Source organism: Rhinatrema bivittatum, chromosome 1 (genome assembly GCF_901001135.1).
Source record: "Rhinatrema bivittatum chromosome 1, aRhiBiv1.1, whole genome shotgun sequence".
Taxonomy (NCBI): domain Eukaryota; kingdom Metazoa; phylum Chordata; class Amphibia; order Gymnophiona; family Rhinatrematidae; genus Rhinatrema; species Rhinatrema bivittatum.
In genome coordinates, this window is record NC_042615.1 from 728,739,633 (window position 1) to 729,239,319 (window position 499,687).

The window sequence follows — 499,687 nt, forward strand, 5'->3', positions numbered from 1 at the left end:
AGTCTACTCCTACTGTGATCTCTTTTTCTAAATTATTCTTTCCTCTGAAAAAGGTTTTCTTCCTGTGCCTAATTTATAACTTTGAGGCATTTAAATGTCTCTTTCATATCTCCCACACCTGTTCCTCCTCTTTTTTTAGGGTATATATTTTTAGTTCTGTAAGTCTTCTCTCATATGGCTTTTAGCCTTTTAGTGTAGCCTTCCTCTAGCCTGTCTCGAGCCTAATTCTGGAGGTATGGCAACAAAGGTATACATCAGGTATACTTCAAAGGTGGAGGAGTAACCTAGTGGTTACAACAGTTGGCTGTGAGCCAAGGAAGCCAGAGTTCAAATCCTTATGACATTCCTTGTGACATTGGGCAAGGCACTTTCCCTCCTTTGCTTCAGGTACAAACTTAGGGGGTCATTTACTAAGCTGTGTTAGGCATGTACCATGAAGAAGCAGCTTAAGTCAGTGATAGTATGATAAGCCCTGGAAATTCAGAAATGGTAATGAGTTGTTATGCATATAAAGCAGCTCATTACTAGATAATTTCATGCAAATAAAATAATGTGAATTACTTGAAAAATCACAACCTGCATTATTTTCCAGAAAGTAAATTACAACTCTGGAGTTGTAACTAACTTTTCAGGGAAGCATGGAGATGCTCATGCGCATCCCAATGCTACTGGGGACATGATTTAAAGGAGCTGATGGACCCAAAGTACCTCCCCCAAATGTACTGAAACACCCTGCCAAAGTTAAAAATAAACATTTCAAAAGATGAAGTCCAATGCAAAGTCCCAACCCTCTCACTCCTACTTCAGTAGCCCTGGTGGTCCAGTGGGGGCCTAGAGCAACCCCTAGGGCACTGGACCCGGCATGGCCAATTTCAAAATGGCAAGGGGTGGCTGATAGTATATTATTATTATTATTTATTACATTTGATATAACGCATGTAAGATCAAATTAGCCAAGCAGTTTACAGTTAAAATAAACATTAAACTATGCTTTTGCTTCTAAAATGTGATGGGCAAAAGCATACTGTCAGCTGGCCAGCCATATTTTGAAATTGCCTTGCTGGGTCTGGAGCTCTAGAAAGCACTCCGGGACCCCACCGGAGTATGAGAGCTACTGAGATAGGGGCTGGGGGCCATGGATCAGGGGTGGCGGAAGTTGGCCAAAGGGAAGAGGGCAGGAGGAGGGTACAGGGCTCTGAGCCAGACCTTCACCTTTTAAAATTACTTTTTTTTCTCATTTGACTGCTTGAAGAGGTGACAGGGGTGTGGGTGTGTGTGATAGAGGGGTGTCGAAAGACTCCTGAAGATTCTGGCACACTAGGGTCCATCGGCCCCTTTAAATCATGGCAGGCCCACAGCCTGGGCCACCATTACACATTTTTTGAAGGTATTCTATTAACCCATTGTATTTTTTCCTATACATTTTACTGCTGGGTAGGGAAGTGCAGAAGGGACGGATTCATCCGATTCGGTATTCGTATTCGTCGGGGGCCAAATACGTTGCATTCATTCAATGGCGGCTCCAATCCATTGATATGTTTCATTCGTTTTCCGATTCCCATTAAAGTCAATGGGGGAAGTATTTGCAGCCTATTTTTGGCTGCAGAATTTGGGTTTTCTTATCAATTTTGATGAAACTTCTGTGGAGCAATCATCAGAACAAGAAAAGAGCTCTAAGGTACTTAGACTGTGGCAAAGTGGCACCAAAGTGGCATGAATAGCCTAAGGTACTTTAAAGGGGAAAAGGGGTACCAGGAGTGGCAAGAGTGCTTTAATAGAGGTGCAAAGCAGCAGCTTCAAAAGAGAGCACCGATAACAGATGCATGAACCCTCAAAGGCAGCACGACAGGCAAAGCGGCAAGACAAGTGGCATCAACATCCTACAGCACAATGAAGGGGGACCAAAGCAAGCAGAAAGACTAGCACCAACACAATGAGGAACAATGATAGTGGCAAGAACACCACAAGGAGTTGAGTGAGTCATCTGGTGTATGCAGCAAGGCAGAGTGGCAGAGGGTAGATACAGGCTGGCTACACCCGGGGAGAGTTCCCTTTCCTTTGCACAGGAAAGGGCTCCCTAGAATGGGTGTGCCCCTAGACTGGGTGTTTCCATTGGCATCCAGTGAGCTCTCGCTGGTCTTTTAAAATCTGGTGGAGATAGCAGATATACAAACAAGAATTTTCAAGGCCGAGGCGGAAGAGGTTTCCATGTAAACAGTGGTTCAACATGGGTCAGAGGGTAGATTCAGGCTGGCTACACCCAGGGAGAGTTCCCTTTCCTTTTAGCAGGAAAGGGCTCTCCAGAATGGGTTGGCCCCTAGAGTGGAGCACGAGCCTTCAAAGCATGGCGACGTGGAGCAGGGTGCCATGTGAAAAGCGGTTCAACATGGGTCAACAGGTGCTAAGAGATAGGCTGCTACACATGGGGACAGTTCCCTTTCCTTTGAGCAGGAAATGGCTCCCTGGAATGGGTTGGCCCCTAGAGTTTATAATGGTACAAACTGTTAGGATTTAAGCATTTGCAAACAGATCATGAATTCATGAGCAAGACAGAGGAAGTTCTCTTCTCTGCCCTGAAACTAAAGAAAATTGTTTGTTTTATTTAAGGATCCATGCTGTGAAGAATTAGTAGTTTGAGTTGCCAGAGATTGAGGTTTCCCTTTGCAACGAGGGTTCAGCCGTTAGGACCAAAAGAAATGCTGATGTCATCTCCCGCCCAAATCTACAATATCAACCTATGTTGATTTTGTAAACTATGGGAATACAGAGGATGAACTAGAGTGCCACTACCACCAGTTTTCAATAGTACTAGAAGAAGCATTAATGTTGACACCTAAGAAAGATTTAGGGAACGTGGACAAATTCAACGGGAATTGACCGGAAATGGGTAAAAACTTACCGGAGTACCGCGGAGTCAAAAATTCGAAGGAGGGACCCCTGTGGGGTATGAAATGTATTAGTAATTCCGTGAGGAAAATTCCTGTCAGGAATCTCTGTGGAGCTCCTTAGCCGTGTGGCTACTGCTGCATGGAAAAAAGAAGACTGAAGGGGGACCCCTGCTGGCTGCAGGGTTAGTGCCATGCTGGGCATGCCAAAAGTGTTCCGTGATTGGGCTCCATCCTGGGATGTCACCCATATGTGAGGACTACCATCCTGCTTGTCCTGTGAGAAACTTGTCTGCTAAACTGTCTGCCCACAGGCACAGTGCCTTGATGTGCACTAATGTAAAGTGTGTGCACACACCGAGCTTGTAACTACAAAAGAGGCCCACTGGGGATTTGGCTTCACAGACCACTCCTGTCCCAATATACTTGAGTCTGCTAAACTGCCTGCAAACAGGCACAGTGCCTTGATGTGCACTAATGTAATGTGTGTGCACACACACCGAGCTTGTAACTACAAAAGATGCCCACTGGGGATTTGGCTTCACAGACACCCACTGTCCCAATATACTTGAGTCTGCAAAACTACCCAGTGCCCACTGGCACTGATGCCCAGTGCACAGAGAGACTGAGTGAGTTCAATTAAAAAATGCAGTTAACAAAAAAGCTGGAATTGGCACAGCAGGAAAATCGATGAAATATATTTTTCAATGGAAATTCTAGCAAACTAGCTAGAAAGTGAATAAATCTCTCCCACCCACAACACCCAAATGGTGCTTGCAACCTATCCCAGGGGGTAAATTAAGCAGCAAAATACCACTGCTAGCAGCTTCTCTCCGTGGCTCAGAGAGACCATTTCAGATCAACTAAAAAAAGTGCTTTAAAAAAAAACAGGGCTAGCTGGAACTGCAGCCAAATGCAGAACAAATATCTTTTTCTATCTAAGTGGCTAGCCTAGCTAGCAATTGAATACAAGTTTGAGAATTCAGACTAGCTCTGAGTGCAGCCACCTTCCGCAGAGATGGACCACCTCCCGGCCTCCCCAGATCACCCCTGGAAAGAAAGTGCGTGGCACGCCACGTGCTTAAGTATATATAGTGCTGGATCATTAACAAAAGCATCACTGACCACTGAGTGAGAGCGCGATTGGCTGCATTGCAAAAATTCTTTTCGCTGATGCGTTGCATTCTCGTCTCCTTGCTAACCTGTCTGACCTACTCTGACAGGGCTGTGAGGTCACTGATGACTCACAGGAAAGGGCTGGTTTTGGCTATGGATACACCCAAATGGCGTTCTCCTATTTGAAATGGCTGCTAAGAAATCACTGCGAGCGCGCCAGAAGTATGGAACGGATGATATGTTATATTCGTGGACAATCGCGATACGTTTTGCGACTCCACGAACACAACAAATATGAACATATACGTTGCAGGTTGCCAATACGTTGCAAACGAAGGCAGACCCCTACTGCTGGGTTTACTAAGTTTTGATACTTGGAAGACTCCTTAGATTGTAAACTTTTTGAGGACAGGGAAATGTAATCTGTTTTGAAGTGGTTGACTAGTCGTGAAAGATGGAATATAAATCAAAATTTAAAAAGGTTATAAATAAGGTGCAAGAAGCTAATCTATTTCAGAGTAAAGAATGCTTAGAGCATGATATCATAGCATGAGTTTTCAGGGGCTGACTCAGGAAAAACATCTGAAAACATTTCTTCATGAAAAGGGTGGTAGCTGCAAGGAATAGACACCCAGTGGAGGTGGTAGAAAAAAAAATGGTAACAGAATTATAAAAAGCATGGGGTAAGCACAAAAGATCCCTAGTAGTAAAGAGGTGAAGGAGGTAGAGAGAGATCAGATGGGGTCTGTGATTTTACACTGGGAGGGAGGTACGGTAAGTTGGATAGGCAAGATAATATATATATTTTTTTTTTTGCTGTCATATTTAAGGGGTGGTGGGAACAGGGTTATGAGGTTGTAGAATTGCAAACAACCCACACTTCACTCCCTCAAGAGCAGAAGCAAGGGAAGATGTAATAAGGACAAAAGAAAGACATAATGACCAAATGATAAAGCAGAACATGGGATAGCTAAGTTGTTACCAACAGGCTACAATACCCCAGAAACTATCCATATTGGTAGTAGCAGGTTGGCTGTGAGTGGCTACTGTGCATCATGGCTGGGGGGACCTAGGAGGCCAGACGTTTGGGCAACAGCCTCTCTACTTTTGGTAGTTGTTTAGATTATTATAAAGTTTAGTTATAAGACATGGGGGGATGAGTATTTGAATGAAGTATGGAATCCTGTATGCTCATCTGCCCAAGAAGAAAACAAAAACTGACTAGAGTAGGGGTCATCCAAGCAGTTATCGTTCCCCAGTTAGCAGCTGGGATATATCCTTGCAGTATAGTCAGGAACAACTGAGAAACAGTGACAATGGTTTTTGCAATTCTTGGAGGTAAGAGGTGGGGGAGGGAGGTGGCTAGGTGTTGGATTAAATTGGGAGCCTTCATGCTCATCTACCCAGGATGGTGTGAACCAAGGAGGAAGAAAATAAAGACTGAGTGGAAGGCAAAAATGTCCTGCAAGAGGTCTTGCTTCTATAGCTAACAGCTGGGATTTATCCTTGCAGTGTGGATGGTAGTAGCTAGGCAGAAATGTGTGGGCAGGTTGGTCTTTTTCTTCTATTGCTACTATGTTACTATGTATAGTTTATTAACACAGAGTTCTAGTAACTGTATGGCAATATTTCAGGAAAAATATAAATTTTATGGCTTTTGAAACCAGTTATAAGACCAACAAAAAAGATGTATTGTGTGAACTTTTTAGATCACATACATGTGACAAATCTGATAAAGGGACCTGATGATCTCAAAAGCTCATGTACTACCACCTCTCTTTTGCTGGTACTATAAAGATACTACAGCCTTTAAAGATTTCACTTTATTAGCAAAAACAGCTTCTTAATTCTTCCCAGTAACAATTTACAATTTTACCTTTTAAAAAAAAATAGACTTACGCTAATATCAGGACAATGAAGTCTAACCAGTTCCAAGCAATTCGCAGGTATGCAAATGTGTGGAGGGCAAATCCTCTGGCAAGAACCTTAATAATCATTTCCACAGTATAAAGACCTGTAAAAATATAACTGGAGCAAAATGAAAAACATATCACAATACATGCAAATCTATATACAAACATATTTCATAGACAAGTAGTTTAGGTGTACTTGATATGTTGCACTAAATTTAAGGATTGACAAAATCTTCATGAGAATATTTACAAGAGTAATAATCTATAAAGAAATTGTGGGAAATGTGAGCCTCCCACAAAATTAAATCAGCAGTTGTGCAAAGGTTTGTAACATAAATAGAACAAATGAGTAAAGCTCACTAAGCTTCACCATGGGTTTACAAGAAGAAACCCAGCAATGAGAGGTCCCAAGAGAGGTATTGCTGTTTTGAGTAATAGTGAGCATCCATCCCCTAAAGGTGGATCAGGTTCCAGAGGTTATATAGGTGACTCAAAGAATCACTGGGAAGGATTGAAGGAAAGATCTTCCAGGGAGCAATGGAGAGACAGCCAAGGGGCTATGCACTTCAGAGCTACAAGGAGGGAAAGGACAGCTGTCTTTTTCATCCAACAGGAAAGGGGGTGCTCTCGCTCTTGTTCCTGTGAGAAGTGCAAACCAATAGGATTCTAACTACTTTTCTTGGGGAGAGGGATTTGTTCTAATTGCAGACAAGCAGCAAAGTAATTGAACATTTCTATTAAAATGGGAGGAGCCCTGAGTTTCTGGGTAGGTATCTGAGTGAGAGACTTTCCAGAAGTCTCAGAGAGTCCATATTTTCCTGCTACAGTTTACTTAAGGTAAATGAAGATTGTATTTTTCAGCTTGTGCACTGTTTAAGGACTAATTTCCTATTTTTGCATCTATTAGCTTAGGAGGAACTAATTCTTGGGGGGGGTTTTTCTGCATTTGTTTAGTATTGGACTATATATTTTGCCTTCATTAAAACTACTTTTTTTCTGGAACACCACACATGGTACAGACTTTTTTTTTTCCAAGACTGCGTGCTATCCCCTTGGTCTTACAGGTTAAAGCCTGCCCCGCACAGCAGAATTTGTGAATATAGAGTTGCATTGAGTTGAGGAGTTCTCAGCTGCATCTGTAAACAGGGGGGATTACACATATAAAAATGTTTTCCATGTATGTATTTTATTAATGAGTTATGACAACTGTCTCAAAATCAGTAGTTAATGAGAAGTATTTTCTTCAGGGTTGATAACATCAAAAAGGTGCAGTAAAATTAACATGATTTTGATGAAGAAGGTTTAATGTATGGTAAAAAGGACTGAGCTACCTCCTCTCATAACTTTGTAATATCATGCATAAGTTAGCCAGCAAATATATGTATGTCACACCCATTTTCAAAGCAGACGTATGTGCTTTGAAAATTATCCCAGTAAAACTACACCTGTTATTTGATGTGTATAGTTATGCCAAGAAAATTTAAGTGCATGCTTTTTTAAAATCAAAAAGTATGCGTGTATGTTCCAATCCCATTCAGACTCCATCCCCTCCCCAGAACACCTTTCCCCTATGAGTGTAAAAATGCACTTACAGTGTGCATGCATGTAAACTGACACGTGTTTGTCACACAATTCTCTAAAGGGTCATTTCTGCGATTAAAGAACTAATTTATCCACAGAAGTTCCATTTAAAAGTTACCCTCCCTGCTCCTCAGTTGAGCCACATAAATTTTGATTCCCTATCATACAAGGCAACCAAAGAGTGGCACCTATGGGTGCTGCATATTTGCATGTTCACATACCTGTCCAAGCTCAACGAAAATCATTCTGGCCCCAGGTTAGTCCTACTCACTTCCTTGTGTCTTATCTCACAAGCAACACTAGACCCTACTCTTTCTGCCTTGCTGCCACCATCCTTCTTACCCTCTATTTTCTGTCACTAATGTGACCATTTATCTGAATAATAATAACCCCCCCCCCCAAAAAAAAAAGGACACTCACCCTCACACACAACTCCCATACTTGCCTATATCTGACACAATATACCCACCTTTCTTCCTCCATGTTGTAACGCCTGCTTCTTACTATCCAATAACCCAGGCCTTTTACCCACTTAACATTTCTGCTTTTTACCCTGCCCTGTACAAAACCTATCCTTCAGTCTCATACACTAATCTCTGCCTTTCGCCAAGCAACATTTCCCACCTCCTACTCACAATTCCTCACTCGTCTATACACATCCTCCAGTTTCACATTTTCCCCAGCTTTTCATCTCCGACTCACATACAAACCTAGACATTCCAAGACTTTTGGCTTTAGTAAATGACAGTGGAGAGAGAATCACAGAAGAAAATTGCAGGAAGTGTATAGCCTCTAAATTTTAAAAGAGAAACACTGCAGGTACTGGCCTGCAAGCACAATAGAGATTTTTAAACTTGCCCCATTTATCTCTAATGCCCACCAGCTACTTGCTTTCATAGAAACCTGTCTTTTAACCCATGATTCTCTCGCCACCGCATTGCTCTCCTTTGATATTTTCCACAGGCACCATGGCCTAAGGGCTATGGTGGTACTGTTGGGCTCCTTCTATTTTGCTTTTGCTAGCACTAACCTTTCCTAACCCACTTGCCTTATCCTCTGTCAAAGTTCAAGCTATTCAAGTCTTTTAACTCCCTCCATGTTTCCATTTACAAACTATCTGGCCCTATTTCTACCTTCTAACATACATTAATACTCGATCATTCCATGTTCTTCTACTTCAAATTTCACTCTCATTGGATGAGTTTTAAGTAATCTTTGGAACTGAACTTGGAATTCCTTGATATATTGTTTTGGGACTTTTATTTTGTTTCTCCTGGGAATTTATTAGTATTTATTGTAACAAGAACAAAAATATTTACCCAGAGAAATGATGTGTCACTTTTTTCCCGCCAATCTTCCCCACTTTTGTTCTTGTTGTAATAAATACTGATAAATGTCCAAGAAAAATAAAATAAAAACTGAAAACACAGGTCTCTAGATTATATCTGTGTGCATACATTTATACACGATGTATAAACCCAAAGAAAAACTTACTCTGCTATTAGAAAACTTCTGTTCATTGCTAGTAAAAGCATGTTGATAAAAATAGTTATAATAATGACAAAGTCAAAACCTGTAAGAATAGTTTAAGGAAAGAATAATGTAAAAAGGATATTAAAAATCAATATACATTCTTTATTGCTGTGACTCCTCTCTTCACCTGTTTCAGACAATTCTATAATTTGGTATAACTATGTTTTATGAGAGCAACGTAATCCTTTGATTAAATATCGCACTGAAAATCTGATAGTAGTGATGCTGCTAATCCACATAAGGCTGACTTCTAGTGAAAGCTACAAATCTGTCCTAATGATGGCAGTTATAAGTCAAATATCACTAAATAGTTTGTGTGTGTGTTTATTTCATTTCATTAAAATAAAGGTGTTGCATCTTCAAAAGAAAGCTCTATTTCTAGGTACTGTTGTATTATGTATTTCAGAAGTATACATAGTTAGTGCTAATATTCTCCCTCTATCACCTAAACATTTTAGTGTTTACAGCCTGTCATTTCTAGTTCACTCAGTCAAATTTAGCTCAGGTCAGCAATAATGAAAGACATTATCATCAGAAAGTCATTGCCACCCAGGTAAAATGAGTAGGCATTCTCAGTTCAGTTCTCAAGAGACAGATGCTCACATAAATCATAAATGCCTTCATAATGACACTAATTTTCGTCTTGTTGGCCTTGTCAGCAGAGAGGTCAAGAATGGACAAGGAAACTGAATTAAACTGTCTCACTTTCAGAGGCTTTGCAAACTAATAAGGCAGTGTATAGAAGCTCACACTGTCTTTGTGCTGTGACTGTTCTGAAAGTAGAGACCCCATTGGGATCTCTACTAGAGATCTGGCCTCATGTTAGGACAAAGCAGTGTAGGGCAGACGAATATACCATCTTGCTACAGCACTCTCACTGTAGGTTGCGGCAAGGTTGGTTTTTCTGCCTGCTTATTAGGAAATAGGGATGTGAATCGTTTTTTAATGATTTAAAATATCGTCTGATATTTTTTAAATCGTCATTAATCATTAAAGAGTGCGATACAATAGAAATTCCATCGATTTATCGTGAAAAAATCATTAATTGGGTTAGTGCACACTAACGGGAGTTAGGACACAACCTAAAAACCCACCCGACCCTTTAAAACTGCTCCCTTAGCCACCACCACCCTCCCGACCCCCCAAAAAATGTTTTAAAATTACCTGGTGGTCCAGCGGGGGTCCCAGGAGCGTTCTCTCATGCTCGGGCTGTCGGCCGATAAACAAAAAATCCACCCCGACCCTTTAAAACCGCTCCCTTAGCCTCTACCACCCTCTCGACCCCCCCCCCCCCAAAAAAAAATAATTTAAAATTACCTGGTGGTCCAGTGGGCCCCGGGAGCGATCTCCCGCTCTCGGGCTGTTGGCTGCCACTAATAAAAATGGCGCCAATGGCCCTTTGCCCTTACCATGTGACAGGGTAACCGCGCCATTGGCCGGCCCCTGTCACATGGTAGGAGCACTGGACAGCCGGCGCCATTTTTAAAGATGGCGCCGGCCATCCACTGGATGCACATCAGTCTTTGACCTCCCCATCACATACAGCTCTTTTGGATTACTGCATTCCAATGCATGACTCTGCACTTCCTGGTATTGAATCCCAGCTGCCAAATCTTCAACCACTCTTCAAGCTTTCTTAAATCACGTTTCATTCTCTCTACTCTTTCAGATGTGTCCACTCTGTTGCAGATCTTAGTATCATCCACAAATAAATAAACTTTACCTTCTATCCTTCTACAATGTTGCTCACAAAGATATTGAACACAATCGCCTGAAGGAGAGAATGAAAAGTGATTTAAGAAAGCTCAAAGAGTGGTCGAAGATTTGGCAGCTGGGATTCAATGCAAAGAAGTGCAGAGTCATGGATCTGGGATACTGAAATTCAAAAGAGCTGTATGTAATGGGGAGTGAAAGACTGATGAAAGACTGATGGAAGACTGTTGCTCTGTTTCTATAAAGAATTTACATAAGTGTCTTGTAATTTCAGAACAGCCATGGACAGCCTCCCTCACACTCCAGATGCCGATGCAGCAGCTCCCCTTAGGTGCACACATGCTCATTGCCTTCCTTATAGGTTCCATGGCAGAAAAACCTCACTGCGGCACCGTTGGATGATGGCACCAGAGGGAGCTATAAACACTAGCTGTGCTATGCTCATACACCTTCGCAACAGGTCTCCTGCTATTCTCAGCAATGCTAGTTGCTCAGCATGGGCCTGTCCTGTCTCTGTATTCCTGCTCCTTTCCTGTCCTTTGTCTGGTGCTCATCTCATGAGTCTCTTCCCGATCCTGCCTTGTTCATCCTTGTCAGTTCCCATCTATTACAGTTCTAACTTCTAGTTGCCCTTACCTTGGATTGGACTTTGACTCTGCTTTGCTCTCAACTGACCTTGACCTTGGATTGGATTCCATCTTTGCAGTATCTTTAGCCTGTGCCTGTAAGTCTGTCAGCTTCCAGAACTTGTGGGCTCAAACCAAGGGGGAGGTGGTTGGTCAGGCGGAAGTCCTCATCTCGTGGTGAGTCAGCTGCTACCTATTAAGGCCTATCTTGTGCTCACACAAGATAGATTGTGCCAACTTAACAGCGGTCCAAGGCTCACTAATTCCTCAACATGACAGGTCTACCATCATTCCATATGCTATCTAGTGACGGTTCACAGGTACTGCACATATAAAAAAATTTTTGTTTTCAATTTTACTATACAGACACCTTAGAGGCTCCCTCACTCAAAATCTCTCCCAGACATGGACCCAATTTGGGGCCCCATCACAGTAGTTCCCCTGTTCATTTCAGTTTTGGCAAAAACTCCCTCATTTTCTCTTTCCCTCCCTCTATTCATAAGAACATAAGAATTGCCATACTGGGTCAGACCAAGGGTCCATCAAGCCCAGTATCCAAAAGTGGCCAATCCAAGTCACAAGTACCTGGCAAGTACCCAAACATTAAATAAATCTCAAGCTACTATTGCTTATTAATTAACAAGCCGTTAAGCCCGTCACAACGGGCTACATTACATTTTTGTTTTCGGTCCATTTTCGCAGCACCCTCCTACACTTTTTTTCCCTCATTCCCCCTTCCCCTCAGTCACTCACCCCCTTCCCACCCCTCAGTCTTACTCACTCTCTGTCTCCCACTGCCTCCTTCCCCTCACTCTCACCTCCCTCCCCTTCCCTCAGTCACTCCCCACCCTCTCTCAATCCCATCCCCTCTCCCTCAGCCCTCCTCCACTCCCTTTTTCTCTGCTCCAAAACTTCTTACCCTTCCACTTACTCACATCCCTGTCTCTCACCTCTCCCTCATTCTCCCTCTCCCCTCACTCTTCCCCACCCCCTACCTCCCTCCCTCTCAGTCCCTCCCCCTCCCCCTCCCTCACTCAGTCCCTCCCTCCCTCAGTCCCTCCCCCTCCCTCAATCCCTCCCTCTCACTCAGTCCCTCCCTCCCACTCAGTCCCTCCCTTTCAGTCCCTCCCTCCCTCTCTCTCTCCTCCCTCCCTCTCTCTCTCTCCTCCCTCCCTCGCTACTGGCCGCCGCTGCCGCCGCTCCTCGTCATCGTTCGCTGCCGCTGCCGCCCGACGCTGCCGCCACCGCTCGACGCCGCTGCCGCCCGACGCTGCCGCTGCCACCCGCCGCCGCCGCCGCTGCCACCCGACGCTGCTGCCACCCGACGCCGCCGCCGACATGTTTGTTTTTTTTTGACGCTGGCTAAGACCGACGTCCTTGCCCGCACATGCGCAGTAGAGCTGCGCTCTACTGCGCATTTGCGGGCCGTCAGTCATGGCCCGTTTATAAGGTAGATAGCAGTTTATGGATTTTTCCTCTAGGAACTTATCCAAACCTTTTTTAAACCCAGTTACACTAACTGCCGTAACAAAATCCTCTGGCAATGAATGCCAGAGCTTAACTATGCGCTGAGTGTAAAATAAATTTCTTTGATTTGTTTTAAATGAGCTACTCGCTAACTTCATTAAGTGCCCTCTAGTCCTTCTGTTATCTGAGAGGGTAAATAACTGATTTACATTAACTTTGTCAAGTCCTTTCTTGATTTTGTAGGCCTCCATCATATCCCTCTTCTCTAATCTGAACAGCCCTAACTTCCTTAGCCTTTCCTCATAAGGCAGTTGTTCCATGCCACTTAACATTTTGGTTACCCTTCTCTGCACTTTCTCCAATGCAATTATAACTTTTTTTGAGATGCGGTGACCAGAACTGCACACAGTTTTCATAATGTGGTCTCACCATGAAGCGATATAGGGGCATTATGACATCCATCATTTTATTTGCCATTCCCTTAATAATTTCTAACATTAAGTTTATTTTTTTGATTGCCACAGCTCATTGGGCTGGCGATTTCAATGTATTATCCACTATAATGCCTAGATCTCTTTCCTGGTGGTAACTCCTAAGATAACATTGTGTAACTGCAGCAAGGGATATTTTTCCCTATATTTCCTCTTCTACGGCGCCCTCTGAACAGCGCTGACCCCGGCCGGACCTGACCTCGGCCGCGCTGACCACGGATGGACCCACCGGACCCACCAGACCCCGACCAGACCAGTGCTGACTACAGACCCGCCGGAGCCGTGCCAGACCTGCGCTGACATCGGACCGCCAAACAGAACACCAACACAACGGTAGGAGCCCTACCTCCACGGCAGGACCTGAACCACCGGGACCCACATCCACGGTGAACCCCAGACCATCCAGACAGCCACGATCCTCGTCGATGCCACTGAGCCAGGCCCTCTCCTATTCTGATGTCATCCAGACCCCGCCCACCGATGCACCCTAGGTGGTGATGTGGGACATAACTGGGCCTTTTAAAAGCCCCTACACCGCGCCTCTCGCCCTCTTCTACGGCGCCCTCTGAACTGCGCCGACCCCGGCCGGACCTGACCTCGGCCTCGCTGACCATGGTCCCGACACCAGCCACGCTGACCACGGATGGACCCACCAGACCCCGACCGGACCAGTGCTGACTACAGACCCGCCAGAGACACGCCAGACCCATGCCGACATCAGACCGCCAAACAGAACACCAACACAACCGTAGGAGCCCTACCTCCACGGCAGGACCTGATCCACCGGGACCCACCTTCACGGTGAGCCCCAGACCATACAGACGGCCGCGATCCTCATCGATGCCGCTGAGCCAGGCCCTCTCCTACTCTGACGTCATCCAGACCCCGCCCACTGATGCTCCCTAGGCGGTGACGTGGGCCATAACTGGGCCTTTTAAAAGCCCCTACACCGCACCTCTGGCGCCGCGCGCCAAAGGAGCATGACAAAGGGGCCTGCACCTTGTCGTGCCCCTTAGCGTATCCCCCTTATGAATCAACAAGATAACACCAAGACGATTTACACAAGAACAACCTGACTTGCTCAAACTGACCACCTCACGAAGAAATATCAACAAATATCAACAAACCCGTGCCCCTCCATTACCACCATCACAACTGGACGGACCAAATACTACAAACAGCATCTCAACAGCGATCCTGGTCTGACTAGCATACACGCACCCCAAATCTCAAGACAGCCAATATCCTCTTATCAGCCAAAGGATAAAAAAGCAATACAGCTGTGTCCAGACCACCAAAGACAGACCAGCACTGACCAGACTAACCAGATTGAACGGAATACCAAAGACTGACCTCCACCAACCGCTAAAGATCCGTTGAACTCCCCTCCCCTAAAACAAAAAAAAAAAGAAAAAAAATTAACCAACCTTGCCATTACTCCATACGCTCCAGCACCCCCACTACTCTTCCATCACAAAACAAAACCACAACCAATTGAACTAAAACAAAATCTCTTCCAACACAAACTACTAGCAAAGATGGCATTAACACTCAACACGATCCATCACGAAAGACACTGACATCTAATAAACATTCTCTTCAATAAACCAATAAAAAACCTGATCTACCTCACCTTCATCCTAATAAATGCTCAAGCCCTAACAAAAAAATTCATGCTCATTTCAGATATCTTGCAAGAAAAAAACCCTGACTTCATCGTAGTGATCGAAACCTGGTTTAAAGCAACAGACCACGTAATCACTAACCAACTGAACAACAACACATATGACCTGTTCTCAATTCCCCAAAAATCTCGCAGGGGAGGCGGACTTCTACTAATAGTAAAAAAGCAATTCACAATAAAACCAGTCCCAAACACCCTACCCCAGCAATATGAAATATCCTTATTTGACTCAAAAAACCTGCAAATTTGCATAGTATACTGCCCCCCCCCAAAAAGAAAACTTCTGGACAATAACATATCCCCCCTAATAGAATACTTCATAAAAAACATCAGCCTTAAGAAACCAACAATTATACTTGGAGACTTCAACCTCCACATGGACATCACCCCCCGCTCTCAATCCTGCCAGACCTTGATTGACGCCCTCTCCACTTTAAGATTCACCCAATAGGCGTCCAACCCAACACACAAAGCTGGCTATACATTGGACCTGATATTCACAAACAACTTCTTCTCAAACACAACAATTTCATACACACCAGTCCCACGGTCCGACCACTACCTCCTACACTGCAAGACCCAAGCAAACACTATCAATAACGCCGAAGCAAATGAAAAATACTCCTTCAAATACTGACCACCCTTCCAACCTGACCGTCTCCAACAAGAACTTGGAAAACATTTAACCAAGCTAGATCTCTCCAACATAAATAAGGCCACCCAATCATGGCACCAGCTGACAAATGAAATTGCCAACAACATAAATCCGGAAAAGACAAAACTGGTCAAAAACAAAAGAGAAAAAACAAACCCATGGTTCAACACCCAACTAAAAGACACCAAATCTACCCTACGGAAAAAAGAAAAAGAATGGTGGAAAAACAAATATCCCCTAACCCTTGAAAGATATCGAACACAACTAGCAACATATAAAAAGTTGATCAACAAATCCAAACAGGATTATTACAGTAAAAAAATACAAAATGCACCTAACAATTTAAAATCGCTCTTCAACATATTTAACAACCTAACATCTGACAACAACAACAAACCAACCCCCGAAACCAAAAATTTAAGCCAAGAACTTGCTCTGTTTTTGAAAAACAAAATCAGCAAAATAACAGGCAACATCAACAATCCAACTAACTTAAATAAGCAACAAACCATCAAAAATATAACACCTTGGTCCACCTTTGATCCCATATCAACCACCGAAACAGAAAAGCTATTAAGAAAGCTAAACCCAGCCCGTCATGAGCTTGACACAATCCCAATTCATGCACTAAAGGAAATAGCCCAAACCATTGCTCCAACCATCACAGCAATCATAAATAAATCTCTCGAAGAAGGCGAACTTCCTGACAAATTAAAAATTGCAACAATTAAACCCATAATTAAAAAAAAGAACCACAACCCAGAGGATCTGAACAGCTACCGCCCAATCTCAAACTTACCCCTCCTCGCCAAACTGACAGAGAAAGCCGCACTTAAACAACTCAACGAGCATCTCTAAGCAAATAACATTTTACACCCTAATCAACATGGCTTCAGAAAAAACCATAGTATAGAAACCCTACTACTCAACCTATCAAACACGATAATAAGAGGCTTCGACACTGGGCAAAGATACATCCTCATCCTACTCGACCTCTCCGCAGCATTCAACACGGTCGAACATAGAAGCCTAATCTTCAGACTAGCTGATATCGGTCTATCCGGCAAAACCTTCGATTGGTTTACTTCTTTCCTAAAAAACAGATTCTTCAAAGTAACAATCAACAACCACTCATCAGATGCCATACCTCTCAAGACAGGAGTACCACAAGGATCCACTTTCTCAGCCACACTGTTTAACATATACCTCCTACCTCTTTGCCAGCTCCTCACAAGCATCGGCATCACATACTACATGTACGCTGATAATATACAATTAATCATTCCCGTAACAGACACCCTTGAAAAAGCATTGAAACTCGCAGCCACCTGTCTTGACACCATAAGAAACATGCTAAACCACATGAAACTTTGTCTTAACATGGACAAAACTGAGTGCATTCTACTGGAAAGACAAAACGCTGGAATCAACATGAACCACAACATACAAATTGACAACACAAACATCAAATTAAAAGACAACGTGAAAGATTTAGGAATATGGTTAGACCCTGAGCTTAACTACAAAAAAAAATCTCAATGAAAATCAAAGAAGGCTTCCACAAACTAATAATCCTCAAACATCTAAAACCACTACTATATCTCCCCGAATTCAGAACCATCCTACAATCTCTAATATTCACTAGCTTTGACTACTGTAACTCACTGCTGATAGGCCTACCCAAAACCACATTACAGCCTCTGCAACTATTACAGAATGCAGCAGCCAGAATTCTCACCGGCCACAAAAGAACCGACCACATCATTCAGGTGCTAAAAAGCCTACACTGGTTACCTGTAGAAAAGAGAATTGAATATAAAACTCTAGCCTGCAGGAGCTTCTGCTCAGGTCCCAATAACCTTTGAGGACGTCGCTGTCTATTTCTCCCAGGAGGAGTGGAAGTATTTAACAGAATGGCAGAAATACCACCTGTTTAGCTAGACTACATTAGGCACCGTACCTTTTAATTATGTTATTAACCCCATATATCTTAATCCAAGTTAATTCGACCTGTTCATTGTAAGACATTTACTTGTCATTGTTATTGTTGAGAATGTAAACCGAATTGATCAATAATTCTGTTATTGGAAAGTCGGTATAGAAAAATGCTAAATAAATAAATAAATAAATCCATTATACATAGTACATTACACAACAGTGAAAGCACAAGCCTAAACAACATTATCCAGAAACACATCCCTCAACGCAACACGAGAGCATCAAACAAATCACAACTAAACATACCATCAGTCTCAACCGCCAAACTCACCACTCTAAGAAACCGAGCCTTTTCTATAGCAGGGCCCCTCCTCTGGAACTCGCTACCCGAACACCTAAAACTACAAAACAACACTAAAATATTTTAAAAAGGTCTCAAGACATGGCTCTTCAGACAAGCCTTCAAAGACGGGATCGGCTAATCGCCCACTCCACAAAGGACACCACATTCTATCACTGATAGTTAAATGCTACTACGTTTAGTCAACCTCTTTACATCTGACATCCCTCCACATCAGACGATAATCCCTATCTGTTACTATATAAGCTCTCAACCTTAACCATTCTGTACCCGTTGCAATAACCTCTCCACTTCTGCTATTAAACCAGTACTGTTATTATGCCATTTCTGATAGAATATTGTATTATACCACACCAGTTACTATACATTATATATTTATTTTACCATATTATGCCAAATCTGGACTTTTGACAATTCTTGTGGGGGTCAGGAGGGTCCCCCAAGACTTGCCAAAAGCCCCTGGTGGTCCAGCGGGGGTCCGGGAGCGATCTCCTGCACTCGGGCCATCGGCTGCCAGTAATCAAAATGGCGCCGATAGCCTTTGCCCTTACTATGTCACAGGGGCTACCGGTGCCATTGGTCAGCTCCTGTCACATGGTAAGAGCACAAGATGGTGCCGGCCATCCAGTGCTCCTACCATGTGACAGGATCCGGCCAATGGCATGGATACCCTGTTACATGGTAAGGGCAAAGGGCCATCGGTGCCATTTTGATTAGTGGCAGCCGACGGCCCGGGAGCGGGAGGACGGCCCGGAGTGGGAGATCGCGGGAGATCACTCCCGGGACCCCCACTGGACCACCAGGTACCTGTAAAAAGGTTTTGGGGAGTTCAGGAGGGTGGGGGAAGCTAAGAGGTTACTTTTAAAGGGTCGGGGTGGGTTTAGGGGTTATTTTTGTGTGCCCTTTATCCCGCCCTCCACCAAAACAATAAGGGAACCCCCACGATCAATATCGTGGGGGTTCGGACGATTTTGAAAATATCGACGATATTTTCAATCGTCCGAAGCCCGATTCACATCCCTAGCAATTATATCTTTTTTGAGATGCAGCAACCAGAATTGTACACACTGTGTATTCCACTGCCAGACACATTGTGAACTAACACAAAACCCCGCAAAAAAGACACTCAAAATTTTTACTGCAATCCTATCGTAACATAACAATAATAACACCAAGGACTCAAACAACAATAACCCTACCTGTGAAAAAGCAAGGGGAAATATTACACTGGGTCTTGGAATACCAATATACCACCTACTGAGGAAAAAGCAAGTTTGCTTACCGTAAACGGTGTTTCCGTAGATAGCAGGATGAATTAGCCATGCTGTCTGGGAGAAGCGTCGCGATCCTGAGTAGGCGGAGTTTCTCCTAGCTGATCACAGAGTTTTCAACTCTGTGTGTCTGCGCGGTCCTTGGCCCGCGCGGTTCCCTCACTTCTTCAGTTTCTTTGTAGCCAAGCGAGAGGTAAGTCCAGAAGGTATGTCTGTCTCTTTGTGACTGTTTAGGGAGGAGGGAGGGAACGCATAGCTAATTCATCCTGCTGGCTACGGAAACACCGTTTACGGTAAGCAAACTTGCTTTTTCCCGTCGATAGCAGGGCTGAATTAGTCATGCTGTCTCGGAGTCCCAAGCTCCTGGGTTGTGTCCTTGTATATTCATTGTTTGTAGGTTTGGACATCAACCCCTGAAGTGGTAGACAGTCTCATGTTCTTTTTAGTGATGATAAGACTGCTGTGCCTAGTGCTGCATCAGAGGTTGTTTGCTGTTGGAGGCAATAATGCGATGTGAAGGTATGAATGGACAACCATGTTGCCACTTTGCAGATATCAGTTAATGGAACTTTGTTCAAGTGGGCAACTGATGCTGCAGTGGCACGGATCTGGTGCGCCTGAGGCTTTGTGAGTAGTTTAATGGAGCGTTTGTTGTAGCAAAAAAATTATGCATTGTGATAACCAACTGGCTATGGTCCGTTTTGAGACTGGTTGTCCAGGATCATTCGGGTTAAAGGAAAGAAACAGTTGAGATGGCCTCGAAGTTGACTGAGTCCTTTTCTTATAGTAAGCTAACGCTCTTTTACAGTCCAACGTGTGTAAAGGTTTTTCATGCTCGTTATTATGTGGTTTTGGCTTAAAAATAGGTAGAGTTATGGTTTGATTAAGATGAAAAAATGTTACCATCTTAGGCAGAAAGGAAGGGTGAGGACGAAGTGTCACCTTGTCATGGTAGAATTCAAGATAAGGGGAGTAGTGAACCAAGGCTTGTAGTTTGCTGACCCTCCTTGCAGAATTAATGGCAATGAGAAAAACTGTTTTCCATGTTCTTTTTTACTCAACGCACAATTAAACTCTGGAATTTGTTGCCAGAGGATGTGGTTAGTGCAGTTAGTACAGCTGTGTTTAAAAAAGGATTGGATAAGTTCTTGGAGGGGAAGTCCATTACCTGCTATTAAGTTCACTTAGAAAATAGCCACTGCCATTAGCAATGGTAACATGGAATAGACTTAGTTTTTGGGAACTTGTCAGGTTCTTATGGCCTGGCCATTGTTGGAAACAAGATGCTGGGCTTGATGGACCCTTGGTCTGACCCAGTATGGCATTTTCTTATGTTCTTATATATTTGATGTGGCTAGAGTCTAATGGTTTGAAAGGCGGAAGCATTAGTTGTTCCAGCACTACATTTAAATCCCATGGAATTGGAGGCTTAGTTACCGGTGGGCGAAGCCGGATCATTCCCTTCATGAATCTAGAAATCAACGGATGGTTAGACATTGGAAGGTTATTAAAGGGTTCATGAAAAGCTGCTATAGCACTGATATGAACTCGTACCGAAGTGGTGGCTAATCCTGCTTTGTAGAGTGTGTGCAAATATTGCAGTAATTGAGTGGCAGTGGATGAGAAAGGGTTTATGTTCTTTGGAGTACACCAGTCCAAGTAGCGTTGCCACTTTCCTTTGTAGTTATGTCTGGTTGAAGGTTTACATGACGCAATAAGAATATCCTCTAGTTGAGAAGATAAACCTAAGGGAGTCAGTATTTGCCTTTCAATCTCCACGCTGTGAGATGAAGTGACTGATTCATGGGGTGAAGTAATGAGCCCCCTTCCTGTGTCAGAAGATGTGAAAGGTTTTGTAGCGTTATCGGTGGATGAATGGAAAGTTTCATGAGATATGCATACCAGGGCTGTCTCGGCCATGCCGGGGCTATTAAAATCATGTCTGAATTGTCCTGGATGCATTTCTGAATCGTTCGTGATATGAGTGGAATGGGTGGATAGGCGTACATCAAGCCTGGCGCCCATGGAATGAGAAAGGCATCTGGAGCAATCCTTTGATTGCTGGGGTAAATTGAGCAAAAGGTCTGAAGTTTGCTTCCGTGGCAAAGAGGTCTATTCTGGGAAACCCTCACTGTTTGAAGATGTTTTGAGCCACCTGTGGGTTTAAGGTCCATTCATGTGGATGAAAAATCCGACTGAGATGATCTGCTGTTACATTGTCCAGACCTGGAAGATAAGTTGCTTGAATTGATACTTGGGCTTTGACTGTCCAATGTAGAATTCATGTTGCTTCCTGGCATAGAGTCCAGGATCCGGACCCTCCTTCTTTGTTTATGTAAAACATGGCTACCTGGTTGTCTGTATATACCATGAGGCTTGATCCCTTTATCTGATTCGAGAACATTTGAAGTGCCATCCAAATGGCTCTTAGTTCCAGGAGATTGATCTAGTATGTAGATTCCTGAGGGGTCCACAGACCTTGAGATTTTAGTTCACCCAGATGTGCTCCCCAACCCTTGTTGGAGGCATCCGTGGTCAGAGTTATCTGGTGAGTTGGTAAACGGAATGGAGCTCCCGAGGCAAGGTTCTTGGGAAGGACCCACCATCGAATGTCCTCTTTCATTGTGTTCGTAATTTGAATTCTGGTGCTGAGTGGCTGTATGAAATGAGACCAATGAGTCTTTAATCCCCATTATAAGCGGAGCTTGTGAAGTCTGGTGTGAGGAACCACATAGATCGCTGCTGCCTTATGACTTAGACGTTGTAGAACCTGGCATGCAGATGTCCGGTTTCTGTGAAGTAGGCTGTGTGCCAATGATTGTATGTTCTGCATCCTGTCTTGAGGAAGGTACGCTCTCTGTTCCACTGTATTTATGAGAGCGCCTATGAACTGTAGTATTTGAGTCGGTTTTAGGTGAGACTTCCCGAAATTGATAAGAAATCCCAACCTCTGAAGGCATTTGATCGTGCGTAATGTATGATATCTCAGTGTAAACTGATCCGATGCTACTATTAAGCAGTCATCCAGATAAGGAAATATTTGGATCGAAAGTTTCCTGAGGTGAGCCACCACCACTGCTAGACATTTGGTGAATACTCTTGGGGCTGAAGATAGGCCAAATGGGAGAACCTTGTATTGGTAATGTATATCCCAAATTTGGAAACAAAGGTAACGCCAAGAAGACGGGTGGATTGGCATATGGGAATATGCATCCTTCAGGTCGATGGAACATAGCCAATTGTTGTACTGAATCAGCGGTAGGATATTTTTGAGAGAAGTCATTTTGAATTTCTCTCTCTGTATGTGCTTGTTGAGTAGTCAGAGATCTAGAATGGGTCGTAGGCCCCCCCCCCCCCCCCCAAACTTCTTTGGAATGAGGAAATATTGGGAATAAAAACCTTGGTGATGATGATGAAGAGGGATAATCTGTATAGATTGTTGAACCTGAAGGTTGTGCAATTCCGCTGTGAGGGACATGGAGTAGGGTTGTATCATCCTCTTCAGAGGAATATGAGGAAGAGAAGGAGAGGATTGAAAATTTAGAGAGTAACCGTTTTTGATAATGTTGAGTACCCACTGATCTGAAGTGATGGATTCCCAACTGAGAAGAAAAAAATTGAAGGCGTCCTCCTATGAATACCGGTAGTGGTGGTGGCTATATTAATTTCAAAAAGAGGAGGCAGGTTTTTGTTGAGGGGTTGGTGTTTGCTTTTCTTGTCTTTGTTGTCTGGCATGACCCCTAGAACCCGGCAGAGCTGTATTTCTTGGAGGGACATACGGTTGAGGCCTGTACTACGAATAAGGCCTATTGTATGGTCTGGAGTAATACTGGCGACGGTAAGGATAAAATCAATGTGATTTTTGAGACTCAGCCGGAGTGGTGAGAGATAGTACAGCTGCGCTTTGTTCCTTCAAATGGGAGACTATGTCTCCAACTTTATCTCCAAAGAGATTGTCACCCATGCATGGGATGTTGGCTAGCTTCTCATGTACATCAGTCCAAATTGCGCTGGCTCTGAGCCAAGCCATACGTCTGGCCGCTATAGCCGAAGCAGACGCTCTTGCTGAAGATTCAAAAGATTCATAAATAGAGCGCAGTAAATGCCTAAGTCCTTCTTCCATATCTAAGAAAGATTGGTGGGGTGTGTTGTCCTTCGAAAGACACAGTGGACGCAGTTTTTGGAGTGATTCGAAAAGGTGCTGTGTAGTGTAAAACTGATGATGCTGTATCCTGTTGGTGAGCATGGAGGAGTGATAAATCTTTTTTCCAAAATCATCTAGGCATTTATTCTCTCTGTCCGGTGGTGTATTTGAATGCAACTTATTACGTTTTGCCTTGGACAAGGCTGATTCTACCACGATGGATTGGTGGGGAAGTTGGGCAGATTCGTAAATTGATGAATTACACATCTTGTATCTGATGTCAATTTTCCTTGAAGTAGCCAGTGATGAGAAAGGAGTTTTCCAGATTTTAAAGAGTAGACTTTCTAATACAGAATGAGGAGGAAGAACAGTGGGCTCAGGAAAAGATTTGAATATTTTTAATATTCCAAGCAGTTCAGCTCTGGGGTCAGGTATTCTTCCTGTTTCTACCTGAAGAAGACTGCCTACTTTCTCAATAAATTTTGCATAGGTCAAGTCCTCCAGAGAAGAATACGGTTTAGGTAGGCCTTCCTGACAGTCAGATGGCATTCCCGTTGAAGAATTCAAAGAATGAACTGATTCCGGAGAACCTGGACTGATGGGTGAGTTGGTGTATATTCTTTGACTGGTTCTACAGGTTTTACACCTTGAGGAGTGGCAGGAGAACCCTCTGGAGAATATTATGGTGGTAGTTCTTTCGTTTTTTCCAGTTCTTGGAAAAAAAGAGCTGAGAATATCTGAGATTTTCGTCATAGTAGATGCTGCCAAAGTACCTTGTGGAGGAATATGTAATTTTTGCTTTGGGGTTTTTTTGGAATTGCCGCAAGCAAAATGTCCTCAGGTGCTTTCCCCTTGTGTTGACCTTGAGGAGGTATAATCAGTGAAGGGCAAATACGTTTTGTTAATGGCATTTGCAGGAAGGAGAATGTCTCTTCTCTCTAGAAACCGATGAAAGACTGGCGAAAGAACTGCCACTAGGAGAATGGCCTGATCATAAAGATTCAGATGCCGAGAAGCCTTCAATGTCTACATCAGAAGTTAAGGATATTCTTGATGAGCTTCTAGATCTTATTATTTGTTTTGCAGAAGCTATATGATGTAACTTATGGCGATGTTTGCCCGATACTGTTACGAATGGGCTCCGGTCAGGAGTCGTGAACACCACCCAGAAGGGTGGCTCCAGGTGGAGAGAGACAGGAATGGCTAGAAACAGTATCTGGGTCCAGGCTGGGTCAGGGCAGGCGGCAAGAGTGTCTGGGTCCAGGCTGGGTCAGGGCAGGCGGCAATTAGCAGTGTCTGGGTCCGGGCTGGGTCAGGGCAGGCGGCAAGTAGCAGTGTCTGGGTCCAGGCTGGGTCAGGGCAAGGCAGGTCAGAAGGCCCGTAGGCCACACACACACAGAAGGCCCGTAGGCCACACACCGTAAGCAGGGCAAGGCAGGTAAGAAGGCCCGTAGGCCCCACACACACAGAAGGCCCGTAGGCCACACACCGTAAGCAGGGCAAGGCAGGTCAGAAGGCCCGTAGGCCACACACGCAGAAGGCCCGTAGGCCACACACCGTAAGCAGGGCAAGGCAGGTCAGAAGGCCCGTAGGCCACACACACACAGAAGGCCCGTAGGCCACACACAGTACAAGGTAGCAGGCCCAAAGGTACACCCAGAGCAAGGCAAGGTAGAAGGCCCGAAGGCCGCGCAAGGCAAAGCAAGGAATGAATAAGGCCCGAAGGCCGCGCAAGGCAAGGCAAGGAATAAGGCCCGAAGGCCGCGCAAGGCAAGGTCCTGGGACCAAACGCACAGCAAGCAGGGAAGGAAGGCTAGAGCAGGGAGCCCAGGCGAGCTCGATGCCGAAGCACCGAGGGAACTGTCAGGCAGGGTTATAAGGGACAGCCCAGAACATAGAGTGGACAGGGGAGATGGACTGGGCCTGTCAGGAGAGCCAGCACTAGAGGGACCCCTGGTGGTGAGGCGGTTGCACTGCAGCCATAGCTGTAACAGTTATAAGGGACAGCCCAGAACATAGAGTGGACAGGGGAGATGGACTGGGCCTGTCAGGAGAGCCAGCACTAGAGGGACCCCTGGTGGTGAGGCGGTTGCACTACAGCCATATCCGTAACAGATACACTTCGCTCTGGTGATTGCAGGTGCATTGTTTTAGTGCCATGTGCTCTAGGAGTGTCGAGGGTTAACCTATGCTCTGTAGGTGTGCCGTGCGATAGGCCTTGCGCCGTAGCTGCTCCGTGTGCCTTAGCTGCTCCGTGCACCTTAGTTGCTCCATGCACTGTAGCTGCTTCGTGCGCTGTAGCCCCGTGCACTGTAGGTGCTTCGTGCGCCGTATGGCGTGTCGAGGATGCATCATTGCGGCGATGCGCCATAGATGTGCCGTATCCATGCTTCGTACGTGCTTCATCTCATTTGGAAGCATCATGTTGTCTTTTTGACGATGCTGATGGCGCAGGCTCCGAAAAAGTACCCACCGGTACTCTGCGCCAAAGTTCGTCTGCCAGATCCCCGGCTCTTGAACGAGGCCTTGCGGGTGTGTGAGACCCTGGCCTGTAATGTTTCGTGGGTCTTTCGAGTCCTGCTGGCCCCAGCGAGGACGCCCGCTTCGGATGGGCCTTACCCGACTTCACCGGTCCCGGCGAAGAATGGACGGAGGATGGTGGGGCCAAAGTGCCCATGCGGAGCCTCTCCATCTTCATGGCCCGGTGTTGCTGGGCCCGTGGAGACATCCTACCGCAGTCCCAGCATGATTTTTGAACGTGGTCCAGGCCCAAATAGATGTAGCAATAATTATGTCCATCTGTGAAGGACATAATTTTGCCACATTTACAATATTTGAGACCAGATGGCTTCGGAGCCATCTGGGATGAGAATTCTTGAAAAAAACACGCAAAAATCGATGAAGAAAAAAATCCAGTCAAGTAAATTTATTAGGAGAAAAAACCCCGTGTGCGAACGGCTCGCGGAAAAAAAGAAACTGAAGAGGTGAGGGAACCGCGCGGGAACACGACCGCGCAGATGCACAGAGTTGAAAACTCTGTGATCAGCTATGAGAAACTCCACCTACTCGGGATCGTGACGCTTCCCCCAGACAGCATGGCTAATTCAGCCCTGCTATCGATGGGAAACAAAACAAACCCGATTGCTATAGATCCCTATACAGATGCTACACGCTAGCAGAATCTCTCATCATGGTCACACATACAGAGCAGAGACAGACCCTCAACAAATACAGAATACAAAATAAAGGAGCTCAAATTAGACAAAAATTGAAATGGAAACCCCAAGAAGCCAGACTCTGTGTATTAACAATGGAAAAACAGAACCACCATTCCTCATAAAACAAATACAATCAAGAAACATAAAGCATCAGTTATAATAGTAAAACCATACTAATAAAAGAATTTCTATTAATTAAAATCATATACATTTTTTATAATTTCCCAACACCAATAAAATATTTCAAAACAGCACATATATCAAATAACACCCAATAATTAAAACTAATAAGGATTTTAAAAAGCCCCTGCTGTCCATACTTGGGAGCTCTTGATTTCCAGTCACCCTGATATTGTTGAGGATTAGGAGGTTATCCTCTCTCTCACCCATACTCACATGTCCATTCTCTCTCACACATACACTGTCACATACATACACATTCATGCTCTTATACTCATCATAACCTCTCACTCTCACAGACACTGACACACTTTCAGGCTCTAAGACCCCCTCTCCCCCTCCACACACTCCCCACACACAAACGTTTACTCTCCTGGATTTTCTCATACACACTCATGCTCTCTCACTGGCTCCCTCACATACACACATACACACACACCCAGGCAAGCACCCAATCATTCTCACACTAACACATACACTCAGGCAAGCTCCCAATCATTCTCATACTAACACACACACCCAGGCAAGCTCCCAGTTATCCTCACACAAACACACACACACCCAGGCAAGCTCCCAGTCATTCTCACACACATACACTGACCCCCAAGCAGGCTCCCATTCATTTTCACACCACTCCCCACCCCCAAGGCATGCACACATTCATTCTCACACACACAGACCTCCAGGCAGGCACCAATTCATTCTCACACACACAGGCAGGCACCTATTCTTAGGGATGTGCAGACAAAAAGTTTATGTTGATAAGTCGATAAGTTGAAGGTGAGGGTCGATTTCGGTCAATATGGACATATGGAGAATTCCATAAGTTGAGGGTCTGTCCATATGTTCACCGGTTCCCTAAATAAAAATTTAAACCCCTCACCCTCCTTAATCCCCCCCCAAGACTTACCAAAACTCCCTGGTGGTCCAGCGGGGAGTCAGGAAGCCATCCCTGTATTCCTTTGCAAGGAGCACGTGACGTCGGCGTCACGTCGGAGTGACGTGTACGTCACGTGCTTCTCCGCGCCTCCGCTCCGGGACCCCCGTTGGACCCAACCGGAACTTTTGGCCAGCTTGGGGGAGCCTCCTGACCCGGGGGTCCCGGAGCGGAGGTGCGGAGAAGCACGTGACGTACGCGTCACTCCGACGTGACGTACGCGTCACTCCGACGTGACGCCGACGTCACGTGCTCCTCGCAAAGGAATACAGGGATGGCTTCCTGACTCCCCGCTGGACCACCAGGGAGTTTTGGTAAGTCTTGGGGGGGTCAGGAGGGTGGGGGGTTTAAGTGTTTATTTAGGTTTAACGTATTCAACATAGCTATGTTGAATAAGTTGAAAATCGCGATGCGTTGCACATCATCACTTTTTTAAGTTTAAAAAAAAAAATAAGTTGAGTTTTACATATGCGTTCAAAACGAATGCACACCCCTACCTATTCTCACACATACAAACCCCAGGAAGACACCCATTAATTCTCATACACAGACACACCCTCAGGCAGGTACCCATGCATTCACACATATACACCCCCAGGCAGACTCCCATTCATACACATGCACACACTGAAGGCAGACCCCCTCTTTCTTTTGCTAGCAACCTCGGAGCCTCGCTCGTTCCTCTGCTGCCACTGTCACTGCTGCCGCATGCAATTGGAGAGGCACTGATTGCTGCTACTGGCACTGAAGCCCATTCTGCTGCCTCAAACACAGGCTCTCACTGCCACGTGCTGTCTCTCTCACACATACAGAGGCTCTCACATGCTGCCTCTGCAAACATTCAGATCCTCACTCCCACACATAGTCTCTCAACTCATCTCTATCACACACTCTACAGGCCCTCAGCCTCTCTCTTGCCTCTGGGCCTCCTCTTCACGGGTCGCCACAGGATGGGCTCTGCAGCGGCCCTGATCTTCTCGGGTGGCCCGCAATGTGGGATCCGCGGCAGCCCTGCTACCGGGCCTCCTCCTCTTCTCATCCCGCTGCGACTTGGGGTTCATGGATGACCATAAACACTGCTCTTCTTCTACACGCGGCTGATAATCCTCCTCCTTCCTGCCCGTGCGGCTCCAGCAACGTTTTTCTTCCGGGGCCGCATGGGCAGGAAGGAGGAGGAGCACCTGCAGGTTTGGACACTACCTTTTTCGTTGGGCCGTGGTGACATGAACTCCACCACAGCCCCGCCAGTCTTCCTGATGTGTGTGTCCTCCTGCAATTTATCACAATCCGCTTGAGATTTATCTACTCTGCATAATTTTGTGTCATCTGCAAAAGTGATCACCTCACTCAGCATAGCCCTTTCCAGATCAATTATAAATATATTAAAAAGCACTGGTCCAAGTACAGATCCATGAGGCACTCCACCATTTAACTTTTTCCACTGTGAAAACTGACCATTTAATCCTACTCTCTGTTTCCTGTCTTCTAACCAGCTTGAAATTCACAAAAGGATATCGCCTCCTATCTGTTAGATTTGCTACTTGGAGTTAGCAAACTGTTAGGGTTGCTCCTCCCTAGGGGAGGAGTTAGCAGTCTGTTAGGAATCTCCGTGAGGAGTTAGCAATTCTGTTGAGCTTTGCTCCCCCAGAGGGGAGGAGCTAGCAATCTGTTAGCGACTCTGCTAGGGTTAGCATTCTGTTGGCAAACTGTTATAGAGTTGCTCCCCAGAGGGGAGAGGTCAGCAATCATATAAGATCTGTTCTTCCAGAGGGGAGGAGTTAGAATCTGTTATGGATCTCCGCACAGAGTGGCAGAGAGTTCTCCTGAAGGGATGTGGCAGAGTGTTCCCCTGAAGGGAGGTGTTGGCCATCTGTATGGTTCCTGCTAAGAAGTAGCAATTGGTAATGATACAGTTCCTGAGGAAGCAACAGTTGAGGGTTAGACCGCAAGGTAGCAGTTTGTTGTACTCAGCTCTTGAAGTGTGAGAGATGAGCACTCTAATGTAGAATGGTGAATCCTTAGGCCGATGGCAGATGACAGCGCCCCCAGGAGGATATCATGAGAGGGACCACCGACTAGGCTAGAGTATGGAGACAGACACAAATGGTTCTTTATTAGACAGGTAGTAGAACCACCAGAGGTGGCAGTAGTGAGCTGATGTGCCCGGCAGAGTTGAAGTCCTTCAGATCCTGGAACTTCTATGTCCGGGTTTGCTGAGCTGTAGAGAGAGACTCATAGATAGTGAGTAGACAGGGTATGCTGGATACATAACCAGAAGTAGATGATACACTCACATAGATTAATAAGAAGGCTCAGTAGCTGGAGAGAGTTAGGCCCTCAAGGAGCGAGTACCTGGTTCCAGGGACAGCTCTGAGAGAGTGATGGTAACTCACAGTTATCTATCTCTGTAATAGTTTCTTAGGCAATAGAGATAGTTAGTATATTCAGGAACAGGAGCCTCTAGGCGAGTTCTGGTTACTATATGCAAACTGAAATAAGAACTCACAATATCTGTATATGAAATAGCTTCTGAAATAGAAGAGAGTCTTCGGAGGGTTTTAGGAACATGGGCCCTCGAGGAGCTAGTACCGGTTCCTATCTGCAATCTGTAATAATAACTCACGATCTCCGTACCTGCGATAGCGTCTTAGATAGAAGAGAATCTTCAGAGTTCCAGGAACATGGGCCCTCGAAGAGCGAGTACCGGTTCCTATCTGCAACTGGAATAGAAACTCACAATGTTCACGTCTGCGATCGCTTCCAGGCAAAAGGGAGTCTTCTAAGCGTTCAGGGACATAGGCCCTCGAGGAGCGAGTACTGGATCCCGTCTTAGCAATCTGAAAACAAGAAGAGAGAGCGGGGCCCCCGAGGTAAGTTTGAAGAGGCACAGCGGAGAATGAAGCAGGTCAAGATGATCCCCGCAATCAATCCCTTGCTAACTCGATTCGTAAGCAAAGACCTTTTATGTTGGAAGCGGATGACGTCACTACGGGGGGACACCCCCGAGGTTCGCGCCCTTGCTGGTACAAACTTCGGAGCGCACGCACGCGTGCGTCCTTTGTCATCATGAACATGGCAGATCTGCAGCATCAGGCCAGCCCGGGAACTCCGGGAAGAAACGGCGAGGAGAAGCCGCGGCAGCAACTGTTCATCAGACCCGAAGGGAGTCGCCTCAGAGGTAGAGAGGGTGGAGCGAGGGCTAGAGGAGGCACGAACGCAACACTATCCCATGACTTTTTAGTTTTCTTAGAAGCCTCTCATGTGGGACTTTGTCAAAAGCCTTCTGAAAATCCAAATACACCACATCTACAGGTTCATCTTTGTCCACGTTTATTCACCCCTTCAAAAAAATGTAGATTTGTGAGGCAAGTCTTCCCTTGGGTAAATCCATGCTGGCTGTGTTCCATTAAATGATGTCTATCTAAATGTTTTGTGATTTTATACTTTATAACAGTTTCCATGATTTTTCCCAGCACTGAAGTAAGGCTCACCGGTCTATAATGTACCAGATCACATCTGGAGCCCTTTTTAAATATTGGGTTTACATTGGCCATCTTCCAATCTTCAGGTACAATGGATGATTTTAATGATAGGTTACAAATTAATTGAAATAGGTCTGACATTTCATTTTTTAGTTTTTTGAACCCTGGGGTATATGCCATCTGGTCCAGGTGATTTACAACTCTTCAGTTTGAAAGTCTGGCTTATCACATCTTTAAGGTTCTCTGTGATTTGGTTCAATTCACCTATATCAGCAGCCTTGAAAATCATCCTCTTCAGTAAAGTCTGAAGCAAAGAATTGTTTAATCTTTCTGCAATGGCCTTATCTTCCTTAAGTGCCCCTCTAACCTAAATCTAATCTAACAGTCCACCCGACTCCATCACAGGCTTTCTGCTTCAGCTATATTTTTAAACGTTTTTATTCTGAGTTTTTGCCTCTATGGCCAATTTCTTTTCAAATTCTCTATTAGCCTGTATTATCTATGTCTTACATTTTAACTTGCCAATTCTTATACTTAATCCTATTTTATTCTGATGGATCCTTCTTACAATTTTTGAATGAAGATCTTTAGCCTTTCACCTCACTTTTTATCCATGCTGGCAATCGTTTGACCTTCCTTCCACCTTTCTTAATGTGAGGAATATATATGGACTATGCTTCTAAGATGGTATTATTTAACAAAGTCTATGCTTGTTACACACTTTTTACCTTTGTAGCTGCACCTTTCAATTTTTTTAAAACTATTTTTCTCTTTTTATCAAAGTTTCCCTTTTGAAAGTTTATTGCTACAGTTGTGGATTTACTTACTGTCCTCCTTCCAGTCATTAATTCAAATTTGATCATATTATGATCACTATTACCAAGCAGCCCCACTACCGTTACCAAATCCTGCGCTCCACTGAGAATTAGATCTCAAATTGCTCCCTCTCTCGTTAGCTCCTAAACCAATTGCTCCATATAACTGTCATTTATTCCATCCAGGAACTTTATCTCTCTAGCATGTCCTGATGTTTCACTTACCCAGTCAATATTGGGGTAATTGAAATCTCCCATTATTACTGCACTACCAATTTGGTTACATTCCCTTAATTTCTCTTAGCATTTCACTGTCTATCTCACCATCTTGGCTAGGTGGATGGTAGTATACTCCTATCAATATACGCTCTCCAACACACAAGGGATTTCTACCCATAAAGATTCAATTGTACATTTAGTCTCATGTAGGAACTTTATTCTGTTGGACTCTATGCCATCCCAGACATAAAGCACCACTCCGCCACCAAGATACTTCTGTCTTTGCGATATAATTTGTACCCTTTTATAACACTATCCCATTGGTTATCCTCTTTCCACCATGTCTCTGAGATGCCAATTAAGTCTAAGTCATCATTCACTGCTGTACACTCTAATTTTCCCATCTTATTTCTTCGACTTCTGGCATTAGCATACAAACATTTCAGTGTGTTTTGTATTAACATTCTGCTTTTCGGTTAACAGGGATAAATTGGAATCTTTTAGCTAAGGTGAGTTTTTATTATAGGCTCTTGGACTACTTTTATTATTATTGGAATGCCCTAACTCTAATGCTTCATTAGTAACCTTTGAAGATACTTCCCTCCAAACCATGCACTGCTGAGTGACCGTCAGCTTTCCCCTTTGTTCTAGTTTACAAGCTGCTCTATCTCCTTTTTAAAGGTTGGCGCCAGCAGCCTGGTTTCACCCTGGGTAAGTGAAACATCAGGGCATGCTAGAGAGATAAATTTCCTGGATGGAATAAAAGACAGTGTTGTGGAGCAATTGGTTCAGGAGCCAATGAGAAAGGGATCAATTTTAGATCCAATTCTCAGTGGAATGCAGGATTTGGTGACAGAGGTAATGATGGTGGTGCGTGTACATTGTTAGAAAATACCATCCTAGGAGCACAGACCAGATTTATTCCATGCATTAAGAAAGGTAGAAGGAAGGCAAAACAATTACCGGCATGGTTAAAAAGTGAGGTGAAAGAGGCTATTTTAAGCAAAGAGATCTTCATTCAAAAATTGGAAGATCCATCCATCAGAAGATAACAGGATAAAGCATAAGCATTGGCAAGTTAAATGTAAGACATTGATAAGACAGGCTAAGAGAAAATTTGAAAAGAAGTTGGCCATAGAGGCAAAAACTAACAATAAAATTTTTTGAAATATGTCCGAAGCAGAAAACCTGCAAGGGAGTCAATTGGACAGTTGGATGATCAAGGGGTTAAAGATAAGGCCATCACAGAAAGATTAAACTATTTTTTTGCTTCAGTGTTTACTGAAGAGGATATTGGAGACATATCCATTCCAGAGAAGGTTTTTATGGGTGATGATTCAGATCAACTGAACAAAACAGGGTGAAACTGGAAGATGTGGTAGGCCTGATTGAAAAACAAGATTATTAAATCACCTGGACCAAATGGTATACACCCTAGGGTTCTAAAAGAACTACAAAATGAAATTTCAGACCTATTAATAAAAATTTGTAACCTATCATTAAAATCATCCGATGCACTGAAGATTGGAAGATGGCCAATTTAACCCTGCTATTTAAAATGGGATCCAGGAAACTATAGACCGGTGAGACTGACTTCAGTGCCAGGAAAAATCGTGGAAACTGTTATAAAGATTAAATTCATGAAACATTTAGACATGGTTTGATGGGACACAGCCAGCACGGATTTACCCAAGGGAAGTCTTGCCTCACAAATCTACTACATTTTTTTGGAAGTCACATGGACAAAGGTGAACCTGTAGATGTGGTGTATTTGGATTTTCAGAAGGCGTTCGACAAAGTCCTGCATGAGAGGCTTCTAAGAAAACTAAAAAGTCATGGGATAGGAGGTGATATCCTTTTGTGGATTGTAAATTGGTTAAAAGACAGGAAACAGAGAGTAGGATTAAATGGTGAGTTTTCACAGTGGATAGAGGTAAACAGTGCAGTACCTCAGGGATCTGTACTTGGACCGGTGCTTTTTAATATATTTATAAATGATCTGGAAAGGGGTACAGCGAGTGAAGTGATCAAATTTGCGGATGACACAAAATTATGCAGAGTAGTTAAATATCGTGATGAACTGCAGGAGGATCTTGCAATGAAATTTAACATGGACAAGTGCAAAGTGATGCATATAGGGAAAAATAACCCTTGCTGTAGTTATACAATATTAGCTTCTATCTTAAGCGTTACCACCCAGGAAAGAGATCTAGGTGCCATAGTGAATAATACATTGAAATCGTCAGCACAGTTTGCTATGGCAATCAAAAAAGCAAACAGAATGTTAGCAATTATTAAGAAGGCAATGGAAAATAAAATGAAGAATGTCATAATGCCTCTGTATCGCTCCATGGTGAGACCGCACATTGAATACTGTGTGCAGTTCTGGTCACCGCATCTCAAAAAGGATATAGCTGCACTGGAGAAAGTGCAAAGAAGGGCGACCAAAAAGATAAGGGGTTGCCCTATGAGGAAAGGCTAAAGAAGTTAGGGCTGTTTAGTTTGGAGAAGAGATGACTGAGGGGGGGATATGATAGAAGTTTACAAAATCATGAAAGGACTTGAACAAGTTAATGAAAGCTATTATTTCTCAGATAATAAAAGGACCAGGGGGTACTCCATGATGTTAGCAAGTAGCTCATTTAAAACAAATTGAAAAACATTTTTTTTTCACTCTGCATATAGTTAAGCTCTGAATTCATTGCCAGAGGATGTGGTTACAGCTGTTAGTGTAACTGGGTTTAAAAAAGGTTTGGATAAGTTCCTAAAGGATAAATCCATAAACTGCTATGACGGTAATTATAGTAGCTTGTGATCTAATGTTTGAGTACTTGCCAGGTACTTATGACTTGGATTGGCTGCTGATGGAAACAGGATATTGGGCTTGATGGACCCTTGGTCTGACCCAGTATGGCATATCTTATGTTCTTATAAGTTTTAAAAATTTCAAGCAATTTTTAATGATTCTTTTCAGCCACCAGCATGGTGATCCTCTCCTTTCAGTGTTCCCACTGGATTGTGGATTACTGAGCTCTTCCCTTGCTTCACCCTCTGCTTGCAGGACCCTCCCACAAGCCATCATACTTACCCAAGATTCCATCAGCAGCCAGGCCCTACTTTCATGGTGGATGCCGCTGGACTTCCTCCATGCAGCTACAATTCCAGACTCCTTTCATAGGCACACACACTCCCATCACCCCATTTAAAGGGCCTGCAGCAGGAATAGGCCTCAGTACCCATTGATGGCATCCGCCTTAGCCCTATATATATATATATAGGGCCTGCCTGACATTCTTACTCTGCCTTAGCAACAGGTCCTCCTACCTTGAATAGTGAGGGTTGCCAGCATCCCTTGCCTCATCCAGCTTTGCTTCATCTCTCCAGCCTATCTTGCCTTGACCAGTTTTGCCTCATTTTTCCAGCCTGCCTTGCCTCATCCAGCTTTGCTTCGTCTCTCCAGCCTTGCCTCGTCTCTCCAGCCTTACCTTATTTAACCAGCCTGCCAAATCTTGACACAGTCTCCTCACCTGCCCAACACTCTTTCTGTGTCAGTCCTCCCCGCCTCCCTCCTCTGCTTCCTTTTGGACTGACCAATAGATTTGACTCTTGCCTGAACTCTGATTATTCTGATTGCCGCTTGATTCTGACCCCTTTCCTGAACTCTTGACTATTCTAATTGCTGCCTGCCTCTGACCCTTGCCTGGACCTGGATCTTTGTTTATCTCAGCCCACAAGTGACCATTGTCTAAATCCTGCTGGCTCCCGAAACACAAGACTCAACCTGCAGGGAAAGGGGCTGGTATAGGTGAAGGCCTGTCTTGTGGTATAGGTGAAGCCCTATACCAGTCTCTTGCCAGCCAGCCTCTGCTAGCTGTTGTTGAGGGCCTACAGGGTTCACCCCATAGGTTGTTCTATGTTCATCCCAGCCACAAGTGTTCACTTCTCCTCCCCCCTTCTTTTCTTGTCCCTCCTACTCTCTCCCCTTCTTTAGCCCTTTGCCTCTTCTACTCACCCAACACTCGAGGCAGTATTCTGTCCTCCAGGCCCCTATAGGGGCCAAAGATGTGGTCTTGTCATGAAAGCATTGCTGTTTTAGTCCAGCTGTGGCTGCAATGGGAGACAAAGTCATCCAAGTGTTTGCTGTCTTAGGCGTCCCATGACTATATTGAGAGGGAGAGTGGTTTAACCAGTACAGAGTCTTCTGTCTCTGCAGCTACACTGGGAGGTAAAAAGGAAAGAGGTAGTATTTGAGCCCCCATCAGCTCAACTGCTCTTATCTCCATCTAGTCCTGGGGATTCCTGCCAGCCCCACTGCTCCCTTCTCCAGCTTCTCCTATTATTCTCTGTTGGTTTACATAGTTGCAAATGTAATTAAACTATTACAAGTACAAATTTATGTTGATGGGCAATTTATAAATATAATTGTTGGTGTAAGCACAGATGAAAAAATAAACACAAACTGAGGCTCATAAGGTATTTCTGCAGTACTTACTGTAATAAATGCAAAAATAACAGCCAATTGTGGCACTAGATCTGATAGATCCATATTATTGGCAATAACATCACAAATGACATTCTACATAGATAGTATGTATCAATCTGAGCTCACTGTGTTAGCACCGCCGGCCGCGGCAAGCTGCGACCGGGTGTCATGGCCGCCGGCCGCGGCGGACCACGACTGAGGCCAGGCTGGCGGGTGCAGAAGGAATAGCTTACCCGGGACGCTGGGTATTGTCAAGGGTTCCTGCGGGGGCAGGCAGCCCTTTCCTCTTCATTCTGGCGGTCACCACCATTGCTGGAATCAGCAGCATGGCTCCGCGGCGATCCAGCTCCTCCTCCTCTGCTCCTAGGAGCCGTGCGTGCGGCTGATGGGTATTCTTAAAGGAGCCATGACAGGAAGTGTCATGGCTCCCTCTGAAACTCCTCCCCTGGCTTCCTGTACTTAAGGCAAGGGCTGAGCATTCAGTCCTTGCCTTGGTATTGAGGTTCCTGCCTGAGTGTGTTCCTGTGTTCCTGGTTCTTCGTTCTTCGTCCCGCTCTGCGGATTTATTCTTGGCTGCTGACTTCTGGACTGGTAGACGTGTCTTCTCCTGGCTTGATCTTGGTACGGCGTTGGACCCTTCTCCTGGCTTGATCCTGGTATGGCTTTGGACCCTTCTCCTGCTTAGACCCTGGACTGGACTCGGACCCCGCCTGTGTATCGAACCTCGGACCGGCTTTGGACTCTTCTACGACTCCGTCCTCAGACTGCTACGACCTGCTGGAGGCGCCAGCCGTCTGGAACCCACGACCTGCAGGAGGCGCCTGCATCCAGACCTTTCTACAGTCTTCAGAGGAGTCGCCTAAGTCCCAGCGGCCGGACCCCTACAGGCTCCTCCTGGGGGGGTTGCGTGCTTCCAAGGTGAAGTCTTCAATCAAGCACCTCCAGTCCAAGCGGCCTCACCCTTCGACGGTAGTTATCTACCTCGAAACAGGGGTCCACTTTCATAACACACTCCTTGTGGCTTAATTTGTGAAACTATTTCAAACATGACTTCTCCCATGAGTTATGAGAATAGTTTAACAAATTTTAACAATGATTTAACAATCTTTTTAATTAATCCAGGGCATTACTCTTTGCTGTATTGTATATACTTCTGAAATGCTGCACAATACATAAGAACAGAGTTTTCTATAAAAGTACAGCACAGAAGCCTTCTAACTTCTCCAATTCTGCTAAGAGCTTCTTAAATACTAACCCTATTAGAAATATTCCCCTGACAATGCACATGCTTGACTGCAGGCTACACCTAATGAACTTTGTCATAGCTGAGATACTATTAGCAGTTTTGCATCATGGCTTGTTAACTCTTGTTTGTAGATCTAATTGACTTGTATGAAAAATGTGCCACTAATGTCTATGACAAAAAAGTACTAGTTTTCATCTAATCAGTATCAGTACATAGAAAGAAAACACAATGCAATAGTCTCAAGATAGTTCAGTGCACTGAAAACCTTGCAATCCAATAATACAGTGCTTCTTTACATACATTTGTTTTTTCATTTATTGTTTCATGCTATTTACTCATCACATCATATTATAGGAATTAATGTGGGAATAAAAATTAATGTGGGGGGAACTACGCTTTAGTTATGACAATTTTAGTTATCAAAAAACAGACACCAAGAGATTAGAGTGAAATACATAGTAGAATACCCTGTGTGTAGCCCTTCCTTTCATGTGTTCATTTCATTTCATTAAAATTTATTGATCTCTTAACGCAAATAAGTCTAAGCAATTTAGATGTAATATATTCATAAAATAGAGAACAAATTTAAACTGCATTTTATAGACTTTTTTTTTTAAAAGTTTGTATTTATTTTATTTGTGCTATTATTTTTTTTATTCAAAAAAGTTGAAGAGGGGTCATGTCAGTGTTGAGCAGTAAAAGGACTTGTGTTTAACTCCTGAGCAAGACTTCTGCTAGCAGGTGTTGGGGATGCTGCAGAGCAACATTCACAAAGCCCTGGGGGAGGACATCTCAGTTATCATACCACAGAACCAAGGTACATGACTGAAGGATTCTGGAGGGCAATCTGGTGCATGGTCCCTGGTCAAGGACTGCTGTGGACTGGCTGAGCTAAGTGAGTTAGGACTAAGATTAAAAAAAAAAAAAAACCCTTCCTGGAATAGTTGTTAATGAAAGCTCATGGTACGTGCTGTGGTCTAATGGAAGCCAGTTCCTACTGAAGTGGAAGCTTAAACAGCAGCAGGAAACTGTCAAGCCAAAAAGAGTTGAGAATAAGTTCCTTTTGTAAATTCACAGTCAAAATTAATGAGTTTCTGCTCACTTGAATGTTATGGTTATATTTTATTAGCCTACAAAATAGAAAGCCTCCTTCTCATATCCACATCTTGTTCATCAAACTTTTTTTTTTTTTGTGAAAGGATATTGATGTGTCATTGCCTTCACCATTAATTTCCTCAGGAAATGGTCATGTCCCACCAGGAACAAGGATTTACTACAGTTGAATCGAAATAAATATTGGCTACTGAATCTTTTGGACAATACACAGTAAGTCTGCAAAGAATAAGAAAAAAATGAGAATAATTAAAAATAATTCTTATGTATCTTGCTCACAAATACACAATTCAGAGGTTATGTGGCATTATATTGTTTAGCATACCTGGAGACCAATGTTTGAAATGACAACATTTTTTCACTGAAATGAGCTGACACTACAAGTTTTTCTTGTGCCAACTCATTTAAATATTATTGAAATAAGATGCATGGCATTTTCTTCATGATAAAATGTGCAACTTAACACAGACTTTATCACAAAAAACTTGTATCTTTACCTACCTGAGGAGCAAAGTATTTTTAAGGGAAATTGTTGAATTTTACCACTTTCCACATGTAGATTTGTTACTGTGAAATTGCTAATGAGCTGAGTTGCATGATTTTTCACCTCATTAACAATTTTGCATAATTTCTGCAAATGGGTTTGCAAAAGGTGAAATTTTCAGTTACCGTAAACTTCCTTATCGTTAGTCCAAACAGACCAATCCAGTCCAATCTAGTGGGTTCTCCCCAATCCACCATCAGATTGAGACAGAGAAAAACTTCCTAAGTTGCCTCTATTCTTTCTTAAAGGCTAGAGCAGCAGAGTATTTGGCCAGTAGTTCATAACCAAACTTTCAATATCATAAACTCAATGGGGGCTTCCAAATGTTGTTAAACAAGAACATGGAACTCTACATTAATTTTGTCTTTCTTTCATCTTTTAAATACATCTTTTAACACCTACGAAGTGGTATCACAGCAGTTACTCCAGTTGAAAAAAGGTTGCCATCCTGAACCCAAGCCATATTTTTCCTGGCTGGGGGCTGGACTGGTCTGGTAGGACAAGGGGAGGAAATTAATGGGAGGAAAAATGTCACCTTCCTCAGTATTCTCACCAGACCAATGGGAATTATTCAAGCTCTCTCAATTTGGGTGGAAGTCAATGTGGCTCTTAGCAATCTCTTGACAAAAGTGGACTTCCGCTTAGCCTGCAAATCAGTCTATAATGCCTGGAAAAAAATGTAAAGAAGTCCACACTGCTACTCTGCAAATGTCTCCTAGAGACACCTCTGCTTTCTGACCAAGAAGCAGCTTGTGCGCAAGTAGAATGGGCATGAAGTCCACCTGGCACACTCATTCCTGAACTGCTAAAGCTGAGAAAATAGCCTTCTTGATCCATCTCACAACAGTTACTTTGGAAGCTGCCTCATCTTTACTAGGCTCACTGAACAACACAAATAACCTGTTTGATTTGCAGAAGGGATTTCTAATCTTGAGATATCTTAACAAAGCCTGTTAAACATCCAGAGAATGAAGAGAGGCCTCTGTTCCTCAACATTCCTTCTGCCAAAAGGTTAGAAGTGAGATTATCTAATTTCTATAAAAATGAGATACAACTTTTGGTAAAAAGAAAGGTGCCACTTTTTTACTGAAAAGGAGTTAAGTGATGTTATGCAAGCATACTTTAAGAAAATAGACATCCTCTTTATGGGCCAAAAAATAATAATTTTTCTGGATATGACAAAAACCACACAACAGAGAAGGAAAAGCTTTCTTGCACTTTGTCAGGAAGCATTATCCTTAGGGATGACATTCCATTTAAGATTCCCATGTAAGTGTGTGATTAAAAAAGATAAGAATAGTTATGTATTTTTTCAGTTTGAACAATTGAAAGGTTTCTTAGAATCCCAAAGAATTTTGTTACAAGTTAACAAGGTCTAATTTATAAGATCATCATAATTGTAATAAGTAGTATTTTAGTTGTGCTTTTTCCATTTATTATTATTTCCTATAAGTTCTCCTAAATTGTCATGAAAAATCCCCTATTGCTTGAGGTCTACAGGGTTCTTTTTACCTGTTTATGTTTCTATTATCTTTTTCTTTATAAAAAGTGTTTCTGATGTATATGACACCAACATATACTTTGTTAAAACTTTGAAAATTGAATAAAGATTAAAAAAAAAAAAAAAAGAAAGGTGCCAGCTGGATAGATACTTTTTCCCTAGAAAAGACTAGAAAGGGATCCCTGCAATAAAGAACTTGAATCTTTGAAACTTTTCTTGCTAAACAAATTTCAACTGGAACACCATTGTGAGAGTCAAATCCTTAAAAGAGGCTGATTGCAAGGGTTCAAATGGTGATTGAGAACCATATTAAGATTCCAAGAAGGAACTACCAGAAGAAAGGGTTTTCTAATGTGTTTTACTCCCCTGAAAAATTTGGAAACATCTGGATGGGAGGTCAGAGAAGCCCCTTCAATCTTTCCCTGAAAACACACTATTGCTGCTGCTTGTACCATCATGGAATTGAGGTTCAAATCTCCCTCAAGACCCCACTGAAGAAAAGATATCAGAAATCTATATCTTCTTATGAAAAAGGCCTAGTCCTTGACACAACATTTCAAAGCTTCTCATAAGAACATAAGAAATTGCCATGCTGGGTCAGACCAAGGGTAGCATCCTGTTTCCAATAGAGGCCAAACCAGGACACAAGAATCTGGCAAATATCCAAACACCAAGAAGATCCCATGCTCCTGATGCCAGTAATAGCAGAGGCTATTTCCTAAGTCCTACCCAAGGCAGGCGTAACTTGTGCACGCCGGGCCGGCTGGCCATGGTCCGGTCCGGGGGCTGGTCCGGAGGCCGCGGCCCCGCCCCCGGAACGCCCTGGCCGCGACATTCTCCCGACAACGCGCTGGCTGTGACACGCCCCCCCCCAGGAAAGCCCCGGGATCTGCCCCAGAATGTACAACGTTCTTATAGACGTTGACTAACAAATTTTGATTTCCTTTGACTCCTAAAAAGGTCTCTCTTCACTCAGGAGACCCCTCAGGAATTAGGAATCCTCTTTCCACTCTCCAATAATATCAAATATAGTTTATTAGTTTTCTATACCGCCGCATTGGCGTTACCCTTCGCAGCGGTTTACAACTTACACAAATATCTGTGCACTCAGACTTTCAGCCAAATCTTTTTCTCCTGTAGATCTTAAGAAAAAATTCTTCATAGTCCTTTTGCTTTGAACACTTCTTGGAATTCTCCAACTGGATGAAAAAACTATAAATAAGACAAGACACCTGCCTTCTCCTATTCTGGAACTCAGGTCTGATGGAAGCACTAGATGGGCTAGGCAGCTGCCTGGATCACTACAGATTTGGGTGCGATGGCATGGCAGTGATAGGATTCCCACATCCCTCACTCACACTCAGCATTCCATCTTCTTGTTCTTCCTGCCTATGTAGCCCAGAAAAGGGTGTCCTGTTGTGTGGACCTGTGCTGGCGGGCAGAAGGCACAATAACCGTAGGCACATGGAAGAACAGGAGCAGCATTGGTGGGTCCATGGAGCAGCCACAAGGAGCAGATGCAATATAAGCAGCATCAGTGAGCCTGCAGGGCCAGAGGACAGCAGCAGAATTGACCTGTCCTACTCCTGTCCCCTGCCAGTAGAGAAGCAGGAGCAATGTCAGCCTGCATGATCAGAAGAGTCCTGTCAGATGCGCAGGCCGAAGGAGGAGGTTGATGGTGCTTTGAGTGTTCAGGAAGGGCAGAATGAGTATGTGGGTGACTGTGTGTGAATGAGCAACAGTGTGTATGTGTGTAAAAGAATGAACGTGTTATTTATTTATTTATTTAAAGATTTTTATATACCGCGGTTCGTTAGTAAACATCACCTCGGTTTACAGAGAACATTAAATTAGCAACAGGCTTTACAATAAAATTAAATTATAGCAAAATAAGATTATGAACAATAATAATGTAACTAAAATATTAGATTAATACACGATAAAACTCAACAATACTTCCAAAAGGGGGGGAAGAGAACTGGAGGATCTAGAATAGCAAAACAAAATAGCAATTCAATTATGACAGAATGTGTTAGTGTGTGTATATGAAACAGAGGAGAAAGTGTGTGTGTGCTCCCTTCTTACCAGTTATCCACGACAATCTCAGGGTGACTGGAAATCAAAATTTCCCACATATGCTTAACAAAGAAATGCTCTATTTCTAAATGCGAGTTCTATTTCCAATGGCATGCACAAACATTACTGGGAACATGAGGTCTTCTTTAGAAACCTGAAGATGCTTAAATAGGACTATCGCATGGCAGATGAAGAAGGAGCATAAGAATCAACAGCTTGCCTGTTCTTTGCATGTCCATGTACAGCAGAAATTGAACCCCTTACCATGCCCCTAAAATTATTAGGCACTGCACACCAGCATCTCAAGCAGTATAGGCCACATCCTGCTCTACTAACCAAGGGGCCGATGCAATAAAGTGCACCCAGCCTAGCACACAGATTAATGCATGGTTGGATGCATGCTTTGAATGCGCTAGACTAGCACCTGATGCAATAAGGGGATTGGTGCGTCCAAAACGCATGCCCAAATAACTACTTAGCTCAACACATGTAAATTCCATCTAGATGAGGCTATTAGCTATTATCACCAATGACGAAAATCCCCCAGCACCCAACGCACACTTGTTAACACGCAAAATGTAATGCCAGCCCCAGAGCTGGCGTTAAGTCATTATACAAGTGACAGTATCTCAGGTTTCCTTGAACCCCTCTGCATTCAAGATAAGCATTGAGGAAAATGACCTGGAGAACGGGCCGAACATCACCTTCACATTATGCCTGTTGATGCATGGAAAGGAAGTCAATAGTATCACAGTAAAGATAGGAGAAAAAGTGAAAAGAATACAGGAAGAAAGCAGTGCTCAGGTCACTATCTCCAGAAAGCTCCAGCCCCGAAAGGTTCACTACAATCTACTGATCTACTGCTGCAATCTTCAATGCAGGATAAAACAAATGCTTGTACTGAGTGCCCATTACAATCATGGGCACACAGACACGTTTCCTGTGCACCTGATGTATTTGCGCACTAGGGACACACAATTTTTTCACAGTGCATCCTTTTTAATACAGCAGCTCAGTTTAATAGCATCAGGCACCCAGGCGAGGTGGCTGTGCATGCATTAGGAAAATGGGTGTTCATACTGAGTGCCCATTTTACTGTGCATTTTATTGCATCAGCCCCCAAGCGTTTTGATGTTTTTTTTTTTTGACACTGTGGAATGACTGTCCACAGCAGGAGTCCTCAAACTTTTTAAATAACAGGCCTCCTGCAACAATTCAAATCACAAGGAGGGCTAGGTGGAGAGGGGTCCCTTTGCAGTTTTGATGAGTGGAAGGGGTAGAAGCAGGAAGGTCCAGACTTAAGATTTTGGTACCCATAGGCAGGACCATAGGATGGAGGCAGGGTTCCCTCCTAGGAGCTCAGACAGGAGGGATTTTATTTATTTATTTATTTTAATTTTTTCTATACCGGCATTCGTGAAAATATCACATCAAGCCGGTTTACAATAAACAATGGGTGATAACCGGAACAGAGAACGAAATAATATGAACTATAAATAATATAGATGCAGTTACAATAAACAGGGAGACGTACAACTAGGAGCAATTTTACCTTTGAATTTTACCTTTGAAGACTGGAAAGCAAGGGAAAGTAGTTTGACCAGAGTGCCATGGTGATACCTTTTTGAAGCTGCAGTGGTGCATGGCCCTAAAATAAGTGGAAGGCTCCTATTAAGACATGGAAATTTGGCATCTTCAACATTTGTGGGAGAGGAAGGCAACAGGGTCATGCAGAGATATGGCAGATAGTATGTCAGTAAAAATATTCTTAGGAAGTTGCCAACCCCCCACCTTCCTGCCCCCTTCTTCAGCTTCTCTATCTGTCCCCCCTGGAATAGTGGGGGAGAGGAGAGGGCAATGGCAGGGTGATGTGTTTGTGGCACACTCTCTCATTCACTCCTACACTTTTGCTCTCTTCTTTCCTCCCCTTTTTCACCCCCACTCCTCTTCCTTAAACTTTCATTTCATTCCCTCCCCTCCTTTTCTCTTAACACCTCACTCACAATTCCCTACCACACATTCTCTTCCTCTTTCCCATCTCACACCCTTCTCCCTTTCACTCCTCTCCCCTCAAAACCCCTTCTTTCACCTCTCCTATCACTCACATTCTTCCTTCTCACACCCTTTCACCTTCTCTCCTTGTGCTCCCTTCCCCTCCCCCTCACTTACACTCCACAATCTCTCCCTCTATTGCATCTTCTCTTCTTCACCCCTTACCCACCTTTCCTCTTACCTATTCTCACTCACTCTTCCCTCCCCTCATACACACATAAACATCTCACCTCAGAGGACTTCTCTTCTGCTGGCACTGCAAATTTCTCATGCCACCATGCAAGCCTTTCTCTTCTCTTAGCATGGATTAGGGATCCTGCTACCGGCACAAGGACTTTCACTTCTGCTGGTGGGGGTTGGGGACCCTAACAGCATTCCCCAGTTCACGTGCTGCCAGGCACGCGTAACAAACACCTGGTTCGGTTACCATTAAGTCCTGGGTGAAACCTTGGCTAGCTAAGATCAATGTAGGTTAGAGTACCGTGGAAGTTACCATTCAAATTCAGCCCCTTCTTTTGAGGGTGCTGAAATGGACATCCCCTAGAGTCTGTGGGCAGTCCCTTATGGTTTGCCAACAGTTAGGAGGTAGTGAGGAGCTTTTGTATGTATTGATTTTTCAGGCCCAGTCAGAGAAGTCAGGCAAACCCTGCTTGAGTAGCCTGTCCAGGGTTGGGAGTTTCTTCCTTCCAGTTCACTCACTGGCTGGGATTTTCTTTCTGGGTTTTTTTGGGTTTTATTTATTATTTATTTTATTTATTTATTTATAGTTTTTATATACCGACATTTGTTTAGTAACCTCACATCGGTTCACAGATAACAAAAACATTGCAGCTGTGGGAACTAGAACATATGCAACAGTGCTTTACAATAAACATTTACAATAATCAATAAACTTTACAATAAACTTGTTAACGAAAATATGCAACAGTGCTTTACAATAAACTTATTTAAACGGGGGGGGGGGGGGGTAACACTGGAAACAATGGAAGGGAAAAATCAAATAGTGGTACATAGCAAATTCTCGCTGAACTTATGTCTGTAAATAAATAGAATGAGTTTTATAAAACACAATTGGAAAAGAGAGAAGCTGGGCCTGAGAGAAAGAAATAGGATAGAAGTCTTATGTCCAATTGAAATACAATAGATATGAGTAGTTGCCAATAAGGCGATAGGTGTGGTGAGAGAGAACGGGGATGTACACTTAAGTAAGTTAGGGGGCAAATTTTTGACAAGTTTTGACAAGTGTTCTTGGTAGCAGCCTTCTGAGATCCTGGGTACCACCTGGGCTCGGGGCATGAGGATCCCTGTGTCTGGGGCTGCTCAGATTAGGGAAGAACTGCCCTTCCATATCTTCAGCGAGGATGGAGCAGGTGTTGCCTTGCTGCAAGGAGGTACTCTGGTGTTACGTTTTGTTGGAAGGGAAAGGACTTGAATTTGAGATCCAGGAGAAACGTTTTTGGCTGCCCCTTCCTTCCTGCATTGGACCCTCTGATCCACAAACTCTTTAGTACAGGATCTCCTATGAGCAGCTGTTTTTTTATTTTTCTTGGGAGGCATCCTCTCTCAATGTAGGGGAAAGCAGAATTGCTTTCCTATAACAGGTGTTCTCCTAGGACAGCAGGATGTTAGTCTTCACGCATGGGTGACATCATCATATGAAGTCTGGCATGGAAAACTTTGACCTACACACTGAGCATGTCACTAAACCATATGTCCACGTGGGGTCCCTCTTCAGTCTTATAATATAGAGTACATGAAAAATAAAATAACAAACCTAAAGAGAAACCAATTCCATGGAGTGGCAGGTGGGTTTCGTGAGGACTATCATCCTGCTGTCCAAGGAGAATACCTGTTACAGGTAAGCAACTCTGCTTTCTCCTAGGACAAGCAGGATGATAGTCCTCATACATGGGTGAATACATAGCTACAGGCTGCTCCTGAACAACTAACAAGACCGACGGGCATCCAACCAGGTGCCAAAGGGCACAGAAATCCCAGTGCTGTCGGCAACAGAGGAAGACAGCCTGAACCCGAAGAAAGGGCCCAAGGCAGGTTTTCATAGCTGGAAAAGATTATGGAGGACCGACTGACCAAAACTGCTGTCACATCGACCATCCTTGTCCAGCCAGTAATGAGGCGAAGGTGTGGAGGGAACTCCAAGTCGCCGCATTGCAGATCTCATCCATGGGTACCGCACGCAAGTGAACCACCGAAGCTGACATGGCTTGTACAGAGTGAGCTTTAACATGGCCCTCAAGCTGCAGCCCTGCCTGTGTGTAGCAGAATGAAATACAATCTGCCAGCCAGTTTGACAAGGTCTGCTTGGACACTGTGACTCCCAATCTGTTCTTATCAAAGGAGACAGAGTTCATGGACTGCCTATGAGCCGCCATCCGTTCCAGGTAAAATGGAAGGGTCCTCTTGCAATCTAGAGTGCGCAGGACCCGTTCACCCTGGTGAGAATGCAGCCTCAGAAAGAAGGTGGGTAGGATAATAGACTGATTGAGATGGAACTCCGTCACCACCTTCAGCAGGAACTTAGGATGCGTGCACAAAACTGCCCTATCATGAAAAAAATTTGTATAAGGTGGGAATGACACTAAAGCCTGAAGTTCCCTGAACCTGCATGCTGAGATGACCGCAACTAGGAAGATGACCTTCCAGGATAGGTACTTCAGGACACAAGATCTCAGGAGTGCAAAAGGGACCCTCAAGAGATGGGCCAAGACCACACTGAGGTCCCAGGACACCGCTGGGGGTTGGATTGGAGGACTGAGCTGGAGTAAACCCCGTATGAAACGCGTCACGAGAGGTTGGGTTGAGGTGGATGAGCCATCTACCCCCTGGTCATATGCTCCAATGGCACTGAGGTGAACTCTCACAGAGGTGGTCTTCAAGCCATCCTTGGACAGCTGCCACAAGTAGTCCAGAAATCTTGGAGTGGAGCAGAACGGATCCAACCCATGTCCCTCGCACCAGACCAAGAACCTCTTCCACTTGAGATTGTAAGACTTCCTAGTTGAAGGATTCCTGGACTCCACAAGGACCTGAGACACACTCTCCGAGAGGCCCAGGGTCTGCAGGGTTATCCGGTCAACATCCATGCCTTGAGGGACAAGGCCTGGAGGTTGGGATGGCACAGCCTGCCCTGATCTTGTGTGATCAGGTCTGGAGTGGTCCCAGGATGAATCAGAGCTCATGAGGATAGATCCTGCAGATGCGGGAACGAGATCTGTCATGACCAGTATGGCGCGATCAGAATCATGGACCCTCGGTCCTGTTGAAGCTTCAGGAGAATCTTCAACACTAGTGGAAGTAGAGGGTATGCATATAAGGGGCCAGGTGCCCCAATGATGGGCAAAGGCATCCAAAACTGGCCACCCAAATGCTCTGACTAGGGAGCAGAAACAATCCACTTTCCTGTTGCATGGGGAAGCAAAGAGATCTATTTCTGGGGTCCCCCAAAGGCAGAAGATCTGATCTGCAACTTCTTGTTTCAGGGACCATTCATGGGGCAAAGGCCTGAGTCAAAGCATCCGCTGTCACATTTTCAGTCCCTGGCAGATACATGGCTCGATGGAGGTTGCCCTGCGAGAGGGCCCAGAACCAGATATGAATCACCTCTTGGCAGAGGAGGAACGATCCCGTTTCCCCATGCTTGTTTAGGTACCACATTGACACTTGGTTGTCAGTTTGCACCAAAACTACCAGGTGATCCCAAAATGCCTATAGAGTGAACCGGATCGCCCGGAGCTCTAGAAAGCTGATCTGAAGATGCCTCTCCTGTTAGGACCATTGACCCTGGGTGCTGAGGCCTGAAACATGGGCTCCCCAACACATGTGGGATGCAACCGTAGTGAGAATAACTTGAGGCGGAGAAACTTGGAAAGGCATTCCCACCTCTAGGTTGGACAGGGACTCCCACCACAAGAGGGACTGCCGAAGTGGTATGGTGACTATGATGCAAGTCCGAATGTCCTGGGTGACCTGACACCACTGAGAGCGCAATGTCCACTACGCTCTGCACATTGTGCAGTCCAGCAAAAGGCTTCACATGAACTGTCACTGCCATGTGCCCCAAGAGATGCAGGATCTTGTGCACAGAGATCCTGTAGCTGCGAGAGATCAACCCTGCCAGGGACACAAGGGCCAGCGCTCAGTCCCGGGGCAAAAAAGCCTTTCCCTGAACTGTACTGAACCTGGTCCCAATGAACATAAGAACATGCCATACTGGGTCAGACCAAGGGTCCATCAAGCCCAGCATCCTGTTTCCAACGGTGGCCAATCCAGGCCATAAGAACCTGGCAAGTACCCAAAAACTAAGTCTATTCCATGTTACCATTGCTAGTAATAGCAGTGGCTAATTTCTAAGTCAACTTAATTAATAACAGGTAATGGACTTCTCCTCCAAGAACTTATCCAATCCTTTTTTAAACACAGCTATACTAAATGCACTAACCACATGCTCTGGCAACTAATTCCAGAGTTTGTGCGTTGAGTGAAAAAGAACATTCTCCGATTAGTTTTAAATGTGCCCATGCTAACTTCATGGAGTGCCCTCTAGTCTTTCTATTATCCAAAAGCATAAATAACCGATTCACATCTACCCATTCTAGACCTCTCATGATTTTATACACCTCTATCATATCCCCCCTTCAGCCGTCTCTTCTCCAAGCTGAAAAGTCCTAACCTCTTTAGTCTTTTCTCATAGGGGAGCTGTTCCATTCCCCTTATTTTGATCGCCCTTCTCTGAACCTTCTCCATCGCAATTGTTGTGTCCCGCGCCCGTGGATGGCCACGGGCGCGGCCCCCTACCTCCACCGCGGCGACCCGCCACGGCAACTCCTGATCTATCCCCCTGGGCCGGTGCCCGTCACTCCGGGGCTGGTCCACAGTCTGGCCGCTGGGTAGGGAGCCGTCCCTGCTCCTCCCTCGCGGCGTTCTGCTGGCTTTCCTCCGTGGAGGAAATCCAAGATGGCTGCCACCATCTTTAGGTGCGAGGCCGCGCCCCATTGCTTGATTTAAAGGGACCTGATCCCTTTAATGATACTCACCTGCTTCCAATGATCCAGGGCAGAGGAAGACACACTTCCGTTCCTTGACGTCACGACTCTTCGTCCGCCTCCACAGTCGTCTCTGTCTACAGTGCTGAGGGTCAGCTGGTCGCATCTTCTGTTCCTGCCTTGCCTCCCGACGGGAGAACCTAAGGATCTTCTCCAAAGTTATACCATCCTCCCGTCGGCCCAAGGGTTCACAAGCCTGAGCATAACAGCAATTATATCTTTTTTGAGATGCGGCAACCAGAATTGTACACGGTATTCAAGGTGCGGTCTCACCATGGAGCGATACAGAGGCATTATGATATTTTCCATTTTATTCACCATTCCCTTTCTAATAATTCCCAGCATTGTTTGCTTTTTTGACTGCCGCAGCACACTGAACCGACGATTTCAATGTGTTATCCACTATGACGCCTAGATCTCTTTCTAATTGTAATTTCCTCTAAACAAAATCAAAACTACCAATGAATCAAGTGAGGTGCTTTCCCCGACTATTCTGCCGTTCCTAATTACATAAATATAATTATTATATAAATATCTCTTTCCTCAATTATCCATTTTATCGTAAAAAAAAATAAACTTGTATCGCATCCACAAATAAGAACTTGTTAAAACTCAACTAGCAGACGGATGCCTCGGCCTCCCTCCTGAACCATTCAGACAGCAATCACTTCAGCCTCGCTTCCTTCACCTGGAACGCATCCGGTTTCAGAGGCTCCAAAGTGCGCCCACCGGCCCCAAACGCTACCACAGCAACCGTTAATGGGGGGAGCAAATTCCGCCTCCCCGAATACGAAACTAGAAAATAAACGCAGCTCCTGTTAGCAGACTGTCTGTACTAGGGAGGGCCGGGGAAAGCACAGGAAAAAAAAACTTTCGAGAGCGGCGGAAGTGGACGGGCAGTTGTCGCCATGGACCCTGCTGACGTCATCCTTCCTCGTGGCCACACTGGGCTTTATCAGCAGCCTCTGGAACTGATTCAGGCTTCCCTCATCTCCCGGCGTGGGAGGTTGGAAGCCACCAAGTGAGAGGGAGGTAATCTACTTACCTAAAGATAAAATGGGTGACGCTAGTCCTAGTCAGCGAGTGGCTCTGCCATGTTATAATTATCCCAGTTCAACCAGACCTTCAATGTCTTTGGTTTTAAGGGATTGCACCTGCAGTGTATTTTTTAACATCCTGTAAAATAAAATATTCTATCGAAAGGCAGGTTGACCAAAACAGTACTTTCTAGGGCGAACAGTTTCCTTAGTTAACTGTACAGTGATTAGTTTGTATTTTTCTGTTTAATCCACTGCACAAAAAAAACAAAAACTGTACAAAGCGCAGAGAATCAGCTTCCGGTTAAAACTAAGTGTTATTACTTACGGCTAAAGTTCATTTTAGAAGAAGCCAGCGTTTCAAACTTTTAAAGAAAATTAAACTGTACGCCAACAATTTTAGTTTTCATTTGAAATATACACGTGCACATGAAAAAGACCTTTACACAAATGAAAAAGAAAATACCTTCAGATTATGCAACTAGAAAAGCATGTACATGTGTGGAAAGTATCTCAAATTGCAACTATTATACATACACACTGTATACCCTATTTTGAGACCTGAGCTGTTACATAAAACCTGCCATCGCACTCCACAAGCCAAAAAGAAACCAAACAACAGCTGACAGCTCATCCTGCCCAATCAGACGGGACTTCACAACGTCCAATGAAAGAACTGCTGAAAGTAACAAATCAAGACGCGCTTTACATCTTGTTTGCAGGAATTGCATGTCTTGTGCCAGGCTGGGGCGGAGCGTTTCCTGCTTGGAGTCTGGTGATCAGCTGTCCGGCTCGTAGAGTGACGGAGAAGCTTCTTTCACTAGCTTGAATCAACCAATGTGACTGGAAAGTCTCCGCAGCATTCATGAGCTGTGAGGTACGTAACTGCTCGGGAAGGGAAAGCATGCTGCTGTAGACCCTTGCAGTACGATCCACTGCAATCGTTTCATGTTCCAGGTGCTATATGAAGGTGAAGTTTGGATTTTAGAACGTTACAGTGAGTGCAAAATTCATGGGCCCGGAACATACATCTCCCTTGTTTTCTTGTAAGGATGGTAGTTATAAGCGCGTGCGAAGTGAGGTGTAAAATCCAAAGTAGGAATCCTATTTTGTTTATTTTTTCAAAATATATTGAGCTCATTTCACCTGATTTAAAATCAAAATGCATTCCATTGGTTTGTTTGCAGTAATGTTTAGCCCCTGTAAGTAAATCTGTCCAATAGATTGCCCCCACTGAAGCACTGTAATGTGGACTTAGATTGTTTATGTAAAATGAGTGGCGTACCTAAAGTATTTGGCACCCGGGGTGGATACTTCCTTTGGCATCCTCCTCCCCAGGGTTCACTTCTCTGCCCCCCCCCCCCCAAATGATTTCCAGTACCCCTCTCCCTCACACAGGCGCTCTCTGTTTTGTCTCTCTCTCACACATATACACCCCCTCACAGAGGATCCCTCTCTCACACACAAACATGCACTCTCATGCCCATATAGGCAGGTGCTCCCAATCTCCTACTTACATACACACATACACTTGTACATCACTTCCTCTCTCAAACACATTGGCTCATGTGCAGTCATTCTGGCCCTCTTCAGCTGCCTGCGGCTATCTGGCCGCTCTCTTTACTGTCTTCCACCCAGGGCCAGCGCAAGGTTATTAGGTGCCCTAGGCAAAACTTACAGCTTACCACCCCACCCCAGTCACACCCTCCCCACACATAATTACATATTATGCATTTATAATAGATTTTACATGAACATTTAAAGTAGTCTTCTGAGGTTAAAATATTACTTACAACATGATTATTATTTTTACATGGAGTGTTGTAAAACCTTGCAAAAAAGTAAATCGACCCTTGGAATTGGTATTGGGTTTATTGTAGTGTGAGATGGGTATGGGCTTGGTCCTCTGTAATTCGATTTACTTGTGGCTTTCAATTTCAATATAGTAAATTTCCCATACCAAAACTGGAATAACTGCCAGCACTCAAACACTAACAACCCTACTTATGAAAAGGCAACATTGCAATTATTACACCAAGCCTTAAAACACCAACACACCTACTATTAGGAAAACAGAAAAAGCCAAGTTTCTATAGTTCCCTACACAGGACCTACACACTAGCAGAATAAGAGGTGGATCTTAAAAACATACGCGCACGCGTACTTTTGTTCGCGCCACCGGATTGTATAAGATATGCGCATAGCCGACGTATCTTATAAAATCCGGGGTCGGCGCCCACAAGACTGCGCAAAATCGGCAGACTGTGTGCGCCGAGCCGCACAGCCTGCCTCTGTTCCCTCTGAGGCCGTTCCAAAATCGGAGCGGCCTCGGAGGGAACTTTCCTTCCGCATCCCCCCACCTTCCCCTATCTACCCCACCCCCCAGCCCTACCTAAATCCCCCCCCCCTCTACCTTTGTCGGGCAAGTTACGCCTGCTTGAAGCAGGTGTAACTTGGGCACGCCGCCTCGGCATCCCCCGGCAGCGGCCTGTGCCGGGGGACTCAGGACCGCCCTCCCAGCCCGCCCCTGAACCGTCACCACGCCCCCGGACCCGCCCCAGACTGCCCCCTGACCCCGGACACGCCCTGGACATGCCCCCTCCTGCCCCTTTTACGAAGTCCCGGGACTTACGCGCGTCCCGAGGCTTTGCGCGTGCCGGCGGCCTATGCAAAATAGGTGCGCCGGCGCGCGTAAATCCAGCAGGATTTACGCGCGCAGGGCTTTTAAAATCTAGCCCTAAGTCAGTTTCGTTACATGCAAAATATAAACAGTCCATCACCAAATGCAGAATAAAGTGACTATAAAGTACTAATAAAAAAAACTGCAGTAAAAAACTGAATTGTAAACTGCTTAAGCCAGACTGTACATGCAGTACAACAATGGTAAAACAGAAGCATTACAATTTCTCATAAAGATCAAACAATAAAAACAAGAAATATAAAACATCAATAGATGTAAAACCATACTAATACAAAGAATATTGTATAAAGTTGACAAAAAGAATTTATAAAATTGCATAAAGTTGGCAAATAGAATTTATATAATTTAAAACTTATATAAATTTTCCAAAGACCAATAAAATATTTCAAAACAGCAGACACAAATACCACCTAATACTTAAAACTTAAAAAAGATTAAAAAAAAAATCCCCTGCTGTCTGTATTTGGGATCTTTTAATTTCCAGATGCTCTTAGATTGGCTGGATTAGCAGGGGAGAGGAGATGGGTTGTTGCTCAGTCTTTCTCCTCTCTCTCTCTCTCTCTCTCTCATACATACACACACAGATGCTCACAGACACACAAACATACTCTCACACAGACCCTGGCATGCTCTCAGTAACACACACAGAAATGCTCTCATAGAGACACTCACACACACACACAGATATGCTCTTACACACAAAGGCAGACAGACATTCTCTATCACACACACACACATGCTCTAACATACAGACTATCCCAGTCAGATGCACACACATAGACTCAAACACATTCTCACTTCCTACGCCGCTCCCCATCAGAAGCCCTTTAGCCCCCACAATAGACCGGAGACTCTTCATTTTTCTTGAGGCAGCGGGGGCTGGTGCAGCTCTGCTTCCTGCACCTGCAGTGGAAAGGGGGAGCATTAGCAGCATTGTTGCTGCTCCAAGTGTATTCAAACACCAATGCTACCTCTTCCTTCAATGCCCGAGACATGCGCTGATCTTCCTGCTTTGGGCTGCGACTGCATGGACTTTCCTTCTTCCCGTCCGTGCGGACCCACCACTTCCTCTTCCGGGCCTCGCAGGCGGGAAGAAAAGACTGTGCAGTTGTGGCCCCCAGACCCATACTGCTCTAGATGGCCACCTAGTGCATCCACTGCTCGTGGCCCAGCAGCCTCGCTCTTCTTCTGCCGTGAGTGGGATGGGGTCCGCTTGTGGCCGCCAACTTTGCTCGATCGCACCCCCCTTAGTATGCCACTGTGTAAAGTGTTTTGGAAGATTCCGAGCCAGAGCAATGGCATTAGGTACGCTAGGCAAACGTTAACCTTGCATTTCCCCACATCATATCTTCACTGCTGCACCCCCTACCGGGTCACTTCTGGTCAGCAGAAAGATTAGTAGGAGGAGAAGTGCTTTTTACCTACAGTTACCACTTCCTCTGTCAGCTGCCACTTCTCTGTAAAGTCAGAAACACATGGTACCCTGTAGTCTCGTGAAACCCACTGGCCACGTGCATTCTGATTTCAGAGAAAAATTGTGGTTAGCAGAGGAGGTGTAGAGGTAAGAAGCACTGCTAGTTGACTTATGCTGCAGGCCAGAGGTGGGGAGGAAAGACTGTTCTAGATTGTGATTATGGCCCACCAGCTCTCTATTCTGTCTGCATTATCAGCTATTCTGGAAAGCAATTCCCCAACCCCCTCTGCACTGTAGCAATCAACTTATTCTCATTGTTCCTGTGGCAGTGGGGAGAGAGTAAATCGGTTATTTGCTTTCTCAGATAATAAAAGGACCATGGGGGCACTCCATGAAGTTAACAAGTAGCTCATTTGAAACAAATCAAAGAAAATTCTTTTTCACTCAGCGCATAGTTAAGCTCTGAAATTCAATGCCAGAGGATGTGGTTACAGTCGTTAGTGTAACTGGGTTTAGAAAAGGTTTGGATAAGTTCCTAGAGGATAAATCCATAAACAGTAATTAATAAGCAATAGTAGCTTGGGATCTATCTAATGTTTGGGTTCTTGCCAGGTACTTGTAACTTGGATTGGCCACTGTTGGAAACAGGATCCTGGGCTTGATGGACCCTTGGTCTGACCCAGTATGGCAATTTCTTATGTTCTTATGGAACAGTCTTTTCCTGCTGCCTTTCTCAAAGCAATGTTCCACTAAGTTGAAATAGGCTCACTTCCTGTGTATGTACATTTTTTAGATATTTAAGTGTCTCTATCATATCTCCCCTCTCCTTTCCTCTAGGGTGCACATGTTTAAATCTTTAAGTCTGTCCCTATTTGCTTTAGAACAAATACCTCCAAGCGTTTTAGTAACTACCCTCTGGATCGACTCCATCCTGTCTATATCCTTTTGAAGGTATGGTCTTCAGAATTTTACACACTATTCCAAATGAAGTCTTGCCAAGGACCTATACATGGGCAATATCACTTCTGCTGGTCATTCCTCTCCCTATTCAGTCAAGCATCTTTCTGGCTTTTTTCTATCGCTTTATCCACCTGTTTGGCCACTTTAAGATCATGAGATGCATTCACCCCCAGATCCTGTTCTTCCTTTTTGCTTATAAGAATTTCACCTCCAATACTGTACACATCCCTTGGGGGTTTTTTTGCAGCTTAAATGCATCGCTTTGTACTTTTTTACTAGATCCCCCTCTTCGCTTTGTATTTTTTATTAGATTCCCCCTCATCTCAGTCTGTAGTTCCCAGCCTCCTCCGTACTTCCACTTTTATGAATAAGAACCACATCTGCCCATCTTCACTTCCCAAATTACTCCTGACTCTAAAAAATCATTGACAAGGTCAGCCAGCAGAGCTGCCCTTAGTACCCTTGGATGTATTCCATCCAACCCCATTGCCTTCTCTACTTTAAGCTTAGTTAGCTCCTCTCAAACACACTCTGCTGAAAGTCGATTGAGGTTTACCTCACTTCTAATTTTTTTTGTGGTTGTATGTTATACTATATAGGAATATTGTGTGTGTATGATTGTTACCTGCCCCAAACTGCGTAGGGCATGGGATATAAATGTTTTAAAATAAATAAACCATCTTATTGTTGTTCATTTTATGTGGTCCTGCTCCAGGCCCTTCCATAGTGAACACTGAACAGAAATATTTGTTAAGCAATTTTACTTTTAATTTCTTTTTTCTCATCAGCCTCTACATATTCCTCCCCTTTGCCTCTGAGTCTCACAATGCCACTTTTGCACTTCCGGCTATCACTAGCATATCTAAAAAAAGTCTTGTCTCCCCATTTTACCATGTTTGCTACTTTTTCTTCTATTTGAATTTTTGCATTCATGACTACTTTCCCTGCTTCTCTTAATTTTTACAGATATTGTTGCCTGTCTTCCTCTTTCTGTGTTCTTTTGCAGTTTATGAATGCTAACTTTTTCTGTCTTAACTTTACAGTTACTACTTTAGAAATCCATAGCAGCATCTGTTTCCTCTTTCCTTTTATTTGCTTTCCTAAATAAAAAGGTTAGCTGCTCTTATGATATCTCCTTTTAGTTTTACCCACTGCTTCTCTGCTTCCCTAAATTTTCCCTTCCGGTTAATGACACCTTGATGCACTCCTCCCCCCCCCCCCCCCCCCGTTTTAACAAAGTTAGTTTTCCTGACGTCCAGGACTCTTGCCTCAGAATGAATCTTCATCTCCTGCGTTCTAATACTAAACCATACCATCCGGTAATCACTGGATCCACTACAACATCGGAGATACTGTCCCTGTTGGTAAGCACCAGGTCCAGTATTGCCCCCATGTGGGTTCTGTTACTAAGTGACAGAACATTTCTCCTTGCAGAAAACTCTTTTTAAATCCTTATTACTTCCGAGTAATACACTTATAGATTCATGTCTTGACTAGATTGTAAGCTCTTTGAAGCGGGGACTGTCTCGTGTGCGTATGTCCATCCAGTGCTGTATACTGGTTTATCTAATAGCTCTTTAAAAATTATAAATAATAGTAGGTTGAAAGATAGTGCCAACAGTGCACTTAGGTTACGCCCTTGCTTGTAAATCCTGAACTAATGAAGGCATTAGCCATTACCCCGCCCAATGCAGGGAAGTGTGTAGGCTGAGTGCTTTTTTTCTTAGCACTGGAAACTTAGCTCCTAGTCTGATGTAGAATAAAGTTTCCAGGGCTAATTTTAATCTATGGGCAGAAACTGGAGTTCTGGTGCTGTGTTCTGTAGTCAGGTTTTAGTCGCAGAAACTTGCATATAGTGCATAAAATTTATGTGCACAAAAATGGTTTTGCAGTGAAACACTTTTTTTGTGTTCAGAAAACACACAAAACATGTATTCTGTGCAAAAAAAAAATGGAGGGGGAAGGCCCAATGCTGTCTTTTGTAGTGCTGGAGGTTGCTTCCTACTCCATCCCAGTTCAGTCCCAATGTCAAGAGTTAGCCTTGCTTCTGTTGCAGAGGGTTTGGTTGTCAGGGACTGGCCATTTTTCTCTGTCCATGAGGGGGTGCTGTTTACAGCGAGACACACCTACTTTACAAAGAGCTCATGCTTATACAGTCTGTGGAGCCATGGGACCAAAAGGAGGCAGAGGAACAGCTATGAAGGCACACCACACCAGAGTTTGATGGGTAGGAAGTGGAAACGAGGAATAAGGGTCAAAGTAGGCTGGGGTAAAGGCTGAGACTGTTTGGTCTGTTTGGGTCAAAAGGAGGGGAGATCTGAGGTTGGATTGAGCTGGAGATAGGGATGAGTATTGAGTTTTTTCCTAGCATAAGAAATTACATGAGGCTACCAGATTTGTAAAATGTACAAATTTATAAAAAAAAAAAAAAAGTAAAACGAGTAGCTTAATCAGTGATTGATAAAGATCAGTAATCAGTCGGGTTTCAAGCCTTCTCTGGGAGTGTATCTGTCTCCTGATGGCCGAGTGCAATGTTCAGTTACTCTTGCATCCTTTAGCTGGTGTAATAGTTAACAAATAGTAAGTAGTGTACTACTTTGTGCTTAGCTTTAATACACAAAAAAAAAGAAAGTAAAAACATTAACACTGTATTTATTTTTAAACATACAGGATTGTGTCAAAAGTGGGCATCAGCTGTCATTGGCAATCTGGTGCAGAACAGAGCCCTAAACTGCTGGCTGAGCAGGGTGGAAATGGTTGCACACAGGGTGGTGGGGGCTGGGATGTAAAGTACTGATCAAATCTGGACATGGCTTCTAAGAGAAAAGTTGAACTGTTTGTTTGTTCTTTTTTCTTGTCAGGTGCTTGTGCTGTACTTTGCCAAAAGTGCTGAGCTAGCTGATGTACGCTCGGAACACATTTCTGTAGCACAGCAAATAACATCTAAACAGCTCTGGGAAGAAATAGTGAGCCGACATCCAAGGTAGTGTTTATGACCATTAATGAATAGCACATGTGGGAGCTTTTAGGGATTTACAATCCGAAAAGCAATGCAGCTCATTGTCATTAGCTGAAAAAGGACCCAAGAGACTCCACCTTGGGTATTTATGCTTCCTAGTCCTTATGCAGTTGACTAAGAGCCCAAATATATCTTACCATGATTATTTCTCAGATTTTAGAGCCCTAGTGTTTATTTTCCAAGTGGTCCCGCCATTCTGTGTGCACCAGCAAACTTTAATTTTTTCCATTCCCTCATGGTGACATCAGACAAACAATAAAACTGTAGGGCTCCTGTCCCAGAGTTGCAACCCACATCTCTTCAGTTTGAATTAGTGGGGTATAGTGTGGGGGTTTTGTGTTTATTAAAGTAAAGAATAACAACTAAAGTCGCAGCTCTCGGAAGTATGCTGTAGCCTAAAACATTTTGTATTGCTTAGATATAAATAAGGTCTTGAATACCCATGCAGCACACATACTTCCAAAGCAAGGGCATGCTGGGATCTTCTAACCTCTGTCCAGCCTGCCCAAGCTTGGTGCCCTAATTATCACTGCAATTGTTTGATTACTACTTATAGTGTTCATTAAATAAGATGCCCATTGTAATGCCTGTTGACTGATTTAGTCGGTTTGCTCTTACCTTCCCTTCAGACTCGCTGCCATACGAGATCACGTCGTCCTTGCTGTTTGTCAGGAATATGTCATCATTGGAGATCAACTTCTCTTCCTGCAGCCAGGTGACGAGGTCGCCATCATTCCCCCTATCAGTGGAGGTTAGCTCACTGCAGATGAATTCAGGTATCTCTAGTTTCTTTTCATAAACAGCTGGCGAGCGTGGAGCTCTCAGGTTGAGGATTCTGATGGATTCCTTTATCTTTGCTAGGTCGTTGGACTCCATAGATGGTGTCCTCTTTTTTCTACCTCTGGGTGCTTGCCCCCACCTGGCTTTCTTCTGTTCATCAGCCATTCTGTTGATTATAGAGCTGTAAATTGGTGAAAAGTATGGTCAGCAGATATTATGCAAGTGACATTGTTAATAATATCGTTTGCATTTTCATCTTTTGTCCGAAATGGATTCTTCATTGTTTGCTTGTGGGTTTAAAAAATAAAAATGGTTTCCTTAATTGACTGTTTCTGAACTTGGCATTTCAAGAATACTTTCACTAGACAAAGTGTTCTGCATGATCAGTCACATCTTTATAGGTTCAATGCCCAAAGAGCTTACAGTGTTAAACTTGAGCATGAAGAGACTAAAGTTACTCTATATAGATAATTTTATTCTGTGAACATGAGATATTTGTTCCATGTTTGACTGTGCAAAATTACTGTCTTAAGGGAGAATGGGGCTGTATTCTTCATGTGAGACAGTAAGTCTTTTTTATTAGTGTTGCCACCTGCCAGGACCCAGGTCAGTATTGACAAAGCAGATGGTTTTGCTCCATTGTATCTCTAGATTTGTAGATCTGGTTATTTTGTTCGAGAATTGCAATGTGGCAACATGTATGGTGACAACACGACTAATTAAGCAAGACATTCCACCCAAAACTAAAAGTAGCCTACTTTCTGGGATGCGCATTCATGGTCACAGATATGTGTGAATCCAAAAAAGCAATCCAATCCCTGTCAGAATCTTCATTTCCCCTGACATGCCCTGAAAATTTGTTATGGATAGGACATCCAAGTACAAAAGTTATTTGTGAGTGTGGGAGGGGTTCCCACACAAATATAGTGATCTCGTAAGCCACCTTTTCTTTAAGTAAGCTTAAAAACTGATAATATAATATATATAACCACTTAAATTTAAGTAATATATATATATATATATATATATATACATATATACTATTATTTGCTTACTGACCAAAGCAAAGTACAATAAAATAAAATGGTGATTAGATCTAATAAATATAGGCACAAAACAATACAAACCAACTTTTCAAAATAATCCTGACACGCACAACAAGCAATCACTAAATTCCACACAAGATAACATCCCCTGCTTACTCTTCCCCCACCTCCAATAATCAGAAATAAAAATTAACGGTGTCAGTCCATTGCTGCTACTCCTCATCTTCAATATTCGGTTAGAAAACTTAAAATTGCACCCATTATTAAAACACTGCTTGTCTTTGTAAAATTCAAGCATTTCATTTTTGCAGAGTTATTTCAGATGCATATGCATAGAGTTTATTGTATATAACTCACACATTTTCATTCGTAGTTCAAGATAAGTTGCATTCAGGTACAATAGGTATTTCCCAGGCCCCAGAGTGCTTACAGTCTATGGGCTCTGTTTACTAAGCTATGGTAAAAGCACTGGAAGCACTGTTTGTTTCACAGGAGAAAATCTTTGCAAGATTTACTAAACTGCAGTGCTAAGAACATAAGAACATGAAGTTGCCATACTGGGTCAGACCAAGGGTCCATCAAGCCCAGCATCCTGTTTCCAATACAGGTTACAAGTACCCAAACATTAAGTAGATCCCATGCTACTAATCCCAGTAATAACAGTGGCTATAACCCTAATAGGTCGATTTTAAGACCCAGATGCAGCTGTTTTTATAATACAGGCGCATCAGCGCACGTGTGATATAAAATACGGTATCCGCACGCACATACGCGGTGGATTTTAACATCCGTACGTGCATGTGCAGGCAGATGGCCTCCTCCGCGCACGGGGGGGGGGGGGGAGGGAATTTTAAAAGCCCACGCGTGGAGACAGGAGTAGGGCGTCCCCAGTTCCCTCTCAGTCCGCTCTATACCCCTACTTAACCTTCCTACCCATTCCCCTCTCCTCTCCTTGCTGACCCCTAACCCCTTCCTAACTTCTTTTTTTCTTTGACTGCTTACTGCTTCTCCGGAGCAGAATTAATCTGCTTGCAGCTGCTGGCACGCACTTCACCGGGACAACGGCTAATGGTGCTGTCCCAACCCGACCCTCCCCTCCCCGCCCAGACTACGCTCCCTGGGCTGCACCTTTTCCTTCAGCCAGCAATTGTGCGTGTACTGGGGTTATAGTAAAATGCATACTGCACACACAAGGCCGGATCACGCAAGTAAACCCTGGTTTTTACGAACATAGGCCTTTGAAAATTCACTTGTAAGTTGACACTTGATTAATAGCAGTTAATTCATATCTCTTTTTTAAACCCAGCCTCACTAACTGCCATAACCACATTCCTGTGGCAAAAAGTTACAGAGCTTAATTGTACATGAATGAGATAATTTTCTCCAATTTGTTTTAAATGTGCTACTTGCTAACTTCCTGGAGTGCCCCCTAGTCCTTCTGTTATCCGAAAGAGTAAATAACCAATTCAAATTTACCCATTCTAGACCTCTCATGATTTTATAGACCTCTATCATATCTTCTTCAAGCTGAACAGCCCTAACCTCTTTAGCCTTTCCTCATATGGGAGCCTTTCTATCCCCTTTATCGTTTTGACACCCTTCTCTGTACCTTCTCCACTACAACTATATCTTTTTTTGAGATGCGGCAACCAGAATTGTACACAGTACTCAAAGTGCGGTCTCACCATGGAGCGATACAGAGGCATTACGACATTTTCCATTCTATTCACCATTCCCTTCCTAATAATTCCTAACATTCTGTTTGCGTTTTTGACTGCCGCAACATACTGAGCCGACAATTTCAATGTATTATGCACTATGATGCCTAGATCTTTTTCCTGGTTGGTAGCTCCTATTATGGAACCTATCATCATGTAACAACAGCATGGGTTATTTTTCACTATAAACATCACTTTACGCTTGTCCACATTAAATTTCATCTGCCATTTGGATGTTCAATCTTCCAGTCTCACAAGGTCCTCCCCACATTTTATCACAATCTGCTTGTGATTTAACTACTCTGAAAATGTTTGTATCATCTGCAAATTTGAGTAGCTCATTCATCATATTCCTTTCCTGATCATTTATATAAATATATTAAAAAGCACCAGTCCAAGTATAGATCCCTGAGGCACTCCACTGTTTACCCTTCTCTACTAAGAAAATTGACCATTTAATCCTATTCTCTGTTTCTTGCCTTTTAACCAATTTGTAATACACGAAAGGACATTACCTCTTATCCCAAGACTTTTTAGTTTTCTTAGAAGCCTCTCATGAGGGACTTTGTCAAAGGCCTTCTGAAAATCCAAATACACTACATTTTCCGGTTCACCTTTATCCACATGTTTAGCCCTTTCAAAAAAATGAAGCAGATTTGTGAGGCAAGACTTCCCTTGGATAAATACATGCTGACTGTGTCCCATTAAACCACGTCTTTCTATGTGCTCTGTGATTTTGAACTTTAGAATAGTTTCCACTATTTCTCCCAACACTGAAGTCAGGCTCACCAGTCTATAGTTTCCCGGATTATCCCTGGAGCCGTTTTTAAATATTGAGGTTACATTGGCCACCCTCTAGTCTTCAGATATAATGGATGATTTTAATGATAGTGCTCCAGTGGGAGCACTGAGAGTAGAGCATCACCTTGCTGGTGGCTGAAAGGAATCAGTAAGTTTTTGCGTAGGACATTGTCTTTTTTTTAAAGTATTGGGGCAAAGTTAACTATTTGGCAATATTATTTAGTGTGTTTGTGCTTTTAATAGTCAGTAAGGCAGCAAATAAACAGAAATTAGACTGTATTTTTAAATAGTCAGTAAGGCCGCTAATAAGCAGTAGATAGTCTGTTTATTTTTAAAAGTGGAAAAGTGTTGAGGTAGTGTGATTTGGTTTGATTAGGTACCAACATTTGTTAATCAAGAGAGCAGTGAGTCACTCTGGCTGACTAACTGAAGTTAGACTGTTTGTATTTCCCAACCCACCCCTAACTCATCCTTTTAATTTATAGGCAGGTGCCACTTTAAAAAAAAAATAAAAAAACACCTTATTGAGAGTTTGATCATTCCCCTGTAGGCCACTACTAGACATATAGTGAATTCACTAATACATTTAAATGACATTAATTAGACACATTCCTACTCCCATAGCAACCTAAAACTTAAGTAGGAACTGAACAAATTTGAGATGAAGGCAGCAGTCCAGCAGCAAGAGGGGAACGTCCCAGTCTTTTGTATCGAGTGTCACATGTATGATTTTTTACCCGCCGGTGAGAAATTGTACATGTGCATGAGATGCAAAGAGCTCCTGGCTCTCAGAGAATGAGTCCGATCTCTGGAGGCTAGAGTGGCAGACCTGGAGAATCTGAGGCAGACAGAGGTATATAGATGAGACCTTCAGGGACATAGTAGCCAACTCCCAACTTCAGACTGGCAGCCCTGGTGCTGCCTTGGAGGAAGAAGGTCTCATGACTGGAGAGCATCAACCTGATGCAGCAGGAAAGGATCCTGTAGCAAGGACCTGCTCTCCAGGTGATGCATTGTCCTTTTGCACCAATGATATCTCCCCAAGGCCTACTTCCTAGGAGGGAAGGGTTAGGTCGGACGTCATAGTTGGTGATTCGATTATTATGAATGTAGACAGCTGGGTGGCTGATGAGCGTGAGCATCGCCTGGTAACTTGCCTACTTGCTGCGAAGGTGGCGGACCTCACGTGTCACCTAGATAGGATTTTAGACAGTGCTGGGGAGGAGCCGGCTGTTGTGGTACATGTGGGCACCAACGACATCGGAAAATGTGGGAGGGAGGTTCTGGAAGCCAAATTTAGACTCTTAGGTAGAAAGCTTAAATCCAGAACCTCCAGGGTAGCATTCTCTGAAATGCTCCCTGTTCCACGCGCAGTTCACCAGAGGCAGGCAGAGCTCCGGAGTCTCAATGCTTGGATGAGACGATGGTGCAAGGAAGAGGGATTCAGTTTTGTTAGAACTGGGGAACCTTTGGGGAAGGGGGAGTCTCTTCCGAAGGGATGGGCTCCACCTTAACCAGGGTGGAACCAGACTGCTGGTGCTAACTTTTAAAAAGGAGATAGAGCAGCTTTTAAACTAGAACAATGGGGAAAGCCGACAGTCACTTAGCAGTGCATGGTTCGGAGAGAGGTATCTTCAAAGGATACTAATAATGCATTAGAATTAGGGTATCCCGACAGTGAGGTTCCAATTATAAGAAAAGTAGTCCAAGTGCCTGTAACTAAAAACTCAGCTAAGCTAAAAAATTCTAACTTATCCCTATCAATTAAAAAGCAGAATGAAAATACAAACAAAAACCACTTTGAAATGTTTGTATGCTAATGCCAGAAGTCTAAGAAGTAAGATGGGAGAATTAGAATGTATAGCAGTGAATGATGACATAGACTTAATTGGCATCTCAGAGACATGGTGGAAGGAGGACAACCAATGGGACAATGCTATACCGGGGTACAAATTATATCGCATTGACAGAGAGGAGCACCCGGGAGGCGGTGTGGCGCTTTATGTCCAGGATGGCATAGAGTCCAACAGGATAAACATCCTGCATGAGACTAAATGCACAATTGAATCTTTATGGGTAGAAATCCCATGTGTGTCAGGGAAGACTATAGTGATAGGAGTATACTACCGTCCACGGTCAAGATATTGAGACTTATAGTGAAATGCTAAGAGAAATTAGGGAAGCTAACCAAATTGGTAGTGCGGTAATAATGGGAGACTTCAATTACCCCAATATTGACTGGGTAAATTTATCATCGGTACATGCTAGAGATATAAAGTTCCTGGATGGAATAAATGACGTTTTTATGGAGCAATTGATCCAGGAACCGACGAGAGGGAGCAATTTTAGATCTAATTCTCAGTGGAGGACAGGATTTGGTGAGAGAGGTAATGGTGGTGGGGCCGCTTGGCAATATTGATCATAATATGATCAAATTTGAATTAATGACTGGATGGGGGCCAGTAAGCAAATCCATGGCTCTCATGTTAAACTTTTCAAAGGGAAACTTTGATAAAATGAAAAAAATTGTAAGAAAAAAACTGAAAGGAGCAGCTAGAAACGTAAAAAGTGTACAAGAGGCGTAGTCATTCTTAGAAAATACCATCCTAGAAATACAGTCCAGATGTATTCCACACATTAAAGAAGGTGGAAAGAAGGCAAAACGATTACCGGCATGGTTAAAAGGGGAGGTGAAAGAAGCGTGTTTTTTTTTTAATTTAATGATTATTACATTTTATAATAACAAACAAAGATAACTTTGCTTAGAAATTCAGCAAAAGGTTAACACATAAGAAAATATATTCCACTTATTTATTTATTTATTTATTTATTTATTTAATTCTTTTTATATACCGACCTTCATGACAGGGGTCATATCAAATCGGTTTACATGAAACAAGGGGTAAACATTTTATCAACCATTTAACAGTAGAATAATCAGAGGAGGTAGAAAGTTGCATATAACAAGGAGATCAAACTTGGGATTAGAAGAAGAAAGAGAAGTAGAGAGGGATAACCATTGTGATTAAAGGAATTCGCTATGTAAGATGACAGGTAGGCTTGAGATGTAGAGTTCCGAAATTGAATAGATTAAGGGAAAGCTTGGCAAAATAGCCAGGTTTTAAGTTTTTTTCGAAATGTTTGTAGGCAGGGTTCCTGTCTGAGGTCAGGAGGTAAATTGTTCCAAATAGTGGGTCCTGCTATCGAGAATGCTCATTCTTTGGTTGCGGTGTGGCATGAAGTTTTGTTAGGAGGCACATGGAGAGATCCTCTGTATGATTCTCTGATGGGTCTGGATGAGGAATGGAGTTTGAGGGGGAATTGGAGGTCCAGTGGGTGGTGTTTGTGGATCGTTTTGTGGATTATGGTAAGGGATTTGTGTAAGATTCTATAATTTATTGGAAGCCAATGAAGGTTCTTTAAGATGGGGGAGATGTGCTGTCTGCGGTTTGTATTAGACAAGACTCTAGCTGCTGCATTCTGGAGCATCTGCAAAGGTTTAGTGGAGGAGAGTGGAAGCCCCAGAAGGAGTGTGTTGCAGTAGTCAATCTTGGCAAAGAGCGTGGCTTGGAGGACAGTCCTGAAGTCATGGAAAAACAGGAGGGGTTTGAGCCTTTTTAGGACTTGCAGTTTGTAGAAGCCTTCCTTTGTCATGTTGTTAATGTATTTCTTTAAATTTAAGCGATTGTCAAGGATTACTCCGAGGTCTCTAGCATGAGAGATTTGGGCTGTATGAGGGGGCTGAAGCGAGGAGTTGGAATGGAAATACATTAACTGTCACATTTTCCCAGGAAATATTGTGGGAGAGAGATAGATCACAAGAGGAGTTAAATTGAAAACAAATTAATAAAGGCAAAACTCTCCTGTTATACCATCACTAATTCTGCACGAGCATATCTTTTAATTCACGGTGTTAACTATCTTGGCGTTTAAGTACTCCCTTAAATGCTCAGGATTACAAAACACATAGACATTTCCAGAGTATTTTATTACACATCTTGCTGGATATCTCAAAAGAAATTCCGCGCCCAGTGCACGAGCCTCTGGGCGCATTTTTAAGAAATCTTTCCTGTGTAACTGAGTTACTCTGGATAAATCAGGAAATATAAGGATTAGCCCTCCTAGATAGGTAACGTTTATTACTTTGAAGTAATACTTCATAATTAAAGCTTTATCATACTCAGAATATTATGAAACAAACAAGACCGATCTTTCCAGCACTTCAAGACCTAACTTTCTAGATACTCAGACAAGTTCTCAAAGTCTCCCATATCCCCTATCAGGGATATCAGAATTTGGCTTTGTCTTTGTTTCAGGAATAGGATTTTCTTCGGCATTGGTTTCTGCTCTTCCGGGATCTTTAAAATTTCCTTTAGATACCTTTTAAATGTTATTAACGGTACTTCACCAACTACCTTGGGAAAATTCAAGACCCTTATATTTAATTGCCTTAAATAATTCTCCACAGTTTCAAGTCTCCGCATTGAAACTGCTTGTTCCTTCATAGACGCCGCACTTGATTCAGTAAGTTGTTTTAAATCATTTTTCACTTGTGCTAAATCTTTAGTTTGTTCTTCATTCTTTATCTTAACTTGATTTTCCAAGGAAGTTATTTTCAAGGAGTTTTCATCCGTTTTTCGGGTATATTCATTAACTACCTTGGTCATCCCCACTATCAAATCCCAAAGGGACTCCATAGTTATTACAGCCGGTCTTATTACCTGAAGGGAGCATTTCAAACCTCCCATTACCTCACTTTCTCCTTCTCCCGCTGATAGTCCCTGTGGTACTCTCTCGGCGCCCTCTCCAATATGTGCCGGCTTCCTCGGAGTCGTGGGGGGAGGTAGAAAACTCTCCTGGTCCGCTGCCTCATCGAGACATCCACCCAGTTGAGTCGGAACTGTGACATCATCCACAGGCGACTCAGTATGCTCGGTGGGGCTTGGAGGGGTAGCTCTCGGCTGTTCTTGCAACTCTGGTAGGGTCAGTGATATCTCCCCAGGCGGCGACGTTACTCCTGCTCCAGTCCCGCCAGTGGGGCTTAAGACCCCTAATTGTGGTATTGGCGTCGCATACTGGGAAATTACACACTGCCCGATTGGAAGTGAGGGCTCGGGTGGGTATACCCTCACTTTACCGTTTCTCTTGTGAGGCATTCCAATTGTTTTAGGAAAAGCAAAGAAAACAGGAAAAATTCGAGAGCGTCTGCGTATGCGACAGCTCAGGGAGCCATCTTGGATCTCTCTCGAAAGAAGCTATTTTAGCCAAAAGATCTTCCTTCAAAATTTGGAAGAAGGATCCAACAGAAGAAAATAGGATAATGCATAAGCGTTGGCAAGTTAAATGTAAGACATTGATAAGACAGGCTAAGAGAGAATTTGAAAAGAAGTTGGCCATAGAGGCAAAAACTCACAGTAAAAACTTTTTAAAATATATCCGAAGCAGAAAGCCTGTGAGGGAGTCAGTTGGACCGTTAGATGATTGAGGGGTTAAAGGGGCACTTAGAGAAGATAAGGCCATCGCGGAAAGATTAAATGATTTATTGCTTTGGTGTTTACTAAAGAGTATGTTGGGGAGATACCCGTTCCGGAGAAGGTTATCATGGGTAATGATTCAGATGGACTGAACCAAATCACGGTGAACCTAGAAGATGTGGTAGGCCTGATTGACAAACTGAAGAGTAGTAAATCACTTGGACTGGATGGTATAGAACCCAGGGTTCTGAAGGAACTAAAAATGAAATTTCAGACCTATTAGTAAAAATTTGTAACCTATCATTAAAATCATCCATTGTACCTGAAGACTGGAGGATAGCTAATCCTCCAGTCTCCAGGGGCAATCCGGGAAACTACAGATCAGTTAGCCTCACTTCAGTGCCAGGAAAAATAGTGGAAAGTGTTCTAAGCATCAAAATCACAGAACATATAGAAAGAAATGGTTTAATGGAACAAAGTCAGCATGGCTTTAACCAAGGCAAGACTTGCCTCACAAATCTGCTTCACCTTTTTGAAGGAGTTAATAAACATGTGGATAATGGTGAACCGGTAGATGTAGTGTACTTGGATTTTCAGAAGGTGTTTGACAAAGTTTCTCATGAGAGGCTTCTAGGAAAAGTGAAAAGTCATGGGATAGGTGGTGATGTCCTTTCGTGGATTACAAACTGGCTAAAAGACAGGAAACAATGTAGGATTAAATGGACAATTTTCTCAGTGGAAGGGAGTGGGCAGTGCCTCAGGGATCTGTATTGGGACCCTTACTTTTCAATATATTTATAAATGATCTAGAAAGAAATATGACGAGTGAGGTAATCAGATTTGCAGATGATACAAGAGTCAGAAGGCCTAAGACAGGGGTCGGGAACCCATCTTCAGAGTAGTTAAATCACAAGCAGACTGTGATAACTTGCAGGAAGACCTTGTAAGACTGGAAAATTGGGCATCAAAATGGCAGATGAAATTGACTGTTTCTGAACTTGGCATTTCAAGAATACTTTCACTAGACAAAGTGTTCTGCATGATCAGTCACATCTTTATAGGTTCAATGCCCAAAGAGCTTACAGTGTTAAACTTGAGCATGAAGAGACTAAAGTTACTCTATATAGATAATTTTATTCTGTGAACATGAGATATTTGTTCCATGTTTGACTGTGCAAAATTACTGTCTTAAGGGAGAATGGGGCTGTATTCTTCATGTGAGACAGTAAGTCTTTTTTATTAGTGTTGCCACCTGCCAGGACCCAGGTCAGTATTGACAAAGCAGATGGTTTTGCTCCATTGTATCTCTAGATTTGTAGATCTGGTTATTTTGTTCGAGAATTGCAATGTGGCAACATGTATGGTGACAACACGACTAATTAAGCAAGACATTCCACCCAAAACTAAAAGTAGCCTACTTTCTGGGATGCGCATTCATGGTCACAGATATGTGTGAATCCAAAAAAGCAATCCAATCCCTGTCAGAATCTTCATTTCCCCTGACATGCCCTGAAAATTTGTTATGGATAGGACATCCAAGTACAAAAGTTATTTGTGAGTGTGGGAGGGGTTCCCACACAAATATAGTGATCTCGTAAGCCACCTTTTCTTTAAGTAAGCTTAAAAACTGATAATATAATATATATAACCACTTAAATTTAAGTAATATATATATATATATATATATATATATACATATATACTATTATTTGCTTACTGACCAAAGCAAAGTACAATAAAATAAAATGGTGATTAGATCTAATAAATATAGGCACAAAACAATACAAACCAACTTTTCAAAATAATCCTGACACGCACAACAAGCAATCACTAAATTCCACACAAGATAACATCCCCTGCTTACTCTTCCCCCACCTCCAATAATCAGAAATAAAAATTAACGGTGTCAGTCCATTGCTGCTACTCCTCATCTTCAATATTCGGTTAGAAAACTTAAAATTGCACCCATTATTAAAACACTGCTTGTCTTTGTAAAATTCAAGCATTTCATTTTTGCAGAGTTATTTCAGATGCATATGCATAGAGTTTATTTGTATATAACTCACACATTTTCATTCGTAGTTCAAGATAAGTTGCATTCAGGTACAATAGGTATTTCCCAGGCCCCAGAGTGCTTACAGTCTATGGGCTCTGTTTACTAAGCTATGGTAAAAGCACTGGAAGCACTGTTTGTTTCACAGGAGAAAATCTTTGCAAGATTTACTAAACTGCAGTGCTAAGAACATAAGAACATGAAGTTGCCATACTGGGTCAGACCAAGGGTCCATCAAGCCCAGCATCCTGTTTCCAATACAGGTTACAAGTACCCAAACATTAAGTAGATCCCATGCTACTAATCCCAGTAATAACAGTGGCTATAACCCTAATAGGTCGATTTTAAGACCCAGATGCAGCTGTTTTTATAATACAGGCGCATCAGCGCACGTGTGATATAAAATACGGTATCCGCACGCACATACGCGGTGGATTTTAACATCCGTACGTGCATGTGCAGGCAGATGGCCTCCTCCGCGCACGGGGGGGGGGGGAGGGAATTTTAAAAGCCCACGCGTGGAGACAGGAGTAGGGCGTCCCCAGTTCCCTCTCAGTCCGCTCTATACCCCTACTTAACCTTCCTACCCATTCCCCTCTCCTCTCCTTGCTGACCCCTAACCCCTTCCTAACTTCTTTTTTTCTTTGACTGCTTACTGCTTCTCCGGAGCAGAATTAATCTGCTTGCAGCTGCTGGCACGCACTTCACCGGGACAACGGCTAATGGTGCTGTCCCAACCCGACCCTCCCCTCCCCGCCCAGACTACGCTCCCTGGGCTGCACCTTTTCCTTCAGCCAGCAATTGTGCGTGTACTGGGGTTATAGTAAAATGCATACTGCACACACAAGGCCGGATCACGCAAGTAAACCCTGGTTTTTACGAACATAGGCCTTTGAAAATTCACTTGTAAGTTGACACTTGATTAATAGCAGTTAATTCATATCTCTTTTTTAAACCCAGCCTCACTAACTGCCATAACCACATTCCTGTGGCAAAAAGTTACAGAGCTTAATTGTACATGAATGAGATAATTTTCTCCAATTTGTTTTAAATGTGCTACTTGCTAACTTCCTGGAGTGCCCCCTAGTCCTTCTGTTATCCGAAGAGTAAATAACCAATTCAAATTTACCCATTCTAGACCTCTCATGATTTTATAGACCTCTATCATATCTTCTTCAAGCTGAACAGCCCTAACCTCTTTAGCCTTTCCTCATATGGGAGCCTTTCTATCCCCTTTATCGTTTTGACACCCTTCTCTGTACCTTCTCCACTACAACTATATCTTTTTTTGAGATGCGGCAACCAGAATTGTACACAGTACTCAAAGTGCGGTCTCACCATGGAGCGATACAGAGGCATTACGACATTTTCCATTCTATTCACCATTCCCTTCCTAATAATTCCTAACATTCTGTTTGCGTTTTTTGACTGCCGCAACATACTGAGCCGACAATTTCAATGTATTATGCACTATGATGCCTAGATCTTTTTCCTGGTTGGTAGCTCCTATTATGGAACCTATCATCATGTAACAACAGCATGGGTTATTTTTCACTATAAACATCACTTTACGCTTGTCCACATTAAATTTCATCTGCCATTTGGATGTTCAATCTTCCAGTCTCACAAGGTCCTCCCCACATTTTATCACAATCTGCTTGTGATTTAACTACTCTGAAAATGTTTGTATCATCTGCAAATTTGAGTAGCTCATTCATCATATTCCTTTCCTGATCATTTATATAAATATATTAAAAAGCACCAGTCCAAGTATAGATCCCTGAGGCACTCCACTGTTTACCCTTCTCTACTAAGAAAATTGACCATTTAATCCTATTCTCTGTTTCTTGCCTTTTAACCAATTTGTAATACACGAAAGGACATTACCTCTTATCCCAAGACTTTTTAGTTTTCTTAGAAGCCTCTCATGAGGGACTTTGTCAAAGGCCTTCTGAAAATCCAAATACACTACATTTTCCGGTTCACCTTTATCCACATGTTTAGCCCTTTCAAAAAAATGAAGCAGATTTGTGAGGCAAGACTTCCCTTGGATAAATACATGCTGACTGTGTCCCATTAAACCACGTCTTTCTATGTGCTCTGTGATTTTGAACTTTAGAATAGTTTCCACTATTTCTCCCAACACTGAAGTCAGGCTCACCAGTCTATAGTTTCCCGGATTATCCCTGGAGCCGTTTTTAAATATTGAGGTTACATTGGCCACCCTCTAGTCTTCAGATATAATGGATGATTTTAATGATAGTGCTCCAGTGGGAGCACTGAGAGTAGAGCATCACCTTGCTGGTGGCTGAAAGGAATCAGTAAGTTTTTGCGTAGGACATTGTCTTTTTTTTAAAGTATTGGGGCAAAGTTAACTATTTGGCAATATTATTTAGTGTGTTTGTGCTTTTAATAGTCAGTAAGGCAGCAAATAAACAGAAATTAGACTGTATTTTTAAATAGTCAGTAAGGCCGCTAATAAGCAGTAGATAGTCTGTTTATTTTTAAAAGTGGAAAAGTGTTGAGGTAGTGTGATTTGGTTTGATTAGGTACCAACATTTGTTAATCAAGAGAGCAGTGAGTCACTCTGGCTGACTAACTGAAGTTAGACTGTTTGTATTTCCCAACCCACCCCTAACTCATCCTTTTAATTTATAGGCAGGTGCCACTTTAAAAAAAAAATAAAAAAACACCTTATTGAGAGTTTGATCATTCCCCTGTAGGCCACTACTAGACATATAGTGAATTCACTAATACATTTAAATGACATTAATTAGACACATTCCTACTCCCATAGCAACCTAAAACTTAAGTAGGAACTGAACAAATTTGAGATGAAGGCAGCAGTCCAGCAGCAAGAGGGGAACGTCCCAGTCTTTTGTATCGAGTGTCACATGTATGATTTTTTACCCGCCGGTGAGAAATTGTACATGTGCATGAGATGCAAAGAGCTCCTGGCTCTCAGAGAATGAGTCCGATCTCTGGAGGCTAGAGTGGCAGACCTGGAGAATCTGAGGCAGACAGAGGTATATAGATGAGACCTTCAGGGACATAGTAGCCAACTCCCAACTTCAGACTGGCAGCCCTGGTGCTGCCTTGGAGGAAGAAGGTCTCATGACTGGAGAGCATCAACCTGATGCAGCAGGAAAGGATCCTGTAGCAAGGACCTGCTCTCCAGGTGATGCATTGTCCTTTTGCACCAATGATATCTCCCCAAGGCCTACTTCCTAGGAGGGAAGGGTTAGGTCGGACGTCATAGTTGGTGATTCGATTATTATGAATGTAGACAGCTGGGTGGCTGATGAGCGTGAGCATCGCCTGGTAACTTGCCTACTTGCTGCGAAGGTGGCGGACCTCACGTGTCACCTAGATAGGATTTTAGACAGTGCTGGGGAGGAGCCGGCTGTTGTGGTACATGTGGGCACCAACGACATCGGAAAATGTGGGAGGGAGGTTCTGGAAGCCAAATTTAGACTCTTAGGTAGAAAGCTTAAATCCAGAACCTCCAGGGTAGCATTCTCTGAAATGCTCCCTGTTCCACGCGCAGTTCACCAGAGGCAGGCAGAGCTCCGGAGTCTCAATGCTTGGATGAGACGATGGTGCAAGGAAGAGGGATTCAGTTTTGTTAGAACTGGGGAACCTTTTGGGGAAGGGGGAGTCTCTTCCGAAGGGATGGGCTCCACCTTAACCAGGGTGGAACCAGACTGCTGGTGCTAACTTTTAAAAAGGAGATAGAGCAGCTTTTAAACTAGAACAATGGGGAAAGCCGACAGTCACTTAGCAGTGCATGGTTCGGAGAGAGGTATCTTCAAAGGATACTAATAATGCATTAGAATTAGGGTATCCCGACAGTGAGGTTCCAATTATAAGAAAAGTAGTCCAAGTGCCTGTAACTAAAAACTCAGCTAAGCTAAAAAATTCTAACTTATCCCTATCAATTAAAAAGCAGAATGAAAATACAAACAAAAACCACTTTGAAATGTTTGTATGCTAATGCCAGAAGTCTAAGAAGTAAGATGGGAGAATTAGAATGTATAGCAGTGAATGATGACATAGACTTAATTGGCATCTCAGAGACATGGTGGAAGGAGGACAACCAATGGGACAATGCTATACCGGGGTACAAATTATATCGCATTGACAGAGAGGAGCACCCGGGAGGCGGTGTGGCGCTTTATGTCCAGGATGGCATAGAGTCCAACAGGATAAACATCCTGCATGAGACTAAATGCACAATTGAATCTTTATGGGTAGAAATCCCATGTGTGTCAGGGAAGACTATAGTGATAGGAGTATACTACCGTCCACGGTCAAGATATTGAGACTTATAGTGAAATGCTAAGAGAAATTAGGGAAGCTAACCAAATTGGTAGTGCGGTAATAATGGGAGACTTCAATTACCCCAATATTGACTGGGTAAATTTATCATCGGTACATGCTAGAGATATAAAGTTCCTGGATGGAATAAATGACGTTTTTATGGAGCAATTGATCCAGGAACCGACGAGAGGGAGCAATTTTAGATCTAATTCTCAGTGGAGGACAGGATTTGGTGAGAGAGGTAATGGTGGTGGGGCCGCTTGGCAATATTGATCATAATATGATCAAATTTGAATTAATGACTGGATGGGGGCCAGTAAGCAAATCCATGGCTCTCATGTTAAACTTTTCAAAGGGAAACTTTGATAAAATGAAAAAAATTGTAAGAAAAAAACTGAAAGGAGCAGCTAGAAACGTAAAAAGTGTACAAGAGGCGTAGTCATTCTTAGAAAATACCATCCTAGAAATACAGTCCAGATGTATTCCACACATTAAAGAAGGTGGAAAGAAGGCAAAACGATTACCGGCATGGTTAAAAGGGGAGGTGAAAGAAGCGTGTTTTTTTTTTAATTTAATGATTATTACATTTTATAATAACAAACAAAGATAACTTTGCTTAGAAATTCAGCAAAAGGTTAACACATAAGAAAATATATTCCACTTATTTATTTATTTATTTATTTATTTATTTAATTCTTTTTATATACCGACCTTCATGACAGGGGTCATATCAAATCGGTTTACATGAAACAAGGGGTAAACATTTTATCAACCATTTAACAGTAGAATAATCAGAGGAGGTAGAAAGTTGCATATAACAAGGAGATCAAACTTGGGATTAGAAGAAAGAGAAGTAGAGAGGGATAACCATTGTGATTAAAGGAATTCGCTATGTAAGATGACAGGTAGGCTTGAGATGTAGAGTTCCGAAATTGAATAGATTAAGGGAAAGCTTGGCAAAATAGCCAGGTTTTAAGTTTTTTTCGAAATGTTTGTAGGCAGGGTTCCTGTCTGAGGTCAGGAGGTAAATTGTTCCAAATAGTGGGTCCTGCTATCGAGAATGCTCATTCTTTGGTTGCGGTGTGGCATGAAGTTTTGTTAGGAGGCACATGGAGAGATCCTCTGTATGATTCTCTGATGGGTCTGGATGAGGAATGGAGTTTGAGGGGGAATTGGAGGTCCAGTGGGTGGTGTTTGTGGATCGTTTTGTGGATTATGGTAAGGGATTTGTGTAAGATTCTATAATTTATTGGAAGCCAATGAAGGTTCTTTAAGATGGGGGAGATGTGCTGTCTGCGGTTTGTATTAGACAAGACTCTAGCTGCTGCATTCTGGAGCATCTGCAAAGGTTTAGTGGAGGAGAGTGGAAGCCCCAGAAGGAGTGTGTTGCAGTAGTCAATCTTGGCAAAGAGCGTGGCTTGGAGGACAGTCCTGAAGTCATGGAAAAACAGGAGGGGTTTGAGCCTTTTTAGGACTTGCAGTTTGTAGAAGCCTTCCTTTGTCATGTTGTTAATGTATTTCTTTAAATTTAAGCGATTGTCAAGGATTACTCCGAGGTCTCTAGCATGAGAGATTTGGGCTGTATGAGGGGGCTGAAGCGAGGAGTTGGAATGGAAATACATTAACTGTCACATTTTCCCAGGAAATATTGTGGGAGAGAGATAGATCACAAGAGGAGTTAAATTGAAAACAAATTAATAAAGGCAAAACTCTCCTGTTATACCATCACTAATTCTGCACGAGCATATCTTTTAATTCACGGTGTTAACTATCTTGGCGTTTAAGTACTCCCTTAAATGCTCAGGATTACAAAACACATAGACATTTCCAGAGTATTTTATTACACATCTTGCTGGATATCTCAAAAGAAATTCCGCGCCCAGTGCACGAGCCTCTGGGCGCATTTTTAAGAAATCTTTCCTGTGTAACTGAGTTACTCTGGATAAATCAGGAAATATAAGGATTAGCCCTCCTAGATAGGTAACGTTTATTACTTTGAAGTAATACTTCATAATTAAAGCTTTATCATACTCAGAATATTATGAAACAAACAAGACCGATCTTTCCAGCACTTCAAGACCTAACTTTCTAGATACTCAGACAAGTTCTCAAAGTCTCCCATATCCCCTATCAGGGATATCAGAATTTGGCTTTGTCTTTGTTTCAGGAATAGGATTTTCTTCGGCATTGGTTTCTGCTCTTCCGGGATCTTTAAAATTTCCTTTAGATACCTTTTAAATGTTATTAACGGTACTTCACCAACTACCTTGGGAAAATTCAAGACCCTTATATTTAATTGCCTTAAATAATTCTCCACAGTTTCAAGTCTCCGCATTGAAACTGCTTGTTCCTTCATAGACGCCGCACTTGATTCAGTAAGTTGTTTTAAATCATTTTTCACTTGTGCTAAATCTTTAGTTTGTTCTTCATTCTTTATCTTAACTTGATTTTCCAAGGAAGTTATTTTCAAGGAGTTTTCATCCGTTTTTCGGGTATATTCATTAACTACCTTGGTCATCCCCACTATCAAATCCCAAAGGGACTCCATAGTTATTACAGCCGGTCTTATTACCTGAAGGGAGCATTTCAAACCTCCCATTACCTCACTTTCTCCTTCTCCCGCTGATAGTCCCTGTGGTACTCTCTCGGCGCCCTCTCCAATATGTGCCGGCTTCCTCGGAGTCGTGGGGGGAGGTAGAAAACTCTCCTGGTCCGCTGCCTCATCGAGACATCCACCCAGTTGAGTCGGAACTGTGACATCATCCACAGGCGACTCAGTATGCTCGGTGGGGCTTGGAGGGGTAGCTCTCGGCTGTTCTTGCAACTCTGGTAGGGTCAGTGATATCTCCCCAGGCGGCGACGTTACTCCTGCTCCAGTCCCGCCAGTGGGGCTTAAGACCCCTAATTGTGGTATTGGCGTCGCATACTGGGAAATTACACACTGCCCGATTGGAAGTGAGGGCTCGGGTGGGTATACCCTCACTTTACCGTTTCTCTTGTGAGGCATTCCAATTGTTTTAGGAAAAGCAAAGAAAACAGGAAAAATTCGAGAGCGTCTGCGTATGCGACAGCTCAGGGAGCCATCTTGGATCTCTCTCGAAAGAAGCTATTTTAGCCAAAAGATCTTCCTTCAAAATTTGGAAGAAGGATCCAACAGAAGAAAATAGGATAATGCATAAGCGTTGGCAAGTTAAATGTAAGACATTGATAAGACAGGCTAAGAGAGAATTTGAAAAGAAGTTGGCCATAGAGGCAAAAACTCACAGTAAAAACTTTTTAAAATATATCCGAAGCAGAAAGCCTGTGAGGGAGTCAGTTGGACCGTTAGATGATTGAGGGGTTAAAGGGGCACTTAGAGAAGATAAGGCCATCGCGGAAAGATTAAATGATTTATTTGCTTTGGTGTTTACTAAAGAGTATGTTGGGGAGATACCCGTTCCGGAGAAGGTTATCATGGGTAATGATTCAGATGGACTGAACCAAATCACGGTGAACCTAGAAGATGTGGTAGGCCTGATTGACAAACTGAAGAGTAGTAAATCACTTGGACTGGATGGTATAGAACCCAGGGTTCTGAAGGAACTAAAAAATGAAATTTCAGACCTATTAGTAAAAATTTGTAACCTATCATTAAAATCATCCATTGTACCTGAAGACTGGAGGATAGCTAATCCTCCAGTCTCCAGGGGCAATCCGGGAAACTACAGATCAGTTAGCCTCACTTCAGTGCCAGGAAAAATAGTGGAAAGTGTTCTAAGCATCAAAATCACAGAACATATAGAAAGAAATGGTTTAATGGAACAAAGTCAGCATGGCTTTAACCAAGGCAAGACTTGCCTCACAAATCTGCTTCACCTTTTTGAAGGAGTTAATAAACATGTGGATAATGGTGAACCGGTAGATGTAGTGTACTTGGATTTTCAGAAGGTGTTTGACAAAGTTTCTCATGAGAGGCTTCTAGGAAAAGTGAAAAGTCATGGGATAGGTGGTGATGTCCTTTCGTGGATTACAAACTGGCTAAAAGACAGGAAACAATGTAGGATTAAATGGACAATTTTCTCAGTGGAAGGGAGTGGGCAGTGCCTCAGGGATCTGTATTGGGACCCTTACTTTTCAATATATTTATAAATGATCTAGAAAGAAATATGACGAGTGAGGTAATCAGATTTGCAGATGATACAAGAGTCAGAAGGCCTAAGACAGGGGTCGGGAACCCATCTTCAGAGTAGTTAAATCACAAGCAGACTGTGATAACTTGCAGGAAGACCTTGTAAGACTGGAAAATTGGGCATCAAAATGGCAGATGAAATTTAATGTGGATAAGTGCAAGGTGATGCATATAGGGAAAAATAGCCCATGCTATAGTTACACAATGTTAGGTTCCATATAAGGTGCTACCACTCAAGAAAGAGATCTAGGCGTTATAGTGGATAACACATTGAAATCGTCGGTTCAGTGTGCTGCGGCAGTCAAAAAAGCAAACAGAATGTTGGGAATTATTAGGAAGGGAATGGTGAATAAAATGGAAAATGTCATAATACCTTTGTATCGCTCCATGGTGAGACCCCACCTTGAATACTGTGTACAATTCTGGTCGCCGCATCTCAAAAAAGCTATAATTGCGATGGAGAAGGTACAGAGAAGGACGACCAAATGATAAGGGGAATGGAACAGCTCCCCTATGAGGAAAGACTAAAGAGGTTAGGACTTTTCAGCTTGGAGAAGAGACGGTTGAGGGGGGCATATGATAGAGGTGTTTAAAATCATGAGAGGTCTAGAACGGGTAGATGTGAATCGGTTATTGAGTCTTTCAGATAATAGAAAGACTAAGGGGCACTCTATGAAGTTAGCATGTGGCACATTTAAAACTAATTGGAGAAAGTTCTTCTTCACTCAGTGCACAATTAAACTCTGGAATTTGTTGCCAGAGGACGTGGTTAGTTCAGTTAGTATAGCTGTATTTAAAAAAGGATCGGATAAGTTCTTGGAGAAGTCCATTACCTGCTATTAATTAAGTTGACTTACAAAATAGCCACTGCTATTACTAGCATCGGTAATATGAAATAGACTTAGTTTTTGGGTACTTGCCAGGTTTCTTATGGCCTGGATTGGCCACTGTTGGAGACAGGATGCTGGGCTTGATGGACCCTTGTTCTGCCCCAGTATGGCATGTTCTTATGATAGAATACAGATCATTGGTCCAGCTGATTTACTTCTCTTTTTAGTTTGTCAATCTGGCCTACTACATCTTCCAGGTTCACAGTGATTTGGTTCAGTTCATCTGAATCATCACCCTTGAAAACCATCTCTGGAACCAGTTTCTCCCCAACATCCTCATTAGTAAACACAGAAGCAAAAATGAAGTCTTACCCAGATCAGACCAGACCAGTGGGTTATATACTCCCACCAACAAATGGAGGCAGAGAACAAAACTCTGGAGGCACGGCTATATAACTCTAGTGCCATCTGCAGCCCCTCAGTATTTCTCTATCTCCAGCAGATGGTGGTCGTGCATCCTGCAGCTCTAGACTGAGTTTTTTGCAGGGCTTCCCGAGATGTGAGGTCCCGATCACGGGCCATCCCTTGGGTGAAGCAGGGCGAACGGGGGGTTTGACATCCCAGGCTGTAGAGCCCTTGGATTCCGGAGAGTTGGATAGCCAGGGGACTGGTTCCCTCCATGCCCCAAAGTTCTCTTCCAGCGCCTCCTAAAGGAAAGTACCCCTGTGGGGATCTTTTATTGTTACTTACAGAGTTAAAAAAAAAAAGGAAATGAAATTCTTGCCTTCAGTTTTTTTTCTCTGCAGGGGCTTTTCTCTGAGGCTTTCCATTTTAGGCAGTGCTCAGCTGGGGGAGGAGGAGCAGCATCTTAGTACCCGGAGCCTCCTTGGGTCGAGGAAGTATCTCCTGGGCATTTTTTAGCTTCAGGGCAGGCATTCTAAGGGTCTAGGCAGTTAAACCGGAGGTTTGCAGTGCTTTTTATCTGTTTCCTTCCTCCTCCGCGGAGCGCTGAACTTAGGCTTGGAGCCATTTTGGTTTTTTTTTTGGTTTTTTTGCTAGTGCTCAGCTCGACCCATTTTCTTGCTTCTGGGAACCCAGTGGAGCTGGGGAAAGGACTGCCATGTCTGAAAATGCTCTGGTGAAGGTTTGTAGGGCCTGTGGCCTGGTTTTTAGAGTTGGATGCTCTCTCTCTCTGTGCCTCTTGCTGCGGAGAGGAAGGGGGTCATCTGCCAAGAGTCAGAAGCCCAGAAGGCCTAAGACAGGGGTCGGGAACCCATGGCTCGCGAGCCAGATATGGCTCTTTTGATGGCTGCATCTGGCTCGCAGACAAATCTACTAAATCAGTGTGTCGCCACACTTTCCAGTCCCCCGCTGACCCAGCTGCTCCCCGGTCCTCCTCCGCCCGGGCTTAAAATGCTGTCAGCCTGGGCGGAACGCGGCAGAATAGCTGGAGTCGGCGGCACCGGCGTGCTCTCTTCTTCCCGCCCCCCCCCCCCCCCCCCGGCGGCCGGAAGAGGAAGTGGTGAGCAGCGGGTGCGTGTGCGGGAAGAAGAGACCACGCTACTGTGGTCGGTGTCTGTCCGACGAAAAGAAGACTGTGCAGCACGGCTTGGAGGAAAATAAAGAAGAGCTTCAACCGCGGCCAATGGGACTCCTCCTCCGCCCGGGCTTAAAATGCTGTCAGCCCGGGCGGAACGCAGCAGAATAGCTGGAGTTGGCGGCACCGGCATGCTCTCTTCTTCCCGCCCCCCCCCCCCACGGCCCGGAAGAGGAAGTGGTGAGCAGCGGGTGCGTGCGCGGGAAGAAGAGACCACACTAGTGTGGTCAGCGTCGGTCCGACGAAAAGAAGACTGTGCAGCGCGGCTCGGAGGAAAATAAAGAAGAGCTTCAACCGCGGCCGATGGGACTCCTCCTCCGCGAGGGCTGAAAATGAAGGAGATTAACGTTGGGAGGAGGCTGCTGCTGCCGCAAGTTCCCAGGGTGGGGGTGGGGGAGAGAGAGAGTGAATGAGCGAGCAAGCATGTGTGTTGGAGATCCTTTGTGTGTGAGTGAGATAGCATGTATGTGAATGATTGAGAGCTTGTATATGTGAAAGAGAGTATGTCTGTGATTGAGAGCCTGCCTGTGAGAGAGAGAGCATGAATGTAAGTTTACGATTGGGAACCTGTATGTGTAAGTTTGTGATTGAAAACCTGTTTGTGTGAAAGAGTATGTGTGTATGATTGAGATCCTTTGTGTGTGAGAGAGATCATGTGTATGTATGATTAAGAGCCTGTGTGTATAAGTAAGAGAGAGCATGTATGTCTGTGTGTAATTGAGAGCTGGTTTAGGTGATGGAGCATGTGAGTATGTAAATGAGTGCCTGTGTGTAAATGAGAGAAAGAGAGCATGTTTGTAAGCATGTGAATGAGAGTCTGTGTGTGAGAGAAAAAGACAGCATGTATTTATGTGATTGAAAGCCTGTGTGTGTGTGTAAGTGTGAAAAGATAGACAGCATGTGTGTAAATGTGTAATTAAGAGCCTATATAAGTGAGAGAGAAAAAGCATGTGTATATGTGAGTGACTGAGAGCATGTGTGTATAGGTGTGTAATTGAGAGCCAGTGTGAGAGAGAGCGCTGGTATGTGACTGAGAGGAGAAAGTTCCAAGCAAACCACCCCTCCTCCTGCTAATTCAGAACAATCTCAGGACACCTGGATATCAAACGTTCCCAGGTATGCAGAGCAAAACATTTTTTGTATCCTTATTATTTTTCATTACTGGGTCTTTGTGTCTGCTATTTTGAAATATTTTGTTGGTATCTGGAAATTTTTTATATGAGTTTTTAATTATTGGATATTCCACTCATCAGCTGTTTTGAAATATGTTCTTTTTGTTAGTACAGTTTTACTGCTGATGATTTTATATTTCTTGATTTGTTTTATAAGGATGTGTGATGTTTCTTTTTTCCTTTGTTACACTGCATACAGAGACTCTGGCTTGTTGCAGTTTCCAATTCAGTTTTTGTCTGCATGCTTCTTGTTATGCGTTTTGGTCTCTTTATTCTATGTTAGGTGAGGGTCAGCACGTGATTCAGGTGAGGTTTTCTGCTGGCGTGTAGTTTCTGTGTAGGACTCTATAGCAGCCTGACTTGGTCCGTTTTCCTAATAGGAGATGTATTGCTGTCTTAAGGCCTGGTGTAATATTTTCAGAGATTTATTGTACTTTAAAAGTGTGATCTTATATAAAATGCACACATTTACTTGTATTTAGTTTTAAACATATTGTATGGCTCTCATGGAATTACATTTTAAAATATGTGGCATTCATGGCTCTCTCAGCCAAAAAGGTTCCTGACCCCTGGCCTAAGAGCTTGCTTGGGGGAAGAGCAAGAATGAAAGTTAAATCCCCGGGGTCGAAGGTTACCCAGGGGAAGGAAGGTTAGGAAGTCATCCCTCCCCCCCCCCCCCCCCCCCCCCCGCTTTCTTCGTTTTCCCCAGCACTAGTAGAACCGGGCCAGGGAGACCCGAAGGATACAGCTTCAGATTCCAGTAACAAGTATGTGGGACCTAGTGGTTTTTCCCCAGAGTTTGTGCTACTAATGCTCAAGACCTTCCTGGCTAGGAAGGCGGCAAAGAGGAAGTCTCAGGACAGCGCTGGTGGCTCTGCCAAGCATCTGAAGACTCATGTTCTGCCTTCTCCGGGCAGCCACGCCTCAGGGTAACTCTGACTCTGATCCGGACCCAGAGGCCGGCGGGGACGATCCGTTGTTACTGGACGCCCCTTGGGGGGGTCATGACCCTCGGGTGGTCAGGCTGTTTTAGCCCCTTATTCCCCAGGTGCTGGAGGAATTGGGGCTCAAACTGTCACAGGAGGATTCTGACAACAAAGGGGTCAACCCAGCGTTGGACAGGCTGTGAGGATCTCCCTTGGCTTTCCTAATTCCAAAGAAAATTCAGAAGCTTATCAGCAGGGAATGGGATGTCCCAGTGGCAGGGCTCAAGGTAGGATGGGCCATGGCCAAGCTGTAGCCGCTGTCAGAGGAGTATTTGGAGTCCTTACGGACCCCCAAGGCAGGTTCGGCGGCCCTGAAGGATGCCCAGGATCGAATATTAGGGCTCCAGTGGCGCAGTTGGATAGTGCGTGGTACTTTATACAGCAGTACTGCATATGGAATATGCTCACCTGAAATGCCTTGTTGAAGTCTCGGCTTGAACCTCAGAGCGGCTATATGTGCCAGTTTGTTGCAGCGCGCTTGCCTGTGTTGGATTCTGCAACCACAGGACCTGGCTGCCTCGGGGATCATGTCCCAGGCACGGAGGGGTGGCTTACATGGCGGATGCCCTGTGTGACCTGATTCGGACTTCGGCGTGTTCCATGGCCTCTTCAGAGGCGGCCTGACGACTGCTGTGGCTCCGAAATTGGTTGGCTGACTTTTTTCTAGAGCATGTTTATGTAATCTTCCCTTCAGGGGGAAGTTGCTCTTTAGCAAGGACTTGGACCAGCTGGTAAAGTCACTGGGAGAATCCAAAGGGAATGGGCAAAGTCTCCCAATGAACTCAGGAGCACCCATTTCCAGGAGGTGGTGGTAGGGGGACAGCTGTCCCAATTCTTTAAGGAGTAGGCAAGAATTACGACTGACCAGTGGGTACTGCTAGTGATCCGTGTAGGTTACGCTCACCCTCCCAGAGGCGCCTTCCTGGTATCGCGCTATTCGTCCCTAATCTAGCAAACAGAGGTGGAATCCACGCTACGCCATCTGATAAGCCTGCAGGCCATCGTTCCAGTTCCAGTTGTGGTGCCAAAAAAAGAGGGGATTTTTTTGTCCCATTCTGGACCTCCAACAGGAGAACCCCTGGCCTAGTGGTTAGAGCAGCAGGCTACAAACCGGGACACCAGGGTTCAAGTCCGACTGTTGCTCCTTGTGATCTTGGGCAAGTCCCTTTACTCTCCGTTGCCTCAGGTAGAGTGAACTGGAGTCTGAAAGTCCCGCATTTTCAAAAGGAAATCCTGTGCACGGTGATTGCGGTGGTGCACAAGGGAGAGTTTCTCGCCTCCTTGGACCTCACAGAGGTCTACCTCCATATCCCGTTCCGGAGTGATCATCAGCGGATCCTGCGGTTCTCGTGCGCTCCCCTTCAAGCTGGCATTGGCACCCGACCCTTCACCAAGGTTATGGTGGTAGTTGCGGCAGCCCTTCAGCGGGAAGGAGAGTTGGTGCACCCATACCTCGACGACTAGCTCCTCCAGGCAAAGTCGGAGGAAGATGGTCAGCAGACTATTCATCATGTGATCCACTTGCTGCAGTCAACCTTGCAGAGAATCACCTGATTTCCTCCCAGGTCCTGGAATACCTAGGGGCTCGATTCGATGCTCGTCTGGGCCAGGTGTTTCTGACAGAGGAGCGGATGCGCAAATTGCAATAGCAGGTGAATTGCTTAAGGACAGCGTAGACTCCTACGGCCTGGGACTATCTACAGTTGCTGGGATCCATGGCCTCAACAATAAAACTCGTCCCGTGGGCGTTTGCTCACTTGAAGCCATTACAGCAAGCACTCCTGTCCCGGTGGAGCCCAGTGTCGGAGCAGTATCAGGTGCAACTGCCCCTGTCCTCGCAATCCAGATCCAGCCTGGCTTGGTGGCTAGTGCATTTCAATCTACAGAGAGGAATGCCCCTTGAAACCCCAGACTGGGTAACAGTGTCCACGGACGCCAGCCTCCGAGGCTGGGGTGCGGTCTGCCTGGGCAGAGCAGCACAGGGTGTGGGGTTGGAGTCAGAGCAAGCTTGGTCCATCAACTGCCTAGAAACGAGGGCATTGGAAGCATTTTTGGATCTGGTGCAGGGTCAGATGGTTCGAGTATTTACAGACAATGCCACCTCGGTGGCGTACCTTTACCGCCAGGGTGGTACAAAGAGCCCTGCCGTAGCCTGAGAAGCTCATCTACTTTTTGCCTGAGCCTAACGCCATCTGAGAGGGCATTGCTGCCTCACACGGGGCAGGCGTGGACAACATCCAGGTGGATTTCCTCAGCAGGCAACAGCTGGATTCAGGGGAGTGGGAGCTGTCCAGAGAGGCTTGGATTCTCATTTGTGCCAGAGGGGGGACGCCTCAGTTGGACCTCTTGACGAACCTCCTTAACACGAAGACAACGCGTTTTTTTTCAGTCGACGGAAGGAGATGGGGTTGGTAGGTCTCGACGCCCTGTTGTCCAAATGGCCGACCAGGATTCTTCCTCCTTTTCCTCCTTGGCCTCTCATCGATCGAATCCTCAGACGAGTGGAACAGCACTGAGGTCAGGAAATGCTGGTGGCTCTGGAGTGGCCACATCGCCCTTGGTTTGCAGATCTGGTATGACTAGCCACAGATGAGCCCTTACGGCTGGCGCATTTACCGGACCTGTTGCGTCAGGGTCCCATCTTCTCGGATCGGGAGGATCACTTCTCTCTCACGGCTTGGCTTTGAGAGGCGGCGTCTGCGGCTGAAGGGGTATTCAGAGCCGGTGACTGCCACACTGCTTCAGGCCAGGCGCCCTTTCACTTCCAGGGCGTACGTGCGAGTGTGGAGGGTGTTTGAGTCCTGGTGTGCGCAACAGGTGATCTGACCGGGGTCGGCGCCCGTACCTCATATTCTGGTTTTGTACAGCAGAGTCTCTCCAAGGACCTAGCATACAATTCCCTACGAGTTAAGGTTTCCGCTCTGGGATGATTTAGGGGACGAATAGATGGCAGATCCCTGGCCTGCCACCCCGATGTGGTTTGCTTCCTTAATGAGGTCAAGCATTTGATGCCGCCTGTTCGGAAACTGCGCCCAAAGTGGAACCTGAGCCTTGTCCTATGGGCATTGTGTGTACCGCCCTTTGAGTCAGTAGGTCAGGCTTGTTTCAAGGATCTGACTCTGAAGACATTCTTAATGGGTATTTGCTCAGTGCATTTTGGGATTACAGGCTCTGTCCTGCCGGGATCCGGTTTTGTGGATTTCAGCGGGCAAAGTGTCCTTGCACACGGTGCCATCCTTTCTGCCTAAGGTGGTGTTCGCATTTCATATTAATCGGTCTGTAGAGCTCCCTGGTTTCCCAGGCTGGTCCCTCGATTCAACAACAGAAAGAGACCTATGATGCTATTCGAAGATCACCAATCCCTTCCGGAAATCGGATCATTTTTTGTTCTGTATGGTGGTCCTAGGCGAGGGGACAAGGCGTCCAAGGCCACTCTGTCTAGATGGCTGAAGGAGACCATTGCTTCAGCATATGGTTGCAAAGGCTGAGCAGTTCCGGTCGCCTTGACAGCGCATTTGACGCGGGCACAAGCGGCCTCTTGGGCAGAATGTCCACTGGTTTTGCTACAGGAGATATGTAGAGCTGTGGTTTGGTCCTCTCTGCATACCTTTTGCAAGCATTACCGCTTGGATGATAAGGCGCCGGAGGACTCCAAGTTTGGGGAACAAGTGCTTCGAGTGGGTCTTTCGGGATCCCCCCCAGAGTAGTGTGACTTTGGTACATCCCACTGATCTGGGTATGTCCAGGAAAGGAAAATTGGTTATTACCTGCTAATTTTCATTCCTGTAATACCACAGATCAGTCCAGAGGCCCGCCCAGACTTGGCTGCCAAAAGATTGGCTGACCCTTAGGGGAGCTACGGTTTTGAAGAAATTCTGAAGGAGGTACTCCTTATTCCAATACTAATGGAGATGGGGTAGGGTTCTCAACCTTGGGGGAATCCAACCCTCCTGTTTTCTTTTTGAAGTTTGCCTTGTTTAGGGTGAATAGAGGTTTCAGTGGTTTTTTTGCTTTGGGAACGACCAATACTGAGGAGCTGCAGATGGCACTAGACTTATATAGCCGTGCGTTCTCTGCCTCCATCTGCTGGTGGGAGTATATAACCCACTGGTCTGGACAGATCTGTGGTATTACAGGAACGAAAATTAGCAGGTAATAACCAATTTTCCTTTCTACAATGACCTTATCTTCCCTAAGAGTTCCTTTAACCCCTCTGTCAACTAGCTGTCCAACTGACTCCCTCGCAGGTTTCCTGCTTTGTATATATTTAAAAAAAGCAGTTCTTAACCAATTAGAATCTCATCTAGAAGACAATAAAATCTGATATCCTAACCAATTCAGATTTTGAAAAATTCGCTCCTCGGAAACTCTCCTACAATCCCTAACTGACCCTATATTATGGGGCTTTGATTCTAATGAATCATACTGCCTGGTGCTGATTGATCTCACAGCAGACTTTGCCAATAACTGAGAAACATAGGGATTGAAGGAAATGTACTTAAATGGTTCACCGTATACCTTACAAACAGATCTTTCCAAGTTAAATTCAACAATTACTTATCTGATACATTCCAATGCCATACAGGCATTCCGCAAGGATCTGCACTATCTGCAGCTCTATTTAATATATACATGCTGCCCTATGCAAATTACTACCAGAACTAGGAATAAATTTCTTCTTTCTATCTGCTGACGATCTGCAATTTTACATCCCACTAACACTAACAGAATCATTTGATAAACAACATTGCTTATCTCTGAATATATGGTCACAATAAAAAAAAAGCTTGCACAAATAAAACTATCGATGAACCCCAACAAAACTGAATTAATCTGGCTGAGCCGAAACCCAACTAAATCTGTTTCTCCAGGGTCTGATCTCGGAAATTGCCAATTAACCCATCAACTCAAGTGAGAGATCTAGGAGTTCAAATTGACAACGATGAAAACCCTTATTAGCAAACTGATCAAATCTGGTTTCTACATCTTACGAATCCTGAGCAGATTGAAACCTCTTCTAAACACAGCAGATTTCAGAACGATTTTACAATCTCAAATATTCTCTAACCTTGTTTACTGTAATTCCCTACTTCTGCAAATCCCATCCAGTCACCTAAAACCTCTTCAACTACTGCAAAATGCTGCAGCTAGACTATTGTCTGGAAAACGGAAATATGACCACATCACCCCAATGCTGATCGCTCTACATTGGCTCCCAGAACAATCAGGAATAATCTACAAAGTTCTCACCAAAATTTTCAATAACATTAATCCGAATAACGATCTGTTGGGAGTAACATTTAAACCACATATAACCATCTTGAACGCTCAGATCACAAAACAAAGGCCTCCTAGAAATCCAAACAATAAAAAAACTCTTATCTGATGCAAATTAGAGAGAGCGATTTCAGTAGCTGGGCCAAAACTATGGAACTCCATGCAGAGGACCTACGAACTATAACAGAGAATACAAAATTCAAGAGCATGTTGAAGACCTGGCTATTCAAAAATGCCTACAGTCTGGCAGATGCCTCCAGTTCTCCATGAGTCAGAAAACCTAAAATGTACTGATCTTTACCCCCACCCTTAACCTAGTTATGTTTTCGTAAACATATCTGTCTTTGAATCCACACATTGTATCTAAATATTTCCCTAGGTTACAATCTGTAGATACATCTAACTCTGTTCTCATTATTTATTTATGAATGTCTAACCCGCACACAGTTATGAATTTAGTGATTTTCACATGGAATGTCGGCATACAAAACACATAAATAAATAAAATAATAATAAAAGTTTTAATTATGAGTTTTTACCTCTGCGGCTAACTTCATTTTAAATTCTCTCTTAGCCTGTCTTATCAATGTTCTACACTTTACTTGATAAAGCATATACTTTTTCTTATTTTCTTTAGATAATCCTTCTTCCCGTTTTTGAAAGATGTTTTTTTGGCTAAAAAAGCCTCTTTCACCTCGACTTTTAATCAAGAAAGTAATTGTTTGCCTTCCTTCCACCTTTCTTAATGCGTGGGAAAACATCTGGACTGTGCTTCTAAGATAGTATTTTTAAACAATGCCCATGCCTTTGCAACTGCACCTTTCAGCTTTTTTCTAACTATTTTCCTCATTTTATTAAAGTTTCCCTTTTGAAGATTTAGTGTTAGAGCTGTAGATTTACATATTGTCCCCCTTCCAGTCATTAGTTCAAATTTGATCATGTTATGATCACTATTGCCAAGTGGCCCCACCACTGTTACTTCTCTTTCCAAATCCTGCATTCCACTAAGAATTAGATCTAAAAAAAAACAACCCTCTCTCATTGGTTCCTGAACCAATTGTTCCATGAAGCAGTCGTTTATTCCATCCAGGAACTTTACGTCTCTGTCATGTCCTGATGTACATTTACCCAGTCAATACTGGGTAAATTGAAATCTCCCATTATTACTGCACTGCCACATTGGTTAGCTTCCCTGATTTCTCTTAGCATTTCATCGTCCATCTCATCATTCTGGCCAGGTGTATGGTAGTATATTCCTATCTCTTACCCAACACACATGGGATATACATACTAAGTCTCCCATCTTACTTAGTCTTCTGGCTCTGGCATACAGACATTTCAATGTGTATTTTTTGTTGGTATTAACAAAAGCCTGATCTACCAGTCCCTTCACCCAGTGGAGATTTGAAGCACTACCACAGAAGTGCACCTGTTCAAAGCAAAGGCCTCATTTGGAATTTGAATCCAGGACCTCTTGCACCCAAAATGAGAATCATACCCCTAGACCAAGTACTGTAGTTCAATAAATATTGCAAAGATTTTACTTGTGCTGCCACAGCCAGTAAATTCAATTATTTCAAGCCTTTCATCTTTTAAAGAGGCTGCATGGCCCTGTAAAAGCACCCACCCACCACTAGAGCGGTACTTGGGCCATAAAAGAGAGAGAGAGAGTGAGACAGACACACACACAGACATACACATTCACAGACACATACACACATATATATATATACACACACACACCAACCAGACATGATCCTCACTTGTTCCTGTCCCTCTGGCACTGTTGCCCGCATACCATTAGATATTTTTTGGAACGAGGGACTGGGGGATGATTGTACAGGGCCTTTCAGCCTCTTTAACAAGGCACCCTGGCAGCGTGGCTAGGCAAGTAGCCGATTCAATATGGTGCTCTGAGCTGAGCGCACTGTTAACCTGCAGTCGGACACGGGTAGAATAAGCGCTAATCAGTCTCCTAATGCAATAAGGGGATTATCGCATATTCATTGTGCGTCCAACGCGGAGTGAATCTAATAGCGATCATCACATGCAAATGCATGCATTAGGAATTCACTCCTGATGTAAAATAAAAAATGTGCTTCTCGGACACACATTTAGCTGTCATCTATTAACGCCTGCCTGGAGCAGGCGTTAATAGCTGTGTGCATCAAAAAAGTACAGAAAAGCAGAAAAAACTGCTTTTCTGTACTGCCTCCTACTTAATATTGTTGTGATGTTAAGTAGGATGAAAAATAAAAGAAATAAAAGTAAAAAAACAAAAATTGACAGTCGGACGGCCGTCACGAAAACAGACTGTTCAGTGCCCGCTTTCTACGCGACTTTATTGCATCGGCCCCTAGGTGAGGAAAATTAGCCACACCTCCTTAAAGTGTAGCAGAGTTTCCCAGAGTAGCGCAGCAGTTGAAGATTTTTTTCTGTGCTGTACTACTCCTTTGCATGCCAATGAGTGACATTACATGTAATGTAGCTCATTCATGTACTCTCATTGTGCCTGATTTAGAGACTAGGAAATAGCGAGCAAAAGATTATGATAATCACAAATTCTGGCCATTATTTTCCATTTCTTCCACTGTAACATGTTTGTATGAAGTAAGCAGCATTCTCACAGTCTGATAAATAAGGCCCCAAGTTTGTACCTTTAGGCAGTGGATGGTGATGTGACTTGCCCAAGCTCCCAAGGAACTTCAGCGGGATTTGAACCCTGGCTTCCCTGGTTTTCAGCCCGCCACTCTAACCACTGTGTGGCGAGGCCATTCTCTACACTTTGGCCCAAGACTTTTACCTATTAGGCTTCTTTGCTAGCAGTACTATACTCTACACTGCTTGTCTTTGCTTTTTAAAGATTTTCTAGAATGATCCCATGGTAAATCAGTCCGGTAATATCTTAATTCTGTCTACTAACAGTAACCATGAATAAAAGTGCAGAAGAAGCAAAAGACTTCATTAAAGTGACCCCTGAAAAATTGTCTGCAGATGAAGTATCTCAGGTGGTGGTTTCTCCATGTTGTGGAGCAGTCTCTCTTTTCATAGGTTAGTAAACCTATTCTCTGTATATTGTGACTGAGGATGGGATCAAGTCAGAACTTTTCAAGTATTTAGTACTGATTTCACCAAAAATGATTCTGAAAACTTAAAGGCTGTCCCATTCAATATATCAGCGGAGCTCTTCTATGTTTAGAAACATAATTCATTGCTGGAAGCAAGAGAGGTTGGGGGTTGATCATACCAGATATGAGCAGAGAAAGCACTTATTTCTTTCATTTTAAGCATTAATGAGTAGAAATTTATGTAACTTGGGCGTATGTTCCACAAGGTATATTTTGAAGAACTTATGTCTGTATCAGGATGGGAATTGAATCTTTAGGATGCATTTTTACGTAATACATAAGCATGGAGAAGTAGATTACTGTATATTATCTTAGCATGTAACAACCAGAATGCCAAAGAGTGCACACTATATAAATAAGTCGCTTACTTTTAGAGTTGACCAGTCATAATAGACTTCATTGTGGGAGCAAGATTGCTATATGACTCCGCCTTATTTTTAATCATCCATCGTCAATATAATGGTACCAATGAGAAACATTCTTGAATTCAGGTGCTCCGAACAGGAATTTTTGTTCAAAATCTGCAACGTATAAATTTGCAACACTAGGGGCCATGGTGGCTCCATGGCGGTACCTTGGATCTGCTTATAAAAAGTATTTAAAAAAATTAAGTAATTTTCAGTGAGAGCTAATTGTGCCAACCTTAAGATGAAATCCGATGGTATACGATGAGGTCGTGGTCTTTGTTCCAAAGTATCTAACACAATTGTTAAAGCTGCTGTTTGTGGTATATTAGTGTAGAGAGCTTGAATATCCAAAGTTACGCATATAGAATGTTGTGCGTTATGTATTTGTTGTAAATTGTTGAGCATGTGTTTGGTATCTTTTAAATAGGAAGCTGCTTTGAGGTATGAAAGGTTACAAAAAATAATCAACAAAAACAGATAATGGTTCAAGGATGGAACCCACAGTGGGGACTATTGGGAACCATATATATGGTGGGTATTGTAGGTGAATCATTTGTTAAAAACCTACGTTCTCTTTGGGTTAAGAAGCCTTGAATCACGGACGGCTTCTTCAAGAACGGTGGATATTGTAACTTTCAACATAGGAGTAGGATCTTGCTGTAATTGTACATAGCTAGCTGAATCGCTTAAGTGTGTCATTACTTTGTGAATGTAGTCTTCTTTATCCATAAGCACTATAGCGCCACCTTTATCTGCTTGTTTGATAATGACAGATTTTTCGTCTCTCAAGGATTTTAATGCCATATTCTCTTCTCTAGATTGTAACGAGGAGAAATTGAATGTTGTTCTAACAGGCTTAAATCTCCAAGAATCAAATCAATAAATGTTTTGATAGCTGGATCAAAAATACCCAGAGGAAGCCACTGGGATTTTGGTGCTACAACTGAGAGATCATAACCTGTTTCATGTTGTGCAAAATATAATGATATTTGTAGTTTCCTAAAAAATTGGTATAACTGACATCTGGTTTTAAATGGATCGTAATGCTGGTACGGAACAGATGAGAAACCTTTTTGCAAAACTGAATTTTGTGTAACTGTTAAATTGATTATGATTGATTGCGATTCTGATTCTGGGACCATGGCCCCTAGTGTTGCAAATTTATATGTTGCAGCTTTTGAACAAAAATTCCTGTACGGAGCGCCTAAATTCAAGAATGTTTCTCATTGGTACCGTTATATCGACGATGGATGATTAAAAATAAGGTGGAGTCATATAGCAACCTTGCTCCCTCGATGAAGCCTATTATGACTGGTCAACTCTAAAAGTAAGCGTCTTATTTATATAGTGTGCACTCTTTGGCATTCTGGTTGATACATTTGAATTTGCCACAGCGTTAAAGTTCAGTCATTGGGGATCACGTAATTGATCGTTGATTTATTATCTTAGCATATCAGGTGATTCATATAACCAGCATCTTAATGTGTTTTCAAACTTCAAGCTTACATTTTCTAAATGATGTTCAGATGGACAAGGTCAGGAAACTTCCACTTCAATTAAAAATGTTTATAGCCAGTTGTGTAAGTGAATCTTTTAATATTATATGGCATTGAGGATTGGGCACATACCTTATATTGGTTGATTCTTTCTAAAGCAAATGTATTTGTAGCCTGATTTTTTTTTTTTGTTATTTTATTAGCGCGATCATCTCTGGATGTGACAAAAGAACAATTTATTTTTACTTTGCTAAACAGCTGCTTATCTTTGAAAAAGGAGAAGGAAACCTGATTCAGTTGATTTGCATTGTAAAAGCCTAGTCACCTCAGGGCTGTGCCACTGACCAAAATGTGGTGTCATTTACAGTTTGACTAAGGTTACGCACGGTTATTTTAATAATGCATCTGGAAATATAAGCAGTGCTCTAAGATTATATTGTCACGCAGGTTGTAAATGTTGTAAAACATGTTTTCCATGGATTCTAATGATGTCATATTTTATAGCCAGGTTAGATAGTGCCAAGCATTTATTTATTAATTTATTCATTCAATTTATATACTTCCCAATTCATAAGAGACTCTAGGCAGGTTTTTAGAATGTAAGAGATTAAAAAAAAAAATTTATATACAAACAAAATAAAACCATACAGAATCACAGTTGCACTACATAAACAAAATCCTTCTTAGCATTTTACAATACCTAGCAGTAACCAACAAACCAAAACTTTATTGTACAGCTACTGATACTCCTTTTTTTTAAATGCTAAAAAGAAAAAACAAGCTTTGCAGTGTTTATGGAAATTCAAATAATCAGTTATTGCCTGAGTCTCACTGGATATCCACTTCCACAAGACTTGAACCTGGAATGAAAAAGCTTTTGTGTTTCGGTCTATTTCACCTTTTTATTAGGAGGAACATGTAAACAATTTTCCTGAGAAGGCTGTAGATTTCTTTTTGGCATTTATGGTAAGAGCAACTCTGCTAAGTATGTCAGAGTTAATCCATGTAGTGATTTAAAAGCTAAACTAAGAATCTTAAAATCTATTCTAAAAGAGGCAGGCAACCAGTATAAAAATCTCAGTATGAGGGAAATATGATCCCTAAAGCTTCAGTCCCTGAAGAATACAAGCAGCTGTATTTTAAATGAGTTGCAATTGTGCTTTAGCTGCATACAAGTCATTGCAATAATCTAGCTAGCTGGTAATTGTAATACCATGGTAGACATGCTAGTTTTAACACATTTATAATGGAGATTTGTTGGCTATAAAATTGCTTCATCTTTTTCTTGTTAGATCAAATAATTTGTAATAAGTAGTTTTATAAGAATTTTTAAATAAATACATCAGATCTGCCATGCTGGGTCAGATCAAGGTCCATTGAGGCCAGCATCCTGTCTCTGACAGTGGTTGGTCCAGGTCACAAGTACCCGTAAGATCCCCAATAGTTGATGTATTTCTTATATTTCACTTGCAGGGATCAGTGCTGGCTTTCCCATGTCTACATACATGATAGGAGGATTGAGGCTATCCATAAGTAAGCTTCCTGTTGCTCCCTAGTGGCGCGATCTTGTCTGCTTCTCTCTTAGGAGATTGATTATTCTGGTGTAAATTCCAGAGCATTTTTGGAATCCGCTGCCGCATTTTTAGCAGATGCAGGTTGCGATTTGGTCTGTACCTTGGCCGGAGGAGTGGCTTCGGTGATAGTGGCCAGGCATCAACTCTGGTTGTGAAATTGGTCAGCTGACGCTAATCTTACAATGGTGCCTTTTAAAGGCTTGCTCTTGTTTGGGAGTGAGTTGGAGAAACTGGCCAGTAAGTGGGGCGAATCACAGCTTCCTCAGCTGCTGGAGAATAAGAAGCAATTGCAGCGCCCCTTTGGTATGAAGAGTCGACTTTAGGGTTCCAGGTGGTTTCATCCCTGCAGGGGTTCCACCTTTCAGAGGACTCCTACTTTTGGTAGGTCTCAGTCCTTTCGTCCCAGACAGCCCAAGAGGAGCGGGCTCGGGTGGCGGACCTTCCCGAGCTTCCCAATGAAGGTTTGCTGACCTACCTTCAGGAACAAGAGATAGGGGGATGCCTCTCTCTCTTTTATCAGAAATGGGTCGAGATCACATCAGATCAGTGGGTCCTGGAGGTGATACAAGAAGGATATGTGCTGGAATTTCACAGTGTTCTTCTGGACGTGTTCATGGTGTCTCCTTGCCACTCCCCACAGAAGAAGCAAGCCGTGGAGTCTATGCTTCAAAGGCTCCTCAGGCTGAGGTTGGTAGTTCTGGTGCCCACATCTCAAGAAAATATGGGGCGATATTCCATTTAAATTGTTCCCAAGAAGGGGGGTTCCTTTTGTCCCATCCTGGATCTCAAAAGTCAACTGTCCTTTGAAAGTGACTCATTTCACATGAAAACCTTATGCCCTGGCAGTGCAGTTGGGGGAATTTCTGACCTCCCTGGATCTGTCTGAATCCTTCCTTCATATTCCCATCCATGTAGAACACCAATGTTCACTCAAAAGGATAAAGGAGAGAGGAGACCAAATATAATCTACAACTCTAGAACACTTTAATAACGCCAAATGACAATATCATAAACTAAAGCTCTGTCTTTCTTTAATCTGCAGCCTCTCACCACGCAATGGGCCACAGGCTGTATTCAGCCTTTAGAGCATTTTTCTTTTAATCATTTATTGTCATTTGTACCTAAACAATTTAACCTTATTTTATCAATAGTTTCTTTATTAAATCATTCACTACTGTATTCAACGTATCTAAGACTCTACCACCACACATCAAATTTAAAAAAAGAATACTTAGCCCAACAAATCTGTTATGTCATCAAGCTATGCTGTTTCGAATTGCTCCCAACATGAATCATGTTTCAGCTGAATCTCAGGGGAATTATATTCAATCCGTATAGGCAAAATATTCTATAATCCTACAAATTAAAAACATTAAAATGAGACACTCCAGCATATAATTTAAACTCAGTATCCTTCAACACACCAAAAATGTGAAAAAGCACTTCAACCAATCATTCCTAAACCCTATTTAGTTTTCACACTCACCCGGACACATATTCACCGTCTCTTATAAGGATTCGAACATGGCGCCTCAGCGTCTCAGATGTTGACTTCAAACTTAATACCACTAGTTTAAATGGATCTCTCAGATGACATCACTGGATATCCGAGGCAAATTCCTCTACCTAATTACTACATCTCCCATACTTCACCACAAACTTAAAGGCCACAGAAAGACCTAGCCTAAAAAACAGACCAATCAATCTCCTTGTTCAATCCCTTAGGATCCACCGTGTCAAAAAAATATATCCACTTCTGCTCTCTTTGCAACAGGTAACCATCAAAATCCCCTCCACGATTACAAGGCAATGGTTTTTCAATCACAGCGAATCTCAAATCATCAAATGTATGCAGATACTGTAGACAATGTTGTAATACCGGTGCTTCAACTTTACTGCGTGTAATAGCACTCTTATGTCATAACAATTTCCAAAAGCCCATTTATGTGCGGATTGCGGAAAGAGGAGGACGACAAAAAATATTTGGAAAGACTGGGAGATGTAGAGAAAGTAGCTGGGGCCACAAAGGCACAAACTGAGGGAAAATAGCCAAAGCAACTCCTCCCTGCTTTTTTTTTTTTTTTAGTGAAAGGAAGACCCTGCTTTGTGCTCAGCTGGGATGGGCTGAGCTCAGGTAAAAAAAAAAATTTAAATTGAGAAGGGGAGTTGATTAGGGATTCCTCTCCTCTCCCCTTCCAGTCTCTGTGCTCGGCGAGTGATCCGACAGCTGTTCCCGCCTCTGGTGTTTAGGGATCGAGGGACAACCTGGTGGATTGAGCAGTCTTTGCGGCTAGGCCACGCTCTGAGGCCAGGTGGTAGGCTCGGCGGCACCTTTGCACACTTTTTTATGCACCATATACTGCTCTGTTTAGTTCCATTGGATCATGATTTGTGCGCCCAATTGTGCAGCCTGTTGCGCATTTTGGTTGTGCGCCTAGTTAGGAGCATAGAAGCGCATATCAGGGCACTCAAATTGTGTGAGCACACACGTGCCTTTTTTACGCTAATATGCGCAAATGCGCTTGTTTTTACATGCATTCCCTGAACGCCCTGTTGGAGCTCAAGTTGGGCGCTTATTTCGGCACTGTGTTGTATGTCTTATTTGATGTCGCCTATAGTGAAGAAACCTAAGCACTTTGCTCTATGTATGGTGTCTCATATTCGGGCATCTTAGCCTGGCATGTCAGCGCTGTTTGGAGGCTCAGGGGGAATTACTCCCCTCTGATTTTATTAAGAGCAGTTCTTCCCAGCCTGGTGCGGGAATAGAAAAAGCTGCCAGAAGGGATTGCCTAATCTTGGAGTTCCCCTGACTGGTTCGTCAGCAGGAGAAAGTAGTTCAGTGGGCACAGAAAACCTGCCCCCAGGCCTTGGCATGGATCCTTCAGCCTTTTCTTGGCTGGAATTTTTTCAAGGACTGCAGTCTTTTTTTTCTTCAGGCGCAGTCCTGGGCACTGGCCAACCTTATCCAGTCACAGACAGTTTAGTCCCACATACCTGGTGCTGTGGGTAAGCATTGAAGTACACCTGGATCCAGTTTTTCTGATAGGGATCTAGATGGCATGGATGATTAGGCCAGTCCTTATTGCCTGGAGGATGGGGAGATTCCTTCAGGATTGGAAACTTTTATAGAACTATGTTGCAATTTTTTCATAGAGATGAAGCTACTGGCTCTCATTTCCCAGGCATTGGAGATGCTGGGAGTACCTGGGGCTGAATCCATGTGTGAGCCAAAGAAAAATCCCATTCTGGTTTCATTGTTTAAAGCCTTATCTTTCTTTCCTATTATGGAAGCTATTCAAGAATTAATTGATCTTAAATGGGGCGCCCCGGAAGCTCATTTTAAAGGAGGATGAATCTTGGATGTACTGTATCCCCTGGATCTGGTTGTGAGAGAGCAGTTGCATTTTCTGAAGGTGGATGCGCTTATCTGTGCCGTTTCCAAGCAAACTACTATGCCTGTTGAAGGGGGAGCGGCTTTGAAGGATGCTCAGGATAAAAGAATTGAGGCTATCCTTAAGCAAACCTTTGAGGCAATGGTAATGACCTTGCAGATAACTTCTTGTTGTTCCCTGGTGACTCGCTCTTGCTTGCTGCTCTCTCAGGAGGTTGATGGGTCTGGTGTAAATTCCAGGGCAGTAATGGAACCAGCAGCCACCTTTTTGGCTGCAATTTGGTCCGCACTTCGGTCAGAAGGGTGGCTTTGGTATTTGTAGCTAGGTGTCAACGATGGCTGAGAAATTAGTCGGCTGATTCAATTTCGAAGTCTAACCTTAGAAAGTTGCCCTTTTAAAGGCTTGCTCTTGTTTGGGAGTGAACTGGAGAAAATGGCCAATAAGTGGGATGAGTGCCTGGTTCCTCGATTTACCAGAGGATAAGAAACAAGCTCCGCGTTTCTTCAGCTCCAGAGGTCGTACTAAGAGGTTCCGATGTTTTTGGCTCTACAGAGGAGCGGCCTTTTGGAGGACTCGACCTTTGGGTAGATCTTAGTCCTTTTGTACCAGGCAGCCCAGTCGGGTAGCAGGCTTGGGTAGTGGAGCACCCTGAGCCTCCCAATGAACCCACTTTTGGGAACAGGAGATAGGTCATCTCTCTCTCTTTTTTTTTTTTTTTTTTTTATTGGAGGTGGGTTGAGATCACTACAGTCCAGTGGGTTCTGGAGGTGATAAGAGATGGCTATGTTCTGGAGTTTCGCAGTGTTCCTTGGGATGTGTTCATGGTGTCTCCCTATAACTCTCCACAAAAGAGGCAGGCAGTGGAGTGCATTGTCCAGACTCCTCAGCCTGCGGTCTGTGGTTCCAGTTCCCATGTCTCAAGAAAATAAGGGCCAATATTCCATTTATTTTGTTGTGCCCAAGAAGGAGGGCTCGTTTTGTTCCATCCTGGATATCAAAGGAGTCAATTGTCATTTGTGGATGACTTATTTTCGTATGGAAGCCTTGCGCTCAGTGATAATGGCAGTACAGTCAGGAGAGTTTCTGGCATCTCTGGATTTGTCTGAGGCATATCTGTATATTCCCATCCAACTGGAGCATCAGTGATTTCTGCATTTTGCGGTTTTGGGGCATCATTATCAGTTTTGAGCACTTTCTTTCGGTTTGGCCACCGCACCCAGAACTTTTTCTAAAGTTATGGTGGTATGGCAATGGGGCTGAGAGAGGGATGGGATCCTGGTACATCCATACTTGGATGATTGGCTAATTCAGGCCAAGAGTCTGGAAGAGAGCCTCTGGGTCTCGCACAAGATGATTTTCTTGTTGCAGGAGTTAGTTTGGGTCATGAACTTTGCCAAGAACAATCTCTGGCCGTCTCAATCACTAGAGTATCTCTGTGTTTGATTCAACACAGCACAGGGTAGGGTGTTCCTGCCAGAGAGCCGTATTCAGAATCTGATGGTCCAGGTGCATTAACAAACACAATACACCTGACAGTGTGGTCATATTTGCAGGTGCTTGGATTGATGGTGGCAACCCTGGAGGTGAGCAAGGGCGCATATGCAGCCTCTTCAGCGCACTCTGCTGTCTCATTAGAGCCTACAGTCTCAAGACTCAGGGACAGGATGGAGGCGGTCCAGAGAAGGGCAACCAAAAAGGTGAATGGTCTTCATAAAATGACTTATGAGGAGAGATTGAAGAACCTAAATATGTACACCCTGGAGGAGAGAAGGAGCAGGGGTGATATGATACAGATTTTCCGATACTTGAAAGGTTTTAATGATCCATGGTCAATAACAAATATTTTCTGTTGGAAAAAAATCAGTAGAACAAGGGGACACAATTTGAAGCTCCAGGGAGGAAGACTCAGAACCAATGTCAGGAAGTAGTTCTTCACGGAGAGGGTGGTGGATGCTTGGAATGCCCTTCCGGAGGAAGTGGTGAAGACTAAAACTGTGAAGGATTTCAAAGCGGCATGGGATAAACACTGTGGATCCATAAAGGCTAGAGGATGGGAATGAAGAGAAGAGCCATGGGGGTGAAGTACTGGAATGGAGGCTATTACCTGATGATTACTACCCTTACTCAATAAGCCTTTGCAACTCCAACATTGCTCTCTGCTTCAACGGAAAGGGAAAATGTGGAAAAGGGGATTTGCATTCAGATAACAACCAACAAGGACTGAACTTCACAATCTAGATAAACAAAGTAGCATGGGGGTAGCTTGCTTATTACGGCGGTTACTACCCTAAACCAATTAAGCCTGATACATCACTTTGAATACATAACAGCACTGCTCTTTGCTTCAACGGTAGGGGGAAATGTGGAAAAGAGGATTTACATTCAGACAACATCCAACAAGGCATTGATCTGTGCAGTCTGGGTAACCAAGCATCGGGGTAACTTGCTTGATGCGGCAGTTAATACCCTTAACCATTAAGCCTTATGCTCACCTTTGATGCAACTCCAACATTACTCTCTGCATCAATGACAGGGGATGGCAGGAAATTTGAATCAAACACTTACCAACAAGGGCCCTGAACTTGATGGTAGATGAAACACATATGTATGGAAAAATAATGAAACAGATAAGTATGGGGAAATAAGTGTGGGAGCTTGCTGGGCAGACTAGATGGGCCGTTTGGTCTTTTTCTGCTGTCATTTCTATGTTTCTATATGATTATTCGATTCAGCTCCACTGGCCGATGGAAATTTGAACTCAACTGCAGTGGTGGTTAAGATCAGATCACCTAAGGAAGGGGGTTTCCCTGAAGTCACAGGACTGGCTAATACTCACAACAGATGCGAGCCTCCAACGCTGGGGAGCTCACTGTCAGGATCTGACAGCGCTAGAGTGCAGAATATTCTCTCTGGAACATCAATCGTCTGGAAGCCCGGGTGGTCCGGTTGGCATGCTTGCAGTTTGGCGACAGGTTGCAGGGTCGAGCGTTCTGGATAATGTCGAATAATGCAACGACAGTAGCCTACATCAATCGGCAGGAAGGAATCAAGAGCCAGCAAGTAACGCAGGAAATAGACTTATGGAATGGGTGGAAGTGCATTTTCAGGAGATCTCAGCTTCGCACATTGCAGGAAAAGACAGTGAAAGAGCAGACTTTCTCAGCAGGCAGAGTCTGGACCCAGAAGAATGGGAATTTTGACAAGGTGTTTTAGCTAATAGATCGCTGGGGTCTGCTGTTTTGAACCTGCTGGTAACTTTTTGCAATGCAAAGGTTCCTCAATTCTTCAGTTGCAGGAGAAACATAACATAGAAATGACGGCAGAAAAAGACCAAATGGCCCATCCCGTCTGCTCAGCAACCTCCCACACTTATTTTCCTATATTTATCTGTTTCACCGACCACCAAGTTCAGGGCCCTTGTTGGTAACTGTTTGATTCGAGAGTAATGTTGGAGTTGCATCAAAGGTGAAGCATAAGGCTTAATGGCTAAGGGTAGTAACCCGCCACATCAAGCAAGTTACCCCGATGCTTGATTACCCAGACTGCACAGATCAATGCCTTGTTGGATGTTGTCTGAATGTAAATCCTCTTTTCCACCTTTCCCCTGCCTTTGAAGCAGGGAGCAATGCTGTATATGCATTCAAAGTGAAGTATCAGGCTTAATTGGTTTAGGGTAGTAACTGCCGCAATAAGCAAGCTACCCTCACGCTTATTTGTTTACCCAGACTGTGTAGTTCAGTCCTTGTTGGTTATTGTCTGAATGCAAATAAAACACTCACCCAGTGCCCATCACTGCAAGAAACATAAACTGGCTCCACTGGGATTTGAACCCAAGACCTTCTGCATGTGAAACAGACGTGATAACCTCTACACCTCTTTGAGTATCAATGCTGTCATGCGGGAATGGCTGAAGGACAAGTTGCTGTATGCCTTTCCCCTGAGGCCCATGTTGGGCAGAATGGTTCAGTGGGTTGAGATTAACAGGGGGATGGTTCTTCTGGTGGCACCAGATTGGCCCAGGAGACCATGGTATGCGCATTTGAGGAGGCTGCTAGTAGACTACCCCCTCCGGTTTCCAGCGCACAGGGATCTGTTACGGCAGGGGCCTGTGCTTCACGAAGATCTGATTTGATTTTGTCTTATGGTATGGCTGTTGAGAGGGCTCACTTGCTGAAGTGTGGATATTCTGCTGCAAGTATTGCCACCTTGTTACGAGCCAGAAAGTTTTCCACCTCTTTAGCCTATGTGCGGGTTTGGTGAGTATTTGAGGCTTGGTGTGAAGATCGAGGCATTCTTCCTCGTTTGGTTCAGATCCTGCTCATTTTGGAATTTTTGCAGGATGGTTTGAATAAAGGATTGGCTCTTAATTAATTAAAGGTACAGGTAGCGGCTCTTGCCTGTTTCAGGGGTCATGTGAATGGTGGACCCTTATCAGCTCATCCAGATGTGGTCTGTTTCTTGAAAGGATTGAAACATCTTTGTCCTCCCTTGCAGTTACCGGTGCCCTTGTAGAGTCTTAATCTGGTTTTGGATTTTTTAGCGGGTCCTATGTTTCGACCGAGGCGTAAACATTTCTTTGCAGATATTGTCCTTGAAAATGGTGTTTCTTGTGGCAATTTGTTCTGCGCTTAGAATATCTGAGCTACAGGCCTTGTCTTGCTGGGAGCTGTTCCTTTGATTGTCTCGGGGAAGGGGGGGGCGATACAGCTGCGTACTGTTCCTTCCATTTTTGCCAGTCCATTTCTCTGCTGTCTCTGGATAGTCAGAGATGTGGAGGAGTATCGCCTGTTGCGACCCTTGGTTAAGAGACGTGTCATGAGGTCTCTGGAGGTTTCTAAGCCTCTCAGGAAGACGGATCTCCTGTTTGTCCTCTACGATGCAAGTAAACAGGGTGAGTCAGCTTTGCAGGCTACAATAGCTCATTGGATTAAGGAGGTAGACATGGCTGCATATGTGGATGCTGAGCAGCTGTTACCTAGTCAGGCTAGGGCTTGTTCCACTAGGGATCAGGCAGTGTCATAGGCAGAGATTAGATTGTTAGCTTCCTTCGACATTTGAATAGCTGCGACGTAGTCCTCCTTACACACCTTTTTTAGGTATTACATGCAGGACAGGGAAGATGCAGCCTTTGCACGTGCGGTTTTGACTGAACCACGGGCAGCCTCTGCCCTATTCGGGAGTAGCTTGGGTACATCCCACTGGTTCTAGATTCATCCGTCTAGATGCTAAGAAATGAGAAATTACTACTTACCTGATAATTTCCTCTTCTTTAGGATAGATGAATCCAGCATCCCGCCCTTGACTGCTGAATAATTGTGCTATGGTCTTCCTGTATGGCTACTTGGTCCAGGGGTTACTGGAAAGTGTTAATCCAGTCCTTACACTAGTGTTAATACATTTTGTCTGCACTCAATTTTTCCTGTTGATTGAGTACTGGAAGGTGATCTGGTGTTAATCAAGTTTTGTTTGTTCATAAACTGTTGGCTTTTGCAGAGAATACTGGTGGGATAATGTCACCATGGGGGTATATGTACTTTGATGTCAGCTTTGCTTCGTCTCCATCTGCTGGAGGAGGTGCATAACCCATTGGTTCTGGATTCATCTGTCTATACTAAGGAAAAGGAAATGATCAGATAAGTAGTAATTTCTCATTATGTGTGTAAATGCTTTTGAAAATCAGGCCTTCTCTATTGAAAAAAAAAAAGGAACTGGGGAGGAGGGGGGCCAGAACAGTAATTGTTCACACAATGCAACAAAAGTCCTAGCACTGGCCCTGCTCATGGCTGCCAGGGAATCTCACTCTGCCCAGCGGTATAGGTGGGGGAGTGTGAATGACTGTGAAAGGGAAGAGGTGAGTGACTGAGGGAAGGGAAAAGTGAGTGAGACTGAAGGGAAGGAGGAGTGAAGAAATGGAAGAGTGTGTGTGTGTGTGTGTGTGTGTGTGAGAGAGAAGACAGCGCACGACAATCTCAGGGTGAGTGAAAATCAAAAGTTCACCGGTATGGAGAGGGGGAAATTTTTTATCCCTATTAGTTTTGAAATATATTGTTTTTTTGGAAATGTTACATTTTTTTATCCTTATTTATTAGATGCTTTGTCATCTTTTTTGAAATACTGTTTTTATTAGTATGATTTACCATTATGATTTTTTATTTCTTGATTTTGTTTTATGAGGAATGATGATTCTATTTTTGCATTATTGTATTATGTATGAGTCTGACTGGAAGGTCTGGGAAGGGAGAGGAGGCTTGGAAGCAAAACTGCTGGGGACTGGGGAGAGAAGGGGCTGGGGAGCAAGAATGCTGGGAACTGCGAGAGGAGAAGGAGCAAGATTTGCGGGGTACTGGGATGGGAGACGGAGCTAGTCTGCTGGGGCTAGGAGAATAGGGCTGCTATTGCTTTCATTTCTCTGATATGGGAAGTGGGAAAAATTTGGTTTTGTCTGTTTCTGAGAAGTGTATATCTGAATAATACTTTTTTTTTTTAATTTACAGTACAGAAAAAATTTGGAAATTTTAGAAAAAATTTAGAAATTTTACATCACAGTCCTTGGTTCTTGTCTCATTCTTTATCAGATGCTGGTTTGTTTGCTTGCAGTACCACACAGGGAAGGGGCAAAGGAAACTCTCTTGGCAGCCTGTCTTCAGGCAGGGCAGCTTTTGCCTCATAGGCAGCTCACAATAGTTTGTTAGTTCATTTCTTTTCTGGGGTTCGTATTAGCATGAATTTCTGTGACCGCAAACATTTTTACAAGGAGGATTGGGGGGGCTTAGGGGAGACAACATAAATGCATCGGGTGCCAGAGACCCTCAGTACGCCTCTGTAGAGAATACAAACATTAAGCTAAGTGGATCTTTTTTTGTTGTTGTTGTTGTTGTGCTTATTAAGGAACCCTGAAAGATTTCACTGCTAGATTGAAAGAGGAATTGACTTTAATCGTCAGCCAAAGTGTGAAATGACTGCTCTGAGAGACAGAAAGGAGGGCATGGCACTGTAGAAGCATAACATTGTGTACAATTATTAAGCAATTCTGCTTTCTGGATTAAGAAACTGCCTTTGGAAATTACTCAGGAGTCAAAATTTCCATAAATGTGCCAGGGAACTTTGAAGTGAATAAGAATAAAAGTTGTGCCTATTTCTCTAGCACTGCATTCAAACTACAGATGAATCAGGTTTCAGCTGATGAGAAAAGTCATCAAGGTGCAGAGAGAGAGAATTTCCCCAAGTGAAGGAAAGTTGGGGATGGGAAACCTGTTTTGGGATAACTGTCTGAAGAAAACAGACCTGCTAGCTAAAAGAAAACTTCAGTTAGTTAAGAGAAATTCCCAAGTGGTTTATGCCTCAATTAAGGGGAATACTTAGGAGGAACAACTGGATTTGCTGAGGACCCATAGCCTGGATAGAGGGAAGTTGCAACTACTGTGTAGGAACCCAACCAAGCATGTGAACTGTGATTATACTAAAAAAAAATGGATTGCTCCCTGGAAAATGAGACTATGATGATGATAATATTTTTTTGCAAGAGAAAACTGTGAAGTCCCGGAATTAGAAAATAGAAAAACCTCATTAAAATCTGCCTATTTGAACTTGTGAAGGTTGAGAATTGATACAGAGTTTGGCGGCTTTAGAATTAATAGCCTGGTGCCTGAGAGCAAGAGCACCTAATATCCTGAACCGCAAACTGGAAGGGTTAAAATTCACAAGGACTAGAGCTAATGCTATGCTGGAGCCCTTAGAGAGGGCAGATCTGCATTAAAATGGCTGGTTCTAAAGCAGGCATTTACCTACAGGTTTAAACTGGTGGAGTATACTAAATATTCCCCAGCAGGCACACATAGGCCGATGCAATACCATGCGCTGGCTGCAGCACACAGCTCAACACGTGATTGCACACGTGTTTTGGACATGCATCCATAACCCCCGATGCAAAACGGGAGTTAGCTTGTTCAAAACATGCATCCAACCGAGCGAGTAGCTAATACTGTTCATCAAATGTAAACTTTATGTTGATGAGGCTATTAGCTATTTCCCCCAATGCAAAAAAAATGTGCACCTAGGGGCGGATTTTAAAAGGCGCGCGAATAGCCTACTTTTGTTTGCGCTCCAGGCGCAAACAAAAGTACGCTGGATTTTAGTAGATACGCGCGGAGCCGCGCGTATCTGCTAAAAACCTGGATCGGCGCGCGCAAGGCTATGGATTTTGTATAGCCGGCGCGCGCCGAGCCGCGCAGCCTACCCCCGTTCCCTCCAAGGCCGCTCCGAAATCGGAGCGGCCTCGGAGGGAACTTTCCTTTGCCCTCCCCTCCCTTCCCCTACCTAACCCACCCACCCGGCCCTGTCTTAAACCCCCCCTTACCTTGTCGGGGGATTTACGCCTCCCAGAGGGAGACGTAAATCCCCGCGCGCGAGCGGGCCTCCTGTGCGCCGGGCCGCGACCTGGGGGCGGGTACGGAGGGCACGGCCACGCCCCCGGACCGCCCCGGGCCGTAGCCACGCCCCCGTACCCGCCCCCAAAACGCTGCCGACACGCCCCCCGAAACGCCGCGACGACCGGGCCCGCCCCCGACACGCCCCCCTCGGAGAACCCCGGGACTTACACGAGTCCCGGGGCTCTGCGCGCGCCGGGAGGCCTATGTAAAATAGGCTTCCCGGCGCGCAGGGCCCTGCTCGCGTAAATCCGCCCGGTTTTGGGCGGATTTACGCGAGCAGGGCTCTGAAAATCCGCCCCCTAATGCGCACATTTTACCCTAAAAAATGAACGCCTGCCCCAGAGCAGTGTTAATTCTTGAGGAGCAGTATTTTCTGCTTTTCTGTAGTTCCTCTGACTTAATATCCTCTGACTGATATTAAGTCGGAAGAACTGAAATGGAAAAACCCTTTAAAAAAAAAAAAAGTGTGTCGGCAGTCAGGTTAGGAAAAGGGACACTCAATTAATGAGTGTCCATTTTTCTAACCCGTGGCTGGGTACAATTTAGGGAAAGGGACGCTCATAAAATTGAGTGCCCGTTTTCCTAACCCGCTGACAGCCATCTCTCCTGGGTGCCTGCTGCTGAGGAGTTGCTAGGGGCGCACAGTTTCCCCTATTGCCTCCTTTTCACCATGGCAGCCCATTTAAATATTATATAGGGCACCCCCGAAAAGGTGCTTCGGCGCACATTAGGAGATTGAGCGTCCGTTTTCCGCGTGCTGATATTGCATCGGCCTGATAATCAGAGAAAGATTATGAATGCTAATCTGGGGACTTAACCTGAAGAAGCCCTTCTAATTTCCTCCAAGCCAAAAGGGGGCACTGTAGCTATTAGAGGGAGCATGTTTGGTCAGGTGGCCTATCCCTGGGAAGAGCAAACAGGTGTCTGGCCAAGGACCTGAACAGAGGTAAGGTGAGATATGCTTAAGTGGCTTATGAGAATCCTGATCTTTTATTTGTACTGGTACTGGGCGACCTACACCTAAGCTATAGACGGCGCAACCAGGTAGCCAGTCAGCCAAGATGTACCCTGAGGCCCTACCTTGTAACACAAGACAAGCAGGTATCTATGGAGTACCTTGGGGATCAGTCTTGTTCTGCTTAGTATTTGAAAAATGTATAATTTTGTAAATGATATTGTAGAAAAGTTGTTGGGTATGGTTTGTCTCTTTACAAATGGTCCAAAGGTTTGCAACAGTATAGACAATCCAGTTTTAATTTAATATCTACTCACAGTGTATTACATACAACTGAAATAGTAAAACTTAACAGAAAATAAAATCTATTTGCCTATAAGAGCAAATGTTTTAGCATACTCAAAAAGAATCTCATAAAATACCGCAATGGTGAGGATGGTGAGGGGGCATAAAATACCCCCTCACCATCCTAACTCCCCTTGCTCCCTTACCTTCCCAGCCCCTGTCAATAATTTCTGGACTCAAAGCCAGGGCAACAAGAATTATTGACCCCCCCCCCCCTTCTCCCTTCCATTCTAGCTCCCTTACCATCCCAGCTCCCCCCCTGCTCCCTCCCCCCACCCTTCCCCAGCACCCCGCTGCCTCTCCCCTACCCCTCCCCTCTCTTCCTCCAAACAGCCTTTCCTTGAAAGTGCCATTGCCTTAACGTTCTCTTATACCCCTACCCCCTCCTCTCCTTTCCCCTCCTCGCTCCCCCCTTCCCCTTCTCCCTGCCCCTGCATTTAATATTGTAAATAAGTTCATATGTTAAGCTCTTAAGTGCACATGCATCCTTAACATCCTGATGCATACCTAAACTTAACATGGATAATCATTATCCAGTTAGTTTAACAAAGTTGTATCCCTGCTCGTTGACTCTCTCTATCCTTGTTCCTCGTTCATTGTAATATCGTTGACTCTCTCTATCCTCGTTCATTGTAATTTCCTTTCTCAGTTAATTGTGAACCGACATGATGTGTCCTACGAATGCCGGTATATAAAAAGTGTTAAATAAAATAAATAAATAAATTGTTTAAATCATATAAATATTACATAAGTCTGTATGTGTATGTATCATACACATACAGACTTATGTAATATATGTAATGTATGTGTATGTATCATATTTATCACACAAACTCCGAGCCTTACTCTGTTTCCTACTGTGTTTAAAATCATGAGAGGTCTAGAACGGGTAGATGTGAATCGGTTATTTACTCTTTCGGATAGTAGAAAGACTAGGGGGCACTCCATGAAGTTAGCATGGGGCACATTAAAACTAATCAGAGAAAGTTCTTTTTTACTCAACGCACAATTAAACTCTGGAATTTGTTGCCAGAGAATGTGGTTCGTGCAGTTAGTATAGCTGGGTTCAAAAAAGGATTGGATAAGTTCTTGGAGGAGAAGTCCATTACCTGCCATTAAGTTCACTTAGAGAATAGCCACTGCCATTAGCAGTGGTTACATGGAATAGACTTAGGTTTTGGGTACTTGCCAGGTTCTTGTGGCCTGGATTGGCCACTGTTGGAAACAGGATGCTGGGCTTGATGGACCCTTGGTCTGACCCAGTATGGCATTTTCTTATGTTCTTATGTTCTTATGTTGCAAGCAGGAGAGGGAAGGCTGAGATGCAACAAAAAACTCCGATTCAATTCCAAATGCACCATCTAACATCTTTAATACAACGTGTCAGGGATTTAAATGCTAGGAGTCCTTGAAATGTACAGTATATAGATCCTTCCCCTGAGGGAGCCATTATTAATGAAACCATAGGACCTATGTTGGGGCTTGAGGAACTCCTTTGATGTTTGGTATCATGCTATAAATTCAGATATACTCAGTAATCAGCTACATTTTTACAGACAAGTTAGAGACTTTCTTATATTGTGCTCCCCTTTCTGGGGGGTCGGCAAGTCTGGCACCAGTATTATCTATTTTGTGAAATGGGTTTTGTGATTTTATTCAAGTTGTGATGCAATTTATATATTTTTTGCACAAGTTTTTTGTAATAGTTTTTGATATGAGAATTTTTAATTATAAACATTTTTTGTACTTATGTATATAAAATGATTGAAGAATATAAAATTGGTTTTGCCTTATAGATTTGTTAGTAATTCAGTACATCAGTGCTCTCTGTTCTTTTGTATATTTGCATGTGTATAAGAACAATTTTTTAACTATTTGCCTTTTTGATCATGTATGAGTTCACGCGATCGACGCAATGTCCCCCCAGTTCTCTTGGTATGTTCGTAGCCAGGGTTTTCAACACTTTTGGTAAGTTTCCTTTCACTGTTGATTTCCCTGGGGAGTGGTGCACTCTGTGCCTACCGGCCATTGATTTTAATATTGTGTTCTTTCACGACGCCATGTCTTTGGGTTTTAAGTGGTGCCCTCAGGACCATGTCTATCATGGAATCCATGATGTGTCATCTCTCTGGGGACATCGTATGTTGTCCGGGGTTGCAGCAAGTGTGCCAAGATGATCCCTAAAGGGCATAAGATCCAACTCAATAAGATGGAGTGCCTCTTCGGACCAGGTAAGATCTATCCATCAGCATTGGCATCGAGAGACCTTTGATCCGCACTGATGGATACCAAGCCATCAACATCGGCAGGGCCATCAGTTCCATAGTTGTCAACAGCATCCAGGGACGCTGGAGACAGGACATTGTCTGCCTCTCCCATGTCAAAGACATCGAGCTCATTGTGTTCGGCCTTTGCACTTGGGAAGGATCTGTGTATCAAAGGAAGCCAAAGAAGAATCTGTCCCCATGGATGCATAGTACCAGGCATTGGGGATGCACCAGCTTTGGCTGTGATGCCCTTGAAGTGAACCGGTGATGAGAAGCGCTGATCCTCCATTGATACCAGGAGTTCACCATGGTCTTCATTGGTCCCAATGCCTGTCACCAATCCTCCTGTCTGTTCTGAAGAGGATTTGATTACACCTCCTGGACCCCAGCCAACCTTGGCATTGGCGATCTTCAGGGAGGAGCTGGATAGGCACATGCAGCTGGCTGTGGAGAGGGCTAGCATCAGTCCCACATGTCTTCACAAAATGCTTAGCTGTGGTGGCAGAGCACCTTTGCAGACTGGGAGTCCATGTGTTCCCCTATTTGGATGGTTATCTGGTCAAGAGCACCTCTCAGGCAGGGGCAGAAAAGTCCATGTACTCAACCATCTGGATGTCGGAGTCAGGAGGGTTCGTCACCAAGTAATCCAAGCCCTATCTCAGCCCATCACTGCAATGGGACTTCATTGGAGCCCTGCTAGACACGGCTCAGGCTTTCCTGACCCAGTAACAGGCCATCAGTTTGACCATCATAGCAAAGATTCAAGTGAGCCAACAGGTTTCAGCATGGCAGTTTTGAGGCTGTTGGGCCATATGGCCATAACAGTTTACACATGCGGAGAGCCCAAGGGAACCTAAGGTCCCAGTGGTGACAAGCCATACAGGATCTATGGGACTGCATCCATGTCACCCTGCCCTTCCTGGACTCTTTGTCCTCATGGTAGGAAAATTCCAATCTGGAATGGGGGGTATCCTTTTAAAGTCCTCTGGTCCAAATTCTGTTAACGACAAATGCATCCACCCTAGGCTGGGGGGGGGGGGGGGGCATATATCGATGGGCTCATCACCTCGAGTCTGTGTTCCTCCCAGGAACAACTATGTTAAAATCAATTTCATTGATCTCTGAGCAATCAGACACTCTGTGGGCTTTCAGAGAATGGCTATCCAACAAAATTGAGCTGATATAGACTCACAACCAGGTGGCAATTTGGTATTTCAGCAAGCAAGGAGGTATGGGATCCATACCTCCTGTGTCAGGAAGCGGTCCAGATATGGTCATAGGTCCTCTCACACGGGTTGTTGCTCAGGGCCATGCATCTGACCGGAATGGAGAATGCAATGGCAGACTTTAAATTCTATGAATAGTCTCTGGATAAAGGGGTTGTGAATCAGGAAGCTCAGAGGTGAATCTATTTGCAGTGCCTTGGACAGAAGGTTCCTCACTTCTCCCTGTTCAGGGCACACGGCATAGAATGTTAATTCAGGTTCCCTCAGACGCATTCACCCGTCATTTGTGTGCGGGTCTCCTGTAATTGAATCCTCTAGCTCCAGTGGTAGCAAATACTTTGAAGCTTTGCGAGAACAAAGGGACCATGATTCTCATAACCCCTCATTGGCCAAGACAGGCTTGGTTTCCACTCCTCCAAGAGATGTCCAACTGGAAACTGATCAGACTGGAGACTTCTCCAGATCTCATCACCCAGCATAGAGAGGATTTGCGCCATCCCAACCTTTAGGCTCTGTCACTCACAGCCTGGATGTTGAGAGGTTGATCTTGCAACTGATCGATCTCTCGGAAGGCATGTCTCATGTCCTTGTAGCTTTGAGAGAGCCTTCTATTAGAGGGTAAGCCCAGCTCTGCTCAGCCTCTGGTTGTAATTTTTATGCGAGGTCTGCTTCAATTGAAGCTTCCACTAAAGTTTCCTGTTGTGTATTGGGACCTCAACATGATATTAGCTCAGCTGATGAAAGCTCCTTTTGAGTTACTGCGCTCGTGTGACCGGAAGTTCCTGACTTGGAAGATCATGATTTTGGTGAGGGTCACTTCTGCACACAGGGTCAATGAGCTCCAGGCCTTAGTGACTTCTCCACCTTATACTAAGTTTTTCCATGCGTACACACCCTAAATTTCATCTTAACCAATCCATTTTTTCCCAGGCCCCATTCGCACTAAGGTGAGCAGGGCCTGCACAGTTTAGACTGCAAGAGAGCCTTGGCCTTTTATCTGGAGCAGAAAGAAGTCCATAGACAGTCCACCCAGCATTTTTGTTTCTTTTCATCAGAACAAATTGGGGATTGCAGTTTCCAAAAAGATGCTTTCCAGTTGGCTAGCAGACTGAATCTCTTTTGTTATGCCCAGGCAGGATTGCACCCTTATTGGGATTAAGGATTTAGAACTAATTGTAGCCTTTTTATTGGAATTGGAATAAAAAGCCTTTTTTGCTCTCTCAATCCCTTTTTTATAATAGAGCTAGTAGTAAAAACCCATCCAAGGATGGGGAAGTACTGTGAAGTATAGGACATATGTAATTGAGATGTGGTAGTGAAGTACATGCTGAGTTCAGATGTACTATGTGGTTGGTAGTAGAGCATAGATTGACTATTCATAAAAAGAGAGGGGTGGAGCTGGAGAGTAGAGCCAGAGAGAGGGGCAGAGCTCAGTTTCCATATGTAGTAATAGATAGTGGGTTGGACAATACAGAGAGAAAGGAGCAGGGCTGGAGAGTGGGATAGAGCTGAAGAGTACCTGGAAAGAGTTGCTGAGCTCAGTTCCCATAAAAGAGAGAAGGGAGGAGCTGGAGAGTACAAGGAAGGAGGGGGCAGAGCTCGATTTGCATACCATCTTTGCAAGTGAGGACAACTTTCCTTTTTATTATAGTTAGATCTCCTGGTATAATAACCTTTCTCCACTTTCTCTCTGACACGCTGCTTTAAACAGCTGAAATTCTTGCAAACTGGGAGGAAACAGCTGAAACTCTTGCAAACTGGGAGGAAATTGCCTTATTTTGGTTTAATTTTAAAATGGCTGTTTGATCTAATTTTGGATTCCAGCCAATACTAAAGAGGGTCCAGCTCCCAATTCCCAACCATATTCATAAAGTTGTTGGGATTAAATTCCCCTAGAGCCCATGAGGCCAATATTCAAAAAAAGTGGAATGCTTAATTTAGCCGGATAAGTTATCCTGATATTCAGCAGAATAAGCATCCCACTGAATTATCCCTGTTTAAGGCTATCTGGCTACCTGTACCTAGATACATTTTAAACCTAACTGCTATCTTTTATTCATTACAAGTTAGGTCAAAAGTTATCCAATCTTATGTGGCCAGATAACTATAGACTTAACCAGCTATATTGAAAAGAATATAGCCAGTTAAGCAGCACACATTGGGGAGAGGGAGGGGAAACAAGACTGTCCCTGCAGCCATGGCCCCCATTTCCCCCTAAGAGAATAGCCAAATTTGGGCCAGCAGGACTATGTTCCCCATCCCCACCCCAGGTTTCCCGTTAACAAAAAAAGTTGTCTGGTGCAAGCCCTGAGGAGGTGGGCCAGCTTCCACCTTTCCTTGATGTTTAATTATAGAGTGGAAGTGTGTCTCTTCCCCCCCTCACCCAAACTGCCCCCAGGTATACCTGTTATCCCAGCATCCCGAACGTGCACAAGCTGCCAGTCCATGGTACAGTGTTGCTGTTCAGGTAACTAATGATACGCCATGAGCAGTAGACATCTACTGTAGCCTGTGCATGTTTGGAGTGCCTAGGATGACTGGTACTCCTAGGGGAGGGGTTTGGGGTGGACCACACTTTCATCTTATAGTATATATGTATTGCAGAGGGGGAGGAGGGAGCTGGCCCACCTTTTCTGACCTTGCTTTGGACACCTTTTTGTTTTGTTGTTAATGGTAAGCCTGGTGTGGTAGGAGGCATGGGCCTGCTGCTCCGATTTTAGTTATTTGCTTGTGAGGCATTGAGGGCCATGGCTGTGGGGTCAGTCTTGGAGGATTTTTTTCCCCCAATGTATGCTGCTTAATCAGCTGTATTCCTTTGGCTAAGCAGCGCACACTGGGGAATAAAATATAGCCAGTTAAGTCTAAAGTTTTCCAGCTATATGAAGCCAGATAACTTTAGACCTGCTCTCAGCCGTGTTTTGAGATAGCCAAATAACTTATTCAGCCAACTCCAAATATCCAAGTTAGCTGGATACGTTTATTTGGCTAGCAATTGACCCAGCCTGGAAACACCCCCAACATGGCCCTTACTTATTCGGCTAAATTTTAGCCGAATAGGTACCAGGGATATTCAAAACTTTATTTTTATCCAGATTACTTCTTAGTTATCCAGCTAAATGGCTTTGAATATCAACCTGCTTTTTGATTGACTTAGAGCCGAATAGCAAAAGCATGCTGAATACCTCAATATAGGAACCTAACTGGGTCATTTATCATTTCGTGTTAGAGCCTTAACTCTAACAGACACGATAATGCCATAATATGTGTGTTAAATAGCGCAATGCGCGTTCATAATCACTACTAGCGGTGGATCCTGCTTTGAAAGAGAAGATCAGAAGTTTTACGCTGTGTCGTGTAAGAAATGCCTTGAGGCAGCTTTGTGCGAAACATTGGCTAATGTCGGCAACTTCATGGAAGTAGACCTGTGGAAGGGAAGGACTAATGGACTATCTTCATACCAGCACAGATAAGTTTCAAAGTGTCATTTGAAATTTCCCAATTTGTGTGGTACAAGAGAAGAAATGTTGGACTTTTTTCTAATCATATGAAAGATACAGAGGCACATATGAGTGAGCAGTAATAAGGGAACACAGGTGTTATTTCAGTTATCGGGGTTCTTTAATCCTTTTCCACAGCTTCCTAAAACAGCGTGTTTTTGAAAGCAATTCATGAAATTGGATAGCATTTTTAAGCTAACATTAGTTTTAAAAAACGGACATAAAAAATAGAAAAATAAAAAAATGATGTTTCAAGAATAAAATATAAACTAGGTAGGATGGAGGTTTTTTTTAAGACCGATGATTACATTACCCCACAAATGCTGTATGTTCTATTAGAACTAGCAGGAGGTTCTGAGGTCTTTTTCCTCCAATTTATAAATATCTGGGTAGGTGGACATTATCAATTGCTTGAATTTTTTTGTGTGGAGATTTTTTGTTGTTTTGAATACTCTACTATTTATACCACTGTAGGAGGGGGCACTTTTAACTTGGGGTGGGGTAGGTTGGGGGGGGGGCAGTTTTACAAACACAGTAGGAGGTACAATCAGCAAAGTTGACATCACTGAAGATTTTCTGCTATTTGAGTCTATGAAAGCTACAAGAGGAGTTGATTTGTACAATGCACTCTCTACCTACTTGTTTGAAGCTAAGTAGAGAATGCACTGTACAAATCAACTCCTCTTGTAACTTTCATCGATTCAAACAGTAGAAAATCTTCAGTGATGTCAACTTTGCAGTTCATACCTCCCTCTGTGTATGTAAAACCGCCCCCCACCCCGCAAACTCCACTCCAAGTTAAAATGCCCCTTCTTACAATGGCATAAATAGAGTGATATGGTATTCCCATGCTCCCTTTTTATCGCGGACTCTTATTTCCGCTATATTTATAGGATTTTGATAAATCAAAGCCTAACTTAGGTGCTAAACTTAAGCACCTATACTTGCTGCTACCTGAAGTTAAGCCCAGTATAGATACACCTAATTTAGGACATCTAAATTAGGAGTCTTGGGCTGGAAATCAGTTCTGAAAGCCCAAGTTCATTTCCCTGACCTCTACTGCAAGGAAGAATTCCACCTGAATCAGGATGCTGGCTCCTTAAAAAGGAGATAGAGCAGCTTTTAAATTAGAATAAGGGGGAAAACTGACAGTCGCTTAGCAGCACATGGTTCAAAGGGAGGTATTTTTGAAGGATACTAAAGACACAGGGGAATTAGAGCATCCTGATAGAGAGATTCCAATAAAAGCAAAAGTAGCCCATGTGCCTATAAGTAAAGAACAGATTGAGTTTAATGATTCTAAATTATCTCTATTAACTGCTAGGAAAGTTATAATTACAATAAATAACATACCTTGAAATGTCTGTATGCTAATATCAGAAGTCTAAAAGGTAAGATAGGAGAGTTAGAATATATAGCACTGAATGAAGAGGTAGACATAATTGGAATTTCAGAGACCTGGTAGAAGAAGGTCAGTGCTACAACAGAAAATCTTTATCTGGCTCTGCCACAGCCCACACAAGTTGTCTTCTTCCTGTCCATGATGTGTAGAAACTCCTTCAGTGTCGAGAAGAAAAGTGAGGCAGCTACCACAGGTGTGTTTTGGGAGGCACTGGCTGCCACCCCACTGCCCCGGCATGCCTAATAATAGATCTGTCCCTTTCCATGTGCATATATGATGGAGTAGAAAGAATGAGGCATGATATGAGAGAGCTCAACCAATGAGCAATAGTTTAGCAATTAAGATTTAATGCAAAACAGTACATTTGGAATGCAGAAATTCAAGAGAAATGTACAAGATTGTGGGTGAGGTACTAATATAAATTAATCAGGAACGAGATCTCATAGTGATCATATCTGCTGATCTCAAGGTAGCAAAACTATGTGACAGGTCATGAGCAAGATCCAGAGTCCTAGGGTACAAAAAATGGTGGTGATGTCTCTCTGTATGCTGTAGGTGAGATGTACTTTAAGAACATAAGAAATTGCCATGCTGGGTCAGACCAAGAATCCATCAAGCCCAGTATTCTGTTTCCAACAGAGGCCAAACCAGGCCTCAAGAACCTAGCAATTACCCAAACAACAAGAAGATCCCCTGATACTGATGCAATTAATAGCAGTGGCTATTCCCTAAGTATACTTGATTAATAGCAGTTAATGGACTTCTCCAAGAACTTCTCCAAACCTTTTTCGAACCCAGCTACACTAACTGCACCAACCACATCCCCTGGCAACAAATTCCAGTGCTTAATTGTGCGTTGAGTGAAAAAGAATTTTCTCTGATTAGTCTTAAATGTGCTACTTGCTAACTTCATGGAATGCCTCCTAGTCGTCCTATTATCTGAAAGTATAAATAACCGATTCACATCCACTCATTCAAGACCTCTCATGATCTTAAAGATCTTTATCATATCCCCCCTCAGCCATCTCTTCTACAAGCTGAACAGCCCTAACCTCTTTAGCCTTTCCTCATAGGGGAGCTGTTCCATCCCCTTTATCATTTTGATTGCCCTTCTCTGTACCTTCTCCATCGGAATTATATCTTTTTTTGAGATGCGGCGACCAGAATTGTACACAGTATTCAAGGTGCGGTCTCATCATGGACCAATACAGAGGCATTATGACATTTCCCATTTTATTAACCATTCCCTTCCTAATAATTCCTAACATTCTGTTTGCTTTTTTGACTGCTGCAGCACACTGAGCCAATGATTTTAAAGTATTATCCACTGTGATGCCTAGATCTTTTTCCTGGGTGGTAGCTCCTAATATGGAAACTAACATCGTGCAACTACAGCAAGGGTTATTTTTCCCTATATGCAACACCTTGCACTTGTCCACATTAAATTTCATCTGTCATTTGAATGACCAATCTTCCAGTCTTGCAAGGTCCTCCTGTAATGTATCACAATCCACTTGTGATTTAACTATTCTGAATAATTTTGTATCGTCCGCAAATTTGATAACCTCACTCGTCGCATTCCTTTCCAGATCATTTATGTCATTTGAAAAGCACCGGTCCAAGTACAGATCCCTGAGGCACTCCACTGTTTACACTTTTACACTAAGAAAATTGACCATTTAATCCTACTCTCTGTTTGGTTCCTGTCTTTTAACCAGTTTGTAATCCACGAAAGGACATCGCCTCCTATCCCATGACTTTTTAGTTTTCTTAGAAGCCTCTCATGAGGGACTTTGTCAAACGCCTTCTGAAAATCCAAATTCACTACATCTACCGGTTCACCTTTATCCACATGTTTATTAACCCCTTCAAAAAAATGAAACAGATTTGTTAGGCAAGACTTCCCTTGGGTAAAACCATGTCTTTCTATATGCTCTACGATTTTGATCTTTAGAATAGTTTCCACTATTTTTCCCAGCACTGAAGTCAGGCTTACTGGTCTATAGTTACCTGGAACGCCCCTGGAGCCCTTTCTAAATATTGGGGTTACATTGGCCACTCTCCAGACTTCAGGTACAATGGATGATTTTAATGATAGGTTACAAATTTTAACTAATATATTTCATTTTTAAGTTCCTTCAGTACCCTAGGGTGCATACCATCCGGCCCAGGTGATTTGCTACTCTTTAGTTTGTCAATCTGGCCTACTTCATCTTCCAGGGTCACAGTGATTTGGTTCAGTTTGTCTGACTCATCATCCTTGAAAACCATCTCCGGAACTGGTATCTTCCCAGCATCCTCTTTAGTAAATACGGAAGCAAAGAATTCATTTAGTCTTTCTGCAATGGCCTTATCTTCCCTAAGAGCCCCTTTAACCCCTCGGTCATCTAATGGTCCAACCAACTCCCTCACAGGTTTCTTGCTTCGGATATATTTAAAAAAAATTGTATTATGAGTTTTTGCCTCTATGGCCAACTTCATTTCAAATTCTCTCTTCGCCTCTCTTATCAATGTTTTACACTTAACTTGACAATGCTTATGTTTTATCCTATTTTCTTCAGCTGGATCCTTCTTCCAATTTCTGAAGGATTTTTTTTTTGGCTAAAATAGCCTCTTTCACCTCACCTTTTAACCATGACTGTAATCATTTTGCCTTCCTTCCACCCTTCTTAATGTGTGGAATACATCTGGACTGTGCCTCTAGGATTGTATTTTTAAACAATGTCCTTGCCTGTTGAACACTTAACCTTTGCAGCTGCACCTTTCAGTTTTTTCTAACTATTTTCCTCATTTTATCAAAGTTTCCCTTTTGAAAGTTTAGTGTTAGAGCTGTAGATTTACTTATTGACCCCCTTCCAGTTATTAGTTTAAATTTGATCATGTTATGATCACTATTGCCAAGTGGCCCCACCACCATTACCTCTCTCACTAAATCCTGCGTGCCACTAAGAATTAAATCTAAAATAGCTACCTCTCTTGATGGTTCCTGAACCAATTGCTCCATGAAGCAGTCATTTATTACATCCAGGAACTTTATGTCTCTAGCAAGTCCTGATGTCACATTTACCCAGTCAATATTGGGGTAATTGAAATCTATTATGAACACGTTGTGCAAAAAATGCTTTCAAATTTTATGTGTGTTTTTTTAATATATTATTTTTTTATTATTTTAGTATAACTTGTTAGGGACCGTCATACCACCCATAGGCTACACGCATTAAATGCTTGTGTTTTCGGCCACTTTTGGGTCTTTTTTAATCATTGGTCCAACATCTTTTAAAACATTCTTGTAAAATTCTTAGTGTTTGTTTTTTTGTTTTTTTTCGTTTTTTTCAAATGTTTTAGAAGTATGTGGAAAGGTACTTCCCTTGATGAAGCGGAGTCTCGCTGTTATGGGTCCAATATCTTCAACCCCCACGTCTCGGCGAGTAGGTTGCCTGCTTCTTCGGCGTTTTAATCTTACCGCACTGTGTCTAGTGCCGCCGCACTGTCACGCCGCCGCACAGATCTATGGTTCGGTGCTGCCGCGTTGATGACGGAGGGTCCTCTTTCTGCCGCACGGGTCTGTCCCGTTTGTTGTTTGGCAGCGCCGCCGCCGCACTACGGCATTCGTCTAGCGCCACCGCGCTGTGTACCGATGTCCGTGTACATCGGTACACATGGTCAAGGAACCTAAACTCTATACGGAGTATCCCGACTTTTTGGAAAAATGGTCCTATATACTTAACAAATGCTCGATGGACCTAATGCTCCTCATAGTAAATCAAACACAAAAAATAACCCAAGAACTGCGGGAGCAATCACAAGCTATGTTAGAGTCACTCAAACAGGATGTAGCATTGGACATTTTTGACAATAGTCTCCAGGAATTCAAACAAACCATGGACAAATTTAAAGCTGAACTTAAGACCACTAAAATTAGCAAATTTCATAGAGACGAAGGAGATTATAAAAAAGGACTGGTATATCCATGGTTAAATCCGGATGCAAAACCGAAACAGGTTACTTTCAACTTGTCAGACAGTTCATCAGGTAGTGAAGAGGAGCGACCATCGGGGGACTACCAAACATCAGTCTAACATCGAGGCCAATCCAACAGAGGCAGGAGGAGAGGGACACACAATTATCAGAATACAGGACGCAACCGACCCAGAACCAGATCACAATACCCGTCCAGCAACTACCCCCCTGTGACAGGACAGAATGAGTGGACCTAAAATCAGCTGTAATAAAATTTTCAGGCTGTCCAATAACTTCATTAGAGGAAGCGGTACTCAACAAAGGTCTTAATTTTGTTCCCACACAACGACACAACCCTTTCCAATTCCGATGTGATTTTAGTAAATTCATACGTCAGTTGCAGAGGAAAATATTTCTAGCCCAAACTCCATTTGAACAGTCAACACCCACCACCATATCAGTCGTCAAACCAAAATCCAAATGGAACCCTCCACCACCGGGGGATCCAGTTATTAACACCTTCCAAATGCTTGTACTTCGCGAAGTAGAAAAAATTGAAAAAACTAAAACTCATGTTTTCTACAATTTGACTCGTGAAGAATCTCAAGCATTACACAATCTTCAAAGTTGACATGACATCGTCATAAAACCGGCGGACAAAGGCGGAGCAGTGGTCATCATGGACACCCAGGCCTATTTACAAGAAGCACATCGTCAGTTATCTAATACTGCATTTTACTGTGAACTGAACGAAGATCCTACAGATAACATCTTGGCAGAAGTCAAACAAATAGTCAAACATGGACATGAACAAGGATATCTCACCAATCATGAACGCAACTATTTAATCAACCAACATCCTAGGATCCCGGTATTTTACATCGTTCCAAAAATCCACAAGAATTTAAACCCCCCTGGAAGACCCATCGTCTCAGCGAAAGAGTCTGTACTGGAACCCATATCCATTTTTCTAGATAAAATACTTCAGTCTTTTGTTCCACAAACCCCATCATACATTAAGGACACAACGCATATGCTTCAATTTCTGTCCACTGTCAACCTCAGTGAAAACAGCTTATTGGTCACAATGGACATTGAATCCCTGTATACCGTGATACCTCAGGGTGATTTGTTGACAGTAATAGCGACCATACTGAACAATTTACCATTGCCACAGCGCATTCCATCCTCATTTATCACTCAGTTATTAAATTTAGCCTTGTCCAAAAATTACTTCATGTTTCAAGACAAATATTACTTGCAGATTAGAGGAACAGCCATGGGGGCAGCCATGGCCCCGGATGTAGTCAACTTATTTGTCTCTGCCTTTGAGAAACAGTACATTGAGGATAACCCATGGACCCCTTATCTCAAGCATTGGAAAAGGTACATTGACGACGTATTTGTCATATGGGAAGGATCAGCAGCATCATTGTTAGAATTCCATGCATGGTTGAATAATTTGGATACGTGTTTAAAGTTCACCATCAACTATCACTCTCAGCAAGTAGCATATTTGGATCTTTTAATAACCAGGCAGTCCAACTCCATCATTACTACATTATACCGCAAACCTAACGATCGCAATAACCTCCTGCGGTTTGACAGCTTTCATCCGCACACATTCAAATATAACCTACCAGTTGGCCAATTTATGCGACTAAGACGCATATGCACAGACTATAGAGAATTCAAAACTCAAGCACAAAATATGGCCCAAAGGTTCCTACAACGAGGATATCCAGTCTCCAGTGTCAAAAAAGCTTATCACAGAGCATTGTATTCAAATAGGGAATATTTATTTTTGCCCAGAAACTGGGAGGACTCGAACCCGCAAACTGTGGTGTTGCAACATACATTGGCAGCCCCTGCTATCAGCAGAGCCATCAGACAACATTGGAGAATTCTGCAAGAAATACACCCTCAATTACAAGACCCCATCCGGGTAGCCTACTCAAGAGGTCAAAATATTAAAGATCGGGTTGTACACTCTAGCTTATACAATCCACCGGAAGCAGTGGCAAATACAACATGCAGGGGAAACTGCTCATTTTGTCCACAAAAAGCATTAATAACTTCCATTCAGACATCCACGGGCAGAGTGGAATCCTTGCCTGAATTCAGTTGTAATACTTCATACGTCGTATATGCAATCTTTTGCCCATGTCCACTCACTTATGTAGGCATGACTAAACGCCCAATTCGATACAGACTTACAGAACACAAATGTTGTTTAAAAACGGGCAGAACAGATGAACCATTAGTACAACACTGCAAAGATACCAATCATGTGTACTCTGAATTGCGTTGGACGATATTAGAAATCATTACAGAACACTGGAGAAGGGGCAACAGAATTAAAAAACTTCATCAATCGGAACAAAAATGGATATTCCAATTACAGACATTAGCACCTCATGGACTCAATAAAGACATCGAGTGGATTAATTTCATGTAAAATTTATTCTTCAGGTTTGTCAATCAAACACAGGTTCGTTCAACCACACACAGGTGAGGCATGACAAACTACATATAAGCAGGTCGAGGTAGCAGTTGACTCAAGCAGACGCCAGAATAAGGACACGGCATGAAGTCTGGGTGAGTTACAAACTTGTGTAAAACGAAGCCCCTGAGATGCTCATATATACTTGTTTAGTGTGAAGTTACAGTGTGTCTTATTTGTAACAAATTGCCTTTTAGAAAACTTTGACATATATGTGGAGTTAGAAAACTACGGTCTCTAAGTATATTCACAGTCCCTGAAGCAGCACATACTGCGAAACGTACGTTGGACCTCAGTACACGGACATCGGTACACAGCGCGGTGGCGCTAGACGAATGCCGTAGCGTGGCGGCGGCGCTGCCAAACAACAAACGGGACAGACCCGTGCGGCAGAAAGAGGACCCTCCGTCATCAACGCGGCAGCACCGAACCATAGATCTGTGCGGCGGCGTGACAGTGCGGCGGCACTAGACACAGTGCGGTAAAATTAAAACCCGAAGAAGCAGGCAACCTACTCGCCGAGACGCGGGGTTGAAGATATTGGACCCATAACAGCGAGACTCCGCTTCATCAAGGGAAGTACCTTTCCACATACTTCTAAAACATTTGAAAAAAACAAAAAAAACCAAAAAAACAAACACTAAGAATTTACAAGAATGTTTTAAAAGATGTTGGACCAATGATTAAAAAAGACCCAAAAGTGGCCGAAAACACAAGCATTTAATGCGTGTAGCCTATGGGTGGTATGACGATCCCTAACAAGTTATACTAAAATAATAAAAAAATAATATATTAAAAAAACACACATAAAATTTGAAAGCATTTTTTGTACAACGTGTTCATAATAGTGTTTACATAGTCGTTGCATTTTTGAGGATATTTTTGGTGGATTTCATTGGTAATTGAAATCTCCCATTATTATTGCACTGCGGAATTGGTTAACTTCTCTGATTTCTCTTAGCATTTCATCATCTGTCTGACCATTTTGTCCAGGTGGACGGTAGTATACTCCTATCACTATACTCTTACCCAACACACATGGGATTTCTACCCATAGAGATTCTACTGAGCATTTAGTCCCTTGAATGATCTTTATCCTGTTGGACTCTATACCCTCCCGGACATAAAGAGCCACACCCCCACCAAATTGATCCTCCCTATCATTGCGATATAATTTGTACCCTGATTATAGCACTGTCCCATTGGTTATCCTCCTTCCACCAAGTCTCTGTGTTGCCAGTTATGTCACTCATCATTTACTGCTATACACTCTAACTCTCCCATCTTACTTCTTAGACTTGTGGCATTGGCATACAGACATTTCAAAGTGTGTTTTTTGTTTGTATTAACAACCTGCTTTTCAGTTGTTAGGGATAATTCGGAAATCATTAGCTTTGGTGATTTTTTACATATAGGCACATGGACTATGTTTGCTTTTATTGGAACCTCTCTTCTGGGATGCCCTAACTCTCCTGTTTCATTAATATCCTTCAAGGATACATTTCTCTGAACCGTGCCCTGCTGAGTTTCTGTCGGCTTTTCCCCTTTGAAACACTGTGTTCAAATCTGGAGATTGTAATCCTCAGACAGAGATATAGAGAGCATAGAGACAGTCCTCATAAGGACTAACAAAACGGTGCAGGCCTTGGAGACCTAAGAAATGAGACTAATGGACCTAAATATGTACCACAATTATCAGAATACTACATGACACCTAATGTAGCAAACAAAGGGGTGGAAGTGGGGGTAGCTGTGTGGCACACTCTTTCTGCCTAATGCTCTCCCCTCCCTTTCCCATCCTCCTCTCCCCTATACACTCCTGCTGCTCAGGCTGGTAGCATCTAATCTTCTTCTCTGGCCGGGGGTGTTGGCCTGGGGATCCCTGCCTTTCCCACTGCTGTGTTCCACTGATGGCTCCTCCAGCCACTCACTGTTGCTTTTCTGTCTGTGATTTCAGTGCAGCAGGTGGATGGACGGACAAGCCCAAACATAAGCACATTAATTCTTTTCATAAAGACACACTAAAATCTTGCAGGGTCCTTGAGAGCAGGAAAGAGGAGGGAGTTTGAAATTCATTCTTAAAAATTGTTTTATCCCTTCGTATTTTAGAAGATAATTTTTCAGACTAGCCTGCATAGGAGTAAAGACTGCATGCACAATGAACATGCAGGCTTTCCTGAGGACTTTCAAAGTGAACTTACGTGCACAAGTTTGCTGACAGCTATATACACGCATTAACTCGCTTAACGTTGCACCTCCTCTCTGGATGGCGCAACGTGTGCACTTTTAAAAATTAAGAAGTGTGCGTGTAAATGCCGACTGTGCCCCAACTGCATCCCGTTGAATGCCCCTCCTCGATGCACATAAAAATATGTGCAAAACCAGGTTCACAAGGACTTATGTGCACTGAGTTGGGGGTCGATTTTAGAATAGCCATTCACGTGCATATAACTGTATCTGAAAATTATCTTGCTGTGTCTTTTAATGCACTTTTATCATTATTATTGTTAACATAAAACCCAAATGTTGTAATGGTCTTAAGCAAACTGGATGCACTTGGTCAATTTTAATATTAGAAATGCAGGATTTATTTTAATTGGTTAACTTCTCTGTTGATATTGTTTTTTAAAGTTTCCACATTTTTTATTTTACAAGAAAAATCACTTTTTGGTATGATAGCATTAACAGGACACACGTTTAGAAATCTGAAGCTGATTATTTCATGAGCTTCAAATTGTCAAATTTCCATCACTTTCCCTTTCCTAAACTGTAAAAATGAGAGAGAGATTCTGAATTTTATTTGTATTTTTTTAATGTGCCTTTTAAAAACTCCAGATAAATATGTACAGATTCTTAAAATTCCCTTATTTTTCAGATATTTCAAGCAATGTTGATTTTTTTTTTTAAAGAACTTTTAAGGAACTCAGGAACCTGTAGGGTACTGTTGTTGTGTAGCTAAAAGCTGAGTTTCTGATAAAGAATATTGAAATTTAATCAGGCTTAAAAAGAAATTACAGTGCACAGTATAAGATTTTTTTTTTTTTATGAGCCCTCTCCCAGGAGAGAGCTGGTTAGGAGAGTAATAGACTAGATTTTAAGACTGCCGGTTTAAAAATATTCTGTGTCATATGCTCTCACAGGATTTCCTTCTGTGTGAAGGGACACATTCATACAGAGTGCTTGGAAATGTTTTATTGTAAGCAACATGATTTCTTAGAAGTAGCATCTTTTTTGTTGGAGCGTCAAGATGCAAATTTACTTATGTACTTGCAAAGTTACAATTTCAATTTAAAGAATGCTTTTTGCTTTCTACAGCTCTCTTATTTTCACAGATAGAAACTTATGAAAACTGACCTAAGAAAATGTTCTACTTAGAACCATGTATTAATAACCATATTGCCTACCTTTTGTAGTTTCCTCTTCAGTCACTTATGTGTTCTGTCCATCCTTTGTTGTAATGCAAACATGCTTCAGACCCACCGAGTGTGACCCATATACTTCATCCATGCTGTTTATGAATATTTTATCATAAATATCCTGAATCATTCTGACACTAGGTAGAATTGCACTAAGATTATCTTTTGCAGCTTCTCTGGTCAGCAGAATTTAGTATTATATGTCGGTTATGAAAATGAAACAGTTCTCAACAGATGGGAAGAAAACAATGCAGATATCATTTTCAACTACTCAGTGCTTATGATAATGGTGGTTAAGGGTTTGAATCCAATACAGGTGTGTGGGAGTACATTAATATTACACTATTTATATAGTAAAATAGCATCTATAATTAATTTGCCCCACCAACAAATTTCATAGCTTATTTGTGCATTGACAGAAAAATATGGAGTTCCATAGTAACTGTCTGGGTAGCAAAGTTAGCTGGATAAACTTATCCAGTTAACTTTTAAGGTATACAGTATTAAATAGTGCAGCCACATTATTAAAAGTTAATTGATGTACTTTAGGACAGCTTTTTGGCCTCACCATATTTATCCAAATAACTTACCTGGCTAACTCTGAGTACTGAATAACTCCCCCCAGAAACGCCCCCAGAACACCTCTAAGTTATCCAGCTAAGTGCACAAATATTCATTTAGCCAGATAACTTCTGAGTTATCTGTCTAATCTTCTGAATATGGATTTCTTCGTTTCTTAAATTTGCTTTAAATCTGCTACCAGTTTCATGGAGTGCCTCTTAGACCTAGTTTCATTTGAAAGAGAAAGTAACCGTTGCCTATTAAATTTCAATTATTTTTTTTGGCATATATATGAGCTTTCTATTGTATAGCATTCTGTTTAACTTAGTTCAGTTTAAAGAATTTTTTTTTCACCAGGAATAAATATTTCTAGGAATTTTTTTAAAAGATATTTTTTCTTTTGCCTCATGGATTCAGCTGTTTAAGAGCTTTTGAGCATATTTAAATGAGGCAATGTAAAGACTGAATTGTGGACAAAAGTTTTGTTGCCTTGACTGGCAAGAGTATGCTTAGTGGTCTTCACCTAGTTGTAATTGTTAGATTGGCTGCATATCTGAAAAAGGATTTACATATGGTGCAATTAAAATTTGTAGTGTGTACAATATGGTTTCCATGGGGGCCTTCTTAAAATGGTAGAAATCATGTTGTATCAAAAAAAAATGTTTCTTTTATGTTGGAGCTGTAAACATTTAGGGGTAGATTTTCAAAAATTGTGCGATTGCGTACTTTTGTTCGTGCACCAGGCGTGAACAAAAGTACGCCGGATTTTACAAGATACGCACGTAGCAGCGCGTATCTTATAAAATCCGGGGTTGGCGCGCGCAAGGGGGGTGCACATTTGTGCAACCTGCGCGCGCCGAGCCCAGCGCGCGCTGCCTGTTCCCTCCGAGGCCATTCCGATTTCGGAGCAGCCTCGGAGGGAACTTTCCTTCGCCCTCCCCCCACCTACCCCCCTTACCTTTGTTTCATGATTTACGCCTGCTAAAAGCAGACGTAAATCTGCATGCGCCGGCCGACTGCCCCGCTCCATGTTCCGGTCCCGGGGGCTGGACTGGAGGCCGCGGCCACGCCCCCGGAACGCCCCCGGGCCGAAACCACGCCCGCATCGCCGGCCCCAAAACACCGCGTCACGCCCCCGAAACGCTGCGTCATTCTGCCACGCCCCCTCCCGCCCCTTTTAAAAAACCCCGGGACTTACGCGCGTCCCGGGGCTCTGCGCGCGCAGGGCATTTAAAATCCGCCCCTAAGTATTTTTATTTCATCACGAATTTATATGTAATTTTGAGATCCTCATAACACCCATGGTTTAACAAGCATAGACTTGTGTTTTCACCGCTACGGGTCTTTTTTAATCATCGGTCCACTATTATAGTTTTGCAATTTTTCCTTTGTGCTTTTAACTTTTTCATAAAATGTCAAAGAATGGTACTTCCCTTGTTCTTGAATTGACTAGGTTCCAGAGTCAAGAGTCCGAGTCCAATGTGAACATGTTTCGCGAGTTGCTGCCTCAAACTTCTTGGGTTGACTCACTAGATGCAGCCCTCCTCAGATTGACTGACTGGGCATTGCTAAGAAAGATCTCTGGATTCTCATGTTATGGACGTTTTCGATAAACTTTTCAATTCAAAGGAGGTCCATCATATTTATTCTGTAAATTCAAAACTGTTTTGATTACCTATGCAGTCTAGCCTCACAAAGTAACAAAATGCACATCCTAAAAGACTGAAAAATGATGCAGGACAATCTTGCTTACCAGACCTGCCACCATTTTCCTGCTTCAGCGTTGAGGGAATCAGGACTGAAAACGAGTCTGATTTATATGGGATTCACTTATCTCACCTGGTGACTAACATGCCATGATTGACAGAAGAATCACATGAAATGGATCCACTCAATTTCCTTATTGAGTCCATGGTGGTGTGACTGACTGAAGTTGATAGATCCATTTTTGTTCGCTTTGACTTGCCTTTTAACTCTATCTCCCCCTCTCCAATGTGATGCACTGTTTCCAGTATTGTCCACCGTATGACATTAAAGCCATGGTTGAACTCTTTGAAGTGAGCCACCAGAGGCTCCTGCCGGCCTTAAGGCAACACTTGTGTTCAGCTAACAAGATACAAATTTGACATTTCGTCATACCCACATACACAAGTGGGCATGGACAAAATATAGCATAAACCACGAAAGTGATGTGACAGGTGAATTCGAGCAAAGAAATCATCTGACCCGCTGCATTTGTAATGTGGTCTGTATTGATTTCAATGGACAGCACATGCATTTGGTGCAATCTTTCACTACCTCTGATGTCATGGGAGGATTGTAACAACTTGCGAGAACAACATGATCTTTGATGTTCCGACCTCTGGAGTATGCTATCCTAATCGGTTGCTTAAATGAAGGATGAATTTGTTGAAGGATCTCCCAATGTTTTATGATGGCTCTACTAATAGAGGCAGATGCCAAGGTATGCTTGAGTACCAGCTTCTGTGAGTTCGAGTCCACATCTAGTGATTTTTTCAAAAAAAGGTAATCCCTATTTGCATATAGGGCTCTCCGGTATGCTGACTTGACACAGTGAACTGGATATCCCCGCTGTAAAAATCGATCCACCATGTATTTGGCTTGATTCTTGAATTCAACTCAATCGGTACATAGTCTTCTTAGTCTAAGGAATTGTCCTACTGGGAGATTGATTTTAAAGTTGGTCGGCTGGAAGCTATCAAAGCGAAGTAAATTATTTCTATCGTTTGGTTTATGAAAGATGCTGGTTTTAACACTCTGGTCATGTCTAGTGATTAATATATCCAAATATGCCTCTTGTTGATCATCGAAATTCATTGTGAATTTAAGGCAGGAATCTAAATGATTTAACCAGCTATGAAATTCCAAAAGAGCTGACTGTAGGCCTTCCCAAATGACGAAAATGTCGTCAATATACCTCTTCCAACACTTCAGATATGGGATCCACTTACACTCTTGAATATACAGAGATTCAAATGTGGAAACAAAATGTTAGCAATGGCGGGGGCCATGGCGCTGCCCATAATTGTTCCTTGTATCTGTAAATAGAATTTATCCTCAAACGAAATAATAAAATACTTGGATGTTTAAAGCAAGGTGAGCTACTGTTTTGTTTGCTGTTTAATTTGAACTCCTGTAAATAAACCTTTGTTCCTGATGAGAACATCCAAGTCTTCTTGTGTTCCTTGGCTGTTCCAAATGCCCTGGCTGGCCTAACACTACAGCATGTAAAAAAAGACGGTCTGGGGCATTTTAGTGCGCGGCCAAGAGGTACACACTCAAGTTTCTATTTTATAAGAGACTTGCGTGCATACATTTAGCAAATTATTTGTGTAACTTTCTATCTGCTAATTATCTTGCACAATTGATATCAGACTTGTTTATTGTCCACTGTTGATTAAGTGGGAGGTCTGAGTGAACAGGGGGAAGTTCAGAGTGAAGAGCTAGGAGGGTCTCAATCAGTGCTTCTCAACCAGTGTGTCGCCAAGCACTGGCAGGTGTGTCGCATGCTCCCAGTCTCTCACGCTGCTCTTCCTTCCTTGCTGCCATTGCCACTGGGCTATCAGTAAGTTCAAGCTCAATGGGAACGGCAGCAGTGGTAGAAGAAGCAGTGGCACCTACGGTTGGCCTTTTCTTCTTCCCGCGCCCCCCCCCCCCCCCCGTGACCCAGAACAGGAAGTGATACGTGGTGCGCGGGAAGGAGAGAGCCGTGCCGCGTGGAAAAATGGCAGCGGCTCCCGAGCAATCGAAGCAGCCGGTAATCGGGAAAGGAGACAGCAGCATGAGCCTCCCGCGGCTGATGGGATTCTTTTTCTTGGCCTGCGGGGGCTGGAGGAGGAGGCTGCTGCAGCTCCCATTTGTGCTCGGGCGGGGGGGGGGGAAGAGGAAGTGAGTGAGAGAAAGAGAAGCAGCCAGCCTGTGTGTGATTGAGAGAAATAGGTTAGAGAGCTGAGGTGTGTGTATATGTGAGAGACAATGAAAGTGACTGCTCAGGGAGGTGACTGATGTGTGTGTGTGTGAGAGAGAAAAAGCATGGAAGTGAAAAATCTGGGTATGTGAGAAAGCATAGGCTTAAGAAGCCTGGTGTTTGGGGGGGGGGTGAAAGAAAGCATGGGAGTGAGAAGCCTGATTATGTGTGAGAGAGCATGGGAGTGGGAAGCCTGTGTGTGTGTGTGTGCATGCATGAGAGAGAGAGACTGGTTGGTAAGGTGACAGTGTGTGTGAGAGAAAGAGACTGGTGTGTGTGAATGTGAGAGAAAAAATGTGATTCAGGGAATGAGAAGCCTGTGCACGTGGAGAGCGAGCATGAAAATGAGAGAGAGACTGGTGTGTGTGTATAACAGAGAGAAACATAAGAACATAATCATTCCCTGAATCACATTCTTTCTCTCACATTCACACACACCAGTCTCTTTCTCTCACACACACTGTCACCTTACCAACCATGTGAAGAGAGTGAGCATGGGAGTGAGAAACCTGGGTGTGTGAGACACAGCATGGGAGGGAGAAGCCTGTACATCTGAAAGAGAACATGGGAGTGGGAAGTCTGTGTGTGTGTATGCATGAGAGAGATCAGGTGACTGGTGTGTGTTTGTGTGTATGTGTGTGTGAGAGAGAAAGAAAGTGATTATGGGAATGAGAAGCCTGTGCATGTGGCAAGAACAAGCATGGGAGTGAGAGACTGGTGAGTGAGTGTGTGTGTGTGAGACAGAGAAAGTGATTATGAGAGTGAGAAGCCCATATATGTAAGTAGAACACGGGAGTGGGAAGCCTGTGTGTGTGTATGGCATGAGAGAAACTGTTCAGGAAGGTGACTGATGTGTGTGTGTCAAAGACTGTTTGGGAGATGATTGGTGTGTGAGAGACAGAAACTGGTCATGGGGGCATGACTGGTATGGTATGTGTGTGTGTGTGAGAGAGACATGGGCACTAAGGAAGAGGACCATGAGTATAGAGCTTAGCTTCTACTGCTGCTTCTGGTGTGTGCCACGGCCTGCATGGAAGGAGAGTAGGAGAGCTGCTGGAGGGGATAAGTAAAGGTGGCTTTTAAAGTTTATTTTTCTTGATTGACTGCCATTTTAATTATTTAAGATTATGTGATGTCTGCTTTTTTGAAATATTTTATTGGTGTTTGGAGAATGTTTAATAGTTTTTATGAGTTTTTAATTGTTGAATGTTATTCTGTTCATAGCTATTTTGAAACATTTATTCTGCGTATTAGTATAGTTTTACAATTATTTCTGTGTGGGAATCTATAGCTGCTTGCTACTTCTGTTTTCCTAATAAGAGGTGTATTGGTTTTTAGGGCCTGATTTAATATTTGTAGTGTTGCCTTTTCATAGATAAGGTTGCTCCTGTTTGAGTGTATTCCATAATACAGGTGTAACTGTGTGCGGATTAGTTTATGTGCATTACTACAGATCCTGGGAGTATGTTAGGTCGGTTCTGTGTCTGTTACTGAGATGAGATATTTTACTAGCATGTAAGCATTTGATACAGTCTTATTTGTTGTGTTTTCTAAGAGGACATGCATTGGTGGTAAACTGCTGACTTTTCATAAGTAGGGCTATTGAGCCTGGAAGTAGAAGGAGTTTGAGTTGCTGTTACTGAGATGACACCAGAACCAGAATATCTTTTTTTGTAGGGTGAGTTGTATGGGGAATGTCATAATTCTGCTTTACATCCATTATTGTGGGTCAGGGGGGTTCCCGTGGATGCAAACTGTACTTTTGCATCTAGCCCTGCGACGATCATGGGTCAGTGTGTCATGTATGTGAGAACCATCTGTCAGGTGTGTCCCGACAGAAAAAAGGTTGAGAACCACTGGTCTCAATGACCTGAAGGACTGGGTGACCTGGTGGAGTTTTCGGCAAAGTGATGATTTCAGTTATGCATGCATGTTTTAAAATATACCAACTTCTGCACATAAACAGGGTTTTATGCAAGCAAATCATAATTTTTTTACATGTAAAATATATGCATGTATTTTTAAAAAATAGGTAGGAAAATTACACGCTTTCAATACATTGCAGATGCTCGCTCATAAGGAAACATTCATGCATATATTAGGGAATACATACACGCAATTTTTATAATCTGTGTGTACCTAATACGTGCAGGTTATAAAATACTGTAATAGATCTTTGCATGCCATATACAGTTATATAAAAGTTGCCTTCCCTGTGTTTAAGAAAATGTTGGTTCAATAAAAGATAATTCAACCCTCAAAGTATCCTATATGAAAGATTATTTATTTCCTTTGCTGATGTACATGTCAACAGAGATGGGTAGACTAAATTCCCCTTCACTATATGAAGTAGAGGGTGGGAGGCCAAATCCTATTAGAGTCCCCAAGTTTGAAAATTTCTCCCAAACTGTGTGTCAATGTTAGAATCTAACTGACTGAGACATGATTTAAAGCAGTGTCTTTTTTAGGTAATTATTTTCTTTTTGTTCATCTTAGGGCTGTTTAGCAGATTCAGGGAAGAAACTTTCAGTGGTTGCAGTGATCTGTATCTCTTCTCCTGAGCTAAGAAAGGTGATCTTGTACAAGGGAAGGCAGTATAAAGTTTGCTTCATGAGCTCTTTAGAATTAGACATACTAAAAATAAATTATTTTTATTCATTTGGAAGTATGAGGCCATGTAGCTTTTTGTAAAATACCAGCAATCTCATGATCTGTATTCCTTGTAGTTTTATTCACTTATGTAAATATGTTTTTGAACTGCTGACAGAACTAGCATCAAAGGAGTGAAAAAAAGCAACAGTCTGTTACCATATGCCAATTTAGTGTTTTATTTCTTTTTTTTTAATTAGGGACTACACGAAATAGTTTTGAAGGAAAAAATGTTGTGCATTTAGAATATGAAGCATATATACCAATGGCAGAAATTGAAATTAAGAAAATCTGCACAGAAATCAGACAAAAATGGCCATCGGTCAAACACATAGCGGTGCATCATCGACTTGGGTACGTACAGCATCCCAGCATTCTTTCACAGTTCTAGCTGTAATATGGGAGTATCATTTGTATCTGTTTTTAATGTCCTATTATTTCACAGAGATGTAGTACTTTACTGTTCAGTAACCAATAACCATTGTTCCCTAGGCATCCTAAAGAGGAGATGCAGAAGTACAGTGGAAAGGCAATGTAGAAAATTTGTACTGCTACTGGTCAGGTTTAATGGAACAAAGTCAGCATAGCTTTACCCAAGGCAAGACTTGCCTCAAAAATCTCCTTCACTTTTTTAAACATGGAGATAAAGATTAACCGGTAGATGTAGTATATTTGGATTTTCAGAAGGCGTTTGACAAAGTTCCTCATGAGAGGCTTCTAGGAAAAGTAAAAAGTCATGGGATAGGTGGAAATGTCCTTTCGTGGATTACAAACTGGCTAAAAGACAGGAAACAGAGAGTAGGATTAAATGGACAATTTTCTCAGAGGAAGGGAGTGGACAGTAGAGTGCCTCAGCGATCTGTATTGGGACCCGTACTTTTCAATATATTTATAAATGATCTGGAACGAAATACGAGTGAGGTAGTTAAATTTGCAGATGATACAAAATTGTTCAGAGTAGTTAAATCACAAGCAGATTGTGAAAAATTGCAGGAAGACCTTCTGAGACTGGAAAATTGGGCATCCAAATGGCAGATGAAATTTAATGTGGTTGTGCAAGGTGATGCATATAGGGAAAAATAACTCATGCTATAGTTACACAATGTTAGATTCCATATTAGGAACTACCACTCAAGAAAGAAATCTAGGCGTCATAGTGGATAACACATTGAAATCGTCAGTTCAGTGTGCTGTGGCAGTCAAAAAAGCAAACAGAATGTTGGGAATTATTAGAAAGGGAATGGTGAATAAAATGGAAAATTTCATAATGCCTCTGTATCGCTCCATGTTGAGACCGCACCTTGAATACTGTGTACAATTCTGGTCGCCACATCTCAAAAAAGATATAGTTGCAATGGAGAAGGTACAGAGAAGGGTGACCAAAATGATAAAGGAGATGGAACAGCTCCCCTATGAGGAAAGAATAAAGAGGTTAGGACTGTTCAGCTTGGAGAAGAGACGGCTGAGGGTGGATATGTTAGAGGTGTTTAAAAATCATGAGAGGTCTAGAACGAGTAAATGTGAATCGGTTATTTACTCTTTCAGATAATAAAAGGACTAGGGTGCACTCCATGAAGTTAGCATGTTGCACATTTAAAACTAATCGGAGAAAGTTCTTTTTTACTCAACGCACAATTAAACTCTGGAATTTGTTGCCAGGGGATGTGGTTAGTGCAGTTAGTGTAGCTGGGTTTAAAAAAGAATTTTATAAGTTCTTGGAGGAGAAGTCCATTACCTACTATTAATTAAGTTGACTTAGAAATAGTCACTGCTATTACTAGCAACAGTAGCATGGGATAGACTTAGTTTTGGGGTACTAGCCAGGTTCTTATGGCCTCGATTGGCCACTGTTAGAAAGAGGATGCTGGGCTTGATGGACCCTTGGTCTGACCCAGTATGGCATGTTCTTATGTGTTAAACATCTTTAGAATAATCCTGTTTCATTTACATTATTGACTTGTTCTGCAATTAGATTATTCTCATGCATCAGTTGAGTGAAATCTTCCATATGCTTCTCTGCAGTTTCTTGATATGCAGACCATGTTTGCCATGGTGGCTCTTAATCCAATGGAGTTAGTCAGTGGTATTGTCACATTCACTTAGAATTTTAATTTCTGTAAGGAAAAATGGCCTTCTCCATAAACAAAGGCTGAGAGAAATAAAAAATAAAATTGCAGATCTGCTATTAGTAATTTGTAAACTATCATTAAATGTGCCTATGATACCTGAAGATTGGAGAGTTTCCAATGTAATGTCAACTTTTAAAAAGAGATCTGGTGTGATCAGGAAACTACAGACCAGTGAGTCTGACATCTGTGCCAGGCAAAAATGGTAGACATTATCATAAAGAACAAAATTGCTGAACATATAGACAGGATAGTTTAATGGGACAAAGCCATCATGGATTTAGCCAAGGGAAGTCTTGTCTCACTAATCTGCTATATTTTTGAGGGAATAAATAAACATGTAAATAAAGGTGAGCCAGTTGATATAGTGTATCTGGATTTCCAGAAAACAGTTGACAAAGTCCCTCATGAGTGACTTCTTAGGAAACTAAAAAGTCATGGGATAGGGGCAATGTCTTAGTGTGGATTAGGAAATGGTTAAAAGATAGAAAACATAGAGTAGGGTAAAATAATACATTTTCTCAATGGAAAAAGGTGAATAGTGGAGTGCCCCAAGGATCTGTTCTTGGAGCACTGCTTTTAACATATTTATAAATGACCTGGAAATGGGAACATCTAGCGAGGTCATCAGATTTGCCAATGACACAAAATTATTCAACGTTGTTGTCACAAGCGGATTGTGAGAAATTGCAAGAGGATCTTACAAACCTAGTAGACTGAGAACATAAGAACATAAGAAAATGCCATACTGGGTCAGACCAAGGGTCCATCAAGCCCAGCATCCTGTTTCCAACAGTGGCCAATCCAGGCCACAAGAACCTGGCAAGTACCCAAAAACTAAGTCTATTCCATGTAACCATTGCTAATGGCAGTGGCTATTCTCTAAGTGAACTTAATAGCAGGTAATGGACTTCTCCTCCAAGAACTTATCCAATCCTTTTTTAAACACAGCTATATTAACTGCACTAACCACATCCTCCGGCAACAAATTCCAGAGTCTAATTGTGCGTTGAGTAAAAAAGAACTTTCTCCGATTAGTTTTAAATGTGCCCCATGCTAACTTCATGGAGTGCCCCCTAGTCTTTCTACTATCCGAAAGAGTAAATAACCGATTCACATCTACCCGTTCTAGACCTCTCATGATTTTAAACACCTCTATCATATCCCCCCTCAGTCGTCTCTTCTCCAAGCTGAAAAGTCCTAACCTCTTTAGTCTTTCCTCATAGGGGAGTTGTTCCATTCCCTTTATCATTTTGGTAGCCCTTCTCTGTACCTTCTCCATCGCAATTATATCTTTTTTGAGATGCGGCGACCAGAATTGTACACAGTATTCAAGGTGCGGTCTCACCATGGAGCGATACAGAGGCATTATGACATTTTCCGTTTTATTCACCATTCCTTTTCTAATAATTCCCAAAATTCTGTTTGCTTTTTTGACTGCCGCAGCACACTGCACCGATGATTTCAATGTGTTATCCACTACGACACCTAGATCTCTTTCTTGGGTTGTAGCACCTAATATGGAACCCAACATTGTGTAATTATAGCATGGGTTATTTTTCCCTATATGCATCACCTTGCACTTATCCACATTAAATTTCATCTGCCATTTGGATGCCCAATTTTCCAGTCTCACAAGTCTCTTTGCCATCTGAGCATGCAGATGGCAAAGTCTCTTTGCCATCTGAGCATGCAGATGGCAAAGTAAATTTAATGTGGACAAGTGCAATGTGATGCACTTAGGGAAGAGTAACCCAAACTATAGCTACACAATGCAAGGTTCCATATTAGGATTTGCTATTTAGGATCTAGGCATCATCTCTGATAATAGTTGAAATCTTCTGTTCATTGTGCAGCAGCAGCAAGAAAGCAAATAGAATGTTAGGGATTATTAGGAAAGGAATGGAGAATAAAGTGGAGAATATCATAATGCCTCTGTATTGCTTCATAGGGCGACCTCATCTTGAATATTGTGTGCAGTTCTGGTCATCGCATCTCAAAAAAGATATAGCAGAATTAGAATAGTTACAGAGAAGGGAGACCTGAATGAGAAAGGGGATGGAACGATTTCCCTATGAGGAAAGGATAAAGAGGTTAGGACTCTTCAGCCTGGAGAACAGACTGATGAGGGGAGATATGATAGAGGTCTGTAAAATAATGAGTGAAGTGGAATGAGTAAATGTGAATCTGTTATTTACTCTTTCAAAAAGTACAAAGAGTATTGGACACACAATGAAGTTACTAAGTTGTACATTTAAAACTAATAAGAAAAATATTTTTTTACTCAATGCTTAATTAATCTCTGGAATTTGTTGCCAGAGATTGTGGTGAAAGCTATTAGTGAAGCTCCGATTATAAAAGGTCTGGACAAGATCCTGGAGGGAAAGTCCATAACCAATTATTAAAGTGCAGTGGCAGAAATCCACTGCTTATCCCTGGGATAAGCAGCATGGGATCTATCTACTCTTTGTGAGCCTGTCAGCAACTTGTGACCTGGATTGGCCACCTTTGGAAACAGGATTCTGGGCTTGATAGGCCTTTTTGGTCTGACCCCCGTACGGTAACTCTTATGTTCTTGCTGTGTTGCTGGCAGATTCACTCATATAGCAGCTCAGAAATTCTGAGTCTCTCATGTTTGCATTTAGCCATTCCCATAACAGTTACTCCCAGCTTAAAACTGCAGAATCTTGTTTTTCTGTGCTCTCAAATCATGGATTGGGGTTTGCCCAATACTGTTTTCTTATTGGAGTTTAGTGATGCTTACTCCAAGATCTTTTTTTTTTTTAAGCAGCTCCCCTTTCTGCTGAATAGATAGCACATACTTCTTCCTTTTCACTCCTGAACTGATCTCTAATTTTCTAGACTTGGGACTTACAAGTTCTTTGATTATTTTTTACCACTACCAGAAGCACAGGGAACAGGAGGGGAGCAAAGATGCTGATCTGCTATAGCTGTGTCAGCACAGGAACAGCTGGCTGAAATTCAAGTCCTTTTGGCTTTTCTTCTGCCAGACTTTTCACTGCTAGAAACAGTGAACAGGAGAAGAAAAATGCTGCTAATCTGCTGCAGATAACTAACTGAGAATGAGACTGAGGCACTGGTTTATGATGTCTGCACAGCACGCAAATTCCAGATAATCAAGGGGTTTTTGGATAATTAAATTATAGCCCAGAGATGACAATTTGTTTACCATTAATAGATCATTGGATAAATGGTGCTGTACTATATTTTGCAAACAGGTGTAAAGCCACCCGGAGCAGGTAAGCTGGTAGTACATTTCTTACACAGAGAATGTGAAAGCTTCCAAATGAGAAATAAAAAAAAAATTGGAAACCTCAATATCCAAGTATTTTTTAGGCACAGAAAGGCAAAAATGACATTCCCAGGGTTACATAGAAAAAATGTTTTACATCTGAAAAAGGAATGTGCGGTCCCAAACTCATGTGCAAAATTATCAGTGGGCAACCTTTGTTGGTTCAAATAAACATATGACAACCTGCAAAAGACTGTAAATTGCTGTTTTGTAATTGGATCAGTATCTCCTGTTGAAAGAAATTATAAAATAGCCTTGAATGGAATTGAAATTTGTTCATTAATATGTTTAGAAAATTTTCTTATGAAAATTTTTGTTTTCCTGTTTTTATTATAGTGTGGTACCTATCACTGAAGCGAGTGTAATTTTAGCTGTTTCATCTCCACATAGAAGTGCATCTCTAAAAGCTGTAAAATACTGCATTAACACTTTAAAAGCAAGAGTTCCCATCTGGAAGAAGGTGAACTTAAATCTATATGTTTTCATTTCACTTTCATAAAATTAAGATATTGTGTTTGTTGCGCTCGGGGGTGGACCCTTGTCCTGGGGCAAGGATGGAATGGCTCCTAAAAGGGAACAGGAGGTAACTGGCCCCAGGGGGAGGAGCACTGGAGGAGACAGAGGCTAGGTACTGGAGGAGACACTGGAAACACTGGAAGTCCGAGGTCCCCCTGGGAGGAGCCCGTAGGGACCCGACCGCTTGGACTTAGGTGGGCCCTGCAGGGTCTCCTGGGAGTATGGATGTCCGGCGTGTCCACAGTCATAGAAGGAGTGCGGTTGGGTTCAAGCTGGAGCAGGAAGAACCAGAATAGAGTTGGTGATGTCAAGGCGAGGAACAGAGCCAGAATCTGGAGACGAGGTCAGGCAGGCGAAAGGTCAATGTCCATAGGTCAGTCCGAGGAGTAGTCAACAAGGCAAGGGTCAGATACCGGAGGTCAGACGAAGTCAGAGGCAAACAGAGATCTTGAGGCAGGCAGCAGGCAGGCGAGCAGGTCAGGAGCCTGCTGAGGTCTTGAGGCAGGTGGCAGACAGGCGAGCTGGTCTGGAGCAAGCTGAGGTCATAGTTAGGAACCTAGCTGAGGCCGTAAGCAGGCAGCAGGTAGGAAGGCAGGTCAGGAGCAAGCCGAGGTCAGTACCAGAAAGTCAGTCCGAGGGTACTACCTGGGTAGACAGACAGACGAACACAGGAACAGGCAGGAACATGGATACAAGAACAAGTCATGAACGGAACTGGAACAGAAGGATCATGGAACGAGACTAGGAACAAGCGCAGAGACAATCTAGCATACAAGCCGACCCGATTGCCAAGGCAAGGAGATGGAGGCAGGAACTTCCTTATATTGTTAAATCAATCAGGGCGTGCCACGGAACCAAGACCCGCCCTTGGCCCTACAAGTGTTCGGGCGGTCCGCGAGCGTGTAGGGGGCGTGGCTAGCATGGCAGGAAACACCGAACCTCGGCGTGAGGCCTGGTATGCAGTGAAAGGCCCGGCGACCGCCACCACGGAATGCCAGGGCCTAGCTGGGCTAGCACCTACTGCGAGGGAGGTTGTCCCGGGACCCGCTGAGGAATTATGCAGGTGAGCGGTCCCGTGTGCGGGACGGCCGCAGGCGGGGCGCATAACAGTGTTAACAGTGAGAATTCATAAATTTGTTGTGAGGGACTAATAATGCTCATCAGGATATGAGGTCAACAAAGTTTAAAAGATTGACCTTTCCTCTTCGTCCTGCCAGACCAGTCCAGGCAAATGGATTACACTCTTGCACCAGCAGGTGGAGCCAGAACATAATTTCTGATGTCCTCTAAGCCTATATATTCTATGATAGTAGTTGTCAGTAGTTCTCTGCCTCCAGCTGGTGGGAATTGTGCCAAAAAAAAACCAGGAGGCAGGATGATGGCTTGTGGGTAGGTCAGTTTCTCCAGGAAAAGAAAGTGAGCTGAGAATAACTGTTCTTCCTCTCCAAAAAAGGATAGAGAAAATCCAGTTTTCATTTGGGCCTGTTAGAAGGGGTGTGGACCACCATTCACATAGTACTGGACACACATGAGGAGAGAGAAAAATGTTGAGAAAGTAAAAATGGTTCCAGCTACCCACCTTCCCTAACCCCGCTGCCCGACCCATTGAGAAAGATAGGAATTACCTACAATGCAGCAATAGGAGGCAGATCTTTATAGCAGACTCTTTCTGCATCAGATGTGACACACCAAAAACCCAGCTGAAAAACAGATATGCAGGGGCATGAAGGAAGTGAGCAGCCAGGACAGCAAAGCAAACATTGGTGATATGTCCTCATTGGGGGAGGACCCAATGCCAGCACAGAGGGAAGCCCAAGAGACAGTGGCTTGAGGTAAGAATGTCAATGGGGAGGAAACAGGCCCAAGTTGGGCAGGTCAAGGCCACAGGAAAAGAACATAGAGTTTTCAACAGAATGTATTTGTGTCAAAGTTGTACACCCTACAGCAGGTAGAGGTAGAACAAATCTTTAAAGTGCCTAAGGTAGAGGTCCTGGTAGTAGCAGTAACAAAGAAAATAACCATTCCGGTGGAAGGAGGCTCAGCCCTCAAAGATTCACTGGACCGTAATACTGAATCATTGTTAAAGAGGTCCTTTGAAATTGCCAGTCTCTTTTTGAAAACAGCAATTTGTGGGAGATATGTAAGCAGAGCATGGTAAATTGGCTACAGGTGAAGCAGGTATTTGGACTGGTAACAAATTATCCTGAGGAAGCCACCAAGTTGGAGTCAGGGGTAGCCTTTGTAGCTGATGACTTGTATGGTTTAATAAGAATCTCCTCAAAACAGGTAGCAACAGTAATCATGGCAAGGAGATTTCTATGGCTGAGACTCTGGTCTGCGATTCATTGTCTAAAGTTAGGCAAGCAGGCTTCCCTTTAAAGGATGCCTGTTCAGTGAGGAACTGGAAAAACTGGTGAATAATCTGGGGGAGTTGAAACTTCAGAGGCTGCCAAAGGGCTGAGTCAGGAGCACTATGAAATCCTTTAAAGGATGGTCTAAGGAACCTAGACAGTCCAGGACAAGTAGTCTTCCAACTCCCCAAGGAAGAAGGACCCCAGCGAGACCAACATTTCGGGGTACCCTCAAGGAATTTCAAGTCAGAAGGTCCCAAACCTCATGGGGGCTTAAAGAGTCAAAATGGAGATATGGAGGATGCACTCCTCACTTCCCCTGATGGGCTGCCGGCTGACAGAATTTTGCGAGGAGTGGACCCGTTTTACCAGGGAAAGACTGGTCCTAGACATTATCTAATAGGGCTATGCCCTCGAACTGGCCACTTCTGTACCAGAGGATATTAATATCTGCAGGGCTCTAATAAAGAAAGAAGCCATTTGAGCTCACCTTAGGAGTGATGGTCCCAGTTCCTGAATTAGAAATTGAAGATAGATGCTATTCCATTTACTGTGTAGTACCAAAGAAGGAGGGAACATTTCACCCAGTATTACACTTGAAGAGGGTTAGACACCTCAGAGTACCACATTTCAGGATGGAGACACTGAAATCTGTAATAGGGGTAGTCCAAAAGGGAGAGTGCCTTACCTCTCTAGGTTTAGGCCTACTTTGCATATCCCTATCAGGAAGGTATACCAGAAGTTCCTAAGGTTTACAATCCTAGGGAACTGTATTAGAGTGATGGACAGGTTTGCGGAAGACTTCTAGATGAAAGCACACAAGAGGGCCACAGGAAGGCCCCAATGAGAGAGAAGCACAATGTGGAGGCATAACATGGAGACAATTTACCCTGATTACAAAAAACAACTCTGTCACCATTTCAGAACTAAAAGAAAGCTTGTAGGTCTCAGAGGCAGGAAAGTTCGGTGCTTGCTAAGAAGTGACAGTTTCAATGAGACCCATCTAGTACTATAAGATAAGAGAAGTTAGAAGTTCCTGCCATCAACCCAGAACTGAACGAGGGCCCAGAATTAGCTGTCAGCCCAGAACTGGACATCAGCCTAGCACTAGTTCTACTAAATGGGGTATATAGGATAGGGGATTCAGACGTATCCTTGGCACAGAGTGGACAACCGACCCCTGTGCACCTGACTCCTGTGTCCAGTTACACTGAGCATTCCCCCACAGTCACAATAACACAGACTTTGCTGATGACGGAGGCGGGGAATCACTGCTCAGGATATCTTTTCCCTTGGACAATTCTTATGTGGATATGTGTATACTCTTTTTATGTGGTAACTCATATTATCTAATGTTTTGTTATTTCCTTGCTGATTAGATCGTTTGGGATTTTTGGAGATGTGCTTGCTGTGAGTTGTATTGCTGCTGTTAGTCTGTGTAGGAATAAAAGTTTACATATTTATGATCAAAACATTATGGGCTGAATTTTAAAAGGGTTACGCACGCTGGGCCTGTTTTCAAAAGACCCGGCGATGCGCATAAAGCCCCGGGACGCGTGTAAGTCCCGGAGCTTGCAAAAAGGGGTGGGGGCAGTCCTAGGCGGTGGCAGGGCCAGAGGCCTCTGACAGAGTGGCCATTTGCCGCTGTGTCAAAGGATCGTGTGCCGGCAGGCTGCTGGCGTGCGCAACCTGCGCCTGCCTAGAGGCAGGCGCAGAAGTTGAAATATTTTTTGGGGGGTTAGAGTAGGGCTGGGGGGGGGAAAGGTTAGGGGAAGGGGTGGGAAAGTTAGGTTAGGGGGAAGGGAAGTTCCCTTCTAGGCCACTCCGATTTCGGAGCGTCCTGGGAGGGAACGGAGGAAGGCAGCATGGCTCGGCACGCACAAGGTGCACAATTATGCACCCCCTTGCGTGCACCGATCCCAGATTTTATAACTCGCACATGCAAGTTATAAAATCGGGTGTACATGTGCGTGCGCTGGGTAGCGCGCACATGTTATAAAATCTACCCCTATTTGTTTTGGCTCCATTATGTGACTCTCTGCCACTGTTACAGGAATCATGGCTACAGCACCTCATACCTTCACCAAGGTGATGATAGTGGTGGCGGTGCTAAGAAAAAAAAGGCATTCTGGTCCACCCATAGTCATAGGCTAACCATGACCAAGTCAAAGCAAGTGAGCAGACAGTCCACTCGAACAGTGAAACAACTTCTGGAGTCATTGGGCTGGAACGCCAGATTTAGCCTTACCAGTCCCTGGTCTATTGTGAAACGAGTTTCGACACAGGGACAAGGAAGGCCTTTATGATTTAGGAAAGGCTGCAGTAACTCCTGTCCCAAGTGAGAGAGAGAATGCCAAGCAGGATACCCAGCGTGATCCTACCCACAGGTGCTATGATCAATGGCAGCCGCAATAAATCTAGTGATGTGGGCAAGGATCCACATGCACCCACTATAAACAGCTTTATTGACACGTTAGTCCTCATAAAGAGAGGACTATGAGAAGAGACTCCTACTCTCAGACAAGGCCAGAGTCAGCCTCCAGGGATGGCTGATCACCACCAGTCTGTTCAAAGACGTAAGTCTGAAATGGTCAAAATGGATTACTTTAGGGGCCAATGCCAGCCTGGTAGACTGGGAAGCCCACTTTGAAGGGCAAATAGAACATACTCGCAGGAAAAAGGGGACTGCTTTATCAAGACCTGATGATGATGATGGAGGATTCAGGTCTTATGTCCTGGCTACTGAAAGGAGGAGCTTGAGAAGACAATGGTATTTGGGTGAGGAAACTCTCCATCTCCCTTGCATATAGCAGAGTCTGAAGCCTGATGTAGAAAAAGGAATAATTTCCCTTTTAAGGTATTGGCATGGATGACCTTAGAATTTCTACAGGGGGCCCTGGAGAAAGATTTCACATTAAACTCACGATAGCAGCATTGACATGTTATAGGGGTCAGGTGGAGGGAACATCAGTAAGTTCCTATCTAGATATAGTACATTTCCTTAAGGTGGTAAAACATGTGCACCCCTCAATTCGACACATTGTACAAGCATGGGACCTAAACCTGGTGCTGAGGGCCCTAACAAAGGCACTCTTTGAGCCCCTGAAGAAAGTGTAAATTAAAGATTTGACTCTGAAGACAACATTTTTGGTAGCAATCTCTTGACCAGAAGGATTTCTGAACTCTAAGCACTATTGTGCCAAGATCCATACTTGATGTTTTATGAAGATAAGATCACAATTCACCCAGTCCATTCCTTTCTTCTCAAAGTAGTGTCAGAATTCAATATGAATCAGCAGATATCTCTACCCGCAGTTAATAAGGCAGAATGTGTGAGATCCAAAAAAGCCTTCACATGTTGAATGCCTGGAGAGTTTTGCTAAGATAATTCAAAGTCATGAATGACTTCAGGAATTCAGACAGAATGTTTTTGAACTGTTTGGGGGGGCTAGAGGAAGATTTGGGCTGTGTCCAAAGTGTCTTTTCTCAAGATGGATCAAGGAAACAATTATGGCAGCATACACTGGAGCAGGCAGTCTAGTGCCATCCAAGCTGAATATTCATTCAATGAAAGCCCAGGCCTCATCCTGGGCAGAATATAAATTGGTTTCCCCACAAGATATATGTAAGGTAGTGACAAGGTCTTCATTCAGCTCATTTGTAAAACTTTATAAATTGGATCTGTATGCAAGAGAGGATTCAGAATTCGATAGAGTCCTAGGGGCTATTGAAGCCTCATCCAACTTTGGGTAAATACTGCTTCAGCTCATCCCACTTGTTTGGACTGGTCTGGCAGAACAAAGAGGAAGTTGAAATGTAAATTTAGCCATTAATTTCATTTTCTTAAGTCCTGACAGACCAGTCCAGAACTCATCTGGGAAAGTAAAGCTGAGCTAGTTATTTCAAAGGTAACACATAGAATACATTTTTCATTATAATAATTGTATTTATTATTTTTTTACTTTTACTCTCTTTGCTGCTAATCTAAAAAAAAAAAAAAGAAACAGGGTAAAGAATACATAAGATAAATGGGATTCTGAGAGAGAAAGAAGAATCTGTTCATAGATGGGATGAGTACATACATTTGATTTTTTTTTCTCTCTCCTTTTATCTACTTATCCTTATATAGAAGGGTTCAAAGTAGAATCAGCAATATAGGGAGAAGCTAGAATAAGAGGCTACTGGCAAGTTATTCTGCTATCCCAGAATATATGGACTCAGATGTAGACAGAAAAGGAAGTTGCTCTCTTCCTCCATCTGCTCGTGCAGGAGTATAACCCACTTATCTGGACTAGTCTGGCAGAACTCAAGGAAAGGAAATTAACTGGTAAGTTTTTTAATTTCACCTTTTATATCCCTTTTTCTCACTAGCGTATATTTTTCAAAACTTTACTGTGAAAATCCTCTTCTGTCACTGAGAGTCCTCCAGTCCGTCCCCTGGCCCTCAAAGATTAAACTCCATACTCTACTATCTTTTTTCTGTTTTCTTGAGTCAAGCTCCCCAGATCCCTGGTTGCAGCACCATATCTGAGGCAAGTTGGGTCCTGGGGCCGTCACTTATTTCATCACTGCCTTTTTTTGTTCCCATACACCAGGAGACCTACTTGTTGACAAAGTGTCAGAGCTTCCCTGGCAGTTCTCTGGCTGTTGCACTCCCTTCTCAGGACTTTCTCAGGACTCCAGCCCTTTTGGATTTCTTTATTAGGCCCAGTAGGGCATGACTAGCTTGAAAGAAGCTTGATCCATCCCTTTCCCTAAGCTCTTGCCCTAGGGACAGCTTTTTTTTTTTTTGCCACTCAATTCTCTTTTATATAACTTGAATGGCACTTCTTCTTCCCTGGCTTATTTTTTTCCTCCTTCTGGGTATGTATTCTCCCTCACAATACTATATTGCAGTTTTCTTTACCACTCTTTTGTGACATATTTCTTCATAGGGAACAGTCCAGAGGAGGTAAAAGGTGTTAGAATCTGAATGCAGAAAAGCATGGGAGAAACACAAAGGATGCTTAGGTAATTTTCAAAAGGATTGTGTGTATAAATAGGCTTTTGAAAATTGCTGCTTTTATACATGTAACTCCTTTGAAATTTCACCTAATTTTCAAAAGATTTTACATGCAATAAAGGACCTTTGAAAATGTCTACGATATATGCTATTTTCCTGCGTATAAATCTTTTTGAAAATTATCTCCTTGGTTATAGAAAAATGTGGGTAAAGCTGGAGATGAAGATAGGGCTGCAATACTATAATAGCTAAAGAAATTAAACAGACCGAATAGGCCTGATGGTCTTTATCTGGACATAATTTTCTGTGTAATATTGCTTTTGTGAGCTACTAGTTTGCTGGAACTCATCAGTATAAAGAAACTATTATTTTTAGTAGAAAATCGGTGGTAGTCAATTACATTCATTCTCTGGCAACCCTTAACTGATAGTAGGATCATTCTGGAGATTGAAACTATCCACTGTTTAAAAATGTGAGTAATACTGCTCCTGCACCTCCCCATTTCATCCAGGGTAAGTAGGCTCACAAACCCTTTTTAAAGAAACTCTAGACAAGCAGCTAATAAGAAGTTGAGTTCTCTCAGTTGAGGATACTGTAGCTTAATCAAAATGCTTACATTTTCTTACAGAAATCTGGATTCACTAATCTGTGATAATTGTTTCTCTGGGGGGGGGGGTATACCTGCAATATTGTGCCCCTCCCACAAAGAAATATGGTTGTTTCGCCATGTTCTATCTTGCAGTGAAAGTCTGTGAGGCAATGGTTGCCCTCAGCGCATGGGGCTGCCAATGCCTTAAAGGGCCCTGCTGGGCCAAAAAAAATTGTTAGTAAAAGAAAGTTTCTGGGGGTCTTTCTTGACCCCCCTCTCCCCACCCCGGGGCCCATCATCAAAAGTCAAAAAATAGAAGTGCTAGTTTGTGCAACGATGCCTCCCCTCGAATCCCATCTACATAAAATAAATAGTAGACCAAAGATTGACCCCCATCCTCCTTTACATTACCCCAGGAATACTCCCAGCCCCCAAGTTTTTAAAATCTCTTTGGTGATACAGTAGGGTACCCTTCTCCTGAACCCCCAAGTCCAAAGAAACCTTCATTGATTTGCTAGTGGACCCCCTCCCTACCTCCCTGATCTACCCTCCCATACCCATTACCTTACAAAAAAAAAAAACCTGGGAAGTAGAAGGGACCAGGCCGCTACTAGCCCTGGGCCTGGTCAGCACCATGTCACATGACAAAGATAAAGTCCAGGCACCTGACCACAGCCACGTGATGTCACATTAATATTAATTCATTTACTCCTTCACTTTCTGCCAATTGTACCTCCACTGTCAACTGTCAGTCAAAGGACCAGTTCCCTTTCGGAAGGCTGTTCTTTCACAATTCTGAAAAGGGGATTGGTCCTTTCAGTGACATTTCACAGTGGAGGGACCAATTGGCTCTCTGATAGAGAAGCCTGTAGGAGAAGGTAGTTCCTTCTGGGATGTGGGGATCTGGAGCGCTCTGATGGGTAGAAGGGTGTTCGGGAGGCTGGGGGCATTTGGATGAGACCAGTTTTGTTTAAGACAAGAGGACTGAGAGGGTCACCGGAACAAGACTTGACTCTACTTTTTTATTTTTAAGGTGAGGGATTCGGTATGCTTTGGAGGGGTGAGGGAGGGTGAGGGAGTTTGGCTCAAGCCCCAGCTAAGATTTTTTTTTTTTAACAGTAGGGGCAGGATCAGCTTGTTTGGGAGGAGAGGGAGGACTTGCAGGAGTGGAGTTTGGTGTTGTGTAAGTTTAATGCGAGCCTCTGAGCAGGCGTTAAATTTCCAGCAGTAAAAGGAGATGTGCTAAGTTGTCTCCCCGCTAGTATGCCTCTTTCAATTGCGGGGTAATAACTAATAGGTCTTACTACACTGCAGCATGAGGCATTCTGATTTTGCTGTGGGTTTTATAGCATGGGTTATTCCAGCGCTAAAACCCTCATTACTTACCAGGGTTAGGTTAGCGCCGAAAAACCCGTACTAAAACTTGAGTTAAGACCCATGGTAAGGTCAGCATGGCTTATTGCATTGGCCTTTGTGAACATGTGATCTTAGGAAAAGCAAGTATAAAAAACTCACATACCCTTACTACTGGACCTCAGAATAGGTTTATTTCATGCACAGGCAAGCTGTTGTTCTAACGTCCAGCAACTTAATTGGAGAATAATTCCCCTTGATTAAATTTATTATTTATCTAAGGACTCTGCAATAACTGTGAACTTCTTTGTCCTTTTTTTGCAGGAGATTTATGGAGGAGAAGAATATTCTTGGAAAGAAAATAAAGAATGCTTTTGGGTAAAACAGAATGAATGATCTTTCTCTATCTTGAGACCTGGCAAGAAGAGCGCAAGAGAGTTGCCATACAATGGATATTAAAAGATCTGAATATAATATGAGAACTAAAGGAAGCTATGTTGACTATGGCTAGCCATTTTTAAAGGGCAATTTTCAAAGTCCATTTAGATAATTAAATAGCTATTTGCCCACTTAAATCAGGTTCCCTGTGGGTAAAAGTATGCACATTGTTTCATGATGCACGCACTTTATTCTGCACTGAGCAGAAACATTCCCGGGGTGGTGGTAAGGCAGGTAATGCTACAGTGCACATAGTTTTGCAGTTTCAGAATTATGTATATTTGGAAAAGAAATGTACCTGTGGAAAAAGCAGGTACAAATCTCTGAGTGCATTTTCCAAAGGGAAAATAGGTGTGTCTCTTCCCTTTTGAAAATTGGTGCAAAGTATGCAGATTAAAGTATTAGCAAATTTTGTGCCTATCTCCATAGTATGTTGTGTTTTGTTAATTTAGCTCACGCCTTTTAATTGATAGTTCAAGGCTTGATACATGCAGGTACAGTAAGTATTTCCTTGTCCCCAGAGAGTTTACAATCTGTGGAAGTAATTTTCAAAAGGATTTATGCTCATAAAGTTACTTTTGATTTGCTACGTTTATGTGCGTAACTACTTTGAATTTTCACTTTATAGGGCTGTTTTTTCATAAGGTTTAACACGCATAAATGGGCTTTTGAAAATTGGTACACTATATGCTGCTTTTACATGCATAACTCCTTTGAAAATTCACTCCTAAGTTTGTACCTGCAGTAATGGAGTGCAATATGATTCCCAAGGAATGTCAGCAGAATGTGAGCCCTGGCTTCCCTGGTTCTCAGTTTGCTGTTCTAACCACTAGGCTAGGCCACTCCACTTTTGAAATTTGTATATTTTATTGCAACCTTAAGGGCAGATTTTCAAAGGCTCGCAGGCATAAAAAAGCAGGGTTTACGTGCGTGGCCGGGCCAGTTGTAAAATGTATGTGGTGCATGCAAGGCCCGGCCTGCTACACGCACGAGTGCCATGCCTCTCCAAGGTGGTGGGATGGGGGCAGGGTCTGGGTGGGAGTGGCGGGGCAGGGGGTCGGGCCGGGACAGTGCCATTGTACACTGTCTCGTGGAAGCGCGTGCCGGCAGCTGGCCGTCACATGTAACTTACTTCTGCCCATTAGAGCAGATAAGTTACAAAGCAAAAAAAAAAAAGGGTAAGGCTAGATTTAGGGGTCAGGGTGGAGAGGGGAAAGGGAAGGAAGGTTAGGCAGGGGGTAGGGAAGTTCCCTTCCAGTCCACTCCTTAATTGGAGCAGACTGGGAGGGAACTGGGGGAGGCCCGATTGCGTCGCAGCCTGTATCAATGGAAAATTCAGCCCCCCAGCTTTGCCACCTACACATTCATGCGCAGATTTAAAAATCTAACGCGCATGTACACGCGACCATCCATTTCTATAACATGCACACGCCGGTGCACTAATCTTATAAAATTGGCGTGTCCATGTGCGCGCGCCAGGAACCGCCGCACATAGCTGCACACACGCTTCTTTGAAAATAGACCCGCTAGAATTCTGTACTTAGCAGCAAAATCTAATGAACACGGTGGCTGATTTTTAAACTATTTCCTTGTTTTCTTATCAGAATATAGCTTATAGATAATTTTTTATAGAAAACATTAATTCAGGTTTTGGAAACCTTGATCTACATGGATAATTGTCAAGATTTAATATAGAAGAAAGAGCTTTACAATGTATTCCATGCAAAATTAACCGTTAAGATAATCTGTTGGCATTTTTTATTAATAAACTTTTGTTTCTAATTAAACTGGTAATGAGGAGCACTGTTTTGTTTTGTTTTTTTAAATAAAGTTGCATGTTTTCATCTTTTGCTAAATTTAAAAGATATTTTGAAAATTACCATAGGATTTTTGTCCAAGGTGAGGAGAGCAACCTTTAGTGCTCTGCAGCTTTTAATCGTTTCTGGTTCTGATAAGAAGTAGCTTACTTCTGCCCTTCAGAGCAGGTAAGTTGCAAAACAAAAAAAAAAGGGTTAGTTAGAGGAGGCCACGTGATGCGGTGAGTGTGAGCAGACGTGCTCAATCAGGGCCATGCTCAGCTTTTTAATAATCATTTGCCTGGAATCTCTCCAAGTTCTAGGAAAAGTTGGGCGAGCCGAAAGTTTATGTCGATCGCTACATATAAAAAATAAATTAAATAATCTTGATCATACCATAGAGTTTGTTTATGCAAAAATAGTTTCAGTATCTACCTATAGATTATAGGAGTATTTTTATAACATCTCAGAGTGACCATCGTATACCTCGGGAGGTTCATCAGTTATGAATGTAACACACCCGATATTAGGCTTGAGGGTTTATAGTCACTTGTTTGAGATGTATTTTTAGTATTTGCTTTTTTTGTTAATATTTATATGGGAATCAACAGTCACTTAGCTTTGAGGTGCTGTATTATCCGCAGCTTCCTCGTAACTTGCCCATGCATGTCATAAAGTTTCTAGTTTCTTTCCTAGTTTCTTAAACCGACACTGCAGCGTTGACACTTGAAGCATGCTGGTTTAATGTGCCGCTGTCTTTGCTATATTGCCCACTTACTTTTCATGAGATTCCATGCTATAGTTACACAATGTTAGGTTCCATATTAGTTGCTACTACCCAAGAAAGAGATCTAGGCGTCATAGTGGATAACACATTGAAATCGTCGGTTCAGTGTGCTGTGGCAATCAAAAAAGCAAACAGAATGTTGGGAATTATTAGAAAGGGAATGGTGAATAAAACAGAAAATGTCATAATGCCTCTGTATCGCTCCATGGTGAGACAGCACCTTGAATACTGTTACAATTCTGGTCGCCGCATCTCAAAAAAGTTATAATTGCGATGGAGAATATACAGAGAAGAGCGACCAAAATTATAAAGGGAATGGAACAGCTCCCCTATGAGGAAAGACTAAAGAGGTTAGGACTTTTCAGCTTGGAGAAGGGACGGCTGAGGGGGGATATGATAGAGGTGTTTAAAATCATGAGAGGTCTAGAACGGGTAGATGTGAATCGGTTTTTTACTCTTTCAGATAATAGAAAAATGGGGGCACTCCATGAAGTTAGCATGAGGCACATTTAAAACTAATCGGAGAAAGTTCTTTTTCACTCAATGCACAATTAAACTCTGGAATTTGTTGCCAGAAGATGTGGTTAGTGCAGTTAGTATAGCTGTGTTTAAAAAAGGATTGGATAAGTTCTTGGAGGAGAAGTCCATTACCTGCTATTAATTAAGTTGACTTAGATAATAACCACCGCTATTACTAGCAACCGTAACATGGAATAAATTTAGTTTTTGGGTACTTGCCAGGTTCTTATGGCCTGGATTGGCCACTGTTGGAAACAGGAACACTGGGCTTGATTGACCCTTGGTCTGACCCAGTATGGCATGTTCTTATGTTCTTATCTAATCCGAACGCCGTGTCTCACCTCTTTTAAAAGACACAAAAGCCCTCGAAAATGAGACGCTGGAACGGACACTAAGAGATAACAGAGGCAATAGATGTTCAATAGTAATTGTGGTTGAAATTAAAATTGCAGCCACCATCACAATAGAAGAAGTTATGACTGAGATTGCAACTACAATAACAAACCAGTTTTAACAGAGGTTGTGACAGATAAATGTACAGGTACTCAAAGAGCTGGCATGTTAGGAATGAAAAGGGAAGCAGGGCAGAGGTTATTGGGGGTACGCTTGTTTGAATAACCAGGTCCTGAGGTTATTCAAGTATTCCACTAGACGTCTGAGAATGAAGTTGCCTCTTGCCCCTGAATCCACCAGGGCAGGAGTCTGAACCATGACTGGTCTGTAGGTCAAGGAGACTGGGAGAGAGAGTGGAGGAGAGGGTGTAGTGAGGCCTAAGAACAGTCCTCCTGCAGGACTTAGGCCCGACCATTTTCCGGACGAATGGAGCATGTAGAGACATCGTGGCTGGGCTGACCACAGTACATGCAAAGGTCGCGCCTCTTCCGAAGTCTTCTCTCTTTGGAAGTCAAACGTCCATGACCAAGTTGCATCGGTTCATCTTTATCAGTAGCAGGGATTACTGGAACCATCTGAGGTGCAGGTATAGCACTAGCCTGTTTCAGCCCAGGTAACACCTTGGGCCGGAGTTCCTTCACCTTGTCCTGAAGCCGGTGATCAATCCGAGTGGCCAAGGCTACTAATTCGTCCAGCGAGTCAGGTGTTTCACAAGCAGCCAGCTCGTCCTTTAAACGGTTATCCAGGCCTCTGAAAAAGAGAGTCTTGAGACATTTGGGGTCCCAGCAGAGTTCCGCCGCAAGAGTTTTAAACTCTATGGCAAATTCAGCCAATGATCTGTTGCCTTGCTTCAATTCAACCAAAGCAGAACCGGCGACAGAAGTTCGAGCAGGGTCATCGAAAACAGATTTAAATAAGTCCATAAATCCTTCTATGTCCTGCAAAATGGGGTCCTTGTGTTCCCACAAGGTAGATGCCCAAGACAAAGCCCTACCATCCAGGTATGAAAGAATGTAGGTAGTCTTGGAGAGAGCCATAGGAAATAAAGATGGCTGTAAGGCAAAATGCATGCAGCACTGGTTTAAAAAACCCCGGGTCTTCTGGAGTTCTCCGGAAAAACGAGTTAGAGCCGCCAGTGGTACAGCAGTCTTTAAAGTTACCTCCTGTAACTGACCTTACTGGTTGGAAGCTGTGCCGTGAACCTTCTGTGTATGTAGCTGATGAAACGCTGAAGTAAGTTTCTCCAAGGCGTCTTGCTGCTCTGAAATGCGCAGGGCCAGGCCCGGTATGGCCTGTAAGGCAAACCCACTGACAGGAAAAACCTATTACAGTTTGACAGTCATCATCCATGGCACTTTAAAGAAGGCTTTCCTGTGGGACAGTTTTTCAGACTTCGCAGAGTGTGTTCATAAGACCAGGAATTTCATCAACAATCGTCGGAATTAACAAGAAGATTAAAACAAAGAGGATATCCAACCAAGGTAATTAAAAAAGCTTACAAAAGTGCTTGGTTTTCTGATCGGCAACAACTTTTATAATATAGAGCAAGATCAGAGTTAGATAATTTTGTATGTGTTCTTCAACTCACTAATTTGACTAAAGAAGTGAAACAAATACAGAAAAACTGGAATGTTTTGAGAACACATGCAATTTTCAATGCTCCACAGACGTTTGCATATTCTAAAGGCACTAATATTAAACAGAAAATAGTGTGAGCAATGATACCAGAAAAAACATCTATTAAGGAACTTCCAGCAACACAAAAGATATGCAATGATTGTTACTACTGTAAACTAGCGATTACAGGTACAGAATGGAAGGAACCGAATATTGGATTGACAATTACACATAGACAAGATGTGGATTGTAATTCAAGTTTTGTGATCTGTGCACTGCAGTGCCCCTACCAAAAATTATATATAGGATGAGCCACCCGTAAGATCAGAATTAGGTTAACAGAACATCGAAGCCGTGTGAACACAAAAGAATTGAAAGCCCCGATAGTCGCACACTGCATTAGCAATGATCATCTGTTTGAGGAATTTAGATGGATTATTTTAGAACAGGTTCCCACATTTTGGAAAGGGGGGGCGATCGAACCTCTGCATTAAATCACAAAGAAAATTATTGGATTAATCGGCTCAACATTGTTGAGCCACAAGAACTGAATGATGAAATAGAATGGCTCTCTTTAATATGAAGTATTGTCAAGATTCACAGGCATGGAATTGCAGTAGGGCCATTTAAAGATGGAAGCGAGTATGACGTCGATGATGCCAGTTCCAGTGTCTCATTTTTGCGGGCTTTTGTGCCTTTTAAAAGAGGTGAGAAACGGCGTTTGGATTAGATACTGTGAAGTGAAGTAAGAGAAGGGTACAACCTCCGCAGGCATCTCATGAAAAGTAAGTGGGCAATATATTTAAAAGTGGAGCAGTCCTACATTAGAGTTTCATTTCAAAAATAGTATGATGTTTGTGACATTGTTTTTGCAGAATCGCTGCACAGTCCATAGCAAAGACAGTGGCACATTAAACCAGCACGCTTCAAGTGTCAATTCCTGATGAAGGAATATGTTTCCAAAATGCTGCAGTGTCAGTTTAAGACACTAGGAAAGAAACTAGAAACTTTGACATGCATGGGCAAGTTACAAGGAAGCTGCAGATAATACAGCACCTCAAAGCTAAGTGACTGTTGATTCACATATAAATATTAACAAAAAAAGCAAATACTAAAAATACATCTCAAACAAGTGACTGATGATTATAAACCCTCAAGCCTAATATTGGGTGTGTTACATTCATAATTGATGAACCTCCCGAGGTATATGATGGTCTCTCTGAGATGTTATAAAAATAATCTATATGTAGATATTGAAACTATTTTTGTATAGGCAAATTCTATGGTATGATCAAGATTATATGATTTAGTGTTCACTGATTTCTTGTATACATTAGATTCATTTGAGACTATTGTGATCACTACATATATGCAGCGATCGCCCTCCGGGATGCCCATTCAGACCAGTAAAAAGGAGAGAGAAAAGACCAAAGCAGCAGACTCCAAGAATGCGGCTACCCCCGAAATGCAGAGTGTGGGAGACAGCTCCATGAATACCCTGGAGAATCTTAAAATTATCATAATGGAGGCACTGGATCTAAAATTAGCTTGTATATCAGCCCAGATATCCGAGGTCCACTCTGCCCTAACTGAACGTAACCTGAGATTCGAGCAAATTGAAGGTAGGGTTGCACTCCTTGAAGATGATGGCCTAGCTACAATGTCCAATCTTTTGGCTCTGAAGAAAACACAAAAATAGACTATTTGGAAAACCGAGCGTGCCAGTCAAACATACGACTCATGAGTCTACCCGAATCATTAGAAGACAGGAATCTGGGTGACTTCCTAGAAAAATGGTTGCTGGAATCGCTCAAACTTACCGAGATCCAAACCTCATTCCGTATAGAGAGGGCCCATAGATTAGGTCAGCGGAAGGACGGGGACACATGGCCATGGCTAGTGATAGCGAAGATGTTAAATTTTGCACACAAACAAGCTGTCATGCAAGCTTATCGAAAGTACCGAGACCTCATCTACAATGCAGCAAAAATACGCATATTTAAGGATTACTCTGCACAAGTCTCCACATCGCGAAGGAAATTTTCTCCTGTAAAGCAAGTGAGATTTTCACTGCAATTTCCTGCACATCTCAAGGTGTGGTATAACAACAAAATTCAATTCTTCGAGACAGGAGCAGACGCGCAGAAGTATCTGGGCAACAATATCGGGTAAAAGGATAAGATCGTTTAGCCGGCGTGAGGAAAAATGGACAGCATTGTAAGTTTTTGCTTTTTCATTCTTGCTAAATCGTTGGGCATATAAACAGGAATGTAGGGGACTGAGACGTTGAAGGATATCCCTCACCATTAACAGCCTCGCCATCCATGGTACTTTTCGAATACTTACGTGTGGCCGGTAAGGCCATATTAAGCTACGCAAGGTACAAAATGGCGGCCATACATCCCGCTTCAATGCGGACGGACTGAAAAGCTATATATAGAGGTGACAGCCGCGGGGTTGACTTTGGCCGGGACCGGATACCATCGCCTTTGGAATATGCCGACACGGGATCTTGAAACCCTAGCTAAGGCAACGAGGACCCCCATGCATAGAAGGGAATCGGAACCCACTTACTTTTAAATTTGGGCGGATGTCCAATATGCCCGCGATTAAGATAACACAACAGTGATATCTACTGTGGTTTTATTTACTTTATTTACTTGGGGAGTCCTGGATGAAAGAATCTCTTTTTTGCTTTCTGAAATAAGACTGTACCTATGCACAACTATGGAGTGGCGGGGCGGAGTGCCCACCCATATCAGAGGTGGTCTCATACCCCATTTAGAGGTCTCAAACCTGTAATACTTGTAATTCTCTGTTATGGGGAGTGAGAAAGTAAAGATAGGGTGGGAGAGAGGGGAAAAGAGAGAGAAGGGGAGGGGGAGAAGGGGGCGGAGAGGGAGGGGAGGAGGGGGGAAGAGAGAACAATGGATGGGGGGAGGGGAGGTACGGATGGGGGAGGGGGACCTCATTCTACGAATGTACCCTGTGCTGTTTTCTGCATAGACCTGCATAGCCGTCCGGGGGGATATATGAGGCACAAACGTAAAAACTCTTGGTTGTCTTACTCAGTAAAGGCATTGTGGAAATGATAGGACTGAAAGCTTAGGTATATATTGTATGTTGGGGAAAATTATTAAGTCGGGCCAAGGTGGGGGTAACTGAGGGGGGGATTATCATCCTTGTTGGAAATTCATGCTTGAAAGTCACACACACACAGTATAATGGGTGAGCCCTTACGTATAATATCCTGGAATGTCAGTGGGTTTGAATCGCCTGTCAAAAGATATAAGGTTTTACAACAGTTCAGCAAATGCAAACCTACAATTGCATGTCTATAGGAGACCCACTTGTCCGCCTTGGAGAGTCAAAATTTGAAGAGATCATGGGTGAGTGCATGTCACTACACCCCCGCTAAGGGGAAAAAGGTGAAAGGGGCAATTTTGGTGCACAAATCGGCCTCTTTTAAACTCCTGACAACCCACCAGGATATGGAGAGTCGCTTTGTAATGATAATAGGCATACTCAATGGTAGAGAGGTAACGATATGTTCATTATATGCACCTAGTTCGTATTCACATACCTTTTTTACATATGTCTTAACTCAATTAGTCACTAATGCACGACGATATGTACTGGTGGCCAGGGATTTCAATTTTATTCATGACCCACAATGGGACAAATCCTCACCGGGCCACAACAGTCCAAGTTGGGAGGGAAAGGGAGTTCCTTTTCTATGTAAGGAATTTGATCTAATAGACTCCTGGCGCACTCTCCACCCCACTGAGAGAGATTAAACGCATGTCTCCAGGACCCACAACTCCTTATCCAGAATTGACTACGTACCACGAGAAGGATTCCATGCCCTGAAAGACGCACAAGTGATATCAGATAACGCTATCATCTGGGTAGATCTACAATTTTCTGTAAAAGAAACCTGTGAGTGATTTTGGAGGTTTCCTGGTTTTCTTCATGCAGATCCAGAATTCAAAAGCTACATTCAAAAACAGTGGGAGGAATTTGCACTCCACATTAGTGAACATGCTGGAAATGCACAATTTTATTGGGAAACAGGCAAAGCAGTTATACAAGGGGAGGTCATAGCTTTTGTATCAGCCCACAAACGAATTAATCAGGCTATTTTAAATTTAAAAACACAATTGGCCATGGTGAAAAAACAGCTTATATCCCAACCCTCATCACAGCAACACAAAGCATATTTTGCTATACTATGTGATCTCAACTGTTTATTACAACAGCGGGCTCAGAATTTGCTGCAGGTTGCAAAACAAAATTTTTTCCGATATGGAAATGAAGCCAGAAAATATCTTGCTAACCTAGTACACGCACATAGGGAAAGAACCTTTATCCCCTCTATGAAAACTAACCAGGGCTGTAACTGTAACTACTCGCAAAAAGATATGCGAAGTGTTTCAAGTCTTTTATAAAACCTTATACACGGATGATGTCCCTGGGGGTATCAAGGAGGAAGAGGATTTTTTTGCCCAGCTGAAGCTGCCTACTCTCTCAGTGCCCCAGCTTTATTTTCTTAACCGCCCAATTCTGCCTATAGAAGTTTGTAATGCCATTTCCGCTAGCCAGTATGGAAAGACACCAGGGCCTGATGGATTTTCTTTCGACTTTTATAAAATGCTAAAACCTCAACTCATAGCACCTTTGACGGCCTTATTTGGAGAAGCTGTCAACACCAACACTCTCCCTCCTCATTTCAATACAGCTTATATCACAGTACTCCCTAAACCAGGTAAAGATTCCCAATATCCAGCATCTTATAGACCAATCTCTCTCCTTAACTGCGATTTAAACATATTGGCCAGAGTGTTAACAGAAAGACTAGGGATTCTTCTCCCCTCCTTAATCTCTGAACATCAGGTCAGATTCGTGAAGAACAGACCCACATGCTCTCATATTATTAAACAGCTCTCGGCTATATCCTCCTCAATATTCCAGAAGACACCATCTCTGGCTATTGGATTTGATTCCAAAAAAGCTTTTGACAGAGTGTCCTGGCCCTATTTATTTTCTGTACTGAAGCGTTATGGCATAGAAGGTAACATATTACCATATATCTCATTGTTATATAAGGCTCCTAAATCACATATTGTAGCTAATGGGTGTAAATCCTCGACCATATCAATAGGCATGGGGAGCACATGGGATGGTGTTTTTCCCTTGAAGTGGGTAGAAAATTCTATGAAATACTTAGGTATCAGAATCCCGACTAACCATAAGGATCTGTATAAGGCAAACATAGGACCTCTCTTACAACACACTTCTCAACTTTTGAAGAAATGGCAGGGTCTCCCATTATCACTCTCTGGTAGAATACAAGTGTTTAAGATGATAATACATCCCAAGTGGCTATACATGCTTCAAATGGTGCCGCTACGGTTGACTAAAAGCAACTGCATAATAGGAGGGCAGTTGCTAAGGCAATTCCTGTGGTAGAAGGGCTCGAATTTCACTCCACGCTCTTCAGCAGCCAAACAAACAAGGTGGACTAAAATGCCCCAACCTTCGTATGTATAATTTAGCATGCATGCTCCGACACTTAAATGATATTATCATAGGCGCCTCTCGGTTTAGTCCGCAACCCAAGCTTGAAAACTGACTAGACACTACAGCTCTTAACTTTCAAGTCAATACAGTAAAGTGCAGCCGCGGTTACCCTGCTCCTAACCCACTTTCTACTCACATTTCGGCCGCGTTAGTCCAACCCGCGATACACTATCCCCTTTAACCTACTCTTACCGCCTCTTTAAATCACCGGGTAACCCCATCCGCCCGCGGCATGTATATTACATGTAAACGATCGAATTAGCTATTCCCTCCCATACAGTAACGCGCGCCCCGACTATCGCTTTTTTACCCTGCCGTTTTGCCGCGCGTTTAACCTGCTAATTTACCGCCTACCCCTACCCCTGCGTTAGGGAAACCTAAAATCCCTTCCTCCCGAAGCGACCTGACATGTTACCAACTTACTTTTTGTTGCTTTCAGCCCCTTCCCTTCTCTGCCGTCCTCCGGAGGGGGCAGCCGGCGGCGAAAGCAGCTTGCAGCGGTCCCCCCCCCACGCAGGTCCCGGTTCTCCTAGCTCAGCCCTCATCTGAAGATTGTGAAGTCAGATAAGAGCCCACTGTTCTGTGCCCTCTCCAGTCACGGCGCAAGCGAAGCGTACTTTCATTGGCTTGAGCGCCCGTCAACTTGGGCGCTCAAGCCAATGAAGCACATGGACGAGCGGGTGATGTCACGCCCGCCCGTCCATGTGCTTTCATTGGCTTGAGCGCCCAAATTGACGGGCACTCAAGCCAATGAAAGTACGCTTTGCTCCGCTCGCGCTGTGACTGGAGAGGGCACAGAACAGTGGGCTCTTACCTGACTTCACAATCTTCAGATGAGGGCTGAGCCAGGAGAACCGGGACCTGCGCGGGGGGGACCGCTGCAAGCTGCTTTCACCGCCGGCTGCCCCCTCCGGAGGACGGCAGAGAAGGGAAGGGGCTGAAAGCAACAAAAAGTAAGTTTTCATGGGTTAAAGTTGGGATCCACTTCCTGGTGCCTGTCATTTGAAATGACAGGTACCAGCACACCCAGGATATTGTATAGGCGCTATATTAAGCGCCTAGACAGTAAAATGGGTTGCACGGGCCTAACGCGCACAGATGCTTCTTGGACGCGGCTTGCATTTGCAAGCTATTTAAATACAGTGTCGAGTGGTAGGTGAGCAGGACTGTGCATGCGGCAAGCGCGGGTGTGCCCGGCACTAACGCAGCTCTTCCTACCGCTCCTTACTGTATCGGCCCGTTTATGATTCAGGCCCCACAAGTGATGGTACCAGCCGTTATAGGTCAACAACCCTTTATACAAAGTAGCCGAAAGGCTTGGGCTTTTCTTTGTAATATGGTGAAACTTCGTTCCAAGCTTTCAGCTTTCCTGAGCATTTGCGGTCACCCTCTTTTTATCCCGGCCCAAACAGGGTCAATATTTCATAAATGGAGAGATAAAGGGTTGGTATTCATATACCAATGCTTCTTTCAGGCCACAGGTCAACTCCTACCCTTTAACGAACTGCAACAATGTTTCGTACTCCCAGCCACAGATCTTTTCCCTTACCTTCAACTCTAGCACTTTATCCGGGCACATGTTTAAACTTTGCAGATCTCTCCACTATTCCAACAGCTACACAAAATACTGATACCTGAACGCACTCAAAGCCCTTCTATAGCCCTGTTTTGCAAGACATTGCAATCCGTGGCAGAACAAGGAGATTTAACGAACCTTTACAGTAAATGGCAGCAGTGGCCAGCTTTTTCTTTAACCTTACAAGATTTTAACCAATGCTTCACAGACATACCAGCATGGACCGACAATATTATCTATCGGGAATTACAGTATAAATTATGTCAATTCTATTTAACCCCGGCCAAAGCTTTCCAGGCACATCTAACTGTATATCCGCTTTTCCCCAAATTCAAGCAGGGCCCAGGCACTTTCCCTCATAGTTTTTGGCTATGCCCGATAATACAACAATACTGGCAGGAGATTATACTTAGGTGCAGGCAGATGCTAGCACAACCGATTCCGGAAGACCCTATGCTGTGGCTCTTTGGAATCCCTACCCCCCAGGCACAGGCTGTGAATGATACCTTAATACACTTTATATGGAAAGCCAATTTGGTGGGGAAAAAGGTTATTCTCTCCAAAGAGTTAGCTCCACACCCAGAGCATTGGTTTAAATTGTTACTTCAGCTATATACAAGGGAATTTATCAATGCGAGGTCCACTTCGGCTAAAAAATGGGCCGAGATGCAGAATATTTGGAAAGCTTTTAATGATTATCTGACTCCTAAAGTTTAGCGTGCTTCTATATACCCCATACTGACCCAGGACAATCATACCTCACAGGCATCCGAATTAGGACAACAGAGAAGTCGGGGGGAAGGGAGAGGGGGGGAAGTGGGAGGGGTACGGAATGACAAGTTTGATATGAAGCTGACTGTAACCATTGTATGTTTCCCATGCCGGGATATTGTCAGGACGGGTATGAATCATTATCATATATGTAAGCACTCAGGCATGGGAAATGTATTGTTCCTCACGTTATGCTGTAAGATGTTCCATGGTGTTTAAATAATTCTGTTGTTTATAAAAAAAAAATTCAATAAACATAAATTTAAAAAAAAGGATTAATTAGGCTAGATTTAGGAGTCAGGGTGGAGAGGGGATAGGGAAGGAAGTTCTGGGCAGGTGTAACTTGCGCCGGCTGGCTGCCAGCATGCCATCCCCCGGCACGGCAGCTGTTTCGGAGGCCTAGGTCACACCCCCGGAATGCCCCCGGGCCAGTGCCACGCCCATGGCCCTACCCCCGGAACGCCCCTTTTTCAAAGCCCCGGGACATACGTGCGTCCCGGGCTTGTGAGCGCAGCCGAACCTATGCAAGATAGGCTCGGCGCGCTCAGGGGCAGCTTGGGGCAGCTTTTCGGGGGTTACGCGCGTAACCCTTTGAATATCTGCCCCATAGTAATCAACTCTTTATACCACTATAGGAGGGCCAGCTAGTAACTCAAGGTGAGGTTTTGGTGGTGGTCTAGGATTTTGGGACCAGTTTTACATGCACAGTGAGACATGAACAGCACAATAAACCTCTGTGAAGATTTGATGTGTTTTGGAGTGAGGAAAGTCACACACAGATGAGATTTCTACAATGTTCTCGCGCCCTAACTTGATGGACTCTCTACCAGGGTACTTACCACATTTTGATGAATCTAGGGGTTAATTTTGTTAGGATATAATCACAAGACTTAGACTGTTGGGGTCGTTCATCATCTGTCACTTGTAGTTCATATGTTAGCTGTGAGGCATATAATCGTTTTACAATCAGATTCCCCTTCTAAGCCTTCCATATGTTTGAGGTTCTAAAAGTTTGTGGAATGTTTATGCCATGGAGCATTTGACTCAACAATTTAGAGATTCATATGTAGATGTTTTGGGGATGCTTTAATCCCTTGTTCAGTTGGTTATTTCTTTTTATCATCTTCTCTCGTGCATTTTCATGATATTTATTTATTTAAAACTTTTCTATATCGACATTCATGGGAATATCACATCGGTTTACATTAAAGAGGAGTAACCATTAACTTTGGAAAATAGAAATTACGTATAACCTAAGGAAGCTAAACTGGGGAGAAAGGGCTAGAGTAGCAGAGTCAGGTAACAGAAGAGGTATGGTTACAACAGAGTATTAACAAATTATTTAACGATATGTGATGATATGACAAATTTACAATATGTACAAAATAAAGTTCGTAGGGCAATTACTTGAATGAATTCGAAACGAGGTTAGATAGTTAAGGGGTAGAAAGGGGGAGGGGGAGGGGGAGGAATAGGAGGCTGTGGGAGGTACTGTGAATTGGAGGTGGCAGGGTTAAGTGAAGGCTGCTGTTGGGGACCAGTGCTTGTCCACAAACCGGTAGTTGATAAAAAAAAAAAAATGCTAGATGACCAAGGGTTGAAAAGGGTTGCAGAGGGGAAGACAAGGAAACAGTAGAAAAACTGAATTATTTGGGTAAATTTTCAGGTTTTGCTTCTCTCTGTTTCTGGGATTGGAAATTTTGAGACTGCATTCATAGACAATGTTTTTTTCTTTTATGTGTGTGTGTGTTCTCTTTGCATTTTTATAGTTTCTTTATCACCACAGTCTGAGTTAGATCAGTTAGTTTATAAGAGCACTACTTTAAGTTCGTTTTGATTTTCTTTTTATGTTATGACCACATCACACTGTTATTATCAGCATTGTTCGCTTTTCTACTTTTTCCTTCTTGTTTTGATCTTTTAGTAGTATTGCTAATTTATAAATAAAAAACAAAAAAGAAGTAACCATACAGCATGGACCTTCATCACCAGATAGCTTGTCTGGAAATCTTACTATATTTCAGCATCTAAAAGATGTGTTCAAATTTTGTAAAATTGGAGTTTAATAAAGAAATGCAAAATCCACTTGGCTCTGATTTTGTTGCAAACAGGATCCTTAAAAATGGAGCAGCTTGTGAGAAAATCCATGGCAGATTTGCAGAAAAATTCACAGATCTAACAAAAACATTTTATATCAACTGTGCCAATTTAAAGTAAAACTGCTGGTGTATTCTTTTGCTGTGAAGTTCTTCAAATTTATTTAAGTTCACAGAATCAAACCAGGCTCAGATTTTGCCTGTCTCGTTTTTCCCTTCAAATTTAATTACATGCTTTTTTTTAGATTACATTATTTACTTCCACTGTTTAATATGTTCTCTGTAAAGCCTGTTGCAGTTTTAGTTATTTGTGAACCGAGATGATGTTCCCAACGTATCCCGGTATATAAAAACACCTAAATAAATAAATAAATAAATAAATGCTCTTAATGAATCACTTTGTTTTTCATGGGATTATTCTGGTAGAAATTTGCTTTTAGTAGCTCAGAATCATCACCATCAAAGATTTTGTGGTATAGGTATTTTCCCAATATCCTGCTCAGTAAGAGGTAGATTTTAAAAGATGTGCGCATGATTCCCGGCACGTGCACATAGACACAGATGTTATAAAATATGATGCGCCTGATTTATTTTTGCGAGTGTATGTCCGGGCAGGTCACGGGTCATGACTCGTGCACGCAAGGGGGGTGATTTTCATTTCAAATGTGCAGCGATGTGATCGGGCCATTCCTAGTTCCCTCCTACTCTGCTCCAATTAAGGAGCGGACTGGGAAGAACTTCCCTATCCCCCTACCTACTTTTCCTCCCTTTTCCCCTCCTTTCCTCTCCTCCCCTACCCACCCCTAACTATTCAAATTTTTTTTGTTTTAAAACTTACTTAATCTTGGCTAGTGAAGTAAGTTCCGCATGCCGGCCGGCTGCCAGCACGTGCTTCCCTGGGGAAGGGCCTAATTTCAGCTGGCACGCCCCTTTCACAGAGCCCAGCACTTCCACGTGTAGCAGGAGGTATGCGTGTAGCTGGGCCGTTTCGAAACTGCACTCGGCACGCGCACGGCCCGGCCACGCACGTATCTCCCGGTATTTGCGCGCGCCGGGTTCTGAAAATTTACCCGTAAATGTTCAGACAAATAATTCAGTTTTTCTACTGTTTCCTTGTCTTCCCTCTGCAACCCTTTTCATCCCTTGGTCATCTAGCATAGTGTTTATCAACTACTGGCTTGTGGACAGGCACTGGTCCCCAGCAGCAGACTTATTCCTAATCCTCTAACACTATTCTACCTTCTAGACCTTTTTTTTCCCCCCACTTAGGATTGGTCCTGAGGACCCATGTCTGGAAGGGGAGAAACTGCAGCTGAATGTTAATGAGCTGATAAGAAAGTGGATCAAGATCTGCTCAATTCTTGAGCCTCCATCTCCCTTTCAGAAGTTGGAAAGGGACAGGGCCTGAAAGAAGAGCAGAGACAGACTCATTCTCATGCCAGCTCATTAACATCTAACTCCTCATCTAGAGCTCTGGCCTCAGGATCAGCTGCAACTGGGGGGGGGGGGGGGAGTGTAGGGGCAGGGTGCAATGTTGCTTGCTGGCATGGGGGAGGAAGAGAGAGGGACTTTGTTTTATTTGGTAAGTTGGGGCTGACTACTAGGGAAGGAAAGGAGAGAAGCATGTTTGTTTTTTTTCCTTTTTATCAAATGGCAAACTGATGACTGACTGAATGGGTGAGGGAAAGGGAGAGAGGGATCAGCTGGGAGGGAAATGAGATATTTTTTCCCCTAAGGACAGTGCTTTTCGCTGGTTGGGAGAAGGAAGGGGAGAGGGCACTTTAATTTTTATTTTTTTTAAATAAATAATTTTTTTTTTAGAAATTTTTCTCAAACTGGCAGGTATGTTAAATATGTTGTTTGATAATCTTTAAGAAATATACAAGAAAAATGACACAGACCAGCTGCAAGGCTGACCCATGAGAGTAAAGATGGGGGTGAGAGAGGGAGTATACACCCCCCCTTTAATTTTCTGGGGGACCCTTTCCCCATCCTCACCCCCTCTGCTCATTGGTACTACAAGTAGTCCACATAATTTAAGGAGGGGAGCTAGCTGATCCCTGGCATACAAAAGGTTGAAAAATGCTAATCTAGCCTTCCAGTTGACTTCCTCAGAGGATTTTTGTTTCAAATGTTCTCGAAAAAATAATTTGTTTAAATTAGTTTTTGCCTTTATGGCAGGCTTCTTCTAAAATTCTTTCTTGGCCTTTTTACTACTGTTTTACATCTAATTTGTTAGTACATTTGTTCTTGCCTTTATTCTTAGGGGCGGATTTTAAAAGGGCCGCGCGTGTAAATCCTTCAGGATTTACGCGCGCAGGGCCCTCGTGTGCCGGCGTGCCTAAAACCCCGGGATGCGCGTAAGTCCCGGGGCTTTTGAAAAGGGGCGGGAGGGGACGTGTCCAGGGGCGTCCCCGAAACTATGCGGCGTTTCGGGGGCGTGCCCCGGTGTTTCGGGGGCGGGCCTGGGGGCGTGGTGCCGGCCTGGGGGCGAGGTCGAGGCCTCCGGACCACGCCCCTGGGACCGGAGGACGGAGCGGGGCTGCCGACAAAGGTAAGGGGGGGGGGGTTTAGATGGGGCCGGGGAGATGGGTTAGGTAGGGGAAGGGAGGGCAAGGTGGGGGGAGGGCGAAAGAAAGTTCCCTCCGAGGCCGCTCCGAAATCGGAGCGGCCTCGGAGGGAACAGGCAGCGTGCGCTGGGCTCGGCGCGCGCAGGTTGCACAAATGTGCACCCCCTTGCGCGCGCCGACCCCGGATTTTATAAGATACGCGCGGCTACGCGCGTATCTTATAAAATCCAGCGTACTTTTTAAAAATCTGCCCCTTAATTTGTATCTGCTTCCCACTTTTTGAAAGTTACCATTTTGGCTTTAACATCCTCTTCCACCTCGCCATTAAACTATGCTAGAAGTTTTTAGGTTGAAGGAAGACCAGTTTTAATGCATGGAATACATTTTATCTAGGTTTCCAAGATGTTCTTTTTATTTTATATTTTATTGAAATTTTTAAATTAATCTTCATTGGAATCAGTAGAGCACGTAGAGTTATAACAAGTAAATACACAAATTGTAGAATACTAACTTCAGTACACATAAAAAAAGAGGAAATCCAATTCATCATATCCCCAAGAGACAGAAATAAAGAAAATATAAGGGAAAAAAGCAGCAGATGAAAATACAGGCTATGAGATGAATTTTAAAAGCCCGGTGTACGTATCAGGTGGGGGATGCATGAATAAGTCGGCCTGATGCACTCTGACCCTGTTTTAAAAAATGCCCAGAAACGCATCTAAAACTTGCTGCGCACACATCTGAAAAGTTTCCAAAAAGGGGTAGGGCATGGGTGTTTCGGTGCCTGGCCACGAGATGTGCGCGTAAATACTTACACGCCCCAGCAGGCACCGAGATCCCCTGCCACATAACTACTTCTGCTATGCAGGATGTGTAAGTAATAAAATAAAATGACAGAGCCTTTTCTGAAGGGTCTGAGGGAGGTGGGGGGAGTGTAGGCTATCAAACAGCGGGGCTTGGAGGTCCTAGCTATTAACTGGGTGAACTGGTGGATGAACTGGTTTAGCTGGCAATGGTGTAAACGCACACTAGTTATAAAATACCCTGACTTATGTGGTAGAATCTGGATTTGCACACCCATTTAAAATTGGGCACACGTGTGCATATGGCCAAGCTATTTTAAACATGCGTGCAAGTTATAAAATGGCCATGTATCTAGGCAAGTGCTGACACACGCTTGCCAAAGTGCGCCCACGCACTAGTTTTAAAGTTGCCGTCGCTATGCTTGATGCTTTCATGTCTGTTAAAGGCACAGTAACATGGCTATTAGTTTTTGATTCCTGTGTGGTGAGTAGAAAAAGCTGTTGAGTGAAAGGAATCAAATAAGCACTGTTTTGATGTTTTTTTAATCGAGGGGACAAGTAAGTAAAAGGATACAAAGTATAATCACATAATTAGTATTGCTTTATGCACAATTCTAACAATTCATGTATTACTTTGAGTAGGTGTTTTTGGAAAAATGAAAATTGACCTATCCCAGCTTCTTTAAAAAAAAAAAATTCATTCAGTGTGAGATATGCAGTGAGGAGGAAGAGAGACCATTCCAAGTACATTAAAAAAAAAAAACCCAAAACTCTCAAAACTAGGTACTTTTTTATTGATAGTGTTTCCTGGATATTTACAGCAAATGCTTACAAAATAAAAATTTCTAAATTACAGTACACAGAAATAGAGTTGTAGGAGTTAAGACTACACAGTGCAAAATATTCCAGCAAACTAATCCCACCAGCTGTGGTTTCATTAAACAAAAAATATAAACAGTGTCAAGGCTTCAGTTTCTGTATACGTTTAGATCTAAAAATAGACTATCATCGTTTTACATCCTAATCCAGAAATTGCTTTTCTTTTTGTTGAACGCTGATAGCATCCTACACTCTCTCTTTATTTTTGCTTGAAGTATGGGATGAGTTGGAGAAAAAAAAAGGACCTAAAACTGACAAAATAATGCCACTACAATCAGGTCATGAATAGTAACGCCATTACATTTTACAAGTATCTATTTGCCATACCATATGTTATCTATATGAAGACATTTCATGCATCACTTCTGAAATGTTGAAAAACATGAATTTCATGTTAATTGCTAATAGAATGTCCTACGCTTTAACTCTTATGTGACTGCAAAGACATTGGAACCTCTAGATACAGAAAAGGGAATTCCTTTATATACATATTATAAGAAAAATCTTACAAACAGACATTATCATTACATTCATATTCAATGGATTTAATTTCCTATCTAGTAGAGGCTAATGTGTGTAAACCAATGACAGCAAGGTATGATAGAGTACAAATTTAGGAAAGTTCCAGTTACAAGTTTTGAATGCTAATATATGTTTCTGTGCAAAACACTGTAGCATAGGATTTTTTTTTTTCAAGAAGTGGATTAACACATAAAGAGCTTGTAAATCGTGGCATTTTTAAAAAACTTGTTCCCTTACCACAGTTCTTAAATGTAATTAGGTTTTTTACAACACTAGTTAGATTGCTTACAATATCAACTTGTCTTACAATATCAACCTGGCTGTTTCTTGGCAGTTTCCTCATTTGTTTTGCTTTTAGCATATTGAATTTTGTTGCCAGAGGATGTGGTTAGTGCAGTTAGTGTAGCTGGGTTCGAAAAAGGTTTAGATAAGTTCTTGGAGGAGAAGTCCATAAACGGTTATTAATCAAGTTTATTTAGGGAATAGCCCCTGCTATTAATTGCATCAGTAGCATGGGATCTTCTTAGTGTTTGGGTAATTGCCAGGTTCTTGTGGCCTGGTTTGGCCTCTGTTGGAAACAGGATGCTGGGCTTGATGGACCCTTGGTCTGACCCAGCATGGCAATTTCTTATGTTCTTATGACTATCATCCTGCTTATCCTAGGAGAAAGCAAAGTTGCTTACCTATAACAATGTTCTCCTAGAACAGCAGGATGTTAGTTCTCATGAATCCCACTTGCTATCCCGTGGAGTTGGTTTCTCTTTAGGTTTGTTATTTTATTTTTCACGAATCCTATATTATAAGACTGAAGAAGGACCCTGCGTGGACGAGTGGATAATGGCATGCTGGGCATGCTCAGTATGCCAGTCAAGGTTTTTCCATGCTGGGCTCCATCTGATGATGTCACCCATATGTGAAGACTAACATTCTGCTGTCCTAGGAGAACACCTGTTTCAGGTAAGCAACTTTGCTTTCTCTCCTAACCTCTCCATCATTTCATTCACTGATCCTTGATGCACTCCACTCATTACCTTTCTTTCTTCATCGTTTATTCTGCAACTAGTCTCTAATCCAGTCAGTCACCTTAGACCCTTTTCCTAGTCCATTCAATTTGGGGCGGATTTTAAAACGAGCGCGAATAGCCTACTTTTGTTTGCGCTCCAGGCGCAAACAAAAATACGCTGGATTTTAGTAGATACGCGCGGAGCCGCGCGTATCCGCTAAAATCCTGGATCGGCGCGCGCAAGGCTATCGATTTCGTATAGCCGGTGAGGTCCAAGGCCGCTCCGAAATCGGAGAGGCCTCGGAGGGAACTTTCCTTTGCCCTCCCCTCACCTTCCCCTCCCTTCCCCTACCTAACCCACCCGCCCGGCCCTGTCTAAACCCCCCCCTTACCTTTGTCGGGGGATTTACGCCTCCCTCCGGGAGGCGTAAATCCCCGCGTGTCAGCGGGCCTCCTGCGCGCCGGGACGTGACCTGGGGGCGGGTCCGGAGGGCGCGGCCACGCCCCCGGGCCGTAGCCACGCCCCCGGGCCCGCCCCCGGAACGCTCCCGACACGCCCCAAAAACGCTGCACAGTTCGGGCCCGCCCCCCCGACACGCCCCCCGACACGCCCCCTCCGAAAACCCCGGGACTTACGCGAGTCCCGGGGCTCTGCGCGCGCCGGTAGGCCTATGTAAAATAGGCTTCCCGGCGCGCAGGGCCCTGCTCGCGTAAATCCGCCCGGTTTTGGGCGGATTTACGCGAGCAGGGCTCTGAAAATCCGCCCCTTTATGTATGAATCTCTGATGTGGGAGAATAGCAAAATCTTTGCTGAAATCTAAGAACATGTTACACAGAGCTGAACTCCAAACTAATTTTCTGGTTACACAGTCCAAGAAATTGATCTGATTCATTGTCATATTCTCACTCTGATAAAATCATGTTACCTTGGATCCTGCAACTTAATGGGTTGCAGGATCCTTTGCTATCCTTTCCTTCAGAAAAATCTCCATTAATTGTCCCACCACCAAAGTCAACCAAATCAATCTAATTTCCACGATCTTCCTTATTGCCACTTCTATAAAGAGGGACAATATTTGCCGTTCTTTAGTTGTACTCTACTACTACCATCTCTCCAAAGACCTATTGAAGATGTCCTTCAGTGGATCCACCAGAACCTCTCTGATGTGCATTAATATCTCAGTATATCCTAATTTATCTCATACATATTCATTGTGGGTATCCTGAAAACCTAACTGGCTGTAGGGTCCATAGGCAGGTTTGGGAAGCCATGTCCTAGTCTGTATCTTGCCTGATGCCATGGCTTTGTCCACTTTTTTTTCTAAATCAAAACAAACCCTTTCTTCCACCAGTGACATAGCATCTACCTCGCTGGTGTGCATACCCTTGCCAGTAATCAACAGCCCATATTCAATCCATTCTTCAGTAATTACCAAGCAGAAGTGTTTGCTCAGCCTTTCTGCGTTTATCCATTTCTTCTCTTACAATCTCACCTGTGCTCGTCATCCTTTCACTGACATATCCGAAAGTCTTGCCACCTTGCTTTAGATATCTTTTCTTCCATCCTGATTACTTTCTCTTCAGCTTTACCAAATGTTCTTCCCTGTGCTCCTTTTTCTGAGACCATTTTTTATGTTGTGAATGCTAATTATTTTGTGCTTACTTTTTCAGCCACCTCCTTTGAAAACCATATCAATCTTTTATTTATTTATTTTTTTACATAAAGATTTGTTGTTCTTTTAATAGCTCCTTTTAGGTCAGCCCACTTTTCTTCTACTTAGCTACATCCTTGCATCCTACCAGTGCTTCCTTAAGATATGTCCTCATTTTACTAAAATTGGTATTTTCCAAATCCAGGAATTTGAAATTTTGCATGATTACTCTCCACCTTGTCTTTTACAGGAATACCATCAGAAGTTCACTGGTGCTCAGGTTCATACCTACTCGGATATTAGAAACACTTTCTCCCTAAATACCGTGTCCAGTATCACTCTTTCCCTCATAGTTTCCTTTATTTGCTGTGGAGAGCCCCAGGATCTCTCTACTTCTGACCCTTTTCATAGATGGGATACCAGAGATGTGCATTCGTTTGGAATGAAATGGGAAATTTTAACAAAATTTAACATGTAATTTCAATTCATTTTTCAAACTAAAGAGGAACAAATATATATTTATTCATTTTTATTTATTTTGTTTTAAAAAAAATAAATGTTGCCAAAAAACACTGCTGCAATTCCTCTATCCTTGAATCTTACTAAACTGATGTTCTTCCTGGGGCAACAGCAATCCATGGTTGCTCCTGCCTTGACTGGTACTGCAATTAAAAATAGCGCCAAAGAACCAAGACCTGAGGCAGGTTTTAAATTTCTGGACCGAATTAATAGTGGGTGCCGTATGTCAAAACTAACAATAGGCCCATGTAGAACACCAGCTTGTTAAGAGGGATTGGGAAGGGACAGCCTGGTGGGGAGTGGGGGGTGTTTTTTTGAGACAGTGCTGCTGTTTTGTTTTGAGGGGTTATAATTTTGTTTTGTTTTTTATCGTTTCTTTGTGTTTTAAACAAATTGAACAGAAACATATGTATAATATGTATAATAACATATTATAACGTATTATGGGGCGGATTTTCAGAGCCCTGCTCGCGTAAATCCGCCCAAAACCGGGCGGATTTACGCGAGCAGGGCCCTGCGCGCCGGGAAGCCTATTTTACATAGGCCTCCCGGCGCGCGCAGAGCCCCGGGACTCGCGTAAGTCCCGGGGTTCTCGGAGGGGGGCGTGTCGGGGGCGGGCCCGGTCGTCGCGGCGTTTCGGGGGCGTGTCGGCAGCGTTTTGGGGGCGGGTACGGGGGGCGTGGCTACGGCCCGGGGGCGTGGCCGCGCCCTCCGTACCCGCCCCCAGGTCGCGGCCCGGCGCGCAGGAGGCCCGCTGGCGCGCGGGGATTTACGCCTCCCTCCGGGAGGCGTAAATCCCCCGACAAAGGTAAGGGGGGGGTTTAGACAGGGCCGGGCGGGTGGGTTAGGTAGGGGAAGGGAGGGGAAGGTGAGGGGAGGGCAAAGGAAAGTTCCCTCCGAGGCCACTCCGATTTCGGAGCGGCCTTGGAGGGAACGGGGTAGGCTGTGCGGCTCGGCGCGCACCGGCTATACAAAATTCATAGCCTTGCGCGCGCCGATCCAGGATTTTAGTGGATACGCGCGGCTCCGCGCATATCTACTAAAATCCAGCGTACTTTTGTTTGCGCCTGGAGCGCAACAAAAGTAGGCTATTCGCGCGCCTTTGAAAATCCGCCCCTATATGTATTATATACCGAATAACGGTATATAAAACTCATCAAATAAATAATCCACATTTGATAGATTAACATTTTCCACAAGTATCTCCCACCTTCAACAAGATCTCTGTCTAGGTTTTCTTCCTGTGTCAGAGGTCTGTAAACCACCTCCTTTCTCCTAGCCCCCTCCATTGCAGTTGCACATAAAGAGCTAGTCTTCCCCCTTTTTCTCACATTCTTATTCTTCCTAAACAGATTATAGTCCACTATGACTGTATCCCATTTATAGGACTCCTCAAACTATGTCTTCACAATAGCAACAATACTGTGGTCTACTTCTGTCATTTGGGCTTGCAGATAGGCAATACAATTCCTTATAAGCATTTGTGCTTCTAGCCTTCCAGTTATTTGAGAACAGAAGAAGTTGCCATACTGGGTCAGATCCCGAGGATCCATTAAGCTCAGCATCCTCTTTCCAACAGTGGCCAATCCAGGTTACTAGTATCTGGAAAGTACCCAAACATTAAAATGATCCCATGCAACTAATCCTAGCAATAGCAGTGGCTATTCCCTAAAGGCTAGATTATAAAAGGCTTAGCCGCGCCTATACTAAGAGATACATGCGTGGCCGGGCCGCACGCATTTTCAAAGGCCCGCAGCCAAGCGCATATCTCCCGGTATGTGCAGAAGTAACACCCGCCCAAAAAGGGGCATGCTGGAGGCAGGGTCTGGGCAGGACGTGGGTGGGGCATGGGCAGACTGGGACAGCACTATTAAAGCACTGTCCCATTGCCACTCGCGTCGGGAATTCTGGACCAGCGCAACTTACTGCTGCTATGGAGAACAGGTAGGTTGCACAACAAAAAAAAGAGGGTAGTTAGGGTTTTAGGGGTTGAAGCAGATAGGGGAAAAGAGTGGCAGGTTAGTTAAGGGCCTATCACGTTGCTGTGTGCATGTTGCAAAATTTCTCTCCCCCCCCCCCCCCCCCATGTGCCCAATTCGGCACTAGCACTCACCGATATAAAATCGAGCGTGAGAAGCAGATTTTATAGCATACACGTGTCAACACACGCATGTTACAAAATTGGCATGTCCGTATGTGCATGCTGGGAACCACACATGGGTATTAAAATCTACCTTTAAGTCAACTTGATTAATAGCAGTTTATGGACTTCTCCTCCAGGAACTTATCCAAAACATTTTTTTTAAACCCAGCTACACTAACTTCCCTAACCACATCCTCTGGCAGAGAATTCCAGAGCTTAATTATGCATTGAGAGAATGTTCTCTGATTTGTTTTAAATGTGCTACTTACTAACTTCATGGAGTGGCCCTCAGTCCTTCTATTATCTAAAAGAGTAAATAACTGATTCACATTTACCATTTCTAGTCCTCTCATAATTTTATAGACCTCTGTCATATCCCTCCTCAGCCGTCTCTTCTCCAAGTACAACAGTTCTAACCTCTTTAGCTTTTCCCCATAGGTGAGTGGTTCCGTCCCCTTTATCATTTTGATTGCCTTCTTTGTAACTTTTTCCTGTGCAACTATACCTTTTCTGAGAATCGACAACCAGAACTGCACATAGTATTCAAGGTGTAGTCTCCTTAGCTTTTCTACATTCCATATTGCCTCGTACCTGTTCCCCCTAATTTACAATGTTGCTTCAGGAGTAGAGTAGTGAGCTCCTCACTTTTGTGTCTTTCCCCAAAAAAAGTCTGGGGTGAGAGCTCAACTCAGGTTTCTTCCTTCCCAATGCCCTCTAGTTTAAACAATCCAATCCTGTTTTCTTAGTATTGCAGTTACCGTGATGATGTCAAGCATACATCACCACACATCATTTTTTAACCTTTACTAATATATTTTCTCCCTTTTAATTTATCACATTAGTTGATAAACCACAGCAGTACCTTCAACCAGTGCCCGTGCTTTCCTGCTAGTTTTTAAAAACTGCAATTGATTTTTTGGAATTTTTAGCAGTTGCCTCAAAGGCATTAGGGTAGCATCATGGGAACACAGACATGACAGTCACTTCCATGTACTGTACTCTGAATAATCTCACCCATGCCTTTTGCCCACAGGAAGATATTTCAACAACCTGAAACGTTTCCCTGTAAGGGAAATGGTAAATTGTTTTGTTTTTCTTGCAATGTGATTCTGGATGTATCTATTTAAATGGCAGTCGGTGGTAAGTTGTCTTGAGTTCAAATCATACATGAAATGAAAGGAGCCTGCAGAGGCTACAGTCAGAACAAAAAAAACAAGGAAAAGGCAGTGTCTTTGGTGTTTAACCAACTACTGAATGCAGTTTAGCAAAATGCTACATTCTAGCATCTGGAAAAAAATGGACAAACCAAAACTATAGAAACGCTTCAGACTTCATGTGCTGCATGGCATGATGCCCAATGCAGTTGTTAGTAATGCCCACATCCTTAGCAAGTGCCAGTGGGCAAACATTTTTCTAATGTAGATATCTTGATTTCCTCTTTAAAAAAAAAAAAAATCATTGTCCAGATTGTTAACTTCAACAGAGGATGGCTATCGCTCATCAAAGCAGCACACTAAATGCATCTCTGTCACTTCCCTCGTAGCCAGTGGTTAAAAAGTTGTTTCAATCCAGTTTGTCATCATGCAAACGATATTAAACACGAACAGTGATTTGTATGCAACAAGCTTGAAATTGCACTGGTCCCAGTGTATATCTGTAAACTAAGCAATCTTGTAAAACAGAGTAACATTGCCAATCTGGTAAAGTTTTGGGCCAAAAATATGATTCAGTTTATGTAGCTTCTACCACAATTTGAAAAGCAGAAGATTTTGCTTCATAAAGAACACAACTAATACATTTGGTAAGATGGGTCAAAGATGGCATCACACTGCCAAACAAAAAACCAGCACAACTTGATTGATTCAGAAAATAGCAGTAAAATAAAATTAGTACCAGAATTATGATCAGTCAGTGCAACCAAGATTTAAATCAGTGGGCTAGGGAACACTGTTGTACTACAAGAATTTCACCACTGCCTGATGCTCCGGCCTCCGCTCTTTGCACCTCACAGCAACAAGAGACAGCAGCAGTGGCTTTTAATGGTGTAGGAGCTCCTTTTTGAGAATGTGTAATTGTGCATTCCCCCTCTTACAGCATGAGCCTTAGACTGTAGTGACAGGGCATGGAAAACTGGGTCCCCATTTTGTGCCATAGTGCACACAGCACCTCCTCCTTTGTTCTTCTAGTGTCTGTCTTATGACCGGGCTGAGTGAGATGGGAGCGTATGCACTGGGAGCAGCTCTGGCAACTACATGTAGCTGCCAAGGTAACTTAGCTGAGCCTGCTGCCTGCAGTACTCTTACTTCTCCCGTCTCCTGCACTTGTCTATAGAAGAAAGCGGTCCATTGTGATGAGTTCATGCCTACCTACTCCCCCATCTTTTAAAAGATGGAAGAGAGACTGGTGGGTATTTCAATGCTTCCCTACCTTTTCTTTTGGCCATTTGAGTCTTCTCCATAGCCCCCCTGCCTGCGTGGTGAAGTGTTGTGTGCCATGCAACTTTTTTTTTTTGTTAATGTAGGGGTGGCTTGGACTTGAAAAGGGTGGGAAATGCTGATTTAAACAGTGGGCTACATGCTTTTTTGTGCTGTTTGTACTTTTAATCTATAGTGGATGCCTTTCCTGAATTTTGACCCTCGCCCAATTAAAATCAGTCCACGGATAGCAGAATGTTCCTTGTCATGCTTGTACTGTTTACAGAAACTATCAAAGAGTGGGATTTCCACATTGGTGCAATTTTTAATTATTTTTTAAATTTGTATTCTGCGTTTTGTGACACTTCAGAATGGATTATAGTTGGCAAAATGTTGCCTTCCAATTCCAACCAGTTCATTGGCCACAAAACATGTGATCTCAGGGTATGGCCTGCAGAGACAGAAGTCAGCTGCAATGTCTGCTGGTTGCAGCTTACTAGAGTCTAACTAATAAACTGAATTGTTTTTATGTAGGAATGCATACATAATATTTCTGCCCATTTTGTACAAAGAAACAGACAACTCTTTAAATTGTGTGAACACACCCAGGTAATATCCACATAACTTGCCTATTTATAATGTGAACAATCTGCAAAACTTGCTCTTATGGTCCATAATTTAAGCAGACCCCCTAGTTCTAAATTCAAGTGCAAGGACATGCCTGTACCATTTGTCACTGTTTTAATAAATTAAGCACAAATGTCTTTGCAAGGTAAACAGGATATAGGAAGAAGAGAGGTATTGCAAAACATTTGCCTACATTTTCAATGGTTTGTTCTTGAATAAGAGGTGAACTGTGCTTGTGCTACTGCATTGTAAGGAATTGTGTGTGTTTCTGTTGACCCTCTGGAGATAGAAGGCAGGATTTCCTAATACCAATGCACTATATGGGGGTCATTTTCAAAAGGAGTTACGTGCGAAAATGTAACTACTATCATAGCAATTTTCAAAAGCTCATTTACTCGCGTAAAAGCTTTTTTAAATCAGGCCCTTTATTATTAATAGTGTGTACCTCCAGACCTGCTAGTACCACTCTAAATCTCTATGTAAAAAGCACCCAACTCTATATGGTAAACCATTGCAAATAAAAAAAAAAAAAAAAAAAAAAAAAGAACTGACCAGCAGTGGCGCTTCTGAAGACAACATAAATTCCAAAACATTTTTCCCACAAATATCCAATCAATAAGTTTTATGAAAAGAGTTCACGAATAATTTCAGTTGTCAAGGCACTCATGGTACAGTGTGAATTTAGGGAGTTCTAGATGCAGACTAAACTTGTTCTTGTTCAGTTTAACTCTGTAGTCTCTTCATTATCTTCCTCATTCTTCATCAGTTTTTCATTTTTCCTCTTGAAGAAACCAAGCTACAAGAAGTTGGGTAAATGGTTATCAGACATAGCAGTAGCCATGTTACTCTTACCTTCTTTAAATAATGTTGTGTCTTGGGATATGATTCAGAATTTAATTTTGGTCAATGCTACTGTACATTGTAAATTTCATTTGGGGTTCATGCATACCAACAAAAACTCGAATAAGCATAAATTTTAAACTTGAGGTTACCAAATATAGAGCCTCCAATAGAGATGAACACTTCAATATAGATTGGGCATCTAGAGTTTTTATTATATGCCATTTATCAACAATTGGTATTTCTAAAACCATAGGTTGCTATTATGAATATTAACATTTTTTGAAGAATAATACAAATTAGCACTAAGTGCTATATTATCAAATTATCAAAGTGCTATATGGCGTTTTCGCATGCATTAAGGTGTTTTCACATACGAAAAACGCCTTTAACGCATGCGAAAATGCCATAATGCATACGAAAAGCACATAACGCATGGTTCAAATCAAATTAGAAAAAGAGGAGGAGTTTGGGGTGGGACATCTCACATATTTGCACCTGTAGATCAGCAGATATAAACGTGCGGGTATGTTGTGCTGAGCTCCATGCATTCCTGCTAATTTTCAAAGCATTCCAGTCGCAAACTACAGCTCCCACTGGACCCCAGTACACAGGCATATACTGAGTCTGCCAACTGGGTGGCTGGCCTTGTGTGATGGGTGTGACTTCACCCTCTTAGAAGGCAGCACTCCAAGCCCTGGCCAGACTGAGGATCAGAGGCTGGGCTCAGGAGTCCAACTTTGATCTCCTGCAGGGCAGCGTACTGCACTTCCATTGAGCTATCAGCCAGCCTAGCAATACGCTTTTGAACATACGTAAATGGTTTCTTACTTACCTTCCACAAGAGAACGATCAATGCAGCCAGCAAAAGCAGACCTGCTATTACACTTCCTATCAGAATACCTATTGGCACCTCGGACTTTTCATCAGGTTTTAATATTGTAAGTGGAATCTGCAAAAGCACAAACCTTTTTATTCAGCTTGTATCAGAAATGTTAACCAAGGAAGAAATGTACTCCAATAATCACTATGTATTATAAAATAAAGTAAAAGAATCATGTAGAAGGCAATGATTACATTTCTTTTGCTAGGTGTGCAGATAACTTTAATTCAAAATAAGGCGGTAGTTCATAAGAAAATGGAAACTTTTGTGAGACCTCTTAATTTGTTTCATCAACTTAATGCACTATAGCATCATCATTAGGACTTTTTAAGCGATACTGATGTTTTGAAGGGTCCAGCGAATGCCCCATAGTAACAGATATTATTTGCCTGTTGGAATGAGATTGGAAGGCCAGAATGGTGAGCAAGCTGGAGGGGAGTTGTCTCTAGATAGTATGGACCTGATTAATCTTTTGGAAAGATCTAGATGTCAAAAGAACCACTTTGTTGATTAATGTTGTCTTCAGCCAAGATAAAGACTCTATAATGCGTCTTTATTTCTGTAACTGGAGAACTTATTTCTGGGCAGAAAAATTGGGGGGTTTCCTGATTTATTTTTTAAACTCAAGAACATAGTAAGAAATATCTAAAAAAAAAAAAAGGCACCAGGAGGTAATTTATTTAGGACTCAGTTTGTTTGATATCCTTGTAAAAACCCTGTGAAGCTGCAGAATGTCTCATTATTTTCAGACCCACACAACTTTGTTTCCTTTTGGATGCTAAGTAGATGGGATACTCGAAGTCCAGGTACGGGATGATTTGCATGAGTTCTTCTATTTATGCTAGTTTGCCTATGAAAAAATATCTTTAATACTAATCCCTCATGTTTATATAGTGGGGGGGCCCCTCCTGTGCTTTTTGTGAGCTAAATGGATAGATGCTTTATTTCTAAATTATTTATTATTCTTTTTTATGTTATGGTCAGTATATCATTTTATTGTTTATTTCAGGATGATCTTAATTGTAATATTTTGAAATTGCATAATAAAACATTAAATTTATAAAGAAAAACAATTCCAAAGGGAAAGCCACATACTTATGCCTTGAAAAATTCCTTTGGTGCAAAGTACTGGCAAATATTTGCATCTGCTTTTTCTGCAGGTGCTGTTTATATAGAAACTAACTCATAAGAGTGAATTTTCAAAGGAGTTCCATGCATAAACGTAGCACATAGCATAGCAATTTTCAAAAGCCCATTTATGTGCAGAAAATCTTTTGAAAATTACTTCCATAGGTATGGAAATTGAATCTATGGAGTGAATTTTCAAAAGAGTTACATGTGTAAAAGTGGCAATTTTCAAAAGTCCATTTCATTTATACATATAAAACCTTTTGAAAATTACATATCAGAGATTTTCAAAAGAATTTACACACACAAAATGGCTTTTGAAAATTGCTACTTTTACATATATGCCTTTGAAAATTCACTCCATAGGGCTGAATTTTCAAAAGGTTTTATGCACATAAATGGACTTTTCAGAATTGTTTTCATAGATGCTACTTTTACACTTGTAATTCCTTTGAAAATTCACTCCTATGTGTATTTTCCTCTCCCACCATGAGCGTACCTCCTAACCAAGGGTGGCTCAAGGCAACCTGCCGCCTGGGGTGAAGAAAAAGATGGCACCCAACTCAACTGAGCCATTATAGCAACAGCCCTTGGCCACAGGGCGACAAACTGCAGCTCCCTCTGGAACTCAGCTAGTGAGAGCCCTGAATCTGGCCACTAGACTCCCTCACTGCAGAGGCTGGAAATGCTGCTTTTCTTTCAGTCCTGGCTAGACTAGGGAGCAGATGCTTGGTCCAGGAATCAAAATAATCACAGTGCTCAGCATTTGCCACAGCTGCTTGGCTGGTCATGCAAGCCATTTTCAAACCAGTTTTAAAACTGCAAAAGTTGCCTTCAATCATCATAAAATTTATTGCAGATAGTTTTAAAATTGGTTCTGTGCACATTGCAAGAAAGTGCACATTGCAAGAAAGTCAGCAGGCGCTGACTTTTCAGCGCCCGCTTTCTGCAAAATTTATTGCATTGGCCCCATGTGTTTTCTAGCATTGTAAAGTGCTACTGTCTCAGAGTTCTCTGTCAAACCTCACCCCATCCCTTTACAGGAGCTGTAATGATGTAACCTGTAACTTCCCAGCAGATGCAGACAACCTTGTGCCTGTTTGATTCTGTGCTACTTAAACCCAGTAAAAGTAGTGTCTCTCTCTTTGTCGGCATCCTCTAGGTCCTCACTGTCCAGTCATTGCTACTTTAAACCCTAAATTAGGATTAGATAGTCAGTAGGATTTTGCAGACCCCCTCCTGTGAGATTGCCTGGATTGGTCAGCAACATGCATAAAAGGCAAAGTAGGAGAAGCTGGGTGGTTTTCTGTAGTTTGAGTAGCGTTTTCTCCATTTGTGGGCCCTACAGTCTGATACAAGGGGACGATGCATATTTCTGACCAGCACTCCCTTGGTCTGGCAGGGAGCGTCTCTGGAAGTTGGAAGGAGAGTTGTTGGGAGAGTCTTTGTGGGTGTGGGTGTGTGTAGGTGTGATTTTTCCCTTGCCTGGAGGAGGTTAAGATGTGCTGTGATTCCCTGCCTGCAATACAAATGAGGAACAGCAGTGCTTTTCTAGAGAAGAAGAGAGCAGTATTTTTGGAGAAGAGTTTTGTTCCTGTTGTAGTTGGGAGGAAATTTTGCCACCAGGTCCTGCCATGAGAAGGCGAAAAGAGTTTGATTTTTGTGTTTTTGGGACTTTCTACCCTAGAGGTTCAAGATAAACATCAGGGAAAAATTCAAGAAATCCCAGTCCCCACTGGAGGTTCCCACCTTCTATCATTTAGGATTGTTGATTTTTTCCTTAGTGCCTGCCACCTGTACAGACACTAACTCAGGTAGGCAGGTCTGAGAAAACAGCACTTCTGGAATTTTGCTTGAAAAGCTTAGTTTAGTTGGATAATTTTTGTTGCTGATTTGATTTAAGAAATTTTTTATTGCAGTAAGTTTTTGTTCGAAAACCCACCTGCATGTCCAGTGTCTTTTGTTAGATTATAAGGTGCAAGCAAGGACATCCCAAGCATGAGTACATCTGAGAGAAAAAGACTGAGAGACTGTTTCCCCTTACTCTCCAGTCTGCCTAGGGCTTTGGAAATGTATCCTCCCCCAGCCCCACCTTGTCGAAAAGGACTCTGGCACCTGGGGAATATGGATTGTGTAGAGAGAAAGGGAGCTGGTGGCCCTGGGGCAAACGTATACCCCTGTATTCAGGACACCCACCAAAAAGGGGGTTACATCTTCACTGACCTGAGGATGGGAGCATAGTGCTCAAAAGCTCATCACCAGATGTCTTGCGTTAATTTAATAAAAGGGTCTAACTACAATTAAATAATAAATGTATTCCCTTTGGAGCATCCCCAGCTCTTTCTGGCTTGGTGGGCAGAGCCAGTGATTAGAAGCTGGTTTCCCTGCAATGCAGTGCAAAGCACTCTTCTGCTTTCCATTTCATTTCCAAGGAAATATTCCTGTTTTGAGAAGATGCTGTTACCTAGCCCATCCATTCTTATGAATCTTTGTAAATCAAGACAAACCTTAAGCACAACTGCATGCAGACATCACATCAATGCATGTAAAATATATTTATAGCTGCTCAGTGACTCTTTTTTTATTTATATTCCGCATTTCGTGACACTTGAAAGCGGATTACATTCAGGTTGATAGACTCTCATGCTACATTCTGCTAATGCCTTCTCCATCCACCTGTAAAATAAAGTAGGGCTTACTGCCCTGAAAACACATGAATAGAAAAGAAATTCTGTTAAAGCAGATTTTGTGCTTACTGCCTTCTCTATATCTTGAATCCAGAGGCAGTAAATATATCATGTGTTAGATTAGATTTGTTGAGTCCATTTTATTAAATGTTTACTGTCAATTAAGAGTAATCTTTACAGTTCACCAGTCTCAGAATTTAATTTACTGAAGACCTTGTCACTCTTTTTGGTTTTATGTTCTTTTTCTGAAATTGAATATACTTCACAATGGGCCAGAAATACTAAGCATTTTTCTCATAGGAGAGCCCGTTTGTTATGGAGTCTCAATTTAGTGGACCCTTGGGCCGACCTGCAGGAGACTGGGAAAGGTGGTCAATGTCTCTAGTATGTGGCAGGCTGGGAGGCAGATGTTCAGGCAGGACGTAGAGGTGCTTTTCACCCTGGAAGCTAGTACTCCCCCGGGAGGAGCCCGTAGGAGCCCAACCACTGGGACTTAGGCGGCTTCACCCTTGGAAGCTGAAGCCCCCCTGGGAGGAGCCCATAGGGGCCTGGCCGCTGGGACTTAGGCGGGTTGTTGATCAGGACTGAGGACTGGAACCAGACTAGAACAGTAGACAAGTACTGTAACAGGGCTCGGGTACTGGAACCAGGCAGGAATTGTAGCAGGACTCGGGTACTGGAACCAGGCAGAAACTGTAGCAGGACTCGGATACTGGAACCAGGCAGGAACTGTAGCAGGACTCGGGTACTGGAACCAGGCAGGAACTGTAGCAGGACTCGGGTACTGGAACTAGGCAGGAACTGTAGCAGGCAAGCAGGAACCAAGCATGTACTGTAGCAGGCAAGTAGGAACGGAGCGAGTAGCAAGGCAGCTCACTCCGGGGCACGACGCAACAGGGAACCAGGAGGTAAACCAGTTGCAAGGCAAAGACTGAGTGTCAGCGGCCGGCTTATCAAGGCCGCGGCGTCTGACGTCAAGAACTGGGCGGAGTCACCACTGGTGGGAAATGGCCTAGAAAAGTGTCCAAGTGGCGCGTGCCTAGAAGCAGGGCGTCCATGGGAAGCTTCCCGGTGGTGCGGCCCCCGCGGGGACGCCACCGAACAGGGTGCAAACCAGGCCTCCAGAAGCGGCAATAGGTCCAGGAGCACAGAGGTAAGGGTCTGGTCGTGGCACTCGCGGCCAGAACCGCAACGGTACCTCCCCTCTTACGCCCCCTCTTAGCCGGTCCAGGCTTACTTGGGTGGTCCAGATGGAACTGCCGTAATAAGTCCTTGTCGAGGATGTTATGGGCCAGTTCCCAAGAATTATCCTCGGGTCCGCAACCCTCCCAGGCAAGCAAGTACGCCCAGTGGCGTTGATGGAACCGGACATCCAAGATCTCAAGTACTTGATATGTAACCTCATCCGGTACTGAAGGGTCCGATGGTTCAGGAGCCCGGGAGTGGTATCTGGATAAAACAAGAGGGTTCAGCAATGACACATGGAACACGTCATGTATGCGCATGGAGGAGGGTAGGCGTAATCGGTATGAGACTGCTCCCACTCGTTCGGCGACTCGAAAAGGCCCACAGAATCTCGGAGCTAGTCTTCGAGATGGAATTCGTAGCTGTAGATTTTTTGTACTAAGCCAGACGCGGTCTCCAGGGAGGAAGATAGGCGTGGGCTGACGATGCCTATCCGCCCATTTCTTGGCGGACTGGGCGGCTTTACGGATCTTTCCCTGGATAGAAGTCCATAATGAAAGAAGCTGGCGGGCTGAAAGTTGCACTGCCGGGAGTGCACTAGGTTCAGGTGAAGGCAAGGGCGGTCGAAGTTGCTTCCCATAGACAATGAGGAAAGGCGAACTTCCAGTAGCGGCATGCGTATGATTATTATACGAGAACTCCGCCCACGGGAGTAGCTTGGCCCAATTATCTTGTCGTTCATTCACGAACGAACGGAGAAAAGTCTTTAAGGTTCGGTTAGTCCGTTCCGTTTGCCCATTACTCTGGGGATGGAACGCAGACGAAAGATTAAGTTGCACATTGAAGTGTTTGCAAAGTGCTTTCCAATATCGAGCAGTAAACTGTGGTCCTCGATCGGAGACTATATCCTGCGGGAGACCGTGAAGTCTAAAGATATGCTGAGCGAAGAGGTTAGCTAGGTCAGGTGCAGAAGGCAACTTTGGCAAGGGGACAAAGTGAGCCCTCTTGGAGAATTGGTCTACGGTCACCCAAATGACCGAATTACCTCCTGAGACGGGAAGGTCCACGACAAAGTCGGTGGAGATATGTGTCCAAGGCTCTACTGGGATGGGCAATGGTTGCAACAGGCCCCTGGGCCTCCCGATGAGCGGCTTTTGAATGGCGCAGGTAGGGCAAGAGCCCACAAAAGCTTGGACGTCCTGTCTCACCGTCGGCCACCAGTAGAATCGGTTCAACAAGTCTAAAGTCCCTTTACAGCCAGCATGGCCCCCAGTGAGGGAGTCATGGGCCCAAGTGAGAACTGCTCTCCCGGAGCGACATGGAACGACAGTCTTCCCTTGGGAGGACACCAAGGTTGCTGCAAGGCTCACTTTCACAGGATCCAAAATATACTGGGGAGTGTCAGGAGTTTCTTTGACCTCAGGAGAGCGAGAGCGCGTCGGCTCGAACATTCTTAGAGCCGGGTCGGTAGCGTAAAGTAAAGTTGAACCGATCAAAAAACAGCGACCACCGGGCTTGCCTTGGGTTCAGGCGTTGCTTCAAGAATGCTAAGTTTTGTGGTCGGTGTAAATCGTAACCGGATGGTTGGCTCCCTCCAAACACTGTCTCCATTGCTCCATGGCAAGTTTCACGGCTAGCAACTCTTTATCACCAACACAGTAGTTGCTCTCTGCCGGGGAGAATTTCTTCGAGAAATATGAACAGGGTAACAATTGTCCAGAATCAGAGTACTGGCTCAGCACGGCCCCCACGGCCACATTGGAGGCATCGACTTCCACCACAAAGGGCCAGCTGGGATCCGGATGACGAAGGCAGGTGTCTAACAAGAATGCTTCCTTAAGGGCCTCGAAGGCTTGGCAGGCGGGAACAGGCCAATCCACCACGTTGGCCCCCTTTCGGGTGAGGGCAGTCAATGGGGCCACCATACGGGAATAGTTAGGAATAAAGTGAGGGTAGAAATTGGAAAAGCTGAGGAAGCATTGCAACGCTTTAAGACCCCTCAGCCGGGGCCAATTCTTAATTGCCGCCACTTTATCAGGATCCATTTGAAAGCCTGTTGCGGAGATTATGTAGCCCAGGAACGGCAGGGACGTCATCTCAAAACTACATTTCACAAGTTTCGTGTACAGACCATGCTCCCTAAGTATTTGGAGCACTTGACGGACTTGCTGACGGTGTGAAGGCAGGTCCTGGGAGTAGACTAGCACATCATCGAGGTAGACGATTACGCAGGTGTTCAGAAGGTCCCGTAACACTTCATTCATAAGGTGCTGGAACACCGCCAGATCATTACATAAGCCGAAAGGCATCACAAGATACTCGTAATGCCCGTCTCTGGTATTAAAAGCGGTTTTCCACTCATCTCCGGAACGAATTCCGCCTAAATTGTAAGCACCTCGCAAGTCCAACTTTGTAAAAATCTTCGTTCCCTGGGGCCTATCGAGGAGCTCTGGAATTAACGGGAGCGGGTAACGGTCCTGCTTAGTAATGGAATTTAGGCCTCGATAGTCTATACAAGGTCTCAGCGAGCCGTCCTTCTTGCTGACAAAGAAGAAGCCTGCCCCTGCAGGTGACTTGGACGGGCGAATGAACCCCTTGGCGAGATTCTCTGAAATATACTCAGACATGGCCCAGGTTTCAGGTAATGATAAGGGATACACCCTTCCTCAGGGGGGCATAGTTCCAGGTAACAGGTCTATTGCGCAGTCATACGGACGATGCTGCGGACGGATCTCTGCCTTGGTCTTGGAAAAAACGTCCGTAGAGTCCTCATAAGGTGCAGGAGGACTTAGGGCAGAGTGCATCAATGGAAGTGCGGCAACTCTAGACACTTTCATACAGTTAGCTAGGCAGAAAGGGCTCCACTTGACAATCTGTAGAGTATCCCACTGAATCATGGGCGAATGCTTCTGTAACCACGGCAACCCTAGCACCACAGGGTGGACAGCCTTATCCAACACTAGGAAGGCTATCTCCTCCAAATGGATCACCCCGGTGCGGACAGTAATGGGTGCGGTGGACTTCAGGACAGGTCCTGGAAGGAGTGTCTCCGTCTATGCATAGGGATTCGTAAGTGGGAGACTAAGTCCTGCAGGATGAAATTACCTCCAGCTCCAGAATCCAGGAATGCCATCGTCTCAATGGACCCTCCAGGGTAACAGACACGGTACATTAAGGAGCTGTGGCACAGCCTGGGAGGAGCTCCTCCCGACCTCCTAGGCTTTTGGCGTTTTCCACCCGCTCCTGGCAGCGTGCCAAGAAGTGGCCCTTCTGACCACAATACAAACACAACTTCAAGGAACGGCAATGTTGCCTCTCTTCAGCAGAGGGGCTCGACCCAGCTGCATGGGTTCACAGGTGCGAACATCTGGACGAGAAGTCTTAGGAGAAGACACAGGTCTCGCCAACACAGCAGCAGGACTGTGGCGAGGGGAGCGCTGCTCCTTGGCCCGTTGTTGTAGGCGGCGGTCAATGCGGGCAGCCATCTCTATCAAGGCGTTGAGGTCCTCCGGCAGATCTCGGGCAGCAATCTCATCCTTTATGCGCCCAGAGAGGCCCTCCAGGAAGATGGCCTTAAGACTACTGTCCTGCCAAACTACTTCTTGGGCTAAAGTCCAGAATTCCATAGCATAAACTGCCAAGGAGCGAGCCCCCTGATGGAGTTGCAGCAGATCAGATGTAGCCGTGGCTACTCGGGCGGGCTCATCAAAGACCTGTCGAAAGATCGAGATGAATTGTTGTAAGTTCGTTAGCGAGGGATCATTATTTTCCCAAAGGGGAGAAGCTCATATTAAGGCTTTCCCATCAAGCAGAGACAAGATATACGCCACTTTCACCGCATCCGAGGGGAACTGCCGAGGCAACAGAGAGAACCATACGAAACATTGGTTCAGAAAGCTGCGGCAGGTCCTTAAATCTCCAGCGTAGCGGGAGGGTGCCGGTAGCTGAGTCACAGAAGAGCAGTGTCCCTCAGGTACCCTGCCAGCAGGAGGCAAGGACTCCAGGCGGGACGACAGCCATTCCACCGTGGCTGCCAGAGTATCTATGCAGCTCTGATGCTGTAGCATCTGCTGGGCCATCCCGGGCAGATCTGAGGGAGCGGGCACATCCGCCGAGTCCATGGCCTTGCAATCTGTTATGTAGTCTCAATTTAGTGGACCCTTGGGCCGACCTGCAGGAGACTAGGAAAGGTGGTCAATGTCTCTAGTACGTGGCAGGCCGGGAGGCAGATGTTCAGGAAGGACGTAGAGGTGCTCTTCACCCTGGAAGCTGGTACTCCCCCGGGAGGAGCCCGTAGGAGCCCAACCACTGGGACTTAGGCGGCTTCACCCTTGGAAGCCGAAGCCCCCCCCGGGAGGAGCCCGTAGGGGCCCAGCCGCTGGGACTTAGACGGGTTGTTGATCAGGACTGAGGACTGGAACCAGACTAGAACAGTAGACAAGTACTGCAACAGGGCTCGGGTACTGGAACCAGGCAGGAACTGTAGCAGGGGTACTGGAACCAGGCAGGAACTGTAGCAGACAAGCAGGAACCAAGCAGGTACTGTAGCAGGCAAGCAGGAACGGATCAAGCAGCAAGGCAGCTCACTCCGGGGCATGACGCAACAGGGAACCAAGAGGTAAACCCGTTGCAAGGCAAAGACAATATCCGCGGCCGGCTTATCAAGGCCGCGGCGTCTTACGTCAGAACTGGGCGGAGTCACCACTGGCGGGAAACAGCCTAGAAAAGCATCCAAGTGGCGTGCGCCTAGAAGCAGGGCGTCCATGGGAAGCTTCCTGGTGGTGCGGCCCCCGTGGGGACACCACCGAACAGGGCGCAAACTAGGCCTCCAGAAGTGGGACTAGGTCCAGGAGCACGGAGGTAAGGGTCTGGTCGCGGTGCTCGCGGCAAGAACCACAACACCTTTATTATATGTAGCCCTATAAATTATAGATGAGATTTGGGCTATATTGTACTTTAGTCAGTTTAATGATACACATTCTTATATATCAGAGGTGGGAAAACTATGGCCCATGGGCCAATCATGCCCTGACAGATTATTTTTCAGTCCTCCTCCTCAATTTGCCCCATTAGATCTGGACACCTGCACCTTCGATATCATCAATAGTGACCTAACATCGCAGGCCTTTGTTGATGACTTTGACCAGGATGTCAGTGGCCAGAGGTGACATCTACCTCAGAGGGAGCAGTGGGGCAGAAAGAGGAGGCACAGCACCCAGCTGTAAAGAGGCCCATGACCCCAGTGGTGAAGAAAGGAAGAGGCTTCTGGTGGATCCCATGCCATCGGTGGTGAAGAGAAGAAGCCGGGTGGCTGCTGGGCAGGAGACAGCAAAGAGAAGAAGTTGTGCAGCTGCCAGTGGGCCCTATACCACTGGCAGTGAAGAGAAGAGGCCGAAGGGTGTCTGTCATCTTCAGGCCTCGAACAGTATTAAAAGGTCACAAGGGCAGCACATTCTCTGTGCTGATCTCGAAATTCATGAGATCAGCATGGAGGAAATGCTACAACCGCAATTTTTCAGTACCCAGTGGCCTGCAGAGAGGAAAAAGAGCAGCAGAGCGGTTTCGATGACGAATCTGCACCTCCGTGGTGATGGTGACAACGGCATTGGAGGAGCAAGAGAAGCTTTGAGGCTGCCATGTGTATGTGTGTGAGAGAGAATGAATGGGTGCCTGCCTGGGGTCTCTGTGTGTATGTGAGAATGAATAGGTGCCTGTCTGGGGATCCGTGTGTGTAAGAATGAATGGGTGCCTGCCTGGACAGCTGTGTGTATGTGAGAGAATTAATGGGAGCCTGCCTGGAGGTGTCTGTGAGAATGAATGGGAGCCAGAATAAGATTTGTGTGTATGTGAGGGAGTGAGAGGGAGAGAGTGCATGTTTGTGTGTTTATGGGTGGATGAGGTAAATGAGAGCATGTGTATAGGGGTGGATGAAAGAGCATTGTGTGTATATATGTGAGGGTGTGCAACAAACCCTCCTCCCCTCTGCCTGCTAATCCTTGACAATCTCGGGGCATCTGGAAATAAAAAATTCCCAGGTATGGAGAGCAGGGAATTTAAAAAAAATCCTTACTAGTTTTAATTATTGGTTATTATTCGATGTATCTGTTTTGAATATTTTTTGGGTGTTTGAAATATTTTTATGAGGATTTTAACTATTTGATGTTATTTGGGATAGTTTTATGAGTTTTTAACTATTTGTTGTTATTCTATTTGTTAATTATGTTGAATTAATCTTTTTATTGGTATGGTTGCTGTCCATGGAGTTTGAAGGGGGCACAGCCCCCCTTACCCCCCCCCCCCCACACACACACACTCACATAGGGTGACTCCTGCCCTTAGCTCCGAGAAGCACCAGTAATGTGACCCTCTTTAAAAAAAAAAACCAAAAAACGTTTGCCCACCCCATTAATTTTTACTATTTAAAATATAGTACTGCGGTTGCTGTGTTAGTCCACTTGGATATGTAGAAATAAAGATCAGTAAGCACACTGTAAGTGATAACTTTTTATTGGACTAACTGAATTAAAAGGTGTCACCTACTATGTACTTGCTGACTTATAGTTCAACTATAATTAACACACAGGAAGCATTTTCTTTGATAAAAATGTTATGTTTTAATAGCTATATCTGTGGAGGCCAGAAGGGGGAGCTCATAGGCTTTTTAATCTGAATTTTCAATAAGAGAGACATCTCAACCATTGCAGGTACTAGTATGTTTTATATTTTTTCTCATTTGTTCAGTCTTTGGCTATGACTATAAGAAAAAAAAAAAAGGCTACTTCTTAATCTGCCATAATGCACACAGATAAAGTTTCCTATGATTCTGTGTAGCATTTTTCCATCTAAGTCTTTATAGTACTCATACCATATGGGCTGAGACATTAAAATCACTGACAGTAAAAACCATCATCAGGTTGGAAGACTCACTCTTATTTGGAACCATTTTCCAGAATTAAAAAGATATTTGGCTGGAAATAGACCAAATAGTTGTAAACTGGAATAGCCCACAGCACCAATATCCAAATAAAGTCTGGTATAGTAAGATGAAGAGACACACAGAAATCACTAAATAGTGAGAAGAATTTAATGAGGATAATTTTCCAAAGCATTTCTGTGCATAAAACAGTGAATAGCCATATTTTCTGGCTAACATACAAAATTACCCCCAAGCAGGTACATTTTTAAAGGAGTTATGCATGTAAATGTAACATAGTATCATAGCAATTTTGAAAAGCCATTCACCCGCACTGAGGTAGATTTTCAAAGAGTTACGCGCGTAACCCCGAAAACCTGCCCCTGCGCGTGCTGAGCCTATTTTGCATAGGCTTGGCGGAGCGCGCAAGCCCTGGGACGCACGTATGTCCTGGGGCTTTGAAAAAGGGGCAGAAAGGGGGCGAGGTCGTGGGAGTGGTGCCGATCGGGGGGGCGGTCTGGGGGCGGCCAAGAGACCTCCGGCACAGCAGGCATAACTTAGACAATAAAGGTAGGGGGAGGGATTTAGGTAGGGCTGGGGGGTGGTTTAGATAGGGGAAGGTGGAGGGGAGCGAAAGGAAAGTTACCTCCGAGGCTGCTCTGATTTTGGAGCGACCTCAGAGGGAACGGGGAAAGCCATCAGGCCTCCCCTAGGATTTGGCGTGCGCAAGGTGCACAAGTGTGCACCCCCTTGCGCATGCCGACCCTGGATTTTAATACATGCGCGCAGTAGCGCGCACATATTATAAAATTGAGTGTACATTTGTGCGCGCCGGGTAGCGTGCTCCTTTAAAAATCTGCCCCATTATGTGCAATTAACACAGGTAAAACCTATTGACAATTGATACAGTGGAGACAATGCATGCAAATCTATCTCATGCATATTCATTGTGGATAGCCTGAAAACCCGACTTGCTGGAGTTTGTCCTAAGGACTGGATTCAAAATACCTGCTCTAGTATATGTCCCTTAGGAAACTGATGAGCACTGTGCTCTCTAAGGTGCACGCATGCACACAGGGGTTGATTTTAAAAGGCATAGATTTGTTCGCGCAACCCAGCGCTAACAAATCTATGCCCGATTTTATAACATATGCGCGCTGCCGTGCATGCTGCTTATGTTATAAAATCCAGGGTCGGCGTGCTCAAGAGGGTGCACAATTGTGCAACTTGCGCGCTTTGAGCCGCGCAGCCTTCCTCAGTTCCCTCAGAGGCCGCTCCGAAATTGGAGCGGCCTCAGAGGGAACTTTCCTTCTGCCCCCCTGCACCTTCCCCTCCCTTCCCCTATCTAACCCGCCTCCCAGCCCTATCTAAAACCCCCCTCCTAACCTTTATCATAGAAGTTACGTCTGCCTCTGGGCAGGCGTAACTTGCGCACACCGGCTCTCCATCCCCCGGTACGGCGGCTGTGTCGGAGGCCTCGGTCCAACCCCCGGCACGCCCCCGGGCCGGCGCCCCACCCCCAGAATGCCCCTTTTTGCAAGCCTTGGGACATATGCGCGTCCCGGGGCTTGCGCGCGTCGCCGAGCCTGTGTAAGATGGGTTCTGCGCGCGCAGGGACAGGTTTTCGGGGGTTACGCGCGTAACCCTTTTAAAATCTGCCTCACAGAGTTCAACCCCAGAGTTCATCCCCATGCTACGCAGAGTTCTTCATGTGGCTATGCATGTAATATGTCAGACTTGGATCTGCTACTGGACCTGCTAAAGAAGTGGGAGCATGTTCCGCTGCTCCTCCTTGTGTGCCAGCCCTGAGAGTGATTTCAAAATTTGTTGGCATGTCCTGTATGCTGATCTTATGATGCATGAAATCAGCTCAGAGGAAGTGCCAGCCCTGCGAGCTTTGAATACACTCACAAAGGAGGAACAGTGGAATGACTCCTCCCCTCCACCTTGATGAAGTACATGGCAGCTGGCAGAACAGGCTCTTGCCTTCCTTCTCCAGTGAAGCACAGAATAGTAGAGGTGTGCTTTGTTTTAATCTGTCGGGTCAGGCTTCGGGGCTGGCGCTTCATGGAAAACTTTTCTAAGAAGGCGCCGGCGATCCATTGCTCCTACCATATGACAGGGGCCAACCAATGGCACCGGTAGCCCCTGTCACATGGTAAGGGCAAAGAGCCATCAGCGCTATTTTGATTCCTGGAAGGTCTGATGGCCCGAGAGCAGAAGATCACTCCCGGGACCCCCGCTGGACCACCAGGGCTTTCAGTAAGTCTTGGAGGGGGGGGAGGGGGGATCGGGATGGTGGGGGGGGGGGGCTTGTAATTAAGTACATTTGAAGGTTTGGGTTTGTTTGTTTTTTTTAATAAATGTGCCCCTCCCCCCCCCGCACTAACCCGAGAAACAAATTTTTCCCGAATTTTGGGGAAAATCCGTTTCGGGATTCGGGTTCCCCGAACCAGGCTGAATTAGGCAATTTTGTTGAAATTGCCTAATTCGTAATAAACAAATGCACATTCCTACAGAATAGTGGCAGAAGCAGAAGAACAAGAGAGTCCCTGGGGGACTGCCGGTGGATCCATGCCGCTAGCAGCTAAAGAAAGGAGAAAAAGGTCTAGCCTCCTTGAGAGAGAGAGAGGGAGCCTGTGTGTGTATGTGTGAGCCTGCCTGATTATGTGAGAGGGAGCTTGCCACTGTGTATGGGTGAGCCTGCCTATGTGAGAGGAAGCAAGAGGCTATTTGTATGCATGTGAGTGTGAGGGGGAGCCTGTGGGTGGGGTGTGTGTGTGTGTGCGAGACAGGAAGCCTGCCTATATGTGTGTGTGAGAGAGAGTGGAGCCTGACTTACCTCTGTGTATGTGCATGTGTATGAGAGAGAGTGGGAGCATGTTTGCCTCTGTGTATGGGAGGGAGCAGAAAGTTTTGTGCATCTTTCTCAAGAAGACTGGAAATCATTCCCAGGTATGGAGAGTGAGGGATTTTTCCATCCTTAGTTAAAGCAGGGTGAGCTTGTCTCACCCCGCGAAAATAACGGGCGGCAAGAGAGCGAAGCCCTAGTGAGGAAGAAAAACAAAGGGGAGGAATTAGAAAGGAAGGGGGGGAGGGGGCTAGGTAGGGAGCCAATGGGGTATAGGAATTTTAAAGGCGGACCAGGGATTGGACGAGGAAAGTGAGTCAGTTGGAGCAGCCGTTACTGAGCCTCAGTTGGCAGGGAAACGGCCGATGCAGCTGGCAAGAAGCTTTCCCTCCCTCCCGCCCAGAGGTGGTTGTTGTGGTATTGTTAAAGTGTATGGTTATATGTAGTTGTCGCAGTGGTGGCGGTAAACCCGAGCCCAAATGTTGTTGATTTATTGTATTGTTAAAAGGTATGCAAAAGGGGGGGAATCTTGTGCAGCGCGGGGGGGCTGCTGCACGAGATGGCCAATGAGCAAGAGGGGGGCCGATGCTCAGAGGCGATATCACTTACCCACGCTCGGACGAGGTGGGGTAAGAGGTCTGGAGGATACAGGCGGAGCTCTACCACTCGGACGAGGTGGGGGCAGGTTAAGAAGGATGTTACAAGGGGGGGGGGGGGGGTCATATTTAGCTTTGTTATAAAGTTATGGGGCTCGGGTCTGGTATAAATAAACTCCGGCCTTTATTTGACCAAATAAAGGTGTTTGTCGTTTTTCAGTGAAGCAAGGAAAGGGGGGGAAGGGGGGAATGTGCGGCGGGAGGGGGGGGGGGGGGGGGGGGGGGAAGGAAAGCAAATCTTGCCTCTCCCAGTTATTAGTTTTAATTATTAGATGTTTGTGTCTGCTATTTTTAAATATTTTATTGCTGTTTGGAAAATATTTAAAAAGTCTTCTATACGTTCTTAATGATTGGATGCTATTCTGTTCATCAGCTGTTTGGAAATATTCTTTTTATTAGTATGGTTTTACTATTATGATTGAATTACATTTCAGACGATGCCTGGTGGCAAGAAAATGGTAATGAGGGAACTAACCAGCCTTCACTGAGCGACAGTTGCAACCAGTGCAGCAGTGATTTGGCTGCATTGTGCTTCCTGGTTGCCATGGGGAAACCTGCATGGAGCAGCAGTTGCAACACTAAAGGGGATTGGGGGTTGGTTTCCATGCGGGAATTTTGTCTATTTTTGGTAAATGTGCTGCTGGGCAGACTAGATGGGCCGTATGGTCTTTATCTGCCAACATTACTGTTACTATTTGATTTATGAGGACTGTTGTTTCTATTTTTCCATTGTTGCACTGCATATAGAGTCTGCCTTGTTGCAGTTTCCTGTTCAGTTTTTGTCTGCACATTCCTATTTATACTTTGTTTTCTTTGTTCTGTATTTGGTGAGGGTCCGTCTGGTTCTGCATATGTGACCGAGGTGAAGTAATCTGCAAGCGTGTAATTTCTGTGTAAGGGTCTATAGTAGCCTGGTTTGGTTTTTTTTTCATAGTAGGAAGTATATTGGAGTTTAGACCCTGATGTAATATTTGCAGTGTTGCCTTTTCTAGGTAGGGTTGTAACGTTTTGAGTACTGATAGTTAATGCTGCTTGGGTACGGGAGATATACTAGATCATTACTGTAATTCAGTTGCATCAGTAGCATGGGATCTTCTTAGTGTTTGGGTAATTTCCAGGTTTGGCCTCTCTTGGAAACAGGATGCTGGGCTTGATGGACCCTTGGTCTTTCCCAGCATGGCAATTTCTTATGTTCTTATGTTCTTATTGGCTTACCGAGGGTCACACCCAATACCCATTACAATAAGCCTAATACTATATGGTTCCAAGTGTGTCTTTTTTGCAGGGTTTTCTGGTTAGTACCACAGCAGTGCAAGTTCTTCTGTCAATAAAATGTTGTTGGCCACAGACCCAGCCGGTGCCATTTTTGCATACTAGCAGGAGCACTTGGGGATCACTTCTGCCCCATTTAGGCATTTTGGACCCGCAGAGTAAGATATGTTTGGCAGGCGTGTACAATTTTTAAGGTTGCATCGCCAAAGGCAGCAGGGGATTTTTCTGTGGGAAAGTGGGGTCTGGAACAGAGAATGAGACAGAGTTTCTACTGTGTGTTGGTTATTGGAAAAACAAAAAAAAATAAGTGTAAGCAAACCAGAATGAGGAGGGAGACAACACAATAATTTTTGGCATTGGGCAGCAAAAATGGCTAGCACCTGCCCTGGCCCTAACCTGTTAACATTTCTTCATAAAAGGTATATAACAGAACATAATAATATAATATTGTTACTATGTTATAAGGGAGCCATTTCATCCCTAAGATCACTTATGTCCATCTCTTACCTTTTCGAGTTCTGCTATATCTTTTTAAGATAGGTCAACCAGACTTGCACATAATACTCAAGGTGTAGTCATGCCATAGATTTACATAGAAACAACCTGATATTCTCCTTTCTGAATAATTCATATTATTCTTTTTACATTTATGACCATTGCTGCACACTGAGTTGAGGATTTTGGTCCAAGATCCTCTCCCTGAGTGCTGTCTCCCAATGTGGAACCCAGCATTGTGTACATATATTTCAAATTATTTTTTATTACTTGTCCACATTAAATTTAATCTACTGTTTAGATTTCCAGTTTCCCCTTCTTGCTAGGTCCTTCTGCAATTTTTCACAGTCTGCTTATGTTATAACTACTTTGAATAAATTTGTGCCATCTGCAAATTTAATCACTCCGCTCCCTTTTCCAGATTATTAATGAATTTGTTAAATATTGGTCCTAGTACAGATCCCTGGAGCATTCTGTTCTCTGCCTCTATCATTTAGGAAAACTGATCATACATTCCTCCTCTATTTCCTATTCTTGAACCAGTTACCAGTTCACAATAGGACATTGTCTCCTATCTCATGATTTTTTTTATTTACTGAGGAGTCTTCAAGAGGGACTTTGTCAAATGCCTGCTGAAAATCCAGATACACCATGTCAACTGGTTCACCCTTACCCACATACTTATTTATATCTTCAAAGAATTCTAATAGATTGGTAAGGAAGACTTCCCTTTGTAAAATCCCCCCCCCCCCCCCCCCCCCCCCCGCACAGCTACTACTCATGAGTGAAAGTTATGTGCTCAGTGGTAAGGCACATTCACACACAGCCTGGAAAAAATCAGAGAGAACATTTCTGCTGAGCACATGTCAAAATAAACTCAATTAATCAAAACTTCCTAAACTACTGCATTTTGGTAAGTTTGTGTTCCTGCAACCTACAAACAGTGTGATAATGAATAATATTATTTCTATTTTTCATTGTGCCACAGGAGATTACTTGCAATACTCACATTTAATTTGTTATTAACGATCACAAATATTTTTGGGTTGAAAGTATCAATTTCTGCAGCAGCCACCAGCTGCAATGCCTGGAAATTTGACTGCAATAAAAACAAACAGGGAAATTGGAGATTACATTGCATTAACCAGCATGTGATGAATCATTTGCTTCCAGGAATACTTGTCATTTTCTTATTAAATGAAGAATATTGTTGTTTACTTATGACAAATGTAGGTTGTACTACTATTAAAGTTACAGGAATACATTTTCTCAGAATGTGATTTTTCATATTTTGGTTCTTCAAAAATATAGATCAGCCAAATTGCAAATGCTGCCTTATTTATTACATTTGTTACTTCATCTGTGGCTAGGTTTTCAGAATTATTTTTTCTTCATCAGGTCAATGTTGGTCACAAAGGGGTCCATTTGTAAAGGATTTAGGTGTCTAAATCAATGTCTTTGAAAATTGATTAGGGCTGAATTCCTACATTTATGCTCCTTTTCACTGGGAGATTCTTAGAGCAAAAGCGATTGGGCCAGCCTTGAACTGTCAGATTGCTGTTTTGAGAAGCTGGAGTGCTGGCTTTGGCCTAGATTCATCAAATTTCTATAAGTATAGCAGAAATATTTATTTAATTAATTAATTCATTCATTTAAAAGCACTTATTACCCACCCTTCCTTCGTTCAGAGCGGGGTACAATGTGAAGCATATACAGACAATAAAGAGGGAGGCAAGGCAATGAAAACCTTTGGGGGGGGGAGAAAGGAAAAGCATCAAGAGAGTGAGATCAGTTGTGACAGGGGGATCATAGGAGAGGGGAGTAGAAGACTAGGTAGCCTCTCCTGCAGGGGAAAACACTGAGTATAGTCCTTTGTCGTCTTGGTTAGGGAATGAAGAGGAAAGCTTTTAGGGATTTTCTGAAGAATGTTCTTTCTCGGAGACATCTTATTGCCTTTGGTAGGATGTTCCATAGTACTGGCTCTGCAGAAAACATTCTCTGGTTTCCTCAAGATGTGTGAGTTTTGAAGGTGGAACATCAAGTAGCATCTGGTTAGATGATCTGAGTTGTCAGGCGGGGGCATGGAATTTTATTGTTGAGTTCTATGGGGAGTCTAAGTTATGGATCGAGGAGTGAATAATCATAGCCAGCTTATGTTGTATTCGGTAGGAGATAAGCCAGTGAAGTGATTTGAGTATAGGAGAGATGTGGCTCTCAAGGGAGTGCTGGTAAGGAGTCTTGCTGATGAGTTTTGTATAATCTGTAGTGCACACGTGCTATATAGGGGTAGGCCTGTCAGGAGAGAGTTGCAGTAGTCTATCCCTGAGAATAGTAGAGATGTGCATTCGTTTATCACGAATTAGGCAATTTCACCGAAATTACCTAATTCGTCATGGTTCGGGGGACGCGAACCACGAAACGGATTTTCCCTGAACTTCGGGGAAAATTTGTTTTTTGGGTTTGTGTGGGGGGAGGGGCACATTTATTTAAAAAAAAACCAAAACAAAACACCCCAACCCTTTACATTTACTGTATTACAACACATCCCCCCCCCCCCCACACACACACCATCCCGATCCCTCCCTTACTAAAACTACTAAGACTTACTAAAAACCCTGGTGGTCCAGCGGGGTCCCATGAGCAATCTCTCCCTCCGGGCCATCGGGCCTGCTACGAATCGAAATGGTGCCGATGGCCCTTTGCCCTTAGTCACAGGGGCTACCAGTGCCATTGGTCGGCCCCTGTCACATGGTAGGAGCAATGAACGGCCGACACCATCTTGTGCTCCTACCATGTGACAGGGGCTGACCAATGGCATCGGTAGCCCCTGTGACATAGTAAGGGCAAAGGCTATCAGCGCCATTTTGAATACTGGCAGCCGACAGCCAGTGTGCAGGATATCACTCTGGGACCCCCCCGCTGGACCACCAGGGACTTTTGGCAAGTCTTGGGGAGGTCAGGAGTCCCCCCCAAGTCTTGGGGAGGTCAGGAGTCCCCCCCCCCCAAGACTTGCCAAAAGTCCCTGTGGTCCAGTGGGGGTCCTGGAGCGATCTCCTGCACTCTGGCTGTCAGCTGCCAGTTTTCCCACGAAGCATCGGAACTGAAACCCGACCTGAGCCAGAAAAACGAAGCTCATCTCTAGAGAATAGTAGGAATTGAAGGACAGACAATCTTGAATATCTGAATATTCAAAAAGGGGCTTAAGATGATGTAACAAACATAGTTTGTGGAAAGAGGAGTTGGTGATATTTCTTATATGATTACACATGGAGAGAGAAGAGAGAGTTGCAGTAGTCTATGTTATGGTTATGAGGTGTTGGAGTGGATTCTTGGGTACTGCGGTGATGGCCACTCTCATGGGGAGGAGCCCCGTGAAGAACCACAGTAATAGACTAGACTCTATAAACGCAGACAGAGAAGTATGTATTGTACAGCTTGATGTAGGACGTACCAAAAGAAAAATAAGAACAAGGCTGATTGAGCACCGCAGTTGCATTAAAAAACAGAAAATAACAGCTCCTCTTGTACAACACTGCATATCTGCAAAACATGAGTTTGTGGATCTGAAATGGTCCATTATTTAAAAGGTACATCCAGGTATACACGGGGGTGACATCCAACAACGTCTTAATTTGCGTGAACAATATTGGATTTTCACCTTACAAACAGTGGATCCGGGGGGACTCAATGAAAAAAATAAACTGGTACACTTTGACCTAGTGAACTGCTCCTGATTAATGACGTGTGTATGCCCATGTGCGTGTGGGTGCACACTCTTTCTGCATTAAAATATAGGATGTTTTCACTTCAATTAAAAAATTAAAAAATTATGTTGTTCTATTATTGTGGTTACCAAGCAGCACGATGAAAGCCCTGCGGGTCTCTACATATTAGTTTTTGCATTAAGAAACCACCCCTACAATTGGAGGACCTGAAAGAAGATTCTTATTAATACAATCGCCCATAGTACAGATGACCTGTTAGAAGACTTGCTAGTTGCCCGAAACTGTGATTAACAGCTGTTCAATGCCATATCCGGGGAAATAACTTCCCGTTGTATATACGACCTGTTAGAAGACTTGTTACCCGCCTGAAGAGTTGATTGACATTTGTTCAACGTCATATCCGGAGGAAATGGTTATATACCCTACATTTTCGCCATTTGCATTAGCAGGTCCGAAAGCAGACCGCCGACAAATGACTGCACTAAAGACGCCGTTCTGCTTGCCAGTTTGGGAATAATATTGAGGCTCTACTTTTAAGGATTTAAAAGAATCGACCCCTGAAGCAGGACCTGAATGGTCCGAAACGTGATCACGTCGGGACTTCATTTTTGATCCACTCAGAGCTAAGTACTGCAATGAATTGCGCATGATTTTAATGCTAAACAAAAGCTGGTTGTGGCTTTGTTTAAAATTTTCATTTCCCATGGCAATACTTCTTGAAAAAAGACTTTAAATAATTATTCATTAAATAAAGCAATGTGACTCCTCCTATGTTGGGTCTGACTGTTAGGCAGATCCAGTCGGTAGTAGTCCTACATATCCTATTTTCAATATAATATATAATATCATTTATGTGGTGTATATAAATCAAATAATTGACTTGGAAACCTTGTTTGCTTGTATTGATACTCCCGGTTTCTAGTAAATTGGGCTTGTTTGTTGTGATTGTATCGTGAGATATAGCCCTCCATGGCTAATCTGCAGGGCGAATGGAAAAATGTATTTAGATTTTCAGACGAACGGGTAGCGGAAGTGATAAAACAGGCATCTTTATTTGACACGGGAGGTATTAGTGACTCTCCTAACACATGGGCTGATTTGACAGCGGTGTCTAAGAAATTAGTACGAGGCGAATTACACCAGGCCACTCTTGTGGAATATATTAAACAGCAGATGATCCCTAGGGGTCTCTGTGTACAAAAGGGGCCCCTAGTATTTCAGGAAGATTTAGCATTTGTGGAACGTTGGATATCTATTCTGAATAAATGCTCTCTAGATCTGATGCTCCTGATAGTTGAACGCACAACAATCTCTATTGAAGAAACAAATAAAGAGATTGAAGAAATGAAAACACAGCTATGTGCGAACACAGATCAGGAGAGTGTGGAAGCATCACAAAAGCAATTAGATCAAAGTATTGCTCAGTTTAGGAATCAACTAAAACAATATAAGGTTCAAAAATTCCGCAGGGATAAGAACGATTATAAGACCAACAATATATATTTTTGGAGGAATAAAAAGGGACCCAATCAAGGACCTCTGGTAACCTTCCAGGATTTTACTGATGACTCAAGCGGTAGTGATGAGGATCAGAATAAACAAACTCATCCGCAGCCCCAACCTCAACCTTTTTTAGGGCAGGCACGGGAATCGTACAGATCCCGGCCGTACAGGGGTCGGACATGACCTCGAACCACAGAATGGACAGGACCAACAACCAGATCGCAGCAACGCAATCAACAATTCTTTTGACGGAAGAATGTAATTCTGTGGTCAATCTATCTGCCTTGGACCTATCAGTTGAGACCATACAGGCATTAGAGATGTGAATCGTGTGATCGATCGTCTTAACGATCGATTTCGACTGGGGGGGGGAGGGAATCGGATCGTCGCGGTTTTGTTTTTTTAAATATCGTGTAAATCGTAAATCGGGGGAGTGCGGGAAAACCGGCACACTAAAACATCCCTAAAACCCACCCCGACCCTTTAAAATAAATCCCCCACCCTCCCGAAACCCCCCAAAATGCCTTAAATTACCTGGGGTCCAGAGGGGGGGTCCCGGTGTGATCTTTTACTCTCGGGCCTCCGGTGCGTTGTAGAAATGGCGCCGGCGCTACCTTTCCCCTGTCATATGACAGGGGAAAGGTAGCGCTGGTGCCATTTTGTTTTTTGTCCCCCGACGTCAGGAGCATAGGAGATCGCTCCCGGACCCCCGCTGGACCCCCAGGGACTTTTGGCCAGCTTGGGGGGGCCTCCTGACCCCCACAAGACTTGCCAAAAGTCCAGCGGGGGTCCGGGAACGACCTCCTGCACTCGAATCGTTTTGCCGTACAAAATGGCGCCGACCATACAGCGTATGCCGGCGCCATGAATTGCAATTCACTCGCCATTCACTCGCAATTCACGGCGCCATTTTGTACGGCAAAACGATTCGAGTGCAGCAGGTCGTTCCCGGACCCCCGCTGGACTTTTGGCAAGTCTTGTGGGGGTCAGGAGGCCCCCCAAGCTGGCCAAAAGTCCCTGGGGGTCCAGCGGGGGTTCGGGAGTGATCTCCTACGCTCCTGACGTCGGGGGACAAAAAACAAAATGGCGCCGGTGCTACCTTTGCCCTGTCATATGACAGGGCAAAGGTAGCGCTGGCGCCATTTCTACAATGCACTGGAGGCCCGAGAGTAAAAGATCACACCGGGACCCCCCCACTGGACCCCAGGTAATTTAAGGCATTTTGGGGGGGTTCGGGAGGGTGAGGGATTTATTTTAAAGGGTCGGGGTGGGTTTTAGGGTTGTTTTAGTGTGCCGGTTTTTCCGCCCTCCCCCTTCCCCTCCCCCTTCCCCCGATTTACGATTTTTGACGATAAATCGGGGGAATTCCTATTAAATATCGCCTCTAACGATTTTTGACGATTTAAAATATATCGGACGATATTTTAAATCGTCAAAAAACGATTCACATCCCTAACAGGCATTAAATAAAGGGCTCTCTTTTGTGCCATGTAGTAGCTATGATCCTTTTCAGACCAGGATTGAATTATACCGGTTCTTTAGGAGATTGCAATTGAGATTGTTTTTTGTAGATTCCCAGACATATTCTTGTGAAGAACCCATAATTCCACCTAAATCTACCTGGATGCCCCCCTGGACCTGTGGATCCAGCAATTGCTGACTTTATACAATTAGTCTTGAAAGATATTAGTATATTGGAAAAATCTGACACTATAAATAAAAAATCTTTTTCATCTGAATGGACATCTAATCAATATTCAGCTTTGAAACAGCTAAGCATGAATCGTGATGTGGTTGTCAAACCCGCTGATAAAGGCGGCACAATAGTGGTACAGAACACCACAGACTATGTAGCTGAGATAGATAGACAGCTGGGAGACCGTACTTTTTATCTAGAACTCCAGGAAGATCCTACTCAAGGACTTTCAGACAATATTCAAGATCTTAGTACTGAAGGACTCAATACAGGGTTCTTATTATCCCGTGAAGCCCGGGCTTTAAAGAGAAGCAATCCGGTTTATCCGGTTTTGTATACTTTACCAAAAATTCATAAAAATTTGCAATCCCCCCCAGGACGTCCGATTGTGGCAGGGAGAGGATCCATTTTGGAACCTTTATCAGATTTCTTAGATTTTTTCTTAAAATCATATGTAAAAGAGGCTCCTTCTTTCCTCCAAGATACATCACATACCTTGCGTTTGCTTCAAGAGCTCCCTGATTTACCGGAGCACTGTTTTATAGTGACATTGGATATAACGTCGTTATACACCAATATCCTCCTCCACTCTAGAAATAGAGAACATCTTAAAAAAGATGAGACCTTCCTCCCATCCCTCGGAAACCATCCCCACTAAACTTCTACTCGCTATTCCTAAAACAATAGCCACCACACTCTCCAAAATTGTAAACTGTTCCCTGGAACACGGCCTGGTCCCTAACTCCCTGAAACAAGCTGTGGTAAAACCCATTCTAAAAAAACCCTCCCTTGATCCCTCCAATCTATCTAACCTCCGTCCCATCTCCAATCTCCCTTTCCTCTCCAAAGTCATTGAGAAACTAGTAAACTCCAGCCTCTCTGACCACCTAGAACAATCCAACATACTCCAACCAACACAATATGGTTTCCGAAAACACCTCAGTACGGAATCCCTACTCCTCTCCCTTACAGACACCATCATCAAAGGAATGGATGCCGGTAACTCCTATCTCATTGCCATGCTAGATATTTCTGCCGCTTTTGATACCGTAAATCATAACATCCTCATCAACACTCTCATCAGCATAGGAATCTCAGGTACTGCTCTTTCTTGGATAAAGTCCTACCTTCAAAACCGTACTTACACTGTCCTCACCGACAACTTTACATCTCCCCCTATTAATCTCGACTGTGGCGTTCCCCAAGGATCCTCCCTCTCTTCCACCCTGTTTAATATTTATATGCTCCCCCTTATAAACCTCCTCTCCAACCTTGGTATTACACACTTCATCTATGTGGATGATGTGCAAATCCTCATCCCCTTCACAAACTCTGTACTCACCGCACTCCAAAACTGGAACACCATTCTCGCCTCCATAAACCAGCTCCTCACTGACATGCAACTAGCCCTCAATCCGCAAAAAACTGAACTCCTCCTCATCTCCTCTAGACATGCATCCATACCCATTTCCTCCTCTCTCCTTTCCCCCAACTTTCTCTCTGACACAAGAAACCTGGGTGTTATACTTGATACCCAACTAACCTTCAAACCATATATCAAATCTATCCTTAGCAGCTGCTATTTCAAACTACAAACCCTCAAAAAACTCAAACCCCTTCTCTTCTTCTCTGATTTCCGTACGGTACTCCAATCTATAATTTTTTCAAAAATGGATTACTGCAACGCTCTCCTACTTGGACTCCCTGCTACCCACATCAAACCTCTACAACTCCTTCAAAACGCTACTGCACGCATCCTCACAAATGTCAATAAGAAAGACCACATCACTCCCACCCTCATTGATCTCCATTGGCTCCCCATTCACTCACAAATTATTTACAAGACCCTTACCCTCATCCACAAAAGTATTTCTAACGAACACTACAACTGGCTAAACCCACCCTTCCTCCCTCGTACCTCCACAAGACCCACCCGTTCCTCTCTCCGTGGAACACTTATTCCACCCTCCATAAAATCCACAAGACTCATCTCCACCACAAATAGAGCTCTTTCCTTCGCAGGCCCCTCCCTATGGAACTCTATGCCTCTTGACCTACGCTCCGAAACATCCACACCCACTTTCAAAAAGAAACTCAAAACCTGGCTCTTCCTCCAAGCATACCCCCAATCATCTCCATCATCTACTAACACCCTAACCCGTCCATCATCACTCACCAACACCCCCCCATCAGACCCACACCCATCACCTACCCCCTCTAACCTCTAAGGAACTTCTACCCCCTCACTTAACCCCCTGCATATAAAAAATGTGACCTAGTACAACCTCTCACATAACTTCATTTCAACGGATGTTGTTTTCGCGCTTACACAACCCTGCGCATAACCAGAGTACATATCAATTGTTCATCAAATCCTTGTACATATCTTATCCTTATGTGTCTGTTCTCACCCTCCCCCCACCCCCTCCTTTGTCTCGACTACCCCTTTCCCTCACTCCCTAAGTTATTTAGTTACTTGCTCTGTTACTATGTTTATGTTACATACTGTTATCTGTAAAGGCTTTGCCTATATATCTTTTGGTTGTAAGTTACTTGTAAACCGGCACGAGGTGCAAACGGTTGTTGGTATATAAAATTAAATAAATAAATAAAATAAATAAATAAATAAATCACATACCTTGCGTTTGCTTCAAGAGCTCCCTGATTTACCAGAGCACTGTTTTATAGTGACATTGGATATAATGTCGTTATACACCAATATCCCCCAAAAAGAAGTGTTTGGTCTTCTTAAAAACATTTTTCAATCTCGCCCACGCCCTCATAGGGTACCTACAGGTTTTTTCTTGAGGCTTTTGGAACTTGTATTGTATAAGAACTTTTTAAGTTTGATGACAAATTTTATCTTCAGACTCAAGGAGTGGCGATGGGGGCCACAGTGGCCCCAGATATTGCAAACATTTACGTTGCACATTTTGAGGAATCCTGTTTGTATACATCGGAGTGGTACACTAAAATTGTTCTATGGAAGCGGTATATAGATGACGTTTTGTGTATTTGGTCGGCCTCTGAGGAAGAGCTTAAAACGTTTTTACTTTGGCTCAATGAACAAAATTCTCATTTACAATTTGTAGCCCAGTAAAATCAGTTTAGAGCATCTTTTTTAGACATAAGTCTGGTTCGTGAAGGGACTAAAATTGTGATGACATTACATAGGAAGGAAACAGACAAAAATCATTTTCTGAGATATACCAGTTACCATCCAAGAAGATTAAAAGATAGTCTCCCGGTGTCTCAATTTCTACGACTCCGAAGAATTTGTTCCAATACTGAAGAATACCGTGTCCAAGCGATGGATTTAAAGTTTAGATTTTCTCAGAAAGGCTACCCACGCTCTGTCATCAATAAAGGATACAAACGGGCGCTGTATGCTAACAGAGAACTGTTACTACAGTACAAACAGCCATTAACATCGCAAGATTTAACATGTGTATTAAGATTTTCTGCCCATTCGAATGATGTGGTACAGATTATTAAGTCTCACTGGCATGTGTTAACGCTCCATCAAGCCTTTGATAATTTGCCAAGGTTTGCGTTTTCTAGAGCTCAAAACATCAGGGATATGGTGGTAAAATCAGCATTTGATTCGGCTCCCCCCGCTCCAAGAGGAGGAGGACATCAAGCTTGTGGTAGATGTGATTTGTAGGGATGTGAATCGTGTCCTCGATCGTCTTAACGATCGATTTCGGCTGGGAGGGGGAGGGAATCGTATTGTTGCCGTTTGGGGGGGTAAAATATCGTGAAAAATCGTGAAAAATCTAAAAATCGCAAAACCGGCACATTAAAACCCCCTAAAACCCACCCCCGACCCTTTAAATTAAATCCCCCACCCTCCCGAACCCCCCCCCCAAATGAGTTAAATAACCTGCGGGTCCAGCGGCGGTCCGGGAACGGCAGCGGTCCGGAACGGGCTCCTGCTCCTGAATCTTGTTGTCTTCAGCCGGCGCCATTTTCCAAAATGGCGCCGAAAAATGGCGGCGGCCATAGACGAACACGATTGGACGGCAGGAGGTCCTTCCGGACCCCCGCTGGACTTTTGGCAAGTCTCGTGGGGGTCAGGAGGCCCCCCACAAGCTGGCCAAAAGTTCCTGGAGGTCCAGCGGGGGTCAGGGAGCGATTTCCCGCCGCGAATCGTTTTCGTACGGAAAATGGCGCCGGCAGGAGATCGACTGCAGGAGGTCGTTCAGCGAGGGTTCCGGCGCCTCGCTGAACAACCTCCTGCAGTCGATCTCCTGCCGGCGCCATTTTCCGTACGAAAACGATTCGCGGCGGGAAATCGCTCCCTGACCCCTGCTGGACCTCCAGGAACTTTTGGCCAGCTTGTGGGGGGCCTCCTGACCCCCACGAGACTTGCCAAAAGTCCAGCGGGGGTCCGGAAGGACCTCCTGCCGTCCAATCGTGTTCATCTATGGCCGCCGCCATTTTTCGGCGCCATTTTGGAAAATGGCGCCGGCTGAAGACAACAAGATTCAGGAGCAGGAGCCCGTTCCGGACCGCTGCCGTTCCGGACCGCCACTGGACCCGCAGGTTATTTAACTCATTTGGGGGGGGGTTCGGGAGGGTGGGGGATTTAATATAAAGGGTCGGGGTGGGTTTTAGGGGGTTTTAGTGTGCCGGCTCACGATTCTAACGATTTATAACGATAAATCGTTAGAATCTCTATTGTATTGTGTTCCATAACGGTTTAAGACGATATTAAAATTATCGGACGATAATTTTAATCGTCCTAAAACGATTCACATCCCTAGTGATTTGTGTACTCAAACTATGACAGGTCTGCAATGGAAACCTCCTACTCACAACATTACCATTAAACTCACGGCCACCACCTCATGTGAGACTGAGTGTGTAGTGTATGTCATACAATGTCCTTGTGACCTTGTTTATGTAGGACGTACCAAAAGAAAAATAAGAACAAGGCTGATTGAGCACCGCAGTTGCATTAAAAACCAGAAAATAACAGCTCCTCTTGTACAACACTGCATATCTGCAAAACATGAGTTTGTGGATCTGAAATGGTCCATTATTGAAAAGGTACATCCAGGTATACGCGGGGGTGACATCCAACAACGTCTTAATTTGCATGAACAATATTGGATTTTCACCTTACAAACAGTGGATCCGGGGGGACTCAATGAAAAAATAAACTGGTACACTTTGACCTAGTGAACTGCTCCTGATTAATGATGTGTGTGTGCCCATGTGCGTGTGGGTGCACACTCTTTCTGCATTAAAATATAGGATGTTTTCACTTCAATTAAAAAATTATGTTGTTCTATTATTGTGGTTACCAAGCAGCACGATGAAAGCCCTGCGGGTCTCTACATATTCGTTTTTGCATTAAGAAACCACCGCTACAATTGGAGGACCTGAAAGAAGATTATTATTAATACAATCACCCATAGTACAGACGACCTGTTAGAAGACTTGCTAGTTGCCCAAAACTGTGATTAACAGCTGTTCAACGCCATATCCGGGGAAATAACTTCCCGTTGTATATACGACCTGTTAGAAGACTTGTTACCCGCCTGAAGATTTGATTGACATTTGTTCAACGTCATATCCGGAGGAAATGGTTATATACCCTGCATTTTCGCCATTTGCATTAGCAGGTCCGAAAGCGGACCGCCAACAAATGACTGCACTAAAGACGCCGTTCTGCTTGCCGGTTTGGGAATAATATTGAGGCTCTACTTTTAAGGATTTAAAAGAATCGACCCCTGAAGCAGGACCTGAATGGTCCGAAACGTGATCACGTCGGGACTTCATTTTTGATCCACTCAGAGCTAAGTACTGCAATGAATTGCGCATGATTTTAATTGCTAAACAAAAGCTGGTTGTGGCTTTGTTTAAAATTTTCATTTCCCATGGCAATACTTCTTGAAAAAAGACTTTAAATAATTATTCATTAAATAAAGCAATGTGACTCCTCCTATGTTGGGTCTGACTGTTAGGCAGATCCAGTCGGTAGTAGTCCTACATATCCTATTTTCAATATAATATATAATATTTATGTGGCGTGTATAAATCAAATAATTGACTTGGAAACCTTGTTTGCTTGCAGCAAATGTTAACACAGGAGATTTTTGATAATCAAGCACAGGAATTTCAGAGGCAGTTGGACATATTTAGAACAGATTTGAAAAAAATGAAGTTACAGAAATTTTATTGGGATGAGCAAGACTACACTGTTGGTTATGTGTATGTTTGGATGCAGACTGGCCAAAAAGGAAAAGGCAACAGGCGGAGTGACTTTTCCTCGTCTAATGATTCATCGGAAGATGATGTTGGATAATGAGTTTCAGGATAAGGGTAGGAAGGTGGAGTTTAAAATGCCTGATTATGGACGGGAGAATAACATTGGTACTAGTGATGAAAGGGATCATAGAAGTTCTATTTTTATCCAACAGAGTAAAAAGTGGAAGAGGGGTACAAAATACACGGATCAAATGCACGAATACAGGCTGAGACCCGTACAATTTTCTTATATGAATGAGGATAGTGGGGATGATGGTACACACAATATTGTAGTTAATCTATCCACCAAGGTATATTCAGCTGATACTATGTCCTTACTTAATAAGGGGCTGCATTTTATTCCTGCTCATAGATTTGATGCTTTCACTACTAGACTTGAACTTAAAAAATGTTTTCGCCGTATCAGGCTCAAGGAGTTTTTTGCAGGACAACAGATGCTAGAGAGTAAATTCTTCAAACCATCCAGTTGAATGCCTAAAGATCCCCCTGGGGCCTTGGTATTAGCCTTTGAAACTATGGTGTTTAGGGATTTAGAACATTTGGAGGAACATAAGGAATGGGTTACCCATAATTTGTCTAAGGCTGAAAGTGCGGCGATTCAGGCACTGAAAAATGATGAATCAGTAGTAGTGAGAGCAGCGGACAAGGGAGGAGCAGTGGTCATTTTGGACAGGATTGGATATGAAGCTGAGGCCAGGATGCAACTTGATGATCAACAATTTTATTTAAGAGTTGATATTAATCCCAACAATGAAGTTTGTCAGATGGTTAGGAAGATATTGGGTGAAGCTGTACATACTAAAGCGATTACAAAGAAAGAATATCGCTATATGTTGCCAGAACAACCTGTGGCCCCATACATATACTTTGTACCCAAAATTCATAAAAATCTTGAAAACCTCCCCAATAGGCCAATTGTATCAGGGATAGGGTCGGTTTTTGAACCGTTAGCCAAGTTCATTGACAGTTTCTTACAACAGGATGTTGTTCAAATTAGATCATATATCCATGATTCCACGGATTTTATTAATCAAGTAAATGACATTTCTGAAGCTATGGATGGATCATTATTAGTAACAGCAGATGTAACTGTGCTGTATACTAATATCCCCCAGACACATGCGTTGGAGATTATCAAGCAGTCATTAGATAAGAGAGAGATTGGTAACATCCAGGCTGGAGTTATCATGCAATTATCTCAGGTAGTCATTAAAGAATTTTTTTTTCATATATCAGGATGAGTATTACAGGCAAATTAATGGAATCCCAATGGGGTCCCCGGTGGCCCCGTCTGTGGCCTGCCTTTATATGGCAGCTTTTGAGGAAACACATATTTACCCTGCTTTGGTTTTTCAGCATGTAATCATTTGGAAGAGGTTAATTGATGATCTTTTTTGGATCTGGTATGGGACTGAGGAACAATTGAATATGTTTTTAAATTGGATGAACTCTCTTGATGATAACCTGGCATTTAAGGCACAGGTCAGCAGGCAATGTATTACATTTTTAGACATGGTGGTACGGTGGGTGGGGGATACCTTGAGACGTCGGTGTTTATCAAACCCACCGACAGAAACTCTATATTACACTTCAATAGTTACCATCCTAGCAGACTCCGTCAGAGTATCCCCATCAGTCGATTTTAACGTTACCGCAGAGTGTGCTCCACAGTAAAAGAATATAGGATGAGACCTCGGGAATCGATGTCAAAATTTCTACAATGTGGGTATCCTAAAGGGTGTGTGAAGAAAGCATTCAAACATGGTCTATATGCCAATAGGGGAAAATTTATTGCTTAAGGCTGAACGTACAAAGTTAGATAGAACGTTATGTTGTATCCAGTATTCGTCAAGGAGTTTAGAAATTAGAAATATCATCTTAAAGTATTGGCCCTTGTTGAATGGGATCCCTGGCTGTAGTGAGTTACCCATATTTGCATACAAAAAGGGAAAAATATACGATCCTTAATAGCTGGACATCATCAGCCCCATCGTGTGGTAGTAGAGACAGACAGATGTCAGGGATGCTCGGTGTGCCATAACTGCTTGGACATATGTCAGTTTCAATATGCTGAGGGTAAAACTCCTTTTGAGATTAGGGACAAGTGTTCATGTACAACTGAGAAGGTTATCTATGCAGTGACATGCCCTTGTAAGCTTCTCTATATAGGTCACACCAAGCGGTGGATAGGGAAGAGGATAATTGAACATAAAAGTAACCTACATATCGGTAAGGAAGGTGCGCCCTTGGTGGCACACTGGGCACAAACAAATCATCAAGTTGAGGATTTAAGATTTTTTGTCATCATGAAGCTGAGGGATGGTTTTGAAGGTAATGTTACTCGAAGATTATGGCAGGTGGAACAGAAATGAATTTTTTGGTGGCGTACATACCAGCCGTGGGGATTAAACAGATATTGAGTGGGAGGCATTTTATGGAGATTGAGATGTAAGTGCCCCTTTATATCGGGATGTTAATGTGATTTAATGAGTTCATGTTAATAGTGTTGTGTGAAGGATAGTGGATGAAAATATGGATTGGCAGTGAAAATAAATGTTTTTCGGTATCCTGGGATTCCCCACTCGTTAGGATGTGTGCGTCAGGAGGTGGGTCTAGTTGAGGTAATACGTGCATCTTGGGACTTCTCATACGTCAGTACGTGAATGTCAGGAAGGGGGTTGAGGAAATTTGATGACAAGGTAGTAGGTGCCAGGGTAGTCATTTATTGGGGAATTATCATCAGGTGAATGGAAATGGCCATATAGTTACAGGTATGTTGAATAGATGGTGATGGATACATTGAGGCAGTGGCGGTGTGTGATTGGTCCGAATATTGGTTATAAGTTGTGAACAGTGGGGTAGTAAGCACTTGACCAAGGACTGCCGTGGATGATGGTAGGGCAGTATACAATCGGTTGGCCATTGAAATGTTTTTATGAATGTTAATGGCGATTTATCTCTAATATTTGATGGACATAATTGCACCGTGTTGTGTGCTGTGGTATGGTGAGTATATGGGTTGTGAGCTTTAGTCTTTAGGAGGATTGAATAGGAGTATAAGGTTAATCCTTGTATTTTTCAGAAATTGTGATTAAGAATCAGGTCAACCAGGATTTGGAGTGGAGTCTGATCCATTAAAGCTTGGGATCTGAAGTTGTTTGGGATTTGAAGGTATTTGAGATCAGGTGTGTAAGTCTTTCAATTCTGTGATAACTGTAGTGGTACATGAAAATAATAAAAACAAACTTCTTTGGTAAAATATTTGTTTGAGAAGTTGTGGATAACATTTGTATTGTGTTTATAGTGGGTATTGCAAAATGTTGTTCAACGGGAGTCTCCGGACATGCATGTGATGTTTTTGGAGCAAGTAAGTATCTTTATAATTGGGGTTCGTAATTTTTGGTTTAAAAGATTAGGTTGGAAAGACATTTATTATTTATGTATTTTTCAGATGCTCGGGTTTGAAAGATTGCTCTGCGACAAGGCAAGAAGTGGTTGTATTTTCCCCTGAGGAAACCCTAGTCGGGTGAAACAAGGAACCTTGTCAGGATCAACATTTTTTGACATAAGAGCAAGCAATGATCAATTGAGGGGATGGATTCATGACATGAAAAAGAAGAGAATAAGAATCATATATACAGATAGTGAGCATTTGAACCTTTTTATGGGTTGAGTGTTTTTATGGGGTATGTATGTGGTGTGAATGTTGATATTTATTGTTATTATTGGGGTGTTAGAGATTGGCATGTCTGGGGGGTAAAATATTTGAAAAGTTGAAAAATTGTTTGAAAGAATTAAAAAGTTCGATTTATTCCTGATGTGTTTGTGATACATGTTATAATGATGTATGATATTTGATATATATATAATGTGTATCTGGTATGTGGGGATAAGTGCAATATAATAAATAAAATTGTTTACATTTGTAAAACAAAAACATTTTGAGTGTATGTATTAACAAAAGTGAATAGATACATTGTTTCTTTTTAAATTAGTTGGGAATAAGACATGTTATTTACTAGTTAATGATTCCCATAGTGGTGTATAGTGTCAGTGTGGGGGGATCAGGTAGATGCTCTCTTTCAGGCTGATACAGTAAGGAGCAGTAGGAAGAGCTGCGTTAGTGCCGGGCGCACCCGCGGTTGCCGCACGCACAGTCCAGCTCACCTACCGCTCGATACTGTATTTAAATAGCTTGCAAATGCAAGCTGCGTCTAAGAAGCGTCCGTGAAGCGTTAGGCCCGCGCAACCCATTTTACTGTATAGAGTGCTATACAGTATCCTGGGTGCGCGGGCCTAACGCTTCACGGACACGCTGGTATCTGTCATTTCAAATGTCATTTCAAATGACACATAAAATATGCGCATGTATATTTTTAAAATAGAATAAATACATGCTTTTAATGCATTGTGTGTATTGGCACATAAGCATACATACATGTATATATTCTGAGGTAAAGATACACAAATTTTATAATATGTGATACACATGGGTTATAAAATATTATGTTAAACTAAGCATGACCATATATGTTGCGTATATACCGCCACGCACATTTGTTGGAAAGTATCCTCCCTGTCTTTTATTAGAAATATTTTATTTATTTGATGATACTCCTGAAAAAGGGGGAGATATAACATCAGCCATCTTTATGGTTTCTTTTGTTTTAGAACTGTTGTGTTCGTGCATATTCTCGCCCTCCCTCCACCCTCTCTACCTTTGTGGCGACTCCCTTCAGTTCAAATGGACAGATGCAGCTGTGGCTTCTCCCCGCCTCTTGGTCCCGGTATGCCCGGGCTGGCTTGACGCTACGGATCCGCCATGTTCCTGATGACATAAGGGCGCGTGCGCTCTCCAGACTTTGTACCAGCAAGGGCGCGAACCTCGGGGGCGTCCCCCTGTAGTGACAACATCCATTTTCAATTTAAAAGGTCTTTGTTTGCTAACTACAAGCGAGTTAGCAAGGAACTCCATCGGGACTTGCTTCGGCAGTCCACGCTACTTGCAACTACGTTCCGAGTCAGCAAGGGGAAATCTTTCCCCACTGCTTGGCCTTTTCAAACTTACCAGGAGTACTCGCTCCTCGGGGGCTCCGCTCTCTCTATTCTTGATTTCAGATTGTTGGATGGGACCCGGTACTCGCTCCTCAAGGGCCTATGTTCCTGAAAGACTCTGAAGACTCCTATTGCCTGGAGGCGATTGCAGGCATGAACACAGTGAGTCCTATTACAGACAGGAACCAGTACTCACTCTACGAGGGCCCCTGTTCCTAATCGCTAAGGCTCCCTTCAGTCTAAGACGTTATCGCAGGTACAGAGATCGTGAGTTACCATTGCAGATTGCAGATAAGAACCGGTTCTCACACCACGAGGGCCTACGTTCCTAAATCTCTTCTAGCCTCTCTTCTATTCCAGAAGCCATCCCATACACAGTTACTGTGAGTTCTATTTCAGACTGACTATAGTAACCAGTACTCGCCTGCGGCTCCTGTTCCTGAATACTGAAGACTCTCTGTTGCATATAGAAGACACTACAGATATCTACAATTGTGAGTGTATCATCTACCACTGGTTATGCTCAGCATACCCTGTCTACTCACTCCCTATAGTCTCTCCTTACAGCTCAGCAGCGCAGAGATCATAGTTCCAGTATCAGAGGGACTTCAGCCCTGCCGGGCATATCAACTCACTACTGCCACCTCTGGTGATTCTACTTCCAGTCTAATAAAGAACTATCTGTGTTTGTCTCAATACTCCAGCCTAGCCGGTGGTCCCTCTCAAGATCTACACTTAAGGGCGCTGTCATCTGCCATCGGCCCAGGGATTCACTATTACACTAAGTGTTAATCCTTACACTAATAGAGCAGTATTATCATCTGCCACTCTGTGGGAGCCAACCCACATCAGACCATTACTCCTCTCTCTGCGGAAGCTGATCCATATCACATAGCTATCTCCCTGTGGGGATCATACAGGTTGCTGGCTCATCTTTCTACAGGAACAAAGCATAACAGTTGCTACTCCTTCCCTCTGGAGGAGTGGAGCACTAACAGATCGCTACTCCTTAGCAAGATCCGTTAACAGAGTTCTAACTCCCCCCCTGGCAGGGTGATCGCTAACAGATTGCTAACTCCTCCTTCAACGGGAGTATCCAGCAGCCAGATTCATAACAGATTGCTAACTCCTCCTTCTACGGGAGTATCCAGCAGCCAGATTCATAACAGATTGCTAACTCCTCCTCTCTGGAGGAGCAGATCTATAACAAGAACATGATAGTTAATTACAATGTATAATGTGGTTTGTAGGTGTTTTATGAAATATATTTTTCAGGCATTTAAAGTTAGTCTGTATTTTAAAAAATGACTATATCTTTGTGTATATTACAAAATGGGATATGGTTGTAACATTTAAAATATGTTAGATGTGAAAAGTTTAAATACAGTGAGACATTAAACATTTAATATTTTTAAATATTAAAAAGTCAAGAGATTGGCGTGAGCCAGAGACAGAATTAAGAACACCAAATGGTTAAAAACGATAAAACTTGACCAAAATATATAGTGCTCAATATTAAACATAGCCGTGAGGAATAAAACAAGGAATAGCCGAAAGTCCTTCAGAAATCTTTTATTAATTGGGCAATTAATAAAAGATTAATTGGGCAATTAATAAAAGATTTCTGAAGGACTTTCGGCTATTCCTTGTTTTATTCCTCATGGCTTTGTTAGACTGTCTTCCTCTTTGTTTTTTGGGTCCAATATTAAACATAGCTATGCAAATAAATTAACCAGATAAGACTTATCTGGCTAAATTACAAGGGATATTCAGCAGAGTGGCTATGCAGCTTAATATCCCTGATTAAATCGATAGTTATCCAGCTAACTTTAGACCTGCTATTGAGCAGGTCTAACTTATCCAGTTAACATAGGGGGTCATTTTCCAAAGCGATCGCATGCGATCACTAAATGGGGGCGGTGTCGGGGAGACGACAAGACCGGAACAGGAGGAGTCGGGGTAGCACCGGGGCAGGCGCTGCGAAGACATCGCGGACAGCGAAAAGATAAGAACCCTTTTCGCTGCCAATTTCATACCCAATAGCACCACCTTTTATGATGGCGCTTTGCCCCCCCTACCCCCTGTACCGCGCGATTCAAAGAACCCGGCGGTATTAGAGAATCCAGGCCATAGTTGGATAACTTTGAATATTGCTACTTATCTGGATGTGTTAACTAGTTAAGTTGCCCCTCCTCGAAATCCCCATTTCCCATCCATCACTTGGCCAAGTACTTACCCAGATAAGTGGCAGCCACTAAACACGGTAAGATATTCAGCCACTGCCACTGAGCTAGATAAGCCCTTACTTATCTGGCTAAGTAGTGCTGAATATTGACCTCATTATTAAATGTAACCAACATGATTGGTATTGCCTCAGCAACGCAATGTCTGGGTGTACACCAATGCTGCTGGTGACAATGAGGTAGATTTAAAACCTGGCTGGCAAGCTATAGTAGCCCAGGAAGATTTGGCAGACAGAAGGAAAAAAAAACCCACATGCATCTTTTTTGTAAACTGTTTTATAGCAACCTAGATGAACATATTTATAGATATTGTACGCTTATATTATGCAAAATTAGTTTAGCTTGTTCAACATCAGTAATACCATAAAACCAAAGAGGAATCCATTTCCTATAGCAAAGCAGATTTCAATGAGGCATTTACAAAACATACTTTACTAATATTTAATGGCAAGTCTGACAGCGAAGCTTAAGGTAAAGCAATTATGGTAGCAGAAATTTAAAAATGGTTGCATGATACGTACCGCTGCGAATGTGCCATTCCAGATTCTAGTAGATACATTTACAAAGTACTCCCCCTTCAAGTTCAAGTCTTTCAGCCAGCATTTAATTGTATTACATGTTGCAGTTTCACAGTTCTTTAACAGAAATGCAAAAGAAAAGTTCATTAGCAAGAACTAACTTTAACTGTCAAACATTATTTTTAGTATTTCATCTTGACTGCACAGAAGTGAAGGGACAGCAAATGTAGTCAATGGTATCGTAAAAGGAAGTAAATTGGGCAGTCCTAATCTGCCACCAAATTCTGTTTCTATGATTCTTAAAATTCCTCCTAGCATCAAATCAATACTTTATCCAGATGACAATACAAAAGTTGTACAAAGTGATAGCATTTGTACTAATTTTATCACGGTCTGCAATCTTGGCTGTGTAAGACGATATAGTATTTCCTTTGAAAACTGTGGTGGCTGCTAGAAGGCTGTCTCATCCTTGTTTTAGATATCTTGGTCTGATAATGTTTGTGGATATGCACAACAGACCAAAGCTCAGCCTTGATTCACTGCAGAGTCAGTGTTTCCTGATATTGGGGGAGGATGGGAACAAGTACTGATCTCACAGTCCACATACATGTTGCAAACTTTTTGACTAATTTATGAAAGTTTAAAGGGGCACAGTGGAAAAAAAATCAAAATGAAATTTCTAGTATGCATATGCAAGGATGCTCTGCGACCTTCAATTAATTTTTTTTTCAATTAAGTGGTTACAAATTGTCTATGCATATATTCAGTTCTTGCATGCTAAAACCCCCAAATCAAAGTGCATTGGAAACCTGCTGTAATATAGTGGCAGGCTCTTCCCTTTCCCCTCTCTCCTTGACTCTCCTTCCTTCCTTTCTCTGTCTGCCCTCACATGAACCATGGTGGGAAAGAGATCCTGTCAGGGCTTATGGATTTGGTGAGGGACAGGCTGGGAGTTTGAGGCAGGACCCTACGCAAGGCCTCTTAAGCATTGGCACCAGTGGCGTAGCCAGAATTGATTTTTTGGGTGGGCACAAGGTTAACATAGGTGGGCACAAGGCATGCAGGTCTACTAGTTGTTTTCTTACTGATAAATAATGCCATATATACTGCACCCTAGAATGGCTTTCTAAGTAGTTTGCAACAGCCATTATGTGTCATGTATGAAACTTTAAAATAATTTACTTCAATTATTTCAAGTATAGAAAACAATCAAATCCAATCATATAATAAAACAAAAATTAATGTATTCTTTCATGAACCATCTTTGCAGAAACCCAGAAATCTTCATAAATACAATAAAATATAATTAATCATCAGAACAGGTGCAGCGCAGAGCTAGGGCAATTCACATTACAAGTAACATGAAAAAAAAAATTCAAATTCTGGTGTAATATCAGCAAAAAATAACCCTCCACTGCTATTTTGTGAAGTAACAAACTCTTGCAAAGAAAGAGGCATCTGGAACCTTGCCAAACAATCACAGCACTGACTCTCAGGATTCAAACAGCAACCTTATGAAAAAGCAGCAATGCAAATACTACACCAGGCCCTAGAACATTAATACATCACCTACGGGAATAACAGAACAGGCTGGACTACTACTACAGAGAAACTATATGCTAGAAATACTCATTTCTGTCACAAACAGGCAAAACTGAGACCGACCCTTACCTAATATAGAAATAAGAGACTATAAATTAGAAACAGAAACATGTAGATAAAGCCAAAATAGAAAGCCTGAGAAACTAAAATGTCTGAACAGCGGAATACTTAAGAAAGAGCAAAATTCAAAAATATAAGAATGCACATTCCCAAAGATGACATATTTAAATTGCTAACATCTCTCTCTCTCTCTCTATATATATATATATATTTTTTTTTTTACCTTTGTTGTCTGATCTTTGTATTTTTCTAATCAGTTGGTCCTGGTCTCTCTTTCCCATTTTTTCCCTTGTCGCTCATTTCCTAATTCCTCTTCAGTGTCTTTTCTACTACTGTCTTCTTCCCTTCCACACACACACACATATATACATAAATGCTTTCTCTCACAGACTCCCTCACACACTCAGGCTCTCACTCTCATACGCTCTCCCCCCCCCCCCCCCAAGCTCACATTCTCTGCAGACACACATACAAGCTCTCACTTTCTCACCCCTCCCCAGGCTTATATTCTTATGCACACACAGACGCACATCCAGGCACCCATTCTCATCCACACACACACAAACCCATTCTCCCATTCTCACCCACACATACACACATTTAAGGTCCCATTCTCACCCACACATACACACTTTCAAGCACCCATTCTTACCCACATATTCAAGCTTCCATTCTCACCCACACACACAAACCCAGGCTCCCATTCTCACCCATATATATACACATTCAAGCTTCCATCCTCACCCACATATTCAAGCTTCCATTCTCACCCACATATTCAAGCTTCCATTCTCACCCACACACACAAACCCAGGCTCCCATTCTCACCCATATATACACACATTCAAGCTTCCAACCTCACCCACATATTCAAGCTTCCATCCTCACCCACACACATTCAAGACTCCATTCTCACTCCCATACACACCCAGGGTCCGATTTTCACCCACACACACACAATAAGGCTCCCATTCTCATCCTCACATACACATTCAAGCCTGTGTACAGTTTCCGCTTCCTCCCCCCAGAGCAGGAAGATCAGCTGGCCTCTCCTGCTGCCACTAGCCTCCTGCTATCTTCGGGCGTATGGCCGACCGATCTTCCTGTTTGGGGGGGGGGGCGGGGAGGAGAGCGGAAGCGCCGCGCACAGTTTCCTTCCTCCCCCCAGAGCAGGAAGATCAGCTGGCCTCTCCTGCTATCTTCAAGCCATACGGCCGACCGATCTTCCTGCTCTGGGGGGAGGAAGCGGAAACTGTGCGCCGCGCTTCCGCTCTTCTCCCCCCCCCCCAACAGGAAGATCGGTCGGCTGTACGCAGGAGGCCAGTGGCAGCAGGAGAGGCCAGCTGATCTTCCTGCTCTGGGGGGAGGAAGCGGAAACTGTGCGCGGCGCTTCCGCTCTCCTCCCCGCCCCCCAAACAGGAAGATCGGTCGGCCATATGGTTGTAGGACCGCTTCCCCACGTGTGCCGTGATGGCGTGCCAAGCATGGGTTCTCCTCTTCACTGTCGCGGGGATGGGATCCCGCGACAGCCTTGCAGTTCTGGTGTCAGTTGGGTGGGCCTGGGTCTAAATTGGGTGGGCAGCTGCCCACCCAGGCCCACCCGTGGCTACGCCACTGATTGGCACAACCCTTGGCCATCTTAATGATGTGGACTGGCATTGTAGCGTGTTCAACTTCCGACCCACCCACCCATGAAAAGGCACGCAGGCTTTACTGTATGCATCACAAACAACTGCATAATAACCTAATGTAAGTAAAATTTGTATCTATATTGTATCATTTGTCACAGGTAAGATGGGGTATTTATTTTTATTTATTTGATTATATTCCACTTTTTGCCATTTCAAAGCAGATTATGTTCAGATACTGAAGGTATTTCCCTATCCCCAGAGGGTTAACAAACAAAGGGGGTCATTTTCAAATGCTTATCGTGTGCAATAAGCTGGGGCACAGTCGGGGTGGAGTCGGGGCGGCGAGGAGGCAGACTTGGCGGTGTCTTCGCTGGTGGCGATAAGGTAAGTTACGTTATCGTCGCCAGTAGCGTGCCCAATAGCACTACCTTTCACGGTGGCGCTATTGGGTGTGAAAACAACGAGAAAACACCATAGTGTGCGAAGGCTTCCGGCTTTCACAGGACCGCCCCCCCCCCCCCCCCTTTGCCCCCAACGCCCCCCGTTTTCGCTGGATTCACCATTCTGCGATAGAATGGTGAATCCAGGCCTAAGAGGGAGATTCATCAAGCCATGTTCGGGCTATAACGCATGTTAAAGAGTGTATATTGAGTGACAAATGTTTACAAATTCATGCAAAGAAGCTCACACATAGGTAATTTGGTAAATAAAATACCACAGCTGACTTAGAAATTTGTTTGCAACATTATTATACCTACACCTTTCCTAAAAACATTAATCTATCATGGGAGCATTGAGACCCTAATGCGGAGCCTGATACTCCTGCGGTAGAGCTCAGTTGTAAAAAAAAACCCAAAAAACCCAAATATCTTTCACTTAACTGCATCCAAAAGTGTTTGGGGGTCTATCGTGACCCCCCTCCCCACCCTAGAGTTGCCAAATGAGGCAACCTCTTAAAAAAAAGTAAAAAAAACTAGATTTCTGTGATGCTGACCCCTCCTTCCATCCCAACCCCTTCCACATTGAAGAAATAATAGCCTTTCTATTAAATATTTGTCAAGATTTAGCCCCTGTACCCTTCCCTCCCCAACCTCCAAGATTGAAAACACCCCATTGTTGATATATTAGTCCCTCCCCCCCCCCCCCGGACTTCTTATTCCAAAAGAGCATTCTTGGATCGATAGCAGACCCTCTCCCACACCCCCTAGGTCACCTCCCCCTCAAAACATGTGTTAGTGGAAGCTGGAAGGGACCAGGGCACCCCTTAGCCCCATGCCTGGTTGGCACCATTTTCTAAAATGATACTGACCAGGTCTTGCCCCGTCACATGATGGGGGCAAGGTCCAGGCACCCATTGTTTCTAATATTCAAACTCGTTTGAAATATTCATATTTTCTTTCTCCATGCTAAATTTGGTGAATTTCTGTCCCTTTTTGGAGTTATTTGTGCCTACTGACAGACAGGCAAACATTGAACCTGTTTATATAATTCTTTCAACACTACTATGTATATTGAAAAACATAAAACTCCTACAGATATCCTTACCAGTTCTTTTGTAGATCTAAAATTTTCATCCTTGAAAGATACAGAATATGGTTTTTCTCCTATTTTTAGTGGGTTTATTTTTGCATCACAAGTGACACCATTGACCTAAAATGTATTTAAGCATATTATATAAATTAGATATCAAACATCACACAATCCAATCCAAAGCTCATAAACATAAGAGTTATTAAAAAAAAAATAATGAAACAATTTCTGTCATAGACATTAGGTCACCTATAGTAAGGATTCTTCCCATGGACAGAAAGAAGGGGAAATTAAACACATCTGCTCTATCCTGCAGTCTCCATCCCCAGAAACATCTCTGCTCAGTCTTGGCAAAGTTATGTGGAAAGATGACACATGCATGTAAGTTTACCCACGTACCAAGTGGGCAATTTTGTCAAAGGCTATTTCTGTGGTTAAAATAATGTTTTACCCACAGAAGTCCCCTTGACAAGTTTCCTCACTATGGTTATATGGAATGAGAAGCTGAAGGAATGAGAGAGGCAGCCACAGTAATTGCAAGATATGCAAGGAAATACATTTCTATACATGTCTATTCATTTTTATATTTGTCTATATGCAGTAGAGATGTGAATCGTGTGCCAGATCGTCTTAACGATCAGATTCGGCTGGGGGAGGGGGGGAATCTGATCGTTAAGATATGTGAATTGGAATCGTTTCCGATTCCAATTCACATCGCTAGGGAGGCCCGCGCCGCTAAAAAAAAAAACCCCACCCGACCGTTTAAATCGACCCCCCCCCCAAAACCTTTTAAAATTACCTGGTGGTCCAGGGGGGCCTCGGGGAGAGATCCAGGGGGGCCTCGGGGAGAGATTTCGCGGCATCAGTTGTTCTAAAAAAAAAAAAAAAAAATGGCGCCGATGCCCCTTTGCCCTTACCATGTGACAAGGTATCCGTTCCATTGGCCGGCCCCTGTCACATGGTAGGAGCACTGGATGGCCAGCGCCATCTTTAAAGATGGCGCCGGCCACTTTACTTATCAGCCCCTGGCCGGCGCCATCTTTAAAGATGGCGCCGGCCATCCAGTGCTCCTACCATGTGACAGGGGCCGGCCAATGGCACGGATACCCTGTCACATGGTAAGGGCAAAGGGGCATCAGCGCCATTTTTTTTTTTTTTTTAGAACAACGCCGCGAAATCTCTCCCCGAGGCCCCCATGGATCTCTCCTCTCCCCGAGGCCCCCCCTGGATCTCTCCCTGAGGCCCCCCTGGACCACCAGGTAATTTTAAAAGGTTTTGGGGGGGTCGGGAGGGGGAGGTCAATTTAAAGGGTTGGGTGTTTTGTTTTTTTTTTTAGCGGCGTGGGCCTTCCTAGCGATGTGAATTGGATCGGGAGGGTTGGGGGTCGATTTAAAGGGTCGGGTGGGTTTTTTTTTTTATCGGGCCAGCGGTGCCATTTTAATTAGTGGCAGCCAAAATGGCGCCGATGGCCCGAGAGCGGGAGATCGCGCCGGGACCCCCCCCCCCCCCACTGGACCACCAGGTAACATTTTGGGGGGGTTCGGGAGGGTGGGAGAGGGTAAGGAATTGGTTTTAAAGGGTCGGGGTGGGTTTAGGGGTTGTTTTGGTGTGCCGGTTTTCCCGCCCTCCCCCAAATAATTCCCGTGCCCTATTTAACGATACAATACAAATGCCCCTGACGATAAATCGGGGGCATTTGTATTGTATCGTGCACTCTAACGATTTTGGACGACTTTAAAATTATCTGATGATAATTTTAATCGTTCAAAAACGATTCACATCCCTAATATGCAGTGCCCCCAGTTTCCTGCAGCAAAATTTTCAAAACTCTATGGCGAGAATTGTCAAATTCTGTGGCTGATTTTTCAAAATTCGGTGTCAATTGTGTTAAATGTGCACAATCTTTCATATATTCTCAATTTAAGTAAAAAATAAAGTAGTTTTCTGACATTTCCTTGACCAGTTAATATATTTGTTCTTTATTACAGGAAAAGCGATCTTTAGTGATTGGGGCTGGGGAGGAAGGAGGGGAAGGGATCTAGAATGGGAAAAGAAGAGATCACAGAGAAGGGCAATGAAGAAGGAATCTTAGGCAGAAGGGGCAGAGAGATGAGAGATAGAGCAAGACGGAGAGAGAAGGAATGATTCAGAGAGGATAAGGAAAGGGAATGAGGAGAGGAGTGAAATGGGATCAGAAGAGGGGGGAGGAGGGAGGATCAGAGATAGGGAGGTGGGAAGAAGGTGAGTATTGAAAATTGGGTGGAAGAGAAGGAGGGAAGATTAGGAGAGGGAAGACTAGGGATAGAGATGGAGGTGGAGGAGAAGGAGAGAAAATTGAGATGGGGTGGTGAATTAAGGAAGCCATGGTGCCCCATTCACACCTACCTCCCCTCTTTCCCTTCCAAAGCCTTTTTTATCCCCTCCCTCTTTCACTTACCTTCCTCACTATCCCCTTACTCTTTTTCTCCCCCCACCAGATTTTCAGTCACCCTAGTTCCCTTGCCCTCACATCCCTCACTCTCCAGTCATCCTGTTTCATTCCTTCCCTGCCCATAAACCCCTCACGCACTGTGATTCTAATCCTCTTTGCTCCACAGAAACCTCTCACACACCCTGGGTCCCTCCCCTCCTCTACACCCCTCAGTAACCCTGGTTAAATACCTCCCTCCTACGAACCCTCACTTACCTTGGTTCACTCCCTCTTCCCATCCCACGATCCTCCCATGAACCCCGGTGCACCCCCTTTCCCCACCCCTGCAATTCCAGGTTCACACCCTTCCTGCCTGTACCTCCTGAACCCCTCCCTGACCCTCCTGACATGAAACAAGAAGAGGAGGAGGAGGATGGTAGCCTTGCAGTGCCTCAGATGTGTCCTTCCCTCCTATCAGGGCTCGTGCATTGAAACTTTGAACCACTTAGTTCAAAGCTCGCCATTCAGGAGCCAGTAGAGGAGTTGGAGGATGCGCCTGAGGCACTGCAAAGCTACCACTCAGGAGAGGGTGCATGAAGGGTTGGAGATGGGATGGGGGCAAAAGATTGTATCACCCCAGTGCCACCAATGTTTCCATTCCCTCCTCCCTGGAAAAAGGGGGCAATGCACCGTCCCACTGCTTCTCTTCAAAGATAGTCCCCAATCTCCTATGAAAATTTGGCCAAGACTGACCAATTCCGTGGCAAGGACTGAATTTTGCAGCCCTTATCTCAGCCATGGAATGATAGGAGATCGGGGGTCCTGTCTATATGTTATCTTTGTATACCCCAAGAGATCATTATAACTTAGACAGCTTTTTTATGACAAAATTCGAAGACAGTTTTTACAATTGTGGAAGCTTAAAAACACCAAATTGAATAAGCCTTTATGGATGATGTGTGCCTTGGGAGAGAAAATGACTTTAAATGACCTATAAATTACAGTGCACACCCAAGGATTTTTCAAAGCAGTTTAGCCTATTCGTTGTGTATATTCACTGCATTTTACCTGGTCTGTATCCACTCCAGTCAGATACATTAGTTGATTAGATCCTTTTGTAAACTCTGGAAAGTGGATGGTCACAAAGGCCATGTGTATTGGAATATTTCCTGTTGTAATCTATAAAGCAAATATTTGGTTAAAGCATAAACTGTGGATATCCACAAATTATTAAACAGCTGCAATAAAGTACAGTGAATTTTATTAAAAATAGAAAATTCAGTTACTCATGTACCTGCATAAAATTGTTAGTATATTTTCTGATCACTTAGGGCCAGATTTTAAAACTTATGCGCAGGCATAGATTTGTTCGCGCAACCCGTCGCAAACAAATCTACACCCAGTTTTATAACATGCGTGCGCTGCTGCGCACATGTTATAAAATCCGGGTCGGCATGCGCAAGGGGGTGCACACGTGCATCTTGCGCGCGCCGACCCTGAGGGGAGCCCCGATGGCTTTCCCCGTTCCCTCCAAGGCCGCTCCAAAGTCAGAGCGGCCTTGGAGGGAACTTTTTCTCCAGCCCCTCCCACCTTCCCCTCCCTTCCCCTATCTAACCCACCCTCCAGCCCTAACTAAATCACCCCCCTACCTTTGTTGAAAAGGTTACGCCTGCCTGAGGCAGGTGTAACTTGCGCGCGCCAGCGTGCCATGCCCCGGCACAGGCCACTGCACCAGAGCACTTGACCCCGCCCCTGGACCGCCGCCATGCCCCGGCCATGCCCCTGGACCGCCCCTTTTTGCAAGCCCCGGGCCATACGCGCATCCTGAGGCTTGTGCGTGCAGGGGCAAATTTTCTTGGGTTATGCTCGTAGCCTTTGAAAATCTGCCCCTTACTGTAATAGCAGTGTTATATATCTTGTATAAAAAGTACAATCAGTGACGCAGCACTATGCAAGGTATGGAACATTAGATGAGGACTACAAAATCAAGGCACATAATTTGACAATATAACCACGCTGTAAAATGTATAAAAGTAAAACAACAACAAGGAATTGTGTGAAAATGTCAGAAAGTCTGGTTTCATTTTTTAATACAGAAATTTTTATATGGTTATGACAGCTTTAAGAATCATTGTTGATATCAATGTGCTCTGACCTCACTATGATCTCAACTCTTTTTCATCTTAGGAGAGAGTTGACTTGTGTGACATGTTGCTGTATTTCATGGGGTCCTATAGGCACTAACCTAAGGCAAGGCAACGCAATGACACTACAATGTGTTCTGAGCAACCTGAGATTATACCTGAATTGAACCATTTTATTTCTCTATAGGAAATAAAAAGAAGAAGAGATTCTATATATCGGGGGCATAAAGGTACAAGAGAAGTGCGAGTCTGGGATCATCGCCTACCTTACTAGGGGTGTGCATTCGGATTGACCGCATTAGTAAAACGCAACTCATATTTTTTTTTTACTTAAAAAATTGATTCGACATAAACGATCGGATTTCCCACATATCGAACATAGATATGTTCGATATGTGGGAAATCGCGATTGTTGAGCCAAAATAAAAATATAAACCCCCTCACCCTCCTTAATCCCCCCCCCCCCCGACTTACCACAACTCCCTGGTGATGGAGCGAGGAGTGAGGACGCCATTTCTGCAATCCTTGGCGAGAAGCATGTGACATCGGCGGCACGTCGAGTGACGCCGGCGTCACGTGATTCCCGGCTCGTTCGCGCCGGACGGCTCGTTCGGCCCAAAAAGAACTTTTGGCCAGCTTGGGGGGTCAGGAGGCCCCCCCAAGCTGGCCAAAAGTTCTTTTTGGGCCGAACGAGCCGTCCGGCGCGAACTTGCCGGGAATCACGTGACGTCGCGTCTGAGTGACGCGGCGCCACGTGATTCCCGGCTCGTTCACGCCGGACGGCTCGTTCGGCCCAAAAAGAACTTTTGGCCAGCTTGGGGGGGTCAGGAGGCCCCCCCAAGCTGGCCAAAAGTTCTTTTTGGGCCGAACGAGCCGTCCGGCGCGAACTTGCCGGGAATCACGTGACGTCGCGTCTGAGTGACGCGGCGCCACGTGATTCCCGGCTCGTTCACGCCGGACGGCTCGTTCGGCCCAAAAAGAACTTTTGGCCAGCTTGGGGGGGTCAGGAGGCCCCCCCAAGCTGGCCAAAAGTTCTTTTTGGGCCGAACGAGCCGTCCGGCGCGAACGAGCCGGGAATCACGTGACGCCGCGTCACTCGACGTGCCACCGACGTCACATGCTTCTCGCCAAGGATTGCAGAAATGACGTCCTCACTCCTCGCTCGATCACCAGGGAGTTGTGGTAAGTCTGGGGGGGGGATTAAGGAGGGTGAGGGGGTTTAATTTTTTTTTTGCACATATGTACATATACCCAACTCATTGGATTTTTTTTATGTCCATATTGGCCGCAAGTGGGACCCCCTTTCGGACATAAAAAATATGAACATAAAATTTTGCTCTGCACATCCCTATACCTTACTATCTGTAGCAGTAATCTGAATACAATTAGATGAATGGTTCAAAGAGATTCAGGGGAGTAGACACTAGGGATGTGCATTCGTTTACAACAAAATAGGAAATAGAGATATTTCCTATTTTGTCGCGTTTTGGGGGGCGACAAAACAATAAGAAAACCTACGAAATTTCATGTCGTTTCCTTATCATTTTTTGGGGCGGGAGAAAGGGCACATAAAAAACCCAAAACCCAAACCCACCCCAACCCTTCAAATGTAATTAATTGCAACCCCCACCCTCCCAAATCCCCAAGACTTGCCTGACCCCCTCCAAGACTTACCAAAAGTCCCTGGTGGTCCAGCGGGGTCCTGGAAGTGATCTCCCTTTCTTGGGCCATCAGCTGCCACTAATCAAAATGGCACCGATGGCCCTTTGCCCTTACTGTGTGACAGGGGCTATCTGTGCCATTGGTTGGCACTTGTCACATGGTAGGAACAATGGCTGACAGCGCCATCTTAAAAAATGGTGCGGGCCATGTGACAGAGGCCGGCCAATGGTTCCGATAGCCCTGTCACACAGTAAGGGCAAAGGGCCATCGGTGCCATTTTGATTACTGGCAGCCGATGGCCCGAGAGCAGGAGATCGCTTCTGGGACCTCTGCTGGACCACCAGGGAGTTTTTGGGGGGTCGGGAGGGTGAGGGGTGAAATTAATTAAATTTGAAGGGTTGGGGTGGGTTTCGGGCTTCGTTTTGGGGGCAGCCAAAATAAAACCAGCCTGAACCGTGGGAAAACAAAATTTCTTGCGGCGGGCCGATAACGAAGGCCGCACCAAAAGGTTCAGCCGAATCACATCTCTAGTAGACACTGTGAGAAAGGGGTGCAGGGGCATGGTTGAGGTAGATAGACAACACAGGCATGATTATTTTAGGGAACCGGTTTCACTGTAGGAAATTAGGCCAAAAGCAGACCTGTAAATTTTTATTCCAACATTAGGAATTTAATGGTATTCAGGTTTCCTTAAATAGTTGTCCTTGGTAACTGAGAAATAATCCATTGTGTTTATTCATAATTTATGCAGCACTTAAAAATTCTATAGGTTGATATTTAAATGGATTTCAATTTCCTGGCCTTCTAACCAGGAAATATGGCAGAAAAAGACCATATGGCCCATCCAGTCTGCCAATCTGTCCAATAAATTTAGCATTATAATTCTCATCAATTCCTGTATTTATCTCATGCTTTCTTGAATTCAGATACTGTTTTTCTCTTCACCACTTCCACTGAGAGGCTGTTCCATACATCCACCAACCTCTCTGTAAAGAAATATTTCCTAAGATTACTCCAAAGTCTACACCATTTCAACATCATCTCTTGACCCCTCCTTGTTCTAAAACCTCCTTTTCACTGAAAAAGGCTCACCTTCTGTGCATGGAAACCTTTGAGATATTTGAATGTCTCTATCATATCTCCCCTAACTCGCCTTTCCTGTAGGGCATACATGTTTAGATCTTTAAATCTATTCCCATAAGCTTTAGAACGAAGACCACTGACCATTTTAGTAGCTACCCTCTGGACCAACTCTATCCTGTTTATATCCTTTTGAAGTTGTGGTCTCCAGAATTGTACACAGTATTCCAAATTAGGTCTCACCAGGGACCTATATGGAGCAATTTCACCACCCTTTTTCTGCTGACCATGTTGTGAAAAGAGTCTGATGGTGAACCCTTGGGCCGGCTAACTGGAGCGTGGGCTCCAGAAGATGGTAAGGAAGCCGGGAGGCGGAACAGAGCCGGAGCGGATGACGTGGTCTTCGCCCTGGAAACCTGAGCCCTCCCCAGGAGGAGCCCATAGGGGTCCGGGTCGCTGGGACTTAGGAGATCCAGTGGTCGGGGCTGGCTGAAGACAAGGAGAGTCGAGGTGCGGTCCGGTGGTCGAGGCTGGCTGAAGACAAGGAGAGTCTAGATGCGGTCCGGTGGTCGAGGCTGGCTGAAGACAAGGCAAGGAGCAGCTGGAACCGGAGCAAGGCAGGAACAGGCAGGAACCGGAGCACGGCAGGAACAGGCAGGAACCGGAGCACAGCAGGAACAGGCAGGAACAGCAACTTAGTAGTCACTGGGAGCGACCTCGTTGCAAGGCAAGGCAGGAGAGGCAGACTCCGGTTTAAATAGTCTGCCGGCGTCTGACGTCAGAAGGAGGGCGGTTCAGCACTTCCGGGTGCTGGACCTACAAGTAGCGTGTCTTTGTGCGCATTCCCTAGCAGGGGGAGGAGTTGGCTTCGGGCCTCGGCGGCGTCTCCACGAGGGAGACGCCACTGCCATGCGGCCAGGCAGGCCTCTCTCTTCGCGGCTCGCGGCGTGGCCTGAGGGACTGGAAAAGAGGTAAGGACCCGGTCATTAGCCTGGCGACCGGGACCGCAACAGTACCCCCTCCTTTACGCCCCCTCTTCAAAGGGCCAGGCTTGTCAGGGTGGTCCAAGTGGAACTGTCACAGGAGGGACTTGTCCAAGATGTTGCAGGCAGGTTCCCAGGTATTGTCTTCGTCCCCACATCCCTCCCAGGCTAGCAAGTACTCACAACATCTGTTGACGAAACGAGTATCCAGAACTTCTCATACCTGAAAGGTGGGGTCCTCGGCCGTGGGTGCTGGATTAGAATCCGGTGGTTTTTGATGGAACCTGGAGAGGAATACCGGCTTCTAAAGGGAGAGGTGAAAGACATTATGAATGCGTAATGTGGTAGGCAAACGCAAGCGATAGGATACCAGACCTACTCTTTCTGCCACTCGAAAGGGACCGCAAAACTTAGGTGCCAACTTCTTTGAGGGCTGTCTTAGATGGATATTCTTGGTACTGAGCCATACTCGGTCCCCCAGTAAGAAGGTGGGTGTTGGTTTTTGGTGCCGATCTGTGTATTGCTTAGAGGTGAGTGTGGTCCTTTGGAGTCGCCATTGGGTGGAAATCCAGAGTTTACCCAATTGTTGGGCGGTTAACTGGGCTGCAGGCGAGGTGACCAGCACTGGTATTGGCAGGGGTGGTTTGAGTTGTTTTCCATATACAATTTGAAAGGGTGATTTCCCCGTTGCTGCATGTACTTGATTATTGTAGGCGAACTCTGCCCAGGGTAGCAGGTCCACCCAATTATCTTGTTTGTGATTGGTAAAAGTTCGTAAGAACAATTTTAGAGAACGATTCATTCGTTCTGTTTGCCCATTGCTTTGCGGGTGGAAGGCGGTGGAGACGTTTAGTTGTATTTTGAATGTTTTACATAGGGCTCTCCAGTACCTGGCTGTAAATTGTGGACCCCTGTCTGAGACAATGACTTGAGGCAGGCCATGGATGTGAAATATGTGGTGAGTGAATAGCGAAGCCAGCTCGGTTGTGGAGGGTAGTTTGGCCAGTGGCACGAAGTGGGCCTTTTTAGAGAAACGGTCCACAGTGACCCATACCACAGTCTTGCCTTGAGAAGGTGGTAGATCTACCACAAAATCTGTGGCGATGTGGGTCCAGGGTTCCGAAGGCACGGGCAGAGGTTGTAGCAACCCCCTCTGAGGACCAATTAGAGGTTTTTGCAGGGCGCAGGTGGGACAGGAGTTAACGTAGAGCGAGACGTTCCGCCGAAGGCCAGGCCACCAATAAAAGCAGTTTATGAGGTCTAGTGTTCTCTGCCTCCCCGCATGCCCTCCGGACAAGGAGTCATGACCCCAAGTCAAAACTCTTTTTCGGAGTCTTTTTGGTACAGTGGTCTTTGTCGTTGAGTTGAGTGTGGTGAGTGCTAGCTGGACACGTGCAGGATCCAGAATGTGTTGCAGTCCCTCTTCCTCCTCAGGTTGGGTGGTGCGGGACAAGGCATCTGCTCGAGCGTTCTTCTCTGTGGGTCGATACTTGAGGATGAAGTCAAAGCGGCTGAAGAAAAGGGACCATCTGGCTTGACGAGGATTCAATACGGTAGCTATACCTGTCCTTAACTCAATAATATCTATCATCAAATAAGGACATAAATGTATTTTTTCTCAAGCATATTCTATTACTAATTATAATTATTAAAACAGCTAACCCACTTTCTTAAAACATCATCAATCTTATTATCAAGATATTATCATTTAGTTTAAGCATTATTCCATCAAAAACATGATTAATAAGAAAAATATATGAACTGATTAAAGTTTTTAATTTTATTCACTTTTTAAACAATTTTTTAACAATTTTTTAACATCGTGTGGATACCCCAAAACTCCCAAACTATTCATAAATGCCCATTACACATACCCATAAAATACATATTACCCATTCATTCACACCATGCATACATTACTTAAAATTACCCATTATATTGCACATTACCCATAAACATATTTAACAAAAGAATACAGTACAAGAGTATTAAATGAATAAGCCTTCAAACAGTATTTCTATGCAACTCCAGCATTAATATCTCTTTTTAACACATTTCTTTGACTCCTCAACAGTTGTTAACACTCCCACTGGGTTCAATGAATGCTGCGTGTTCAGTCCCCGACAAGGACCTTGTTTCGCAATTAAGCTTCTTCAGGGGTTAATCTTAACACAATTCATTCTTTCAATCCCTTCTCAAAAGGGAGCTTAATTCTCCATTGTACTGAAACATCCACTAACTCATCGGTACCCACACACCGATCTGTAATAATTACTGAAAGTACTAAAAAATATGTAGTTCTACAATGGTCCTGAACAGGAACTCTCACAACTTTTCAGATTCTCTCCTTATAACGGGTTGAGCGGACCTCACACAATCTCCTCCCCAGTACTCAACATTTTCTGATTTCAAGCTCTCCTTGTATCGATGTAACCAAACATCTCTTCATGATCTTTTCAGCCGTTGTGCGGCGGCGACCTGAGCTTGTGCTATACTGTGATAACATGAAGAGATGTTTGGTTACATCGATACGAGGAGAGCTTGAAATCAGAAAATGTTGAGTACTGGGGAGGAGATTGTGTGAGGTCCGCTCAACACGTTATAAGGAGAGAATCTGAAAAGTTGTGAGAGTTCCTGGGCCCAGCGAAGTACCCACTCATGTAATCTGCGTGGGACGACGGTCTTTCCGGCGGGTACCGTGGTGGTCACCACGAGAGCTACACAAGCTGGGTCAATGATGTGTCTTGGGACGTCTGGGATGTCTTTTGGTTCAAAGGACCTGGAAAGCGCGTCTGCGCGGAGGTTTTTCGAGGCCGGTCGGAAGCGCAGTTCAAAATTGAATCATTCGAAGAACAGTACCCATTGGGCTTGCCTCAGATTCAGGAGTTGTGCCTCTTTTAAGTGTTCAAGATTTGTATGATTAGTGAAAATGGTAAATTTGTGCTGCGCCCCTTCCAATCAGGGGCGCCACACTTGGAGGGCCAACTTGATGGTTAGGAGTTCCTGATCTCCAACTGTATAGTGCTGTTCTGTAGGCAAGAATTTGTGCGAGTAAAATGAGCATGGTATCAATGTACCCTTGGGAGAAAATTGACTTAGTACCGCTCCAACAATGGTGGATGCGTCAACTTCCACGATGAAGAGACGTTTTGAGTCTGGATGTCGCAAGCAAGGGCCGGAACAGAAGGCCTCTTTCAGTGTGTAAAAGGCGGCTTGTGCTTTGGGAGTCCAAACACGGGTGTTAGCCCCCTTCTTTGTCATGGTGGTGAGAGGAGCGGCTAGGGCACTGGAACAGAAGGATGCTGGTTCAGGACTGGAACGAGACTGGAACAGATGATGAGACATGGAGGCAAACTAGTACACACACGGTGTTGACCCGATTGCCAAGGCAAGTAAGTGCAGGCAGCACGTCCTTTAATACTGCATTCAATTAGGGTGTGCCGCGGAGCTAGGACCCACCCCTGGCCCTATACAGGACCTTGCGTTCCACATGCGTGCACCTAGGGGCAGGGCCGTTGCCACAGAGAACGCCGAGCCCCGCCATGAGGCCTGGTGTGCTGAGGAAGGCCAACGCCGCCGCGGGATGCGGAGGCCTGGAGGAGCTTGTGGCTGCTGCTGCTGGAGAGGCCGACCCGGAACCTGCAGAGGAGTTGGAGAGGTGAGCAGGCCCATGCGCGGGCCAAGCGTGGACGGGGCATGCAACACTAAGTTTGACTGGGCATGAAAAATTAACTATCTTCTGTTCCTGTCCTTATATTTTAATCATCCATTTAAAATATAATTGCAGCTATAGGAGCCCAGGAAAAAAAAATTCCTATTTTCTCTATTATATCTGTACAATGGGTCAACAAAATGTTTTAGTTCCCACTGCTGTCAATCTGATGTTTCCAACAAAGGCTAATTTTAGTATATACAAAATAAGCGCCTTATTGTACTAACCTTTAGTGTAAAGTTGAATGCAGGACCAATATCATCTAAATTATGAACCGGAGAAGGAACAAGACTAGAAGAATACACCTCATAGAAATTTAGGTTGGTAGTCCTGGTAGAAATTCAATATGATAAAAACATCACAAAACCATAGTTAATAGATAATAATCTTCATTTAAGTTTGGTTGAATATCAAAATATAATACTGAAACATTGTAATGAACACAGCTTATCATTATAACACAGCTTGGTATATTAAGACCAAAGCACCTAAAGTTATATTGCAATATTTGAGTAAAACACAGTCTTGGGTATCTTAGAGAGTAATTTTCAAAGCTCTGTTTTCTGTATGCAAATGGCTATACTAAAATAGTCCTGGGCTGAGTGCATCTAAACATACACAAGTAATGTGGTATGTGCATACTTTTATGTGAAATGAGCAAAAGCATTTCAGGGGGTAGGGTAGAGGAAGAGACAGCTCATATGTGCATACATCATGAGATTTGAGATGTAGGCACATAAGTTATATCCTCTGAACTTTGTGAGTGAATGCGTGAATTACTCAAGTATTTTCAAAGTATCTGTGTGTAATGTTGTATGGCTGTTTGAAAATGATCTTCCTAATGACTTCTTAACATGGAGAATTTCAGTTATGATTATGGTTAAATTAATTTCTATGCCGCCCATATCCAGGGCAGCTCACAACAGACATACACAATAATAAAACATCATTAAAATAAAAAGACATAACACAAACATAACCAAATCAGTAAAATCCTAAATAAAATCCAAGATACAAGATTAATCATTATCAAAAATAAATAAAACATTGCAACATCAGATCACAAGATAAAACAGACCATGCAAGATGGTCAAATGATAGGTAAAAGCATCGTTAGATCATTTATAAAACGAAAATAACCTAAACTGAAAATTATCTAATAATAGGCTTGCTCAAAGAATAACGTTTTTAATTGTTTCTTCAATGTTTTGAGACAAGTCACAGATCTCAACCCTTTTGGTAGGCTGTTCCAAGGATCTGGGCCCACTACTGAAAGTTCCGAATTTCACATAAGTGAACCTGCTTGCATGATGGCAGTTCAAGCAAAACTTTCTGGGATGAGCACAGGGGTCTCGATGGGAATAGGGCTCAATCATAGCTAGAATCCATGAAGTTGCTGGGTGAGCTCTAAATTATGTACTAACCAAGCCGTTTTAAATTTATTTTTAAATGAGTCTTTTAAACGGTCTTCTTACAGTGGGAGATATATAGAGTAACCCCCACCATTCATGACCCCTCTGGCTCACGGTCTCCAGACTTGCTTCTCATCAGGGCCAGCAGTAGAATTATGCAGATAACATGGCAACATGTGCCATGATCAGTCTTTGCAAAAGTCAGGGTCAGCATGTTTACATTACCAGGCATGAAACATTTACAATCAAAGCTCACCACCACTGTAAGTAGCACTGGGGCAGAGTTTCATTTCTCTGTACGCACATGGATGGTAACTTTAAAATGAGCGCACAGGCACCCATACGTTAGAATTTTCAATCATCCGGGCAATTGAGCACATACTTTTTAAAATACTCCAGGCACACAAATGTGTACTCCTAATTTTAAGGGGCTATGCAAGCAAATGTAAATCACATAGCTTCCTTAAGAATTTGTCAGCTTTAACATGTGCAGGTAAGCAGAGTTTAAAACATGCACGCATGAAGGAAATAGCCAGTTTGGCCAATGAGACTACCAGTTTGCCCAGCCTACTTCTATGTCATCCAGACCCCTCAGGTTCTTTAGTCTGCACTCCCTCCTGTTTACCCAGGGGCAAAATGAGTTTTCTTCAGACTTGCACCTCATCAAGAACAGAAGTAAATATGCACGGCTAACCATGCACTGCAGCCGCTGGATTTAAAATCCAGATTTACGCATGTAAATATTGGCCCCTCCCTGAAAGCCACTGACACACCCTGACTCTGCCCCTTTTTCCCACGTGCACAAATAAGCATGTAATTAAGCCATTTTAAAATACGAGTCTCTTGCACTGTGCCCAAATACTCACATATATGAGCCTTTTAATGCAAGCAACTCTAAACATTCATCCCATAGATTGCTCACATTTCTCCTTCTCACAATGCCATTATTCATACTTCAGCATTCATACTTTCTTTGCAATAGATTGCATGACCTAAACAAAGCACCCAAAACTAGGAGAAACAGGCTATGCACACTAGAGATGTGAATCGTGTGCCCGATCGTCTTAACGATCGGGTTCGGCTGGAGGGAGAAAAAAATCTGATCGCTGGAGATGTGAATCGGAATCGGTTCCGATTCACATCGTTAATTTTTTTTTAGTGAGGCCCGACCCTTTAAAATTGACCCCTTACCTTCCCCCACGTAACGATTTTTCACGATAAATCGTGAAAATTTCTATTGTATCGCGCACTGTACCGATTTTTGACAATTTAAAAAATATCGGACGATTTTTTTAAATAGTCAAAAAACTATTCACATCCCTAATGCACACTTCCTCCTTTGTATCCCCAATCCCAACTGACTCAGGGAACAGAAGTCCTGCCCCAGGAATCAAATTCACTACCACTGAGCTATTGAACTGGGCTTTTTAAACACAGAATGTGATTACTTTTATTTCCAGAAGTCAATGAATAACTTTCTACCAGATACATTTCTAAGTCTTAAATCATATGGGCCGGATTTTAAAAGCCGCATGATATAAAATTGAGCGTACATGTGTACACGCCGGGGAGCACACGCACATGTACGCCCACGCGTACTTCTGACAATCTACCCCTATGAGAATAGAACCCAAAATTGAAAACTATTTATTCCATCTTGGGTAGTAAAATAAGAATTCAACAGTGACTGTTGATTCATGATATTTTTATAAAATAACCTCTAAACATGGGAATTGCTTTCTGATTGAGTACCAAAGACAGCAACTGCACAGGGATGCAGTTCTGTCGATGCTTCTGGAACACACATTGGCAGGACGTATGCCTTTTTCTTCATTCAACACTATACCTTGTGAATTGAATCTCAGCATCATATTGGACAGGAATCGTTATGTTGACCAAGTTGTCCAATTCTTGATCCTCTTTACTTTCGCTGTTGAATGAAAATGCTCATTATTATTATTGCATCGTACAAAGTTTGATGATAAATAGAGAAAAAAAAAAAAAGAAAATTGTTTATACTGGCAAAAGTGACCTACCTCAGAGCTTGGAAACTTATAAATGCTGCATTCTGGAGGTGCTTGAGATTAAAATCAAAGCTAATATCAAAAGATACCTAAGCAAATTAAAAAGATGAATTTAGAAAAGCAAGTAACAGCATAAACAGTAAGCAGTAAGTCTCCTATTATAACAAATGTCATTAAGTTTCATGATAAGAGGGAAACCGCTAAAAAAAAACAATGAATGACATCTTCACAAAGAGAAGAGGATACAATAACAATATAAGAGCTCATTACCCTGGTGATTTCTAATAGCTCATTAATGGATAATCAACAATGTAGAAAAAGAGGATCTGATGTAAGTTTAAAGGACTAAATTGTACAAACTATTTACTGGGAATTTACACACAGGAGTAAAAATTCAACCAATCTCATTAGCCAGTTATTATTTGTCTTTTTTCTCCACATACATCCACTCCTTGTACACAGTGGGGTACATTTTAAAAAACAGCGCACGCGCATACTTTTGTTCACGCACTAGGTGCAAACAAAATCCGGGGTCGGCGCGCGCAAGGGGGTGCACATTTGAGCAACTTGCACGCGCCGAGCCCTGCGTGTGCTGCCCGTTCCCTCCGAGGCCGCTCCGAAATCGGAGCGGCCTCGGAGGGAACTTTCCTTCCACCCCCCCGCACTTTCCCCTCCCTAACCCACCCCCCCATCCCTATCTAAACCCCCCTACCTTTATCACACAAGTTACGCCTGCTCGAAGGTGGCCTACTGCCACACCATCACCCGACCCGGGGACTGGTCTGGAGGCCTCGGTCACACCCCCAGAATGCAACCGGGCCGGCACCACGCCCCCTGCAATGCCACAGGAATGCCCCGAACGTTGCGCCGCCCCCCCAACAAGCCCCCTGACATGCCCCCCTAGCAAAGCCCCCGGACTTGCGCGTGTCCCGGGGCTTGCACGTGCCAATGAGCCTATGCAAATTAGGCTCAGCGCGCGCAGGTTTTTTTTTTTAAGGGTTACGTGCTTAACTTAAGCGTGTAACCCTTTTAAAATCCGGCCCAGTAAGCATAATAAAAATAAACTAATCACAAGCTAATAGGGATGTGAGAAGGAAAAAGTTCGTTTCATTTCGTATTTTCATTTTGTGGGGGCCACAATTCATTTCATTAGTTTCATAGGGGGGAAAACCAATTCGTTTATTAGTTTCATTCATTTTCATTTGCTATTAATGTCAGTGGGGGAAGTATTTGCGGCCTATTTTTGGCTGCAGATTGGGGTTTTCTTATCAGTTCTGATGAAACTTCTGGGGAGAAATCATCAGAATGAGAAAAGAGCTCCAAGGTACTTAGACTGAGGCAAAGTGGCATCAATAGCCTAAGGCACTGTAAAGGGGCAAAGGGGTACCAGGAGTGGCAAGAGTGCTTTAACAGAGGTCCAAAGCAGCAGCGAAAGTGTCAAAAACACACCACAGCTTCAAAAGAGAGCACCGATAACAGTTGCATGAACCCTCGAAGGCACACGATAGGCAAAGTGGCAAGACAAGTGGGATCAACATCCTACAGCACAATGAAAGGGGAACATAGCAAGCAGAAGTTGGCCATAGAAGCAAAAACTCATAATAAAAACTTTTTAAAATATATCCAAAGCAAGAAACCTGTGAGGAAGTCGGTTGGACCATTAGATGACCGAGGGGTTAAAGGGGGCTCTTAGGGAAGATAAGGCCATTGCAGAAAAATTAAATGAATTCTTTGCTTCCATGTTTACTAATGAGGATGTTGGGGAGATACCAGTTCCGGAGATGGTTTTCAGGGGTGATGAGTCAGACGAACTGAATGAAATCACTGAGAACCTGTAAGATGTAGTAGGCCAGATTGACAAACTAAAGAGTAGCAAATCACCTGGACCAGATGGTATGCATCCTAGGGTTCTGAATGAACTCAAAAATGAAATTTCTGATCTATTAGTTAAAATTTGTAACCTATCATTAAAATCATCCATTGTACCTGAAGACTGGAGGGTGGCCAATGTAACCCCAATATTTAAAAATGCTCCAGGGGCGATCCGGGTAACTATAGACCAGTGAGCCTAACTTCAGTGCCGGGAAAAATAGTGGAAACTATTCTCAAGATCAAAATCGTAGAGCATATAGAAAGACATGATTTAATGGAACACAGTCAACACGGATTTATCCAAAGGAAGTCTTGCCTAACAAATCGGCTCCATTTTTTTGAAGGGGTTAATAAACATATCGATAAAGGTGAACCGGTAGATATAGTGTATTTGGATTTTCAGAAGGTGTTTGGCAAAGTCCCTCATGAGAGGCTTCTACGAAAACTAAAAAGTTTGTGTCCTTTTGTGGATTACAAACTGGTTAAAAGACAGGAAACAGAGAGTATGATTAAATGGTCAATTTTCTCAGTGGAAAAGGGTAAACAGTGGACTGCTTCAGGGATCTGTACTTGGACCGGTGCTTTTCAATATATATATAAATGATCTGGAAAGGAATATGACGAGTGAGGTTATCAAATTTGCGGATGATACAAAATTATTCAGAGTAGTTAAATCTCAAGCAGACTGTGATACATTACAGGAGGACCTTGCAAGACTGGAAGATTGGGCATCCAAATGGCAGATGAAATTTAATGTGGACAAGTGCAAGGTGTTGCATATAGGGAAAAATAACCCTTGCTGTAGTTACACGATGTTAGGTTCCATATTAGGAGCTACCACCCAGGAAAAAGATCTAGGCATCATAGTGGATAATATGTAAACCGGATTGATTTGTAGTTCCTACAAGAACTTCGGTCTATAAAAATTAAAAATAATAATAATAAATAATACTTTAAAATCGTCGGCTCAATGTGCTGCAGCAGTCAAAAAAGCAAACAGAATGTTAGGTATTATTAGGAAGGGAATGGTTAATAGAACGGTAAATGTCATAATGCCTCTATATCGCTCCATGGTGAGACCACACCTTGAATACTGTGTACAATTCTTGTTACCACATCTCAAAAAAGATATAGTTGCGATGGAGAAGGTACAGAGAAGGGCAACCAAAATGATAAAGGGGATGGAACAGCTCCCCTATGAGGAAAGGCTGAAGAGGTTAGGGCTGTTCAGCTTGGAGAAGAGTCGGCTGAGGGGGGATATGATAGAGCTCTTTAAGATCATGAGAGGTCTTGAACGAGTAGATGTGACTCGGTTATTTACACTTTTGAATAATAGAAGGGCTAGGGGGCATTCCATGAAGTTAGCAAGTAGCACCTTTAAGACTAATTGGAGAAAATTATTTTTCACTCAACGCACAATAAAGCTCTGGAATTTGTTGCCAGAGGATGTGATTAGTGCAGTTAGTGTAGCTGGGTTCAAAAAAGGTTTGGATAAGTTCTTGGAGGAGAAATCCATTAACGGCTATTAATCAAGTTTACTTAGGGAATAGCCACTGCTATTAATTGCATCAGTAGCATGGGATCTTCTTAGTGTTTGGGTAATTCCAGGTTCTTGTGGCCTGGTTTGGCCTCTGTTGGAAACAGGATGCTGGGCTTGATGGATTCTTGGTCTGACCCAGCATGGCAATTTCTTATGTTCTTATGTTCTTATGCTCAGGGGCGGATTTTAAAAGGCGCGCAAATAGCCTACTTTTGTTTGCGCTCCAGGCGCAAACAAAAGTACGCTGGATTTTAGTAGATACGCGCGGAGCCGCGCGTATCTGCTAAAAACCTGGATCGGCGCGCGCAAGGCTATGGATTTTGTATAGCCGGCGCGCGCCGAGCCACGCAGCCTACCCCCGTTCCCTCTGAGGCCGCTCCGAAATCGGAGCGGCCTCGGAGGGAACTTTCCTTTGCCCTCCCCTCACCTTCCCCTCCCTTCCCCTACCTAACCCACCCGCCCGGCCCTGTCTAAACCCCCCCCTTACCTTTGTCGGGGGATTTACGCCTCCCTCCGGGAGGCGTGAATCCCCGCGCGCCAGCGGGCCTCCTGCGCGCCGGGCCGCGACCTGGGGGCGGGTATGGAAGACATGGCCACGCCCCCGGACCGCCCCAGGCCGTAGCCACGCCCCCGTACCCACCCCCAAAACGCTGCCGACACGCCCCCGAAATGTCGCGACGACCGGGCCCGCCCCGACACGCCCCCGACACGCCCCCCTCGGAGAACCCCGGGACTTACGCGAGTCCCGGGGCTCTGCGCGCGCCGGGAGGCCTATGTAAAATAGGCTTCCCGGCGCGCAGGGCCCTGCTCGCGTAAATCCGCCCGGTTTTGGGCGGATTTACGGCTCTGAAAATCCGCCCCATAGTGCGCGCCGGCCTGACTTGTGTGCCTATCTCTTGGTTTTGGTGCGGGTCTGGCTTTTAAAATACACCTTAATATTTTTAGTATGTCTAGCAATAAATATTGCATATGAACAAATGTCATACCTGTTGTTCTTTTCTAAAAACAGGATAGCCAATTTGACAGCTTATTGATTCCTGGGACTTGCCAGTTTGACACAAGATTTCAGTACCATCGGTCTGCATGGAAAAAAACAGAGAGCATTATTCCTTCATCTGTGGAATGACAGAAAACATGCTTGGGTTTTACCAGTTATCCTCACTCACTGATTGACTTTAGTAGTAAGCCAAGTTTTACAAAAGCAATTTATAAAGCTTTTTACCTGTGTCTGAAAATCATCCTCCTACCTCCTTGCAGTGAAAAGGAAAGACTAAAGAGGTTAGGACTTTTCAGCTTGGAGAAGAGACGGCTGAGGGGGCATATGATAGAGGTGTTTAAAATCATGAGAGGTCTAGAATGGGAAAATGTGAATCGGTTATTTATGCTTTCGGATAATAGAAAGACTTGGGGGCACTCCATGAAGTTAGCATGTAGCACATTTAAAAATAATCAGAGAAAGTTATTTTTCACTAAACACACAATTAAACTCTGGAATTTGTTGCCAGAGGATGTGGTTAGTGCAGTTAGTATAGCTGTGTTTAAAAAAGGATTGGATAAGTTATTGGAGAAGTCCATTACCTGCTATTAATTAAGTTGACTTAGAATATAGCTACTGCTATTACTAGCAACAGTAACATGGAATAGACTTAGTTTTTGGGTACTTGCCAGGTTCTTATAGCCTGGATTGGCCACTGTTGGAAACAGGATGCTGGGCTTGATAGACCCTTGGTCTGACCCAGTATGGCATGTTCTTATATTTTGCCCTACAATGCACATACCTGTGCCTGCATTGAAAGGAGGAAAGGAGGACTTTGCAGGAGTGTGTTTAGCTTGGGGTGGGAGGAAAATTACACATGCAGATGGCATTTTCAAATTTTTACAGATACTCTTCCAGCAAAAGTCTACTCTCAGAAAAAAGCAGAAGGGAGGGACTGTGCATACTTTGTATCTGTGGCAAATGTTCTTTTGCTTTGAAAGCTGGTACAAAGCCCAAGGATAACAGGGCCATGTAGTTTTTGTCCCAATGCAAACTTTGAAAATTGCCCCCATACTAAAGTGAATTTTCAAAGGCATTACGTGTGTGCAATTTACAAAAGCCAACTTTTCAAAATTCAGGGAAAGTTTAAAGGAGTTATGCGCGTAAAATTAGCATATATTGCAGCAGTTTTCAAAAGCCCTTTACACGCGCAAAACCTTTTGAAAATGATCTCCTCTATTATGTTATAATTTCTAAGTGCCATCTTCTCAAGGACCAATGTAGTGATGTCTGAAGTAAACAAATCCTTTATCCTCTGAATTTAGAAATACTTCTAGGTATGATTCCAATCCTTGAGGCAGCTGCTAAAATCTGAATCCCTCAGTTTTAGTTTAAAGCAACAGTTCAGAAATGGAAAAATCTTTTGGGACAGTAAAGCCTTCTGTAGTTCCAGTTTAGATTTAAAAATTACATTGGATATCTGACTCAGATATCTGACTCAGATTATCCAAATCAGATATTAACCAGTCTTAATCTCATTAGATTATTTTTCCAAAACTGCAGGTTTATTCAAATATCTACAAATATTAGGGTAGATTTTCAAAGGGCGCGCGCAACCCCGGAAAACCTACCCCTCCCTCCCCCTGCGCGCGAAAGTCCCGGGGCTTCAAAAAATGGTCGTTCTGGGGGCAGGGCTGTGGGCGGGGCACCAGCCCGGGGGCGTTCCGGGGGCGGCACCGAGGCCTCTGGAACAGCCACCGGGCCGGATAAGTGTAAGGGGCGGGGTTTAGTTAGGGCTGGGGGATGGGTTCAGTAGGGGAAGGAGCGGGGGGCCGGGAAAAAAGTTCCCTCCGAGGCCGCTCCAATTTCGGAGCGGCTATGGAGGGAACGGAGGCAGGCTGCTCAGCTCGGCGCGCGCAGGTTGCACAATTCTGCACCCCCCTGCGCACGCCGACCCTGGATTTTATAACATGCGTGCGGCAGCACACACATGTTATAAAATCGGGTGTAGATTTGTTCGCACCAGGTTGCGCGAACAAATCTACACCCGCGCATAACTTTTAAAATCTACCCCATTTTGTAGTTATGAAAATGCTTAATTTTTGTAAAAAGATCCAAAATTATCAAGATACCGAAAAACTTAAAAAAAGAATTTTATTTTTATGTCTTCCATAAATGCCCTTTTGTCCCTTTGAGTGCTTTTTATCTGTGCTTGCTTTAACTTTGAAAATTGCACCTTCTTTTTCTGTGGGTACCTTTCTGACTAAAAGAGCATGTATATTTTGGAAAATCTCTGTAATCTGTGACCTAGCCCTGCCCCTGGAAATGCCTACATTAAACATGCATTAAAGACTGCACATCCTGGCACAGCTTGCTCACTTTTACCTGCAAGCAGGGAGAGCAGTATTCAAAGAACTACTCACTGCCACGGGTTAAACGTTCTTTCGCCCTTCGAGATAACTTTGAAAATTGCCCTCATGATATTCTAGGTGAGTCAGCTGTATTAAAGCAGAGGCCTGTATTTCTTGAGGAAGTGAATTAAAAGTTCATGGAGCATTTTTAAAGCTGCCATGCCATTGGTTGACATAGAAATTGATGTACCAAGCATTTTGCTTCTTTGGGCTGGGGAGGGAGAGAGAGAGACTGTTTGTTTATAAGACGCTCGTATAAGTAAACTGTTTAAACTACTGTAAGAGGGGCAACTAGTATCTCATGGTGAGGTTTTGGTGGTGGCCTAGGTTTTGGGGGGCACTTTTACATGCACAGTCAGAGGTACGAACAGCACAGTACTCATCAGTGAAGATTTGATGTGATTCGGAGTGATGACAGGTACGCAGAAATGAGATTTGAACAATGTACTCTCGACCTAGTTTGATGCACTCTCTACCTGGCTGCTACCAAAGTAGGTCGAGGGAACAATGTACAAATCTCATCTTTGTGTACCTGTCATTACTTCAAATCACAGACAATCTTCACTGATATCTACTGTGGTGTTCGTATCTCTGACTATGCATGTAAAACTACCCCCCCCCCGAAAACCTAGGTCACCATCAAAACCTCATCCCGAGTTACTAGTTGCCCCTCTTACACTTGTATAAAAAGTTTACTAATCTGTGTGTCTCCCTAGAGGTCCTCCTTCTCTCTCTCTCTCTCTTTTTCTCCTCACCTCCCCTCCCTCTCCTTCCCGAAACAGGATTTGCAACTTTTAGCGCAAATCCCATTTCGGGCATATTGCACAACATAACGCCAGGAAAGAAGTTGTAGTTATTTCTGGCATTAAAACCCGCGATAACATGCATTACGGTATCATACGCAATGCTAAGCACCCCTCATTTTAATTTACTCCACCCAAACTCCTCCAGTTTGGGAAAAATTTTAAAATTTTCATAAGCATCTCACGATGCGTTATTTATCGCGGGTGTTATGGCGTTATCATCACCAATGTTAGGGCTCTAACGCCCACGATAAGGCCCTAACACGATTTGAAAATTAACCCTGTTCCTTTATAAGTCCTCTGGGGACAGAGAGCTACTTGCTTTACCTGAATGTAATGTACCTTGAGCTACTAATAAAAATGGGATTCCACACTGTCTATACTTTTAGTTGGATTAAGGGGAGGGGTTTTGGGATCGTGCACAGGGTAGGTTGGGAAAACAACATGCATAGATTGGATTTTCAAATTTGCATGGTGTTTTCCATCAAAAAGCTGATCGGCCACAGTAAAAGCAGGTGTGGATTGGTCCTGATTCTGATACTAGTGAAAAAGGCATTTCCCAAATCCAGAGTAATTGGTAACTGTTGCCTAACAAATCTAAGCCATGCCTCATGCTACTGTCATTCATTGTGAATTTTAGTCTGTCACAATGAAAATCCATATTAGAAATGAAAAAAGTGTAATATAATTCTGTTCCTAGATTATTTTTTGGACTGGGATATAAGCAATCTTCAGCTCAAAGCCTTTGTACCCATGGGCAATTTTCAAAAGGAAACTATGCATTCAGTTTCCCTTAGAAAATGAGGTACAAGGTGTGTCGGCTGTTTGAAAAGTGTCTCCATTTTAGTTTGTGAAAAAGAAAATGTCTTTTACCTACCGGTAGAGAAGATGAAGCAAAAAACAAATTTTCTGAAAAAATAGCATTAATTCTCGTGTTGTATGCATTTTCTTTTTTATTCAGCAAATCCACACGAAATTGTAGCCTTCTGTTCTTGTTGTTGACAATAAAGATTTGTTTATTGCTGAAAAAAAAAGAGATTTCTATTCACAGTTTTGCCCTCAAGGTATTAAAACAAGTTTTGTTTTTTTGGGGTTTTTTTTACATATTCTGTAACACAGTGCAATCTGTATATATATCCCTGGAAAAATTGTGCCATATTTCAAACTTACTCAAGCTCCGCTTTCTGCTGAACCTTGAGGACCAGGTCTGACACACAGACGTCATCTTCTCCACATTCTTTTGTGAAAGGAATCTGTAGAAGGAGACGGAAACAGACTGGATTGCCCTCTTAATTTTGAAAAAATATGCCAATGTACATTTTCACAAAGCTGAACCAATTTCCATACGTACAAAGAATTCACTGGATGCAGAAGAGTATGGATTGAGGACAGGGCTTGTTCCAGGCTGCTGAGGGAGGACAACGACACGCAGACTTAGGGAGTTCACAACATCAGAAGGCTCCTACAAAAAATATGTCCGTTCGCCATGTTACTCTTTCATGGAGTGCTGTTTAAGGTCAGGAAAAGTACACGTAGGTGACTTCCCACCTATATTTTTTATTTTGAATACACAAGGAATATAGTGTCATTTGTCCTACTTTTAAAAGATAAGGCCTTCATTTTGGTCAGACTTTGGCCATTTTTAAAATTCAAATCTAACACACTTCAGTGGGGCTTTACTATATAATCTTCATGCCTACCACACATGCTCCACAATTTTCTCTCAAAAACCTTTTCAATGTCAGCTACTCTAACTGAAGACCCAATCCCCACCATTTAGTTGAAGTCTTTATGCACAATAAATGTCTCTGTGCAGTTGATATGCAATCAGACATTACTGGATTGAGTTCTATGTATTTTCCAAAATGGGAGGATTACTAGGCATAGCATGGAATTCTCCTGAAACTGTATCTCTGCAGGAATATTTTCAATGAGAGAAAAAGCTCTCTTTTTAGCTAATGTTCAAATATTAGCAACACTTTACAGCAGATAAATATCAAATGACTCTTTAGTTCGTCATCATTATCCAGAATAGTAAAATGAGTCAAAATGGTAATGTGAACTGAGTCGAGGATGGTCTGATTTTTGGGAGGAGGTGGGGAGATATATTTATATTTAGAGCAAGGATCTGTGAGTCATGAATACTGGGATTAGGGGAATTTAAAACTTGTTGTTCCATTGTCCCTCAGTGATTTTAGGTGTTTCAATTTATTTTCTTGTAATTCAAGTTACTCTAAAATCAAGTCTACCTCACTTGCTTTTGGCCACTGATCAGCTCAGTCATCAAACTTGGTAACTACACATTCAATCCAACTGGGTTCTATATATGCTTCCCAAATAAATACATTGTAAAGCCCACTGGGAAATCATACTATGTTAATCCACACTATGAAGCACACCATGTAAATCCAGATTTCTATAATGAATGTGGCAGTGTTTGTACTTTGTTTAATCAACTAAAATGTAACAATTCTTTTCTATTATCTCAATATATTTCAGATTTTCCAAAAATAACTGCAAAATCTGTTCGCTAAGTTGATTATAGTCATACCTCTTGGTTAGAATATAATCAGTTTGTTTTAGTGCTGAAATTGAGAAGGTTAGAGAGGTTTCGTGTGGGGTTCCCTAAGTTTCATCCCTATCTTCACTTCTTTTTAATATCTTCCTATATCTGTTGGGTAAATGTTTCGATCCTACAGATTTATTACCCACATATATGCTGTTAATATTCAGTTTACAGTTCCATTAGGGAATAACACTCAGAACCATTGTATGGTTGAATGAGTGCATGAGGAAAACTAAAATGGCTTGCTGACACTGACAGTAGGTTAGTGTTAAATTCTAGTAAAGCAAAGATTCTTCTTATTGCATCTCTAGATGATGGAAATCTGCAAGTTATGCCAGTTATTGATGGGTTCTCTATTACACCAACTTCTGATGTGAAAATATTGTTTGTTGGACTGAATTTATTACTAGATTTGGAATCACAAGTGTCTGTGACTGCACAAAGTGCTTAATTTAAATTGAAAGTAATGAAGCAGCTATACCTGTTTATTGATCGTTAAAATCTTTTTATGCATGGGTACTTGCACAAGATGTTTATTGTAATGTGCTGCTTATGGGTTTGTCATCTAAAACCAGATGTATATTACAGCTGATTCAGAATCTCACAGTACTCATTGTAACAGGTAGTTCAAAGCATACTTTGGCATTACTGTTGTTGCATATATCAGCTGTCTATCTCATTGAGGAGTAAGTTTAAGACACCATTATTAGCTTTTCGAGTGTTGTGAGATAAGGATCCTCTCCATTTGAAAAATCATCTGAAGTGGTAAACACCTTCAAGAAATTTGAGATCTAATCAGGTTGGGCTGTTATGTGTGCCTATTGTGCATACAGTTCATCACACCTGGTATAGGAATAGAGTTTTCTCTATGGTAGCTCCTTGTATCTCTGGCAGGAGCTCAGATTGACTATCTATAGGAAATAATGACATATCTGTTTTCACAGAAAAGATGACTACTTCAGTGTGATGGGTGAAGTCATGCTCAGTAACTGATGCACTTTGGTGGGTTTTTATGTATTCGTTATAAATGTATGACTTACATTGTTGATTTAAATTGTTTGGAGTTTTATTTTATATATTTTGTATACTCCCTGGATCAATCTTTTTGACTAGGAAGGTGGTATAGAAATGTATTAAATATATAAATAAATATGCTTGGAGGCTGCTGCAATGAAAAGACTTTACTCACCTGTACATTGAACATATGTTCAGAGCAGGTCTCCATTCTATTCACTATGATGCTCTTCTGTATAAACCTTTCATTGTTTTCTTTAAATAAACCTCTAGAGGTCACTCTAGATGACACAAGGTCAGCATCCAGTGTTGCATTGTACTTGATATCTGAAAAAAAGAGACCTATGAAATCTTATGTATTTCTCCATAATTGCCATGCATATGGATAAAAAGACATGGACTTATAGAACAACAGATGGCTTGACACAGTGATCTATGAGATCTTGGGGGAAAGATTTAAGTCCTTAAGAGTTCAGAAAGATTCCAAAGAAGAGTGGTAAATCAACAAACTTCTATGATTCCAGGTTCTGGAGTTCCACAAGATTATCTGTTATCCCTCATTCTTTTTCATATATACATTCAATCCCTTGGAATGGTAGTAAGAAATATGGGAGCAAAGTTATATTATTTATGCTGATGACATGCAAATTTTAAATCCTTGGGAATTGTATGGGGGATCACCCTGAGAGTAAAGTGTCTCAATTACTGGTTACTATTGCAGACTGGATGGTATTTAATAAGTTAAAACTTAATACAAATACAACAGAAATTTTGGTATGGGAGAAGAAATTTCTCATGTAGTTTGCCCACAGGTCCAAGCAAATGACACATTGATTCCTGTTCTCTCTCAGATTAGGATAAGAGTGATTCTAGAATAAAGTCCATCTATAGAACCCCAGATTAGAGCTGTTACCAGAAAAGATTTTTCTTGTCTTCAACTGGTAAGGCAAATGTGAACTTTCTTGAAGTTAGATGATTTAAGATTGGTGGTCCAAGCATCCTTATTAAGCCACTTGGATTTCTGCAATCCTATATACCAGGGATCCTCAAGCACCACAAACCAGCCTGATTTTCAGGATATCCATAATGAATATGCATGAGATATATTTGCAAACAGTGGAGACAGTGTATGCAGACCTCTCATGTATATTTATTGTGGATATCCTAAAAACCAGACCTGTTTGTGTGTCTTGAGGACTGGCGTTGACCACCCCTGCTATATTCATTGGGCTGCTGAAAAAGTTAATAAACAGTCTTCAGATTGTCCAAAATGTGGCTCCCAGGATGAAAGGAGGTAAATGAAGGGACCATGCTACCCCTATATCAATCTCTCTCCAGATTGTAAAGAAAATTTAAAATTTGTATTCTGATGTTTCAAGTTCTTTCTGAAATTGTTCCATTGTATTTGAGAGGAACAATAACTCAGTATGGCCTTCCAAGGACTCTCTATTCCTGTCAGGATTCCAGATTGGGAGTGCCATAAAAACATGATAAGAAAATCTAAATCCAGTTTAAAGAATCTGACTGGTTTAGTCCCTATTAGGGAATGAGTTGCCATTGCAACTAAAATCCTGACAGAATTATTTGCTGTTTTGGCATTCTTTCAAAACACTTCTGTTTACTGAAGTTAAGTTATTGCTTACTGAAATATTAGCTTAGAAATACTTTTATGTGCTTTATATTATGTTTTTTATTAATGCTTTTGTATTTAGTTTCAATTCTGTTTTTATTTTTTATTTTATTCTCTTCTTGTTTTAACTTATGTTTTAATTGTATTTGTATTGATTGTGTCTTGCTGCTACTTTTTACCAATTAATTTTAGAAAAGGCATATTCTGCAAGAAGCAGCTGTATATGTGCATGCGTACTTTTGATTTTAGACAGTACGCAGCAAGATAGGCTGCTCACCTCTTCCTGTTTCTTCCACAGTCCTGGGCATGGAGGATTGGGGATGGTATGTGGGTGCAGTGAGAAAGTAGTGGATCAGTTAATTCTTGGGGGGTAGTGGTCTTAGGAATTGCAAGTTTCACTCATTTGAGATGAGGGACAGGTCTGCTCTCAGTAGGTGGCGGTGGTGGTGGGGGGTCTTGGACCTACAGGCTCTTTACTTGGTTTTAGGAAGAGGAACAAAAGGGACCTGGTTAAGCCCTATTGCTACACATTAACGTGGTCCACCAACAGCACCTTATACCCTTCTATACCTTAGGAAGTGTAGTTAACATCCCAGTGCTAGATAGGCCACATTAACATGCTTCACCCTGAGTATTACATCCATTGTTAATACAAATTGAAAGCATTATGATATTTTTGAATATGATGCCTTCATTTGCAATGACATTACCATTAATGAAGATTGATTAATGCAGTAAGGGTACTAATGCCCATGATAAGACCTTAGAACATGGGTGATTACTAATGCATACATTAAATCCAGTTTAATGCCTATCAGCATATAGGCTCTTTAGTTATTTATACTCTAATTTTATTGAATTCTTTCTAGCTGATCTAGGACTTTGATCTACTTAATTGTGCTGAAAAGGAAATATCTGAATTATGGGCAGAACTTTGGCATGTGATCCAAGACTGCATTTTTCTGACATATTTCTAATATGCATGAAGCAACTTATACATTTTTTCAATAATTTTTAGAATGAATGATATATTGTTTTACTACTGTTGAAAACCTGCAAATTCTGAAGCAATACTTGAGAACCCAAATCATATATTTATACTTGGCCCTATTTATGGACAATGACAACTTTAAACAGAGAGTAGGGATGTACAGCCAGAAAGTATTCGTTGGATTCGGGATACGTATTCATCGGGGCCCAGATATGTTGCATTCGTTCAATGACACCCCGATATGTTGATATGTGCATTCGTTTTCCAGTTCCCTTTAAAGTCAATGGGGGAAGTATTTGCAGCCTATTTTTGGCTGCAGTATTGGGGTTTTATTATCAATTTTGATGAAACTTCTGGGGAGCAATTATCAGAACAACAAAACAGCTCCAAGGTACTTAGACTGTGGCAAAGTGGCACCAAAGTGGCATGAATAGCCTAAGATTTAAAGGGGCAAAGGGGTACCAGGAGTGGCAAGAAGAGTGCTTTAATAGAGGCACAAAGCAGCAGCAAGAGTGTCAAAAACACACCACAGCTTCAAAAGAGAGCACCGATAAGAGATGCATGAACCCTCAAAGGCAGCACGACAGGCAAAGTGGCAAGACAAGTGGCATTGACATCCTATAGCACAATGAAGGAGGACCATAGCAAGCAGAAAGACTAGCACCAACACATTGAGCAACCATGATAGTGGCCAGAACACTACAAGGAGTTGAGTGAGTCATCTGGTGTATGGCAGTGAGGCACAGAGGCAGAGGGTAGATACAGGCTGGCTACACCCAGGGAGAGTTCCCTTTCCTTTGTGCAGGAAAGGACTCCCTAGAATGGGTTCGCCCTTAGAGTGGGGTGTTTCCTTTGGCATCTAGTGAGCTCTCGCTGGACTTTTAAAATCTGGTGGAGTTAGCAGATATAAAAAAGAGAATTTTCAAGGCCGAGGTGGAGGAAGTTATCATGTAAAGAGTGGTTCAACATGGGTCAGAGGGTAGATACAGGCTGGCTACACCCGGGGAGAGTTTCCTTTCCTTTGAGCCGGGAAGGGTTCCCCGGAAAGGGTTGGCCCCTAGAGTGGAGCACGAGCCTTCAAAGTGTGGTGACCTAGAACAGGGTCTCACTGAGCATGGTCTCACTGTGTTGTATTTGTCACAGTCTAAGTACCTTGGAGATCTTTTCTTGTTCCGAACATAAGAGAGAGGCTGCAACAACAATCTTTTCTTGTTCTGAACATAAGAGAGAGGCTGCAACAACGAGGAGAGTTCCCGTTCCTTTGAGCAGGAAAGGGCTCCCTGGAATGGGTTGGCCTACAGAGTGTATAATGGTACAAATTGTTAGGAATTAAGCATTTGCAAACAGATCATGACTTCATAAGCAAGACGGAGGAAGTTCTCTTCTCTGCCCTGAAACTAAAGAAAACTGTTTGTTTATTTAAGGATCCATGCTGTGAAGGATTACTAGTTTAAATTGCCAGAGACTGAGGTTTCCTTTTGCAATGAGGGTTCAGCTGTTAGGACGGGACATAAGGCCTGGATGAACAGGCACAGCAGTCGAGGACAGAGGTCAAGCCCACATAGGGACACAAGGCCTGGATGGAAGGCACAGCAGTCGAGGACAGAAGTGAATCCCACCTAGGGACATAAGGCCTGGACGAACAGGCAAAGCAATCGAGGTCAAACCCTTGTAGGGACATAAGGCCTGGATGGACAGGCACAGCAGTCGAGGACAGAGGTGAATCCCACCTAGGGACATAAGGCCTGGACAAACAGGCACAGCAGTCGAGGACACAGGTCAAACCCTTGTAGGGACATAAGGCCTGGACGAACAGGCAAGGCAATCGAGGTCAAACACTTTTAGGGACATAAGGCCTGGATGAACAGGCACAGCAATCAAGGACAGAATCAATCCCACCTAGGGACATAAGGCCTGGACAGGCAGGCACAGCAGTCGAGGACATAGGTCAAGCCCACATAGGTATATAAGGCCTGGACGGACAGGCACAGCAGTCGAGGACAGAGGTCAAACCCTTGTAGGGACATAAGGCCTGGACATACAGGCACAGCAATCGAGGACAGAGACAATCCCACCTAGGGACATAAGGCCTGGATGGACAGGCACAGCAATCGAGGTCAGAGTCAATCCCACCTAGGGACATAAGGCCTGGATGGACAGGCACAGCAATCGAGGACAGAGTCAATCCCACCTAGGGACATAAGGCCTGGACGGACAGGCACAGCAATCGAGGACAGAGTCAATTCCACCTAGGGACATAAGGTCTGGATGGACAGGCACAGCAATCGAGGACAGAGTCAATCCCACCTAGGGACATAAGGCCTGGATGGACAGGCACAGCAGTCGAGGACAGAGGTCAAGCCCTCGTAGGGACATAAGGCCTGGATGGATAGGCACATCAATCGAGGATAGAGTCAATCCCACCTAGGGACATGGCACAGCAATACAGGACAGAGTCAATCCCATCTAGGGACATAAGGCCTGGATGGACAGGCACAGCAGTCGAGGACAGAGGTCAAGCCCACTTAGGGACATAAGGCCTGGATGGATAGGCACATCAATCGAGGATAGAGTCAATCCCACCTAGGGACATAAGGCCTGGACGAACAGGCACAGCAATTGAAGACAAAGGTCAAACCCTTATAGGGACATAAGGCCTGGACGAACAGGCAAAGCAATCGAGGTCAAACCCTTGTAGGGACATAAGGCCTGGACAAACAGGCACAGCAATACATGACAGAGTCAATCCCACCTAGGGACATAAGGCCTGGATGGACAGGCACCGCAATCGAAGACAAAGTCAATCCCACCTAGGGACATATGGCCTGGACAGTGGACAGACAGGCATAGCGTTTGAAGTCAGGCCCTTGTAGGGACGTACGGCCTGGACAGTGGATGGTCAGGCACAGCGTTTCAGATCAGGCCCTTGTAGGGACGTACAGCCTGGACAGTGGATGGTCAGGCACAGCGTTTCAGATCAGGCCCTTGTAGGGATGTACAGCCTGGACAGTGGATGGTCAGGCACAGTGTTTCAGGTCATGTACATGTGCTGCAGTGCTTATATATTCTAGAGCATAGGAGGCAGTTGGAGCTGCTGCAAGGCTTTTAATTGCTTTTATTCATCTTGCCATTCACAGGGAAAATTTGGAAACCCAAGCAACGGCAGGTTTACTTTCAAAAACACTAGTATTGGGTATTTACCAGGTTCTTATGGCCTGGATTGGCCACTGTTGGAAACAGGATGCTGGGCTTGATGGACCCTTGGTCTGACCCAGTATGGCATATTCTTATGTTCTTAACTCTGGTGCCAGCCTTGAGCAGTGAGGGTTCATGTTATCCCCTGTCATTGAAAAGACATGTTCACTGGACACACTGGTTGGTGGACATGACAGATATCGCTGAGCCACTTTGGCTAGGTGTGACCAGACAGTGGACTTGTGTGCCCAATATGCCAGAGGATCTGTCTGCATGTTCTCTGTTGGTTCTGAGAGTTACCTTGTCACTGACAGCTGTGCTGGTGTCTCTTTTGCTTGGGTGGGCTGAGAGTCACTCATGCCAGCCCATTGCACAACAGATGAATCTTTATGGGCAACATGCCTTTGGCGTTCTGAAGTGGAGGAGGAGATACTATCTGTCACTGACAGAGTGCTGCTCCTGCTTGGGCTAGCAGCACAACTCTCTGAAGTGCCCGCTGTTTCCACCTCTGCTTCACACCTAATCTGTCTCTGCCTATGGCGCTCCTGTTCACAGACTTTTGCTAACAGCAGGTCCTTCACCAATAAGAGACAATCGTACTATAGGGCGAGTTTCCCTTTCATACGGGGATCACAGACTGTGGCGAGCATGTATGTGTTCTGTTCTGTTAAAGGCCTTAATCTCTCTTCCACCTGCTGTTGCAAAACATCCAGACAATGCAGCACCTCAACTGTCATTCCCTCTTCCTGTTTAAAGGCCTCCAAATGTTCATCCAGGAAATTAACTATAGGGATGATGTCAGTCAAGGTGGCACTTCTGGAACTCAGCTCCTCCGTGACATCCTTGAAGGGCTGCAGGATTTTTACCAGCTGACTCATGGCTAACTAATCATGATGCCCTAGGGGATTCTGCACACCTATGTCCATTGTACCAGAAAGTTCATGAAGGGGTGTCTGCAGCTCCACTAATCTCTCCAGCATCATAAAGGTGGAATTCCACCGGGTGGCAATGTCTTGAATGAGACCCTTGTGAGGCATCTCCAAATCAGCCCCGCTTTCACACTTCTGTGGGAAGTGCACTGCTATGTTCCTGCACTTCTGTATTAACCTATGCAGGTATTTATTCTCTTTGTCGTTGGAATCCAACCCCAGAGTTGACTTCACTACCAGGTGCAGAGTGTGTGCAAAACATCGGATGTTCTTAAAGTGCCCGTCGTTTATTGCCTTAAACATGTTTGCACCATTGTCTGTGACAAAGAACCCTGCCTGAGGATTTCTGCTTCGCTGGTGTAATTGCCAGCCCTCCAGCATCTGTCTGATGCATGCTAGAATATTGGCTGCGGTATGGGCCTGGTCCGTCAGATGGGTGTGCAGTAAAGCCCACCTCCACCCTGATACTTGTTCAGTAATAGAGCTTCTGCCTGCCCCTGCCTCAGCCAGGTCCCACCAGTGTGCTGTCAGGGAGATGTAAGAGTGTGCAGCATTCATGGTGGTCCAGATATCGCAGGTGAAATGCACTCTTCCCTCTGTCTTAGCTAGCAGCGCTTGCATGCGTCTGCGACACTGCTTGTACAGGATGGGGATAACCTTTCTGCTAAATGTGGTTCTGGAGGGGACTTTGTAATTTTCAACTACGACCTTCAGAAAACGCTTGAAACCCACATTCTCCACTAATTGCAAGGGCTGGTCATCAAGGGCAATCATTTCCCCAGTGCTCCTGGTTACAACATTTGAGGCTGCCTGCCTGCTACCCCAGGATAGCATTACCACACTCCACCTCATTTCCTCTATGGTGGGTTGTCGCTTCTGCCACATGTCAGGGGGTTTCTGGCCTGCCACCTGACTGCTAGAAGGGGATGAGTGCATGGGCTGACTCTGCTGCTTTTGAAACACTTTATGCTGCTTGGAAGGGGTCCCCTGACTGGTACTGCCACCATCCCCAAATGGCAGTACTCTTGTTGGGTGTTGCCTCTTCATATGATGCATCATGCCAAAATTAGATAGATGTCTCATTTGCTTGCCTCTGCTAATATCCCTGCCACAGTAATTACACCGAGCAAAACGCGGGTCATACGTCACTTTAAAGTGACTCCAGATCGCAGATGTCTTTCGTGATCTTCCCTTCTCTAAAGCCTTGGGGGTGAAGGCTGGCACTGGAGCTGAAGTAGTGGGTGCACCCTCAGAAGCAATGCCAGGGGCCTCAGTCACCCTCTGTGCCTGCGCTGACTGCTCTTCCTCCTCCTCCTCATCAGTTTCATCTCTCCCCTACTGCACTGAAGTGGAGGCTAAGACAGGACTAACTGATCCTCCTAAAGCTTCGTCAGCTATTACTTCTTCCATTTCTGATGAGAATCCCACACAAGTTGATTCTTCATCTGAATCAGAAGCAAACTGTGACTGCACTACATTGTCAACACTAAGTGTTAGTCGAGACTTCTGTCCCCCTGCTGCTTTTGGGTGTCGACATTTTGTCTATCATGACTCAGCCTCCCCTTCCCTCATCTCCAAAACTACAGGGTCAGAAACAGGTGGTGGCGATGGCAATGCATCATGGTCAGATTTCATTTTTTTCTGGATCGAACTGCCTGCCCCTCCAAAGAGTTTAGATTGCGACAGGTCCCTTTTTAACTTTAATGGGGGGTGGCACTAGTGCCTTTTGAAGTGCCTCCTCTGCCAGTCCTAATCACTTGACTAGCTTTCCCTGAGATTATGGATTTAATGTCACTGCCTAGTGCCTACTGGCTGTCCACTGTCACAGTGCCTTGCTATGCACCAATGTAACGAGAGTGGTGTGCACACACACACAGCTTGCGTGTGAGCACAAAAGAGGCAGACTGGGAATTTCACTGCACAGACAGTCCCAATAATATAGTTCAGTCTGTTAAATTGCCCACTGCCCACTTTCATAGTGCCTTGCTATGCACTAATGTAACGTGTGTGGTGTGCACACACACACACACACAGCTTGCATGTGAGCACATAAGAGGCAAACTGGGGATTTCACTGCACAGACTTTCCCAATAATAAAGTTCAGTCTGTTAAACTGCCCACTGCCCACTTTCACAGTGCCTTTCTATGCACTAATGTAATATGTGTGGTGTGCACACACACGCACAGCTTGCATGTGAGCACATAAGAGGCAAACTGGGGATTTCACTGCACAGACTGTCCCAATAATAAAGTTCAGTCTGCTAAACTGGCAGCCCACTGAAGCCCAGTGCACAGAGAGACTGAGTTGAATTAAACAAACTCAGTTTTAAAAAGCTGGAATTGTTGGCACAGCAGGAAAATCGATGAAATATATTTTCCAATGGAAATTCTAGCAAACTAGCTAAAAATGGAATATATTTCTCCCAGCCACAACACCCATGCTTGCAGCCTAGCCCAGAGGGTGAATTAAACAAAATGGCACTGCTAGCAGCTTCTCTCCCTGGCACAGAGAGACCGTCTCAAATCACCTAAATAAACTGCTGAAAAAAAGAAACAGGGCTATTTTGCACTGCAGCAAAATAAAGAAATATCTTTTCCTCTTAAGTAACTAGCCTAGCTAGCATTTGAATAGAGATTTATAAACTCAGATTAGCTCAGAGTGTAGCCACCTCCCGCAGAGACTACCTCCCCAGACCACCCCTGCAAAGAAAGTGCATGGCACACCTCGTGCTTAAGTATATATAGTGCTGGGTCATCAGGAAAATCGTCACTGAGCACTGAATGACAGCGCAATTGGCTGCATTCAGTGCACTTCACAAAATGTTATCGCTGATACGCTGCATTCCGGTATCCGTGCCAAGCTGTCTGACCCACTCTGACAGGGCTGTGAGGTCACTGATGACTCACAGGAAAGGGCTGTTTTTTGGCTCTGGATACACCCAAATGGTATCCTCCGATTGCAAATGGCGGTGAAGAAAAGTGTGCGCGCCGTGCAATGGATGAAACAGGTGATATGTTATATTCGTGGGGAGTCGCGATACGTTTCGCTTCCCCACGAATATAACGAATAGGGACATATACGTTGCAGATTGCCAATACGTCGAAAACGAATGCACACCCCTAACAGAGAGCAATCTCCCCTTCTTCCTGAAAAAAATATGATTGTATGAGCTCAAGAATGAAATGGCAGAGTGAGTAAAAGAAAAAGTGAGAGAAGAAGTTGAAGATGGAAGATTTTTTTGTGTAAGTGGCCACTGGGCCATATTGCACCAAATATAAGGTTAAAAATATTTTAAACTACAATTATAAAAGGTAAAAAAAAAACTTCAATAACTTTTCCAAGTATAAAAGATGGGGAAATAAAAAATAGTGATGATTCCTGGGTGTTTTTCATTCTACTCATATCTTTTTTTTCTTTTTTAAAATAATATTTACAACTTTCCAATAAAACCCAAAACATGCAAAATGTGCTCTGTTTCACTGCTTTCATTGACTTGTACATTCCTGATTGTATTTCGGCCTATTAGAAACTCTTGCACAAAAAAAGCTCTCTGCTAAAGGAATATAATAACAATTCTTACCCATTTCATTTCTTGCCATAGGTGGGCGAAACTGAGCAATGAAGCATATTTTTACAGTCACTTCAGAGTTCTTATTAAACAAAATGATTTTATCAGGTGTAAATAAGGCCTTCACAGACACATCCGCTATGCTCTGTGACCTGAAATATATAAACATAAGGTAAACTGTTACTAGTTAGGACAGTTCATCAGGAGCTCTCTTGCAAAGAGACAAAATATCATGTTATCATTGTCTTACCTCACTTGTTTCCTCTTTTTGTTTCATGGGATTTTCTTTTTCTTTAACATATATCTATATATATCTATATATATTATATGTGTGTGTGAGAGAGAATGTGCTGGGTAGTTTTCAATGGAAAATGTAACATTTTTGTAGCAATTTTCAAACGGGTACGGTAACTTTCAAACGGGTGCACATTGCCATGTGTATGTTGGCACAATCCTAGATACACGGCTATTCTCTAACATGCATGCACATACGCGTATATATTATAAAATAGCCTAGATACGCGTATGTGTGTGCGCCCAACGTTGCAAGTAGAGTATGAGCCGCATAAGTGGGGGAATTTTATAACAGCCGCGTGTCTACGCCATGACCAATTTCACCAGTTTGTCCATCAGTTCACCTAGTGTAGAGCTAAGTCCTTCAACCTTCCCTGGTTCTTTAGCCTAAACTGTCTTCACTTACTCCACACCCTTTAAATCCCTCAATGATGCTTGTTTTTTGTTTTTTTTTAACTTACACCTCCTCCAAAGCAGAAGTAACGTTACGCAGCACCGAACCTTGGTGTGAGCCCAGGCACGTAAGAACTTACACTTTCCTTTCTTGGCCCCACCCTGGAATGCCCACACCCCGCTCCTTTTTTTGAACAAAGTGAGATGTGCGTGCACTGTGATCTGTGCGCGCATGTGAGCGGCTTTGTTGCATCCGTTGGTCTTTGACGGCTTTGCCCCGCCTACCTTTCTCTACTTTTGGCTCCTCCCACTCAGCTTGGACTGATGGCCACCGCGGCGTCTGCTTGCCATTCTCTCCGGCGTCCCTGGACTGGCTTTGGTGCTGCCTCCCACCATTCTCCTTCAAGGTACCTCTAGGGAGCGCATGTGTACGCTGCCCTCATCTTTAAATCTACATTGGTGAGAACCTCAGGGGCGTCTCCCTGTTCTGATGTCACGACTTCCGGGTATATCTGCCTACAGTATTTGCTAGCTCGTTGAGTTAGCAACAGGATTCGTACAGATGGGATTCGTTCTCCGTTCCTAAGCTACTCTGCCACTCCAGCACTATCTGGAACTCTTACTATCCTTTGGGGTCTCTAACGAGGTACCCGCTGCTTGGGGGCCTCTTTACTTCTTTCAGGTGCTATCAGGAGACCGGTACTCGCTCCTCGAGAGCCCATGTTCCCTGTGTCGCTGCCTGCTACCTCTACCCTTCTACTTGGAAGAACTAACTTACAGTTACCATCAGTGAGTACAGAAACCATCTCTCTCCACAGTACTGCTTCACTGGAATCAGGTACTCGCTCCTCGAGGGCCTGCTCTGGTGCCAGACCTCTCGTCTAGTGGAATCTCTGTTACTGCTACGTGAGTACAATGCTACCGAGTCTCTCTGCTCTAAGGGATCAGGTACTCGCTCCTCGAGGGCCTGCTCTCCCTGTCTCAGAGCTTCTATTTCTACATTGGGACTCTGAATGTTAATCTTATTGTGTGCTCATACTCTCAGTCTCTTTCCACTACAGCACTGCCTTGCAGAGGATCTGCTGTTCCAGCGTTCTGTGTGAGATGCGCCCAGCCGGGCTCTACAACCACTACTCACTACTGCCACCTCTGGTGGTCATTCACACTGTTTAATAAAAGATTCAAATCTGTGTTTGTCTGTTCGGAGCCTAGCCTGACACCGTGGTCCCTCACGGGACTGCCCCCCGTGGGCGTGGTCAGCTGCCACAGTGTCCAAGGATCCACCCAAACACCATTAACCATATCAGGCTTTTAAAATCGGGTGGACATGCACAAGTCCTACATGCATGCACATCTCCTGATTTTGGTAAGCACTGTGCTTTTAAAATTCACCTTTAAGTGCACTTAATACAGGTAAAAACTATTGACAATTCAACAGCATATTTTGCAGCAATATTCAATTTTTTAAAAAAATTAGTTTTCTGGGTGGGAGTCTGGCAAAAAAAGAAGAACTTGCTTTACAGTTACTTAATCTGTGATAAATTTTAAGAATGGATCTCTATATAAAATCTGAATTTCAGATATTCATCTTGCTGAAGTGATTGATACTAAAAACACTGGGCCTGATTTTCAAAAGCATTTACACACTTAAAACTAGTTTTACATGTATAAATTAGCTTTACCTGTGTGAACTTTTGAAAATTCCTACAATATATGCCATTGAATTGTCAATAGGTTTTACCCATGTTAAGTGCACTTAATGCAGGTAAATGGCTTTTGAAAATTGCTATGATAGTATGTTACATGCATAACTCCTTTGAAAATTCACTTGACTGCTTCAATGTAAGATCTTTAATAGAGACCTTTTTAAGGGTTCAGATGGAACTAATTTCAGAGCTTTCAGAATTAGATTGCGAGTATAACTTTCTAACTGTGATTGGTGGCATATACGTATTTATGCGGCTGTGCGTAAAATTGCTATAGTATTTTATAATACCACATATGATATGTGCGTATTTTATAACATATGGGTAATTCTATAATACAACATATGTGTGTAAGTAAGCTTATGTGTGAATACATGCAATGCATTGAAACCACGTATATCAATGAATTGAATGCAAGTACTTGACCCACCTATTTTAAATATATATGTGCATATATTTTACGTGTGAAAGTAAACTAGGATTTACTCGTGTAAGTCCTGATTTACATGCATAAGTTGGCCAATTTTAAAACAAGAATGCATTGAGTACATTAACCAGTTTACCAATTAGTCAACCAATTCACTCATCCTTCTCCAGGTCATCAAGACCCTCCTGGTTCTTCAGCCTAAATTTCCCCCAATCCACCCAGATCTCCCACCCTGTCAGTACGCGTGTAATATATGCGCGTAACCCTTTTAAACCCCTCCTGCGCGCACTGATCCTATTTTGCATAGGCTCGGCAACGCGCACAAGGCCCGGGACACGCGTATGTCCCAAGGCTTGAAAAAAGGGGCGGGGTATGGGCGGTCTGGGGTGGGTCGGGGGCATGGCCAGAGGCCTCTGAAGGCCTACTAGGCTGGGGGATTGTGCACCGGCACTTGGCCGGTGCGCGCAACTACACCTGCCCAGAGGCAGGCGCAACTTAAATAATAAAGGTAGGGGCGATTTAGATAGGGCTGGGGGGCGGGTTAGATAGGGGAAGGGAAGGTGGGGGGGGGGGGGGCAGAAGGAAAGTTCCCTCTGAGGCCGCTCTGATTTTGGAGCGGCCTCGGAGGAAACGGGGAAAGGCATCGGGGCTCACCTAGGGCACCCCCTTGCGCGCGCCAATCCCAGATTTTATAACATGCGCGCGCACAAATCTTCGCCCGCACATAGAAACAAAAATCTGGCCCTAAGCATATCTAATATTATTTACACCAAATAATTAGCAGGTGTAAAAATATGTAAGTTGGAAAATGTACACGTGCATCTTAAATAGCAACTCTCCTGTGAAACTGTTAGCCTTGCCTCAGAACATCCCTAGACCACCCTTTTTACATGTGCACATGAAAATTAATATATAATAGTACTTTTTACTTTTATAAAATATAGAAAACGTGCGTGGAGGCTGCTTACGTGCATATATGTATATTTTATGTGCATAATATTTTGGAAATTCACCTTAGAGATTTCATTGTGGCATGACTGTTTTAAAAGAAAAACTTAATCTTTTTATGCCTTTTACAAATTGAACAAAATCTGGTTGAGATGACACAGAGGGCCCTTTGACTCTATCTCTGTAACAGGAAAAGGCTGCTACTTGAACCTTTAAGAGAGTTATGTGCTAAGCTTTCCTCTAATCGCTTTTGCAGAAAGGCTAATATGTCCAAAATTTCTACCAGGAAGATATTGATGAATCTTTACAATATACTTCAAAACAGTGCCCCATATGTATATTTGTTAAAGTGTAGAGTTTTTCCTAGCCTTTATTAAAGTAGATATCATATCACAGAAGGAGAATAGCCTTTTTTTGACTAGTCTGGACCGCTTAAGAGACATGCTGTAAGATCAAATGGAGATGAGTCTTCCATTAGTATTGGATCCTATGGAAGGAGACTTGGAACTCTTGCAAACTGAAGGGGGTGATCTATACTTAATCTCATTAGCTCTGCATACCATGGTCTCCTTGGTCAATCTGGGGCAACTTGAGCTTTCTCCTCTCTTTTTCTTAGAACATGCCCCATTAATGCCCTATTAATGAATATGATGGGAAGACATATATTAATTCTCTCTTTGACCAAGACTGTACTATTTATTTATTTGTTTGTTTGTTTGTTTTTATATACCGACATTCGATCAAGATATCACATCAGTTAGGTCAAATAAGACATGGATTCTTATTTTTACAAGATAACTTAAGAATTTTTACAAGATAACTTAAGAACTTTTACAATAAACTGACAAATTAACTTTTACAAGATAACTTTAGAACTTTTACAATAACTTAAAAATAGAGGAAACACGATGGTGTAAATATACATTGAAGGCGTAATTGAGGACTTACAGAATAACTTATAGAATTGCATAATAAATTAGTTATTGTGATTATATTAGGGGATGGTTGACCACTTAAATAAATAACTTACGAACTTAGAAATTTGTCTAGTGCGTCTATTCCTTCACTGCCATATTCCTTGCATCGGCTGTAAAAACTCTTTACTTTGGCATTCTGATGAGTTGCTATTAGATCTATCTGAGGACTGCCCCATCCTTTCATTATCTTTTGGAATGCATCATTGCTCCTCTCATATTCATCTAGATCTAGTAGGGGTGTGCATTCGTTTTGAACGCATATGTAAAACGCAAATTTTTTTTTTTTTTAAACTTAAAAAAGTGATGATGCGCAACGCATCGCGATTTTCAACTTATTCAACATAGCTATGTTGAATACGTTGAACCTAAATAAACACTTAAACCCCCCACCCTCCTGACCCCCCCAAGACTTACCAAAACTCCCTGGTGGTCCAGCGGGGAGTCAGGAAGCCATCCCTGTATTCCTTTGCGAGGAGCACGTGACGTCCGCGTCACTCCGATGTGACGCGGACATCACGTGCTTCTCCGCGCCTCCGCTCCCGGACCCCCGTTGGACCCAACCGGAACTTTTGGCCAGCTTGGGGGGGTCAGGAAGCCCCCCCAAGCTGGCCAAAAGTTCTATTGCAGTAGTACTGCAACATGATTTTTTATCACAGCAGAAACATGCAGAAAAATATCGAGCTGTGGCACAGGGCCTAATAGTGCAATGGCGGCCCACCTCGATCACCCTGAGGTCTTTGGAGACCACCACCAGCTCCCTTCCCCCTAGTCACCTTCCAAGGTGGCTCTGGTCCCCCAAAAGCAAAAGAATTAGGCAAAACCACATGGCAATGGCCTGTGCCCTTCCCTAAACCCTTCCCTTAATTCAAAAAAGTGCCCTTGCATCTTCTCAAAGCCCCCCTCCCTTCCATCCATCCTCCAGTCTAAATACTAAAATATTTTTCTGTATGTTTCTGCTGTGATAAAAAATCATGCTGCAGTACTACTGCAATAGTTTGTCAGGGAGGGGCTCTATATCCTGGGATGCCCCCCATGATATTTGGCCCTTTGTGCGATAAACTATCATGGCTTTGTAAATCTCCCTATAAGTTAGATAGATTTATTTTTTATTTTATTTAAATTCTTTTACTATACCGATACTCAAGACGAGGTCTTATCGTACCGGTTTACAATAAACAGGGGAAACCAATTAACAAGTAGAAGGTAAAGTTACATTAAACAGGAAGCGAAAAACATGGGAGATGGAAGACAGGAAAGATTTTAAACGATAACAACTGTAGAGTGATAGATTAATCAGTTAAAAAAACTTAAAAACAACTAAAAACAGGATTTAGATGGGATTTAAGCATGGTGAGCGAGGGGGAGCATGAGGCACCAGCTCAGGGAGTCCATTCCAAGCACAGGGCGCAGCCAGGTGGAAAGCAGGGAGTCAGGAATCAGTAGAGAGGAGAGGGGCACACGAGGAGGGGTGCAGAGAGAGAGAGAGATCAGAGAGGAGAGGTAGTGAGGTGCTGCAGAGTGAGAAAGAGGACCTTGAACTGTATGCGGGAGCCATTGCAGTGACTTCAGAAGAGGGGTAATGTGGGCATAGCGCCTCCGGGAAAAGAAAGTCATGCAGCTATACTTAGGGCAGATTATTGCCATAAACATGACAAGCAAGACCATACAGAATTTTCTGCTAAATCCATGCTAAATATTTAAGTCTCTCCCTGGACTTAACCTTGCTCATACGTCTGCTCATTTTTTAACTGGCTACACTTTTCCACCTTGTCCATTTATCCAGTTACATTTGGCCAGTAAGAGGGGGCTAGTTATAAATTGACAAGGATTAATTGACTAACTCTCAAAGTTAGCTGGCTAAACATTTTGAAAATGCCATATAATTTGTTCCTCCATTTTCTGTGGACACAGGAAGGGGAGGGGAGGAATATATTTGCAGATTTGAAAATTTGTTTCTTTGTGCATACTTTACTGCCCCAAACTAAACCCCCCTTAGGAACACCCCTTTTTAATTTGGTTAAGAGCAGGGATGGATTTAAGATGTTGCCATCCCTAGGTACTTTTGGAACTTTCAGCCCTACATCCTCCTGTAAGGGCCTGGTACGGAGTAGGAGAGAGCTGTTTTCCGCTGAATGAGATTCAGGAAAGCTGGAAGGCAAGAAATCTTAGCCAGTCTACTTCCCCTAAGGCACAGGCAAAATGGGTGCCTATTGACAAATCCAGTGCTGGCTACAAGTAAGTATATTTTTGCCATTCTGAGGAAGACAATTGTTTGACAGGTCAAGTTCCCCTGGTAAAGGGTTATTTCTCCTGGTAAATGACTTTGAAGATTGTTTCCCACATTACTTCAGTTAATGCATTGTATATTATCATGGAAAATTGATATCCATTCATTGCACAACATACCAGTGAATCTGAGAACTTATGATAAGTTGCTGCCATTCACAAAAGCAGTTGTTCTCAACCGTGTCCTAAAGACACCCTTAAGTGGTCTGATTTTCAGGATATCCATGGAGAATACGGATGAGATAAATTTGCATGCATTGGAGACCCATCCTATGGCCATCTATCTCATGTTTCCATGGCTTTCTGCTACGCCAGTTGATTGGGTTTAGTCCCTCTTCCAGCTGAAGGAAGAAGAGCACTAGCTTTTTTTTAATGACATCACTTCTATTTCTTATGCTAAGTGTGGAACAGGATAAGCCAGGGATAAGACACTGATATCCAGTATCTGTACTCCCAAGGTCCTCTCCCATTCCCTAAGCCTATTCTTTAAAAAAGATGACGCTGGTGGTCTGGGGGAGGCACCCCCATCCCCATTCTCTATCCCCAAAGCCCCATTCCTCTAAATGAAATCATTGGTATTCAATGGGGGTCTGAAGCACCTCCTAGCTCCAGTCTCGGTAATGCTGTTTTTCAAAATGGTGTCGCCCAGACTTTGCCTGACACTTAATATTAATTTATTCACTCCTTCACCTACTGTTGATTGGCCCATTCACTGTCACATGTCAGTGAAAGGACCAGTTCCCTGTCTTGAAAGGGGATTTGTCCTTTCACTGAGGTCACCCTCCTCTGGCAGGGCTGTTCCCGGCCTGGAGGCAAGATTTGGGGTCTGGCAAGGGCTGCTTTAAGACATGGACCTCAGAATGTACCATTTCAGGTAGAGGACCCCAGGTTCAACCCTGACTGCTTGGCCCATTGGGCCAGACCTTGGGAGGGGAACTTTGGTCAGGCCAGTCCCGTGAAGTTTAATGCCTGTCTCTGAGCAGTCATTACATTTTTTGCGGTAATAGGAGACGCACTAGGCAGTCTCTTGCTTAGCACGCCTTCTTGCATTGCAGGGTTATAGCTAATTAGGCTATTATCATGAAAGTTTCATACACTATGCGCTAAGTCTGCCGCTGGTTTTTTAGTGTGGGTTTGTTTTGGCACTATAGCCCTTTTTACATACCAGGGCTACATTAGCGCCGAAAAACCAGTTCTAAAACACGAGTGAAAACCCGTGATAGGTTTAGTGCCCCTTATTGCATCGGCCCCTGAGAGAGCTAGCAATGCAAGGGAGGGAGAAGTAGCAGGGAGCACATTGGCAAGCTCCTGCTGTTACTGTAAGGCTCAAGCTCTAATTTATGCCGGCACAGTCTGGTCTAGATGCTGCTGCTCCTAAAACTGTGGCACTCTAGGTGGCCATCTAGTCTGCTTAGTGCTTCCACCAGTCTTGGGTAATGGTGGGGCGGAGGGGGGAGAGGTATAGTAAGGAAAAAGGAAGCTTAGGGTTGGTTAGGGGTAGAAAAGGGTATGTATGGGTTGTTTTTTTCTGTTTTGTTTCAATGGTGGAAAGATTTTTATTTTGTTTGTTTTAGGGCATTGCTCCCCAGCTAACAAAATGTACAGCCATTTAAAAATATCAAACTGCCTGACTGAACTCCCTCTGACCACCCTGTGATCTCCACCAGACAACCAATAACTTACCCAAAATATCCAGGGCATAGAGAAAGGCAGGAATGATCCCTAGTCACTCCTGCCCCACTGATTCTGTATTTCAAAATGACACCAGCTGACCCAAGGCCATACCATTTTGAAGTTTTTTCTGTCTGTTGACATTTACTATGTTGTTTCAAACAAAAGCATATTCTTTGTAGAAATTAGGGGTGAAAAGAAGAAAACATTTTGTTTTGTTTTTCGTTTCATTTCTGGGGGGTTGTTCTCTCATGAATTTCGTCTAATGTTTATTTTGTTTAAAAAATAAAAATAAACATAACTCCCCCCCCCAAAAAAAAACAATAAAAAAAAGAAACAGAGCCTCCTGAGGTTTCCCATGCCCCCCCAAACATCCCTTTCATGCGAAAAAATGCCAGGGCCAGGATCCTCCACGGCTCCCACTTATCTGGTCCATGGGGGCATCCAATGCTGAGGCCTAGGCCCAATTCAAATCCTGGGCCTTGTGTAGGACCTAGGCCAAGGTTGCAGTGACCTACCACTACCTAGGCCTATGCAATGCCGAGGCTTTGAGGCCTGTTCATGATGGCTTAGGCCCTACATAAGTTCCAGACTTTGCCTGGACCCGATGCCTGGGTCTTGACCTAGGCCAGGGCCTAGGCCCAGGCCTCACAATCTCACCCCATCCCCTCTTTCCCTTACCCTCCCTCCAAAGCCCCATTGATTCCCTCACACCCCAATAGCACCTCTAATCCACTCATTTACATCTAACACCCCCTCCAATCTCCTCACTGCTGTTACGACTGGGCTCCGGTAGGAGTCGTGAACACCACCCAGAAGGGTGGCTCCAGGTTGAGAGAGACAAGAATGGCTAGAACAGAGTCTGGGTCCAGGCTGGGGCAGGGCAGGCGGCAAGTAGCAGTGTCTGGGTCCAGGCTGGGGCAGGGCAGGCGGCAAGTAGCAGTGTCTGGGTCCAGGCTGGGTCAGGGCAGGCGGCAGATAGCAGTGTCTGGGTCCAGGCTGGGTCAGGGCAGGCGGCAGATAGCAGTCTCTGGGTCCAGGCTGGGTCAGGGCAGGCGGCAAGTAGCAGTGTCTGGGTCCAGGCTGGGTCAGGGCAGGCGGCAGATAGCAGTGTCTAGGTTCAGGCTGGGTCAGGGCAGGAGGCAGAAAGCAGAGTCTAGGTTCAGGCTGGGTCAGGGCAGGAGGCAGAAAGCAGTGTCTAGGTTCAGGCTGGGTCAGAACAAGGCAGGTCAGAAGGCCCGTAGGCCACACACACACTGAAGGCCCGTAGGCCACACACCGTAAGTAGGGCAAGGCAGGTCAGAAGGCCTGTAGACCACACACACACACTGAAGGCCCGTAGGCCACACACCGTAAGTAGGGCAAGGCAGGTCAGAAGGCCCGTAGGCCACACATACACAGAAGGCCCGTAGGCCACATACCGTAAGCGGGGCAAGGCAGGTCAGAAGGCCCGTAGGCCACACACACACAGAAGGCCCATAGGCCACACACCGTAAGCGGGGCAAGGCAGGTCAGAAGGCCCATAGGCCACACACACACAGAAGGCCCGTAGGCCAGGTATGAAAAGCAAGGAAGAAGGCCCGAAGGCCGAGCAAGGCAAGACAAGGAAAGGCCCGAAGGCTGCGCAGGGCAAGGCAAGGCAAGGAAAGGCCCGAAGGCCGCGCAAGGCAGGCTAGAGCAGGGAGCCCAGGTGAGCTCGATGCCGAAGCACCGAGGGAACTGTCAGACAGGGTTATAAGGGCAAACCCAGAACATAGAGTGGACAGAGGAGATGGACTGGCCCTGTCAGGAGAGCCAGCACTAGAGGGACCCCTGGTGGTGAGGCGGTTGCACTGCAGCCAAAACTGTAACAACTGCACTTGCACCTAGAGTGATCCCCTCATTCAATTTCAAAACCTATTCATTTCCTCACTTTCTCCCCCATTCTCCCCTGTCACAATGGCATTTTCTCCCATTTCCCACAATCCCTTTGTCACTTTCTTCTCTCAGTCACTCTTTCCCCCAGCCCCAAGATCCCCTCACTCACCATTCCTTATTTACTTGCTCCTATCCCTCCACATTCCCTTTCTCTTCTTGATCCCTCCCTTTCCATTATGATCCTCTCACACTCTTCCATCTACCCCATCTCTCTCTAATTCACCCCATCTTCTTATTCTCCCTCATTCACTGTCTTTTCCACATCATCTTACTCTTTTTTTATTCACCTTCCTTCCCCATCTCCTTACTGTCCATTGTTCATTTCATCTCTCCACTTGATCCCTTCACCCTTCCTGGTGTACGTCCTTCCCCCCCTCCCCCCAGTCTTATTCTCTCTTGTTCATGCCTCCTCTTCCATAATCCCTTCACTCACTGACATTCACCCCATTAACCCTCATGCATCTTCCTTCCCTCTCTCCTCAGCTCACTCTTATTAATTCCCAATCCCCATGATACTCTTCACTTCCACCCCAACTCATTAATCTCCATGATCCCCTCATCCTCCTACCTTTCTTCCCAACTGTCATTGACTCCCACTATAATCCCATCTTTTACCCCCTTCTTTCTCTCCTCCCCGTCACTCAGTGATTTACTCCCTCCCCCCCCCCCCCAGTGCCTTTACTGTAAAAAGGAAGAGAGCCGTGGCCACTTCCTTTGCTTCTGGCACCCGATTCATGCTTTGAATCACTCGGTTCAAAGCATGACATACAGGCGCCAGCACTGGAAGAGGAAGATGTGGTGGCAGTGGAGGGACAGGAAAGTAAGTGGGTGGATGGGCGGGTACTGGAAGCAATGTGCTGTCCCACTGCCACTAATGATCACTATTCTGTCTAAGCTGTGCGCACTTGCATGTACAAAAAGGCCATGAACCTTGCGCACACAAGAAATGCCAAAATTTGCATTATACTGGTTTATAGTTCACAAAATTGAACTTGGCTTATAAAAGTTGCACAAAAAAACATTTTTGCATACATAGGGGGTTATTTTGTAAGCTTATCACGTGCGATAGGTTGCCGGGGGTGGAGTCGGGGCGGGGAAGTGAGCAGTTGGGGCGGCGAGGAGGTGGACGCGGCGGTAACTTTGCTGGCGGCGATAAGGTAAGACCCGTTATCGCTGCCAGTAGCGCGCCCAATAGCACCACCTTTCACGGTGGTGCTATTGGCTGCGAAAGCTGGCAGCGATAACACCGCGGTGGTGCGATCGCTGCTGGCTTTTGCAGGGCCGCCTTCCCCCCTTTACCCCTCCGCCCCCTGTTACCGCCGGGATTCACCATTCTCTGTGAGAATGGAAAATCCCAGCCATAGTCTTTCATAAAAGTGAGGGTACTTTGCCAATGATGTTTCTCTTCTGGGGATGAGTAGGCTGGAAGAAGAGAAATGCACCATGTAATGTCCCACTGTCGCCAATGCTAGGTCTCTGTTGGATACGACCTGGGCCCCCAGTCTCCTTTGGGAATTTGGCAGGAAATGGCCAGTTTTGTAGAAAGGGCCAAATTTTACTGCCCTTATCATGGCTACACAATTATGGGAGACCAGGGGCCCTGAGCATGATGCTTTATTCCAATGCAGAAAAACTCCATCTTTGGCATTCAGCATTCTACAATGGAACACATTTTCAAAGATCCACATATGCATAGTATCGTTTTACCTTCAATGTACTGCTGCCATTTTATTCTGTACTGTTTTAATATTCATTGAGCATAAAAGATCTACAGTGAGATCCTTGATGAGTAAACTGAATCTAGATCTTGGGAATAAATATTGCTGAGCCACTGCTTAAATATATTCCAATTGTATTTGCTCAGTATAAACCCGAGCATCATGGTTTACTGAATCCATCCATAATAGGGATGATTATATGTTTTGTTACATTTCATTAATTTATGTGCCTAAATGTTTTATGTATGTAATATTATTTACACACATTAAAATTGATTTTTTTATGCAAACATAAGCCCATTAAAAAATGCATGTAACCATAATACTAATGAAACAAACAAAATAAAAATTGCAACCAAAAACCCAAGAAAAATGAAAAAAAATTTTTTTTTCCCTTGCACATTGTTGATTTATAATTGTGAGACAATATTGTCTTGAAGACAGCAGCAAGTAAAATGTTCAAGTATGCCAACAAACTGAAAAGAATTGCAGTGTTATCAGTATAGTGATTGCATACTTATTCAAATATGTACTGACTTATGCTAATTTGTCTACACCTGAGACCTATGTTCTGTGAAATTTGAAGGTATATAAAAAATCTGCCCAGGGCAGAAATATTTAACTCTTCAACCAAATTAAGTATTTTTTTTTTGGAACATAAGGAAAAAAGTGTCAGGGCTTTAATATTTCCAGATATTCAGTCATGTATGTAGCTTGAAATTTCAAAAGAATACGGATCTTAAAATTTTGGTGTTATAAGTTTGTAGAATATACCTGTCATAATGGAAGTTTGTTTAACTACTGTAAAAAGGCCTCTTTCTATTGTATTTCAGACAGTTTTCTGAACAACATCATTGACTAACCACAGCTGAATCACTTTTCCAAAAGCGCCAACGGAAACATCATCAATGGTATCATCATTTAAATCTTGATGGCCATCCACCGATCTCCCAAAGTACTGCAGCTGCTGACTGATTGTGGAGCCCAATATTTTCTAAAAAAGAGAATGCTGGAATTTTAATTGCTGTACACAGAACCTACTGATCTTTTTAATGAATTGTCCACACTCCAAAGACTTCTCATTTTAATTAGAGGTAGTTTATAGATAATAATTTGTGTCAGAGTATACAGTTCGTCTTAACAATGGAGTTTTGGCAATCAAGATATTATTTCAATTAAAAAAAATCCTTCCTTTTCTCCAACATAACCTTCATTGACTTTCTACATAGTCTGTTATTTTCAGGAGGATACTATCCTCTACCCACCACTGGAATATCCTGATCTAGTTACTTTTTATTTATTTAAAAAAATTATAGTCTGCTGATCCATAAATCTCAGCAGATTCCAATATAAAACACATAGGCAAAAACAACAATACAATCTATACAAATCAATCTAAATAAACAAATACATTCCAAAATACATTTAAACATTTCTTAATCAAAGAATATGACAAAGAATTGAGGGTCTTACTCAACTACACTGTGTAACTGCTAGTTTGTCTACAAGTTGTGACCAGCCAAGAGCTTGAATAGAAGTCATTAAGTCACTACTGGTGGTAGAGAAGGGTTGTACATGGAGATTAAAATCTCCTAACAAAATAGTATTTTTTTAAATCAGCCTTTAATGCAAGCAGACAATTAATGAGTGCTGAGAGATAGGTAGTTAAGCTACCGGGAGGGCAATAGACTAGAAATAAACTCCAGTTTAGGTAAGAAGAAAGGACAAGTGTCTCAGTCAGAGAGACACTTGGGAATAGATTTTCAGCACAAAAATGTTGTAAAACCTATCTATGACACAAACAGGAGAACCAGGGAACTGCGCGCTGACTGTGCAAGGAAATGCAAAAAATTAACTACAAGATGCAAGGCTCCGCAGAAAAGTAGAGACTAGGGAAACCCCATGGGGGTTACGCGCGTAACCCCCGAAAACCTACCCCAAACCCCCCCTGCGCGTGCCGAGCCTATTTTGCATAGGCTCGGCGGCGCACGCAAGCCCCGGGACACGCGTAAGTCGCGAGGCTTTCCTGGGGGGGGTGTCGCGGCGGCGCTTCATCCGGGGGCGTTCCGGGGGGCATGGCTGTGGCCTCTGGACCAGCCCCCGGACTGGAACCTGGTGCGCCGGCAGCCGGCCCACGCATGCGAGTTATGCCTGCCTCGAACAGGCGTAACTTTGGGAATAAAGGTAGGGGGTGTAGATAGGGCTGGGGGAATGGGTTAGGTAGGGGAAGGGATTGGAAGGTGGGTGGAGGCGGAGGGAACGGCCAGCATGCGCAGGGCTCGGCACGCGCAAGGTGCTCAAATGAACACATCCTTGCGTGCGCCGACCCCGGATTTTATAAGATACACGTGGCTACACACGTATCTTATAAAATCCGGCGTACTTTTGTTTGCGCCTGGTGCGCGAACAAAAGTACGCGCTCGCGCTTTTTTATAAAATGTACTTCTTGGGTTTTTCCTTCTTTCCCAAATAAATATGAACACAGGGTTCTCCAAGGACAAGCAGGATGGCAGTCCTCCCACATCGGTGACATCATTGGATGGAGCCCTGCACAGAAAACATTTCAAAGTTTCTATAACTTTAACTGAGCCTCAGTGAATGTGCTCATGCATGCAATATACCAGGCGTCCACACGGGGTTCCCCTAGTCTCTACTTTTCTGTGGAGCCTTGCATCTTGTAGTTAATTTTTTGCATTTCCTTGCACAGTCAGCGCGCAGTCCCCCGGTTCTCCTGTTTGTGTCATGGATAGGTTTTACAACATTTTTGTGTAAATTTATTTTTCTTTCCGATCCTCTAGGGCAGCAGTGTGGTCGGTGCCCACTGGCCAATTGATGGCCACCACCATTGATTTTGATCTTGCATCCCGTATGTTTTGAGACAAAATGTCCATTTCGGGTTTTAAGCAGTGCCCCAGGTGTGCAAGGACTATGTCTATTACAGATCCTCATGATAGATGTGGCCTCTGCCTTGGGACATTACACAATGTCTGGGGTTGCAGCAAGTGCACCAAAATGACACTGAAATAATGTAAGATCTGGCTTGACAAGATGGAGTGGGGCAGAGATCAGCATCGGAGGTATCAGCATTGAGGGACCTCAGAGCCGCATCGATGGACACTGACATTGACATTGGTGGGGCCACCGATTCTGTTGAGGTTGTTGGCTGCCAAGTACGCCAGAGACAGGCCATTGTCTTCCTCCAGGGTGAGGGTCCAGGTTCATCACTCTCAAAATTGGCACCGGAGAAGGACCCACCAAGCATCGAGGGAAGTCAAAGTAGTATCAGCATTGGTCCCATCAATGCATGGTGCCAGCCACAGGGATGCACCAGCTTCTGCTGTGATGCCTCCAAAGTGACCCCCATGGCAAGAAGAGCTGATCCTCCATTGATGCCAGGGGTATGCCATGGTCCCACCGGTCCTGATGCTCACCACCTTTCCTCCTCTCGGATCCAAGGAGGATCTAGTTATGCCTCCTGGGTTCCAGCCTGGCCTAGCATCAGCGATTTTAGAGGAGGAATTGAAGAGGCGCATGCAGCAGGCCATGGAAAAGGAAATGTGCAGCATCGGTTTTGGAACAGAGATGGCAACAACATTGGCACTGTCATTCCTTGACCCGCTGCTGGAACCTCTGAATGTGCTCACTACTGTGTTACTGACCCATCCCTGGAATCAGTTCCCGGGGTGGTACTGACGACCTGCAGGGCACTGGCACCACCGCCAGCTGATCCGGTGCTTGTTCCCGGTTCCTTAGAGTAGACAGCTCCCTGGTGCTGGAGAAGTCACTGGGGCCTGCACCAAAATGGCCAATCAAACTGGTGCCTACACTCCTGGCTGGGGGCCAAATGCCTAGGGCCCCATCACTAGTCTATGACAGCAGAGACGAGGGCACCTATGATCCCTGGAAGTTGTGATTCCTCTGATGTTTCTGATGATGTTTTGGATGTCTCCCCATAGAACCATCTCCTCCATATGATCAAAAGAATTCTCCACTGGAGGACCTCTCCATCACAGAATTTGTACAGGTGATGGCGGAGGCCATCCCATTTCAATTGATGACTGAAGAAGATACCAGGCACACAATTCTAGATATAAATTTATACATGGAGCCTCTCAAGGAGATCATGGCAGTCCCAGTGCATGAGATCCTTGTGGAGTTACTGATAATGTGGGAATTCCCCTTTACAGTGCCTCCCATTAACAGGAAGGCAGTGGCTTATGTCATCCAAAAGGCTCTTGGATTTGACAAACATCAGCTGCCCCATCAATTGGTGGTCATCAAATCTGCTCTCAAGTTGGAGGAAGGTGTTCCAGGGTGCTATACTTATTGCCTGCATAGTGGCCTACTAACTCTACATGAGCTAGTACATGTGCGACATCCTGAAGCAGGTGTAGGAGGTTGCCATGCAGCTGGCTCAGCAGCATCAAGACACCCTCCAGTTGCTGGTGCATAATGGTCTGGAGTGTGGAAAACATGGCGTCCATTTGACCTATGATGTTTTTGATATAGCATCGAGGTTCTCTGCAACTGAAATCGGTGCCTGCAGACTCGCATGGCTGTGGCCCTAGTAACTCCAATCAGAGGAGCAGAAATGACTCGCTGATGTGCTATATACAGCAGAATCTCTTTGGAGTTAAGCTGAAGGACGCGGTGCCCAGATCTGAGATCACCCTGTTATCAATGGCATTCAGCACTCATCTTCCTCAGTCAGGAGGCAGTCAAGGTTTGGGTCTAGGAAGTCCTTCTTCCATCTGAAGAGGTACTATCCTCTGCCCGCTTGCTCCCCTTGTAGCCGTCCCAGGCCCCTTGTAGCCGTTCCAGGTAATAAAGGGCTCTGAAGCTTCAGCCGGCACCTCGGTCAACTCTGGGGATGAGGTTTTGACTGGATCACAGGAATCATAGCCAGGTCACCTGTACCTGGAGCGAAGGACCTGCTGGTTGGAGGAAAGCATGGTTGTTTTGTAGGGATGTGAATCGTTTTTTGACGATTTAAAATATCGTCCGATATATTTTAAATCGTCAAAAATCGTTAGAGGCGATATTTAATAGGAATTTCCCCGATTTATCGTCAAAAATCGTAAATCGGGGGAAGGGGGAGGACGGGAAAACCAGCACACTAAAACAACCCTAAAACCCACCCCAACCCTTTAAAATAAATCCCCCACCCTCCCGAACCCCCCCCAAAATGCCTTAAATTACCTGGGGTCCAGTGGGGGGGGGGGGTCCCGGTGTGATCTTTTACTCTCGGGCCTCCGGTGCGTTGTAGAAATGGCACCGGCGCTACCTTTGCCCTGTCATATGACAGGGCAAAGGTAGCGCTGGCGCCATTTTGTTTTTTGTCCCCCGACGTCAGGAGCGTAGGAGATCGCTCCCGGACCCCCGCTGGACCTCCAGGGACTTTTGGCCAGCTTGGGGAGGCCTCCTGACCCCCACAAGACTTTCCAAAAGTCCAGCGGGGGTCTGGGAGCGATCTCCTACGCTCCTGATGTCGTTTTGCCGTACAAAATGGCGCCGGCCATACACCGTATGGCCGGCGCCATTTTGTACGGCAAAATGATTCGAGTGCAGGAGGTCGCTCCCGGACCCCCGCTGGACTTTTGGAAAGTCTTGTGGGGGTCAGGAGGCCCCCCATGCTGGCCAAAAGTCCCTGGAGGTCCAGCGGGGGTCCGGGAGCGATCTCCTACGCTCCTGACGTCGGGGGACAAAAACAAAATGGCGCCGGCGCTACCTTTGCCCTGTCATTTCTGATTCCCTCCCCCCCCAGCCGAAATCGATCACACGATTTACATCTCTATTGTTTTGCAAACCGGTGGCCCAGTGTAACCTCGTACCAATGGGTTTTTTCCATTGCTCACAAAGGGGAACATTTTTAAATGGCCACATGGTGACTTTTTTTCTCTGCTGCTTTCTGTGTTGTGAAACTGAGGGTTTTAAATTTTCTCATTTCTTAGAGATTGTTGACGCTGTGCATACACAATTCAGCACGTACCTGACCAATTGAGGCAGGCTTTTCAAAGCAAACTTAGGGAGTTATTTTCTAAAGCTTTATCGCGTGCGTTAGGACCCTAATGCACGTGATAAGGCCATATCACATGTGATAAGGCCATATCACATGCGAAAAGGGCCTTTTCGCATGCAATATAATGCAAATTAGGGGGAGGGGAGGAGTCTGGGCGGGGATGGGGCAGAGTCGGTGGTGGTTCGCTTCCGGCGATAATGTTACTAACATTATCGTCGGCAGTAGCGCACCGAATAGCACCACCCTTCATGGTGGCGCTATTCGGTGTGAAAGCCAGCAGCCATGGTGTGAAGGCCTCGGGCTTTCGCAGGCCCGTCCCCCGCCCCCCGTTTTCACAGGATTCATCATTCTGCGAAGAATGATCAATCCAGGCCTTAACCATGTAAGTTTGCTTTGAAAATCCTCAATAAAGCTTGTGTATTCATAATTGTACACACAGACTTTATTGCTATGTGGGGAGTTATACAATTATCCTCCCTAGGACTAATTATAAAGTGAAGCAGCATATGATGCCGTTAATCAAACAAGTAATGATCCAGTGTTAAACTGCAAAGTTAAAAGGATACTATCATGGGTTGATAAATAGGAATTTCAACAACTTTTATCATCTCCAGTGTTTTATATTGACATATACATACTTATGCCTTGCATTTATTTTACCCTTGCCATATTTTTTTTACCTTTTCAATCTTGAAAACTTTTTAGGCAGATTCTGTGCTATTATGCTATATACTACAATAGAAAAAAGGAAAAGTAGGAGCTCAGATAGGATCTGCAGGAGAAAAGAAATTGGGTAGACTAGAATAGCCTTGCAGTCTTTATATGCTCTCATATTGTCCATTTCTTTGTTTCCTTATCTGAGATTTGTTCACAGCCTGAGACTTGTGCATCTGCATAGATAGCCACAATAAACTCACAGGTTCACTTAGCAGTTGAACAGGGATTTGCTTTAACTTGCATATCTGCTAAAAACAAATGCCAGTAATTTTCAAATATGCTCTGTGGGGGTGTACAATGAAAACCATATTCATTTTGTGTTGACATGTCATTTTGTTTCAGATGTGTGCTATTTCTATCATTTTGTTTTCTCATCTATATTGTTTCATTCATTTTGGCAACGTTGTTTTAGGGGTAGTCCTGGTGTGCCACAACTAGGTCTGGTTTTCATGATATCCACAATGAATAATCATGTGGTATATTTGCATATATGACCCCCATTGTATGAAAATATATCTCATGCATATTCATATTCAGGATTGGAGTTGCCTACCCTTTTATTATCTATATTTAGAAAGTGTGCATAGTTTACTAACAGAATACACTAGTATGCTTTAGCAGTGTTTCCCAGCCCTGGATCTCCAATTTCATGCATATTCATTGTAGCAATGCTGAAAACCCAATTGAATAGGTGTGCCTCAGAGAAAGAAATGGGAAACACTGCTGTATCATACGCTAAAATGACATGAAACAAAATGAAACTTCATCAGTTTTTTGTGTCATTTCAGGTGATATGCAGCACAAAGTGACATAATTAATATTGCTGATATTTTCATGTTGTTCTAAAACAGCACATCCTATTGCATTTTATGAACCATGGCAATGCTCCTTGAAAAATCTACTGTCAAGTTATAAGCTGTCCCAATGATTCCTACCTGGGAATATTTGGTGCGGATAGTCATTTTATTTCCATTGTAAATATAAATGGCTCCAGAGTTCTGATTCTCTAAAGGTGCTCCTACTACGACATCATTAAAACCATCCAAATCAATATCTGAGAGGGCTGCAATGGCTGCTCCAAATCGAGTGTTCCCCACACTTTGAGGGCCTTCCAGAAGTTCACGCTGACCTAGGATTCCCTTTTTAAAATGTGAAAGAAATGAGACCATAAATACTCTTCTTAATTAAGAAAAGGTTCTGCTATGCTTGGAGTTTTATATTCCTGTTTCTCGACAAGTGATAACTAGTCGATAGACAGATGTCAAACACTTCATTTGCTCAAATACACACAGAAAATGTTTGTAAAAAAAAACTTTGTTTATACATAGGCCAGGGTAACCACAATAAGGAACATGACAAACAATTTTAGGTCTCATTCTTCTACTCTCATGCTCCCTTTTCATTTCCAATTCTGCCCATTTCTCACTACACCATATTCAATAAAGATTTTTTCCATATGCACAGGATGGTAGAAAGTCCTTTTTGAATAAATCCTATTGTCTTACAGAGCTAGAGTGCTGAGTGCACACATTCACATTCTCTGACAGACCTAGAGCATTGTGTGTATGTATAGACATACTTTAAGGTACATTTTCAAAGGCTTACTCAAAATAAAAAAAAGGCCATATATGTGTGTATGTGCCCACTCGTATGTAATGCATATTTTAAAAAGGGGCCACACACATGCATATATGTGCCTTCACGCATAAAAGTACATGCACAAAAGGGTGTCTTAGGGATATGTCAGGGTAGGGTTTGCATATATGTGAAGCCGAATGATGGTATATAAAACCTGATAAATAAATAAATAATAAAGGTGCTTTAAAAGCAACATACATGCGAATGTCATCCAGCTTGCGTATGTTCATTTACAACTGCTCCTTTAAAGGTAGATTTTAAAAGGAGCGTGCGTCCATGTGTATGCGGTTCCCGGTGCACACACATGGACATGATCATTTTATAACAAGCACGCGTCTGCATGTTGGGACACATGGGTTCATACAGGGGAGGATGGAAATGAGGCTACCTGGGACAGAAAGGGGCAAAAAGGTGGGTGGGAGTGAGTGAACCTGGGATAGACTGGACCATACTGGGTAGTAACTGGGACATATTTTATACTAGCACTAACTGGAATGGACTGGGGAGTAACTGGGTAATTCAGGTCTATAAAGGGGGTGGGGGGTAGGAGTGTGTGTTACTTGGACACACTGGGAGATGGGAGTCAGTGGTGAAGATTCCCTTTTCAATATGATGCTAATGGCCTTATAGATATTCATGTCACATTGGCTGAGGAGGAAAGAGAACAGAGGAGGAGGAGGAGGCACCACTTACAGAGTATACAGAATTAGAGCACAATTTTGGATCTCTGAGAAGAACAAGTCCTGTGCAGGTTCAGATGTAACAAAGAAATCATACTGTACCTATACTAGCAGTTAAAGCAGGACCTGCAACCTACTACCTGAAGGGCCATGACTTTCCAGAATATGTCAAGTTCACCACTGCTTTGGCATTTTTCGCCACCGGCACCTTGCAGACACTCTAAGGATCACGATTGGAATAAGCCAGTCTGCTATTGCCATGTGTATAGAACAGTTCCTGAAAATACTCCAATATACAGTATTTCCTTCCCTGGAAGCAGACAACAATGAATCATGACTGATTTTTATCAAATATCATGCTTTCTTTCTGTCTTGAGGATATCAATTGCACATATATCCCTATAAGGGCCCTGGGGGAGATGAGGCCACCTGCCTCAATCACAATGACTTCCATTCCCTTGATAAGTAGATAGTGTGTGATCCCAAGGGCATAATCCTAGACTTCATGCCCAGGTTTCTAGGATCCACTTGTGATGCCTACAACCTCCCACAGTCAGGAATTCATGCTTGGTTCCAGGAAGGCCATATCACCGGGGGCTGGCTTATAGTTAGAAATGTACTTATCACTACCACCAAACACCAACTACCCTCTTCTTATTGTCTCCCTCATATCTAGGTGGATTGACAGCTTTGGCCCAGGAGGACTGCTCTAACTCTGCCCTGTAAACTATCATGCTGCTCAACCCAAAGGCATATCTAACTGCTCTACTCTGCTTTCTCCCCTACAAGTGATAGAGGGTATCTACTCAAAACCTGACTCATGATCCCACTGACTAGCCCTCAGACAACTGCAGATGCTTGCTACAACAGGGCCCATTGGCAGACCAAAACAGTCACTAAGAGAACTTCATACTACTCAAAACATATTTCCACTGCTTGAACAAATCTGGTGGATACCTTCTCTACAAGCCCCCCCCCCCCCTCCACCAAGGTCTGTGAGATCTTTCTAGTCTGTTGCATGATATACTGACTAGAACCAGAGGCCTGCCTCCTCCAGAAGGTCTAGAAGATTATCTAGATGAAGAGAAAGTAGAGGAGGAGGAAGAAAAGCCAAATCAGGAGAAATTGCAGGAGATAACTTTGCCAGAATCAAAATCAGGCTACAGAAGAAAGGAACATTCTGATACAAAGACATTTTTTAAGGTGAACATGCATTTATTTACGTGGTATGCTCTATGTGATGGCTAATATAATAAATCTACTTAGTGCTTCCTTGGCCATCCTCTTTCCCAGGGTAAGAAAAGCTTTGTTGCTTTCGATTGTTCAGTTGTGGCACTCCTATACAGTGGTATCCTGTCACAGCTGATGCTGCCTTTGGAGGGCATGGGTCCTGGATGCAGTGGCACATCAATATAACTGTTGGAGAGGCTTGCAGGGATTAGAGTCAGCCAAGAAGATGGCAGCACCTGGGGTGGGCCTTTCCTCCTCAGCTACTTGTTCCCTTGGGAGCATCTCAACGTGGCAGTGGTGGTAGTGATACTGCAGGCTGCATGGGCAGAGGAAATGGTATCATAAAAGAAAATGGTAGCATGATGCCTGGTAGTGGAAGAATAGATGGAGCTGGCAATGGTGCAGGTGGGAGAAATATCAAGGAGTCCCTGATAGCTCACAGCTGATAGCTTTTGTATGAGAGTACTCAAATAACAGAAGATCCTTGATGCTTATTAGGGCAATACAGTCCCTGTGCTGGAAGATCTGCATTTCAAGGTAGGTCTGGGAGAGTTATACATGAGGTAAACTCCATGCAGGGTTTGACAGATGGAACCAGGGAGCTTTCATGAAAAAAGCAGCCAGGCTAGCAGTATGAGGTTTGTTGCTGTACATTTCTTAGACACCTGTATTAAGGCAGGTAGGCCTTCAATCTCTGTAGCATATTATCTCTATAATAATATAATATAATATAATATAATATAATATAATATAATATAATATAATATAATAATGTAATATAATAATGTAATGTAATATAATAATATAATGTAATATAATCTCTGTAGTATATTAAATATAGCATTTCTTTTCAGTAACATCTGACATGGAGGCTACTTAATAGACCTTTCAGCAGCAGCCTGCTTCAGGTGAATGCAGCTCCTACCAAAACATCTGTATGACATCTCTTTTCTATTCTAAAGTGTACAATTCAGGAAGGGCCACCTCATATGGGCTCTTTATCACCCTATGATGTGATTTTATTTAAGGGGATGCATAATTTTTACTTTCTACACTAAACCTCTGCTGGTGGCTAAGTAGTGCTCTCATTTGGTTCCCATGGGGGGAGGGGGGATAAGTGATACATGAAGATTTAAACTTCCCTTACTAGTAGCTGTTTTAGGGGTATAAGGTTAGCATAACAAAATCAAATATGAATGCTGATGAAAGGGGAGATAAGAGGAGGATAATAATGAGTGAACAAACATGTAGGGCTATGTATGGGTCCATTAGTTATGGCTAAAAAGTGTCCTTAAAAGGACTTTACTGTTGTAGGAAAAAAACATAGTATATAACAAATAATGGAGAACAATATAAAGGTAACTAATTTCCCATATCACCAATTCTTATGACGCTTGGATAATGACCATCATAATAGGCATCATTGTGTAGTGCTCTCCAGCATTTAGCACTCTGCCTTATATATAATCATAGGTCAGTGTTACTGTCCAGAACAATCTTTTTAATTTTTTGTGCTTCTTCACCCATACTAATAAAATGTTCCCAACCAAACTTGTTGTCAATGGTCAATTTGAACTTTACTTATCTTGTATTCCAATATTCATGTTCAGATTATTCCAATACTCATGTTCAGATCAATTCTTCTGCAATGCAGTGTTGTTAATAAGTAGCGGTCTCCATGTTCATTGCGATATCCATGCCCAACGTGCTGTGTTTCCGACTTTATAATGTCCTTTATCAAGGGCTCTATTTATTCCAGCAAAATGGTTACTCTCAGCGTTTTTTGGAGAACAAATCTGGTTCAAGCAGGAGAAATCCAAAAAAACGCTGAGAGTAACCATGTTGCTGGAATAAATAGAGCTCTTGATAAAGGACATTATAAAGTCGGAAACACAGCACTGTGTTGGGCATGGATATCGCAATGAACATAGAGACCACTACTTATTAACAAGACTGCATTGCAGAAGAATCGATCTGGACATGAGTATTGGAATAATCTGAACATGAGTATTGGAATACAAGATAAGTAAAGTTCAAATTGACCATTGACAACAAGTTTGGTTGGGAACATTTTATTAGCACGGGTGAAGAAGCACAAAAAATTAAAAAGATTGTTCTGGACAGTAACACTGACCTATGATTATATATAAGGCAGAGTGCTAAATGCTGGAGAGCACTACACAATGATGCCTATTATGATGGTCATTATCCAAGCGTCATAAGAATTGGTGATATGGAAAATTACGGTAGTTACCTTTATATTGTTATATGATTGATCTACAATTTCCACCAGAAAGTGGTCGTTCTGAGCATCAATAGGTATAGATTTCACAAATAATGGAGAGACACACCCAAAGTAAATATAAACTTGTTAAGCTTTTATCAAAAATATGAAATAAATAAAACTTTTAAAAACTATTTACAATTTAAAAAAATAAAATGGGATAGGAGTGGTAGAATCTAGAGATCACAGAATATACATAAATAAAAAAAAGGCCCATGGACCTAGGGAGGCTAGAAGGCCTAGGAGTATGCTCACTGTAATGGTGGCCTCATGCCAATGAGCTCAAGAGCTGCTATGAGACACTCTTGAGTCTCCACAAGTCACCCCACCACTATTACCAGACTCCTGAAGCAGGCTCAGATCCCTCTCATCTCCCCCACTATCGTCTGCATTCTCTTGACAGCTAATGGCCTGGAGCTGGTGCTCCAGCCACTGAGCAAGGCTGAGATGCTATTGGCAAGTCAGCATAAGATGGCAGGAGGGGTTGAGTTATCCAGCCAAATGCAAACTTTTTAATATGTTGGGCACTTATCTAACTAAATTATAGACAGAAAACTCACTAACAGTCTAAAGTTTAGTTGGATAATAGACGGTCATCACGGGAGTGTTCTGGGGTGGAGTTAAGTTAGCCAGATAACTTATCTGCTAAACTCTGGTATAGTCCTAAAGTTAGCTAGATAAAGTTATCTAGTTATCTTTAAAATAGCTAGTTATATTCAATAGTGTGGCTGTACCACTGAATATCCCTCAAGTTAGCAAGATAAGTTTATCCGGTTAACATTGTAATCCATCCAATGTCTGAATATTATCCCCAATTTATATGCATTATTTTCCAATTCTGCACAATCCTGCTCTAGGAATGCCTCCTCTTGATCTGGCTAAAAATACTTGTGCTATGGAACTCTCTGCATGCTTTTTAGCTGCTCTTTGGACAATTTTCAGAAAGTAAATTAACCCAGGTAAATTGCTATTTACCATGTAACTGACTTAGAAAATTTCCTGCACATGCACACATACACATGAACATAAACACATCCATGGACATGGGCACTCTCATAGAGTCTCACAGATATCCTGTGAATGTATACATGGTCTGAGAGAGCTCTCTTGGATTTAAGATTTCTACTTTTGTATCTAATCTGATTGTTTTTTCTGTTTATTGTTTATCTGTTTATTGTAAATTATACTTTGGTATTATATAAACAGCTTAGTTCAATTGTTTTGCTTAAGATGATCAAATAAATAAATAAATTGCCATTTCATATCAGCATGATTTTGTTAAAAGTGTTAAATTCATTGTTATACTTTCGATAAAGGAAGAAAAAATAAGGCACAGTGTGCAAATGTTCACATCACCACATATAAACACACCCATATCTCTCAGCTTCTCAAAACAGGGACTGATTTGATCTTGAAAGCTCATGTACTTTGGTTCATTAATAGGTATTGCAACATGAATGGCTGAATCAAGAAAACAGCTGTTCTGTGTAGCAGGATCTCAGCTTTGGAATGCTTTGCCTGAGGCCATTAGGTCAGTTGCCACCACAGAACAATTCAGAAGGCTTTTAAAGACCCATTTATTCAGTTTAACTTTTGATGAATTGTCCTAATAACTGCAAGGTACGTTTAAGTGGTTGAAGGCGACAGAGTACTGGGTGTTTTTTAAATTTTTTTTTATAAAGATGACAAAAGAGGCTGGTTATACTATAAACAACTTCATGGGTATTGGATTTGATGCTGTTATTGCAGTGATACGATAAAATTATAACTGGGTCAGACTATTTCCATCCTGGAGTTGCAATGGTTGTAATTTATGTTTTTATGTATTTTTTAGAGATGTGAATCGGAACCGGAATCGGTTCGGATTCCGGTTCCGATTCACATGTGGTTTTTTTTTCATCGGGCCCGATCGCGGTTTTGTTTATTGGCTGCGCCCGAGCCGATAAACAAAAAACCCACCCCGACCCTTTAAAACTAATCCCTTAGCTTCCCCCACCCTCCTGACCCTCCCAAAAACTTTTTACAGGTACCTGGTGGTCCAGTGGGGGGTCCCTGGAGCAATCTTCCGCTCCCGGGCCATCGGCTGCCACTAATCAAAATGGCGCCGATGGCCCTTTGCCCTTACCATGTGACAGGGTATCCGTGCCATTGGCCTGTCACATGGACCCTGTCACATGGATCCTGTCACATGGACCCTCCTGACCCCCACAAGACTTGCCAAAAGTCCAGCGGGGGACCGGGAGCGACCTCCTGCACTCGGACCGTCGGCTGCCAGTATTCAAAATGGCGCCAATAGCCTTTGCCCTTACTACCGTATGTCACAGGGCCTACCAGTGCCATTGGTCAGCCCCTGTCACATGGTAAGAGCACAAGATGGCGCCGGCCATCCAGTGCTCCTACCATGTGACAGGTTCCGGCCAATGGCACGGATACCCTGTCACATGGTAAGGGCAAAGGGCCATTGGCGCCATTTTGATTAGTGGCAGCCGACGGCCCGAGAGTGGGAGATTGCTCCAGGGACCCCCCACTGGACCACCAGGTACCTGTAAAAAGTTTTTGGGGGGGTCAGGAGGGTGGGAGAAGCTAAGGGATTAGTTTTAAAGTGTCGGGGTGGGTTTAGGGGTTATTTTTGTGTGCCGTTTTTCCCGCCCTCCCCCAAAATGATAAGAGAACCCCCACGATCAATATCGTGGTGTTTTCCTATCGTTTTTGGGGATCCCCTGATTTCTGACGATTTTGAAAATATCATCCAATATTTTCAATTGTCCGAAGCCCAATTCACATCCTTAGTATTTTTACAAATGTTTTCAGAGTAGAACTGGGGATACAGTGGGATAAAATGTTTGTGAATAAATGGAATCCAGTCAGCTTCTAATATAACACTCACATACATATAAATACACACTGCTCTGTTATATAATGCCTTCTGTCTCACACTCAGTATGGAAAAAGTAAAATGAATGAAAGTAGCTCAAATACATTCTTTTCCTGTGGAAACAAGCTCTGCCTTCTTAGAGGTTGCTTCAGGCAGACTCAGCATAGATATTAACATACTGTGAGGCAGAAAAGTTATAATAATTTTAACTTGGCATAATGTTCTACAAAAGAACTGGTGACTCAACATTAGTGCACTTAAATGCCAGAAAGGCAGGGTCCCACTGGGTTTCCTTTGAAGGTTGGGCCTTGTAGAAAGGCTATGAAGAAGGGAGGAACATTCAATCTAAGCCACAGCATCCCCATGTAAGGCTGCTGGAATGGTGGTTTCTCTGTCTATATAAGGCAGAGACCCCTAGAAGCATTGTGGATTTTTAATTGAAAGTTTAAGGGAGAGGATTGGGTTTGGGTTTTTTTCATGTGAAATCCTAGGCCCAACTCAGTGGGACATGAATTTGTGGAGATTTAAGAGATTTTCTGATTGATTTTTCCTTTTGAGATGATCCAAAATAAGGAATTTTTGCTCTTCAGTTGAAAGGAAGTTTTCCACTCTTTCTGTCTTTTTTTTTGTTTGGGAACTTGTTTATTTCCCATCTGGTTCTCTCAAAACAAGAGAGCCAGTGCCCACATGGCAAAAATCTTGGATAAAATGAGGATATTCATGCATTATCCAGAGGAAGTACGAGAGAAGAGGAGAAGTAGCACCCACAAGGTCTTTACTCACAGCATATACCCATATGGTATAGGCCAAAGTCAAGGAGGCATCTAACTATTACCAGTGAAAAAACAGAGGAGTGAAAACAAAGGAAAAGAGCTACAGCATTATTTAGGTACCATTTATAAGGAACTCTAAATTGGAGGGATTGCCTATTAGTCCCTAAATTCCAGTTGGAATATTTGTTAGAGGCCCAAAATTTCCGAAAGCATTAAGGTTGACCCGAGAAACAGAAAGAAGGGACCACAAAGTTACTGATTCAAGTATTTATTTCTTGATTGCGAATTTATTAAAGGAAAAGTGTTATCTGTGTCAGATTTCTGTTCTTTCACAAGTGCTTCAGTAAAGACTTTAATCTGGAACACCAGTTAATAGGGATGTGCAGACCAAAAGTTTATGTTCATAAGTCCATAAGTCGAAAGGGGGGGGTCATTTGTGGTCAATATGGACATATGGAGAATTCCATAAGTTGAGTCTATGTCCATATGTGCAAATAAAAATTTAAACCCCTCACCCTCCTTAATCCCCCCCACCCAAGACTTACCAAAACTCCCTGGTGGTCCAGCGGGATCAGGACGCCATTTCTGAACTCCTTTGCAAGGAGCACGTGACGTCGGCGTCACGTCGGAGTGACGCGGCGTCACGTGATTCCCCGCGCGTTCGCTCCGGGACCCTCGTTCGACCCAAAAGGAACTTTTGGCCAGCTTGGGGGTGTCAGGAGGCCCCCCCAAGCTGGCCAAAAGTTCCTTTTGGGTCGAACGAGGGTCCCGGAGCAAACCCGCGGGGAATCACGTGACGTCGGCGCCACGTCGGAGTGACGCGGCGTCACGTGATTCCCCGCGGGTTCGCTCCGGGACTCTCGTTCGACCCAAAAGGAACTTTTGGCCAGCTTGGGGGGGCCTCCTGACACCCCCAAGCTGGCCAAAAGTTCCTTTTGGGTCAAACGAGGGTCCCGGAGCGAACCCGCGGGGAATCATGTGACGCCGCATCACTCCGACGTGGCGCCAACGTCACGTGCTCCTCGCAAAGGAGTTCAGAAATGGCGTCCTGACTGCTCGCTGGACCACCAGGGAGTTGTGGTAAGTCTTTGTGGGGGGGATTAAGGAAGGTGAGGGGTTTAAATTTTTATTTTGGATCAACAATCGCGATTTCCAACTTATTCAACATAGCTATGTTGAATAAGTTGGAAATCCGATTGTTTTCGCCTCATCACTTTTTTAAGTTAAAAAAAAAAAATAAGTAGCGTTTTACATTTAAGTTCAAAACGAATGCACACCCCTACCAGTTAAGTGTTCCTCTGGTTCTTTTAAATGCACTTGGTGATTGAAACACATTACCTTGGAAGATAGCCTTCCTCTCTCCTCCCTCCCCTCCCCCCACAGAAACACAAAGAATCCACTGAATGGGGCTTGAAATGATTGAATTGTCACTATGTATGTGACTTAGCCCCAATATCTTTTGTGACCGACCCTGTGAATCTTAAAAGTATTTCCCCAGTTCAGAGTTATATACACATTTTAAATTTAGCAATTTTGAATGTGTGTTCTACATACTGTAAGTATTTAGTCTTAAACATTAAATAAATCTAGAAAAGTCAAGACAGTCTGCTGTTCCTGAAAAATTGTGCTTAAGTTTTGGAAGTCATATTGCAGAAGGTTAATATGAAAGGTCGATCTTTTGAAGATAACATGGAAGATTTGCAACAGCGTAGAAATTGCTGAGAGAAAAGACAAAATAAGGAGTGATCTAAGAAATTCAAAGCATAGTCAATGGCTTGACAGATAAAATTCAGTGCAAAAACATGCAGAGTCATGTATTTGGGATAGGAAATCAGAGAAGCACCTAAGCATGATTGGAAGGTCACTGTCCCACTATGTCTACATTTTGGAAAACTCTGCTCAGTAGTTGTCCTATTTCTATTTACCTTTGTGACAGAAAACATGTAGACCCGGCCTTCTTCTTTCTTTAGATCATTCATGAACATTGGCGCACCCACCAATAGGACATCTGTAATTCCATCTCTGTTTACATCTACTGAACAAACTACGCTGCCAAAGTAGGAACCAATCTGAAATGGTAAGAAAGGATCGTGATAGCATTTGTTTTTCTTTTTCTGCATCTTCTGTACCTGCCTATTTAAGAAAAGTGTTAAAATATATCAATGTATGATATCAGACAGACCTACAGAGAGAAAATGCTACATGGAATGACACAACCCAGACTCACAGATTCTGATTTATCCTCTACTTTCACTCAAAACTTGTTCAAATGAAGAATGTTCATTATTTGCAACTTTACTATTGTAGACTCAGCAGTTTTAGGGGTGAATTTTCAAACAGTTATGCACGTAAAAATTAGCATGTGTGTGCGCAAGTAGCATGAATTCACACAGTGGATATTTTACAAATCTCAAAAGTACATACATACTTTGCATTTTGCACATACCTATACATGTGAAAAAAATGGGCAGTCTAAGTGAATTCTGGGGTAGAGCAAACAGTTATGCATATCAGCTGCTGTTTTAAAAGAAATGTATGTGTATACATTTGGCAACATCACGTAATTTTATACCTGCTAATTATCTTACAAAGTTGGGATCAGATTTGCTTATGACATGCAATTGGCTGGGTGGGAGAGGGAGCTTAGGCTGAAGAACAAGGAGGGTCTTGATGACCTGGAGAAGGACTGAGCCAACTGATGGAGGAATTGGAAAACTGGTAATTTCTATTATGGGCACCTGGTTTAAAATATATTGACTTATGCTTTAAATCGGGTTTTATGCATGTAAGTCCTACTTTATTTTTGCACATAAAATATACATGTGTATATTTTTAACATTAGAAGGAAAAGTATGCATTTTCAATGTCTGGAAATAAGTTCAATCCATTTCATGGATTTGCGTGTAAAGTACATATACATGTATATGTTGGGGGTATACTTGTGCCTATTTTATAATATGCGTGCATCTGATATGTGCAGATTATAAAATGCTATTGTAGATCTCCGCATGACAATATACACTAATATATGAGGCCATGCAGAGTTGTTTGAAAGTTATCCTATGTATATATATAAAATATTTTCTAAAGTATGTCTTACTCGTCTGTCTTATTAATATGATGCAGATATTAACAGAAAATGTATCTCTGTGTAATATTTTCTCAATACTTAACATCTACAATGCATTTAAAAAGTTGCTAATTATGAGAAAGCTTTTTAGAGGTCTTTCTTGATGAGTACTCAATAGCGAGTTACTGTAGTTGTTTTTGGAGCACAAGTAGAATACTTACCTGTTCTCCTTTCTGAAACTGGATAACTGTGATGTTACCTTTGCTGGTAATGTTATAAACTACTACTTGACCAGTGTAATTAGTTCGAGGAGCACCAGCAACAAAATTGACAGTGTTTTCAGTGGTGAGTACAGTGACAGAATAACCTGCAATAGATTTATACATATGGATCAGTCAACTACCCAGAAAAATAAGGCATTGTTGTGAAGAAGCTTCATGTTCAAGAATGGTCAAGGACATCTTTGTTTTTCTTCACTATAGGAGTAATATGATTTAACACATCAAGATGTAATTCCTCTCCATGACAACAGCGTCTTGCTTTTATCTTAGTTCAGATCAATATTTAAATGATTCTAGGCAGAATATCACCATAATTGGGAGATATACACACAAGTTGGGATGCCATACATCAAGCAGATTTTAAAAGCCACCCACGTATGCACACACTTGCCACTATATGCTCAAACGAAAAGTCCCGAAAAAGGGGCGAGGAATAGGTGTGGTCTGGGCAGGGCATGGGCATTCCTAGATTTCACCTTGAAGTTTGCACCAGGGTGCTGTAGGGTATGTAGGAGAAGAGGAGTGGCCTAGTGTTTAGATCAGTGGCTGTAAACCAGGGATCAAATCCCACTGTTAGTCCTTGTGCTCTTGGGCAAGTCACTTTACCCTCCGTTGCCTCAGGTACAAACAGGAGGTCATTTTCAAAGGCTTATCGCGTGCGAAAAGGCCCTTTTCGCATGCGACAGCATGCTGGGGGCGGAGTCGGGGCGGCGAGGAGGTGGACTCGGCAGTGTCTTCACTGGTGGCAATAAGGTTAGTAAATTATCGTCGCCAGTAGCGCGCCCAATAGCACCACCTTTCATGGTGGTGCTATTGGGCACGAAAGCTGGCAGCAAAAACACCGCGGTGGTGCGATGGCTGCCGGCTTTCACAGGCCCGCCCCCCCCCCCTTTTCCCCCACCCCCGTTTTCGCTGGATTCATCATTCTGTGATAGAATGGTGAATCCAGGCCTTAGATTGTAAGCCCTCTGGGGATTTATTTATTTATTTGTTTATTTTTCTATACCGACATTCGATTTGACATATCACATCGGTTTACATTCAACATGATGTCTAAGGCAGGCCTTATAATGACATAATACAGTGTAACAGATTAACTAACTAAGTACATACAACTTGCTTTACAAAATAACTTTACAAATATAACTTGCTTTACAAAATAACTTTTTTAACAGTAATATGTTCTGATTTAACTTACTAAGTACAGTGACAGAGAGGGGAACTGGCAGGGCCAGGGGGGGCGGGTGAGCGGGAGGCAGAATTGTTTATCTGGAGGGAATGGGTAGCAAAGGCAGAAGAAGTACCTACAGTACCTGAATGTAATCCACTTTGAAGTGCCAAAAAGCAGAATATAAATAAATAAAACAAAAACATAGAGGCAGAACAGCAGGATTTTAAAGGTCGGGGCTAACAGAAGAGAAGGGCAGTTATTAAAATAGGTGGATTTGAAAGTCCTGGGTGAACTGGGAAAACTGCTAATTGCTTCAGTGCACGTGTCTATTAAAATCCTTCCACTTACGCAGTAGAAGTGGCATATGCGCGCACGTTCAGCATATTTTATAACAAGCGCATATGTTATAAAATGACTGAGTCCCTGGACATAAGCCAGGAAATGTGCACCTGTTTAAAAGTTACCATCTCTGTTTCTAGCCATTAACATTTAGTTGCTCTCAATCTAGGCCTTCCAGAGGACAAAACTAAAGAGAAGAAAACTACACACATATACTGAAGATTCAAATATATATGCAAAATGTCTTCTGCCTAACACTATCTTCAGATCAAGCAGAGTCAAAATGCATGGACAGTTTTGTGCTATATGTTAGTGAATTTTCAAAATTCACTAACATGTATAGTCACAAAAGTACCTACATACTTTATCACTAGGTGGCTTTGCTAAAAATTGCCTTCATGAAGGATAAGGTGATATCTAAATCTTGCAAAGTCAGGCCAAGGGAAATTAATATTTTCTCAACAAACAGGCTGATTCTGTAAAAAGTGTGGGAAAGCGGGCGCTCTGTGTTGAGCGCCCACTCTCCCGACGAGTGCCCAGACACCTATCCTGGGTGCATGATTCTCTATTTAAATTAGGTGTCGCACTAATAAGGAGGCACTAGGGACAATAGTGCGTCCGTAGGTCCTTCTTATTAGCGTTAGGGATGGCTGTCAGCGGATCCGACAACCGACGCTCAATTTTACCGGCATCGGTTTTCGAACCCGCCGACAGCCATGGGTTAGGAAAACGGATACCGGCAAAATTGAGCGTCCATTTTTTTAATCCGCTGACCAGTGGGCAGATTTTTTTTTTAATTAAAAACTTTTTTTTTTTTAATTTTTGGTGCCTCCGACTTAATATTACTAGGATATTAAGTTGGAGGGTGTACAGAAAAGCAGTAATTTCTCTTTTCTGTACACTTTCCCAGGTTGCTTAGATCTTAATGCCCACCCTTAGGTAGGTGTTAATTTCTGAGAGTAAAATGTGCAGCTTGGCCGCACATTTTACTTTCAGTATCCTGGGCAAATAACTAATAGGCTCATCAACATGCATTTGCATGTGATGAGCACTATTAGTTTTCGTGAGGTTGGCCGCGTGTTTTCGAGGCGCTATTACCCCTTACAGCATAAGGCGCTATTACCCCTTACAGTATAAGGGGTAATAGATGCGCATCAAAAATGTATGGCTAAATGAGCACTAAACGGTGCATTCGGCTGAGCGCACTGTACTGAATCAGCCTGAAAGAGTGGCATTAGAAGCAGTAGTCTGGAGCCTGAAAGACTTCTCTGGCTTTCTGCTGCCTGTTTCTGTCCCCAGAACATCTTTGGCTGCCCGGCTCCCCTCCCCCTGTGCGGGACTGCCATCACCTGGAGGTGCCAATGAATGCCTAAAAGGAGGTTGTCTGCTGTGCCCACTAACAAAACAGAGCTACTCATCCTCTCCCCTCCTAACAACCCTTCTCACAGTCTCTCCCCCACACCCCCACTACCCAGTTGCCCTACTACTCTACTAGTCCGCAACCTTGGCATTATGATAGACGATCAGTTTAATCTCAAAAAATTCATTTCTGCCACCATAAAAAGCGGATTCTTCAAACTTCACACCTTGAAGAGAATCAAACCTCTTCTTCATACCTCTGACTTCCGTACAGTTCTGCAAGCCACGATCCTGTCCAAACTTGACTATTGCAACGCCATCCTCCTAGGCTTACCAAAAAATACCCTACAACCACTACAGTTATTGCAAAATGCTGCGGCACGCATCCTTACCAACACTCACCGTCATGACCACATTACTCCCGTCCTTCAATCATTACATTGGCTCCCCGTAACCTCCAGGATAGTATATAAAGTACTCACACTCATACACAAAGCCATTCATAACCATGACATGCAATGGTTCCCTGAACATCTCCTGTTTCACTCTCCGACAAGACCCACAAGAACGCATCACTTGGCCAAACTCCAGATACCCTCTCCAAAGCTCATGAAACATACCACCTTTAGAGAGCGATCCTTCATCATCGCAGGAACTGCCCACTGGAATAAAATGCCTTCCCATCTACGCCAGGAACCTTGCCACAAAAAATTCAAGCACAACCTTAAAACATGGCTGTTCAAACTTGCATACCCTGACTAACGAACTGACCCTCCATAAGATATGACATTACCCCGCATCCGACCGCCCTCCTGACCCCCTCCCCATCACCCTTTCTCTTTTTTCTTCCTACCCTATTTACCCTCGCCCCTTCACTCTCCTCTCACCCCCCCCACCCCACAGGTCCTCTCCTCTTCCTCACCCTCCATCTTTTACTTCACCCTTTCTAATCTTCCTGATTACCTAATATAACATTATTGTTAAAAAACTTACATGTACATTTGTATATATTTCTCGTACTATCATCCCCTACCCTCTTAACCGCTACCTGTTAATGTTCTATTGTAAAGCTTGTTGCTAGTTATTTATTTTATTATTATTATTATTATTATTGTAAAGCTTGTTGCTAGGTTATGTTACACTGTGAACCGAGGTGTTGTTTTGCAAACGTGCCTCGGTATATAAGAAACCCTTAAATAAAATAATAAAATAAATAATAATGAATGAGCACACTCTGTAGGCCCAATTTGGACTTTGGCGAAGAAATTTGTTAGTCTGACTTCTTGCCCAAAACTTCTGCTTTAGAATTAGCTCATCATGGTCAAATGGCAAGATCAAATATATAAGTTTTCTTCTTCTTGCCCTCCCCAGCAACAAACCATTCTTCAAGTTTTTTCAGGTTCATTAGGCAAGTTCACTCATTGATGGCCCTTGTTGCAGGCATCACAGGAGCTTCGGTTGACTTACTAGGGGCTGAAAGATATTGTAGCTCTGAGAATCACATTCTTCTACCTGTTCCATGTTTGCAGGAAGTTTTAGACCCTGATCCACCAAGTACTTGTCCAAAGGTGCAAGGAATAAATCCAGGTGCCGGGGCCATCAGTCTAGTGGATGTATGCAGTCTGTTTTGCAGTGTCCTGCTAATATAGGTCTTGAAGATGTATGGCGGGCTATTATTTTGTTAGAAAGGACTGTCAGTAAAAAATTAAATAATTTTCCCTTGTCTTTGGTCACCATTAAAGACCAAGGATATGCTCAACAATGTTTATTAAGTGGCCATGAAGAAAGATGAAAAACATTGCAATTTAAAGACTTATCTATCCAAAACTTGAATGCAACCAAAACAAAATTAGATCAGTGACAGGAAATATTTCAATTAAAGGTAAAAACCAGTGCCTGACTTGGGCTGAGTTTTGCCCACACAATGTGGGTTGCTTCAGGGGCTATATATATAAGAGCAACGTGAGAAAGAAGATGACCATTCAAATAATGTTAATTCCTTCACAGTAACTAGTATTGCAGCTACAGACATTAGCTTAGGCACAATAGCTCAGCACACATTCTGTAAACAGATTAATATCTCAGCAAACAGGAAGTCTACTGTATTTGTCCACTGCAGGAATCTTGTTTAAATTTACAGTACAAAACAGCATGAATACACAAGTCGGTTTACAGACTGTGAGCTGAGCTATTGTGCCTAAGCTAATGCCTGTAGCTGCACTACTAATTACTGTGAAAGAATTAACATTATTTGAATGGTCATCTTCTTTCTCACGTTGCTCTTAAGTATATAGCCCCTGAAGCAGTCCACACTGTATGGGTGAAACTCAGCCCCAGTCGAGCACTGCTTTTTACCTTTAATTAAAGTATTTCCTGACACCAATCTAATTTTGTTTTGGATGCATTGCTGCTACGTTGGATTGGCTTCCATGTTGTTTTCTGGGACTATCCAAAACTTTAAAACATCTATCATATTAGATTGTACCTATATGAAGAGACATTAAGTTTTTGGAAAATCGTTAAATGTTTAAATCTGTGCCTTTTGAATTTCCCACATATTTTCCTTAATGTTCCAAACAATTAAAGGTGAATTTTAAAAGCCTGGTGCATGCATGCATTAACTAGTGGATGCATGAATAAATAAGGTTTGTATTTTAAATCAGGAGCGTATTTTAAAAATCCGGCGAGATACGCGCATATCTCTTGCAACTGGAAAGTTTTCAAAAAGGGGCAGGGCTTGTTCTGGGCAGGGCATGGGCATTTTGGGGCATGAAAAAGAGATGTGCGCATAAATATTGACACAACCCAGCATGCTCCAAGGTGCATAACTTTACTTCTGCTATGAATGACCTGTAAGTTAAAAAATAAAGAAAAATAGGTAGATCTGCGGGATTTTAAGGGTCGGGGATTACTGGAGGGAGTGAATGCTATTAAACTAGGGGGACTTGGAGGACCTATGTCTTAACTGGGTGAACTGGGGTTGAACTGGTAAAACTGGGAATAGCATCGGTGCACACCCCTTTTAAAATTCCGTGTTTTACGGGATAGAAACAGCATTTGTGTGCACATGCGCACCCACTTAAAATTTAGCATACATGTGCACGCAGTCAGGCTATTTTATAACATGCTCAAGTTATAAAATTGCCGCGTCCCTTGGCATGGGCCGAAGTATGTACGCAAATGTGCGCTCGTTCACCAGTTTGAAAGTTACCGTCTATGGTTAAGTGCATGAAGGAAATTTTGTATATTGTGGATGAACATCTTTCCAGTGTCCTCAAAGCATATTGGGGCGGATTTTAAATGCCCTGCGCGCGTAAATCTGGCCGAATTTACGCGCGCAGGGCCCTCGCATGCCTATTTTGCATAGGCCGCCGGCGCGCGCAGAGCCCCGGGATGCGCGTAAGTCCCGGGGCTTCATAAAAGGGGCGTGTCGGGGGCATGTCGGGGGGTGTTGCGGAATGACGCGGTGTTTCGGGGGCGTGACGCGGCATTTCGGGGGCGTTTCGGGAGCGTGGCGCCGGCCCAGGGGCATGGTCGAGGCCTCCGGACCAGCCCCCGGGTCGGGTGGTGGCGCGCCAGCAATTCGCTGGTGCGCACAGATTTACGTCTGCTTTCAGCAGGCGTAAATCTGCCAACAAAGGTAAGGGGGGGTTTAGATAGGGCCGGGGGGGGGGGGTTAGGTAGGGGAAGGGAGGGTGAAGGAAAGTTCCCTCCGAGACCGCTCCGAAATCGGAGCGGCCTCGGAGGGAACAGGCAACGCACGCTGGGCTCGGCGCACGCAGGTTGCACAAATGTGCACCCCCTTGCGCGTGCCGACCCCGGATTTTATAGGCTACGCGCGTATCTTATAAAATCCAGCGTACTTTTGTTCGCGCCTGGTGCACGAACAAAAATACGCGCGCGCGTATGTTTTTAAGATCTACCCCATTATGTATCTAATTCTTCTTCCAGGAATAATGTTGTGGTTACCATGTCTGCTCAGAGTCTTTCAATCTAACCAGTTTTCTAGAGCAGTCTAATGACTCAGCCAATGTTCAGGCTACTCTCCTGATTTCTTGTTCTGCTGAGAGCGATAAAAAAATCTGATTATAAGATTATTGTTTTCCAATAAGGATGCTCTCTTCATGGGACAAAAAAATCTGGATATTTCCAGATGTTTCTCATCAGACTCAGATTAGACGTAAAACTTTTTTACAATATAGAAATTTGGTCATGAGTTTGGGAGTGGAATTTTTTCTTTGCTATCCAGCTAAGTATGCAATTAAAATTGATGGTAATAAGTCTATTTTCTTTGAGTCTGATCAGCTGAAGCAGAAAAGTACAGAATCCTACTTCCACTCTGGAGCCTATTTAATTTGGCAGGTTGCGTTAATTGTTATTTTTCAGGCATTTCAAGTGATTTTTTTTTCTTTTTTTATTTGAGTTTGCTCTAAAGTCCTTACAGGCCTCATATTATGGACTTGTATAAGGGGTATAATTGCCTTATTATTGTTTTTTAATATATTAGTTTTTCTTTTTCCCTTTTTGCTGCGAGCTGTATTATGCTTGTTTGTGATTTCTTTTGAAATATATACATAAAGAGTAAAAAAAGAAAAGAAGCAGTAGTCTCGTCGGCTATATATACATAAAGAGTAAAAAAAGAAAAGAAGACCTCGTCGGTGCCGCCCCGCCCGGGACCCAAGCCCTGCCCACCACCGATCCTGAGCCCCAGCCTCCCTGCGCTCCGACCCGCAGGCCACGTGGGACCCGCTGCCCCAATCAGAAGCCAGGAGTCTAAAGCAGCCCCGAACAGGAACTGACGCACAAAAATAAAAAAAAGAAAAAGGTAAAAGCCCTTTAAATTTGGGCTCCTTCTTCCGGCGATCTCTTTGCTGCGGCTCACCTGCCTCTCTTCCAGCCATCGCGACCTCGTCGGCGCCGCCCCGCCCGGGACCCAAGCCCCGCCGACCACCGATCCTGAGCCCCAGCCTCCCTGCGCTCTGACCCGCAGGCCACGTGGGACCCGCTGCCACCAATTAGAAGCCAGGAGTCTAAAGCAGCCCCGAACAGGAACTGATGCCCAAAAATAAAAAAAGAAAAAGGTAAAATCCCTTTAAATTTGGGCTCCTTTTTCCGGCGACACGCAACAAAGGGGCCTGCCCCTTTGTGCACCCCTTCGTGCAGCTCCTTAAGGCAGCTCTCTGGGAAATAGAACTAACGTCTTCATCACAAGAGCACTCACATCTGCCAAGCGAATTCCCCGTAGCGGTCTCTCCCACCCAAATCTCTCGCTGCGTTTTTCGTTCGCTCTCAGACAATCCCATCTCCCTTCCTCACTCGCCTGCTACCGTTATCGCGAACCATGATCTCTTTCGCCATCCCAATCATCCACAAAAGCAGGAGCAACTCAGTAAAAAACCAATCCTCACCCTCACTCATGCAAAAAAGATTAATTCCAATTATGATCTCTCCATTGAACCAACTGCTAGGTCTCACACATTTCTCCCTTACGCTTTTAAATGCTCAATCTCTCTCAAAAAAAACTCACCTCCTCCATGATTATCTCTTGGAAGCCCAACCGGACTTATGTGCCATCACAGAGACCTGGTTAAAACCAGAAGATATAGCCCGAATCAACCAACTTCCACTGAACTATTACAACTTCTTCTCTATCCCCAGTCCTAAGAAAAGAGGTGGAGGTCTGCTTCTTGCGGCAAATAAAAAACTAAGACTGTTGCTTCAGTGGGCAAATGCCTCCCCCCCCCCCTTAGAACTGGCCATCTTCAAATCTAACTTCCTACAAATTGGCCTCACCTATGCCCCTCCTGGCTACCTGGAATCAGATCCATCACCTTTAATTGAGCTCATAGCCAAACACATTAATTCAGACAAACCAGCTATCCTTTTGGGAGATTTCAACCTCCATGTAGATGAGACCCCTCTTTCACCTAGCAGTGAAACATTTATCAATTCATTGAACTTCATGGGCTTCAAATTATCAACGAACCTACACACAAAGCAGGGCATACCTTGGATTTGATTTTCATAAATGAGAGCCTCTCCCCCTCATTTCACACGGTCTGTTCACCAATCCCATGGTCGGATCACAAGTTGATCTCCACTACTTTGAAAAACCTTCAACCTATCCCTGCTCAGACACAAAAGACCACAATCCAATACAGGAAGTTATGCAACCCAGACACCCTCAGCAATCACCTGTCTTCCGAGTTAGAACAGCTCGACCTCACGGATGCAGACTCGGCCACTGCCTCATGGTCTAAAATCACTAAAAAAGTGGCAGACATCACCTGCCCATTAACCACAAAAATTCTACAATCAAATATAGACAACAGGAAACCGTGGTATACACCTGAACTAAAAACCATCAAGCGAGAACTCAGAAGCAGAGAACACCTTTGGCACAAAAACCCTTCTTCAATTAACCTGACGGCATACAAATCTATTATGCATTTATACAGGATCACCATCCTCCGCACAAAAAAAACCTTCTATTCCCAAAAAATCCATCATTTCATCTTCGACCCAAAAGCGTTATTTTCTCTTGTTTCTTCTCTCACCAAGCCATCACCTGCAGCTGTTCCAGATGATCAAGCGGCAAGCAAAGCAGCCGAACTAGCCACATACTTCAAAAAGAAAATCTCAGACCTCATTACTACGCTCACGAACAACAATCTACCTCTCCCCCCACCCGCCTTTACTGCATCTGCACTTCCGAATACAAAATTTGAGACCTTCGAGCCTACCTCATCATTAGAGATAGAAATCATTCTCAAAAAGCTCAAACCAGCTTCTCACCCTTTGGACACGATCCCATCCAATCTACTCATTTCCATATCTAGTACCATTTCCAAACATATTGCAGAGATCATAAATTGTTCCTTAGCACAGGGCCATGTCCCTGACCCTCTTAAACTGGCTATCCTAAAACCTCTGTTGAAAAAGCCTAATCTTTCGCCGGACGACCCAGCCAATTTCCGCCCTATTGCAAACCTGCCATTCATCGCCAAAATATTAGAAAGAATAGTAAATCAGCAACTCACAGAATTTTTGAACAACTACAAAATCCTCTCCCCTTATCAGTTCGCATTCAGGAAATCCCGCAACACTGAATCTCTCTTAATCACACTAACAGACACCATACTCTTGAGTCTGGACAAAAAACAACCATGTCTTCTCATTCTCCTCGACCTTTTGGCGGCTTTTGACACGGTTAACCACGCCTTTCTCTTAGATCGGTTATCGGACATTGGCATCAAAGGCACCATCCTTAGCTGGTTCAGGTCGTTCCTTCAAAACAGGACCTACAAGGTCAAAATTAACAACAAAGAGTCCCACCCCGTCTGCTCTACTTTGGGAGTACCACAAGGTTCCTCCTTATCCCCAACCCTCTTCAACATCTACCTGCTCCCACTCTGCCAACTCCTCTCCAAACTAAATCTAATCTATTATTTATACACAGACGACGTACAAATTCTCCTACAGATCACTGAATCATTAAACAAAACCCTTGATTTCTGGGATACCTGCCTCAAGTCTATAAACAGCCTCCTATCAAGCCTCAACTTGATCCTGAACAACAAGACGGAACTCCTACTCATCTCTCACGACGGAAATTTCACACTGCCCAACCCTCTCCCCGCAATCCTTCCTACCTTCTCCTCCCAAGTCAGAAACTTAGGAGTCATCATGGATAAACAACTTCAAAAGTTTCATCAACAACACGACTAAGGACTGCTTTTTCAAACTTCAAGTATTAAAACGATTGAGACCTCTCCTCCACTTCAATGACTTCCGTACAGTGCTTCAGGCAATCATCTTCTCAAAAATAGATTATTGCAATTCTCTTCTGATCGGCCTTCCTGCAAATTCTATCAAACCATTACAGATGCTGCAAAATGCCACAGCCAGAATTCTAACCAAGACCAAAAAAAGGGACCACATTACTCCCATCCTGATGAACCTTCACTGGCTTCCAATCAAATTCAGAATCTTGTACAAAACTCTAACCATCACCCACAAAGCTCTCTACAACATCACCCCACTAGAGCTCAAGTTCCCTCTTCGACCGCGCTTACCATCTAGGCCAGTAAGAGCAGCATATAAAGACACCCTCCAAGTCTCCCCCTTAAAAACCACTTTAAGAAAGAGAGCCCTCTCATCGTCTGGATCAACACAGTGGAACTCCCTTCCGCCAGACCTCCGGCTCAAACATTGCCCGGTCACATTCAAGAAAAGACTCAAAACATGGTTGTTCAATCAGGCCTTTGCTTAAATCAGATGTCCTGTTGAATTTTAATCAGTTCACTCTCCAGTATTCGTTTGACTTTCGCCAGCCTTCTCTAGATATAGACGAACACTATTTGTACATCTTAAGTTTCAATCCCAGGATCTTTGGCCAACACCCCGGTCTGAAACCGAATCATAGCACTACTAGCCTGTAATATATTTTTGAATTATTCCCATGGTTTTATCTTCAGGTTTTTGATCCTAGTTGTAATCCCTGTTTCAATGTAATTGCACTCTCTGAGGCACTGTTACTGTTACAATGTAAACCGAATTGATTTGTAACCTCTTACAAGAATTTCGGTATATAAAACTGTTAAATAAATAATAAATAGTCTGTGTTTTATTTTTTTTATATAGTGGTCATTAGAATTGTATTGCACTGAACATGTGACTTCTTAACATAAAAGATAAATGAACTTTGCAAAAGCAAGGAAACTAGAAGTAAAGAGGCATGCTATACCACGAAAACTTGTGTACATATAATTGCATAGACGTTTATGAACATACTCTACCTTATTACGACCAAGTCCTGCCATCTATATTGCCTATTTACTTTACAAAACAGCTAAAATAGAGATGAAATGCTAAGAAACTAATCCAGCATTCTATTGCATACCATATATCTCCTAATATACCATGAGGCCCCTTACCTAAATAGGAACTGTGGTTTTTATCTTGTAAAAATTTTTCAAATACTTCCCTAGGGAAAATAGAAACTTGGTTTGAAGTCTGTTGGACTACCGTGCCACTCCAATCATAGGCTCCAACAGCACCCAACATCATAACATCCTATAGGAAACAATAGAGATACTATGTCAAGCACGCATCAAAAATAAATGTAAGGAATAGTATACACAACTGCCTTATAAACAAACCTTTTGTTTTGAATAGTAGGCACTGAAGCCAACCTGTGACATTTCCATTTGGAAAGTGTTCCCTCCTTGAACAGTGCCTGGTGCAAAAAGATTATTTTAAAAGTTAATCACGTAGCATGAATGAAGATAATTTGTATACCATTCATATTTATATTCTTTTCATGCAATGTAACTGTATTTATGCAATAGTATTTGATTATCAATAATTAAAAAAACAAACAACCTGTAGTAAGTATGTAACTGATTTATCTGAGGTAGTTTGTTTTCCATTCTTCCAATTCTTGATAAAGCCGGCCCATACTCTATGAGTTAGTGTCATAAGAGAACAGTTATTTAGTTAACCTGGAAGATTGTAAAGGGACTGATTTAAAAACTGTTGTGGTTAATGTAAATCTCGTATAGGGAGAAAAGATCACAGCATTATAGAAAATGTGGCTAAAAGGGACTTCAAGAATTTATCTAGCTCATGCTATAGAGCATAAGCCAGTCACCCTAAAAGGATGTCTACAACTAAACCAAAGTGCAAGCCTGAGCAGCACAGAATGGAGTTTCAAACCCCAAGATGACCTCTAAAGTTTCATTTTTAAGGACTATGAAAAACTTCATAGCGAGAAGAGTTCTGTATTGTTTTTCATATCAGACATCTGTCTGCACCTTACAATTTGCTAGTACACAATGAATACAGAACTGCTAAGCCATGTCCTTTGTGGAAACCTGGCAGTCAATATCCAAATCCTATCCATTTAGCTAAGTTCGGCCTGGATTTATCCAAATGCACTAAATATCACATGCGATAGAAAAAGGGGCGTGTTTTATGGTAATAGGCAGTTTATCGCAATTTGCGCTAATAGCTATGGGAAGCACTAAGTTATCGCAAATTGCAATAACTTTTTCGCACTTTGAGATAAGTGCCAGAATTCTGGTATTTCCTACATACAACCACTGGGGGGACCATGTTTACTATCAGGGCCACTGAAGGGACAGAGACAGAGAGAATTAGGCAATTTCATTGAAATTGCCTAATTCGTTCTAAATGAATGCACATGACAATTAAATTGGTTACATGTGAAATTGGTTTCATGTGAAATGGTACATGCAATTCAAAATTTAAACTATTGCTAAGTTGATAAATTTGGAAGATTGATGATCACTTGTAGATAAATTAAAGAAATTCTGAAAATTTGCTGATTCCCTCTGTGTGGACATATAGATTACAAACAACACATAATATAGCTTTTTCTTATTATGCACCTGTTCTATGGAATGCACTTCCAGCTGAGATATGCTTGGAACGAGATTTTAAATTGTTTAGAAAGAAACTGAAGACTTTTTATTTTGCTGAAGTATTCAGTTAATTTTAATGTGTTCATGATGCGATATTGATTATCCAGCACTTTGACTATGGTTTTAATATGATTTATGAATTTATTGTTGTAAACCACATTGAACGATTTTTGGTTATCAGCAGTATATAAAATTATGTAAATAAATATTAAATAAAAATGTGCCTCTGGAGGTGTTACTGGATTTCCTCTGTGCCATGAGACAGGTCCCAAATCTCATGACTGTAACTCGCCTATGGCTAAAAGTGAGATAAACTGGCTTTATTATCTTTAGATGGGTTAATTAGTTGGCATTACATATTGAGAAGTACAGGTTGACTGAGTTAATGCAGGAACATTTGCTTAATCTTTATAAAAACGAGGTTTCACTTTCTAAAATTAAAACTTAAAAACAAAACTATATACTGTACAATCCCTTGTATACTTATGCTGCTATAATAAAGCTATAAACTACCTCACAAAGGCTAAGTGTCTGCTCCCTAAAAGAAACAAACAAACTTGGGTTGAGGGTTAACTGTTAATATCAGGTAATCTATCACTATAGCCACTCCTCTACAATGCCTTGCCTCTTGTACCTAGCATACTATTCCAGATAAATGTTTGTCTAAGGGGTGGGCAAGTCCGGTCCTTGAGGGCCGCAAACCAGTCGGGTTTTCAGGATATCCTTAATGAATATGCATGAGATAGACCTGCATACACACTGCCTCAGTTGTATGCAAATCTATTTCATGCATATTCATTAGGGGTATCCTGAAAACCCGACTGGTTTGCAGCCCTCGAGGATCGGACTTGCCCACCCCTGGCTCTAACCCATTCCAATTATGGAGAGTTCACTGCATTCCACTACTTATCCCCCTACATAGATATCCTTATAGCTGGAAAGTTATAGATATAGTGCCATTTTCTGAAAACTGATACATTGTCAATGGCAGGCCCATACAAACAGAAAAACAATAGGAAAAAAAAAACAGCCCTTTCTATAGGCATGCAATTGGACCCTACCTTTCAGAATTGGAAGCTGAGTTAAAAAGACTACTGCAGATGTTTATTATATATGAACATTATCAAAGCCGTGGTGCCATTTGTACTGTGGAAGGGAATGACGGATAAAAGATAAAAAAGAAAAAAGAAAAATAAATAATTTTTCTAAAGAACTGTTGATGTCACAGATTAAAACATGAATAAATGAGGCGTCTTGATGATCTGCTGTTACGAGGTGTCCCCTGAAGAAGGCTGGTGACAGCCGAAAAATGGTCCGAGTTGGGGCAGTGTTTGGAACACTACAGTGGGAGCTAAGTACTTTTATTGAAAATATTTAGTTTAATAAAATTCATAGAACCTTTTGGTATGAGGCAATTGGGTTGGCTAAATAAAGAAATAAATGGGTGGTTAAAAAGTGAGATACAACGTCAAGTGATTACATTAAAGTGCTAAAAAAACGGCTGATGCTGTTTGTGGCCCATTGTGTGGCGAGAGACGGTGGATTAAAAATTGCTGCACTAAGTTCTAATGACGTTCTCTATGTTGAAAAATTATAAAGATGGTTGATAAAGAATGAATTGTTTCCTCTCTTTGGATATCATTATCAAAGCTTACCATACAAGGATTTTGGAAAAAGCATCTGTTTTGATTGACAGTCTACCTTTTTATTGTGCTGTAATAATGGAAACTAGACTTTTTATGTGCTTGATTCAGTCACTTAGAGGATGGAAAGGAGGCCTGCGGCAAATAGCTATTCAAATTATGAAAGTGCGGTTCAGAGTTTGAACACGGTGACTTTGGGAGGTTGATTAGTGATAAATTGATTGTTAAGGAGTACACAATAAAACATTTGAGATTGACCAGGCACCATAGCAAGGAACCCATTATTGTCCTCATTATAGAGAAGGTGATTTTGAAACAGCCCACATATGAATAAAGTCTATGAGTACTTCCTATCACAGGCTTTAACCCAAATATTCAAAACAAACCTATGCACATAGGCCTGCTTTGAAAATTTTCAGGTATGCACAGTATGAACACAGACATACATGCACAAAGTTGCACCTCCCAAGCAGATGTAACTTTATGTAGGTAGATTAATGAACATACTTTAAAAAACTGAAAGCATGCATGTAAATTCTTTTCCCACTGCAATTCCACCCCCTAGATTGCCTCTTCCTATTTGTGGCAAAAGTATATGCAAAATCAGTTTTCATGCATACTTTTACTCACAAATTCTACTGGTTTATTTTACAGCACAATTCATGCTCATAAAACAGGGTTTTGTGTACTAATGTACTTTGAAAATCAACCCCAATATGCATAAGCCTAATTTATGTTTGCCACTTCACACCAGATCAACTGAACAGGCTAATCCATTCCATGCTTAGCTTTGTAGTTCAGATTTTCTTAGGAAGCAATTCTTAGTGTCCAGAGGCCTAAGTAATGGGACGGCCTTGTGCCCCAGTGCCGTGCCTAGGCCTAGGCTTTGGCAATGGGACTAGGCCTTAGGTCAGTCCCCAGATCCAGTTCTAGGCCTCTGTGATGGAAGCAGGCCCCAGACTGGGCCCCAGTGCTGGGATTAGGCTTCAGCATAAGGAGCAGGTCTCAGCAATGGGACCAGGTCTCAGGCCAGTCCCCGGCACCAGGTCTAGGCCTCAGTGCTCATAACAGGCCTCAAGATGGACTTCTGTACTGAGCCCAGTCTTCAGTGATGGGATCAGGCCCAAGGCCAGTCCATGGGGACCAATTCTAGGCCTCAGGAACAGAACCAGGCCTTGAGTTGGGCCTTGGCGCTGGGGCTATGCTTTGGGCCATGCCTTACCATTGAGCTTAGGTCTTATCACCAATATAGGCCTCAGCAACAGTATCATGCCTCAGGCTGGACCCTGGTGATGGGACCAGAACTTGTGTCAAACACCGAGCCAGGCCTTGACCCTGGTGCTGAGGTCAGGTCTTAGCACTGGGACCAGGCACGTTGATGTCGAAGCCTTGTCTCAGTAGAGGAGCTTTATTTTTGCTTTTTTTTTTTTTTTTTTCAGTTTGGCAAATGAACTAAGCTAAAAATAATTAATCAAACTAAATCTTAATGAAAAAAATCCCCAGAACCAAAAAATATACCAATCTGCAAATTATGGGGCTGCACATCCCTAATTTGTCATCTGTCTAGCTCAGAATGTACATAAATTAGTGTATAATGGAGGTAGTGCATGCAAATATGCATATTCATTGTGGATATCCTGAAAACCTGTCCAGTTTGTGACTCTCAAAGAACGGAGTTGACGACCTGTGCATTAAACATAAAATAAAATACATACATACAATTACATATAATAAAACAACTTTATATCAATTCTGTCTTCATGCAATCATTGAAGTATCAAATCATTCTTGTGGGGAAAAAGTGTGGGGTTAGGACAGGGGAGGGAAAGTATTCGTGGAGATTTCATTTTGAAATCCCTGTACATTCTTTCAGACACATACTTTGCACCTGCTTTGAAGGAGATGCAAAGTATGTAGGTATAAAAGAACACATTAACCCACCAGCAAAAACTTTCATAGGGAAACTCTGTGGGAGTTTCTCTTTCAAAATTAGCTTGCAGGGCCATGGGTACCACTAATTTGTGGGCCTGTAAGCTCCACAGGTAGTTCTAAAATTGAATCTTTATTGGACACTTTTTAAATGTGAAAAGGTAATGTTCCAAGAACACTTTGAAGAAGGGTACATTACCTTCAATACTGAAAATGCGTTCCCCCAGAGTTCCAGCTTTTTCTAAGAGTGCAGCCTCATCAGACACATTGAAGAAATATTTTTCAGGAGGAAAACTGGCGATTGCTTTTATTTCATTAATTAAATTTTTTGTATCAATGCTTTCCCTGTTGTAGTATCCCAGGACCTTAAAATAGAAAAATACATATTTAATTTTAGTAGAACTTGATTAGTATACACAAAAATGCTTACAGTCTAAGTGCTGGGCACACAAAAGTGAACTAAGGTCACAATGAAAGCAGTGAAAAAAGGAATCGCAATGAAGTCTCTAGGTAGCTTTATGTTCCAACTAAAGCTTTGTAGAGCTTTGCATTCATTTTGAATGAATGGATTATTGGAACAGAAAAACCTTGTCTGGTTTATTTTGATCCAAATGAAAAGAATGGATGGGAGGCCCTTAAAACAATGAAAATGTTCATTTTCATTTGCTTTCAGAACCATTAAAGTCTATGGGGCAAGCTAAACCAGATTTTTTTGTTTTTGATGGCAAGCCAGACAAAACAGAGCTAAGATGGGAAGTAAGGAGGACGATGAATCAAGGTCAAGCATTTTTTCAACCAGCCTGTCCCATCTGTAAGATGCATGAATTAGCAATGACTCCCTCATTGTTTTTTTTAAACTGGAAAAGCAACTTTGAACACAGTCACCATTTTGAATCATTTACTTCATGAAGTTGAGTGAGAAAGGTGCTAGTTTCTGTAACTGTGTTTTGCAGAGTGAAAGAAAATATTTCTAAAACATTTAGATAGGAGAGAGGAAGATAAGTTTAAGTTGCTGTTGTTTCTCAGTGTATGATAGGAGACATACTGATCTCTCTGACTGTTACAGTAACAACAGGAGTTAGAGGGTTCTGGAGAGAGATATGGGTGAATTTTCAAAAGGTTGTGTGTGAAACAATTAGCGTATACACACATAAATAGCATGTACTTATGTACATACTATTATAGAAACATCAAGCATACACATAAGGGTTTACGTTCACATAAACGCGTGTAAAAAAAGGACGTTCCAGAGACATTCCAGAGCAAGGTCAATATTTAAATGTGTAACTGGTCCTCAAGTCTGGTGCTCTATCTTTCACTTTGGGGTGGTATGGGTCCAGTTCAGTCCAGACAGGGAGGAAGAATAATCTTCCAGGGCCCTCTGGCGTGTCTATCCACTTCTCACTCTCAATGCTCACACTGAAGGTGAGGAACGTCCAACAGGTGCCAAACAGTTCAGAGAAGGAGCAATGAAGGCAACAACAGCAAGGGTAGGAACATCAGGAAAAACACTCTCAGGAGTCCATGAATGGTGTTCAAATAAAATAGTCCTTACTGTAACTTAAATAAAATAATCCAAGCCATAATGCCAAAAATACAAAACAGAATAAAAAATGTAATAGCAATAAAGATGATTGTTAATTTGCCCATCTTAGATGTTTCCTCCCTTCTCACTTCTCTTGCACCATTATCCATGGAGAAAAACTACTCCTCTTACAATGTGGGAAAACTGAAATGGGGTTCCATCATACTCAGCAAATAGAATCTGCAAGCACAAAAACTGTGGGACAACTGACCCCACATACAAAAACATTCAATTGATCCAATTTTTTTCTTCAACTGGAAAAAAAAACTGCATCCCTATCTCAATGGGTTAGGTCCTGTGAGTCCTTGTATCAAAATGTATCAGAGCTTCTTACCCCTGCTTCTTCAGGTCTCTCAGCAATCAGCCTCTTGCTTCAAGTCCTCACTTTTGTCCCAAGCCCTTAGAGATACCAGGAGTATGCTCCAATGCTCTTCCCTTCAAACTGGCCAAGTCAAAGTCCAAAAAAACCCTTTAATCCAAACTCTTTCACTGTTCAGCTTCATTGGATGCATGTTTTCAATGCACTAGCATTACCCCTTATTCAGTAAGGGGCCAAAAACACACATCCAATGCATTTTGATGGCCCTATTAGGTATTCCCGCATGATTTCAGAAATTGCTTTCAGAAAAGCAGTAAAAACTGTTTTTCTGTGCACCCTCCGACTTAATATCATGGCGATAGTAAGTCGGAGGTCCCGAAGGGTAAAAAAAGTTAAAAAAAAAAAAATTTGAAGTCAGCCAGCGGCTGTCAGGTCGAAAACCGGATGCTCAATTTTGCCGGCGTCTGGTTTCTGAGCCCGTGGCTGTCAGCGGGCTCGAGAACCGGCGCCGGCAAAATTGAATGTCGGCTGTCAAACCCGCTAACAGCCACCGCTCCGGTCCCAAAGGAGGCGCTAGGGACGCGCTAGTGTCCCTAGCGCCTCCTTTTGCCTGTTTATACCGCTGGGCCTCATTTAAATACAGAATCGCACGCACAGGAGAGTGGCCTGTGCGTGCGCCTGCTCTCCCGCATTTTTACTGTATCGGCCTGTAAGATAGCACACTTTGCAATAAACTGCCTATTACCATAAAACACATTCCTATTGTATGCAATATTTAGTGCATTTTGATGAATCTAGGCCTAAGTAACATATCCGGATAAGTTACTTAAGCAAATAAATGGCGATTCTTCAGACTTTTGTGGATAAATAATGATTTTTTTGTGTTATCTGGATAAGTTACTTACCCGGATAAGTTTAAATATCTACCTCCTAATGTATTCATGTGTATCTATATCTATATGCATAAATATTGCAGAGCAGTTATGAGTATTTTGTAATCCATATATATACTGTATAATATGTGTGGGTTATAAAATGCTAGCTTTCATCCCCCTGACCGATATACATGTGTATATGCCACCATGTGCAGTTTGAAAGTTATCCTCATAGGGGTTGATTTTAAAAAATTGCGCGATCGCGTACTTTTATTCGCCCACCAGGCGCAAACAAAAGTACGCTGGATTTTATAAGATACGCGCGTATCTTATAAAATCCGGGGTCGGCGCGTGCAAGGGGGTGCACATTTGTGCAACTTGCGCGTGCCGAGTCCAGCGCGCGCTGCCTGTTCCCTCCGAGGCCGCTCTGATTTCGGAGCGGCCTCGAAGGGAACTTTCCTTTGGCCTCCCCCCTCCTTCCCCTCCCTTCCCCTACCTAACCCACCCCCCCGGCCCTATCTAAACCCCCCCCCCTTACCTTTGTTGGCAGATTTACGCCTGCTAAAAGCAGATGTAAATCTGCGTGCGCCAGCGGGCTGCTGGTGCGCCGTCACCCGACCCGGGGGCTGGTCCAGAGGCCTCGACCACGCCCCCGGGCCGGCGCCATGCCCCTGGGCCTGCCCCCGAAATGCCGCGGCCCGCCCCCGAAAAGCTGCATCATTTCGGGAACAGACAGTGGTGCTAACTTGAAATGTGCAGTGGAAGATGGAGGCTATGAGATGATTCATTGCTCTGTACCTATAGTTTAGGGTTTTATCTCCAGTGCTCCTATTGCTATGCACTCTCGGTGGCTTTGGATGTTTTGGCCTCTGTTTATACTGTTTTCAGAGTTCTTTTCAAATTCCCTTAGGGCATTTACTATTGGTCTTTCTATCCCAATCTGATTCTTTACATACTTGCTGCACCTCTTATAGCCCCTGCGATGTTTATGCCACTGTTGTGCCACTTTTCCCTTTTTTGTGTCTTGGGGCATCAATGCCACTTTTGTTCTTCCATTACCCCTCTCTCACTATTTGATACCACTGGGTGATTTTTTTTTTCTAACAAATGTGACTGTCCACTGATAGCTGAATAGTCCAGTTGTGCTGATATTTTATGTTGTACAATTATGTTTTAGTTTTTTTTTAGTTTTTATGTATTGTAACTTGATGTTTTACTTTTGTACATCACTTTGGGTGATTTATTGAAATCTATAAAGTGATTAACAAATATTTTTAAATAAATGTGTATGTCCACACTATTTGGTGTACTGTAATATGATTAATTTGCTGTCATAGCCCTTACTCTAAACCATGGAGTTTAATATTGGTTCTCCTACTGCTGTGCACCTCTTATTGTTGCAGGAGCGCAAGGGAGCGATCCAGCTTCTGGGGAGAGTGGTGTGCCCTTGGACCACGACGCAACTGCAGAGAGGAGCTCCTTAGAAGCACCGAGGCAGGTGAGACGTATCCCAGCATAGGTTGACAGGCAGAAGACCAGGGACTCCTCCGCCGAACCTGATGCATCAGTAGAGACCCAATAACGCAATGCTGGTCTCTGGGGTAGCCCTCCGGCCACTCGATAGCCCTTTCGGACCTGCCGTATGGGAACAGAAAATGCGCTACGATGGAGAGAGGTCAAGGACAGGTGATGATACTGGAACAAGACGAAGACTCAAGACATGGACAGACGAGGATACTGAAGACATGGTCAGATGAGGATGCTTGAAGACACAATCAGACGATATTTGAAGACATGGTCGGACTAAGGTACTTGGAGACATGGTTGGGCGAAACATCAGGCAAGAAGGCAAGGCTGGGTCATGGTTACATCAGGGTCAAGGCACAGTTGTATCAAGGTTAAGGCATGGTTTCAAGGCAAGGTTACATCAAGGTCAAGGCAAGGGTATGTCAAGGTTCAGACATGGTTACGTCAGAGTTCAAACAAGGCAATGCCAAAGTTCAGACATGGCTTCGTCAAAGGTCCAGTCACGGCTATACCAAGGATCAGACATGGAGACGTCAAGGTTCATGCAGGACTACATCAAGGTCAAGACAAGGCTAAGGCAGGGTTGAGGCAAGACAAGGACTCTTGAAGAATGGACAGACGATGAAAGGCAGAACGTCAGAAGATTAGACGGCATAGACACATGGAGACAAGGACCTCGGGGACAACAAAGACGAGACATCTGAAAGCAGGTTCAACTGGGGTATCCAAGGCAGGGACATCAGGACTTCGGACCCCCAAAGACACTCAATCAAGAGCAACGAGGAGGCACAGGAAGATAGGACATCCGAACGCCAGGCCTTCCGGTCTTCGGACCTGCCGGACACTCAACCAAGAGCATCACGAGGGCCCCAATGGATAGGACAACTGGATGTCTATGGCAAGGACTACTTCAGAGAAAGACTTCTATGAATAGGGCATCTGAGACGGACATCAGGGAAGACAGGACATCTGGAAGCAAAGTCAACTGAAGACGGAGCATCTGTGGACAAAGACATCGAACGGAGACATCAGTGGATAGGACACGGGATCCGATGAGATACCAGGACATAGAACGAAGATGAAGACAAGGATCAGGAACCACAGAAGAAGACAAGGAAATTCCCCACAAAGAACAGAATGTCTTGAAGATGCATAGGAGGACATCGTCGAAGACTCCTGGACCGAAGAGCTGGAATGGAGGATCCAGGACCAGTCCAACTCCATGACTGACTCCTTGCGAAGGCGAAGACGAACTGAAGACTGAGCCCTTTTGTAGGGCTGAAGAGGAACACCCAGGATGACATAATGAGGAGGAGCCAGAGGACTGGCCCTTTAAATATGAAGAGGAGATGCGGCCCAGTGCCTAAGGAGGCAGGACCAGGGACAGCAGCCATGCTGTGCAGAAGAAGCAGGCCCAAGGTGGCTCCTGCTACAGGAGAAGGCTGGGGATGGCTCCAGCCGCATGATGCACTGGTGGCAGTCTCCGGGTTGCGAAGAGGAGCTCCAGGGTGGCCTTCCAGCCGCAGAATAGGAGGAAGACGTCGGTGGCCCCCTGTCATGAAGACTAAGGGCTTCAGGGGTAATAGGGCGCTAGTGACTCTACCTCCTCCTTATTAGTGGTAGTGGCGGCTGTCAGTGGGTCCGACAACTGATGCTTTAATTTTACCGGTGTTGGTTTTCAAACCTGCTGACAGCTATGGGTTCGGCAAATGGACGGTGGCAAAATTGAGCATCCATTTTCGAACCTACCGACCGACGGTCAGATTTTTTTTTTTTTTTAAGTTTTGTTTTTTTTAATTTTTGGGGCCTCTGACTTAATATCGCTGTGATATTAAGTCAGAGAGTGTACAGAAAAGCATTTTTTTCTGCCTTTCTGTATACTTACCCAATGCCGAACATTTTACTTTCTGTATTTTGGGTGACTAACTAATAGGCTCAACAACATGCATTTGCATATGATAAACACTATTAGTATCGGGTGGGGGGGGGGGGCACACATTTTCCACAAGCTATTACCCCTTACATTATAAGGGGTAATAATAGCGCGTCTAAAACGTGCGGTCAAACGGGGGCTAAACGGTGCGTTCAGCTGAGCGCACCGTTCTGTATCGGCCTGAAAATAGAGATTAACCCATCATACAAAATGGCACATTTAAAATCACCTAGGAATACTACAAAATCATAATCAAATTATGCAGTGTGAGGATTGTGTTGCTGCAGTCAAAAATACAATGGTGGTGGCAATGGGAGGGACACCTTGGGAGATCTGAGGCAGGATTGAAGTTTGGCAGGTAACAGGACATTTTGCCAGCCTCTGCACAGGCTGATGCATTAATCCAGGCCTGCCTATGAGGGCAGAAAATGCTTGATTTAGCTGCAGAGTTATAATGGGAGATTAACAAAGTAGCTCATGACAACTCCCCTACATTCATGGAAATTACTAAATAGATTCCCTATCCTGCTACTTCAATGTCCCCATCTTCAGTTGAGACGTTTAAGAACTTCAACCTAGATTCATATGACCCACTTGAGTTCTTCCAATGTATATGTAATACCAAAATATGTATCTTACATTTTGGTATTACATATACTTTTGTATCTTACAAAAGTATATGTTATATCATAATATGTAATGACCAAAAGGATGAATGTTACTTTTGTAAACCATTGTGATCTTCACTTGGAACGATGGTATATAAAATAACTAAATAAAATAAATACATAAATAAATATTGGGACTGATTTGTGGATCTTTTGATGCCTTAGGCTGTTCATTCCACTGTTGTTGGTGCACTTTGCTCCTCTTTTGGTGTTTTGGGATCTTCATGACACCGTTGGTACAGCTTTGTACCTCCCAAGGTGCCTTAGGATGTTCACGGCACAGTTTACACTGTTTTGACCCTCAGTGCCTTGGGGTGTTCCTGCCATTTTTGGTGCTGATTTGCTCCTCTCATAGTACCTAGGGATATTGATGCCTCTGTTTATTTATTTAAAAAATATATTTATTTATCTGACTTTTATATTCCACTTTTCAGCACTTCAAAGCGGATTATATTCAGGTACTGTAGTTATTTCTCTATCCCCAGAGAGTTCACAATCTAACAAGTAAATTTTAAAAGGTGTGCCCATAAACGCACACATTGGGCATGCGAGCAAACACATGCTCAATTGTGCATGCAAGTACATGCATACCATTTAAAATATCCATACCATGCATATGTGTTGGAGCCTTTACAAGAGAGAGAAAGAGAGAGAGACTCTTTTAAAGGGCCAATCTGACACTCTATATATCTCCCACTATAAGAGTGACACTTTCAACTCAGGATGGGGAGAGGCATTGTTACAAAGGTCTATAGACCTTTGCACCTATTATGATCATGGACCCTTGAGCCGGCTAGAAGATGAGAATGCGCTGAGGGGAGGCCCACAGCGGAAGTCGTAGCCAGGATGCAGATTGGAGCCAGGAGACCAATCGTTGTGTTCCCATAATGTAGAGGCCCAATCCAGAGCCCTCCCATCCAACAAGGATACAATATAGCTGGTCTTCACCAGATCCGATGGGAACTGTGTAGGCAGTAGTGTAAATCGTATGTAGCATTGGTTAAGGAAACCACGGCATTGCTTAGCTTCACCTGAGTACCGGGGCGGAGCTGGCAGCTGCGTAGAAGCTGCTGGTCCGGGACTTGGAACCGGGACTGGAGCAGGAGGCGCTATTGGGGGAGTGGAGTCCAACCGGTTTGCCAGTCTCTCTACTGTTGCTGCCAGGACATCCAAGCAGTGTTGTTGCTGCTGCAGCCGCTGGGCAATACCAGAAATGGCCTGAAGGCCGGCAAGGTCCGCCGGGTCCATGGCCTTGCAAACTGTTATGATTGTGGGCCCTTGAGCTGGATAGAAGATGATGAGAATGCGCTGAGGGGAGGCCCACAGCGGAAGTTGTAGCCGGGAGGTGGATCGGAGCCAGGAGACCAACAGGAACTTCACCACTGGAAGCCCGAGATCCCCCCGGGAGGAACCCTTGGTGACACGAGCCGCTTGGACGTAGGTGAGGCCTCCTGGAGATGAGAGTCCAAAGAGAGTCCCAGAAGTCCTGAGCCGGGAGGTGAGTCGGAGCCAGGAGACCAACAGGAACTTTACCGCTAGAAGCCCAAGATCCCCCTGGGAGGAGCCCTTGGGGACCCGAGCCGCTTGGATTTAGGTGAGGCCTCCTGGAGAAGAGTCCAAAGAGAAGTCCGAGACAAGGCAGGTAGCAAAGGAGCAAAATGTGGAGACGGACTAGCGGTCAGGGCAGGCGGCAGACAGCAGAAACCAGAGACAAGCCAGAGATCAAGATGGGCAGCGAAGCAGGAAACTGGAGGACGTACCGAAGTCAGGAGCTAGGAGGACGAGCTGAGGGGAGGACGGAGCTGGAAACAGGAACAGGTTGGAACAGAGCAGGAGTCAGGAACAAGCTGGAAAAGGAACAAGGCTGGGACGAAGCAGGAGTCAGAAACAAGCTGGAACACGAGCAAACAACTAGCTACTCAAGCGAGACAACCTATTTTAGGCAAAGAAGGAAGCTGACAGCCAGGCTTAAATACAGGAAGGCGTCTGATGTCATCTCTAGGGCGGAGTAATCCACAACACAATGCAGGAGTAGAAGCCTGCACTTCAAATATTCAACACCAAACAGAAACCTTTGATGAAAAGAATCTGAAGTTGAGAGGACTTATTGAATTATCTGCACTTCCCTCTGTTTGGTGTATCTCTAGGGCAAAGCCATCTTCCCCACACTGGTCCCTTTAAATTGCCAGCCCCTATGCGCATGCGTGCCTAAGAGGCGGGCCCAAGAGCTGGGAGTTGGCGGCGTCTCCCTCATGGAGGGAGTGCCGCGAGGCCCCAACCGGGCCGGACACGCAAGGGGAGCGCCAGAGAGCATCGCGGAAGGTAGGGGGACCAGCTGCTGACCCCCGCAGTCTGGAAATGCAACAGCATGCTAGGCAGACCAAAGTAATACCGGCCCCCCCCTACAAAACCCACCCTGAGTTGAAAGTGCCCCACTTACAATGGGAGATATATTGTCCCTTTAAAAGAGGCTCTCTGTAACTCCCCCCCCACCCCGTGGTCTGAAATCTCTAGACTTGCACCTCAACAGGACCAGTAATAAAGTTACCTGCATAACTTGGCACCTTTTTATTTATATTATAGACATTTGATCTAAGATATCACATTGGTTTACATTCAGGTACTGTAGGTATTTCCCTATCCCCCAAAGGGCTTACAATCTAAGTTTTGTTTTTTGTACCTGAGGCAAAGGAGGGTAAATTGACTTGCCCAATGTCACAAGGAGCGATAGTGGGACTCAAACCCTCGTCTTCTGGTTCTTAGCCCACTGCTCTAACCACTAGGCTATTCCTACTCACCTGTTGCCGTCGTCAGCTTTGCAAACTTCAGGGGTTTCGCATGTATGTCTTGGACCCACCACAGAATACCCACTCCCCACCCCTTTATTATTGACGCATGCACAAGTATACGTACGCGTATTTCCTAGAGATGTGCAGACCAAAAGTTTATGTTCATAAGTCCATAAGTCGAAAGGGGGGGTCAATTTTGGTCAATATGGACATATGGAGAATTCCATAAGTTGAGTCTATGTCCATACGTGCAAATAAAAATTTAAACCCCTCACCCTCCTTAATCCCCCCCCCCCCAAGACTTACCAAAACTCCCTGGTGGTACAGCAGGGAGTCAGGACGCCATTTCTGAACTCCTTTGCGAGGAGCACGTGACGTCGGCGTCACGTCGGAGTGACGCAGCGTCACGTGATTCCCCGCGCGTTCGCTCCGGGACCCTCATTGCACCCAAAAGGAACTTTTGGCCAGCTTGGGGGGGGTCAGGAGGCCCCCCCCAAGCTGGCCAAAAGTTCCGTCGGCGTGACGCCGACGTCACGTGCTCCTCGCAAAGGAGTTCAGAAATGGCGTCCTGACTCCCTGCTGTACCACCAGGGAGTTTTGGTAAGTCTTGGGGGGTGGGGGGATTAAGGAGGGTGAGGGGTTTCAATTTTTATTTAGGATCAACAATCGCAATTTCCAACTTATTCAACATAGCTATGTTGAATAAGTTGGAAATCCGATCATTTTCGCCTCATCACTTTTTTAAGTTAAAAAAAAAAAAAGTTGCGTTTTACATTTAAGTTCAAAACGAATGCACACCCCTAGTATTTCCTGGCTTCTCAAAATTCACATTGTTTGTGCACAGCCCACATACACATGTGTGGGGCCATTTTCGCACAAGCAATGCTTTTAATATCTACCTGTTAGCTTGAATCCAAAACAATGGAGAGTAAATTGACTTGCCCAAGGTCACAAACAATGGCAGTGGGATTTGAACCCTGATCTCCCTGTTCAAAGCCTGTTGCTCTAACCACTAAACTCTTCCACTGCTTTGCCCTAGCCCACTGCCTTGGGTTATTCATGCCATTCTTGGTATTACTTTACCCAACTCTTGGTCTCTTAGATGTTGCTGTTGATGCCTGCCTGCAAGTTTCATTAAACTCAAAGAGAAAATCCCAATTTTGGAGCCAAATTGGGATGTATTGTTTTCCCCATTGACTTTAATAGAATACAAAAGACTGAATGACATGAAAAAAACTAATAATTTTTTTGGGCTTGAAATGTAGTTTCACTTTGTGGGATGTGTCATGAGCATAGCATAACCTGGTTTCAATTAAAGTTGTTTGAATAGCCAATGAAGTGAAGTTCAATTCTGAAAATGACTCTGAGAGAGATATATAATATTATATATATAGTTTGCTGTCATTAGTTAGTAGCAATATGTTCTATTATTAGGGTCTTTAGTTTGCTGGTGCTTATTATACTGAGTATGAAAATAAGGGTTCCCAAATAGATGGAGCAAGTAAACAATCTGTGCTTGAGAGAAAAATTATGATACTTTAGCTTTGATGAAATTTTATTTTACAAAACAAACTCAAAAGGTCAGACTGTTAAAATCATTTCCCAGAAAAAGAATCAACCTAGTTTCACTGAAGCAACAGCACAAGCAGTGTTATGTAGAGTATCTTTTCACTTAAGTTACTCTTAATAGCAGTAACTATAAACAAACCATTACTCACAGCTATGCCAAATCTTGTTATGTTGTCTGTGTTGCAACTGGCAATCACTCGCGTCAATAATGAATTGTCATGTGATTCACCATCTGTCACCACCACCATGACTTTTGCAGCTCTTGGCCGTCCACCATATTCAGTAGAAAAAGCATTTGCTCTGTAATAATTAAAGTACTCTATTGAATAAAGACAAATGCATTCTCTCTCTCTCTCTCTCTCTCTCTATACATATATATTCTATACCACGGTAAACTTAGATGTGCAATAGTGTATTATGAGGATCATCAGATTATAACAAATTTGAATTACAGTTCTAATAGCCATATTGGTCCTAGAGAACAGTGTATTCATTTAAAAGGACCAAAAGAAATTGGGGTTGACATCTAATTCTGAGAATTAGGTATCTAAATTTGCACCTTTGAAAATTGACTAGAGCTGAGTGTCTAAACTTATGTCTTAAGTGTCTAAGGTCAGATTCTCAGCTTTCTTTAAATACTGCTCTCATTGTAGTGCATGAGCTTTTGAGGTGACCCAGGATTCTTCTTCAAATATGTATTATTTATTAGAGATATGTGGCACAACAGAGTTTGTTTAGATAAGAGATGCCTTCTAAAGAGAAAGCAAACATGACAGAGAGATTTGTTCTTTGCAAGGACAATATTGTTTTTATTAACAAGTTAAATGGAGCTGTGAGCATCCTGCAACTCCACTCACACAGAAACAGGATGCAAATAAATATACATTCAGTGGTAGGGTAGCCTCAGTAGCTCAAAAAAAGCTCAGTACTAGTTAACTCAATACAGTTCAACACAGTGACATGAAACACATTTCTAACATTTGCTATTGCGTTAACACTGCTCAGATCATTTACCTCTATTCTATGAGACCAGACCTCAAATCAGAAAAAAGTATGAAACTCCCCCTCACAAGAGTTAGAGGTTTGAGCATGCTACCATTTAAGTGAACTGCAGCAGAGAAAGAAAAAAAGAGAACAATGCAGGTATGTAACTTGAGCGGACTTCTGCTGTTAATTTTGTATGGAATATCACTAAAATTCAGAGGAGTCAACCTCCTAAATTACAGAACCATGACTGGGGAAGGGATTTATGAGAGAATTGCACTGGAAAACAGTCCTAGGAAGCAAATAGGTTTTCACCCTGACTAACAAGGGGATTCAGACATGTGGGTTCGAAGTTCCCAGACAGTAGTGGATGGTCAAGCAGGATGGAGAAGCATGCACAATTTCTCTCTCTGTGGTCCTGCCTGGGTCTTGGCCTTTTGGCTGAGAGGAAGTGACCCATAAAGGGTCAGATAACAGATAAAGCAAAAGCCAGGCTGAGAAGAGGTGACTTATCCAGGTTGGGTAACAGGACATGACTGGTTATGAGCTTAGCGGAGCTAAAATCACTGAAAGCTGAGACTTTGAAGGGCTAGAACCACTGAACACTAAAACCACCATAAGCCTAGTGGAGCTTTAAATCCAAGCCAGGGAAAACCTTCCTACTGAAGGAGAAGAATTGAAGGACAGCAGCAGGTGGGAGGTAAAGTGGCTACCCTTTGTGTGAGGGGACTCCAATGGCAGATCTGGAGATCAAGCAGTCCCCTTTGAACAAGGGGACCCCAGTGGCAATCCAGGAGGAGGAACCAGGTCCCCCAGGAGGGCGTGGACCCCAGCGGCAAGTCCAGAGGCGGCATGGTCCCACTTGAGCAACGGGACCCCAGCAGCAGTCCAGGAGGCAGCGTCATGACCTGCAGGAGGGCTGGGACCCAATGGCAGACTGGAAGGCAGAGTCGGGTCCCCCAGGAAGGCATGAATCCCAGCGACAGACCGGGAGGCAGAGTCGGATCCTCCAGGGGGCATGGACCCCAGCTTTGTCATGGACCTTTCAACGGAGTGGAAGGAGACAGTTTAGATACAGAGGACCCCCCCCCCAGGCCAACACTGCCCACCATCCAGTTGTATCTTTTCACATGGGTGAGACTTGGGATAAGGGGGGGAAGATAATAATAATACTTGAGTAAGCGGGAATGCAAGATGTACCTTCTATTCTATTTGGTGGTATATTGTGAGGGACAACAAACCCAAATTGCCAAATATTAAATGTCTTGTTACCTTGTAGAAATATATAGATGTGCAGACTGAGACTATTAACCATGAGTAGATAAATGTGCTGCTTGACATCCTTTTAGCAATGTACATAGTCATGTAGAAATGTATATGCTTGTATAGTCTAATAAACCTGTATATATTTGTACATACTGCCAGCCTTGTTCACATTCCCATTTGTTTTCCTGGGAAGGGAGGGAAATCCCACCCATTAACACTTTCTTCCCCAAGTGGAGGCGCCAAGAACATGAGAATCGACAGAGTTTGCCCTAGAGGGGCTCCCGTTGGGTCGATCCCGGGTAAGTGGTTAAGGGGCCGTTACAATTATAACCCATTATTTTATATATTCTGCTACCAAGCTGGTCAGGTTTTTATGTTTTGCAAGTCCATTCTCTTGCATATATGGTATAGTTGTTACATTATAGTGTTGATACCTATTATACTGCAAGACAACTTAAATAATAGTTAACACTATATGAGCTTTGTATGCAAACATAATGTCATGGAAACTGAAAAAAAGGAAAAATAATTATAGTAATAGAGCACTAATAAAGAGGGCTTTGATTTAAAATGCTAATAGAAAAAACAACTCATTCTAGAGTCTGAAAGTCCACAGAGCTGCCAACAAGCACACTGTGGTTGTTCCCACTACTTTGATTCCAGTTTCATGATGAACATAGTGTACTCAGTGAAATGGCTTTGCTACTTATTTTTAAAGAAAGCATAATGCTTTACATAATGATATCATTTATCTTGTACATTATTAATTGAGAATGATGGACTAGACAGAGTTACATAAATAAATATATTAATTAATATGAGGACATTTTTCAATTATTTATAAACATTCAATATTCAGCCTTTTCCAAGCTAGTCTCAAGGTGAATTACAATCAAATTTACAGTTAAATTCCAATTACATTTGCATCACAGCTTACAATCAACATAGGGAAACAGTGACATATAAAGGTATGATTAGAGGTACCAAGAGGATTGTATTAGTCATCTAGGAAGTAACAGAAGATATGGTAGCGTATAGGTCAAATAGATGGATTAGAGAGCCAGTGTAGTGAAACGTACAATAGTGAAGATGAATTGGTATAAGACAATCATCTAGTGCAGAGTCATTATGTAAGGAAGTCAGGCAGTAGTTGATGATAGTCTCATGATCAAGTTCCAGTAGTCAAGTGATAGAAGATATCCTCTGACACTGGCTTTGTCACAGTTTTGTCACAGATTTTTAAGTGGAATTTAGGGGAAGGCCTGGCCAAATAACCAAGTGACTTTTTTTCTAAAGTTAGGGGGCACTCCAGGCTCCACTGGACCAACAACCACCAGGGCGTGCACAGTAAGGACCGTGGGGTTGGGTGAGCCCAGGCACAGGATGGGGCCTGTGCCTGGGCTCCCAGACTTTTTTTTTCAGTTTGGCCATCTCAGGGGGCAGCGGAGGGGAGAGGGTGGGTCAGGGGTCTCTCAAGCCTCCTGGGAGTTTGGTGATACTGGGGAGGAAATTCTTCAGGCTGTTCAGGCCCTTTAAAAAAAATGGTAGCCCAGGGCCACCATTACACACGGCGCTATTGGGGCACTTAACGGTGGTAGTTTTCCTGGCGCTGTTTGACCACAAGGAAAATTATAATTGGTTTTATATAGCTGCAGTACCGTGGATTAGCAAATACATTTTAAATTTAATTTGAATTCTAATAGAAATAAGCTCCATCTTCCTGAACCCCCGACGTCGGTTTTCCTAACTGGTGGATGACGTGATAAGAAAGCGGGCGCTGACTGTTCAGCGCCCGCTTTCTACTCACATTTATTGCATTGGCCCTTTAGTGTTTCCCCATCCTCTCCTGGAGGAACACCTAACCAGTCCAATTTTCAGGGATTTGGTACTGAATGTGCATGAAATAAATTTACACATACTGGACACCCAGTGCATGCAAATCTTTCTCATTCATATTCATTACCGATACCCTGAAAACCAGACTGAATAGGTGTGCCTCCAGGAGAGGATTGGAAAACACTGAATTAGCAGATGAAAAATATACAAACATGTTCAGGAATACAGAGGCGTGTATCTTATAAAATAGCAACTACCATGAGTACTTCTGAACCCCCTCCCAGAGTTAAGAACATAAGAAAATGCCATACTGGGTCAGACCAAGGGTCCATCAAGCCCAGCATCCTGTTTCCAACAGTGGCCAATCCAGGCCATAAGAACCTGGCAAATACCCAAAAACTAAGTCTATTCCATGTTACCGTTGCTAGTAATAGCGGTGGTTATTATCTAAGTCAACTTAATTAATAGCAGGTAATGGACTTCTCCTCCAATAACTTATCCAATACTTTTTTAAACACAGCTATACTAACTGCACTAACCACATCCTCTGGCAACAAATTCCAGAGTTTAATTGTGCGTTGAGTAAAAAAGAACTTTCTCCGATTAGTTTTAAATGTGCCCCATGCTAACTTCAAGGAGTGCCCCCTAGTCTTTCTACTATCCGAAATAGTAAATAACCGATTCACATCTACCCATTCTAGACCTCTCATAATTTTAAACATCTCTATCCTATCCCCCCTCAGCAGCCTCTTCTCCAAGCTGAAAAGTCCTAACCTCTTTAGTCTTTCCTCATAGGGGAGCTGTTCCATTCCCCTTATTATTTTGGTAGCCCTTCTCTGTACCTTCTCCATCGCAATTATATCTTTTTTGAGATGCGGCGACCAGAATTGTACACAGTATTCAAGGTGTGGTCTCACCATGGAGCGATACAGAGGCATTATGACATTTTCCGTTTTATTCACCATTTCCTTTCTAATAATTCCCAACATTCTGTTTGCTTTTTTGACTGCCGCAACACACGGAACCGACGATTTCAATGTGTTATCCACTAGAAATGTGAATCGGAACCGGAATCGGTTCGGATTCCGGTTCGGATTCACGTTTTTTTTTTTTCATCAGGTGCGATCGAGGTTTTGTTTATCGGCTGCGCCCGAGCCGATAAACAAAAAAACCCACCCGACCTTTAAAACTAATACTTTAGCTTCCCCCACCTTCCCGACCCCCCCAAAAACTTTTTACAGGTACCTGGTGGTCCAGTGGGGGTCCCTGGAGCGATCTCCCACTCCCGGGCCGTCGGCTGCCACTAATCAAAATGGCGCCGATGGCCCTTTGACCTTACTATGTGACAGGGTATCCGTGCCATTGGCCGGACCCTGTCACATGGTAGGAGCACTGGATGGCCTGCGCCATCTTGTGCTCCTACCATGTGACAGGGGCTGACCAATGGCACCAGTAGCCCCTGTGACATAGTAAGGGCAAAGGCTATCGGCGCCATTTTGATTACTGGCAGCCGATGGCCCGAGTACAGGAGATCGCTCCCGGACCCCTGCTGGACCACCAGGGGCTTTTGGCAAGTCTTGGGGGACCCTCCTGACCCCCACAAGACTTTCCAAAAGTCCAGCGGGGGTCCGAGAGCGACCTCCTGCACTCGGACCGTTGGCTGCCAGTATTCAAAATGGTACCGACAGCATTTGCCCTTACTATGTCACAGAGGGTACCGGTGCCATTGGTCAGCCCCTGTCACATGGTAGGAGCACAAGATGGCGATGGTCATCCAGTGCTCCTACCATGTGACAGGGTCCGGCCAATCGCACGGATACCCTGTCACATGGAAAGGGCAAAGGGCCATCGGTGCCATTTTGATTAGTGGCAGCCAAAGGCCCGGGAGCGGGAGATCGCTCCAGGGACCCCTACTGGACCACCAGGTACCTGTAAAAAGATTTTTGGGGGGTCGGGAGGGTGGGGGAAGCTAAGGTATTAGTTTTAAAGGGTCGGGGTGGGTTTAGGGGTTATTTTTGTGTGCCGTTTTTCCCGCCCTCCCCCAAAACGATAAGAGAGCCCCCACGATCAATATCGTGGGGTTTTCCTATCATTTTGGGGGAGCCCCCGATTTCTGACAATTTTGAAAATATCGTCCGATATTTTCAATTGTCCGAAGCCCGATTCACATCCCTATTATCCACTATGACACCTAGATCTCTTTCTTGGGTTGTAGCACCTAATATGGAACACAACATTGTGTAATTATAGCATGGGTTATTTTTCCCTATATGCATCATCTTGCACTTATCCACATTAAATTTCATCTGCCATTTGGATGCCCAATTTTCCAGTCTCACAAGGTCTTCCTGCAATTTATCACAATCTGCTTGTGATTTAACTACTCTGAACAATTTTGTGTCATCTGCAAATTTGATTATCTCACTCATTGTATTTCTTTCCAGATCATTTATAAATATATTGAAAAGTAAGGGTCCCAATACAGATCCCTGAGGCACTCCACTGTCCACTCCCTTCCACTGAGAAAATTGTCCATTTAATCCTACTCTCTGTTTCCTGTCTTTTAGCCAGTTTGCAATCCACGAAAGGACATCGCCACCTATCCCATGACTTACTTTTCCTAGAAGCCTCTCATGAGGAACTTTGTCAAACGCCTTCTGAAAATCCCAGTATACTACATCTACCGGTTCACCTTTTGAATATTGACCTCAAAGTTATTTATTTGATTTATATTCTGCCTTTATACCCTAAATGTGCTAGAACTACCCTTGCAAACTGAGTTTTATACAATTTTAACTGACAATGTAACAATCCTATCCTTTGCAGAAGTGGAACATTCTTTCATCCTATCCCTTGCTCTCATACTTTCATTCCAATCTCTTGATCTTTCTATAGTTCTTGATGATGCAGAAAGTTTTGCTGGATCTCCTCAAAGCCCCTGTTCCAGGTAATCAGTCTCTTCCACAATCTTCCTTTTGTATTATAGACCAATATCTGTTGTTGCCCGTTTCCTAGGAAGAATCTCACACTGTTGCACAGGAACATGCTCCCCACAGAGGACATATCACGATTAGATTGCTCAATCACAGTCTATCCTGGCTAACAATTTAGTTACTAGGGATGTGCAGACCAACAGTTTAAGTTCATAAGTCCATAAGTCGAAAGGGGGTCCCATTTGCGGTCAATATGGACATATGGAGAATTCCATAAGTTGAGTCTATGTCCATATGTGCAAATAAAAATTTAAACCCCTCACCCGCCTTAATCCCCCCCCCCCCAAGACTTACCAAAACTCCCTGGTGGTCCAGCGGGGTCAGGACGCCATTCCTGAACTCCTTTGCAAGGAGCACGTGACGTCGGCGCCACATCAGAGTGACGCGGCGTCACGTGCTTCCCCTCGGGTTCGCTCCCGGACCCCTCATTGGGCTCAAAAGGAACTTTTGGCCAGCTTGGGGGGGCCTCCTGACCCCCCCAAGCTGGCCAAAAGTGCCTTTTGGGCCCAACGAGGGTTCCGGGAGCGAACCCGAGAGGAAGCACGTGACGTCGGCGCCACGTCAGAGTGACGCGGCGTCACGTGCTTCCCCTCGGGTTCGCTCCCGGACCCCTCGTTGGGCTCAAAAGGAACTTTTGGCCAGCTTGGGGGGGCCTCCTGACCCCCCCAAGCTGGCCAAAAGTGCCTTTTGGGCCCAACGAGGGTTCCGGGAGCGAACCCGAGGGGAATCACGTGACGTTGGCGCCACGTCAGAGTGACGCGGCGTCACGTGATTCCCCTCGGGTTCGCTCCCGGACCCCTCGTTGGGCTCAAAAGGAACTTTTGGCCAGCTTGGGGGGGCCTCCTGACCCCCCCAAGCTGGCCAAAAGTGCCTTTTGGGCCCAACGAGGGGTTCCGGGAGCGAACCCGAGGGGAATCACGTGACGTCGGCGCCACGTCAGAGTGACGCGGCGTCACGTGATTCCCCTCGGGTTCGCTCCCGGACCCCTCGTTGGGCCCAAAAGGAACTTTTGGCCAGCTTGGGGGGCCTCCTGACCCCCCAAGCTGGCCAAAAGTGCCTTTTGGGCCCAACGAGGGTTCCGGGAGCGAACCCGAGGGGAATCACGTGACGCCGCATCACTCCGACATGACGCGGACGTCACGTGATTCCCCACGCGTCCGCTCCCGGACCCTCACGGAACTTTTGGCCAGCTTTGGTACCTGTTCCAGGTAATCAGTCTCTTCCACAATCTTCCTTTTGTATTATAGACCAATATCTGTTGTTGCCCGTTTCCTAGGAAGAATCTCACACTGTTGCACAGGAACATGCTCCCCACAGAGGACATATCACGATTAGATTGCTCAATCACAGTCTATCCTGGCTAACAATTTAGTTACTAGGGATGTGCAGACCAACAGTTTAAGTTCATAAGTCCATAAGTCGAAAGGGGGTCCCATTTGCGGTCAATATGGACATATGGAGAATTCCATAAGTTGAGTCTATGTCCATATGTGCAAATAAAAATTTAAACCCCTCACCCGCCTTAATCCCCCCCCCCAAGACTTACCAAAACTCCCTGGTGGTCCAGCGGGATCAGGACGCCATTCCTGAACTCCTTTGCAAGGAGCACGTGACGTCGGCGCCACATCAGAGTGACGCGGCGTCACGTGCTTCCCCTCGGGTTCGCTCCCGGACCCCTCGTTGGGCTCAAAAGGAACTTTTGGCCAGCTTGGGGGGGCCTCCTGACCCCCCCAAGCTGGCCAAAAGTGCCTTTTGGGCCCAACGAGGGTTCCGGGAGCGAACCCGAGAGGAAGCACGTGACGTCGGCGCCACGTCAGAGTGACGCGGCGTCACGTGCTTCCCCTCGGGTTCGCTCCCGGACCCCTCGTTGGGCTCAAAAGGAACTTTTGGCCAGCTTGGGGGGGCCTCCTGACCCCCCCAAGCTGGCCAAAAGTGCCTTTTGGGCCCAACGAGGGTTCCGGGAGCGAACCCGAGGGGAATCACGTGACGTTGGCGCCACGTCAGAGTGACGCGGCGTCACGTGATTCCCCTCGGGTTCGCTCCCGGACCCCTCGTTGGGCTCAAAAGGAACTTTTGGCCAGCTTGGGGGGGCCTCCTGACCCCCCCAAGCTGGCCAAAAGTGCCTTTTGGGCCCAACGAGGGGTTCCGGGAGCGAACCCGAGGGGAATCACGTGACGTCGGCGCCACGTCAGAGTGACGCGGCGTCACGTGATTCCCCTCGGGTTCGCTCCCGGACCCCTCGTTGGGCCCAAAAGGAACTTTTGGCCAGCTTGGGGGGGCCTCCTGACCCCCCAAGCTGGCCAAAAGTGCCTTTTGGGCCCAACGAGGGTTCCGGGAGCGAACCCGAGGGGAATCACGTGACGCCGCATCACTCCGACATGACGCGGACGTCACGTGATTCCCCACGCGTCCGCTCCCGGACCCTCACGGAACTTTTGGCCAGCTTTGGTAAGTCTTGGGGGGGGGATTAAGGAGGGTGAGGGGTTTAAATTTTTATTTAGATCAACAATCGCGATTTCCAACGTATTCAACATAGCTATGTTGAATAAGTTGGAAATCCGATCGTTTAAGCCTCATCTTTTTTTTAAGTTAAAAAAAAGAATAAGTTGCGTTTTCCATTTAAGTTCAAAACGAATGCACACCTCTATTAGTTACCCCCAAGGGGATGGGGCAGAGGCAGATGGCTAATTGACAACACATTTTTAGTCCTTAGCAGAAACACATTTGTGGCATATTTACCTTGTAAAGTCGATTGCCTTGAAAGTGTTAGTCTGATCTCCACCCTTTTGTTGAGTGTTAGATACTGCACGGATCATATCTTCTTTTGTTTGGTAAGTGTTCATCTTGAATTCTACTCTTGGGTCATTTCCATACTGAATTAAGCTCATCTTTACAAAAAAACAGTATGTTAAAAGCTCAAAGAAGCAACTGTGTAAGGTGAACCATAATTAGTGAAAATGTCTGTATGTTCTCTACAATACAAGATTACATTTGAATTCCCACCTTAAAAATTTAATTTCAGTGTATACAGATATGTGACGCTGGGTTTACAAGTGACCATGGTGCTTGCATGTGTGGCTATAAAATATTTGTGGGATAATAATGCATATTTCCACCCATAATCCCTGGATCTTCTATGACCGATAAGTACCCATTAGTGAGTGACATCATTATTTTAACTCCCTGTCTACTGGTCTCTTGTGTGTTGCTTCTGCTGACCCTCTGATTTCTGTTTACATGCCTGGGGCTACACATGTAAAACAATAATGTGTATAACTTTGAAACTCATTCCCAATGCCACTATGTATAGAGACCTCGAAGTGTGTGGAATGGGAAATTGAAATCCTTCGTTCAAACGCTGGGACCCCAGTGCCACCGTTCACCTTTTCTTCATGAAACATTTTAAGCAGAGATTTTTACAGAACCGTTTGCTGGATGGTTTAAAATTCACAGTATTCTGTTATAACCACCATGCCCTGCTTACCTGTGTTTTTGTGGGGCCTATATCTAATCCTTGTACAAATTTTTCCAAAAATTTCTTCACTTCAATCCAAGGATAAATACTGTTAGACCCATCACACACAACAGCAATATCTATAAACGAGGAGCAGGCTAAAACAAGAACCAAAAATAGAATGTTAAATGCATGCATTATCTAAGAAAACATTTCATCATTAAAGTAGTAATATTAGAATTGTTTTTGTGTCTCCCCTGCTGCTTTCTTCCTGCTCTAAGCTTCTAGTTGAATCAGAACTAGGGATATGCATTTGTTTTGTTAGTTTATGCATATACAATTTTATGTGTGCAAAATTAGATTTTATGTATGAGAGTGCAACTTATCCACAGGCAGTGCAATTTTCAAACAGCCCGCTTAGGGTACTTTTTACTGCAGACTTTAGCCCGAATTATCAAAGCAGATTTAGGAACATGGATCTGTTTGAAAATCTGGGAGTGTGTGTAGCCAGTGCCGACATACACCTGTTTGGGGGCAGGTGCAGCTTTGTGTGGTCACATTTACGCGCATAATTTCCAAAATTTACAGTATAAGGATACATTTTTTCCCATACACAACTCTATCCCCAGAACACCTCTTTGGAGTGTGTATAAACATATGTGCAAAATCGCTTTTTTTATATACTCTTAAATGCATAATCCCCGGGTAATTTTTAAAAGACCCTTTATGCACCTAAAGCCAGGATTTACAGAGATCAATTTAAAAAGCATTTATACATGTAAAATATTGCTTTTTGACTATTATATCAGAGGATGCATGCTTAATAGTAGGTGTGGAAGTAATTTTATGAGTACTGCAAAGGGGTAGAGTTAGGCCAGGGAAATCATTTGCACACATAAAGATGAATTTTAAAACCTGGGTGCACACCCAAATCGGGAGATGTGCATGTCCACCTGATTTTGTAAAGTGGAGGGATGTATGTGCATATACCAATGCGCATACATCTCGCATTGTAGAAAAAAGGAGCATGGTGTAGGCGGGGCATGGGCATTCCGGGATGGGGCCAAGAGAAGTGTGTGTAATAGAGATGTGAATCGTGTCCTCGATCGTCTTAACGATCGATTTCGGCTGGGAGGGGGAGGGAATCGTATTGTTGCCGTTTGGGTGTGTAAAGTATCGTGAAAATCGTTAAAATCGTGAGCCGGCACACTAAAACCCCCTAAAACCCACCCCCGACCCTTTAAATTAAATCCCCCACCCTCCCGAACCCCCCCAAATGCCTTAAATTACTTGGGGGTCCAGCGGCACACTAAAACACGGCACACTAAAACCCCCTAAAACCCACCCCGACCCTTTAAATTAAATCCCCCACCCTCCCGAAGCCCCCCCGAATGCCTTAAATTACCTGGGGGTCCGTAGCGGCGGTCCGTAGCTTAAATTACCTCCGTAGCCTTAAATTACCTCCGTAGCGGCGGTCCGTAGCTAAATCGGGGGAAGGGGGAGAGCAGGAAAACCGGCACACTAAATCGTGTAGTCTTCAGCCGGCGCCATTTTGCAAAATGGCCGCCGCAAAATGGCGGCGGCCATAGACCAAAACGATTCGACGCAGGAGGTCGTTCCCGACCCCCGCTGGACTTTTGGCAAGTCTTGTGGGGGTCAGGAGGCCCCCCCAAGCTGGCCAAAAGTTCCTGGGGGTCCAGCGGGGGTCCGGGAGCGATCTCCTACCGCGAATCGTTTTCCGTACGGAAAATGGCGCCGGCAGGAGATCGACTGCAGGAGGTCATTCAGCGGGGGTCCGGAACCCTCGCTGAACGACCTCCTGCAGTCGATCTCCTGCCGGCGCCATTTTCCGTACGGAAAACGATTCGCGGCAGGAGATCGCTCCCGAACCCCCGCTGGACCCCCAGGAACTTTTGGCCAGCTTGGGGGGGGCCTCCTGACCCCCACAAGACTTGCGAAAAGTCCAGCGGGGGTCCGGAACGACCTCCTGCGTCGAATCATTTTGGTCTATGGCCGCCGCCATTTGCAGCGGCCATTTTGCAAAATGGCGCCGGCTGAAGACTACACGATTTAGTGTGCCGGTTTTCCTGCTCTCCCCCTTCCCCCGATTTAGCTACGGACCGCCGCTACGGAGGTAATTTAAGGCTACGGAGGTAATTTAAGCTACGGACCCCCAGGTAATTTAAGGCATTTTTTTTGGGGGGGGGGTTCGGGAGGGTGGGGGATTTAATTTAAAGGGTCGGGGTGGGTTTTAGGGGGTTTTAGTGTGCCGTGTTTTAGTGTGCCGCTGGACCCCCAGGTAATTTAAGGCATTTGGGGGGGGGTTCGGGAGGGTGGGGGATTTAATTTAAAGGGTCAGGGTGGGTTTTAGTGTGCCGGTTTTCCTGCCCTCCCCCTTCCCCCGATTTACGATTTTTTGATGATAAATCGGGGGAATTGGTATTGTATCGTGGCCCTAACGATTTTTGACGATTTAAAATATATCGGACGATATTTTAAATCATCAAAAAACGATTCACATCCCAAGTGTGTAAGTACCTATGCGTAAATGTATATGCCTATGTTGCACTAAGGTCCCGCTATGTTTCAAAGCGGACTTATACACGGGCTATTATAAAATTGGGTTCTTGTTGTGCTGGTGGACCCTTGGACCGAGGGGGAGTTGATGCTACTTGTAGGGAGGAGCCCCACAGGTCCCCACCATTGGTAGGCTAGGCTGGTGGAAGCAGAGGCCCTGCTGGAGCTTCACCAATACCAGCCCATGTTCTCCTTAGGTTCAGCCTTTGGATGCCGGGGCCGGCTGGTCTTAGTTAGGGCCTCTGTGGATGTGGAAGTCCAGGATGTTGGAACGTTGCGGGCAGAATGCCGAAGGGATGGATGAGGAACAGCCAGGAGTTTGGAAAAGAGAGTGAAGTGGTGATACAGGCCGATGACAAGGGCAGGCAGTGAAGCTCGAGGTCCAGTCCAGGCAAAGGTCGAGGCAGGGTTGAAGCGTAGGGTTGAAGTCCAGTCTGGGGTCAAGCCAAGATTAGTCCAAAGGGAAGGAAGGAAGGAGAGGACAAAGAACTCAGGAACTGGCAATCCACTACTCTGGAGAGTTGACCTATTGCCAAGGCAAGGGCTGAAGGCAAGGACCAGCCTTAAATAGTTCCAGGGCGATGATATCATCAGCAAGTACCGTGGGGCTTTTCCCGCTGCGGGCCTTTTAAATTCTGAAGTGAGGCACGTGTGCACCTAGGACTTCAGGTGTAGGAGCAGGATGTTGGCGGTGTTCCCCAGCTGCGAAGAAAGACAGTGGCGGTGTCGTCAGCACCAGAGCCATGAAGAGCTGGAGGTGTTGAAAGCCTCAGAGCCGCAAGGGAGCAGCAGTGGCTTGGCGGTGGCAGCGGCATTCAGGGCCATGAAGATAAGGGGCAGTGTCAGTGGTGGCTCCCAGCTACTACAAGGAAGCCCTGGACTGGCTCGGCCCCGGCAGCATGCCATCTGGTGAGTGAAGCTGACTGCGGAGGGCAACAGCTCTATGTGCATAAATCTTTATGTATGTGCATAAACTACTGAAATGAATGAAAAACTGAAACACACACACACAAATAAAAATACTGAAATGAATGAATGAACAGAACCAAAATATTTTTTGTGCACATTCCTAAGCAGAACCTTCCACAGTTGGGACTACAGTGCCATGTGTCTTCATTTGCAATGTTATAGAGTTTTTCACCACTTAAATTCCCTCTCTGTCTTACCATCTAGCCCTGTCACTATGGGAACATTCCTCAGGTTGAGAGGTATGGACTATGGCTCTTTCCAGAAATAAGTTCTTGGGGCTGCCACTCAGAAATGCAGGAGCCAGGTGTAGCCAAATAGTAGCTCATAGCATTGCCACTGGGACATCAAATTAATCCTATTTTATCTTCTTTTATTGGAAAAATATGAGTTCCTAAGTTAAAAAAACATGTGCCTCCATTTTTTTTATGGTTGTCCTGCCCTTCTGTAAAGAACTGACATTTGAGTGTCATAACCAATATACAACATACACTATGGTGTGTAAAGGGACAGTAAAGTATAATCAAGGCCCCTAATTTCATGTGATTTCCATGGCAATTGGCACAGAACTTTCCACGCGCTATGGAACTTTGGGATACAGATTACTTGCTTTCTCCCCTCCCCTCACTCAGTTATTGTTCACTCCTTCAATTCCCTTGCCACTTCTGCATTGCTGGCTGCCTCTTTCCTTCCTCCTTACGCCTAGGGATTGCCAGCCAGTGGTTTACTTGTCTCCTCCTCAGCTGCCACTTCCTTCTATCCTAATCTGTTTTCGAAGCTGCCATTTTACCTCTCCCAGCTGCCTTCCCCTCATCTCTGCTACTCATCACTGCTAATCTGACTCATAATGTTGCGATCCCCCCTGCTGCTGCGCTGCAGGAGGTCTCTTACCTTCCTCCAGAGGCCGCTCTGAAGCCAGGGCCTCGCCTGCGCATCATCCAGGACTTGCTCCAGGGCCTGAGAGGCCTAGCTGTGCCGGTGGCTTGCAGCCTCACGGTTACATTTGGACTTCCTGTTGGGCGACGCCCTTCCCTAGGGGCTGGCCCGCAGCTCTCTACCCTAGTTATAGGACCAGCGGTGGGCGGTCCTGGCAAGCTCCTCCCAGGGAGTTGCCCTCTACCTCCAGTATTTAAGGACTTTCTGTTCACTGTGTCTTTGCCTTCGGATTGGGTTACACAGTTGTCTGTGGCCTGTCCCGATCCAGGTCCGTGGCGCTGACTCCTGCTTGTCGTCAGCCTGCCTTGACTCCGGTCCGTGACTCCGACTCCTGCTTGTCTTCAGCCTGCCTTGACTCCGGTCTGTGACTCCGACTCCTGCTTGTCTTCGGCCTTTGGATCAGGTTCTACAGTCGTCTGTATACTTGCTGATCCAGGTCTTCCGTGATCACTTATGCTTTGATGGATCCCTGTCCAGTGTCTCTGCCTAGATGTCTGCTCCTGTGCCTGCCAGCCGTAAGGGCTTCGGATGTGAGTATCCCAGCATCGGAGTTCCTGTTCGCCTGGGTCTTCCCCGCGCCCTCCTTCTCAGCGTGGTCCGCGACCAGCCTTCCTAGGCTGTGTAGGGCGCGTCTGGGACAGGGTGGTCCGCGACTCAGTCCCACGGGTGGGCTGAGTAGGGCGCCCTGATGGACAGTGCAATGTTCCTGTCCAGCCTTGTCTTCAGTGTCTGCTTCAGCCTTTGTCCGGATGTCTACCTGTCTCTGCCTTGACCTGGTTCCTGAGCCTTCTGTCCTGTTGGGCCCTGGAGTGGCCAACAGGAGGGATTCGTCCCATGGGCTCTTGAGCTTCTGCCAGCCGAGGGGGCTTCGGATGTGAGTATCCCAGCATCGGAGTTCCTGCTCGCCTGGATCCTCCCTGTGTCTCGCTGCAGCCCTTGTCCTGATGTCTCCGTCTTGCTTCAGCCTGCTTCTGCCCCGTTTGATGTCTTCTGTTTAAGGACTCTGTCTGCCCTCGCCTCTGTCCGGCCTGCTGCCCATTGCCGTTCCCTGCGGCAGTTCCGAAAGGGCCGGGAACAGTCGGAGGACCGTTCATTAGTCAACTTCCCCGTGTTGGCTACCATGGGCATGCAGGTCCGGCTGAGGGTCGGACTCCCTGCTTCTGTTCCTGCCTGCCTGGCTCACCATGCCTGCTCAGCTCACCTCCCACGGTGTGGCCTTGGGCTCCTCCTGGGGTCCTGCCGTGGCCCAAGGGCTCACCACCCGCCCGAGACGACCGCGCCCGCGCGCGCTCGTAACACATAAAACAAAATTTAGAAAACAATATAACTTTATTTAATGAAAGTCCTTGTTTATTTAAACAAGATATTTTCAAAAAAATAAATGTCAACTTTTTCTGCACATGGGGAGGACCATTTTTAAAACTAGTTCCACAGATTAAACAGTACTTTACCCATGGAAACAGCCTGTTATATATAATTGCTCACCTAATATATGGCTGTGGCCGAACCCTCCAGTCTGCCACTAGATGTCCCAAGGTGCTGGTTAGATATTTCAACTCTTTGAGCCTTCCATTCCCCTCGGCCTCCTCCCAACTTGGAGAGCTGGGATTGATTGCCTTTGCCTTTATAACACAGCCATTTTGTTATTCAGTGTGTAATTAGTTTTTGGTCAGACACAGAGCAAGAAGTATGACTGTCTGGTTTCTCCTCCCTGGTGAGGCCTCCCTGCCTCATCAGGCTTTTGCTTTTTGAAGAGAACCTCCACTGTGCTCTCCTTGCCAGAGGGTCCTTCTGTTTTTAGATGTAGTACAATAGATTTTTGCCGGAACCCCTTTGGGATTCCCGTTCCAGGACTGACGACCCGTGAGCCTATTCATTCCCTGAATGTGGCAAGCACCTGTGACAGGCTTGGCAGCACGAGATGTTTGATGGCCAGAAGATTTCTACTTTTGAGAAGGGACTGGATTTAAACTTGGCTCTTTTGGGGAGGATCATCCTCGCTGGCCAGACAAAAAAAGTCAGGAGCTGAAGATCAGTGAGCCCATTCACCCCTTGAATGTGGCAAGCACCTATGACAGTAAAACACTAGTCAAGAAAGATTTTGGAAGTATTTTATCTTTTGTTGTGAAGAAGTTTGTCAGTCACCCGTTCTCACTGGGAGCCCAAGCTTGTATATCTGGTTCTCAAACCTTAAGACCTTTCTACATGAGGAGCCACCATTTAAAACAACTAAAGAGATGAAGTAAGACCTGGAGATTTCCATCCTGATCTCCACCTATATATGGGACCAGGTCACAGGGCTGGGTGTTCAGGAATGAGCTGAAGACTCAGGTAGGACTGTTTTTTCTGGGTTTGAGGGGACCTCTCCAATAGGATTCCCATTAGGTTGCTGGGAGAGATTTTGTGCACTTAAATGTCAAACTGGGAAGCTCTGCCCAGATACCTGAAGTGAAGGACCTAGCCAGTGCAGAAACACATATCTGTATCCAGTTCAGTTGTAACTTCATACTTATGGATAAAATGGACTTTAATTTGACTTTTAAAAAATCAGTAAACTTATAATTTAACACCCAGTGCCTTGTCCTGCCTGGTTTCTCCCAGCATCTCTCCTCTTGGGATGCTGTAGTGATCAACACACATAAGGCCGGATTTTAAAAAGGTTACGCGCGCTGGGCCTATTTTAAAAAGGCCCGGCGACGCGCGTAAAGCCCTGGGACGTGTGTAAGTCCTGGGGCTTTACAAAAGGGGCGGTCTGGGGGTGGGGCCAGAGGCCTCCGACAGAGCGGCCATTGCCTCTGTGTCGGAGGATCGCGTGGAGGCAGGCGCAAAAGGTAAAATAAAAATTTGGGAGGGGGTTAGAGTAAGGCTAGGGGGAGGAAAGGTTAAGGGAAGGGGTGGGAAGGTCAGGTTAGGGAGAAGGGAAGATCCCTCCCAGGCCGCTCCGACTTCGGAGCGGCCTGGGAGGGAACGCGGGAAGGCAGTGCGGCTCAGCGCATGCAAGGTGCACAATTGTGCACCCCCTTGTGCACGCTGACTTCTGATTTTATAAATTGTACGCACCTGCATGCGCAAGTTATAAAATCGGGCATACATGTGCGTGCGCCGGGTAGTGCGCGCACATGTACGCCCGCGTGCACATTTTAAAATCTACCCCACAGGGAATAATGATCCATTGCCTGAGTCATAAGCGAGAGCTAACCCCCATAAAAAGAATCCACCTCTGAAATAGAGAGTACAAGACATGGGAGGAGCGCTAGGTGGAGAAGCCCCAAAGTAATAAATAAGTTTATGTGCCCCTGAGACAAGACACCCCACTAACGGGTGAATTTTAAAAGCCCTATGTGCGCCAAAGCCTGGAGATACGCAAGTATATCAGCTCAGCACACGCCACATGGATTTTAAGAGGCATCTGGGTTCATGCGCATCTCTTGGTATGCGAGTAAAAATGTTTTCAGAAAATGTTTTCAGAAAATGGGTGGGGCATGGGCATGGTCTGGGCAGAGCATAGATGGGCATGGGTATTCTAGAAAATATGAATGAAACCAGTGTGTAAGTATTTACACACACCAACGCGTGCCGGGGTCCCTATCCGTGTAACTTTACTTCTGCTATGGATGGCGTGTAAGTCATGAAATAAAAAAAACTAGGCTGTTTTCCTTCCCACCCCCTAACCACCCCTTTCCACCTTGCCTAACAATTAGCTTTCTACTATGCTTCCCGGAAAGCAAATTTATCAAGACAGCTTACTGTAAATAAGAACATTTCTACTCACAAACGTGTATATATTCCTCGACAACATTGTATATACAAATTTATACCTCCTACAAATGTTGATATCAATCATACCTAGCAGAATCTCCCTGCCCCTCTTCTGACTAACCACTATCATGTACCCCACTTAGTTAATTATTACTTGTATAACTTCCATATTACTCGTATGTTATTGTTTTTTTTTTTTTTTTGTTATTATTGTTATTTCTACTATTCCTATTATAATCATGTGACAAATGTAAAGCCTGTTGCTAAGTTCTGTTCTCTGTAAACCGATGAGATGTTCCCAACGTTCGTCGGTATATAAAAGATATTAAATAAATAAATAAATAAAATAGGCTAGTCATTGGGGTATTAAGGGTTGGAGCTAATAGGATAAAAGGGAGGCAAGATAGCTAGAGGGCTTAAGAAGTTCTCTCCTTTACTGGGGAGAAGTGGGAACAAACTGGGGAAACAGGTAATTGCATTGATGCACATATCTACTAAAAGCCCCCCACTTAAGCGAGCAAGGTGGCATTTGCACGCAGATGAGCATGTCAATGTAAAATTGAGTGCACATGTATGCGCGCATAGACGATTTTATATCATGCGCGCATATACGTGCTTATGTTATAAAATTTCTGCATCCATGTGTGTGAGCTGGAAAACACGCGTACATGTGCTCCTGGTGCAGGTCTTAAAATTCTTTTAGGATTACATGAGTAAATTTATGCACATATGACATGTATATCTGGGAGTTTATCTGAATTGAGTGGAGGCATCCTGGGCATGGAGTAAGGAGGGCTGTACATTTATGTTCATACTTTTGCATTTTCAAAAGTAGGTGGGTACATTTTCCTGGTAACAATCTGTGAACAAATTAGCAGCTGTTTGTGGGTAGATTTGGTGGGATAATTTTCAAAGTGAATGTATTAGTGTATGTTTGCCTTGAAAACTGGCATAATTTATGCACAGATTTGCCATCTAATTCATGCGGGTTGTTACAAAATTACCCTCAAACTAATAGTCATCTGCAAATGGTTATGTTAATTGTCTAAACAATGTTTTGTGTATATCTTTTTGTCTTTTGTTATGTGATAACTATGAATATATATTGTTGTAAACTGTTTTGGATGCCTTTTTCGAGTCAAGAAAGCAGTTAATAAGAAATTTTAAGTAAAGAGAAAATAAATAAAAAATACATATGGTGCAGAATTGCCACAGAATCCGTATCTGAGCTGCTGCAGAACACCAAGGAGTCTTGTGTATAATTAGTCTTAATAGATTACGTCCATATAGAGGCACTTTAAGATGGCAGCATTAATATATTTAAACCAATATCAGTGACCACACTGGAATAAAAATGACATTTAGCATTAGTAGTTTCTCAAACTACTTCAAAGACAAAACCTTAAATGTCAATTTTGAAATACTTTTGATACAGTTTTGCAAGGGTGGCCAACTCTGGTCCTCAAGAGTTGCAAACGGGCCTGGTTTTCAGGATACCCCCAATGAATATGCATGAGATTTATCTGCATATAACAGAGGCAGTGCATGCAAATCTGTCTCATGCATATTTATTGTGCATATCCTGAAAACCAGGCCCATTTGCGACTCTTGAGGACCAGAGTTGGCCATCCCTGCACTACTGCATTTACATGATTTCTTTATATCTTTTTTAATATAATATGTATTGTTTTATCTATTTCCATTTTCTTTATTGCATCTTCCTTTTATTTAAGGACTAGACAGGAAGCAATGAATGTGAATATTTCTCTCTTTTCTTCTTGTTTGTGGATATGAATTTAGATTTCTTCTGTGTGCACTTCTTTTTCTTAATTCAAGGAATTCTAGAAAAGTTATTGTAAATTTGTAGAATAATAAAATTAAAGCTAAAAAATAAAATGTAAAATATTTAATTTCCTTGTATTGCATTTCAAAGCAGCTATTTTCTATGATATCTTTTTGTCCCTTAAATTTTACACAAGGTTCCTTACTTTGGAGAGCAGGGGAAAAGCTTCTCAGGACTTGGAAAGAAGCACTGACATCTGAGCAGACTCCTGTTGTATAATATTGGTTTCCACATTGCTGAGCCCACAAAGGACCGCAAGTCTAAAAAAATAAAGAAAGAAAGAAACAAATACATAGCAAAACATCGCTTCACATTATGTTTAGCATTTCATATTTTATTTTTTAACACTTTGGCCATTTTGTTATTGTAATTTTTTTCTAATTAGTATCCTATTGCTAAGACAATACACAGGCACTAGAGCAATACCCCTGGGTAGTGCGCCTCCAGTTTTTTTTAGCAACATATGTAATAATGAATGTGTGTGTATGTGTTTGTGCTAGTATACCATCTCATGTGTGCTCCCAAGCATGTCTTGAAATAAAAATTCTAAATTTCAAAATTGAATTTAAAAACTGATTCAGTATCACTACTTAGCTTTGTTGTTAGATGCATTAACATCTTCAGCTGCTGATTATTTTCCTTTGATTAATAAAAAGGTTTTTTGAATTTTGTTAAGTTCATCTTACTAATTTCTTTTGCTTTTTATTCTCTAACTATATCTTTACTTATTTCATTCATTTTTTCCAGCTCTTTCCTGACTTTAATTCTTTTTTCCCTTTTCTTTCCTTTTCTCTCTGTCTCTCTCTTCTATCATGTATCTTCCAAGTCTTTTTCATTTCAGCACCCAAAAATATAAAATTCCAGGAAAATGATAAAGAATATGTATGAGATACATTTACATACCCTGGGTCTCCCATGTATGCAAATAGATCTCCATGTGTATTCATTATGGATATCCTGAATACTCAACTGGTTAGGTGTGCCTCCAGGAGAGGGTTGGGAAACCCTGATACAAACACACAAACACACACTCTCATACCCACACACACACACACACACACAATCATACATCTATATCTATATCCTTTCCTCAACCCCCAGTGATCCTCTATTCATCCTCTTCTAATATCCCTAAAATGATCACTTTTTGCTTTGTCTACTCTGACAGAATGGGAAGGCCTGGATTAGAGAGCAGTGTAGCTCTTATTTTGCTCTGCTATGTCTGCTCCAGGCTTATCCACTTCCCTCCTATGTTTTTGCATGCTATCTTGGAGGGGAGAGGATGACCCAGGAAACAGAGGGCTGTTTTCTGCTGAGTGAGATTGGCACAGCTGAAAGGCAGCAATTTTTCAGCTAGCCTGTTCTTTCCCCCCTCCCCTTCACTGATTTTTGAAACCTACATAAGAACATAACATAAGATATGCCAGACTGGGACAGACCAAGGGTCCATCAAGCCCAGTATCCTGTCTCCAATCCAATCCAAGTCACAAGTATCTGGCAAGTATCCAAACATTAAATAGATACCATGCTACTAATGCTGGCAACAAGCAGTGGCAATTTCCTATTGATCAATAGCAGTTTATAGTCTTAATTTCCAGGAACCTATCCAAACCTTCTTTAAACCCAGCTACACTAGATGCTATTATGTTTGGTACTAGTGTGAAACCCTGGGCCGAGGTGAGAGGTGTCTCTGCCCACAAGGAGGAGCTCTGTGAGCCTCACCGCCGGTAGGCATGGTCTCAGCAACGTCAGACACAGCTGTGGAATAGAGTCTTATTGATAGTAGAGAGAGACACAACCCGTGGAGCAGGGAGCAGAAAGTAAAGTTCAGAGCAGGGGGTATACCCAATGATGGTGTCTCAGATGTGACTATCCGGTAGTGGCCCGTGGAGTGGGGTACACTGGGGATGAGTCTCAGAGATGGAAATGAGAAGCTATCCGAAGTGCAGCAATAACCTGTAGGCAGGGTATACCGGAGTGGTTCCTTCAGGGAAGAAGTGGTAGTGGCCGGAAGCATGGGGTACACCGCAGTGAATCCCAGAATGAGGTTTAGACAATAGAAGTCCATAGAATTAGGTACTCCAGGAGAGGTTCCGGAACCGATAGCAGTTCAAGGCAGAGGATCCTCCGAGGAGCGGATGACCAGAGAAGAGATAGGGCCCCCGAGGAGTGGGTACCCAGAGTGTCTCACGCCAACGTAGGAACTGGAACCGGAAGTCCAAGGAGCGGAATTCAGCAAGAATGATCTCCTTGCTAACTCGTAGAAGTGAAGGGCCAACTAGCTTAAGTACCGGAGGTGGGTGACATCATCCAGGCGTCCCCTGAGGTTCCCACCCTGACGTGTACAAGAGTGGCCCATGCATGCCTAAGTGATTCTTGGACCAAGATGGTGGTCGGCAGCGCCCACACCATCCCAGGAACGCCAGGCTGGTTGGCGGAGGCTGCCATTCGTCCAAAGGATGATAATGTAGCAGCAAAAGCGGTAAGCATTAGTGGTCATAGCCATCTGTGACCGAAGGGCGTAACAGATGCTTTAACCACATACTCTGGCAACGAATTCCAGAGCTTAATTGTGCGTTGAGTGAAAAAGAATTTTCTCCCATTTGTTTTAAACGGCCTACTTGCTGATTTCATGGAGTGCCCCCTAGTCCCTGTTGTGCCTATTGACAAATGTAGGCCTGCAACTGATACACATAGGGCCAGATTGATTTTCAAAAGGTTACGCGCGCCGGGCCTATTTTCAAAAGGCCCGGTGACGTGCATAAAGCCCTGGGACGCATGTAAGTCCCGGGGTTTGCAAAAGGTGGTGGGGAGGGGGGGGGGGTGGTCTGGGGGCGGGGTCAGAGGCTCCCGGAAAAGCGGTCATTTGCTGGTGTGCCAGGAATCATGCGCCGGCAGTTGGCCTGCGCGCGCAACTTCAGCCCCAGGGCTGAAGTAAGTTTTACAACAAAAGTTAAAATAAGAAAAAACTAGGGGGGAAAAGGGCGGGGGAGGAAGGGGAAGGGAAGGTGGGGTGAGGGGTAGGGATCGGGAGAAGGCAGCGCAGCTCGGTGCGTGCAAGGTGCACAATTGTGCACCCCTTTGTGCGTGCATGTTATAAAATTGGGCGTACCTCTTAAAATCTACCCCATAGAATATTGTGAGCATATACACAGGGATAGTAAGTTTAAATCGAATGCTTGTGCCCATATTCATGGTTATGTGGGTTCGAGCACACATGCGCTAGAATTGTATATTGTCCACGCAAGTGTGCACGTATTATATAAAATATGTCTAATGTGCATATGTTTTCTTCTAATTTGAAGCAGTTATATAAGGAAACGTTATTTGTGTATTTCCTTAGGACCTGTCAGCTTTTATTCTCACAAGTCAGCACATTTTATAACAGTATCTTTCAAATGGGCGCATGGGTGCACATGTGCACCCATTTGTCGGCCTATGCCCATGGATGCGATCATTTTATAACATACGCACGTATATGTATGAATGTTATAAATAATCCTGAACACGCACGTATGTGCGGGCAATTTAAAGTGGACGTGCGCCTATGCACACATGGGGGTATTTTAATAGATATGCACGCTGACGCCATTACCAGTTTTCCCAGTTTATTCCCAATTTGCCCAGGTAAGGAATAGGACTTTCAAACCCCCTTAGTTTAAAAGCCTCCCTTCTCCCCTGCTAGCGCCGACCTTTAAAAGCCCACCGATCTTAATTTTATTTCTTATTCATCCTCCATAGCAGAAGCAAAGGTACACGCAGGGGACCCCGACGCATGCCTGGGCAAGTAAGTACTTACGAACTAAATTGAAATTGAAATCTAGGAATGCCCATGCCATGCCCAGACCACACCTATGCCCTGCCCTTTTTTGGGAACTTTTCTTTTGTGCGTGCAGCAAGTGATATACGGGTACTGGGGTGGTTTTGAAAATCCACTTGGCACGCGCTGGCCCAACATATTCTTGTTTCTCTTGGTTTTGATGTACGTCGGTCTTTTAAAATTCACCTTTATGCGGACATGAAGGAATTTCCCAGTTTTACCAATTAGTCCACCAGTTTTCCCAGTCTATCTCTAGATCATCGAAACCCCTCAGGCTCTTCAGCCTGCACTCACACCAGTTTATCCAAAACCCTCGCCCAGTCAGTATTTGGCGGTAAAGAGTTTTATTCTGACATGCCTGATAATTAACAGAAGTACATATAGGCAGGTAAATGTGCTGAGTTCACAGGTTATAATATCAGAATTTATGAGCGTAAATGTTGGCCCCACACCGGAATGTCCCTGTCCTATCCCAAACCCACCCCTATTTTCCACGAGCAAAGATATTCATGCACCGGTATTTATGTATGTATGTGCGAGGTTTGTAAAATTGCAGTAGCGTGAATATGCACTACTTGCCTACACATCTCTTAAAATTCACATTTGTATGTACATAATTTTACAAGCACAAGGGAAAGAGAGAGATTCCAGGGGCTGGAGTCTGGACAGGATTAGGACTTCAGCCAAACTATTAACACAAAATAATAGGTGTAATTGTCTGCATGTAGTTTTGCTAGGATAATTCTCAAAATGGACTTCTGCATGTAAGTTATGTCCATCAGTAACATACATTCTCTTTCTATAAATACAGTCCTTGAACCCAGTCACTGTAGGTTTCTTCTTAACGGACAATGGTGAAGTAAAATTTTTCTTAATTTTACTTCTCTTGTGTTTTTTGCACTGAAAAGTGTTGTTTGGAGGTTGCTAAGGCAGCAAGGCAACTTTAAAGAAAAATGTTTTTAAGATATTCACAGAAAAAAACAGAGAGGTAGGTTCATATCTGTGCTGGTGCTTGGACAAAAAAAGATTCAGAAGATGCCCGAGGCAACATCTAATATGCTTATTAGAGCAAAAGCACTACTAGCTAAGGACTGGATTTTCCCAACGATGCAGAACTCTCTGAATTTCGCGGTAACGGGGGGCTGGGGGGCGAAGCGGGGGGCGGGCCTGAGAAAGCCAGCAGCAATCGCACCCTGCGCGGTGTTATCGCTGACGGCTTTCACATCCAATAGCACTACCGTCAAAGGTGGTGCTATTGGGCGCGCTACTGACGGCTTATGTTATCGCTGCCAGCGAAGTTTCCACAGCGTCCACCCCCTCGCCGCCCCGACTCCTCCTCTTCCGGTGCCGACACCGCCCCGACTCCGCCCCTATTTAGCTATCACACGCGAAAAGTCCCTTTTTGCGTGCGATACGCTTACAAAATGACCCCCTTAGAGAAAGAGGTTCATTCAGTGCTGTCGAATGACCATTATTAAGGTAGAGTTGTAGAAATCCACTACTTATTCTTGAGATAAGAAGCTTGGAATCTATCTATCCCTTGGGATCCTGCCAGGTACTTGTGACCTGGATTGGCCACTGTTGGAAACGGGATACTGGGCTTGATGGACTTTTGATCTGACCCAGTCTGGAAAGTCTTATGTTCTTTGAAAACTGGTGTAACTTTTGCACATATTTGCCAGCTAATTTATGCATAATGTTACAAAATTTCCCTCATATTGTGATACACCCTACTGTGGTCCAGGAAAGGTGTGTGGTGCCTTTTCTGGGGGCAGTGAGGGTCATGAACACTGGCATTAGGAAAGAGACAAAATCTTGGAATGTACTGGACAAAGGTTCAAGAGTTCCAGTGTTATCCACTGGTTGACTGCATAGAATGGCAGAGGCAGGGACGTAGGGTAACTGCTGAAATTAGTAGTGCACCAGAAAATTTGCTGTTTCCATGTGTCTAAATAAAAAACTATGCACACACAATTACACTTGCTATTTAGCACATTATAATACAACATGAAAAAAAATGTATTCAAATTCTGGTGTCACCTCAGCAAAAAGACTCCTTCGATTGCCAAACATTATCGGCTACATTTTTAAAGTCGGCAGGTGCAAATAGCGGGAGATACATGCGTGGCTGGGCCATGTGCATGCCGAGCGCATTTTCGAAACAGCCTGGTCATGCGTGTATCTCCTGGTACGTGCGGAAGAGCCGGGGTCAGTGAAAGGGGTGGGCAGGGGGCGAGGTCTGGGTGGGGGCCGGCCGGGACAGTATGGACGCTACACCCATGGACAGAGGATGGCTAAGACTGCAGATTTCACATATATAGGAAACAGTAAGGAAAATCAGACTGTTTACATGTAGGACATTCTTTGCATGACAGTTGTCAATGTGTCCCCACTGCCATGAAATTACAAACCGCATTATATCTGCTTCCTGCTACTCAGAGCTGTCTGCTACATTGCTCTGGTCATCTGTTATTCTCCTTTTATTAAGCATTTAGGGATTTGTCCTATTTTATTGGTGAAAATGCACAGGCAAGGGAGAACAACAAACAATGAGTTTAATGCACTACGTGTGATATGATTTAATTTTTTTATAAGTGAAAGATGGTATGGAAATCTCAGCCTGTTGCAACATTAGCCTATAAAACAAAAACACCAGGTTTTGGATTGAAAGCTGGGAATTGCATAATACATAGGTATAGCTTAGAAGTGCAGAAAAAGAGGGAGAAATTATTCTTTTGGACTTAAATTTCATAAGGTTGAACAGTGCATAAGTTAATTAGTAGAAGGACCTGGGAGAAGCATGCATGGTAACTAACTCACTTTTTTCTTTCTGTGCAAGAATAGCATGAATGCTTACCAAAAACCCTCCTGTTTTTGCATTTCTTATCAAAGTCAAACCAAGGTTCATATTTCCTTTTATCTCCGTAACATTTTGAATGCTTGTTACATCTAATTAAAAATAAATGTGAACAAAAGAAACAAAGATAGAATTAGAATAAAATGAATCCACTGTTTTAAAGGAGCATTTTATTAAAACCAACCAAAAGATTCAGCTCTGTTGAAATATAAATCCAAAGACATATAATTCTATTGCACAATAATAAACAACCTTTCAGAAAAAAAAAAAACATTCATGTAACTGTGATTTTTGATGTGGAATAGCCCAAGACTCCAATAACAGTGGCCTGTGCAAGCCTTATTTCATTAGAAGCTCAGGCCTGGATTTATCAAAATGCACTGAATACCACATGCGATAGGAAAAGGGGTGTGTTTTATGGTAATTGGTAGTTTATTGCAATAATACCTATGTGAAGTGCAATAACTTTTTCATGAGTGCCTGAGAGAGAGGAAGAAAGAGTCTATCAAGCTAGGTTGAGAGAACATTGCACGAATCTCAACTTTGGGTGAGTATCCTCACTCCGAAGGTCATCAAATCTTCACAAGAGAGCACTGTTCTTTCGTACATCTCACTTTGAATGTCAAAGTGGCCCCTAACCCCTACACTAATACCTAAACCTCACCTCGAGTACTAGGTGGGCCTCCCATAGAGATATAAATACCTATCTAGTGTGCAAGCCTTATGGATAGTCTCGGTGTCAGCGTGTATGTCTTTTAAAATCCCCCCACTTACGCAGTTGAAGTGTTATTTGTGTGCATCCACTTAAAATTGTGCACACGTGCACATGGTCAGGCTGTTTTATAAATGTGTGCCTGTTATAAAATGGCCGTGTCCCTGGGTGTGGGCCAATGCACATGTGCCTGTTTAAAAGTTACCATCCCTTGTATGCAAATAAGCCTGGTACAAAAACAGCATGCTTAGTTTTTCTACCACAAATTTTGTAAAAAGTATAAATACATGTCCCTGAGGTATAGTTAAAGTTTTTGCAAAATGGGCTTTCCAAAGTCTATTTTGCGTGCAGTTTTACTATTTTACAATTTTGTGTGCTAATAGTTAATGAGCTGCTTTGCATAATTTTGTGCTGCAGCAACTCTAATTAAAATACAGTTTTGCAACCAATCAGTAATGTGTCTAAACTGGCATACAGGAAAGAAAATTATATTTAGCATCTTTAAATTTTAAGATCTTGGCATTTAAGCAGTACGCAGCAAAAAAGGCTTAAATTTTTGTATTTTACTCTACTTCGTTTATTGTATTGCTTCTGTTATGATGTTATTTTTATATATTTTCTTTGATTGTGAACTGCTGTAATCACAGGAGAGTACAGTATAGAAAAGAATTTTAAATAAATTAACATGTGCAAAATGTTCCTATTTGCAATGATGAGAATCTTTGCAAAGTCTGTATCATATGCTAAATGGGAGAATAGTTTGTGCTATCACAACAAACAGCAGTTTTTCTCTGCTTAGTTCATCAGTATTCACAGGCTGGTTAGAGGCCATTCAGATACTCAGTTTGATAAAATTTAATGGCCAAAGAAAAAAATATAAAATATAAAATTACATCATTAAGAGTCAAGTTGGCTAGATCAGGCTGTTGAGTCTATGTTGAAAATTATCTGAGAATTTGATGACCTTCGGAGTGAGGAAACTCACCCAAAGATGAGATTTCTGTAATGTCCATGTGCGCATACCGAGGAGCACGTGCACATGGACGCCCTCGCGCAACTTTATAAAATCTATCCCTTAGTATATTGTGAGGGAGACATTAATTTTGCTTACTGCCAGCCTTTCCCCAGCCTGCAGCACCCCATCCTTTTCCCTTTACCCCCCTCCCCCCCTTTTCTTTACCCTGTCTCTCCAGGAGACTCACTGGTTCCACAGCCAGCTCAGAGCTCAGCCCAGCCACATGAAACAGAATTCTTACTAACAATCAGGTCAATACAGTAAAGTGCGGCCGCGATTACCCTGCTCCTATCCCGCTTTCTACTCACTTTTCGGCCGCGTTAGTCCAACCCACGATACACTATCCCCTTTAACCCATTCTTACCGCCTCTTTAAATCACCGGGTAACCCCTTCCGCCCGTGGCATGTATATTAGATGTAAACGATCGAATTAGCTATTCCCTCCCATACAGTAACGCGCGCCCCGACTATCACTTTTTTAACCTGCAGTTTTGCCGCGGGTTTAACCTGCTAACTTACCGCCTACTCTTACCCCTGCGTTAGAGGCAGGGGCAAGGGTAGGCGGCAAACTTTCCCCCAGCCCCCGCTCACCTGCCCTGGCCGCATCCATGGGTGCTGGTCTCCGGGGCTGCCCGGCTGCCCCGGTGGCTGCCCCCGGTGCTGCCTCCGGTGCTGGTCTCCGGGGCAGCCCATCCTCCCGAAGCAATGAAAGCGGAAAAAATCGAAAAAGCGAAAAGTAGCAATGAAGTGGACGGTTCTCCTACGCTTGGGATTGCCAGTCCTCTCTCCCCCTCCTCCCGAAGCAAGGCGCGTCACGCCTTGAGCGGCCCAATTGCACGCACAGGGGCCGCTTTCGCCCGTGCAGGCATCCATCTTCACCCCCGGCTGCCCCCCGGGAGGCAGGGGAGCCGCGGTCTGTCTCCGCCGATGTCCGTCTCCGGAGGGGGGCTGCAAGAAAAGTAAGTCCCTTCGTTGCTTTACACTGCCAGTCCTCTCTCCCCTCCTCTCTCCCCTCCTCCCCAAGCAGGGCTGCTTACGCGCCTTGCTTGGGGAGGAGGGGAGAGAGGACTGGCAATCCTGAGCGTAGGAGAACCGTCCACTTCCTGGTACCTGTCATTTCAAATGTCATTTGAAATGACATTTGAAATGACAGATACCAGCGTGTCCGTGAAGCGTTAGTCCAGCGCACCCAGGATACTGTATAGGTGCTGTATTAAGCGCTCTATACAGTAAAATGGGTTGCACGGGCCTAACGCTTCACGGCGCTTCTTGGACACAGCTTGCATTTGCAAGCTATTTAAATACAGTATCGAGCGGTAGGTGAGCCGGACTGTGCGTGCGGCAACCGCGGGTGCGCCCGGCACTAACGCAGCTCTTCCTACCGCTCCTTACTGTATTGGCCTGAATGCAAGGCATTTCCTCCTGGTTCACCCCTTCCCTTTCTGTGACTGTAGCTTGTCTCCACTTCTCTGGTCCCCTAGTGCATTCCCATTGACCATGTACTATGGAGTCTGCTGCTTTTACAGTTATGGCTCTCCAGGCTCTGCGCTCTGCCTACCTACTTTAGGGGAGGGAGGACTAGAAGTAATCCATTCTGCTGGCTTCTTCTGGGGTTAAAAAAAGAAAATTTGGCTATGGCTGAGACTGCTCACATTATTGCTGCAGCTAAGACTGGGGACATCCACAGAACCAAAGCAGCACAATTTGAGATGGAATCCTGCTTTCCCATATGAAGCCAGTACAGCCACCAGGGCTGGTGCATGAGTGTAAGGTACCCTAGGTGAACTTTGTAGCCTTGCACCCTGCCCACACATAATTATAGATTATGTTTAGCAGATTCTACATGAAAAATATATTCAAAGTAGAGTTTTCTGAGGAAAAATATTATATACAGCAACATGCATTTTATATTTACATGCACTGCAGTAAGGCCAACCAGAGAACCCTGCAAAAAAAAAAAGACTCTTGGAGCCCATATGTTACACATGTTGGGTGTGGGCTTGGCCCTCAGAAACCCTTGAGTAAACTGAATTACAATATAGCAAACTTTCCAAACCAAAATAACATTAACTGCCAGCACTCAAAACAGTAACAACCCTACCTAAGAAAAGGCAACTATGCAAATATTACATCAGGCCCTAAAACACCAATACACCTCCTATTAGGAAAACAGAAGATAGGGATCTAGAGCAATCTACACAGAAACTACATGCTAACAGAATACCTCATATCGGTCACCTGTGCAGAACACAGAAAGACCCTCACCAAACATAGAATAAAGAGACCTTAAAGTATAAAATAGAAATGTACAGACCTAAACTGAACTGGAAATCATAACACGTCATACTAGGTATACAGTACAACAATGGAAAAGCAGAATAGCCACCATTCCGCATACAACAAACAATAAAATCAAGAAATATAAATCAATCATAATTGTAAAATCATATTAATAAAAAGAATACATATTTCAATACAACTACATAAAATATCCAATAATTAAAAACACTTAAAAAAAAAATTTCCCAAACCAGAATAAAATATTTCAAAACAGCAGGCACATCAAACACCCAATAATTAAAAGCAATAAGGAAAAAGAATCCCCTGCTTTCCCCTAGGAACGTTTGATTCCAAACACCTTGAGATTGTTGAGGGTTTCATATACATGCACTGTCTAACCCATACTCACATGATCCCTGACACACACAGTCACACATACACTCACTCATCCTATGTGATCCTATGTGTGTCAGCACATGCTGACACACATAGGATCACACACGCACTTTCACACATACTCGCTGACACACAATTAATCACACATACTTTCACATGCTGACACACACACATGATCACACATATACTCTCAGATGCTGACAGACATATAATCAGTCACACATACATTCTTACATGCTCACTGACACACGATCAGTCACACACGCACATGATCACACATATACTCTCAGATAGAGATGCTGACACACATGAGCAGTCACACATACTCTATCATATGCTGATACACACACTATCACACCTACATGCTGACATACACAATCAGTCACACATACACTGACACACACACAAATGATCAGTCACACATACATACTTACACAGACACTGACTGCTGACACAAATGCCCTGTCATTCACGCACTCTCTCTTCTCCCTCTTCCATGGTTTAAAAGCTGCAGCAACTGTTGAGAATAATAAAAAAAACTTTATACTCACTTATTGATGGTTAGGGGGTCCAGGCAAAGGCCTGGGATAATGGTGTCTCTGTGGGTGCATGTTGCTATAGAAATTGTGCCTCCTACTATGGGAATCACAGGCTGCAAACCTCAGTACACTGTTTATTTTATTTATTTATTTATTTTGTTTTGCCAGGGCCCGCAGCAGAGGTTGAATCGGCAGAGGACACAAGGAGCAGTTCCCTATCCGTTCGTGGCTCTCTTGGATCCTCTCCCCCACTTTCAGCTGCCTCTCCTCCCTGCCTCTGCCTCTTGACTGCCTCCCGCCGAGAGGTAGAGCCGTGGAGTGACTGAAGGTGAGGGAGAGGATCTAGGAGAGCTGTGAGAGGATAGGGAACTCGTGAAAAATGCACAGACAGCAGAAGGGGACTAAGTGCTGCTATAATCACATTTTCGGCCGTCAGGTTTCTTGCTGGCTACGGGAGGCTACAGTGCCCACCGGGAATGCAACGGAACGGGCCAAATATAAATATAAATAGCAGAAGGCTCCTATTATGCGAGAAGCACTGGGAGCCTAGAGTTGGTTGCAGCGGCTCCGCAGTCATGAAGCTGCTGCGACCAACACAACCACGTGATTGGGTGGACTGGCCCACTGGGGCATGATCGAAGCCCCGATAGGCCAACCTGCCCCTGTGTGTAAATCTCTCTGTAGTAGACATGCAACACTCCTGAAAATTTGAATGTGACCACATTTGATCAACTAATTCTAATGCAACATTTTGTGGTTAGTTCTTTTCCTTAAGTTAAAAGTTTTCTAGTGAATTTGGTGCTTGTGATAAGCAATCCGATTAATAATGCTGGAAATTGAAGTCTTCCATATATCTACAGAACAATTCAGGCTTCTCCATCCTGGTTTTAGAGGAACCACCTCGAAGGATGAGAGTATAATTGAGTCTCCATGTTTGTGCAGTCATTGGGGCCAATGCATGGAGCAGTGAATGGCTCAGAAATGCAGTTATCCATGTTAAAACATCAAATAGCACTCATAATTATGTTAGCAAAATTTTGCTTGCACTATTTGCTGGTTTAATGCTTAAAGTTTTGCCATTCACAAAAAGTATACAGAGTCATCTAATGAGCTCATAAATCAGGTAAATGAGCTCATTAACAATTTTGCAGGTGCAAAATTTCACACACAAAATTTCACAAAAGTAGAATTTTATGTGAAACTTAACTACACCACAGATAGGTGTAGTTAATTTTTTGGGGGAAAAAGTCTGCGGTTTCATGTAAATATTTTTGCAAAAATTCATGCTGTGAAGTAATTTGCATATTAATATAATGAGCTGGCACTGTGGGAAAACCTTTAACAAAGTGCTGGCTCATTTCCCTGATAATGTTCACTGTTGTTGGCCCCAGTATTCTTCATGCTAAGCCTGCCGACAACATTGACAGTTGGTGCCAAATTCTGATGGTGAGGTAAATACCTGAGCACTGCTGAAACTGCTAACTCATCTGGGTCACCTTACAGCTTTCAGATGGAAATAACTTTTAATCACCTCTTCCTAAACTGGATCTGAACCAATGACTTAGAGCAAGGCTCTGTTACCCTATGCCAATCTCCCAAATCATTCAGTCTTCTCATTCCTGACCATTCTCATAATGTGTTGTAGATTAAACAGTAGCATTAAAGCAAAAAATGTTCATATCAGAATTTACCTTGTAAGTTCAGTTTTTCACAGGTGCTTTGGTGTGAGTTAACAGGACATTTATAGATATCTCCCATTTTATTATTTGGATATCCACTCCATGGTGAGCCAACCAATAACCTAAATGAACAGAAAAGTGATTATTTGTTACATAGTACTGTAGTGCCCTCTTATCTGTTCTTTGTGCTGTCACACTATACCTTCATGCCTGTCACAAAAATGCAGTTGGGATACTGTTGATTTGCTGCTTCTGAAATCTCTGCTGGCCTTGGCTGTCCCATTTCCTCACGGAACTGCGCTATGACTCTGAACACATGACTGTAAGAGCCAAAGGGATACAGAGGAGAGTCTGACCAATGAGAAAGCTGAGAGGACAAAAATTTAAAATCTGCCCCAGTTTTTGGGAGTGGAGTTGGAGAGAGAGAGAATAGGACAGCAGAAATGCTACTTGTGACTCTGCCTTTTATGTCTGCTGTTCCCTGGTTTAGTGGACGGCTTGGGCAGAGATTAGCTTTAACTCACTAGGAGTTACAGTGCTAATTCTCGGAGGAACCCGATTGTTGCTGTTGCAGATGAGAACTGCTTCCAATCCGAATGATCCATGACAGGGACGCTGTTTGCTGCAGCGTAGCCGTAGAGGATAAAGGTTCCGAAGGCCGGAGGGAAGACCATCACTTGGTGAAGTCATTTGGAGAGTGTGACTAAACATTCTCATTCTCTAGCTGGGTATAGCTTGGCTCTTGCATAAACCAGTGAACCCTCACGCTATATTCCAGTGACATCTATCACCACATGAAAAGCATGAAAAGCCTGTGGATTACAGTTAAACCGAAATTCTTTATTGTTTCTAAATTTAACCCATGAATCCCCAGTCTCACCCCTGCACATCCCACTTGAGCTTTTTGCATCTTCATTATTGCCTGATGCTCTCAGAGGGACTGGAGGCATCTTATGTTACTGCCAAACCCCAGCGGTTAAGGGACTATGTACTGTATATGCATACCTGGGAACTCTCCGGATTTGGCCCAGAGACTCCGGAATTCGAAATGAATTGCCAGATCTCCGGGCCAACATCCAATAACTCCAGGTGCCCTGCTGCAGAAGGTCAGAAGAAAAAATGGCTGAAGCAGTGCGGGTCTGAAGAAGGAGGAGCGTCAGCAGTCATGCTGCAGGAGGACGAAGGGACTGTGCAATGGGAGCAAACGAGCAAGATGTAGCCCCTTCCCCACAGGGAACAAGAAATTGTAGATGCTGGAAGAGAAGCAAGCAGCAGCGTTGGGCTGTGCAGGGAAATTGAAAGAAGGGCAGAGCGGGCCTGAAGCTGCAGAAGGAGGAGAAAGTGGAGTGCTTGGAGCGCGGGCCTGGGGAAATGATGTTCGAACTGAGAAGAGAGATTGAGAGTGCATGTGTGTGTGTGCGTGGAAGAGGGCGAGAGGTGAATAAGTGTGCATGTGTGTGTGTGCATGTGGAAAAGGGAGAGGAGTGAATGCAAGTATGTGTGTGGAAGATAGAGAGAAGTATGTGTAAAAAAGGAAAAGGAATGAGTGTGCATGAGTGTGAAAAAAGAGAGACAAGTGAGAGTATGTGTGTGTGAGAGTGCATGTATGTATATGATAGAGGAAAGAAGCGTGTTTGTGTGTGTGTGTTTGTGTGTGTGTGGATAGGAGAGAGAAGTGAATGAGTGTGTGAGAATGAGCATGTATGTATGTGAGTGAACATGTGCGTGTGCTAGTGTGAGAGAGAGTTTGTGCCATATGCTTTTACACTCCCATCCCCCCCCCCCACGCAACAACCTCAAGGTGACAGGAAATCAAAAGTTCCCAAGTATGTGTATATGTAGTACAGAAATTAAGCTATGAGGGCCAAGGGGAAATTGTATATGTTTATGCATATATATATTACAGGGCCCAGTTATTACTGTAAATATATACCCTCAAAGGTTACAGTCAGTTCACTAATATAAAGGCATACAGGACCTTGGTACCAGTAGATTTAAAGTTATAGCTTATTGCTGTTAGGCAGAGTATCACTGGAAACTGGTTTGACTGTGTATCTATATTCAAATGTACTTATGGTTCACCCTTGTGCATTTCACTTACTGCAGCTCTAGTTCTTGAAATAATAAAAGCCTGCACAGTTTTACCTCACATGGGTGAGCTTCAAGAATACTCATTTCAGGGACAGCTGCTCCCGAAGTCTATTCACCGAGGAGGAATCACAGACCACAGCTCTGGGTGGGGTACGGTATATTTACTTAATCTTATAAGTAATCTGCCAAATTTTTAAATGGCCACGCGCATAAAAAACAGGGGATACATGCGTGGACGGGCCTTGTTCGCGCCGCGCGCATTTTCAATGGGGCCCGGCCACACGCTTAACTCCCATTATGCACAGAAGAACCGGGCCCAAGGAAAGGGGTGGTCCGGGGGGCGGGGAAGGGCAGGGCTGGAGGCGGACGGTACAGCGGACATTTGCCGCTGTGCCTGGGAAGCGCGCGCCGGCAGTCGGCCAGCTTGCGCTTCTGCTCCAAAGGAGCAGTAAGCAAAAAAAGAGAAAAAAGAAAAGGTAGGCAAAAGGGTTTAGGGGGTGGGGAGGAGAGGAGAGGAGAGGGGAAGAGGGAGGGGAGTATGGGTAGGGGGGGTAGGGAAGTTCCCTCCCAGTCCGCTCCTTAATTGGCGTGGACTGAGAGAGCACCGATCTTGTCGCCGTGCATACTTTTCTAAAGTGTGCCGCTTGTGCCGCCCGCACATGCATGCGCGGATTATAAAATCTGACGTGCATGTGCACGCGGCCCATGGATTTTATAACATGCACACTCATGTTATAAAATTGGCCCTTCCCTGTGTGCGCACCGGGAAGCGCACGCACATGGACGCGCGTGCTCACCTTTTAAAACCTACAGCAATGTGAATAAACAAGTTCATAGTGGCTGTTAGCAAATGACTGCATGAGGATTCCAAGCAAAGTTGTTCTGACCATGACATCCATTATAAAAAGATGAAGACAGTAAGCTCTGAGAACTTAAGAGACTTACAGCCATCGCCTCATACGCCTGACTGAGCCCATCTGATTTTTCTTAAACCTGCTTCTGCCCCTGCTCTGTCACACTCTTTTCTACCACCCTTCCTACAAACCATATCTCTCCCTACAGTAATGAAATACATTTATCCTGCAAAAAATGTTGGAAAACATTCCTAAACTTTAACATAGTATATTGATATTTCTTAACCTGTCTTGGCATATTATTATTTGGAAAAGATGCAGCTGTTCCTCATCAGGTATATTGCTAAGTAATATAAAAATATGTGTAAGGAGCACTACGTTCCCTTACTAACAGGTGTCCATTGTAGGAGAGGGTCTGCTCCTTTGTAGACCTTCTCTAAGAATTTTCCCTGCCTTTGTGACTAATTGGCTATACTCCCCTTTTTAAACTGGGTTGAGCACGCTCAAGGCATGTTTGGCTGTAGTTTTAATTTTGAGAGGACTGAAGCTATTTGCTAGTGATCCCAGTGGGATCCACAACCTATACGTTTGGGATAACAGGGAGAAATCCTATTTTTGTGCCCAGAAAGGGTTTTCCTATTTGGAGACAAGCCAATGGGGAGACCAGAAGGGGTTTTCCTGTTTGGACAGAAGCCAAAAGGAGAGTGCTTTGTCTTACAGGGAATTTGGCATAATGTCTTTGTGACGTGGTCAGCCTTGAAGGGAAGCCCTCCCCTTTTCTGGAAGGAGCAGGATAGAGACTGTATGTCTGTCTACCAATCAAGTGGGATTGCAATGCTCAGAAACAGATTCATTAGGCTGAAGAGAATTGATGACCTGGAGAAGGTACAGAGAAGGCAACCAAAATGATAAAGGGGATGGAACAACTCTCATATGAGGAAAGGCTAAAGAGGTTAGGGCTGTTTAACTTGGAGAAGAGATAACTGAAGGGGGATATGATGGAGATCTACAAAATCATGAGAGTACTAGAACAGGTAAATATGAATCAGTTGTTTACGCTTTCAGATAATAGAAGGACTAGTGGGCACTCCATGAAGTTAGCAAGTAGCACATTTAAAACAAATCGGAAAAAATTATTTTTCACTCAATGCACAATTAAGCTACATTTGATGGACCCTTGATCTGACACAATAAGATGACTTTGAATGTTCTTATTGATTGTGTTTTTTCCTATTTTTGAGAGAAGGAATTGTTTTAGCCGGAACTTATCTGGATGGGGCATGCAACTACTATACCCAAGTATTTTACCCATGTAATTTACATGCAGTAACCCCCTGTAAATTGGATTTTGTGCATGTAAATTAGATTGTCTAACATGCAGGTAGCAATGAAATTATCAGTGTTACCAATTAGTCTACCAGTTCACTCAATCCATCTGCAGGTCATCAAGATCCTCCTGGCTCTTCAGCCTCAACTTCCCCCATTTCATCCAAACTTCCCACCTAGTATTTCACTTTTAAGATATTTATGATCACCTACTCCAGAAAAAGAGCAGTCTAAATAAATGTGAGTAAGCTGTGAAATCTACATGCTTAAGCCTCATATAAAATAGCACATGCATAAATTGTGGCCCCGCCCAGGAACACCCATGGACAGATCGACAGATCTCCAATGAATCACAAAGAGATCGACAGATCCAGATTGAGCGATTGACTGTGGATTCTTTGCTTAAGATGTCCCCCTGATGCAGGAGATTCAAAATGCCAGCTGTCGTAGGGATTTTGTTTTTTCTTTCATCACGTTGATTTCTCTAAAGCTTTTGCCTATAGGCATATTTATGTGTAGTTAAAAAAAAAGGGCTTAAAAAAGAAAGTATATGACTATACTTTTTTTATACCATTTGGGTGAATAATAGAGAGGTCCGGGCTACCACCTGTCTTAGGTGTTCTTACACGCTTGCCCGGCTTGCTGATACCCTTCATATAAACAATTGCGTACATGTTTCTCCAACACTAATTTTGATTTCACTGTTTCTTTTCTGTTGGTATATTCTATTTGAGGACAGTGTTGTGGGGGCTTTCATTTAGATTAGTCCCTCTGGGCCAGGCCCCCTTGGATGTTCAGGAAATCTCTCCCAATGACACAAAAATCTGTCTTGGCACAGAGCTAATGTCTCTGTCCCTCAGGGCTCTTTGAGGACACCAAATGGGTATTCTCCCTTAAATGTAGACCTTTTTACTCACAGTTAGTAGATTCATCTTTTGGCGGGATCCTTGGTGGTAGGAATCCTTGTGGACTGCAGTTCTTGCCAGTCCCCTTGATGGGCAGGAAGAGGGGCAGAATAAACACTTCCTCTGAGATGTTGGAAAACAAATCTTCTTCCCCAGCTTAAATAACTGCAGGAATCTGCTGCAATTGGTCACCACCTTTGTTGGGCAGATTTTCCCTAAACACTGGGCATCTTCAGCCCAGGGTTCTCCATTCCCTGGGATGTGGAAAGGCCCAGCCCTTCAGCAGGGCTCCTCTAAATAAAGGTTCAAAATCCCAAAAATTAGTCCCAGAGCAGCCACTCTGCATCTCATGGGGAGAGTACAGAAGTTGAACCCCTTTGGCTTATCTTGGAGGGGTCTCTGAAGGTTTCTGAGCTCCATATAGGCCCAAAATACAACTTAAGAAAATAAAACCTCTCTCTATGGCTTCCAAATAATACTGCCCCCAGAGCCTATTGCAGAGCTCTGCTTTGAAACCTCAGGACCAAGGGTATCCATTTCAGCTCCGCCAGCGGGAGGGCTGTCTATGAATGGATACTCCCCTAATTATTCCCTAACTGCACTAGGCTGCTGAGGACCTAATAGTAACTCAAAAAGTGGTCTTGGTTACATATGCATGAGTCTATGCAATTTACACATGTATATGCTGATTTTTATGTGCACAACTTTTGAAAATTCAGCTTTAAGTGAATCCCTATTGAGTCTGTGAAATTGAGGAGTGGGGAATTTAAGAGACTGTGTGGAACAGACCACTCAAACCATCTGGCGCTCTGGAACCTTGGTCCTCCTTCCTGCTAGCAGAACCCTGGCACCTAGAGTCAGAACTCTGATATTTGTGAGGTCCAGGATGGTGAAATTGGTCCTGAGACTTGCTGTAACCCCTGTATTGGAGATTCTTAAACCAAGAGAGGAGTTATATATGTGTTATGGCTATGGGCCCGGCTAGGGTTGATGATCCCCCCACACACACACACATTGGCAGGCCAGGACTTCAGGACAGATGCAGAGAGGACTAAAGATCTTCAGCCTATACCAGCCACCTTCCCCACAGGTTGATTCCTTGGGTTGTGATGGCTGGCAGGATTTAGACTGTGACTAATGTAGAGGTGCAGGTGGTGCAGGGCTAGAGACTTGAGACAAAGAAGGCAAAACTGAAATCAGGCAAGCATGGAACTGGAGTCTGGAATCAGGTGCAAGTAAGCATGGAACTCTGGAGCAGATGGGAACACTGGACCTGAGTGCGAGTAAGGCTGGGACAGACCAGAACAAGACAAGAACAGGGCAAAACAGAACAAAGAACACAAAAGCCCAAAGGCATCAGACTAGATAGCAGGCTTGAGAAGGATACTAACAGGACTATAGCAGAAGGCCTGAAAGGCCACAGAATTATGCAAGGGCAGAAGGCCTTAGAAGAAGACCACAGGACAAGGCAGAAGGCCTGAGAAGGCCACAAAACAAGGCAAAAGTCTAAGGCCAAAGTATAATTCAATGCAGGATAGGGCCAAGCAGAGAGCTAGCAAGACTCAATGACAAGGCAGTGAGAAAAGCCAGAGGCAAGGTTAAATAGGCAGATCCCTGCTGAGTCATGGGATCATGGAGGCTATGACTGGCGAGAAAGTAGGAGCAGCTCCGTGGGAACCTCTGGTAGTTAGGAGGCTGCATAATAGGCAGAATCACAACAGTATGTTTGATAATTTTCCTGATAAACCACTGTGAAATTGTATTTTTATAATACTAAATCAAATGCAATGTGAACAGCAAAGGAAAAAAAATCAATGTAACCCTATGGGGGTGGGCAATTTTCAAAAGTACAAACATAGTTGCAAAATTCATGGGTATTTTTACCAATTCTTGCACCAGTTCTCAAAGGGAAATGACTAGCATAATTGGCTTTTGAAAGTTGTCTAGGAAAAAAGAACCCATAGAGATTTGCACCTGCCTTTTCTGTAGGTACTTTTCCCCTTCTACAGGTCATGGGGAGGTCTCATCCAAAAAGATAAAGATAGGATAGAAGCAGTCAGAGAAAGATAACCGAAATGGAGCATGGGCCACACCAAAAGCCATATGAGATGAGACTTGAAAACCTAAATATGTATTCCCTAGAGGAGAGGAGAGATCTGAAAGGGATTAAAAATGCACAAGAAACAAATGTTTTCCAATAGAAAGGAAGCTGTAGAACTGTCCAGAGGGGTAGACTCAAGACCAACATCAGAAAATATTGTTTCATGGAAAAGGTGGTGGATGCATGGAATGCTCTTCCAGAGGAGATGTTGAAGACAAAAATGGTGACAGAATTCTAAATGGCATGAGATAAACATAAAGAATCCCTAGTGGCAAGAAGATGGAAGTGACGCACTGAGGTAACCTGTTGCTTAAGAACATAAGAACATGCCATACTGGGTCAGACCAAGGGTCCATCAAGCCCAGCATCCTGTTTCCAACAGTGGCCAATCCAAGCCATAAGAACCTGGCAATTACCCAAAAACTAAGTCTATTCCATGTTACCATTGCTAATGGCAGTGGCTATTCTCTAAGTGAACTTAATTAATAGCAGGTAATGGACTTCTCCTCCAAGAACTTATCCAATCCTTTTTTAAACTCAGCTATACTAACTGCACTAACCACATCCTCTGGCAACAAATTCCAGAGTTTAATTGTGCGTTGAGTGAAAAAGAACATTCTCCGATTAGTTTTAAATGTGTCACATGCTAACTTCATGGAGTGCCACCTAGTCTTTCTATTATCTGAAAGAATAAATAACTAATTCACATTAATCCATTCTAGACCTCTCATGATTTTAAACATCTCTATCATATCCCACCTCAGCCGTCTCTTCTCCAAGCTGAAATGTCCTAACCTTTTTAGTCTTTCCTCATAGGGGAGCTGTTCCATTCCCTTTTTCATTTTGGTCACCCTTCTCTGTACCTTCTCCATCACAACTATATCTTTTTTGAGATGCGGCAACCAGAATTGTATTCAAGGACATCGCCACCTATCCCATGACTTTTTACTTTTCCTAGAAGCCTCTCATGAGATACTTTGTCAAACGTCTTCTGAAAATCCAAATATACTACATCTACTGGTTCACCTTTATCCACATTTTTATTAACTCTTTCAAAAAAAGTGAAGCAGATTTGTGAGGCAAGACTTGCCTTGGGTAAAGCCATGCTGACTTAGTTCCATTAAACCATGTCTTTCTATATGTTCTGTGATTTTGATTTTTAGAACACTTTCCACTATTTTTCCTGGCACTGAAGTCAGGCTAACTGGTCTGTAATTTCCCAAATCGCCCCTGGAGCCCTTTTTAAATATTGCGGTTACATTAGCCATCCTCCAGTCTTCAGCTACAATGGATGATTTTAATGATAGGTTACAAATTTTTACTAATAGGTCTGAAATTTCATTTTTTAGTTCCTTCAAAACCCTGGGGTGTATACCATCCGGTCCAGGTGATTTACTACTCTTCAGTTTGTCAATCTGGCCTACCACATCTTCTAGGTTCACCGTGATTTGGTTCAGGCCATCTGAATCATTATCCATGAAAACCTTCTCTGATACGGGTATCTCCCCAACATCCTCTTCAGTAAACACTGAAGCAAAAAAAAAATTAAATCTTTCTGCGATGGCCTTATCTTCTCTAATTGCTCCTTTAACCCTTCGATCATCTAACAGTCCAATTGACTCCCTCACAGACTTTCTCCTTCGGATATATTTTAAAAGGTTTTTACTGTGAGTTTTTGCCTCTACGGCCAACTTCTTTTCAAATTTTCTCTTAGCCTGACTTATCAATGTCTTACATTTAACTTGCCAATGTTTATGCATTATCCTATTTTCTTCTGTTGGATCCTTCTTCCAATTTTTGAATGAAGATCTTTTGGCTAAAATAGCTTCTTTCACCTCCCCTTTTAACCATGCCGGTGATCGTTTTGCCTTCTTTCCACCTTTCTTAATGTGTGGAATACATCTGGATTGTGCTTCTAGAATGGTATTTTTTAACAATGACTACGCCTCTTGCACACTTTTTACTTTTGTAGCTGCTCCTTTCAGTTTTTTTCTAACTATTTTTCTCATTTTATCAAAGTTTTCCTTTTGAAAGTTTAGCATGAGAGCCATGGATTTACTTTCTGTCCCCCTTCCAGTCATTAATTCAAATTTGATCATATTATGATCACTGTTGCCAAGCGGCCCCACCACTGTTACCTCTCTCACCAAATCCTGTGCTCCACTGAGAATTAGATCTAAAATTGTTCCCTCTCTTGTCAGTTCCTGAATCAATTGCTCCATAAAGCTGTCATTTATTCCATCCAGGAACTTTATCTCTAGCATGTCCCAATGATATATTTACCCAGTCAATATTGGGATAACTGAAATCTCCCATTTTTACCGCACTACCAATTTGGTTATCTTCCCTAATTTCTCTTAGCATTTCACTGTCCGTCTCATCATCTTGACCAGGTGGACAGTAGTATACTCCTATTACTATAGTCTTCCCCAACACACAAGGGATTTCTACCCATAAAGATTCAATTGTGCATTTAGTTTCATGCAGGATGTTTATCCTGTTGGACTCTATGCCATCCCGGACATAAAGCGCCACACCACCTCTGGGGATAACCTGCACAGAACAGCAGACCCTACTTTAAAGAGAAGGTGAGGGGGTAACCTTCATGGAGTGGCAGTTACAACCCTAAACACTTGCTGCGCAGACTCAATAGACCATTTTGATCTTTGCATAACTTATCGGGCCGATACAGTAAGGTGCGGTAGAAAGAGGTGTGTTAGTGCCAGGCATACCTGCGTTTGCCGCACGCACACTCTGGATCACATACTGCTCGACACTGTATTTAAATGACATGCAAATGCAAGCCGCGTCCAACGCGCGTCCATGAAGCGCAATCCATTTTACTGTATAGGCGCTATACAGCGCCTATACTGTATCCCGGGTGCGCTAGTTCCTGTCATGTCAAATGACAGTTGAAATGACAGGTACCAGGAAGTGGATACAGAAGAAGGGCTGACTGACCCCCTAACTGACCCCCTAACTCGAAATAAATAAATAACTCCCCCCAAACTTTCCGCCAGCACCCGCTCACCTGCCCTGGCCGCGTCCATCTCTTGCGCTGACAGCTCCGGAGCTGCCCCAACCAGCCCCGCTTCACTGCCTGACCCCCTAACTCCCCGGGACAAGTCCGAAGTGAATTGGGCAAACTTTCCGCCAGCCCCCACTCACCTGTCCTGGCCGTGTCCATCTCCCGCACTGACAGCTCTGGAGCAGCCCCAGTCCTCTCTCCCCTCCTCCCGGGGACAGCCGGCGGCGAGAGCGGGCGCTCCCCATGGCTCCCTATTCTCTAAAAGGTAATGAGTGCACGCCGTGACCTCAGACATCACACACCGTGACCTGAGCACCCGGCTGGACGTCCGAGGTCACGGCATGTGACGTCCGAGGTCACGGCGTGCACATTACCTTTTAGAGAATAGGGAGCCATGGGGAGCGCCTGCTGTCGCCGCCGGCTGTCCCCGGGAGGAGGGGAGAGAGGACTGGGGCTGCTCCGAAGCTGTCAGCGTGGGAGATGGACGTGGCCAGGGCAGGTGAGTGGGGGCTGGCGGAAAGTTTGCCAGATTCACTTCGGTCTTGTCCCGGGGAGTTAGGGGGTCAGGCAGTGAAGCGGGGCTGGCTGGGGCTGCTCCGGAGCTGTCAGCGCAGGAGATGGACGCGGCCAGGGCAGGTGAGCGGGGGCTGGCGGAAAGTTTGCCCGATTCACTTTGGTCTTGTCCCGGGGAGTGAGGGGTTCAGGCAGTGAAGCGGGGCTGGCTGGGGCTGCTCCAGAGCTGTCAGCGTGGGAGATGGACGCGGCCAGGGCAGGTGAGCGGGGGCTGGCGGAAAGTTTGCCCGATTCACTTTGGTCTTGTCCCGGGGAGTGAGAGGGTCAGGCAGTGAAGCGGGGCTGGCTGGGACTGCTCCGTGGCCCGTGAAATTTCATCTCGGCTTGCCTGATGCTCCACACTAACGCAGGGGTAGGGGTAGGCAGTAAATTAGCAGGTTAAACATGCGGCAAAACTGCAGGTTTAAAAAGTGATAATCAGGGCGCGCGTTACTGTATGGGAGGGAATAGCTAATCCGATCGTTTACATCTCATATACATGCCACGGGCGGAAAGGGTTACCCGTTGATTTAAAGAGGCGGTAAGGATGGGTTAAAAGGGATAGTGAATCGCAGGTTGGACTAACGCGGCCAAATTGTGAGTAGAAAGCAGGTTAGAAGCAGGGTAACCGTGGCCGCACTTTACTGTATTGGCCTGTATGTTACTAAGAACATAAGAACATAAGAAATTGTCATACTGGGTCAGACCAAGGGTCCATCAAGCCCAGCATCCTGTTTCCAACAGTGGCCTCAGCCGCGAGCAGCCTCTCACCTGCAGCCCGGACATCACTGTCTCTTGCAGCCTGCTGTTCTCTCTTCATGGCTCAGAGGCTGCCGACATGTCTCTTCCCTGCGGCAGGATCTGCTTACGTCCCTGCCTTCCTTTGTCGTGGGAGTGCCGCCTTCAGCCTTGCCTTGCGGTGTGTGAGCTGCCGCCATTCCCTGCCGAGATGAAAGGCAGCAAAGGCCACAAAGGCCCAGCAAAGGCCACAAAGGCCCAGAAGCCCAGGCCCAGTGGCAGGGGTGCCTTTGTGGCCCAGAAGCCGCTGACACTGCTGTCCTTCTTTGCGGCATGGAGCCACTGTCATGCTGCCCTGTCTCATGGCAGGAGTGCCACCACCATCCGCAGTTCCTCGTGACAGGGACGCTGCTGCTGCTGCCTCCTGATTCCAGCTTTTCCCTAGGTGTGCGGCCATGTCTCTTCACTGTCTTTAAAGGGCCCGCGGCGGGAAGAGCTCTGCTTGTTGATGTCATCCCAGCGTCTATCTTCAGCCTTATAAAAGGGTTCCTCACCAGTCCCTCGTTGCCTTCGTAAGGAGCCTGTCTGTTCCGGGATTCCTCGTTTCTTCTCATCTTTCCAGGAGGCTTTTGAAGTCCATTGTCTCTCCTTCAAGGTACACTGTTATTTGTGGGAGCTCCCTTGTCTTCGTCTGTTGTTCCTGGTCTCTCGTCGGAAACATGTGTCCTTGTCTATCTCGTGCCTTCATGTTCCTGTCTCCAGATGTTCCTGTCTCCAGATGTCCCAGTCTTCTCTGGTTCCTTTCTTTGGATGTTCCTGCCTTCAGATGTTCCAGTACTTCAATCCCTGTGTCCAGTGGTCCCTGATCCTCTAGTTCCTGGCTCAGGGTTTCCAGCCTAGTCCTACCCGCTGGATTCCGCCTCCAGATGACCTTCCATTGAGTAAATCCATAACTGATCTGCTGTCCTGTTCCCGGTCATTGGAGCCTATTTCTGTATGGATCTTTCTGCAAGACCTGCCCGGATTCCTCTTTCACACAGAGCTTCAGGTTGTGTAGGGCATGCAGTGGGACAGGGTGATCCACGATCAGTCCATGGGGGGCTGTGTAGGGTGCCCTGAGGGGCAGTGCCTGCCTAAATCTCCAAGTGCCTCATCTCATCCAAGTCTCCAAGTGCCTATGTCTCGTCCTTGTTCCAGATTCATCACCTGTCCTCAATCTCAATTCATCCTGTTGCACCTGCCGTTCCCAGGTGGTGGGTCCGAAAGGGATATCGAGTAGCCAGAGGGCTACCCCAGAGACCAACATTGCGTTGCTAGGTCTCTTCTGGTGCGATCGGGTTTGGCAGAAGTCAGGGAGCCGAGTCTTCAGCCTGTCCACCCATGCTCGGATATGTTTGCTTTTTTGACTGCCGCAGCACACTGAACCAACGATTTCAATGTATTATCCACTATGATGCCTAGATCTCTTTCTTGGGTTGTAGCACTTAATATGGAACCTAACATTGTGTAACTATAGCATGGATTATTTTTCCCTATATGCATCACCTTGCACTTATCCACATTAAATTTCATCTGCCATTTTGATGCCCAATTTTCCAGTCTCACAAGGTCTTCCTGCAATTTATCACAATCTGCTTGTGATTTAACTAATCTGAACAATTTTGTATCATCTGCGTATTTCTTTCCAGATCATTTATAAACATATTGAAAAGTAAGGTCCCAATACACTCCTGAGGCACTCCACTGCCCACTCCCTTCCACTGAAAAAATTGTCCATTTAATCCTAATCTCTGTTTCCTGTCTTTCAGCCAGTTTGCAATCCACGAAAGGACATCGCCACCTATCCCATGACCTGGTTCCAGTGAAACAGTACTGTGGAATAGATGGTAGTTGTAATCACAGATGGAAACTGTTAGTGAAGTCTTCCAAGTAGAAGGGTTTGAAGATGCAGGCAGCGACTCAGGGAACATGGGCCCTCAAGGAGCGAGGTTTCCTGATAGCATCTGAAAGAAGCAGAAGAGTCCCCCGAGGAGCGGGTACCCCGTTAGCAAACCCCAAAGGGTGTAAGAGTTCCAGATAGCGCTGGAGTAGCAGAGCAGCTTCGGTGCGAAGAGCGATTCCCATCCGTAGAGATATCGTTGCTAACACGATGCGCTAGCAAATACTGTAGGCGTAAATATCTGGGCAGCATGACGTCATATCAGGGGGACGCCTCTGAGGATCGCGCCAACGTGGAAATAAAGATGAGGGCAGTGTGCGCGCGTGCACCCTACGGTACCTTGGAGGAGCATGGCGGGAGGCAGCACCAAAGCCGGTCCGGGGATGCCAGAGAGGACAGCAAACAGACGCCGCGGCAGCTAGTAGTCTGAGTTGAGCGGGAGGAGCCACAAGAAGTGAGAGGTAGGCAGGGTGAAGCCATTGAAGACCGACGGTCGCAACACTGAGGACCTATCCTGATCCTCAAGGGCAGAGCTTCTGTTCAAGCAGATCCCAGTATAAGGTCCTCCAGTGTACATTTTTTGTGGCCTGACAATGTGTGTAGTTTTCAAAATGTAAAACTTTATGTATTATTGTCTGCCAGACCTAACTCTGCCTCTGAGCCTGCCTACTTTTTTCATGGGTAAATTTGCATGTTGTTAAACCCTACACATACGTTTACTTGCATACAGAATGGCCAGTTTATAGACAGCCAATTTGCCTTCTTAATGATTTTATACCTATTGCATCTATTTATGCCAAAATCATTTCTCTTCTATATCATAAAGTGTCTTGATTGTTTTAGTAAGACAAGATATGCATCATATGCTGTATTTGTATGCAATCACATTCAACTAATGACCTAATATATTTTGTTAATAATAATAATTTTGTTACGGTATCAACCGTCCCCCTGCAAGATTTTTTATACAATCATATTTCTAATATTTAATGTATTTATTGTCCATTACTAAGTTATTGTTCTGATTCTATTTTTTACTGTTATACTGTTATGGATTTAAATGTAACTGGTTTGTTATAATGTAAACCGGAGTGAAGGCAATGTCTGCTATACCTCGGTATATAAACAAATGCTAAATAAATAAATAAATAAATAATATATAGCTAAAAGCTATCACATGCTGTCATAATATCATATGTTTGAATTTGATTTCCAATATGTGCCCACAGAAAATCCCTTTGACTTCCGTGGACCTGGAAGCCACACATAGTAAACTTTCATATAAACATTGGTTTAAAAAACACTTTGTAATTTAAATTAGGAAGAAAATAAGCCATGCAACACACGGTGTTATTAGTTCTAATTCAACTTGTCTTAATGATTAATAGAGAACTAGCAACTGTAATACTGTCAGTTCTCAAAAAAAAAAAATCACAAACTATTTTCTAACAAATATAAAACATGTAACTTTTCTTCTCTGTCATACAATGAATTCTAACTATGGATCACATGAATATGTATGTTTTCATTAACTTGTTTCAAAATAGTGGTTATGCAGTCTGCAAAAACAGAAATAATTTTGATCATCCCAACAGCATTGTAAATATTGTTTTTTATATACACAGTGGTCCCCTGATTGCTAGCAAGTTGTCTCAAGCCCATAATTTAGAGTTATATAAAAACAATTTGGAGTTGTGACATCCTTGATTTCCTTTATTCTACCAGTTTGCATCTTGGGTTATGGATAAGGGCGTGCAGTACAGTAAGCAGTTTCAAAATGACAGAATCAAATAATAACTTAGTAAATGAAGGCAGGAAAAGACTAAAGTGATCTATTCAATTTGCCCAGCAAGTTTTTTTTTGTAGGTAGTAACTAACTGCCGCTCTGTGCAGGTTATCCCTTATCTTCATTTCCATCATTTAGCTACTAAGGGTCCTCAATGTTCATCCCACACTCTTTTGAATTCCATTACTGTTCTTGTCTTCACCATCTCTTCCAGGAGGGCATTCCATGCATCCACTACCTTTTCCATGAAGACTATTCCTTGATATTGTTCTTGAGTCTTCCTCTTTGCAGCTTCATGTTATCACCTGTAGTAGTTCTACACCTTGATGTGATTCTTGTGCATCATCAATACCTTTCTGATATTTAAAAGTCTGTATCATATCTCCCCTCTCCCTTCTCTCCTCCAGGCTATACACATTTAGATACTTTAGTCTTATCTTATTTCTTCCAGTGCAGACCTCACACCAATTTAGTTGCATTTTTGTGGACCGCTTCAATCCTCTCTTTATCCCTTTTGAGATATGATCTCCAGAGCTGAATATAGTACTCCAGGTGAGGCCTCAACAATGCTCTGTATTTCATCAACAGGACACTTTGGGGGTGATGACTCTCCTGCTTAGGTGGCTGAGGTGGAAATAGTAATTAATGAGGTTTCAGCTGGTAATGAGTGCGTCACTGTCAGATGTTACCCAAAAGTGCAGATTAAGAGAAGAAAAATACTGCTTTTCTTTCTGCTGGGTCTTCTCAGTGGAAATATGGGGGTAGAACCCTCCCAAGCAAACTCCCAGGGGGAGAGAGGGAAGACAAAGGCTTACAAACAGATAAACTCAGATGAAAGCAATACAAATTTTTTTGTAAACTCAGTTTCAAATTTATTAGAACAAGTTTAAATAGTAAAAGCAAGCAATGAATACTTCATAAGCGCTGCTTTTCAACCAGGGAAGCAACACACTGCCTGCACAGTCCCCGAACAGTTGACTGCTGGTGTCTTTTTATAGCCATGAGACAGGGAATCCTCGCAGCTGCTGCCTTCCCTATCCTCACTGCCATAATCGCAGCAGCTTCACCAACCTCTCCTGCCTTCCCTGTAATGCAATAATGGCCCAGGACACTCCAGGACCATTCAACTGCATGGGCTATGACAGCCCACATGCACTTTTTTCCTCTGGAGATTAAAAAATCCAGACCCTACAAGAGCCCCCAGCAGCGCCTCTGGGGAACAGGTCAATAAATAAATAAATACAATTTTTTACTTCCCCCTTTTTTCTCTTTAAATTTAATCACCTGGTTACAAGGCTATTATCTACTCCTTTTTCCTGCTGGTTATGTCTTTCTTGAAGCAGTCCCACATCCTTCTAACTTACAGGTCAATACAGTAAAGTGCGGCCGCGGTTACCCTGCTCCTAACCCGCTTTCTACTCACTTTTCAGCCGCATTAGTCCAACCCGCGATTCACTATCCCCTTTAACCTACTCTTACCGCCTCTTTAAGTCACCGGGTAACCCCTTCCGCCCACGGCATGTATATTACATGTAAATGATCGAATTAGCTATTCCCTCCCATACAGTAACGTGCGCCCCGACTATCGCTTTTTTACCCTGCTGTTTTGCTGCGCGTTTAACCTACTAATTTACCACCTACCCCTACCCCTGCGTTAGAGGCAGGGGTAAGGGTAGATAGCAAACTTTCCCCCAAAAGGAAACCTAAAAACCTAAAATCCCCTCCTCCCGAAGCGACTTGACATGTTACCAACTTACTTTTTGTTGCTTTCAGCCCCTTCCCTTCTCTGCCGTCCTCTGGAGGGGGCAGCCGGTGGCGAAAGCGGCTTGCAGCTGTCCCCCCCGCGCAGATCCCGGTTCTCCTGGCTCAGCCCTCATCTGAAGATTGTGAAGTCAGTTAAGAGCCCACTGTTCTGTGCCCTCTCCAGTCACGGCGCGAGCGGAGCGAAGTGAAGCGTACTTTCATTGGCTTGAGCGCCCGTCAATTTGGGCGCTCCAGCCAATGAAAGCACATGGACGGGCGTGCGTGACGCACGCTGTGACGTCACACCCGCCCGTCCATGTGCTTTCATTGGCTGGAGCGCCCAAATTGACGGGCGCTCAAGCCAATGAAAGTACGCTTCACTTCGCTCCGCTCGCGCCGTGACTGGAGAGGGCACAGAACAGTGGGCTCTTAACTGACTTCACAATCTTCAGATGAGGGCTGAGCCAGGAGAACCGGGACCTGCGCGGGGGGGACCGCTGCAAGCTGCTTTCGCTGCCGGCTGCCCCCTCCGGAGGACGGCAGAGAAGGGAAGGGGCTGAAAGCAACAAAAAGTAAGTTTTCATGGGTTAAAATTGGGATCCATTTCCTGGTGCCTGTCATTTCAAATGTCATTTGAAATGACATTTGAAATGACAGGTACCAGCGCACCCAGGATACTGTATAGGTGCTGTATTAAGCGCCTATACAGTAAAATGGGTTGCGCGGGCCTAACGCGTCACAGACGCTTCTTGGACGCGGCTTGCATTTGCAAGCTATTTAAATACAGTATCGAGCGGTAGGTGAGCAGGAATGTGCGTGCGGCAAACCCGGGTGCGCCCGGCACTAACGCAGCTCTTCCTACCGCTCCTTACTGTATCGGCCCATTAGCCAGTACCTTGTCACATTGCTTTGCTGCTTTCAGATCCATCAGACACTATCACCCTGAGATCTCTTTCCCTGTTTGCTCGTGCACATCAGTTTCTTGCCTCCTTATCACATAGAGCTCCTTTGAATTTCTGCACTCCAGATGCATGGTTCTGCACTTCTTGGCATTGATCTCCAGCTGCCAAACGTTTGACCACTCCTCAAGCTTTCTTAATCACTTTTAATTCTCTTTACTCAGAATTTCTGTCCTTTCATCCATGCCGGTTGCATGCTAGATTCTGACATTTATCTTTTTTTTTTGTTACCAAAACCATCTTTTTTTTTTTTTTCTTTTTTTTTGCCATACACTGAAAATCATGGCAGTAGACATCCACTGTGGAGTAGTGTGTTGAGATATCTAGCATGAGTCAAACCAGTCAGTACTGTACCCCCAAGCAACAAAGTGAGAGAAGATAACTGCAAAATGCATGTGAGCTCCCTTTATTGATACGACTAGCTTTCCTGGAAGTTTGTTCTATGCTTTTTCAGCTTTGAAATTTAATCAGTGAGGTGACATTAGTAAGTCAGTGTCCTAATTATGCCAAGGTGAAGATTATTTTTTCTAATATTTCCCATTGAAGATGTTCAGTTACTTAGAAGCTTTGGCATAGAAATGATAAAACATATTGAGCACTATCTTTATCACATTTGGAGGCTGATGTACTAGTTGGTCAGTTCTTAATGCATGTTATAAATACTTCCCTATGTCACTAGTATGGTTGTACCATGGCTAACTTGTTGTGGTAAGTTTACTGCATTCATGTATTCAAATATAGAAATGGGCATATTAATGAAGGATCATTAACTGATTCTATTCTCACCCCTATATACTAACTTGTGGTAAGAGGTGGAATATTTTTCACAGATTTTTAAGTCAGAAAAACTCTTACCACTGGAGAGTAACTTTAAATTGATCCCTCATAAATAAGTTCAGGTTAAGACTACTTCTGTTTGTGCTTTGACTGCAGCAGCAGAGGCAAAGGGAGGAAGGAGACAGAGAAAGAGAAGGAAAGAAAGATATATTATGTACTTATTTGCTTTTGATTCCTGATCTTCTCATAGCCTTAGAGAGGATAGCAATGAAAACTGTTGCGCACCCCGTCCGCGTCCAGCCCACACACGGGCCTGCTCACCTCTCTGGTTCCACGGCAGGCCCTGGGTCGGCCGCCCTAGCAGCAGCTGTAAGCTCTTCCAGGCCTCTGCATCACGCGGCAGCGATCGCTGGGCTTTCCACTGCGCACCAGGTTTCATGTCGGAGTTTGGCGCCTTCCATGGCGTTGGCCACACCCCTACGTGCGCATGGACCACCCAGCCTCTTGTAGGGCCAAGGGCGGGTCTTAGCTCTGCAGCGTGCCCTGATTGAGAGTCTGTTATAAGGAAGAGAAAGCCTACCGAATAGCCTACCTCGAATAGACCTCTCTTTCCCGCTCCACCCTGCCCCCTCTGTCCTCTTGACTAACACAATTGATCCATAATGTATTTATAGTTATACTCCATACTGTACATAGTTCATCACAGTTTACTGTCCGCTTCCTTGCCTTTATCTCCTCTGCAGCCTATGCTATGCCCCCTCCCAATACCCCTGTTCATTGTATTTCCTTTCCTCCTTTTAGTTCCAATGTAAACCGGCATGATGTTTGCATACTAATGCCGGTATATAAAAACCTTAAATAAATAAAATAAAGTCCCTGCCTGCACTTCCTTGCCTTGGCAATCGGGTTAGTATTGTGCTAGATTGTCACTGCGTTCTGAGCCTTGTTCCAGTCTCGTTCCAGGATCCTTCTGTTCCAGCCTTGTTCCTGCATCCTGCCGTTCCAGTGTCCTCTTGTTCCTGTGTTCGTCTGTCATCTCCCCAAGTAGTACCTCCGGACTGTCTCACTGGTACTGACCTTGGCTTGCTCCTTGACCCTCCTGCCAGCCACCTGCCTTCTGGCCTCAGCTTGCCTGTCTTCTGATCTCGGCTTGCATGTGACCTCGTCTGACCTCCGGAACCTGACCCCTGCATTGTTGACCACTCCTCAGACTGACCCTGTGATTCTGACCTCTGCCTGATTGACCACATCTCCACTGGTTCTTTTCCTTGCCTTGTCATCGCCTACGCTGTTCTGGTCCTCCTTGCTCCATCTGACCTCCAGTCTCAAACCCGATCGCGCTCCTCTCCTGTCTGTGAGCATGCCTGTCTATCATCTCTCCAGGAGACCCTGCGAGGTCCACCTAAGTCCAAGCAGCCTGGGTCCCAACAGGCTCCACCTGGGGGGACCGCGGGCTTCCAGTGGTGAAGCTCATCCTAACCTCTTCTCCTCCAGTGCTCTGCCCCCTGGGGGCAGGTGCCTCCTGGTCCCTACCAGGGAGCCGTTCTCCACTGCTCCAGGACAAGGGGTCCACCCCCGAGCGCAAGAAAAACAGCAATGCATTGCAAATTGAATAACTGAAACATATCATAACATTTTTTTAAAGAACTTTTCTAAAACTGCCTCCCCTATCTAAAAGATTGCCCACTGCAATCTATTTATTTATTTATAAATTTAAAAATGTATATACCATACCATAAGCAAAACTATAAGAGTGTTTAACAATAAAAACATCCATAAAAATATAAAAAGAAAGAATGATTCAAATAAACAGAGTAATAACCCATATACCACTCAAGGTCCATAATTAATAGGCTGGGTAGTGGACAAGTTATCCGACTAAAGTTAGCAGATAACTTGTCCCTTATATTCAGCAGGATTAATATCTTGCTGAATATACATTTTAAAATTATCCGACTACATATAGCTGGATAATTTTAACCCTAATTGATTATTGTTTCAATATGGCTTGTTAGGCCTAAAATTATCTGGCCTTGTGTGGCTGAATAACTAGCTACTTACCAGGATATCTTCAGAGACATCCAGGAAAGTAGTACATGTTATAAATAAAAAATAAAATAATGTGCGTCTTCCAGTCCAAAGCCTTCCCCCCACTACAAATTGCAAGCACCCACTGGACCAGACCCCTCTCCCCCATCTCAAAAAATGCTTTTTACCTGGAAAAATAAGATCACTGCTGGACCTACCCTCCTCCTTTCTCACTACAAATTCAATAAATTGCCCCTTCTTCCCTCACAAACAGTGTCTCCCAGGCAGACACCGTCCCAGAAGCCCTCTCAACTGATACCTATTTGGGGCATCATTTTCCATGATGGGATCACTGGGATCATTCTTGGCACTTCTAGCATTAATTAGGTAATAACACTGGAATCTGGTTTTCCAGAAAGCTTTTGACAAAGCCTTCATGAGAGACTTCTTAGGAAATTAAAAAGTCATAGGATAGGGGGCAGTATCCTTTTGTGGATAGGGAACTGCTTAAAAGATAGAAAACAGAGGATAGGGCTAAATTGTCAATTTTCCCAATGGAGAAAGGAGAATAGTAAAGTGCCCCAGGGATCTGTTCTGGGACCACTGCTTTTTAACATATTTATAAACAATGTGGAAATGGGAACAATGAATGAGGTAAACAAATTTGCCGATGACACAAAATTATTCAAAGTTGTAAATCACAAGAGGATTTTGAGAAATTGCAAGAGGACCTTGCAAAACTGAGAGGCTGAGCATGGAAATGGCAAATTAAATTTAATGTGGACAAGTACAAAGTGATGCACTTAGGTAACCCAATTTATAACTACACAATGCATGGTTCTCATGAGGAGTCACCAGTCAGGAAAAGGATCTAGCTGTCATCATTCAAAATACATTGAAATCTTCTACTCAATGTGCAGCAGCAGCCAAGAAAGCAAATAGAATTCTAGGAATTATTAGGAAAGGAATGGAGAATAAAACAGAGAATATCATAATGCCTCTGTGTTGCTCCATGTTGCAACCTCATCTTGAGTATTATGTCCAATTCTGGTCACCACATCTATAAAAAGATATAGGGCCTCATTTTCTAAAGTATCGCAGGCCTGCGATACTTTAGGTAATGAGTGGCAGGGGGCCGAAACGGGGGGTGGTCCTGTGCTAGCCGGCAGCGACCAAAATGATAAAGGGGATGTAATGATTCCCCTATGAGGAAAGGTTAAAAAGGTTAGGACTCTTCTGCTTGGAGAAGAGACAGCTGAGAGGAGATATGATGGAGTGGAAGAAGTAAACAAATCAGTTGTTTACTTTTTCAAAAAGTACAAAGACTAGAGGACATGCAATAAAGTTACTAAGTTGTACGTTTAAAAGTAATAAGAGAAAATATTTTTTTACTCAATGCATAATTAATCTCTGGAATTCATTGCCAGAGGATGTGGTGAAATATGTTAGTGTAGCTGTGTTTAAAAGAGATTTGGACAAGTTCCTGGAGGAAAAGTCCATAAACCACTTTTTAGGTTGAGTTTCAGAATTCCACTGCTTATCCCTGGGATAAGCAGCATGGGATCTATCTAAGCTTTGGGATCTTGCTAGGTACTTGTGACCTAGATTGGCCACTGTTGAAAACAGGATACAGAGCTTGATGGACCTTTGTCTGACCCAGCATGGCATGTTCTTATATACTGATATTTTGCTAAGTTAGCTGGATAATTCAACACATTCCCCAAATGCCCCTTTCTTATCCGGATGAATTATAGTTGGATAACTACTTATCCATCTGAAAATGCAAAATTTACCATTTAGACAAATAACTTTTGTTATCTATCTAATTGGCTTTTGAATATGGGCCTCCCAATTCTTTACCCCATCTGAAACCCAATTTATCTGTAAAATGTTCCCATAGCCTCACATACCCTAAAAATTGCCAACGGTTTTATCCAAAGCAAGGGCATACAACCATGTTTTCATTCCCATCCAAAATTTCAGATAATTTGTTTCCTCATGTAAGTCCAAAGGGAGCTCATTCCTAAGGTAATAGGCAAAACAGCTAAATGCAGTCTGCCTAGTAATTGTCAACTGTGCAACTGAAAATTGAAAGATGAAGGAGAAAAGGAAAAAGAGGAAAATGAGGGAGAGATTGTAAAAGGAAGGTCAAATAAAAACATGAGTAAAAAATAGGAGAAAAGATAAAGAATGAGAGAGAAGAAAAAGATTGTTAGACACATAAGAAAGAGAGATCGAGAGAGGGGAAACGCTGGATCTGAAAGAGACACAGAAGGGGTGGCCACAGCAAGCACCCCAGCTCTGGAGGCCATGCAGGCAGTACAAAGTCAGGTTTTCAAACTGTGCACCTCCTGTTTCCTATCCCTGAACAGTCATCAGCTTTTCCTCCATGATCCACTCTTGGTAATTGGAGCCCATATTTGAAGGCTTCTCTGGTAAAGTAGTCTTTTGCAGTTCCTGTACCTTCTCTTGCATTGGTTGCCAGCCATGGCTATCTCCTTCCACAGCTTGTATTTTGCCAGCATAGACTTCTTACTAGAGTCTTCTAGGAGTGGAAAGTAGTGCTCCAGGGCCAGGTAAAGAGGAGGGTCATTGTCCTCTATACTGAAAAGCAATGTTACTGATCCTGGCTTTGGGTAGTGGTACCTCTACTCTGCTCATTGCCAGTAATGACACTTTCACATCAAACAGTTCTGAATGAAGAAGGAACCTCCACCTTTAAAACCAAGGACAGGCAACTCTGTTCCTCAAATTCAATAAAGAGGCCTGTTTTGGGGATATTCACAATGAATATTCATATGATTTATTTGCATGCAGTTGAAGGTAGTACATGCAAATGTACCTTGTGCATACTCATTGTAAATAGGATAACAACAGACCAGTTTGTGACACTCAGCTACCAAAGTTGCCTATCTCTGTTTAAAATTGTCTCTAACCTCTTTCCTCTCTGCTGTTCTCTATAGTCCATGTCTTCTTCTCATTTATATCTCCCTCAACCTCTCCTACACCTTGTCCTTCTTCTCTGCTTTCTACTAATTCTTCTCGATCTTCTATCACTACAAGTCAGGCTTACTACTCCTCCAAAGAGGGCAGTGTTTGACAAGTTATGCACTGTAGCTTAGTCAACTTAGGGCCTCATTTTCCAAAGAGTTACCGCGCGCGATACGGCTGTACCGCCTGCGCTAAATTCGCGAACCGCGATAACAAGCATATATCGCGGTTCGCGAATGCAAATATGGAATAATGTATTCAGGGGGCGGAGTTGGGGCGGGGCAAATGTAAAGTAGGCAGGAGGTACCGCGTGGCGCGAAACCCGCGGCGGTGTTAGCGCGGCTCCTAACGCGGCCAATAACTACAACCCTTTCAAATGCGATACAGTCTATCGCGGCGCACAGCGCGCAGCGCGCTACTAGCGCGTTGAACGAAAATTTGCCAAACCAATCCCCATAGACCTACAAATGTAGAGCTGGCCAATAAAAAGGCCTGTTCTTAGTAGGTGAATCTGCTCCACACATCCACAGTGTATGGGGCAGGTGCACGCCATGGCTGACCAGGCCCAACGCAGACGCAGACGCCAGGATGTTGGTCGACGTCGCCATCGTTACAGGCATAGGATCCATCTGCCACGAACCACATTGCTGGGAACGCCAGAGGATGTAGTCATCAGCAGATATCGCCTCAGCACTCGTGCCATCATGGAACTATATGGAGACATACGAGGTGCCCTTGAGGCCCGAACCCGAAGGAGCCGTGCCATCCCCGGCCTGACCAAACTCTTGGCCGCCCTGCATTTCACAGCAAGTGGCTCCTTCCAATCCACGGTAGCTGTTGTGGGTGGCATGTCACAGAGCACCTTTTCCCGGTGTCTGCACCAGGTCATTGCAGCTGTTATGGACCGCATGCCTCGCTACATAGCATTCCCACGCAACAGACAGGACCTGATGGACCTCAAGCGTGGTTTCTATGCCGTTGCCCACTTTCCGAATGTCATTGGAGCTATTGACTGCACCCATGTGGCCATCGTTCCACCCCGTGAGACGGAGGCAGCCTACCGCAACAGGAAGCAGTTCCACTCCCTCAACGTGCAAGTGGTGTGTGATGCTGGAATGCGGATCCTCTCGGTGATGTCCAGATTCCCGGGGTCAGCGCACGATGCCTTCGTACTCAGGCAATCAGCTCTGTATCGCAAATTCGAAGATGGCCTGTATGGCGATGGTTGGCTTGTAGGTAAGATCCACGTTAACATAGAACAACAGCTGGCCTATAATCGGTCCTTAACTGCTACCCGCATGGTCATCGAACGTACCATCGGCCTTTTGAAGAGCCGCTTCCGATGTTTGGACAAGAGTGGTGGAGCGCTACTGTATGCCCCCCACAAGGTTGCTCAAATAACCCTGCTTTGCTGTGTGTTCCATAATGTGGCTCTTCGCCATGGAATACCTGTGGCTATAGCTCCAGACCTCAGACCTGATCCCCCATGTGCGCGTGCACGACGGCATGACAACACACTCAGGGGCAGCCAGGTTCGGCAACACCTTATACAGACACACTTTTAAGGGTGGCATGGGGCAGACCCCTGCCCCAGACGGCCTGTTTGCCCACCGATGGGTTAGGAAATAGGTTAGTGTGCAGAGCTCCTTTCAGTCTGCTACGTGCTTCACCTGCTATGTGTGTCCACCCAACAACTGTGTGGGGTGCTGGCCTGCCACAGAGGATGTAGGCCTTAATAGGGTGGGGAAGCGCTGCCTCAAGCCGCTGCTGAGGTGCTGTATGTGTGATACCTATTCTGTGCCATTGGGCTGAGCACTTGCTACATACTCTGGGTTGCTGTGCAGTGCACCTCTGCCATCCAAGGTGTACCACACACCTGTGTCATTCCAGATATGGCACACATTATCTGATGGGGTTACTCAGCAACACAGTGCACCTCAGCAGCAAGGAAGAGCTACCTGGCCATGCATGCTCCTGGAAGCAGCACACACACACATGCTGTCAGACCCCCTCATGATATAGATGGCCCCTGTTGGGACACACAGCCACCATTTAATGCAGGCCGGACATACTCCCGTCATGACATCTCACCTGAAGAAAGTGTCAGCAGTGCTGGCTGCACGGAGCTGTGGACTGGGGCTACCCAGCCACCTTACGCATTCTTGCCTACAAAGGTGCTGGCCTGACTGTTGGCATGTGATGGGAAGGACAGCATGTCAGGCAGGGTGAGAAACTAATGGCTGACCCTATCATCTATGGGGACCCCAGACATGGCTGTTCATGCAGGCTTGGCCAGAACTCCACTATTATTTAACACCTAACAGTCAACACACCTCACCATAAATATGACTATTAGCTACCTCTTACAATGTGATTATATATACTTATCGTGTTTTCCTTTTCATATGTTGCCTTCTTACTCCAAATTCCATATTCTGCTGTTACATGTAACAGCTTTTTCTGCACTATTGTTCAGGTGTAAGCTTATTTTGCACTCCTGTGTCATGTGAACCAGCATGATGGGACTATTGTCAGGAATGTTGGGATCTAACAAACTGAAATAAATAATCACAATAAATAAAGGATTCCTCATACTGGAAGCATGTGTGGCTCATAAAGTATGTAGGGTACAGTGGCCTGTCGCCCTCATACTGTACGGTATAATGGTACACAGGGCAGGAAGGTGACCGATTGGGCTGAGGATTGGTCTGCGCTCTGACCATAACCATGCCTCCCCCCCCAGTCTGGCCACAAGATATGCCAACCCATCCCCCCAGCTTGTGTGACTGGGACAGGTTGCTGTGTTGCCACTATCTGACAATGATGGTGCTGCCCACTGCAGCACCCCATACCAGGATGGCATCTCGGGGTACAGGTGGTACCTCGGCTCTGCATTACACACACACACCCCCCTCACCACCATCCACTCTTGCTTTGGCCCTCAAGCATGAGCCCATGCAGATGTACACCTGGAGCCTACAGGTACTGTACCTTATGAGGGTGCACCCGTCTGGCAGCACGTGAGCTGGCTGCACCCAGCGATGTCTTCCACAAGGGGATATAAGGAGGGCCAATGGTGCCATCAGCCCCTGCCATGGCTGGTCACAGTGTTCATATACCGCACACTTGGCCAAGCAAATGTGCATCCGTAACAATTGTGCTACCTGCTGCACCACAGTTGTATGGTCCTGGTTTCCACTAGCTGGGTATGCAGACGTTAAACAGGCTGCACGGTACATGCTGTATGTTCTGACATGGCTACCTGTTGTTAATGAGGTGGAATGTGTCAGTGACACAAGATGTGCCTAAGGGTGTTGAAAAATACCATCACAGTGTTCAGTGTTGCACTTGGCCTCTGCCTCAGTGCATACACGGGCCACACAGTGCCATGGACATGGAGGCAACACCGTACACCATGTATGGCAAGCGTTCGACAGGTGACAGCTTCCTGATGTCCACGTACAGTGGAAAACCATCATTCATGGATTGTGTCCTCCATGGGTGCACCAACAGGGTCCTTAGTAATGCCATGAATACAGAACTGTGTGAGACCCAGTGATACAGATCTTCAGTATAATCTACTGAATTAGAACAGGACAACAATCATTCACATGCTGCAGAACCCCAGTGTACCTCCCTCCCTACAGGTGTGCTGGTCAGGCAGACGGTGACAGCTAACCAATGTGGCACACACATCATCATCAGTAGAACATTACTGTTTCCACATGCTGAATGACCTGTGGCACTGCCTGACAGGCCATATGTGTAGGAGACCCCCTTTACCTTGCTTCCCAAGTATGTGTGCACAGGAGCTGGTGCACAGTGGTGGTACCAGTACTGCTAACTGCGCTGTGTGCAGGCATATAGGGAATAAGGGCCACACATGGACCTACATGTCCCTCCGCGTGACATAGCTGCACCCATATTGGTACGTTGGGAGGGTAGGCGTCCCATCCACATGATGTCCCTCAAAAAAGGCTTGCAGGTACAGGAGCTACACGACAGGGTTTGTGGCACAATGGGTGTGAGGTGCCTACATAACATGATGGTGACACAGGTCACACAGTCTGTGTAAAATGTCTGCTGAAAATGATGTGTGAGCAACATTGTTTACCTGTAACTGTCGCAACTGCACACCTGTAGGAAGGAAAGTCCACTGGGGTTCTGCAGCATGTGAATGATTGTTGCACTTTTGAGGGACAGTTATGTCTAACAAATATCTGTCACAACTGACCGATACCTGTGACTGCCCTGTACTGGTTAGCCAATCAACATGCCCTATCACCAAGGACAGTCCACCTTGGTGAGTGGCTGGCATATGTGTGTGTAGTGACCTAACATATGTGAGGACACAGTAGGACTCTGGACCACACAGTGTGGGCCATCAGATGGTGGGCCATGGGCACCATTGGAACAGGTAAGGGAGGAGCCATGCACACCCCACAGCTAGGAGATGGCACCAGAGGGATGTGTGCCACTATGGATGGGGACCCCTTGTTGCGATACCTGCACCTTTCAGAGCCACAAAATCCTACATGGGTGAGCAACAGTGACTGCACAACAGCAGTCACCACATCAGTGTGCACATGGACACCCGCTAAACACACTTAAGGGCTGTTAACCATACCTTACACCGCTTGCACCCTGTACACAGCTATGGCGATTGTGCATTAACATTGTTCCCCTCTCCGTACAACTGACAGCCCACTTAGCTGGCTGCTGACAGTCTGTGCAACTGCTGTCATACACAGCATGCAGATAGCAACATTACCCTTCCCCTGCCACACCTGTCAGGGGCCCACAACCTTAATGCTAAATGCGTGCCTAGACGATGGTGTTCCTGGAACACAACCATGCTGCCATGGTGGGGATGTACAACGATGTATGGGATTGCACAGAGTACAGCTGGAAAGGCCTACACAGTATTGTATGCCAATGGTGCCTGGAAATGGAAAGTGTGCCTGCGCTACCACTATCATGGATGTCGTGCATGCCAACCTCCCAGTCAGTCACCCAGCAGTGGTGAAAGCAATCGCCCACTTACCTGCAGAGGTGAGAGACTACCTAGGAGCCATCGTCGGCTAGTACCTTATCATCAGTTAACCTTACTTACGTGGTGTGTGTAATGCCGAGATAGGTACAATACTGCACCCTGGTCAGATATCCATGTCTGGACTCTTCACCGACATCAGTGCATGACATGAGCAGTCCTATTGCAATCCACAGCTGGCCACCCCTTCCCCTTTCCTCACAGATCAGGAGTGCTGCCATACATCAGCACACTCCATTACTGTGCATTCCCTGTACTGAGGAACAATACGTCTACTACTGTTAGGGACATGTCTGGTACTGCCCTATGTTTAACTCTGTAAGGTATGTGACAGAGAGATGCACAGGTAGCAATACTGAACGTCAGGCAGGGGCCAGTTTGAACACTCAGTATTGGTGCAATGTGGGATACAACATGCAAGGTGTGGCGGGGGTACACCAACAGCACATTAGGAACATGGCACGGACACAATAGGTGGCAGGTTAAATAGGATATTTATTCGTGACAACATTCAGCAGGGTATAGACAAGTATTATGGCAGCAGGAACAGCATACAATTTATGTTCCTAGATATTCATGATCTGCAAGTACTAGATAGCTAATGGATCCAAAGTGATCCAATTCCGGACTACATCACTCCACCATCAGCAGTATTTACACATATGCAGGCAGTGGGTGTTATCAGTACAGGCAAAGCATGATTACCTAGGAACAGGAAGTGGCACCCCAATAGCTTGGATACTGTAATACATTGATTACCGCTGGTCAGTATACAATGAGTAGACAGGCATAGGCCCCAGGCAGTCCAAGTTGAAAGAGTGCACTGAAAGAGGACAGCCTGCCAGGCCAGCCAGCAGAGTGAAAGTCCAGGCCCCAGGCAGTCCAAGTTGAAAGAGTGCACTGAAAGAGGACAGCCTGCCAGGCCAGCCAGCGGACAAGGTACCCAGCGGTTCAGCATGTAGGCAGCAGGCAAACACATGAAGGGTCTGGCTACAGCAGTGAAGGGTCAGGACCAGACAGCAGCAGGAGGCCCAGGAGGACACAGCAGCAGGAGGCCCAGGAGCAGCAGGAGGCCCAGGAGGACACAGCAGCAGGAGGCCCAGGAGGACACAGCAGCAGGAGGCCCAGGAGCAGCAGGAGGCCCAGGAGGACACAGCAGCAGGAGGCCCAGGAGGACACAGCAGCAGGAGGCCCAGGAGCAGCAGGAGGCCCAGGAGGACACAGCAGCAGGAGGCCCAGGAGCAGCAGGAGGCCCAGGAGGACACAGCAGCAGGAGGCCCAGGAGGACACAGCAGCAGGAGGCCCAGGAGCAGCAGGAGGCCCAGGAGGACACAGCAGCAGGAGGCCCAGGAGCAGCAGGAGGCCCAGGAGGACACAGCAGCAGGAGGCCCAGGAGCAGCAGGAGGCCCAGGAGGACACAGCAGCACATGGCTTTTGGAGACATGAGGCACAGATCGCACCACACAACCAGCATTAACAGGCCTTCAGCAGACCGGTCATCCTTCAGCACACTGCCAGAATGTGCAGGCCTTGAAACAGAAGGTGGCAGACAGCAGAGTGGCGCAGCGGATGGCGGTGGCAGACAGCAGAGTGGCACAGCGGATGGCGGTGGCAGACAGCAGAGTGGCGCAGCGGATGGCGGTGGGCCAGGTGAGCAGGTGGGTGGGAGCTTTGCATGGTGCCTCCACCTCCATCTCGACGGCACTGCCCCTCTGTGGGGAGCAGCCAGCGGGACATCCTCTTCCATCTCGACGGCACTGCCCCTCTGTGGGGAGCAGCCAGCGGGACATCCTCTTCCATCTCGACGGCACTGCCCCTCTGTGGGGAGCAGCCAGCGGGACATCCTCTTCCATCTCGACGGCACTGCCCCTCTGTGGGGAGCAGCCAGCGGGACATCCTCTTCCATCTCGACGGCACTGCCCCTCTGTGGGGAGCAGCCAGCGGGACATCCTCTTCCATCTCGACGGCACTGCCCCTCTGTGGGGAGCAGCCAGCGGGACATCCTCTTCCATCTCGACGGCATTGCCCCTCTGTGGGGAGCAGCCAGCGGGACATCCTCTTCCATCTCGACGGCACTGCCCCTCTGTGGGGAGCAGCCAGCAGGACATCCTCTTCCATCTCGACGGCACTGCCCCTCTGTGGGGGTGTGCATCACAGTGGTGGTTGGGTGTACCTGCCCATACCCCGTTTATGGGCCATGTTGGTCCCCTCAGGGCCCCTTGCCACGTCCCGATGGTCCGCTGGGTGGTGGCATTTTCTTCGGTGGACGGCCCCTGCGGCCTCGGGACACTGAGGGACTTGGCTGGGGCGTTGAGGTTGCCGAGGACGAGGCCTGCACATCTGGCAGCCGCTGCAGAATCTGCATCAGGATGTTGTTCTGTGTGGCTATCACTCCTGCGATGCTGTTGCCTGCACTCGCGATGTTGTTGGCTGCACTCGTGACTGCTGCACTCAATACCTGGTTGTCCCGCCTCTGCTGCCGCCATGCTCGCCTCAGGGCACGCATCTCCAGCACTATGCGTTCCAAGCCTCCATCAGCCACTGGTTCCAGTTGGACAGGTGGTACTGCTGGCGGTTCCTCCGGTCCGAGGGGATGTCCCATGGCCATTGGTGGCGCAGCTCCCGCTGCAGAGCTGCATGGGGACATTAGCGGTGTGGGTTGGATGGGCGGGGTAGCCAGTGAGGTCCCCAGGATGCCTGCCCGCGGAGGAGTGTGGGGGTGGCCCCACTCAAACTCCTCAAAGGCCTCAGTCAGGGTATAGGGGCTGCCTGGGGGTGGCATTGTAGCCTGCACCACCTCCTCCTCCTGCTCCTCCTCCTCCTCTGACCACTGTGTCTCCGCGTCCATGTAGAATGGCCTCATCAGCATGGGCGGCCGCCTGAGCCCTGGTGGATCCCTGCTTGTGCCTGGGCCCTCCCAGCTGTCATCAGAGGGCTGCTGCCTGGGACCAGATGGCTCTGTAGGAAGATTGGGGAGAAAGAGGATACACTGCATCAGTAACACAGCTGTTCTGTTATAGTACTGTGATGTCACACAGGGGCAGCTAATGTACAACCAACATGTCATTCTGCATATACAGTACAGTTGGGTTCTTTGAGACATTCCTCATGGCATGGGTGGTGAGGTTGAGGCTTGAGGCCCAGCCCTCATGGAGACAGTGAGCTGTTGCCAGCATGTCTTGCACCCTGCTGCCTGCCCCTTGCTAACTGGGGGAGGGGGGGCCACTACAGTTCTGCAGAGCACATGGGTAACAGAAACTGAAACCTGGCCTAAACATTGTGTTACGACCGTTCACAGGGGGGGGGGGGGGGGAAGGGGGGGGGGGGGAAGGGGGGGGGGGGAAGGGGCCCCAGAGGGCAGCTTACCCTCTTCGAGGTGGGATGTATCCAGGTGGGGATGCAATCCCTCGAAGACATCTGGTCCCAGACGCTCCATCAGTTGCTGCTCCATGGGTGTGAAGCGGATGGGGCATGGGGACCGTCCGCCTGTGGCCTTCAGGTACTGGTTCCTGTCAGCGATGCGGGTCTTCAGCTGGGCCTTAACGTCACGGTAGCGGTGGGCCACCTGCTCCCCGGTGCGAGGGATGCCGCTCTCCCGCTGTATGTGGCCAGCTATGCTGGCCCAGATCTCGGCCTTTGCTGCCTTGCTGGTCCTCACTGACAGGTTGCCAAACAGCCGCTGATAGTGGCGCAGGACCCCCTGGATGAGCATGTCATTGTCCTCCTGGCTGAACCTGACAGCACGCTGCCTGACCCTGGCCTGGCTGCCTGGTTGGGGTGCCACTTCCGGAGGGTTTTCCTCCCTGTCCTCTCTCTCCACCCCCCCAGGTTCCCCACTCCCTTCCTCCCCCCCCCACCTGACCCTGCACTTCCCACTCCCTTCCCCTCTGCCCTGCCTGTCTAGCCCTACCTCTTCCCGCCATCCTATCCTGCCTCACCCCATCCCCCTTCCCCTCCCTCCTATCTCTTCCCTCCTGCCTATCTCTCCCACTACCCCTGTCCCGGTCCCTGCTCCTACTCCTCAGTCCCCTACGTCCCTCCTCCTCCTCCTCCTCCCTCCCCCTCCCCATCCCCCTCCCCCTCCCCCTCCTCTCAACACCCCTCTTCTCTCCTCTCCTGCCACTCCTCTCACGCTCCATCCTCCTCTCTCCTCCTCACCACCACCACCACCAACACACTCCTCTCTCTCCTCCTCCTCCTCACCACCACCACCACCACCAACACACTCCTCTCTCTCCTCCTCCTCACCACCACCACCACCACCAACACACTCCTCTCTCTCCTCCTCCTCACCACCACCACCACCACCACCACCACCACCACCAACACACTCCTCCTCCTCCTCCTCCTCCTCCTCCTCCCCCTCCTCCACACAGATGGACAAACAGTTGACTAACAAACTTGCACTCAAACACAGATTACAAAAGACACAAGGTAAAGGGAAACAAATTATAACAGAAACACAGGACAGCGCACTCAGTATTCAATTCTCTAAACCACTTCTCTATACCACCAACACCTACCTTCACTATCCAACACTCCTTCCAAACCCTCAAAGGAGGAGGGGCAGGAAGTCAGGTTTTATACCAGACACATTATCGCGTGACGCGGTATTTGGTTTCATTTTGTATCGCGTACCGCGGCAACGGCGCGGTACGCGATATTATTTTGACCTTTTCATCGCGTACTGCGATATTTGTTTCGCCGCACGCGAAACAGCTTCGCCGCACGCGAAACAGCTTCGCCGCACGCGATAGTAGCGCGTGCGGCGAAACATTCGCGAACCACGAAAAACCACCTATTTGCATGGGCCACGCCCCCGATTTTTATCGCACGTGGTAACAATGCGTTACCACTGCGATAATGGAAAATGAGGCCCTTAGTGTGATATTGGTGAATTTACTAAGCACATTAATGGCCCATAGCAATCTTCCACAATTGCCACAGTTTAGAACACCAGCCCCTTGGTGTCAAGTGCATTCTGAGTCAAACATGAGCTAGGATGGCTCCAACCATGTTCAGGGTTTGACAAAAACCTTGACACTGCAAGGCACAGCAGATGACATCTGCATGAATTTACTTGTGTGAATGAATACAAGCAGGTCATCAATGTACAGGTTGAAAAGGGTTGGTGCAAACACAGATCATTGTAGGTGGCAGTTGAATTAGCAACTCCTTGAACTGACGCCTGTACTTAAATGCATTTTGAAGTGGTGCCTCTGAAGAAGCAACTCCATGGAATTTATAACCTCAATACAAATAGGTACAAAGTCTGCTGGTATTTTCAACCCTTGACAATTTGCAAATGAAAACTTTGCACATACTTTCCTTTGAAATTTGGTGCAAAATGCTTAGGTAAAAACTGCTTGTGGGCTTTGCACTAAAGTAAACTGAAAATTGTCTCCATGATGTACAATCATAATTTCATATTATGCATTTATAATATAAAACTGGTTTTTATTTTTTTATTAAATATTTAAGATGTTTGTTTAACCATATTTCTATTAGTATTTTAGTAAGTAGATTGAATTCTTGTTTACAAACCATTTCTCAATGGTTTGTTGAAAACAAGTTGGTTCTTAATTCTGAAAAGACCAAGTTGTTGAAAATTGGATTTGGGGATATTCTAACGACTCTTTGTTTGAATAGATCATAGTTAATGCCAAATGATCAGGTAAAATCTTTGGGGCTGATTCTGGACTCAGAATTTTATTTGGAAAAACACATCTCACAGGTAATTCTTATCCCAGGTTGAAATTAATAAGGCAACTGAGACCATATTTAGAGCACACAGCTCTTAGGGTGGTGGCTTTTGCCTTGGTTCTTTCACAATTGGATTATTGCAATGCACTATTTTTGGGATTATAGGGTAAAATGATTCGTAAATTACAAATTATTGAAAACACTGCTGCTCGAAGTTTTATGGGAAAATCTCAGAGAGCTTCGGATAAACCATTGTTATTGGATTTGCATTGGTTACCTATTGAGAACAGATGCAGGTTCAAAAATATGGTGTTGGCATTTAAAATCTTAAATGGCTTAGGCTCTTATTCTTTAAAGGGTACTACAAATGGCATGTATCTAATAGAAACTTACACTCTACTGGAAGACGATATTTGCAACTCCCTTCAGTGAATAAATTTAAACATTCTTGCTTGGGTGTTATATCATTTTCTAATGCTATTCCAAATTTATGGAATGGGCTACCACTAGATGTGAGAGATGAGGACAATTTATTAAGATTTCAGAAGAAACTAAAATCCTGGTTTATGTCTACTAATGGTTTTATAACATTACTTGGTCTGATAGAGTTGACTCACCAGGATAAAGTGATGGGGGACGAGTTGGTATTGAAATACTGCTTTATATGTTTGTAAGTCTTGGTATTTTTAGGTTTTATGTTATGATTTTAATATGTAATCAATGTAATTTTATGTTAGTTCTGTATATCTCTTTGGGTGATCATTTTTATCTGTAAAGCAATTAATAAATTACAATAAATAAATAAGCCTGCAAAATGGAACTGTATATTTCCCGATCCACATGTAATCTGCTTTCAAGTATCAAAAGCCAGAATATAAAAACAAATAAATAAACATGAGACTGAGCTGAAATATCCTAAACCCCTTGTCAGACTATCTTTTGCAAGTGAACACCAGCTGTGCCTGTTGATTATTGTTAATTACATGGCTGCAGAGCAGCTATTTAAGCTGCTTAGCAGATATTTTTGGAATAAGTGTAAAGAAAGGAGAGGTGGTGAGGATGGGAAGCAATGGCAAGTCAAGTGGGTGTTAGAAGTGCGTATGAAATACATTTCAAGAAGAGCCCAGAAAACAGAATGAATGAAGCAGACAATTGGTTGAAACTCTACAAGATGGAGGACTAAAAGGATGGTCACAGAGGAGTACATTTTCAAAGGGGGTTTATCTGTAAAAAGAGTACATACAGTAGTATACATGTAATTAGCATGTACTTGTGGATATGCTATTTTATAAATGTTGACAGTATTCACATAGGGGAAGATTTTCAAAGGGTTACGTGCGAAATGTACACGCGTAACCCCCGAAAAGCTGCCCCAAGCTGCCCCTGCGAGCACCGAGCCTATCTTGCAAAGGCTCGGCGGCTCACGCAAGCCCGGGACACGCGTATCTCCTGGGGATTTCCAAAATGGGTGGTCCGGAGGCATGGCGGTGGTCTGGGGGTGGTCCGGGGGCATGCCCAGGGCGTGGTGGCGGTCCGGGTGCGGGGTCGAGTGCTCTGGCACAGTGCGCCGGCAGCTGGCCGGCGCACGCAAGTTACGCCTGCCTTGGGCAGGCGTAACTTTTGGAGCAAAGGTGGGGGGGGGGGGATTTAGTTAGGGATAGGGTGCGTTATATAGGTGAAGGGAGGGGAAGGTTGGGGGGGGAGGCCAGAAAAAAAGTGCTATTTTTTCGGAGCGGCCTTGGAGGGAACGGGGAAAGCCATCAGGGCTCCCCTCGGGCTTGGCGCACGCAAGGTGCACATGTGTGCACCCCCTTGCGCGCGCCGAGCCTGGATTTTATAGTATGTGCATGGCAGCGTGCGCATGTTATAAAATCGGGCGTAGATTTGTTCGCGCTGGGTTGCGCGAACAAATCTACGCCCACGCTTATCTTTTAAGATCTGGCCCATATTTTCTATTTCGTGCATACGTTTTACTGCAGAAAAAAAGGAGTGGGGTTCAGAAGCCCATTTGGTAGTTGCTATTTTGTAAGAGATATATGCATATACATTGCCAAACTTAATTTTACACTTTTATATCTTCTAATTCACTCACACAAGGGAAATCTGACTTGTCTGTTGTCTGCACCTTTTGGGTGAGAGATTTGGGTGAACTGGTGAGGGTTCAGTGTGAAGTGCTAGAGAAGGACTGGGTGAACTGGTGCAGGTATCAGCAAATTGGTGATTTCAAGTACACATGCAAGTATTTTCAAAATGGCATACACGTATACTTAATAAAATATCTGTCTCTCTATATATATTGGGTTTATTACACATACATGTTATTTTTTTACGTGCCTAAAATATTCCCAAGTATATTTATAAAATGGGTAGAAAATGTATGCATTTTAATTAATTTAAATAATTTGTGCATACTGAAATATATGTGCATACTTTCTGAAAAGAAATAAGAGATAAACGTGCAGTTTATAAAATGCTAGTATTAATCTCTGTGCATCCCCTTATATGTGTAAATGCTGTACCGTGGATAGATTTGAAAATTAGACTCCCAGTTGTCATACTGTTGAGCTATTTCTGCCCTAGAGTAGGGGTGAGCAGTTTTGGTCCTCGAGGGCCATCAACCCTGATATTTTAAATCCTCCCCCTCACCACCTACATTTTGTCCAGGATAAAAAGAGGTGACACTGCAGATGTTCTCAGGGGCATGGTTTTACTTTGTACAGGCAACCCTGATTATTCTAGCTAGGTAAATAGCAGGCCTAAAGTTTGTCCAGATAATTGTAGACTGGATATTCAGATAAAATTAGCCAAAGTTGTCCAGGTAACTTTATCTGGACACAGTCAGCTGAATGTCAGTCTCACAAGGACCAGGTAGTGATTGTCCCAGACTGAACCTTTTCCACTCTATTCAATGTGCTACATCATGTAACAGCTGCACTGTAGACATTATCACTAACTCTTAGATCATGTTCATCTTCAAGAAATCATTTACAACTATATGATATAACTAAAAAGATATTCTACATTGCAATTTCTATGATTTAGAAGTTGTTCATATTTTGTTTTGTATAGGTGCTACAGCTATTGTGAAAAAAAAGAAAGAAAGCTAGAGATTTAGCCCAGTGCTTCTACTAACTGAATGCCAAGGGAGGCCGAGCTCTATAATGCAAAATTGCAGGGTTGTTACCGTAAGTATAGGGCGAGGATGCCTATAAAACAACAATCATACAATAAAAGCAAGACAGAACTTTACACCAATCGCTCTTTTTATGTCCCGTCAACCAATTCTATACTGCAAAACAAGGCTGTACATACTCCATAAACCTGCATGTTATCTCAATATGCAAATTAGTTATATGGTTTTGATCATGGCGTTTTGGGATACATTGAAACCAACTTTTAGAAAACCAATAAAATATGTTCACATTTATTATCTAGGCTAAAAACATTTGACACTGGAAAATGTGTTGTTTCTAGTCTTGCCTGTAAAACATGTCCTTTTAAGACATATATTATATATATAGGTCCCAGCTCTGTGCATGCTTTGGGTGCCTGAGCATAACCAATATTGTCTTTTGCACTTCTGTAGGTCGAGAGCTCCATGCTGCAGGGTTGCAGGGGAAGGCAGTAAGGAAGTGCTTCTGTCTCCCTGCTACTGCTCCTGCTTCCTCCTGTAGCTTATTGTCTGGTTGTGGAATGTCAAACCAATGGACTGCAGGGGGACCCGTCAGCAGCAAGGGTGTAGGACAGACAGGCTTCCTCAGGTGCAGGGATGATGGGGTGAGCTGTTGATAGAGGGACTAGGAAAGGGAAAGATGAACAGAGGAGCTATTAGGAGAATGAGAGAAGGGCTGAGAGAACTGCTGGTAGATGGAGCGAGGAGGAGAGATAATGTAGGCCGGGAAATGGGAAGACATTGTAAAAAGAGATACAGGCTGGGAGAAAGAACACTGCTGTGATCTGGGAGAGGAACTGAAAGAAGGCATTCTGGCTGGAAGAGGAATTAGTGAGGAATGGTAAGAGGAAGAGGGACTGGGAGAAATGCTGTGGAAGAGGAGTAGACATGGGCTGGGAGAATAGTATAGAGAGGGGCATGGGCTGTAAGAAGGGAAATGAGCAGTTGAGAGAAAGAAAAATGGGATACGAGCTAGAGAAAGGACATGGGCTGTGATAAGAAGAGAAGCTGAGGTGAATGGTTAGGCGAAAGGAACTTAAGAGGAAGAGATAGTTGAAGAGGACTGGGAAAGGGTCTATATGGACAGAAAGGAGGGGGAACTGATAGGGGAAGTAAACCAAGAGAAGGGTTTTGAGGAGAGGGTGGAGGAAAGAGGCATGAAGGAGTGAGGAGAGGAATGGAAATGGCAGGCTGGGTGAGACTTGAAGAAAGTGAGAGAAGAAAAAGAGCTGTGGAGAGACAGCTAGTGGATATAAAGATATACACATAGAGGAAAAATAAAAAAATAAAGAAATGAAAGGCATGCCAGAACATAAACTTGAAGAGAAAAAGGAATGAAGAGGAAGAGGGGAAACTAAAAGAAAACCATGAGCAAATAGAGACAGTGGATAGATTTAAATCACAGATACAAAGGTTAGAAAATTGTTTATTCAATGTTTCGTGAAGATTTCTGTGCTAACTAGGCAGTGTCAAGGGTGGTGTTGGGGGTAATGGGAGGGGGGCAGTGGAATTTGCCCTTTTCTTCCAGCCTTGCAGTCACTAGGGTAAATAAGGTATTTTATTGGACAGAAGGAAGGGGGGAAGAGGTTGTGGTGGAATGCAATATCATAGGATCAAAAACTCTTAAAAATTGGTAGCTCCAGTATTGAGAGGGGCTGCAGTCAAGATTTGAATTGAGGGGGAATGGACGTGAATATCATTCTCCTTATTCACAAAATTAAATAAAACATTTCCCTATTATAATCCCTCAACCTAGTTTGATGTTTCCCAGGTAGAGAGTCCATCAAGATAGGGTGAGATAACATTGTACAAATCTCATCTTTGTGTGTTTCCTCACTCGGAAGGTAATAAAATCTTCACAAGAGTGTACTGTTCTGTTTGTACATCTCACTCTGAATGTCAAAGGGGCCCCTAACCCCTACACTACTACTTAACTCTATATGAGGCCCACCTAGTAACTCTCCTTGAGTTACTAGGTGGGCCTCATATAGAGGTATAAAAACCTAACTACTATAAGGGCCTTATACCATTACCTAGTCTCTCTCTTTCTCTCACTCTCTGTCTCTCATTGCAACAATTGGGGTACTTAGTACAAAAGTGGAATTACCTGTGCAAAGATAGTGCACTTTGCAATAAATAGGCTATTACCATAAAACATGCCCCTTTTCTTATTGCATGTGATATTTACTGCATTTTGATAAATCTAGGCCTTAGCTTGTTCTGGTTTCCAAATTGGTGTTTTAGACCCTGATATAATATTTGTAGCATTGTCTTCTCACAGGTAGGGTTGTCACTGTTTGAATGCTGGCTGTTATTGCTGTTTTTAGTATTGAAGTTTTACTATATTTTAATTATAATTCAGGTTATCCAAGCCTACACCCATGTTACAATAGGCTTTTTGGAATATTGGATCCAAGAGTCTCTTTATTTTTTATTTTGCAGGGTTTTCTGGTTGGCACCACAGCAGTACATGTAAATATAATGTACATGCTGTAAGTGATACTTTTATCTCATAAGACTGTATTTTGAATGTCCTTTTTAATGTAAAAACAGTTATAAACACATAATTTTTAATTGTGTGTGGGAAGGGAGGGGCTGGGGATACAAGGCTGTAAGATTTACCTATGACGCCTAATACCCTTGCACCATCCCTGGCTACACTGGATCCACGTGGGAAAGCAGGATTCTGGAGCTGTTCATGCTCTGGGTCCTGTGGTTCTCAGCCTGGGCTTCACTTTTCTTTTTAAGTCTTGGAGGAACAGATATTTGTTTTGTCTTCCCACCCTTCCCCTGGAGTAGGTAGGCAATGCAGAGCCCAGGGAACCATAAAAGCAGAAGATTCTGTAGCACTCATTCAATGGTAATGTGCTGAAATGGTGGCAGGGGCACGGAGAAGTGGCGGCAAGCTCCAGTCACAAAAAGGGAAGGGGTGAGCCAAGAGAAAGTACCTGAGCAGTGTTGGGGAGGCTTCTGTAGGCTGGTCTTTCCTTCTTTTTTTTTTTTTAAATTTTATTTTTATTTAAATTTCCATTATCATATAATGACAACAACTTTAAAAGAAAAACAGAAAAATAATATTGATACAGGAGGTATATACTTCTCCTATCTTAACAATACAAAGAACTGAATTTAAGTTTAAATCAAATATTACAGGAGTGATATTCCTTCCAATTCTACATATTAAGAAATAAACATTTATTTTTTTATAAGAACAAATGGGGAACCATATAAAGCGGTTCATAAGAAAGAATTAAGGAAATGGCAGTTTTATCTAGCACAACATTTACTTTCCTTCTATGCCCTAGATCCACATGGAGACATTAAGAATGTGAGTCCAGGTATAGACGTAGCTGTTGAGGGTCCGAAAAAATATATCTATCATTTTGGTGAACCAAAAGACATCTAGAGGGAAATCGCAGGAAATATTTAGCTCCTCGAGAGAGGACTTCATCTTTCATCTGTAGAAATAACTTCCTTTTTTCCTGTGTTCTTTTTGTAATGTCGGGGAACACTCTCACTTGAGACCCATAAAAGGAAGATTGATGTTTTCTAAAGGATAGTCTCAATATATTTTCTTTATCAGAAAGGAGAAGAAAAGTCACAAACAAAGTTGCTCTCACTTCAATTTTGGCCTTATAGGATTTCTCCAGAAAATCTGTAAGGTTATCGTATACAGTGTTATCCTGGTCTTCTTGCTGCTTTATATCTTCTTTCCCAGGAAGATAATAGATTTTTGAAAATTCTGGAATAGCATTCTCAGACAATCCCAGTATATTTATAAAGTAACTTTTAAGAAGATCTTTCGCATTTGCCCATTTTGTTTTAGGAAAAAAAAGAAATCTTAAGTTATTTTTCCTTACTTCATTTTCTAAGAAGTCCATCCTATTATTCAGCATATTTTCAGACTTAATAAAGTTAGTTTGAACCTCTTTTATCTCCTTTATCTCTGTTTCTGCATTTTTTAAAGTTTTCTCAACTGCCTGTACTCTTATTTCCAGATTTTGAGTTTTATTCATATTGTTATTAACAGCTTTAGTCAGTTCGTTCATAGCAGTATTCATTTTTGAAAGCACTTTCCAAATTTCAGTGAGAGTTATTTTTTCCGGCATTACCAGATCTGTGCTCAACTCCACATGAATCCTGGTCTCCTCACCTCTTATCGCCATGGGGGCCCTCTTGTCTGGACTCTCCTGCCGCGAATCCTCCATGTTGTCTCTGGAGCCTTGTTCTTCCTGGCTCACCGAGGACAATGAAAATTCCTCATGTCCTCTCTGAGCAACCTCGGAGGTACGCGATGGAGCTGTCTGCTGTTCCGTCCCCCCAGGAGACTGGGGTCTGTATGACAAAGAGGGCACTGCTGGGGCTCCGGGGCTTAAGGATATTTCTTCGGCTAGGGCGTCCGACGGCCGCTTTCCGTCTAAGACGCCAGCAGCCAAGCTCACCGGTGTTTGTTGTGCCGCACAAAAAGCTTCCTCTAAACAAGTTTGCCGCATTGCAGTTTCAGGAGTAGAGGTAAGGATCTCTCGAATCCTTGCCTTTCTTTTCGAATGAGGCATGAAATTTTAAGTTTACTTGGCAGAAAGTTTTAGGGAAAATTGCGAGGAGAAACGGAGGAGAAAGATTCTTGTGCTCACGATGCGGCGGCCATCTTGGTTCCCCTTTTCGAATGAGGCATGAAATTTTAAGTTTACTTGGCAGAAAGTTTTAGGAAAAATAGGCTGGTCTTTCCTTCTGAAAGGGTTAACTAGCTGTGGAAACAGTGGATCTCCTGGAGTGGGGGTGCCAAGAAGGGTGGAGGTGGGAATGAGAAAGGGAGAGGGCTGCTACAGGCCCCAGCTAAGTAGTAGAGGCATCTACTGCACTCGCACCATCGGCTGCCGGTATTCAAAAGGGCAAAGGTTATCGGCGCCATTTTGAATACTGGCAGCCGACGGCCCGAGTCACATAGTAAGGGCAAAGGCTATCAGTGCCATTTTGAATACTGGCAGCCGACGGCCTGAGCAGGGGTCTGGGAGCCATCTACTACACTCACGCCGTCGGTAGGGCTGTCAGCAAGCAAAATCTTTTTAGATAATGTGTGAGCATATGAGCAGCAGCATGACAGAATTTGTGTGTCAGGGAGAGAGTGTGTGTGTGCATGTTGGTGTCTTTCTCCTTAACACAGAAAGACACCTATACACACACACTCTTTCTCTAAGACATACCTATACACTGAGAGTGAGAGTGTGTGTGTGGGTGTCTTCGAGTCAGAGAGAGACACTCAAAGTAGGTGTCTGAAAGAGTGTGAGTTGGAGAGGCACTGGCTGGCACTGTGGTTGTCACAATACTTGGCAACTGATTCAAGAGCTGATTGGTTGACAAGAGACTTTAATACCAGATCAGGAATGCAAGATATAATTATGAGAGATATAACCAGACTTGGGGGCAGATGGCAACCGATTGCATGGATGGAAGAGGGCCCACAGCTCTGTTGCTCACCCCTGGTCTAGGGTGTGTTCTACTACTTAGTTATTTAGGAAAAATGTGAAATTTATGTTGCAGATTTTTTGGCTCGATTCTGCCAGGCTCCAGGTCACATGATGTACCTCTGAAGGGTCAGTTTGGCGCGTGCTTTTGGGAACTGTTGAAACACATTCTGCAGGGAAAGCGCACAAGGGAGTCAGACAGATTCCCCGGGCTGATATTTTCTTGCATTCCGCCCCTGTCTGTGAGTGCCGGGAGAAGTGCTGCAAGGGATGGGCAGGCTCAATTGCAGAAAAAAGAAGTACCTGGCCTTAGAAGTGCAGAGCAGGGAAGTGATCCAAGCCTGTGGAGGGGGAGGAATCACAAATTGAGAAGTGAACTGAGCCTGCCAATGAAGGGAAGTCTAACATGCTTATGAGAGGTAGGAATCAGTGTCGGGATGGGTGAACCAAGCCTGCAGAGGACTAGGGAGAGGTGAGTAGGAACCTGCTGAGGTGTGGAGGGATGAGAGGAGGAACTGGGAGGGGAACACAGAAGGGCGGGTCAGTGGGAAATGGGGAGCAAATGCAAGCTAAGGGGATATAGGGAGTGGAGAAGTAGACCCATGCAGTGGTGGGAGTATTAAGAGTATAAAGAGAGTAAGGAAGGGAGGAAGAAAAGCGGGGGAGAGGAGATTAGGAAAATGAGAGGAAACGAGGGTTGACTGGTGGAGACAGATGAGGGCAGGGGAATTTTGTTGAAAACATCTCTGTCGGCTTTATTGATTTAGTCATTGCATTTTATAGCTCATAGTGCCATTTGGATGGGCTGGGGGGGGGGGGGGAATAAAGCACAAGGATGGAGGTGAGTTGGGGTTGGGGAAAAAATAACTGGAGAGACTATAAGTCTTCCCTGGCTTTTGTTTTGGCCTCATGAGTCTTCCCTATGTCCATATTACCTGTTCTTCTCTGGACATTTAAATGCAGGCTGGTCAGTCACAATCACAATCCACTGTGTTCTGTTTATTCTTTTTTTCTGGGGGCTCTGTAATTTGTGTTGAGTTCAGCCCCCCTCCTCAATCATTTTCAAAAGTTGGCTCCTATGATTACATAAATAATATACTAGACCATTATAGGCACCATTTTATCAAGCATAGAAACCAACTTTTTAAAGTGATTGGGGTACTGAACACAAACCAATTTCTCCCACTCCACCTACTGATGCCACCACTACAAATGGAAAAGAAATACAGTCCTATTTTCAATGACTATTCACATTCTGGTGTCACTTCAGTAACAAAAAACCAGAAACTCCTTCCACTGCAAGGCACATTGTGCAATAATACAAAATCCTACCAAAAACACACTCACAACCAATGTAGCAAATCTGCCATACACTAACTGCCAGACTTAATCAGGAACAATCCTACCCATGAAAAGGAAGTGCTGCAAATATTACACCGATACACCTCCTATTGGCAAAACAGAACAATTTGGACTTCTAAAGATCCCTACAGAAAAACTATATTTAGCATAATAACGCATCTGCACATACATACACATCATGGAGAGATCCTCCATAAATACAGAATAATAATCAGAAATTAGAAATAGAAATGTGCATTTTGAGAGAAATACAGTATGGAAAATAAAAACTATTATAATTGGATTCAACTCAGTCACTGCATTAATGGGAATATTGAATTGTAGGAATTAAAACTGGAACCAGATTGCTGTCATCACCCAAACCCAAATTTTAGAGATTTTAAGTAATGGTCTTAAATCTTCCCCGAGGGGAACTGCAAACCTTGGGGGAAAGGATTTAGGGCAGTGGTTCCCAAACCTGTCTGGGGTTTCAGGAGTGAGAAGAGTTTTGGAGAAATTTGTTGAAAACATCTCTGTCGGCTTTATTGATTTAGTCATTGCATTTTATAGCTCATAGTGCCATTTGGATGCTGCTATGAGCAGCTATAAATATTGATTTTGTGAAATGGAATTGAGAATGTTTGTTTTACTTTGTCATTTACACCTTTTGGGAATCTGTCTGGTTACCTCCTAAAATATATATTGCATACAAATGGTGATATTTCCTTTAAGAATGTTATAAAGAAGTTCTTTTTCATACAACAGATATCAAAACCAAAGAAAAAATGATTGGACATCCTTCTATTGGCATTCTTAGTATCTGGAAGCAAGGTGATCTTATTAATGAGCAAGCATGGTGGAAGTATGAGGGAGTGGTAGGCTATTAAACATAATGAGATAAATATTCAAAATTAATAAGCAGTTTATACTGAGAGAGAGAGAGAGAGAGAGAGAGAGAGAGAGAGAGAGAGAGAGAGAGAGAGAGAGAGAGAGAGAGAGAGAGAGAGAGAGAGAGAGAGAGAGAGAGACTAGCTGTAATGCCCTCCCACTAGATAGGTATTTATATCTGTGTGGGAGGCCCACCTAGTAACTCGAGGTGAGATTTAGGTATTAGTGTAGGGGTTAGTGGCCACTTTGATATTCAAAGTGAGATGTACGAACAAAACAGTGCTCTCTTGTGAAGATTTGATGACCTTCGGAGTGAGGAAACTCACTCAAAGATGAGATTTGTGCAATGTTCTCTCAACCTAGCTTGATGGAATTTCTACCTGTATGTAGGAAATACCACAATTCTGGCACTTATCTCAAAGTGCAAAAAAGTTATCGCAATTTGCAGTAACTTAGCACTTCACATAGATATTAGCATAAACTGCCTATTACCATAAAACACACCCCTTTTTCTATCACATGCGATATTTAGTGCATTTTGATAAATCTAGGCCCTAGCTTGCAAAATATAGGCACAGGGATAGATGATATAAAGCTAGCCACTATTCCTGGGGCCATTGATCAATTTTACTCCTTCTTCCCATTGTAAAAGTAAACAAGAGTCCCCCTTCTACCTGATGTTAAAAAAACAAGAGATAGGATACTTCCCCCCCCCCCCCCCCCCCCCAGTATTCCCTGCCCCACACATGAAACCCATCTCCCCTAAATATCCCAATGAGAGCCGGCAGTAACACAGCCTAAACTTCTACTGGCTCAGTGTTAAGAATTATTCTAAATTTGTGGGGGAAGGGGTGGGCAAGTGGTGGTGTTTCTTTGAGGGAGAAAATTTAGCAAGCTAGCTCTATATTTTAAGAGATTAGGCACTAGAGATGTGCACTCAAAAAATGTTTAAGCTTGGTTCATTTTTTTATTTCATCTTTTTTTTTGTTTCATTTTGGAGTTTTTTCAGTTCATTTCATTTGTTTCAGTAGTGCCTGCACATAAACAGCGACTACCAAAATGTTATGTTGTGTGCATAAAATTGAATTTTATGTGCTAGGGAGGTAATTTTCAAAAAGATATACACATGTAAATCTAGGTTTTATGCACATAAATGGGATTTTGAAAACTGCTACTTTTATGCACATAACACCTTTGAAATTTCATTCCATAGGACCGAATTTCCATGGTTTTTATGTGCACAAATGGCCTTTTAAAAATTGCTATGATATATGCTACTTTTACATGCCTAGCTTCTTTGAAAATTCATTCCATAGGGGCGGATTTTAAGAGCCTTGCTCACCTAAATCCGCCTAAATCCGGGCGGATTTAGGCGAGCAGGGCCCTGCGCGCCGGTGCGCCTATTTTACATAGGCCTACCGGCGCGCAGAGCCCCGGGACTCGCGTAAGTCCAGGGGTTTTCTGAGGGGGGCGTGTCGGGGGCGGGCCCGGTCGGCGCGGCGTTTTGGGGGCGTGTCGGCAGCGTTTTTGGGGGCGGGCCCGGGGGCGTGGTTACAGCCCGGGGCGGTCCGGGGGCGTGGCCACGCCCTCCGTACCCGCCCCCAGATTGCGTCCCGGCGCACAAGCGGACCGCTGGCACGCGGGGATTTACGTCTCCCTCCGGGAGGCGTAAATCCCCCGACAAAGGTAAGGGGGGGGTTTAGACAGGGCCGGGCGGGTGGGTTAGGTAGGGGAAGGGAGGGGAAGGTGAGGGGAGGGCAAAAGAAAGTTCCCTCCGAGGCCGCTCCGATTTCAGAGCGGCCTTGGAGGGAACGGGGGTAGGCTGCGCGGCTCGGCGCGCGCCGGCTATACGGAATCGATAGCCTTGCGCGCGCCGATCCAGGATTTTAGCGGCTACGCGTGTATCTACTAAAATCCCGCGTACTTTTGCTGGCGCCTGATGCGCCAGCAAAAGTACGCCAAATCGCGCGGTTTCAATTTTCAAAAATATGTATGTACATCCACATATACAAAGTTATAGCTGCAGATGTATCTTTGTGTCTTTATGTCATGTTGGGATCTATGCACTCCCACAAATTTTCAAAGAGGATTTATGCATATAAATCTGCTTTGAAAATTCTGTCTAAAGTCTGTGGGTAAAAAGTAGCAGCAGAATGTAGCCTATGTGGACTGTTTGAAAAATTACCCTCCCGAAATTAAATGTTGTGCAAGTAAAACATTCCAGTGCATAAACTATCGAAACAAATGAAAATGACTGCACATGCCTATTAGGCATTCAGTTTGAACAGCCTAAATCTAGTCAGCTCAATTTAAACTGATTTTCAGCTGAAAACCAAAGAGGCTTGGTTGCTCTGAAACTTTGCTTAACAGCCTGTCAAAATCTGAGCGGCTAAGGGCCTGATTCAGTAACTGGTTAATATTTAAAGCCTTTACGCGCGTCGAAATCGGGAGACGTGTGTGATTCGGCCCGGCATGCGCTGCTTGGATTTTAAAAACCACACGACTACACATGTATCTCCTGGTACGCATACAAATCATAAAGTTAAAAAAAGGGGGCAGGGTCTAGAATGGGCATGGGTGAGTCGTGGATAGGCCAAGTCTGTAACATGAAGTCTGCGTGTAAATATTTACATGCACAAGCATGTGCTGGGAGTCCCCTACTGCATAACTTTACTTCTGCTATGGACAGCGTGTAAGTAATAAAATAATAAAAACTAGGCTACTCAGCAGGGTTGTAAGGGTCAGGGCTAATAGGGTAAAAAGGAGGCAAGTTAGCTAGGGGGTTTAGGAAGTACTCTCCTTTACTGGGGTAAATTGGGAATGAACTGGGGAAACAGGTAATTTACTAAAATCCCCCCACTTATGCGATCAAGGCGACATTTGTGCACACATGTGAGTGTCAATATAAAGTCATGTGCACGTGTATCTCCATATAGCCAATTTTATAACAGGTGCACGCATACACACATATGTTACAAAAATTGCCGTGTTTATGTGTGCGAGGTGGCAAATGTGCGCAGGTCTTAAAATTCACCTCTTTGGCTTTTCTCCCATTCTGTGTCTATGAGAAAAGACCATGATGGATCAGGCCTAAGTTAGGGACCCCGGTCTTTTTTGAAACTTGAACCCAGTGTAAATATAGTTTTTATGAATTTCCTATTTTGCAATCTTTTAGTCCTTGTTTTGAAGAATGACAAATTGCTATTATAATTGGACATATACGTTCTATGCATTTCTTGGAAATTCCCTTCTTGATAAAGCCACCCACATTTTCTGCAGAGGAGCGCATCTGGGTATGGACTTTGCTCGAGTCATCTCCTGATCCAGGGGTTGTGTTTTTTTATGCTACCACATAATGAGGGGGTTACGTTTTCCAAGGTAGATATTTATATTACTCACTGATTAAATCAGACAGTGTGTAAACAGAACTAAAGCAATTGCACAATAATACAGCCATATAAGTATTTCACAATCAGTTCTTGCTAACTGCTGGGATGATTAACCCAAATAGTGGCTTTTGTATACATTTTATTAACACATAAAAGTATAAACCAACTACACAAATCAAAATCAAAAAACTAAAGGTGTAGGTAAAAAAAATTTAGTTCGATGAAAGTACGGTATCATATAAGGCCTGATTTTCAAAAGCATGTACACACTTAAAACTGGGTTTTACGTGTGCAATTGCACTTTACCCACTTTAAGTGGCTTTTGAAAATTGTTACAATGTATGCCATTTAATTGTCCATAGGTTTTAGCCGTGTTAAGTGCACTTAACACAGGTAAATGGGTTTTTGAAAATTGCTATGATAGTATGTTACATGTATGTGCATAATTCCATCTTAGCTCTGTTAATCTCTGTGGAGATGTTTGACTTGCTTTTGCCAAAACACCATGATAACCCTTGAGGCAGATAGCTATGGCAAAACATCAATGTCAGGTTCCCTGGCATTCATTTGTGAGTGCTGTTAACAACTGCATTGGAAGAGCATCAAGTACTTTTTGGAGTATTGGAACTTTTATATGCCATTATAACTTAAGTACAAGCTGACATCTTCTGTGAACAGTTAAAAACATAAATATAATTTTTTAGGTGCATATAAAACTTTTAAGACGACTTTAATCTAATCAATGGTACATTTTTATTGTACACATTTACAATTTAATGTAAAATGAAAAATTGTGCTCCCAGAAAAAGTGGCTATCTCTACTTCCACTCCAGCTTAAAGTCCTGAACTGTAGGACACATATTAGAAAACAAAGCTCAGATCCCCATGAATCTGCAGTATAAACATGATGTTCCCTTCAGCCAATCTACCTTGTCAACTGAGATCCATATTCAGAGGGCCCACAAGTCGGGAAGTTATCCAGTTAAAGTTATCTGGATAACTTTAATCACTTTGACGGTAACTTTCAAAGTGGCCCGTAGTTGAACGTGTGCATGAGTTTGCTGGCTTGCGCCCAGGGTCACAGCTATTTTATAAGATACGCGCGTATATGCGTGCAAATTATAAAATAGCCTGACCGCGCGCTCAATTTTACGTGGGTGTGCGCTTGTGCATGCAAATCCTGTTTCTACTGCGCAAGTAGGGGAATTTTACAAGACAAGCGTTCCGTCTTTGCCTATTTTCCAAGTTCACCCAGTTAAGGGTTAGGACTTCCAAATCCCTGTGGTTTAATAGCCCTTTCCCCCCCCCCATTACAACCCCTGCTCATCAGTTTAGTTTTTTTTGTTTTATTACTTTCACAGTACACACCATCCGTAGCAGAAGTAACGTTATGCAGCAGGGGACCACAGCATGTGCCAGTGCCCTTAAGTATTTACGCGCTAATTTCAAGGTAAAATCCAGGAACACCCATGCTCCACCCAGACCACGCCCTGCTCCTTTTTTGGAAAAAATGTTTGCGCAGGCAATGGGAGATATACGCATATACAGGCAGCTTTTAAAATCTGCTCCAGGCATGCCAGCCTGACATATCCGTGCATCCCCTAATTAATGCACATGCCATGCTTTTAAAGGGCACTTAAAAATAAACCCCAAACCCACCCCGACCCTTTACATTTAATTCTTTTGCATCCCCCCAAAAAATTTTTTTTTTAAGTACCTGCTAGTCCAGCGGGGGTCCCAGGAGCGATCTCCCGCTCTCGCGCCATCCATTGCTCCTACCATGTGACAGGGGCCGGCCAATGGAACGGATACCCTGTCACATGCTAAGGGCAAAGGGCCATTGGCGCCATTTTGATTAGTGGCCGCCGACGGCCCAAGAGTGGGAGATCGCTCCCGGAACCCCCGCTGAACCACCAGGTACTTAAAAAATTTTGGGGGGGAGGGGGTTTGGGAGGGTGGGGGATGCGAAAGAATTAAATTTAAAGGGTTGGGGTGTTGTTTTTCTTTCGGCACGACACAGCCGATTAAAATGGGTAAGAATCACAAGAACAAAGATTTCCCGCGGTTTTTACCCGAACTCGATACCAGAAATGAGTCTGGTACTGAGTCACATCCCTAGTCAGTTGTGCAATCTGCTATAGTCGGATAAAGTTCAAGCTATCCAGATAACTTTAGGACTTCCTTCTGGCATCACCAGATTTATCCAGATAATGCTGTTGCGTAGGAGGTGGATCCTTGGGCTGAGATGGGGTTGACGCAAACCGTAGGCAAGGGCCTACGGGTCCCCACTGTCAGCAGGCAGAATGGGCTGAAGCTGAAGGCCACTGGAGCTTCACCTATACCAGCCCAGATTCCCCTCGGGTTGAGCCTTTGGGTGCTAGGGCCGGCAGGACTTAGGCGGGCCTCAAGGTTAAGTACAGGTAGTAGATGGTTCAGCCCAGACACAGCAGCCAGCAGATGGCATGGTCCTATCCTGGACGAGATATGGAACAGGAACTCAAGCACCAAGGAACAAGAAGGAACTGAAGGTGCCTGAGCAAAGGGAAGCCGAAGCCTTAATAGTCCACGTCCAGAGGATAGGAACAGAGGCGTCACTGTCAAGCTTGAATGGAAGCTGGCGGCACTTGGAAGGTGTAGCAAGCAATGTGGAACTCTGGATTCAAGAAAGTCCGAGGTAAAGTCGTTCGTAGCAATGGTCAAGGCACGAAGGCGGCAGGCGTGGTCAGACATAGCAATGATCAAGGCACGTAGAAGGCAGGCGTGGTCAGATGTAGCAATGGTCAAGGCACGGAGAAGGCAGGCATGGTCAGACGTAGCTATGATCAAGGCACTGAGAAGGCAGGCATAGTCAGATGTAGCAATGGTGAAGGCACGGAGAAGGAAGGCGTGGTCAGACGTAGCAATTGTCAAGGCATGGAGAAGGCAGGCAGAGGTCAGGCATAGCAGTGATCAGACTTGGAGAAGGCAGGCAGGTCAGGCATAGCAGTGGTCAGGCTTGGAGAAGGCAGGCAAGGTGAGGCATAGTGATGGTCAGAACCAGGAAGTCAATCAGCACATAGACGAGACACAAACGGAACAGGAACCAGGAACTTGGAGAAACAGGAACTCGAAGCAAGGTTCACAGAGAAGCAACGAGTACGAGGAAACCTGGAACAGGAGACCAAGGAGACTGTTGCAAAGGCAACGCTTCAGTGTGAAGCCTGAGCATTTAAACGCTGAGGGAACTTACATCAGCATCCAGGTTCCCGCCATGGGCCTTTTAAACGTTTCACTGGTGTGCGCACATACGTCTAGGGAGGGGTGCGGTGCCACTGGTGGCGTCTCTTTGCGAACCCTGCGGAGAGGCCCGACAGATGGAGGCATCCTGGCTGGAGGTCCCGGGAAGCGGAGCAGGGCCAGAGGTGCTGGCGGAAGTCCGAGGTCGGGACTGGCGGCCCACTGCCACCAGCAAAGAGGAGCTGGAGCCTGAAACTTGTGTAGAGAGATGAGAGGGCTGCACCGCGGGGCTGCAGCGGGCGACGAGCATAACAAATGCTGAATATCAGTGTTAGCAAAAACACCACTGTACTCCTTTTTGCTTACAATGAAATTATTTTTGTTGTTATAAATATATTAATATAACTGAATGAGAAAAATGTTTAAAGATGGAAAGCAGGGGTTTCATAGATAGCCAAAACCGGTACCATCCAGGTTTACTGTAGCTCTTATATTTAATCATTAACTACCAACCAACCACCTATTTTCTTGCAGTTAAATTTGGATATTTTTTAGCAAATTCTTTTATCCAAAATGCATTTTAAAATCTTTTTTTAAACGCCATAAAAAATAAGTTTCAGTCTCTAAATGAGTTATCGGCAATACTGTCTCATATAAATATCTTAAAACAAATACTTTTCTTCAGTATTCACACTGGAAGGAGTGGGTGATGGATCAAAGGCAAAAGCCTAGACATAAAGGTCTATGGAATAAAGACATTGCCATTTGCTGAGGAGGTACCATTCAAGATATGGACACAATTAAAATTTCAGAGAGCTATAGATCTAATAGGGTATTTTCTATCTTTCCTTTCTGCCCCATTGCTTTGGTATGAAGTTTGCTATAGATTTGCAAACAGGATGAAAGCTGATACTAATGAAGATCCACACATATTTTTCAGACAGCCTATTCTGATTCATTTAAACTAATCTTGTTTTCTTCTAAACTTATTGCAACATATTTTTGCATAGTAAAGCAGAACGCTAATGACACATTCACTAGTCATTTACACTTTACATTTAAGGAAGCTGAGTTATACAGTGTCTAGGAAAATGTGTAAAACAAACAATAAAAGTCACAGATTGTAGGTGGGACAGATCAAAGTCAGTGTGCCAGACTATACGGGGTAGATAAACACAAGAACTATGAACAAACATAACCAAGCTTAATATTACATTAAAAGAAAGATTTAGAAGAGGAAAGATTACTTTGACTCGATTTATATTGATTGTGGACCTTCACCTATACCAGCCCTCGTTCCCCGCAGGTTGAGCCCTTGGGTGCTGGGGCCAGCAGGACTTAGGTGCGGTTCTCAGACGAAGATGATCCTTGAAGGCAGGAGGTGGAGGCGAAGTTAGGCGTTCCAGAGGTTGGGGCTGATAGCAGGCAGGAGAATCCAGAAATGGGCCAGAGGTTGAGGCAGGCAGCTAGCAATAAGAGTCGATGAGTGAGCAGATGGTCAGGGCAGCTGGCAGACAAAGCTGAATCCAGGGACGAACCAAGTCAATAACCAGAAGAACCAACCTAGGGGATGAGGAGCAGAGACCGGAGATGGACCAGGGCCAGGAACAGATGAAGCAGGATCAGGAACAGGCGAAGCAGGATCAGGAACAGGCGAGGCAGGATCAGGAACAGACGAAGCAACCAGCAGCTCTAAGGCAGAGCGAGACCTGTTGCTGAGGCATCTACTGCTTGCCAGGGCCGGGATTAAATAGGCCCCTGGCTGCCATGTCCTCATTTAGGGCCGCTGCATTTCCTGCCACTGGCCCTTTAAATGTGGGGAAGCGGCGCGCGCCCACCTAGGGGGCCGGGTGCAGATTGCGCGTCGGACGGCGTCCCTGCCGTAAAGTGGGGAGCCGCGTGGTGGGAGCAGGGCTTGAGCGGGCCTCCTGGAAATGCGGGCGCTACAAGAGAGCCCCCCCAGAGGTCCCTGGAGTGGCAGAAGGTGGTGCAGGTCATCCGGCAGCATGGCGGGTAATAGTATTCCAGTAAGAAAGTAGTGTTAGTTCATTTAAATGCATAGAAATATAAAGATGTGTTTCCTTTTCACAGTGAGCAGTATGGTGGGGATCCAGCAGGTTTGCACTTTACTGGATAAATTATCAACAGAATGCTTCACTGCCAAGTTACACTCACACATTCAAGCCCACGTGCAATCTGATTTTCAAACACAAGGAGCCTGCCTAAATTGAATTTGAAAGTCAGATTGCTATGCAGCTAAATATGAACATACATTTATGTGGTACAAAATGGGGTGTAAACCTAGGTAAATTAGCTGCATGCCATTTATGTATGCATCTATTGAATATGAAACTTTTGTGCGTAATTTGACCCTCAAAACACACATTCCTCTTCCCCCTGCTTCCCCAGAATGCCTCCTATGCGATCACGTTTATCTGTGTTATGAAAGCATGAAAATCTGTTTACCAGCAAATGGCTGACTTACACACATTGGACCTCATTTTCACAAGCATTTTTCATGCGTAAAACTGCATTTTACATGTGTACCTGCACTTTACCCAATAACTGGGTTTTTCAAAATTGCTACAATATATGCCATTGAATTGTCCATAGGACTTATGCACGTTAAGTGGCTTTTGAAAATTATTACGCTTACATTCACACATGTAACACCTTTGAAAATTACCTGCATTAGCTCTATTTTCATCCAAGGAAAAGGTGACTATAGCTGTAAAGCTTAGCATGATCACCAATGCCATTTAGCATGCACACAAAAATAGCATGCAAGTTACTAATGGTTCAACAAGAAAACCCAAACCAGTCCCCCAATACATTAGAGCAAAATTAGCATGTACCCAACTTTAAATGAGGGAACATCATATGCAAATTTTGCTTTGGTGGATACACATAAAACTGACCTCCATGTACTAAAGCCTAAAATGTAACACTTGATCAGAGCAGGTGTTAAATGTTTAGATTGCACACTAAAAGGATAACTGTCAAAGGTCTCTGCGCAGCCCTATGTACGCAATTATATGGATCTACAAAGATCAGTGATAATATTTTATAATGTGCACGGATCGGTTAAAGTATTTCTCTCCCCAACATTTCTGCATAAGTTATGACGCGTATATATATATATACATATATACATACATATTTATAGTCCACTTATAATAATAAAAATCATGCTAAGTAGATTTTTACGCATTCACGCACTTTCGGATTTTCTGAGGTGGGCTTATTCCAAGAAGGCCCCCCTGGCAAATCAGCCACATTTTACCACCAGGAATGAGGTCGGGCTACTTTCCCTGGTGGTGAAGAATGAAGCACGCCTGTTTCCTATATGGGTAGTCTGAAGGAATAACAGGGAGATGCAGCAGGCCTGGCGGAGCCTACAAGCTGAGTTTAACTACAGAGTCTGTACATAGTGGGAAATAGGAAAATAGGATGGTGGGTAGGTGGGTGGGGGTAGGGAGGGGCAAGAGCCTAATAGTATATATGGATGCAAAAAAGGGACAGCATATTGGCAAGAAAATAGGGTCAAGTGCTTTTAGGGGAAAATTGTAACCTAGCAATGAGAAGGTAAAACAACCAGAAACATAGAACTAACATCAGAAGTGAAGAGTAGTTTTTATGTATATTTATGCATTCTACCTGGTCCTTGCCTATTTCCTTTGTATCTCAAGTTATCATGTTCCTTGTAACGCCCCCTCGGGCGATTTTTCAGTGTCAATGTAAACCAGTGTGATTTGTATTTATACAGGAACGTCGGTATAAAAAAGTTATAAATAAATACATAAATTTTATTCCTATTTCTCTGTATAGATGAGGACCTCAAGAAGAAGGCCTAAGACCTGCACCACAAAGAAGGGGTGTGGCTTAAACAGATGCGTGCCAGGAAGGAGGCGGTCCGAGGTATGTTCCTTGAACACCCATTATGGATGCGTCAACCTTGTCAGTCTATTTCCTGCTTTCATCACAGGCCCTGCTATTGCCTTGCCAATCAACAAGACCCTGTCTTTGCAAATAACTGCTAGAATTGCTCATGCACATGAGCATCATCATTTTTCACGGAGAGGGTGGTGGAGGCCTGGAATGCCCTACTGGAGGAGATGGTGAATAAGAAAACAGTCAAAGGGGCATGGGATAAACACTATGGATCTCTATAGGCTAGAAGACGGAAATGAGATAAGCATGCAGGGGGGTAACTTGCTGGTGCGGCGGTCGCTAGTCTTAGCAGAAGGCATGGAGATTACTACCCTTAACCAATATGCTTTGATGCTTTTAATGAAACTGCAAGAATTGAAATACCCCTGTATGGAGCAGAAATTTTGAAACAGTCAAAAAATAAACACATTCTGCTTCTAATAACTCATATAGTAAAATGAGTAGGTATAGTGGATGACCATCATATGTGTCTTGTCACTGGCTATATGAATAAAGCCTATAATGACATAGAGACCTGGTAATAGTGGTGCGATTGGCAAATGTGATAAAGCCTTTAAGCACTAAATCCAGATTAATCATCGGTCATTCCACACCTCTCACTTGCATGTGGGCATCAAGATTGCTTTTTGCTATAGTGAATACGAGATAGTGCACCAATCACCATTATCTGTGCACTTAACTGAATCCTGAAGTTGGTCCTCCAACTCTGCAGGGTTTCAGAGTGAGTTACACTCCTTCTTCAGGGAGCTTCAGGATAGCTGTAATGAATTGCTTCAAGACGCGTCAAAAGGTATCCACTGTAGAACGTAGATCGCATGAAGAATTAACTATCAAGCATTGATGATCCTAGCGCGTTTCAATGACCACCTCCGTATGGGCTACATCCAGCTGAAGCAATTAATTACAGCTATCCTGAAGCTCCCTGAAGAAGGAGTGTAACTCACTCCGAAACCCTGCAGAGTTGGAGGACCAACTTCAGGATTCAGTTAAGTGCACACATTCTCTCCACCTCACTTACACACAGGCTTTCAAACACACATGTTCTCTCTCACTCACAGACTGAAGCACCCTCCCAACTCACATACACCACACACACACAGAAGCCCTCTCCTCCCTCACATACACATCACACACACACATAAAAGCACCCTTCCGCTCACACACACACACACACACACACACACACACATAGAAGCATCCTCCCCCTCACACACACAAGCAATCTCCCCCCTCACATACACACTTCACACATAAACGCAAGCACCCTCCCCATTTCAAATACATACCATACACACACACACACACACCGGCCACCAGCTGAACAGCTCCAATCGTTGTCCCCCGCTGGACTTTTCACCAAGGGTGGCAGTGCTCCGGTCTTCGTCCCCCACTGGACTGGTCTCCATTGGCGGCACAGTCCAGTCTTCGGCCCCTGCTGGCCAGGTCTCTGGCAGTAACCAGCCCTCCAGTCTTTAGCCCCTGCTGGCCTGGTCTCCAGTGGCAGCAGTGCTCCGATCTTTGCCCCGCCAGCTGTGGGTAGCACACGATACAGCTGCCTGTGCTTGGCGACACACTGGTGTGTTGTGAAACACCGGCTGAGAATCGCTGCACTAGTGCACAGTGGAGCCTGCTCTGTCAGTGGTCACAGACTTCACAAACCAAACTGGCAGTCAGCCTGATATATTTGCTACAGTATTGCAGTGAGCACTACAGTGTTGCTTGCCACACTGGACAGGACTGGCACAGCAATGCCTCTGCACATCGAGAGAACAAAAAATAACCTGTACTGGCACCACTAGTCTGCTGCTTTATGCTTTACTATCTCATTAGTGAGACCACAGTGCAGCAGTATTTTTATATAGAGCAGGCTGCCAAATACATTTTATTTACAGGTGAAGTGAATTTTAGTTTTGAACAAACAAGCAACACTCTGTGAGGGCAGAGCTCAAAATGTTTCCTTCTAGAACAAAGTCTCAGATGAAATGTTTAGTACAGCACTCTTCCACATGCCCATACTCCAGGATCAGTGTAATCAGATCCACAGAGCAGCAATAGACTGGAATAGAAAAAAGGTTTGCTCCGATATGCTGTTTTGGTGGTCCTACCCAGTGCCCACAAGCTTATGTCAATGCTATGAGGTCACGGATGGGCTGGTTGACTTGCTGATAGCTACAGTAACATTTTTTAACTGTAAATACAGTTAAAGTGTACCTGTTACCATCCAATTCATTCCTATGAACCAATATACTGCAATGAGCTAATGGGAATGAATGGGGACCAAACAAATGAAACAAATGGGACCCATTCAATTTAGATATGACATTTGTTTTAAATGAATGCAAATCCTTAATAGGACCCAGGGAGGATAACTTTCAAACTACTATGAGTAGCAGCATACATGTGTGTATGTGACCACAGGTAGTTTTTCCCATAGTATTTTATAACATGTGCATATCACACACGTGGATATTATAAAATATTAGGGATGTGAATTGTTTTCCATATCGTCTTAACGATAGAAATCGTGTGGCAGGGCAAGAAAATCGTCTTAGGCACGATTTTTTAGTTAAAAAATCGTTAAAAATCGTTTTTTCCGATTAGTGCGCACTAACGGGAGTTAGTGCGCACTAACTGGGAGTTAGTGCGCACTAACTGAAAATGATACAATTTGACACTTTTCAGGTCAGTTAAGGTCAGTTTAGGAATGAATATGTATTCCTATTGGCTGCCCTCTTATTTATTCATGTTACCAAGTTTCCTACTGACAGTATATGGGGGATGGGAAATGGAAACAGTTGGTAGCTTGACAAAACAAGTAATGTGATCAGTCAATGTGACTAGAACTTGTGCCCTAACCCTGATACCAGGGGTATTGTGATCTTCCTGCACACAGTGCCCTATCCCTATTAATACCAGGAGTGTTGTGATCTTCCTGCACACAGTGCCCTATCCCTAATACCAGGGGTGTTGTGATCTTCCTGCACACAGTGCCCTATTCCTGATACTGGGGGTGTTGTGATCTTCCTGCACACAGTGCCCTATTCCTGATACCGGGGGTGTTGTGATCTTCTTGCACACATCCCGATATCAGGGATAGGGCACTGCATGCAGGAAGATCACAACACTCCTGGTATTAATAGGGATAGGGCACTGCATGCAGGAAGATCACAACACTCCTGGTATTAATAGGGATAGGGCACTGCATGCAGGAAGATCACAACACCCCTGGTATCAGGGATAGGGCACTGTGTGCAGGAAGATCACAATACCCCGGAGGAGTGAGGGTCAGGCAGCTCCCCCCTGTCTGTGAAGCCAGCCTCTCACTAGTAATGCAGGGAGGGAGCTGTCTCAGACTTCACCATCCTCCCCCCCCCCCCCCCTTACCCACACACCATTCACTAGCTGGGACATGGGGGAAGTCAGGAGTGAGGGTCAGGCAGCTCCCCCCTGTCTGTGAAGCCAGCCTCTCACTAGTAATGCAGGGAGGGAGCTGTCTCAGACTTCACCATCCTCCCCCCCCCCCTCACCCACACACCATTCACTAGCTGGGACATGGGGGAAGTCAGGAGTGAGGGTCAGGCAGCTCCCCCCTGTCTGTGAAGCCAGCCTCTCACTAGTAATGCAGGGAGGGAGCTGTCTCAGACTTCAACATCCTCCCCCCCCCCTCACCCACACACCATTCACTAGCTGGGACATGGGGGAAGTCAGGAGTGAGGGTCAGGCAGCTCCCCCCTGTCTGTGAAGCCAGCCTCTCACTAGTAATGCAGGGAGGGAGCTGTCTCAGACTTCACCATCCTCCCCCCCCCCTCACCCACACACCATTCACTAGCTGGGACATGGGGGAATTCAGGAGTGAGGGTCAGGCAGCTCCCCCTGTCTGTGAAGCCAGCCTCTCACTAGTAATGCAGGGAGGGAGCTGTCTCAGACTTCACCATCCTCCCCCCCCCCTCACCCACACACCATTCACTAGCTGGGACATGGGGGAAGTCAGGAGTGAGGGTCAGGCAGCTCCCCCCTGTCTGTGAAGCCAGCCTCTCACTAGTAATGCAGGGAGGGAGCTGTCTCAGACTTCACCATCCTCCCCCCCCCCCTCACCCACACACCATTCACTAGCTGGGACATGGGGGAAGTCAGGAGTGAGGGTCAGGCAGCTCCCCCCTGTCTGTGAAGCCAGCCTCTCACTAGTAATGCAGGGAGGGAGCTGTCTCAGACTTCACCATCCTCCCCCCCCCCCCCTCACCCACACACCATTCACTAGCTGGGACATGGGGGAAGTCAGGAGTGAGGGTCAGGCAGCTCCCCCCTGTCTGCGAAGCCAGCCTCTCACTAGTAATGCAGGGAGGGAGCTGTCTCAGACTTCACCATCCTCCCCCCCCCCCCCCTCACCCACACACCATTCACTAGCTGGGACATGGGGGAAGTCAGGAGTGAGGGTCAGGCAGCTCCCCCCTGTCTGTGAAGCCAGCCTCTCACTAGTAATGCAGGGAGGGAGCTGTCTCAGACTTCACCATCCTCCCCCCCCCCTCACCCACACACCATTCACTAGCTGGGACATGGGGGAATTCAGGAGTGAGGGTCAGGCAGCTCCCCCCTGTCTGTGAAGCCAGCCTCTCACTAGTAATGCAGGGAGGGAGCTGTCTCAGACTGGTATCAGGGTTAGGGCACTGTGTGCAGGAAGATCACAACACTCCTGGTATTAATAGGGATAGGGCACTGTAAGAGATGACTGAAGTAGATTGAATAAAGATCTGATGTTTCTGCTCTCCTCACACCAAACAAAAACAACACACAAGCAGAGAAGCCCTTCTTACAAAGCTGAGCTAGTGAGTTAAGTAGGAGGAAAAGTAAACATACTGGTGCCAGTGTGGCTACTTAAAAAATACACTTACCAACAATCAATTACATATATTTGAACTGTGTACAGTTCCAGCCAGGACCACCTTTCTAAAATGCACAGTGATTGGCAAATTCAACATGCACTAGCATTTCAGGTGCCTGCTAACAAAAATAATAAACAAACAAGTTCTAGTCACGTGAGTGCTGATCATTACATTACTTTTTTTGTCAAGCTTCCAACTGTTTCCATTTCACATCCCCCCAACCATATTGGTAACATCAATAGATAAGAGCACAGCCAGCCAATAGGAATACATACATACATATTCATTCCTAAGTGACCTTTACTGACCTGGGAAGTGTGAACACTTTGTTTCATTTTCTGTTGGTGTTCGTTAGTTTCCAGTTCCATTTCCCATCCCCCCAACCATCACCTCAGTGGTAACCTTGGTAATATCAATAGATAAGAGGGCAGCCAGCCAATAGGAACACATATTCATTCCTAACTGACCTTCAGTGACCTGGAAAGTGTTTATTTGTATCATTTTCAGTTAGTGCGCACTAAATCGAGTTAGTGCGCACTAACTCCCCGTTAGTGCGCACTAACTCGAGTTAGTGCGCACTAACACGATTTAACGATTTTTAACGATAAATCGTTAGAATTTCTATTGTATCGTGTTCTATAACGATTTAAGACGATATAAACATTATCGGACGATAATTTTAATCGTTGAAAAACGATTCACATCCCTATAAAATATGTGTATTTTTACCCAAAAGCATACATATATATCTAGGCTAACTTGTGATACATGCAAAGCATTGAAATCACGTATTTCAAAGCACCTATTTTAAAAATATACACACATATGTTAAATGTGAAAATATAATAGGACTTACATGTGTAAGTTGAGCTTTATATGTGTAAAACAGTATATTTTAAAAAATGGGCATGTGATTGAAATTACCAGTTTAACCAAATAGTCCACCAGCTTGCCTAGTCCTTCTCCAGGTAATTGAAACTTTCCTGTTCTTGAGCCTGAACTCCCATTTTAAAATGTGCGCAGCTCACACAAGGCCCAGCCACATGCATAAACCTTGGTTTCTACGTGAGGCTTTGAAAATCCAGGCTTAAACCCATTTAATATCACTTACATCAGATAATTAGCAGGTGTAAAAATACGTGAATCAGTTGGAAAATATTCGTATAATAAGTATCTTTTAAATGAGCAACTTATGCGTGTAACTCTTGCCTCACCCAGGAATACCCTGAGACCACCCCTTTGTTAACCAAATATATATATGTGTGAAAGTGAAAATGCACACATATTTTGGTCTGTTATAAAACACGGAATATGAGAGTAGAGGTTATTTATGTGCATATATGCTAATTTTTACATAAGTAACATTTTGAAAATGCACCTTTAAGTCTTTAAAATGTTACCCTTGTGTGCTTTGTTCATGGCATCAATTGCCCTGCAGTGACAAACTGGTTTTGAACATTATATGAGAGGAAATCAAGTTTGATTTATATGTATTAAATACAAGTTTTATGATGCGACCGCGACCTACAGATCCTGACACGGGCGAGGCCGCTAGCTCATGAGCCCCTGAACCATGGCATGACTCAGAGAGGGGCCCCAAGCCACACCGTGGGAGGTGAGTGCATGTAAGCACGGGCGGAGCAGGAACAAAGCAGGATTGGAACTAAAGCAAGGAACTCGGAACAGGCACCAAGCAGGATCAGTCCTCCACTGGACCTACATGCACCAAGGAGACCCAGCAATGCAATGCTGGTCTCAGGAGTAGACCTCAGGTCACTTGAAAGCCCTTTCAGACCCGCCGCTTGGGAATGACGATTGTGTGAGGCCAGACAGAGGCTGAGGGCAGGAACAAGACGAAGACTTGGAACTTGGAAGGACTCAGACAAAGACTTGGAACTTGGAAGAACTCAGACAAGGGCTTTGAACTTGGAAGGACTAAGATGAGGACTTGGATACTCAGAAGACTCGGACAAGGATTCAGGTTACTCAGAAGGTCTCAGACAAGAATTCAGGATTCAGGCAAAAGTACTGGGTGAGAACTGCATAGCAGCATGCCCTACACAGCCACCCATGGCTGGTCGCGGACCACGCTAAGCGCAAAGCAGACTCCAGGTGAAGTAGTGGAACTTGAGACTAGAACGTCGAAGATTCAGTAGAAGCCTGACATGGGCGCACCCTGCACAGCAGCCTGTGGCTTGTTGCGGACCATACTGGACCAGAGCAGGTTCTGGCAGTCATGGGCATGGATGGAAGCAGGCAAGGAACTCTGAAGACCGGGACAGGATTCAAGATTCGGAACTTGGAACTCGGAACTTTAAAAACAAGGGTCTTCCAAAGACTTGCGCTGCAGATGAGAAGACAGCCTTGTACCACGGTGGTGGAACGCCAGGAAAGGTGGACGCAGAAAACTGAGAACTGGTTGCAGAGGCGAAGACGAAGGCATCAGGACTAAGATATCAGGAACACAGAACATCTGGAACATCTGGACTCAGGAACGGAACCATGGAACATCAGGACATGGAATAGGCAACAAAGGAGCTCTGACGAAGGACAAGACCAGGAACATCAGGACGAGGAGACCAGGAACACAGAACGGAGTCATCTAGACAAGTGAAGACCACGGAGGACCTGGACTGGCAAGGAAGACCATGGACAACCATGAAGTCTGATCCGAAGGCCCTGAGGAACAGGAACTAAGCCATTTTATAGGGCTGAAGCAGGAAATGAGCTGAAGGCTGGTTTCTGGTGGGTCTGCAGGCTTTTCTCGCCGCTGGCCCTTTAAATACATTGAAGAGGCGTGCACCGGCACCTAGAGGATGGCCCAGGGAGGAGCTGGACCACGAACAGCGGCGTTCCTGCAGCACAGATGGAGGAGCAGGCCCCGACGGTGGCACTTGGCTGCAAAGACAGCAGCAGTCTGGGGTGGCTTCCTGAGCGACACAGACCATGAAGAGGATCCCTGAAGGCGGCCACCAGGCCGTGAAGATGGAGAGACGGTGGCGGCTCCCTGCCGCAAAGATGGAAGCAGGGCCCGGCAGCGGCACTAGGCCACGAAGAAGGATTCAGAGGCGGCTTCCTGCCGCATAGATGGAAAACAGGCCAGCAGTGGTGGCTCCACGCATCAAAGAAAGGAGCAGGGCCCAGCGGCACCAGGCCACAAGGAGGTGACGGCACGGCGGCCTCCCCGCTGCTCGGGGACGACATCGGCGGTGGCTCAGGGCCACAGGAAGTGGTGTTTTGGTGGCGGCACTAGGCCGCAAAGACAGTGGCTGTCCGGGGCGGCAGCGCTGGAGGTGAATAGTGGAGGCCTGCTCGCGGGATGGGGTCCGCGAGCAGGATCGTAACATTTTAAAGGTGAATTGGATTATAGCCCATCTTTTGTAATATGAAGATTATCTTGTGTGTCTTTATTGTACATTACACTTAGATATATGAATTAGGTAAAATATGCTGCAAGAAATCCAGAAAGAGACGTCGAAAGATTATTTCAGGGGCAATTCTGAAAAGTATTCTTTGAGGGTAAATAGGTACCCCAGTGTGAGGAAAAGTATGCACACTGTCCAGAATCCCTTACTTTGTACCTGCAAAGTCTGCATAGAGTTTCCCTTTGAAAATTTGCTTGCAGAGCCACAGGCACAAAGTACCTGTGGGTGTGCGGGCTCCCTGCAGTGTGTGAAAATTGGCCACTTTATAACTACTGTGATGTCACCATTGTGAGTTGATGCAGATGATGAAGAGACTGTTGACTCTGCCAGGCATAAATCTCAAGTGTTCTGAGTTTCATAGAAGATGAAGTACTAAATCTTGAAGGCAAAATATGGCCAAACTATAATGAAACATCTCATTTGTGTATTGTGGGATTTACCATTGCAAAGAAGCCTAAGGTAGGTGTTTTTCAGCAAACCATCTTTTATTCTTCAAACCACAAGTAACAAGTTTCAGTTAAATTGTTTCAAAGTGTATTTATTAAAAGCCAAACAACACTTAACAGAGATGCAGTAGAAAGCACTTGCCGAAACCAGAATCAATAAAAACTTTTTGGTGCAGTAAAACCAACAAAGTGCTTTTACTGCTATTACACCCCACTTCAACAGAGTACATTCATATCTTGTGTTGCCCTTGGGTCTTTGAAGAATTCTGAAGAAAGGCAGAATATATTGTGTGGTTGAACATTATCTGGTAAATTTTAAAAGAAAAGTGCGTGTGTCCATAAACTGAAACAAAGATACGCCTCATTTTATAAAATACGGGCATAGCATTTAAAACACTCATGGTGCTCAAATGCTGACAGCCTCTTTACATGGGTATCTTTATGTGGGGGTGAGGGAGAAGGAGAAGGAGAGAGAACCTCTGCATAGGGTCACTCTGACACTCTCTCTCTCTAAAGGTAGGTACCATTCTAGAGGGGCACTGAATCCGGGTAGGTTTTCAGGAGGTGGGTTTGGGTTGGATGTTAACAGACGCATTAAGAGAAGTATTCATTGTAAAATTGACATCATTAAAGAATTTTTGTCCTTATAAACTATGAAAAGTCTAACAAGAAGAGTTAATTTGTACACTGCAGTCTCTGCTAGCTGTATTGTACAAATCATCAACTCCTTTGCAAAATTTGCGGTTACATGTTCCAATCTTGGTCCAGCCCCAGAACACCATGCCCTGCCCCTTCTCCCACCTCCTTATTCTGAACGTGCGTACAGGCACGCACATACACGCATTCTTCCAGGCTTCTTAAAAGTCTTGTGGCTCATGCACAGCCCACATACATGCATTTGTGGGCATTTTTGAGTGAGTGAGCAACACTTTTAAAATCTACCTCTAAGTGCAATAATTCATTTTTGCTACTGGCTGGATCTACGTGCTAACTTTCTAACAATAAATATTTACTATAGAAAGAATGCTTTCAGTAGCCCCAGGCTGCATCAACTTCTAAATAAAAATGTCCCCTGCCCTACTCTACCCCACCCAGAAAAAAATCTTTCTCTCCTCTTAAAATAAAAAATAAAATTGCATGCGTGTTTTAGGAAGGTTTCTTACTTTTTATTTTTTTAGACGCAAGCTAAGTTCAGACTTTTTTGTGACTGGGGGCAAGGTCAGGTCAGCACCATTCTCCAAAATGGCACCAACCAGGCCCAGGGCTAGGGGGCACCCCGGGCCCTTCCGATTGCAGCATTTTAGAGATTTGAGGAAATGGAGTGCAAAAGTGGGTTGGGGGGCTCTTCTATATCCCAACAATTCTTTTGTAGACTTGGGGGGTCGAGGAAGAGGGTAGACCACTATACCCCAAAGATGTTTTTTTTTTATTTGGGGGTTAGAGGGAAGGGGGCGACCTGCCTGGAATTTTTTTTATTGAATGGGGGGATATCCTATATTTAATGGATGTTGACTAGGTTTGTGAGGGCTGTCATTGCACAAACATGGGTAGCTATTTTTACACTTTTGTTGTCGGGGCTGCCTCGATTGGTAACCCCAGGGTGAAGAGGGGGATTATGTTTGACCCTGGGCACTTTTTTTTTTTAACAGTTGGGCCCTTTAAATCTAGCATGGGAGCATTGGGACCTGTGTTAGTGTCTCGATGCACCTGCAGTAGATTATCGATTTTAGGAGAGGTGTAGATAAAATAAGGTGGCTAACAAACTTCAAAGTCACCTGTGTTATTTTATTTAGTAGGTGAGGTGTTGGTGGTGGTTGTTATGCTCAGGCTTGTGGACCCTTGGCCGACGAGAGGATAGAATGCCTTTCAGAGGGTCCGTAGGCTCTCTCGTCGGGGGGCGAGGCAGAACAGGAGGCAGGACCAGTTGACCCTTGGCACTGGAGACTGAGGGGAATCCGGGGGCAATGAAGAGTCGAGACGAGGCACTGTGTCTTCACCACTGGTGGTCTGCGGTCCTCCCGGGAGGAGCCCGTAGGGACCCGACCGCTGGGACTTAGGTGGACCTCGGGAGGTCAGGTAATGGTGCAAAGGCCAACTGGAGCTTCGCCCTGGAAGTCCGCGGTCCCCCCAGGAGGAGCCCGTAGGGACCCGGGCTGCTGGGACTTAGGTGGGCCCTTGGAGACAGAGTCTTGGAGAAGTCCTAGGTCAAGTACCAGGGGGTCAACGCTCACCAGTCCAAAGTCGAGTGCTAGAGAATCACCGCTTGCCAAGCCAAGGTCAGGAACCAGAGAATCACCGTCAGCCAATCCGAAGTCGGGAACCAGAGAATCACCGTAAGCCAATCCGAAGTCAGGAACCAGGAACACCAAGACGAAGACAGGAACCAGCATCCAAGTACAAGGAACTCGCCAAGGCAAGCAGACTAGACAGCGATGGGACGTTGCTAACTCAGGGAATGAGCAGAGGAAGTCTCCTTAAATACTTCCTCTGCTCAGGCTCCTAAGGAACAGCTGTGGTGAATTAAAGGGATCATGTCCCTTTAATTCTAAAGAAGGGGCGCGGCCTCGCGCCTAAGGATGGCGGTGGCCATCTTTGATTCCCTCCGCAGAGGAAGGGCTGCTAGGACGGCGCAGGAGCAGAGCAGGGACGGCCCTCTGCCCCGCGGTCAGGCTGGGGGGCCGCGCCGGGCCCTGGGTCCGGGGCTCCCCGAGGTTGTCGCGGCAGACCGCTGCCGTGGAGGAGGCAGGGCAGCGCGGTCGTGGTGTCCCACGACCGCGGAGCACAACAGTGGTTTAGGTTTTAGGGGCCAGTTTTGCATGTAGAGTTAGATGTACGAACAGCACAGTACACCTTGGTGAAGATTTGAAGTCATTTGGAGTGAGGAAAGTCTCACAAAGATGAAATTTTGTACTATGTTATCTCAACCTAGCTTGTTGGTGCCCTATTATAGAGCCCATCAAGCTAACTCCGGTTAGTGCGCACTAAGTCGAAAAATGATTTTTTAATAAAAAAAGAAATGGCGATCCACAGGAAAACAAGATTTTCCCGTGGCCACACGAACCTGAAAGCGCAAACGATCGGGCACCTGATGCACTTCCCTAATAAATACTTCACTATTATGAGGGTCTTATAGATAGTCTCTCTCTCTCTCTCTCAACATTTAACAATTATCACAGGGCATGTTAAGTTTACCACACCATGCAAAGCAGTAAGTTACCACATGGTGTGGAAATTCAAAAATTTCCATAAACACACCCCTTTTTGATGATTCTAGGGGTTAGCCAGGTAACACTCATATTTGGAGTTATCCAAATAAATTCTTCAGTTAACTCAAAATGTGACTGAGAATAGCATTAAAGTTTTTCATCTACAGGTAGCTGAATAACTTTACCTGGCTATATATAAAATAATATTGCCAATTAAGTGCACAAGCGGGCCTAGTAGCCCAATCACTCACCCCACCCAAGAGTAATAAATATATGGGCAGTCAGCCCAATCTTCCCTCCTCCTCAAGGTCCCCCCAAACATCATAAAAGTTTTAAGATTGCTGCATTTCCCTCCATCCACCCCCCCCCCCCCCCATTCAGAAGGAGCTTGCCTCTGCCAAGCTCCTTCTTCTCCCTTCCCTCCCTCCCCTGGCATCTTCCCCGGCATCCTCTCACCCCAACCAGGACCCTAAAACCCTCAGCTTGCCTGGTATCACAATACCCTCCTACCGCAATTCTAGATGTTTTTAGCATTGCTTCAAAGGCAGCTGGAAGCATAAGCTTGTAGCGTTGCTGCCTGAATTTACACAGCAGGTAAGCAACGCCATAAGTATCGGGGATCAGGATAGGAATGTCCTATCTGGGATGAGGTGAAGGTTTTCAAGGGTGCTGGGCGGAGTGGAAGAGTTAGAGTAGGGACCCCAGGGAAGGGAGAGGGAAGGAGAAGAGTTGCTGGTCAGAGATAAGTTGCTATTGCTGAACTGGCAGGGAAGCAGAAGAGGGTACTGCGGTTTTTAAAAAGAAAAAACAACTTTTATTATGTTTGGGGGCCTTGTGAAGGACGGGAGGATTGATCTGGCAGCCCCAAAATTTACTACACATAGGTGGAGATAGATGATTGAGCTGCTGGGGCTGCTTGAGTCTTTTTTTCACTCAGCTCAGCACTTCAGGCTATTTTCATTTGAATATAGTCAGTTAATGTCAGATAACTTAAAATCTAACTGGCAATATTCAAAAGATAGCTGGTTAGGTTTAAAGTTATTGGCTAAAGGAAGCCAGATAACTTTATTTGGGAATATTCAGTGGGACATTTAACCCAGTGAATATCCAGGTTAATTTAACTGACTGACTTAAGCTGGATAAGTTATCCATTAATGGTTTTTAAAATATTGGCTTCTGAATGGGGAAAGTTTTAGTAAATCAGGGTCATAGTGTTCTATATTTATAGAACAATGCATCCTATTTGTATATTATGGCTACGTACATTTTTCTGTATGTCATTGCATTAAACTATATCTTATTTTATTATGGTATAAGTCAAGACAAGCATGGAGATTTTTTTCAGTGCATAATTTTTCTATCAAAACCATTTATTAAAAGAATGATGTTCAGTGAAAGGGAATATGAATAATGCTGTAATGTGATGATAACTACGGTGCCCCGACATAGGAAAAAATATTCAAAATAAAGCAAAAGGAGTGAACTGTACTTCTTAACCCATTCCTGCTGAGCTGCTGATAAGGCTCAGCTGCTTTAACTTGCATATCCTTGCTGTACCATTAATAGATTTCAGGTATTTAAATGTCTATATCATATCCCCCTGTTTCTCCTCTACATATTTAGGTCCTTCAGTCTCATCTCATATGGGATGAATCAAAAGCCATATGAGGTGAGTATGAAGGACTTAAATATCTATACTTTAGAGCAGTGGTTCTCAACCTTTTTTCTGTCGGGACACACCTGACAGATGGTTCTCACATGCGTGACACACTGACCCATGATCGTCACGGGGCTAGATGTAAAAGTACAGTTTGCATCCACGGGAACCCCCCTGACCCACAATAATGGATGTAAAGCAGAATTATGACATTCCCCATACAACTCACCCTACAAAAATGATATTCTGGTTCTGGTGTCATCTCAGTAACAGCAACAGGCTGGTTGGGCTCTTTTTTTCCACAGCTTTGATTTCAAACTTAGATAAGGCCTGCAGCAAAAAACATCCAAGCAGGCTCTTTCCCTCTCCTTTGCAACTGAGGATGCTGTTGAACCTCTGACACGTCATTGATCCTGCACGGATTCTCCTCGCAGCCACCAAAAATGTTTCTCCAGGGAAGATGGTTGTTCCATGAAAACTCCGTAACAAAGTCCTGGGGGAGCAAAGCAAGGGTGCTGGATGAGCCTGGACCCTTGCTTTGCTCCAGCAATTCTATTGCAGAAGGATGTCCGGGCTTATGTGGATTTGTGTCCCATCTGTTGAAGCAGAAACCTTTAGTGGGATGACCTTGGTGGCTGTTATAGCCATTGCCAGCCTCCAAGGAACCTTGGACTCACATCTTTACCAATTTCATTGTGGATCTCCCGCTGTCAAATGGCAACACAGATGTGGGTGGTAGTTGACCATTTCTCAAAGATGTCACATTTCATCACTCTACTCCTCTCCACAATTAGCACAGCTCTTCATCCAGCATGTGTTTTGTCTCTATGGGCTTCCCAAGCACATTATCTCCTATCGTGGCACTCAATTTACAGCAAGGTATTGGAAGGCTCTCTGCAAAAAATTCAATATCATTCTAGATTTCACGGCCACCTACCATCTGCAAATGAATAGACGGGCAGAAAGGACCAACCACACCTTGAAACATTTCCTCCAATCTTATGTCAACACTCGTCAGGATGACTGGGCTAATCTACTCTCCTGGGCAGAGGTCTCACGTAATTCTCATCCCTGTATTGCCACAGATGCTTCTCCATTTCAGATAGTCTATGGCAAGCAGCCTCTTCCTCCTCTGCTGCTTCCATTAAAGGTTCCTTCCCTGGCAGCTCAGATGACTGCGGATGAACTAAAGAAATTATGGACTCATACGCAACTGATGCTGCAAAAAGCAGGATTAAAGTGAAAAAATTTGCTGAACTCCATCGGAGTCCTGCACCCCAGTTTAAATAAGGAGAAAAGGTGTAGCTCAGTACTCGCCACATCCGGTAAAGAGTCCCATCGATGCAGCTTGTTCCCGATACATTGGTCCATTTTTGGTATCCGTCAGCTGGGCCCTGTGATGTATCAACTCCGGTTACCCACTTCACTTAGGATACATAACTCCTTCCACGTTTTTTTGTTGAAGCCTTTGGTCTTATCCTGGCCTTCTTGAAAAACTAGAGAGCCACAAGAAATAGCCTCTGAAAGTGACAACACATATCAAGTGCGTGAAATCTTGGATGTGAGGAGACGGGGTCGGAGATGGGAATATCTCTTCTCCTGGGAGGGGTACGGCCCAGAAGAAAACCCCTGGGAACCTGCCTCCAACATTCTGGATAAGAATCTGATCAAGCCTCTCAGGAAGCCAAAACCATAAGGAAGGGAGCCTAGAGGAGGGGGTACAGTTACGTTCGCCGACCGCAGGAACCCGCAGTTGGCCCCACTCACCCTGGTCCTTCTGGTAACAGCAGGGAGCCACCGCCACCTTTCTCCACAGCCCTGAAGTGCCAGCTGTTCTTGCCATCTCTGCGGCCCGGCATTGCCAGCTCCTCATCCCGGTTCCCTCCTTTGCGGCTGTGAGCCACTGCTGCTGCCATGCTGCCTCGTGGCTGGGATGCCGCTGACTCTCCTGCACCCAAGCTTTCTCTTAGGCGCGCGTGTGCACCTCTCTTCTGGATTTAAAGGGCCTGTGACAGGAAAATACCCATGACTCTTCTCTCTGACATCATTGCTCAGAGATTACTTAAGTTAAAGTCGGGACCCTGATTCCAGCGGACTCCTTGGCAATAGGTCTCCTCGCTCCTGCAATGTGTATTGCCTCTGAGTTCCTGAGTTCCTGCCCTTTGCTCAAACTGATTCTGACTTTGACTTGGATTGCACATGACCACGAGATATGTCGCCGGCCATGACCCTTGCTTGGAACCTGACTATGAGATACGTCACCTGTCACGACCATTGCCTGGACCATGACCTTGTGCTTTCCTGCCTGTCCTATTCTAAGCCTTCATCTCTCTTCCGAGACTTCCTTCGCTGCAGAGACCCCAGATAAGTCCAGCTGGCCACGGTACCTGAGGGTTCAACCTAAGGGGAATGTGGGCTGGTAGGGGTGAAGCTCCTGTGGGGTCTGCTCTCCATCAGCCTCGCCTACTGACGGTGGAGATCTGTGGGGCTCCTCCCCACAGGTAGCGTCAACTCCCCCTTAGTCCAAGGGTCCACCTGCATAACAATAGTGTTAGGGTTTTTCTGTTATAATTTACAAAATGCAAATTTTCTTAATTTTCAATGCTAATAAATCCATCTTTTACTATAATGCCATGTACTTCTGTTTCCTAAAGCCTATAAGAATCCAAGGAGGTAATTTTAAAAGGAGTTACATATGTAAATATAATATACTATTGGTGCAATTTAAAAAAGCCATTTACCTGTGTAAAGTGCACTTATATTTATTTATTTATTTATTTATTCCACTTTATATTCTGAAAGTTCCATACATTCAAGGCTAATGATCCATGTGAATATCCTACGGACATTTAAATGGCATATATTGTTGCAATTTTCAAAAGCTCATTTACATGGGTAAAGTGCATTTACATGTATAAAACCCAATTTTAAGTTTGTAAATGCTTTTTAAAATCAGGCTCGCAATGCATTATGTAAATGTGCATGCACTGATTTTGCTTATATTGCATGCAATAGTAATACTGTGTGTATTTTATGTTGCTTTTAATTTCTGCTCTAGCCTCTCCTCCCCACCCCTGGGAGAACCTTTAATTGTGTGAGCGTGCTACACATATCCACACAGCTGAGAGGTGGTGTTGTTTATGCGGCCCCTCCCATAGGTGGATGTTTTATATAAAAACAGAGGATTTATAGTGGCAAGCAGATGGAAATGAAGTACACTGGGATAGCCTGCACAGAGCCCTAAACAGCAAGAGGGTAACTGTAAGCCGTATTTGTTTTCGCTATACCTTTTATTAGACTAATTTTTTTAACTCATGGTTCTTACCATTTCCCATTTTGATTTACAAACTGCTGTATTGTATATCCAAACTGCTCACTTGGGGGACCAGAAAATACCTTTGCTGTGGCGACCCCAACGTTGTACGCTTCATAGCCTTTAAGGAGGATGCCTGGTAATAAGAAGACAAATATTAATTAGAAATTAAGGAAAGAACCCTGGTTGTGCAGCAACTATCTCCCCTCCTCCAAATGGCCTTATTCACATGGCCTTTCACATCAGAGAATAAAGCTCAAATGGAAAAACACATAAATAGCTTTTCACATTTGCTCTGATGTGAATATGAATGCTTGTCAGAATTTAGACAAACTAATTTATCTTATTCATCAGACTGCTCCCTTGATTTTATGTGAATGCTGCAGTTTATGTGCATGGATGAAAGTATATTCTTAACATACTTTTCCATAATTGTCTTACTACTCTAGCCCAAATGACAAAAAAACATAATGAAGCCCTCAGGATACAGAAACCCTGTATAGTGTGACAATGAATGCCTCTTCAGAACATGAGTTTCATCAATTATTCATCTTCTATATTTACTGTATAGTGAGTTTTCAAATACACCCCGCATTATAATGAGGTCATAGACTTCCAGAAAGAAAAGGTTAAACAGTTAAAAGGAACAAGGCAGACGTATACAAAAACGGAAGCACTCTCAAAATACAGGGTAATAATCAAAAATGCATTGTTCCCAAAGTTAGTCAATAAACTTTCCATCAACCACAATTTTTCAAATTAAACTTTTTTTTTAAATGTAAACACGACATGTTCATACAAAAACTACATTCATATTGCCAACAGAGATTATCAAAGTTGAAATCATGATGTGTCATGAAAAACGCTCCTAAAATAACTTTATCTACCTTTGTTAATTCTATACATGACTGAGGGTTCACTCAAATATTGTGTCTAGTTATACACCCAATATGAAATTATATTAGAGCCAGCGCCCAATTTATAATTGTTGTTTTGGAAATAATTCCACTATTGAAAAAATCTGCTAAATTCACCATACAATGTCTCTCTCATTATATTAAAAGTTTCAGTACCAAAAAAAATACACCCATAGGCACTGGATTCTAATATAAATGGGTGAAGACTGTCATATAGGAGACAAGCTGTTGTGCCTGTTAAAACGGGCAAGGTTTTCCTGTCCCACCAGGGCCATATACATCTTTGAGCTCTGACCGGCGTGCTCTCTCTCCCATGCATGTGAGACACGTCGGTCAGAGCCGCTGTCTACTGCGCATTCGCGGCATGTCAGTCAGAGCTCCCTTTATAGGTATGATTTTTCATGGCATGTTATGATTATGCACCTTTCATAATTTGCTTCTTGACAGTACGAATACAATTTATCTATGGATGTGCCATTGTCATTCTTTTTACAGTTTAGTTTGATACATCATAGTTGATGGAAAGGTTATTGACTCTCTATTTTTGTATTATTACAAAGGTTCAATGGTGGCATATGGCAGGGGGCTTCTGGGAGTCCTTTATTAAACAATTTTAATAAACAGGTGAGAACACCTTGATAAGAAAATGGTAGAACATTAGTGAGGTTAATAAAACAAAAGAAAGAAATGAAAAATAAAATGAAACAACACAGTTTTGTATGCATATTCCTAAAATGTATTAGCAATAATCAGGGATGTCTGGAAGGAATCTTTCCATTGTGAAGATGGTGTTGTAAATGTTATTTTTTAAAGTAACTTGTTACAGGTATTAGAGGTGAATAAAAAATGTGAACAGTTCACATTTTTTATAACAGTTATAAATGCCAGTCACTCAAACAGCTCTAGTTATTTCTGGGCCTGTGCTTAACGAGTGCTATATTTAGCACATCCGGCAAATGTGTTTAATGTGCATAGTAAAAATAATTATGTTTACTAAGGCCCTACATGAGACCCAGTCAGAGGTTTTTACTGCATTTTCAAAATATTAATATAGCATCGAAATGAACAAATGAGTTATTACTGTGCTATTGATAAAACCTGAGGTGGCTGTAGTTAAATTTTACAATCTTTTTAAGAGCTTAAAATGTATTTATTTCCACAATTTACAGTATATACCAATCACCCAGTAGCAGACTGATCAGAACAGTGTACAACAATAAACAAATATCAACAAGTTAAAATACATTACAGAATAAAAATAATAAAACAACTAATTAATCAAAACATCATAAATCTGTGTGACCATACTCCTAGAGCTCAAAACAGAATGAAGAACCATATAACCACACTCTATTGTTAATAACATTAACCATCCATCCTGCGGAATAACCATCCTTTCACTTTCTTTCTGAAAGTTATATAATTTACCTCTAACTTGATAGATAACAACCTTCATCGTAACTGCAACTCTGGAGGGCAATAATACATTTTTTTAAGTTGACCAGCAATGCATGTAGGCTGCTCTCCTCTTCCTGCCCTTGGTGGTCCTGGTTGGATTGGGAGGGGGGAACATTGGGGTGGGGACTGTCCCAGAGGGGAGTCTGCTAGGAGAGTGAGGTGGGGGCTGCTTCAGGAGGGCATTTTCTCCACTGCTAACTGGCCCCTATGATGATACTAGAGGGCAAATGTTCAAAAGGCCATGCTCACTTACATAATGCTCTGAGTATGCACATACTCTGGATATCATTAGCTTTGTTATGTGTTTGCTGCTGAGAATCAACTTAAATCTCCAGTATTATCTCTAACTTAAAATCATGGAACTTTATTTCTCTCAATGTAACTCAACTATTTTTATTTTAGAGAAAAGACCTCAGTATTGGCAAGAGATCCGAAAATTCAGAAACTACTTTAAAGCCAATTGTTTCAGTCACCGGTCTTATATTCTCTTATTTTTATTTTAATAAAATTATTTTAAAAAACTATTTCTTGTTTGTTTTTTGTAATGTGTTCTTGTAACGGTGTCACTATGATTTGATGTTAACCTATTATTTGATGAATTACTGTTGACAATATTTATCTTAATTGGAAGAATTACACTCCTTATAACTCAATTATTATTTGCTACTTTATCCACAGTCACAACATGAATGCCAATGTTTTTACTTTATATGGTCCTTGTGGCGTTGTCATATTTCTCCAAAAATTATGGCTGTCTCGTTATGTCTCCAACTTTGATAATAATGTCTTTTTCTTTTTTAACATTAACGCTTATCTTCAGCTGTTGTAGTCTTTATGTTTTATTCATTATTATTCAGCTGTGTTTTAAATGCTGGGACATTATGATTTATATACTCTTATTCATCACTGGCTCATGAACCAAATGACACCGTTCAACACTTTTCTCAGCAACAAGAATTAAAATTCTTTCTTAATAGCCCTTCTTGCAAATTTCTTTTTTTTCTTTCAAACCTCCAACAAATGACAATTATGTCATTTTGTAAAGTGCATATTTTGCTTCTGATGTCCAATACTCCTTAACAATCCCGACAATTTTTAAATTTTATAGCGGAGCACTTATCTGGCACTTGCAATGTAGAACTCTTGTTTTGCCGCGCTGCCGTGCCTCTAACTTGAAAGGTCTGTTTGACCGCTGCCAACTTGGCTGACGTTTCACTATGAAAACGCTGCTTCAGGGCGGACTCTGAAATTTAAAACATAAGTCAATGTAATTACTTACTGACAACAGCTTCAATTGGGGATTTTGTCCGGAATACTCACAATATTAAAAGGTTCCTCCTTCTTTAGATGTCAGGCTTAAACTAAAACTATGTTTAACATGGCCGCGCTTATTTTAATCCGCTGATTGGCTTGAAAATGCACCAATCATAACATTTCAATTGAATACATGCTGATGTCACATTTAAAGGTCTACGCACCTTCTACTTCCCCAACATCACGTTCAGTGTGATGACGTCTGATTTAAAGATCTTTAATAATGCACCACCGTGCATGTTCTTTCAACATTAATACTTGATTTTAATAGAGCATGACGAATTACCATTTTAATTGTATCTTAGCGATGTTATCTGTGATAAAAGTTTTTCAATAGATCCAGTGTATTCTCTTTTTGCTATTTCCTCCAATTTCTGGAACTATACCAAACTGTGTCTTATCAAAATATTTTTCACAATAATATCAAATTACTGTTCGATGTCTTGTATTTTCCTATTTTTAATTCATTAAGCTGTTCCATTCTATTTTTGAATTAAGACCATTCGGTTCTTCCGACTGTAATTTGAAAATCCATTCTTGTTCTCTCCTGTACAGACATCTTTCCCGATTACCTCCTCTTTGATCTTGCTTGATGTGATCTAATACAAACCACCTTAAATCCTTAATACTGTGATTTTCCTGGATACAATAATAATAATAGGAGCAGCTATCTTCTTGTTCTTTAAACAGCTCTTGTGCTCTCCTATTCTCAATTTAAAAGATCTTTTTGTTTGCCCTACATACATTTTATTACATGGACAACTTATAATGTAAACTACAAAATCAGTTTGACATGTAGTAAAATTGTGTAATTTATATCTATATTGTGTTTGAGTACAAATATACTCCTTGAGTTCCAAAGTCTGATCACAAATCTTACAGTGGCCACATTTATAGTGGCCATATGGAGTCCTCCCATCGAGAGTTTGCATGGGACTTGGTTTCTCTTTCAATGTGGATGGACTCAAAATTTCTTTCAAGTTCCGAGTTCTTGAATAAGCTACCATAAAGTCCATGTCTTCCATCCCAGGTATCATCTTGATGAGATACCAATGATTATGCATCACTTGAACAATCCTGCGTGATGAGGGTGAATATTGAGTGACACAAGTTCCTGAATCTTGAGACTTCTGTTGTTGAACCAAAAGGGCTTCTCTATCATAATATAGCGCTCTCTTGAATCCAGTTTTAATACAATTATTAGGATAACCTCTTTTCTTAAGGTCTGTAATTAGATGATCCGATTGTTGTCTATATGTCTGTATATTTGAACAATTACGTTTATATCTCAGAAATTGTGAAAAAGGGAAGACTGTTTTTTAATGGCATGGGATGTGCACTGTCAAAGTGCAACATAGTGTTATGATCAGTTGGGTTTTTTTTTTATATACACTGGTAACTATTTCTCCATCTGATGTTTTCTTCAACAATACATCCAAAAATGGAATTTCGAAGAAATTGCAATGCATTACAAACTGGATCTTCTCATCGCATGTATTGATCCAAATTTCAAAGGAACTTAACTCTTGTCGCGTTCCACTCCACAAAATGAAGATGCCATCAATATAACGTTTGTAAAAAACAATTTTTGAGACAAAGGGGGAATTGTAAATCCACTCATTCTCAAATTCTGTCATAAACAGGTTTGCTATGGTGGGAGCCATTGTGGCTCCCATCGCTGTTCCCGATATTTGTTGATAATATCTTCCTTGAAACATGAAGAAATTCTTTTTCAATGCAATGGAAGTCAATTGTAAAATGAATTCACTGGGCACACGATGGGGGTCTATTTCGTTTATTGATATATATCTCTACTACTTTTAACGCCTAATCCTGAGGGATTGAAGTGTATAATGATTTGATGTCTAACGTGACAAACCATTTATCTTCTTTACTCATGGTTAAATTCTCCATTAAACTTAAAAAATGAGATGTATCTCTTATGTATGAAGAACTCAAAGCAACAAATTCTCTCAAAAAACAATCCGTAAACTTGGAGGCTCCAGTAGAGATTAATTTGATGAAATTATTGGCCTTCCAGGTGGGTTAACCAATGTCTTGTGAACTTTTGGAAAGACATAAATTGTAGGAGTTCTGGGATGTTTTACATTCAGAAAATTATATTCTTTAAGGGTTAAAAAACCCATATCTTTGCCTTGATCTATCAACTTTTTAATCTGCTTTTGTAATTGCACTGTTGGATTAGCAGTCAATTTAATATATGTGTTGTCATCATTTATTTGTCTTGTTATTTCTTTGATGTAATCCTCCCTGTTCAGAAAGACAATGGAACCCCCTTTGTCTGCCTGTTTAATGACATAATCTTGATTTTTTGCCATGGAGTATAAAGTTGAACGTGCTTGTTTATTTAAATTGCTACAGAATTTTTTTATTTTCTTGCTCCAGCAACTGGACATCTCGTAATACCAATTTATGGAATGTATCTATCAGCGGATGTACCGGTCCTGGTGGAATCCAACATGATGTTGGGGGAAGAAGAAGGTGCGTAGACCTTTAAATGTAACATCAGCACATATTGAATTCAAATGTTATGATTGGTGCATTTTCAAGCCAATCAGCGGTTTAAAATAAGCACGGCCATGTTAAACATAGTTTTAGTTTGAGCCCGACATCTAAAGAAGGAGGAACCTTTTAACATTGTGAGTATTCCAGACAAAAACCCCGACTGAAGCTGTTGTCAGTAATTAATTACATTGACTTATGTTTTAAATTTCAGAGTCCGCCCTGAAGCAACATTTTCATAGCGAAACATCGGTCATGTTGGCGGCAGTCAAACAGACCTTTTGAGTTCGAGGCACGGCAACGTGGCAAAACAAGAGTTCTACATTGCAAGCGCCAGATAAGTGGTCCGCTATAAAATTAAAAAATTGTCGGGATTGTTAAGTATTGGACATCAGAAGGACAAATATGCGCTTTACAAAATGACATATTGTCATTTGTTGCAGGTTTGAAAGAAAAAAAAAGAAATTTGCAAGAAGGGCTATTAAGAAAGAATTTTAATTCTTGTTGCTGAGAAAAATGTTGAAAGGTGTCATTTGTTCATGAGCCAATGATGAATAAGAATATATAAATCATAATGTCCCAGCATTTAAAACACAGCTGAATAATAATGAATAAAACATAAAGACTACAACAGCTGAAGATAAGCGTCAATGTTAAAAAAGAAAAAGACATTATTATCAAAGTTGGAGACATAACAAGACAGCTATGATTTTCGGAGAAATATGACAACTCCACAAGGACCATATAAAGTAAAAACACAGGCATTCAAATTGTGGCTGTGGATAAAGTAGCAAATAATAATTGAATTATAAGGAGTATAATTCTTCCAATTAAGATAAATATTGTCAACAGTAATTCATCAAATAATAGGTTAACATCAAATCATAGTGACACCGTTACAAGAACACATTACAAAAAACAAACAAGAAATAGTTTTTTTAAAATAATTTTATTAAAATAAAAATAAGAGAATATAAGACCGGTGACTGAAACAATTGGCTTTAAAGTAGTTTCTGAATTTTCGGATCTTTTGCCAATACTGAGGTCTTTTCTCTAAAGTAAAAATAGTTGAGTTACATTGAGAGAAATAAAGTTCCATGGTTTTAAAATAGAAATAACACTGGAGATTTAAGTTGATTCTCTGCAGCAAACACATAGCTAGTTATTTTTCATATTTCATTGTATACTAGTTATTCCCCGATATTGTTGTATCATTAGCTTTGTACCTAGCTGGGCTTAACATAGGGTAGCACAGATATTTAATAGAGCTGTCTAATAATGGAAAAATATGTTAGGAAGAGAGGTTACACTCTTTTCCAGGTGTAAATATTAGGGATGTGCATTTGTTTAAAAGAAAACTTCAAAATGCGATGAATAATTCTAATTCTTTTCATTTGGAGGGTACTGAAATGAATTGGAGGCCCCCACGAATGAAACACATTTTATTCGTTCATTTTGTTTTAAACTAATTTATTTTATTTATTTATTTATTTAACTCTTTTCTATACTGACATTCATGATACAACTCATATCATATCGGTTCACAAGGAACAAGGGGGTTATAACATCCAGGTAAAAAGTTCTTTTTACCTGGATAAGTTCTTTTTACCTGGATAAAATTTAGCCGGAGTGTTCAATTACAGGTTTTTGTTCAGGTAACTGAAAAGCTACCCAGACAAACCTTCTATGCGCATATATTAGCAGGTGAAAATGTGTGCTGGTACTATTAGTGGGATCATTTCCAAAGGGAAAGTATGTGGTACTTTCCTTTTGAAAACTGGTATCAAATCTGCAGATACGTTTCTCAAAACCTATGTTGGCTGATAAAAGATTTCCCCCTTAATTGGTTTGGAGCAGTTTCCATAAAAGTTACTATATAAAAATACTCATACTGCTTTCCAGAATATAATATTTTAAAACATGATTTATTAATTTATTAATTTAGATTTAGCTCAAAGAAAGTGTAAGCCATAGGGTCCTATGTCAATACTGCCCTTTTACCAAACGGTGGTTGGCATGATGTCACACATTACCAAGCACACTGTCACAGAGCAGGAGAGGTATATGGTTGGCTGAAGGATAGAATACAGTTTTCTCTTGTACAGCTTTATTCTTCACACATCAAACATAAATCAAGACTGCTTACCTTGCAGTACCTCAACAAAACAACTTCAATATGTCGATAATGTTATAAAGAGTTGCCAATGCCTTCTCCTTCTCCCCAGGGCCTCTCTTGCTCTCCTCTGAGCCTATGTTTTATTCCTGCTCAGAGGAGACATCCTGCACATAGATTGCCTTGTGTTAAGGTGAACCAGGCCCAGAATGCTGGGACTGGTCTATTAAGGTGTTCTGAGGTTTTCTATAGGGCACTCGTTTTGGGTTTGATGCCTTTGCTCTGGTGTCAATTGAGGCTGGTTTACAGCCATCCCAGTCTATGGGATGGAGTAACTCTAAAAATATATGCTGTAGTTGATGGGCTAGATCACCTGTTGCCTACTTTGATTGCGACAGATACTTTTTGTTGTGAGATGCATGGAACTTATTTATATGAATGAGGGAAGGCCTCTACAACGTACTTGAGGATTAGTATCATGTATGTTTTTGTGTGCAGTCAAGATACATGTTAGAATTTTTCATAGCAAAAATCATAATTTATTCAGCAGTTACAACAAAGTAAGTCAGGATAATACATTCAAAACAATGGGCTCCATACTAATGCCAATTACGATGATCTCAATAATATGCCATAAAATTACACTCTAGTTGAACTTCAGGCATATTGTTATGAGTACAATAAGGTAGAAGTCACTGAATTTTCAAAAGAATAAACTGAATTTAAAAAAAAAATATATATATATATACTATAGGATTATTATAGCAGCACTGTGCCGATAGTAAGTTGTCATGAGCTCTGAATCTGACTGGTTAGAATATAACTTTTTAACCACATATAACTTTTCTTGGCATAATCATCAGGAAGCAGTTGAACAGTGCCGCCAAACAAATACATAAATAAAGATCTTTGATATAGTGCCAGTAATTTAACTCACAAATAACTTGAAGGTTTGTTCAATGCCATAAAACTATTGAATTTACATACATAACTAGTCATTTATTTATTTATTTGTTTTTATTTCTCTCCCATCAATCACAGGCTCAGGTCACATTACAATGAAGTACAATATTTCAAAAACATCAGATTACAGTGAAAACAATAATAAAAACAAATAAAACATCACCAACAAATAGGCAGCCAGACTAAAACCTATACAACTCAATGCATAAATAGCAGTGTTTCATAAAAACAAAGATAAAATCAGAATACAATACTCACTGCTAACCAGCAAAATCTGTATGATTGTGCAGTACATAAAAATCTCTTGCGCATAGCATAAACATAAATCAGAAAACAATGCAGTTTACTAACCTCTGTGAAAATAACTTACTAACCTCCCTCACTATCAGGCCAATACAGTAAAATGCAGCCGCAGTTACCCTGCTTCTAACCTGCTTTCTACACAATTTGGCCGTGTTAGTCCAAACCGCGATTCACTATCCCCTTTAACCCATCCTTACCGCCTCTTTAAATCAACGGGTAACCCTTTCCGCCCACGGCATGTATATGAGATGTAAACGATTGGATTAGCTATTCCCTCCCATACAGTAACGCGCGGCCCGATTATCGCTTTTTAAACCTGCAGTTTTGCCGCGCGTTTAACCTGCTAATTTACCGCCTACCCCTACCGCTGCATTAGTGTGGAGTGTCAGGCAAGCCGAGATGAAATTTCATGGGCCACGGAGCAGCCCCAGCCAGCCCCGCTTCACTGCCTGACCCCCTAACTCCCCGAGACAAGACCAAGCAAACTTTCCGCCAGCCCCCGCTCACCTGCGCCGGCCACGTCCATCTCCCACGCTGACAGCACCGGAGCAGCCCCAGCCAGCCCCGCTTCACTGCCTGACCCCCTAACTCCCCGGGACAAGACCAAGCAAACTTTCCGCCAGCCCCCGCTCACCTGCCCTGGCTACGTCCATGGATGCCGATCTCCCGCACTGACAGCTCCTGAGCAGCCCCAGGGGCTGACTGACCCCCTAACTCCTCCCCCTCCAGGACTCCTTCCTCTCAACAGGCCAGGCCATCCTCCCCCTGAGCCCCAGCCACCCCCTGACTCCCCCCCTAACTCCCCCCAAACTTTCCGCCAGCCCCCGCTCACCTGCCCTGGCCGCATCCATCTCCCGCGCTGACAGCTCCGGAGCAGCCCCAGTCCTCTCTCCCCTCCTCCCGGGGGCAGCCGGCGGCAGCGAGAGCGGCTTTGGCAATCTGGGGCGGATCGGGCGCTCCCCATGGCTCCCTATTCTCTAAAAGGTAATGCGTGCACGCCGTGACCTCGGACGTCGCATGCCGTGACCTGAGCGCCCGGCTGGACGTCCGAGGTCACGGCGTGCACGCATTACCTTTTAGAGAATAGGGACCCATGGGGAGCGCCCGATCTGCCCCGGGCTGCCGAAGCCGCTCTCGCCGCCGCCAGCTGCCCCTGGGAGGAGAGGAGAGAGGACTGGGGCTGCTCCGGAGCTGTCAGTGCAGGAGATGGACGCGGCCAGGGCAGGTGAGTGGGGGCTGGCGGAAAGTTTGGGGGGAGTTAGGGGGTCAGTTAGGGGGTGAGTCAGCCCTTCTCCTGTATCCACTTCCTGGTACCTGTCATTTCAAATGTCATTTGAAATGACAGGTACCAGCGCACCCAGGATACTGTATAGGCGCTGTATAAGCGCCTATACAGTAAAATGGATTGCGCTTCATGGACACGCGTTGGATGCGTGTTGGATGCGCGTTGGACCGCGGCTAATATTTGCATGCAATTTTAATACAGTATCGAGCGGTAGGTGATCCGGACTGTGCGTGCGGCAAACGCGGGTGCGCCCAGCACTAACTCACCTCCTCCTACCGCTCCTTACTGTATCGGCCTGTATCTTTGCAAATAAAGAATCAGATTACATCATTAATCAAAAGCTGAACAGAACAGATGCGTTTTTAACAAACATTTAAATGTTGAATAATCGCTGTACGACAGTATATGAACAGGCAACCTATTCCAATACTTTGGAACCAAATATCTAAATGCTTTTTGTCTTGAACTACACAACCTGGTTTCCTTCATAGGTGGCTCAACCAATAAAGTTCCCTGTGAAGAGCGATGAGTCTGAAGTGGATGTTTCTTTGTAGTTGCTCTTTCAGGTATCCTACACCAACACCCTTCAGGGATTTAAAGACGTAGGATGAGATGTCATTTGAAATGAAATAGGAAATGTCAAGGGCATTTCCCATTTCATTTTGTTTTCAATGAAAGAAAAATGAATGAAATTTCACTTGTGTTTCATATTGTTTCAAAGCAAGCACAGCCACATTAAAAAAATAATAATAATCACCTGGTCTGGGTCCCTCTTCCTGCTCACCAAACCCGCTTAATTAAAAGACTCCCACTGGCCCACTGGCCCCCTCCATTCTCCAAAACATTCTTACCCTATCACTGGGTCTTCAAGAGGCAGAAGCAATCCCCGGTATTGGTACTGCGGAATAGGGATGTGAATCGTTTTTTGACGATTTAAAATATCGTCCGATATATTTTAAATCGTCAAAATCGTTAGAGTCAATATTTAATAGGAATTCCCCCGATTTATCGTCAAAAATCGTAAATCGGGGGAAGGGGGAGTGCGGGAAAACCGGCACACTAAAACATCCCTAAAACCCACCCCGACCCTTTAAAATAAATCCCCCACCCTCTCGAATTCCCCCTCAAATGTCTTAAATTACCTGGGGTCCAGTGGGGGGTCCCGTTGTGATCTTCCACTCTCGGGCCACGGGTGCGTTGATAGAAAAATGGCGCCGGGGTCCCTGGGGGTCCAGCGGGGTCCCTGGAGGTCCAGCGGGGTTCTGGGAGGGATCTCCCCCGCTGGACCCCCAGGGACTTTTGGCCAGCTTGGGGGGGCCTCCTGACCCCCACAACACTTGCCAAAAGTCCAGCGGGGGTCCGGGAATGACCTCCTGCACTCGAATCGTGTTGCCGTATGGCCGGCGCCATTTTGCCGTACGGCAATATGGCCGGCGCCATTTTGCCAAAAGTCCCTGGGGGTGCAGCGGGGGTCCGGGAGCGATTTCCTACGCTCTTCATGTCGGGGGATAGGAACCAAAAGGCGCTACCTTTGCCCTGTCATATGACAGGGCAAAGGTAGCGCCGTCGCCATTTTTCTATCAACGCACCCATGGCCCGAGAGTGGAAGATCACAACGGGACCCCCCCACTGGACCCCAGGTAATTTAAGACATTTGGGGGGGGGGGGTTCGGGAGGGTGGGGGATTTATGTTAAAGGGTCGGGGTGGGTTTTAGGGATGTTTTAGTGTGCCGGTTTTCCCGCCCTCCCCGATTTACGATTTACATGATATTTACAGAAACAAAACCGCGACGATTCAATTCCCTCCCCCCCCCAGCCGAAATCGATCGTTAAGACAATCGATCACACGATACACATCTCTACTGCGGAATCTGCCCTACAACAAAGTGGTGCTGATCTCGGATTAACCAGTGTCCATTTTGAAAACCCCGAGCTGTGGGACAGGAGCAACTGGGGATTACTCCTGCCACTGGAAGTTCCACTGATGGGGTAAGAACTGATTGGAGGCGTGGGGGGGGGGTAGGTTAGAGGGTCTGGGGGGATGAAAGGGGCCTTTTATTTAAGTGTGTTTGGTGGGCGGCAGGAAGGGAAACTTGTTTCATTTTGTATTTCTGTTTTGTTTTGGACAAACAAAACAAAACAAACAGCAAATGAAACAAAAAACAAAATGAAATGAAAATTATTAAAGCGCACAGCACACATCTATTGAACACTAAGAAGAGAACCATAGGGGTAGATTTTATAATTTTGCGCGAGCGCGTACTTTTGTTCGTGCACCAGGCGCGTAGCTGCGCATATCTTATAAAATCCGGGGTCGGCGCACGCAAGGGGGTGCACATTTGTGCAACCTGCGTGTGCCGAGCCCAGCGCACGCTGCCTGTTCCCTCCGAGGCCGCTCCGATTTCGGAGCGACCTTGGAGGGAACGTTCCTTCGCCCTCCCCCCACCTTCCCCTCCCTTCCCCTACCTAACCCACCCCCCGGCCCTATCTAAACCCCCCCCTTACCTTTGTTGGCAGATATACGCCTGCTGAAAGCAGACGTAAATCTGCGCGCGCCAGCAGGCTGCTGGCGCACCATCACCCGACCCAGGGGCTGGTCCGGAGGCCTCAACCACACCCCCGGGCTGGTGCCACGCCCCCGGGCCTGCCCCCGAAACGCCACGTCATGCCCCCGAAACGCCGCGTCATTTTCGGAATGCCCCCGACATGCCCCTTTTACGAAGCCCCGGGACTTACGCGCATCCCGGGGCTCTGCACGTGCCGGCGGCCTATGCAAAATAGGCGCGCCGGTGCACGAGGGCCCTGCGCGCATAAATCCGGCCAGATTTACGCGCGCAGGGCATTTAAAATCCGGCCATTAACGTATGTCCTGTATTCTACAGGGATCCAATAATGTTCAGACAAAACAGGAGTTATTCTGTCCTCTGACCGCAAATCATCACAATGCAGGTTGCTGCTTTCTCTACCAGCTGGAGACTATGGACACATTTCTTATCTAGCCCAATTAATAGTGCATTACAATAGTATGTTCTATAAGTTACTAATGCATGCACTATTTTCAGAAAATTATTCCATTCTTATCATAATAAGTATGGATGAATCAGCTTCAATTGAAAAGAACAGACTCTAACCACAGTCTGAACCTATGGAAACAGTCCTTTTTTTTTTTAAGCAAGTTGACTCCTGTGTTTTGAACTTGTCTCTTAACTATGACAGAAAATCTGTCTAATAAGGAAAATTCCAGATCTAAGGTGTCTGGTTTACCCACTCTTAGGCCTCGATTTTCTAAGGTCACAGACCTTAGAAAATCTGGCGGTAACGGGGGGCGAAGTGTGTGAGGGGGGGCCTGCGAAACCCAGCAGCCATTGCGCCACTGCGGTGCGCTGGCTGCCGGCTTTCACACCGAATAACTACACCATAGTTATTCGGTGCGAAACTGGCAGTGATAAGGGTCCTTACCTTTCACTGCCAGCGATTTATCCGCAGAGCCGGCCCCGATGCCACCCCGACTCCGCCCCCATTTTGAAAATGACCTCCTTAGTTCTTCCATCTTGGAAGCATTTAATTTTAATCAATATTAAATCATGGAGTAAAAATAAAGTCAGATGATATTTGGGGGTAAAATGTTGTTAGCAGATAAAGCAAAAGAATTTAAAAGCCAAGGAAAGGTCTCCATAAAAGGCAGGGTCTAGGATTTGTTCCTATGATGACATAGAGTCAATTAAGAAGATAGTTCTGGAATCTCTATGAATACACATAGCATACGTGATGGGAACATAAGAACATTAACAAAAAGTATAAAGTGGAATCACCTGAACAAAATGGTGAAACAGGCTTAATGCTAACAGAGACAGGCTAACACAATGATAAGAAAAGATTTCCATTACCCCAGTATCAGCTGGGGAACTCTCTCATCAGGACATTTTAGGAAGTTAACAGTTTCTAGATGGCATACATGACCGCTTTATGGAGCACTTGGTCCTCGACCTGACGAGAAGGGATGCTATTTTAGATCAAGTTCTCAATGAAACACAGGACCTAGTGCAAGTGGTGAAACACATGACAGCAACAATCATAATACAATTGAATTTGACATATAGTCACTGAAGGAAGAACAATATGTAAAATTCCTTTCTCCGCACCCTCTTCTGAACATACTCTATAACACAAGGTGCTTCCTATTCTTCTCAGGAAGCTATTTATTCTCAACAGGTGTTATCCATATGTGACCCATGTATCAAAGAGAAATGTTACTGCAGACCCTGGAGAGGGGGATGTTTAGAGAGCATTTTACTTTCAAAGGGAGACTGAAAAAATGAAGAAATCAGTTCAATAGAAACTAAAGGAGCAGTTGTGATGGTTAAAAGTCTGTATGAGGCATGGTGATTGTTTAAAAATACCATTGTGAAAGTACAATAATATGTTTTCTACAGATTAAAAATGGTCAAAAGACAATCAAAATGACTGCCAGGATGGTAAAAGAGCACTGTGCAAGAGCATATCAAAGCCAAAAAGATATCCTTTGAAAACTGAAAGCTGGTCCTAATGAGGAAAATAGGAAAGTAGATATGCACTGGTTAATTAGAAGCAAACCTTGAATATGGCATGACTTCCTGCAGGTGTGCAACTGGGAGACTCTCTTTTAGCAGAGTGTGGTGGTAAGAGCAAAGAAAAGTGAGGATCAGAGTTAGAATTGTGTAAGCATATAAAGGGGCAGATTGGGTGAATCAATGGTCCTTGTCTACCTATAGCCATTATGTTACTATGTTAAAAATAATTTCATTACTTTTTATTTCTGCAAAACATAATCCCCTATACTAATCCAATATTTAGAAAAGTAATTAGATTAAACCTTACTAGCTGATAATCATTTTAACAAATCTATTATAAAGTATGCATTTCAGCACTGAATATCGCCGATATTTTAAATAAAAAAAACCCCACATTTCATATTCACACTTTGTTTCTTTCAATTCTTGAACTGCACACCAATTTGTTCTCAATGATGATTAGAAACTAGGTAGGAAGAAATGAGGTATAGGTTCTGTGAGAGCTACATTGACCAGAAAGCCACAAGGTATTTTCCTGTTCAGAATATATTGAACAATATACCAAATCCACCCTATCCATGTCAACACACATTTGAAAGCAACTTTAACTGAGCCAAAATTTGTTTAGCAATTGTGACTGCTTACAATATTTTTGAGTAAATACCTCTAGGTAGGTATTTTATGTAGGATTCTACATTTTAGTTCCCATTTAGGATTCCATGCTCAAGGCATGAAATATAAACACATTCTATTGATACATTTTTTAATGTGTGCCCATTTACCTTATTTTATAGCATTGCCTACATAACTTTATTCCTGATCATGCATTTGTTTTGGACCAGCAATTTTCTTACCACTCCTCCTGGCTTCTAGCTGAGTTGAAACTGGATTCTGTTGGGTTATGGTACCATGAAGTCTTTATTCGTGACTAGCTAATTGTGCAAGAACAAGCTTATGTGAATTAAACCATAATCACACACATTAACACTACTATTGCTAAAGTGCATGTGTATGCTTTTTCTGCAGGCAGAAATTTATGGTTCTTTCAGGACAGGCTCATTCCATAATGGCTCCCTGCACACCAGCCCAATTTTACCACCAGGGATGTTTACGGACTGGTGCCCCTGGCAGTGAAATATAAACATTTGCTGTTCCCCAGGAGGGGGCAACAGCCTCACAACGCATGCCTGAAATATTTCCAGGACTTCTACAACAGAAAAGCGGATTATTTACGTGAGGGAAGTTAATAGTGAGTAGTAGGAATGTGGATGGAGGGAGAGAATGGGTTTAGGAGTGCATTTGTGGGTACTGGTGTGATAGAGGATTGGGATGGGTTTATGGGGTGGGGTTTGTGGGTATTAGTGTAGTTGAGGATGGGGTGAATTATGGGGATGAGGTTTGTGGTTATTGGTGTGGTTGAAGGTGGGTTGGGTTTGTGGGTATTGTTGTGGTTAAGGGTGGGGGTGGGTTGAAGGGGTATTGGGGTGATAACTCGTGGCTGAGATGGGGTTGGGAGTAAGGTGGTTGGTGGTGGGGTGTGGGGTGTGGGGCCATAAGAGGTACAATGGGTGGTTGGGCGGACAGTTGGTGGGTAGGATATGTTGCCATCAATAAGGAGGTATAGGGTGACAATTGGGGGATGGTGGTATGGGTGGTGAGGGGCAAAGGGGAGGCCAATACAGATCAAGTTGCTTACAATTTATATTTCTCTGAATAGATTGAAGACCTGAAGAATTAGGCTCGAGAGCTCTGACATAAGGAAAGGGAGTGGCTAATACAGGTGCAGGCCTGGAAGTGGAAGCACCAAGGTAAGTCATAATATTACTGTCAGGGAGATATCTCCAGGTATTTTACATGTCATGCTTAGAGAACTCCCACTCTTGTGCAGTTATTCACCAGGACCCTGTCACTGCCTACATCTTCAAGCAATCCTAGTGCACATGAACTTCATGTTTGCCTAATCTCTGGCTCACGGGAAACATTGTTATGAAGCAGTGCTTTTTATGCACTCACCAGCCTTGCTTAGAACTCAAGAGAGTGTTACATTCTATACCTCATACTGTTAGCTATAAAACTTTGTGCCTAGCATTCTACAAACACCCATAGAGTTGTGGCAGTATCCTGGCCCTAGAAGTCTTGCTATCTAAGGCACACCCCAAAATAAACCACCCAGACTCTGATTCTACTAGCAAGCCCTAAACACTGCCTAGCCATCATGTTTTAAAACATAACTTTATATAAACTACCGTTTCACAGGGAAACTATCTGTGGCCTTGCCACCCCTTATAGAACATGGGGTGTCCCAGTGCTAGGAGTATTTACCATCACCTCCACCTCACCTACTAATGCAATGCCCTTTAATTGTTAGTTGATCATGCACATCACACTCTGGAGCAAACATATCGATACACAGTTTTTACTCTCTTCACAGTTAACACTTGCTTCTTCATCCTCGGAGGAAGAAGAGGAGGAGCAAAATGATGAAGAGGATGAGCAAGATGAAAAAGAGGAGGAGGAGCTGCTGGGGACCATCAGCCACCATCTGTACCAGCGGTGGCCCTAGCAGTGGAAGACCAGCCACTCCCCACACCAATATGAGATGCCTCTGGCCAGAACAGCCAATTATCCCCATTGTCTGTAGGGTCACCTCCTCTTTTGGCCCTATGATAGGGGAAGGCTGAGTGTACATGGATTGGTGGAGTTTTCTATAGCTTCTTTCTCCTCACCTTCTACTGAATATACCCTATAACACACAGTGCTTCCTATTCCTAATTTATTCTCAGCAGGTGTTATCCATATGCGGCCTATGTACCAAAGAGAAATGTTCCTGCAGACCCTAGAGAGGGGGATGTTCGGAGAAGGGGCTGTATGAAGGGAGGAAGGAGATGCCCAAAGTGTTTGAAGGTTTGAAAAACAGAAGTGGGCTAGGCAGTGGAAGGTGAAAGAAAAGAGAAAAATATAACAGGAAATATGAGACAAGCACAGCGGTTGATTGAGGACCAACTGGAGGATGTGAGAGATTAGTTGGAGGGGAGGGAGAAGGTGACTGCTAGGGGATGAGGATGAGAGTGAGAAGGGAACAGTGGATGGGTGAGGAAGAAAGGATGACAGAGAATATGTAGGGGTTATAAGAAGGCCTTGGGGTAGAATGGATCAGATGGGAAAAATGAAAAGGGCTGAAGGAGATGAAAAGAGGAGGTGAGCTGGGGAAGAGAGGATCCAGGGATGTGAGATGGTACAAACTGGAGTGACAGAGGTTGAGAGAGCAGCTGAGCTGAAGGGAAGGATGTGGTCTGAAGGGTGTGGCTTGACTAAAGACTGTAAAGGATGAAGGAGGGAATGAGATGGCAATTAGGGTCACAGTAGAGTGATTGTTGGGGAGAGATAGCACCCCAGATATAAGTTAATGTTTCCGTCTTGGCTCATGTGCTTAATAATAAAGCAAACATGGGGTGATATTGGCTAAATGTTTGGGAAGACCCATCTTAACCCTACAAAGGGACAAAGAAATTAGTACTGTCTTGCCACTAGCAAGGTAAAGTCTATGGAGTGAACATTTTGGTCTTCTTCCTCAATAGTAATAGCACAGCACAGGAAGAACAGGGGCATGTATGAAGTTGCCCATTACATTACTACACATCTTACAAAAGAGAAGAGGTGTCATATAGAAGTTCTGCTAGTAGTTCCATTCTTCTGAAGCTGCTGCAGCTGCTAATTTAACTAATTCTTTTCAATGTCCCAAACCTGCAGAAGTGAAGGCATCTTACCCCACAGAGATAGTGGTCTACCTGGCTGACTACAGTTAGAACCTCTATATAGCTACAATCCAAGATTTTTCCCAGGTCACACTGGCTAGCCTTCGTTGCAAGGGCATAGCTTTTCTCCAGAAGGTTCCCTACTTCCATCTGATAAAAACATTATTAACCTTTCTACATTTATAGCCATAAAAGACAGACCAATCTTTGACTGGAGATCTGCCTCCAAGAAGACAGGTTTGTCCAGTACTATTTCAGACGACAGCACCAGCAGGGCTGGAACAATTGGAGATCACTGCTGTCCCTTAAACACCTAATGGTAAAGGAGGTCCAGGAGTGTGGAGGGAAGGGGATTGGTAGGGAGCTGCCAGCAACAGGGAGGGGGGGATTTGTGGTTTAAGGCGCTTTGGCTTTTCAACTGCTGCTGGGGCTTACACATTGATACTTTTGGAGTGACACTGGGCAGGGTCGGTCCTCAGTACTATGGGGGTGTTCTAAGATTAGGCTTCAGGTAATTTTAAGCATTCATAGGCAGATGGGGGCTAGGAATCCACGTTCCTGCAGGAGGAAACATGCAGATGGATATGAACACATGATCTCGGCTGTAGGAATGGCCCCCTACTGCAGTATTCATTAAATTCACATACCACAGTTTACTGAACACAACAGGAAAACCAGATATTAAAGCCCAGTTTTAACATGGTTTAGTAAATAGGCACCTTTTTCTACTGTTATACCAGTCAACATTTTATATTTGGAGTCACCAATTAAGTTTTTTTTGGAAATATATAGCTTTAACTCATTTTATTGCTATATTTTCTACTTGATAACTTGTTTCATCTTGTTAGAGGAAAAACATATTGCTTTCCATTTTCACATTCATCATCCTGACGTAAAGAAACAGTAAAGCAAGTTAGAACCTTATCTTTGCCTTTTTCTTCCAGATGGTACTTCATGTTGAGTTAATTAAAGAGTAGTAGTATCTAGATTCTCCAAAATTATCAACAGGATATATTTTTGATCTATTGCTTCCTCTTTTATTTATTTATTCACAAACATTTGATATTCCACCTTTTTCCAAAAATGGCCTCACGGCAGATTACAATCAAACTACAATAAAACTTGCAGGAACTTATCTCTAAATGCTAAATAAGAATGCACTTTCACTAGCACCTAGTTTTCAACTAAGAATAATATATTCAATAAGCAATGTCTTCCTTTATAAGGTTTGACTTTTACAGATTTTATCAAAGAAGAAGCTATTTAAAAATAAACTATTCTTCATTGGATGTTGATTGCTTGTGTGAGTGTGTCTTTCTGTTTGGAGCTGTAACTAGACCATTCAATTGTTAGAAGTGCTTTGCTTAGCGCAGTACCTCCCAGCCATCTCCTGGAGGCACACCTATCTAGTCAGGTTTTCAGAATTGCCACAATGAATAGATTTGAATGCAATGCAGACCCAGTGTATACAAATCTTTATCATGCACATTAATTACAGATTCCCTGAAAACTTGACAGGTTAGGTGTGCCTCCAGGAGAGCTTTGATTCCTCAGCACCTTACTGTCTGATTTTTGTTAAGAAGCTTGTTCATCAGCTACCCTTAATTTGTTGTCCAATGCATTCTTTCACTTATATTTGTACTCTTTCTCTTTTCAGACAAAAGGTGATATATACTAAGAAAAATCAGAACCATATCTCCTTGAACACAAGGGGGCAAAACTAGGATTAATTTCAACCTGTCCTTGGTGACAAGTTGTCATCTAGTAAATTTAGATACAACTACTGTACCAGTTCAAAAGGAAACTGGTGATCTCAAACTTACTTATATAGATTTAGCTCATACCTTTAATTGCTAGCTCAAGGGGAGTTACATTCAAGTATAGTAGATATTTCCCTGTCCCCAGAGGGCTTACAATCTATTGGGCCGATACAGAAAATCGTGGGAGAGCAGGCGAGCACTGTACTGTATCGGCCCATAAGGGCTTAAATCACTAAGATTAGTAAATCAAGCCCTAAGTTTGTTCCCAAGGCAACATCAGCTGATTTGAACCTTGGCTTCCCTGCAGGGCTGGCAGAAGTATTAGGCAGGGTAGGTGGTGGCCTAGATGGGAAGTGGCACAGGAAAGGCAAGGAGCTGGAGGGTGTTTTCCATTTTTGGGAATGTATTTCTTTGAGGAGCTGGAGTCGTTTGTCATGTGCGATTTCAGAGAGAAAGAGAGGGAGAGAGAGAAGGAGAGATCATGTGATGAAATCATTGCTTGTATGTAGAGAAGAGATTCAAGTCACTTAATGAAGAAAGAATCTGTCTACATTGGTTCAGGTACCAATACGGAAACATCTCAGGAATGGTCTTTCCCCAAATAATATCTTTGCTAGATAGTGGTTGTTGAAGAAACCCTCAATAAATGGATAGACAATTCCAGTCCTCAAGTGGAGCAAATAGGTCTGGTTTCAGACTATCCACAATGGAGGCAATGCATATAAATGCTAAGAGAAATTAGGGAAGCTAACCAAATTGGTAATGCAGTAATAATGGGAGACTTCAATTACCCCAATATAGACTGGGTAAATGTATCATTGGGTCACACTAGAGAGATAACGTTCCTGGATGGAATAAATGATAGCTTTATGGAGCAATTAGTTCAGGAACAGACGAGAGAGGGAGCAATTTTAGATCTAATTCTCAGTGGAGCACAGGACTTGGTGAGAGAGGTAACGGTGGTGGGGCCGCTTGGCAATAGTGATCATAATATGATCAAATTTGATTTAATGACTGGAAAAGGAACAGTGTGCAAATCCAAGGCTCTCGTGCTAAACTTTCAAAAAGGAAACTTTGATAAAATGAGAAAAATTGTTAGAAAAAAACTGAAAGGAGCAGCTACAAAAGTAAAAAATGTCCAAGAGGCGTGGTCATTGTTAAAAAATACCATTCTAGAAGCACAGTCCAGATGTATTCCACACATTAAGAAAGGTGGAAAGAAGGCAAAACGATTACCTGCATGGATAAAAAGGGGAGGTGAAAGAAGCTATTTTAGCCAAAAGATCTTCATTCAAAAATTGGAAGAAGGATCCAACAGAATAAAATAGTTTAAAGCATAAACATTGGCAAGTTAAATGTAAGACATTGATAAGACAGGCTAAGAGAGAATTTGAAAAGAAGTTGGCTGTAGAGGCAAAAACTCACAGTAAAAACTTTTTTAAATATATCCGAAGCAGAAAGCCTGTGAGGGAGTCAGTTGGACCGTTAGATGATCGAGGGGTTAAAGGGGCACTTAGAGAAGATAAGGCCATCGCGGAAAGATTAAATGATTTCTTTGCTTCGGTGTTTACTGAAGAGGATGTTGGGGAGGTACTCGTAATGGAGAAGGTTTTCATGGGTAATGATTCAGATGGACTGAATCAAATCACGGTGAACCTAGAAGATGTGGTAGGCCTGATTGACAAACTGAAGAGTAGTAAATCACCTGGACCGGATGGTATACACCCCAGAGTTCTGAAGGAACTAAAAAAATTAAATTTCAGACCTATTAGTAAAAATGTGTAACTTATCATTAAAATCATCCATTGTACCTGAAGACTGGAGGATAGCAAATATAACCCCAATATTTAAAAAGGGATCCAGGGGCGATCCGGGAAACTACAGACCGGTTAGCCTGACTTCAGTGCCAGGAAAAATAGTGGAAAGTGTTCTAAACATCAAAATCACAGAACATATAGAAAGACATGGTTTAATGGAACAAAGTCAGCATGGCTTTACCCAGGGCAAGTCTTGCCTCGCAAATCTGCTTCACTTTTTTGAAGGAGTTAATAAACATGTGGATAAAGGTGAACCGGTAGATATAGTATACTTGGATTTTCAGAAGGCGTTTGACAAAGTTCCTCATGAGAGGCTTCTAGGAAAAGTAAAAAGTCATGGGATAGGTGGCGATGTCCTTTCGTGGATTGCAAACTGGCTAAAAGACAGGAAACAGAGAGTAGGATTAAATGGACAATTTTCTCAGTGGAAGAGAGTGGACAGTGGAGTGCCTCAGGGATCTGTATTGGGACCCTTACTGTTCAATATATTTATAAATGATCTGGAAAGAAATACGACGAGTGAGATAATCAAATTTGCAGATGACATAAAATTGTTCAGAGTAGTTAAATCACAAGCAGATTGTAATAAATTGCAGGAAGACCTTGTGAGACTGGAAAATTGGGCATCCAAATGGCAGATGAAATTTAATGTGGATAAGTGCAAGGTGATGCATTTAGGGAAAAATAACCCATGCTATAATTACACAATGTTGGGTTCCATATTAGGTGCTACAACCCAAGAAAGAGATCTAGGTCTCATAGTGGATAACACATTGAAATTGTCGGTGCAGTGTACTGCGGCAGTCAAAAAAGCAAACAGAATGTTGGGAATTATTAGAAAGGGTGAGACCGCACCTTGAATACTGTGTACAATTCTGGTCGCCGCATCTCAAAAAAGATATAATTGCGATGGAGAAGGTACAGAGAAGGGCGACCAAAATGATAAGGGGATGGAACAACTCCCCTATGAGGAAAGACTAAAGAGGTTAGGACTTTTCAGCTTGGAGAAGAGACGGCTGAGGGGGTATATGATAGAGGTGTTTAAAATCATGAGAGGTCTAGAACAGGTAGATGTGAATCGGTTATTTACTCTTTCGGATAGTAGAAAGACTAAGGGGCACTCCATGAAGTTAGCGTGGGGCACATTTAAAACTAATCGGAGAAAGTTCTTTTTTACTCAACGCACAATTAAACTCTAGAATTTGTTGCCAGAGAATGTGGTTAGTGCAGTTAGTATAGCTGTGTTTAAAAAAGGATTGGATAAGTTCTTGGAGGAGAAGTCCATTACCTGCTATTAAGTTCACTGTGGGGCGGATTTTAAGAGCCCTGCTCGCGTAAATCCGCCCGGATTTACGCGAGCAGGGCCCTGCGTGCCGGTGCGCCTATGTTCGATAGGCCTACCGGCGCGCGCAGAGCCCCGGGACTCGCGTAAGTCCCGGGGTTTTCCGAGGGGGGTGTGTCGGGGGCGGGGCCGAGCGGCACGCCGTTTTCGGGGCGGGACGCGGCGTTTCGGGGGCGGGCCCGGGGGCTTGGTTTCAGCCTGGGGCGGTCCGGGGGTGTGGCCGCACCCTCCAGAACCGCCCCTGGGTTGCGTCTAGGCGCGCCAGCAACCCGCTGGCACGCGGGGATTTACTTCTCCCTCTGGGAGGCGTAAATCCCCCAACAAGGTGGGGGGGGGGGGTAGACAGGGCCGGGGGGGTGGGTTAGGTAGAGGAAGGGAGGGGAAGGTGAGGGGAGGGCGTTAGCGAATTCCCTCCGAGGCCGCTCCGATTTCGGAGCGGCCTTGGAGGGAACGGCGGCAAGCTGCGCGGCTCGGCGTGCGCCGGCTACACGGAATAGGCAGCCTTGCGCGCGCCGATCCAGGATTTTAGCGGCTACGCGCGTATCTACTAAAATCCCGCGTACTTTTGTTTGCGCCTGGAGCGCCAAGAAAAGTACACGAACGCACCGTTTATGAAAATCTACCCCTTAGAGAATAGCCACTGCCATTAGCAATGGTTACATGGAATAGACTTAGTTTTTGGGTACTTGCCAGGTTCTTGTGGCCTGGATTGGCCACTGTTGGAAACAGGATGCTGGGCTTGGTCTGACCCAGTATGGCATTTTCTTATGTTCTTATGTTCTTAAATCTCTCTCATGTATATTCATTGTGGATATACTGAAAATTTGACCTGTTTTGCAGCACTCAAGGCCTGGAGTTGCCTACCCTTGCCCTGGTATGTGCAGATTGGCATTTACTATGATTTTTGGATGTGTATTGTCTTTTGTTTTTCTATACAGCTTGCACTGGATACAGATGTACCATTTGCCAAATCATTCAGTTACATCAAATGATAAAAGATTTAGTTTTGGTATAACCCAAACTGGTATGTTGTGCGAATTTCCTGTATTGAGACTTTGCCAGAAGTCCCCCCCCCCCCCCCCATGTCGCCCCCCAGGGAGCATGGATTGCAGATTTGCTTCTGAATTTCTAAGAGAACTCTTGCATCCAACTAGAAGGTCTAGCAAAGGGTTAAATATGCATAATTGGAGAAAGTTCTTTTTTACTCAACGCACAATTAAACTCTGGAATTTGTTGCCAGAGGATGTGGTTAGTGCAGTTAGTATAGCTGTGTTTAAAAAAGGATTGGATAAGTTCTTGGAGGAGAAGTCCATCACCTGCTACCAGTATTAAGTTCACTTAGAGAATAGCCACTGCCATTAGCAATGGTAACATGGAATAGACTTAGTTTTTGGGTACTTGCCAGGTTCTTATGGCCTGGATTGGCCACTGTTGGGAACAGGATGCTGGGCTTGGTCTGACCCAGTATGGCATTTTCTTATGTTCTTATGTCCACTGGTCAGAGTTGAGCCTTCCTCTGACACTGCCCAAATATTTTTGCAACATAAAAAAGATTTGTGTTGTTGAAGCAAGATGGTACTAGCTACTTAAGTGTTGCAGAGTTTGTTTTTTCTCTCGATCTTAATGATACCTACACATAATCCTAGGATTTTTTTTCCCATAGAGCTGCCTTAATAGGACCAATGGGCAGTTTTGTCTGTCTGATGCAGCAAGGAGCAAAGGGAGCTGTAGATATGAGTGGCGCCTTGCCTAGCTCTAAACTTTCTCCCTAGCTGAAAGCCCTCTGGGTAAGTGAAGACATACTGGGGTAGATTTTAAAAGAAGCGCGATCAGCCTACTTTTGCTTGCGCATCAGACTCAAGCAAAAGTACGCTGGATTTTAGTAGATACGCGCGGAGCCGCGCGTATCCACTAAAATCCTGGATCGGCGCGCGCAAGGCTATCGATTTTGTATAGCCTGCGCGCGCCGAGCCGCGCTGCCTCCCCCCGTTCCCTCCAAGGCCGCTCCGAAATCGGAGCGGCCTTGGAGGGAACTTTCCTTTGCCCTCCCCTCACCTTCCCCTCCCTTCCCCTACCTAACCCACCCGCCCGGCCCTGTCTACACCCCCCCCTTACCTTTGTCGGGGGATTTACGCCTCCCGGAGGGAGACGTAAATCCCCGTGCGCCAGCGGGCCTGCTGCGCGCCGGACCGCGACCTGGGGGCGGGTACGGAGGGCGCGGCCACGCCCCCGGGCCGTAGCCACGCCCCGTACCCGCCCCCAAAACGCTGCCGACACGCCCCCGGAATGCCGCGACGACCGGGCCCGCCCCCCCGACACGCCCCCGACACGCCCCCCTCCGAGAACCCCGGGACTTACGCGAGTCCCGGGGCTCTGCGCGCGCCGGGAGGCCTATGTAAAATAGGCTTCCCGGCGCGCAGGGCCCTGCTCGCCTAAATCCGCCCGGTTTTGGGCGGATTTAGGCGAGCAGGGCTCTGAAAATCTACCCCACTATCTCAATACTATGGACAGAGGTTGAAAAGGACACTTGCACTATAGAGTGGCACAGAAGAAGAGCCAGGTATGATGAGGGGATCTCTTGGTTCTCCTTTCTTGGATCATAGTGTTACAGACGGTGAAGGGGTAGATGATGGATGAGCAGAGGATGCGAAGAGTATCCTCCAGGAATATTCCAAACTCCAAGTTTAGACTTTGGATTCTGCTGCAGTTGGTGAGTTTCTAACTCTGTTAACATTAGATATGTTCTGGGAGCAATTAAGAAGTTAAAACTGGCTTTGGTACCTGGATTTAATTCTCTGGTGAGTGAAGTTAGTGATTAGAAGCAGAAGCTTTTTCCATGGTAAAGAATTGAAGACAGGTGGTTGTACTGTAAGGGGCGGATTTTCAGAGCCCTGCTCGCGTAAATCCGCCCAAAACCGGGCGGATTTACGCGAGCAGGGCCCTGCGCGCGGGGAGCCTATTTTACATAGGCTCACCGGCGCGCGCAGAACCCCGGGACTCGCGTAAGTCCCGGGGTTTTCGGAGTGGGCGTGTCGGGAGGCGTGTCGGGGGCGGGGCCGGAGCGCGCGGCGTTGCGGGGGCGTGTCGGCAGCGTTTTGGGGGCGGGTACGGGGGCGTGGTTACGGCCCGGGGGCGTGGCCGCGCCCTCCGTACCCGCCCCCAGGTCGCGGCCCGGCGCGCAGGAGGCCCGCTGGCACGCAGGGATTTACGCCTCCCTCCGGGAGGCGTAAATCCCCCGACAAAGGTAGGATGGGGGTTTAGACAGGGCCGGGCGGGTGGGTTAGGTAGGGGAAGGGAGGGGAAGGTGAGGGGAGGGCAAAGGAAAGTTCCTTCTAGGCCGCTCCGATTTCGGAGCGGCCTAGGAGGGAACGGGGGTAGGCTGCGCGGCTCGGCGCGCGCAGGCTATACGAAATCGATAGCCTTGCGCGCGCCGATCCAGGATTTTAGCCGATACGCGCGACTACGCGCGTATCTACTAAAATCCAGCGTACTTTTGTTTGCGCCTGGAGCGCAAACAAAAGTAGGCTGTTCGCGCTCGTCTGAAAATCTACCCCTAAGTTTATAAAAATGGTGCCATTAAAAATAATTTTAAGTTTGGCTAGAGGGATTGTGAGAGTGCCTTGAGGGTGACTCTGTGGAGACAGGCTTGTTGGTGGTGGTGAAGAGGCAGAAGAAAAATGGCAACATAATAAAAGCTGAAACTGATCAGACCTATAGGTATGTTAGGCTGTATAATGGTAAAATTTATCAAAGGTCAGTGCCTATATTTCATCCCTGTGCCAGGTATCAACTTCCAAGAACGTTGAGGTCCATATTCAGCTACTGTGCGGCTCGGCAAGTTTGCCAGATAAACTTATCCGGCTATCTCAGCCTATATATTCAGCAGTGCAGTCATGCCGCTTAATATATTCAGCTATTTGGACAGTATTTCTGATTGTGCGTAATATGAAAGTCTGGAAATAAATACATACAGTAAAAATGAGCAGTGAGGTGATGAGGAGCCCAGGCCTCGCCACCCGAAGTGGCGCAGAAGCTAGTGAAAGTGAGTGACAGAAATAAGGAGCTCCGATCCCAGCATTCGAAGTGAAGCAAGAGCCAGTGAGAGTTATCAGCAGGGTGGTGGAGAGCCCAGGCCCTGCCACCTAAAGTGGAGTAATAGCTGGCGAAAGAGAAGTAGGTCATAGTGGCCAAATGAGAAGGGAGGAAAAAGGGAGGAAGGGATAGAAGGAAAAGACGGAGAGGGATAAGGGGGTAGAGGGGGACAGGAAGGAGGGAGAAAGGAGTAGAAGGGTGGTGGTGGGTTGGAAGGAGTAGGGGAGAGAATGGTGAGGTAGAGATAAGGGGATCAAAGCCAAGGACTGGCGAAGGGAGGAGAAAGGAATATAATGTGGAGTTGACAGTGGAAGGGGGAATAAGTGTGGTTCCTTCACTCCCCCCTCCCCCATTCACATGCATCAGTCTCACATAGAGCATATCCCTTCATTACACACACACATTCCATACACCCCGCTGCATGCGCGCAACCCACATACTCCACCAAATACATAGACCACCTCACAACACCTCCTGTACACATACTCAAATCCCCATACCCTCTCCCTTATACCTCCCCCATACATACCCTCCCCATGCATATATACCAACCCTTAACACATATCCCACTTACACCCCCCCCCCGTCTGCAAATGGAGAAAGGACAAATGTACACTTGAATCTCATTGTACATATTCACTTTTCAACATTTTTTCTATTATTTTTCTGACCATTGTTATATTTATGCATATCTCAAATATTGGAAAATAATAAAGATAAAATACTGCAAGAAACATTTTGCAGATTCAGAAATTTTTCAGAATAGACAACCTGTGTCTTTTGATTCAGCTTTCATTGTCTGTTAAAACCAATCCTCCTAAATATTGCTCAGCCACATCATGCTATTATAACTGCAAGTCAATATGAGGGAAAGTTTCAAAGCAATCTAGCTGCATTAAAAAAGATGAATGTCTGGACTGCTCTGTCTGAAAATTGCTCTCCTTTGCACTGCTAAAATTGCATGCGGGCTCCCTTGGCAACTGGATTTTTAGGCAGGTTCAAAAGAGGAATTTTCCTGTGTGCAGTCAGGGTGGAGGATCATGCATGCTTCAATTTTCAAATGTATGGCCGCTATTTTGCCACACAGAAGACACAAAAGCTAAATTTCAAACCGCCAGAAAGCTCTGTGAAAATAAGTTATAAAGCATTTGCAATAACGGAATCATTTTCATCCAGTTGTAAAATCTGCAGGTACACTACTCCCCCCCCCCCCCCCCCCAGACCTTACTCTAATTTTCAAAGTGAAATTACACACACATACACTCACACACCCTTTTGCTTTGAACAATACTCAAACATACATTTACACCAGCGAGTGGGTGCAGGTAGTTTTCTCAGAGAGACTTACATGCTTACTTTTGGAAATTGAAAAGCATTAGTGTAAATGCTCAGCCTGCCCAAACCCTACTACCCACCTCTTTTACATGTGGGTAAAATATGTATGCATTTTTACCCGCATACTGAACGGGGAATGTTACAAGAGGCCATTTATGTGGGCAAAGCCTTTTAAAAATACAATCACTAGAGTCACTTGTACTATGCATGTTGGGAACCTGTTGAAAATTGCCTTGAACATGGGATGACTTGCCCCTCTGAAACTTCTTACAAGACAGAGAGAGAGAGAGAGAGGCTGGAGTAGATTTTGTGAGTGATATACACTTGCAAGTCTGCAGGGAATCTTATTATTTTTTTGTTTTTTTTCCTAGTGGTACCAAGTAATAAAACTTAGGTCCTAGAGCATATATTACAAAGTTGAACAATAAGCATCTCAAATGAAATAGTGCAGTTGCCGGGTTAATCTAGTTAATTACATAGAAATAAAGGTTAGCAAACAAATCATATTGGGCTGATCTATTTTTACCACTTTTTTAAGGCAGTATAATCTCAAAAACTAGCACCAAACTTATAAAATCTATTGAAAAGATGAAACCTGCAATTTTTTCCTGACTTTTGTTTTGAACAGTAAATAAATCAAGACATTTTCTAGGCAACAAGGAATAGGGATAGGGAGTGAATTTGGAGTTTGCTTCAATGTAACTACTTGTAATTCTCAACATTCCTCATATTTTTATGCAGGTCCAAGCAAGTCTCATTTTCTGTTGCAATTGGTGCACTCATTGCAGGAGTGGATAATTCACAAGAAACCTGTAACGCCATCCTCTCCATAATCTTTGAAAGAACAGAGGCGTTTGAAAGCAATACATGGCTAAACCTGTAATGCAGTGAGTCAGAAAAGTCAAGAAGCTAAGTTTTAAATTTCAGGTCTCAGTTAGACCTGGCACAGTGGAAATCTGTTTGCTCTACTTTATTTAACCATGAAACCCCTACCAAAATGAAAAGATTTTAAGATCTGGGGACTTGTGTACTAAACATATGCTAAAAAATGTTTTTGCATGCACTTGCTAAAAATGTTACTGTGTGCGCATGATAACAACTGATTTAGCAGGCAATCAAATAAGTTAATGAGAAGCTGTATGTGTGCACATATTGAAAGGTACATGCTAAATGGTGCATAGGCCCTTTAGAATGTGCAGTAGCTGCATCTCAAAATTCCCCATGCTAATAGTCTCAGGTGCAAGGATTGGTTACAATGGGGGATCTCTGCCGCATACCCTGATTTGATTCCCCAATGTATGAATGAAGACCCCCCCAGGACTAACTCCCACTCCCCCATAAATAGGAAACCCCTCCAGGTGCTACCATAGAACCAGCAACCCAAGCTTATAGAATGGACATTTACCATTCAAAGGTCCCTTCATTCTTTACCAGCACGAGGGACTGAACAGTAAATAAATCAAGACATTTTCTAGGCAACATGGAATAGGGATAGGGATAGGGACTGAATGTGGAGTCTGCTTCAGTGTAGCTGCTGGCATGGTAACTCCGAATAATGCCACCTAGCTGTACTGCAAGTAATGTCAGCTCTTGAACCACATTTTGGTCCTATAGAAAACTGTTCTCTGTAACATTACAGCTGGTATGTAGCCTGTGTCCTGAGAGGCTTCCAGTATGGACACCAACTGCAGGTGTCTGTGCTCAGTTGAATAATATATGGCCTTCGACTCTTAGTCACCTCCCTGTATAGTAATATCTATATCCACCTATCTATCTAGCTATATAAAATTGAATTTTGACTGGAATCTCACTGTAAATATCAGAGCGTAAGCAATAAACATATATGTGGTGCAGGACGGGTATGGGAAAGAGGTGAAGGGAGAGGGAAAAGTGAAAGAGTAGTCCTGCAACGTCACCTACATCTATTTCTATGCTCCCTATGATTCGTTTCACTGTCAATATTCCACCTTTGTTCTTTGTATCGCCCAGAGCGAACGTTGTTGTTACATTGTAAACCGTTGTGATATGTATATTTTATAGGAACATCGGTATAGAAAAGCAAAAAAATAAAATAAATAAAATAAATATAATGAATACACAATTGCTCGTTCACCTCTTTTGAGATATAAGATGTGATTTTGTAAATGTTTCTACAATTTCTAAATCCCGCCTTCACCAATACACATCATAATTTTATAATTGCACCTTAGCATGTATGCAGTTTAGAACGCAAAGGACTCATCCTTATCACAGCTTCTCAAACGTTACAGATATAGCAGATACAACTGTGATGTACACTTCTGGTAAGTTGACAAATATAATGATAAAGAGATGCACCATCACCTGCAAGTGATGAACAACAAAGTGTAAAACTGAGATCTTTGGTTCTACATTTACAATAATTATATTAATTTATAAGACTCCTCTCACCCAAACAGGCTCCCAACATGTCGTACAAAATGAATACTTCAGAACCATCTGTATATTTGCATCTGGAGTAAATGGTTTGCTAGCACCTTACTGGCATCATAACTATAATGGAAGCTTTTAAAAGGGGGATAGTATTTATTTATTTATATTAGTTTGTATACTGATATTGTGATAGCAATCATAATGGTTCACAACATCAATATAAATAAAATCATATCAAAAACAATAAAAACTACAATAATACAATTAAAATAAGTCCCAACCTAGAAATAAAATAAAATTATAAATAATTTAATAAATCAGTTAAAATATACAATCAAGGGGGTAGATTTTTAAAAAAAGCGCAATCGCGTACTTTTGTTGGCGCACCAGGCGCAAACAAAAGTACGCTGGATTTTATAAGATACGCGCATAGCCGCACGTATCTTATAAAATCCTGGATCGGCGCGCGCAAGGCTGCCGATTTCAGGCAGCCTGAGCGCGCCGTTCCCTCCGAGGCCGCTCCGAAATCGGAGCGGCCTCGGAGGGAACTTTCTTTTGCCCTCCCCTCACCTTCCCCTCCCTTCCCCTACCTAACCCCACCCCCCCGGCCCTATCAACCCCCCCCCCCACCTTTATCCTTCGATTTACGCCTGCTAGAAGCAGACGTAAATCTACGCGCGCCAGCATTCTGCTGGCGCGCCGTCATCCAACCCAGGGGCTGGTCCGGAGGCCTCGACCATGCCCCCGGGCCGGTGCCACGCCCCGGTCCCGCCCCCGAAACTCTGCGTCGTTCGGCCCCGCCCCCGACACGCCCCCTAAAAAAAACCCCGGGACTTACGCGCGTCCCGGGGCTCTGCGTGCGCCGGCGGCCTATGCAAAATAGGTGCGCCGGCGCGCGAGGGCCCTGCTCGCATAAATCCGGGCGGATTTACGCGAGCAGGGCATTTAAAATCTGCCCGTAGGTGCATAAAAGAAATCATCAACATATAAGCATCACCCTCTCAATCTGGCGACGATTCCCCGACCCAGAAGGCCGAACTGCTCCCTGAACATCAGCCCTTTGATTGTGCCATAAACCTGGTCCCTGGCACTATGCCTCCTAAGGGCAGGTTTACCCCTTGTCGCTCCGGCGCACTGTACTGTATCAGCACTGTAACCTGCACTGTTAACCCGCATTTGGATGCGCATTTTCGATGCACTAGCTTTATCCCTTATTCAGTAAGGGGTAATAGCACGTCGAAAACGCACGTCCAACCCCCCCGAAACTAATAGGGCCCGCAACATGCAAAAATGCATGTTGATGGCCCTATTAGTTATTCCCGCGCAATTCACTAAGTAAAATGTGCAGCCAAGACACACATTTTACTTTTAGAAATTAGCGTCTACCCAAAGGTAGGCATTAATTTCTGCCGGCACTTGGAAAGTGCACAGAAAAGCAGTAAAAACTGCTTTTCTGTACACCCTCCGACTTAATATCATGGCGATATTAAGTCGGAGGTCCCAAAGTAAAAAATAATTTAAAATAAAAAAAAATAAATTTAAAATCGGCCCGCGGCTTGAAAACCGGACGCTCAATTTTGCTGGCATCCGGTTTCCGAACCCATGGCTGTCAGCAGGTTTGAGAACCGACGCCAGCAAAATTGAGCGTCGGCTGTCAAACCCACTGACAGCTGCCGCTCCCATCAAAAAAGAGGTGCTAGGGACACTAACGTGTCCCTAGAGCCTCTTTTTACCGCAGGCCCTAATTTGAATATTTTGTTTTAGCGAATTGCGCGCACCGGAGAGTGGCCTGTGTGCACCCCTGGAGAGCGGGCGCTTGCCCGCTCTCTTGCAAACTTTACTGTATCGGCCTGTTAATTAGGGAGCAGCACTTCTCTTCCTTCATCTGCTGCAGCCTTGGCCTCAACCTCCTCTCCCCTGTGTTCCTTGCAGGCTGTTTGCTAGGGGAGGAGCAGGAACAGGTGCAGAGAGTTGGCTGAGACTGAAGCTTTCTGCATATGCTTGAATTAAGGGGTGGGGAAAGAATGTTGATTGTGCAGCAGGTTCTCAAGCTAGTTATGCGGTTTCTCCTGCAGCTGCACAGTTGTGGGAGTCTAGAGCCATTGCCATTCCTCTCTCTTCCTTTCCCAGGACAATAACCCACACTTTCTCATGCAACTTCACACCTAGGTGAACACATATTATAAAATCTGGGGCGGTGCGCATAAGAGGGGTTAGAATTTTGCAAGTTTCACGCAGCGACACATCATGGCCTTCCCAGTTCCCTACCCCCTACCCTAACCTCCTTTTCCCTTCTCTTATCCTCCCCTCCCCCTATCCCTATCCTAGCTAATTTTGTTTTTTTAATTTTACCTGTTGCTCCTCCAAAGGAGCAGAAGCCGCTGCCGCTTCCCCGGTGCAGCAGCAAATGATCGCTGAACCGGAGCCTCAAGCCCTGCTCCTCCCCGCCCCCCAAACCGCCCCTTTTCTTTGGCCCGGCTCTTGTGCACGTAACGAGGGTTACGCGCACAGCCAAGTCCCTTTTAAAATGCGCGCAGAGCGCACAAGGCCCAACCACACCCCTTTTTTTTATGTGTGCCGGCCATTTAAAATCGAGCCGTTAGGTTCTAGTCCAGATTCAGTTTCAGATAAATTGTATTATATGACATTTGTACGAGTACATATATTGCCAAAGTAATATACAAAATGATTAAAATACAATGGGGAGAAAAGAAAAAAAATTACAAAACAATAATAGTCAAGTAAAGTTACTCTCCCACTTCTCCCCTCAGCACTGGTAAGCAGCCAAAAAAAGGATCTGCACATCACAGCAAAAATAATTATGCACTCAATCTGACTTTTTTCAAATTATTTTTATTCTCTATAGAGATCAAATTTCATCCATCAAGAAATATTTGTATAATAGGCATTGTTTAGGTTTTGCAAAACAAAATCACATGTTCTCTAGTTTCTTCACCATTTTATTCTATTTTCTGTCTTTAAGTAACCAATAACCAATCAATGGTCAGTAATCAATAAGGTCCAAATCAAGAAAGTCTGCCAGTGTCAACTAACATTTTCTGCCTACACCCTGTTGTAGTAATGTTTCTTTTTGCGATATCAAATTAACATACTCGCTGTGAAATGTTTGCTATGTTCTATTTCTCATGGTCTGTATTTTTATCCCATTCTACCCTATGGCACTTTTTCAACATATCTTCCTAGCCCCCAGTTTCCTGTGGCTGTTCATTTAGCTTCTGTAACAGGGGAAGATAAATAATAACCTGTTAAGCTCAGACTCAATGCCTTTCCCTGCATTCACTCCCTTTACATTAATTTGACTTATTCTATTAACAAACACAACACATGGCGTGAGAATTAGAAAGGTGGCAACTTTATTAACTAAACATATACAACAATATCTGATCTTAACATAGCAGTAAACCCACGCCAGTGCCCTAGTAGTGGGGCCGGTGCGTCCACGTGGGGGCACAAGCAGAGCCCACCCCGCTCACGGTCGAGAAGAGTAGAGATTCTGGGGCCGCAAGCAGAGCCCAACTGGTTCGTGGCCAAGAGAAGACTCAGCAACCGCGAGAGGCACCCTTCTTGCTCTCGGCTGAGAGAAGAGACTCGGCAGGAAGCATGTGGCGTCTCTGTGTGTGTGTGTAAGAGATAGAGAGAAGGAGCCTGTGTAAGGGAGTGAGAGTGCATGTGTGTGTGTGCGTGTGAGAAAGGGAACCTGTGTAAGGGAGTGTGTGCCAAAGAGAGAGGGAACCTAAATGAAGGGTGTGTGCAAGAGACAGAGAGTGCCTGTATAAGGGGATGTACGAGAGAGCGACAGAAGGAAGGTGTGTGTGTATGAGAAAGAGAGATTGTATGTGTAAGAGAGAGTGATGGTGTTAGTGAAAGGAGGGAACCTCTGTAAGAGTACGAGTGTGAATGAGAAAAGGAACCGAAGTTTGTGTGTGAGAGAAGGAGCCTATCTGAGTGAATAAGGGCATGTGTATGTGAAGGGCAGAGGGTGTGAGAGCAAGAGAGCATGTGTGTGTGTGTGTGTGCGCGCGTGTGTCTCTAGTAGAGTGCACATGTTTGGGAGACCCTGTGTGTGTTTGTGTGTGAGAAAGAATGAACATGTATAAGTGTGTGTGTGTGTGTGTGTGTGTGTGTGTGTGTGTGTGTGTGTGTGTGTGTGTGTGTGTGTGTGTGTGTATTTATTATTTATTTATTTTTGGTTTTTATATACCGGAAGTTCCTGTATACAATACATATCACTCCGGTTCACATTTAACAGAGATAACTATCGCCGGGAAGGCGGTTTACAAGGAACATAATGTGTATAAGATAAAGGAGAAAGTTTGTGCACAACAACCCCCACTCCCCATCCCATCAGCTAATCCACGACAATCTCAGGGCATCTGGAAATCAAAAGCTACCAGGTAGTTTTGTTAGTTTTAATCATTGGGTGTTAATATTTGATGTGTGCACTGTTTTCCAATTTTTGTTTTGGAGCTGGTACATTTTTTTTTTTTTTGAGTTTTTAAATATTGGACATCACTCTATTTGTCTGTTATTTTGAAATATTCCTTTTTCTAGTATGGTTTACTATTATTGATATTTTATATTTCTTCATTTCATTGTTGCATAATTTTTACTTGTGTGTTTCAGTTGGAGCTGGGGGGGAGAGAGGCACAAGACAGATGGTTTGCCTAGGACGCCTAATAACCTTGCACCAGCCCTGCTCAGTAGATATCTGCCATGCCCCAGCAAGATGGCTTACCCCCAAGCCACCTGACCTGTAGGCACCCAATGCCATTTCTAGGTAAGGCTCGTACCACAGCCCAGCAGGGACCCTATCCAGTACAAGACCACCAGTTGCACCAAGCCATCCAGGGCTCTTAGGCATCGACCTACAAGATCACCCCATCCTGACAGCTATATTTGGGTAATCTGCCACCATACTAGCTGAAACAGTAAACTACACAACGTCAGCATAACAGAGGGTGAGTGAGAGGATGCAGCCTCAACCCGACAGCAAATTAAAGTGGGAAGACACAGTCCCTAAGGATCATCTCCAAGCCTTACTCCCCTGCAGGGGTAACCAATCAGAATCCAATAAGGATCTGCTGCATGATCTGAATCCACAGAGAAACGCACTAGCATCTCCCGCTGTCACCCATCACCAGCTAAGTGCTGAAGCATGAGGCCTGCACCAGGCACCCAGGTGATCCTGAGCCCAGGTGTGGCCCGGTCAACTCCTACATACTTTCCAGATCACTTTAAGAGTATAAACAACTGACTTGCTCTTATCCACAGTGCTTTTGTTGTCAGTACAAAAATTTCAGAACACAACTAAATAATCAAGTAAAGCACAAGTAATTTGGCATGCCTTATCTAGCAGCCAGCTGCTAAACAGTTTCTTTGAATCACACAAAATTCTGCAAGTCAAAGAACAGTAGAAGCAGGGTAGCAAACTTTTCCTGGACCAGGAATCATCAGTAGCAAGAGCTTTGCCTTACCTTCTGTATCAAATCAATGCAAATTGCACATTTTAACGGGAATAAGTGCTGCTGCTACCCAAGAGGATCTTTATTTTAGATGTTTGAAAACGCTGGTATTTTGCAGACGGACTATCAGAGCTCCTCCACTTATCTCTGCATTATGTCGCTATAAAACAGATGACTCACAATTGAATATATTCATGTCTGTTTCACTACATCTGCTGCCTCTGCTAATATCTTACATCTGAGGCCAAGGAATCGCATACTTTGGTCCCAGAACAAATAAAAAAAAGGAGAAAGATCAGTTCCTAATGGGAACCTAAAAGACTTTTCACCAACTTCCCTGAGAGATGGATTCCTTTGTAATGTACAACAGCGGCTCCAGAAGGACTGACAGCTTCTGCCTTATTGTGACAGTGAACAAAAAAAAAAGCTTTTCTTTTGCTCCTTTTATGTTCATGATGTTGGCTTGCATCCACTTTCAATTTCAGTGAGATTAACTGCTGCTGAGGCTTCTTCTGAATATTCTGAGCCAGTGCTGCTTTCTTACAGATTAGATGCATGTTACAGCATTAAAATGGTTACATTAATATCTTACAAGATAATAAAAGTGTGTATACAGTACTTGCATATTTGATCTCCTCATTTTAGCTTGTTAAAATTAACTATGTGAATCTAGGACAAATCAGTTTCCATGTATAAGTCACACAATCATTCTCATTTTATTCTTCATAGGGTAAACAGTAACAACAAATGTAGATTGATCATTGGCAGAAAATATTATACAAAATTTAGGCCTGGATTTATCAAAGTGCACTAAATATTGCCTGCGATAGAAAAAGGGGCATGTTTTATGGTAATAGGCACTAATACCTATGTGATAACTTTTTCACACTTTGAGATAATTGCCAGAATGTGGTATTTCCTACATACAATTGGGTCGATACAGTAACGTGCGGTTGAAGATTTCCCGTCTGTAACGTGCTGGGAGCGCACAATGCAGACGAGTAAGGCGATCCAGCGATACAGTCTCCAGTTTCACGCGTCCTTAGCGCTTCCTAAAATAGACACATAACACTTTCCGCACCCAGCATGTAAATGAACGAAAAAGCTGTATAATGAAGAAATTAGCTATTCCCCTCCGATACTGTAACGGGCGCTGATACTATCTCCTCAGTAATCCGCTGTTTTGCCGCGGCCTTAACGTGTTAGTTTACCGCCTCCCCCTAGTAGGCGTTAGTGTAGTGTAAAAAACATTGCTTACCTGCCCTGGTCCTGTCCGGTCTCCGGTCCAGCCCGTCCGGTCTCCGGTGTAGCCCCAGTCCGGTCTCCTGCAGCCCCGTCCGGTCCCCTCCTCCCGAAGCAAAAAAAAAACAAAAACGAAAAGTAGCAAGGCTCGGGCCTGCTACGGTAGTCCCTTCTCCCTTCCTCCCGATTTCGCCAAAATCGCACGGCCTCCCTTCTCGACTTCCTCCCGATTTCGCCAAAATCGCACGGCCATTCATCCAGGCAGAGGGAGCCGACGACCGCCGGCTCCCTCTGCCTGGATGACCGCACAGCCCCCGCCGGAATGATTGCCCGTGCGATTTTGGCGCTCATGCCATGAGCGCCAAAATTGCACGGCCATTCATCCAGGCAGAGGGAGCCGATGACCGCCGGCTCCCTCTGCCTGGATGACCGCACAGCCCCCGCCAGAATGAATGCCCGTGCGATTTTGGCGCTCATGCCATGAGCGCCAAAATCGCACGGCCATTCGTCGGAATCGCACGGCCCCCGCCGGAATGAATGCCCGTGTGTCGTGACGTCACGGCAGTCACGTACTACTCGTTTGATACGGGTTTGACTAAGCAAACATAAATCACGCTTACTTGTTTCTGATTGGTCATGGCAGTCACCGGCTCCCTCTGCCTGGATGGACGCCCGTGCGAAATCGGGAGGAAGGGAGAAGGGCCTTGCTACTTTTTCATTTTTTTTTTTTTTGCTTCGGGAGGAGGGGACCGGACGGGGCTGCAGGAGACCGGACAGGGGCTGGACCGGAGACCGGACGGGACCAGGGCAGGTAAGCAATGTTTTTTACTACACTAACACCTACTAGGGGGAGGCGGTAAACATATTTTTGGTTTTCTGTTTTTTACACTTTTTTACACTTCCTGGTGCCTGTCATTTCAAATGTCATTTGAAATGACATTTGAAATGACAGTACCAGCGCACCCAGGTTACTGTATAGGCGCTGTACTCAGCGCCTATACAGTAAAATGGGTTGCGCGGGCATAACCCTTCCCTATCGCTTCACAGCCGTGGCATGCATTTGCATGCAATTAGAAGAGAGTATCAGGCACTAGGTCAAGAGAACTGTGCGTGCGGGGGAGGAAGGGTGCGCCTGACACTGCCGCACTGTTTCTACCGCGGCCTTACTGTATCGACCCGAATGAGAGAGAGAGAGAGAGAGAGAGAGATACTTATATCCCTATGGGAGGCCCCACCTAGTAACTAGAGGTGAGGTTTAGGTATTAGTGTAGGGGTTAGGGGCCACTTTGACATTCAAAGTGAGACTTACGAACAGAACAGTGCACTCTTGTGAAGATTTGATGACCCTTGGAGTGAGGACACTCACCCAAAGATAGGTTGAGAGAACATTGCACAAATCTCAGCTTTGGGTGAGTGTTCTCACTCCAAGGGTCATCAAATCTTCACAAGAGACCACGGTTCTGTTCGTACGTGTCACTTTGAATGCCAAAGTGGCCCCTAACCCCTACACCAATACCTAAACCTCACCTCGAGTTACTAGGTGGGCCTCCTATAGGGATATAAATAGCTATCCAGTGTGATCCTCACTTACCCCTTCTGTAGTGGTCTTTAGCAATGAAAGGGGTCAGAGTAATACCCAGTTGCTCCTGCCCCACTGGCTTCCCTTTAAGAATGGTACTGGCTAGCCCTGAGGCCAGCACCATTTTGTTGTTCAGCCATACATCAAAATGGCACTGGCTGGCTGGCACCACTTTTAAAGAGAAACTGGTGGGCAGGCAGGAGCAATAGGCAATCACTCCTGCCCCTTTCTACACTGAGGACTCCAAAGGAAGGGCTAGATGTGTGCCGGGGAGGCCCTGGCCACAGCTTATTTGTAGGCAGAGGGGTCTGGTGAGTCACCTGCTGGGCTTGACTCAGCCCAGCCTTAGGAGGCCCTGACCAAAAGTTATTGGCAAGGAGGGGACCAGGGAGGCTCTAGGACCTGAGGGAGTGGCAGTGGGAAGGATCCAGCAAGGTTCCATTTTGATTCATTGTTTTGTCTTGTATTTTTTTTTATTTAATATGTATTTTGGTTTGGTAAACAAGCCAAATCAAAATAAACATTAAATGAACCAAAAATCAAATAACCCCCATCTGAATTGAAAAAAAAAAGAACCAAAATAATAAATTTCCTCTTGCACATTTCAACTTTGCATACCAGTTTTTGCAAAATTCTGGGATAATGAGCTACTTTGCAATATATTTATTTATTTATTTATTTGGAGTTTTTCTATACCGGCATTCGCGATGGGAATCGCATCATGCCGGTTTACAATTAACAGGGGTGAAAAGAAGATATAATAAGAACATTAACATTAACAGGTGCTGAAAGAAAGGTTGCAGTTACAATAAAACAGGGAAATACACAACTTGGAGCAGTGAAGAGGCGATAGGAATTTAACATAGAGAACAAATTTGCCAAATTAATGGTGTTAAAGTTATGAATAATTGGAAGGTTGTTAATTACCATGTTACTGTAAAGTTATTACTGAAGCTCATTATTGCAGAATGGCAATACATTTTTGCATATTAACAAATTATTCACAATAGTTTACTACATATGAGGGGGTCAGCTTTGTGATTTGTTACACAGAAGCCAGAAATGCTAGCATTTGGCACTTTTGCGGTACATGATAAATCCACATTACAGGAGAGAATTATGTTCAGGGCAAGAAAAGTGCAAAAAGTATTCAGGTCAGTTTGCTTGCATAATTTTGATGTAGCTACTCAAGCATTTAATTTTCTGTGACTTCCAGAAAGGAAAAAATGTATAAATAAAAATTGCTTGCAACTAATCCATACAGTACTCTGTCTTAGATCTCATCTTTCTTCCCAAAATCCTAAACTGGATAATACAGATGTGCATTTGTTTAAAACAAAATGTAAAATGTAACAAAACAGGTCATTTTTTACTCATTCCGAATGAAACAAATCAAAATAAGTATCCTATAAAAATACCTCAGAATTTTAGGGTATTTTTGTATTCATCATTTAAAAACAAAATGGATGTCTGGCAGACCCAGGTCTCAGCCTGGTCCCATCGCCAAGGCCTAGGCCTTGGCTTGACACAAAGGCCCAGCCCAAGACCTGGTCCCGATGCTGAGTCCTAGCAAAGTGCTGGGGCCCAGCATGAGGCTTGGCCCTGTCACCAAGGCCTAGGCGTATCCCAGAGGCCTAGGATTAGGAATCCCAAATGTCTTCTTTCTTCTTCTATCACCAAAAATAATACTGTCAGCTTGAAAGACATACTGCAGAGGCATCACTGCAGCACTTTCCTCCTAAGCAGATACCACTGTTTTGTGGTATGGCTATACATTTCAAAGGGGTAACCTCATAAGGTAAACACAAAACAGCATGTCCTCTGAAAACTCAGTAAACAATAGCTATTGAATCAGAGGTACTTATGGAATTATAGATGCCACACTATCTTTTTATTTTCAACAATCTGTTTACACCGTGTAGATATATATTATATACATTAATGAAAAGTATAGAATGGTTGTGAATGGCATAAGATTATGATTAGTGAATATCAGTAGCTGTGATTATGTTTACTGTATTGTAGATACTGAAATGATTACAACATGATACAGCGGACCACTATTTGTGAATACACGTGTAGGCTCTATAATTAAGGCAATAAATTAAGCCAAGCATGGAAATGTAAAAAGAGTGATGTCCCTGAAGAAGCCCTAAGTATTAGGGTGAAACGAGGCTCTCGTTGGACAAAGACAACAGGAATATATAAGGACAGCACAATACAATTATGGGATTATATGAAAATAATGGAATATAATGATACCAGCTTGAATTATAACTGTTTTGCCTGACAGTATGAAAAAATATTTTTTGTAAAAACAGTATTTCAGTTTGAAGAAATGTATACTGTGTCATAAGTATATTGAGACAACTATTGCTGTACTTGTGCAAAGTAAGTTTTAGCATTAATATGGTTTTATGTGAAGGATGAGTGAATGGATGTGAGGGATATATGTATGGTATGATTGAAGTGATTGGAGGGTAAAGCAAGATTGGGTGATATGAGACAATACTTTTAGCAATAGGTTGTAACTAGTACAGGTGATATAGGGGAGTGGTCCATGTATGTAATAGATCATTTGTGTAAAATATTGGTGTAAACAGATTGTTGAAAATAAAAAGAGAGTGTGGCATCTATAATTGCCTAAGTACCTCTGATTCAATAGATATTGTATACATTTCAATGGCCATACATCAAATAGGGCTATCTGCACACATGCAAATAACAAAGAAGCATGAGATTAAATTGTTTGCCACAGAGTGGGAAGGAGAGCAACTTTCAACTGCCCTGATCTTCATCTTGCCAGCACTGGATGGAGTAGAAGGGGGGTGAGGGTGGTGGAAGGGAACATGTGGGCACTAGGCAGGGCTGGTGCTAGCTTTTTTGCTGTCCTGTATGAACAATTATCATGCTACTCCCTAGTCCCTCCCCCCTTTCATTCTGTCTTTGTCTTGGGCTGCCAAAGAAAGCCCAGCTCCTTCCAGTGACCTAAACTTTAAAACTGTCACCCCCCCTTTTCCGGATTTTTATCTCTTCTCTCAGAACCCATGGCCAGTGTATTAGGTACCTTAGCTGAATTTTATACCTTTCCCTCTCCCTCTCCACAAACACAGTTAAGAATTAAGCATTTACAATAGATTTTACATGAAAATGAATATTCTTAGTCTTCTGAAGTAAAAAATACCCTACATGTATATTATATTTGCATGCATTGCTGTGGTGCCAAACAGAAATCCTTGTAAAAAAAAAAAGACACTTGGAACACATATGGTATCAGGGCTACTGTAATATATGTCGGGTGTGGGCTTGACCCTCAGAATGCCATGAGAAAATTACCAGTAAAATATAATAAACCTTCCACACCAAAACAGCACAAACAATCAGCACTTAAAAAGTAACAACTCTACCTATGAAAAGGCAACACTGCAAATATTACACCAGGCTAAAACACCAATGCGCCTCCTATTAGGAAAACAGAAATACCAAGCTGCTAGAGATTCCTACATGCTAGCAGAATACCTCTCTTTGGTCACACGTACAGAACTCAGGCAGTCCCCCACAAAATACAAAAAAAAAAGAAACCATAAAGTATAAATAGAAATATGCAGGCAGAAACTGAACTGGAAACCACACGAAATCAGACTCTGTATGCAGTGCAACAATGGGAAAATATAACCATCAGTCCTCAGGCATTAATCAAAATCAAGGAATATAATAAATTCATTAATCATAATAGTATAAACATACTAATAAAAATAATATTTAAATACAGCTGATGAATGGAAGATCCAATAATTAAAAACCCATGTACAATTTGTTTTACATTTTTCAAATACTAATAAAATATTTTCAAAACAGCAGACATCAAATAAACCCCAAAATTAAAACTAATAAGCATAAAATAATTCATGCTTTCCATACATGGGAAGTTTTGATTTCCAGTCTGTGGTAACTTGGCAATATCAGCTGGGAAACAGCGAGAAGGAATAAAGAGGATGACTGGCTGTTTTCTTTATATGCAATTTATTTACAGTCAGGCCGATACAGTACAGTGCCCTCCAGCAGAGCGCACTGTTAAACTGCGATTGAACACATGTTTTGTAAGGGGTAATAGCGCGTGTTTTGTAAGGGGTAATAGCGCGTCCAAAACACGCGTCCAACCCCCCCGAACCTAATAGCGCCTGCAACATGCAAATGCATGTTGATGGCCTTATTAGGTATTCCCGCGCAATACAGAAAGTAAAATGTGCAGTCAAGCCGCACATTTTACTTTCAGAAATTAGCGCCTACCCAAAGGTAGGTGCTAATTTCTTCGGGTGCCGGGAAAGTGAACAGAAAAGCAGTAAAAACTGCTTTTCTGTGCACCCTCTGACTTAATATCATGGCGATATTAAGTCGGAGGTCCCGAAAGTTAAAAAAAAGTAAAAAAAAAAAAAAAAAAATTTTAAATAGGCCCAGCCGCCGCTCTTGCCAAAAAAGCGGTGCTAGGGACGTGCTAGTTTCCCTAGCGTCTCTTTTTACCGCCGGCCCTAATTTTAATAAATTTAAATACTGTATCGCGCGCACAGGAGAGCGGGCACTCGCCCGCTCTCACGCGATTTTACTGTATCTGCCCGAGTGAAAGAAAAGTTAAACAAATAAATGCAGCTCACCTTAATTTCAGGTAGCACACAGACATTACACATAGCAGGTCTTTGCATAGAATGGGTTCCTGTCTGCTAGGGGTGTGCATTCGTTTTGAACTTAAATGTAAAACGCTACTTTTTTTTTTTTTTAACTTAAAAAAGTGATACGACGTAAACGATCGGATTTCCAACTTATTCAACATAGCTATGTTGAATACGTTGGAAATCGCGATTGTTGATCCAAAATAAAAATTTAAACCCCTCACCTTCCTTAATCCCCCCCCAAAGACTTACCACAACTCTCTGGTGATCCAGCGAGGAGTGAGGACGCCATTTCTGAAATCCTTTGCGAGGAGCACGTGACGTCGGCGCCACGTCGGAGTGACGCGGCGTCACGTGATTCCCCCCGGGTTCGCGCCGGAACGCTCGTTCGGCCCAAAAGGAACTTTTGGCCAGCTTGGGGGGGTCAGGAGGCCCCCTCAAGCTGGCCAAAAGTTCCGGTTGGGGTCCCGGAGCGACCTCCTGCCACATGACCTACCTGTCACGTGGTAGGAGCACAAGATGGCGCCGGTGACCATGTGACAGGGGCTGACCAATGGCACGGCAGCCCCTGTGACACAGGCTATCGGCGCCATGAGGAAATCGCAGACGAGTGCAGGGATGGCTTCCTGACTCCCCGCTGGACCACCAGGGAGTTTTGGTAAGTCTTGGGGGGGGATTAAGGAGGGTGGGTGGTTTAAATTTTTATTTAGGGAACTGGGCAACGTATGGACAGATCCACAACTTATGGATTTCTCCATACGTCCATATTGAACGGAATCGACCCTCACCTACAACGTATCAACGACTCAACGTAAACTTTTTGTCTGCACATCTCTAAACAATAGTTTAATGAAAACTTAAGCAGTTGACTAAAACTGCTTTCATTAACGCACATTCTTTAAATTGCTCTCCGCCCATGAGTGGTGTCCAACTCTGTTTGCAAATGAGTATATGCCTCACTCTCTGCTCCTTTGGTTCCTATTTGTAAGGATTGACTTGTTCCACTTCCGTTTGGAGAAAATGTATTACATGGCAAACTGAGCACTTACTTCCCAGAAAAATAACATTTCAAAAACTCTCATTGTCTGGTATCATACAGGGTACGAGTCTGCCAGTGTACTTGGCTAAATAGCACCAAATATAATCATCTATCAATTTTGTTTTAATAGTCTTAGTGAAAAATTCTCAAATCATGAAGTCCAGAAATTTTTTTCAAAGCATTTTTCAAAGCATCAGTGAAACAGGGTTTGGGCTTTTAATGATTTGAAAATGTATTACCGTACATACTACATTAAGTGGTGTTTTACCGTGAATGCTACATTTTTACCAATAAGTTTGCTAAAAATATTTTAGTACAAGTTTTGTTGCATAGGTCCCATTTTGATATCTTTGCTGAGACTTGTCCTACATAACTCTTCCATTTCTCTTCTTTGTTGTCCTAAATATCAACTTGCTAATTGTTCAGCTATTTTATGCCAAGTTTTCTGTGAGAAATCATTACTAAAACTGAACTGAGTTGCAAATACACCAGGCATGTATGTTAATATCCAGAATGATATTTCAAGATACTTTATTTAGTTTGCTTTTTTTCAGAAATCTACAGTCTGTACATACTCTGAAATGTTGAGGTGTGGCAGACTATAAACATCATTTTGGGTTGAGAAGTTTTAATTTTATTTATTTTTATTTATTTAAGAATTTTTTATATACCGGGGCACGTCAAAAACATCACCTCGGTTCACATTGTAACGTAACGTAGCAACAGGCTTTACAATAATTTAGAGTAGATAAGTATAGATAAACATTATTTAGCTTTACAATAAATTAGAGTATATAAACATTATGACAACTAATTCAGTTTAGGATAGGTGGATTATGAGAAGGATACATGATAAACTGTTGAGGAGAGTAGGAGAGATAAGGTTATTTAACTATTCACAAGTTGATAAGTATCAAGGGCGGGTAAGGAGAGGTAGTTCTTAAGGAGGGTTGAAGAGAGAATAGGTTCTTTATTTATAATGTGGTAGGTGAGTAGGCGGAGATAGAGGGGTAGGAGGAGGATGGGGTTGTTGGGTTGGGAGGAGGAGGAGTAGGGAAAGGGGAGTGGGAGGTGGTGGGGTAGAGGTGATGGAAGTAAGGGGAGAGGATGGGGTAGGGGGGTCCTGTATGTAAGGTTCATTAGGGGTGTATGTGTCGGGGAGGGGCGTAAAATTTGGGCGTGGTTGGTTAATCGGGGTATGCTAGTTTGAAGAGCCAGGTTGGTTGGTTAATCGGGGTATGCTAGTTTGAAGAGCCAGGTTTTGAGATTCTGTTTGAATTTTCTATGGCAAGGTTCCTGGCGTAGGTGGGTTGGCATTTTGTTCCAGTGGGACGTGCCTGCTATAATGAATGATCTTTCTCTGATCGTGGTATGTTTGATGATTTTGGGGGAGGGTGTCAGGAGTTTGGCTTGGTGCTGTTTTCTAGTTGGTCTGGCTGAGCTGTGGATGTGGAGATGTTCAGGGAACCAGTGCATGTTTTGGTTGTGAACGGCTTTGTGTATGAGTGTGAGGGATTTATAGATTATCCTGGAGGTGACTGGGAGCCAGTGTAGGGATTGAAGAACTGGGGTGATGTGGTCGTGACGGTGAGTGTTAGTGAGGATTCGGGCGGCAGCATTCTGTAGGAGCTGTAATGGTTGGAGGGTGCTTTTTGGTAGGCCTAGTAGAATAGCATTGCAGTAGTCCAATTTGGATAGGATCATAGCCTGCAGTACTGTTCGGAAGTCAGAAGTGTGTAAGAGTGGTTTGATTCTCTTCAAGGTATGGAGTTTGAAGAAACCGCTCTTTATGGTGTTAGAAATGAATTTTTTGAGGTTAAAGTGGTTGTCTATCCATATGCCTAGGCTGCGGACGAATTGGGTAGGTGGGCAGCCTGGGGCAGAAAGGCTGAGTGTGGGAATGCTGGGGGGAGAGAGGATGAGAAGTTCAGTTTTGTTAGTGTTGAGTGCCAGAAAGTTATCAGTCAGAAGTTTGTTTATGTCAGATAAAGCAGAATTCCAAGTCTTCATGGCATTAGTGATAGAGTCTGTTACAGGTATGAGTATCTGTACGTCGTCTGCATATATGAAGTGCTGGAAACCCAGTTTGGAGAGCAGTATGCAGAGGGGTATGAGGTAGATATTGAAAAGGGTTGATGATAGGGATGAGCCTTGAGATAGCTTGACCTGTTTGGATTCATTGCGGCCGATTTTTACCTTATAGCTCCTGTCATGTAGGTAAGACTGTAACCAGAGAAGGGCGTTGTCTGTGATGCCAATTTCCTTGAGGCGTTTAATGAGTATGTTGTGATTGACTGTGTCGAATGCCGCAGATATGTCTAGAAGTGCGAGTATGTGGGGCTGTCCTTTGTCCAGGGCTTTGAGTATGGTTTCCGAGAGGGAGATAAGTAGGGTTTCTGTGCTATGGTGTTTACGGAAACCAAACTGGGAAGATGAGAGAATATTGTGGTCTTCTATGTATTCTGTAATTTGTCTATTAATTATTTTTTCGAGTATTTTGGAGAGGAACGGGAGGTTTGACACTGGGCGATAGTTGGCTGGATCAGAGGTGTCTAAGTCCGGTTTTTTGAGGATGGGTTTTATAATGGCTTGTTTCAGTTGTGTTGGGATCTGGCCCAGTGAGATAGATTTATTGAGGATGTTTGCGATGTGTTTGGCAATAGATGTGGGGTTTGAGATTAGTGTTGAGGTGGGCAGGTTGTCTGAGGGATGATAGGCGGGTTTGAGTTTTTTGATAATATTTTCAGTTTCTAGTGTAGATGTGTTTTCAAAACTTGAGAGGGTGGTGTTTAAGGTATGTATGGGTGTTATGGGATTGTAGTGGTCATTGGGAGTGTTGCTGCTAGTTGTTAAGTTCTGAAGGTTGGGTTGAGGTAAGAATCGGGCCATGATGGTCTGTACCTTGGTGTTGAAGTATGAAGCTAATTTTTCACATTTTGTTTCATCGTCGTGGTTAAGGTTCTGTCTGTCTGGTGCTGTGATAAGGTTGGTTACGTATTGGAAGAGGGCTTTTGGGTTGAATTGGAACTGATGGATTCTTGCGGCATAGAAGTCTTTCTTAGCTTTTTCAGTGGCTTTTCTGTAGGTGTGTTGAAGGGTGCGAAACTGTGCTAGTATGGTGGGTGTTTGGTTCCTCCGCCAGGATTTTTCAACTTTGCGAAGGTCGAGTTTCATGGTTTTAAGTTCATTTGTATACCATGGGTTCTTATTATTTTTGTTGGCTTTGATTTCTTTGGAGTGGGATGGGCAGAGTCTATCTGCTATGTCTGTGGTAATTTGAAACCATGAAGTTGTGGCTGTGTCTGCGTCAGTGAGGTCTAAGTTGGGGAGTTCTTTTGAGAGGGCTTCAATGATATCTTCAGTCTTGCCTTTTTTGCGAAATGTTATTGTTTTTTTTGGGTTGCGAGGGGGGGGGGGGGTGTCTTTGATTGTGCAGTGTGTGTCTATTCGGAAGTGGTCAGACCAGGGGATGGGTGTGCATCTGGGTTGGTCGGTTTGGATTGAGGAGTTGGTAAAGATGAGGTCGAGTGTATGCCCAGCCTTGTGCGTGGGTTCTGAGACATTTTGTTTGAAACCAAGTGCTGTCATAGCTGTCAGGATAGCTTCACAAGAAGGGGAGAGGGGGTTGCGGTCTACATGGATATTCAGGTCTCCCAGAATTATGGCAGGCTTGGTATTGTTTATGTGTTTGGAGATGTATTCTATGAGTGGGGAGGGATTTTTTTCGAGAAGGCCAGGGGGGGGCATAGATTAAGCAGAGTTGGAGGGAGTTAGATTTGAATGTGCTGATTTCCAGTTTGGGGGGTGGTGTAATGTTTTGCAGTGTGAGGCTGAAGTTCTTTTTGGCGGCCAGGAGTAGTCCACCTCCTTTTTTTTTATTTCTAGGTATGGAAAATAAGTTGTATGCATCTGAGGAGAGTTGGTTAATTAAGACGGAGTCGGTATCCTTTAACCAGGATTCCGTGATGGCGCATATATCAGGGGCTTCGTCTGTGAGGATGTCCTGTAGTAGAATGGTCTTTTTTAGAATGGATTGGGCATTAAGTAGTAGAATGGAAAAGGATAGCATGCCCAAGATTTGTGTGAGGGGGGATGCCATAATGGGAATAATTGATCTGTTTTGTTGTGTTTTGTTGTGTTATGTGTTATTGCTTTTAAACTGTAAGTTATTGTTATTGCTATGTGTTATGTGTTATGTGTTATTGCTATGTGTTATATGTGTTATGTGTTATTGCTTTTAAACTGTAAGTTAAAATGTTTCCAATAAATGGTGGAATGCAGCTGACTGAACTGCAATAATCTGATCAGAACGCAGCTTGTGTCTTGTCTGCATTTCTACATGGTAACCATGGAAATGAGAACTGGCCTGCACGAATGCCTTTATATGAGTGAACGAAAATGACAACAGTGAATTGCAAGCATGCAGTGAACTCCTACTTGCACTAGCAGGTCTAGCAAGTAAAATAAAAAATCCAAATGCATGCCTAGCTATTCTCTTTCCTCCTGGGTTTCCGTTTACTTTGGATTGACTGGAACACCAAATTGTATGCATTTGTTAAGTAATAATCACAAATATCAGTAATAGAATTTAAGTGGTGAAAGATCATTAAAAAAATATATTTCTACACAGCAGCACTGTGATAGAAAATATCATGTTAGCTCAAATGAATTTGCCATCAAAGTAGAAGTTCTCCATTGAGTGACAGAAAATTGCATCAGTTCCAACAAGTCTGAACATAATCCACTGTGATCAGTGATTATGCACTGTGGGAGGAGATCCAAGAACTGAATCTGCCCTAGACATTGTCAATATTATCTTAAAATATTTACATATCTTGATACTAAAGATCCTTTCCAATATATTAATAGAGTGATGTTTTACAATAATGACAGTAAATGAAAACAAACTGCCTGTTTAGAAAGTACTGCAAACGTTGAGACCCTAATTTAAAATATCTTCCCCCCAGATACAGAAAGGAAATATTGTATTGAAAATAAGGGCCTTTAGAATTTAGTTGAGATTCACATAGAAACACGAAGGTCCCATAAGAACATGCCATACTGGGTCAGACCAAGGGCCCATCAAGTCCAGCATCCTGTTTCCAACAGTGGCCAATCCAGGCCATAAGAACCTGGCAAGTACCCAAAAACTAAGTCTATTCCATGTAACCGTTGCTAGTAATAGCAGTGGCTATTTTCTAAGTTAACTTAATTAATAGTAGGTAATGGACTTCTCCTCCAAGAACTTATCCAATCCTTTTTTAAACACAGCTATACTAACTGCACTAACCACATCCTCTGGCAACAAATTCCAGAGTTTAATTGTGCGTTGAGTAAAAAAGAACTTTTTCCGATTAGTTTTAAATGTGCCACATGCTAACTTCATGGAGTGCCTCTTAGTCTTTCTATTATCCAAAAGAGTAAATAACCGATTCACATCTACCCGTTCTAGACCTCTCATGATTTTAAACACTTCTATCATATCCCCCCTCAGCCGTCTCTTCTCCAAGCTGAAAAGTCCTAACCTCTTTAGTCTTTCCTCATAGGGGAGCTGTTCCATTCCCCTTATCATTTTGGTCGCCCTTCTCTGTACCGTCTCCATCGCAATTATATCTTTTTTGAGATGCGGCGACCAGAATTGTACACAGTATTCAAGGTGCGGTCTCACCATGGAGTGATACAGAGGCATTATGACATCCACCGTTTTAGTCACCATTCCCTTTCTAATAATTCCCAACATTCTGTTTGCTTTTTTGATTGCTGCAGCACATTGAACCCAGAATGATTTCTAGAAAATGTCCTTCAGTAAAAGGTTACATCCATATCAAGTAACAGCTTTAAATATTGTGATCAATCTTTTATTGTAATTACAGTAGTGAGAAAGCAAATTATTTCTATCTAGAAAATACAGTGCATGCATAATTTAAAGAGCTGAAATACAGAAACTTCACATTAACACCTAAGCAGCCCAATGCCATGTGCATCATGAATTATAGTGGGCAGTCACACTGTGTAAGAAGGATTAGAAAATAAACTAGACCAAAAGTGAAGCATTAGATTGCTCATCATTTGGAGCTCAAAGTAGGTCTGCTATTCCACAAGACTCTTTTTAGAACTCCTCCACAGGTACAACTTTTTTTATACCCCGCAGCAACACATTCCTTTCCCTTGTCTCCCATGGTTACCAAATGAAAGAACAAGCAGCAACATATCACCCAGAGCAGGTAGCTATGCATGCCTTCGTTTATTTTTGTCGATTTCAATGTGGCATTCATATTACTTATCTCTAGTAGGTTAATAGGGGGTGGGACCTACTAGTTCTGAAAATTCCATTTCCAGAGCCACCAAATCTTTTCCCATCCTTAAATCCAATTTTCTCTGCAGTTGCTGAAATTGATACACTGGAATCACAAGGCAACAAGCCAAAGAGCAGTGAGATCAAGTAAGCCCATCCAAGAAGCCGAACTTAAGCAAGCCTTCAATAAATGCATGAAAATATGTGCACGCGTCTGTGAAGTCAAGATTTGGCAAGTGACGCGGGCAGGTTGTTCTCTTCATCTATATACATGATTCAGTGCAGAAGAGAAATTCTAAATGGAAGCAAATTAATTATCCCTTTCCTTCCTTGCAGCAAGTAGGCAGATAACTTGAATTAGCTCAGCTTCACTTGCCTGCTCTGTTCAGGTGGGCAGAGATCAGCAGTAGCTTGCACCTATATGCTAATATCCTCAGTAGAGGAAACATTGATGTAAATGGAAAATTAGAAATACAATAAATGTAGTATAGAAAAAGAATATCCTTGTATTTTTTAGCTACAGCCTTAAATCACTAATTAGCTTAGTCTGCACTGCTCGGATGAGTGCATTAGAAGTTTGCTGTCAGGCTCCTGAAAGCACAGAAAGCTGTTGCATTCTCTTAGCAGAGATCAATGTCTGGATTATCTTATTTCAACTTCTGTTCCATGAAGAACTCAGATGTTACAAGTGCAAGAACCCCACAAACGTTTCTGCCATAAAGAGTCATAATGCAAGTGACTTTTACCAGGAAAACAGATGTAATTTGAGATCTGCTGGTGTGGCATATAAGAATGTTTGAACAGTTCAGTTTAGATTAACCCTACACTGGTATCAGCCTTGTCCCTGACAGTTACACCTGCTGCCCTACATATTTTTAACAGGATATCTAAAGCTAACATTTCTTTAAAAAGAAAAGAAAAGAAGAGAAAAAACCTGCACACTGTTCTCTTAGCTTCTCACTTGCTGAAAGAGAATCCTTATTAATACATTAAAACCAAATGCAGCATGCATTGCATGATGTACAACTGAGTCTTTATAGAATGTACCTGGCAGCTTATTCAACAAGATTTACAGTCCATCAGTACTGAAAAAGTAAACATGACTCCTGGAAAACTATCAGTTCAGTCTTCAGATCTGAAGAATTATTACAATACCTTGTATAATCAAGAGAGGAAAACAATATCTTCTTTTCACCATCATAACAGAGAGATGAAGCTGAATGCAAGCCAACTTTCTTTAAAGAAATAACGAATATTAATAAATCTCAGCCAGAAGTTTTTTGCACACTTCAGCTGGAGTCTAGGATCATTTCCAGTTCTGCTGCTGCTGTTGCTGCCTAAGATTCAATCAAGAGAAGCAGAGCATGACACATGAGCACCCTGCTGCACTGTATCTCATACTCCCTCCTGCCTGCACCGCCCACCCTCGCTCTTGACACACGGAGACAGGCTCTGACCCTGGACTTGACTCAGACAGGCAGGCTCTCCGCCTCCTGAAGGAACGGAAGTCAGTCCAGTGGAGAAAGAAGGTGAGGCCAGGTTGCATCCGGTGTAGTCCATAAAGTTTCTGATGAACTCAGGGGGAAAGGGAGCGTTACTACTGCACAAAATCTCAGGACTCTGAAAAGACTGAATAGAAAATAACCTTTATTGTTTCAAAAAGCATCCCCAGACTACTAAACATAGTGAAACCCAAGCTTACTGAAAAAAAAAAAATATATATTTATAACCCCTTCCTCCCCAAAGTCCTAAACTAGTAGATTAAAATTGTATTCAAGCAGCTAAAAAACTAACTTTATACAGGCAAAAAACACATTCAAGTGCTCCCTGCCAGGAATGACCATCTTATTGATGGTAAAATGGTCAAAGCCTGCAAACAAAGAAGCTTTTCACATTAAAACTTCAAATGTAGAAAGCAATATAAGATAGTGACTGTGAGGAAAGAAGAAAACTGAGTTCCCTCATGCACTGCTCCCATTAACTGGGGCAGCTCAGACACTCGTAGCTCTTCTCTCAACCCCACCATCATGGTCACAAACCCAAAATTTCACACACTAGGAAAACATGACACTATTACTTTGGATGAAATAGCCACAGCCATTTATTAGAGGACTCTAACATAGGAGACTAATTTAAGGTACTGAGTCCTATCACTTCTGCCTGCTCTCAGCAACCGGGTAGGTGCCGATAACCTAATTCACCCAAGCAGAAACTGAGAGGTCTCACTCCCACAAGCCCTAAAAGGTAGGGCTGTGCAGCCAAAACGTTTTCGTTGCATTCGTGACACATATTCGTGGGGGGTCAATTCCGTTTCATGCGGAAGTATGGAGAATTCCATAAGTTGTCAATCTGTCAATACGTTACTACGGCGAGTTAAATTCCTGTCACAGCTAAAATTAAAATTAACTACAACCCCCCACCCTCCTGACCCCCCCAAGACTTACCAAGACTCCCTGGTGGTCCAGCGGGGGGTCTGGAAACTCACTCACACCCTCGGTGCTGGTTTCATCATGGCGCCGATAGCCTTTGTCACAGGGGCTACCAGTGCCATTGGTCAGCCCCTGTCACATGGTCACTGGCGCCATCTTGTGCTCCTACCATGTGACAGGGGCTGACCAATGGCACCGGTAGCCCCTGTGACATAATATGGGCAAATGCTATCGGCGCCATTTTGAGTCCTGGCATTGAACGGCAGGTCGCTCCGGGACCCCCGTTGGACCCACAGGGACTTTTGGCCAGCTTGGGGGGGCCTCCTGACCCCCAAAAGTCCAGCGGGGGTCCGGGAGCGACCTCCTGCACGCCGGCCGTCAGATGCCAATACTCAAAATGGCGCTGATCGCCTTTGCCCTCACTATGTCACACATAGTGAGGGCAAAGGCGATCGCCGCCATTTTGAGACTCAAAATCGCCGTCCGATGCCAATACTCAAAATGGCGCCGATCGCCTTTGCCCTCACTATGTATGACATAGTGAGGGCAAAGGCGATCGGCGCCATTTTGAGACGCAATCGCCTTTGCCTTTGCGTCTCAAAATGGCACCGATCGCCTTTGCCCTCACTATGTCACACATGGTGAGGGCAAAGGCGATCGGTGACATTTTGAGTATTGGCATCGGATGGCGATTTTGAGTCTCAAAATGGTTGCCGATCGCCTTTTCCCTCACTATGTCACACTATGTCACACATGTGACATGTCACATGTGTGACATAGTGAGGGCAAAGGCGATCGGCGCCATTTTGAGTATTGGCATCGGATGGCCGGCGTGCACGAGGTCGCTCCTGGACCCCTGCTGGACTTTTGGCAAGTCTTGTGGGGGTCAGGAGGCCCCCCCAAGCTGGCCAAAAGTCTCTGTGGATCCAACGGGGGTCCCGGAGTGACCTGCCATCCGATGCCAGGACTCAAAATGGCGCCGATAGCCTTTGCCCATACTATGTCACAGGGGCTACCGGTGCCATTGTTCAGCCCCTGTCACATGGTAGGAGCACAAAATGGCGCCGGTGACCATGTGACAGGGACTGACCAATGGCACCGGTAGCCCCTGTGACACAGGCTATCGGTGTCATGATGAAACCGGAAAACGTGGGTGTGAGAATGCAGGGATGGCTTCTGGACTCGCCGCTGGACCACCAGGGAGTTTTGGTAAGTCTTGGGGGAGTCAGGAGGGTGGGGGGGTTTAAATTTTTATTTAGGAGGCCGAATAAAACAGAAATCTGTTTAATACGTGGGGAGTCGCGATGCGTTTCGCCTTCCCACGTATTTAACAGATAGGACAAAATAAGTTGCGGATTACAAATACGTGGAAAACGGATGCACACCTCTACTAAAAGGGGTCGTGTCCACCCTACCCGGAGGGGTCCCAGGCAGGCTACCACTCAGCAGGCCCCTTCCAGATGTATCTATCGACTGTCAAGGCACAATCCCCGGGCCTGATATTCACCGCCTTGGCCAACTGCTGTGAGGTGTGTGTTGCACCAGAGGTTGACCTTGGGCTGAGGTGGGATTGACGCAACCCATAGGTGGGGACATATGGGTCCCCACCATCGGCAGGCGGAGTGGGCTGATGTACAGAGGCCAGCTGGCACATTGCCAATTCCAGCCGTTCCCCATGGGTTGAAGCTTTGGGTGCTGGGGTAGTGTCCCGGAGACTCGGGTACCAATGGAACAAAGTGGGACATGGGACACCTGAGCAAGAGCAGGCCGAGCCTGAATAGGCCAAGTCCAGGACGTAGGCTGAAGAGGTGTCATAGAGCAAGCTGGGCTGGCGGCAATCTGGAAGCAGTGGCAAGCAAGGCTGAAGTCTGATCACGTGGAAAGTCAAATGTAGTCAGGCAAGGCAGAGGTCTGGGCTGGAGAGAGGCAACAGAGTAGTCAGGCGATGCAGAGGTCTGGGTTTGGAGAGAGGCAACGGAGTAGTCAGGTGATGCAGAGGTCTGGGTCTGAAGAGAGACAACGGAGTAGTCAGGCGATGCAGAGGTATGGGTCTGGAGAGAGGCAACGGAGTAGTCAGGTGATGCAGAGGTCTGGGTCTGGAGAGATGCAGTGGCGTGGTCAGGCAAAGCAGAGGTCCGGGCTTGGAGAGAGTCAGTGGTGTGATCAGGCAAAGCAGAGGTCCAGGCTTGGAGAGAGTCAACGACGTGGTCAGGCAAAGCAGAGTCAAAAGTCCATGTGAGCAATCTGAGGAAGGGTGAGGAACAGGAATGTAGGAGCAAAGGAATCAGGAACCAGGATCAGCGAGGAACAGGAACACAGGAATGAGACAAATCTCTCAGGAGGCAACGAGCACTTGACCAGCGAGGAGACCTGTTGCAAAGGCAAAGCTAGGGAGCGGAGCCTGGGCTTAAGTATCAGTGCACCGCTGATGTCATCATCCAGGGCTGTGGCTCGGTTCCCGCCACAGGCATTACTTAAGGCTCAATGATGCGCACGTGCGAATAGGGAGGGGCACGTCCCAAGTAGCAGCATCTCTCCACGGGCCACGCAGAGAGGTCCAGTGTGGAGTAGTAGCGGTGGTAGCTGGACTGGAGACACCAGGGTCTGTAGCTGAACCAGAGGCACCAGGGGTGGCCCGAGGATGGAGCCAGTGGCCTACCGCCACCAGAGACGAGGGACCAGGCACTGGAGTTACTAAAGAGAGGTGAGGGGACCGTGCCTCGGGTCTGCCGCAGACAGCACGTGTAACAATGTGGTTCAAGCCCCCTCTCTTCTTTACCAGTACCTCACTGATCCCTTTATTGCCTCATGTTGTTTTCTAATATCTCTCCTGCACTTGGTCGCCATCGCCACAACAGAATAACATATGAACAATAACTAATACTTTATTCTAGCTAATGAAGGGTGGGTTGGGTAGGAATCATGCTGTATCAGGCCAAGGAGAAAGTGGCTCAACAACCAGAGCCAGCGGGTTTAATATTCCTCGCCAGCCTGCTCTTCCGATTGTGTTAGCTTGCCGATATTCTTATCCAATCAAGTGGTCCAGCGCCAGGGCGTGTTATGACACTGTGCTTGACACCGGACTAATTGGGAGAAGTGGCATCTAATAGCCTCTCCCTGGACTTGGTTGATTCCGCAAAAGGGATCTTGTCATGCTCAGGCCAGGGTATGCCCTGCCTGCCCATGCACGATGTTCCCCCATACTAAGTGGCTATAGCACATGCATCCACACTAATAACTAACCTCAGAATAGCTTGCAGAAACATGTTGTTGCCTATGTTGGACAAGTGCACACTGTCCTTAGCATACAGATCTGTGCAATGTACATCCACCCACTCTTGCCTCAAGTGATATCCGCCAATGCATTGAATAGCCTTGGCAACCTGCTGATTGAACTTGGCACATTATCTTCCCCACCATGCCATACCCAATATATGCTGATGAGGTATGATTTTGGACAAACAGATTTTGCAGGATGGCCTTGCCGAGGCTATGCGGCTCAAGTTGTCCCTGATTGTGTTCAGTAAAGTAAGACCTGTGTCATTCCCCAAATCATTGTCTCCAAGTTGAATGATATGGAGGTCTAGTGTCACTGGTCCCACTCTCCCCAACTGCAACAGGGGCCATAGTTGGTGCCAACGCATGCCTCCTTGACCAATCCACTTGTCGGCCCAGCCTTTTTCCGATAGCCAGATATCTCACTGAAATTTCCTGTTCAAGGCTATTTTAAGGGCATGCGTGACGAACGAGTGGCCGACGATCCACAAGAAATGATGATGGGCAACGGCTGCAAGTGAAAGAAAAAAGTTAAGTTTTGTAAAGAATCCCACCTAGAGTCAGCACAGGGGAACCATCATCATGCCTAATGTATGATGTGAAAGCTCTGGACCTCCATCTTCTCAGCTGCTGTATGACAGCTTGTGGGCCACTGGCGGTGGTGGCACAGGAAGCAGATCCAATGCAGAAGGCGTGAGTACCAAAACACTCGCTCTGCAACCTGGCCTTTGCCAAAGTCTTCTTGAGAACTGCCGTGAACTGTTACCTGCTTAAAGGGTATCCGTCACGATGCAGCAAGAACAAACCCTCCCCTTTGGGGCATATTGCTAAGTATAATGTCACAGCCAAGACCGCACATGTCACTAAACCTCTAGTGGCTGTCAGTTTGATAACTTGACCGTGCACCACCTGATAAGTCTTAGACTGCCTCAACCATTAGAGACACTGACATTCTCCCACAGCAAGCCTCGCAGCTGCTATGTGTTCCATGATGGCACTGTAAATTCGCTTAAAAATAACTAGAGTGGGACTTGATATTGTTGTAGAAAAGTGTTGGGAACAATCAATGAACATACAATAACCCAGAGCTTTTCACACGATGTAAATATTTAACGACGCTGCACAACCAAAAATATTTAGGCAATGACCTTCATAATAGGCTTCCTCGTTAGGGCTTTCGCCTATTCAACTCGGCCTTATGCATAATCATAGGTCATGTTGTTGAAGATATTTTTTTCAAGAAAGTTTTCTTTTGCAAATGAAAACAAATAAAGTCAATGACTATTTCAAACTCTGACTGGCATTATTCCATATATGCAATCCATCATTTAAATGGTTAGACTTATCTTGAATTGTTGTACTTTTTCAGTCAAAAACCATGACAGTGTTCACAGTGCTGACCCGACACGGAGCCGTGTTTCGGACTGCTATCACCATCTCCCAGTCCTTCATCAAGGGTAATAGTTCTGCGTCGAAAAAATTCATTGATCAATTTTACTAGTTAATGTAACAAATTCAACCATGATTTCAGTGGACGTAAAGTTATATCAGAGCAGACCATATCTCAGAAAAGTACTTACACATTTGTCGAACTATTCAAACATGGCGCTTCAGCGTTTTTTACCCATTTCCGGGTAAATTTTGCAGGAACCAATTGAAGATGTGTTGCCACATGGCACCTGGCCGTGCACTGGTTGTTCAGTTTGTAAGCAAGCCATTATCGGGGAAACCTGGATAAATGCTAAAGGGTATAAACATATAGCACATCATTATACTGATTGTCGGTCCACCCACATTGTCTATCTCATCGAATGTCCGTGCAGACTCTGTTATGTGGGTAGAACTAAAAGGATGATTCGTACACGCCTCATAGAACACCGGAGCTGTATCACTACGGAAAAATTGACTGCTCCCGTAGCTATGCATTGTAAAGAGTTTCAACATTCTTTTGACACATTACGCTGGAGAATCCTAGAAAAAATTTCGAGTCATCCTCGCGGAGGAGATATCAACAAAGTCCTCAACAAAAAAGAACAGCAGTGGATATTTAGATTAAATACTGTGATCCCAGCAGGGCTTAATGCCTCTATAGAATGGTATACTCTTATATAATGTGGTATACGGTAAATCACGTAGGAAGCTTGACAGATAGGAGGAGCTATATCACGTCATTTTTCCATTATATTGAGGGTTCCGGGAGGTTTCCCCGGAAATGGGTAAAAAACGCCGAAGCGCCATGTTTGAATAGTTCGACAAATGTGTAAGTACTTTTCTGAGATATGGTCTGCTCTGATATAACTTTACGTCCACTGAAATCATGGTTGAATTTGTTACATTAACTAGTAAAATTGATCAATGAATTTTTTCGACGCAGAACTATTACCCTTGATGAAGGACTGGGAGATGGTGATAGCAGTCCGAAACACGGCTCCGTGTCAGCACTGTGAACACTGTCATGGTTTTTGACTGAAAAAGTACAACAATTCAAGATAAGTCTAACCATTTAAATGATGGATTGCATATATGGAATAATGCCAGTCAGAGTTTGAAATAGTCATTGACTTTATTTGTTTTAATTTGCAAAAGAAAACTTTCTTGAAAAAAATATCTTCAACAACATGACCTATGATTATGCATAAGGCCGAGTTGAATATGCGAAAGCCCTAACGAGGAAGCCTATTATGAAGGTCATTGCCTAAATATTTTTGGTTGTGCAGCGTCGTTAAATATTTACATCGTGTGAAAAGCTCTGGGTTATTGTATGTTCACTGTAAATTCGCTAACATGCAAGGCCTGAAGAGCGTTAGTGCGAAGGCCACCTGAAAAAGTGTCTCAAACTCGTTAGTGGTTACCAAGGGCAATATGTGCCAGAGCAAAAGCAAAAGGTCATGAGTTAGGGTAATGACTCCCTACCCCAAACCAGCATTACCCTTTTTACAGCAAAATACTGTCCATAGCATCCCGTTTCCAGCTCTATGAAGAATGTCAGTGCCGCTAGGTATGAGTGAACCATGTTCCTGGATAGTTCCTGCTGCTTATTATGCAGTATGTAGCTAATCAGGCAATCCTCCAGAACTTGGTACCCAGACTAACCATTCACAACCAGGAACGCCTTCACTTTGTTGTAATTGCAGATGTAGGCATTCCAAGTGGATGAAAGAGAGTGATCTTCAAAGCATTTCGCACACTGTCCTGTTCCTAAGGATCACAGTTGCTTGGGGTCCTCTCTTTCTGACCGACTCTGCTTGCACTGCCAGCCTTCCTGAACAGGGACCACTTACAATGAGTACGAGAATCCGCTATCTCATTGCGTTATCCCAAGAATGTGCTTCACTCACGCCACAATATTCATGTGCAAGCAACACAAAAGAAACTCCCTTAGCAACTCTGACACCGGAAGGCACTTGGATATCTGCTTATTTATTGTTTGAACTACCTCTGCAGTGTCATACCTTAGCACCACTTGCCGACAACTCTGCATCTCACTCCATAAGTGCACAGTGATTAAGACAGGGAAAAGTTTGTGATGTTTTTGGTTAGGCTGCTAATTATTTTTATAATGTAATATAAAAAATGGAAATGCTTGCCAGTTTGTAGAGGTGTGAATCGTGTAATCGATCGTCTTAACGATCAATTTTGGCTGGGGGGGGAGGGAAATCTGATCGAGTTTTTTTTTTTCTAAAAATCGTTAAAAATCGTAAATCGGGGGAGGGCGGGAAAACCGGCACACCAAAAAAAACCTAAAACCCACCCGAACCTTTAAAACAAATTCCCCACCCTCCCGAAACCCCCCCCAAAATGTTTTAAATTACCTGGGGTCCAGTGGGGGGTCCCGACGCGATCTCCTCCTGCTCTCTGGCCACCGCTGCGTTGAGAAATGGCGCCGGTGGCCCTTTGCCCTTATCATGTGACAGGGCAAAGGTAGCGCCGGCGCCATTTTGTTTCCTGGCTCCCGACGTCACGCATGCGGGAGACCGTCGCCCGTATGACATAGTGAGGGTAAAGGTAGCGCCGGCGCCATTTTGAAGATTGGCAATACGGCCCGCATGCAGGAGGTCGCTCCCGGACCCCCGCTGGACTTTTGGCAAGTCTTGTGGGGGTCAGGAGGCCCCCCCAAGCTGGACAAAAGTCCCTGGGGGTCCAGCGGGGGTCCGGGGGCGATCGCCCGCATGCGTGACATCGGGAGCCAGGAAACAAAATGGCGTCGGTGCTACCTTTGCCCTGTCACATGATAAGGGCAAAGGGCCCCCTGTTGGGACACACAGCCACCATTTAATGCAGGTCGTACATACTCCTGTCATAACATTTCACTTGTAGAAAGTGTCAGCAGTGCTGTCTGCACTGAGCAGCGACATGGGGGTACCCAACCACATGTCACATATTTGGCCACAAAGGTGATGGCCTGACTGTTGGCAGCCACCTCGCAGACAGGCCATCACCAGGTTCCAGGATCTGGGACCTAGAATGCAAGATCAAGGGAGGGAGGATTTAAATTGCAGTGAGTAGGGAGGAGAGGAGGGATGTGTCCCTACTATGCTCTGGTCCTGTCCTCCATGCATCCCGTCTAACATCCCACCCAATATGACATACACTTATACACTTGACATCAATCCCTTCTCACTCATATATACACAAACGCTGCTCCCTACCCTTGATCCTCCCACACCCTCACCAGCTGATCCCCCTCTCCTCCTAGCCTCTTTTCCCACCCTTCAATGATTTTTACTCAGAAACTCCTTATCTCCAAAATGATACCCCTTTGTTCTGACTGTCACAGGCTCACTCCCTCTCCTCACCTGTTCTCTCCACCCTGAGTGGGCTAAGGAAACAGAGTGATATTCTCTGCTGAGTGAGATTCAGTATAGCTGAAAGGCAGCAAGTCATCAGCCAGCCTGCTGCCCCCAAGATTTTTGCTGCCCTATGCACAGGCCTAGTATGATTATTGACAAATTCTGGCCTGCCTTGAAGGCATCATGAGAGGCAAAGTGGCACCAGGAATGGCATCAACATCCCTAAGGCACCAAGAAGGGTGAATGAAGTGGAAAAATTGGCAATGAAAAAAACTCAAAGCACTGATAAAGAAGCAAAGCAGAATAAAGAGTGGCATCAACACACCAAGGCACCATGAGAGGTACAAAGCAGCCCCCCACAATGGAAAGAACACTCCAAGGTGTTCAGACTGGATATGGCAGCAAGGCTGAGTGACAGAAATACCCCCAAGGTATAGCATGAGGGATATAGCAGCAACGCAGAGTGGCATGGAAGATGTCTGTCTTCCTATTGAAATACTTGCCACTTTTCAGATTGACTACAACAGAATGATCTGTCCTCAGTATCACTTTTGTGTCATAAGCTTTTATTACATTCCCTACTTATTGATCTTTCTGCTGGATGGATTTTTGAGTGAAATTTGCTTTCTGATTGGAACTTTAGTCACAATCAGAACAGGACAATGGTTTGTCATCAGTGTGGCTTTCTTTGTAATTTCTGAGGTTTGCTATATTAAGAAAACCTTTTCCATATTCTGTAGCTGAACACACTCTTTTTCCTTTGTTGATTATCTGGTATTGCATTAGTTCTCTCTTCCTACTGAATCCTTTACCACATTAAGAACATGTAAAGGTCTTTCTTGTACATCTTTATTCTTATGTATGCATTTTTTTCCTTCTGATTGAAACTTTTTGTGACAACACACCCAGTATAACCAATAAAGAAGAAGGGTGGGAGAAATATGTTGGGATCTTAGAGATGAACAACAAAAGAGTAAGGTAGAGAACCAGAAAAAAGATGGGATGAGAGAAGAAACTTGTAATTTTCTTTTTCTCAAATTATTTTTCTGAGGACAAAGCACTCCAGTGTAACCAGCAAAGAAACAGGGTGAGAGAATTAGCCTGAGATTGTAGAGAGGTACAACAAAATAAAGAAACAGAAAAGAGGTGGGTGGGAGGAGACATTTGTATTATTTTTTTTCTTTTTTCAAAGGACAAAACAATCCAGTATAATCAACAAACAAAGGAGCAGGTTAGGAGGACTAGGCTGAGATCCAAACAGCAACATGAAGGCACCAAAACTCCCGTGCTGGTACATAGTAGGCATGGCAGGTAGGCAAAGTGGTAGCAGTAATATCCCTTAAGGTGGTAGATCTGGGGAATGGCAAGTAGGCAGAGAGGTAGCAGGAAGACCTCTAAGGTAGTACATCCAGGTAGGCAGAGTAGCCGTAAAACCCCTAATGCAGCATATCATGGCAGGTAAGTATGTGGCAGGAAGATCCCTCTGATGGTACATATGGGGCATGCAGGCAGGGTAGCAACAAGGCCTTCAAGATGCTTTCAGTCATCTTGCCACTTGCATGGCAATTCTAGAAACCCAAGCAAAGACAGATTGATTTGCAAAAAGAGCAGTTTTTTTCATCAACTCTGGTGCCAGCCTTGAGTGATGAGAATTCATGATGTCCCCTGTCATTGAGAAGACATATTTAGTTCACTTGGCTAGGTCTGGCCAGAATGCAGTCTTGTGCGTCCAATATGCCAGTGCATCTGTATCCATGTCCATGATGGATGCTGTGAGATAGCGTGTCACAAACATTTGTGCTGGTGACTCCTTTGCTGTGGTGAGGTGACGGTTCTTTTGTCAGCTGCTTTTAACTATCCACTTGTAACAGGCGAGAAGGATTATTGCATAGGTTTGGCATATTGAGGTGGGGAGGAAGTGGTAGCTGACAGGACGCTGCTGCACTATTGTGAGGTGGTCACTCTTTCCTGTGCTATATCTCCACTGTGCTTAGCCTCTGGCATTCCTGTTCATACACCCTTGCTACTAGTATCTCCTTCATGAATATGAGATGCTGGGGACTGGAGAATGAGACTCCCTTTCACCCATAGATCACAAAATGTTTCAAACATGTATGTTTTGTTTTGATTGAGAGGTTTCAGTCTCTTTTGTACCTGTTACCGCAAGGAGTACACCTCTGCTTCCATCTACCTAGGGTACATTTAAAATATCTTTTTGTATTTTCTTGTATTAACCCAATTTTTCTTGATGTCAAGTATTATTTTTAACTGTATATTATAAATATTAATAAATAAAAATGTAACAAACGCAAAACACCTCTGCTTCCATTCCTTCTTGCTGTCAGAAGCCTTCTAATTTTTTTCTTCAAAATATTTACTATTGGGATGACCTCACCCAGGGTGGCACTTCTGGAACTCAGATCTGTGGCATCCTTGAAGGGTTTCAGGATTTGATCTAGCTGCCTGCTCACTATACAATCATGATGTCCCACTGGGCAATACACACCTGTTTCTGATTCTAGAGACAGATTAAGAAGAGTTGTCTGCTGCTCACTAACCTCTGGAGCATCAAATATGTGGAGAGAACTGTTCCCAAGATGATGCAGATTTACAAGTTATCGCAAGCAATGAATGAGCTAATGGAGGAAATTTACTACAAAGATCATCTACTTTATGGAAAAATGGGCAACTTACTCACAATTAGAGGGTGATAATAATAATAAAAAATTCTGCTTATTATTGAAATTTCCCATCCTGGATTTAGTCATTCCATGGTCAAAAATAGGGCCCTCGAATTGTAATATGAATCATGAATTTTGGCACAGCAGATTTTTTTTCTTTGTAATATTAGTAGATTTCTGTAATAGTAACCTATAGGTTTCAAGACTTTGATTGGACTTAACTTTTCTCCATTTACCCTCAGAACACTTTCCCTCTCTCAGTCCAACTGAGTGCCAGGGTGATCATCTTTCATGATGCACTCTTGCTGTAATAATTTGACTTGGGGCCATTTCATCAGTTACTGTAAGGATTGTTTCATCCCATTCAGTTACAATTGTTGCACTGGAGGTGGACCCTTGGCCAGGTGCAGGATTGGTATGGCCCTCTGTCGGACCCAGAGAGCACCTGCCACCAGGAGGCGGAGCACATTAGGAGACAGAGGCTAGCTGGAGCTTCACCAATAACAGTCTGGGGTTTCCGCAGGTTGAGCCCTTGAGTACCTAGACTGCCTGGACTTAGGCGGGCCTCAGATGGTCTCCCGGAGAGGTATTGGAGAGGTGTGCCTACCACGAGCAAGGGTGCGTGGCTGATGCAGAATGGATGAGCTAGACCTGAACAGGAAGTTCCGGAAATGTCAGGGAGGAAGTTCAGGGAGGTCCTCCGGGTGAGACAGGCAGTGCCTGTAGGTCTAGCCAAGTGAAAGCCGTGGTTGGTTTCCAAGCAGGTTGGCCCAATGGTCACAGGAGGCCAGAAGAGAGTGTCCGAGTGAAGCACAAGGGTCAGAGCCAGAGTATCAGTTCAAGAGAGGTCAGCCAAAGCAGGGGTCAATACCAGAATCAGTCCGTGCGAAGTTGAGACAAGCGAGGGTCGGTTCCAGGCGGCAGATAATAGAGTGGTCAGGCAGGCAGTGGTCAGTTCCAGGTGGCAAGCAAGAGAATGGTCAGGCAGGCAGAGGTCAGTACCAAAGGTCAGTCTGGATAGGTACTACCTGGGAATGATACAGGAACATGGAGACACTGGAACTGGAGACGCTGGAACAGGAGATGCTGGAACAGGAGACACTGGAAACATGGAGGCAAACTATCTCACCCGATTAAAGGGAAGCGCAGCCCGCACGCGCATGCCTTGGGGCGGGGCCAATGCCATGGAGGATGCCGTGCCCCAGCGTGAGGAGCACTGAGAGCTGGAAGGCCCTGAAGGGCCTGGGGACGCCTGGGAGCGCCATGGGCGATGGGATCTGACCACGGATGCCAATGAGGAGGAGCCGGAGCTGGTGGATGGAAGCGCAAGGTGAGTGGGGCCAGCCGCAGTGCTGGCTCGGCCGGGAAGCACAACAACAACATTCAAGTTCCCTAGTACTATTTGAAAGAGTGAATAACCATTTCCTATTATCTGTTCCACCTTAATCAGGAGTCAATTATAAAAGGAGCATGTCGATTTTATAACATCTGCACTCCCTCCTATGACTGATTATTTTTAAAAATACTTTTTCTCACTGTCACTATTCTTTTCCTCTTTCCTTGCTTTTTCTGTTTATCTTTATTTTTATTATTTGGATTTAATGCCCAGCATTTTGAATAAGATATCTACTCAAGTTGGGATACAAGAAGTAAAGTGGCCCCAGTAACCCAGGATTATTAGCAACTTGACAAAGGTGCACAACATTACTAGGCATAAATTGATATTAATGTCTACTGTAAATAAATATCTAAAAGCATATTATAATGAACTGAATATACAAACATTGCACGTCAAATTGTATTGTAGCAACAAGTTCAGGCACTTAATGTGATGCATTGGCAGTTTTTCACAATTTTTTCAATGCATTTTTGTCTTCTTTTATCTCTGTCAGGGAACTGTTTAGCAAGGCTTTCTCTCTTGAGAACTGCTCTAAATTAGCATAGAATTGATGAATGGGCCAGGCATACTCATTACATAACTTTCTTGGGTTTTCAGTATTAAGTAGAAAAGATCTGATTGAAACTTGGAACTTATAAATTGAATTTTCAATAAACTGCCTCTTCTGGAATGTTTGTAGATTGCAATCCACCAAATACCCAAGGATTCAAGGGGTTTCAAATTCATTGATAAAACTTGCTTTATATCCAACTATGAGTCTGTTTTTGGTTCCCCAGAGGCATCTATGCTTGCTCATTGCTGCAAAGGAGTGCTGCCCAACCTTTTACTTCAATCCATCCACCCCCGACAATAAGCTCTTGAGTTGCCCCCAGATATAAACTATACCATTGTCCTTATAGCCTCAGGATGGTGACAGTGTGACTCACTCAACTTCTGCTCACAACTTGGAAGACCAACTCATGGACAACAAACAGCTCTGACTGCAACTCTCTGTGGGTCCTAGTTACTAAGTTTTTTTTTTCCCCATAGACACAGAATGGTAAAAAACCTCAGTAAAACCATCTAGTTCAGTGTTTTTTTTTGCTTCCGCTGTATGTAGGATGATACTGTATGTGGTTTTCCTTTGTATTTCATCTATAGATTTTGTGGTCTGATTTATTTCTGTTTCTTCAAAGTGGGTAACACTATCTTTAATGTCATGTTTCTTATATTGTATGCCCTGGACAGTAGCTCTTTCAGTATCTTTTGTGGCTTTAATTTGTCTGTTGCCTCACAGAACTGCATACCCTGTGAGTGTCATGGTATCAAACTGTTTTATGCATGAATTTGGTCATTTTTATTTCTTCAATTTAATTTTTCAATTCTCTATACACAGGAAGAAGTAAATGCTGATATTTTCTCTCAGACTGACAGCACTACAGCCTAGACTGAACAATTTAATGTAATCCAATCAGTAAGTGCCAAAGTTATTTTTATTTTTATGTATATAAAGAAGAAGGTTTGTAGAAAGCTGAAATGCATGGACTTAGCCATTCCTCGGACATTCTGTAGGCAGTTAGGTCTCTAGTGTAAGACTATTGGAGAATAAAAAATGACTTCAGTTGCTGAGCAATTTTCATACTGCTGCCTACAAAGGAAAGCAGTGTCACTACAGTTGCATGGAGGCTCGTCATTTTGAATACTAGCTATACAAGGTAAGATAGCATCTGTTCTTTGTACAGCCAATGAATTTCAGCGTTTCCCTACTGCTTTTTGATGTTACTTTCTGAATATTGACTCCTAATATAATCACTCGGTTCCTTTAGAGTAATAGTTATCCCAGAAACTACTGGAAAACTCTTTAACAGATGAACTTAACCTGCTGGCCCAAATTGCCACAGACTTTGATGGATTTATCTTATTTATTTTAAAATTTAGATTCCATACATATCCAAAATTCAAGGCTGATTACATGATAACATACGTAATAGAAATAAACAATAAAAGTTAATAAAATAAACAAAAACTAAAAACACATGAAACAATGTAAAAAAGATGCCAAGCCAGATGATGCATTTGCTGAAAACCCCAATCCTAAACCAAAGGCGCTAAAATATGACCCCAAGAATATTCTTCCTAGTAAACAGAGAAGGCAAACAAGTTACTGTAAAATATTATCATGAAGGAAGAAAACTGGAAAATGATAAACAAACTTGCTTCCTGATACAAAAAAAAAAAAATGCTTCCCACTGTATAAAAACTAGCAAAACATGTCCTCACCCAAGTCTTGTTTTTAAAAAAAAGCCTTCACAACTTTTTTTTTCAAAATGCTTATTAAAATATAGATAATGAAACAAAAAAATGAGAACAACAAAATTGAACCATAACAGTGGCAACGGAAAATACCACATCCCAGACAAGACAGAGACAATTAAAAAGTGAGGAGACACATTCAAGAGAGTTGAGAAATGCATCACTAGGTCTCACATGCAACTGTAGTACCATTCTTATCAGCTATTGCAGGTTATATCGAGCACAGTATTCCACTAATGTTAAAATCTAAAAATGCATTATCTTTCAATGAATGAGAAGCAATTGTTAAGGCAAAGGACAACAAAAATCCAACAATTTATTTTCACAATCAAACAATAACAGCTGATTTGCCAAATACTTTCATATGATAATTCAAAAGATATAGTTAGGTTTTTTGGGAAAAAGCGTGTACAAATAACATCCCAAAACAGAGTTAGATTTGTACAGTAAAAAAACATTTGGGACAAAGAACCCACATCTAACTTACATGACAGCATGCAACGTCATTGTTTTTGCAACACTTTCGCACTTTTAACTGGTTGTCCAAATGAATACCCTGTGCATTGAAAAAACAAAAAAAAGAACTGAGTAATTGAGGAGGACAGTGAAAGGCAAATAGATTTCTTCCAGAAGTTATACCAAGGCTTTGAATTCAATTCCATTTCAAGGTCCTTCTCCCAGCCCTTTTGCGTACCAACACACCCAGAAAGAACCTCACACTTGAGAGCTCTATAAAAACTAATAACTTGTCTCTTACAAGATGAATACTCAAAGAGAGAATGCATCCACATTTTCAGATAAACCCCCGAAAATCCAATTTCAAGGAAGAGAGACAATGTTTTAGTTGCAACCATCTAAAATATTGAGGGCCAGATTTTAAAAAGGTTCCACACGCCGGGCCTATTTTAAAAAGGGCTGAGGTAAGTTGTGAAACAGAACCAAAACAAAGGAAAAGGTAGGGGGAGAAAGGGCAGGGGAGGTAGGGGAAGGGGGTGGGAAGGTGGGGTGGAGGGGAAGGGAACGGGGGAAGGCAGTGCGACTCGGCACGCACCCTCTTGCGCATGCCGACCCTGGATTTTATAACATGTGTGCGCCTGAGTGCGCATGTTATAAAATCGGGCATACATGTAAGGGAACGGAAGAAGGCAACGCGACTCGGAGCGGGCTAGGCACACACATGTTATAAAATCTGGGGTCGGCGTGCGCAACAGGGTGCACAATTGTGCACCTTGCATGCGCCTAGCCCGCTCTTTCTTTCTCTCACTGCTTCTCTGTGCAGGTCACTGTGTAACATTAAACATGTATGCCTACTCAGGATTCGTCTTGACAGTGGAACAGTAGACTGTACTTGAAAACCAGTTGTGAAAGTTAAGATTACATCAAAGACATTTGCCTGCCATAATGTGTTCTGCCTAATAGTGACACTAAAAGAAGCATGTGTGATACGACAGTTTGTGGCCTAACTAGTGCCATGTGGCTTGCAGGCCCTCCCCAGCGAACCCCATCCTAGTGCTTACATGTGGATGAGATAGTGCCACAAGTGTGATGCCATCCCAGCTGCTCCTCAAGCATGGAGAGCTACAGCTCTAGAAATGCTGTAAATCTCAAATAGCTCTGAAGCTTAAAGGCACAGCCTAAAGATATAAGTAGACAATTTAAGGTTTCACCGACAGATTTCCCTTTTTACTGTCTCATTCAGTAGCTGAGACACGTGTGCATGTGAAGTAAATCACCTGTACTGGATAGGCTTACTGACACTTGGGCATGCCAAGACACAGTTTCAACAGTTTCAGAGCCACTGTGGACTAGGTTTTCCAACTGGATCCATATATACAGGACATGTTGATCCAGTCCTGGAATTACTCCCATGCATGCAGGTATTGATAGTCTTGGTTTTGCTTGGAAAAGCTGTAGGGAAATCAAATAAAATCCCAGCATATAATGGATTCCAAACCATGACAGGATTTACCTGTCCTGAAAATTGGAAACAGTTGGCACCCCTATTGCAGACATCAGAGTGCCCTTGAGCATGACTTCCCTTACAGCCTTGGGTAAAATGCCAGTGCTACCTGGTGCCATTCCCACAATGCCCACACATCCTTCCAAGCTGGCATTCCTTTTGATGGTTGCATGCATCCAACACAGATGCATCGTACTACACCTACCTATGCAGTGTACAGAAGGTGAGGGCCTTGCCCATCGTGATGTCATGTAGGTTCCGTTACCTTCTCGGGGAGCCTACATCAGGATGCATATCCGACTCTGTGAAGGCAGGATTGGGAATCCGAACCTGTCCTGCTTTCATTTGCATTTTCCAATGACCTCTGAGATGTCACCATCATAGTATAGTTTCTAAGCACGCTTAAGAGTACCCACATCTCTCCTGAGCCAAGGTTAACATCATAGAAGTCAACGGTAAGGTGTGTTTGAACCTTAAATCAGCCATCACAGGTAGCATTACTCAGATATGGAGATGTCAGGGTGCTGCAAAGCCCTTAGTCATTATGACTCCATGATAGGCATGTGCTGCAGCTGTATGTACGTTTGTATGTACCCAGTAAATATGCAGAGTAATTTGCTTTTAGCTATAGCCAGCTAGTATCTCTTACAATCCTGGTGTGATCTGTGACCACCCTTAAAGCACATAGGCTGATCACTCCTGTGCCAAATAGCTTGCAGATAGTTCCATTGCCAATGTCACTCCACACGTTTCTGTGCTTTCATGCTTACAGACCTTTGCTGATCGACATGCATGCCACAACTTGTGGGGAATCAGGAAAAGCTGCTATCCACTAGGCTGTGCCTTATATGGTGTAAGTCACTCATTTTCACAGTTAGTGGTGAGCAGGGCAGGTGTGCTCCTACACTGTCAATGATGTGTTTTGTGTATAACATTAGGCCTAGAGAAACTGTTGTCAGCTGATGTCTTAATGAGCCTACTAGCTTACCTCACACATATTATACAGATCCCCAAGCCATGCCAGTACAGGAGTGCCAGCCAGTCTGTGAAAGTCTACCTGGTCCCAAGCAGCAGCAGCAGCCCTCTAGGCCCTCTGCTCTTCGCCTGTGGACATTCTGGACAAGACACTACTCCCTTACTCCTCTTCCACAGTTGTTACACAGCAGCTGACACCCTGGTCCAACACTCAGCAAGTAGACATCATATTTGGTTTAATGTGAAAGCTACAAATGTTGGTTTACAGATAG

The 499,687-nt window shown here is 43.9% G+C and overlaps 2 protein-coding genes and 2 long non-coding RNA genes across 6 annotated transcripts; 2 read left to right on the forward strand and 2 right to left on the reverse strand.

Annotated features, from left to right (window-relative positions):
• Positions 1-39,076: 39,076 nt before the first annotated feature.
• LOC115076286 lies at positions 39,077-51,949 on the reverse strand. Its single transcript, XR_003852721.1, has 3 exons — positions 51,811-51,949; positions 44,745-44,840; positions 39,077-39,290 (listed from the first exon to the last, which is right to left on the reverse strand). It is a non-coding gene; the product is annotated as an uncharacterized LOC115076286 (long non-coding RNA).
• MOCS2 (molybdenum cofactor synthesis 2) lies at positions 51,063-135,184 on the forward strand. 3 transcript variants are annotated; one of them, XM_029577557.1, is made up of 5 exons: positions 51,063-51,339; positions 52,067-52,314; positions 59,281-59,402; positions 60,068-60,214; positions 135,056-135,184. In XM_029577557.1, the coding sequence occupies exons 2-4, from the start codon at positions 52,309-52,311 to the stop codon at positions 60,192-60,194; spliced, it is 255 nt and encodes an 84-aa protein (XP_029433417.1). In that variant the 5' UTR covers positions 51,063-51,339; positions 52,067-52,308; the 3' UTR covers positions 60,195-60,214; positions 135,056-135,184. The 3 variants fall into 3 exon arrangements, with proteins under 3 accessions (XP_029433417.1, XP_029433397.1, XP_029433408.1); XM_029577537.1 differs by having other exon boundaries at positions 51,078-51,339; positions 52,067-52,221; XM_029577548.1 differs by lacking the exon at positions 135,056-135,184 and adding an exon at positions 92,586-92,711 and having other exon boundaries at positions 51,078-51,339; positions 52,067-52,221.
• Positions 135,185-178,229: 43,045 nt separating this feature from the next.
• ITGA2 (integrin subunit alpha 2) lies at positions 178,230-480,940 on the reverse strand. The gene is made up of 30 exons (XM_029577571.1): positions 480,769-480,940; positions 427,382-427,505; positions 354,462-354,571; positions 347,829-347,920; positions 341,297-341,411; positions 331,101-331,228; positions 330,356-330,504; positions 320,687-320,837; positions 309,472-309,637; positions 304,417-304,493; positions 304,192-304,330; positions 292,327-292,472; positions 290,961-291,104; positions 280,491-280,694; positions 273,683-273,813; positions 260,495-260,634; positions 250,344-250,495; positions 247,940-248,050; positions 247,759-247,841; positions 247,466-247,610; positions 243,385-243,477; positions 238,999-239,075; positions 238,809-238,892; positions 235,778-235,880; positions 227,038-227,148; positions 223,575-223,679; positions 218,740-218,853; positions 198,730-198,819; positions 180,486-180,602; positions 178,230-179,606 (listed from the first exon to the last, which is right to left on the reverse strand). The coding sequence occupies exons 1-30, from the start codon at positions 480,812-480,814 to the stop codon at positions 179,529-179,531; spliced, it is 3,525 nt and encodes a 1,174-aa protein (XP_029433431.1). The 5' UTR covers positions 480,815-480,940; the 3' UTR covers positions 178,230-179,528.
• Positions 249,901-282,831, forward strand: LOC115076299. Its single transcript, XR_003852723.1, has 3 exons — positions 249,901-250,156; positions 273,653-273,913; positions 282,550-282,831. It is a non-coding gene; the product is annotated as an uncharacterized LOC115076299 (long non-coding RNA).
• Positions 480,941-499,687: the final 18,747 nt, after the last annotated feature.

Coding starts and splice junctions, on each gene's coding strand:
- MOCS2 (XM_029577537.1), top strand. Junction 59,403..60,067: donor ATAGTGAGCCGACATCCAAG/GTAGTGTTTATG, acceptor CCTTCCCTTCAG/ACTCGCTGCCATACGAGATC.
- ITGA2 (XM_029577571.1), bottom strand. CDS start 480,814: ATGATGGTGAAAAGAAGATATTGTTTTCCTCTCTTGATTATACAAG. Junction 292,473..304,191: donor AAACCACAGTTCCTATTTAG/GTAAGGGGCCTC, acceptor AATCTATTGCAG/GTTATTCTGTCACTGTACTC. Junction 227,149..235,777: donor CATTCAACTTTACACTAAAG/GTTAGTACAATA, acceptor TTTGCTTTATAG/ATTACAACAGGAAATATTCC.